At 45.5% G+C, this 576,716-nt stretch overlaps 8 protein-coding genes and 1 long non-coding RNA gene across 15 annotated transcripts in view; 7 read left to right on the top strand and 2 right to left on the bottom strand.

Moving 5' to 3' along the window:
* HHIPL1 (HHIP like 1) overlaps positions 1-16,841 on the top strand; it is a 54,812-nt gene extending 37,971 nt beyond the window's left edge. The window contains exon 9 of the mRNA XM_077267349.1: positions 15,796-16,841. Coding sequence (XP_077123464.1) covers positions 15,796-16,433 — 638 coding nt within the window. The 3' untranslated portion in view covers positions 16,434-16,841. The remainder of the gene's footprint in view (positions 1-15,795) is intronic.
* A 54,643-nt stretch (positions 16,842-71,484) lies between these two features.
* On the top strand, positions 71,485-73,070 carry LOC143818382 (uncharacterized). The gene is made up of 3 exons (XM_077299727.1): positions 71,485-71,844; positions 71,947-72,097; positions 72,184-73,070. Exons 1-3 carry the CDS (start codon positions 71,796-71,798, stop codon positions 72,491-72,493), a joined length of 510 nt encoding a protein of 169 aa, XP_077155842.1. The 5' UTR covers positions 71,485-71,795; the 3' UTR covers positions 72,494-73,070.
* Positions 73,071-111,423: 38,353 nt separating this feature from the next.
* On the top strand, positions 111,424-150,889 carry LOC143777948 (cholesterol 24-hydroxylase-like). The gene is made up of 15 exons (XM_077267348.1): positions 111,424-111,784; positions 123,978-124,055; positions 124,468-124,549; positions 127,049-127,119; positions 128,819-128,905; positions 131,803-131,941; positions 132,241-132,351; positions 139,016-139,172; positions 140,218-140,280; positions 140,601-140,673; positions 146,186-146,270; positions 146,528-146,638; positions 147,632-147,720; positions 149,564-149,630; positions 149,750-150,889. Exons 1-15 carry the CDS (start codon positions 111,648-111,650, stop codon positions 149,915-149,917), a joined length of 1,518 nt encoding a protein of 505 aa, XP_077123463.1. The 5' UTR covers positions 111,424-111,647; the 3' UTR covers positions 149,918-150,889.
* Positions 150,890-204,614: 53,725 nt separating this feature from the next.
* LOC143777838 (cholesterol 24-hydroxylase-like) lies at positions 204,615-387,628 on the bottom strand. 3 transcript variants are annotated; one of them, XM_077267342.1, is made up of 15 exons: positions 387,348-387,628; positions 368,540-368,617; positions 363,674-363,755; positions 361,732-361,802; positions 360,774-360,860; positions 304,215-304,353; positions 302,218-302,328; positions 301,336-301,492; positions 283,107-283,169; positions 281,637-281,709; positions 234,421-234,505; positions 212,618-212,728; positions 208,241-208,329; positions 206,988-207,057; positions 204,615-205,412 (listed from the first exon to the last, which is right to left on the bottom strand). In XM_077267342.1, exons 1-15 carry the CDS (start codon positions 387,419-387,421, stop codon positions 205,251-205,253), a joined length of 1,452 nt encoding a protein of 483 aa, XP_077123457.1. In that variant the 5' UTR covers positions 387,422-387,628; the 3' UTR covers positions 204,615-205,250. The 3 variants fall into 3 exon arrangements, with proteins under 3 accessions (XP_077123457.1, XP_077123456.1, XP_077123458.1); XM_077267341.1 differs by lacking the exon at positions 387,348-387,628 and adding an exon at positions 369,317-369,646; XM_077267343.1 differs by lacking the exons at positions 360,774-360,860; positions 361,732-361,802; positions 363,674-363,755; positions 368,540-368,617; positions 387,348-387,628 and adding an exon at positions 345,517-345,996.
* Positions 308,654-332,878, top strand: LOC143796439 (uncharacterized). Its single transcript, XM_077281268.1, has 5 exons — positions 308,654-308,677; positions 308,818-309,538; positions 309,675-310,001; positions 321,900-323,916; positions 332,873-332,878. Exons 4-5 carry the CDS (start codon positions 322,156-322,158, stop codon positions 332,876-332,878), a joined length of 1,767 nt encoding a protein of 588 aa, XP_077137383.1. The 5' UTR covers positions 308,654-308,677; positions 308,818-309,538; positions 309,675-310,001; positions 321,900-322,155.
* Positions 387,629-387,779: 151 nt separating the features above from the next.
* On the bottom strand, positions 387,780-422,091 carry LOC143777874 (cholesterol 24-hydroxylase-like). 2 transcript variants are annotated; one of them, XM_077267344.1, is made up of 15 exons: positions 421,891-422,091; positions 418,461-418,538; positions 413,923-414,004; positions 412,153-412,223; positions 409,757-409,843; positions 405,656-405,794; positions 405,093-405,203; positions 403,072-403,228; positions 397,998-398,060; positions 392,734-392,806; positions 391,370-391,454; positions 389,539-389,649; positions 388,641-388,729; positions 388,497-388,563; positions 387,780-388,208 (listed from the first exon to the last, which is right to left on the bottom strand). In XM_077267344.1, exons 1-15 carry the CDS (start codon positions 422,025-422,027, stop codon positions 388,050-388,052), a joined length of 1,509 nt encoding a protein of 502 aa, XP_077123459.1. In that variant the 5' UTR covers positions 422,028-422,091; the 3' UTR covers positions 387,780-388,049. The 2 variants fall into 2 exon arrangements, with proteins under 2 accessions (XP_077123459.1, XP_077123460.1); XM_077267345.1 differs by lacking the exons at positions 413,923-414,004; positions 418,461-418,538; positions 421,891-422,091 and adding an exon at positions 413,016-413,039.
* Positions 417,788-484,497, top strand: LOC143777932 (uncharacterized). Of its 2 annotated transcripts, XR_013216479.1 has the most exons (5): positions 417,788-417,852; positions 483,797-483,871; positions 483,943-484,027; positions 484,099-484,315; positions 484,398-484,497. It is a non-coding gene; the product is annotated as an uncharacterized LOC143777932 (long non-coding RNA). The 2 variants fall into 2 exon arrangements; XR_013216478.1 differs by lacking the exon at positions 417,788-417,852 and having other exon boundaries at positions 483,033-483,871.
* A 3-nt stretch (positions 484,498-484,500) lies between these two features.
* Positions 484,501-486,464, top strand: LOC143777900 (uncharacterized). Of its 3 annotated transcripts, none has more exons than XR_013216477.1 (4): positions 484,501-484,681; positions 484,771-484,942; positions 485,029-485,141; positions 486,302-486,464. XR_013216477.1 is itself a non-coding variant. In XM_077267346.1 (4 exons), exons 1-3 carry the CDS (start codon positions 484,629-484,631, stop codon positions 485,136-485,138), a joined length of 339 nt encoding a protein of 112 aa, XP_077123461.1. In that variant the 5' UTR covers positions 484,501-484,628; the 3' UTR covers positions 485,139-485,141; positions 486,302-486,464. The 3 variants fall into 3 exon arrangements, 2 of the variants coding, with proteins under 2 accessions (XP_077123461.1, XP_077123462.1); XM_077267346.1 differs by having other exon boundaries at positions 484,767-484,942; XM_077267347.1 differs by having other exon boundaries at positions 484,767-484,942; positions 486,180-486,464.
* Positions 486,465-524,827: 38,363 nt separating this feature from the next.
* Positions 524,828-527,693, top strand: ARF6 (ARF GTPase 6). Its single transcript, XM_077267340.1, has one exon. It carries the CDS (start codon positions 526,228-526,230, stop codon positions 526,753-526,755), a length of 528 nt encoding a protein of 175 aa, XP_077123455.1. The 5' UTR covers positions 524,828-526,227; the 3' UTR covers positions 526,756-527,693.
* The last annotated feature ends 49,023 nt before the right edge of the window (positions 527,694-576,716 follow it).

Below are 576,716 nucleotides of genomic sequence, written 5' to 3'. Positions count from 1 at the left end.
ATGTACACAGTGACTGCACCAGCAGAATAGTGAGTGCGGCTCTGGGATATAATACAGGATGTAACTCAGGATCAGGAATGTAATGTATGTACACAGTGACTGCACCAGCAGAATAGTGAGTGCGGCTCTGGGATATAATACAGGATGTAACTCAGGATCAGTAATGTAATGTATGTACACAGTGACTGCACCAGCAGAATAGTGACTGCGGCTCTGGGATATAATACAGGATGTAACTTAGGATCAGTAATGTAATGTATGTACACAGTGATTGCACCAGCAGAATAGTGAGTGCAGCTCTGGAGTATAATACAGGATGTAACTCAGGATCAGTACAGGATCAGTAATGTAATGTATGTACACAGTGACTGCACCAGCAGAATAGTGAGTGCAGCTCTGGAGTATAATACAGGATATAACTAAGGATCAGTACAGGATTAGTAATGTAATGTAATGTATGTACACAGTGACTGCACCAGCAGAATAGTGAGTGCAGGTCTGGGGTATAATACAGAATGTAACTCAGGATCAGTACAGGATAAGTAATGTAATGTATGTACACAGTGACTGCACCAGCAGAATAGTGAGTGCAGCTCTGGAGTATAACACAGGATGTAACTCAGAATCAGTACAGGAGTCATAATGTACAGATGCTTCTCACAAAATTAGAATACCATCAAAATGTTAATTTATTTCAGTTCTTCAGTACAAAAAGTAAAACTCCTATTATATAGAGTCATTACAAACAGAGTGATCTATTTCTCGTGTTTATTTCTGTTAATGTTGATGATGATGGCTTACAGCCAATGAAAACCCCAAAGTCATTATCTCAGTAAAATAGAATAATTAACCTGCAAAGGCTTCCTAAGCATTTAAAAAGGTCCCTTAGTCTGTTTCAGTAGCTCCACAATCATGGGGAAGACTGCTGACTTGACAGATGTCCAGAAGGCAGTCATTGACGCACTCCACAAGGAGGGTAAGCCACAGAAGGTCATTGCTGAAGAAGCTGGCTGTTCAGAGTCCTGTATCCAAGCATATTAATGGAAGATTCAGTGGAAGGAAAAAGTGTGGTAGAAAAAGGTGCACAAGCAACCGGGATAACCGCAGCCTTGAAAGGATTGTTAAGAAAAGGCCATTCAAAAATCATTGCTTCAAGAGCCACCACATACAGACATATCCATCACATGGGGTACAAGTGTTGCATTCCTTGTATCAAGCCATTTATGACCAATAGACAATGCCAGAAGCATCTTAGGCCCCTTTCACACATCAGTTTTTTGCTATCAGTCGCAATCTATCCAATTTTGAAAAAAACGGATCCAGTGACTGATGCCGCCGGATCCATTTTTTTCTCATAGACTTGTATTAGCGTCTAATCCGTCGTTCACCAGATCTGTCAAAAATTGTTTGTCCGGCGGCCAGAGACACCGGACAAAGTAACGTTTTTTGTGTACATCGAAAAAACGGACAGCGACCGATCCATCGCCGTCCGTCGTATGCTAGAATGGAAGGCTATGGCGCCGGATCCTTCAAATGATGGAATCCGGCGACTGATTCAATTTTTTTTTAACTGAGCATCCAATTAGCCAGATCTGCTAGTCGGATCCGTCCAAAAAACTGATCCGTCGCATCAGTTTTTCACAATCTGCGACGCATCCATCAATGCGTCGAGCCAACAGATTGTGACTAACGGCAAAAAACTGATGTGTGAAAGGGGCCTCACCTAGGCTAAGGTGAAAAAGAACAGGACTGTTGCTCAGTGTTCCAAGGTGTTTTCAAATGAAAGGAAATGTTGCATTTCATTTGGAAATCAAGGTCCCAGAGTCTGGAGGAAGAGTGGAGAGGCCACAATCCAAGCTGCTTGAGGTCTAGTGTGAACTTTCCACAATCAGTGATGGTTTGGGGAGCCATGTCATCTGCTGGTGTAGGTCCACTGTTTTTTTTTTATCAAGACTAGAGTCAGCGCAGCCATCTACCAGGAAATTTTAGAGCACTTCATGCTTCCCTCTGCCGACTAGCTTTTTGGAGATGGAAATTTCATTCATTCATTCTCCAGCAGCACCTGTCCACACTGCCAAAAGTACCAATACCAAGTTTAAAAACAGCAGTCTCACTGTGCTTGATTGGCCAGCAATCTCGTCTGACCTTAACCCCAAAGAGAATCTTCAAGAGGAAGATGAGACACCAGACCCGACAGTGCAGACGACCTGAAGGCTGCTATCAAAGCAACCTGGGCTTCCATAACACCTCAGCAGCGCCACAGGCTGATCGCCTCCATGCCACGCCGCATTGATGCAGTAATTGATGCAAAAAGGAGCCCCGACCAAGTACTGAGTGCATTTACTGAACATACATTTCAGTACGCCAACATTTCGGATTTTAAAATCATTTTTCAAGCTGGTGTTATAAAGTAAGCCATAATCATCAACATTAACAGAAATAAACACTTGTGATAGATCACTCTGTTTGTAATCACTCTATATAATACGAGATTCACTTTTTGTATTGAAGAACTGAAATACTTTTTGTTGATAATCCAATTTAGTGAGAAGCACCTGCATATACACCAGAAGAATAGAGGAATAATGTAATGTATGTTGTCTCTCTGATAGCATTACATTTCTGTGTGTAGATGTGTAATGTGAATTACACCCGTTCCCTCAGTCAGGTTTTTGTTCTATGACAGCCCTGCAGACTTTTGCTCAGAGAATGTGGCGCTGCGCCTCTGGCCGCCGGCGTATGTAGGTCAGCGCCGCAAAGGAGAATAGTACTTCAGCTGTGTTGGTTGTCTTGGCAACAAAGATCTTTTCCATGGAATCGTCTCTGCAAGTAATCTACATGCACAAAACCCAATCAGCGTCTTCTGTGAGACTGTAACGCAGATCTGCCCTCACATCTGCCCTCGCATCTGCCCCTCGCATCAGCCCTTGCATCCGCTCCTCCCATGAGCCCCTCACATCCGCCCCACGCATTAGCCCTCATCATACACACTATTAATAGGACATGAAGTGCACAGATAGCAGAGGTCGGCCAGGAAGGTCAGCTCGTTAAACTTTTCACTCTGTAAATGTTCTTTATTTTGCTACAAATTATCTACGAGGAGAAAAAAACTGACAACTTTGCAAAAAAAGTATTGATAACAAATTTCCTATTATTTTGAGTGTACAGCTGCTATTAGAACCTATAGGTCCCCAGGGCTGGTGTGAGACAAAGTATGGTCCTGGGAAAAATTAAAGGTGGGGTGTCAATTGCTACAGTATTGCGTCTCCATACAAGAACATTTACGTTGCATTTACACTTTTAGGCCATGTTCACACGTTGCGGATTTTACCGCGGATCCGCAGCGTTTTTGACGCTGCGGATCTGCAGCAGTTTTCTATGCGGTTTACAGTACCATGTAAACCTATGGAAAACCCAATCCGCTGTGCGCATGCTGCAGAAAAAACACGCAGAAGCGTTGTTTTCTTCCGCAGCATGTCAATTCTTTGTGCGGATCTGCTCCCATAGACTTGCATTGAGTCGAGCACATCCACAGCAAAACCGTAGATGTAAAAAAGACCTGCGGTTTAGCTGCGGGGGAAATGCTGCAGATTGGGAGGAGGGAAGTGTGTGGGCGGAGACTGTGCGTGTGTGTGTGCGGGGGCATCTGCGGTGCTGTTGGGGGTCTGTGCGGGGCTGTCGGGGGTCTGTGCGTGGCTGTCAGGGGTCTGTGCGGGGCTGCCGGGGGTCTGTGCGGGGCTGTCGGGGGTCTTTGCGGGGCTGTCAAGGGTCTCCCAGGGCTGTCGGAGGTCTGTGCGGGTCTGCCGGGGCTGTCCGGTGGTCTGCGGGGCTGCCGGGGGTCTTTGGGTGTGCGTGCAGACATCGTCCGATGGGATTACAAGTCCCATCGGGCTATGCCTGCTACAGTGACAGTGATTGACACATTAGACAATGATGGGACAGTAATAGTACCATCATCCAGCTAATTTGTTGAATGTAAAAAAAAAAACATACACATATACAGTACATATAACAAGTACATACAACATATAACATACAGTACATACAGCATACAAGTACATACAACATACACACATACAGTACATACACATATGACATACAGAACATACAACAGGACATACAGAACATACAACAGTACATACAACATATGACTTACAGTACATACAACATGCAACATACAGTACATACAACATATGACATACAGAGCATACTACATACAACAGTACATACAACATATAGCACATACAACAGTACATACAACATATGACATACAGAACATACAACATACAACAGTACATATAACATACAGTACATATGACATTCAGAACATACTACATACAAGAGTACATACAACATATGATATACAGTAGATACAACATACAGTACATACAACATATGACATACAGAACATACTACATACAACATATAGCACATACAACATAGGACATACAGAACATACAACAGTGCATATAACATACAGTACATACAACATATGACATACAGAACATAATACATACAACATATAGCACATACAACAGTACATACAATATGACATACAGTACATACGACATACAGTACATACAACATATGACATACAGAACATACAATAGTACATATAACATACAGTACATACAACATATAGCATACAGTGCATACAACAAATAACATACAACATACAGTACATACAACATACTACATACAACAGTACATACAACATATAGCACAGTACATACAACATACAGTACATACAACATATGACATACAGAACATACATCATACAACAGTACATACAACATATGACATACAGTATATACAACAGTACATACAACATACAACAGTACATACAACATACAACAGAACATGCAACATATGACATACAGTACATACAACATACAACAGAACATACAACATATGACATACAGAACATACAACAGTACATACAAAATATGACATACAGTACATACAACAGAACATACAACAGTACATACAACATATGACATGCAGAACATACAACAGTGCATACAACATGACATACAGAACATACAACATACAGTACACTGTACATACACAACACATACAGTACATACAACAAAAAGTACATACTCACCATCACCTTGACCCCCGAAGCCATTGCTCACCTGTCAAAAATATTAAAATAATAAGCAAACCATATAGTCCCTGTGTCCGCAGATATCCAATTAATACGAGTGTCCCACGACGATCTCCCGTGGAGAGCAGTCACATCCGCTGATGCGACCGCTCTCCAGGGGCTCCAGAATACAATGACGGAAGGTATCCTTCTGCACTGTATCCATCCGCCTCTGTGAGAAGTAGTTCCTACTCTCACTTATGGCACTGCTGTGTGGGAAAATTCCCACGCAGCTTTGCCATAAAGTGAGACCAATGAACTCAGGTAACCTCTTCAGTGATGCACTGCAGGAGCCATTGTCTCCTGTCAGTTCATCACTGGGAGGCCCTACAGAGCGGTGACATCACCCGATGTCACTGTTCTATAGGGCAGATCGTCGTGGGACACTTGTTATTAATTGGACTACGGCGGAAAAGTAGAATACGGTTGGTTTATTATTTTTATTTTTTTGCAGGCGATCGAGTATGGTAAGTATGGTGAAATTAAGAATATTAAATTACTTTTTTCTGGCTGTGTCTTTTTTTTTTTAAACTCTTTCACTACTATAGGATTAGTAATGGATAGGCGTCTTATTGACGCCTCTCCATTACTAACCGGGCCTAATGTCACCTTACATTAGCAAGGGGACATTAACCCCTTATTACCCCATATCCCACCACTACAGGGGAGTGGGAAGAGAGGGGTTAAGTGCCGGAATTGGCGCATCTCACAGATGCGCCATTTCTGGGGCGGCTGGGGTCTGGTATTTGTAGCTGGGGGGGCCAATATCCATGGCCCCTCTCTAGGCTATGAAAATCAGCCCACAGCTGTCTGCATAGCCTTTCTGGCTATAAAATATAGGGGGCCCCCACGTCATTTTTTTTGGGGTCCCCCTATTTTAATAGCCAGTAAAGGCTACGCAGACAGCTGCGGGCTGATATTCATAGCCTGGGTAGGGGCCATGGGTATTACCCCCTTCCCAGGCTATAAATATTGGCTCCCGGCTTTCGGTTTTCCCCCTCTGGTGCAGAAAATTGCACGGGAGTCCACGTCATTTTTTTTCCGTTTTTTATTTTTTAATTAAGCGTTCATTAATCAACATCGGCCTTGCTATTATATATCTATGGATATATCTATGGATAAATCTATATATCTATAGATGGATATCTATGGATATATCTATAGATATATAACAATCTATATATCTATAGATATAACTATGGCTATATCTATCTAAAGATATATTTATAGATAGATATATCTATAGATACATAGATATATCTATCTGGCTGCTTTCACACATCAGGGTTTTGCTGTCGGGCACAATCTGGCGTGTGTTGAAAAAAACATCCGTTTTTTTTCCGCCGGTTCCGTTTTTTTATCATAGTTGTATTAGCGACGGTTTGCGCCTGATGGCCACACATGTCATCCGTTTTTTGCTGGATCCGTCAAAGAAGCTGTTTCTGGCGGACTGGGAAAACGTACAGGAACGTTTTTTCCGTCCAGCGAAAAAACGCCCAGCGACTGATCCGGCGAAAAACGTATGAAACTGAGATGTGAAATGATGAATCCGGCCTCCGAATCCAGTTTTTCATGCATTTTTCCATTCAAATCATGCACATTTTCTGCTCTCTCTCTCCAAAAAACGGATCAGTTGCATCAGTTTTTCACTATTTGCAACGGATCCGTTTTTTCAAAAATTTGCCGGATCCTGCCTGACAGAAAAAAACTGATGTGTGAAAGTAGCCTAACTATCCATATATCTATCTACATCTATCCATAGATATATCTATAGATAGATATATGAATAGATATATCTATCTAATTCCTTCTATCTATCTATCTATCTATCCCATTCCTTCCATCTATCGATTAGATAGAAGGAATGAGATAGATAGATAGATAGATAGATGATAGATATGAGAGATAGATGGAATAGATAGATAGAAGGAATGAGAGATAGATAGATAGATGACAGATAGATCTATAGATAGATAATATCTATCGATCTATATATAGATCTATCTGTCATCTATCTATCTAGCTCATTCCTTCTATCTATCGATAGAAGGAATGCGATAGATGATAGATATAATAGATAGATAGAAGGAATGAGCTAGATAGATAGATGGCAGATCTATAGATATTATCTATGTATAGATCTATCTACAGTATCTATAGATCTATCTATCTACAGTGGTGTTCAAAAGTCCTGCATAGGATAAATTGATTTTTCCAGTTTTAAACGTTTTCTGTCGAATATCTTCGATGCTAATATGACATATTATATATGGTTTTGTTCAGAATACAATTTTGCATTCTCTCCCTGTAATATTTTTAGCTTTTGAAGCAGTTTTGCCTGAAATTATTGCAACAATATGGGAATTGAAAGCACAACTAAATATTGTACAGCTTCAGATCCAAAATTAGCCAATCACAGATGAGGTTCTTGTGACCAATCAAAACCTGGATATGGCAGCCAATCACGTTGCATTACATTGCATCACATCTGCTGCTTTGTTTGTTTGTTTTATCTGTTGGTCTATCTAGTGAATCATACTGTAGAGTTTTATGATGGGAGCCTTCAGATTTTTGTCAGCGGAGGATCGTGTGCGAGTTGTGGTGCTACATGAAGAGAGTTATACTGGCCCCCAGATCGCAAGGAAGGTCGGCTGTAGTCAGAGTACTGTCGTAAGAATTTTGCAGAAACATAAGCAGCTTGGAATTACCCAGGACAGGCCCAGATCTGGTCGGCCCAGAAAGTCAACTAAAAGGGAGGATGGGGCTGTATGGCAGCCAATGGTGTTTGAAGGCTTCATATTGTGGAGGGTATGGTTAATGCAAAAAAATACATAGACATCCTTAATAAGAAAATGCTGCCTTCTGCTCAACACCTGATTTCAGGGGATTATATCTTCCAGGATGATAATGCTCCTTGTCACAGAGCTAAGACAGTAACGGAACGGAAAAAAAAGAACAAGGTGGCTACTATTGACTGGCCAGCTCAGTCCCCTGACCTCAATGCAATTGAAAATGTGTGGCACAAGGTATCATTAGAGATATCTAGAAAACAGCCAAGGACCAAGAGTGAGTTGATTGAGGCTCTGATACAGGCCTGGAACCACATCATCACTCGTGAACATCTGCAGAAGCTTGTTCACTCAATGCCAGAGAGATGCAAGCTGGTGCTCAAGAGCAGAAGCTGGCCAATAAAGTATTAGAAGCTAAAGATGCACTCAAAAGGCCCTTTTCAGGACTCTGAATTAAATAAAAAAATAATAAATCTTAAAAAGTAAAATTTAAGTCTGTGTGAACTTGCATTGGAAGTTAATGAACTTAGAAACCATTCTACACACTGTACTGGTGTAGGTATGGTTATGCTGTAAAAATTTTTTATCAAAAATGCTCATACCATAACAATTTATACACTTGGGACATTCAAAAATGAGTATGGCAAACAATGAAGGATTACAAAAACATATATGTTCCACCAGTTTCACTGTAGAGATGCTATGAAACATAGTTTTCTTCACGCCTATGCAGGACTTTTGAACACCATTGTATCTATCTATCTATCTATCTATCTATCTATCTATCTATCTATCTATCTATCTATCTACCTCTCTCTTCCTTCTATCTATCTATCGAAGGAATGAGAGATAGATAGATGATAGGATAGATAGATGATAGTTAGAAGGAATGAGCTAGATAGATAGATGACAGATAGATCTATAGATCTTCGATCTATGTATAGATCTATCTATAGATCCACCTGTCATCTATCTCTCTGTCTATCTATCTAATTCCTTCTATCTATAGATCTATCTATATTTCTATCTATATTTCTATCTATCTATCTGTCTATCTGTGTGTGTAATGGAGTGTGGGTTGGACAAATGTAAAACAGGAGGTTGGACAAGAAATGACATCACAAATTTATTTTTGTTACATCTTTATTTAGCTTTCAAAAATGCATATAAAAACGCATCAAAAACGCATCAAAAACGAGCAAAAAACGCATCAAAAATGCGCAAAAAACGCACCTGCGTTTTCTGCCAAGAGATGCAGATTCAGTGCAGAAAAATCCTCCAGCAAATCTGCAAAGTGTGCACATACCCTAAAGGTACCTTCACACTAAACAACTTTCCAACGAGAACGACAACGATCCGTGACGTTGCAGCGTCCTGGTTAGCGATCTCATAGACAAAAACACGGAGAAAAAAAGTCCACTTCAACATATTTAGAAAACAATATACAAAAGGTTTATTAAGTAATCAATCATATACGAATACAAATATATAAAATACAAAACATGGATGTATTGTCAATACCGCCATATAGCAGAAGACACATATAGGAGGAAATGTGGCAATGACCAAGTCAGGGGGGGAGTTCACATATTACACCTTTTGGGTGGCAGCGTCAGCTCAAAAAGTAAAGAAAACGTACGACCAAATATAATCACTATGTCTAACTCACATGGCAAAATAGCCCACAGTATAGGATCATATCATCATAAGTACATATAGTTGCTGCTTACCCATTATGGATCAGGTGTGTTCTCCCCACCTCACTCGGTCCCCCCGGACGCGCGTTTCGCGTGGCTTTTTCAACAGGGTGTATCCATAATGTGTCTCATTGTGTTTAAGTATCATAAACCCGGAAGTAGAGCCGGTGACGCCGGCGCATGCGCAGTAGCGTCCAGAGTGCATCGTTCAATAGGGCCATCACAGTGGGGAGTGTATGAGAGGCGGAGCTCCACCTTCCAAGCACAAGAAGTGTATCTCTCCCCACTTGTAAGTGATAGGCCCACAAGAAGATGGCTACGATGGACGACACCGGGCATGCGCACCACCAGCTCCCAATAAAAAGCCCTGGCTGCAGCCATTTTCTTAGCGATAAAAATAGAATCGCTCAAAGAACAGAACGCCGCAGCGTCTCGAAATATACGTAAACCGGAACGCTAGAGAGATTAGAAGCGTCCTCAATAGAGTGGAAAAGCGGGACGCTAGAAAGATGCAGAAAATAATAACGCACCTCATATGTCTAAATGTGTACAGTTACATAAAAACAATAAAAAGAAAAAAGAAAAAGAAAAAGAAAAGAAGCACTATAATAGAAGGACAAAATACAAAAAGAAACAATAATATACATAAGGTATGTGAACAAAGCATATATCATGCATGTAAAGCATCTATGTGATACCGTGTATATGTTATAAGACAGACCCCGCTACACAATGGGGAATAAATTATACTGTGTGTTAGTGGTCACTGACAACCCCAAAATACATTATTAGTGTCAAAAGGTCCTATATAGGCCCTAAAATATAAACCAGCAAGGTTAAAATTGATATGTGATCCTGCACATACTTAAAAATCGCAGGGATGTCAAGTGAAACCTAGTGAATAACTAGTGGCCCCCAACCCCTGAACTAGACCGAGTCATATAGGCATACTAACAACTCATACAGACATTCACTAAACAATGATGTATACATATAAAGACCACATAAAAGTGCAGACTCATGAAAAAACACGTAAACCACATTTAAAAAAAATATATAGACAACATATAGACTATATGTAAAGGGCACTCCTTCTCTTCAGGCTCCGAAACGTACAACGGATTTTGCTGCGGCGTCATCACCAGTGCGTAGCCATGGACGACTAATAAAAACTAAAAGGAAAAACACACAACAAGACAGTAAATACATAAAAATATTAAAAAACGAATGGTGAAAGAGTCACCCAAGAGAGGACAGCCAGGTCAAAGGTCATGGGCTATTGTCCATGTTACATCCATATTATATCGCTGCATGTCAGAACAAAGCCGGAAACTTACGAAAATATACTTATAGAACCAAATAAAGGTGTCAGACACAACAGAGAACCTACGGGACTCTCACAGAAAAGGAGCGAAGCTGAGCTGTTCATTAAGTCCCTTCGGGGCAAGGGTGTCAAGGGTGACAATCCACTTACACTCGCACTGTGCGAGTAACTTGGTCATATTGCCACCCCTGACACCTCCATGTATTAAATCTATCCCTCTCACTTTTAAGCCCCTAGGGTCTGATCCGTGAAACAGCCGAAAGTGCCTGGGTATTGTTTTTAGGACCGATGGATCTTCTACTTCTTTGCCTGCCAAAATATCTCTTACATGTTCGCGCGTCCGAACCTTGAGTTCCCTAGATGTGAGACCGACATAGATCAGGGAGCAGGGACAGGTCGCATAATAGACCACAAAGGTAGTGTTACATGAGATATACTCTCTTATCTTAAATTCCCTGCTCCCATCGGAACTCTTGAAGGTCCCACATCTAAGGATGTTCGGACACGCAACACACGAGCCACAAGGAAAACATCCCTGTCTGGGACTCCTCGCACCAAGAAATGTTTTACTTTTTGTTGTTATATAATGGCTCCTTACTAGAGTATCTTTTAAATTTCTGGCTCTCCTTTGTGTCATCAGAGGAGATTTTGTGAGATATGGGGCCAAAGCACTATCGGTCTGAAGCACGGACCAGTGTTTGCTGAACACCTCACGGATGCGATGCCATTGGCAGTCCGCAGTAGAAATAAATCTGATTGCCGTCTCGTCATTCGCTCCTGATCTGTTCGAATCCCTTAGCAGGTCCTCTCTCCGTGTATGTCTGGCCCGTCCATACCCTGCCCTAATGCTACGATGGCTGTATCCTGGATGCGATGCCATTGGCAGTTCGCAGTAGAAATAAATCTGATTGCCGTCTCGTCATTCGCTCCTGATCTGTTCGAATCCCTTAGCAGGTCCTCTCTCCGTGTATGTCTGGCCCGTCCATACCCTGCCCTAATGCTACGATGGCTGTATACAGCCATCGTAGCATTAGGGCAGGGTATGGACGGGCCAGACATACACGGAGAGAGGACCTGCTAAGGGATTCGAACAGATCAGGAGCGAATGACGAGACGGCAATCAGATTTATTTCTACTGCGAACTGCCAATGGCATCGCATCCGTGAGGTGTTCAGCAAACACTGGTCCGTGCTTCAGACCGATAGTGCTTTGGCCCCATATCTCACAAAATCTCCTCTGATGACACAAAGGAGAGCCAGAAATTTAAAAGATACTCTAGTAAGGAGCCATTATATAACAACAAAAAGTAAAACATTTCTTGGTGCGAGGAGTCCCAGACAGGGATGTTTTCCTTGTGGCTCGTGTGTTGCGTGTCCGAACATCCTTAGATGTGGGACCTTCAAGAGTTCCGATGGGAGCAGGGAATTTAAGATAAGAGAGTATATCTCATGTAACACTACCTTTGTGGTCTATTATGCGACCTGTCCCTGCTCCCTGATCTATGTCGGTCTCACATCTAGGGAACTCAAGGTTCGGACGCGCGAACATGTAAGAGATATTTTGGCAGGCAAAGAAGTAGAAGATCCATCGGTCCTAAAAACAATACCCAGGCACTTTCGGCTGTTTCACGGATCAGACCCTAGGGGCTTAAAAGTGAGAGGGATAGATTTAATACATGGAGGTGTCAGGGGTGGCAATATGACCAAGTTACTCGCACAGTGCGAGTGTAAGTGGATTGTCACCCTTGACACCCTTGCCCCGAAGGGACTTAATGAACAGCTCAGCTTCGCTCCTTTTCTGTGAGAGTCCCGTAGGTTCTCTGTTGTGTCTGACACCTTTATTTGGTTCTATAAGTATATTTTCGTAAGTTTCCGGCTTTGTTCTGACATGCAGCGATATAATATGGATGTAACATGGACAATAGCCCATGACCTTTGACCTGGCTGTCCTCTCTTGGGTGACTCTTTCACCATTCGTTTTTTAATATTTTTATGTATTTACTGTCTTGTTGTGTGTTTTTCCTTTGTTTTTATTAGTCGTCCATGGCTACGCACTGGTGATGACGCCGCAGCAAAATCCGTTGTACGTTTCGGAGCCTGAAGAGAAGGAGTGCCCTTTACATATAGTCTATATGTTGTCTATATATTTTTTTTAAATGTGGTTTACGTGTTTTTTCATGAGTCTGCACTTTTATGTGGTCTTTATATGTATACATCATTGTTTAGTGAATGTCTGTATGAGTTGTTAGTATGCCTATATGACTCGGTCTAGTTCAGGGGTTGGGGGCCACTAGTTATTCACTAGGTTTCACTTGACATCCCTGCGATTTTTAAGTATGTGCAGGATCACATATCAATTTTAACCTTGCTGGTTTATATTTTAGGGCCTATATAGGACCTTTTGACACTAATAATGTATTTTGGGGTTGTCAGCGACCACTAACACACAGTATAATTTATTCCCCATTGTGTAGCGGGGTCTGTCTTATAACATATACACGGTATCACATAGATGCTTTACATGCATGATATATGCTTTGTTCACATACCTTATGTATATTATTGTTTCTTTTTGTATTTTGTCCTTCTATTATAGTGCTTCTTTTCTTTTTCTTTTTTCTTTTTATTGTTTTTATGTAACTGTACACATTTAGACATATGAGGTGCGTTATTATTTTCTGCATCTTTCTAGCGTCCCGCTTTTCCACTCTATTGAGGACGCTTCTAATCTCTCTAGCGTTCCGGTTTACGTATATTTCGAGACGCTGCGGCGTTCTGTTCTTTGAGCGATTCTATTTTTATCACTAAGAAAATGGCTGCAGCCAGGGCTTTTTATTGGGAGCTGGTGGTGCGCATGCCCGGTGTCGTCCATCGTAGCCATCTTCTTGTGGACCTATCACTAACAAGTGGGGAGAGATACACTTCTTGTGCTTGGAAGGTGGAGCTCCGCCTCTCATACACTCCCCACTGTGATGGCCCTATTGAACGATGCACTCTGGACGCTACTGCGCATGCGCCGGCGTCACCGGCTCTACTTCCGGGTTTATGATACTTAAACACAATGAGACACACTATGGATACACCCTGTTGAAAAAGCCACGCGAAACGCGCGTCCGGGGGGACCGAGTGAGGTGGGGAGAACACACCTGATCCATAATGGGTAAGCAGCAACTATATGTACTTATGATGATATGATCCTATACTGTGGGCTATTTTGCCATGTGAGTTAGACATAGTGATTATATTTGGTCGTACGTTTTCTTTACTTTTTGAGCTGACGCTGCCACCCAAAAGGTGTAATATGTGAACTCCCCCCCTGACTTGGTCATTGCCACATTTCCTCCTATATGTGTCTTCTGCTATATGGCGGTATTGACAATACATCCATGTTTTGTATTTTATATATTTGTATTCGTATATGATTGATTACTTAATAAACCTTTTGTATATTGTTTTCTAAATATGTTGAAGTGGACTTTTTTTCTCCGTGTTTTTGTCTATGTATTAGTTTGGAGTAGTCCCAGAAGGGCACCCGAGGAGTGCCTAGAGAGAGTTGGTATTTACCACTCATCTATACAAAGTATATTGGTGCTTCATGACTGTAATATTAAATATGGTTAGCGATCTCGTTGTGTTTGACACGCAGAGCGATCTGGATCCCGCTGTGATATCGCTGGTCGGAGCTAGAAGTCCAGAACTTTATTTGGTCGTCAGATCGGCGTTTATCGTCGTGTTTGACAGCAAAAGCAACGATGTCAGCGATGTTAAACATGGAGGTAACGACCTGTGAGAACGATAAGTGCGTCACCGTTACGTCACAGGATCGCTCCTGCATCGTTGTGGAGCTGCTGTGTTTGACGTCTCTACAGCGACCTAAACAGCGACGCTGCAGCGATCGGCTCGTTGTCTATATCGCTGCAGCGTCGCTGAGTGTGACGGTACCTTTAGGCCGTTAAATGAGGGCTGATCGGCTATGTACAAGTTTATCATTGCTTGTTTACTGCACTGTTCACACAGAAGAACGAGCAATGATGGGGAGAGAACGATTGATAATATCACTGTTCTGTCCCCCTGTACAGTGCAAATTATCAGCAGTGTATACTCGGTTTACATGGGCAATATGCAGTGGATAAACCACTGATGATTTTTGTGATGGCATAAGGACCCTTGGTCATGTGACCATAAAATCACCAAAGGTCCTTGGAAACTGCAATGCAGGGCTGGCATTATCAGTTCAATTTCTGTTTTGTGAAGGCAAGAGGCCCACCAAATCTGCAGCTGAGTATGGATTTCCTTTGGGGAAGGAGGCCGTGGTAAATTGCACAGTTTGCCTCCCACTCCACTAACATTTTTCCTGTATGTTTCCATGGCTACAGACTACAAAAACTGTGTAGTCTGATCCTATGATGCTGTGTAGTCTGATCCTACAAATATCTGCCTACCATCTGCTTCTTCTTTATTATCTGCAGGTTATGTATAGGAAACATGGACATGGTTTCCCATCACTGTGGGATTAGACTAAACCAGTTTAGTTTGTAGTCTGTAGCCATGGAGACACAAATAGAATTTGTATACATAAAACAGTAGAATTCTATCAAGACGACTAGCGATAAAAATGAATTTCCTGGAACTTTAGTATTCTTGGCCTTTACTTAGGACATATCGTCAAGATTTGATCATTTTGGTCCGATTACCATTGGTCGCCGAGACTGCTTCAATATTAAAATTCTGAAAAAAACCCACTTAGTACTCACAATAGCAGAAGCACATGTTGTTATAAAGTCATATATATTCATAAATGTTATATTTTCAGCTGATTTTTGTTCTTTTTTGACAGAGTTGATAATAAAAACAACTCCAACAAAACGGCCAAAGGTGAAATCTTCATCCAAAGCCTCCAGGAAGACCAAGGTCACCGCACAACCTCCAGTTAATTCAACACCCGATTGGGTGGAGCAACTGCTAAAACTGATGCAAAGTCCGGGAGATAACCCAATCTCTACCACGGCCAGACCAGCCACAACGAGACCACCAAAACCAAAGAAAGGTGGTAAGAGCAACGAAAGGAGAAGCCACAGGAATAAAAGTAAGGCACAAAGTGGTGCCGATTCCAAAGCATCCTCTACTGAGCTACGTAATGGCGCAGTACGCTTAGCAAACAGCCAGAGGCCGGACCGCGGACGGGTCGAAATCTATATCAATGGAGAATGGGGAACGGTATGTGACGACCTGTGGAACACCAAGGCCGGAAGCGTGGTGTGTAGTCAGCTGGGGTTCCCATATGTTATAAAGGCCGCCAAACAGGGCGAGTTTGGAGAAGGACGGAACCTCCGCATCCTTCTTGATGATGTAGACTGCACTGGAAAGGAGAAGACACTTCTGGACTGCAAGCACAAGGAGATCGGCAAGCACAACTGCAATCACCAGGAAGATGCCGGAGTTATATGCAGCCACATAGAATATGCCGAAAGTTGATGACTTTAAAGCTTTCACATTCCGCAAGATTCCCCAAATCGGAATGTCGCCTCGTGATACATCAAAGACAAAAGTCGTCCAATTTTATTTTTAAAGGGAATTCTAAATGTTAGAATTTTTGGAATACACCAGTATAACTTCATCTTCTTGATATTTCCAATTTATCACCAATCATTTTACTGTATATGAACTAATCTTTTTAATCAATATATTGCCCATAGCCACAAATCAGAGCTCTATTGGGTTGGGAGGGAACTTTTTTTTTCCACAGACAAGTGTGAAAAATAGAACGGCACTAGAGCAATGCAAATTCCAATAAACAGGACTGAAGGTGGACAGCTGGTAATCAGGCGTCACGAATGCTAAGGGTTTTGGTGCTCTGCATGAAAATGTCAAATGAAAATCCAAGTTCAAAGAAGAAAAGAATATGCGGCACTCACCCCAAGATAGCAGTGAAGTTCGTGGACTTTATTGGAGAAAATATATGAAATACATCCGTCAGGACATCAGAAGTGCAGGTATACAGGAGGGTGCGGTATTGGAGTACGGACGACGGCCGTTTCGCACACAAATGTGCTTCAACGGGTCCAGAAGGCTTCTGGACCCGTTGAAGCACATTTGTGTGCGAAACGGCCGTCGTCCGTACTCCAATACCGCACCCTCCTGTATACCTGCACTTCTGATGTCCTGACGGATGTATTTCATATATTTTCTCCAATAAAGTCCACGAACTTCACTGCTATCTTGGGGTGAGTGCCGCATATTCTTTTCTTCTTTGAACTTGAGTTTTTTTTTTCCGTTCGATATTCTTTATAAATGACGCCAAATATGTTGATAAGAAGTACACATTTGTACCCCTTTAAATGGGAATAAGTTTACTCCCAAGGGGAAACAGTTATTTTGTAGATCAGCTCTAAAATCAGCAAAAGATTATTGCAATTGAAAAAAGTTCAAAAACATTCACGCGTTTTTTAATTTTATTTTTTATCAGCAATTCAGTCACTGTGATGAGCTTTGTGTCCAAACATTGAAAGAAGCAGCTCTCTCTTTCTCTCTCGCAGCGGGAAATCTCAGCACTACATGCAGCACCAACCAGCAGTATACACAGCGTTGTCTCTGTGTATAGCTGAGAAATATTCCTCGGGCTCTTGTACTTACTCCTCTACTCAGAAAAGCTTTATTCTGATTGACAGGTATATTTAAAAAAAAAAATCTAATTATATGACACTAATTTTTTACATTAATCTTCCTTTTGTAGAGAGATTCTGATACTTTTTGAAGCTCTCCCTTATTTCTTGACTAGGCGTAACAAAGTGTATCACTTTTTTCCATGAAATGTTCCTTTAAGGAGGACTTATCAATTGCCTTAAAATATATAATTAATACCTGGTGTAAATGCCTTTGTTCTCCTGAATCCGGTGTTGTTTTTCTTATGTTTCTGCCCCTCTCCTTATTCAAAAAGCATGCGGACTTTTCCCAAAATGTTCATGTACAGTATATTGATGGTAAATGTTAAATCTTCTTTTTATATCTGTACATTTGGATTTGTTTATGAGCTCTTAATTTTGATAATTTTTTTTTCTAATAAATGTAAATGCTCCAATTTTTTTGCTCTTTTGTCATCTTATAATTTAAAGAGGTACTAAGCTCAGGACTGACGGTGCGGATGACCATTAGTATGACACTCCACCCAACCGTGGCAGGCCAGTGGCCACATGACTGAAATAAAAAGAGGGCAGGTGAGTTTTGCCCATGTGACCCCACCCATAAAAAGGTGACTCCTCTCACAATCCATATCTTTTAATAAGAGGTCCATGTGAGCCACAGTGCTCATGTACAGATTTTAAAAGTAATGACACCCAGTCATTAATCAAAGAGGTCCATACTAGACATGTTATATGGGTCTCCATGTTATAGCAGTGTTCTCTATTGGAAATACTGATTCCAGGGGAGAAAACTGCATATGTGGTGCACCATATGGCGGCACACTGAGGTCTGTAATGAAAGGCTATGGGAAGTCCGCCTCTACATGGGGTCCGTGTGCGTTAGGCCTGGTTGTACAGAGCCTATACTGTAGATGCTTCGTGTCCATTCGGCCTAGAAGGCAATGAAAGAATTGGATCCATTTTAAAAAATTGGCAAAAAAACAGAACTTATTTCAGAAAGTTGCAGAACTTGATGGACAGCAGACGATACATCCCACTCATCTCAACGGGATTCATATTTCTTTTTCACTATTATTTACACATGATCCTCATTTTTAGGAAAAAAAAAAAGTCTGAGGGAATTTGTTACCAAGAGGTTAAAATAAAATGAGCAATTTGGTAATTAACTCCTACAGTACAAGGTAGAGATCATCATGGCTTGTGCTGTAATTCATGGCAGACACATATTGACACCTAGTGGTGAAAACAAGGTATTACACATTGAAACCTTAGACCTTACCTGGTATGAGGAACAAACCATTTTTTTCCCTACTTTTCTGTTTTGCTTTTTTTTTCTCCCTGATTCATTATCTTTCTGATTTTTTTTTTTTAATACTTTATTGTGTGCAATAATGGATGACACCCTGATTAATAGTAGCTAAACACAGTGGCCGCTTTTCCCCTCGCGCCGCTCGTCTGGTGGTAGGAACAGCCCTGGCACCAATTTTACTGTAAAATGCCACGATATAGGAATCCTATAATCAAAGTCCGAAACATCCTGATACCCGGGCATTGCACTTTGTTCTCACATCTATGGATTAGGAAGAGACGGTTAAAAGAACGACTTGAATCCTTCAAATCTTCACCCTCCCCGGATCCAGCTCTGATTCCTGGTGTCTGTTATTGTTAACAGCACTTACATCACGTCCAAAGCACTGCAGCCAATCACTGAGCTCAGAAACTTTGTCCAAGTAGATGGCATGAGCCATTAACTTCTACTGAGTATGTGATCTGTTTTTAATCCCTTGTTCACACAACTGTATGATGCTTTCCAAATTGCATGCTGTTACTTGATGTGGGCAATGGGTTAATCTCTCTTCAGGTATTTGCACTCTTAGGCCGGAGACACACTGGTGCGAGATACAGCCGAGTCTCGCTGGTTAAAAGCAAGCTGTGGCACCGGCACTCCGGAGCGGAGCGTGCAGCTGCATAGCAATACATGGAGCCGCACGCTCCACTCCGGAGTGCCGGTGCCACAGCTTGCTTTTAACCAGCGAGACTCGGCCGTATCTCGCACCAGTGTGTCTCCAGCCTTAGGGTACGTGTCCACCTTCAGGATGGCCGGCGGTATCGTCGGAGCGGCAAACCCGCTCGGCACTAAGCCCCGCCCCCTTCTGGGACGCGATGATGCCAGATGTGTTCATTTTACACATCCGGGATGATCGCTCTGTCCCATAGCGCCTTGTGTTATTCCTTGCGGCGACGCAGCATCGCCGCAAGGAACACGGACATGCTGCGATCTGAAAAGACGCGCAGCATGTCCGGAGTCGCAGGGCCGCCGCGTGCGTGATTCCACGCAGAGTGGACACGGGATTTCAAAAAATCCCCTCCACTATGCTGGAACATCTGGACGCTGCGTGTTTGACGCGGCCCCACGCAGCGTCAAACACGCAGCGTTTCCTGACCGTGGACACGTACCCTTAAAGGGAGCCTGTCACACCCCTCCCCCCCCCCGGGCCTATTAAAGTAAAATAGCCACCTTCAGCAGCACTAAGGCTATGTGCACACGTTGTGGATTGGTGTGGGGATTTTTCCGCACTGTTTTTGCAAAATCCGCAGGTAAACCGCACTGCGGATTACCCGCGGATTTTCCATGGTTTTTGTGTGGATTCCTCCTGCGGTTTTTACACCTGCGGATTCCTATTGAGGATCAGGTGTAAACCGCTGCGGAATCCGCACAAAGAATTGACATGCTGCTGAAAAAGCAGCGCAGCGTTTCCGCGCGTTTTTTTTCCACAGCATGTGCACTGCGGATTTTGTTTTCCATATGTTTACATGGTACTGTACAATGCATGGAAAACAGCTGCAGATACGCAGCGGCCAATCTGCTGTGGATCCGCAGCAAAACCCGCAATGTGTGCACATAGCCTTAGGCTACTTTCACACTGGCGTTTTTTTCAATACGTCGCAATGCGTCGTCTAGGGGAAAAAACGCATCCTGCAAAGTTGTCTGCAGGATGCGTTTTTGCCCCATAGACTAACATTAGCGACGCTTTGCGACGCATTGACACACGTTGCAACCGTCGTGAGCCGAGCCCGACGCTAGTGTGAAAGAAGCCTTAGGCTGCATTCTGTGAAGGTGGGTCTTATGTTTATTATCCCTAGGAACGCTGAAATAATGACTTTTATCAATTTCCCGCCATACCTCTATTGAGTCAGGGAGGTGTGTTTTCTCCCCTTGACTCAACCACCTCGCATCCGTCCATCATCCAGCTCTGTCCTCCAGGCACCTTCTCCTCTCTCTTTCTTGTGACGTCACCGGAGCCTGCGCTCTGCAGTCCGTTCTCGAGCATGCTCCGTGGGTGCTGCCCATGAACTTACATCAGGTGCCTGCGTGTAGCGGAAAATTTATAAAAGTCATTATTTCAGCGTTCCTAGGGATAATAAACATAAGAGCCTTATCTAAGTAGGTTTCCGGATAAGGTTAAGGTGGAGCTTTTGTCTGGTTTTAGGGACGTTTTAAAATTCCTGCTCCATCTTTTGAGATACCTCGGGTTCTTAAGAATCTTAGGTTGGCCGAGCAATATGTGGAGGTGGTTGCGGAGAAGCTGGGCAAGGAGGTTGCTTTGGGCCGGATGTCCGGACCGTTTAGTTTTCCTCCGTTTGAGGATTTGGTTGTCTCGCCTTTGGGAGCTGTTCCTAAAAAGGAGCTGAACAAATTCCGGCTTATCCATCTCTGTTATCCTCGTGGGAGGTCTGTGAACGATGGGATTGACCCGCAGCTTTGCTCCGTGGTTTATGCGTCATTTGATGAAGTGGCACGTTGGGTTAGGAGTTGTGGGAGGGGGGCACTTTTGGCAAAAACGGATAGTGAATATGCTTTTTGATTGTTACCAGTTCATCCAGAAAGCATTAGATTGTTGGGTTGTTATTGGGGAGGGGAGTTTTTTGTTGACAGATGTTTACCAATGGGTTGCTCTCTGTCGTGTGCGTTTTTTGAAGCATTCAGTTCTTTTAGTGAATGGGTTGTCCGTGATGTGTCAGGCTATGACTCCCTGATATTTTATTTGGACAAATTTTTGTGTATTAGTCCTGGTCAGTCCAGGTGGTGCAAGGTCATTCTGAGGGCAGTTGAATGGGTGGCGGAGCGTTTTGGGGTACCGCTAGCTCTGGGAAAAACAGAAGGGCCCTGTATGAGCCTCTCTTTTTTGGGAATCGTGATTGACTCGGTCAATTAGGAATTCCGATTGCCAGAGGAGAAGGTAAGAGCATTGCGGGTAGAGGTTGCTCGGGCAAGGCGTCTGAAAAAGTTGTCGTTGCGGGAAGATCAGTCGCTTCTCAGTAAGCTGAATTTTGCTTGCCGCATTATCCCAATGGGGAGAGTTTTTTCTCTTCGTCTGGCTAGTGCCACTGCGGGAGTTCGAGCCCAGCACCATTTTGTTCGGCTATCTAGGGAGCACAAGGATGGTCTGGAATTTTGGGATAGGTTCTTGGGGCAATATAATGGCCAATCATTGCGCATGGAAGAGGCGGTGGGAAATGGAGATTTGGATTTGTTTATGAATGCTTCAGGCAGGGTTGGTTTTGGGGCATACTTTAGAGGTCAGTGGTGTGCTGATTAGTGGCCGGAGGATTGTTTTTTGTCGGGCCTAGTCAAGAATACAGTATTGCTGGAGAAATTTCCTATTCTGGTAACCGTGCATTTATGGAAGAGGAATTTTCGAGACACGAGGGTACGTTTCAATTGTGATAACATGGGGGTGTGTGTGCAATTAACAGTTTGATGGCATCTTCACCTCTGGTGATTTGTGTTCTTCGGCAATTGGTTTTGACTTGCTTGTCCATAAATGCGTATGTTACAGCCTCTCATATGCCGGGTGTCAGGAATTCCATTGCTGACTTGCTATCTCGCTTGCAGTGGGAGCCTTTTTGATCACTGGCCCCAAATGCGGTGGACAAAGGTTTGGAGAGCACAGTGGAGCTTTGGACCGTGGTCTTTGGGCTGCAGGACCTTTGATTCAATCGTCTGACATCTAGCACGTGGGCCGCTTATCACTTGGTATGGTGTTCCTGGGAAGGTTGGTTGGCATCAGGTGCTGAAAGCAGCTCTGTTGCAGATCAGGTGGGAGCATTGTTGTTGTGGTTGAGTCGGGGGGCTGCAGAGGGTTGGTCATCAAGGAAGGTCTCCCGGATTAGCGCGGCTCTGGTCTTTGGTTTCAAGCTTCGGGGTCAGAGGGATTTGACAAGTGTTTCTGGTAAAACAGGCGTTAAAAGGTTTTAGACTGTGGTGGTCGGGGTGATTGTAGGCGCCCAGTTTCTTTTAGCATACTGGAACAGTTAGGTGGGAGTATGGACAAAATTTGTGGTTCAGTTTTTGAGGCATGTCTTTTTCGTTTGGCCTTTTCGCTTGCCTTCTATGGGGCTTTAAGGGTGGGTGAGATTGTGTCTCCCAGTAAAAGTAGGGGGACATGGTGATCATGAACGAGGGGTTGGAGTTTTTGATCAGGTGGTCGAAAACTGATCAGGAGGGAAATGGTAAGCGGGTAGTATTGGGGGCAGTGCCAGAGTCTTTGATGTGTCTGGTATGCTGTTTCCAGTCGTTTAATGGTTTCTGGCCTTGTAAAAGGGGGCCATTATTGTGTCATACGATGGTTCCTTTCTGTCAAAGTTCCAGTTTGTTACAAGGTTTAGGAAGGGTTTGGCTTTGTTCTGTATGGATGCTTCCCAGTTTGCATCTCATTCTTTTCAGATTGGGGCAGCAACGGAATCGGCTGTTTGTGGGTTGGGTCAGGAAATAGTGCAGCGGATTGGGATATGGGATTCCAGGTGCTATAGGAGGTATATCAGGCCTCATGGAGTTGGGGCAGATCTGCAAACTTTTTGGAAAATTGTGATTGCCTGGTTTATGGGAAGGGTTTGTGGTGAAAGTTGTTTGTGTTTTTTATTGTAGGTCCCAACCCGCTATTGATTTGGATCTTGGCCCATTCGTATGCCCACTGGGGAGTGCGGTGTGTGGAGTGAGGGGAGGCAGCGCGATTTTTCCAGGAACATGGCAGTAATCAGGAATCAGGTCTCTTGGCTTCAGGGGTATGTGTTGGACCAGGGTTCTTCAGGAGGTACATAGCAGCGCCAGACTTGATAGTGCACCTGATATTTTGGTTCTGCAAGTTAGGGGTAATGACCTGGGGTTTCGCCCGTTTTGGGAATTAGTGAAGGACATTAAGCAAGATTTACTTCTGTTATGGGTCTCTTTTAGACGGCTGACTGTGGTGTGGTCGGAAATTGTTCCACGGAAATGTTGGCATCACACAAGATCAGTGGAGAAGATTAACAAGGCCAGGATAAAAGTTAACAGAGCTGTGTCTAATTATGGGGTTAGGAACAGGGGTTTTGTGGTTCATCACTTTGAGTTGGAAAAAGGGAATGACGAATTCTGGTTGGCGGATGGGGTACATTTGACTGCTGTAGGCATGACTTGTGGGCACTTGGTTTACAGGACGGTATTGAAAGGGCCATAGCATTTCGTTGTGGAGGAGTCTCAGGCATTTGAGGTGGTCAAATGCCTTTGTGGTGGCGGTTGGGGGGTCCTTGAAGTTGGTGCTAAATTGGTCTGGGGGATCCGTGGATATATGGATTCCTCAATTGGTATTATATTATGGTTTTGGTCTAGTGACTTTAGGGGGGATTTTCAGCAGTGGTTTGTCGAATCCTCAGGGTTGAAGTGGACAATGGAACCCCTCGGGGTATTGGTGCTTCCGAGCCAGTGCTGTAACGGCTGGGGATAATTTATGGTCTGTCATTTGTCCACAGTTTTTGTATGGTTAATCACCAGATTTTGGAAGGTTCAAGAACCCTCCCAGTTTTATTTATATTATTGTTAAATATTTGTATGTTATATACAGTGTGTGGGGGGGGAAGTATTTAGTCAGCCACCAATTGTACAAGTTCTCCCACTTAAAAGGATGTGAGAGGCCTGTAATTGGCATCATAGGTAGACCACAAGTATGAGAGTCAAAATGAGAACACAAATCCAGAAAATCACCTTGTCTGATTTGGCAAGATTTATTTAGCAGATTATGGTGGAAAATAAGTATTTGGTCATTAACAAAAGTTCATCTCAATATTTTTTTATATATCCTTTGTTGGCAATGACAGAGGTCAAACGTTTTCTGTAAGTCTTCACAAGGTTGGCACACACTGTTGGTGGTATGTTGGCCCATTCCTCCATGCAGATCTCCTCTAGAGAAGTGATGTTTTGGGCCTGTCGCTGGGCAACACGGAGTTTCAACTCCCTGTGGGGTTGAGATCTGGAGACTGGCTAGGCCACTCCAGGACCTTCATATGCTTCTTACGAAGCCACTCCTTCGTTGCCCTTGCTGTGTGCTTGGGATCATTATCATGCTGGAAGGCCCATCCACGTTTCATCTTCAATGCCCTTGCTGATGTAAGGAGGTTTGCACTCAAAATCTCATGATACATGGCCCCATTCATTCTTTCATGTACAAGGATCAGTCGTCCAAGTTCCTTCGCAGAGAAACAGCCCCAAAGCATGATGTTCCCACCCCCATGCTTCACAGTAGGTATAGTATTCTTTGGATGCAACTCGGCATTCTGTCTCCTCCAAACATGATGAGTTTTGTTTCTACTAAACAGTTCTACTTTGGTTTCATCAGACCATATGACATTCTCCAAATACTCTTCTGGATAATCCAAATGCTCTCTAGCAAACTTCATACGGGCCCAGACATGTACTAGCTTAAGCAGGGGGACACATCTGGCACGGCAGGATCTGAGTCCCTGGCGGCGTAGTGTGTTACTGATGGTAGTCTTTGTTACAGTTGTCCCAGCTCTATGGAGGTCATTCACTAGGTCCCCCCCGTTTGGTTCTGGGATTTTTGCTCACCGTTCTTGTGATCATTTTGACCCCACGGGGTGAGATCTTGCGTGGAGCCCAAGATCGAGGGAGATTATCAGTGGTCTTGTATGTCTTCCATTTTGTTATTATTGCTCCCACAGTTGATTTCATCACACCAAGCTGCTTGCCTATTGCAGATTCAATCTTCCCAGCCTGGTGCAGGGCTACAATTTTGTTTCTGGTGTCCTTTGACAGCTCTTTGGTCTTCAACATAGTAGAGTTTGGAGTGTGGAAAGGTGTCTTTTATACTGATAACAAGTTCAAAAATGTGCCATTACTACAGGTAATGAGTGGAGTACAGAGGAGCCTCTTAAAGAAGTTACAGGTCTGTGAGAGCCAGAAATCTTGCATGTTTTTAGGTGACCACTTATTTTCAACCATAATTTACAAAATAAATCTTGCCAAATCAGATAAGGTGATTTTCTGGATTTGTTTTCTCATTTTGACTCTCATAGTTGTGGTCTACCTATGATGTGAATTGCAGGCCTCTCATCTTTTTAAGTGGCAGAACTTGCACAATTGGTGACTGACTAAATACTTTTTTCCCCACTGTAAATAAAAGGCTACTGTGACTGTTATTATCCAACGTGTGGTGTCATTGTCTTAATTTTGGGGCCCGAGTTGGGGGGGAAGTTATATGGGTATTTACGGGGTGTGTTGAGTTAAAGATGGGTTCCCACCAGAACATCGACAATATCAAGTAAAGGCCGGAGCAACCCGCCCCCTCCCCCCCGTTTAAGAGGCAGAGGCCGGCATGACAGTGTGTTGGAGGGGGTGGTGACAGGTTTAGTGGGGTGGGGTTATGCAAAATGGGCTTTTAAAGGGACAGTTAGGGGCGGGGATACTTCAGTTCCCGCTCCTCTAAGGTCAACCACAGTCCCGCCCGCCCGCCCTAATTTTCATATCTGTTCGGTGAGATTGGGTTGATCTGTTTATTGGGTCATGGTGGCTTGCTGCGGTTGGGGGGGTCCTTGAAGTTGATGCTAAATTGGTCTGGGGATCCGTGGGTATATGAATTCCTCAATTGGTATTATATTATGGTTTTGGTCTGGTGATTTTGGGGGGATTTTTGGCAGTGGTTTGTCGGATCCCCAGAGTTTAAGTGGACAATGGAACCCCTCGAGGTATTGGTGCTCCCGAGCTAGTGGGGTAACAGCTGGGAGTAATTTACGGTCTGTTATTTGTCCACAGTTTTTGTATGGTTAATCACCAGATTTTGGGAGGTTCAAGAACCCTCCCAGTGTTATTTATAATACTGTTAAAGATTTGTATGTTATATAAATAAAAGGCTGCTGTGGCCGTTATTATTGAATGGTGTCATTTGAAAGACTCAAACACTGGTGATAATTTCCCTTTAAAAATATACTTGTTTCCACAAATCTGCAACACAGTGCAGTAAAATGCAAGTTACAGAAATACAGGGTGGGCATTCTGGGGGGTTGCGATTCTGCAGCATTACATTGCCTTTACCCAGGACATGCAGTTGTCCTCAGCCTCTAGACGTGTTCCTGGAACGCTGCCCGCATCCGAAACACCACTTGGGAGGGGTAAACTCACTCAGCTGCTTCCCCAGGTAGACATAGGAACTGTTCTGGTAGAGAATCACCTGCTGGTTTATTGTGGATGACATAAACCTTGACAGGATTCAGCAAAAAAAACAGAGCCTTGCTGGCATAACGGTAAAACAAACAAAACACAGTCCTTATGAGTCCATTCCCTGCAAGGTTCACCTGCAGTAATCCCGGACAGTCCTTTAGCTCCTCCCAGAGCTATGTGGGAGTTCCTGCTCTCCCAATACACAACACACACTGACTTTTATGGCCAGGTATTTATCACCTATGTGATGGTCACATGACCTTGACCTCACACAGGTCCTGTCAGGACTCTGCATGTGGAGATATGGTGGACCTCCTCCCACCTGCTCTATGAAGGTCCACTAAAACCAGCCCATAACATAGGTTACTACTAATCCTCTCAGCACTTAGGGTGCTGGAGGCAAAACCACTCTGGTTTTACATCACTGATCGCAGTATGGGCACTGACACGTATCTCCCTTCACATACTATGCCAGCGTCTGTCACATATTCCCCGCCTTTGCCCAAAGCCGGGGGTTTTGGCACCTTCAGATGCTAAACAGGGAATTCAGGAGAGAGCAACCTGCCGTGCAACTTCCCTGGCCTATGCTCTACGTGGAATGTTAAGTCTCGAAGGGCTAAGAACCACCTAGTCACAATCGCTTTCTTACCGTTCTTCTCTAACCATCTTAGAGGGGCATGGTCCTAGCAGGTAGTACTTCAGTGTGTCTATGGCCCACTTTATGGCTAAGAATTCTTTCTCCACTATTGCGTAGTTCTTTTCGCAAGATTATTATTATTATTTATTATTATAGCGCCATTTATTCCATGGCGCTTTACATGTGAGGAGGGGTATACATAATAAAAACAAGTACAATCTTAAACAATACAAGTCAAAACTGGTACAGGAGGAGAGAGGACCCTGCCCGCGAGGGCTCACAATCTACAAGGGATGGGTGAGAATACAGTAGGCGAAGGTAGAGCTGGTCTTGCAGCGGTTTGGTCGATCGGTTGTTACTGCAGGTTATAGGCTTGTCGGAAGATGTAGGTCTTCAGGTTCTTTTTGAAGGTATCGATGGCAGGCGAGAGTCTGATATGTTGTGGTAGAGGGTTCCAGAGTAGGGGTGATGCGTGAGAGAAATCTTGTATACGATTGTGGGAAGAGGAGATAAGGGGGGAGTAGAAAAGGAGATCTTGTGAGGATATGAGGTTGCGTGCAGGTAAGTACCGGGAGACGAGGTCACAGATGTATGGAGGAGACAGGTTGTGGATGGCTTTGTATGTCATGGTTAGGGTTTTGTACTGCAGTTTCTGGGCAATGGGGAGCCAGTGAAGGGATTGACAGAGGGGAGAGGCTGGGGAATAGCGGGGGGACAGGTGGATTAGTCGGGCAGCAGAGTTTAGAATAGATTGGAGGGGTGCAAGAGTGTTCGAGGGGAGGCCACAGAGTAGGAGGTTGCAGTAGTCAAGGCGAGAGATGCTTAGAGCATGGACTAGGGTTTTTGCAGATTCTTGGTTGAGGAAAGTACGGATCCATGAAATATTTTTGAGTTGAAGTCGGCAGGAAGTGGAAAGGGCTTGGATATGTGGTTTGAAGGAGAGATCAGGGTCAAGGATTATCCCGAGGCAGCGAGCTTGTGGGACCGGGGAGAGTGGGCAGCCGTTTACTGTAATGGATAGGTTCATTGGGGGGGTCGCGTGAGATGGGGGAAAGATGATGAATTCTGTTTTGTCCATGTTAAGTTTCAGAAATCTAGTGGAGAAGAAGGATGAAATAGTGGACAGGCATTGAGGGATTCTGGTTAGTAGGGAGGTGATATCTGGTCCAGAGATGTAGATCTGTGTGTCATCAGCATAGAGGTGATACTGAAAGCCGTGAGATTCTATGAGCTGTCCCAGGCCAAAAGTGTAAATGGAGAAGAACAGGGGCCCTAGGACTGAACCTTGCAGGACTCCACTTGCTTCTTGGAGAGAGGTTGCGGCCACTCCTGAATTGCCTCTATTTTATTCAACTGGGGTTGATTTGGCCTCTCCCGACGATGTAGCCTAAGCACCTGGCCTCTTCCTTCCCTATGGCACACTTCTTGGGATTTATGGAGAATCCCTCTTTTCTCAATGCATTGAGGATCGCCTGTACCTCGGGCAGGTGCGAACTCCAGTCAGGGCTAAAAATGACAATGTCATGCAAGTAACCTGCGGCGTATTTCTTATGTGGAGCCAAGCTTTGATCCATCGCCCTCTGGAAGGTAGCTGGGGCCCCCTGCAGTCCAAAGGGCATCCTGGTGTACTGAAAACACCCATCCGGAGTCGAGAAGGCCTTCTTCTCCTTGGCACTCTGGGACATGGGTTTCTGCCAGTAACCCTTCGTCAGGTCGAGAGTTGTGATGTACCTTGCAGGTCCCAGTCGCTCAAAGAGTTCATCCATGTGGGTCATCGGGTATGCGTCAAAACAGGACACCTCATTGACCTTGCGGTAGTCATTACAAAACTGCCATTCGCCATTGGGCTTCGGTACGAGGACGATGGGACTTGATCAGCCACTTCTTGATTTCTCTATCACCCCGAGGTCCAGCATTCTCTTCACCTCCTTGGAGATTCTCTCAGGGTGCTTGTAGGATTCTATAGGGTTTGAGGTCTACCCTTACATGCGGTTCCATTAACACGTCGTGTTCCATGACCTGTGTGCACCCTGGCAACTACGAGAACAGGTCACGGTTCCACTGCAGCAGTTGTCGACATTGTTGCTTCTGGGCTGGCTTAGCATCTCAACGATCCTGACCTCCTTGATCTTGGCTTCGGGACGGGCCTCCAGGCAAGGAGCTTCCAGCGGTTCACGGTCCCGTCAAGATTTGAGTAGGTTCACATGGTATACCTGGTGCGGCTTCCTGCATCCGAGCTGGTGTACCTTGTAATTCAGGTAATTCCCCGAGTTTTTCCACTATCTCATACAGGCCTTTCCACTTTGCCAAGGATTTGCTCTCCACCGTAGGGATAAGCACTAGCACGCGGTCCTTGGGCTGGAATTTCCTTGGTCTCGCTGATTTGTTGTATACCCTCACTTGGGCCTCCTGTGCCTGAAGATGTTCCCTTATGATAGGCATTACATGTGCCATCCTTTCTAGAAGCCGAGCTGTAAGGAAAACACACCACACGAGAGAGGAGCCGGGGGGATACGGATATCACCCCGCCATCACCAATCTGTGACGGAGCTTACACAGTCGCATTTCTCTGGTGCCCCCCTTATCCTCAGGTCAGTCAGGGAACTGCACCTAGGATAACTAGTCACCGGAGAGGCTGCCCTGCCACATACTGGTTAGGCTACGTTCACATTTGCGTTGTGGGGCGCAGGTTCGGCGACGCATAGCAGTCCTATATTTAACATGGGGCGCATGTACATGCGTTGTCTTGCGTTTTGTGACGCATGCGTCATTTTTGGCGCAAGCGTCAGGGCGCACAGGACACTGCATGTTGCATTTTTTTTGCGCCGACAATCATGCCAAAATTGGACGCATGCGTCACAAAAAGCTGCGTTTTGCGTGCGTTGCGTCGCCGACGCTGCGCCGCACAACGCAAATGTGAACGTAGCCTTATCGGGGCATTCTGCAGTGAGGTCGGTATATACAGTACAGACCAAAAGTTTGGACACACCTTCTCATTTAAAGATTTCTCTGTATTTTCATGACTATGAAAATTGTACATTCACACTGAAGGCATCAAAACTATGAATTAACACATGTGGAATTATATACTTAACAAAAAAGTGTGAAACAACTGAAATTATGTCTTATATTCTAGGTTCTTCAAAGTAGCCACCTTTTGCTTTGATGGCTGCTTTGCACATTCTTGGCATTCTCTTGATGAGCTTCAAGAGGTAGTCACCAGGAATGGTTTTCACTTCACAGGTGTGCCCTGTCAGGTTTAATAAGTGGGATTTCTTGCCTTATAAATGGTGTTGGGACCATCAGTTGTGTTGTGCAGAAGTCTGGTGGATACATAGCTGATAGTCCTACTGAATAGACTGTTAGAATTTGTATTATAGCAAGAAAAAAGCAGCTAAGTAAAGAAAAACGAGTGGCCATCATTACTTAAAGAAATGAAGGTCAGTCAGTTGGAAAAATTGGGCAAACTTTGAAAATGTCTCCAACTGCAGTGGCAAAAACCATCAAGCGCTACAAAGAAACTGGCTCACATGAGGACCGCCTCAGGAAAGGAAAACCAAGAGTGACCTCTGCTTCTAAGGATAAGTTTATCTGAGTCACCAGCCTCATAAATCGGAGGTTAACAGCAGCTCAGATTAGAAACCAGGTAAATGCCATACAGAGTTCTAGCAGCAGACACATCTACAACAACTGTTAAGAGGAGACTTTGTGCAGCAGGCCTTCATGGTAAAATAGCTGCTAGGAAACCACTGCTAAGGACAGGCAACAAGCAGAAGAGACTTGTTTGGGCTAAAGAACACAAGGAATGGACATTAGACCAGTGGAAATCTGTGCTTTGGTCTGATGAGTCCAAATTTGAGATCTTTGGTTCCAACCACCGTGTCTTTGTGCGACACAGAAAAGGTAAACGGATGGACTCTACATGCCTGGTTCCCACCGTGAAGCATGGAGGAGGAGGTGTGATGGTGTGGGGGTGCTTTCCTGGTGACACACTGTTCGGGATTTATTCAAAATTGAAGGCATACTGAACCAGCATGGCTACCACAGCATCTTGCAGCGGCATGCTATTCCATCCGGTTTGCGTTTAGTTGGACCATCATTTATTTTTCAACAGGACAATGACCCCAAACACACCTCCAGGCTGTGTAAGGGCTATTTGTCCAAGAAGAAGAGTCATGGGGTGCTACGCCAGGTGACCTGGCCTCCACAGTCACCAGACCTGAACCCAATCGAGATGGTTTGGGGTGAGCTGGACTGCAGAGTAAAGGCAAAAGGGCCAACAAGTGCTAAGCATCTCTGGGAACTCCTTCAAGATTGTTGGAAGACCATTCCCGGTGACTACCTCTTGAAGCTCATCAAGAGAATGCCAAGAGTGTGCAAAGCAGTCATCAAAGCAAAAGGTGGCTACTTTGAAGAACCTTGACTATAAGACATAATTTCAGTTGTTTCACACTTTTTTGTTAAGTATATAATTCCACATGTGTTAATTCATAGTTTTGATACCTTTCAGTGTGAATGTACAATTTTCATAGTCATGAAAATACAGAAAAATCTTTAAATGAGAAGGTGTGTCCAAACTTTTGGTCTGTACTGTACATTACCAGTCCCAGGCCGGGAATATATATATAAACCTCCGGAACATCACTGCCAGGATCCCCCAAGAACACCTGAACGGTATGCTGCCACCAGTTCCTCATTGGATATAAGCCCAGTCCGTTAACAAGCTTATATCGGGTCAGAAACCAACCCTAGGTAGCATATAAGTATTAGCCAAACTCACAGACGTGGGAAATTGGGTTTTGAGATGAAAGGGCAGCCCAAAATTAATTGATATTTTAATTGCTGAAAGGTGCACTAGAAACTACAAATATATACAGATATTACGATCAGAGGTACAGATAAAAAGTTATCTGTAGGTGTCAAGTTACCATTTCTTACAGCATGCGGGCCCCAGGGAAGCGCTCGAGTCCACAGGTACTTCCTTAGTTCCTGGTCTGTCTCCACACATAGCGTGACACGGCTTCCATGGCAGAACAAAGACAATGGCTAAAAGTGTTGAGCTAGCTTTTAACCCTTAGCACGCAGCCTCCCATATTTGCCACCGCCCCCCTGGGTTGAACTGAATTCTCCTCCCTTTACCTCCTCGCTGAAATAATTCCTAATATCTAGGATGGGTCATAACTTCCTAGCAGGAGGTCCAAACGGGAAAACTGACATCTCAATGGGTTCGGTGGGGCTGGACCGATACAGAGAATCCAAACTTGGGTCGGCTAATTGGTTCTGGAGAGCCAATCTCGATAGCTTGGTATCTGGGACTGCTAGAGCAATATGAGATGCATGGGTGCGTGCAGGGGGCTACCAGTGTTCTGGTGATACATTGGACTTAACCCTGAGATGCACGGTACTTTCATAATCCATCTCTAGATGTCAGTGTTAAGGTACCGTCACACTAAACGATATCGCTAGCGATCCGTGACGTTGCAGCATCCTGGCCAGCGATATCGTTTAGTTTGACAGGCAGCAGCGATCAGGATCCTGCTGTGATATCGCTGGTCGTTGAACAAAGTTCAGAACTTTATTTGGTCGTCAGACCGGCGTGTACCGTCGTGTTTGACACCAAAAGCAACAATGCCAGCGATGTTTTACACTGGTAACCAGGGTAAACATCGGGTTACTAAGCGCAGGGCCGCGCTTAGTAACCCGATGTTTACCCTGGTTACCAGTGTAAAATGTAAAAAAAAAAAACAGTACATACTCACCTTCGCATCCCCCGGCGTCCGCTTCCTGCACTGACTGAGCGCCGGCCTTAAAGTGAAAGCACAGCACAGCGGTGACGTCACCGCTCTGCTGTTAGGGCCGGCACTCAGTCAGTGCAGGAAGCGGACGCCGGGGGACGCGAATGTAAGTATGTACTGTTTTTTTTTTTACATTTTACGCTGGTAACCAGGGTAAACATCGGGTTACTAAGCGCGGCCCTGCGCTTAGCAACCCGATGGTTACCCAGGGACCTCGGCATCGTTGGTCGCTGGAGAGCGGTCTGTGTGACAGCTCTCCAGCGATCAAACAGCGACGCTGCAGCGATCGGCATCGTTGTCGTTATCGCTGCAGCGTCGCTTAATGTGAAGGTACCTTTAGTGTCTAGAGTTTTCCCTTGAAGTGGGCAGACTTGCACAAAAGGCAGCAGGGGTCTCAGCTTTGCTCCGCCTTGCCTTCATTAACACGTGGCCTCTAATTCACTGGCCATTTGGCAAAGGTTTCTTTCTTTGGGGATTGTGTACTTCTCCCAAGGGTGGGGGCCACATTTCAGGAGTGGAGGGAGATCTATTGATAATTATGAATCTATGGGGCCTGAATTCATAAATCCAAAATGGAGTCTCCATTGTCCCTCACAGCAGCCCTTGTGGACATCAGAAGCTTGAATGGCGAGAAGCCACTGGAGGCCGGAGGGACTTCTCTGATAGAAAAAGACAAGAACGGGAGCAGATAGTCCCAATCCTGACCATCCTTCTCAACGACCCTCTTGAGCATGACCTTCAAGGTCTAGTTGAAGTGATCCACCTGCCCATCAATCTTCGGATGGTAAATGGAGGTTCGTAGCTGGACGATCTGAAAGACTACACAGCTCCCGCATCATTTTGCTCATAAACCGGGTCCCCTGGTCTGTCAAAATCTCTTTGGGCATACCAGTCCTGGCAAAGATATGGACAAGCTCCAGGGCTATACTCTTAGCAGTGACATTCCTCAGTGGCACTGCTTCTGGGTATCTGGTCGCGTAGTCCATGACCACTAAGATGTACTGATGGACACATGCTGATTTAACAAGGGGACTTACCAGGTCCATAGCAACTCTCTCGAAGAGGATTTCTATCAAAGACAAGGGCACTAAAGGGCTTCGTAAGTGAGAGGTAGGAGCAGTTATCTGACAGTTGGGGCAGGACCTACAATAATTTAGGATCTCTCTGTAACATCCTGGCCAATAGAACTTCTGTAAGATTCTCTCCTGAATTTTCTCTGTCCCCCAGATGTCCACCCAAAACATGTGAATGGGCCATGTCTAAAACCCTCCGCCAGTAGGGTCCTGGAACTAACAGCTGCTCCACTATCTCACCTCCCCTCAGTTTAGTCATCCGATACAATAACTCGCCATATACTGCAAAATGAGGAAACCTGGTGTCAACCCCCTGTTCTTGAGCCCCCTTTAATGTGAGGTCCCGAAGTTGTGCAGTGCCAAAGTTCTCTTCAGGCACCGCTAAACCAGGGGAGCTGGGCTCCTCTGTTACCATCTCGTCATCCTCTCCAGCGAGGACACATAGGGGAACTCCTCTTTAGTTTTGATGGAGACGTCTTCAGAGGGGCCTGGCTTTTTATCGGGACACTCTGTACAGCCCCCTTTTGACACAAGTTCCAATACAGAGGAAAATTCCTCATGAGTATGACAGGATGGATCAAGTCTTTTACCACCCCAACCTCATGGGACTTATCACCACAGACTTTTCCCATGGTTACTCGGGCTACAGGGTAGTCCTTGGCATCTCCATGTATGCAGCGGACGACCACAAACTTGTTAGGGATTAACTGGTGGGGCAGTGCAGTGCTGATCAGGGCCACCAGACTTCCAGAGTCCAACGGCCCCAGAACCATAACCCCATTAACAGACATGGCACACGACTGGGGCCCCTCGCCGGGTTGGCAGTCCACGTTGCAGGCAAGATAGGAATAATAGAAGCAACGTCTGCCCAGGCTACAGTCCATGGGTTCAGGGGACATATGACACCAGGCGGCTACGTGTTCCGGATTGTGTGGGTCTAGAAACCCTTCCCTAGTGAACCCGCCCCCTTTTGGGTATCCCAGTATGGGGAAGTAGCAATGTCTGATTTCCCAAGGGACTTTTCCACAACCTGGTATCATTCAACCAGGCCGACCAAATCGTCTGCATTCCGGGGGGTCGCCCTGGGAAACCCAATTCTGTATTGGCCTGGGTAGGGAGTGGATGAATCTATCCATCACCACACGCTCGACTGTCTGGGCTGGGCCGGAGTGGAAGTCTCTGGCTGAAACCACTTTTGGACCAGGTGCAACAGATCAAACATCAGGAGCGTGGGGGCTTGTTGCCAGCATACGCCCAGTGGTGGACTCGCTGAGCCCTTACAGACATTGTCACTCCCAGGTGTGCCAGAATTTTTTTTTTAATTTGCCATACTCTTTGGCATTCTGGAGAGCTGGGTTGTAATATGCCTTTTGGGGTTCACCAGTCAAATAGGTGGCCATCACCTCTTCCCCCTGCTCTGGTGGTAGCCTCTCATGCTCCGCTACCCACTCGAACACAGTCAAAAAGGCTTCAACATCATACCCGGGGAAATTTTCTTTATGGCTTGTGCAGCACCCCCAGGTATCCAGTTGCTGCAGTGATGTTGCCTTCCCTTCAGTGAGGGTGATGTCACGCTTGGAGGCAAAGGGGATCCTATCTATCAGGTAAGGCACTCGCATTCAACACAATCTGAATCTAGGTGTCACGGGAAGACTAGGTGGGCAAGAGCTAATAACCCGGGCCCCTGCAATTTCCCTCAGAGTAGGGAAATCCTGACTGACCCTCTACCTAGAGTTTATACTGATGGTGTGCATGTCTAGGCCTCGACCCTCGCCCTGTCTCCTGTTTCAACCCTAGGCTGAAACCACCGCCCACCACCCAGTGAAAAGATCATAGACCAATACCCACAGTTAGCACGGACAAGGATAACGGAAAATATACACCACGCCGCAGTCACTCAGGAATACACTATAAATGCGCAGGGCAAAATAAATACAAATATGGGAAGGAGTAAATAAGACAAAGGGAAATACACCACCAGATACGATACTCCAACTCCTAGCTCACCACTCCAGACTGAGATAACCAAGCACTAGACAGAAGCTATAATCGGCGACGCCCAATGTTCAGAAGAACTATTTAAAGGCAGTGGGCGTGGCCCAGCTTCCAATCCGAGCTAAATTAACTCCGGACCAGCTAGATAAAATCTAGCCGACGCCACTGAGCACATAGTGGACAAAAGCGGAATTACCGCTGTCTGTCGAACACCCTGGTGTGAACCGTGTCCGACATGACAGTACCCCGCCTTCTACGAGGGACCCCAGAGCCCTCACGGCTTATAGGACCCGGCTTGTCCGGATGACGGCGGTGAAACATACTGACCAGCTGATCCGCATGAACGTCCTGGTACCCAGGACCTTTCCTCAAGCCCATAACCACGCCAGTGAACCAAGTACTGTAAAGTGCGGCGCACTACACGAGAGTCAACCACCTTGGAGACTTCGAATTCCAAATTACCATCCACCAAGACTGGAGAAGGCATTGGTGTTGCGTCCACAAGACCCACCGTCTTTTTTAGCAACGATCTGTGGAACACGTTGTGTATCTTATACACCGTAGGAAGCTCCAATCGGTACGCTACAGGGTTAATGACGGCGGCGACCCTAAATGGACCAATAAACCTTGGACCCAATTTAAGGGATGGTATTTTGAGTCTTATGTTTTTTGTGGATAACCACACCCAGCCATCCACACTCAGGTCCGGACCTGGCACACGCCTACTGTCAGCCACACGTTTGTACCTAGCACCCACACTCAACAGGCGCTGTTTTAACTCTCCTCCAGACTGATGACAATTGTGCTCCTAACTGGTCTTCCTCCGGAAAGCCGGAAGAGCCCCTCTGACTCAAAGTACAAAATTGAGGATGTAGACCGTAAACATAAAAAAACGGAGACTCCCCAGACGACTCCTGGCGGTGATTATTGATGGCAAACTCAGCCAAAGGAAGGAACGTAGACCACTCCTCCTGGTTATCAGAGACAAAGCAGCGTAAGTACTGTTCCAAATTTTGGTTCATACGCTCAGTCTGACCATTTGACTGAGGATGAAATGCCGAAGAATGAGACAACTTGATCCCCAGCCGTGAGCAAAATGCTATCCAAAATTTTGCCACAAATTGAGTACCCCTATCAGACACAATGTCAGATGGAACCCCATCAAGTCTGACCACCTCCTGCACAAATACTCGAGCCAGAGTCTTGTTGTAGCGCCCCCACTACCGCAGGGCCGAGGGGTACCCGGTACCGGGCCTCTGAGTCTCTGTTCTGGGATTGTCACGGTGGCTAGACCCGGTCCGTGACCCTGCTGAGGGGCGCCCAATAATAGGTGTGGATGGTGGTGGTAGTGCGGTGAAGTGCCGGTCGCAATAAATAACGAGGACACCAGGTTGCAGTCTCTTTACCTCTTTACTGAAGGCTTCAGGATCCTCAATCCGGAATACGGTTAACCGGGCTGCGCAAGTCCGGCCGGTCCGATGGCACCTCCGGGGTTCCCTTTGCAGGTGGAAATCTGTGCCTACCTTCTAGCGCTTGTGTGTTGTGGTCCGCCCCTGCTGTGCTTACGGGATAGTCCCCACAACTGTTGTGTCTGTTTCTCGTGTTCCCTCACAACTCGATTCTGATGTTCTTCTTCGTCCCCCAGATGCTATGGCTAGGACGCACCCGTATGACGGGTAGGCTCGGAGTTCTTCCTGGATCCTAGTGTCGCCCTTCTCCTGTTGTTGCCCCCCTGTGTCTTCGTAGGTGATTTGTGTGAGACAACCCCCCTATAGCTGACTGTCCTGCCGTAGGTTTGAAGTATTGCTTGGAGCCTAGTACTTCCTCGGCTTTCCGGCCACCGGCTGCGCGCCTCAGTAGGATGTTGCCTCGTCTTACAGCACGACTCCTACTGGTACTTCTCTGTTGCGTTGATCTCGTTTCTCACTCAGCACAATAAACCTCGCTTCTTGTCCTTCCTTAGGGCACCGCCGCTATCTAGTGCAGGCGCGGTCCCGTAACGTTCTCTCTGTTCGCTAGGCCTCTGTCAGGATCCCACCCCTGACAGGGACCCCCCTGAGTCTCTCCCCACAACACCCCCTGCCACGGGATGTTGCCTGTTCGATCCCCAGTCAGCTTTCTGTCTAACTTCCTATCCAACCCCCAGTTTTACCAGATTGTGAGGAGTGGCCTAATACATAGTACCCTTAGCTCCCCCTGGAGGCCAGACTGTGAAGTGTATTGGTGTCTGTGATACCTGGTCAGGTGAACTCCTTCAGTGCCATCAGACGTACCACAGCCCCCCTTAGTGGCGGAGCATCAGTACTGCAACGACCAGGACTCTGGGGCGCTGCATTAGCGTTAGGCAACGAAGGCAAAGACACAAAGTGCGACATTTTTGAAAACCATCAACAATCACCAAGATGACCGTGTTCCCAGCTGAGGAGGGCAAATCAGTGATGAAATCCATGGAGATTTCCGTCCATGGCTTACTAGGTACCTCAAGAGGAAGTAGTGTGCCAACAGGACGGGAGCGAGGCGTCTTGGCCCTAGCGCACGTGGTACAAGCTGACACGTATGAGACCACGTCCTGTCGGATCTTGGGCCACCAAAACCGACGTGACACCAACTCCAAGGTACCTCTAACCCCTGGGTGGCCAGCCAGGACAGCATCATGATGCTCCGCCAAAACCTTTAAGCGGAGATGAAGCGGTACAAAAGATTTGTTGATGGGAAGCTCAGATGGTACCTCCTCCTGAGCCTCGGCAATCTCAGCCTCAACCTCGGTAGTGAGAGCCGAAACCACAACACCCTTTTGGAGGATGGGTACTGGATCCTCCCGAGGTTCTCCCCCCGGAAACCACCTGGACAGAGCATCCGCCTTAGTGTTTTTAGACCCCGGTCTGTAAGTGACAAAATTGAACCGCGTGAAAAACAATGCCCAGCAAGCCTGCCTGGGAGACAGACGCTTGGCAGACTCCAAATACAGCAGATTCTTATGGTCGGTAATAACAGTGACCTGATGTACCAACCCCTCCAAGAAGTGTCGCCATTCCTCAAAGGCCAACTTGATTGCCAACAACTCCCTGTTGCCGATATCGTAGTTACGTTCGGCGGACGACAGTTTCTTGGAAAAATCGGCGCATGGACGCAAATCACTCAAAGATGAGCCTTGTGAAAGTACCGCCCCCACACCAACCTCAGACGCATCGACTTCCACAACAAAAGGTTTTGATACGTCTGGCTGCACAAGAATGGGGGCTGAAACAAAACTGTTCTTAAGAAATTCAAATGCACGCACAGCAGCCTCAGGCCAAACGGAGAAATTGGTACCCTTTTTAGTCATGTCAGTTAGCGGTTTAGCAATGATGGAAAAATCCTTGATAAATTTCCTATAGTAGTTAGAAAACCCAAGGAACCGCTGAAGTGCTTTCAGGTTATCAGGCCGTTCCCAAAGCAGCACCGCTTGCACCTTAGCGGCGTCCATTTTAAAACCAGAAGCAGACACAATATAACCCAAGAAAGGCAACTCTTGAACAGAAAATACACATTTCTCAAGTTTAGCATACAGCTTATTCTCTCTGAGAAGCTGTAACACCTGCCTGACATGATCTAAATGAGTATCACGGTCGCAAGAATATATGAGAATGTCATCTAGGTACACGATAACGAATTTCCCCAAAACATGCGAAAACACATCATTAATGAAATGTTGGAACACTGCAGGTGTGTTAGTCAACCCAAATGGCATCACCAAATTTTCAAAATGACCCTCAGGGGTATTAAAAGCCGTCTTCCACTCATCACCTTGACGGACTCTTATGAGGTTGTATGCCCCCCTGAGGTCAAGCTTGGTAAACCACTTAGCACCTGCCACCTGGTTGAACAAATCTGGTATTAGTGGCATAGGGTATGGATCACGAACCGTAATCTGGTTCAATTCCCTGAAATCCAAACACGGGCGTAATCCGCCATCTTTCTTCTTCACGAAGAAGAACCCTGCTGCCACAGGCGAGGATGAAGGCCTGATGTGCCCTTTGCTCAAACTTTCAGCAATGTAATCCTTTAACGCTTGTCTCTCTGGACCGGAGATGTTAAACATCCTTGCTTTAGGCAATTTGGCCCCTGGTTTAAACCTGATAGTACAGTCATAGGGGCGATGTGGTGGCAACTCTGAACAACCCTTCTCAGAGAACACATCCACAAAATCCAGAAGTGACTCCGGAACGCTTGAAGTCACAGCAGACACACATGTGGCCAGGCAATTCTCCTGGCAGAACTCGCTCCACTGAATTATGTCCTGAGTTTTCCAGTCAATTACCGGGTTGTGCATAGACAACCATGGAAAACCCAAAACCACCTGAGCAGAGTGAGAAAAGATGGAAGAAGTGAGAAGAGAGAGAGACAGAAAATGTAAGGAGTTAAAAGCACCAGAAGAGTCTGGGGGCGGTTACCTTCTCGACTCTGTGCCCGGAACCTTTGAGCTGTGCCACAGGTTCCCTAGGGGAGAGACTTGTAGACTGGGACAGGAGGGAAGCAGCCAGAGAGTGGGAAAGGGACGCATGCAGGAGAGAGAGCAGCTTGCAGAGCAGCGTGCAGAGCCGGGTGCAGCTGCGCTCCAGAAGAGAGAGAGAAAGAGACTGCCCAGAAAGACTACATCTTGTAGAGATGTGCAGAGCCCCTTGTTTTCCTGGTACAGAGACAACCGTGCGGAGCCCTGATTTTCTGGCTGTGCTATAAAAGTTAAAGACTCAGAGCCTGTGCATACCACATTAACTCCCGAAACCCCAGGCAGCAGGCTCTCAGAGACTACTCTGCTCACGGACCACAGAGGAACGACAAGTGCCACTGATTCTCGGCGCCTACGTTGGAGAAGACGACCCTCCAAGCAAGTCCTCATGAGACTGATAAGTGTTCTTTTCTCAAGAAATCCTGCTTAATTCTGTTTTATTGTTTAACTCCCATATTCTTACATTGTTTTATTGCTAGTTATTTTCCATTGCTTCCTCCCTGCGAGGAGAACCTAATTCCTGTTATTAAACCCCTCAACTGTTGGTCTGCCTGTTCCGTGGTGACATACTCAGTACCTGCACGTTATTACATTTGGCGTAGTCGGCAGGATGTCACACGGTAGTGCGGATAGGGCAGACCAAGCAGCGGGGGAAGTTCCCAGGTCTAGCATTTCCCTGGGAGCCATGTTGAATAATTTGCCAAGGTTCACTGGGAACAATGTAATGTTGTGGAGTTGGACAGAGCGTATCCGGGGAATGATGTGGATGCACCCCATGACACCAGCCCTGGAGGCAGAAATTGCATTGATGTCTCTGGAGGGGGAGGCGCGGGATTCTGTCATGCATAGGTCCCCCCGGGAGAGAGATACCATGGACAAAGTGCTGCGCATACTTGAGGAAACGCATGGGGACCCCACTGACGTAGGGGAACTTCGCATGCGACTGTTTCACCGGGTACAACGGGAGGGGGAGACCGTGACCCAATTCATAAACGCCCTACAAGAGCTTCACACTGCTATCAGACGAAAGGACGGTGTAGGGGTAGGGTCAGTTGATGTGGTGCTCAGAGATCAGCTAGTGACAGGACTGCGTGACGCAATGATGAAACAGGCACTGCGAGAGCGCATGCGAGTAAAGCCAGACATGACTTTCTCTGAGGTTGGCAGTGAGGCGCGTGTGCGAGACCAAGAACAGGGAGTGACGGGGCTGGTAGGAAGGGTGCAGAGCGGGGAGGTAACCACCACCGCAGGCAATATTCCCCAGTGGGTGGAGGACCTGAGAATGGAGATTAGACAGGTCCGTGAAGAAATGGCGGCCTCCAGAAGAACTCTGGCAGAGGGGCCCGGCCCTCTGGTGCGAGACAGAGAAGCTGCCCCCCGAAGGGAGGGTGAAACTACCAGGAGGAGAAGCCCTCTTACATGCTACACTTGTGGAGAGTCCGGCCACATTGCTCGATGGTGTCCCCAGCGGAGCCGACCATCCCCGCATCCTCCTTTAAACTAGGTGGCTCTGGGCTTGAGGGGCGCCGCTCAGAGCGTGAAGAACAGAGGAGGAGGAGTAAAAGTCCCCACAGCCTTGTTTCCACGTGCCCTCTGGTCTGGGCAGAGATCAATGGAAGAGCAGTGCGATGCTTGATAGACACCGGCTCACAAGTGACCACCATGCCTGAGAGATATTTCCGCCATCACTTCACAGAGGCGCTACGGCCTGAATGGGGTCCTGTGATCAAACTTATGGTGGCCAATCACTTGCCCATCCCGGTCGCAGGGGTGGTATGGATGAACATAGACGTCTGCGGAAAAGACCTCGGGAGGAGAGGAGTGGTATTGGTGGATGGGGAGGTAGCTAAAGACCATACCGTGACCCTGGGCATGAATGTGTTAAAAGACCTCGGAAGCCTCGTTTTCAATGAGTCCCCGGAACAGTTCCTACAACAATGGAGCGACCAAACTCCCCAGAGAAGAGTCTTCCAACAACTGATACGGACCGCCCAGGTCCGGGAAGCATACAGCGACGGAAGGGAACTCGGCAAAGTCGTCGTCCCCGCCTCAGTCAATCGAGTGTTGCCCCCTGGGCAGACAGTGCTTCCCCTGCCTGTACGAGCTGGCATCCCGCTGGAGGGAGTCGAAGTCCAAATTGAGCCCAGCAGAGCCGACCAGCTGCCGTCAGGAATATTGGTCGCACGGTCCCTGGCTACCGTGCGGGATGGAACTGCCCTTGTGCGCTGCATCAATTTGGGGGAGACATATAACTTTGCCCCCTAGAAGCAAAGTCGCTCAAGTCCTGGGCCTTCCAGACGAATTGGTCCCCACTGAGGCGGTACAGCTGACAGCAAGGCCAGAAGATCCGTGGCTGGTGACCGTCAAGGCGGAGGCAGCTCCGGACCCCAGGTTAATGCAAGAAGGGCGCCAGATACTGGAACGCATGAGGGCGGAGCTCTCGGAACTTACTCCGCAGCAGGTACCTCAGGTAGAAGCTGTATTGGGGAAATTTCAGGATGCGTTCGCCAAAGATGAAGATGACTTTGGACGTACCACGGCCATTACCCACGAGATACCCACCGGGGATGCGGCGCCAATCCGGGAACGGTACCGCCAATTACCTCCACAGATGTACCAGGAGGTGAAGGGAATGCTGTCACACATGCTGAAGAAGGGAGTTATACGTGAGAGTCAGAGCCCGTGGGCTGCCCCTATTGTCTTGGTGAGAAAGAAAGACGGGTCCCTGCGGTTCTGTGTGGACTATCGGCGGCTCAATGCTTGCACAGTGCGGGACTCATACCCACTGCCCAGGATAGAGGAGTCCCTGACGGCACTAGGGAATGCCAGATATTTCTCCACGTTAGACTTGGCCAGCGGCTACTGGCAGGTGCCCATGTCTGAGCAAGACCGAGCCAAGACGGCCTTCATCCTTCCGATGGGACTGTATGAGTTTGACCAGATGCCCTTCGGCCTAGCAAACGCCCCAGGAACATTTCAGCGACTCATGGAGAGATGTCTGGGAGACCTGAACTTTGAAGCCACTTTGATCTACTTGGATGATATCATCGTCTTTGCCCCCACCTTTGAGGAGCATCTGCAGAGATTAGAGCAAGTTCTGAGTCGGCTACAGAAGTATGGCTTGAAAGTGAAACCCCAGAAATGTCACCTCTTCCGTACCGAGATTGAATACTTGGGACATGTTGTCTCCGCTGAAGGGGTGAGGCCTTCCCAGGAGAAGATCGCTGCGGTACAAGAGTGGCCAACTCCAAAAACGGTGAAAGATGTGCGTGCATTCCTGGGACTCACGGGATACTTCACACACTTTGTAAAAGACTTTACCCGCCTTGCTAATCCACTCCAGGAGTTGTTGAGGGGAGTGCCCTCTTGCGCCAAAAACAGGAACATACAGTGGGGGAAGCTTCAGGAGGAGGCATTCTTGGCTTTGAAGAAGGCATTGACGGAGGCCCCCGTGCTGGCCTACGCTGACTTCACACAACCGTTCATCTTGCACACTGACGGGAGCCTGCAGGGCCTCGGGGCTGTACTGTCGCAGATGCAGGACGGGAAAGAGCGCGTCATCGCATACGCCAGTCGGTCTCTGCATGACTCAGAAAGGTATCCAGAAAATTACAGTTCATTCAAGCTGGAGTTGTTGGCACTGGTGTGGGCAATGACTGAGAAGTTCGCGGAATATCTGGCTGGCTCAGAAGTTCATGTACGCACCGATAACAATCCGTTGGCCCATCTCGAGAATGCCAAGTTAGGCGCCCTAGAACAACGCTGGGTAGCCCGAATGGCCAAGTTCCGATACAGAATTTCGTATAAAAGAGGAGCTGAGAATGTACATGCGGATGCCCTCTCTCGAGTAAACTATCGCAAACCAGCACCCAGCCAGGATGAAGAACTGGAAGATGTAGAGGTTCCAGGTTTTGGAAAGACTGCCAGGACGGTGGCAGCGGCGCGGGAAATTGAACAGGAAGAGGCCTGTGTGAATTTGCTGGAGCAGCCCCGCGATGAGTGGGTCCGAGTACAACAGGAGGATCCGGAGCTAGCTCAGTTGAGAAGGTGGGTCATGTCTGAACAAATGCCCAATCGACGTGAGAGGAGGTCCATGTCACCTGAAGTACTGAAGATGCTACGCCAGTGGGAGAGGCTCGAGTTGCGGGATGGTATTCTGTACCGGAAGGTATTCCTGCAAATAGAACTCAGTCTTGTATGGCAGACAGTGATTCCCGCGTCCATGATAGACCAGGTAGCTAAGGAAGCACATGAGAAAGGAGCACACTTTGGGCCAGAAAAGACTTTCCAGTGGTTACAGCGCCTATTTTATCACCCCCACTTAAGGAACACTGTGGATAAAGTATGTCGGCAATGCAGAAGTTGTGAGCTGGTCAAACCACCAGAACAAAGAGCTCCCACAGAGACGGTGAGGTCTTCTGGCCCCATGGACCTACTGGCAATAGATTACTTGACAATTGGACCAGCACATCAAGGTTATGAGCATTGTTTAGTGATGATAGACCACTTTACTAAATTTGCCGTAGTGACGCCCACGCGGGACCAAACTGCCGAGTCTGCGGCTCACGCAATCTGCAAACACTTCATTCAGGTGTACGGGTGTTGTGAACTGTATTTCTTGGCTCCCTCTTGTGATCACTAGCGGTATAACACTTGGATTGTCTTTCTCCAGGTTGGTACCCACCTGGTTCGTTAGGCCTTGGGTGTTCCTATTTAGACTTCCTGGAAACTCAGTCTAGTGCCTGGAATCGATGTAGTCAGTCTATGTCTGTTTGCTCCTGACTCCTGGTCTCCTGCTTTTTGCAAGATAAGCTAAGTCCAGCTTTCTTATTTTTGTTTATTCGCATTGCTGCTATTTTGTTCCAGTTTGTTACAATGTGATTCCTGATTTTTGCTGGAAGCTCTAGGGGGCTGATATTCTCCCCCCACACCGTTAGTCGGTGCGGGGGTTCTTGGATATTCAGCGTGGATATTTTTGTAGGGTTTTTGCTGACCGCATAAGTCCTCTTCCTATTTTCTGCTATTAATTAGTGGGCCTCTCTTTGCTAAATCTAGTTCATACTTACGTTTGTCTTTTCTTCTTACCTCACCGTTATTATTTGTTGGGGGCTTGTATCTTAACTTTGGGGTCTTTTCTCTGGAGGCAAGTAAGGTCTTATTTTCTCTGAAAGGGTTAGTTAGTTCTCCGGCTGGTGCGAGACGTCTAGAATCAACGTAGGTACGTTCCCCGGCTACTTCTAGTTGTTGTGCTAGGATCAGATATACGGTCAGCCAAGTTACCACCTCCCTATGAGCTAGATTTTGTGTTTGCGGACTTAGCTGGAACTTCTGCGATCCTCTACCACTAGGATCATAACAGCAATCCAGGCCCAAAAAGTGAATATTTAATGCATTGCAGAAGCGGGATTAAAAGAAAAGAAGTTCTGAGTTGTTTTTTTTTGTTTTTTTTTTCTTCTTCCCCTTTTTCCTCTGAGTGGCTTGAAGCTCTGCTGCAGACATGAATGTTCAGACTCTGATTACTAGTGTGGATCAGCTTGCTGCACGAGTGCAGGGCATTCAGGATTTTGTTATTAGTAGTCCTATGTCAGAGCCTAAGATACCTATTCCTGAGCTTTTCTCTGGTGATCGATTTAAATTTAGGAATTTTAGGAATAATTGTAAATTGTTTTTATCTTTGAGACCGCGTTCGTCTGGAGACTCAGCTCAGCAAGTTAAAATTGTTATCTCTTTTTTGCGTGGCGACCCTCAGGATTGGGCTTTTTCATTGGCGCCAGGAGATCCGGCATTGGCAAATATTGATGCGTTTTTTCTGGCGCTCGGATTGCTTTATGAGGAGCCCAATCTTGAAATTCAGGCAGAAAAAGCATTGCTGGCTATCTCTCAGGGCCAGGATGAGGCTGAAGTGTATTGCCAAAAATTTCGGAAATGGTCCATGCTCACTCAATGGAATGAGTGTGCTCTGGCCGCAAATTTCAGAAATGGCCTTTCTGAAGCCATTAAGAATGTGATGGTGGGTTTTACCATTCCGACAAGTCTGAGTGACTCTATGGCTCTGGCCATTCAGATAGATCGGCGTTTGCGGGAGCGCAAATTTGCTAATCCTCTGGCAGTGTTGTCTGAACAGACACCTGACTCAATGTTATGTGATAGAATTCAGACTAGAACTGAACGACAAAATCATAGACGTCAGAATGGGTTGTGTTTTTACTGTGGTGATTCTACACATGTTATCTCAGCATGCTCTAAACGCCTAACAAAGATGGTTAGTCCTGTCACCATTGGTAATTTGCATCCTAAGTTTATTTTGTCTGTAACTCTAATTTGCTCATTGTCTTCCTACCCTGTTATGGCATTTGTGGATTCAGGTGCTGCCCTGAGTCTTATGGACTTGTCGTTTGCCAAGCGCTGTGGTTTTGTCCTGGAGCCTTTAAAAAATCCCATTCCTCTTAGAGGAATTGATGCTACGCCATTGGCGGAGAATAAACCGCAGTATTGGACACAAGTGACCATGTGCATGACTCCTGAACATCGGGAGGTGATTCGTTTTCTTGTTCTGCATAAAATGCATGATTTGGTCGTTTTAGGTCTGCCATGGTTACAGACCCATAATCCAGTCTTGGATTGGAAGGCAATGTCTGTGTCAAGTTGGGGTTGTCAGGGAATTCATTGCGATTCCCCGTCGGTGTCTATTGCTTCTTCTACTCCTTCTGAAGTTCCGGAGTATTTGTTGGACTATCAGGATGTATTTAGTGAGTCCAGGTCCAGTGCCCTTCCTCCACATAGGGACTGCGACTGCGCTATAGATTTGATTCCTGGTAGTAAATTTCCTAAGGGACGATTATTTAATCTATCTGTACCTGAACATGCCGCAATGCGTTCTTATATAAAGGAGTCTTTGGAGAAGGGACATATTCGTCAATCCTCTTCCCCTCTTGGTGCGGGATTCTTTTTTGTAGCCAAAAAAGACGGGTCTTTGAGACCTTGTATAGACTATCGGCTTCTGAATAAAATCACGGTCAAATTTCAGTATCCTTTGCCACTATTGTCGGACTTGTTTGCTCGGATTAAGGGTGCCAAGTGGTTCACCAAGATAGATCTTCGTGGTGCGTACAACCTTGTGCGCATTAAGCAGGGAGATGAATGGAAAACTGCGTTTAATACGCCCGAAGGTCATTTTGAGTACTTGGTGATGCCTTTTGGGCTCTCTAATGCTCCTTCAGTGTTTCAGTCCTTTATGCATGACATCTTCCGGAAGTATCTAGATAAATTTATGATTGTTTATCTGGATGATATTCTGGTTTTTTCTGATGATTGGGATTCTCATGTAAAGCAAGTCAGGATGGTGTTTCAGGTTTTGCGTGATAATGCTTTGTTTGTGAAGGGCTCAAAGTGTCTCTTTGGAGTGCAGAAGGTTTCCTTTCTGGGTTTCATTTTCTCCCTTTCTACAGTGGAGATGGACCCAGTCAAGGTCCGAGCTATTCATGATTGGACTCAACCCACGTCTGTTAAGAGTCTTCAGAAGTTCTTGGGTTTTGCTAATTTCTACCGTCGTTTTATTGCTAATTTCTCTAGTGTTGTTAAACCTTTGACGGATATGACCAAGAAAGGTTCTGATGTGGCTAATTGGGCTCCAGCAGCCGTGGAGGCTTTCCGGGAGCTGAAGCGCCGGTTTACTTCGGCGCCTGTTTTGTGCCAGCCTGATGTCTCACTTCCCTTTCAGGTTGAAGTGGATGCTTCTGAGATCGGTGCAGGGGCGGTTTTGTCACAGAAAGGCTCTGGTTGCTCTGTGATGAGACCTTGTGCTTTTTTTTCTAGGAAATTTTCGCCTGCGGAGCGGAACTATGATGTTGTAATCGGGAGTTGTTGGCCATGAAGTGGGCATTTGAGGAGTGGCGTCATTGGCTCGAGGGAGCTAAGCATCGTGTGGTGGTCTTGAGTGATCACAAAAATTTGATGTATCTCGAGTCTGCTAAGCGCCTGAATCCTAGACAGGCTCGTTGGTCGTTGTTTTTCTCCCGTTTTGACTTTGTGGTCTCGTACCTGCCTGGTTCGAAGAATGTGAAGGCTGATGCTCTTTCTAGGAGTTTTGTGCCTGACTCTCCGGGAATCTCAGAGCCAGCTGGTATTCTTAAAGAGGGAGTAATCTTGTCGGCCATTTCTCCTGATTTGCGACGTGTGTTGCAGAGATTTCAGGCTGGTAGACCTGACCCTTGCCCACCTGATAGACTGTTTGTTCCTGATAAATGGACCAGCAGAGTTATCTCCGAGGTTCATTCCTCAGTGTTGGCAGGGCATCCTGGGATTTTTGGTACCAGAGATTTGGTAGCTAGGTCCTTTTGGTGGCCTTCCTTGTCGCGGGATGTGCGTTCTTTTGTGCAGTCCTGTGGGATTTGTGCGCGGGCTAAGCCTTGCTGTTCTCGTGCCAGCGGGTTGCTTTTGCCCTTGCCCGTCCCGAAGAGGCCCTGGACACACATTTCCATGGATTTCATTTCAGATCTTCCGGTGTCTCAAGGAATGTCTGTCATCTGGGTGGTGTGTGATCGCTTTTCCAAGATGGTCCATTTGGTGCCCTTGCCTAAGTTGCCTTCCTCTTCCGATCTGGTTCCTTTGTTCTTTCAGAATGTGGTTCGTTTGCATGGCATTCCTGAGAATATCGTGTCTGACAGAGGATCCCAGTTTGTGTCCAGGTTCTGGCGATCTTTTTGTGCTAAGATGGGCATTGATTTGTCGTTCTCATCTGCCTTTCATCCTCAGACTAATGGCCAAACGGAGCGAACTAATCAGACGCTGGAGGCTTATTTGAGATGTTTTGTTTCTGCGGATCAGGATGATTGGGTGACCTTCTTGCCATTGGCTGAGTTTGCCCTCAATAATCGGGCTAGTTCCGATACTTTGGTTTCGCCATTTTTCTGCAACTCTGGTTTTCATCCTCGTTTTTCCTCGGGTCATGTTGAATCTTCTGACTGTCCTGGGGTGGATTCCGTGGTGGATAGGTTGCAGCGGATTTGGAATCATGTGGTGGACAACTTGAAATTGTCACAGGAGAAGGCTCAGCGTTTTGCCAACCGCCGCCGCGGTGTGGGTCCCCGACTTCGTGTTGGGGATTTGGTTTGGTTGTCTTCTCGGTATGTCCCTCTGAAGGTTTCCTCTCCTAAGTTTAAGCCTCGCTTTATTGGTCCTTATAAAATTTTGGAAGTCCTTAATCCGGTGTCTTTTCGTTTGGATCTTCCGGTGTCGTTTGCCATTCACAATGTGTTCCATAGGTCTTTGTTGCGGTGGTACGTTGTGCCTGTGGTTCCTGCTGTTGACCCTCCTGCTCCGGTCTTGGTTGAGTGTCATGAATCCCCAATGGCTAGGGATAGCACAGGACAAGCAAAGTACAAATAGATAACGGACGAGCTCTAGGGTGATGGAACCTGGGCTGACCGCTGCCCTACGCCTGACAAACGCAACTAGAGATAGCCAGGGAGCGTGCCTACGTTGGTTCTAGACGCCACGCACCAGCCTAAGAGCTAACTAGTACTGCAGAGAAAATAAAGACCTCACTTGCCTCCAGAGGAATGAACCCCAAAAGATATAGTTGCCCCCTCACATGTATTGACGGTGAAATGAGAGGAAGGCACACACATAGAGATGATATATATAGTTTTAGCAAATAGAGGCCCGCTGTAAACTAGAAAGCAGAACGATACAAAAGGGGACTGAGCGGTCAGCAAAAAACCCTAATCAAAAAAACCATCCTGAGATTACAAGAACCCATGTGCCAACTCATGGCACATGGGGAGAACCTCAGTCCACTAGAGCTACCAGCTAGCATAGAGACATAATAAGCAAGCTGGACAAAAAACCAAACAACTGAAAATCAGCACTTAGCTTATCCTGAAAGATCTGGGAGCAGGTAGGCAGGAACCAAACAGAGCACATCTGAATACATTGATAGCCGGCAAGGGAATGACAGAAAGGCCAGGTAAAATAGGAAACACCCAGCCTCTGATGGACAGGTGGAAACCAAAGGCCGCAACCCACCAAAGTCACCCAGTACCAGCAGTAACCACCAGAGGGAGCCCACAAACAGAATCCACAACAGCTGAGGGCGAGTTGGAGTACGTGGTAGAGAAGATCTTGGATTCTCGTCTCTCTAGACGGAGGCTTCAGTATCTGGTCAAATGGAAGGGCTATGGTCAGGAGGATAATTCCTGGGTGGTCGCGTCTGATGTTCATGCGGCCGATTTGGTTCGTGCCTTTCACGCTGCTCATCCTGATCACCCTGGTGGTCTTGGTGAGGGTTCGGTGACCCCTCCTTAAAGGGGGGGTACTGTTGTGAACTGTATTTCTTGGCTCCCTCTTGTGATCACTAGCGGTATGACACTTGGATTGTCTTTCTCCAGGTTGGTACCCACCTGGTTCGTTAGGCCTTGGGTGTTCCTATTTAGACTTCCTGGAAACTCAGTCTAGTGCCTGGAATCGATGTAGTCAGTCTATGTCTGTTTGCTCCTGACTCCTGGTCTCCTGCTTTTTGCAAGATAAGCTAAGTCCTGCTTTATTTTTGTTTATTCGCATTGCTGCTATTTTGTTCCAGTTTGTTACAATGTGATTCCTGATTTTTGCTGGAAGCTCTAGGGGGCTGATATTCTCCCCCCACACCGTTAGTCGGTGCGGGGGTTCTTGGATATTCAGCGTGGATATTTTTGTAGGGTTTTTGCTGACCGCATAAGTCCTCTTCCTATTTTCTGCTATTAATTAGTGGGCCTCTCTTTGCTAAATCTAGTTCATACTTACGTTTGTCTTTTCTTCTTACCTCACCGTTATTATTTGTTGGGGGCTTGTATCTTAACTTTGGGGTCTTTTCTCTGGAGGCAAGTGAGGTCTTATTTTCTCTGAAAGGGTTAGTTAGTTCTCCGGCTGGTGCGGGACGTCTAGAATCAACGTAGGTACGTTCCCCGGCTACTTCTAGTTGTTGTGCTAGGATCAGGTATACGGTCAGCCAAGTTACCACCTCCCTATGAGCTAGATTTTGTGTTTGCGGACTTAGCTGGAACTTCTGCGATCCTCTACCACTAGGATCATAACATACGGGTGTCCCAAGCGCATCCATTCTGATCAAGGGGCCTGCTTCCTCGGAAGAGTGATGGAGGAGCTGCACCAGCTGTACAAAATAGATAAGTCCCGGACCACCCCTTATCATCCACAGGGGAATGGGGCTTGTGAAAGATTTAACCGCACTCTGATTCAAATGCTGAGGACTCTGGAGGAGGACCAGAAGGCGAAGTGGACTGAGTCCGTCCCTGAATTGGTGTGGGCATATAACAATCGTAAACACAGCACTACCGGATTCACCCCCTACTCTCTGTTCTTTGGCCGATCCGGGAAGGGACTGGCAGAGCTGGCGCTGGAACCCGAGGAGGACTACCCACGGACGGGGGTGTACTCCTGGGTTCAAGAACATCGTCGTCGGCTGCGGACAATTCAACGTCTAGTGCAGGACCGGCTACAAGAATTGGAGCATCCCCAGGTAGCTCCTAAAAAGGGGACAGCCCTGCGGCCTGGAGACCGAGTCTTAGTGAGGGAAAAGCGCCCACACAACAAACTGGAGTACCGATGGGAGAAAAGGCCGTACCGAGTGAAGCGGCGGCTCAGCAACGGGGGTCCCGTTTATGAGGTCCAGCCCGAAACGGAAGAAGGGACTCCCACCCGCACGCTGCACAGGAATATGTTGCGTCCATGTTTGTCTCGAGATCCTGAATCAGTCCAATTGGCTCCAGCACCTCCACCGGCTGCGCCAGTGATCAATGTAGATGTGGAAGATGAGGAAGACTTCGAATCTCCTCCAGTGAACCCAGGAACAGGGCTGGTGCCAGATTCTACCAACGTATCGGAGGAAGCCTCGACTCCTCCCACAGCAGCTGACACCACTGCCCCTGCTGGTTTTAGACGCTCTGAACGTTCAACGGCTGGTGTACCCCCTGTTCGCTACAATCAGGATGAGTTCATCTGGCAGCAGATTGTGCAAGGACTAGAAGATTGCCAACAGGAGCTCCTGAAGATCTCGCCCGTGGAATGGCGAGCAGAAAGAGGGGGGGAATGTAAGGAGTTAAAAGCACCAGAAGAGTCTGGGGGCGGTTACCTTCTCGGCTCTGTGCCCGGAACCTTTGAGCTGTGCCGCAGGTTCCCTAAGGGAGAGACTTGTAGACTGGGACAGGAGGGAAGCAGCCAGAGAGCGGGAAAGGGACGCATGCAGGAGAGAGAGCAGCTTGCAGAGCAGCGTGCAGAGCCAGGTGCAGCTGCGCTCCAGAAGAGAGAGAGAAAGAGACTGCCCAGAAAGACTGCATCTTGTAGAGATGTGCAGAGCCCCTTGTTTTCCTGGTACAGAGACAACCGTGCGGAGCCCTGATTTTCTGGCTGTGCTATAAAAGTTAAAGACTCAGAGCCTGTGCATACCACATTAACTCCCGAAACCCCAGGCAGCAGGCTCTCAGAGACTACTCTGCTCACGGACCACAGAGGAACGACAAGTGCCACTGATTCTCGGCGCCTACGTTGGAGAAGACGACCCTCCAAGCAAGTCCTCATGAGACTGATAAGTGTTCTTTTCTCAAGAAATCCTGCTTAATTCTGTTTTATTGTTTAACTCCCGTATTCTTACATTGTTTTATTGCTAGTTATTTTCCATTGCTTCCTCCCTGCGAGGAGAACCTAATTCCTGTTATTAAACCCCTCAACTGTTGGTCTGCCTGTTCCGTGGTGACATACTCAGTACCTGCACGTTATTACAAAAGCACAACAGAGGCAAGACACAGGTGAGACTGCTATATATATGTCACTGGCTGCAGGGGGCTCTCATTAGTTTAGTGATACTGCTTCTTAAAAAATAGCAGACGGTTGCCCAAACTGCCAAGAAGGGGTGCCGCAATCCGATATCCTAGCCTACAATTTTCAACTAAATGTGTATCTGAGGACGCACATTCAGTTGCAATATATTGCAGTACAGAAAGCCACCGGCTTTCGACACAGCAATAGTTACCAGCTGCCAGCCAATCACAGGCCGGCAGCTGACATCGGCGCACACGTCGCCGGCGTATGATGTCACAGTCATGTGCCGGAGTGTTCGCAGACTAAATAAATGAGGGAGAGGCCAAAGGATGGGAGCTCATATGGGGCAGGACGGGAGGTCACATGGGGCAGGATGGGAGCTCATATGGGGCAAGATGGGAACTCATATGGGGCAGGACGGGAGCTCATATGGGGGCAGGAAGGGAACTCATATGGGGCAGGACAGGAACTCATATGGGGGCAGGATGGGAACTCATATGGGGCAGGACGGGAGCTCATATGGGGGCAGGATGGGAGCTCATATGGGGGCAGGATGGGAACTCATATGGGGGCAGGACGGGAGCTCATATGGGGCAGGATGGGAACTCATATGGGGCAGGACAGGAGCTCATATGGGGCAGGATGGGAGCTCATATGGGGCAGGATGGGAGCTCATATGGGGCAGGACAAGAGCTCATATGGGGCAGGATAAGAGCTCATATGGGGCAGGATAAGAGCTCATATGGGGCAGGATAAGAGCTCATATGGGGGCAGGATGGGTGTAAGGATTCTGGACTTTCCTGGCAGGGCTGCCACTAGAAATTTCGGGGCCCCATACTGGCAACATTTTCGGGGCCCCCTTAAGACTCCGCCCAGGCTCCACCCCAGCCCCGCCTCCAACCCTCGAACTGTCTACAGCACCACCGCTGACTCTTGGAAAAACTACACTTCTCACCAATCACACATTAACAGTTCCCATCACCAGATCACACACATAGCCAACAGATTTTGTTTTGGCCAAAAGGTTTTTTTAATCTGCCATGATGACAAGGTAGACTCTTTTGGCCGGGCCCTACTCTACTCTAACTTATTAAACATTTGTTAAAATATGCAATACAATTTAGGTATATTTTTATTTATTTTTAAATTTTTCAAATGACCAATAATTCCACATACAAGGGACAAATAACACAACACCATGACCAGACACCACATTATCACCACATAGTGACCTATAATACTATCTACCAGGAATAAATACTGCCACACCATGTGCAGACCACATATTACCACCACAGTGACCGAACAATATCGCATACAAGGGACAAATACCAAAGCAGCATGTACAGACCACATATTACCACCACATGGTGACCAACTACATACAAGGAACAAATACCAACACATGACCAGACCACATATTACCACCACACGGTGACCGAATAATAGCACGTACAAGGAACAAATTTTCACCACAACATGACCAGACCACATATTACCACCAAATAGTGACCAAATAATAGCACATACAAGGAACAAATACCGACACACCATGGCCGGACAACATATTACCACCACATTGTGACTGAATAGTACAATACTGATCATTAATAAAAAAAAATACTATCACCATAAGTGCTATTATACATAGGAGATCTGTACTTAGTATGCAGTGTCTGTGTACAGGTAATACAGTGGTCACCGATGCCATTATACACAGGAGCTCTATATATAGTGTCAGTGTACAGGTAATACAGGGATCACCAGTGACATTATACACAGGAGCTCTATATATAGTGTCAGTGTACATGTAATACAGTGATCACTAGTGACATTATACACAGGAGCTCTGTATATAGTGTTTAGTGTACAGATAATATAGTGATCACCAGTGACATTATACACAGGAGCTCTGTATACAGTATACAGTGTATGGTGTCAGTGTATAGGTAATACAGGGATCACTAGTGACATGATACACAGGAGCTCTGTATACAGTATATAGCGTATGGTGTCAGTGTACAGGTAACATACTGACTCACCAGTGATGTCTATAGCTGAAGTCCTTCATCTTTGCGTATCTTTTTAATCCAGCGCAGACCGCCATCACTTCTTTCAGCCAGGACTCGTCTCTGCATAAAATAACACAGTTATCTAGAGCACCGCTTTCAGAGCACATTCCCCACTTTTTTCCTTTCTTCTACACTACCCATCTGAATACAGACATTCACCCACCATTAATATATACTGTAATTGGTTATTATGCAACCCACCATTCCAAATATAAATTATAATACGCCACTGAGCCCCTTCTAGCTATACATAGCCACTTTCCCCATTTAATATATAAATTAATTAGCACCTGTACTCTTTCTCCCAATTTATTTCCAGTCACTTTATCCTCAACGATCCCACTATGCACCTCCCGCTCTAACCCTAACTCCTATTCATTATAGTTACATGCCCCTTCTGCCTCAATTCATTGTCATGTCTTCTCTCTCTCCCACCCTCTATTCATTATCAACTGCTCTTCCCCACCCTCAAAATTCATTATTTGCTCTCCCTACCTTCAATATACCATTGGCTCTCCCCACCCCCACCTACAAATCAATTGCTGTCCACCGTCCCTCACACTCACTTGATGTGCATGCAGTCCCCATCACCCTTACTTTATCATTTGCAGCCCCCTATCATTTCATCATGTGCAGTACCCCCTCAAACACAATTCATCATTTGCAGTCCCCATCACCCCCACTTCATCATCTGCAGTCCCCATCACCCCCACTTCATCATTTGCAGCCCTCTATCATTTCATTATGTGCAGTACCCCCTCAAACACACTTCATCATCTGCAGCCCCCTATCATTTCATCATGTGCAGTGCCCCGTCAACCACACTTCATCATTTGCAGCCCCCTATCATTTCATCATGCGCAGTGCCCCCTCAAGCACACTTCATCATCTGCAGCCCCCTATCATTTCATCATGTGCAGAGCCCCCTCATCCACACTTCATCATCTGCAGCCCCCTATCATTTCATCTTGCGCAGTGCCCCCTTAAACACACTTCATCATCTGCAGCCCCCTATCATTTCATCATGCGCAGTGCCCCCTCAAACACACTTCATCATCTGCAGCCCCTATCATTTCATCATGCGCAGTGCCCTCTCAAACACACTTCATCTGCAGCCCCCTATCATTTCATCATGCGCAGTGCCCCCTCAAACACACTTCATCATCTGCAGCCCCCTATCATTTCATCATGCGCAGTGCCCCCTCAAACACACTTCATCATCTGCAGCCCCGTATCATTTCATCATGCGCAGTGCCCCCTCCACCACACTTCATCATCTGCAGCCCCCTATCATTTCATCATGCGCAGTGCCCCCTCAACCACACTTCATCATCTGCAGCCCCCTATCATTTCATCATGCACAGTGCCCCCTCAACCACACTTCATCATCTGCAGCCCCCTGTTGTGAACTGTATTTCTTGGCTCCCTCTTGTGATCACTAGCGGTATGACACTTGGATTGTCTTTCTCCAGGTTGGTACCCACCTGGTTCGTTAGGCTTTGGGTGTTCCTATTTAGACTTCCTGGAAACTCAGTCTAGAGCCTGGAATCGATGTAGTCAGTCTATGTCTGTTTTCTCCTGACTCCTGGTCTCCGTTTTTTGGCAAGATAAGCTAAGTCCTGCTTTCTTATTTTTGTTTATTCGCATAGCTTCTATTTTGTTCCAGCTTGTTAATAATGTGATTCCTGATTTTTGCTGGAAGCTCTAGGGGGCTGATATTCTCCCCCCACACCGTTAGTCGGTGCGGGGGTTCTTGGATATTCAGCGTGGAAATTTTTGTAGGGTTTTTGCTGACCGCATAAGTCCTCTTCCTATTTTCTGCTATTAATTAGTGGGCCTCTCTTTGCTAAATCTAGTTCATACTTACGTTTGTCTTTTCTTCTTACCTCACCGTTATTATTTGTTGGGGGCTTGTATTATAACTTTGGGGTCCTTTCTCTTGAGGCAAGTGAGGTCTTATTTTCTCTGAAAGGGTTAGTTAGTTCTCCGGCTGGTGCGAGACGTCTAGAATCAACGTAGGTACGTTCCCCGGCTATTTCTATTTGTTGTGCTAGGATCAGGTATACGGTCAGCCAAGTTACCACCGCCCTATGAGCTGGTTTTTGTGTTTGCGGACTCAGCTGGAACTTCTGAGATCCTCTACCACTAGGATCATAACAGTATTCCAGGCCTAAAAGTGAATATTTAATGCATTGCAGAAGCGGGATTAAAAGAAAAGAAGTTCTGAGTTTTTTGTTTTTTTTCTTCTTCCCCTTTTTCCTCTGAGTGGCTTGAAGCTCTGCTGCAGACATGAATGTTCAGACTCTGATTACTAGTGTGGATCAGCTTGCTGCACGAGTGCAGGGCATTCAGGATTTTGTTATTAGTAGTCCTATGTCAGAGCCTAAGATACCTATTCCTGAGCTTTTCTCTGGTGATCGATTTAAATTTAGGAATTTTAGGAATAATTGTAAATTGTTTCTATCTTTGAGACCGCGTTCGTCTGGAGACTCAGCTCAGCAAGTTAAAATTGTTATCTCTTTCTTGCGTGGCAACCCTCAGGATTGTGCTTTTTCATTGGCGCCAGGAGATCCGGCATTGGCAAATATTGATGTGTTTTTTCTGGCGCTCGGATTGCTTTATGAGAAGCCCAATCTTGAGATTCAGGCAGAAAAAGCGTTGCTGGCTATCTCTCAGGGCCAGGATGAGGCTGAAGTGTATTGCCAAAAATTTCGGAAATGGTCCGTGCTTACTCAATGGAATGAGTGTGCTCTGGCCGCAAATTTCAGAAATGGCCTTTCTGAAGCCATTAAGAATGTGATGGTGGGTTTTCCCATTCCTACAAGTCTGAGTGATTCTATGGCTCTGGCCATTCAGATAGATCGGCGTTTGCGGGAGCGCAAATCTGCTAACCCTCTGGCGGTGTTGTCTGAATGGACGCCTGACTCAATGCTATGTGATAGAATTCAGACTAGAACTGAACGACAAAATCATAGACGTCAGAATGGGTTGTGTTTTTACTGTGGTGATTCTACACATGTTATCTCAGCATGCTCTAAACGGCTAACAAAGATGGTTAGTCCTGTCGCCATTGGTAATTTGCATCCAAAGTTTATTTTGTCTGTAACTCTAATTTGCTCATTGTCTTCCTACCCTGTTATGGCATTTGTGGATTCAGGTGCTGCCCTGAGTCTTATGGACTTGTCGTTTGCCAGGCGTTGTGGTTTTGTCCTGGAGCCTTTAAAAAATCCTATTCCTCTTAGAGGAATTGATGCTACGCCATTGGCGGAGAATAAACCGCAGTATTGGACACAAGTGAACATGTGCATGACTCCTGAACATCGGGAGGTGATTCGTTTTCTTGTTCTGCATAAAATGCATGATTTGGTTGTTTTAGGTCTGCCATGGTTACAGACCCATAATCCAGTTTTGGATTGGAAGGCAATGTCTGTGTCAAGTTGGGGTTGTCAGGGAATTCATTGCGATTCCCCGTCGGTGTCTATCGCTTCTTCTACTGCTTCTGAAGTTCCGGAGTATTTGTTGGACTATCAGGATGTATTCAGTGAATCCAGGTCCAGTGCCCTTCCTCCTCATAGGGACTGTGACTGCGCTATAGATTTGATTCCTGGTAGTAAATTTCCTAAGGGACGATTATTTAATCTATCTGTACCTGAACATGCCGCAATGCGTTCTTATATAAAGGAGTCTTTGGAGAAAGGACATATTCGTCCATCCTCTTCCCCTCTTGGTGCGGGATTCTTTTTTGTAGCCAAGAAAGACGGGTCTTTGAGACCTTGTATAGACTATCGGCTTCTGAATAAAATCACGGTCAAATTTCAGTATCCTTTGCCACTATTGTCGGACTTGTTTGCTCGGATTAAGGGTGCCAAGTGGTTCACCAAGATAGTTCTTCGTGGTGCGTACAACCTTGTGCGCATTAAGCAGGGAGATGAATGGAAAACTGTGTTCAATACACCCGAAGGTCATTTTGAGTACTTGGTGATGCCTTTTGGGCTCTCTAATGCTCCTTCAATGTTTCAGTCCTTTATGCATGACATCTTCCGGAAGTATCTAGATAAATTTATGATTGTTTATCTGGATGATATTCTGGTTTTTTCTGATGATTGGGATTCTCATGTAAAGCAGGTCAGGATGGTGTTTCAGGTTTTGCGTGATAATGCTTTGTTTGTGAAGGGCTCAAAGTGTCTCTTTGGAGTGCAGAAGGTTTCCTTTCTGGGTTTCATTTTCTCCCCTTCTACAGTGGAGATGGACCCAGTCAAGGTCCGAGCTATTCATGATTGGACTCAACCCACGTCTGTTAAGAGTCTACAGAAGTTCTTGGGTTTTGCTAATTTCTACCGTCGTTTTATTGCTAATTTCTCTAGCATTGTTAAACCTTTGACGGATATGACCAAGAAAGGTTCTGATGTGGCTAACTGGGCTCCGGCAGCCGTGGAGGCTTTTCGGGAGCTGAAGCGCCGGTTTACTTCGGCGCCTGTTTTGTGCCAGCCTGATGTCTCACTTCCCTTTCAGGTTGAAGTGGACGCTTCTGAGATCGGTGCAGGGGCTGTTTTGTCGCAGAAAGGCTCTGGTTGCTCTGTGATGAGACCTTGTGTTTTTTTTTCTAGGAAATTTTCGCCTGCGGAGTGGAACTATGATGTTGGTAATCGGGAGTTCTGGCCATGAAGTGGGCATTTGAGGAGTGGCGTCATTGGCTCGAGGGAGCTAAGCATCGTGTGGTGGTCTTGACTGATCACAAAAATTTGATGTATCTCGAGTCTGCTAAGCGCCTGAATCCTAGACAGACTCGTTGGTCGTTGTTTTTCTCCCGTTTTGACTTTGTGGTCTCGTACCTGCCTGGTTCGAAGAATGTGAAGGCTGATGCTCTTTCTAGGAGTTTTGTGCCTGACTCTCCAGGAGTCTCAGAGCCAGCTGGTATTCTTAAAGAGGGAGTAATCTTGTCGGCCATTTCTCCTGATTTGCGACGTGTGTTGCAGAGATTTCAGGCTGGTAGACCTGACCCTTGCCCACCTGATAGACTGTTTGTTCCTGATAAATGGACCAGCAGAGTTATCTCCGAGGTTCATTCCTCAGTGCTGGCAGGGCATCCTGGGATTTTTGGTACCAGAGATTTGGTAGCTAGGTCCTTTTGGTGGCCTTCCTTGTCGCGGGATGTGCGTTCTTTTGTGCAGTCCTGTGGGATTTGTGCTCGGGCTAAGCCTTGCTGTTCTCGTGCCAGTGGGTTGCTTTTGCCCTTGCCCGTCCCGAAGAGGCCCTGGACACACATTTCCATGGATTTCATTTCAGATCTTCCGGTGTCTCAGGGAATGTCTGTCATCTGGGTGGTGTGTGATCGCTTTTCCAAGATGGTCCATTTGGTGCCCTTGCCTAAGTTGCCTTCCTCTTCCGATCTGGTTCCTCTGTTCTTTCAGAATGTGGTTCGTTTGCATGGCATTCCTGAGAATATCGTGTCTGACAGAGGATCCCAGTTTGTGTCCAGGTTCTGGCGATCTTTTTGTGCTAAGATGGGCATTGATTTGTCGTTTTCATCTGCCTTTCATCCTCAGACTAATGGCCAAACGGAGCGAACTAATCAGACGCTGGAGGCTTATTTGAGATGTTTTGTTTCTGCGGATCAGGATGATTGGGTGACCTTCTTGCCATTGGCTGAGTTTGCCCTCAATAATCGGGCTAGTTCCGCTACTTTGGTTTCGCCATTTTTCTGCAACTCTGGTTTTCATCCTCGTTTCTCCTCGGGTCATGTTGAATCTTCTGACTGTCCTGGGGTGGATTCCGTGGTGGATAGGTTGCAGCGGATTTGGAATCATGTGGTGGACAACTTGAAATTGTCACAGGAGAAGGCTCAGCGTTTTGCCAACCGCCGCCGCGGTGTGGGTCCCCGACTTCGTGTTGGGGATTTGGTTTGGTTGTCTTCTCGGTATGTCCCTCTGAAGGTTTCCTCTCCTGTTTAAGCCTCGCTTTATTGGTCCTTATAAAATTTTGGAAGTCCTTAATCCGGTGTCTTTTCGTTTGGATCTTCCGGTGTCGTTTGCCATTCACAATGTGTTCCATAGGTCTTTGTTGCGGCGGTACGTTGTGCCTGTGGTTCCTGCTGTTGACCCTCCTGCTCCGGTCTTGGTTGAGGGCGAGTTGGAGTACGTGGTGGAGAAGATCTTGGATTCTCGTCTCTCTAGACGGAGGCTTCAGTATCTGGTCAAATGGAAGGGCTATGGTCAGGAGGATAATTCCTGGGTGGTCGCCTCTGATGTTCATGCGGCTGATTTGGTTCGTGCCTTTCACGCTGCTCATCCTGATCGCCCTGGTGGTCTTGGTGAGGGTTCGGTGACCCCTCCTTAAAGGGGGGGTACTGTTGTGAACTGTATTTCTTGGCTCCCTCTTGTGATCACTAGCGGTATGACACTTGGATTGTCTTTCTCCAGGTTGGTACCCACCTGGTTCGTTAGGCTTTGGGTGTTCCTATTTAGACTTCCTGGAAACTCAGTCTAGTGCCTGGAATCGATGTAGTCAGTCTATGTCTGTTTACTCCTGACTCCTGGTCTCCGGTTTTTTGCAAGATAAGCTAAGTCCTGCTTTCTTATTTTTGTTTATTCGCATAGCTTCTATTTTGTTCCAGCTTGTTAATAATGTGATTCCTGATTTTTGCTGGAAGCTCTAGGGGGCTGATATTCTCCCCCCACACCGTTAGTCGGTGCGGGGGTTCTTGGATATTCAGCGTGGATATTTTTGTAGGGTTTTTGCTGACCGCATAAGTCCTCTTCCTATTTTCTGCTATTAATTAGTGGGCCTCTCTTTGCTAAATCTAGTTCATACTTACGTTTGTCTTTTCTTCTTACCTCACCGTTATTATTTGTTGGGGGCTTGTATTATAACTTTGGGGTCCTTTCTCTTGAGGCAAGTGAGGTCTTATTTTCTCTGAAAGGGTTAGTTAGTTCTCCGGCTGGTGTGAGACGTCTAGAATCAACGTAGGTACGTTCCCCGGCTATTTCTAGTTGTTGTGCTAGGATCAGGTATACGGTCAGCCAAGTTACCACCTCCCTATGAGCTGGTTTTTGTGTTTGCGGACTCAGCTGGAACTTCTGAGATCCTCTACCACTAGGATCATAACAGCCCCCTATCATTTCATCATGTGCAGTGCCCCGTCAACCACACTTCATCATTTGCAGCCCCCTATCATTTCATCATGCGCAGTGCCCCCTCAAGCACACTTCATCATCTGCAGCCCCCTATCATTTCATCATGTGCAGAGCCCCCTCATCCACACTTCATCATCTGCAGCCCCCTATCATTTCATCATGCGCAGTGCCCCCTCAAACACACTTCATCATCTGCAGCCCCTATCATTTCATCATGCGCAGTGCCCTCTCAAACACACTTCATCATCTGCAGCCCCCTATCATTTCATCATGCGCAGTGCCCCCTCAAACACACTTCATCATCTGCAGCCCCCTATCATTTGATCATGCGCAGTGCCCCCTCAACCACACTTCATCATCTGCAGCCCCCTATCATTTCATCATGTGCAGTACCCCCTCTAACACACTTCATCATCTGCAGCCCCGTATCATTTCGTCATGCGCAGTGCCCCCTCAACCACACTTCATCATCTGCAGCCCCCTATCATTTCATCATGCGCAGTGCCCCCTCAACCACACTTCATCATCTGCAGCCCCCTATCATTTCATCATGCACAGTGCCCCCTCAACCACACTTCATCATCTGCAGCCCCCTATCATTTCATCATGCGCAGTGCCCCCTTAAACACACTCCATCATCTGCAGTCTCACTCTCCCCCCACCTCACCCATTTAAAAAAACAAAAATAAAAATGTTTTTTATACTTACCTCAGTCGTTCCCGGGGCATCTAGTGTTTCCAGCAGTGAAGCAGCAGCTAGAATGTATGGGCTGCTGAGAGGACCTGACAGGAGCCCATACATTCTAGCACATTCACTACTGAGACTGCTAGAATCAGAGGCGTAGCTAGGGTTTCAACTTAGGGGGGGCGAAACATCTGAGTGGGCCCCTAACCAGCTAACCCTGATTACAGCTACGGTTGAGCACTTATTGTGAATATAGGGGAACCTCAGAATATGACCCTACTGTTATTGAAAATAAATCTCTATACAAAAACGAACATTGATTTTACTGCCATATTGTGATAATATGCAACTTTGATGGTCACAATACTCCGAGTGCCCCTATAACAATGATGCTTAAGTGCCCACTTAACATTTAATAATGTCCCCTAAGTTCCCCCTTGTACTGCTCCATTATACACAGTATGGTGAGCTTAAAGCTTCCATATACACTGTATAAGGCCCCCACAGCTCCCCTATACACAGTATAATGATTCTATAACTCCCCCATACACCGTATGATGTTCCCACTTCTCCCCTATTTACACAGTATGATGTTCCCACTGCTCCCCTATAGATAATGAGCCCAATGCTCCCCTATACACAGTATAATGCTGACAGAACTCCACTATAGAAAGTAGAATGCCCCCCAGAGCTCCCCTATATACAGTGTAATGGGCCAACAGCTCCCATATGCACAATATGCCTTCACAGTTTCCTATACACAGTATGATGGGCCGGCAGCTCCCGTCAAACAGTATGATGTCCCTCACAGTTCTCCTGTACACAGTATGATGGGCCCACAGCTTCCTTATACACAGTATGATGGGCCCGCAGCTCCCGTATACACAGTATGATGGGCCCACATCTCCCTTATATGTAGTATGATGGGCCCGCAGCTCCCATATATACAGTATGATGGGCCCGCAGCTCCCTTATACACAGTATGATGGGCCCACAGCTTCCTTATACACAGTATGATGGGCCCGCAGCTCCCGTATACACAGTATGATGGGCCCACAGCTCCCTTATATGTAGTATGATGGGCCCGCAGCTCCCATATATACAGTATGATGGGCCCGCAGCTCCCTTATACACAGTATGATGGGCCCACAGCTTCCTTATACACAGTATGATGGGCCCGCAGCTCCCGTATACACAGTATGATGGGCCCACAGCTCCCTTATATGTAGTATGATGGGCCCGCAGCTCCCATATATACAGTATGATGGGCCCGCAGCTCCCTTATACACAGTATGATGGGCCCGCAGCTTCCTTATACACAGTATGATGGGCCCGCAGCTCCCGTATACACAGTATGATGGGCCCGCAGCTCCCTTATACACAGTATGATGGACCCGCAGCTCCCGTATACACAGTATGATGAACCCGCAGCTCCCGTATACACAGTATGATGGACCCGCAGCTCCCATATACACAGTAAGATGGGCCCACAGCTCCCTTATACACAGTACGATGGGCCCACAGCTCCCGTATACACAGTATGATGGACCCCAGCTCCCTTATACAGAGTATGGTGGGCCCGCAGCTCCTGTATACACAGTATGATTGACCCCCAGCTCCCTTATACACAGTATGATGGGCCCACAGCTCCCTTATACATAGTATGATGGGCCCGCAGCTCCCGTATACATAGTATGATGGATTCACAGCTCCCGTATACACAGTATGATGGACCCCCAGCTCCCTTATACACAGTATGATAGGGCCGCAGCTCCTGTATACACAGTATGATGGGACCACAGCTCCCTTATACACAGTGTGATGGGCCTGCAGCTCCTCTATACACAGTATGATGGGACCACAGCTCCCTTATACACAGTATGATGGGCCCGCAGCTCCCTTATACACAGTGTGATGGGCACGCAGCTCTCTTATACACAGTATGATGAGCCCACAGCTCCCTTATACACAGTATGATGAGCCCACAGCTTCCTTATACACAGTATGATGGGCCCGCAGCTCCTGTATACACAGTATGATGGGCCCGCAGCTCCCGTATACACAGTATGATGAGCCCACAGCTCCCTTATACACAGTATGATGGGCCCACAGCTTCCTTATACACAGTATGATGGGCCCGCAGCTCCCGTATACACAGTATGATGGGCCCACAGCTCCCTTATATGTAGTATGATGGGCCCGCAGCTCCCATATATACAGTATGATGGGCCCGCAGCTCCCTTATACACAGTATGATGGGCCCACAGCTTCCTTATACACAGTATGATGGGCCCGCAGCTCCCGTATACACAGTATGATGGGCCCACAGCTCCCTTATATGTAGTATGATGGGCCCGCAGCTCCCATATATACAGTATGATGGGCCCGCAGCTCCCTTATACACAGTATGATGGGCCCACAGCTTCCTTATACACAGTATGATGGGCCCGCAGCTCCCGTATACACAGTATGATGGGCCCGCAGCTCCCTTATACACAGTATGATGGACCCGCAGCTCCCGTATACACAGTATGATGGACCCGCAGCTCCCGTATACACAGTATGATGGACCTGCAGCTCCCATATACACAGTAAGATGGGCCCACAGCTCCCTTATACACAGTACGATGGGCCCACAGCTCCCGTATACACAGTATGATGGACCCCAGCTCCCTTATACAGAGTATGGTGGGCCCGCAGCTCCTGTATACACAGTATGATTGACCCCCAGCTCCCTTATACACAGTATGATGGGCCCACAGCTCCCTTATACATAGTATGATGGGCCCGCAGCTCCCGTATACATAGTATGATGGATTCACAGCTCCCGTATACACAGTATGATGGACCCCCAGCTCCCTTATACACAGTATGATAGGGCCGCAGCTCCTGTATACACAGTATGATGGGACCACAGCTCCCTTATACACAGTGTGATGGGCCTGCAGCTCCTCTATACACAGTATGATGGGACCACAGCTCCCTTATACACAGTATGATGGGCCCGCAGCTCCCTTATACACAGTGTGATGGGCACGCAGCTCTCTTATACACAGTATGATGAGCCCACAGCTCCCTTATACACAGTATGATGAGCCCACAGCTTCCTTATACACAGTATGATGGGCCCGCAGCTCCTGTATACACAGTATGATGGGCCCGCAGCTCCCGTATACACAGTATGATGAGCCCACAGCTCCCTTATACACAGTATGATGGACTCACAGCTCCCTTATACACAGTATGATGGACCTGCAGCTCCCGTATACACAGTATGATGGACATTTACTCATCCTCCGGCGTATTCAGTATTTTGTGGCACTGCTGCAGTGCCGCTGCTCAAACTTGTGAGCGCAGCTTCTGACAGGCCAGAAGTTAGAAGCTATGTCACAAGCGCTCAATGTTAGACTATGAGGCTATGTGCACTTTGTTGCGGATTTACTGCGGATTTCCTGTGTTTTTTTGTGCAGATTTCACCTGCGTTTTACCACCTGCGGAATCCTATACAGGAGCAGGTGTAAAATGCTGCGGAATCTGCAAATAGAACTGACATGCTACGGAAAATACAATGCAGCGTTTCCGCACCATGTGCACTGTGGATTTGGTTTTCCATAGGTTTAAATGGTACTGTAAACCAGATGGAAAACTGCTGCAGATCCGCACCGTGTGCACATAGCGTGAGAGTGAGAACGAGGCCAGAACGAGGCTCCCACAGACTCACACTGATTAGTGACCTCTGCGCTGCTCCATGAAACACTGGAGCCTCGGACAGGTCACAAACTGCAGGAGACGGAGCCGAGCGGAGACTAAAACAGATGAAGACGCCAGAAGGTGAGTATCAGACAGGGGGCAGGGGACGGGGATTTTCAACACCTGGAAGTGGTGCTGTAAATATGATGCAGCTCTTGGTTACTGTATGCGGGCTCCTTATACTAACACTCATAAAATATCCAGGTGGTACGTATCAAAGGCCCCCTACCCCCCATCTCCAGCCTCCCCGTACATATACTATCATAACATTATAATATTCAGCCCCCAGTGACCTGTCCCCCTCCCCCACAATACCCCCATCGTCTCACATCCACCCCTCAGTGCCCTGTCCCACCTCACCCACCTTCAGCCCCCACAACACCCCCATGGTCTCACATTCACCCCCCAGTGCCCTGTCTCCCCTCCCCCACAATACCCCCATGGGCTCACATTCACCCCCCAGTACCCTGTCCCCCCTCACCCACTTTCAGCCCCTACAATACCCCAACGGTCTCATAGTGACATACCTGAATTTAATAAACCTAAAATGTCCCATCCCCACTTACTGATAAAGTTTGCACTGCAGGACCAGGAAGTGTCAGTGAAATGCAGGGTGTGGGCACTAGGACCCAGAGTGCCTGAGCCAATCCCAGCGTGCACAGAGTGAAGAAAACTGCAGCCAGGGAAAGCTTCATGATCAGGTCAGAGGGGGCGAAACCATTCACTGCAGGGGGGAGACTGCAGCCGGCCACTGTGCTAGTAGCCAGCGTGCAGCTTGTCAGACGGGAGCAGACGTTATACTGCTCTGCTCCTATGCGGTGTTCTGCCTCGTCACAGAGGTGGCCCTGCCCTGGCTCCCCGTGGGCCCCTTCATGTGACAGGGCCCGGGGCGATGGCCCCCCCTTCCCCCCCCCCTACGCAACTGGCTAGAATGGATGGGCTGTAGTCAGGACCTGCAGGGAGCCCATACATTCTAGCTACAGCCGAGCAGGAGCTGTGCAGCCGACTAGGTAAGACGGCCGTGCACAGCTCCAAAACGGCTCCCGGGCCCCAGCACCGACATGTGCGCCGCAGTGCACGATGGGGCCCGATCAGTAGAACCACAACAGTGGGGCCCCGGATCTGCGGGCCCCTCTGTGTACTGCTGCTGACCGGGCCCCATACAGCAGTAATGGCTGCCCTGTTTCCTGGTGTCTGTTCGCCCTGATCCAAGATGGAGTCTTGGATCTCACCCTGTCATGGAACTTCCTGTCTGTCCTGATTATTTAACCCTCCGTCAGGGGCAACTGATCTGACAGGCGCAGCTCACTTAGTTTCATTTCTCTATTTTCAGTGGTTTGTCAGGGAAACACCATCCTCCCAGTACCTTCCTAACTTTAAGGCCATGTTCACACAGTGTGTTTTTTACTGCGGAGCCGCAGCGGTTTTGCCGCTGCGGTTCCGCAGCTTTTTTCCATGCAGGGTACAGTACAATGTACCCTATGGAAAACAGGAACCACTGTGCACATGATCCTGAATTTCAAAAAAAAAGCCGCGCTGAATAGCTGCGGGAAAAAAGAAGGAGCATGTCACTTCTTTGTCCGAAACAGCAGTGGTTCTGCACCCATAGACCTCCATTGTGAGGTCAAACCCGCAGTAAAACCCGCAGATCAAAAATATATCTGCGGGTTTTATTGCGGTTTGTGGTGCAGAACCGCTGCAGCAGGAAGTGCGGGGAAGCGGGAGGAAGTTGGTGCGCGGAAGTGCGTGGGCGTAGTGTCGTTCCCGAAGAGACTGTCATGGAGGCATACCGTCGCATGGGGATCGATGTCGGGCGTCTGATTGATTTGGTATATGTGTGTGTTAGTGTGTGTATGTGTATGTGTGTGTGTGTGTGTGCGCGTGCGTGTGTGTGTGTGTCCCCATGCGACGATAGTGCCACCATTGTGATAAGTCGCCGTATGGGACTACTACTCCCATCCGGTATTAGGATGGGAGAGTTGTCCCTGTGTCCGGCGACTTAGCACAGTTGTAAAGTTACACAAAACACACACAATACACATACATGACACACAGTACAGTACATACAACATATAACACAGAGTATATACTCACCAACAGCACACTTGTAGGTGAAGCCCTCGATCCTCCAGGAAAAAATCACAAAATAAAAAATAAAATTCATACTCCCTGTCCGCAGAATCCATAAAACGAGTGTCCCACGCCGATCCCCTGCTCTCCGGCGATACACTGCCAGGAGCGAAGCTCCTAGCAGTGTATCGCGTACTGTTCCGGAGTTCAATGGCTCCGGCGTCTCGGTTAACGGCAGTACAGCTGCGTTGAACTTTCCCACGCAGCACTGCCGTTAAGCGAGAGTGCCGGGGTCAATGACCGCCGGTAAACTCGCTCGCGCATGCGCAGTGACACACCGACAGGAACTATGGCTCCTGTCAGTGTGTTGCTGCAGCCGTGGAGAGCAGACATATCTCTGGATGTGTCTGTTCTCCATGGAAGATCTTCGTGGGACCCTCGATGGATTTCTGCGGACAGGGCCAGGGAGTATGAATTTGTTTTTTTATTTTGCCTCTTTTTCAGGTCGAGGGTCTTCCGGACGGATTGAGCGTTTAATAAAATTTGGTCAAAAAGTGGGTGTCTTTATTTCATTAAAATATTTTTTTCTAGTCTTCGTGGGTTTTTTTAACCCTTTCATTGGCTTAATAATGGATAGGCGTCTTATTGACGCCTCTCCATTATTAACCGGGCTTAATGCCACCTTACAATAGCAAGGTGGCATTAACCCCTCATTACCCCATATCCCACCGCTACACGGGAGTGGGAAGAGAGGGGCTAAGTGCCGGAATTGGCGCATCTTTTTGATGCGCCTTTTCCGGGGCGGCTGCGGGCTTATATTTGTAGCCAGGGGGGGGCAAATATCCATGGCCCCTTTCCTAGGTTATGAATATAAGCCCACGGCTGTCTGCGTAGCCTTTCTGGCCTAAAAATATAGGGGGACCCCAACACTTTTTTTTTTTCGGGGCCCCCTATATTTTAGTGCCAGAAAGGCTGCGCAGACAGCTGTGGGTTAATATTCATAGCCTGGGAACAGCCATGGGTATTTTAACCCCTTCCCGGGCCTCAAATATTGGCCCACGGCTGTCTGCCTAGCCTTTCTGGCCTAAAAATATAGGGGGACCCCAACACTTTTTTTTTTCGGGGCCCCCTATATTTTAGTGCCAGAAAGGCTGCGCAGACAGCTGTGGGTTAATATTCATAGCCTGGGAACAGCCATGGGTATTTTAACCCCTTCCCGGGCCTCAAATATTGGCCCACGGCTGTCTGCCTAGCCTTTCTGGCCTAAAAATATAGGGGGACCCCAACACTTTTTTTTTTCGGGGCCCCCTATATTTTAGTGCCAGAAAGGCTGCGCAGACAGCTGTGGGTTAATATTCATAGCCTGGGAACAGCCATGGGTATTTTAACCCCTTCCCGGGCATCAAATATTGGCCCACGGCTGTCTGCCTAGCTTTTCTGGCCTAAAAATATAGGGGGACCCTATGTATTTTTTTTTGGGGGGGTCCACATATATTATAGTAACCCTTTAATAGGATTAATAATGGATAGGCGTCTTATTGACGCCTCTCCATTATTAACCGTGCTTAATGCCACCTTACAATAGCAACCCTATCATTAACCCTAGGATCCCTTTAGGGGTAGGGTTAGGGTTAGGATCCCTTTAGGGGTAGGGTTAGGGGTAGGGTTAGGATCCCTTTAGGGGTAGGGTTAGGGTTAGGATCCCTTTAGGGTTAGGGGTAGGGTTAGGATCCCTTTAGGGTTAGGGGTAGGGTTAGGATCCCTTTAGGGGTAGGGTTAGGGGTAGGATCCCTTTCGGGTTCGGATCCCTTTAGGGGTAGGGTCCTTAGGGTTATGAGCCCTAACCCTACCCTAACTATTTCAGTTTATAGGGTTTTTTACTTAATGTTGTTGATTGGCGCACGCACCGCTCAGGATTGACAGCGCCAGAGCTAGTAGTAAAACAACTGCACACGAACGTTTTTATTGGTGTTTGTGTTTTCAGTTTGTGCTTGTGTTCATTTATTAGGGGTTACTTTGATATATTTCAACTTTTTAAAAGCATTTGTGTAACATTACTTGGTCGTTCTATAGATTATGAGATGACACTATTGTATTCATTGTAGGTTCGTGATTATCCGGCCCTGTGGGACCCTTCAGATGAATCCTATAAGGATAAATACTTTAGGGAACTCGCGTGGACCAAAATAGTTCGCGACATGTTCCCGGATTGGGACAAATATCCTGGGGCAACACAGCAGAAAATAGGTAATTATAATTACATTTATTTAGTAAACCTTGAGTATATTAAAAGTATAATTTGTTTAGATCTCTAAAAAATTGTTGTTTTTTGGAACCTTTTTTTGGTAGATAAAGATGTGAGGCAACGTTGGCGCTCCATCAGAGACCGATTTACCAAATTTCTAAATGACTGTTCAAAGAGTGGCTCTTCGCCGAGCAAAACAAAATTCCCCTTCAGTGAAGAGCTACAGTTCATTGTGACCAGCAGGACATTGAGAAAGTAAGTTAAAATCCACTCCACAAGATTATTTATATATAATATGTTGTGCTAAAAATTTTATTAATGATCTTTTTTTCCCCCCACAGGACGGAAGGAAACATGTCTGCAGCTGATTTCGAGGACAGCGACACAGAGGATGGAGCAGGCAGTTCCTCTGGAGTGGGAGGGACCATCTCTCCCTCCATTCCCACAGCTTCTGCTGAATCAACATCCACTTCAACAGCTGCTGCATCCACATCTGCTTCAGCAGCTGCTGAAGCATCTGATTCCGTAGAAGCTGTGAGAGTGGAGAAGAGAGCTGTCTATCCAGTGGCAGCAGACAAAAAAAAACAAAAAAAAAAGAAGAACCAAGAGGACCAAACGGTTCAAATTGCCTGTGACACCAAAATCAACTAGCGACGACCATTGCGACTCGTTTGCACTAACAGTCGCAAGAAAAACACGCTCCCTGCCACCGGATAGACAATCTCTTTTTATGTCTATGGTCCAGATATCCCTCACTGCTCTGGAGGACCCTGCTCCTATTTCGCCATACAATGAGGTTCTGATGGGGGTGTTGGGACTTTTCAGGCCCCGACACAGAACACCTGAAACACCAGCTACAAGACCCCAGTATTTGGCCAACAGCCAAGGAAGTTATGGAGATAGAGGCAGCCAAGGAAGTTATGGAGATAGAGGCAGCCAAGGAAGTTATGGAGATAGAGGCAGCCAAAGACGTTATGGAGATAGAGGCAGCCAAGGAAGTTATGGAGATAGAGGCAGCCAAGGAAGTTATGGAGATACAGGAAGTTCGCAGCAGCTGGGGGGAGCAACTTCTCAAACAGAGGGAACAAATTTCCTCGATTCTCCAGAGTACACCTTTCTTTATTGAACGTAAATTGGGCTACAGGTCCAGTTGCACAGAAAACCACAAGAAAAACGAAGTTCATCATATGTGATAATCGGTAAACTTATCAGTTTATTGAAAATAATAAAAATGAACAAAACATAATATAACAGAAAAACCGTATTGGTATTCAAATAATAGGGAACAGGTGCACCAAAACATCCACTATCACATTACAGGAGGGGAGAAGGACATGCGTTGTCAAATGAGTAAAAAATATAACTGAGTACTGGCACTGGAGGTCTCAATAGAGATGTACAGGGACACATAACTCCTTTGACAACTCCTGTCCTTCTCCCCTCCTGTTATGTGATAGTGGATGTTGTGGTGCACCCGTTCCCTAATATTCGAATATTTCAGTATTAAAACGGTTTTTCTGTTATATTTTGGTCATTTTTAATATTTAACAAAAAACTGACGATTTTAATGATTATCCGAGAAATAATGTTCTTATTTTTTCTTGTGGATTTCTTGTGTTTTTTTCTATGACTATGGTGTCCAGACCTGAGCTTTTGTTTGTAGCTCCAGTTGCATGTTGGCTTTGAAAGGGGCTGTTTATATTTTTTTTTTTTCAAATTGAAAAATCAATTGTAAAAATTACCACTAATTTGTGTTCTTTAAAATAAATTTTTGTTTTCAAAAAATATTCTCTTCTTTTTAGACAATGGGGACAAGGCCGCTGTCCTGGGTTTATGGGCTATCGATTAGTGGTTTAGGGGTTGATGTGTTAACTATTGTATATCTCATACTGCTGTTAATTTATGAAAACACCACACATTTTTTTGACATACAAAGAAACAAACCAAATTAAACCCAAATATTTTTTTTATTTAAATTACAACCAAATTTTTTTTTCTTTTTTTGGTAACATGGAAAAAAAATTTTTGGAAACAAAATTTTGTGTTGATTGCTGTCGTTTATCATTCTTCATGATCTTTTCACAACTGTTAGCAGCGATGTCGGCAACTTTTTGGGAACGGTCAGTGTAGATGCATCCTTCTCTGCTGGTCAGGCTGCTCAACACCAGCACAGGAGTATTGCCAGTGCACGGCACCTTCTGGACTCATAAAGTAGTCAGTGAAGGATTCTCTCACACGCACACCAGAGTTGGACGGCCTGCCCAGACCCCCGTTGACAACTGGATTAAATACTGGCTGCTGGTACTCCACATCTACGTCAGTGTTGTACTCACGAGCATAGTCGTGGAGTACACAGCAAGCCTTTATCACAGCATCAACGGTGTCTGTGTCCAACTGAATGGCAGTGTGAAAGATCCTCCACTGACTAGTCATGATCCCAAAGGTGCATTCCACATATCTGCGTGCACGACTCAGCCGATAATTAAAAATCCTCCGTCGGGCATCCAGTCCCCTTCGTCGGTATGGGCGCAGCAGGGTTGTCGTTAAGGGAAATGCCTCATCCGATACCATCACAAAGGGCACTGGATGTGTGGAACCCGGCAAAGGTCTTGGGGCTGGGAGCGTGCCGCCATCTCGAAGAATTTGCATCCCAATCTGTGACGTTCGCAACACCCGAGAATCCCCAGTACTACCATAGGCACCAACATCAATGGCAACAAATTTGTAATGGGCATCAGCCACCGCCATCAGGACCACTGAAAAATACTTCTTATAATTAAAGAAGCGTGATCCTGATCGTGGTGGCTGCTGAACCCTAACATGTTTACCATCGACTGCACCTATGCAGTTTGGGAAATTGGCCACAGACTGAAAGCCTGCTGCAACCTGCAGCCAAGTCTCCTCGGTTGGGGAAGGCATCACGATGGGCTGCAACTTCTGCCAGATGACGGCACATGTACACCTCACAATGTTAGAGATGGTAGATTTACCAACTCTAAATTGGAGGTGCAGTGATGTATAGCTCTCTCCTGTGGCCAAAAATCTGCAAAGAAACAAAAAAGAAAATTAGAAGTGTCACACAAAAAGGTAATTACAACATGTCACAAGTTAAAGCCGCTATAATATGCGTCCAGCACCATTCAATAATGATGGCATTAACACCCAGCACAACACAAAGGGTGTAAAAAACCTTAATAAAAAGCCTGATGGGACTTGTGCACACACGCATGCGAGATATGACCGAGTGTTGCATGGTAATCCCCGGACCTGCTGCGTGCACTCCGTTGTGGAGCGTGCGGCTCCATGTATTGGTATGTGGGTGCACACTCCGCTCCAGAGTGCAGGCGGCAGGGCCGGGGATTACCATCCAACACTCGCCCGTATCTCTCGTGTGTGTATGTGTGCCCCCCGTCCAACAGGAGGACTGGGTGGGTTTAATCACACATACTGGACACAGAGACGTGTAAAATAGAGACCTAACGACATTCCCCCTGAAAAATTGTTACTTACCGCAAGGTGATGAGCAGCCTTTCCTCTGCAGAGATGGACTTCCTCATCACTGTGTCTTGCAGTGCCAAATGGGGTGCCAGGATGGTGAGCAGTCTGTCGAATGCCATAATTGGTAGCCGACAAAAAGAGAGAAATTTTTCCGGATATCTGAAAATTGAAAAAGAAACAAAAAAAAGGGTTACTTCACAAGTATTGCTAGCAAAAAAAGGTAAATTTGTCATTCAATATATTTCTACTTACCTCCTCAAATCATTGTACAGCACATAAAAGTGCCCCTTCTCTGTTCGCTCTGCTAAAAGCGGGTGCACCCACATCCTTTTCTGCGCACGTCTTCTCTGCCGCCGCTGCCTCTAAAATAAAAAAAATATATATATTTTGTAAAACACAACAATGAGAAAAAAATATCAAACATGCCTGGAAAGCAATGCGGATTATGTAAGGGTACGTGTCCACGTTCAGGATGGCCATCGTTATCGTTGGAGCGCCAAAGCCGCTATGTGCAAAGCCCCACCCCCTTCTGGGACGCAATGATGCCAGATGTGTTCATTGTACAAATCCAGCATCATCGCACCCCACGCATAGGGCCCTGTTTTTCCTTGCGGAGCCGCAGCTTCTCAACAAGGAACACGGACATGCTGTGATCATAAAAGACGCGCAGCATGTCCGGAGTCGCAGGGCTGACGGATGACACACAGTGGACACGTGATTTCATGAAATCACCTCCACTATGCTGTTACATGTGGACGCTGCATGTTTGGCGCTGCGGCCACACGCAGCGCCAAACACACAGCGTTTCCAGAACGTGGACATGTACCCATAACCCAATATATAAAACAAACAGACATCTGCTTACCTGACGTGCATGTCGATTCAGAATTAGAAGCATCAACCCCAGGATCGCAATCCGGTGTGGTGTGCGGAGCTGGATCCGCGGGCTGTCATCTGGCCTATGCTCAGCACGTCCACTCATTTTGATGTGTAAGTTCCAAAATGGAGGATGGAAGAAGAAAAGGGTTGGACAAGGAAATGACATCATTTTTTTTTTTTTTTCCCCCACTGCAGTAAGCTTTATTTGTGTCAAACACAGACAATCTGCAGAGAAAACTGCATAAAAAAACGCACTAAAAACCACATCAAAAAACGCATCAAAAACCGCACCAAAAACGCACCAAAAAACGCACCTGTGTTTTCTGCCAAGAGCTGCGGTTTTTAGTCCTGAAAAAAAAGGAGGGAAATCAGGAACGTGTGAACATACCCTCAAGGCTGTGTGAAACCTGAGAAGCCTCTTGTGCTGCAGAGCTGCAGGAGATCAGATATCAGTGTTTTGGCTTCTCAGGCTCATTGCCCCTGAACGCGTCACACATTTGACGATTAGAATTTGCTGTTTTTATTCATCCCAATTGTTTTTTTAGCTTGTTTTATGAATAGCTAGTGCTAAATTTGTGGATTTGTCATAAAAGGTTTTGTTAGAAATAAGATTGTGCTTCTCAGGCACATTGCGCCCTAACACACATTCTCTCTCTTGCTTCAGCTTTTCTACTGAAATGGCGAGGAGAATATTTGACTTGTCCAATGCCCTTCATGTTGAGCAAGTGCAAAATATACTGCTTGTTGATGAGACAGACCCCTTACAGCTAGAAGATTTAGGGGAAGAAAGTGACATTGCTTCAGAAGATGATGTGGAAGAATGTCCAGATGTGTCTGATACAGGTCAAGATGGAGAGAATGAGGGGGATGCTCAAGACATAGAAACAGATTACTTTTCTGGTTATTAAACATTTTTTTTTACACCTGATTATATGTATTCTCATTTATTACATTCCTATTAAGGTAACTGATCACTTTTAGAGCATTGAAATTTTTAAAAAAGGAAAATATAGCCAATTTTCTAGCCTGTGCTGGACAGGCGCAATGCCCCTAAACTCGTTATGAAACATATTGCCCCTGACGGAGGGTTAAGTCCGGGTCTTGTGTTCACCTGTGCCTGAATATTTTGTGCTGCTGGCTCCTGAGCATCTGCCTGTTTGCTGGTTAACTCCCGGCTTCTGCTGCTCAGTAGTCGGTGGTCTGCCTCACCCCATTCAGCTACCTCTCGCCTCTGGAACTGCTGCGACTGGCAGCACACCAGTGGAAGGATTTCCTTTGTGTACTAAACTTTTCCCCGTGTTGTGCCTCTTGGACAACCACACCAGGTGAGCAAGATTCAAGCTGTGTTATGGCTACAAGAAAGATTTACTCATCTACTACGCTTAGATGGCGCTCTCCCTCTTTCTCCCCTCGTCCTCTCTTTTCTAGGACGTCATTCACATACCTCCCAACTTTTGAAGATGGGAAAGAGGGAAAAAGTTTGCAATGCGCGCCGCGGCACATTTTAGGCCACGCCTCTGACCACACCCATTCATAATTAGTCACACCCATATCCACGACCCAAACAAACCCATTTAGCACTGCTGATCACACTGTTTCATATAAAATAATTATAAACAAAAAAATATGGCCACACAGTGCTCCATACTGTATAATGGCCACACATGATGCTTCATACTCTATGATGACCACACATGATGCTCCATACTGTATAATGACAACACATAGTGCTCCATACTGTATAATGACCGCACATGATGCTCCATACTGTATAATGGCCACACATGATGCTCCATACTGTATAATGGCCACACATGATGCTCCATACCGTATAATGACCGCACATGATGCTCCATACTGTATAATGGCTGCACATGATGCTCCATACCATATAATTACTGCACATGATGCTCCATACTGTATATTGGCCGCACATGATACTTCGTACCATATAATGGCCACACATAGCTACTCCTACACACGTGGCTGCGCTCCGTACACTTTGCACACGGCTCCGCTCCATACACACGCGCTCCGCTCCATACACCTCATACACACACAGCTCCGCTCCATACACCTCGTGTTACACAAACACGGAGCCGTGTTTGTATAAAACACGGCTCCGCTCCATACACCTCGCACACACACGGCACGTATATTGCCTGCACATGATGCTCCATACTGTATAATGGCCCCACATGATGCTCCATACTGTATAATGACCCCACATGATGCTCCATACTGTAATGACCGCACATGATGCTCCATACTGTATAATGGCCCCACATGATGCTCCATTCTGTATAATGACCACACATAATGCTCCATACTGTATAATGACCCCACATGATGCTCAATACTGTATAATGACCGCACATGATGCTCCATACTGTATAATGGCCCCACATGATGCTCCATTCTGTATAATGACCACACATGATGCTCCATACTGTATAATGACCGCACATGATGCTCCATACTGTATAATGACTGCAGATGATGCTCCATACTGTATATTGGCCCCACATGATGCTCCATACTGTATAATGACCGCACATGATGCTCCATACTGTATATTGGCCGCACATGATACTTCGCACCATATAATGGCCACACATAGCTACTCCTACACACGTGGCTGCGCTCCGTACACTTTGCACACGGCTCCGCTCCGTACACACACGTGCTCCGCTCCATACACCTCATACACACACAGCTCCGCTCCATACACCTTATACAAACACGGCTCCGCTCCATACACCTCGCACACAAACGGCTCCACTCCATACACCTTGCACACACACGGCTCCGCTCCATACACCTCGCACACACACGGCTCCGCTCCATACACCTCGCACACACACGGCTCCACTCCATACACCTCGCACACACACGGCTCCGCTCCATACACCTCGCACACACACGTGTTATGATCCTTGTGGCTTAGGATCACAAATCTGATCAGCTAAGTATGAACATAGAACGAGCTCTGGGAATGTGGTAACTAGACTGACCGCAATGCTGATCCTAACCGCACATACTATAAGCAGCCGTGGAACGCACCTAGAAATCCTAGACGTCTCTTCACAGCCTGAGAAACTAACTACCCCTAAAGGAAACAAAGCCTCACTTGCCTCAGAGAAATAATCCCAAAGTATAGAACAGCCCCCCACAAATAATAACGGTGAGTAAAGGAGAAGGCACAAACGCAGTAATGAAAACAGATTCAGCAAAGGAGGCCCGCTAATCACTAGATAGACAGAGGACAGCAGAAAGTCTATGCGGTCAGTAAAAAACCCTATCCAAAAATATCCACGCTGAGGATGCAAGAACCCCCACACCAACTAACGATGTGGGGGGAGCACCTCAGCACCCCAGAACTAACCAGCGAGCAAAAAATCACATAAAAGCAAGCTGGACTGAACTCATAATATACTGAGAAACGTTTTCAAGGAAATCATGAGCAAATAAACAAGCAAACTTAGCTTCTCCTAGCAGAAGACTGGTCACAAGGAATATTCAGTGTTATGGTTCTCAATGGCAAGAGAACATAGCCCAGCATACATAGGAACTAGCTCTTGGAAGGATGGAAACTTAAACTGACCATGAACTAAACCTGCCGCACAACTAACAGGAGCTGGGTAGCGTAGCCTGCGTTTTATCCCTAGACGCCCAGCGCCGGCCGGAGGACTAACTAATCCTGGCAGAGGAAAATATAGTCCTGGCTCACCTCTAGAGAAATTTCCCCGAAAGGCAGACAGAGGCCCCCACATATATTGGCGGTGATTTAAGATGAAAATGACAAACGTAGTATGAAAATAGGTTTAGCAAAATCGAGGTCCGCTTACTAGATAGCAGGAAGACAGAAAGGGTACTTTCATGGTCAGCTGAAAACCCTATCAATACACCATCCTGAAATTACTTTAAGACTCTAGTATTAACTCATAACATCAGAGTGGCAATTTCAGATCACAAGAGCTTTCCAGACACAGAAACGAAACTGCAGCTGTGAACTGGAACAAAATGCAAAAAACAAACAAGGACAAAAGTCCGACTTAGCTGGAAGTTGTCTGGTAGCAGGAACATGCACAGAAAGGCTTCTGATTACAATGTTGACCGGCATGGAAGTGACAGAGGAGCAAGGTTAAATAGCGACTCCCACATCCTGATGGGAACAGGTGAACAGAGGGGATGATGCACACAAGTTCAATTCCACCAGTGGCCACCGGGGGAGCCCAAAATCCAATTTCACAACAGTACCCCCCCCTCAAGGAGGGGGCACCGAACCCTCACCAGAACCACCAGGGCGATCAGGATGAGCCCTATGAAAGGCACGGACCAGATCGGAGGCATGAACATCAGAGGCAGTCACCCAAGAATTATCCTCCTGACCGTATCCCTTCCATTTGACCAGATACTGGAGTTTCCGTCTGGAAACACGGGAGTCTAAGATCTTTTCCACAACGTACTCCAACTCGCCCTCAACCAACACCGGAGCAGGAGGCTCAACGGAAGGCACAACCGGTACCTCATACCTGCGCAACAATGACCGATGAAAAACATTATGAATAGAAAAAGATGCAGGGAGGTCCAAACGGAAGGACACAGGGTTAAGAATCTCCAATATCTTGTACGGGCCGATGAACCGAGGCTTAAACTTAGGAGAAGAAACCCTCATAGGGACAAAACGAGAAGACAACCACACCAAGTCCCCGACACAAAGCCGAGGACCAACCCGACGCCGGCGGTTGGCAAAAAGCTGAGTCTTCTCCTGGGACAACTTCAAATTGTCCACCACCTGCCCCCAAATCTGATGCAACCTCTCCACCACAGCATCCACTCCAGGACAATCCGAAGATTCCACCTGACCGGAGGAAAATCGAGGATGAAACCCCGAATTACAGAAAAAAGGAGACACCAAGGTGGCAGAGCTGGCCCGATTATTGAGGGCAAACTCCGCTAAAGGCAAAAAAGCAACCCAATCATCCTGATCTGCAGACACAAAACACCTCAAATATGTCTCCAAAGTCTGATTCGTCCGCTCGGTCTGGCCATTAGTCTGAGGATGGAAAGCAGACGAGAAAGACAAATCTATGCCCATACTAGCACAGAATGCCCGCCAAAATCTAGACACGAATTGGGTTCCTCTGTCAGAAACGATATTCTCCGGAATACCATGCAAACGAACCACATTTTGAAAAAACAGAGGAACCAACTCGGAAGAAGAAGGCAACTTAGGCAGGGGAACCAAATGGACCATCTTAGAGAAACGGTCACACACCACCCAGATGACAGACATCTTCTGAGAAACAGGAAGATCCGAAATAAAATCCATCGAGATGTGCGTCCAAGGCCTCTTCGGAATAGGCAAGGGCAACAACAATCCACTAGCCCGAGAACAACAAGGCTTGGCCCGAGCACAAACGTCACAAGACTGCACAAAGCCTCGTACATCTCGTGACAGGGAAGGCCACCAGAAGGACCTTGCCACCAAATCCCTGGTACCAAAGATTCCAGGATGACCTGCCAACGCAGAAGAATGAACCTCAGAAATGACTTTACTGGTCCAATCATCAGGAACAAACAGTCTACCAGGTGGGCAACGATCAGGTCTATCCGCCTGAAAATCCTGCAAGGCCCGCCGCAGGTCTGGAGAAACGGCAGACAATATCACTCCATCCTTAAGGATACCTGTAGGTTCAGAATTACCAGGGGAGTCAGGCTCAAAACTCCTAGAAAGGGCATCCGCCTTAACATTCTTAGAACCCGGTAGGTATGACACCACAAAATTAAACCGAGAGAAAAACAACGACCAGCGCGCCTGTCTAGGATTCAGGCGTCTGGCGGACTCAAGATAAATTAAATTTTTGTGGTCGGTCAATACCACCACCTGATGTCTAGCCCCCTCAAGCCAATGACGCCACTCCTCAAAAGCCCACTTCATGGCCAAAAGCTCCCGATTCCCAATATAATTCCGCTCGGTGGGCGAAAATTTACGAGAAAAAAAAGCACAAGGTTTCATCACGGAGCAGTCGGAACTTCTTTGCGACAAAACCGCCCCAGCTCCGATTTCAGAAGCGTCGACCTCAACCTGAAAAGGAAGAGCAACATCAGGCTGACGCAACACAGGGGCGGAAGAAAAGCGGCGCTTAAGCTCCCGAAAGGCCTCCACAGCAGCAGGGGACCAATCAGCAACATCAGCACCCTTCTTAGTCAAATCAGTCAATGGTTTAACAACATCAGAAAAACCAGCAATAAATCGACGATAAAAGTTAGCAAAGCCCAAAAATTTCTGAAGACTCTTAAGAGAAGAGGGTTGCGTCCAATCACAAATAGCCCGAACCTTGACAGGATCCATCTCGATGGAAGAGGGGGAAAAAATGTATCCCAAGAAGGAAATCTTTTGAACCCCAAAAACGCACTTAGAACCCTTCACACACAAGGAATTAGACCGCAAAACCTGAAAAACCCTCCTGACCTGCTGGACATGAGAGTCCCAGTCATCCGAAAAAATCAGAATATCATCCAGATACACGATCATAAATTTATCCAAATAATCACGGAAAATGTCATGCATAAAGGACTGAAAGACTGAAGGGGCATTTGAAAGGCCAAAAGGCATCACCAAATACTCAAAGTGGCCCTCGGGCGTATTAAATGCGGTTTTCCACTCATCCCCCTGCTTAATTCGCACCAAATTATACGCCCCACGGAGATCTATCTTAGAGAACCACTTGGCCCCCTTTATGCGAGCAAACAAATCAGTCAGCAGTGGCAACGGATATTGATATTTAACCGTGATTTTATTCAAAAGCCGATAATCAATACACGGCCTCAAAGAGCCATCTTTCTTAGACACAAAGAAAAAACCGGCTCCTAAGGGAGATGACGAAGGACGAATATGTCCCTTTTCCAAGGACTCCTTTATATATTCTCGCATAGCAGCATGTTCAGGCACAGACAGATTAAATAAACGACCCTTAGGGTATTTACTACCCGGAATCAAATCTATGGCACAATCGCACTCCCGGTGCGGAGGTAATGAACCAAGCTTAGGTTCTTCAAAAACGTCACGATAGTCAGACAAGAATTCAGGAATCTCAGAGGGAATAGATGACGAAATGGAAACCAAAGGTACGTCCCCATGCATCCCCTTACATCCCCAGCTTAACACAGACATAGCGTTCCAGTCGAGGACTGGGTTATGAGATTGCAGCCATGGCAATCCAAGCACCAACACATCATGTAGATTATACAGCACAAGAAAGCGAATAATCTCCTGATGATCCGGATTAATTCGCATAGTTACTTGTGTCCAGTATTGTGGTTTATTACTAGCCAATGGGGTGGAGTCAATCCCCTTCAGAGGTATAGGAGTTTCAAGAGGCTCTAAATCATACCCACAGCGTTTGGCAAAGGACCAATCCATAAGACTCAAAGCGGCGCCAGAGTCGACATAGGCATCCGCGGTAATAGATGATAAAGAACAAATCAGGGTCACAGATAGAATAAACTTAGACTGAAAAGTGCCAATTGAAACTGACATATCAAGCTTCTTAGTACGCTTAGAGCATGCTGATATAACATGAGTTGAATCACCACAATAAAAGCACACTCAGAACTGAAGGAAGAAAAAAAAAAAAAAAAAAAATTTTCAGCAGACTTCTTTTTTCTCTCCTTTCTCTGCCAATTAATTTAACCCTTTGTGGGCCGGTCAAACTGTTATGGTTCTCAATGGCAAGAGAACATAGCCCAGCATACATAGGAACTAGCTCTTGGAAGGATGGAAACTTAAACTGACCATGAACTAAACCTGCCGCACAACTAACAGTAGCCGGGTAGCGTAGCCTGCGTTTTATCCCTAGACGCCCAGCGCCGGCCGGAGGACTAACTAATCCTGGCAGAGGAAAATATAGTCCTGGCTCACCTCTAGAGAAATTTCCCCGAAAGGCAGACAGAGGCCCCCACATATATTGGCGGTGATTTAAGATGAAAATGACAAACGTAGTATGAAAATAGGTTTAGCAAAATCGAGGTCCGCTTACTAGATAGCAGGAAGACAGAAAGGGTACTTTCATGGTCAGCTGAAAACCCTATCAATACACCATCCTGAAATTACTTTAAGACTCTAGTATTAACTCATAACATCAGAGTGGCAATTTCAGATCACAAGAGCTTTCCAGACACAGAAACGAAACTGCAGCTGTGAACTGGAACAAAATGCAAAAAACAAACAAGGACAAAAGTCCGACTTAGCTGGAAGTTGTCTGGTAGCAGGAACATGCACAGAAAGGCTTCTGATTACAATGTTGACCGGCATGGAAGTGACAGAGGAGCAAGGTTAAATAGCGACTCCCACATCCTGATGGGAACAGGTGAACAGAGGGGATGATGCACACAAGTTCAATTCCACCAGTGGCCACCGGGGGAGCCCAAAATCCAATTTCACAACAATTCAGGAGAGCAATGAATCAGGACTGAATACACCGACAGCAGGCAACAAGTAAAGGTCCAGCTGGCTTAAATAGGCCCCGCTTAGCAGCAAAAATGAAACAGCTGAACCCAGCCAAGACCAGCCATAAAGCTAAAGGCCACCAGAGGGAGCCCAAGAACAAATTCACAACAGAGCCCAAGAACAAATTCACAACACACACGGCTCTGCTCCATACACCTCGCACACACACGGCTCCGCTCCATACTCCTCGCACACACACGGCTCCGCTCCATACACCTCGCACACACACACGGCTCCGCTCCATACACCTCGCAAACACACGGCTCCGCTCCATACACCTCGGACACACACGGCTCCGCTCCATACACCTCGCACACACGGCTCCGCTCCATACACCTCGTACACACATGGCTCCGCTCCATACACCTCGTACACACACGGCTCCACTCCATACACCTCGTACACACAAGGCTCCGCTCCATACACCTCATACACACACGGCTCCGCTCCATACACCTCGCACACACACGGCTCCGCTCCATACACCTCGTACACACAAGGCTCCGCTCCATACACCTCGCACACACACGGCTCTGCTCCATACACCTTGCACACACATGGCTCCGCTCCATACACCTCGTACACACACGGCTCTGCTCCATACACCTCATACACACAAGGCTCCGCTCCATACACCTCGTACACACACGGCTCTGCTCCATACACTTCATACATACATGGCTCTGCTACATCCACACTGTACACCTCCTGACCCCATACAAGGCATTACTTACCTCCTGCAGGACCATGTGGCAAGGTGGCAGCAACCAGCACAGCTGAGTCCTACAATCCACGGATATCTCGATCTGCCGATCATGTGACCCCCTGACTCCTCCACTCCTGTGACCTCATCACAGGTCCTGTACGCAGAAAGCAGGCAGCCATACAGAAGGGTAAGGGCCCGGGGCATGGCTTAACTACACAAGGGGGCGTGTTGATCCTGCTGTCCACGGGATGAGAGCGTCCCGTGCGGGAGTGCGGGGCAAAGGCTGAAAACCGGGACAGTCCCGCACAATGAGGGACGGTTGGGAGCTATGCATTCACATGACGCATCATCTGTGAACTATTGGACTCCTGCTAGCAAGTACTGTGCGCACGTATGAGCAAGTGTTGCTGGACTTCATCATTTAAATACTGTGTGCATTTGCACTAAACCTTATTGGACTTCCTCGTTCAAGTATCTTGTTTGCTTCCACATAATTTCCTTGCTGGACTGGTTCACATTAGCGGTCGCGCCCCGCTACTCAGTTCAGTTTGCTGTGACTTTCTATATAGAGCTGAGGACCTCGTTACAATTGCAGAAATATCTGTTAGTTCTGTTTACATTTTTGTTTGTGAGTAAATACATCTTTTGCTGCAACTTTGTTCTCAGACTGGCTTTATCCCATGCTATCAGATTCCGTAGTATCCATATAATTATTACAATGGGATAACATATGGCTGGAGCCAGGAATGAGACACAAGGGGGCCAGGATGGGGAATATTATTACTCTTGGGGCTAATTAAGGGATATTATTACTGCAATGATGTATTTTATTTTTGGGGGATACTGTTTTCAATGGGGGGTCTTGTTACTGTACAGAGCGACACTATGTCGCCTTTTTTTCTTCATCTGGTGTGGTATAGAAGTTGGGAAAAAATTAAATAATGTCCTCTGCAAGTGGTGCTCTAGATAACTGTGTTATTTCCTGCAGAGATGAGTCCTGGATGGAAGACGTGATGGCGGTCTGTGCTGGATGAAGATGAAAAGCGAAGATGGAAGACTTCACCTAGAGATGTCACTGGTGAGTTAGTGTATTACATGTACTCACACAGTATACACTTTATGTATGTATTATATACAGAGCTCCTGTATATAATGTCACCAGTGATCACTGTATTACCTGTACACTGACTCTACATACAGAGCTCCTATGAATAATGTCACTGGTGATCACTGTATTACCTGTACACTGACACTGTATACAGAGCTCCTGTGTATAATGTCACTGGTGATCATTGTATTACCTGCACACTGACGCTTGTTGTGAATTTGGATTCTGGGCTCCCCCGGTGGCCGCTTGTGGAATTGGACTTGTCATCCTCTTTCCTGTTTCACCTGGTTCCATCAGTAGTGGGTGTCGCTATTTAAGCTCATTTCTCTGGTGGTTTCTTGCCGGTCAACAATGTTATCTGATGCCTCTCAGTGCTTGTTCCTGCTTCTAGACTACTACTAGATAAGTTGGACTTTTGTCCTTGTTTTGTTTTGCCTATTTGTTCCAGTTCACAGCTGAAGTTTTGTTACTGTGTCTGGAAAGCTCTCGTTGATCAGGGATTGCTACTCTGGCGTTATGAGTTAATGCCAGAGTTTAAGGTAATCTCTGGATGGTGTTTTGTTAGTGTTTTTCTGCTGACCATGAAAGTATACTATCTGTCTTCTGCTATCTAGTAAGCGGACCTCAAATTTGCTAAGACTATTTTCCTGCTGCGTTTGTTGTTTCATCTGAACTCACCGTCATTATATGTGGGGGGCTACTGTCTTCTTTGGAAATATTTCTCTAGAGGTGAGCCAGGTCTTATATTTCCCTCTGCTAGCTATTTAGGTCTTAGGCCAGAGCTGGGCATCTAGCGATAAATAGGAAATGCTACCTGGCTATTTCTAGTTGCGCGGCAGGCTTAGTTCATGGTCAGTATAGTTCCATCTTCCGAGAGCTTGTCCCTCTATAGGCTTGCTATGATCTCTGCCTGCAGAGATCATGACAGTTTGACCGGCCACTAAAGTGTTAAAGACCCAGGTTTAGAAAGGAGAGTTATAAGAAGTCTGCTGGAATTTTTTTTTTTTTTTTTCCTCCAGTCTGCCTTGCTGCAGTCTTTTTTCTCTCTCTCCTCCTAATCTCTGTATGCTCTGTGTGCACCTGACAATAATGGATCTCCAGAGTGTAACTGCGGGTTTGAATAATCTCATCACGAAAGTACAAAATTTACAAAATTTTGTGGTACATGCTCCGGTATCTGAGCCGAGAATTCCTTTGCCGGAGTTCTTCACAGGGAATAGAGCTAGCTTCCAGAATTTCCGAAATAATTGTAAGCTTTATTTGTCCCTGAAGTCTCGTTCAGCTGGAGACCCTGCTCAGCAGGTTAGGATTGTGATTTCCTTGCTCAGGGGTGACCCTCAAGATTGGGCCTTCTCATTGCCAGCAGGGGATCCTGCGTTACGCGATGTGGATGCGTTTTTTCTGGCCTTGGGCTTGCTTTATGAGGAACCTCATTTGGAACTTCAGGCAGAAAAAACTTTGATGGCACTATCTCAGGGGCAAGACGAAGCTGAAGTTTTCTGCCAAAAATTCCGTAAATGGTCTGTGCTTACTCAGTGGAATGAGTGCGCCTTGGCGGCAACTTTCAGAGAAGGTCTCTCTGATGCCATTAAGGATGTTATGGTGGGGTTCCCTTTGCCTGCAGGTCTGAATGAGTCCATGACAATGGCTATTCAGATTGATAGGCGTCTGCGGGAGCGCAAACCGGTGCACCATCTGGCGGTGTCTATGGAAAAGACGCCAGAAAGTATGCAGTGTGATAGAATTCTGTCCAGGAGCGAGCGACAGAATTTTAGACGGAAGAATGGATTGTGTTTCTATTGTGGGGATTCTACTCATGTTATATCGGCATGCTCTAGGCGTACAAAGAAGCTTGATAAGTCTGTTTCCATTGGCACCATTCAGTCTAAGTTTATTTTGTCTGTAACCCTGATTTGCTCTTTGTCATCCATTGCCACGGACGCCTATGTTGACTCTGGCGCCGCTCTGAGTCTTATGGATTGGTCCTTTGCCAATCGTTGTGGTTTTGATTTAGAGCCTTTGGAGACTCTTATTCCTCTGAAGGGGATTGACTCCACCCCATTGGCTAATAATAAACCACAATACTGGACACAAGTAACCATGCGTATCAATCCGGATCACCAGGAGATTATTCGTTTCCTGGTGCTGTATAATTTACATGACGATTTGGTACTGGGATTGCCATGGTTGCAGTCTCACAACCCAGTCTTGGACTGGAGAGCAATGTCTGTGTTGAGCTGGGGATGTAAGGGTATTCATGGGGACGTACCTTTGGTTTCTATTTCGTCGTCCATTCCCTCTGAAGTCCCTGAGTTCCTCTCTGATTATCAAGACGTCTTTGACGAACCCAAGCTTGGGTCGTTACCTCCGCACCGTGAGTGCGATTGTGCCATAGATTTGATACCGGGTTGTAAATATCCAAAGGGTCGTTTGTTTAATTTGTCTGTGCCGGAACATGCTGCTATGCGGGAATATATAAAGGAGTCTTTGGAAAAGGGACATATTCGTCCATCTTCTTCTCCCTTGGGAGCTGGGTTTTTCTTTGTCTCAAAAAAAGACGGCTCTTTGAGACCATGTATTGATTATCGGCTTCTGAATAAGATCACTGTTAAGTATCAATACCCATTGCCATTGCTTACTGATTTGTTTGCTCGTATAGAGGGTGCTAAGTGGTTCTCTAAAATTGATCTTCGTGGGGCGTATAATTTGGTGCGGATCAGGCAGGGGGATGAGTGGAAGACCGCATTTAATACGCCCGAGGGCCACTTTGAGTATTTGGTCATGCCTTTTGGTCTTTCTAATGCCCCTTCAGTTTTCCAGTCTTTTATGCATGATATCTTCCGCGATTTTCTGGATAAATTTATGATAATATATCTGGATGATATTCTGATTTTTTCTGATGACTGGGACTCTCATGTCCAGCAGGTCAGGAGAGTTTTTCAGGTTCTGCGGTCTAATTCTTTATGTGTGAAGGGGTCTAAGTGCGTTTTTGGGGTCCAGAAAATTTCCTTTTTGGGGTATATTTTTTCTCCCTCTTCCATTGAGATGGATCCCGTCAAGGTGCAAGCTATTTGTGACTGGACTCAGCCCTCCTCTCTTAAGGGTCTTCAGAGATTTTTGGGCTTTGCCAACTTTTACCGCCGATTTATTGCTGGTTTTTCGGATGTCGTTAAACCACTGACTGATTTGACCAGACAAGGCGCTGATGTTGCTAATTGGTCCCCTCATGCTGTAGAGGCCTTTCAGGAGCTTAAGCGCCGTTTTGCCTCTGCCCCTGTGTTGCGTCAGCCTGATGTGAATCTGCCTTTTCAGGTTGAGGTTGACGCTTCGGAGATCGGAGCTGGGGCAGTGTTGTCGCAGAAAGGTTCCGACTGCTCCGTCATTAGGCCTTGTGCCTTCTTTTCTCGCAAATTTTCGCCCGCAGAGCGGAATTATGATGTTGGGAATCGGGAGCTTTTGGCCATGAAGTGGGCGTTTGAGGAGTGGCGCCATTGGCTCGAGGGGGCTAGGCATCAGGTGGTGGTATTGACTGACCACAAAAATTTGATTTATCTTGAGACTGCCAGACGCCTGAATCCTAGACAGGCGCGCTGGTCTTTATTTTTTTCTCGCTTTAATTTTGTGGTGTCATACCTACCGGGTTCTAAGAATGTTAAGGCAGATGCCCTTTCTAGGAGTTTTGACCCGGACTCTCCTGGTAATTCTGAACCCACAGGTATCCTTAGGGAGGGAGTAATTTTGTCGGCCGTTTCTCCTGATCTGCGGCGGTCCTTGCAAGAGTTTCAGGCGGATAGACCGGATCGTTGTCCGCCTGATAGACTGTTTGTTCCGGATGATTGGACCAGCAGAGTCATCTCTGAGGTACATTCTTCTGCATTGGCAGGTCATCCCGGAATTTTTGGTACCAGGGATTTGGTGGCAAGATCCTTCTGGTGGCCTTCCCTGTCACGAGATGTGCGAGTCTTTGTGCAGTCATGTGACGTTTGTGCTCGGGCCAAGTCTTGTAGTTCTCGGGCTAGCGGACTGCTGTTGCCCTTGCCTATTCCTAAGAGGCCTTGGACACACATCTCGATGGATTTTATTTCAGATCTGCCTGTTTCCCAGAAGATGTCTGTCATCTGGGTGGTCTGTGACCGTTTCTCTAAAATGGTCCATTTGGTTCCTCTGCCCAAGTTGCCTTCTTCTTCTGAGTTGGTTCCTCTGTTTTTTCAGAATGTTGTCCGATTGCACGGTATTCCTGAGAATATTGTTTCTGACAGAGGTACCCAATTTGTGTCTAGATTTTGGCGGGCATTCTGTGCTAGGATGGGCATAGATTTGTCTTTTTCATCTGCTTTTCACCCTCAGACTAATGGCCAGACCGAGCGGACTAATCAGACCCTTGAGACATATCTGAGGTGTTTTGTCTCTGCTGACCAGGATGATTGGGTTGCTTTTTTGCCATTGGCAGAGTTCGCCCTCAATAATCGGGCCAGTTCTTCCACCTTGGTGTCCCCGTTTTTCTGTAATTCGGGGTTTCACCCTCGATTTTCCTCCGGTCAGGTGGAATCCTCGGATTGTCCTGGAGTGGATGCGGTGGTGGAGAGATTGCATCACATCTGGGGGCAGGTTATGGACAATTTGAAGTTGTCCCAGGAGAAGACTCAGCGTTTTGCCAACCGTCATCGTCGTGTTGGTTCTCGGCTTTGTGTTGGAGATTTAGTGTGGTTGTCTTCTCGTTTTGTCCCTATGAGGGTCTCTTCTCCTAAGTTTAAACCTCGGTTCATCGGCCCTTATAGAATATTGGAGATTCTTAATCCTGTTTCTTTCCGTTTGGACCTCCCTGCGTCCTTTTCCATTCATAACGTTTTTCATCGGTCGTTATTGCGCAGGTATGAGGTACCTGTTGTACCTTCAGTTGAGCCTCCTGCTCCGGTGTTGGTTGAGGGTGAGTTGGAGTACGTTGTGGAGAAAATTTTGGACTCTCGTGTTTCCAGACGGAAACTCCAGTATCTGGTTAACTGGAAGGGTTACGGCCAGGAGGATAATTCTTGGGTCAATGCATCTGATGTTCATGCTTCTGATCTTGTTCGTGCCTTCCATAGGGCTCATCCTGGTCGCCCTGGTGGATCTGGTGAGGGTTCGGTGCCCCCTCCTTGAGGGGGGGGTACTGTTGTGAATTTGGATTCTGGGCTCCCCCGGTGGCCGCTTGTGGAATTGGACTTGTCATCCTCTTTCCTGTTTCACCTGGTTCCATCAGTAGTGGGTGTCGCTATTTAAGCTCATTTCTCTGGTGGTTTCTTGCCGGTCAACAATGTTATCTGATGCCTCTCAGTGCTTGTTCCTGCTTCTAGACTACTACTAGATAAGTTGGACTTTTGTCCTTGTTTTGTTTTGCCTATTTGTTCCAGTTCACAGCTGAAGTTTTGTTACTGTGTCTGGAAAGCTCTCGTTGATCAGGGATTGCTACTCTGGCGTTATGAGTTAATGCCAGAGTTTAAGGTAATCTCTGGATGGTGTTTTGTTAGTGTTTTTCTGCTGACCATGAAAGTATACTATCTGTCTTCTGCTATCTAGTAAGCGGACCTCAAATTTGCTAAGACTATTTTCCTGCTGCGTTTGTTGTTTCATCTGAACTCACCGTCATTATATGTGGGGGGCTACTGTCTTCTTTGGAAATATTTCTCTAGAGGTGAGCCAGGTCTTATATTTCCCTCTGCTAGCTATTTAGGTCTTAGGCCAGAGCTGGGCATCTAGCGATAAATAGGAAATGCTACCTGGCTATTTCTAGTTGCGCGGCAGGCTTAGTTCATGGTCAGTATAGTTCCATCTTCCGAGAGCTTGTCCCTCTATAGGCTTGCTATGATCTCTGCCTGCAGAGATCATGACAGACGCTATATACAGAGCTCCTGTGTACAATGTCACTGGAGATCACTGTATCACCTGTACACTGACACTATATACAGAGCTCCTGTGTACATTGTCTCTGGTGATCACTGTATTACCTGTAGACTGACACTATATACAGAGCTCCTGTGTATAATGTCACCAGTGATCACTGTATTACCTTTACACTATACACTGATCTCCTGTGTATAATGTCACCAGTGATCACTGTATTGCCTGTACACTGACACTGTATACTAAGTACAGATCTCCTGTGTATAATGGCACTTATGGTGACATCAGTATTGTGGGTTTTTTTTATTAATGATCAGTATTGTAGTAATCGGTCACTTTGTGGTAATATGTGATCTGGTCATGGCATGGTGGTATTTGCTGAAGATGTGGTGCAGAAGTGGAGTTTTTCCAAGAGTGGGTGGTGGGACTGTAGAAGGTTTGAGGGGTGGAAACGGAGCTGGGGTGGAGCCTGGATGGAGTCCTGAAAATGTTGCCAGTATGGTGCCCTGAAATACCTAGTGGCATCCCTGGCCACACGTATTACGCACACGAACACTGACATCTCCTGTACTGCAAATATCAGGACGTGTGAAAGAGACCTTATGACGAGTTTTTACGTTTTGCTCCTGTCACACACTAAAAGACTGTTTTTCTGGCAAAAAATAGTTTTAGCATCGGCACATTTTGAGAGCTATAATATTTCCATATTTTGGGCCTCAGTGTCATGTGAGGTCTTGTGTTTTGCGGGATGTTTTTATTGGTACCATTTTCGGGCACATGACATTTTTTGATCGCTTTCATTCAGCAATTCATTTTCTTTTGGGGGGGGGGCGTTTATACCATTCTGTGTGTAGTAAAATTGATAAGGCAGTTTTATTCTTTGGGTCAGTAAAATTACACGCAATACCTCATTTATATAGTTTTTTTATACTTTGGCGCCTTTATACAATATAACCTATTTTAGAAAAAATTATTATTTTTGCATTGCTTTATTCTGAGAGCTATAACTTTTTTATTTTTCTACTGATAGAGCTGTATGGCAGCTTGTTTTTTTGCGGGACAAGATGATGTTTTCAGCGGTACCATGTTTATTTATATATTATTTACTTTTGATCAGGGCCGGCCCGAACGTATAGGCGAACTAGGCAGCCGCCTAGGGCGCCGACCCTAAGGGGGCGCCAGAGAAAAAATAGAAAACATTCTAAAAAATATTTTCAAAAGGCAAAAAGTTTTAGGGATGGAAACAAAAGTGTACATACATTTTTTTTACCATAAATTTAAAAGAAAAACCATTGAGCTTCAATTTACGCACGGAAAGGAGGCGCTAAACTACGGGCGTGAGTCGTTTGCATCGTCTGCTTACAGGTGTTTCATCCCACGCGTTTATTTTGCTCCTAAGTTTTCAAATGTTGGCAAAGAAAAGCAAACAACCAAAAATGCACACTTAGCACACACTACACTAAGGGGGCGCCCAAGAGAAAAAAATACGTATACTTAAAAGCATACCTCCCAACCGTCGCGGATACAGCGGGACTGTCACGATTTTGGCAGTCAGCCCCGCGATCCCGGGCGGGACATTAGTTATTTTTTATGGTGTTCACTAAAGGGGTTAACTAGTGGGACAGTTTTATAGGTCGGGTCATTGCAGACGCAGCAATAGCAAATATGTGTACTTTTATTGCTTTGATTTTTTTTTCATTCTAATATTTATTTAGTGATAGAATATACGGTATACTGATTTTTTATAATTATTTTTGATTTTTTTTAAATATTTTTACAATGATTCAAATTTATTTTTTTTACATTTTTCTAACTTTTTTACTTTGTCCCAATATGGGACAATAATTTTCTGCAGGCTTATCAAGGTTATATTATACTCACCCAGGGGCGTTCCCACTGCGGTCCGGTCCGATGGGCGTTGCGGTCCGGTCCAGGGCCTCCCATCTTCATAGGATGACATCCTCTTCTTGTCTTCACGCTGTGGCTCCGGCGCAGGCGTACTTTGTCTGCCCTGTTGAGGGCAGAGCAAAGTACTGCAGTGTGCAGGCGTCGGGAAAGGTCAGAGAGGCCAAGCGCTCTTGGCGCCTGCGCACTGCAATACTTTACTCTGCCCTCAACAGGGCAGACAAAGTACGCCTGAGCCGGAGCTACGGCATGAAGACAAGAAGAGGATGTGATCATAAGAAGATGGGAGGCCCCGGACCGCGACGCCCATCAGATCGGACCGCCACGCCCATCAGATCGGACCGCCCGCCCAGGTGAGTATAATCTAACCTCTTTCAGGTTACATCGGGGGCTTATCCACAGCATTGCAGAATGCTGAGATAAGTCCCTGATGTTGGTGGGCTTAGCTCAACTTCCATTTTGGGGGTGACGGGTTCCCTTTATAGGGATCCTTCCTCGCTTCCAAGCATGGCATCACTCTCACCGTGAGGAAAGCAATGCCACTGTAACAACCGGTTACCTGGGGTGTTACACTGGGAGCGGGTGTCAGCTGTCAGAATCACGATCGCACACACACCTCGTGAGTGCGACCGATCGCTCAGACGAAATATTCCTTGCATGGTCAAATAAGCCCAGGTCACATGGACGGAATATTACGTCTGAGGTCAGAAAGGGGTTAACATGTTTGTCTATAATTTTCTTTCTAATCTCCTGAGACAACTCTTTCCTTAGTTTCCTCTGGTCCATGTTTAGTGTGATACACACCATGTCACCAAACAGCACAGTGAGTATCTGTATCTCTATATAGGCCCACTCACTGATTCCAAGATTGTAGACACCTGTGATGCTAATCAGTGGACACACCGTGATTTAACATGTGCCTTTTGTCACATTATTTTCAGGGGTACCATCATTTCTGTCCAGGCCTATATCATGAGTTTAATTTTTATTTTCAAGTCTGTGGAACCATGGTTGAAAAGCAATGTCTGACTTTCATTTGTTGATTTTTCATACATCTTTTATTTATTATTACTTTTGTCAGATTCAAGTTGTTTCTGTGACCATTGTGGGTTTTTCTATCATTAAACGAGGGGCACCAACAATTTTGTGCATGTGCATATACACTGCACAGTACCACTTCTCCTGTCCTATATATATATGCTGCACAGCTCCACTCCTCCTGTCCTGTGTATATACACTGCACAGTACCACTTCTCCTGTCCTGTATATATACACTGTACAGTACCACTCCTCCTGTCCTGTATATATACACTGCACAGTACCACTCCTCCTGTCCTGTATATATACACTGCACAGTACCACTCCTCCTGTCCTGTATATATACACTACACAGCACCACTCCTCCTGTCCTGTATATATATACACTGCACAGTACCACTCCTCCTGTCCTGTGTATATATATATACTGCGCAGTACCACTCCTCCTGTCCTCTATATATACACTGCACAGTACCACTCCTCCTGTCCTGTATATATACACTACACAGCACCACTCCTCCTGTCCTGTATATACACACTGCACAGTACCACTCCTCCTGTCCTGTATATACACTGCACAGTACCACTCCTCCTGTCCTGTATATATACACTGCACAGTACCACTCCTCCTGTCCTGTGTATATACACTGCACAGTACCACTTCTCCTGTCCTGTATATATACACTGTACAGTACCACTCCTCCTGTCCTGTATATATACACTGCACAGTACCACTCCTCCTGTCCTGTATATATACACTACACAGCACCACTCCTCCTGTCCTGTATATACACTGCACAGTACCACTCCTCCTGTCCTGTATATATACACTACACAGCACCACTCCTCCTGTCCTGTATATACACACTGCACCGTGCCACTCCTCCTGTCCTGTATGTATACACTGCACAGTACCACTCCTCCTGTATATATACACTGCACAGTACCGCTCCTCCTGTCCTGTATATATACACTACACAGTACCACTTCTCCTGTCCTGTATATATATACACTGCACCGTGCCACTCCTCCTGTCCTGTATATATACACTGCACAGTACCACTTCTCCTGTCCTGTATATATACACTGCACAGTACCACTCCTCCTGTCCTGTATGTATACACTGCACAGTACCACTCCTCCTGTCCCTTATATATACACTGCACAGTACCAATCCTCCTGTCCTGTATATACACACTGCACAGTACCTCTCCCCTGTATATATACACTGCACAGTACCACTCCTCTCGTCCTGTATATATACACTGCACAGTACCACTCCTCCTGTCCCTTATATATACACTGCACACTACCACTCCTCCTGTCCTGTATATATACACTACACAGTACCACTTCTCCTGTCCTGTATATATATATACACTGCACAGTACCACTCCTCCTGTCCTGTATGTATACACTGGACAGTACCACTTCTCCTATCCTGTATATACACTGCACAGTACCACTCCTCCTGTTCTGTATATATACACTGCACAGTACCACTTCTCCTGTCCTGTGTATATACACTGCACAGTACCACTCCTCCTCTCCTGTATACACTGCACAGTACCACTCCTCCTGTTCTGTATATATACACTGCACAGTACCACTTCTCCTGTCCTGTATAATATACACTGCACAGTACCACTCCTCCTGTCCTGTATATATACACTGCACAGTACCACTCCTCCTCTCCTGTATACACTGCACAGTACCACTCCTCCTGTCCTGTATATATACACTGCACAGTACCAATCCTCCTGTCCTGTGTATATACACTGCACAGTACCACTCCTCCTGTCCTGTATATATACACTGCACGGTACCACTCCTCCTGTCCTGTATATATACACTGCACAGTACCACTCCTCCTGTCCTGTATATATATATATATATATATATATATATATACGGTATATATATATATACTGCACAGTACCACTCCTCCTGTATATATACGCTGCACAGCACCACTCCTCCTGTCCTGTATACACTGCACAGTACCACTTCTCCTGTCCTGTATATATACACTGCACAGTACCACTCCTCCTGTCCTGTATATATACAATGCACAGTACCACTTCGCCTGTCCTGCATATATACACTGCACAGTACCACTCCTCCTGTCCCTTATATATACACTGCACAGTACCACTCCTCCTGTCCCTTATATATACACTGCACACTACCACTCCTCCTGTATATATACACTGCACACTACCACTCCTCTTGTCCTGTATATATAAACTGCACAGTACCACTCCTCCTGTCCTGTATATATACACTGCACAGTACCACTTCTCCTGTCCGGTGTATATACACTGCACAGTACCACTCCTCCTGTCCTGTATATATACACTGCACAGTACCACTTCTCCTGTCCTGTATATATAAACTACACAGTACCACTCCTCCCGTCCTGCATATATACACTGCACAGTACCACTCCTCCTGTCCTGTATATATACACTGCACAGTACCACTTCTCCTGTCCTGTGTATATACACTGCACAGTACCACTCCTCCTGTCCCTTATATATACACTGCACAGTACCACTCCTCCTGTCCTGTATATATACACTGCACCGTGCCACTCCTCCTGTCCTGTATATATACACTGCACAGTACCACTTCTCCTGTCCTGTATATATACACTGCACAGTACCACTCCTCTTGTCCTGTATGTATACACTGCACAGTACCACTCCTCCTGTCCTGTATATATACACTGCACAGTACCACTCCTCCTGTCCCTTATATATACACTGCACAGTACCACTCCTCCTGTCCTGTATATACACACTGCACAGTACCTCTCCCCTGTATATATACACTGCACAGTACCACTCCTCTCGTCCTGTATATATACACTGCACAGTACCACTCCTCCTGTCCCTTATATATACACTGCACACTACCACTCCTCCTGTCCTGTATATATACACTACACAGTACCACTTCTCCTGTCCTGTATATATATACACTGCACAGTACCACTCCTCCTGTCCTGTATGTATACACTGGACAGTACCACTTCTCCTATCCTGTATATACACTGCACAGTACCACTCCTCCTGTCCTGTATGTATACACTGGACAGTACCACTTCTCCTATCCTGTATATACACTGCACAGTACCACTTCTCCTGTCCTGTATACACTGCACAGTACCACTCCTCCTGTCCTGTATATATACACTGCACAGTACCACTTCTCCTGTCCTGTATATATACACTGCACAGTACCACTTCTCCTGTCCTGTATAATATACACTGCATAGTACCACTCCTCCTGTCCTGTATATATACACTGCACAGTACCACTCCTCCTCTCCTGTATACACTGCACAGTACCACTCCTCCTGTCCTGTATATATACACTGCACAGTACCACTCCTCCTGTCCTGTGTATATACACTGCACAGTACCACTCCTCCTGTCCTGTATATATACACTGCACGGTACCACTCCTCCTGTCCTGTATATATACACTGCACAGTACCACTCCTCCTGTCCTGTATATGTATATATATATATATATATATATATATATATATATATATATATATATACGGTATATATATATATATATATATATATATATATACTGCACAGTACCACTCCTCCTGTATATATACGCTGCACAGCACCACTCCTCCTGTCCTGTATACACTGCACAGTACCACTTCTCCTGTCCTGTATATATACACTGCACAGTACCACTCCTCCTGTCCTGTATATATACAATGCACAGTACCACTTCTCCTGTCCTGTATATATATACACTACACAGTACCACTCCTCCTGTCCTGTATATATACACTGCACAGTACTACTCCTCCTGTCCTGCATATATACACTGCACAGTACCACTCCTCCTGTCCCTTATATATACACTGCACAGTACCACTCCTCCTGTCCCTTATATATACACTGCACACTACCACTCCTCCTGTATATATACACTGCACACTACCACTCCTCTTGTCCTGTATATATAAACTGCACAGTACCACTCCTCCTGTCCTGTATATATACACTGCACAGTACCACTTCTCCTGTCCGGTGTATATACACTGCACAGTACCACTCCTCCTGTCCTGTATATATACACTGCACAGTACCACTCCTCCTGTCCTGTGTATATACACTGCGCAGTACCACTTCTCCTGTCCTGTATGTATACACTGCGCAGTACCACTCCTCCTGTCCTGTATGTATACACTGCACAGTACCACTTCTCCTGTCCTGTATATATACACTGCACAGTACCACTTCTCCTGTCCTGTATATATACACTGCACAGTGCCACTTCTCCTGTCCTGTATATATACACTACACAGTACCACTCCTCCCGTCCTGCATATATACACTGCACAGTACCACTCCTCCTGTCCTGTATATATACACTGCACAGTACCACTTCTCCTGTCCTGTGTATATACACTGCACAGTACCACTCCTCCTGTCCCTTATATATACACTGCACAGTACCACTCCTCCTGTCCTGTATATATACACTGCACACTACCACTCCTCCTGTCCTGTATATATACACTGCACAGTACCACTCCTCCTGTCCCGTATATATACACTGCACAGTACCACTCCTCCTGTCCTGTATATATACACTGCACAGTACCACTCCTCCTGTCCTGTATATATACAATGCACAGTACCGCTCCTCCTGTACCGTATATATACACTGCAAAGTACCACATCTCCTGTCCTGTATATATACACTGCACAGTACCACTCCTCCTGTCCTGCATATATACACTGCAAAGTACCACGTCTCCTGTCCTGTATATATACACTGCACAGTACCACTCCTCCTGTCCTGCATATATACACTGCAAAGTACCACGTCTCCTGTCCTGTATATATACACTGCACAGTGCCACTCCTCCTGTCCTGTATATATACAATGCACAGTACCGCTCCTCCTGTACCGTATATATACACTGCAAAGTACCACATCTCCTGTCCTGTATATATACACTGCACAGTACCACTCCTCCTGTCCTGCATATATACACTGCAAAGTACCACGTCTCCTGTCCTGTATATATACACTGCACAGTACCACTCCTCCTGTCCTGCATATACACACTGCAAAGTACCACGTCTCCTGTCCTGTATATATACACTGCACAGTACCACTCCTCCTGTCCTGCATATATACACTGCAAAGTACCACTTCTCCTGTCCTGAATATATATAATGCACAGTACCACTCCTCCTGTATATACACTGCACAGTACCACTCCCCCTGTCCTGTATATATACACTGTACAGTACCACTCCTCCTTTCCTGTATATATACACTGCATGGTACCACTGCTCCTGTCCTGTATATATACAATGCACAGTACCACTCCTCCTGTCCTGTGTGTATATATATACACTGCAAAGTACCACGTCTCCTGTCCTGTATATATACACTGCACAGTACCACTCCTCCTGTCCTGTATATACATACTGCACAGTATCACTCCTGTCCTGTATATATACACTGCACAGTACCACTCCTCCTGTCCTGTATATATACACTGCACAGTACCACTCCTCCTGTCCTGTGTATATATACACTGGACAGTACCACTCCTCCTGTCCTGTATATATACACTGCACGGTACCACTGCTCCTGTCCTGTATATATACAATGCACAGTACCACTCCTCCTGTCCTGTGTGTATATATATACACTGCAAAGTACCATGTCTACTGTCCTGTATATATACACTGCAAAGTACCACGTCTCCTGTTTTGTATATATACACTGCACAGTACCACCCTCCTGTCCTGTATATACTCACTGCCCAGTACCATTTCTCCTGTCCTGTATATATACACTGCACAGCACCACTCCTCCTGTCCTGTATATATACACTGCACAGTACCACTCCTCCTGTCTTGTTTGTATACACTGCACAGTACCACTCCTCCTGTCCTGTATATATACACTGCACAGTACCACTCCTCCTGTCCTGTATACTGTATATATATACACCGCCCAGTACCACTTCTCCTGTCCTATATATATACACTGCACAGTACCACTCCTCCTGTCCTGTGTGTATATACACTGCACAGTACCACTCCTCCTGTCCTGTATTTATACACTGCACAGTACCACTCCTCCTGTCCTATATATACATACTGCACAGTACCACTCCTGTCCTGTGTATATACACTGCACAGTACCACTCCTCCTGTCCTGTATATATACACTGCAAAGTACCACTCCTCCTGTCCTGTATATACATACTGCACAGTACCACTCCTGTCCTGTATATATACACTGCACAGTACCACTCCTCCTGTCCTGTGTATATACACTGCACAGTACCACTCCTCCTGTCCTGTATATATACACTGCACAGTACCACTCCTCCTGTCCTGTGTATATATACACTGCACAGTACCACTCCTCCTGTCCTGTATATATACACTGCACGGTACCACTGCTCCTGTCCTGTATATATACAATGCACAGTACCACTCCTCCTGTCCTGTATATATACACTGCACAGTACCACTCCTCCTGTCCTGTATATATACACTGCAAAGTACCACGTCTCCTGTTTTGTATATATAAACTGCACAGTACCGCCCTCCTGTCCTGTATATACTCACTGCCCAGTACCATTTCTCCTGTCCTGTATATATACACTGCACAGCACCACTCCTCCTGTCCTGTATATATACACTGCACAGTACCACTCCTCCTGTCTTGTGTGTATACACTGCACAGTACCACTCCTCCTGTCCTGTATATATACACTGCACAGTACCACTCCTCCTGTCCTGTATACTGTATATATATACACTGCCCAGTACCACTTCTCCTGTCCTGTATATATACACTGCACAGTACCACTCCTCCTGTCCTGTGTGTATATACACTGCACAGTACCACTCCTCCTGTCCTGTATATATATGTAGCGCCCCACTGCCACAGGGCCGAGGGGTACCCGGTACCGGGCCTCTGAGTCTCTGCTCTGGGGTTGTCACGGTGGCTAGGCCCGGTCCGTGACCCTGCTGAGGGGCGTACAATAAAAGGTGGAGGTATGGAATGATGTTATGGTGCGGTGAAGTGCCGGTCGCGGTAAATAACGAGGACACCAGGTTGCAGTCTCTTTACCTCTTTACTGAAGGCTTCTGGATCCTCAGTCCGGAATACGGTTAACCGGGCTGCGCAAGTCCGGCCGGTCCGATGGCACCTCCAGAGTTCCCTTTGCAGGTGGAAATCTGTGCCTACCTTCTAGCGCTTGTGTGTTGTGGTCCTCCCCTGCTGAGCACCCCGGGGTAGTCCCCACAACTGTTGTGTCTGTTTCTCGTGTTCCCTCACAACTCGATTCTGATGTTCTTCTTCTTCTCGTCCCCCAGATCTTATGGTAGGACGCACCCATATGACGGGTAGGCTCGGAGTTCTTCCGGGACCCTAGAGCCGCCCCTCTCCAAATGTTGCCCCCTATGTCTTCTTAGGTGATTTAGGTGAGACAGCCAGCCTATAACTCACTGCCCTGCCGTTGGTTTGAAGTAATGCCTAGAGCTCTATACTTCCTCGGCGTTCCGGCCACTGGTTATTTGCGCCTCAATAGGATGTTGCCTCGGTCTCACAGCACGACTCCTACTGGTATTCTCCCTGTTGCGTTGATCTCGTTTCTCACTCAGCACAATAAACCTCGCTTCTTGTCCTTTCTTGGGGTACCGCCGCTATATCGTGCAGGCGCGGTCCCGTAACGTTCTCTCTGGTTGCTAGGCCTCTGTCAGGATCCCACCCCTGACAGGGACCCTTCCGAATCTTCCCCTACAACACCCTCTGCCACAAGGTATTGCCTGGTTCCAACCCAGTCAGCTTTCTGATCTAACTTCCTGCCTAACCCCCAGTTTTACCAGACTGTGAGGAGTGGCCTAATACATAGAACCCTTAGCTCCCCCTGGAGGCCAGACTGTGAAATGTATTGGTGTATGTGATACCTGGTCAGATGAACTCCTTCAGTGCCATCAGACGTACCATAGCCCCCCTTAGCGGCGGAGCATCAGTACTGCAACGACCAGGACTCTGGGGCGCTGCATATACACTGCACAGTACCACTCCTCCTGTCCTGTATATACATACTGCACAGTACCACTCCTGTCCTGTGTATATACACTGCACAGTACCACTCCTCCTGTCCTGTGTATATACACTGCACAGTACCACTCCTCCTGTCCTGTATATACATACTGCACAGTACCACTCCTGTCCTGTGTATATACACTGCACAGTACCACTCCTCCTGTCCTGTGTATATACACTGCACAGTACCACTCCTCCTGTCCTGTATATATACACTGCACAGTACCACTCCTCCTGTCCTGTATATATACACTGGACAGTACTACTTCTCCTGTCCTGTATATACACACTGCACAGTACCACTCCTCCTGTCCTGTATATATACACTGCACAGTACCACTCCTCCTGTCCTGTATATATACACTGCAAAGTACCACGTCTCCTGTCCTGTATATATACACTGCACAGCACCACTCCGCCTGTCCTGTATATACACTCTGCACAGTACCACTCCTCCTGTCCTGTATATACAGTACAGACCAAAAGTTTGGACACACCTTCTCATTTAAAGATTTTTCTGTATTTTCATGACTATGAAAATTGTAAATTCACATTGAAGGCATCAAAACTATGAATTAACACATGTGGAATTAATTACCGTATATACTGAAATTGTCTTATATTCTAGGTTCTTCAAAGTAGCCACCTTTTGCTTTGATGACTGCTTTGCACACTCTTGGCATTCTCTTGATGAGCTTCAAGAGGTAGTCACCGGGAATGGTCTTCCAACAATCTTGAAGGAGTTTCTAGAGATGCTTAGCACTTGTTGACCCTTCTGCCTTCACTCTGTGGTCCAGCTCACCCCAAACCATCTCGATTGGGTTCAGGTCTGATGACTGTGGAGGCCAGGTCATCTGGCATAGCACCCCATCACTCTCCTTCTTGGTCAAATAGCCCTTACACAGCCTGGAGGTGTGTTTGGGGTCATTGTCCTGTTGAAAAATAAATTATGGTCCAACTAACCGCAAACCGGATGGAATAGCATGCCGCTGCAAGATGCTGTGGTAGCCTTGCTGGTTCAGTATGCCTTCAATTTTGAATAAATCCCCAACAGTGTCACCAGCAAAGCACCCCCACAATCACACCTCCTCCTCCATGCTTCACGGTGGGAACCAGGCATGTAGAGTCCATCCGTTCACCTTTTCTGTGTCGCACAAAGACACAATGGTTGGAACCAAAGATCTCAAATATGGACTCATCAGACCAAAGCACAGATTTCCACTGGTCTAATGTCCATTCCTTGTGTTCTTTATCCCAAGCAAGTCTCTTCTGCTTGTTGCCTGTCCTTAGCAGTGGTTTCCTAGCAGCTATTTTACCATGAAGGCCTGATGCACAAAGTGCCCTCTTAACAGTTGTTGTAGAGATGTGTCTGCTGCTAGAACTCTGTGTGGCATTGACCTGGTCTCTAATCTGAGCTGCTGTTAACCTGTGATTTATGAGGCTGGTAACTCGGATAAACTTATCCTCAGAAGCAGAGGTGACTCTTGGTCTTCCTTTCCTGGGGCGGTCCTCAGGTGAGCCAGTTTCTTTGTAGCGCTTGATGGTTTTTTGCAACTGCACTTGGGAACACTTTCAAAGTTTTCCCAATTTTTCGGACTAACTGACCTTCATTTCTTAAAGTAATGATGGCCACTCGTTTTTCTTTACTTATCTGCTTTTTCTTGCCATAATACAAATTCTAACAGTCTGTTCAGTAGGATTATCAGCTGTGTATCCACCAGACTTCTGCACAACACAACTGATGGTCCCAACCCCATTTATAAGGCAAGAAATCCCACTTATTAAACCTGACAGGGCACACCTGTGAAGTGAAAACCATTCCCGGTGACTACCTCTTGAAGCTCATCAAGAGAATGCCAAGAGTGTGCAAAGCAGTCATCAAAGCAAAAGATGGCTACTTTGAAGAACCTAGAATATAAGACATATTTTCAGTTGTTTCACACTTTTTTGTTAAGTATATAATTCCACATGTGTTAATTCATAGTTTTGATGCCTTCAGTTTAAATTTACAATTTTCATAGTCATGAAAATACAGAAAAAACTTTAAATGGGAAGGTGTGTCCAAGCTTTTGGTCTGTGCTATACACTGCACACTACCACTTCTCCTGTCCTGTATATATACACTGCGCAGTACCACTCCTCCTGTCCTGTATATACACACTGCACAGTTCCACTCCTCCTGTCCTGTATATACACTGCACAGCACCACTCCTCCTGTCCTGTATATATACACTGCACAGTAACACTCCTCCTGTCCTGTATATACACACTGCACAGTTCCACTCCTCCTGTCCTGTATATACACTGCACAGCACTACTCCTCCTGTCCTGTATATATACACTGCACAGTACCACTCCTCCTGTCCTGTATATATACACTGCACAGTACCACTCCTCCTGTCCTATATATATACACTGCACAGTACCACACCTCCTGTCCTGTATATATACACTCAGGGCCGTTTCTTCAACAGGGCGGGCAGGGCGGCCACACGGGGCGCCGTGGGGCCGGGGGGCGCAGGAGAGGCCTCGGGCCCCGGTGGTCCCCTGCCCGCTGCTGCTGCTGTTTAAGGGCTGTCAGGGGCGCGGATGCCGCGCTCAGTGCTGAGCGCGGGCGCGCCCTGCCCGAACTCAAGGTACCTTCACACGAAGCGACGCTGCAGCGATAGCGACAACGATGCCGATCGCTGCAGCGTCGCTGTTTGATCGCTGGAGAGCTGTCACACAGACCGCTCTCCAGCGACCAACGATGCCGAGGTCCCCGGGTAACCAGGGTAAACATCGGGTTGCTAAGCGCAGGGCCGCGCTTAGTGACCCGATGTTTACCCTGGTTACCAGCGTAAAAGTAAAAAAAACAAACAGTACATACTCACCTGCGCGTCTCCCAGCCTCTGCTTCCTGCACTGACTGAGCTCCGGCCCTAACAGCACAGCGGTGTCGTCACCGCTGTGCTTTCACTTTCACTTTAGGGACCGGAGCTCAGTCAGTGTGATGAAGCAGACGCTGGAGGACGCATGTGAGTATGTACTGTTTGTTTTTTTTACTTTTACGCTGGTAACCAGGGTAAACATCGGGTTACTAAGCGCGGCCCTGCGCTTAGTTACCCGATGTTTACCCTGGTTACCAGTGTAAAATATCGCTGGTATCGTTGCTTTTGGTGTCAAACACAACGATACACAGCGATCGGACGACCAAATAAAGTTCTGGACTTTATTCAGCGACCAGCGACATCACAGCAGGATTCTGATCGCTGCTGCGTGTCAAACGAAACGATATCGCTAGCGAGGACGCTGCAACGTCACGGATCGCTAGCGATATCGTTTCGTGTGAAGGTACCTTCAGCTGCAAATCTGACAGCTGAGCGGTCAGATCATCGCCTCGCGTCGCCGCGCCCCCCCCCCCGCACCGCACATAATGGTTGCGGCCACCTCGGCGCCGCCACTCACCTCCGCTCCGCGCTGGTATGTGGAAACATTTAGCTCCTGCTGATTTCTACTTGGCACCAGGCGACAATGCAAAGGTGTCAGTGACAGCGACATGCCCCAGTTATCTGCCTCTTCTCTCAAAAGTGACTGCCCCGATATACTATGCCATTCACATGCCCCCCAATATACTGTACCATTCACTTGCCCCCAATATACCGTGCCGTTCACCTGCCCCCAATATACCTTGCTGTTCACCTGCCCCCCAAATTACTGTGCCATTCACCTGCCCCAATATACCGTGCCGTTCACCTGCCCCCAATATACCGTGCCGTTCACCTGCCCCCAATATACCGTGCCGTTCACCTGCCCCAATATACTGTGCCATTCACATGCCCCCAATATACCGTGCCGTTCACCTGCCCTAATATACTGTGCCATTCACCTGCCCCAATATACTGTGCCATTCACTTGCCCCCAATATACCGTGCCATTCACCTGCCCCAATATACCGTGCCGTTCACCTGCCCCCAATATACCGTGCCGTTCACCTGCCCCAATATACTGTGCCATTCACATGCCCCCAATATACCGTGCCGTTCACCTGCCCTAATATACTGTGCCATTCACATGCCCCCAATATACTGTGCCATTCACATGCCCCCAATATACCGTGCCGTTCACCTGCCCTAATATACTGTGCCATTCACGTGCCCCAATATACTGTGCCATTCACCTGCCCCCAGTATACCGTGCCATTCACCTGCCCCAATATACCGTGCCATTCACCTGCCCCCCAATACACTGTGCCATTCACCTGCCCTAATATACCATGCCGTTCACCTGCCCCCAATATACGGTGCCATTCACATACCCCCAATATACCGTGCTGTTCACCTGCCCCCAATATACCGTGCCGTTCACCTGTCCCAATATACTGTGCAGGGGCGCCGCGCTCTCGGCTGAGCACGGGCGCTCCCTGAGACAGTGATCAAAGAGCTAAGCACACACACTATCACTGTCAGACTAGGCTGCCTGGCTGTTGCCAATTTCAATGCTGGACAGGACAGGCTGCAGTCTAGTCTGACAGTGGTAGCAGTATAGCAAAAATGCCCACCCCCTGCCTATGGATTAGTCCTTCCCTTCCCAGCAGCCCCAATATCCGGAAATTCACGAGGCTCTCCTAGATTTGGAGCAAAAGGTTGATGATCCCACTCTTGCTTCTGAAGCAAAGTCACTGTCAGTGATGTTGGAAGACTTTGCCTTTCTAATCACACTGGTAGTATGGTATGACCTTTTATTTCAGGTACAAATCGTAAGTAAATCTATGCAGTCAAAAAATATGGAGATGACTCGATGCAACGATTTGTTGAAGAAGTGTACCATATTTGTAAAAGAATATCGTGATTCTGGCTATGAATCTGCAAAGACCGTGGCCACTGAAATGGCTACAGACTTGGGCATCGAAGCTAAATTTACAATAAATAAAAGGCCCAGTAAAAAAAAAAAATTGTTTGACTATGAAAGTCAGGATGAGTTAATTACAGATGCAGAGCAACATTTTAAGATTTCTGTTTTCTACCCTCTTGTAGATAACATGGTTGCATCACTGGAGAGGCGTTTCTCACAACTGTCTGAGCATAATAAATGTTGGGGCTTTCTATACAACATTAAAGATTTGCCAGAAAAAGAACAACTTAAAAATATGTGCAAATCGTTGGAAAATATGCTAAGCCATACTGCAGAGGTAGACAAACTACAATGTGACATTGACGGCAATGAATTGCTGGAAGAATTAAAACATATTCAGCCAATGATTTCAAATTCTTCTATAACACCACTGGAGGTTTTGAAGCACATAAATTACACGCACTCTCATGACCTGTTTAAAAACATATGGATTGCCATGAGGATATTACTAACTATTCCGATTACAGTTGCAAGCAGTGAGAGAAGCTTTAGCAAACTGAAGCTGATAAAAACATATCTTCGTACCACAATGACAGATGAGAGGTTATCATCTCTTGCTATTTTATCAATAGAAAATGAACTGGCAGAAAAGCTGAATTATTCGGAAGCTATTAATGCTTTTGCAGCGGCTAAATCTAGAAGAGTCAGTTTCTCATAAATCTGCAACCTACAATTTTTAGGATCTGTTTCCAAAATAATTAATAGATATTATTTACCTACAACTTTGTTCTCACCGTTAATAATTAGCATACTTGTCCCTTTTCCCCAAGTTCTATATAAGTTAAAGGCAAATTATAATTTATTAAAAAAAGGGAAGATACAAGCCTGCTCTCTATTTATTACTCAAGCCCACAAAAATAATGTTTATTATTTTCGGTGCCGGGGGGGGGGGGGGGGGGGGGGAGAAATTTCCTACTCTCGCCCTGTGTCATTTTTGGGCTAGAAACTGCCCTGTATACACTGCACAGTACCACTCCTCCTGTCCTGTATATACACACTGCACAGTTCCACTCCTCCTGTCCTGTATATACACTGCACAGTTCCACTCCTCCTGTCCTGTATATATGCAGCGCCCCAGAGTCCTGGTCGTTGCAGTACTGTGGCTCCGCCGCTAAGGGGGGCTATGGTATGTCTGATGGCACTGAAGGAGTTCATCTGACCAGGTATCACATACACCAATACATTTCACAGTCGGGCCTCCAGGGGGAGCTAAGGGTGCTATTTATTAGGCCACTCCTCACCGTGTGGGTAAACTGGGGGTCAGGCAGGAAGTTAGACAGAAAGCTGACTGGGTTGGAACCAGGCAACACCTTGTGGCAGGGGGTGTTGTGGGGGAAGATTCGGTAGGGTCCCTGTCAGGTTTGGGACCCTGACAGAGGCCTGGCAAACAGAAAGAACGTCACGGGACCGTGCCTGCTCAGCATAGCGGCGGTGCCCTAAGAAAGGAATAGAAGCGAGATATATTGTGCTGAGTGAGAAACGAGATCAAAGCAAGAAGAAGAATACCAGTAGGAGTCGTGCTGTAAGACCGAGGCAACATCCTACTGAGGCGCACAACCGGCGGCCGGAACGCCGAGGAAGTATTACTATATTCAGCTTCAGGCAATACTTCAAACCAACGGCAGGACAGTCAGTCACAGGCGGGCTGTCTCACCTAAATCACCTATGAAGACATGGGGGGCACACTAGGAGAGGGGCGACTCTAGGGTCCCGGAAGAGCTCCGAGCCTACTCGTCATACGGGTGCCGTCCCAACCATAACACCGGGAGGGACGGAGGAGAAGAACTTCATCCGAACGAGTTGTGAGGGAACACGAGAAACAGACACAACCGTTGTGGGGACTATCCCGTAAGCACAGCAGGGGAGGACCACAACACATAGCGCTAGCAGGAAGGCACAGATTTCCACCTGCAAGGAGAACTCTGGAGGTGCCATTGGACCGGCCGGACTTGCGCAGCCTGGTGAACCTTGTTCCGGACTGAGGACCCAGAGACCTTCAGTAAAGAGGTAAAGAGACTGCAACCTGGTGTCCTCGTTATTTACTGCACCGCACTACCACCACCATCCACATCTATTATTTTACTGTGCGTCCCCCCCAGCAGGGTCACGGACCGGGCCTAGCCACCGTGACAACCCCAGAGCAGAGACTCAGAGGCCCGGTACCGGGTACCCCTCGGCCCTGCGGCGGTGGGGGCGCTCCATATACACTGCACAGCACTACTCCTCCTGTCCTGTATATATACACTGCACAGTACCACTCCTCCTGTCCTGTATATACACTGCACAGCACCATTCCTCCTGTCCTGTATATATACACTGCACAGTACCACTCCTCCTGTCCTGTATATATACACTGCACAGTACCACTCCTCCTGTCCTGTATATATACACTGCACAGTACCACTACTCCTGTCCTGTATATATACACTGCATAGTACCACTCCTCCTGTCCTGTATATATACACTGCACAGCACCACTCCTCCTGTCCTGTATATACACACTACAAAGTACCACTCCTCTCCTGTTGTCGGAGAGGCAACATTGGACTTTGGTAGGGTTGATATTAGTTTATTATTTTCACTATTCCTATGGGATTTTATATAATATATATATATACACCTATTAAATGGATTATCCCAAGTAATCCCCAATCCCGAGAACTTTGCAGTCTCTGGGGTCCAACCGCTGGGATGCCCATGATACCAAGAAACGGCTCTCTAAAGAGCACCGTGTAAATGGACCTGTGGTCGATCATGTTCACTGTGACGCCATTCACAAAGGCATATGAAGAGACACATAATAGGATTTTTGACGGGATTTTTGAGGGGCAGGACAAAGTATAGCAAAATCCACTGATCAAGGGTTGGGGAGAGTGTTATAGTATGTGGGCTGGTGGGGTTTGTGTGGAAGAGCTGCTTTTTTGTGCCAGTTATGCGTTCTTGGGTCTAGCCGCCCCTAATAGCTTACAGCCTATGAAGAAACAGAAGCAGAGCTCTGTGCAGCGTTTCAGGGCAGGGCCACACGGCAGCCATACAAGTCAATGAACCTTTGTTGTCATGTGCAGTAATCGGTATGGAGGAATGCCATTTCTCGTGCCAGAAATCCAAGGGTTAACATTTCTCCTTGAGTAGAGCACATGTCAAGCCAGAAGTGACAGCCCACAATCCTGTGTGCAGCCTGACAGCAAAAACACTACACAACAGTCAGCCTGGGCACACAGGTCGGGTGCAGCAGCGGTGTCCTCTGGTCAGCGACCATGGAGCTCTGGGGCCTCATTTACTGGATTCTCCTGCTGTTCCTGGTGGTGGCTGTCATCAGCTTCCTTCTGTTTTGTGGTTATATCCATTATCAGCATTTAAAGTATGATCACATCCCCGGGCCGCCCAGAGACAGGTAAGGAAACGTTCTACACAGCGTCTGTGAGCTGCCATAATTACATAGGTCGAAAAAAAGACACAGGTTCATCAGGTTCAACCTTTCTCCAACAGTTTTACATTCTCTATCACTAGATTATCTATAAACCACGTCACCTGTTGTGAGAAGAGCCCCAGCCATTCATACATGCTGTTATACTATCGGCCATTACTACCTCTTGTGGTTGAGCATGCAACAGTCTGACTACTCTAACTGTAAAGAACCCTTTCCTATTTAGCTGCCAAAATCATCTTTCTTCCACCTGTAAGGAGTGCCCCCTGATCTTTTGTAAGGTCTATGGAAAGTCGAACGTACTGACCACACATATATTTATACATATAAATTAGATCTCCTCTGAGGCATCTTTTCTCTAAGCTAAACAAGCCCAACTTTTCCAACCATTCATGTTAGGGTAGGCCTTCCATCCCTTGTAATATAGGAGATGATTTCATGCCAAATAATGTAGGAAGGGCCTCCATCCTATGTAATAATCTCGCTGACATCTTTGAACTGATTCTAACTTCTGAATGTTCTTTTTAAAATGTGGAGCACAAAACTGGATCCCATATTCTAGCTGTGGCCTCACAATTGACTTATAAAGGGGTAATAATACGTTGGGAACGCGGGATTTTAGCTCTCTTTTTATGCATCCTAAAATCTTATTTGCTTTTGTGGCTGCTGCCTGACATTGAGTACTGCTGCTCAGCTTACATGTAACCTGAATCCCCCCATCCTTCTGTAGTCTCGAGTATATTTTTTATTTAATGTATATTCCGCAATAGGATTACTCCTTCCTAGGTGCAATACTCTACATTGATCAATATTACACCTCATCTGCCAAGTGTTTGCCCATTCAGTCATCCTATCCAGATTGTTCTGCAATATTACACTATCAAGCTCAGATTTTATTATCCAACATAGTTTTTGTGTCATCAGCAAAGACTTTATCAGGACTGAATTTATGGAGATACTCTACAGTAGTATCAATGCTCTCATATACCTCTGCATATATGTCATATCCCAGAATATGAGTACATTAGATTACTTGGTTTATTACCCTGTACTCTATGCAGTGGCTTAGGGAGTAGTATACAGTATATCCAGCCCAGAGTAGCTTGGAAAACATTCCTGCACTCCCTCGGTCTGTTGTTATGGGGACTCACTAAGGTGTCGAAGGAAAAAGAGCTGCAGACAGTGAGGCCCATTGGGGGGAAGCCCTAGAAGAGTGGATGAGTGGAGTTAGGAGATCCTGTAGATTGGTCAAAATAAAACCCTGGAATGTAAGGGTTCTGTCAGGAGAGTGCATAGAAATCATGGTACCCCATAGCAGAAGTTCTATTTGTCCACCCCCCAAACAAAAAAAACAGCAACAACAAACTTTAATATTCAGCAGCGTCACAGAAGAGTATAACTCACAACATTGCAGACCTTAGGCTACGTTCACATTTGCGGTCGGCGCCGCAGCGTCGGGCGCCGCAGCGTCGCCGCATGCGTCATGCGCCCCTATATTTAACATGGGGGCGCATGGACATGCGTCGCACTTGCGTTTTGCGCCGCATGCGTCCCTGCGGCGCACGCGTCCGGGCGCATTGGACGCAGCAAGTTGCATTTTTGCTGCGTCCAAAATCAATCAAAAAAAGGACGCACGCGGCGCAAAACGCAGTGTGTGCATGCGTTTTGCTGCGTTTTTGTTTGCGTTGTGCGTTGCGGCGCCGACGCTGCGGCGCACAACGCAAATATGAACGTAGCCTTATAAAGTCATTTTCCTCCTATTGAATCCCCTAGATTGCCCCTTCATTTCCCCCATAACATATGATGCCAACTATAGTGTTCCCTGATACAAAGTATTTTTGTGATTTATTTATATTTTAAACTCTGATATTCAATTTTTTATCATCACTCTATAATCCAATATATTTATTACTGTTTATCTCTACATATATACTATTTTAAGGCATTTCAGGATTCTCCTTGGATGGTCCCTGACTTTTTAACAGTTTATGGTATTATTTCTAACAAGATTTTATATTATTTTTTTGCAGGCACTCTTGCACTTTGTATCAATTTGCCATTCACCTCAATAAAGGCATTTTTCCAATAGTTATTTTCCATTTTCTGTCGCTTTTATCTCACTTATATTGCATGTCCTGTGGGCTCTTTTCGGTGTTTAACCCGAACGGTCTGCCATTCAAATTACTGCACGTAGTCACTCACATTATTTTATATTTATTTTAAATAAGTGTTTTGATTATAATTTTGGTTTTTATGAGCTGTTACATTTAGTTTCTGTTTGAATCGCTTAGATACAGTATAATGACCCCCACATAGTCTTCCAAACAATATAATAACTGCCACACAGCCCTCCAAACAGTATAATGGTCCACACTTAGCCCTCCAAGCAGTATAATGGCCCCGACATAGCCCTGGAAATAGTATAATGTCCTCCCCACATAGTCCTGCAAACAGTATAATGGCCCCCCGCATAGTCCTGCAAACAGTATAACAGCCCCCATATAGTATGGCAAATACTATAATTGCTCCCACATAGCCCTCCATACAGTACTATGGGCTGCACATAGCCCACTGTACAGTATTATGGGCCACACATAGTCCTCCACACAGTATTATGGGCCCCATATATCACTCCACACAGTATTATGGGCCCCATATATCGCTCCACACAGTATTATGGGCCCCATATATCGCTCCACACAGTATTTATGGGCCCCATATAGTGCTCCATACAGTATTATGGGCGCTATATAGTGCTCCATGCAGTATTATGGGCCCCATATAGTGCTCCATACAGTATTATGGGCGCCATATAGCGCTCAACACAGTATTAACCCCTTCATGACCGTGGGATTTTTAGTTTTTCCGTGTTCGTTTTCCACTCCCCTCCTTCCCAGAGCCATAACTTTTTTATTTTTCTGTCAATTTGGCCATGTGAGGGCTTATTTTTTGCGGGACGAGTTGTACTTTTGAACGACATCATTGGTTTTACCATGTCGTGTACTAGAAAATGGGAACAAAATTCCAAGTGCAGTGAAATTGCAAAAAAAGTGCAATCTCACACTTGTTTTTTGTTTGGCTTTTTTGCTAGGTTCACTAAATGCTAAAACTGACCTGCCATTATTATTCTCCAGGTCAGTACGAGTTCATAGACACCTAACACGACTAGGTTATTTTTCACCTAAGTGGTGAAAAAAAATTCCAAACTTTGCAAACAAAAAAAATTGCGCCATTTTCCGATACCCGTAGCATCTCCATTTTTCATGATCTGTGGTCGGTTGAGGGCTTATTTTTTGTGTGCCGAGCTGGCGTTTTTAATGATAGCATTTTGGTGCAGATACGTTCTTTTGATCGCCCGTTATTGCATTTTAATGCAATATCGCGGCAACCAAAAAAACGTAATTCTGGCGTTTCGATTTTTTTTCTCATTACGCCATTTAGCAATCAGGTTAATGCTTTTTTTATTGATAGATCGGGCGATTCTGAACGCGGCGATACCAAATATGTGTAGGTTTGATTTTTTTTTAATTGATTTATTTTGTTTGGGGCGAAAGGGGGGGTGATTTAAACTTTTATGTTTTTTTTATTTTTTTCACATTTTTTTTAACTTTTTTTTTTTACTTTTGCCATGCTTCAATAGCCTCCATGGGAGGCTAGAAGCAGGCACAACGCGATCGGCTTTGCTACATAACAGCGATCATCAGATCGCTGCTATGTAGCAGAAATACAGGTGTGCTGTGAGCGCCGACCACAGGGTGGCGCTCACAGCTACCGAGGATCAGTAACCATAGAGTTCTCAAGGACCTCTATGGTTACCTTCCTGACACATCGCCGACCCCCGATCATGTGACGGGGGTTGGTGATGACGTGATTTCCAGCCGCCCGGCCGGATGCGGTAGTTAAATGCCGCTGTCTGCGTTTGACAGCGGCATTGAACTAGTTAATAGGCGCGGGCAGATCGCGATTCTGCCCGCGCCTATTGCGGGCACATGTCAGCTGTTCAAAACAGCTGACATGTCCCGGCTTTGATGCGGAGCCCTGCATCAAAGCAGGGGAGCCGACATCGGACGGTATAGTACGTCCGATGTCGGTAAGGGGTTAATGGCCCCATATAGCACTCCACACAGTATAAATGGCCACATATAGTGCTTCACACAGTAATAATCGCCCCATATAGTGCTCCATACAGTATTATGGGCCCCATATAGCGCTCCATACAGTATTATGGGCCCCATATAGCACTCCTACAGTATTATGGGCCCCATATAGCACTCCTACAGTATTATGGGCCCCATATAGCACTCCATACAGTATTATGGGCCCCATATAGCGCTCCATACATTTTTAAAAAAACCTCACCTCTCCCCTGCTGTTCCGGTCTCCTCAGTATCTTCTGAGACTCTGCACTGCTCAGCACTCAGGGTGTGCTGCAGTGACATCATGGCACCTTCTGCGCTGAGATGTCACAGAGCTCAGATGCAGAGGAGGAATGATGGGAGAGGGAGCCTCAGGTGACAGCTCCATCTGCCATCATTGTTTTCAATTGTATCAGCATCCAGGACCAGGATGCCAATACAGTTGAATGTACGATGCTGGGCGAAGGGGCCTGGTGCCGCCCCATATTAGCCGCGGTATGCCACTGCGTTCAGCTTGAAGTAGGCTGGCCATGCATCAGATGCCCTCTGAATAATGTAACAAGTGACAAGTAAACAGGAATTCCAGACTCCACAAATAGGTGGCAAGTGTTAGATCAATGTGGGTCCCACTGGTAGAATATTGGACTTGTGTTATTCATTTGGAGCGGCCCCCAGACGCAGGGCAGCGGAGTACTCGGTACCGGGTCTCTCGGTTCTGAGGATGCCACGGTGGCCTGACCCGGTCCGTGGTCCTGCTAAGGGGCGTCCAATAAAAGGTGTAGGTGGTGGTGTAGGTCGCAGTAAATAACGAGGACACAGGGTTGCAGTCTCTTTACCTCTTTACTGAAGGCTTCGGCATCCACAATCCAGAGCACTGCTAACAGGGCTGGCTGAGACCGGCCGGTCCGAAGGCACATCCAGAGTTCCCTTTGCAGGTGGAAATCAGTGCCTACCTACTAGCGCCTGGGTGTTGTAGTACCTCCCTGCTGAGCACCACGGGATAGTCCTCACAACTGTCATGTTTGTTTCTGTTCTTTCTCTCCGTCCCCCAGATAATATGGATAGGACGCACCCGTATGATGGGGTAGGCCTGGAGTTATTCTGGGACCCTAGAGATGCCCCTCTCCCACAATTGCCTCCGTTGTCTTCATTAGGTGATTTACGTGAGACAGCCAACCTATAATTAACTGCCCTGCCGTTGGTTTGAAGTAATGCGTGGAGCCCAATACTTCCTCGGCGTTCCGGCCGCCGGCTACGCGCCTCAGTAGGATGTTGCCGATCTCGGGGCACGACTCCTACTGGTTCTATCGCCTTTGTGCTGTGATCTCGTTTCTCACTTCTCCACAATATACTTCGCTTCGTGTCCTTTCGTAAGATGCCGCCGCAATGAAGTGCAGGCACGGCTCCGTAACGATCTGCCCTTTCGCTAGGCCACTGTCAGGATCCCACCCCTGACAGGGACCCCCCTGAATTTTCCCAAGCAACCTCTTCTCTCACTAGATGTTACCTGGGCAAAACCCAGTCAGCTTCTCTTTAACTTCCTATCCAACCCCCAGTTTTACCAGAGTGTGAGGAGTGGCCTAATACATAGAACCCTTTGCTCCCCCTGGTGGCCGGAGTGTGAAGTGTAATGTGTGACTGTGATACCTGGTCAGGTGAAATCCTTTAGTGCCATCAGACGTACCATCACTCCCCTTAGTGGCGGAGCGACAGTACTGCAACGACCAGGACTTTGGGGCGCTGCACATTATTAATCTATGGTAGTAAAGATAAGAGGATATCTGAGGGTTGCACTTGGCTACTACATTTAACTCTTCCTTGCCACCATCACATGGTCATTGAGGAAAAGAGGGGCACAGATCTAATAGCTATCAGCTTAACAAAAGCTAGGTGCTAATTTATGGAGTCTGGAATACCCCTTTAAAGTTGGGTGCATGATAGCTACATTGATAAAACACAGCCATGTGCCCGATCACCGATATGGAAAGTATCCAACCAGTCTCAGGTTGTCAAGAGATAAGAAGTTCATTTACAAGTGAGATTATAAAAAGGAGTGTTAAAGAAAGATAAAGTAAAAACCAGGTCATGGAGTCCTCCTGTGATGGAAGATGACATGAGAATCAACCCCCAATGGGTTTTTAAAGGGATTTTATGGCTAATTCCAGTAAAGTATTATACACAAAATTGCCCAAGATTTATACAAACACTAGTTTGGACAGAGAACATAAACAGAGACAGATATTTCCAATAAACAACAAACCAGAGTATAATCCAAAATATTACATTTGTATTAATGACAATGACATGAAAATAATTTGGACAATGCAATACAGAGGCTGCCCAACTACACTAAAAGGAACGCAGCGGCAGATTAAATAGAGATATATAAGGTGCAGAGTGCAAATTTATGTAAACAATCAGTGTGCAATTTATTGGAAATCTATTTTCAGTAGAGAAGCCTTTATATAAATTGTTTGAAACCGTTGGCCAATTAAGCAAAACACATACATACTTTAATAAATGCAAAGATTGTTTTATGTTGGATGGATGACCATACTCTGTTCTCTAACTAATAATCAGTCAGTATTGTCCTTGAGCAACCTCGTCTTACGAGAAAGAACAGAGACTGCATCCTAGGTCTTCTCCATGTAAAATAGAGAAATGTACAATGCAGTAAACACACAGTATATGTGCTAGTGAGAATGTTATATAGTTATTAATTCACAGTTACATAGTACAGTTGAAAAAAAAAGACATGTCCATCAAGTTCAACTGATGGATAGGGAAGGTGTATGCATACATTGATAATGTATGATCTGTCCTTATCGACTTGATCAACAATTCAGCAAAGAAAAAGGATCAATTAAAGACCTTTAATTTCACATAAGCCCCCAATGCACATTAAATAGATCTCAGATGAACAATCATTCAGCTTCAGTTGGGATCATCAGTTGTGTTGTGCAGAAGTCTGGTGGATACACAGCTGATAGTCCTACTGAATAGACTGTTAGAATTTGTATTATGGCAAGAAAAAAACAGCTAAGTAAAGAAAAACGAGTGGTCATCATTGCTTTAAGAAATGAAGGTCAGTCAAAAAAATTGGGAAAACTTTGAAAGTGTCCCCAAGTGCAGTGGCAAAAACCATCAAGCGCTGCAAAGAAACTGTCTCACATGAGGACCAGCCCAGGAAAGGAAGACCAAGAGTCACCTCTGCTTCTGAGGATAAGTTTATCCGAGTCACCAGCCTCAGAAATTGCAGGTTAACAGCAGCTCAGATTAGAGACCATGTCAATGCCACACAGAGTTCTAGCAGCAGACATCTCTACAACAACTGTTAAGAGGAGACTTTGTGCAGCAGGCCTTCATGGTAAAATAGCTGCTAGGAAACCATTGCTAAGGACAGGCAGCAAGCAGAAGAGACTTGTTTGGGCTAAAGAACACAAGGAATGGACATTAGACCAGTGGAAATCTGTGCTTTGGTCTGATGAGTCCAAATTTGAGATCTTTGGTTCCAACCACCGTGTCTTTGTGCGACGCAGAAAAGGTGAACGGATGGACTCTACATGCCTGGTTCCCACCGTGAAGCATGGAGGAGGAGGTGTGATGGTGTGGGGAGTGCTTTGCTGGTGACACTGTTGGGGATTTATTAAAAATTGGAGGCATACTGAACCAGCATGGCTACCACAGCATCTTGCAGCGGCATGCTATTCCATCCGGTTTGCGTTTAGTTGCACCATCATTTATTTTTCAACAGGACAATGACCCCAAACACACCGCCAGGCTTTATAAGGGCTATTTGACCAAGAAGGAGAGTGATGGGGTGCTACGCCAGATGACCTAACCTCCACAGTCACCAGACCTAAACCCAATCGAGATGGTTTGGGGTGAGCTGGACTGCAGAGTGAAGGCAAAAGGGCCAACAAGTGCTAAGCATCTCTGGGAACTCCTTGAAGATTGTTGGAAGACCATTCCCAGCGACTACCTCTTGAAGCTCATCACGAGAATGGCAAGAGTGTGCAAAGCAGTCATCAAAGCAAAAGGTGGCTACTTTGAAGAACCTAGAATATGAGACATAATTTCAGTTGTTTCACACTTTTTTGTTAAGTATATAATTGCACATGTGTTAATTCATAGTTTTGATGCCTTCAGTGTGAATGTACAATTTTCATAGTCATTAAAATACAGAAAAATCTTTAAATGAGAAGGTGTTTCTAAACTTTTGGTCTGTACTGTAACTATTTATCACCCATGGTAATTCTGCTTCATGTCACCTGTCTTATCCATGTTTTTTTTTTTCCTGTGATGTTTTGTGCATAAATATGTGATTCTCCAGAATTTCTTTTAGTCTATGCCTGAGGCTGCCGTCACACGGTCAGTATTTGGTCAGTATTTTACATCAGTATCTGTAAGCCAAAACCAGGAGTGGGTGATAAATGCAGAAGTGGTGCATATGTTTCTATTACACTTTTCCTCTAATTGTTCAACTGCTGGTTTTGGCTTACAAATACTGATGTAAAATACTGACCAAATACTGCTAGCGTGACGGCAGCCTGATGAAGAGACCTGTGTAGTCTCGAAAGCTTGCAATTTGTTACTATCTTTTCAGTTAAAAGGTATCAACCACTGAGGACTCTCAATTCTAAATATTTGTCAAACAGATGCATTTTTTCAAACTGCAGCATGTCACTTTCAGCGTATTTGCAGAGTTTTTTCACCCATAGGAAACAATGAGTACGTGCAAAAACGCAGCAAAAAACGCAGGTATCAGTTTTTGGTGCAAAAACCTAAAATAAATTACAGTAAATCAGGCTTTTTTTGGCCCACTAATCTTTATCAGAATGAACAAGAGACAACAAAAATGCAGCAATAAAAAAGCAGAAAAACCTGCTTTTTGTAAGCAGCTTCTTTACTGCCAAGAGAGTGTTTTGCCTGCGGAAAAAATGCATCAAAAACGCAACGTGTGAACATAGCCTATAGGGAAGCCACTGCGAGACTTATATCCAGGGAGAACATATAGATTGGCCGATTTTAGTCTCATGTGTATAGAGGCCTTAATTGACTTCTGTGGCCAAACAAAAAAAGTAGAATGGATCAGCACAACCTAAGGGCTTGTTCACATGATCCTTTTTTTGCTGCGGATCCGCAGCGGATTTGCAGCTGCGGATCCGCAGCCGTTTTCCATGCAGGGTACAGTACAATGTTACCCTATGGAAAACAAAATCCGCTGTTCCAATGTTCCTTTTTTCCGCTGGAAAATCCGCGCTGATTTTCTGCGGAAAAAAAGAAGTACCATGTCAATTCTTGCTGCGGATTCCGCAACTGTTTTCCACCTGCACCAATAGGAAAGTGCAGTTGGAAAACAGCAGTGGAATCCGCAGTAGAAACTGCACAAAAACCCGCAGTGAAAATCACCGCGGATTTGCACTGCGGGTTTTCCAAAACAGGACCTGAAAAATCCGCAGGAAAAAAAGGATCGTGTGAACATAGCCTAAAATATCAAATGCATAAAGGAGACGAATGATGGCTGCAGTTCAACATAAATACACCACAATGTAAAAGCAAACACTGAAAACAGCAATAATTACACTATTGCTACACATCAACTGTTTCTTTACAATATTAATAGGATATAAGGGTCTGATAGTGGAGATTGCTCAAAACAAGGGTCTTTCAGGGCTGGGAAGTAAACACAAAGGAAAAGAACCAACCGACCAAAAAGTCCAGAATAAAAATATAAGTACTTTATTGAATAACAATATTAATAACAATAATTGGAACCAAAAGGACAATGTATATATATATAAAAAAATGTTTTAATATATTTTTTATATATAAGGCAGCACATCCATTAACAATACTGAATCTATATAGAAGAAGAGACTAGAAAATGAATGTAAAAAAAATTAAAAAAAATGTGCATATAAAAATAAACAGTGAAAAGTGTATATCACATATGTGTTATCATATAAATAATGCAACCAAAAAACAATTATTTGTGTACCACAGAACACAAGTGCTACAAATTGTGAAAAAACTCAGTAAAAAAAAAAAAAATCATATTGCTGAGAAACATGATGAAAAAATAATAATAAAGTATAGTGATATCAAAAACGAATCCAGTGGATTAGAGAAAAGGGACACGATTAGCATGGAAATAATGTATAAAGTAGTGATCAAACACAAGATCAAAAAGTGCTTACAGGAATAGTGTAGTCCCTCTCGCACAGGATGGCGTGCCGACCCAACGCACGTTTCGGCTTGTTGCCTTCGTCAGGGGATGGGCTGGGAAATGCAGAATATCTGCTTAAAGGGCCATACCTGCTATGTCTGATAGCATTGATAACTTTGAGATATAGGGTTAATTTGGAGGTAATAGCGTTAGGAAGGTGTCCGCCCGCCATACTCAATGGAGAAAATGGACTTTACTCGTCCTGGGAGCCACCTTTAGTCACTGGTCAATACATAGTGAGTGGTGGCTGTATGCACGTGCAGCGCCCCAGAGTCCTGGTCGTTGCAGTAATGTCGCTCTTCCACCAAGGGGAGTGATATTACGTCTGATGGTACTAAAGGAGTTCACCTGACCAGGTATCACAGTCACACACTACACTTCACACTCCAGTCCACCAGGGGGAGCAAAGGTTCTATCTACTAGGCCACTCATCACACACGGGTAAAACTGGTGGGTTGGATAGGAAGTCAGACAGAAGCTGCCTGGGTTTGACCCAGAGAGGACCTGTCGGGCAGACAGGGGGAGAAGGAGGAACATCTGAGCTGCAGACAGGGGGTCCCTGTCAGGGGTGGGATCCTGACAGAGGCCTAGCAAGAGATGGAACGTTATGGAGCTGCGCCTGCACATCATTGCGGCAGCATCCTAAGAAAGGACACGAAGCGAAGTATATTGTGGAGAGTGAGAACCGAAGTCACAGCACAAGGAGATAATACCGGGAGGAGTCCTGCCCCGAGATCGGCAGCCTCCTTCCGAGGCGCCTGGCTGGTGGCCGGAACACCGAGGGAGTACTGACTCTACGCATTACTCCAGACAATGGCAGGACAGTCAATTCCAAGTTGGCTGCCCAACCTAAATACTTAAGAAGACACGGAGGCAATTGTGGGAGAGGGGCATCTCTAGGGTCCCTATAAATTAACTCCAGGCCTACCCCGTCATACGGGTCGTCCTATCCATATCATCTGGGGGACAGAGAGAGAGAACATCAGAAATATTCACGAAGGTTGTGAGGACTTTCCCGTGGTGCTCAGCAGGGAGGTACTACAACACACAGGCGCTAGTAGGAAGGCTACTGATTTCCTCCTGGCTAAGGGAACTCTGGATGTGCCTTCGGACCGGCCGGACTCAGCCAGCCCTGTGAGCAGTACTCTGGACTGCGGACGCTGAAGTCTTCAGTAAAAGGTAAAGAGACTGTAACCTTTGTGTCCTCGTTATTCATTGCACCTTACAACGACCACTATCATCATCCACACACTTTGGGAAGCCCTGGGGACATACTTCACCTGTGGGAAGGTATACCATCTGGCTGCCATTCCATCACCCCAGCGGACCCCCAGCAGCGTCGGTCACCCTGACCGAATACCACAGGTGGCGTCACGAACACCGTACAAACTTACACCTTTAATTTGGCGCCCCTCAGCAGGGCCACGGACCGGGTCAGGCCACCGTGACATCCCCAGAACCGAGACCGAGGGACCCTGTGCCGAGTACCCCATTGCCCTGCGCCTGGGGGCGATCCACACGCTCCTGCACTATGACTGATATAGCAGCTATGCATTGATGCACTGCAGATCTGACTGTCAGTCCAAGTGTGGGGGCATGGTTACAGCCGCCACTCACAGTGCTACACTGGCCGCCTCTATGACTGACAGCACGTATCGCTAGTAACTTGCAGGGTTATAGAGTTAATAACCTAACCCTATATCTGACATGACAGGTTCCCATTAATTGTGGAAAAACCCAGCTATATACAGAATATTCATCATGTAAGTATGACACAATTACTTTGTAATTGCAGCTTTTTCTTTGGACATTCGAACAAAATATTGAACGTAATGAAGAAGAACCAACTGGTGCATGACTTGTTTTTGGATTGGTGAGTGGAGATTTCTTTTACTATACTGGTGATAGTGAAGACAATCGGGTGAGCAGTGATGGACGCTTTATGTGGCGCTTTAGGTGGTGTGGCCTCTTTGCGTAGGAGGTGGGAACTAATTTTGCGACCATATAAATATTGTGGCTACGATTCACTAAGACTGGCATTCTTAATGAAAGATACGCTGGAGTAAGATGCGCCAAATTTTTATGCGTTTGCCAAGTAATGCACCCATTAATAACTTTAGCGCATCTTTCAGCAGCAAAAACATCTCTGCAATCAGGGACTGGAGCACACAGGGCCCTCACCTACCATATGCATTTAGAGAGCCCCTTAGACAGTGACCATAAGGTATCAGACCTGGACCTGGTGACAGATCCTCTATAAAACACTGATTTTTGTTCACTTCCAGGGTTGAGACTTACGGCCCGGTAATACGAATCAATAGTTTACACACAGTAACAATTTTGACAGTGAGTCCAGAATCAGTAAAGGTAAGAAACTCACAAGCTAAATAGAATTTTGCTTTATAAATCAATCTGACTGTTGTAGTGCAGTGGGGTTATGCAGTGCAACAGATAGGCAGGGACCACAGAAAGTTCAACATAAATGGTGTCTTTATTTTTAGAACTAACACATAGGAGTGATGTCCTCCGGATCGCAGACGGATTTCCATAAACACAGTCCAGAACTCAAACCCCGTTGCTGTGGACAATGGCACCGCCGTGTCTTTTGGGTGCCTCGGCTGCCTTGAAGTCCCTGGCTCTGAGTTAGCTCCACACAGACCCGGGATGCACAGAGCCTCCTGCTCTGCAACTTGCAAACTCCAACACTGACACACACAAGATAAAACTGACAGATTTAAATGGAATCGTGACAATAGAACAATTTCCAAAACCCGGAGTGGAGAGAGGGATTTGCCCCACTACCAAACTTGCAAATCCCTCTAAAAGTAAAAGCCCTTAACGAGTTTTCATAAAAATCTGATTGAGTCACTACTTGGACCCAATCCATTCTTTCTTTTATTTTTTTCTTGTGACTCACAGGTGTCCTGCTGTGAACACAAGGCACTCCAGCGGGTTTAAGAGGACTCCGTCTGCATCCTGGGGGACAGATATCGACCCTCGCATATGATCCCCCTCACTGCCTCACTCTGTTCTGTCCATATAAGAGACAATATTAATCTTGTGGATATTTGTATTTTACTGGATTACTTTAAAAATCTTCTCCTGGCTTCCCTTCATATACCATATAAGGCCTCATTCACACATCCGTGTCTCGAGTACGTGTGGTGACAGTTTTTACACGTACTGGAGACACTGACGCATGTAGACCCATTCAGATGAATGGGTCTGTGCACATATCTGTGTTTTTTTCACGGACCGTGTGTCCAACTGACCCACACGTAGCTGCACGGATCACACGGACCCATTCAAGTCAGTGGATCCATGTAAACATGTACCGCACACGGATGCCGTCCGTGTGATGCATCAGTATCATACGGACGGCTGCTGGGGAAGAAGCGCTGCAGTAAGCGCTGTTCCCCGGTGGCTGGTGCTGAAGCCGTCTCTCATCATTCTCCCCTGCTCTGCCAACAGAAAAGGATTTTATTCTGGCTGTGTCTTTATTTAACATGTAACTATAGGGTTAATAATGGATATCTGTCTTATAGACACCTCTCCATTACTAAGCCGTGGGCTTCATGTCACCTGTCATTATAGAGATGACATCAACCCACAAATATCAAGCCCACTTGCCACTAATGCAGGGCAAGTGGGAAGAGCCGGGCAAAGCGCCAGAATTGGTGCATCTAATAGATGTGCCTTTTCTGGGCAGCTGTGGGCTGCTGTTTTTACGCTGGGGGGGCAATATCCATGGCCCCTTACCAGCCTGAGAATAGCAGCCCCCAGCTGTGAGCTTTAGCAAGCCTGGTTGTCAAAAATGGTGGGACCCCATGCCGTTTTTTTAAATTATTTATTTAAATAATTAAAAAAACTGTGTGGGGATCCCTCTATTCTTGATAACCTTGCAGAAGCTGACAGCTGAGGGTTGCAGCCCCCCGCTGTGAGTTTTGTCTGGTTGGTTCAAGAAAATAGGGGGTAAACCCACGTCGGGTTTTTCATTCATTTATTTAGCTAGATCGCAGGCGGCGTCTGTGGAATTCCCCATCATCAGCTCCCGCTGTCACTATTATTAGTGGCAGCAGGTGTCGCATGATGGGGGTAAGAGTCCCAAAAGCCCCCACCTGCTGTCATATTTCAGACATCATTCTCCTCTGCTTACGCCGATCGCCGGCAGAGCAAGGGAGAATGATGAGAGCTGGCTTCAGCACCAGCTGCCAAGAAATAGCGCTTACTGTAGCGCTTCTTCCCCGGCAGCTGTTCGTGTGGTACTGATGCGGCAGATGGGTGGCACATGGTTGCCACACGTGTGCCGCACATAGTACACACACGGACACGGGTATCTCTGGTACCGTTTTTTCCGGTACTGGAAATATCAGGATGTGTGAAACCGGCCTAAAGCCCAGTATTACTGCCATAATGTGCACAAACAACCATTCTATATACAACCCCAGCCCAGGAGGAGTGGTGTCCTGTGCAGTGACGGATCGCACTTCTCTGATGGAGGAGCCTGGGTTTGGTGATTCCAGGAGGACGTTACCCCCTCACTGCATTGTGCCCCCCCTGTACAGATGGTGGAGGAGGATAATGCTATGGGATGTTATCAGGGGGCGTCCTCGGTTCCTTAATTCCTTTGAAAGGCGATCTTAATACTTCAGCACAAGATGTTGTGGACAATTGTAGCTTTCTTCTTTCTGGGAACAGTTTGGGGAAGACTATTATCTGTTCTCCATGACTGTGCCCCGTGCACAATCTCCATACATACATGGAGGGGGAGTTTGGTGGAAGAATAGGGTGGATGTTGGTCATTTTGAGAAAGGAGATTCTGTATTCTGTACTTCTGTACTGATACTGTACATTTATATATTGTAGGAAGTTTTAATGTCTCCAAAATATCTGAGGGATTGGTATTACGATCGTCTATTTAGTCTGTTTGGAGAGCGGTAAGTACAAGATGCAGTATATGCAGAAAAGCATTAAGTCACACATCTTAGTTAATAAATTCAGTTTTTTCCTTCAGCCTCATTGCCCCCAGGGTAAAAAATCTGTCCCCTCGAACCCACTATATAAAATCCGGCCACCGGCACCCGCAGTGTATAACATTCGGCCCCTCGCCCCAGTGTATAACATGTGGCCCCTCGCCACCAGTTTATAACATCCGGCCCCCTCGCCCCCAGTGTATAACATCCGGTTCCTCACCCCCAGTATATAACATCTGGCCACCCGCGCCCCCAGTGTATAACATTCTGGTCTTCGCCACCCCAGTGTATAATATCTAGCCCCCAGCCCCACGCCCGCAGTGTATAGCATCTGTCCCCTCACCTCCAGTTTATAACATCCGTCCTCTCGCCCCAGTGTACAATGTCTGGCCTCCAGTGTGTGACATCCATGCCCTCGCTCCCAGTATATAGCATCGGGCCCCTTCCCCCTAGTGTATAACATCTGACCCCTTGGCCCCAGTGTATAACCTCCAGTCCCATTGCCCCAGCGTATGACCTCCATCCCCTTGTCCCAAATGTATAGCCTCCAGCGTCATTGCCACCAATGCATAACCTCTGGTTCCATTGCCCCCAGTGTATAACCTCTGGTCCCATTGCCCCCAGTGTATAACCTCCAGCCTCATTGCCCCCAGTGTATAACATGCAGCCCCCCTGTCATGCCGTCTGCCTTTACTAACAAGTGACAGACTGGCCGGAGGTCCAGAGCTCACTGATACCAGCGCGGTCCTGTAATAGGAGCCACCGGGGTAACAAGTCCATTCATGACATTTCTTTCCTCCAAAATCTTCCTCCATCACCTGTGAGTGATATTATTGAGAAGTAGAAGGATCCGCAGCAACTCAGTCATGAAGTGGAGACCCCTTTGGCAGAGCTGTTTTTTAGTTTGTTTGGTTTTTTTTTTAATCGTTTTGTTGAAGATTTTTTTTAAAAAAAAACATCATTCCACAGATCTAAATGTGCATAATACATTAAATCACAGAATCACTTACAGATAACTCTATAGCAGTGAACTCAGGAGTAAAGAATGTGCATAGCAGACATAATAAAAGAACAGATACTTAAAACATGCCATAACATTAGAGTACTCATGAGCCAGGTAAATAACACATAAACAGGACACGTCACTTGCTCAAACAAATGAGTTAAATAGTTTATAAAAATCTCTGATTCTGCCATTTTTTTCCATTTTGCGCTGTGTCGCTTCTTGCAGCAAAATTCACTTTTGGAATATGTGAAATCTCTTGTAGACCAACTGGGCGTTTCTTCAGAGTCTTCTCTGGGGTACGCACTTTCACCCCTCACTCTTTTTGCTGACACGTAGGTCATGCGTTCCATGGAGACAGGTTGGTGTAGGGTCATTGAAGACAACGGGATAAACTCCTAGACCTGCAAAGATTGCTGTGGGATACTTACCAACAAAACAAAATTTAGGCCTTGTCTCCAACACAAGAATGCCTCCAAAATGGCAGAAACCTTGTTTCTGATTAGTGGAGATGATTGTGTAGGAAGCAATTAAAAGACTGGAGCAGCTTGGCGTCACTGCAGTTTTTAGCAGTTGCCTTGAAGCAGCACCGCCGCTATGTGTGAATACGGCCAAAAGGGGAAATTCCAGTACATCAGTGCATTCTCTTCTATGTTATAGATTTATGGGAAAAGGCCTATTAAGTAATCGGAATCATGAACAATGGCACAAACAAAGGAGGATTATGGACCCAGCATTCAGTAGAACGTAAGTAATAATAATAATTCAGAAGTAATAATAGTAGGTAGATAAAAAGGATAGATACTGTATATAGATGGAAAAGTAGATGATAGACAGATGCAGTCTCAGAATTACTCATCCTCATAAGAGCACACATACATCTCAAGCGAATACCTGATGCAACTAATAGTGTTGTATTACATCAGGTGTACTTCAGATAAAACAAATTAAATACCTGGACTGGCTGAGGGGTTGGAGATATTTAATTGCATTTATTAATACCGTCGGTCTTAAGCTAAGAAATTGTTCCAAATATTTAGAAGAGATCATTACCTTGTACAAAGAAGGAAAAGGTACAAAAAAAGATACGAAGACAATGGCTGTTCCTAGGGATACAGCTGGAAGCAGAGATCATATAGGAACACTGGCTGCACTACCAAGACATGGCAAAAATATGAAGCGATCACTGGCTAGCACCAGATTCCTGAGGAAACAGATAGTCAAAGAACCTCACATGATTACAAAAGTCCTGCAGGAAGATTTGGTGACAGAAGCACTGAGATTTTAGTTTGCACAGTAAAGCGCACACCAAATATTGAAGGTCTCCATGTCGTACACTATGATGTCCACCTCTACTATCCCAAAAGCACAAGAAAGTTGGCTCCAGTATGCTGAAACTCATAGAAATAGCCACAGGACTTAGCGATTCTGTTCTGTGCAGCAATAAAGTGGAATTTTTTGAGACATTGGACCAGTGGCATGTTTGGGGGAGCAAGAATGAAGCATTTGCTGAAAAGAACACCCTGCGTACAGTGAAGCATTGTAGTGTCTCGGTGATGCCCACGTTGAAATATTGTGATGGCTCAGTGATGTCTACAGTGAATCATGGTGGAGGATCTGTTATGTCTACAGTGAAGCATGGTAGTGTCTCAGTGATGCTTATGTAGCGCCCCCACTGCCGCAGGGCCGAGGGGTACCCGGTACCGGGCCTCGGAGTCTCTGCTCTGGGGTTGTCACGGTGGCTAGGCCCGGTCCGTGACCCTGCTGAGGAGGGGGCGTACAGTAAATGATAGATGTGGATAGTGGTGGTGGTGCGGTGCGGTAAATAACGAGGACACCAGATTGCAGTCTCTTTACCTCTTTACTGAAGGTCTCTGGGTCCTCAGTCTGGAACAAGGTTCACCAGGCTGCGCAAGTCCGGCCGGTCCGATGACACCTCCAGAGTTCTCTTTGCAGGTGGAAATCTGTGCCTTCCTGCTAGCGCTATGTGTTGTGGTCCTCCCCTGCTGTGCTTACGGGATAGTCCCCACAACTGTTGTGTCTGTTTCTCGTGTTCCCTCACAACTCGTTCGGATGATGTTCTTCTCCTCCGTCCCTCCCGATGTTATGGTTGGGACGGCACCCGTATGACGAGTAGGCTCGGAGCTCTTCCGGAACCCTAGAGTCGCCCCTCTCCTAGTGTGCCCCCCATGTCTTCATAGGTGATTTAGGCGAGACAGCCCGCCTGTGACTGACTGTCCTGCTGTTGGTTTGAAGTATTGCCTGAAGCTGAATATAGTAATACTTCCTCGGCGTTCCGGCCGCCGGTTGTGCGCCTCAGTAGGATGTTGCCTCGGTCTTACAGCACGACTCCTACTGGTATTCTCCTTCTTGCTTTGATCTCGTTTCTCACTCAGCACAATATATCTCGCTTCTGATCCTTTCTTAGGGCACCGCCGCTATGCTGAGCAGGCACGGTCCCGTGACATTCTCTCTTGTTGCCAGGCCTCTGTCAGGGTCCCAAACCTGACAGGGGCCCTACCGAATCTTCCCCTACAACACCCTCTGCCACCAGGTGTTGTCTGGTTCCAACCCAGCCAGCTTTCTGTCTAACTTCCTGCCTGACCCCCAGTTTTACCAGTATGTGAGGAGTGGCCTAATGAATAGTACCCTTAGCTCCCCCTGGAGGCCCGACTGTGAAATGTATTGGTGTCTGTGATACCTGGTCAGATGAACTCCTTCAGTGCCATCAGACGTACCATAGCCCCTCTTAGCGGCGGAGCCACAGTACTGCAACGACCAGGACTCTGGGGCGCTGCACTTACAGTGAAGCATGGTTGTGGCTCGGTAAAGCCTAAGGGAAAGCATGATGGAGGATGTATGATGCATATGGTAAAGTATGGTGGTGGCTAGATGATGCCTACAGTGAAGCATGGAATAGGCTTGGTGACGCCTACAGTGAAGCATGGCAAGGGCTTGGTGATGACTTGGGGCTGCTTTTCTTCCTCGGGCACCTGCAGCTGTGGAGGACAAGATGAATTCAATTAAGTCAGGAAATCCTTGGAGAAAACATCATGCTTTCTGTGAGGAAGCTAAAGCATGAGCGTCATTGGATCTTCTCACAGGACATTGATCTCAGTTATACCAGATAATTCACCAAGCTTTGGTTTCAAAAGTAGTCCTGGAAGATTCTGCAGTAGTCATCACAGTCACCTGACTTGAGCCAAATAGAAAATCTTTGGTGTGATGTGAATAAGTATCAGCAAACCCAAGAACATTAGTGATCCAGGGGTCCTTGTCCACAGGAAAGCTGCCAGAAGCTGGTTTCTGGCATTTTATCATGTTTGCAGCAGGTCATAACAGCTAGAGAGGCTCTATTAAAGACTAAAGATGCTTGTCATGAAGGGAGTGAATAATTGCTGAGACTGCAGTAGTCAGTAAAGCTGGCACTTTGCGCTGAAATTGAACAAACCATTAGTTGTGTTGAAAGATTTGCATTGTTGTTGTTTCATTGTTTGTCAATTTTGCTAATAAATCAAATTTGACTACAACTGTAAATACATCACGGGTAAAAATACATCAAGGTAAAATTATTCTAAATGGTGTATAATAATTGTTTTACATTGAATAATAAATGATAGTTTACATTTTTTTGGCTTTTCAAGATACTTGATTGGATTAATGGGAACTTTTAATGAGAAAGCAGAGGAGATGATGGGCAAACTGCAAGAAAAAGCGGATGGAAAATGCCATGTTGCAATGCACACTTTGCTGAGTAGAACTACCTTGGATGTGATTTCAAAGGTAATCCAAGTAACTAATGACTTCACTTCTGCAACCTCAGGTTTCAGATTACAGACCCCATGACTACTCTCACTATGGTGATGCCCTTAATGAAAAACAATGCTATTGGAACACAATCCCAGAAGGTTCAGATGCAAACCCATTACCTAAGCATGTTTTGGGTTCACGAAAAAAGGCATCTTCCACATCCCCAACCATAACCAAACTATGAGTTATACTCTGGTCTTAGAGCCTAAAGGGGATGTTACCCCTATGGGTGGAAATTGGAGTGAAACATAACAAGTCTTTCTCTTGACTAGGTTGCGTTTGGGATGGAGATGAACTCCTTGGAGAATGATGAAACACCATTTCCGCGTGCCATATCGTTGGTACTGAGGGCTCTGGTTGAGATGTTTGATCCCTTTATCAGGGTATATATTTTTAGGTTATTATTTTTTATTGACTTATTCCTGTTAGAAATGAAAACAAATTTTCCACCCTATTACGTTTTATATATTGTAGCCAATAGGGGGCAGTATTCTAAAATTTAATGCACTTTAATATAGAGAAAATATACAGAAAGGAAGATGTCAAGCCAATCTGATGTAGATAATGACAAAAAACAAAGTTCCTTGTCATGCTTCATCCCTCAGGCCCTGTAGTAGACGGCACAATTTATCAGATTTCTTTTTATTATTCCTTCATAGGGGTTGTATTAAGTACTATACTGATACCTGAGGGTCTGAAAGCTGTGACATTTTTGTGACTCACTATTGAAACTAGCTGACACTTCTCTCATATACTGCACAAAGAGAAGATGAGATCATGCTCTTCAATCATTTTGTAGCAAACCCAAAAAAGCATTTAACAGTTTTGTACAGTGTAACTGTAAATTCAACTTTGGTATGAGATGAAACACTTATTACAAGCAACATCTTTGTGCTTATACTACGGATTTCTGCAAAGTTTGTTGATTTATTGTGACTCATCAATGATGATGCACTGAAGTCATTTTATCTAGTCTTATTTGGACCTTAGAGCAGGGAACAGTGACATACAGCTTCAATTTCTCTCTGGAGGACCCAAAATGTCAATGCATGACACAGGCAGCAACATTATTGTGTGTGTAATGTAATGCTTTATTTCTCCTGTGGAGATGCTGCAGGGAAATTAAACTCTTGTTGCTGGGTTCAACTACAAATTGCTCTGATTGCTGATGTAGGAGAATAGAGCACAGGGGATAAAAATCAGCAATGCCGTGCAGCTTCCAGGCTCAAACAAAACCCTGCAGAACTGATCCAGAGGAGAGAAGTTGCAGAAAGGACGGAATTAGGCAGTGCTCTGAGTCAGGTAACAGTGACAAAGACAGCCTTGGATACAAAAGGCCAGCGTGCTAAAACAGAAGAGGATTGAGCGCCAAGGGAAATTAAAGTTGGTTCTGCTGCAGCTCCAGCATCCGCGACAGTTTACTGCAGCTGTGTGTACCAGCAAAGCCCAGACAACGACGGTCAAGCACTGAAGACCAGAGCTACACCAGTCAAGGTCCAGACTTCACCCATTGATGGTCAAGCACTGAAGACTCAATTGATGCCGGTCAAGGCTCCTGACCTGAATGACGCCGATCAACAGCTGAGGACCAACCCCCATCGATATGTACCAAGGAGACACTTGTCGGTGATCAAGTACCAAAGAAGCCCTGAGGATACCTGACCAGAGACCGGAGTCTGGGCCGGAGTCTGGGCCGGTGATCGGAGGACACGTGTTGGACGGGCCGATACATGCAGCAGAGACTTATGGTACTGGGCGTGGGCAGAGGGAGGGCTGCGGAGCAGATGGGGTTCGGCTGAGACTAGAACGGCCCAGAGAGAACTGATGACTTTGTTAGGAAAACGTGCGGGATAGTGAGACGGAGCAGCGGCAGCGGCCCTTGTCATGCCCAGTAAGCCATGGAAGTTCTTAGAGACTGTTCCTGGCAAGTACAGAGTTTAGCCCCTCCCAACTAGAATTATATTGAACCTCAAAGAGTACCGTATTTTTCTGACTATAAGACGCACCGGGCCATAAGATGCACCCCAAATTTGGGGTGAAAATTGCATAAAAAAATATTTCTTTATAAGATGGGGGTCTGTCTTATTGTCCGAATTTACAGTATCTTACCTGAGGGCTGGTGGTGGCAGAGCAGGGTCACAGGAGGCATGGTGTCAGCAGAGGTAGGGTGATGCGGTATGGCGTGCACCTGAGCAGGGTCCCTTCCTGCTTAGGTGGGCGACGCCACGGCCTGGTGTCCATGGGGGGTTGCAGCAGTGGTGTGGCAACGGCAGAGGTGCGGGGATAATGAGTGGTATGGCGTGAGCAGGGTCCCTTCCACAGGTGAGGTGACGCAGGGGCCCGGTATCCAATGTGAGCAGCAGAGCCGGGTTAATTACCAGTTTATCGGTGGCGGCGGCCATCTTCCCGAGGCCGCACGTGCGCAGATTGAGTGATCTGCTTCCCGGGGCTTCAGGAAAATGGCCGCGGGAGGCCGCGCGTGCTCAGATGGAGATCGTGGCGGACATTTTCCTGAAGCCAAGATCTAAATATGCGAACTTGGCTTCAGGAAAATGGCCACCGCGATCTCCATCTGCGCACGCGCTGCATCCCGCGGCCATTTTCCTGAAGCCCCGGGAAGCAGAGCACTCCATCTGCACACGCGCGGCCTCAGGAAGATGGCCGCCGCCACCGATAAACCGGTGATCAACCCGGCTCTGCTGCTCACATTGCATTCCGGGCCGCTGCGTCACCTCACCTGTGGAAGGGACCCTGCACACGCCATACCGCACCTCTGCCGCCGCACCTCTGCCGCCGCCACCACGCCACTGCAGGTAAGCCTGCATTACGACTATTAGACGCACCCCCTATTTCCCCCCTTTTTTGGGGGGGAAAAAGTGCGTATTGTAGTCCGAAAAATACGGTATATACCATGCCTAGATCCATGGCACCTCCAAACATTACATAAATCAAAAAAATAGATGGGAAGCTATATGCCATAAAATTACATGAAACTTTTTATTGATACAATATTAAAAGATTAAACGTAAAACCAGTTAGTATGGGGACAGCGATATGCAAAAAAAAAAAAAAACGCCTAAAAAAGGTACACAAATTACAGATGAATCGTCACCTTTAAGAATGGAGCTGTTATTCGAATTAAAGTGAAGATTAAGTATTTATAAATTTGTGGAGCAATGAAGCTTCCAAAAATCTTTTTTTACATATCATACATAGTATAGTAGTCAAAATATAACAAGCCCCATAACAGTGTTTGCAACATTCTTATATACAGTATATTCCATTGTCAATCCATATAATAGTAACTGCCTCCACGTGATTCAGCCACAAAAGAAGTATGAAAAAGTTTTCAATTAGTGCCTAATTATGATCTATGCAGCAAAAAAATCCATAAGGGGGCATGATAGTAAGGAACAGGGATGTGAAACCTTAAGGATGGAAGTAAAGATAATAAGTACTGTACCTTTAAATTACTGTGGCACCCCTGACGCGCCTTTCGCATTTAAGCTTTTTCCAAGCACACTCCCTTGGATATTATATGGATTGACAATGGAATATATATAAGGATATTGCAAACACTGTTATGGGGCTTGTTATATTTTGACTACTTTACTATGTATGATATATAAGAAAGATTTTTGGAAGCTTCATTGCTCCACAAATTTATAAATACTTAATCTTCACTTTAATTCTAATAACAGCTCCATTCTTAAAGGTGATGATTCACCTGTAATTTGTGTAACTTTTTTTGGCGTTTTTTTTTTGCATATTGCTGTCCCCATACTAACTGGTTTTACATTTAATCTTTTAATATTGTATCAATAAAAAGTTTCGTGTAATTTTATGGCATATAGCTTCCCGTCTATTTTTTTAATTTATAGAATTAGATTGGATTGTAGACCCCGAGTTTATCCTGATATTCCCTGTGATGGTGGGATATGGTATGTGGATATCATTTTAGTTGCATTAATATTTTACTGATGTTCATGGTGTTCTCTTGTAGGATGAGTTATTTGCTAATTGATGAATGGCTGTGGTTGCCATCTGATATCAGCCCCCACATTACTGTATTGTTGTCTTCTCACAGGGTCAGTGAATAATCATGTTTGCTAATATGCTAATGACATATTGACCTAGCTTGTTAAAACAATGAGCCCCTGTGACCTCCCCCCTCCTGAACTGTGAATGAGGAGGGGGACTTTTAAAATATCAGGGAGGTGAGACACAGATCAGTCCTGTGTGGAACTATGATGTGTTTACAGCACCTCAGAGAGAAAGAAGAGTATATGGACTGTTATCCTCTGTCTGCTGGATTGTTGGACTCTCATCTCCCAGGACTTTTATCCTGTTACTGAATTGCATTCGTGTTCTGGACTATCTTATCCTTTGTGTGGTGGATTGTATATGGACCGTTCGTATTTTTGCCTAAATTAAAGGTCTTGGAATTGTTCACTATTCTCTTGCTCTGTTGATTGTGTGATACCGGAGAAGGACCCCGTGACATTCCCCATTGTACATCAACCAACTTATTCCTGTTTATATAAATGTTTTGCCATTGATTCTGTGAATACTGTCTCTGTATGATCAGCCTCTAATAACAATCTTTTATTCATATTATTCTTTTAAGCAAATAGAAGTAGATTGTTGTTCCGCCTGGTGTCTCCGCTGTTGCATATAGTTCACCTGCTTACACTGGGGCTCTCAGTAATCAAATTATTTTCTGGGAAGCTCCAGAAAATAGTTCTCCTTGATAACACTGTGCAACAAATTTCAGGGAAGTTCTTGTCTCCTGAAAATTTTTTATTGTATCTTATAGATTTTGATATGCTAAACACGAATATGTGCTCCAAAAGTCTGTATCACGTAAGGATTTTAAGAAACAACAGTTTATAGTCTACATTATGACGTCTGAGACACTACATACATGTGCATCAACAGGGCCGCCATCAGGGCATTACCACCCTTACCTGTGTAAGGGGCCTGTGAGCAGAGACATGGAGGGAGGGCCCGGACTGACTGAGACAAGCAGGCAGTAGGTCTCACACACTTCAGGCCCCACCTCTTTTCCTCCTGATAACCGGGCCCCGGGTGGCACTTTCCTGCTGGTCTGGAGGCATTAGAGCTGACTGCATCGCTCCTGTCTGAGCTCGCCATGCACAAGGTGCTGGGCACTAGCTCTGTGCAGAGCTCAGTACTGGCTCTGCCTCTATCTTCTCACCCTCCACCAACTCCTGAAAATGACAGCAGCAGTGACCAGAGCTAAGAGATTGGAGCCAGAAAAGGTCAGCAATTCTGTGATGCTGCCTCTTACTGGCTCCAGAACTAGGGCTTCCCACTGGGCTGCAGGAGGGACCCCCGGGCCCCACTGTTCTTGTGGGAACGAGCTGTTAGCACTACACTACACTGCCCCTTTAGTACTGGTTTGGAAACTGCTGTGTAGGAGGTCTCCTTGTACTCACATCACCTGCTGCAGTCGGGAAAGGGGGAGGGGGTGACCAAGTGTCTGCACTGGAAGAGGAAGCAGCCATCATAGTCTTCTGCCATGCTGGGGGCTCGTCCTATTAACTTCTGCCCTGGCTGTATGCTGTCCTGGGATGATGGGGCAGGTGGTGAATGACCTGCGGCAGCATTGGTAAGTATACGATGTCAGTAGCAAAAGCAATTGTTCAAAAGTGTTTTGCAGACGACTTTCGTTTATTATTGTGTTGCAAAGGTTTTGTCCCTCAGACAATTTTGAGTGTTACTGATAGATTTTTTCATGCTGATTTCAGAAATGACTTCAGATTTTTCCTATCACATAAGGTTTTTGAGAAATGATACGAAACATTATAATATTCTGTTATAATTCTAAAAATATGGATTATAAACGAAAGTCGTCTGCAAAACACTTTTGAACAACTGCTTTTGCTACTGACAATGATGCGCATGTATGTAGTGTCTCAGACATCATAATGTAAACTATAAACTGTTGTTTCTTAACCCATTACTGCGCGCTGATGGAATAGTACGTCAGCTGGCAGTATCCCCCACTTTGAGGTGGGCTCCGGCGGTGAGCCCACCTCAAAGCCGTGACATGTCGGCTGTTTTCAATAGGTGCGAGTGGAATCGCGATCCACCCACGCCTATTAAGTAGTAAAATGCCACTGTCAAACTCTGAGAGCGGGCATTTAAATGCAATTCCAGACGCCGGTCCAGAAATAAGCGTAGCGACAACCCCCGTCACGCAATCGGGTGTCATCGCTGCATTGCCATCACAACCAGAGGTCTCCTTGAGACCTCTATGGTTGTTGATGGCAGATTGCTATGAGCACCACTCTGTGGTTGGCGCTCATAGCAAGCCTTTAATTCTGCTGCATAGAGGCGATCTGAGCATCACCTCTGTGTAGCAGAGGTGACCGTGCTATGCTAGCTTCTAGTCTCTTATGGAGACTATTGAAGCATGCCAAAGGAAAAAAAATAAGTGTTTAAAAATATATTAAAAAAACCATAAAAGTTTAAATCAAAACCCTTTCGCCCCAATCAAAATTAAACAATTTAAAAAAAAATCAAACCTACACATATTTGGTATTGCCGCATTCAGAATTGCCCGATCTATCAATAAAAAAAAGAATTAACATGATCATTAAACGGCGTAACGATAAAAAAATCAAAATGCCAGAATTACTTTTTTTGGTTGCTGCGACATTGCATTAAAATGCAATAACGGGCAATCAAAAGAACGTATCAGCACAAATGTGGTATCATTAAAAATGTCAGCTCGTCCCGCAAAAAATAAGCCCTCACACGGCCATATTGATGGAAAAATAAAAAAGTCATGGTTCTGGAAAGAAGGGGAAAGAAAAATAGAAAAAAGCTCCGGTTATGAAGGGGTTAAAAACCTTACGTGATACACGTTGGAGCACATATTCATGCTCAGCATATCAAAATCTGTAAGATACAATAAAATTTTCTCAGGGGACAAGAACTTCCCTGAAATTTGTTGCACAGTGTAATTATTAAGCATAAAGCTCCTACTTCACAGCATTGATATACGGTATTTACTACTAGTTCTCATGGAAAAAGCGAACCTTCGTAAAAGAGGTCCAGCAAAGCGTCAGGTTGCTCCGGAAGACGGGGAAAGAATGCATTGAGAAGAGGAAAAAGGCGATTCAGGATGGAGAAGAGATTCCCATGGACATTCTTACACAGATACTCAAAGGAGCAGGTATTCTTCCTACAATCTGGAAAGGAGTACATACATTGTAATTCATCAGTAATTTAGTCCAGGATTATAAAACATTTAGGCTTTTTTTCCCAATGCTGCCACTCGTATCCAAAGGTTTTCCTTAGTATTGCAGCTTATTTAAATTTTAGTAAATAAAGCTAACTTAAATTTTGGAAAAAAACAAAAAGCATACCATCCAGACCGGCACTGCTCCTCTGTACTCAGCGATGTGGTATCGACATCGTCCGAGGCCGGCAATGCAGCGCAGCAGCATTCACATTTCGTCCAAGCAGGAGAAATAGTACCACACCAAAATGATCAGCGACCACAGATGTTGATGCCAGTAAACATGTGGATACATATTGCTGAGCACAGAAAAGCATGGAGCACGGAAGAGCTGCCTCGGTTCAGGAGGTAATTATCAATTTAAAAAAAAAAATGTTTCACCTCTCTCCATTACGTTCACATTTGTGTTGTTGTGTGTTGCGTCGGCGACGCATCGGCGACGCAACGCACAACGCATGCACAACGCATGCAAAACGCATTGTTCTTTGACGCATGCGTCCTTTTTTTGTATGAAAAAGGACGCACAAAAAATGCAACTTGCTGCGTCCTGTGCGCCCTGACGCATGCGCCCAAAAAGACGCATGTGTCAAAAAACGCTTCACAACGTATGTCCATGCGCCCCCATGTTAAATATAGAGGGCGCATGACGCATGCGGCGACGCTGCGGCACCGAACGCAAATGTGAATGTAGCCTGAGGAGTTGTCCACTAGCTGACAACTCCTTTACAGACATTGTCAGGTTTAGCAAACTATTGTCAAACATCTTGTTTGGGAATTCAGAGTAAGTCAAGTAGAGACACTCCATTCAAGACCTTAAGAAATGAGACATGGATGCTGGCCATAAATTATATGAACAGTTTCATAGAAACTATGTAATTCTTCATATCTCCTGCGGGGGCACTGCAGAGAATGGAGTTAATTGCTGCAAGGATCATCCACAGATCTCAGTGATTACTAATGCAATGTTTTCTTTTCACAGCTGTGGAAGGTTATTGTGATACAGAAGATTTAATGGATAATTTTGTTACATTCTTTATAGCAGGTAGGTAAAGCTTTTACTATTCGATGCCAACGAATCACAATGTGATCCTGTGGTCATGTGTCACTCATTTTCATCTGCCCATTCCCCTGAGTAACCCATAGACATAAATATAAATGTTTTTAGTCTTCAATCACATAAAACGTATCTCTGCATAGATGCTATAGACACAAAACGGTGAGAGATTTTGTTGATCGCATAGCTCCGTTTTACATTAAAAAAAAATTGCTGGAAAAGTATATCTACTCTGCAATGTAAAGTCATGTGCAGGAGATGTTTGCGTAATGGAAAATCTAATGTGGGTTTTGGTGGTTTTATCTTAGGACACGAAACAACAGCCAATCAGTTATCATTTACTGTGATGGAACTGGCACGGAGCCCAGAAATACTAGAAAAGTGAGTGATGTTTTTGGAGCGCCCCCACACCGCCGCAGGGCCTAGGGGTACCCGGAGCCGGGCCTCTGGGTCTCAGTCCTGGGGTTGTCACGGTGGCTGGACCCGGTCCGTGGCCCTGTCCGTCAGTGGGGGACGTCCGGTGCAATAAGTGATGATGATGGTGCAGTAACGGTGGTGTAGCGGTGCAGTTGTGGGGTGCAGGTCGCGGTAAATAACAAGGACACCAGGTTGCAGTCTCTTTACCTCTTTACTGGAGATCTCTCAGTCCGCAGTCCAGAATACGGTTCACCAGGCTGCGCAAGTCCGGTCGGTCCGATGGCACTTCCAGAGTTCTCCTCACAGGTGGAAATCAGTGCCCTCCTTCTTAGCGCTATGTGTTGTAGTCCTTCCCTGCTGTGCTCACGGAAAGTACCCCACAACTGTTGTGTCTGTTTCTTAAGTTCCCTCACAACTCGATTCACTGATGTTCTTCTCGTATTCCATCCCTCCCTGTTATTCAGGTTGGAACGGCACCCGTTTGTCAGGTAGGCCTGGAGTTCTTCCGGGACCCTAGAGACGCCCCTCTCCCGCAATTGCCCCCCAAGACTTCATAGGTGATATGTGGTAGACAGCCTGCCTTAAACTGACTGTCCTGCCGCTGTTTGGAGTATGGCTTGAAGCTGTATGCTATTCCACTCCCTCGGCGTTCCGGCCACCGGTAATGCGCCTCAGTAGGATGTTGCTCCGGTCCTACAGCATGACCCCTACTGGTATTCTCCTTTTTGCTTGATCTCGTTTCTCACTCAGCACAATCTATCTCGCTTCTAGTCCTTTCTTGGGCACCGCCGCTATGCTGAGCAGGCACGGTCCCGTTACGTTCTTTCCAATGCCAAGCCTCTGTCAGGATCCCACCCCTGACAGAGACCCTACTGTCTCTTCCTCCACAACACCCTCTGCCACAAGGTGTTGCTTCGTTCAATCCAGTCAGCTTTCTCTCTTAACTTCCTGCCTGACCCCCAGTTTACCCACTATGGTGGGGAGTGGCCTAATGAATAGCACCCTTAGCTCCCCCCGGAGGCCCTGCTGTGAAACATATTGGTGTCTGTGATACCTGGTCAGATGAACTCCTTCAGTGCCATCGAACGCACCATGGCTCCCCATAGTGGCGGATCCACAGTACTGCAACGACCAGAACTCTGGGGCGCTGCACTCCCCCCTGGTTAAACACAGTACTCCGGGACTGGGAAGAAAACAACAATACAGGTTAGCAAAAAGACATACAATTTTGTTGAGTGCAAAACAATAAGCATACTTGAACAAGCTTCCCTTTATGGGAGGTGAGGACACTTTAACGTTACAAACATAATTAAATATCATAGCAACAGGCTACAATTAACTCTCATTACCCAACCGGGTATTCTACTAGGTGCAAACATTATTGACCAATAATTTAACTTTGCCTTTAAGGATATACACTCTTAATCCGCTAAAGACCTTCCTATAATCACATTATAAGGTATTTTTAATTTGCATTCTCCTACTTTGAACCTGCAGGACCGCCTGTCCTAACGGCACCAGACCTACTGCCTCTCCTTTCTATTACAGGACCGCCCCGTTCAGCCAGGGCCTACTGCCTTTCGCTACTATACATGGTATAGACATAACATTCCTTTCAATTAGAGAACATTGAGCCAGCTCTATTTGGCTCCTATTAGGACTCACTTTCTAACCCCTACGGGTTCACTCTCTGTCCTTAGTAACGAACGAACTTTCTATGGGGACTCAGGGTTTACCTTCTATCCTCACCTTCATTACTACTTTCTTTACTTTCAACTAAGCAGAACTCTAAATCTACCCCTACGGGCTTTCTGCATCTTTCCTTTTAAAGAACATTATCTAGATTTCACACTTTAAACAAATTAAACACACATAACTTTTCTTCATGCAAAACAGTTACATTTCTTTCCAGAGCATCATCATCAGTATTTCTTCACATTTAACTAGTTAAAACACATACAACTTTTCTCGTTCAAACATTATCATTGCATTACTGTTCTAAAACAGTATCTTCTCATAAGTACACTGTTGGACATCCCCTTTAAAAGAGAATCAAGTCTTTCTGAGGTAGCTCGTCTTCTCAGCCTACCAGTCTTTGCTCAGCAAAGGTTCCAGAACGGTATCTTCGCAAAGAGTCTTTAAATAAAACTAGTAGGAAGCGCCTTTAATAAGGTGCAAACTATTTACAAGAAAGTTTGGATCATGCACTGTTCATGATTTCTCAGTTTGTAAAACTTGTGCAAAACTGTAGAAAGACAAACAATAAGGATCCCGGGTCAACTAAGGGATCCATAAAGAGTTAACCCTGGACGGGTTTAGCAGCAAACAGTACTCAAACAGTTAACTAGAAAACTATTTACATTCTTGAAGCATTCAATAAAATCTTACTGGGGTTCTGCAGAAGGCGACCTCTTTCCTGGCCTTACCAGGCCAACAGATCGCACCGGTGAGCCAGGACGCCGTTCCGGTCCCAGTAATGATAAAATCCCTCGCCGGGAGGTCCTCCTTGTCGGCAGGTGCACCCGTCCCTCCGGGGTGCGGCGAGGCTGAGCTTCTCGTGATTCCGCGGGGCCGGGTCCCGCTGCCTTCCCAACGGGATCATCCCCTTCTGGTGTTCCAGCAGCCTGGAGGGCAATGCATCGTTGGACACCTCGGGCGAACCAGCCCGTCTCGCCAGTGTCCCTCCTCCACCTCGTGTAGGTGACGGCATCTCCCGGCTCCAGGTCACGATCGAGCCTCCCGCTGCAAGGCTCCACCTCCTCCCGATCCACGCGGACCTGCAGCGGTTCTCCAATTTCCTGAATCACCCCTCTTCCATACCGGGGGTTAAAGGCCACCACTACACCCCAGTGTGAGGACGGAATCTCCGGAACACTGACCAGATCAAGTTGCTCTGCAGGCTGGGGCCGGCTCCGCCATGCTGTCATCAGACGCCGTAAATGCTCGGCGTCCGGCATGATCTCTAGATCCGGTGTTGATAGCGTGCTCCCAGCCGCGGCCAGTTGGGAGGGAACAGGAGACACTGGAGTCAGACGGATCTCCGTGGGCTGACCTAGCCGGGTGAGCACTCGGGCATCGGCCTTCAGCCGGCGGGCCAGCTGTCGGGCCTCGGCTGCGGCCACACCCTCTTCGGACAGCGGCAAAGGGGGTCGACCCATTGGCGGCCCTGTGAGGGTCAGACCCCGCAGTGTTGGCGTCTCTGGGGCTATTTCAGGCTGTGCAGCTTCAGACCGAACCGGGTCAGCTCCGCATGGTGCTCCGGGTGTCGCCATCTTTATTTGTCCTCCAATGTCCTCTTTTCGCGGTCTCTTTCGTGGGCGGCCCCGTCCCCATGGCCTCCACCCTCCAACCAGGATCAGGAGGCGGACCTCGGCTGTTGACGGGCACGTCCTCAGGGCACAGAAATACTTAGACTGGGCGGCCATTGCTGTTCGCGCTCTCCAGCTTGCCTACGCCCACTTCACGCCCCTCTTCTCTTCCTGCGCTCTCCTCAGCGCTACAATGGCGGCGGATTTTGGCGGGAACTTCTCTTGGTCAATGGCAATACACAGTCTCTCGATAAAGTACAGTTCAAGCACAATAAATCACAGTCTCTAGGCACACATGACCTGATTCTTCAGGCTTAAGTAGATCCTGTTCGTGACGCCAAGTTGGAGCGCCCCCACACCGCCGCAGGGCCTAGGGGTACCCGGAGCCGGGCCTCTGGGTCTCAGTCCTGGGGTTGTCACGGTGGCTGGACCCGGTCCGTGGCCCTGTCCGTCAGTGGGGGACGTCCGGTGCAATAAGTGATGATGATGGTGCAGTAACGGTGGTGTAGCGGTGCAGTTGTGGGGTGCAGGTCGCGGTAAATAACAAGGACACCAGGTTGCAGTCTCTTTACCTCTTTACTGGAGATCTCTCAGTCCGCAGTCCAGAATACGGTTCACCAGGCTGCGCAAGTCCGGTCGGTCCGATGGCACTTCCAGAGTTCTCCTCACAGGTGGAAATCAGTGCCCTCCTTCTTAGCGCTATGTGTTGTAGTCCTTCCCTGCTGTGCTCACGGAAAGTACCCCACAACTGTTGTGTCTGTTTCTTAAGTTCCCTCACAACTCGATTCACTGATGTTCTTCTCGTATTCCATCCCTCCCTGTTATTCAGGTTGGAACGGCACCCGTTTGTCAGGTAGGCCTGGAGTTCTTCCGGGACCCTAGAGACGCCCCTCTCCCGCAATTGCCCCCCAAGACTTCATAGGTGATATGTGGTAGACAGCCTGCCTTAAACTGACTGTCCTGCCGCTGTTTGGAGTATGGCTTGAAGCTGTATGCTATTCCACTCCCTCGGCGTTCCGGCCACCGGTAATGCGCCTCAGTAGGATGTTGCTCCGGTCCTACAGCATGACCCCTACTGGTATTCTCCTTTTTGCTTGATCTCGTTTCTCACTCAGCACAATCTATCTCGCTTCTAGTCCTTTCTTGGGCACCGCCGCTATGCTGAGCAGGCACGGTCCCGTTACGTTCTTTCCAATGCCAAGCCTCTGTCAGGATCCCACCCCTGACAGAGACCCTACTGTCTCTTCCTCCACAACACCCTCTGCCACAAGGTGTTGCTTCGTTCAATCCAGTCAGCTTTCCCTCTTAACTTCCTGCCTGACCCCCAGTTTACCCACTATGGTGGGGAGTGGCCTAATGAATAGCACCCTTAGCTCCCCCCGGAGGCCCTGCTGTGAAACATATTGGTGTCTGTGATACCTGGTCAGATGAACTCCTTCAGTGCCATCGAACGCACCATGGCTCCCCATAGTGGCGGATCCACAGTACTGCAACGACCAGAACTCTGGGGCGCTGCATTTTTACTGGAAGATTTACTACAGGCGCACAAAGTTTAGAGAGTGGAATTAAAGTATATGCATATTTATTCAATTTTATGTAATATTTATTGGTTTAAAAACGTGAGCAGTCATTTCCACAAATAACCAAAAATAGCGGTAGCGCTATAGCATGCAAACATGAAATATATAAAATTTGAATTGCATTGCTGCTCTAGAAAATTGGAAAAATTGAGAATACTTAGGGCATAAATTGGCCAATTTATGTATACCCAGCAGCCATGATAAGGCGATTCTTGTTGCTGGGAACTTGCCTGTGTGAATCCTCTCTTAGGCTGAAGCCTGCATTTATATGGGAAGGTAGGATCCTACTATAATTAGAAATGCCTGAGGCTGAGGGGTGGAGTAAGCACCTGTACACAGCTGTTTTCTGCTTGGATGTGCTGTCAGTCTTTTGATATTTGTATACATAGGCTGTCTACCGAGCAAGCTATCCCTCAGCCTCAGTCAAAAATGCTGCCCATTAGGGATGTTGCATGTCTTGGGTGCATGTATGTAATATTTTAATGGTCCAAGAGATGTGTGTGATGAGCTGGGTCAGGAGGTAATGTGGAGGGTTTGAGCGTGGCGGAGAATATATGGATAAATGTTTTTTTTCTATGGTTTCTTCAGGGCCCAGGCGGAGGTAGATGAAGTCATTGGTGCCAGACGAGATATTGAGTATGACGACATTGGGAAGCTGCAATATCTGAATCAGGTGGTTTATGATGATTTCAGATATTTTGTAGGAACATTGATCCTCATAACATGATGTTAGGCTCTCCTGTCATGGCTTTGGGTTATGTGTGATGGTGACCATCGTACGACATTTACTTCTGATAGGGTTTGTTGGGATCTGTCAAATTGAAGAGGTTTTTATAATATGATCTCACTATCTGGAATTGTAGCGATGTCTGCCCTGTTTCTCCACCATCAATCCTATTCCCAGAAATGACCTGTCATTACATCTTCTAGGTTCTGAAAGAGACTTTGCGATTATATCCTACAGCACCGGGTACTTCAAGAGCATTAGAGGAAGACTATGTCATTGAAGGTTTGAAGATCCCACCAAAAGCAACTTTGTCGGTATGGTCCATGGTTCAGTATAAGAGTGCAGTACTAGGCACTGCCACAACATTATGGATAGCACCGTGTCTGACTAAACAAATAAGGGGACTCGGAATAATATTAATTGTGAATCAACAAGATTCCTGGGAATCACACCCCACTGATGAAATATTAATGCCTAAGGAAAGCCCATCAAAATTAGTGTCCAAGAAATCCCTTTACTTACTGCTGTTTTTCTGCTGATCAAATTTCTTGTCTAGTCATAGGATCCTCACTAGCACTCCCACCAATCGGTAAAATTGAAGGCCTTATCTCCTGTTCTTCGTCACTGGAATTGGGATTGAGATTTCTACAGTACTTCTGTTCAAGTGTTTATAAGGGTCTAATGTCGTTGAGCCCCATCGATAAGACATTCATCATCCTGTGGATAGGTGATTAATGTCATTCTTGGGGAACCCCTGTACAAAATCCTTTTGTTTTTACAGCTTTTACGCAAAACTATGTTTCTCCATGATGACAGATTACAAACAAATCTTGAATAGTCTTCATAGTATCATCCAAACCCGCATGACGTTCTACAGTTCATTTCACAGGTTGGTCAAAAGTAGTGTTCAGATAAAAGCAGGATCTGACTACACAGCGCGTGCCTGTAGTCTGTTACCATGGAGACACGTAGGAGCTGACAAAAATGTATTTTGCCAATTCACAAGGTTACTTCATTTTAGATGGATTGGAACAATTAAAAAAGTTGTAAATGTGCAGACAATATCCTATATATCCTGTTTCCATGTCAGCTCCCAGTAACAATGGTTTAGATGCTTCAAAATACTGAAAGCCAAGGAGACGTCGACTCGTTACAGTTCTTGACGTCTCCCTGAGGGTCCTTTTCTTCAGCAGTGCTCTGGAATAGTTGATAAAGTTATCAACATGAGTGCATATATATACTGAATGCTGTATCTTTTTTATAATTATTTAAATTATTTTTTTATTTTAATTTTTTTCTCCCTTCAGTTTAACTCATACATCATGGGAAGAATGGAGCGTTTTTTTCCAGACCCTCTTGTCTTCAATCCAGATAGATTCCACCCAGACGCTCCGAAGTAAATACCTTTATTTCATTTAGATATCCTCTTTAATGGTTTTTTAAGGGAAAATCTGGAGTAGGGCCGTGATGTACTCAGGCCGGGTCCGACGGTTCTTAAGGGGGTGGTCGCGGCAGCAGTGACCCGGTCCGTGGCCCTGGGCGTCCAATAAAAATGGGAATGAAGGGGAAATAAAGTGTTTAGGAAGTTTGTTCGTGACACCACCCGTGGTGCTCGGCAATAGGGAAATGGTCAACGTTGCGGTTCAGGTCCTCTGGTGCAGATGATGATGCAGCAGAGATGTTTCAGCTCTCCATGGGTAGAGCTAGGCCCCAGGGCAGTAAAAGTGTTAAAGTCAATGGTGATCTGTTGTAGTGCAGGGCAGGTGACACAGTAATAATTCAGAGGACACAGCAGGATGCAGTTTCCACACTTTAATCACAGTTCTTATATGCAGTCCCCAGCCAGGTGCTGTGTCCTCCGGGTCTGTGGTCCAGCCAGCTCTCAGGTAATTTGGGGTCCACATTGCCAGAACCCCCTTCTTATGTCCTTCCCTGGCCGTCTCACTACGCTGGCTCCTGCCTCTCCTGCCCTGCGCCTTCACACAAGGTGTCACAAGCCAGCAGCCTCGGATCCTGTCGGGTGACGTCCTCCTTGTCCCCTTGATGCTATGTGGTTGCCTTTTCAGTGTGTGTGTGTGGTTGTGGCTGTGGCACATACAATTACCACAGCCTCCGGTTTGCTATCTGAGCCTTGTAGTTCTCCACTAGTCTGGGACCAGTCCCCTACTGCGACCTGGTCCCTCCACCCAACTACAGTCGGCGTAGATACGGGCCCACGGGTGGATTCCTTACTACCCATGCCTCTAGGACCCATTCTCGCTTTTCTTTCTGTCAGGGGCTTCTCTCTATCTTTCTTGTTCTCTCTCTCTCTGTCCTCTGGTGCTGGGACGAGCTCCTCACAGCTCCAACTCTCTCCGATTCTCACTGTCCACTCCTCTTGTCACTGACTCCATCCCTCTCTACTTCCTGCACCGACACCCTCTACCTAGTTCCCTCCAGGCTTATAGAGGTCTGGTGTTAGATGCCACTGTGTGGGTACTGGGTAGTGTCCCCTCCTTACCCAAGAGCGGAGTACCACACATCTGGCTGAGGTGCAGTACCTCAGTGGCGAATGGACCCTCAGGGGTGCCACAAATCCATTATCAAATATTCAGGGGATAGAAGGGAGTTCCTTCAGTCTTAAAGATTTTCTCACCTTACAGATTTCTTCTTGCTCTTCTAATGCTGCCTAGCTCCATGCTGGACAGGTATGCGACCACTGCAGCCAATCACTGGCCAAACTAGGATATACAGAGATATGCTTCATATGTACGGTACTGTTTTGGCCAAATGTATATGTGACCAGTTCAGACAATCACTGTTGGTAACTAACATGGCCAGTGATTGACTGCAGTAGTCATATGCCTGTTATGTGGAAAGAGGAAAATCAAAGAATGAAGGAGAGATCTGTGAAGATCTGGAAGATGAGTGGCAGGCGATCTTTATGGCGACCATACTAAATTTTCTTTTATTTTTGAGCCATTTAAAAATGCAGTGGTGAACTACTCTTTTATTCTTAAAGGCCTACAAAAGAATGTCTCTTTCTTTGTCTCAATCAATGCACAAAATGCCCAGAGATTTCAGTGGACACTGTGACGTGCTTCACTTTGCAGAGAGCAAAATGTTTGATTACCAAGGTCCAAGTGGCACCAACGTTTCACCAGATTGATGGGTGACTACATTGGTCACAAAAGGAGTCAAGAACTACTGTATATACTTAACATTGCCTTGCTTTTAACTCATTTTCCTTACACACACAGGCCATATTTTTCATACTTCCCATTCTCTTTGGGACCACGTTCTTGCATTGGTCAAGTCTTCGCACAGGTAAGTTCTGGATGCCTCTAGTGGAGATGAAGGCACCAACAGGGACAAATATGAGAATGATCCAGGGGGAGGGGAATAAATCAGATATAAGTAATTATGTATGTTCTCATTGTGTACAGATGGAAGCCAAGGTAGTCATGGCCAAGCTGCTGCAGAGATTTCAGTTTGAACTTGTGGAAGGTCAGAATCTCCGGATTATGGACAGCGGCACCCTGCGACCCATGGACGGTGTGCTCTGCAGGCTGCAGCCCAGAACAAACTCAGGAAAAACAAAGAAAGTAGACTAGACTTGTATATTAGGCTGAGGCTACAAGAAAAAAGTTGCACTGATGTACAATTCTTGCCATGAATTGACTGTCACTTTTTCAACTTCCCTCCCAAATAAAGTCACATCTCAATTGTGATTCGTCCTCAACTGCAACTAAAAGTCGTCATTGGCAGGATCAATTTGTGATAATGGTTTCTAGACCTGAGTCGTTGTTTCTAAAAGTCGTTATGCAGTCCCAGCCGTATAAAGGCAATGTCTGCTATTGCAACCAATTTTTTTTATACAACTTTGCTCACCTTTTTAGATAACCTACCATTTGGTGTATGCAGCTTATTTCCAGACATATAGGTATCCATGGTTACAGACTACAATGAAACCTTGTGTAGTCAGATTTTGCAGTTATATTTCCTTCTATCTGTTCACTACTTCTTAAGAACCTACAAAATATTTGGAGGGAAATCGGTGTAAGTGTCATTGCAGAATGAAACGCCACAGGATTTATGTTACGGTTCAGCACGGCTACATAACCTAGGCTACTGAAGGGGAATACGAAACGATGCGATACGATACACTTTATTGATCTCAGGGGAAATTACGGTATTACAGCAGCAATACAAACAGCAGTACATAAAATATTAGGACACAAATATAGTCCAAGTATACCAACATTACATAACAAATAAATGTGGGCAGTTCAGGTATATAAGTCACTTAATTGACATGAGTACACCTGCAATCAGTCATTGTTGTCTACTACCCTTAAGAAATTATTAGGTTATGTGCACACGTTGCAGATTTGCCTGCGGATTTTTCTGCACTAAATCCTCACCTCTTTGCAGAAAACGCATGTGCGTTTTTTATGTGTTTTTGGTGCGGTTTTTGCGCGGTTTTGATGCATTTTTTGATGCTGCTTTTTATGCGGATTTGTATGCGTTTTTGAAAGCTTAATAAAGATCTCTTATTGAACAAAAAATAAAAAGATTTGTGATATAATTTCTTGTCCAACCTCCTCTTTTACATTTGTCCAACCCACACTCCATTACATACAGTTAGAAAGATAGATAGATAGATAGATAGATAGATAGATAGATAGATAGATAGAAGGAATGAGATAGATAGAAAGATAGATAGAAGGAATGAGATAGATGGATAGATAGATAGATAGATAGATAGATAGATAGATAGATAGATAGATAGATAGATAGATAGATAGATAGATAGAAGGAATTAGATAGATAGATAATAGATGGATAGATAGATGATGGATGGATGGATAGATAGATCTATGGATAGATGTAGATAGATAGATATATGGATAGATAGATCTATAGATAGATATGTGTGTATTTGTTTTTTTTTGTACACTTGAACACAGTAACCGGATGAAGGGACTATACTGTCCCATCATCCGGCTACCTGTCACTGTAGCAGGCAAATCCGGATGGGACTAATAGTCCCATCGGTCAATTCCTGCCTACATACAGACCTGCACACACACACATAATAGTCCCATCGGACAATGCCTGCCTACATACAGACCCGCACACACACAGGCCCGCACACAGCCATGCACAGACACACACAGCCCCGCGATCCCAGCAGACCCCCGAGAATGCTGCACAGCCCCATGATCCCCGCAGACCCCCATGACCCCCACACGCTCCATCCCCCATTCCTGATGACGCTGTGCTTGTGTTGGTGAATCTGTTGGAAAACTCATTAATTTCATTAGCCAAGGGCAGATCCACTTCCCCATGCTCCGACTTTGCCTTAAACCCAGTAATAGTGGAGTAATGGTAGTTGTTGACCTGAGTTACGAAAGAAGGAAAGCAAAGTCGAGTTTGCAAAAAAGAAAACTGTAATAATCAAGCAAAAATTAAGACATAGAAACAGTATAAACCATCAAATGCAGATTTTAGAGTTTTGTTGCAGTCTCTGGATTGAGATGAATGCAACGTCCAGGAGACATTACACAGGAACCCAGCTGAGATGAGTTGTACAGGAATAGCAGAAGTGAGTATGCAGTAGTGGAAAAGCAGTTTATGACAACCACAGATGCAGGGCACTGGATAGAAGCAAGCATAGGTCCAAGGTTATAGAATACTGAACATGGGATAGGCAGCAGAGCTAAGAATCAAGCAACAGGGCTGCAACAGGAAAATTCTCATCATACTGGGACTTAAGCTCAGAAGCAAGCCTAAGACAAGTTTTACAGGGGTTGCACATCCAGGGTACATTTGGGTACAGGGTGCCAACCTAGATTCCTAACGATGGAACTGAATGTGGAGTCTCAAGAAATACCACCAGAACACCATTGCCAACTGTCCTGGGTCTCCCAGGACTTCTTGACGGAATGGGTGGGGTTTATGTAAAACTTCCCTAAAGTGGGTAGACCAGGAAGTCACTGAGATGTGCAGGAATTCACGGGACAGAGGAGACTTTTAATTGTCCACAGAAATGTTACCAACTAGGCCAGAAAGTTCCTCGGACAATAGGCATTCTTCAGATAGGCTGAGACAGTGGCTCAAGAAAAACCACCAGGAAAACAAACAGGGAATCCGAGTTCTTCAGTGCAGTCTCGGCAGCCCTATAGTGGAACTTCACGTAAAGCCACAGATTACAGGGTACAAAATAAACACTCAGATTCCAGGATATAGTTACATGATTAGATTTAGAGTTCAAGATGTCGCTACAAGGAGATGACTCAGTCTTTCCTATATATGAGTCCTCTACACAGTATCCACTTCTAGCTTTTGCTATATAAAATGCATAAAAAAATTAAAGTGTGATTATAACCTGTAGTCTGTTAACATGGAAACACATACATTGACATGGGAGCATACATAAAACAGTAGATTTATAATCAGGATTTTTCAGCGTATACTTTGTTTTTAGTTTTATTTTATTTGCACTGAAGCACTAAAAATATTTGCAAAAGTATATATACATGTCATTTACGTAATTAAGCAAATGTCTGTCTATTTTATGCTTATCCATTGTGGCAGTTCAACTTAAGGTACCTTCACACGAAACGACATCGCTAGCGATCCGTGACGTTGCAGCGTCCTGGCTAGCGATATCGTTTCGTTTGACACGCAGCAGCGATCAGGATCCTGCTGTGATGTCGCTGGTCGCTGAATAAAGTCCAGAACTTTATTTGGTCGTCCGATCGCTGTGTATCGTTGTGTTTGAAAGCAAAAGCAACGATACCAGCGATGTTTTACACTGGTAACCAGGGTAAACATCGGGTTACCAAGCGCAGGGCCGCGCTTAGTAACCCGATGTTTACCCTGGTTACCAGCGTAAAAGTAAAAAAAACAAACAGTACATGCTCACCTGCGCGTCCCCCAGCGTCTGCTTCCTGACACTTACTGAGCGCCGGCCCTAAAGTGAAAGTGAAAGCACAGCGGTGACGTCACCGCTGTGCTGTTAGGGCCGGAGCTCAGTCAGTGTCAGGAAGTAGACGCTGGGGGACGCGCAGGTGAGTATGTACTGTTTGGTTTTTTTACTTTTACGCTGGTAACCAGGGTAAACATCGGGTTACTAAGCGCGGCCCTGCGCTTAGCAACCCGATGTTTACCCTGGTTACCCGGGGACCTCGGCATCGTTGGTCGCTGGAGAGCGGTCTGTGTGACAGCTCTCCAGCGATCAAACAGCGACGCTGCAACGATCGGCATCGTTGTCGCTATCGCTGCAGCGTCGCTTCGTGTGAAGGTACCTTTACTTTGCAGTACACAGAGGTAGAAAACAGGAACACTGTATCTTTAAATCTTTTGTTGGCTTATTATATAGCAGCATAAACCAACAAGAAGGGGAAGTAAAACACAGCCCTTCAGGCAAAAACAGGAAAACAACAAAGAAAACAAAAATGCTGTATACAGTCCATACATTTGCAGGGAGCTGCCCACTCTAGAGCACAACTGGTTCAGTCCTTCCTCCTCAGTACACAAATCACTGGAGAATCCTCTCTCCAATCCTGCTGAACCAAAACTGCCAGACAACACCCTGGGGTATAAGATAAGGTGGACATCCTTCCACCCGCTCTATGGATGTTCACATAAAAGCTAGCCCATTATATAAATTAGCTTAACCCCTCACAGCACTTAGTATTCTGGATGTTAAAACTCTGGGTTTTACACTGTGTTCCAAATTATTATGCAAATTGGATTTAAGTGTCATAAAGATTTAATTCTTTTGTTTTTCAAATAAACTCATGGATGGTATTGTGTCTCAGGTCTCAATGGATCACTGAAATCAATCTTAAACACATGTAATAATTACCGTATTTTCCGCTTTGTAAGACGCACTTTATTTCCCCCTAATTTGGGGGGGAAATGGGGGTGCGTCTTACAAAGCGGATATACCGCTTACCGTTACAGGCTGGGATGAGGGGGTGTCTGCTGCCGCCCGCCGCCACTGCCGCCCACCACCACTGCTGCTGCCGCCCGCCACCGCTGTCGCCCGCCACCGCGGTTGTCCGCTGCTGCCCCGGGTGATGCTGGAAACTCCGGTGCTGCGGGGGGCTCTGGCGACATTTTGTGACCAGACCAGAGCCCCCCGGCAGTTCCTCCATGCGTTCCTTCCTGTATGACTGACTCCGAGAAAATGGCCGCCGAAATCTCGGGAGATGAGATTTCAGCGCCGAGATCTCATCTCTCTAGATTCCGGCGGCCATTTTCCCGGAGTCAGTCATACAGGAACACATGGACGAACTGCCGGGGGGCTCTGGCCTTTCACAATATGTCGGCAGAGCCCCCGCAGCACCGGAGACAGCCCTGCAGCCCCGCAGACAGCCCTGCAGCCCCGGAGCCCCCCTGCAGCACCGGAGCCCCCCTGCAGACCGCCTCATCCCAGCCTGCAGCACAGGAGCCCCCCTGCAGACCGCCTCATCCCAGCCTGCAGCACAGGAGCCCCCCTGCCGACCTCCTCATCCCAGCCTGCAGCACAGGAGCCCCCCTGCAGACCCCCTCATCCCAGCCTGCTGCACAGGAGCCCCCCTGTCGACCTCATCCCAGCCTGCAGCAATGCTCCACTCCAGCCTCCAGCAACGACCCTGGGACCCTGATCCACCGCAGCCACAACCCCTGGTAAGTAATAAGACGCATGGATTATAAGACACCCCACCAATTTATTAAAAAAAGTTTTTTCCTATTTTTCTCCTCAAAATTTGGGGTGCTTTTTTTTTAATCCGGAGCGTCTTACAAAGCGAAAAAGACGGTAGTTTTCCAGGTGATTCTAATTAAAGGAAAACTACTTAAAAATGATGTTTCACATTATTAAAGGGAACCTGTCACCCTGTTTTTTTCAATATGAGGTAAAAATAGTGTTCAATAGGGCCTGAGCTGTGCTGGACAATAGTGTCTTTATTATCCCCTGATTCCCCACCTTTGCTGCCATATAAAATACCTTAGTAAAGTCACCGTTTTCGGCTGTCAATCACGCAGGTCTGGTCAAAAGGGCGTGGTGAAATGACTGTTTCTCCCCCACCTTTTGCTTATCTTCCCAGCATTGGCGTAGTGTTTTGCGCATGCGCAACAGCCGAATGCACTGCACAAAGGCAAAAAAAGTGCGCGATCTGTGTTATTCAGAGGTTTATCGGTGGGGGAGGCCATCTTCCTGAGGCCGCACGTGCGCAGATGGAGTGCTCTGCTTCCCGGGGCTTCAGGAAAATGGCTGCGGGATGCCGCTCGTGCGCAGATGGAGATCTGTTATGGTTCTCAATGGCAAGAGAACATAGCCCAGCAAACATAAGTACTAGCTCTTGGAAGGATGGAAACTAAACTGACCATGAACTAAACCTGCCGCACAACTAACAGTAGCCGGGTAGCGTTGCCTACGTTTTTTATCCCTAGACGCCCAGCGCCGGCCGGAGGACTAACTAATCCTGGCAGAGGAAAATATAGTCCTGGCTCACCTCTAGAGAAATTTCCCCGATAGGCAGACAGAGGCCCCCACATATATTGGCGGTGATTTTAGATGAAATGACAAACGTAGTATGAAAATAGGTTTAGCAAAATTGAGGTCCGCTTACTAGATAGCAGGAAGACAGAAAGGGCACTTTCATGGTCAGCTGAAAACCCTATCAAAAATACCATCCTGAAATTACTTTAAGACTCTAGTATTAACTCATAACATCAGAGTGGCAATTTCAGATCACAAGAGCTTTCCAGACACAGAAACGAAACTACAGCTGTGAACTGGAACAAAATGCAAAAACAAACGAGGACTAAAGTCCAACTTATCTGGGAGTTGTCTAGCAGCAGGAACATGCACAGAAATGCTTCTGATTACAATGTTGACCGGCATGGAAATGACAGAGGAGCAAGGTTAAATAGCGACTCCCACATCCTGATGGAAGCAGGTGAACAGAGGGGATGATGCACACCAGTTCAATTCCACCAGTGGCCACCGGGGGAGCCCAAAATCCAATTTCACAACAGTACCCCCCCCTCAAGGAGGGGGCACCGAACCCTCACCAGAACCACCAGGGCGATCAGGATGAGCCCTATGAAAGGCACGGACCAGATCGGAGGCATGAACATCAGAGGCAGTCACCCAAGAATTATCCTCCTGACCGTATCCCTTCCATTTGACCAGATACTGCAGTTTCCGTCTGGAAACACGGGAGTCCAAGATTTTTTCCACCACGTACTCCAACTCGCCCTCAACCAACACTGGAGCAGGAGGCTCAACGGAAGGCACAACCGGTACCTCATACCTGCGCAACAATGACCGATGAAAAACATTATGAATAGAAAAAGATGCAGGGAGGTCCAAACGGAAGGACACAGGGTTAAGAATCTCCAATATCTTGTACGGGCCGATGAACCGAGGCTTAAACTTAGGAGAAGAAACCCTCATAGGGACAAAACGAGAAGACAACCACACCAAGTCCCCAACACAAAGCCGGGGACCAACCCGACGCCGGCGGTTGGCAAAAAGCTGAGTCCTCTCCTGGGACAACTTCAAATTGTCCACTACCTGCCCCCAGATCTGATGCAACCTCTCCACCACAGCATCCACTCCAGGACAATCCGAAGATTCCACCTGACCAGAAGAAAATCGAGGATGAAACCCCGAATTACAGAAAAAAGGAGACACCAAGGTGGCAGAGCTGGCCCGATTATTGAGGGCAAACTCCGCTAAAGGCAAAAAAGCAACCCAATCATCCTGATCTGCAGACACAAAACACCTCAAATATGTCTCCAAGGTCTGATTCGTCCGCTCGGTCTGGCCATTAGTCTGAGGATGGAAAGCAGACGAGAAAGACAAATCTATGCCCATCCTAGCACAGAATGCTCGCCAAAATCTAGACACGAATTGGGTTCCTCTGTCAGAAACGATATTCTCCGGAATACCATGCAAACGGACCACATTTTGAAAAAACAGAGGAACCAACTCAGAAGAAGAAGGCAACTTAGGCAGGGGAACCAAATGGACCATCTTAGAGAAACGGTCACACACCACCCAGATGACAGACATCTTCTGAGAAACAGGAAGATCCGAAATAAAATCCATCGAGATGTGCGTCCAGGGCCTCTTCGGGATAGGCAAGGGCAACAACAATCCACTAGCCCGAGAACAACAAGGCTTGGCCCGAGCACAAACGTCACAAGACTGCACAAAGCCTCGCACATCTCGAGACAGGGAAGGCCACCAGAAGGACCTTGCCACCAAATCCCTGGTACCAAAGATTCCAGGATGACCTGTCAACGCAGAAGAATGAACCTCAGAAATGACTTTACTGATCCAATCATCAGGAACAAACAGTCTACCAGGTGGGCAACGATCAGGTCTATCCGCCTGAAACTCCTGCAAGGCCCGCCGCAGGTCTGGAGAAACGGCAGACAATATCACTCCATCCTTAAGGATACCTGTAGGTTCAGAGTTACCAGGGGAGTCAGGCTCAAAACTCCTAGAAAGGGCATCCGCCTTAACATTCTTAGAACCCGGCAGGTAGGACACCACAAAATTAAACCGAGAGAAAAACAACGACCAGCGCGCCTGTCTAGGATTCAGGCGTCTGGCGGACTCAAGATAAATTAGATTTTTGTGGTCAGTCAATACCACCACCTGATGTCTAGCCCCCTCAAGCCAATGACGCCACTCCTCAAAAGCCCACTTCATGGCCAAAAGCTCCCGATTCCCAACATCATAATTCCGCTCGGCGGGTGAAAATTTACGCGAGAAAAAGGCACAAGGTCTCATCACGGAACAATCGGAACTTCTCTGCGACAAAACCGCCCCAGCTCCGATCTCAGAAGCGTCGACCTCAACCTGAAAAGGAAGAGCAACATCAGGCTGACGCAACACAGGGGCGGAAGAAAAGCGGCGCTTAAGCTCCCGAAAGGCCTCCACAGCAGCAGGGGACCAATCAGCAACATCAGCACCCTTCTTAGTCAAATCAGTCAATGGTTTAACAACATCAGAAAAACCAGTAATAAATCGACGATAAAAGTTAGCAAAGCCCAAAAATTTCTGAAGACTCTTAAGAGAAGAGGGTTGCGTCCAATCACAAATAGCCTGAACCTTGACAGGATCCATCTCGATGGAAGAGGGGGAAAAAATATATCCCAAAAAGGAAATCTTTTGAACCCCAAAAATGCACTTAGAACCCTTCACACACAAGGAATTAGACCGCAAAACCTGAAAAACCCTCCTGACCTGCTGGACATGAGAGTCCCAGTCATCCGAAAAAATCAAAATATCATCCAGATACACAATCATAAATTTATCCAAATAATCACGGAAAATGTCATGCATAAAGGACTGAAAGACTGAAGGGGCATTAGAAAGACCAAAAGGCATCACCAAATACTCAAAGTGGCCCTCGGGCGTATTAAATGCGGTCTTCCACTCATCCCCCTGCTTAATTCGCACCAAATTATACGCCCCACGGAGATCTATCTTAGAGAACCACTTGGCCCCCTTTATGCGAGCAAACAAATCAGTCAGCAGTGGCAACGGATATTGATATTTAACCGTGATTTTATTCAAAAGCCGATAATCAATACACGGTCTCAAAGAACCATCTTTCTTACCCACAAAGAAAAAACCGACTCCTAAGGGAGATGACGAAGGACGAATATGTCCCTTTTCCAAGGACTCCTTTATATATTCTCGCATAGCAGCATGTTCAGGCACAGACAGGTTAAATAAACGACCCTTAGGGTATTTACTACCCGGAATCAAATCTATGGCACAATCGCACTCCCGGTGCGGAGGTAATGAACCAAGCTTAGGTTCTTCAAAAACGTCACGATATTCAGTCAAGAATTCAGGAATCTCAGAGGGAATAGATGATGAAATGGAAACCACAGGTACGTCCCCATGCGTCCCCTTACATCCCCAGCTTAACACAGACATAGCTTTCCAGTCAAGGACCGGGTTATGAGATTGCAGCCATGGCAATCCAAGCACCAACACATCATGTAGGTTATACAGCACAAGAAAGCGAATAATCTCCTGATGATCCGGATTAATCCGCATAGTTACTTGTGTCCAGTATTGTGGTTTATTACTAGCCAATGGGGTGGAGTCAATCCCCTTCAGGGGTATAGGAGTTTCAAGAGGCTCCAAATCATACCCACAGCGTTTGGCAAAGGACCAATCCATAAGACTCAAAGCGGCGCCAGAGTCGACATAGGCATCCGCGGTAATAGATGATAAAGAACAAATCAGGGTCACAGATAGAATAAACTTAGACTGTAAAGTGCCAATTGAAACAGACTTATCAAGCTTCTTAGTACGTTTAGAGCATGCTGATATAACATGAGTTGAATCACCGCAATAGAAGCACAACCCATTTTTTCGTCTTAAATTCTGCCGTTCACTTCTGGACAGAATTCTATCACATTGCATATTCTCTGGCGTCTTCTCAGTAGACACCGCCAAATGGTGCACAGGTTTGCGCTCCCGCAGACGCCTATCGATCTGGATAGCCATTGTCATGGACTCATTCAGACCCGCAGGCACAGGGAACCCCACCATAACATCCTTAATGGCATCAGAGAGACCCTCTCTGAAATTCGCCGCCAGGGCGCACTCATTCCACTGAGTAAGCACAGCCCATTTACGGAATTTCTGGCAGTATATTTCAGCTTCGTCTTGCCCCTGAGATAGGGACATCAAGGCCTTTTCCGCCTGAAGCTCTAACTGAGGTTCCTCATAAAGCAACCCCAAGGCCAGAAAAAACGCATCCACATTGAGCAACGCAGGATCCCCTGGAGCCAATGCAAAAGCCCAATCCTGAGGGTCGCCCCGGAGCAAGGAAATCACAATCCTGACCTGCTGAGCAGGATCTCCAGCAGAGCGAGATTTCAGGGACAAAAACAACTTGCAATTATTTTTGAAATTTTGAAAGCAAGATCTATTCCCCGAGAAAAATTCAGGCAAAGGAATTCTAGGTTCAGATATAGGAACATGAACAACAAAATCTTGTAAATTTTGAACTTTCGTGGTGAGATTATTCAAACCTGCAGCTAAACTCTGAATATCCATTTTAAACAGGTGAACACAGAGCCATTCCAGGATTAGAAGGAGAGAGAGAGAGAGAAAGGCTGCAATATAGGCAGACTTGCAAGAGATTCAATTACAAGCACACTCAGAACTGAAGGGAAGGAAAAAAAAAAAAAAAAAAATCTTCAGCAGACTTCTCTTTTCTCTCCTTTCTCTGTCAATTAATTTAACCCTTTTTTGGCCGGTCAAACTGTTATGGTTCTCAATGGCAAGAGAACATAGCCCAGCAAACATAAGTACTAGCTCTTGGAAGGATGGAAACTAAACTGACCATGAACTAAACCTGCCGCACAACTAACAGTAGCCGGGTAGCGTTGCCTACGTTTTTTATCCCTAGACGCCCAGCGCCGGCCGGAGGACTAACTAATCCTGGCAGAGGAAAATATAGTCCTGGCTCACCTCTAGAGAAATTTCCCCGATAGGCAGACAGAGGCCCCCACATATATTGGCGGTGATTTTAGATGAAATGACAAACGTAGTATGAAAATAGGTTTAGCAAAATTGAGGTCCGCTTACTAGATAGCAGGAAGACAGAAAGGGCACTTTCATGGTCAGCTGAAAACCCTATCAAAAATACCATCCTGAAATTACTTTAAGACTCTAGTATTAACTCATAACATCAGAGTGGCAATTTCAGATCACAAGAGCTTTCCAGACACAGAAACGAAACTACAGCTGTGAACTGGAACAAAATGCAAAAACAAACGAGGACTAAAGTCCAACTTATCTGGGAGTTGTCTAGCAGCAGGAACATGCACAGAAATGCTTCTGATTACAATGTTGACCGGCATGGAAATGACAGAGGAGCAAGGTTAAATAGCGACTCCCACATCCTGATGGAAGCAGGTGAACAGAGGGGATGATGCTCACCAGTTCAATTCCACCAGTGGCCACCGGGGGAGCCCAAAATCCAATTTCACAACAGAGATCGCGGCGACCATTTTCCTGAAGCCGAATTCGCCGAGGAAAATGGCCACCGCAATCTCCATCTGCGCACGCGCGGCATCCCGCGGTTAGGGGTGTGGTTAGGGTTATGGTTGGGATTAGGGTTAGGGGTGTGTTGGGGTTAGGGCTGTGTTGGGGTTAGGGTTGTGGATAAGGTTGAGATTAGGGTTAGGGGTGCGTTCGGGTTAGGGTTAGAGTTAGAATTGGGGTGTTTCCATTGTTTAGGCACATCAGGGGGTCTCCAAACGCGACATGGCATCCGATCTCCAGTCAATTCTGCGTTGAAAAAGTAAAACGGTGCTCCTTCCCTTCCGAGCTCGGCCATGCGCCCAAATGGTGATTTATCCCCACATATGGAGTATCATCGTACTCAGGACAAATTGGACAACAAGTTTTGCAGTCCAAATTCTCCTGTTACCCTTGGAAAAATAAAAATTTTGGGGCTAAAAAATAATTTTTGTGGGAAAAAAATGTTTTTTTTTTTACAGCTCTGCGTTATAAACTTTGGTGAAACACTTGGGGGTTCAAAATTATCACAACACATCTAGATAAGTTCCCTGGGGGGTCTAGTTTCCAATATGGGTCACTTGTGGGGGGTTTCTACTATTTAGGTACATCAGGGGCTCTGCAAACGCAACATGACGCCCGCAGACCATTCCATCAAAGTCTGCATTCCAAAACGGCACTCTTTCCTTTCCAAGCTCTGCCATGAGCCCAAACTGTGGTTCCCTCCTACATATGGGATATCAGCGTACTCATGACAAATTGCACAACAACTTTTGTGGTCCAATTTCTCCTGTTACCCTTGGGAAAATAAAAAATTGGGGGCTAAAATATCATTTTTGTGGGGAAAAAAATGATTTTTTTATTTTCACCGCTTTGCATTATAAACTTCTGTGAAGCACTTGGGGGTGCAAAGTTCTCACAACAAAACATCTAGATAAGTTCCTTGGGGGTCTAGTTTCCAAAATGATGTCACTTGTTGGGGGTTTCCACTGTTTAGGCACATCAGGGGCTCTCCAAACGCGACATGGCATCTGATCTCAATTCCAGCTAATTCTGCGTTGAAAAAGTCAAACAGTGTTCCGTTCCTTCCAAGCTCCGCCATGCGCCCAAACAGTGGTTTACCTCCCATATGGGGTATCAGTGTACTCAGGACAATTTGCACAACAACATTTGTGGTCCAATTTCTCCTGCTACCCTTGGGAAAATAAAAAATTGGGGGCGAAATGATCATTTTTGTGGAAAAAATTTGATTTTTTTATTTTTACGGCTCTACATTATAAACTTCTGTGAAGCACTTGGGGGATCAAAGTGCTCACCACACATCTAGATAAGTTCCTTAGGGGGTCTACTTTCCAAAATGATGTCACTAGTGGGGGGTTTCCACTGTTTAGGCACATCAGGGGCTCTCTAAAAGCGACATGGCCTCCGATCTCAATTCCAGCCAATTTTGCATTGAAAAAGTCAAACGGCGCTCCTTCCCTTCCGAGCTCTGCCATGTGCTCAAACAGTGGGCACCTGCATATATGGAGTATCAGTGTACTCAGGACAAATTGTACAATAACTTTTGGAGTCCAATTTCTCCTGTTACCCTTGGTAAAGTAAAACAAATTGGATCTGAAGTAAATTTTTTGTGAAAAAACGTTAAATGTTCATTTTTTTTTAAACATTCCAAAAATTCCTGTGAAGCACGTGAAGGGTTAATAAACTTCTTGAATGTGGTTTTGAGCACGTTGAGGGGTGAAGTTTTTAGAATGGTGTCACTTTTGGGTATTTTTAATCATATAGACCCCTCAAAGTGACTTCAAATGTGATGTGGTCCCTAAAAAAATGGTTTTGTAAAATTTGTAGAAAAAATGAGAAATCGCTGGTCAACTTTTAACCCTTATAACTAGGGTTGAGCGAAACGGGTCGTTCATTTTCATAAGTCGCCGACTTTTGGCAAAGTCGGCGTCTCATGAAACCCGACCCGATCCCTGTGCGGGGTCGGCCATGCGGTACGCGATCATGGCGCGAAAGTCGCGTTTCGTATGACGCGATTAGCGCCATTTTTTCAGCCAATGAATGAGCGTGGGCAGAGTGATGACATAGGTGTTAGGGGAGTGAACGCCTATCGTCATGTTATCGCTTGTGCGCAGTAGGGATTTGGAATGTGCAATACGAAATTTTCTGTGCTGGGACGGAGGAGGAGGAGGAAAAAAAAAAATATATATATATATATATACATTCCTTCATTGGGTTTCGTGTTTCGGCCGAAACCCGACTTTTAACGGTGGTCGGCCGATTTCACTCGACTCGACTTTTAAGACAGTCGGGTTTCACAAAACCCGACTCGACCCTAAAAAACTAAAGGTCGCTCAACCCTACTTATAACTTCCTAACATAATAATTTGGTTTCCAAAATTGTGCTGATGTAAACTAGACATGTGGGAAATGTTATTTATTAACTATTTTGAGCAATATAACTCTCTGATTTAAGGGCATAAAAATTAAAAGTCGGAAAATTGCCAAATTTCAGTTTTGTTTTTTTTTAAAAAAGCAAGTCATATCGAGGAAATTTTACTGCTATCATAAAGTACAATATATCATGAGAAAACAGTCTCAGAATCAGTGGGACCCGTTGAAGCATTTCAGAGTTATTACCTCATAAAGGGACAATGATCAGAATTGTAAAAATTGCCCCGGTCAGAAAGGTGAAAACAGGCTGGGTCTTAAAGGGGTTAAGAGAGCAGCTGCCAAAATACCATTACAAAGCAGCAAACAGTTATTTGAAGCTGCTGGTGCCTCTGGAGTCCCTCAAACCTCAAGGTGTATGATCCTTCAAAGGCTTGCTGTGGTACATAAACCTACTATATGGCCATCTCTAAACAGTGTTAACAAGCAGAAACGGTTGCAGTGGGCCCAGTCATACAAGAAGACTAATCTCCCAACAGTTTTGTTTACTGATGAGTGTCGAGCAACCCTGGATGGTCCAGATGGATGGAGTAGTGGATGGTTTGTGGATGGCCACCATGTCCCAACAAGGCTGCGATGTCAGCAAGGAGGTGGAGGAGTCATGTTTTGGGCCGGAATCATGGGGAAACAGCTGGTAGGGACCTTTAAGGCTCCTGAAGGTGTAAAAATGAGCTCTGCAAAGTATATAGAGTTTCTGACTGACAACTTTCTTCCATGGTATAAAAAGCAGAAATGTGCCTTCAGGAGCAAAATCATCTTCATGCATGACAATGCACCATCTCATGCTGCAAACAATACCTCTGAGTCATTGGCTGCTATGGGCATAAAAGGAGATAAACTCATGGTGTGGCCACCATCTTCCCCTGACCTCAACCCTATAGAGAATCTTTGGAGTATCATCAAGCAAAAGATCTATGAGGGTGGGAGGCAGTTCACATCAAAACAGCAGCTCTGGGAGGCTATTCTGACTTCATGCAAAGAAATACAAGCAGAAACTCTACAAAAACTCACAAGTTCAATGGATGCAAGAATTGTGAAGGTGATATCAAAGAAGGGTTCCTATGTTAACATGTAACTTGGCCTGTTAGGATATTTTGGAGTTAAATAGCTTTTTTGTTCAGTGAATGTGACCTCCTAATGCTGAAAATTCCACAAATGAGCATTTTCAGTTCTTTAAAACATATCAAATGTTTAGAAATTCTACTGTGCTTAATAATTTGGAACAGTGCATTTTGAGTTTTTATTCATTTTGGAGATTACACTGTTATCATTGGGAGGTTTCTTCAATAAAATTTGATGTATATTCTAAAGGGTGATGACTTTTATTAGACTGACTGTCATTTGCACGGACCATTTAGGAAAATCCGAGAAAAATATAATTTGCATAATAATTTAGAACATGGTGTATATCATGGACGTCATTAACCGTAGTGACACATATCTCCCCTCCAGCACTTTACCAGTGACTTTGTCACATATCCCCCACTCTGCCCAAAGAAAGGGGTTTTGGCACCTTCACTCGCTAAGGCCAAGTTCACACTCGCGTTTGGCTGGTCTGCGTATGGCAGCGTAGTTCCTCCTTTAAGCTCCGCCTACACTTGGCCTACTTCCGCATGCGTCCCCATGCATGCGTCCTGCGTCGTCCTGCGTACCCATCTTTAACATTCTCTGGGATGAATTTATCCCCCTACCCACCACGGACATGTGGATGGAAATTGGCGACAAATTCTGGAGAGTGTGTAATTTCCCCAACTGTTTGGGAGCACTGGATGGAAAGCACATATGGATTATCAAACCCGCCAGATCTGGATCGGAGTACTTTAATTATAAGAAATATTTTTCTGTAGAGGTCATGGCAATAGCAGATGCGGACTGTCGCTTTATCGCCGTGGACATTGGAGCTTTTGGCCATCGCAATGACTCCCAGACTTTCAAGAACTCGGATATGGGCCGATGTTTGTATGGCAAAATTTTTTATTTTCCCCTGCCTCGACCTCTCCCCAACACTCAAGGCCCACCGATGCCATTTGTTATGGTTTGGGATGAGGCCTTTCAGATGTGTGAAAACCTACTGAAGCCATAATATTCCAGTCAGGACTTGAACCACACTAGAAGGATTTATAACTACAGACTGACCAGGGCCCGAAGAACAGTTGAGTGTACCTTTGGGAGTCTTGTCTCAAAATGGCGCATTCTTGGGACAGCCATTAATCTAAAAATGGAGACAGTCGATGAGGTTGTCAAAGCCTGTATGGTTCTCTACAATTACATAATGGCTAAGGAGCGACCCAACATTGAACTGGATGAACCAGTTGCAAACCAATTACCAGATTACCAGCATCACCCTCTGCGGTCAACTGTTGAAGTTGCCCACATGCGGGACCAATTTACTGCCTATTTTGTTTCTGACATTGGACATCTGGCATGGCAAGATGATATTGTGTAAATTGTGGTGTTGGGTTTGGGTCTGTACCAGTTATGTTTTAAATGTTACTAATATTTTTTGATAATAAACAACGTGTTTTGATACCTGTACCGAGTCTCCTATGTCTTTCCTCTAAAAACCACTTATGTTGTTAGTGGTAAGGTAGATGACATCATTACATCCTGAATCTCTTCTGCGGTATCTATTGGATGCAGACTGAAGAGACAATGGAGGTATAATGCAAAGCAGATCTATACTCACCAGTTCATGTGTGAGAAATAATGACTTCATGATGCACAAAACCCAGCCTCATGAATTCAGTATTTCTGACACCTGTCCAGGTGAGTATAGATATGCCTTGTATGACCTCCATTGTCTCTTCAGTTTGTGTGAAATAGATTACGTAGACTGAAGAGAAAATGGAGGTTATACAAGGCAGTTCTCTACTCACCAGGTCAGGTGTCATAAATAATGAGTTCAAGACGCAGAGATTTGTGCATCATGAACTCACTGTTTATGACACATGACCTATTGAGTATAGATCTGCTTTGTATTACCGCCATTGTCTCTTCAGTCTTCATCACATAGATTAAGCAGACTGAAGAGATTATGGAGAAAATACAAGTAATATTAGTTTTTGACAACTCATAGCTCTATACCAAACACACAAAGCTGCAGTGTTCTACTTAATAACTCCTGGAGCTATGAGGTAGCAAAAAAACAAAGTGTACGGCGCAGCGTGTTTATTCGGCGCATGGTGTGTGTTGCCAGCAGCGAAATACACAAATAACCAAACAGTATTGGGGGCAAAAAACATTTACATTTATTAAAAAAAAAAAATTAACTGCGCCGGCTTGGGGTAGAGTGACGGAACTGGGGGGGTGTAGCTGTGAGGCCTGGCTGGCTGAAGACGATGCAGGGGTTGCAGGAGAAGGGGCAATTAAACTAGTTGGGTCAAGGAGTTCAGGGATGGTGCTAGAGGCATGGGAAGGCAGAGACACACTGGTAGGGTGAGACAAACCTGACATCACAGACACATTGGGAGGTGAGGGGGGAGGGATAGCGAGTCAGTATCTTTCTCTTTTTCCTTTTTGGGATTGACGCTGCGGTCTGGGGAGCCTCGGTGGGCTCATTTCTTGTGGCCCGGTCATGGTGGCTGACCTGTCATGGTCCGTGTGCTGGTGCTGCTGTATGGTGGTGGTGGTGGTGGTGAAGGCCATGCCAGGGTCCGGCTGCTGCTGCTGCATGGTGGTGGTGAAGGCCATTCCAGCGTCCAGGTGCTGCTGCTGCATCCTGGTGGTGGTGAAAGCCATGGCAGGGTCCGGCTGCTGCTGCTGGGACCTGGTGATGGTGGCCGATCTGTCCTGATCCGGGTGCTGCTGCTGCATGTTGATGGCACTGGAGGATGTCCAAGCAGGACCAGTAGTTGGAATGGTGGTGTCGGTGGGCTGTCCAACAGCACTCGGCATGGTGGTGGCGCTGTAGTGGTGTCCGGCAGTGCTTGGAATGGTGGTGGCCGTGCAGTGGTATGCAGCAGAGCTTGACATTGAGGTCAAGCATGACATTGTTGGCACAGGTGGAAATGCCACCACTGGCTGCTGAAAATACCGAGTCTGCTGCATAGCCTGCACGTAAGCAGCATTGCAGGCCTGCATGACACTAAGCTAGAGATCAGGAGTAAGGTGTTCCACCATGCCCTTTTCTATTTGATTAAAAAATTGATGTGCTAGCCTCTGGAGGTCTGTGCTGCAGACCTACTTGCTGCTGCGCTGCTGGATGGCTGGGACGGATCCGTGGCTGTTTGATGAAGGACCGCTTCAGAACCAGGTTCAAGAGTGCTGCTCCAGGTGCTGTGAACATAAAAAAAACATTAGTATAAAACATTTATAATAGTAAAAGTGCCAACTCCTGTGGAATTGAAAAATACAGATTAGGCAACACAACACAATCCAATGCAAGACAAAAATACTTACATTCTCTGGGCAAGCACTGGTCTGAAAAATGGCAACATGCAGTAATGCTTATATTTGCTGATCCTTGCTCCAGAACCACTGGGAACCCGGCTCTCTTGATAAACGTCCTTGTTGAAGCGATCCTTCATAGAACACCAACGTGCTCTGACTTTGAGCACTGTTTAAAAAAAAAAAAATGGTTAGACAATGCACTTTTGACCGGTATCACAGGAGTTTCTCTCATCACGCACAGTTGTGTGATCCCGGCCAAGGTCACTGCTGCATCACACCGCATTGCAATATTTACGAAATGCCTTGCGGACCCAAGAAAGGACGTTGTCCCAGCCCTCCCACATCGCTTGGGCCACCTCATTCCATAGTCGCCGGATCGTCACATTGTCCGAGTGCTGCGGAACCCCGGTGTCCCACAACGGGACTCGCTCACGGACTAGGGAGATGAGGATGTCATTGTCAATGAGGTCCTCATCCCATTCTGGAACCTAGAAAATAAATAAATACATTAACCCCTTAATCCCATCTGACGTACTATCCCGTCAAGGTGACCTGGGACTTAATTCCCAGTGACGGGATAGTACGTCGTACGCGATCGGCCGCGCTCACGGGGGGAGCGCGGCCGATCGCAGCCGGGTGTCAGCTATCTCACCTACCTCACCGCAGCTGACATCCGGCACTATGTGCCAGGAGCGGTCACGGACCGCCCACGGCACATTAACCCCCGGCACACCGCAATCAAACATGATCGCGGTGTACCGGCGGTATAGGGAAGCATCGCGCAGGGAGGGGGCTCCCTGCGGGCTTCCCTGAGACCCCCGGAGCAACGCGATGTGATCGCGTTGCTGCGAGGGTCTCCTACCTCCTTCCTCGCTGCAGGTCCCGGATCCAAGATGGCCGCGGCATCCGGGTCCTGCAGGGAAGGAGGTGGCTTACCGAGTGCTGCTCAGCGCAGATGCTGGTAAGCCTGCAGCCCTGTCAGTGAGATCGGTGATCTGACAGAGTGCTGTGCACACTATCAGATCATCGATCTGTGATGTCCCCCCCGGGACAAAGTAAAAAAGTAAAAAAAAAAATTTTCCACATGTGTAAAAAAAGAATAAAAAAATTCCTAAATAAATAATAATAATAAAAAAAATATTATTCCCATAAATACATTTCTTTATCTAAATAAAAAAACAAAACAATAAAAGTACACATATTTAGTATCGCCGCGTCCGTAACGACCCAACCTATAAAACTGCCCCACTAGTTAACCCCTTCAGTAAACACCGTAAGAAAAAAAAAAAAAACGAGGCAAAAAACAACGCTTTATTACCATACTGCCGAACAAAAAGGTGGAATAACACGCGATCAAAAAGACGGATATAAATAACCATGGTACCGATGAAAACGTCATCTTGTACCGCAAAAAACGAGCCACCACTCAGAATCATCAGCAAAAAAATAAAAAAGTTATAGTCCTGAGAATAAAGCGATACCAAAATAATTATTTTTTCTATAAAATAGTTTTTATCGTATAAAAGTGCCAAAACATAAAACAATGATATAAATGAGGTATCACTGTAATCATACTGACCCGACGAATAAAACTGCTTTATCAATTTTACCAAACGTGGAACGGTATAAACGCCTCCCCCAAAAGAAATTCATGAATAGCAGGTTTTTGGTCATTCTGCCTCACATAAATCGGAATAAAAAGCGATCAAAAATGGTCACGTGTCCGAAAATTTTACCAATAAAAACGTCAACTCGTCCCGCAAAAAACAAGACCTCACATGACTCTGTGGACCAAAACGTGGAAAAATTATAGGTCTCAAAATGTGGAGACGCAAAAACTTTTTTGCTATAAAAAGCGTCTTTTAGTGTGTGACAGCTGCCAATCATAAAAATCCGATATAAAAAACGCTATAAAAGTAAATCAAACCCCCCTTCATCACCCCCTTAGTTAGGGAAAAATAATAAAATTAAAAAAATGTATTCATTTCCATTTTCCCATTAGGGCTAGGGTTAGGGTTAGGGCTAGGGTTAGGGTTAGGGCTAGGGTTGGAGGTAAAGTTAGGGTTAGGGTTGGGGCTAAAGTTAGGGTTAGGGTTGGGGCTAAAGTTAGGGTTAGGGTTTGGATTACATTTACGGTTGGGATTAGGGTTGGGATTAGAATTATGGGTGTGTCAGGGCTAGGGGTGTGGTTAGGGTTACCGTTGGGATTAGGGTTAGGGGTGTGTTTGGGTTAGGGTTTCAGGTAGAATTGGGGAGTTTCCACTGTTCAGGCACATCAGGGGCTCTCCAAACGCGACATGGCGTCCGATCTCAATTCCAGCCAATTCTGCGTTGAAAAAGTAAAACAGTGCTCCTTCCCTTCCGAGCTCTCCCGTGCGCCCAAAAAGGGTTTTACCCCAACATATGGGTTATCAGCGTACTCAGGACAAATTGAACAACTTCTGGGGTCCAAGTTCTCTTGTTATCCTTGGGAAAATAAAAATTTGGGGGGCTAAAAATCATTTTTGTGGGGAAAAAAAAAGATGTTTTATTTTCACGGCTCTGCGTTGTAAACTGTAGTGAAACACTTGGGGGTTCAAAGTTCTCACAACACATCTAGATAAGTTCCTTGGGAGGTCTAGTTTCCAATATGGGGGTCACTTGTGGGGGGTTTGTACTGTTTTGGTACATCAGGGGCTCTGCAAATGCAATGTGACGCCTGCAGACCAATCCATTTAAGTCTGCATTCCAAATGGTGCTCCTTCCCTTCCGAGCTCTGTCATGCGCCCAAACAGTGGTTCCCCCCCACATATGGGGTATCAGCGTACTCAGGAAAAATTGGACAACAACTTTTGTGGTCTAATTTATCCTATTACCCTTGTGAAAATACAAAACTGGGGGCTAAAAAATCATTTTTGTGAAAAAAAATTTTTTTTATTTTCACGGCTTTGCGTTATAAACTGTAGTGAAACACTTGGGGGTTCAAAGTTCTCACAACACATCTAGATAAGTTCCTTGGGAGGTCTAGTTCCCAATATGGGGTCACTTGTGGGGGGTTTGTACTGTTTGGGTACATCAGGGGCTCTGTAAATGCAACGTGACGCCTGCAGACCAATCCATTTAAGTCTGCATTCCAAATGGCGCTCCTTCCCTTCCGAGCTCTGTCATGCGCCCAAACAGTGGTTCCCCCCACATATGGGGTATCAGCGTACTCAGGACAAATTGGACAACAACTTTTGTGGTCTAATTTATCCTGTTACCCTTGTGAAAATACAAAACTGGGGGCTAAAAAATCATTTTTGTGAAAAAAAAAAAAGAATTTTTATTTTCACGGCTTTGCGTTATAAACTGTAGTGAAACACTTGGGGGTTCAAAGTTCTCAAAACACATCTAGATAAGTTCCTTGGGAGGTCTAGTTCCCAATATGGGGTCACTTTTGGGGGGTTTGTACTGTTTGGGTACATCAGGGGCTCTGCAAATGCAACGTGACGCCTGCAGACCAATCCATTTAAGTCTGCATTCCAAATGGCGCTCCTTCCCTTCCGAGCTCTGTCATGCGCCCAAACAGTGGTTCCCCCCACATATAGGGTATCAGCGTACTCAGGACAAATTGGACAACAACTTTTGGTGTCTAATTTATCCTGTTACCCTTGTGAAAATACAAAACTGGGGGCTAAAAAATCATTTTTGTGAAAAAAAAATAATTTTTATTTTCACGGCTCTGCGTTATAATCTGTAGTGAAACACTTGGTGGTTCAAAGCTCTCAAAACACATCTAGATAAGTTCCTTAGGGGGTCTACTTTCCAAAATAGTGTCACTTGTGGGGGGTTTCAATGTTTAGGCACATCAGGGGCTCTCCAAACGCAACATGGCGTCCCATCTCAATTCCAGTCAATTTTGCATTGAAAAGTCAAATGTCGCTCCTTCCCTTCCAAGCTCTGCCATGCGCCCAAACAATGGTTTACACCCACATATGGGGTATCAGCGTACTCAGGACAAATTGCGCAACATTTTTGGGGTCCAATTTCTTCTCTTACTCTTGGGAAAATAAAAAATTGGGGGCGAAAAGATCATTTTTGTGAAAAAATATGATTTTTTATTTTTACGGCTCTGCATTATAAACTTCTGTGAAGCACTTGGTGGGTCAAAGTGCTCACCACACATCTAGATAAGTTCCTTAGGGGGTCTACTTTCTAAAATGGTGTCACTTGTAGGGGGTTTCAATGTTTAGGCACATCAGGGGCTCTCCAAACGCAACATGGCGTCCCATCTCAATTCCAGTCAATTTTGCATTGAAAAGTCAAATGGCGCTCCTTTCCTTCCGAGCTCTGCCATGCGCCCAAACAGTGGTTTACCCCCACATATGGGGTATCAGGGTACTCAAGACAAATTGTACAACAACTTTGGGGGTCCATTTTCTCCTGTTACCCTTGGTAAAATAAAACAAATTGGAGCTGAAATAAATTTTGTGTGAAAAAAAGTTAAATGTTCATTTTTATTTAAACATTCCAAAAATTCCTGTGAAACACCTGAAGGGTTAATAAACTTCTTGAATGTGGTTTTGAGCACCTTGAGGGGTGCATTTTTTAGAATGGTGTCACACTTGGGTATTTTCTATCATATAGACCCCTCAAAATGACTTCAAATGAGATGTGGTCCCTAAAAAAAAATGGTGTTGTAAAAATGAGAAATTTCTGGTCAACGTTTAACCCTTATAACTCCCTAACAAAAAAAAATTTGGGTTCCAAAATTGTGCTGATGTAAAGTAGACATGTGGGAAATGTTACTTATTAAGTATTTTGCGTGACATATCTCTGTGATTTAAGGGCATAAAAATTCAAAGTTGGAAAATTGCGAAATTTTCAAAATTTTTGACAAATTTCCATTTTTTTTACAAATAAACGCAAGTTATATCGAATAAATTTTACCACTAACATGAAGTAGAATATGTCACGAGAAAACAATGTCAGAATCGCCAAGATCCGTTAAAGCGTTCCAGAGTTATAACCTCATAAAGGGACAGTGGTCAGAATTGTAAAAATTGGCCCGGTCATTAACGTGCAAACCACCCTCGGGGCTTAAGGGGTTAATGTTTGAGACATTAACATAAGGAAAAGAAAGAAAACAACAGAGACTGAAAACAGGCAAGAATAGTCAAAGTCAAGAAAAAAAATGGAGTCAAGAAGAAAAAGGTAAAGAAAGAGCAAATTAAAGAACTGAACAGTCAAGAATAGTAAAGTCAGGATGCAATAAACAGAGTACAATCAGTCAGGTATACTTATACGCCGCCTTGCCACATGACCGTGTCCATGCTGCTGCTGCTCGGCCTCTGCCGCAGTTGAAGAACTGTTCTGAAAAAGAAAAAAAAAAATTGTCACATGTGTAGATGTGACAGAGAATACTTACCAATCTGAAGAGGTGAGTACTCACTTCACTGTCATTTCCACCTTGTTCAGGCTCAAGACGCTCCTCCGAAGAAGACGATGACATTCTGATGCATGCAGCAAGAAAAAAAAAGACATCAATTATTAGGACATATAAAGAGAGAAAAAAGAAAATACAGACATTGGCTTTGATTCTCACATTGTCCAAAATGTAGATTCCTCCCAGGTCCTCTTTCCAGCGTCTGATCTGCTTCCCAGGCTCATTTTATCAGTTTGTATGTGGGGGCTAATCAGTGTTCAGACAGGTTTTCCTGTGGTAAAACGCATGCGTTCACAAATGCAAACAAAGCATGTGCTTGCGAACGCATGCGTTCTCATAGACTGAAATGCGTTTTTTTTCTCCGCATTCCTTCCGCTAACAACCTCATACGTTTCTAGGTGGCAAATTCACGCCTGTGAAATTGTAACATGTAGCCAAGCCGCAGACAACAAAATGACGCATGCGTCATCAAATGCGGCAAAGCGCATCCAATCGCAGTCACCTATGCCACTAATGTTAAAGATAGGAATACATGACGCATACGGAAAAATGCAGCTTAAACGCTGCAGACACAACCGCAAATGTGAAACCAGCCTTATTCGTACTAGCCTTAGAACCCCTCACCCAACTAATTAGAAAAGATCATTCCATCACTGGCATTAAATTACCCTCAAGAGAATACAAAATTGGCCTATAGGCATATGACTTTATCCTGACCTTAACTAACCCGATTAAATCTATTCCAAGAACTCAGCAACTTCTCAACAATTTTGCCCTAATTTCCTTTTTTAAGATAAACCAAACTAAATCTAAAATTCTTCAATTTAATATGAAAAACTTTCATTTAGATAATTAAAAAAAAAATACTACATTGTGTTGGGTCGAGACGAGATTTTACTTATTTAGGACTAAATTTTACTAAAAACATTGATTCAATACTACATAACTATATAAAAATTCTTATAAATTCCATTTCCAAAGAGCTAAATTTCTATGACGAAAAAGATTTGACCTGGTGGGGGAGAAATATGATAGTTAAATCAATTATACTACCCAAGATACTTTATGTTTTTAGATCTCTTCCCTTAGCTATTTCCATATCTCATCTAACCAACATTCAATCTCTTTTAAATTCTTTTATTTGTAAGAAAAAAAGGGCAAGAATAGCCAGCAATATCTTACATAAAAATAAGAGACATGGCGTAGCCAGTCTTCCAAATATTATTGCATACTATAATACTAATTTAATAATTCAAAGTTTATATTGGTGGCTTGAATCTTACACACCTTCCTGGTCTGATATAGTAATGGAGGAAAACCACAATTTTTTCTAATATTAAATCATTTAACAAATCCTAAAAAGGATTGTGCTGGTTACCCCTTTTTCAAAGCTCCAATAGAGGCATGGAGAAAACTCTCAAAACCAAAAAAAGGATCAAATAAAATAGAATTTATAAAAAATATTTCCCTTTCTTTGAATTGGTCTCCATTAAATTTAACCCCAGAACCACTTTGGGCAGAGTTAAAAATTAAAACACTTCAGGATATTAGTGATGGATCAGTTTGTTACTCGTTTAACTTAATCAAAAATAAGTTTAAGGTGCCTTCTTCGGCCTTCATAAAATACTTGATTCTTAGAGATCAAGTCAGGGTTTCTGTAAGTAAAAAACGATATTCACAGAATCCTCCATTAATCTCTTAGCAAATATTGGGCACAATATTTTCTAGAGCTTCAAATATATATATAACTGGCTAAACAGTGATAGTGAATTCTCAACAATCTCCTATATGAAAAAGTGAGAATCTGTTGTTCAAATCTCAATAGAAAAGGAGGATTGGGAAAGAGCAATAGATTTAACCTACTCGTCAACTATATCGTTTCCTTTACAAGAATCTTATTTCAAAACAATTACTAGATGGTATTATACGCCATCTAGGATGGCCTTTATAAATTCTGACTTCATCATCATGCTGGAGAGGATGTGGTCAATATGGAAACCTAATTCACATTTCGGGGGTTGTCCCAAAATAAAACCTCTCTTGTAAAGAATTTCTTTCCTTATTAAGCAAATTTTTAAAACAAATTATTTTAACCTTAGTCCTCAATTGGCTCTTTTATCCCTAGACACAAAACAGATCGATTCCTCACAAAGACAAATCATAATCCACTTACTATTGGTCACTAAAAATGTTATTGCATTTAAATGGAAAGGCCCTGATATCCCTTCTTTGAAGGATGTAATTGACAGAATGAAATTGCATAAGTTATTCGAATATAAATTAGCACAGATCAATTCCTGTTCAGACACATTTTAAAAAAATGGAATAGATGGTCAGAATTGTTTCCTTAAATGTTTATGCATTTATTTGTATTTGTAATTTTCTGAGATGTCACATTAAGGTTGGAAATTTTGTTAGATTTAATGTAATAAAAGTTTCCTCTATCTTTTTTCCCCTTCTTCCCCTCCCACCTTTTGTCATACCTGTCCCATCCAATTCTTTCCTATTTTCCCTGTTTGTTATATTGAAAATGTTAATAAAATTCTTTGAAAAAGAACCTCTGCATTATCCTCTCCTGTGTTTTTTTTCCCCCCGAAACCCCCAGTTCAGAACACTTGGCATCACTGATCACCATCTCATCCTCGTCACCAGCCAGGATGCACAAGGGGAACTCATCCCCCTCTGACTGCCATGGGGTTTCATTAGAGTGAAATGACTGTGGCCCATCCCCAGGCTGATAGTCCACACTGCAAATGGGATAAGCATAATATGAGCAGCGTCTGCCTAGGCTACACTCCATCTGCTTGGATGACGCAGGGCAATGGGCAGCTATATGTCCAGGACCGTGGCACCTTCAGCAAATCAGGTCTTTATCGGCAGCCTTTGACAAACCCCTCAGTGGCTCCTTGGGATCTCGGACTCACCCAATGGTGGCTCTACTACCCCTCTTTTGGGGTAGTGACACATATCTCCCCTCCAGCACTATACCAGTGACTTTGTCACACCCTGTACATTAAATACATTGCATTGCATTACCAACAACCACCGGCTATATTTCTAGTATCTAAATCTTCAAGAATTTATTTTATCTGTACTTACACACTTATAATAATCATACAGGGAGAAATTTTGGTAAAATAAGAACTAAGACTTTTTTTTATTGCATGCTAGAGTTGACTATAAAAGTGGAGACAGCAACATCATTTAAAGTGACATATTTTTAAGTGTATCATCAGAAATATACCACAATCATAACCCATGGTATATTCTCCTTCATGATGTCATGCCCTGATCCATCTGCTTTCATTCACAGGTACATCTGAACCGTCTCCTAATCTGGAGTACCCACTGCACCCTAGAATCCTATGTACTTCTCCCCTGTGTTTTAACTGGTACGTCTGAACTGTCTCCTAATCTGGAGTACCCAATACACCCTAGAATCCCATGTACTTCTCCCCCTCTACTTTAACTGGTACGTCTTAACCGACTCCTAATCTGGAGTACCCACTGCATCCTAGAATCCCATGTACTTCTCCCCTTCTGTTTTAACTGGTAAGCTGCTACTTTTTCTCTGACTTTAATTCCACGTATCATACTTCAAATTTTCTGCATGCAGATTGATATTTCCATGCTCTTCACATCTAACACTATCCTTCCATCTTATCCTATCTTTCTTCAGCTTTGATGGTAGTCAAATGTTCATTTAACTGCAATTTGTTAATTGTTCCCTACTGTGAACTGTCCTCCACCTCTTTCCTCCTCCCTCTCCCTCCTGGCTTCATTTCATGGACACTTGAATGGTATAAGTTGAATGGAGCAGTCAGATGTGACATCATCTAAAGTAATATCTTTTTAAGTGAAGTGTATCATCAGAAATATACCAGAAATAGTCCAGAAATCGGCCAGACCGTAAGACTAATCACTGTCTTCTAATTTTACTTGCCTTTCTTTTCCTCCCCTGCTCTTTAACCATGCTCGCGTTTTCCACCACTGTTTTTGCACCACTAATCCTCACTCTCCTTCGCAAACCCCAAATCCCTGCATCCTCAATCCACATAACTATCTCCCAATCTCTCTTATCCCCCCACCTTGTTTCATCTGCAGACCTGCTCTTTAACCTCAGACCTCTCCTACCAAAATATAATATAAGCTAATCACTCTCCGTCACCCACCTGCTTTCCCTTTCTTTGCTCATTCTCACTGCTGGCTACATATCCCCCAATTCTAGCTCCCCCCCGCCTCACACATCCCATTAATCCTCACCCCTATCCTTCTCTCACTAAGTGAAACTCACCCAATCCCTCACACTTAAAATCTGTGCCGCTGACCCTCACCTCCCTGTTTCCTTTCTCTGGGGCACTTTGGAATGCTCACTCCATCTGCAACAAGCTCCTCGATCTCTTTACTTCCTGCAACCGTGCCTTCCTGGCCCTCACTGAGACCTGGTTGATGCCCGATGACATTGCCTCCTCTGTTGCACTGAGTTACAGTGGCCTCCAATTTACCCACACTCCTCACCCTGGCGACGGACATGGCAGAGGAGTGGGTTTCTGTTCCTTCAACCCTATCCAACTGTCACGATCCCTTAGCCGCGGCCAGCAGTTTGTCAAAAAATCCACAGGGATTTCTGACCACTGCCACCAATATGTCACGGATTGGGGTGACTTTAGACCAACAGACGGCTATCACATGTGCAGGGGGGCTTATCTTAGTTATCCCTCCACTGCCACAATGTGATAAAAAACACACACAAGGCTATTGACCTCTTAGTTTACAGCAGGGGCTTTGTTGTGAATTCTGTTTTCGGACTCCCTCCTGTGGTCGTGAGTGGTACTGTGTGAGTTCTGTCTTTGGGCTCCCTCTGGTGGCTCTTTTGTTATTCTGCAGGTCTGTGGATGGGACCACCTGTCTCGTTACCTGCTATTCAGGTTTCCTATTTAACTCACCTGGACCTTCACTTTTTGCCTGCTGTCATTGTATTCAGTACTGGTTTGGATTTCTCCTGACTTCATTCGTTTCCTGTCTCTTCTGAGAAGCTAAGTTTTGCTAGTTCATTATTGCTCATCTTGTATAATATGTTTTGCAGTATATGATGAGTTCAGTCCAGCTTGTTAATATGTGATACTCTCGCTTGCTGGTAGCTCTGGGGTGCAGAGTTTCTCCCCTCACATCGTTAGTTGGTGTGGGGGTTCTTGCATTCTCTGCGTGGATATTTTTGGATAGGGTTTTTTACTGACCACACAGATTCTTTGCTATCCTCTTTCTGTTTAGTGATTAGCGGGCCTCCTTTGCTGAACCTGTTTTCATTTCTATGTTTGTGCTTTCTCCTTAACTCACCGTTATTATTTGGTTAAGTGGAAGGGCTATGGTCAGGAGGATAATTCCTGGGTTGTCGCCTCTGATGTTCATGCGGCCGATTTGGTTCGTGCCTTCCATGTGGCTCATCCTGATCGCCCTGGGGGTTCTGATGAGGGTTCAGTGACCCTTCCTCAAGGGGGGGTACTGTTGTGAACTCTGTTTTCGGACTCCCTCCTGTGGTCGTGAGTGGTACTGTGTGAGTTCTGTCTTTGGGCTCCCTCTGGTGGCTCTTTTGTTATTCTGCAGGTCTGTGGCTGGGACCACCTGTCTCGTTACCTGCTATTCAGGTTTCCTATTTAACTCACCTGGACCTTCACTTTTTGCCTGCTGTCGTTGTATTCAGTACTGGTTTGGATTTCTCCTGACTTCATTCGTTTCCTGTCTCTTCTGAGAAGCTAAGTTTTGCTAGTTCATTTTTGCTCATCTTGTATAATATGTTTTGCAGTATATGATGAGTTCAGTCCAGCTTCTTAATATGTGATACTCTCACTTGCTGGTAGCTCTGGGGTGCAGAGTTTCTCCCCTCACATCGTTAGTTGGTGTGGGGGTTCTTGCATTCTCTGCGTGGATATTTTTGGATAGGGTTTTTTACTGACCGCACAGATTCTTTGCTATCCTCTTTCTGTTTAGTGATTAGCTGGCCTCCTTTGCTGAACCTGTTTTCATTTCTATGTTTGTGCTTTCTCCTTAACTCACCGTTATTATTTGTGGAGGGCTGTTCTAAACTTTGGGGTTATTTCTCTGAGGCAAGTGAGGCTTTTATTTCTCTCTAGGGGTAGCCAGTTTCTCAGGCTGTGAAGAGACATATAGGAATTTAGGTACGTTCCACGGCTGCCTATAGTGTGTGCGGTTAGGATCAGGTTTGCGGTCAGTCCAGTTCCCACATCCCCAGAGCTCGTCCTATGTTCTCCTACTTAGCTGGTCAGATTTGTGATCCTAAGCCACTAAGGATCATAACAGGGCTTATTTTAGGTATACCACTGCTCTTCAATATGCCATGAACTGCAGGGATTTGTGTATATCCCGCTTACAGTTCCACTTAACACTTGCAGCTCTCTGGCGCCCCCCTTACCGTCAGGTCAGATTAGGTACTGCACGTAGGGTAATTAGTCGCCAGAAAGGCTGCCTGCTATGTACTGGCTATTGGGCACGCTGCAGCGAAGCGATAAACTACTCCCACTCAGGCAGAAACAATAATTATCAAGCCGCAGTCGCTACAGTGACACCCAAAGGCCTGCACAGTACACGGTATTACTGACACCAGCTTCGATTAAACGGGTCCGAAGCTAACCCAAAACAGTAGCGTAAATTCCCTTCAAGAAGACTTAGGGTTCGTTTTTAGAGCATGGAGAAAGAACTGGCATGAAATAATATACCCCACAAAATGTAGGCAGTGCTTTATCAAAATATTTTACAAAGATGTTACAAATGAGACAATTGCAAATATGTACAAGGTAATTATAACATACAGGGGATTAAAGGAGAAAAGATAACACTCACATATTCTCAGTTCATTGCATTGCAGGCAACCATACGTCCCAGCTCATTGGACGTGCTCAGGGCTCTCCAGGAAAAGACAAGAAGACTGAGCTGGGGATCTGGGCAGACAGTTATAGCTGGAGCCTGTAACATCCCAGAAAGGGGTTGGATCACCTCCTCCCTCCTACCTCTTCAGTTAACTAACTCTTCCCTAACCCATATCTAATTTCTATAACTCCGCTGCAAAACATGTCATCGTCATATCACACCCAGCATTCATCTCGGATTATCGCTGGCAGTCTAATGAGATCAAACATGTTCTATTTGGGACGTATATTTACCGAGTAATCCCTACTTCTTTACCAGATGGAGTTAGACGCCCGTGTTTAGAGTGAGGGGTAGATCCATCGAGGGAGAATAAGAATATAAATTTTTGTGTTCTAAACTTAAACGGTTTGCGTAATATCTTACAAAAACAGAACAAAGAACTTCCATGTGTTCTAGAGACTTAGAATCCAGTTCTTGCTGGAGGAAGATTCTAACCTGGTCGTAAAAATTCCTTTAGGCAATAAAACGCTCTTCCCCCATGTACATTGGCAAGGCAGCTCTTGGCTGAGTGAAAGGGAAGGGGGGCTTTTTAGCCCCAGCTTTCTAGCAAGAGAAACTACTTATATGATATTTCATACCATATTGTGACACCTCCCCCTTTTGGCGTGCGCTAGGGAGGTAGAACCCCACGGTATGCCTCCATGCGCACCTCAGTGGGTTCACCCTGGCGGGACAGTCCATCTGCATTCCCATGCTCTTTGCCCGCTTTGTGTTTAATGGTGAAGTCAAATTGCTGAAGGGCAAGGCTCCAGCGCAGCAACCTGCCGTTGGTTCCACACATGGCGTTTAGCCAGTGCAGAGGGTCGTGGTCGGTCACCACAGTGAAGGTGCGACCGTACAAGTAGGGCTGCAAGCGCTGCAGGGCCCAGACTATGGCCAGGCACTCCTTCTCGATGGCGGAGTAGGCCTCTTCCCTCGGCAAGAGTTTCCGGCTCAGGTACAACACGGGGTGCTCTTGGTCCTCCGAGTCAACCTGGCTGAGCACAGCACCGAGGCCAAACTCTCTGGCATCAGTCTGTACCAAGAACGGTCGACTGCTGTCGACTGCTTTCAACACAGGGTCGTTGCACAGTGCAGTTTTCAACGCCTGGAAGGCCCCCTCACAGCCATCTGTCCAGTTGACGATGTGGGGTAGCTTCTTCCTGGTGAGGTCCGTCAAAGGTTTTGCCAGGCTACTATAGTGCTGCACAAAGTGCCTATAGTACCCTGCAGTGCCCAGGAAGGACATCACCTGTTTCTTGGTCCCAGGAGTGGGCCAGTTCACGATCGCGCCCACTTTCTCAGGCTCTGGCTTTAGGGTGCCTCCGCCTACCCGGTGCCCCAGGTAGTGGACCTCCCTCATGCCCATCTGGCACTTTCCCGGCTTGATAGTCAGTCCTGCTCGGTGGATTCGCCTGAGCACCTCCTCGAGATGCTGCAGGTGTTCCCCCCAGGAGGGACTGAAGATGGCAATGTCATCCAAGTACGCCACTGCGTACTTCTCCAGTCCCTGAAGCAGGAGATTGACCATCCGCTGGAAGGTGGCAGGGGCATTATTCATGCCGAAGGGCATGACCGTGGACTCGTACAGTCCGAAGGGTGTGATAAAGGCGGACTTCTTCTGTGCCTCAGGGCTCAGGGGAATCTGCCAGTATCCTCGACTCAGATCCATTATTGTCAGGTACTTTGCGCCAGCTAACTTCTCAAGCAGCTCCTCTATGCGCGGCATTGGGTGCGCGTCAGAGGCTGTAATGGCATTGAGCCCCCTGTAGTCCACGCAGAACCGGGTGGTCCGGTCCTTCTTTGGCACGAGAACTACAGGTGAGGCCCACGCGCTCTTTGACCGTCGAATCACCCCCAGCTGTAACATCTCATCGATCTCCTGGCGCATAATCTGCTGCACCTGGTCAGAGATTCGATAGGGTGTTCGCCATAGTGGGGCGTGATTCCCGGTGTCCACCTCGTGGACAGCTAACTCCGTCCTTCCAGGCCGGTAGGAGAACACGACCCGGAAGGGTTCCAGTGTGGTTTGCAACTGCAACCGCTGTGGTTCATCTAGCGAGGCGCTTACCTCCACGTCCTCAATGGACCCACCGGCCTTAGCTTGGGCCAGCATATCCAGGAGGGCGTCTTCCTCCCCGTCTTCGGGTGCGCTGCAGACCGGTAGGACGAAAGGTTCACGTTCATGATGAGCCTTCATCATGTTGACGTGAAAGGCCTTTCGCCTACCCCGAGCATGGTCAAGCGTGACCACGTAGGTGACCGGGTTGAGTGTCATGGTTCCCAATGGCAAGGGAACGTCAGAGAACTTAAATAACAGACTAGCTCTTGGGTGATGGAATCTCGAGCTGACCGTGAGCTAAACCTACCACACAACTAACAGTGGCCGGGTGACGTACCTACGTTTTATCCCTAGACGCCTAGCGCCAGCCGGAGGACTAACTAACCCTAATAGAGGAAAAGACAGACCTGGCTTACCTCTAGGGAAATTCCCCCAAAAAGGAGACAGAAGCCCCCCACATATATTGACGGTGAGTTCAGAGGAAAAGACATACGCAGTATGAAGGTAGGTTCAGCAAAGCGAGGTCCGCTTACTAGATAGCAAGAAGATACAATAGGGAACTTCACGGTCAGCTGAAAACCCTATTAAAATACCATCCCGAAATTACTTTAAGACTCATGTGTCAACTCATGAGACCGGAGTGGCAATTTCGGCCCACAAGAGCTTCCAGCTACAGAAAAATAACATAACTGTGAACTGGAACAAAAATGCAAAACAAACTTAGGACTAAGAGTCCAACTTAGCTGATAGTAGTCTAGAAGCAGGAACATGCAACAGAAAGGCTCTGGTTACATTGATGGCCGGCACTAGATTAACTGAGCAGCAAGGCTAAATAGGATACTCCCATATCCTGATGGAAACAGGTGAACAGAGAAAGTGAAGCACACAAGTCCAGTGCCACCAGTGACCACCGGGGGAGCCCAAAAACCAAATTCACAACAGTACCCCCCCCTCAAGGAGGGGGCACCGAACCCTCACAAGAACCACCAGGGCGATCAGGATGAGCCCTATGAAAGGCACGGACCAAATCAGAGGCATGAACATCAGAGGCTGTCACCCAAGAATTATCCTCCTGACCGTAGCCCTTCCACTTGACCAGATACTGAAGTTTCCGTCTGGAAACACGGGAGTCCAAGATCTTCTCCACAACGTACTCCAATTCACCCTCAACCAACACCGGAGCGGGAGGCTCAACGGAAGGCACAACCGGTACCTCATACCTGCGCAATAATGACCGATGGAAGACATTATGGATAGAAAAAGATGCTGGGAGGTCCAATCGAAAGGACACGGGGTTAAGAATCTCCAAAATCTTATACGGGCCGATGAACCGAGGCTTAAACTTAGGAGAAGAAACCCTCATAGGGACAAAACGAGAAGACAACCACACCAAGTCCCCAACACGAAGACGAGGACCAACACGACGACGGCGGTTAGCAAAATGCCGAGTCTTTTCCTGGGACAACTCCAAATTGTCCACCACCTGTCCCCAAATCCGATGCAACCTATCCACCACAGTATCCACTCCAGGACAATCCGAAGACTCCACCTGACCGGAAGAAAAACGAGGATGAAACCCCGAATTGCAAAAGAAAGGAGAAACCAAAGTGGCAGAACTAGCCCGATTATTGAGGGCAAACTCCGCCAACGGCAAAAAGGCAACCCAGTCATCCTGATCCGCAGACACAAAACACCTCAAATAAGTCTCCAAGGTCTGATTAGTTCGCTCAGTCTGGCCATTAGTCTGAGGATGGAACGCAGACGAAAAAGACAAATCAATGCCCATCCTAGCACAGAACGCCCGCCAAAATCTAGACACGAACTGGGTCCCCCTGTCAGAAACGATATTCTCCGGAATACCATGCAAGCGAACCACATTTTGAAAAAACAGAGGAACCAACTCGGATGAAGAAGGCAACTTAGGCAAGGGCACCAAATGAACCATCTTTGAAAAACGGTCACACACCACCCAGATGACAGACATTTTCTGAGAAACAGGGAGATCAGAAATAAAATCCATAGAGATGTGAGTCCAAGGCCTCTTCGGAATAGGCAAAGATAACAACAATCCGCTAGCCCGAGAACAACAAGGTTTGGCCCGAGCACAAACATCACAAGACTGCACAAAAACTCGTACATCTCGAGACAGGGAAGGCCACCAGAAGGACCTAGCCACCAAATCCCTGGTACCAAAGATCCCGGGATGACCTGCCAACACAGAAGAATGAACCTCCGAGATAACTCTACTGGTCCAATCATCAGGAACAAACAGTCTACCAGGCGGGCAACGATCAGGTCTATCCGCCTGAAACTCCTGCAAAGCCCGTCGCAGGTCTGGGGAAACAGCAGATAATATCACCCCATCCTTAAGGATACCTGTAGGTTCAGAATCACCAGGGGAATCAGGCTCAAAACTCCTAGAAAGGGCATCCGCCTTCACAATTTTAGAACCTGGTAAGTATGAGACCACAAAATTAAACCGAGAGAAAAACAACGACCAGCGCGCCTGTCTAGGATTCAGGCGCCTGGCAGACTCAAGATAAATCAAATTCTTGTGATCGGTCAATACCACCACCTGATGTCTAGCCCCCTCAAGCCAATGACGCCACTCCTCAAAAGCCCACTTCATAGCCAAAAGCTCCCGATTACCAATATCATAATTTCGCTCGGCGGGCGAAAATTTTCGAGAAAAGAACGCACAAGGTCTCATCACGGAGCAGTCGGAACTTTTCTGCGACAAGACCGCCCCAGCTCCGATCTCGGAAGCATCGACCTCAACCTGAAAAGGAAGAGTAACATCAGGCTGACGCAACACAGGGGCGGAAGAAAAGCGGCGCTTAAGCTCCCGAAAGGCCTCCACAGCAGCAGGGGACCAATCAGCAACATCAGCACCCTTTTTGGTCAAATCAGTCAAAGGTTTAGCAACATCAGAAAAACCAGTTATAAATCGACGATAAAAATTAGCAAAGCCCAAAAATTTCTGAAGGCTCTTAAGAGAAGAAGGTTGCGTCCAATCACAAATAGCCCGAACCTTGACAGGATCCATCTCAATGGAAGAGGGAAAAAAAATGTACCCCAAAAAAGAAATCTTTTGAACCCCAAAAATACACTTAGAACCCTTCACACACAAGGAATTAGCCCGCAAAACCTGAAAAACCCTCCTGACCTGTTGGACATGAGAATCCCAGTCATCCGAAAAAATCAAAATATCATCCAGATACACGATCATAAATTTATCCAAATATTCACGGAAAATGTCATGCATAAAGGACTGAAAGACTGAAGGGGCATTTGAAAGACCAAAAGGCATTACTAAATACTCAAAATGGCCCTCGGGCGTATTAAATGCGGTTTTCCACTCCTCCCCCTGCTTAATTCGCACCAAATTATACGCCCCACGGAGATCAATCTTAGAGAACCACTTAGCCCCTTTTATTCGAGCAAACAAATCAGTAAGCAGTGGCAGAGGATACTGATATTTGACTGTAATTTTATTCAAGAGTCGATAATCAATACACGGCCTCAAAGAGCCATCTTTTTTAGATACAAAGAAAAAACCGGCTCCTAAGGGAGATGAAGAAGGACGAATATGTCCCTTTTCCAGGGACTCCTTAATATATACTCGCATAGCAGCATGTTCAGGTACAGATAGATTAAATAAACGACCCTTTGGAAATTTACTGCCCGGAATCAGATCTATGGCACAATCGCAATCTCTGTGAGGAGGTAGTGAACCAAGCTTAGGCTCCTCAAAAACATCACGATAATCAGATAAAAATTCCGGAATCTCAGAGGGAATAGATGACGAAATGGAAACCAAAGGTACGTCCCCATGAGCCCCCTGACATCCCCAGCTTAACACAGACATTGCTTTCCAGTCAAGGACTGGGTTATGAGATTGTAACCATGGTAATCCGAGCACCAAAACGTCATGTAGATTGTACAACACAAGTAAGCGAATCATCTCCTGATGGTCTGGATTCATACGCATAGTCACTTGTGTCCAGTATTGTGGTTTATTACTAGCCAATGGTGTAGAGTCAATACCCTTCAGAGGTATAGGAACTTCCAGAGGCTCTAGATCAAACCCACAGCGCCTGGCAAAGGACCAATCCATTAGACTCAAAGCGGCGCCAGAGTCGACATAGGCATCTGCGGTAATTGACGATAATGAACAAATCAAGGTCACAGACAGAATAAACTTAGACTGTAAGGTGCCAATTGAAATAGACTTAGCAACCTTTTTTGTACGTTTAGAGCATGCTGATATAACATGAGTTGAATCACCACAATAGAAGCACAACCCATTTTTTCGCCTAAAATTCTGCCGTTCGCTTCTGGACAGAATTCTATCACATTGCATATTTTCTGGAGCCTTCTCAGAAGACACCGCCAAATGGTGCACAGGTTTGCGCTCCCGCAAACGCCGATCAATCTGAATAGCCATTGTCATGGACTCATTCAGACCTGTAGGTGCAGGGAACCCCACCATAACATCTTTAATGGCCTCAGAGAGACCCTCTCTGAAATTCGCCGCCAGAGCGCACTCATTCCACTGAGTAAGCACAGACCATTTACGAAATTTTTGGCAGTATATTTCAGCTTCATCTTGCCCTTGAGATAGGGCCATCAAGGCTTTTTCAGCCTGAATCTCTAAGTTAGGTTCCTCATAAAGCAACCCCAAAGCCAGAAAAAACGCATCCACATTGAGCAACGCAGGATCCCCGGGTGCCAATGCAAATGCCCAGTCTTGAGGGTCGCCCCGCAGCAAGGAAATTACTATCCTAACCTGCTGTGCGGGATCTCCAGCGGAGCGAGATCTCAGGGAAAGAAATAATTTACAATTATTTTTGAAATTCAGGAAACGAGATCTATCCCCGGAGAAAAATTCTGGTATAGGAATTCTAGGTTCAGATATAGGAGCATGAATAACAAAATCCTGTAAATTATGAACCTTCGTAGCCAAACTCTGAGGATCCATTTTAATCAGGTGAGATCAGAGCCATTCAAGGATTAGAAGGAGAGAGAGAGACAAAGGCTGGAAAAGCAACTAAGTCAACTATAGAGCAAGCTCAGGGGGAAAAAAAATAAAAAAAAATCTGCAGACTTCTTTTTCTCTCCTTTCTTCTGCCAACGGTTTTAACCCTTGGCCGGCCATACTGTCATGGTTCCCAATGGCAAGGGAACGTCAGAGAACTTAAATAACAGACTAGCTCTTGGGTGATGGAATCTCGAGCTGACCGTGAGCTAAACCTACCACACAACTAACAGTGGCCGGGTGACGTACCTACGTTTTATCCCTAGACGCCTAGCGCCAGCCGGAGGACTAACTAACCCTAATAGAGGAAAAGACAGACCTGGCTTACCTCTAGGGAAATTCCCCCAAAAAGGAGACAGAAGCCCCCCACATATATTGACGGTGAGTTCAGAGGAAAAGACATACGCAGTATGAAGGTAGGTTCAGCAAAGCGAGGTCCGCTTACTAGATAGCAAGAAGATACAATAGGGAACTTCACGGTCAGCTGAAAACCCTATTAAAATACCATCCCGAAATTACTTTAAGACTCATGTGTCAACTCATGACACCGGAGTGGCAATTTCGGCCCACAAGAGCTTCCAGCTACAGAAAAATAACATAACTGTGAACTGGAACAAAAATGCAAAACAAACTTAGGACTAAGAGTCCAACTTAGCTGATAGTAGTCTAGAAGCAGGAACATGCAACAGAAAGGCTCTGGTTACATTGATGGCCGGCACTAGAATAACTGAGCAGCAAGGCTAAATAGGATACTCCCATATCCTGATGGAAACAGGTGAACAGAGAAAGTGAAGCACACAAGTCCAGTACCACCAGTGACCACCGGGGGAGCCCAAAAACCAAATTCACAACAGTTGAGCTGTTGGTGGACGATGTACGGGCCCTCCCAGGCTGCCTGAAGCTTATCCGTTGGTACGGGGACCAGCACCCACACCTTTTGACCCACGTGGTAGGTCCACTCCCGGGTGTTCTGGTCGTACCAGTGCTTCTGATCAGCCTGAGCCTGCGTCATGTTGTCATGCACCAACTGCGTCAAGGTCTGCATCTTGTCACGGAAGCGCATGACATACTCCACAATGGACACTTCAGAAGGGTTCGGCTCCTCTTCCCAGGATTCTCTTACCAACCCAAGGGGTCCCCGGACTCGCCTGCCGTACAGGAGCTCGAAGGGGGAGAACCCCGTCGAGGCCTGCGGAACCTCTCGGTAAGCGAATAGCAGGTGTGGGAGGTACCGCTCCCAGTCGCGCCCTTGTGTCTCAACCAGCATGCGTAGCATCTGTTTGAGGGTACCATTGAAGCGTTCACACAAGCCATTGGTCTGTGGGTGATACGCACTCGATACCAGGTGCTTCACCTGCATTTTCTTACAGAGAGCCTCCATTAGGTGAGACATAAATTGGGTCCCTTGATCAGTGAGCATCTCCCTGGGAAATCCTACCCGTGCAAAGATAGCCAACAGGGCATCCGCCACTTTATCTGCCCTAGTTGACGACAGAGCTACTGCCTCTGGGTACCGGGTAGCGTAGTCTACCACAGTAAGAATATATTGCTTTCCAGAGCTGCTGGAGACGGCCAGTGGGCCCACAATGTCCACCACGATCCTCTGGAAAGGCTCCTCTATCACTGGCAAAGGGATCATGGGAGCCTTAAGAGCAGGCCCCGCCTTCCCCACTCTTTGACAGGTGACACAGGAGCGGCAGTAGTTTGACACATCTGTCCCCATCTTAGGCCAATAGAAGTGTTGAGACAGCCGGGCCTTAGTTTTGCTGATCCCCAAGTGTCCAGCTAGCGGGATCTCATGGGCAATCTGCAACAACTCACCCCGGAATTGCTGCGGGACGACCAGCTGTCTTTCCCTCAACCACTCCTTTTGTGATTCTCCGGGAACTGTCTCCCGGTACAACCTTCCTCCTTCCCAGAACACCTTCTCCTTATCAGTCTTGGAGAATGGCGTCCCGGCGAGTTGTCTCAAACTCTCTAGGCTCGCATCTGTGTGCAGAGCGGCCTGGAACTCCTGGCTAGGGGAAGCCAGAAGCGACGTCAGGGTCCCTTCCTCACCGGAACCCTCTGGGACCTGCTCTGGGTCCACCTCTGGTTCAGTCACAATGATGACTGAGGAGGGTCCGGGAGGCAGACAGTTATCTGCGTTCCAGGCACTCTGACTGCGGGTGACAGCAGCTACGTAGGCTGTCTCCCCGGGGGTTCCTACAGACCCATCAGCCGACGCTGCTATGGGCTCTACCTCCCCATCCACCCCCATTACCTCAGGAGCATTGCTACTTATGGGCCAGTTACCTTCCTCGGTGGCACTGGTCAATTGCATGGCATCACCTTCCTCACGGTTACCATGAATCTCCCCATTTCCTGTAGCACCGACACTTGCCCCTGCTAGGGGTTCCTCAGCCGTCTCACTCCGCAGAGAGACATGGCTGAGCACTCCTGTACCTACGGACACATCAACTTTCACAGAAACATCATTATCAGGTACAGTTGGCACAGGTACAACATTTTCACCATCAATCCTAGGGAAAAAAGGGTTATCAGATGCATCATTACAAGATAAAGCATGGTCAGATAACACATGCGATCTCCCATCATCATCATCATCATCATCAGGGTTAACGTTACCCTCATTAGTAGATTGGGGAGGGGTGTCAACGACGTAGTATGCAACCAACCTCCCCAAATCAGTCCCCAACAAAACATTAGTGGGCAAATTATCAGACAGCCCCACTTCCTTCACGCCGCTCCCAGCACCCCAATCAATATAAACCTGGGCCATCGGTAAGGGACAGCTGATGCCCCCAATCCCAGTGACAGTTAGGGTTTTCCCCGGAATGATTTCTTCAGGGGCCGCCAGTTCGGGTCGGATGAGGGTTCGTTCAGCCCCGGTGTCTTTGAGGCCTGTAGCAACATGGCCTCCCACGGTGACATGCTGTACGTTGTCACACACCCTCCCAACCACACCACCCACCAAAAGAACTGCTGCATTAGGCCCTGGGGCCTTGGCTGGGAGGTTCTTCTGCTTGTTTGGACAGAAGGTACTGATATGACCAGGCTGCCTGCAGTGGTAACACTGGCAAAGTTCGGTGGTAGGTCTGGTGCTGTTGGCCACGGGGACAGGACCTCTGGTGTGTTGGCTGGCAGGGGTACTGGCGTTGGCTGCAGGCTTACCCCCTCTCCAGCTGGTTGTGACTGGCTTCCGCACTTCCGATCTACGGTTGGCCTCATAGGCATCGGCAATCTGCGCTGCTTTTGTCACGTCTTTGGGTTCTCTGTCCATCACGAACTGTCGCACCTCAGCTGGGCAAAGATGGAAGAACTGGTCTTTGATCATCAGGTCTCGCAGCTGTGCAAAGGTGGTCACTGACAGTCCTTGGGTGCACTGGTCAAAGTGGGTCCCCAGTCCATGCACATCACTGTAACTGTCGTGTGGGCCACGTTGGAGGGTCCGGAACTTCTTATGGTAAACCTCGGGTGTAAGCTGGTACTTGGCTATGAGGGCCTGCTTGATAGCCTCATAGTCACCATCTTGTTCTTGAGGAAGGGCAGCAAACGCCTCCAGAGCTTTGCCTCTCAGCCCTGGTGTCAGGTATCGTGCCCATTCTTGTGTAGGCAGCTGGTACTGTCTGCAGGCTTTCTCAAAGGCCCGCAGAAAAGTGTCCAAGTCCCCATCTTTTTCCATAACAGGAAAGTGGTCGGGCCGGGGCTTCGGTATCTTAGCGCTGCTGGGCTCACGGCTCTGGGCGGTGGAGGGCATCCTTCCCTGCTGGAGCATCTCCCGTTCCTGTTCTCGCTGGGCGTGGCGCTCGGCTCTTTCAGCCTCCCGCTGGGCTTCTCGCTCAGCTCTCTCAGCCTCCCGCTCGGCTCGCTCGTATTTCTGGATCAGCTGCAGACGTCTCTCTAGGTCATCTGCGGAGCCTTGTTGCAGAGCCAGCTGCAGGAGGAGGTATGCGCCCCCTGGTGGCCAGTAGGGTCCGTATTCAGTGGTTGGACCTCTGCTGCAGCACCATGTTCGCTGGTGCTGGCTTCTGCAGCCTCTGGGCTCTGTGGCCTGGCTTGGTCTGCTTCAAATTGCATCAGTTCAGCGACCATTTGAGCCTTGTTCTTACCCGGGGGGTTCAGGCCATGGTACGTGCATATCCCAGCAAGAGTGTCCTTCTTCTGCTGGGTTTACCAGGCTTCTCCTTTCGCAGCCATGGTTGCCAAATAAAAGATAGGATAGAAAAACGAAGAGAAAGGGAGGGGATAATTACCAGTACACAATTGTCTCACAACTAATAAACACTGAGTTCGTTCTCCAAACTTATTTGCTCAGAGTCCTCGCAAGAACCTTCTGCAAGTTTTTAGTGACAGGAATGATTGCTCAAACCAAATCACTAATGCTCTAATATCCCACCGCTTTGTCACCAATTGTCATGGTCCCTTAGCCACGGCCAGCAGTTTGTCACAAAATCCACAGGGATTTCTGACCACTGCCACCAATATGTCACGGATTGGGGTGACTTTAGACCAACAGACGGCTATCACATGTGCAGGGGGGCTTATCTTAGTTATCCCTCCACTGCCACAATGTGATAAAAAAACACACACAAGGCTATTGACCTCTTAGTTTACAGCTGGGGCTTATTTTAGGTATCCCACTGCTCTTCAATATACCATGAACTGCAGGGATTTGTGTATATCCCGCTTACAGTTCCACTTAACACTTGCAGCTCTCTGGCGCCCCCCTTACCGTCAGGTCAGATTAGGTACTGCACGTAGGGTAATTAGTCGCCAGAAAGGCTGCCTGCTATGTACTGGCTATTGGGCACGCTGCAGCGAAGCGATAAACTACTCCCACTCAGGCAGAAACAATAATTATCAAGCCGCAGTCGCTACAGTGACACCCAAAGGCCTGCACAGTACACGGTATTACTGACACCAGCTTCGATTAAACGGGTCCGAAGCTAACCCAAAACAGTAGCGTAAATTCCCTTCAAGAAGACTTAGGGTACGTTTTAAGAGCATGGAGAAAGAACTGGCATTAAATAATATACCCCACAAAATGTAGGCAGTGCTTTATCAAAATATTTTACAAAGATGTTACAAATGAGACAATTGCAAATATGTACAAGGTAATTATAACATAAAGGGGATTAAAGGAGAAAAGATAACACTCACATATTCTCAGTTCATTGCATTGCAGGCAACCATACGTCCCAGCTCATTGGACGTGCTCAGGGCTCTCCAGGAAAAGACAAGAAGACTGAGCTGGGGATCTGGGCAGACAGTTATAGCTGGAGCCTGTAACATCCCAGAAAGGGGTTGGATCACCTCCTCCCTCCTACCTCTTCAGTTAACTAACTCTTCCCTAACCTATATCTAATTTCTATAACTCCGCTGCAAAACATGTCATCGTCATATCACACCCAGCATTCATCTTGGATTATCGCTGGCAGTCTAATGAGATCAAACATGTCCTATTTGGGATGTATATTTACCGAGTAATCCCTACTTCTTTACCAGATGGAGTTAGACGCCCGTGTTTAGAGTGAGGGGTAGATCCATCGAGGGAGAATAAGAATATAAATTTTCGTGTTCTAAACTTAAATGGTTTGCGTAATATATCTTACAAAAACAGAACAAAGAACTTCCATGTGTTCTAGAGATTTAGAATCCAGTTCTTGCTGGAGGAAGATTCTAACCTGGTCGTAAAAATTCCTTTAGGCAATAAAACGCTCTTCCCCCATGTACATTGGCAAGGCAGCTCTTGGCTGAGTGAAAGGGAAGGGGGGGCTTTTTAGCCCACAGCTTTCTAGCAAGAGAAACTACTTATATGATATTTCATACCATATCGTGACACCAACCCCCACTCTCCCTTATCCTCCCCTCTTTCGAGGTTCACTCTGTCCGTATCTACTTTCCCTCTAATCTCCAAATGGCTGTCATATATCGACTACCGGGCTCAGCCACTGCCTTCATCTACAAATTCTCCACCTGGCTTCTTCACTTTCTCTCTGCTGACATCTCCACCATCATCATGGGTGACTTTAATATCCCTACTGACACCTGCCAGCCAGCAGCCTCCAAGCTCCTGGCCCTTACTTCATCCTTTGGACTCACTTAGTATTCCTCCACAGCCACCCACACAGACGGCATACACTAGACCTCATCTTCACCCGCCTCTATTCCTTATCTAATCTCAAAGCCTCTCCCTTCCCCCTATCTGACCAGCATCTATTCACCTTCTCATCCTTCTCCTCCCCACCCGCCCTCCATGTCCACCTATTACCACATCCTCACAGAAACCTTGCACACCTAGACATTCACAGACTCTCAGACTCTCTCTTACCCCAATCCTCCATATCTCCACTCCACGACATGGACAGCGCCACCGCTTTCTATAACACCACCCTCACATCAGCCATAGACTCAGTCGCCTGTTGTAAATTCCGCTCTTGGGCTCCCTCCGGTGGTTGTAAGTGGTACTTTTGTGAGTTCTGCTCTTGGGCTCCCTCTGGTGGATTTAAGCGGAACTACTGCTCTTTGGATTTAGCAGTCAGCAGCTGCTTCCACTGATCGTCTTCTGGCTCGGCTATTTATCCTGGCTCTATCCTTCAGCCTGTGCCAGTTGTCAATGGTTCCTGCTTGGATTCACATCTCTCTTGGATTTCCCTGATATTCAGACCAGTTCAGCAAAGATAAGTCCTTGCTTTGTTCTTTTGCTTTCCACTTGTTGTGGACTTTATCGTTCAGCACATCCTATGTTTTTTCTAGTCCAGCTTGTCAGTATGGATTTATTCAGTTAAGCTGGAAGCTCTGGGAAGCAGATTTACCCTCCGCACCTTTAGTCAGGTGTGGAGATTTTTGTAAACTCTGTGGTGGATTTTTCTAGTTTTTAATACTGACCGCACAGTATTCTGTCCTGTACTATCTTTCTAGCTAGATTGGCCTCCTTTGCTACATCCTAGTTTCATTCTGTGTATGTCATTTCCCTCTCCACTCACAGTCAATATTTGTGGGGGGCTGTCTGTCCTTTGGGAATTTTCTCTGAGGCAAGATAGCTTTCCTGTTTCTATCTTTAGGGGTAGTTAGTCCTCCGGCTGTGACGAGGTGTCTAGGGAGTGACAGGAACATCCCACGGCTACTTCTAGTGTTGTGTTAAGCTCAGGAACTGCCGTCAGTACAGGTACCACCTCCTCCCGAGCACGTCCCATGTTGCTCCTAAACCACCAGTTCATAACAATACAACTGGCCAAAAATGAATTAAATGCATCTCAAAAGAAGGAAAAAAGAAAAATTCTGAGCCATTTTTTTTTCCGCAGTCTGTTTTGTCTTTTTTTTCCTCTTAATCTCTGGGTGGTTCAGGATTTTGGCGCTGGCATGGATGTTCAGGGTTTGTTTTCTCATGTGGATCAACTTGCTGCAAGAGTACAGAGTATCCAAAATTATGTTGTCCAGACTCTGGCTTTAGAGCCTAAAATTCCTACTCCTGATTTGTTTTTTGGGGACAGATCCAAGTTTTTGAACTTTAAAAATAACTGCAAATTGTTTTTTGAATTGAAACCCCGTTCTTCTGGTGATCCCATTCAGCAGGTTAAAATCGTCATCTCTCTGCTGCGTGGTGACCCTCAGGACTGGCATTGCTTAATGTAGACGCATTTTTTCAAGCGCTCGGATTATTGTATGACGAACCTAATTCTGTGGATCATGCAGAAAAAACCTTGTTGGCCCTATGTCAGGGTCAGGAAGCGGCAGAATTATAATGCCAGAAATTTAGAAAATGGTCTGTGCTCACTAAATGGAATGGGGATGCTCTGGCAGCAATTTTCAGAAAGGGTCTCTCTGAAGCCCTTAAAGATGTTATGGTGGGGTTCCCCACGCCTGCTGGTTTGAGCGAATCTATGTCTCTAGCCATTCAGATTGATCGGCGCCTGCGCGAGCGCAAAGTTGTGCACCATATGGCAGTGTCCTCTGAGCGGAGTCCTGAGCCTATGCAATGTGATAGGTTTTTGACTAGAGCAGAACGGCAGGGATTCAGACATCAGAATGGGCTGTGTTTTTACTGTGGTGATTCTGCTCATGTTATTTCTGATTGCCCTAAGCGTACTAAGAGGGTCGCTAGGTCTGTTACCATCAGTACTGTACAGCCTAAATTTCTCTTATCTGTGACCCTGATTTGCTCATTATCGTCCTTTTCTGTCATGGCATTTGTGGATTCAGGCACTGCCCTGAACTTAATGGACTTGGAATTCGACAGGCGCTGTGGTTTTTCCTTTGCAGCCTTTGCAGAACCCTATTCCTTTGAGGGGGATTGATGCTACACCGTTGGTCAAGAATAAACCTCAGTATTGGACTCAGCTGACCATGTGCATGGCTCCAGCACATCAGGAAGATTGCCGTTTTCTGGTGTTGCATAACTTGCATGATGTTGTTGTACTGGGTTTTCCATGGTTACAGGAACATAATCCGGTGCTGGATTGGAAATCTATGTCTGTGACTAGTTGGGGTTGTCAAGGGGTACATTGTGACGTTCCTTTGATGTCAATTTCCTCTTCCCCCTCTTCTGAAGTCCCTGAGTTTTTGTCGGATTTCCAGGATGTATTTGATGAGCCCAAGTCCAGTTCCCTTCCTCCACATAGGGACTGTGATAGTGCTATTAACTTGATTCCTGGCTGTAAGTTCCCTAAGGGCCGACTTTTCAATCTGTCTGTGCCAGAGCATGCCGCCATGCGGAGTTATGTCAAGGAGTCTTTGGAGAAGGGGCATATTCGTCCGTCTTCATCACCATTGGGAGCGGGATTCTTTTTTGTTGCCAAGAAGGATGGCTCCTTGAGACCCTGTATTGATTATCGCCTTCTTAATAAGATCACGGTCAAATTCCAATACCCTTTACCTTTGCTTTCTGATTTGTTTGCTCGGATTAAGTGGGCTAGTTGGTTTACTAAGATTGACCTTCGAGGAGCATATAATCTTGTTCGTATTAAACAGGGTGACGAATGGAAAACTGCATTTAATACGCCCGAAGGCCATTTTGAATACCTTGTGATGCCTTTCGGGCTTTCTAATGCTCCTTCTGTATTTCAGTCCTTTATGCATGATATTTTCCGCAATTATCTTGATAAATTCATGATTGTGTATTTGGATGATAATTTGATTTTTTCCGATGATTGGGAGTCTCATGTGAAGCAGGTCAGGATGGTATTCCAGATCCTTCGTGATAATGCTTTATTTGTGAAGGGGTCTAAGTGCCTATTTGGAGTTCAGAAGGTCTCTTTTTTGGGTTTTATTTTTTCTCCCTCGTCTATAGAAATGGATCCTGTTAAGGTCCAAGCCATTCATGACTGGATTCAACCCACATCGGTGAAGAGCCTTCAGAAATTTTTGGGCTTTGCTAATTTTTATCCCCGTTTCATTGCCAACTTTTCCAGTGTGGTTAAGCCCCTGACCGATTTGACGAAGAAAGGTGCTGATGTGACGAATTGGTCCTCTGCGGCTGTTGAGGCCTTTCAGGAGTTTAAACGCCGATTTACTTCTGCCCCTGTGTTGCGTCAGCCGGATGTTTCTCTTCCTTTTCAGGTTGAGGTTGACGCTTCTGAGATTGGGGCAGGGGCCGTTTTGTCTCAGAGGAATTCTGATGGTTCTTTGATGAAACCGTGTGCTTTTTTTTCCAGAAAGTTTTCTTTTCGCCTGCGGAGCGCAATTATGACGTTGGCAATCGGGAGTTGTTGGCTATGAAGTGGGCATTTGAGGAGTGGCGACATTGGCTTGAGGGAGCCAAGCACCGCATTGTGGTCTCGACCGATCGTAAGAATCTGATTTACCTTGAGTCGGCCAAGCGGCTGAACCCTAGACAGGCTCGATGGTCCCTGTTTTTCTCCCGTTTTGATTTTGTGGTCTCGTATCTTCCGGGATCTAAGAATGTTAAGGCTGATGCCCTCTCTAGGAGTTTTTTGCCTGATTCTCCTGGAGTCCTTGAGCTGGTTGGCATTCTTAAAGAAGGGGTGATTCTTTCTGCCATCTCCCCTGATTTGCGGCGGGTGCTTCAGGAATTTCAGGCTGATAAACCTGACCGCTGTCCAGTGGGGAAGCTGTTTGTTCCTGATAGATGGACTAGTAAGGTAATTTCTGAGGTTCATTGTTCAGTGTTGGCTGGTCATCCTGGGATTTTTGGTACCAGAGATTTGGTTGCTAGGTCCTTTTGGTGGCCTTCCTTGTCGCGGGATGTGCGCTCTTTTGTGCAGTCCTGTGGGACTTGTGCCCGGGCCAAGCCTTGCTGTTCCCGCGCTAGTGGGTTGCTTTTGCCTTTGCCGGTCCCTGAGAGGCCCTGGACGCATATTTCCATGGATTTTATTTCGGATCTTCCTGTTTCCCAGAAGATGTCTGTTATCTGGGTGGTTTGTGACCGGTTCTCTAAAATGGTCCATTTGGTACCTTTGCCTAAATTGCCTTCCTCCTCTGATTTGGTTCCATTGTTTTTTTCAGCATGTGGTTCGTTTGCATGGCATTCCGGAGAATATTGTGTCTGACAGAGGTTCCCAGTTTGTTTCTAGGTTTTGGCAGGCCTTTTGTGCTAGGATGGGCATTGATTTGTCTTTTTCTTCGGTGTTCCATCCTCAGACAAATGGCCAAACTGAGCGAACTAATCAGACCTTGGAAACCTATTTGAGATGCTTTGTGTCTGCTGATCAGGATGATTGGGTGGCTTTCTTGCCGTTGGCCGAGTTTGCCCTTAATAATCGGGCTAGTTCGGCTACTTTGGTTTCGCCTTTCTTTTGTAATTTTGGTTTTCATCCTCGTTTTTCTTCGGGGCAGGTTGAGCCTTCTGATTGTCCGGGTGTGGATTCTGTGGTGGACAGGTTACAGCAGATTTGAACTCATGTTGTAGACAATTTGACGTTGTCTCAGGAAAAGGCTCAACATTTTGCTAACCGTCGTCGGTGTGTTGGTCCCCGGCTTCGGGTGGGGGATTTAGTCTGGTTATAGTCTCGTCAAGTTCCTATGAAGGTTTCTTCCCCTAAGTTCAAGCCTCGGTTTATTGGTCCTTATAAGATTTCTGAGATTATCAATCCGGTGTCTTTTCGTTTGGCCCTTCCAGCCTCTTTTGCCATCCATAATGTTTTCCATAGATCTTTGTTGCGGAGATATGTGCTGCCCGTTGTTCCCTCGGTTGATCCTCCTGCCCCGGTGTTGGTTGAGGGGGAGTTGGAATATGTGGTGGAGAAAATTTTGGATTCTCGTTTTTCGAGGCGGAGGCTTCAGTATCTTGTCAAGTGGAAGGGTTATGGCCAGGAGGATAATTCTTGGGTTGTTGCCTCCAATGTCCATGCTGCCGATTTGGTTCATGCCTTTCACTTGGCTCGTCCTGATCGGCCTGGGGGCTCTGGTGAGGGTTTGGTGACCCCTCCTCAAGGGGGGGGGGGGTACTGTTGTGAATTCCGCCCTTGGGCTCCCTCCGGTGGTTGTAAGTGGTACTTTTGTGAGTTCTGCTCTTGGGCTCCCTCCGGTGGATTTAAGTGGAACTGCTGCTCCTTGGATTTAGCAGTCAGCAGCTGCTTCCACTGATCGTCTTCTGGCTCGGCTATTTATCCTGGCTCTATCCTTCAGCCTGTGCCAGTTGTCAATGGTTCCTGCTTGGATTCACATCTCTCTTGGATTTCCCTGATATTCTGACCAGTTCAGCAAAGATAAGTCCTTGCTTTGTTCTTTTGCTTTCCACTTGTTGTGGACTTTATCGTTCAGCACATCCTATGTTTTTTCTAGTCCAGCTTGTCAGTATGGATTTATTCAGTTAAGCTGGAAGCTCTGGGAAGCAGATTTACCCTCCGCACCTTTAGTCGGGTGTGGAGATTTTTGTAAACTCTGTGGTGGATTTTTCTAGTTTTTAATACTGACCGCACAGTATTCTGTCCTGTACTATCTTTCTAGCTAGATTGGCCTCCTTTGCTACATCCTAGTTTCATTCTGTGTATGTCATTTCCCTCTCCACTCACAGTCAATATTTGTGGGGGGCTGTCTGTCCTTTGGGAATTTTCTCTGAGGCAAGATAGCTTTCCTGTTTCTATCTTTAGGGGTAGTTAGTCCTCCGGCTGTGACGAGGTGTCTAGGGAGTGACAGGAACATCCCACGGCTACTTCTAGTGTTGTGTTAAGCTCAGGAACTGCGGTCAGTACAGGTACCACCTCCTCCAGAGCACGTCCCATGTTGCTCCTAAACCACCAGTTCATAACAGTCGCCCCTCTCATGCATGGCAAAGTGCGACAAATCAATAGGCAACCCAGGTCTAACAATCTCACCAAAAAAACTTCAACAAGCATCCAGGGTTGCAGAGCGGCATTGGAAGAAAACACACCTGCCAGACGATTTCACTGCTTTCAAACAAGCTACACTTGCCTTCAAATTAGCCCTCACCTCTGCTAAACAGACCTATTTCACAAACCTTGTATCATAATTATCCTATAACCCAAAACAACTGTTCAGCACATTCAGCTCTCTCCTCCGCCCACCACTGCCACCTCCAACTCCCCTCATCTCTTCCGAGGACTTTGCCACCTACTTCAAAAACAAGATCGACCAAACAAGGCAAACCTTTACTGTTCCACCACCCCAACCACTCCATATACCAGACCTCTGCCCTTCCCTAATAACCTCCCTCTCCAACATCACTGAAGGACAGCTTACTCACCTTCTTTCCAAATCACACCTCACCACCTGTGCACTTGACCCCATCCCTTCCCACCTGCTCCCCAACCTCACTAACACTCTCATTCCAGCCCTAACAAATCTCTTCAACCTATCACTATGTTCTTGTACCTTCCCCTCTGCCTTCAGACATGCCACCATCGCACCCATCCTCAAAAAAACTAACCTTGACCCAACTGCTATGCCCATATCACTGCTCCCATTTGCTTCAAAACTCCTTCAGCAGCATGTGCATGCTCAACTTTCATCCCACCTCTCATCTAACTCCCTTGCCACCTCCTGTCGCCTCCAACTCAAAAATATTGCCAGAATCCGTCCCTTCCTCAGCCTACAATCTACCAAAACTCTTGGGCATGCCCTCATCATCTCCTGCCTCAATTACTGCAACACCCTCCTCTGTGGCCTCCCCGCTAACTCTCTTGCACCACTCCAGTCTGTCCTCAACTCTGCTGCCCAGCTAATCCACCTCTCTCCTCGCTACTCCCCTGCTTCTCCCCTCTGCAAACCCCTCCACTGGCTCCCAATTCCCCAGCGAATCCAGTTCAACCTACTAACACTGATCTACAAAGCCATCCACAACCTGTCCCTATATCTCTGAACTAATCTCCCAATATCTCCCTCACGTAATCTTCGATCCTCCCAAGACCTCCAACTCTCCTCCACACTTATTCGTTCCTCACACAAATGCCTCCAATATTTCTCCCGAATATCCCCCATCCCATGGAATTCCACGCCTCAACACGTCCGATTATCCACCACCCTCGGATCCTTCAGATGGAACCTGAAAACCCATCTCTTCAAGAAAGCCTACAGCCTGCAATAACCATTCTGCCACCTCACCACCACCTGAGCTGCCGCCTCACCACCACCCAAGCTGCCGCACCTCTGACCTTCTGTCTCTTCCCCATTATCCCATAGAATGTAAGTTTGCAAGGACAGGGTCCTCTCATCTCTCTCCCCTCTGTACCAATCTGTCATTCTAAATTTGTTTACTGTAAACGACATCTATAACTTTGTATATAACCCCTTTCTCATGTACAGTGCCATGGAATTAATGGTGCTATATAAATTACTACTACTACTACTACTACTACTACTACTAATAAAAAGATTCTTGCTTTCGGCCACCAGAGGTCAGACATGTGCCAGCAGAGAGAAGGAAGAGAATGTGCAGCAGCAGAGAAATATCTGCACCACAGCTTACTCAAAAGTGGGGTTGAGTAGCACTCACTATAAAAGTGCACTACCCCAAGTCCTAGTAAGGAGGAGCCTGTACAAAGCTTTCAGCTTGAGCTGTTGTCGGTATAGTTTATTTCAGCTGAAGGAGACTAGCCTATCTGAATGATAAAGTACCACCTCTTCCAGTTTAGAGTGCATCAACAGATATAGCCACACCACAATGTATCTGAAAGCTAAAGCCTAGTTGTGAAAATGCCACACTAGTGATGGTTAAGAGACTGGTACCTGAGCATTACTGAGCATGAAAAATATGGTTATTGTGGGGCATTTCGTCCAAATAAGGTGGCCAAAAGAAGAGCTTTGACTGTCATCATAAATGTGTACATTCTGATGTGTACATACTGACCTCTACATGCTTATCATGTCACTCTCCGCAAGGAGAAGCGATACTTCTTGGATCTCGGTCAGACACCCCTCAATCAGCCAAACCAGATCTCCACTTTGCACTGACGAAAGGCTGTACCCCGAAACACAGTGTCTGCAAATTGAGATTCTGGTTTGGCTTTTATCCTAAGTCATGTGACAAGGCTCGTTAAAGGGTCAATATTGACTGTTAGGATTGCAACTTCCAATAGGTGGCACTAGAGTTCTAGTCCTCTCCCTCTCTGAAGAGACAATTTACATACTGATGAAAAGACAAAGTGGAGGATGAGCTGCTGAAGAGATTGCCAGCAGGCTGTGAAAAGTGTCAGTAAAGTCTAGCAGTTGTCACGCCACCAAATTGTCTACCTCTGTTCAAAACAACTGTTGCTTTAAAATTTATTTTGAACTTTACAACCTTCAAATTTATTGCCTTTTCTTGAGTAAAGCTGTTGATCCATCAGTTGACAATTTTCATTCTGCCCAGAAGTGATCACTGCTCGCTGCGAGACGTGGCTAGGCACCAAGTAATAACATAGCTCCATTGCTTCTGATATGGATTGAAAGCTTGACCAAATAAAGGCTATTCTTCGTTAAAAGTGTGAAGTCAGTGGATTGTTAGTTTTTACATATCTAAATATCACCAGAACAAAATGATCAGGCAGAACAAAAATGACTGGACATGTTGAAAAAAGCCAGAACATACAGTCATGGCCAAAAGTATTGACACCCCTGCAATTCTGTCAGATAATACTTAGTTTCTTCCTGAAAATGATTGCAAACACAAATTCTTTGGTATTATTATCTTCATTTAATTTGTCTTAAATGAAAAAACACAAAAGAGAATGAAGCAAAAAGCAAAACATCGATCGTTTCACACAAAACTCCAAAAATGGGCGAGACAAAAGTATTGGCACCCTCAGTCTAATACTTGGTTGCACAACCTTTAGCCAAAATAACTGCGACCAACCGCTTCCTGTAACCATCAATGAGTTTCTTACAATGCTCTGCTGGAATTTTAGACCATTCTTCTTTGGCAAACTGCTCCAGGTCCCTAATATTTGAAGGGTGCCTTCTCCAAACTGCCATTTTTAGATCTCTCCACATGTGTTCTATGGGATTCAGGTCTGGACTCATTGCTGGCCACCTTAGAAGTCTCCAGTGCTTTCTCTCCAACCATTTTCTAGTGTTTTTGAAGTGTGTTTTGGGTCATTGTCCTGCTGGAAGACCCATGACCTCTGAAGGAGACCCAGCTTTCTCACACTGGGCCCTACATTATGCTGCAAAATTTGTTGGTAGTCTTCAGACTTCATAACGCCAATCACACGGTCAAGCAGTCCGATGCCAGAGGCAGCAAAGCAACCCCAAAACATCAGGGAACCTCCGCCATGTTTGACTGTAGGGGCCGTGTTTTTTTCTTTGAATGCCTCTTTTTTTCTCCTGTAAACTCTATGTTGATGCCTTTGCCCAAAAAGCTCTACTTTTGTCTCATCTGACCAGAGAACTTTCTTCCAAAACGTTTTAGGCTTTTTTCAGGTAAGTTTTGGCAAACTCCAGCCTGGCTTTTTTATGTCTCGGGCTAAGAAGTGGGGTCTTCCTGGGTCTCCTACCATACAGTCCCTTTTCATTCAGATGCCGACGGATAGTACGGGTTGACACTGTTGTACCCTCGGACTGCAGGGCAGCTTGAACTTGTTTGGATGTTAGTCGAGGTTCTTTATCCAACATCCGCACAATCTTGCGTTGAAATCTCTTGTCAATTTTTCTTTTCCGTCCACATCTAGGGAGGTTAGCCACAGTGCCATGGGCTTTAAACTTCTTGATGACACTGCACACGGTAGACACAGGAACATTCAGGTCTTTGGAGATGGACTTGTAGCCTTGAGATTGCTCATGCTTTCTCACAATTTGGTTTCTCAAGTCCTCAGACAGTTCTTTGGTCTTCTTTCTTTTCTCCATGCTCAATGTGGTACACACAAGATCACAGGACAGAGGTTGAGTCAACTTTAATCCATGTCAACTGGCTGCAAGTGTGATTTTGTTATTGCCAACACCTGTTAGGTGCCACAGGTAAGTTACAGGTGCTGTTAATTACACAAATTAGAGAAGCATCACATGATTTTTCAAATGGTGCCAATACTTTTGTCCACCCCCTTTTTCATGTTTTGTGTGGAATTATATCCAATTTGGATTTAGGACAATTCTTTTTGTGTTTTTTCATTTAAGACAAATTAAATGAAGATAATAATACCAAAGAATTTGTGTTTGCAATCATTTTCAGAAAGAAACTGAGTATTATCTGGCAGAATTGCAGGGGTGTCAATACTTTTGGCCATGACTGTATGCCACTGGAAGATTCCCCCATTAGATGATCTACTTGTCACATCAAGATCTGGCTTAATTGGCATTAAAGGGTTATTTCCATCTATAAAAGTTATTATGGTACTTAGCCACAGGATAAATGATAACTTGCTGTTCAAAACCTCTAAGGTCGCCCATTTGAATGGACCGATGGCCACATATGAGTGCCAATAACTCTATTCAAATAGGTCTTCAGAGACGGTTCCTAAGACTTATGTGGGTCCTAGGTATCAGCAAGTGAACCCGAATTTATAAATAAGGTATAACTTGGTAGTTACCCTTTAATCTAATGTGTATGGCCACCATAAGAGTAATCAAGGCTCTATGCATTTCTGTATTAATAATACAAGCTTTATTGGTAAAATTGTCAGAGTCATTCTTACTCTGCTCAATAAAAACATTAACAAATTGAAAAAAAAAACCATTCAAAATTTTGACTTTTATCTTTTTACATTACTTATTGCTTTTACCTACTTTTTTGTATAAACATTTTACAAGTATTCCAAGGAAAAGCCTCATTCACACGAGTGCTGAAAAATGGGAGTCTGCATTTGGGATTTTTATTACTTTTATGCTGGTGTTTTCTTTTCGCCCTATTTTCTTTCAGCAGCAAAATTTCCACAGAGGCAAGTTGCGAAATTTCCTCTAAACTGTTTGTGAGATTGCCTTTGGCAAAACAGGAGAGTTTAAAGGGAGTCTCCGGCACCTAACCATAGTCAACCTTTGAGTCTTTGACATAGCTTTATGAGAGCTTGTTTTTGCAGGATGAGAGTTTTTTTGAGGGTTTTAAATGTATGCATTATACCATGCCGTATAAAAAACAAGATACTTTATTCTGCTGGCTGATATAGCTTTAAAATAAAAATATTATATTTGGCAGTGATGGAAGTGACCCAGCATCGAAAAAAGTGCAGAATTTTTACACTGGTCTGAATGAGGACTAGTCCAGATGTTCTTCAGAGACGGAATTTTTATTTCTTTGCGGTCTTGAAATTTGTTCGGGGTCTCAGTCGGCAGATCACACCGTCCAAGGGGCGCAAGGTACCGGTATCAAAAAACTTAAAGCTTTGACCTTCTACCAACTCAAAATCAAATCTCTGCAAGAATTTGACCATGATGACTTTTGCCTCCATCTGTCCGGAGAGAACATAAAAATATCACTGATTTGCTGATTCCTCACTGATCCTTTCAGTATTTTCATAAGCCAATGACCATCTACTGCGAACAGTTATCCACATATAGAAGGTGGTCGTCCTGCCAGTGATGATAGAGGCGGCTGCTGAAAAGTGATCTCTACAGAACTGCAGGTGTCATCACAGTGGGCTCAGAGTAAAAACTGTAAATTCTAAAATCTCGCATTTTTTACTCTAAGCTAATACTGTGCCCCCTGACTATAGGTATACTCTATACTGTGCCCCCTGACTATAGGTATAATATACGCTGTGCCCCCGACTATAGGTATAATATACACTGTGCCTCCTGACTATAGGTATAATATACACTGTGCCCCTGACTTTAGATATATTATACACTGTGCCTCCAAACTATGGGTATAATATATGCTGTGCCTCTGACTATAGGTATATTATACACTGTGCCTCCTGACTATAGGAATAATATACACTGTGCCCCTGACTATAGGTATAATATACACTGTGCCCCCGACTATAGGTATAATATACACTGTGCCTCCTAACTATAGGGATAATATACAATGTGCCAGCTGACTTTAGGCATATTATACACTGTGAGACTCTTTATTATATGAATCATACACTATGACCCCTGAGTATATGAATTCTACACTATGCCCCATGACTAAAGGTATAATATACATTGTGCTCCCTGCCTATAGGTATATTATACACCATGACCCTTTATTATATGAATTAGACACTGTGATCCTGCCCACTGACTATAGGTATAATACACACTGTGACCCCAAATTATATGAATTCTACACTGTGTCCCCTTGAAATGTATGAAAATGCGCAAATTCAACAGTAAGGCTTCTTTTACACATACCGTTTTTTTTGCGGCCCGTTATTGCGGGCCTTTTTTGCGGGCCATATCGTCGCAATTTTCACGGTCTGCCGCAATAAAGTACGGCAAAAAACTTGCAGATCGCTGTTTTTCGGGTTTCCAATACTATGGAAATAGTTTTGGAAAAAAACGGCGTTCCGCAAAAGTCACGGTGCACCGCAAAAACAAGCTGTCCATAAGCCGTGAAAAAGATTGAGCAGGCTCAATCTTTTTTCACTGCCATAAATACGGCCCTCATGGCCATACGGCGCACGGCACACTGTGAAATTATTGCGGCCCGTTTTTGCGGCCCCATAGAAATCTATTGGGGAGGCAAAAATGGGCTTCAAAACAACGGTATGTGTAAAAGAAGCCTAACGATTGTTTGCTTAGTGTTTGTCGTCAATTTTAACCTCGGTCTTTGGCTTCGATGTGGGCAAACTCCACAGCAGGGAGATAAAGGAAATCCTTATCTACATTTGGTAAATAAATCAGAGTGCAGGCTTCTTTTCTGCTCTCACTGTATGTAAATAGAAATAATAGAAGTATTTAGAAAATAGAAGACAAATTTCTACACAAAGCAATAATAGTTATTAGGTTTTAAAATATTCAGTTTCCCATTAAAAATAAAAAAAGGACAGCAACGTTACGAGTTCCTGAATTATTCTTTTTTGGAAGCTACTTACCTGTGAAAATACTTGTCCAATACAGGTTCGTGGCCCAAGAGAAAACGGAAAGTAAGTGTTTGCATTTGGCCTGATAGTGTAAAAGAAAGTAAAGAAGAACTATCCACTGCATGCCAGAGCAATAAATAATGATAAATTCTACCTTTAATGCACAATAAAGAAGAAACACATTTACTTATTTAAAATTGGGTCAAGTGAACAACAAGGGATGGTGAGCTGTGACATCACTTATTATGGTGGATCCTGTGCTATCTACTGTATATAGAGGTGTTATCAGTCATTGTACAGGAGGAGGTGGTGAGCTGTGACATTACCTATTGTGAATAGTGGATCCTGAGTTACCTACTGTATATGGAGCTGTTATCATTCATTGTACAGGAGGAGGAGGTGAGCTGTGATATCCCCTACTGTGAATGGTGGATCCTGTGTTATCTATTGTATATAGAGGTGTTATCAGTCATTGTACAGGAGGAGGAGGTGAGCTGTGACATCACCTATTGTGAATGGTGGATCCTGTGTTATCTACTCTATATAGAGGTGTTATCAGTCATTGTACAAGAGGAGGAGGTGAGCTGTGACATCACATATTGTGAATGGTGGTTCCTGTGTTATCTACTGTATATAGAGGTGTTATCAGTCATTGTACAGGAGGAGGAGGTGAGCTGTAACATCACCTATTGTGAATGGTGGATCCTGTGTTATCTACTCTATATAGAGGTGTTATCAGTCATTGTACAGGAGGAGGAGGTGAGCTGTGATATCACCTATTGTGAATGGTGGATCCTGTGTTATCTACTCTATATAGAGGTGTTATCATCAGTCATTGTACAGGAGGAGGAGGTGAGCTGTGATATCACCTATTGTGAATGGTGGTTCCTGTGTTATCTACTGTATATAGAGGTGTTATCAGTCATTGTACAGGAGGAGGAGGTGTGCTGTGACATCACCTATTGTGAATGGTGGATCCTGTGTTATCTCGCGTAATGTTAGATCACACATTATATGCTGTTTATAGAGGTGATGTTAATGAGATGACTGCGGAAAGTGAGGTCTACAAAGCAGGACGTGTCAGTCTATTAGAAGGCTCAGAACGAGTATTACAAGATTTCAGTATTTTTTTATATAACAAAATTAAAAAAAACTAAATAATTTAGAAAGTTTAACAAAAATGAGATTGTAAGCAATAGGTCACCTTCTGAGGACACATTCCCTTTAAGATGAAAATATATATTTTATTATGGATCCACACTTACCTAGGGGCATCAGGATGGAATCTATCAGGGTCGAAGTGTAAAGGATCTTTAAAATATTTCTCCATCCGACACATGATATATGTGTTAAACTACAAAGAAAAGATTTTATTATATCATACCATTCCCCACATTTATTTTAATTAGCAGTGATTAGTATTAGTGAAACTCACTGCATAAAAGGGAATCCATAAACATTAATTTCTAAAATGCCTGGGAGACAGGAAAAATTATATTTGTGGGGATTTGTAAGATGACACCCACTGATTTCCAAAATTAAGGGCACCCCTCACAAAGGAAGACCACAGAACAGAAAGAGAATGCCACTTTATTATCACTATCCCTCATTGTATCATCTGTATTGTAATGCAGCGGAGTTGGTGCAGTGTGACAGACAGGCAGTGACCCAGGAAAGTTAAAAAGCAAAGTCTCTTTTAAGGCCATGTGCACACGTACAATATTTTTCGCGTTTTTTTCGTGTTTTTTCGCTATAAAAACGTGATAAAAACGCAAAAAAAACGCTTACATATGCCTCCCATTATTTTAAGTGTATTCCGCATTTCTTGTGCAAATGTTGCATTTTTTTCCGCGAAAAAATTGCATCGCGGAAAAAAAAGCAACATGTTCATTAAATTTGCGGAATTGAGGGGTTCCGCACACCTAGGAATGCATTGATCTGCTTACTTCCCACACGGGGCTGTGCACACCATGCGGGAAGTAAGCAGATTATGTGCGGTTGGTACCCAGGGTGGAGGAGAGGAGACTCTCCTCTACGGACTGGGCACCGTATAATTGGTAAAAAAAAAGAATTAAAATAAAAAATAGTCATATACTCACCTTCGATGGCCTCCTGGAGTCTTCCCACCTGTCAGCGCTGCATGCTGCCACTTCGGTTCCTATAGATGGTGATGTGAAGGACCTGCGATGACTTTGCGGCTTGTGATTGGTCGCGTGACCGCTCATTTGACCGCTCACGTGACCGCGACTTCATCGAAGGTCCTGCGCACACACACCATCTATAGGAACGAACGCCGCTGAGGAGATCGGCTATCTGCAGGTGAGTATAACCATTTTTTTAATTTTTTTTATTATTTTTAAACATTCTATCTTTTACTATTGATGCTGCATAGGCAGCATCTATAGTAAAAAGTTAGTCACACTTGTCAAACACTACGTTTGACAAGTGTGACCAAACTGTCAGTCAGTTTTCCAAGCGATGCTACAGATCGCTTGGAAAACTTTAGCATTCTGCAAGCTAATTTCGCTTGCAAAATGCTAAAAAAAACGCAAAAAAAAAACGCAAAAAAAAAATGCGGATTTCTTGCAGAAAATTTCCGGTTTTCTTCAGGAAATTTCTGCAAGAAATCCTGACGTGTGCACATACCCTAATGGCCAGCGTACTGACAAACAGAAAGTAAATAGGATCCTCCAGATCGCAGCCAGGAAACAAGATTGTCCGTAACCGGTTACCATGGGCGACTGCACCGCTGTGTGCACTGAGGGGTGCTGTTATGACCCCAATGGCGAGGGTCTCAGAGGAACGTGGAAGTCTGCAGAATACAAAAATCCAGCTCATAGGGCAGTGGTAACTGGGTTGACCATATATCTACTCCTAACGCCAACACTAGAAGTAGCCGGGGATCATTCCTACGTTGATTCTAGATGACACGCGCCAGCCGGAGAATCTAGCTACCCCTAGTAGAGGAAAACAAAGACCTTTCTTGCCTCCAGAGAAGGGGACCCCAAAGCTGGATAGAAGCCCCCCACAAATAATGACGGTGAGGTAAGAGGAAATGACAAACACAGAAATGAACCAGGTTTAGCACAGAGAGGCCCGCTTACTGATAGCAGAATAAAGAAAGGTAACTTATATGGTCAACAAAAACCCTATCAAAATCCACACTGGAAATTCAAGAACCCCCGAACCGTCTAACGGTCCGGGGGGAGAACACCAGCCCCCTAGAGCTTCCAGCAAAGGTCAGGATATAGATTTGGAACAAGCTGGACAAAAATACAAAACCAAAACAAATAGCAAAAAGCAAAAGGCAGACTTAGCTGATATAACTGGAACCAGGATCAGTAGACAAGAGCACAGCAGACTAGCTCTGATAACTACGTTGCCAGGCATTGAACTGAAGGTCCAGGGAGCTTATATAGCAACACCCCTAACTAACGACCCAGGTGCGGATAAAAGGAATGACAGAAAAACCAGAGTCAAAAAACTAGTAACCACTAGAGGGAGCAAAAAGCAAATTCACAACAGGGTGCCAGGCCTTTTGGCTCAGCTAGGCTCTGTGTTGCCTCACACAGTTTGAGCTCTGCAGAGCTTCCTGCTCTGCACACTTGCAAAACCAAAACTGACACATCAAACCCTATATTGCAGGTTTTTTATAAGGAACCTGTGGTCGTAGGCCACATAGAAGATCCGGCCGGGAGGAAACGGACCGCCCCACTACCATCCTGTAGTCCGTTTAAAAAATAAAAGCCCATGGCAGGTTGTTCTAAATCTTCCTTGGACAAATAGCTTGTCCAAGACCAACACTTACTTTTATTTTGCATTGCAATCACAGTTATGCCTGTGACTGCAATGCACTCCCGCGGCCTCATTACTCTTCTGTACGCATCCTGGGGGACACATAGCGACCCTCGTATATGACGCCAGTTACTGCCTCACAGTATTTATGGTCTATAAAAGGGGTTGTAGGAAGCACTGGAAAAGGTGCACCACTAAGGTGAGTATTCTTTATTAAGGTATTTTTCAGCATTTTGTTGTGTATTTGAAATGTTTTTATTGTAATTTAAGTGGAACGATCCCAGTGGGGTGTATCTGTATGGGAAGCTATGGAAAAATGAAAAAAAAATGCATCTTGGAAATAAAGGAGAAAAAAATAACAGCCCAAAAATGGAAACTGGCCAAGATGGAAAGGGACAAACCCTTAAACACATTTAGATAGTATTCTTGCTACATCTAGGACATCTCAAAAGGCCATTTTTACCTAGCTTTGATTGTAAATTAGGTATGTGTGAAGCTAGTCACTACTCACAGATAGACTGTGGGGCAGAAGAGTCAGATGTTCTGGGGTCAATACCAAGAGAGTACGTAGATAGCCAAGTGAAAATACAGAGGCATCTGTCAGGTCACACCAGGGTCAACAACAAGAGATAGCAGATCAAAAGCCAAAGGACAAAACAAAGGGATAATCAGAACACGGTCAAAAGGGTCAGGCAGCAGACCAGAACTCAGAGAAAACAGAATCAGGCTAAAGGCCCCGTCTCACATAGCGAGATCGCTAGCGAGATCGCTGCTGAGTCACAAGTTTTGTGATGCAACAGCGACCTCAGTAGCGATCTCGCTATGTGTGACACGTACCAGCGATCAGGCCCCTGCTGCGAGATCGCTGGTCGTGTCAGAATGGCCTGGACCTTTTTTTGGTCGTTGAGGTCCCGCTGACATCGCTGAATCGGTGTGTGTGACACCGATCCAGCGATGTCTTCACTGGTAACCAGGGTAAACATCGGGTTACTAAGCGCAGGGCCGCTTACCCTGGTTATCAGCGTAAATGTAAAAAAAAACAAACACTACATACTCACCATCTGTTGCCCGTCAGGTCCCTTGGCGTCTGCTTCCTGCTCTGACTGGGCGCCGCAAAGTGAGAGCACAGCAGTGACGTCACCGCTGCGCTCTGCTCTCACTGTACGGCGGCTCAGTCAGAGCAGGAAGCAGACGCCAAGGGACCTGACGGGCAACAGATGGTGAGTATGTAGTGTTTGTTTTTTTTTTACATTTACGCTGGTAACCAGGGTAAACATCGGGTTACTAAGCGCGGCCCTGCGCTTAGTAACCCGATGTTTACCCTGGTTACCCGGGTGCTGCAGGGGGACTTCGGCATCGTTGAAGACAGTTTCAACTATGCCGAAGTCGTTCCCCTGATCGTTGGTCGCTGGAGAGAGCTGTCTGTGTGACAGCTCCCTAACACTCACCAAGAAGCACAAACTACGTTTGGCAGGAATCAGGGGCAGACAGCTCAGTTAAGTAGTTGGGCAATCACCAGAAACACAGAACACCTGGAGAAAGTCCCACACCTCCCAGTCAGAGATCGGACAACTGAGCTGTCAATCAATGCACCGACAGCTCAACAAGCTCATCACAGGATTGGACAGCCAAGCTGTCAATTAAGACACAGTCAACTCAGCAAAACAGTTTCCATAGAACAGCATAGCAATCACTCACTGAGCTGAGGATTCGTGACAGTATACAAATTGAGATATTAGGACAAGCACTAAGTATTGCCTCTGTTTGTACCCTAAATATGTAATATGGCATGTGTAAAGTTTTTTTTTTTAAGTTAGAAACTGTACACTTTAATGTTTCTCTCTTACCATTACATTAGATCCAGCAGGAATTCTCACTCCTTCAACAACAATTTCCTCTCCTGAAAGCCTTGATGTTCCTGGCGCTGGTGGGTACAACCTCAAGGATTCTTTTAAAATCTAAAGAAGCAATGTAATGAAAGACTCATATAAACTCTTTACAAGCTGCAATGTCCTCCTCTACAAGATTTATCCTTTTATTCATCAGTGTCTCATATAGCAAAAAGAACACACCCCACTTGTAAAAAAACTCACCTTATCCATTACTTGTATGGGAATATTATTATTATTATTTATATAGCACCATTAATATGAATATAGATTGACGAAAAATGGGGAAAGATTCTGGCACAACCATCAAGTGACAAAATTAAATCTTTGTTCAAATGTAGCTAAAACATTAAAAGGCGAGGCCTTGTACCTGACGTGTTTCAGGTGTATATACATCCTTAGTCATAAGCTAACTGAGGCATAAGTGTAACAATCCAATATATATACATTGTCTAAACATAAGGACTATTACAATAGGTTAGAACAAAGTCAACGCCCCATAAGTTGGAACCTGTGGCTGGAGAGAAGAGAGGAACACACAGGATGGTAATAGAATAAATGCAATGCATGCAATGAAGTGCACAAAAATTGGTAACAAAATCATTTCCAGATCAAAAGATATAAACAAAGTCACAAACCACAGATGCATTGGTGACCGTGCAAACAATGTGCACTGCCTGAACTTTTATAATGAGAGAGAGAGAAAAAATAAATCACATCACAGAAAATATGGAAAAACCCTAGAAAAATAAATAAATATAAAAACACAAGTTGTAAAAATGGGAAACAAAATCATTCCTAAATCAAAATAAGTAATGTCCAAAAATTATGAATGTATTGTTTGCCATGCAACCAAAAGTTAAAAATTAAGAAATTAAAAAAGGTTGTTCCTATAATTTAACCTGTAGGATGCTTAGTGTTCAGTGTGCGTATCCAGTAACCCTGAGAGCTAGCTGTTTTTTTCCAATTCCCCCCTCGGATGGGTTGATTAACCTTTTCAAGCCCCAAAAAAGAAAGGCTAGAAATGTCTTTTGTGTGAACTGTGACAAAATGCTTAGCCTCTCCAGAGTAACCAGCATTGCCATTGTCCAAATTGGTAAGATGTTCAGCTCTCCTTTTCTTTCATTTACCGGTGGTGTACCCTATATATCGCAGTTGGCATACATGGCAAAAATGCAATAAACTACATGTGTTGTATCACGACCAATCAGCGACGGCCATAGTCTGGCAGCGAAATGGCCGCTGCTTTACTGCCCTGCAGTCAGCGCTGAGAGCTCACACAGGGTTAATGCCAGCGTTAATGGACAGCGGTGTAATGCAATCCATAAACGCAGCTATTAACCCTGTGTGACCAACTTTTTACTATTGATGCTGCATATGCAGCATCAATAGTAAAAAGATCTAATGTTACAAATAATAATAATAATAAAAAAAAAGGTTATTCTCACCTTCCGACGTCGCGCGCTGTCCTCGGCAGTGCAAGCGGCAGGTTCCGGTGCCAAAGATGCTATGCGAGAAGGACCTGCCATGACGTCACGGTCATGTGACCGCGACGTCATCACAGGTCCTGCGCTCATACCAACCCTGGGACCGGAAGCTGCCGCGTGCACCGAACACAGGCGCCAGGACTTCAAGGGGCCTTCGGAAGGTGAGTATATGTTTATTTTTTATTTTAAGTTTTTTTTAACCACGCATATAGTGCCCACATTGCTATATACTACGTGGGCTGTGTTACATACTGCATGCGCTCTGTTATATACTACATCTCTGTGCTATATACTATGTAGCTGGGCAATATACAATTTGACTGTGCAATATACTACGTGGCTGTGCAATATACTACGTGCTCTGTGTTATATACTACGTAGCTGTGCAATATACTATGTGGCTGTGTCGGTTCTGTTATATACTACGTCAACTGTGCAATATACTACGTGGCTCTGTTATATAATACGTGGCTGTGCAATATACTATGTGGCTCTACAATATACTATGTGGCTATGTTATATACTACGTGGCTCTGCTATATACTACGTGGCTGACCAATATACTACATACCTGTGCAATACACTACGTGGCTATGTTATATACTACGTGGCTGTGTTATATACTACGTAGCTCTGCTATATACTACGTACGCTGTGTTACATACTACGGAGCTCTGTTATATACTACGTAGCTATGTTATATACTACGTCGGTTGTGTTATATACTACGTCACTGTGCAATATAGTACGTAGCCTGTGCTATATACTACCTACATATTCTAGAATACCCGATACGTTAGAATCAGGCCACCATCTATTATATATATATATATATATATATATATATATATATATATATATATATATATACAGTACAGACCAAAAGTTTGGACACACCTTCTCATTTAAAGATTTTTCTGTATTTTTATGACTGTGAAAATTGTAAATTCACACTGAAGGCATCAAAACTATGAATTAACACATGTGGAATTATATACTTAACAAAAAATGTGAAACAACTGAAATTATGTCTTATATTCTAGGATCTTCAAAGTAGCCACCTTTTGCTTTGATGACTGCTTTGCACACTCTTGGCATTCTCTTGATGAGCTTCAAGAGGTAGTCACCGGGAATGGTTTTCACTTCACAGGTGTGCCCTGTCAGGTTTAATAAGTGGGATTTCTTGTCTTATAAACAGTGGTTTCCTGGGGCAGGGCGCATCCAGGGGACGTCATCTACACTTATCACAGGTAATCATTATGTGGCCATATTTGTGACTTATTATTAGTCTACAGCACAAAACCATGTTGTACCTCTATTTGATTATGAATTTTCCTTTTTATGGTTTTGACTATATACTGTATTTTTTTCATTTAAATGTATACCCTGCCTTGAGATTTTGTGTCTATAGTAGTGCAGGGAGATCGTGTCTCCCAGCTCTACAACGGAGAATGGAGCTTAGCTATATCGGCGGGCTGTGCATGCTGATATAATTAAGGGTAGAGTCAGTAAAGTAGCTACCAGGGGGGAAGAGGGTGCGGTTGCCCTGGGCCCACAGCTCACAGGGGCCCACCCGGAGTTACTCTACCCTTAATTCAGAATAAGTGTAGGCATCACCTTTCCAGACTAGAAGGACGTCATCCACATACCATACCAGGTGTGAAATGAAAGGGTTGTTATTGGTGAAGATGTTAATTTCCTCTCACCAGGCCATATAGAGTATTGCCAAAGAAGGAGAAAATTTAGACCCCATCGGGGCTCCAAATGTCTGTAGAAAAAATTTTGATGAACATGAAATAGTTATGTTTCAAAAGGTAATCAAGTGACAGTAGAATAAACCGTTTCAAATGTGTAGTATACGCACTGTATTTATACAAATGAAATTGTACTGCTGTCATAGGTGTGGCATGAGGAATAGAGGAGTATAGGTTTACAACATTGCATGCTGCAAAAAAAATCCATCCACCCATTTCAATGTTTCAAAAACCTTTAGTGGAAGAGTCCTTAAAAAAAAACAGTAGTCTTGCAAATAAGGGGTTGAAGATATCCATCAAGCCATGCTCTAAGGTTTTTGTTAAGTGAGTCAATCCCAGAAATTATGGGTGTTAAGGGTGATGGAAAAAGATTCTTATGAATTTTGGGCAAAACCATGGATCACAGGAATAACAGGAAAATCTGGATTGAGCCAATTAAATAGTTTAGAATTCAAAACCTTCAATCTCATTCCCTCATTAAGACACTGTGTAAGATTGAATCTGAAAGTGGTGGTAGGATCTGACCTTAAAGGAAAATAAGTGTTGCTGTCATTGAGAATAGAAAAAAAATAGTGAACAGTATAGGTCGGCTTCTAGAACCACCACAGATCCACCCTTATCTGACTGGCGAATGGTCAAATTAGGGCAAGTTTGCACGTCCTTCACAGCATCAAACAACTGTTTGTCAAAATGATATTTCTCACCACTGTTCCGTACATGAGAGTGTAAAACTGTCTTAAATCCTTCTCTACCAAAGTTTGGAAAACATGCAACACAGGCACGCTGTCCTGAATGAGGTAGTACATAAGGTTAGAAGGCGTGACAGAAATATCTAGGTCTCCTGGCTTTATGTCTGAGTGAAATGTAATCCTGTCTGAATGCTCCCTTAAATTGATGGGTCTCATTACATCACATGAGGAAACACGCCTCAAGGAACTTAAATGTGACATAGACAATGTCAAAACTGATCTCTGCAAATTTGTCAATGATCCAGAGCATAACAATCTCCTGAAAAAAAATGTCTGATAATCTCAGCTCCTTGGAAGATAATATCACTAAGGCCGGCGTCACTGTTCTGTCTCCGCCATCTAATTTGTTACCTCCGATTATCTGTTTGCATAATTTGCAGTTTCTCAGCCAGTATGCAGGACTTGATATATTCATACCTTTATTTGTAGTGCTTTGGCTCCCTCTAGCGGTCAGAGATATGTTGATAGTTCTATTTTTCTGTTATGTATTTTTTATGTCTGATTCTCCTCCTCCTTTGCAATGCATTATGGTAGCTCAGCCCACATTTCCCTCCAGTTTCCTTTCACTTTCTTCAGTTTGCCTCTCAAGGAAAGACGCTTGCACTTCATCCCCCTTGCGATTGCATTGCCGGTATGTCTTTATGTTTTTCTCTAGATAATTCCTGCTCTATATTAGCCTAGCCTAACCAGTTGTACTCCTAGTTCAATTACTAGCCTTCTAAATGTCATGCATAACGTTTATCATGTGTAGTATGTATCGTTCTATACCATGTACTGATTCCATGTATATCATTGTTCACAGTTTCACCGCATCAATATACCACTACGTTTAATAAAGAACAGACTCAACCACAGTCTCCTTATTGGACCCCGGTATAGCGGTTTAGCTGACTGTATAGCTACATATGAGCCTGCCTCATTTAGTGAGGACAGAACAGTGAAACGGCAACAATCCAACTAGTGGGATTCAAGTCACCGGCTACTCAGAGACTAAATACAGCTACAGCAATCTCTGCACAGCCAAGCACTTTCCCAAGACACCATGTCTCACAAATCGCATAGAATAATATCTGTTACTTCCGTCTCCTCAAAGACAACATCCATCAGCAGCGCGGTCGCCATTGCCCGCGCAAATGCTGAAGCCGCCAAAATACGAGCGAGCTTTGCTGACCAAGAGATGCAACTTAAAAGCACGCCTAGATGATGAAGAGAGAAGGTCACGCTTAGAGAGAGCACGCATAGATCATGAGAGAGCCGACCAAGAGAGAAGGATGCAGTTAGAAAAGGCACGCATAGATCATGAGAGAGCCGACCAAGAGAGAAGGACGCAGTTAGAGAAGGCACATGTGGATGCCGCCTTAGAAAGCCTAGCAGCAAAAAGGGAAGCTGCCGCAGCCCTCGCTGAAGCAGAATCACTAGAAGCCGTACAAAACCAAAAGCTGCATAGCCAAAGCAGTATGTCGAGTCTGGAGTTTCCACTACAAGACTCACCACAACGCACATCTCAGTATGTTAATGAACTTCCTGATCTAAACTATAATCCTGAACCAGTATCAAAACAAGAATACGACATCTCCAGCGAAGGGAGCGAAAGTCGTCATGAGGCTCGCCTCCAGGACAGAAACAAACTCGAAAATGTGAGGCAAAACAACTCTGCTAATGACTACCTTGCCCCTCACCAGGTAACCAACATGGATCATCCTGCTGACACACCGTACGTCAGGCCAAAGCAATACGACACCGGCTGGCACCACCCTGAGGACACTAACAGGTACGAACGCACCTCACATCACTATCAGGGCGATCCATCACCAGTGTACTCCACTGACAACCGGTTCACGACAGAATTTGCCAAGTTCTTCACACGACGTGAACTGGTTGCCAAGGGACTCATAAAATTCACTGACCAAGCTGAAGGTTACAGAGCTTGGAAAGCTTCCTTCCAAAATGTCATTAGAGACTTGGGGCTACAACACAGGGAAGAGATAGACCTGTTAGTCAAATACCTGGGAGAAGAGTCAGTCAAACACGCAGTAAGAATCAGAGACATTAATATAAACCGCCCTGAGACCGGCCTCAAAGAGATCTGGAAGAGGCTGGATGAGTGTTAAGGCTCAGCAGAAGTAATAGAAAGAGCCTTGTTCAAAAGAATCGATGACTTTCCTAAAATATCTAACAAAGGTCTCCAGAAACTTAGAGAGCTAAGCGACCTACTAAAGGAAGTCCAAGTTGCCAAATACGAGGACGACCTACAGGGACTTGCATTTCTCGACACAGCCAGAGGTGTTAACCCTATAGTCCAGAAGTTGCCCTACAATCTACAGGAGAGGTGGCTCACACATGGTTCCACGTACAAATACAAACACAGCGTTCCATTCCCTCCCTTCTCCGTTTTTGTAGACTTCATACACCAACAAGCGAGAATTAGAAACGATCCCAGCTTTGACTTTGCAATGCCATATGCCACACCATCACCACCTGCAAATCCACGCAGAACATCTGTGGCAGTACACAAGACTTATGTTTCTTCTCCAGGTTCTAATTACAGGTCTGCTGGCTGCTCCCAATCAGAGACAAAGGTGCAGGACCCTGACAAGCAGTGCCCACTTCATCAGAAGCCTCATCCTCTCCTGAAATGCAGAGCCTTCAGAGGAAAATCTATGCCAGATCGCAGAAGCTTCCTGAAAGAAAACGATATCTGCTACAAGTGCTGCTCATCCACAACTCATCTCGCCAAGGACTGCAAGGTCAGTGTAAAATGCACAGAATGTGGCACCACAGATCATAACACCGCTCTACACCCTGGCCCGGCTCCATGGAGTACACAAAACACGCCAGCTGACAGTGAGCATGGCGGGGAGGAAAGGAACACTGATACAGCTACGCCAGAGATCACTTCACAACGTACCGAGGTCTGCAAAGGGACAATAGACAGTAGGTCCTGTTCAAAAATATGCCTCGTCAGAGTATACCCGAAGGGCCATAGAGACCAAGCTGTGATACTGTATGCTATCTTGGATGATCAAAGTAATCGATCCTTGGCTAGATCAACGTTCTTTGACCTATTCAACATCAAAGGGCCAAGCACTCCCTACTCATTAAAGACATGTGCAGGTACTGTGACAACAGCAGGCAGGAAAGCTACAGACTACCAAATCGAGTCATTAGACGGTCAATTCTGCCTACCACTACCTACGATCATCGAATGTAACCAGATCCCAGACAACAGATCTGAAATCCCTACACCAGATGTAGCAATCCATCACGCTCACTTAAAGCGAATAGCACACCTTATACCGGAACTCGACCATCAGGCCCAGATAATTCTGCTGTTGGGGAGAGATATCCTGCAGGTTCATAAAGTGAGACGTCATATCAATGGACTTCACAATGCTCCCTATGCCCAAAGGCTAGACCTAGGATGGGTCATAATTGGCAACGTATGCTTGGGACGCATGCACGCCCCATCTTCTGTGACAAGCATGCTGACAAATACATTGGAGAAAGGACGACCATCTCTGTTTCAACCTTGTAACAATGAGTTCCATGTCAGGGAACTGCCACACAGCATCCAACTGCCCAATCATTTAATAGACTTTACTCACGACAGCAGTATAGTGTCGGGAAGCTATGAGGATCAGTTAGGGTGCACAGTCTTCCAGAGAACTAAGCAGGACAACCAAGTGGCAATGTCGGTAGAGGACAAGTTGTTCTTAGAGGTAATGGACAAGGGACTCGTTAAAGATGAGACCAACAGCTGGGTCGCACCTCTTCCCTTTAAAAACCCACAGACTACGTCTACAGAACAACAGAAATCAGGCATTACAACGTTTCTCCTCTCTCAAACGTAATCTGCAAAAGAAACCAGAGATGAAAGATCACTTTTTCTCCTTCATGTCAAAGATTTTTGAAAACTGTCATGCAGAACTAGCTCTCACTCTCAAAGACTCTGAAGAATGCTGGTTCCTACCCATGTTCGGAGTATACCACCCTAAGAAACCAGGCCAGATTAGAGTCGTGTTCGATTCCAGTGCCAAATTTAATGATGTCTCCCTGAATGACGTTCTACTGACAGGACCAGACCTCAATAAAAAACTGCTGGGAGTACTTATGCGCTTCCGTAAGGATTCCATTGCCTTCATCGCTGACATCCAGCAAATGTTCCATTGTTTCCTTGTGAGAGAGAGACAGGAACTTCCTAAGATTCTTCTGGTACAGAGACAATAATCCTACTAAAGAAGTCACAGAGTATCGCATGAGAGTGCACATCTTTGGCAACAGTCCTTCCCCTGCAGTCGCCATTTACGGACTCAAAAGGTCAGCTCAGGAAGGAGAAGCAGAATACGGAGCAGATGTCAGACGATTCATAGAAAAGGACTTTTATGTCGACGACTGTCTGAAAGCCATGCTTTCAAATGAGACTGCCATCAGTCTTCTCAGGAGAGCCTAGGATATGCTTGCCTGCTCGAACCTTAGGCTTCATAAAATAGCCTCAAACAGCCAAGAACTCATGGAAGCGTTCCCTTCTCAGGACCTATGTAATGGTCTCAGAGACCTTGAACTTGGGTCAGACCCCGCACCAATGCAACGCAGCCTCGGGCTTCTCTGGAATCTACAGTCAGACACTTTCACCTTTCAGGTCAACCAGGAAGAAAGGCCTTTCACACGTAGAGGCGTCCTGTCTACCATCAACAGTCTGTACGATCCCTTGGGTTTCGCAGCTCCTGTTAGTATACAAGGCAAGGCCCTACTAAGAGACTTAACTAGGGAAACATCTGACTGGGATGCACCTCTGCCACCTAATAAGAGGATCCAGTGGGAAGAGTGGAAGAACTGGTTAGCGGCACTCTCCAACCTGAATGTGCCAAGACCATACGCCCCTGTGCCATCTACCGAGATACAGAGCCAAAGACTGTACGTATTTGCAGATGCTTCCGTCAAAGCAATTGCCGCTGTTGCCTACCTCAAAACTGTAGACTCCAAATGTCAGTGCCACATTGGTTTCATTATGGGAAAGGCCAAACTCGCACCACAACCAGAGCACACTATACCCAGGTTAGAGCTTTGTGCCGCAGTCCTAGCTGTTGAGTTCATCGCATCCGAAATGTATATCGACCTGACACAGACCAAGTTCTACTCAGACAGCAAAGTAGTCCTGGGATATATCCACAACGAAACCAGGCGATTCTACGTTTATGTCAATAACAGAGTGCTACGAATCCGGAGATCAGTTCATCCAAAGCAGTGGCATTACATACCCACGGACCAGAATCCCGCAGATCATGCAACTAGAGCAGTTGACGCAAGTCGACTAGGAAGCACAACATGGCTCTCAGGAGGACCAATAATCAACGCAAGACCCTTGGTTCCAATTCCTAACGACCCTGAGGACCCCTTGTTATTGACTCCCGCTACTCTACTTACCCAGAAAACGGTACTGTCCAGTGCCTCTCCAGGAGGATTCGACGCTAAGGATCTCTACAAGCGCCAATGGAGACAGGTACAAAGTCTTGCAAATACCTTCTGGGACAGGTGGCGCAAACAATATTTGTCTACCCTGCAGCCACGTACGAAGTGGCAATCTACTAAACCTAATTTGAACGTAGGTGACCTTGTTCTTGTGAAAGACTGTCAAATTCATCGGAACCAGTGGCCACTTGGTCTAGTTACCGCAACGTTCCCCAGCAAGGATGGCAACGTCCGCAAAGTTGAACTAAGGATGACCAAAGTGAATGAACATAAGACATTTTCCAGACCGGTATCTGAACTGGTCCTATTGTTGCCTTCGGAAGAAAGGAGTAGTGACATCCGTTGATGTCAGACGGGGAGTGTTCTGTCTCCGCCATCTAATTTGTTACCTCCGATTATCTGTTTACATAATTTGCAGTTTCTCAGCCAGTATGCAGGACTTGATATATTCATACCTTTATTTGTAGTGCTTTGGCTCCCTCTAGCGGTCAGAGATATGTTGACAGTTCTATTTTTCTGTTATGTATTTTTTATGTCTGATTCTCCTCCCTTGCAATGCATTATGGTAGCTCAGCCCACATTTCCCTCCAGTTTCCTTTCACTTTCTTCAGTTTGCCTCTCAAGGAAAGACGCTTGCACTTCATCCCCCTTGCGATTGCATTGCCGGTATGTCTTTATGTTTTTCTCTAGATAATTCCTGCTCTATATTAGCCTAGCCTAAGCAGTTGTACTCCTAGTTCAGTTACTAGCCTTCTAAATGTCATGCATAACGTTTATCATGTGTAGTATGTATCGTTCTATACCATGTACTGATTCCATGTATATCATTGTTCACAGTTTCACCGCATCAATATACCACTACGTTTAATAAAGCACAGACTCAACCACAGTCTCCTTATTGGACCCCGGTATAGCGGTTTAGCTGACTGTATAGCTACATATGAGCCTGCCTCATTTAGTGAGGACAGAACAGTCACACTAGCTTATAATACGAACGAGTGCTGTGCGAGGAAAAATCGCATAGCACTCGGACCAATGTTAATCTATGGGATTAGGAGTAAGAATAAAATGGGAAAACTGTGTTGTGTTTTATTTCATTAAAAGACTTTATTCTGGCTGTGTCTTTATTTAACATGTAACAACTATAGGTTTAGTAATGGATAGGTTTCTTATTGACACCTCTCCATTACTAAGCCATGGGCTTGATGTCACCTTACAATATAAAGGTTACATCAACCCCACAACTATTCCCCCTCTTGCCACCGCAAGGAAAAGTGGGATGAGCAAGGCTAAGTGCCAGAATTGGCGCATCTTAGAGATGCGCCTTTTCTGGCCCTTCTGGGAGCTGATGTTTTTAGCCACGGGGGCCAATAACCATAGTCCCTTCCTAGGCTATAAATATCAGCCCCCAGGTGCTGACTTTACCTCTGCTGGTTCCGAAAATTGCCCGCGTCATTTTTTTCCCCCAAAATAATCTTTTATTAATTACATACATGTCCCATAATTTTCACACACACACTACTAATTGGATTGGTCACTGACATCTATATATCTACCTATTCTGCATGTATTTACTGTATGTAAACCAGAGGTGTCAAACTGCATTCCTCGAGGGCCGCCAACAGGTCATGTTTTCAGGATTTCCTTGTATTGCACAGGTGATAATTTAATCACCTGCACAGAATGATTCCAGCACCTTGTGGAATGCTAAGGAAATCCTGAAAACATGACCTGTTGGCGGCCCTCGAGGAATGCAGTTTGACACCTCTGATGTAAACCATGTCTTCTTTCCTGTCGGTTTCTGCAGTGATTTTACAGAGGCCGGCAGATGAATTACCGGCTTTTCTTCTATCTATCTTTCTGTGCAAAATAAATACATATATATGTGTATGTTACTGACATGTATATACAGTATACACTCACTGGCCACTTTATTAGGTACACCTGTCCAACTTCTTGTTAACACTTAATTTCTAATCAGCCAATCACATGGCGGCAACTCAGTGCATTTAGGCATGTAGACATGGTCAAGACAATCTCCTGCAGTTCAAACCGAGCATCAGTATGGGGAAGAAAGGTGATTTGAGTGCCTTTGAACGTGGCATGGTTGTTGGTGCCAGAAGGGCTGGTCTGAGTATTTCAGAAACTGCTGATCTACTGGGATTTTCACGCACAACCATCTCTAGGGTTTACAGAGAATGGTCCGAAAAAGAAAAAAAATCCAGTGAGCGGCAGTTCTGTGGGCGGAAATGCCTTGTTGATGCCAGAGGTCAGAGGAGAATGGGCAGACTGGTTCGAGCTGATAGAAAGGCAACAGTGACTCAAATCGCCACCCGTTACAACCAAGGTAGGCCTAAGAGAATCTCTGAACGCACAGTGCGTCGAACTTTGAGGCAGATGGGCTACAGCAGCAGAAGACCACACCGGGTACCACTCCTTTCAGCTAAGAACAGGAAACTGAGGCTACAATTTGTACAAGCTCATCGAAATTGGACAGTAGAAGATTGGAAAAACGTTGCTTGGTCTGATGAGTCTCGATTTCTGCTGCGACATTTGGATGGTAGGGTCAGAATTTGGCGTAAACAACATGAAAGCATGGATCCATCCTGCCTTGTATGGAGCATCTTTGGGATGTGCAGCCGACAAATCTGCGGCAACTGTGTGATGCCATCATGTCAATATGGACCAAAATCTCTGAGGAATGCTTCCAGCACCTTGTTGAATCTATGCCACGAAGAATTGAGGCAGTTCTGAAGGCAAAAGGGGGTCCAACCCGTTACTAGCATGGTGTACCTAATAAAGTGGCCGGTGAGTGTATATATGTATTTTATGTGTATATTTCTATTTTATCTATTCTTTTTTAACCTGTGATTATACTGTGCGCGACAGATCATTTGCCGGCTTTTAATCGATTTTAAAACGATGTGTAAATTACAGAACTGCTGTATGTGAAAGCTCATATTAAAATCGCATTGCATACAGATTGCATACAGATGTCATACGGATACATAGATGCGAGGAAATCGCATCAACGCATTGCAAACAGATTATACACTGATGACCATACGGAGAACACTTGTGCGACTCTTGGCCGAGAGAATCGGACCGATTTTTAATACTTTAAAGTGTGGCGCAGTTCACAAGGGATCTTCTAGATCAGGGGTGGGGAACCTTATTCCGGTTCGGGGGCCATTTGGAAATTTCTACCATCATTCGGGGGCCACACAAAAATGATCACTTTGAAAATTACCTTGGTATATTTAGTCAAACAATTAATTACGGTTACTCACCCTTAATGTGACGGCTGGAGCTGCTTCTCTTTGGTGCAGCTGTGATGGTAGGTGATACTGATCATGTTTCTTCTCACTGCTGCTTTTCCAGGTTTATGTCGGCCAGGAGAGCAGCCAACGTTTTGTCATAAGTTTTGCAAGTCATATGAACGCAGCATCCAATCCGCAGCGTTTCCTGCCCGTGGAAACATACCCTTACCCCCAGTGGCATAACTACAAAGTTATGGGCCCCGATGCAAACTTTCACATGAGCCCCCCCCCCCCCACCATGCCAAAATATTTTCCACCCAATTTCACATTTTCCCTATTCATTTCACACACTATAGCTTTATTGCGAAGTTGTATAGTGTGACCTCAGTGGCGTAACTATCCGGTGCCCCATCCTGGTATACATTTGTCCCCCGAACGGCCATTGTTATGTAATGAATAAAAGAAAAAAGCCATTATACTCATCAGGGGCTTACATAGAAGTCATGGGGATTCATATAAGAAGTATAATGCACCCACATAGTCCTCCATATAGTGTAATACACTCCCCATTGTCCTTCATATAGTATTATACACTTCTCCGTCCTCCATATAGTATAATACACTCCTCATAGTCCTCCATATAGTATAATACACTGCTCAGTCCTCTATATAGCATAATACACTCCTCAGTCCTCCATATAGTATAATACACTCCTCAGTCCTACATATAGTATAATACACTGCTCATAGTGCTCCATATAGTATAATGCACGTCTCATAGTCCTCCATATATTAAAATATACACTGCTCAGTCCTCCATATAGTATAATACACTCCTCATAGTGCTCCATATACTGTAGTATAATGCACCGCCATCGTCATCCATGTCATACAATTCACTTCCCATAGTAAATGCACCCCATAGTTCTTCATATTGTATAATATATTCCCCATAGTCATCGATACAGTATAATGAAGCCCACATATAGTATAATGCAGCCCCGCCATACAATATAGTGTAACCCCCATAGAATATAATGCAGCCCCCCTCATAGTATAATGCAGCCCCTCCATACAGGGGCAGTGAGAAAGACATGGGCAAATGGTGACTAGGGGGCAGGGGAGAATGACACAAGGGGGCTAGGGGAGACAGGCACAAGGGTGACACGGGAGGGCTAGGGGGCAAAGAAGACAGGCACAAGGGGACACACGGGGGCTAGGAGGCAGGAGATAAGGGCACAAGGGGACTAGTGGGCAAGGGAGACTGACACAAGGGGACAAGGGAGACGGACACAAGGGGACTAGTGGGCCAGGGAGACTGACAAGGGGACACACGGGGAGGGGACTAGTGGGTAAGGGAGACTGACACAAGGGGACACACGGGAACTAGTGGGCAAGGGAGACCGACACAGGGGACAAGGGAGACTGACACAGGGGGACACGGGCACTAGTGGGCAAGGGAGACTGACTTGGGAACAGGGAGGGAAGAAGGGGGCACAAGGATTATGAGGACAGGGTAGATGGGGAACACACAGTGAGAAAGGGGACAGGGGAGACCTGAGAGCAGGGCAGATGGGTCACACGGAGGAAAGGGGCAGGGAATGCATGGGAGTGCAGGAGGACTCAGGGCATGGGAGATGGGGAGCATTGGGGGACCAGGGGAGGAGGGACAAGGCGCGTACAGGGGCCCGGAGGAGCACAATGACCTGAACCAGGGGACCTGGGGCACAGGAGAGCAGAGAGGAAACGAGGCTGGTGTCACAGGGGGCTGGGAATGCTGGGAGCCGAGGATGGCAGCACGACAAAAAGAAGAAACATACTGTAAACGAGGGACCACCAAATGATTGTGTGGCGACACACATTGGGCTTAGTGCCCCCCGGACCTTCCGATTGTATACACTCATGTTCTTGAGCTGAGGCTACTTTCTCGTCCCACCATGGCTTTTAGTGAATGACAGTTTGATCTGGGCATCACACGTGGTTGTAGGTATACTCTGTACTGCTGCCTTTCTGATTTCTACAGGCATTAGATTCCCACCCTTATTAGGTTATAACCTTTGGTGCTTCAATTGGGGTAAGCCTCTCTACCTTGGTGGGTTGCAGATATATCTTGATAGACTCTAAATTTGTGCCATTCATAGCACTTTGTTCATGTCATGTAGTCCTATGACATACCTCATGATAAGCTATGTTAGAGTTCTCTCTCATGGGATTTCATTGAGGCTATAACCTATTTTGTGCACCCTATTCAGTTGGGCAACTTTTCCGCCACAGGTGGGCCATGACAAGGTTTCAAAATATAAGGGGAGCACACTTATTTCCAATTGCTGACCTATTGTTCAGGTCTCCTCTCTTTCTTCGTTCAGGCCTTTGGGTAATGTATGTAGATTTGTGTATAAGGGTTTTTCTCATTCAGGACATCTGTTCATTTCTTATACATTGTTGAGATACTGTTTTTGATATTTCATCCCCTACACTACAGCTCGAATAACAGATTACCGTATATTTTGGTTTACATGTTCATTGTATTTAACAAGGATATACCAAGTTTCTTATGTCCAGAGTGTATTTTGATCAAGTACAATCAAGTGTCTTATTTGTGATAGCAGTATTGGTATCCGGGGGCACACCCCAATAGGGGGTATGTGTCATTGGTTTAAATGGTTTTAATCAATTTTTTGGTGTGTTTTGGACTCTAATAAAATTTGTTACCTTTAATAATAATCATTTGGTGGTCCCTGGTTTATAGTATGTTTCTTCTTTTTGTCGTGCATAGCTTCCTTTGACATACTCCAGGTTGATCCCACGTGCCTATTTTGGCTGATGGTGCCCTCCACCCATTTGTTTTTGACACGCGGACAGCAGACACGCCTCACTGGCGCCGGTCCTGTACACCTCCATGTTCATCCCCGGATCCTCCAGATGGCTGAGCCACTGCAGCATCCCCCTCCTGGGCGGCTCGGTCCACGCACCCCTCGCCAGCTCGGGAGCCACCTGTTCCCGGTCCCAGCAGCCGCCACAGGCTCCGCCAATATGGCGACTGCCATCACCTGTGCGGATGCTGCACCGCCTGGGCCCTGCATACAGCAGGTGCTTGATAAAGTGACGTCTTCGTGCACCCGCAGTGTCAAAGGTAGAGAGGAATGATGGGAGAGGGAGAGTCAGCTGATGCTCTCTCCTCCATCATTGCTTTGAACCAGAGGCGTTGCTAGGGTTTTGGTTCAGGCAGCCTCTACAGTATCATACACCCCCCATAGGCAGACTCTATAACATGATGGACCCCTCAAAAAATAAATCCAAATACTCACCTCTCTTCCTCCTGCTTCCTCCGCTCCTCCGAGGTCCCGCTCATCTCCTGACAGTGGGCCCCGGGTAGTGATGTCATCGCGCCCTCTGTCAGTGTCTGAGTCAGTGACGTCAGACGCTGACAGGGGGATGATGGGATAGGGAGCGTAATGCTCCCTCTCTCATCAATGCGGTCAGCAGTATCGGCTAGATGTCGGTACAGTTGAACCTGCGATAACAGGTGGGGGGCCCCCCGCCTGCTCAGGGGCTCATAGCAGCCGGGCGGCAGTGCCTTGATTCTCCCTGCTCTGCCGGAGAATGTAACTGCATCGCACGCCAATGCAGTTACAGAAGTGTAGCTTCGGGTGGGCCCCCTTTGACCAATGGAACCCGGGGCCACCGCACCCTCTGCCCCCCCCGGTAGCTACACTACTGCTTTGAACTGTACCGCCGGTATAGTTCAATGTGGCGGCGGCGGGGGGGAGTCGGGTGCCTCTGACTTACCGGTCCACTTACCTGCCAGGCCCAGTAGTTAAACACCTGCTTAACACTTATAACTTCCTAATAAAAAAAAAATGTGGTTTCCAAATCGTGTTGATGTAAAGTAGACATGTTATTAAGTATTTAGTGTGACACATCTCTGTGATTTAAGTGCATGAAAATTCAAAGTTGTAAAATTGTGAAATTTTCAAAATTTTTGGCAAATTTCCGTTTTTTTTTCACAAATAATCGCAACTCATACTGTATCAAAGAAAGTTTACCACTGAACATGAAATACAATATGTCACGAAAAAACAGTGTCATAATCACTGGGATTCATGGAAGCGTTCCAGAGTTATTACCTAATAAAGGCACAGTGTCAGGACTCTGAACATTTTTTATTACCTTTTGTGCATTACTGCCCTTTTCCAAGATGGCATCTTTGGTCTCATGTGCACTGTGTCTTCCTGCTATAAAACTACACCCCAGCCTTCAGTCTGTGCTAGAGTACTCTGCCTTGCATCCAGCTCCTGACTCTGATGACTCCCTGGCTATATACCTGCTCCTGTGAACCTGTGTGGTAATCCTGCTACTCTGCTCTGAGTTCCTGCTGCATATACCAGTTTCCAGTAATCCTCCTTCATCTGCTGCTCATGTTTACTTCCATCTGCATTTGCTGGACATGTAAGCTGTTGCTGCTCTGCAAAAACCTGAGACTATTACCCAGGCCTCCCTGGTTGAGCTAAGATATTATTTGAACTGCCTTATAAGCATATCTATCTGTGTTTGGACTAAAACAAGGACATATTTGTGTCAAGTATCCTCAAGAATAATTGTGCTTCATAGACTTTCTGCGTGATTGCATTTTCCTCTGAAGTTTCCTATAGACTGCTAAGCTGCTTTTAATATTTACTCCAAGTGTTGTGGACTTGAGTTTCTCTCTGCACCTGTTTGAATCACCGTGTGAAAATATAGACTTTACCACTTATAAAACTGTGTCCTGTAGTTGTCTTGTTCCATGCAAAGAGTGTCCTGAGTTATCCCCTATAATTATTACAGACAGTGGTCAGAATTGTAAAAATTGACATGGTCATTAACATGCAAACCACCCTCGTGGGTTAAGGTCAGATCCTACCACCGCTTTAAGATCCACTCTTACATAGTGCCTTAATAAGGGAATGAGATTGGGAGTTTTGCATTCTAAACTATTTAAAGGAAACCTGTCACCCCCAAAATAGAAGGTGAGCTAAGCCCACCAGCATCAGGGGCTTATCTACAGCATTCTGGAATGCGTAGATAAGCCCCCGATATATCCTGAAAGATGTGAAAAAGAAGTTAGATTATACTCACCCAGGGGCGGTCCCGGTCCGGTTCTGGTCCAATGGGCGTCGCGGTCTGGTCCAGGGCCTCCTGCGACGCCCATCGGACCAGAACCAGACCGGGACCTCCCCTGGGTGAGTATACTCTAAGGCCTCTTTCACACTTCCATTTTTAGGCATCCGTCGCAATCTGTCGTTATGGCAAAATAACGGATCCTGCAAATGTGCCCGCAGGATCCGTTTTTTTGCCATTGACTATTACAGACGACGGATTGCGACAGATGGCCACACGTCGCATCCGTCGTGCGATGGATGCGTTGTGTTTTTGCAGTCCGTCGTGAAAAAAACATTCAAGGGAACATTTTTTTGTCCGTCGGATCCGCCATTTCCGACCGCGCATGCGCGGCCGGAACTCCGCCCCCTCCTCCTCGCTCTTCACAATGGGCAGCGGATGCGTCGTAAAACTGCATCCGCTGCCCACGTTGTGCTGATTTTAGCACAACGTCTGTCGGTACGTAGGGCCGACGGTTTGCGACGGCCCTGTACTGACGGAAGTGTGAAAGTAGCCTAACCTGTTTTTCTCATCTTTCAGGATACATCGGGGGCTTATCTACAGCATTACAGAATGCTATAGATAAGCCCCTGATGCTTGTGGGCTTAGCTCACCTTCGATTTTGGGGGTGACAGGTTCCCTTTAAGTGGCTCAATCCAGATTTTCCTGTTAGGCAGGGGACAAACTAGTTTATGGCATCTGATGCTAGAGCATCAGATGTGATATGATAATGACCCACAGCGCCTGCTGCTAGCTGGAGCCGAGTGTCATGTGTCTGTGCTTCGAGCCTTCCACACAGCTGCGGAGGAGGCGGAGAAATTAATTTCTACATCTCCTCCATTGCCGGAGTCAGCGTATAACGCACATCATTCAGATGATATCCGAGTGATGTGTGTTGTCTCACTTGCCTCACAGGCTTATATGGGTGCGAGTAAGCCGAGACTCGGTTGAGTGTCGGTGATAATCGCAGCATGCTGCGATTTCACTCACATGTACAATACAGCTGAGCAAAAATACGCTGATGAGAGCTGTCCCATAGATGAATACTGATCCGAGTGCTATGCGATGTTTTATTGCATAGCACTCGTCCGTATTTATCGCTAGTGTGACCACGTCCTTATTCCTGTGTTCCATGGTTTGCCCAAAATTCATAAGAATGTTTTTCCACCACCCTTAAGACCCATAATTTCTGGGATTGATTCACTTAACGAAAACCTTAGTGCATGCCTTGATGGAGATCTTCAGCCTCTTATTTCCAGGACTCCTGTTTTTTGAAGGACTCTTCCACTGTCCTAAAGGTTTTTGACACATTGAAATGGTTGGATGGATATATTTTTGCAACATGCGATGTTGCAGACCTATACTCCTCTATTCCTGATGCCACAGCTATGACAGCAGTACAGTTTAATTTGAATAAATACAGTGCGTATACTACACATTTGAAATGGTTTATTCTACTGTCACTTGATTACCTTTTGAAACATAACTATTTCATGTTCCAATAAAAAAATTTCTACAGACACTTGGAGCCCCGATGGGGTCTAAATTTTCTCCTTCTTTGGCAATACTCTATATGGCCTGGTGGGAGGAAATTTGCATCTTCACCAATAACAACCCTTTCATTTCACACCTGCTATGGAATGCTCGCTATGTGATTGTCGTCATTCTAGTCTGGAAAGGTGATGCCTCCACTTATTCTGAATTCACATCATACCTCAATTCCAATTCCTGTAACATCAGATTTACTTGTAATCCATTAGCCACCAGTACCCTCTTTTTAGACATCATGCTTATAGGTGACAGTATCACTACTAAGGTTGCCACTACACTGTACAGGAAAGATACGGATGGCAATACTACGGTATATTGCTCTCCTCTAGCCCTCATCCCAAGCATACAGTCAAAGCTATCCCTAAAGGGGAATTCAGTAGGGCCAGAAGGATCTGCCCTACCAATAAACTGTACATTAAGGAAAGTGCAGTCATCAAAGACAGGTTATTAGATAGAGGATACAAATTTTCTGATATTAACCTCCCCGTTCCAAAATTCTATCTGATACACACAACAAAACTTCTCTGATTCCTATAACCTTTTCCACCCCATACAGCAATCAACTTAATCTCATCAAAAAAATCATTCTCAAGTATTTACCTGTAATTAGTCAGGATGTTCGTCTCCGCAATACCATTGATGATAGATGAAGGGTGGCAGTTATGGCCGGGGTCAGACAAGTGTATGGCATCGGATGCGATATGCTAATGACCCTCAGCTCCTGCTCTGCTGCGAGCGGGACCCAGTGTTATGCGTCTGTGCTCCGAACCTCTTGCACAGAAAGTACCGAAGCACAGCTGAGGAGGAGGCGGAGAAAAGAATTTCTCCATCTCCTCCATTGCTGGGGTCAGCGTATAATGCACATTACTCGGGTCGGATGATATCCGAGTGATGGGCGTTGACTCACTAGCAGTCATAGGCTTATATGGGTGCGAGTGAGCCGAGACTCAGCTGAGTGTCGCTGACAATAGCAGCATGCTGTGATTCCACTCGCACGTATAATACGGCTGAGGAAAAAAATGCTGATGTGAGCTGCCCCATAGATGAATACTGGTCCGAGCGCTATGTGATGTTTTATCGCATAGCACTTGTCCGTATTCATCGCTAGTGTGACCCCAGCCTAAAAGGGGCACTTCACTTGGAGACTTGCTATCTCCCAGATTAGTACGAGCTCACAAATCACCCACTACATGGCTGTCAATCACAGGTTTCTTCAGGTGTGCACAAAGCAGATGTAATGTGTACCGATATGCAAACGACAATAAACATTCTTTCTTTTCTTCACTTAATGTTTCTTTCCCCATCAAACAGTTTATTAATTGTGACACAACACATGTAGTTTATTGCATTTTTTGCAATGTATGCAATATATAGGGTACACCACCGGTAAATGAAAGAAATGATAGCTGAACATCTCACCAACATGGATAATGGCAATGATGGTTACTCTGGAGCGACTAAGCATTTCTTTTTTTGGACTTGAAAAGGTTAATCAACCCATCTGAGGGGGAAATTGGAAAAAACAGCTAGCTCTCTGGGAGGCTTACTGGATACCAACACTGAACACTAAGCATCCTACAGGTTAAATTATAGGAACAACCTTTTCTGTGTTTATTAATTTTTTATTTTTTATTTAAAAAAGTGCAGGCAGTGCACATTGGTTGCACGGTCGGTAACCAATACATTCATAATTTGTGACATTGTTTATATATTTTTAATTTAAAAAACGAGATACGTCGCTGGATTCCTGTGTGTGTTGGTCAGCGATGGATCCTGCGCCCATAGGCTTCCATTATAGCCGACGACGGGCAGCGCAGGATGCGTCGCTGACCGATTTTCTGACGTGCAGAAAAAATGTTCCTCTGAACGTTTTCTCTCCACGACGGACCGCTATTTTCCGACGGATCCAGTGCACGATGGTTGACACGGATGGCCATCCGTCACAATCCATCGCTAATACAAGTCTATGGGAAAATGCAGGATCCTGCAAATTTTTTTGCAGGAACCTGCATTCTCAAAAATTGATGGATTGTGACGGGAGCTGAAAGACGCAAGTGTGAAAGAGGCCTAAGGGTGTGTATACACTAGAAACGCATGAGCAGGAGGCCTCGCCTTTTAATGTTTTAACTATGTTTGAATAAAAAATCCATTTTATCCCTGGATGGTTGTACCAGAATCTTTCCCCATTTTTCGTCTACCTTCCTGTGATCACCAGTGGAAATGGCATCCTCAGGAGGAACTACAGGCCAAATTTCCAGCTACACATTCTCAGCGTGGTAAGCTCCTTCTTCCCTCTCCCTGCATCTCACCATGTATATAGATTGTAAGCACACAGTGGCAAGAATTAATAAGTACCTGGCTCAAGTACTGCATTTTCTTAAGATCTTCATAATCAATATCTCGTTTGGAGCCAATAACTTCATCCACCTCAGCCTGGGCCCTAAGGAATCAGAAAATTCATGAGAATTATGAAAAAGTCACCATCATCAAATAATGTTACAATCTGTGAACATTATAGTTCAAAAAAGTGGGGTCCAAGAACCGTGAAATGCTAGACACTAAATATGATTACTGTAAATGCACTATCTCTGTGGTGCTAATGTCCAGAGATACAAAATGATTCCGTCAGAGTTTTCATAAAAACAAGTTTATTAAGTTATATTAAAATTTTAACTTATAAATACAACTAATTACAGAAAACAGGGTGGGAATAAACCTCCAAAGGGTTCCAATGAAAACAAAGTGCTTAGTACAACTAGGTTTACATTGCGTTAGTGCAGTCCGTTCAGCGCATACGCTAACGGACTGCGCTAACGCAAGTGCAGACTTTGGCACAGCGCTAGCGCTAGCGCAGATGGAGCATCTGCTAGCTCCATTTGCGCTAGCAGTAACGGACCCGGAAACACTGCAGCCCGCGTCTCGGGTCCGCCACTCAATGACGGCACATCGCCTAGCGCACGCCCATTGTGGGCGTGCGCTAGCGATGCGTCCGACATTGCTTTCAATGGCGGCGTTAATGGACTACGTTACACCGCGTTATTTAACGTACAGCCATAATGCAATGTGAACCTAGCCTTAGGAAATCTAATTTGAGGTAGATGACAGCAACTTACATTCAGTGGTGTTATTTTCTGAAATATCAAGAGCATAACATTTGAGAGGAAGCGTTATGCGAAATGTCGAAGGGGTTGGGGATGTGCGGTCTATTGCAACAAAGTGTACCTGTGTACACTGACTAGCAAAAGGGTAAAAGTGTTTTGAACTTTCAACTTTCAGGCTCCATATCTCACCATCTACTACTGATTCGAATGCGAGACTGTACCGCCGATGTCTCTGCGCTCTGCCCTTCTCTCCCGGCAGAGACGTCAGCGTACTCACCATCGCTGCCCCTGTTCTGCTCTGTCTCCTCCTTTTGGGTCGGCAACTGCCCGAGGTGCGCGCACCGCACTCAGATCCCTGGGCACTGTGCTTAGGGCGTGCATACACTTCCCCTTTCTTAAAGGGGCCATGCGAATCCTTCAAAATTGTCCCCAGCCAATAGCTGAGAACACTTACTATTTAAGGCACCTCCTCTAACATGGAGGTCCCTGTGCAACATTGTAAGTTTGTTTTTAAACCACACTTGTTAGTTCTCAGGTACCAGTGCTCGTATTCCTGTATATCTGCCTATTAGCCGTGCCCACCTGCCTATCAGCCATGCCCGCCTACCTGTCTATTAGCCGTGCCAGCACATTAGTACGCACCTGCCAGTATCCTCCTGTGCGTCAGACAGTCCAGTACGCACCTGCATAGAGCTCATCTGTTCCTCAGCCGGTCCAGTCTGAATATCGTGTTCGTACAGTGCCTGCATCTACTGTTCCTTCATTCGGGCCATCCTGGCTACCCATCACCAGGGGGTCCTGGAGTAGCACCTGGTCCCACCTCTTTAGTCTCTCCTAGGATCATGGTTAAAGTCAGCCTCTGTGTATCCAAGGTCAGTTTTGGTGAGGCATCTAGTTATACCACTCCAGGCTTTCCTTGGTCCTTGGCACAGTGGTTACACCATCCAAACCATTACAGTTTGCACAGACCATGGAATCTCCTAGCTGCCAGACCTCACTGTCTCAGACCTGTACCTGGAGGTCTCCAGCCAGAAGAAGCGGCGGGATAAGATGCTCTCCTACCTACGGACAGTAACCACTCGTCTGGATGCATTGACATCTCTGGCAGCCCCCCCACCTACTCAAGCTGAGACCACCTTGGCCATGACCAATAGCTTGCCAGCTGTGTGCCTGGTTCTGGACCCCATCTTTCTGCACCCCCACGATATGGGGGAGACCCTGCCCTGTGTTGGGGGTTTATTAATCAGTACGTGCTATAGACTTACAAAAACTAGATTGACCGGATTAGTAAATAAGTTGTCTCACAAAACCACTAATACCATTAAAAAATAACTTTTATTAAACTTTTATAAAACAAACCAACAAACACGTGTAACGCCTAATCAGGCAACAACTAGATTACTGACCTACAAGATAAGGACAAGCTCATATACACGGGGCACCCACACCAGGTGTGCCTAATTCACCCTACTGGCCCCTAGACTGGACCTGCTTACCTGTGGAGGTTGGCGCCCTATCTTGAACGCAAATTGGCGGCCCTGCTCAACGGAGGCTCACCCTAAAGAGTCTCTATAAGTCCCTACTTACCTCTAAGAACTATATCGAAAAATACTAAGGCAGATTCTCTGACCAGAGATAGGTATGCAGCATATATGTCCTCTAGGGAGATGGGGATGTTTCAATGAAATGTGGAAAAAATGTGTGAGAACGTATATAATGTCAACCGATATAAAAGTGCCAACCATCCAATTGGCAAATAGAGACTACAGAATCCAAAAGTATAAATCAATAGTCATTTGCATGGCATAGTTAAACAGTCAGTAATCCAAAAAAAACATATTAATTTTGTTGGGGGGAAAGAGGAGTATGGTAATTAGATCAAGCTATAACTTACCGTCCAAATCTCTAACTGAACAATCCCTTCCTTGCTGCGGAGGTTTGTACCCGAAATTTGTACGCAAAATGGCTGCCCCAGCTCACCAACGGCTCACCCTCACTAGCCCTTTTAACTTTTCCTCCAGCAATATTGCCCAAAATTAGGGCCATGCATAAACAAGAGGTAGGGGAGTGTTTGTCTAGGAGAACAATCTATATTTAGATATCGCAGAGGATTCCCTTCTGACACGGGAAGATCCATGATAAAATCAACTGACAAGTGAGTCCAAAGTCTACTGAGAATCTCCAATGGTTGGAGAGACCCCAACGGGCGAGTATAAGAGGTCTTAGAACACGCACGGACATTGCAAGCAGCTACATACTCCCGGACATCCTGATGAGCACGTAGCCACCAAAAACACAGATCAGCAGTGGCTTTATTACCAGGGTGTCCAGCCAACAATGAATCATGATGTTCGCTAAGGACTCTAAGACAGAGATTAACAGGAACAAACAGTTTAACAAGTGGACAGGCAGCAAGGGCGTGGGCACGTTCGTCAACCCAAAAGGCATCACCAGATTCTCATATTGTCCCTCGGGCGTATTGAATGCTGTTTTCCACTCATCCCGATCTTTAATGTGGATGAGATTATATGCCCCCTGAGGTCCATCTTAGAGAACTACTTTGCCCCTAAAATTTGATTAAAGATAACAAAACCTATATAAATCTCCCATATAGAAGTGCAACTTCTTTAAACAACAGCAAAGCATTCAAAATATGAAACCAAAAAGGAAATAGTCTCACTGGGTCAAAAACTGTATAGCAGTATAGCAGTATAGTAAATCCATGAAGACTATGAAAAAATATCAGAAGAAGCAAATAATAAAAAAAATCAAACTTTATTAGTCTTATAGCAAAAATAGTGACAAATAATAAATAGCATCAAAAAACAGGTTTGAGGGCCAAAGAAGGGCCAAAGAAGGACAAATAAAGACAACAAAAGAGGAAATAGTCGGGTTTGACAAAATTGCCCATTCCTTTAAGACTCTTGAATAAAGTGTCTATTTAGGGAAGCCTGACTAAGGGCTAATTTACCCCTCTAAAATAACACAGGGGAACCCTTTTAATCAGCAAGAGTAGCAACCACAATCTTAACAAATCATGGGTAGGTCTGGTTTGCCAACCCAGAGGCTCCCATCAGATGAAAAAAGATAATAAAATCAGTACAAATAATCAGTTCTTAGATGGAAATAAATTGAGCAAGCAGTTGTTACACCGCTAAACTATACCTGAGGTCATGGTTCTTATATAAAGGGACGGGTATTCATCTCTGCACCACACTGTGCCGCACCTCGACGCGTGTTTCGCCCGCTAGGCTTCGTCAGGAGTCATGTCTAACTAAAACATTAGGCTCCCTTTGTAGTGCGTATGATAATAAAGAGATAAACAGCTGGTGTACAGAGCTCCTTACTCGTGGTGCTATAGTCTCGATCATATGTTGGAAAACGGACCTTATTAGACTCTCACCCAATGGGGAGTATATCGCCACACGTGATCGGAGGGAGGATAAAATATCATCCCCGCGATCACCACAGCAACCGGACGCTCCGCCAGACATGAGCCCGAGGCAGCGCACATCAAACAGTGCGTCTGGGTGTATAGACTAACAGTTAAAGTCTAGACCCGCACTCTGTAGATGGTAAGTATTCAGGTTCTAGTCTGACCATCTGTGTAATAATACAGATGGCCAGGAATTATAAGAAAAAATCAACTAAAAGAGTGTGCGAGAGCGTCAGAGTATGAAGCATATATGATGTAGGCCCCGACAAAAAAGCATGGCAGCCACAGGAAAGACAAGGGTGAAAGGAATGCAAGATCTCCAAGGAGGCACCATACCAGGGTAAAGATGGGAAATGAAGAGGTTATCTGAGAACATATCCAGATCTAAAATATTGTAAGTTCAATAATGTCAGATATATAAGACATGTAAAATATGAATAAAAACATAACTGAAGAGAGCCTAATGTTAAAAAAACGCTTGATCTTACATTTAAAGAAAAGTCTGGAAGCTAATAAATTCGTTTAGAGCAAAGGGAGAGGTGGTAGTTAGGGAGACCATACATTTGGTCTCTAATTGTAAAAGTGTACGCTTTAAGTCACCGCCCCTTATTTCCATATACACCCGATCAATCCCACAAACTCTCAAACCTTTTGGGCTACAGTCATGGTGTTCAGAAAAGAGTCTTGGAATGTTCTTTAATTTCTCACATGCTCCTGTATCCGCACCTTCAAGGCTCTTGTGGTCATTCCTATGTATATTAGGCTACAGGGGCATGTGAGATCATAGATAACAGATTCTGTATTGTATGAAATGTGATACACGATCTTAAAAAATGTATCCCCCTTAGCATCGGAGAACTGTGTGCTTTTTGGAACAAATTTGCATATGGAACATGACCCACAGGAGAATGAACCCCATGGTGGACCTTTACTGCCGTATAGTAGTTTGTTATTTTTAGATGGAATATAATGGCTTTTAGTCAATATATCATCAAGGTTATGAGATCTTCGCCACGTGATGGATAGAGTGCAGGTTAGATGATACTTGAGATCTTTATCTGTGAGAAGGATGGGCCAATTTTTTGAAAGTATATCCCTTATCTGTATCCAGTTTGAATTCAAGGTTGAACGAGGTTTTACTTCAAAATATTTTTTGTTGTTGTTTTTGTGCGGACTTATATGTCAGCAATGATTGCCTATTCGTTTTGATGGCCCTTGTATAGCCTTTTTGAATGTCTTTAGATTTGTAACCTAATTCTTTAAACCTATTTGTAAGGTTTTCTGCCAGTTGTTGGAATGTAAAATTATCAGAGCAGATACGGTGTATTCTTAAAAATTGACCAATCGGTATTGATTTTTTAAGTTGTGGTAAGTGAGACGAGTCGGCATGCAACAATGCATTTATTGCTGTGTTTTTATGAAACACTTCTGTAGCCACCATACCTCAGCCCTTCTTGTGATTAGAATATCAAGAAATTCCATTGTGAATTTACTGTATTTCCAGGTTAAATTGATAATCAAATCATAGTATTAAGGTATTGGAGGAAATTGTCTAATTGTGATGTGGAGGCCTGCCAGATGAAAAAGATGTTGTCTATATAGCGTGACCACGAGATGAGGCTTTCATGTCCTGGTGTGTCAAGGACTATTTCCCTCTCCCACAACCCCAGGAAAAGATTAGCATATGAGGGCACACAGGTGGCCCCCATCACTGTTCTCTGGAGCTGTAGGAAGGGGCGGTCCTTGAACACAAAAAACTGTGAGTTAATAAAAAATGTAATAAAGATATGATAAAATCTATCAAATCATGGCCCAAATTAGTCATGTCAAGAAAGAATTTTGTAATCTCTCATCCCGTGGTCGTGACCAATAGACGTATACTGTGACTCCACGTCACATGAGACCATTAACATATTCTCCTCTAGATATAGCCCATCCAATTTTCTCAAAATATCTGTTGTATCTCTTGTACACGATGGTAGAGTTTCAACATGAGTCTGGCGGGTTTTGGGGGTCCTTGTGAACCTTGGAAAGAGATAAAAGGTAGGTGTTACAAGGTACTCTTGTATCAAAGAATCTTTAACTTTGATTGAAATGACACCCCTTTCCGCTCCCTCATTTAAGATGTCTATTAATTCTTCTTTGAATTATTGTACAGGGTTAGAGCCGAGGCGCCTATAACAGATGGAATTAAGCTGCCTAAATGCCTCAGCTTCATATGCAGATGCCGGCCATACATTATCTTGTATTATCAGATGAACTCTCTAAATTAATTTTCCTAGCCAGGGATTCTAGATCATAAAGTGCCTGAATCTCGGTATCAGTGGTCATGGCAGAGGTGTCTAAACTGAAATGCTTTTAAAAAAGTTAGTTTTCGTGTGAACAGTTCAAGATCTTTGATTGCCGTGAAGCAATCAAATTTGCTTGTTGGAGAAAAAGATAGTCCCTTTGATAATACCCCATATTGTGCCTTAAGGTACCTTCACACTAAGCGACTTTACAACGATAACGATAGCGATCCGTGACGTTGCAGCGTCCTGGATAGCGATATCGTTGTGTTTGACACGCAGCAGCGATCAGGATCCCGCTGTGAGATCGCTGGTCGTTGCTGAAAGTCCAGAACTTTATTTCGTCGCTGGATCTCCCGCTGACATCGCTGAATCGCTGTGTGTGACACCGATGCAGCGATGTCTTCACTGGTAACCAGGGTAAACATCGGGTTACTAAGCGCAGGGCCGCGCTTAGTAACCCGATGTTTACCCTGGTTACCATTGTAAAAGTAAAAAAAAAAAAAACACATACTCACATTCCGGTGCCCGGCATCCGCTTCCCTGCACTCCTCCTGCATCCTGTGTAAGTGCCGGCCGTAAAGCAGAGCGGTGACGTTTCCGCTCTGCTCTGTGGGAGATGCCGGAGATGTTCGGCGCTGACACAGGATGCAGGAAGAGTGCAGGGAAGCGGACGCCGGGCACCGGAATGTGAGTATGTGTTTTTTTTTTTTACTTTTACAATGGTAACCAGGGTAAACATCGGGTTACTAAGCGCGGCCCTGCGCTTAGTAACCCGATGTTTACCCTGGTTACCAGGGGACTTCGGCATCGTTGGTCGCTGGAGAGCCGTCTGTGTGACAGCTCTCCAGCGACCACACAACGACTAAACAGCGACGCTGCAGCGATCGGCATCGTTGTCTGTAGTGTGAAGGTACCTTAAGTTAAAACACGTTCAGAGAGATTGATTACCTTCAATGTTTCCTGTCTTTGAAATTGTAGGTAGGATTTGGCCTTTTTACCATTGGAGTTGTGGAGTGTAGACCTGTAGTGTGATTCTCGTGGAATTCCTTTTAAGAGGCACTTTATGATCTAGAATCCGTGGCTAGGGAAAATAATGAAGAGAGTCCCTCTGATGGTCCCCCAATACCGACACATCTATATCGTTCGGCACGATCCTTCCCGCCCTTGTCGACCTGCCCACAAGTTGAAATTTTTTGTCAGGATTGTCAAAAATGAATTTGAACGCCTTGACAATAAGATAATACAAGACAATCTTACACCAGCAAAAGGAATGCTATTAGGGAACTTGAATCCCTGAAAAACATTGTTATCAAAAGGGCAGACAAAGGCGGGAACATAGTGCTATGGCCGGCATCTACATATGAAGCTGAGGTGTTTAGGCAGCTTAATTCCATCTATTATAGGCACCGGCACTCCATCTATCACGTGGCGGAGATCTCGTAACCTTGGTGATATTTTGACTAAAAGCCATTATATTCCATCTAAAAATAACCAACTACTGTTCGGCAGTAAAGGTCCACCATGGGGTTCATTCTCCTGTGGGTCATGTTCCATCTGCAAATTTATTCCAAAAAGCACACAGTTCTCCAATGCTAAGGGGGATACATTTTTTAAGATCGTGCATCACATTTCATGCAATACAGAATCTGTTATCTATCATCTCACATGCCCCTGTAGCCTAATATACATAGGAATGACCACAAGAGCCTTGAAGATGCGGAAAAGGGAGCATGTGAGAGATATCCTTAATGCAGGGAAGGCTGATGCAGATTTTGAGAAATTAAAGAACATCCCAAGACACTTTCGTGAACACCATGACTGTAGCCCAAAAAGATTGCGAGTTTGTGGGATTGATCGGGTGTATATGGGAATAAGGGGTGGTGACTTAAAATGTAAACTTTTACAATTAGAGATCAAATGGATGGTCTACCTAAATACCACCACTCCCTTTGCTCTAAATGAATTTATTAGCTTCCAGTCTTTCCTTTAAATGTACAGTAAGATCAAACATTTTTTTAACATAAGGCTCTCTTCGTTTAGATTTTTATTCATATTTTATATGTCTTATATATCTGACATTATTCAACTTACAATATTTTAGATCTGGATATGGTCTCAGATAACCTCTTCATTTACTATCTTTACCATGGTATGGTGCCTCCTTGGGGATCTTTCATTCCTTTCACCCTTGTCTTTCCTGTGGCTGCCATGTTTTTTCGTCGGTGCCTACAGTTATGGGACCAGCTGGCGCAGTCACTAAGCAAGGAACAAGAAGACAAGAAGATCGGTCGGATAAGAAGAATGACTACGATCCTGCTTTTTGCGACTATTATCCTTGGATCTATTATTATATATGATATTATTATAAGTAATATGTTATGTTCTTAATTTCCTTCTTATCACCTCTTCCTTTCCATGTTACCACTTCACTAAAATGTTGATCCATTAATGTGTAAGATCTTAAAGCCTTGCTGAATTACTGCTCCCCATCATATATGTTTCATACTCTGACGCTGTCGCAAACTCTTTTATCTGATTTTTTCTTATATTTCCGGCCATCTGTATTATTATACAGATGGTCTGACTAGAACCTGAATACTTACCATCTACAGAGTGCGGGTCTAGACATTTTTACTGTTAGCCTATACACCAGTAGTGTACCTACCGGGGGAGCAGAGGGTGGGGTGGCCCTGGGCCCGGTGCTCAGAGGTGGCCCAACCGGAGCTATGCTACTGTAACTGCATTGGCACGCACAGCACGCCGATACAGTTACATTCTCTGGCAGAGCAGGGAGAATCAATCTCCCTGCACTGCCGCCAGGTCACTATGGGCCCCTGAGCAGGCGGTGGGGGGGCTTGGTGCCAGCAGTGGGCCCCCCGCCTGTCATCGCAGGTTCAACTGTACCGGCATCAAGCCAATACAGTTGACCGCATTGATGAGAGAGGGAGCATTACGCTCCTTCTCCCATCATCCCCCTTTCAGCGACTGACGTCACTGACTCAGACACTGACAGCGGGCGCGATGACACCACTACTTGGCGCCCGCTGTCAGGAGATGAGCGGGAGCTCGGAGCAGCGGAGGAAGCAGGAGCAAGAGAGGTGAGTATTGGATTTTTTTTGGGGGGGTGCATCATGTTATAGAGTCTGCCTATGGGGGTGTATTATACTGTAGAGGCTGCCTATGGGGATGCAATATAGTATACAGGCTGCATATGGGGGTGCAATATTCTATGCAGGCTGCCTGTGGGGGTGCATTATACTATGTATACAGGCTGCATATGGGGTGCAATATACTATACAGGCTGCCTAATGGGGTGCATTATACTATACAGGCTGCATATGGGGTGCAATATACTATACAGGCTGCATATGGGGTGCAATATACTATACAGGCTGCATATAGGGTGCAATATACTATACAAGCTGTCTAATGAAGGTGCATTATATTATACAGGCTGCATATGGGAGTGCAATATACTATGCAGGCTGCATATGAGAGTGTATTATACTATACATGCTGCCTATGGGGGTGCATTATACTATGTATACAGGCTGCACATGGGGTGCAATATACTAAACAGGCTGCATATTGGGGTGCATTATACTATACAGGCTCCATATGGGGTTGCAATATACTATACAGGCTGCCTATGGGGGTGATTTATACTATGCAGGCTACCTATGGGGGTGCATTAAACTAGAGCCATTGGATGAGAGTCTAATAAGGTCCTTTTTCCAACATATGATCGAGACTATGGCATCACGAGTAAGGAACTCTACACACCAGCTATTTATCGTTTTATTATCATACGCACAATAAAGGGAGCCTAATTTTTAAGTTAGACCGCCTCCTGATGAAGTCTAGCAGGCGAAACGCCTGTCGAGGTGCGGCACAGGGCGGTGCAGAGACGAATACCCGTCCCTTTATATAGGAACCATGACCTTAGGTATAGTTTTGCGGTGTAACAACTGCTTGCTCAATTTATTTCTATCTATGAACTGATTATTTGTACTGATTTTATTATCTTTTTTCATCTGATAGGAGCCTCTGGGTTGGCAAACCAGACCTACCCATGATTTGTTAAGATTGTGGTTGCTACTCTTGCTGATTAGTAGGGCTCCCCAGTGTTATTTTACAGGGGTAAATTAGCCCTTAGTCAGGCTTCTCTAAATAGACACTTTATTCAAGAGTCTTAAAGGAATGGGCAATTTTGTCAAACCTGACTGTTTCCTCTTTTGTTGTCTTTATTTGTCCGTCTTTGGCCCTCAGACCTGTTTTTTATACTATTTGCTATTTGTTACTATTTTTGCTATAAGACTAATAAAGTTTGATTTTTTATTATTTACTTCTTCTGATATTTTTTCATAGTCTTCATGGATTTATGATATATACACTGTGTTCCAAATTATTATGCACATAGAGTTTAGGAGTGATAAGGTTAGAATTTTTTTGTCTGTCATTTAAACTCATTGATGGTGATGTGTGTCAGGGCTCTTTATATCACTGAAAGCAATTGCAGATACCTGTGCACATTAGTTTGGCAGGTGTGTCCAAATAAAGGCAAGACTACTTAAGAAGGCGGTTCCACATTATTAAGCAGCCTACATTTTTTGCCAAAATGGGAAAGAAAAAGGATGTGTCAGCTGCTGAGAAGCAACAAATTGTGGAGTATTTAGGTCAAGGCATGACTACAATCAACATTGCCAAGACACTTCATCGTGATCATCGCACAATCAAGAAGTATGTAGCTGATTCCCAGCACACACGTGTGCGTGCTGATAAGGAAACATTGAGGACTCTTTCCAACAGGCAATTGCGTAAGGTTAAATGAGCAGCTGCAAAAATGCCTTGTCATAGCAGCAGACAAGTTTTTGAAGCTGCTGGTGCCTCCAACGTCCCCAGAACAACAAGATGCAGGGTCCTTCAGAGGTTTGCAGCTGTGCGTAAGCCATCCTGTCGACCACCTCTATCCACTGCAACAAGCAGAAACGGCTCCAGTGGGCCAAACGATACATGAAGACTGACTTCCAAACTGTTTTGTTCACCGATGAGTGCCGTGCAACGCTCGATGGTCCAGATGGATGGAGTGGAGGATGGACACCCCATGTAAACACGGCTAAGGCACCAACAAGGAGGAGGTGGAGTAATGTTTTGGGCTGGAATCATGGGGAGAGAGATTGTCGGCCCCTTTATGATCCCTGAAGGGGTAAAGATGAACTCCATAATCTATGTGGAGTTTCTAAAACAACACTTCCTGCCATGGTTCAAGAGGAAGAACCGTGCTTTCCGCAGCAAGATCATTTTCATGCATGATAAAGCACCGTCTCATGCTGCAAAAAACACATATGCATCTCTGGCTGCTATGGGCATAAAAGAGGACAAACTTATGGTGTGGCCACCATCTTCCCCTGACCTCAACCCCATTGAGAACCTCTGGAGCATCATCAAAAGGAGTGTCTATGATGGCAGGAGGCAGTTCACATCTAAGCAACAGCTCTGGGAGGGTATTCTGTCCACATGCAAAACAATTGAAGCAGAAACCATCCAAAAACTGACAAATTCAATGGACGAGAGAGTTCAGAAGCTTCTTTCGAGCAAGGGGTACTATGTGCAAATGTAACATCACCTAGAATAAAGTTTTCAATTGAAAACTGTTTGATTTCATTTTGTAATAAGCTTATAATGCTTATAACTTCACAATTGACCATTTTTTTGTTCAAAATAAAAAAAAAAGGTTGAAAACTCTGCTGTGCATAATAATTTGTAACATGCATTTTGAGTGTTTATTTTTTTTTAAAAAGATACTGTTTTCATAGGCAGTTTTTTCCAAAACATTGTAATTATACTAGAATAGTAGATGACTGGAAAATAACAATGACTGCAATTCAGATAGGTAATTTAGAGAAAATATGAGGAAATATTATTTGCATAATAATTTGGAACACAGTGTATGTAGGCATATGGCTGCTATACAGTTTTTGATCCAGTGAGAATATTTCCTTTTTGGCTTCACAATTTGATTAAAGGGCCACTGTCACCCCCTCCAGCCGTTATAAACTAAAAGAGCTACCTTGTGCAGAAGTAATGCTGCATTCTAACAAGGTGGCTCTTTTAGTTTTTGGTGCATGTATTCCCAAAATAATGCGTTTTATAAATTCTCCAAAATCCCTTTCTTTCGCCAGGGAGGCAGATCCTCACCCCCCTGCTTGAAACGCCACACTGCCGTCACTCAAATCTTCAGAGGCGCCGGGCACTGCCCCCACCACGCTGTTTTCGCATGAAATCCGGCGCCTGCGCTGTGTAGTACTGTCTGGTGCAGGCGCAGTGAGCTCTGGCCGTCTGACATCACAGCCAGGCTTGCAGAGTGCGCCTGTGCGGCCGCCCTGCTTGTGAATCCCAGCCCCGCACTCTGCATAATGCATAACACACTGCGGGGCTGGGATTACCAAGGTGGGTGGCCGCACTGTCCGCACAGGCGCAGTCTGCAAGCCTGGCTGTGACGTCAGACGGCCAGAGCTCACTGCGCCTGCACCAGAAAGTACTACACAGCGCAGGCGCCGGATTTCATGCGAACACAGCGCGGAGGGGGCGGCGCCCAGCGCCCCTGAAGATTTGAGTGACTGCAGTGTGGCGTTTCAAGCAGGGGGGTGAGGACCTGCCTCTCTGGCGAAAGAAAGGTATTTTGGAGAATTTATAAAACGCATTATTTTGGGAATACATGCACCAAAAACTAAAAGAGCCACCTTGTTAGAATGCAGCATTACTGCTGCACAAGGTGGCTCTTTTAGTTTATAACGGCTGTAGGGGGTGACAGTGGCCCTTTAAAGATGTCTGGAATGAGAGGGAGAGGATAAGGAATATGGAAAGTCATCATACTGAGTTCATGGAAATCCAGGCAAGGGCATAACCCCCATCTTTTTTTTTTACAAAAATGGACTCCTTGGCAATGGGGGTAAGGCAGGTGTTACACCACTTAATACTTACCTGTCCGGCCGGCGCGCTCCCGACGCTCCTCTCCATCTGGATTCCCTGGTGTTCGTCCCTTCGGCGGTCCGCGCATGCGCAGACGTGTTTCTCTCACCGCCGGGGTTTCTGGGAGGTCGTGACCCGCTGGCCCCGCCCCCAATATGGCGGCGCCCGTCGGGTATTTCTTTCCTGCATCTGACCGGGTAAGACGCCTTTGCGTCTATTGCATTCGCTGGTTATTACCAGCATCACCTTAGGTTCCTAGGCTCCGTGCGTCTTTTGCTTTGTTTCCAGATTGTCTTTGCCTTCCAGTTCCGTGTTCCCGCTGTGCCTTCCAGTCCCGTGTTCCTGACGTGCCTTCCAGTACCGTTTTCCCGCTGTGCCTTCCAGTCCCGTGTTCCTGACGTGCCTTCCAGTTCCGTGTTCCCGCTGTGCCTTCCAGTCCCGTGTTCCTGACGTGCCTTCCAGTTCCGTAATCCTGCTGTGCCTTCCAGTCCCGTGTTCCTGCTGTGCCTTCCAGTCCCGTGTTCCCGCTGTGCCTTCCAGTTCCGTGTTCCCGCTGTGCCTTCTAGTTCCGTAATCCTGCCGTGCCTTCCAATTCCGTAATCCTGCTGTTCCATCTAGTTCCGTGTTCCTGCCATACCTGCCAGTCCTGTATTCCTGCTGTGCCTGCTAGTTCTGAGCCTCCGTTGTCTTCGTCTACGTCTGCCCTCATCTTCCCGGTCAGTACTTTGTCTCTTACTACCCCTATCTGTCCAGTGCTTCCGCCATTCTAGCCTCTTCAGTAGCACCTTCTTCCCACCGTCCTCCGTTCTCTCTCTTTTATCTTCAGTCGTCCCTTTGGCTCCTGCAGTTGCGGCTTCACCCTCCTTGGGCTTGTCCCTAACACTCCCTGTACAGGGGGTGGCACCATCTGGTTCACTCGCCCTCGGGGTCTCTGAAGTCATGACCCAGAGGGTCCACTTCCTAGTCCTTATAGTACGCAAAGGCCATGGATCCCGCTGGAGCTGTGGCTGCTCAGAAAGAGCCTGTTTATCTGCGGGAAAACCAGACTCGGATGATGTCCTTTATGAAGTCTATGGACTCCCGTCTCTCTGCTCTCCAGTCCTCTGATCCGGGGAATGCCTCCCAGCTGGCCAGTTTGCAACAAGAACTGGCACAGCAGCGTGACGCTCAGTCCCATATTCTGGGGTATATGGCTTCTGTTGATAGTCGTCTTCAATCTCTCCAGTCTGCTGCGTCCGGTCCTTCACCAGATCTAGATCCCCATCCCACTCCTCGTTTGGCCAAACCTCCTCGCTTCAATGGAGATCCCAAACTGTGTCGGGGATTCCTCAACCAGTGCCGTCTTCATTTTGAGCTCCTTCCCATGCAGTATCCCACGGATCGGGCCAAGGTAGCTTTTATTGTTTCTCATCTGGAGGGAGATGCTTTGGCATGGGTTAATCCTCTTTGGGAGCGGGATGATCCAGTGGTTCTTCAGCTCACTCTATTTCTTGAAACTTTTCGTCGGGTTTTTGATGAACCGGGTCGCTTGGCCTCAACCACTGAGGCATTGTTTAATTTACTCCAGGGGTCTTTAACTGTTGGACAATACGCTATCCAGTTTCGGACCTTATCTTCTGACCTAGGCTGGAATAATGAGGCGTTAGTAGGGGCTTTCTGGCGGGGGCTTTCTAGCCGGGTGAAAGATGAATTCGAGATACTCCAACTAATTTGGAGGATTTAATTGCCTTAGCAACACGAATAGATCTCCGCTTTCAGGAACGAGCTCGGGAGAGAAAATTTCCTCGTTCTACTATAACTTCCCGTGGACCTCCCAGTCCACGTCCCAGGGTCTCTACTTCTGTTCCTGCTCCAGAGCCTATGCAAGTTGATTGTGTCAAACTCTCCGAACAACGTCGCAAGGAGAGGCGCTCCCAGGGTCTCTGTTTTTACTGTGGAAGTTCCTCACATCTCCTCCGTGCCTGCCCAGACCGTCCGGAAAACTCCTCCGCCTAGGTCAGGTAAGAGAGGCCTCCCTTGGTGCATGTGAAACCTCTCAACCCCTCACTCTGCCCGTTTTGTTACATGTTCTTGGTAAACGTTTTTCTCTTGAGGCTTATTTGGACTCGGGAGCTGCCGGAAATTTTATTAGGTTGGAGGAGGTAATTAAATTCTAAGTCCCCGTAAGGTCTTTGGAGAATCCTCTTTTTCTCGCTTCTGTTGATGGAAGACCCTTGCAAGAAACCATAACTCAAGTTACGCACTTGGTAGAGCTTCAGGTAGGGGCTCTTCATATGGAGAGAATCTCGTTCTTTGTTTTAGCCAACATTTCTCATCCTAGTCTCCTCGGCCTTCCGTGGCTGCGACTCCACGAACCTCTAGATTGGCATAAAGGTAACATTCTTCGTTGGGGAGATTCCTGTCGGTCTTGTCTGCTGCCGGTTCATCCTGTGGGTGTTCCCTGTTCCTCTCCCATTCCCTCCGGGTTGCCTTTGGCTTTTTCTTCTTTTTCGGATGTTTTTGATAAAAAGGAGTCAGAGTCTCTACCTCCGCATCGACCCTACGACTGTCCTATAGATCTTGTTCCTGGTGCCACGCCTCCTAGAGGTAGAATCTATCCTCTCTCGCCTGCAGGTGACTCAAGCTATGTTGGACTATGTTCAGGAGAATCTCGCTAGAGGTTTTATACGGAAATCTTCTTCTCCAGCTGGGGCAGGTTTCTTTTTTGTGAAGAAGAAGGATGGTACTCTTCGCCCGTGTATTGATTACAGGGGATTAAATAACATCACTGTGAAGAACAAATACCCCTTACCTCTAATCTCTGAACTTTTCGACCGTCTGAGAGGAGCACGAATCTTTTCCAAGCTTGATCTTCGGGGAGCCTACAACTTGGTCCGCATCCGTGCGGGAGACGAATGGAAGACCGCATTCAACACTCAGGACGGACACTACGAGTATTTGGTAATGCCTTTTGGGCTCTGCAATGCGCCTGCAGTGTTCCAAGAATTTGTCAATGACATCTTTCGAGACTGTCTCTTTACCAGTGTTGTGGTCTATTTGGATGACATCCTCGTCTTCTCTCCTGATCTATCCACCCATCGACGAGACGTACGCCGAGTCTTAGGGTACCGTCACACAGTGCCATTTTCATCGCTACGACGGCACGATTCGTGACGTTGCAGCGTCGTATGATTATCGCTCCAGCGTCGTAGACCGCGGTCACACGTTGCAATACACGGCGCTGGAGCGATAATTTCATGACGTATTTGCGATGTAGAAGCCGTTGGTTACTGTGCGCACATCGTATACAACCTGTGTCACACGATGCAATCATGCCGCCACAGCGGGACACTAGACGACGAAAGAAAGTTTCAAACGATCTGCTACGACGTATGATTCTCAGCGGGGATCCGGATCGCAGTAGCGTGTCAGACACAACGATATCGTAACGATATCGCTAGAACGTCACGAATCGTGCCGTCGTAGCGATGAAAATGGCACTGTGTGACGGTACCCTTACTTCGTCTAAGAGAGAATCATCTTTTCGCTAAGATTGAAAAATGCTTCTTTGAACAGTCTTCCGTGCCTTTCCTGGGGTATATCGTGTCTGAGGATGGTCTGAAGATGGATCCTGAAAAGGTGTCTGCCGTTCTGAATTGGCCCCAGCCATCGGGAGTAAAGGCTATTCAGCGTTTTCTTGGCTTTGCCAATTACTACAGGCAATTTATTCCTCACTTCTCCTCTCTGTCTAAGCCAATTTCCGCCTTGGTTCGTAAGGGGGTCGATCCTAATCTTTGGCCACCGGAGGCTGAGACAGCCTTTCAAACTCTGAAGCAAGAGTTTGCTTCTGCATCGGTGCTTCATCGACCTGATACCAATAGGCCATTCATCCTAGAAGTGGATGCATCCTCTATCGGAGCTGAAGCTGTACTGCTACAGAGGTCTAACTTGGGTCGATTAGTCTCCTGTGGTTTTTTCTCCAAGGCATTTTCTCCTCCAGAACGTAATTATTCCATCGGTGACAAAGAATTGCTTGCCATCAAATTGGTATCTTCTTGAAGGGGCTGTTCATCCTTTCGTCATTTTTACGGATCACAAGAATCTAGCCTATATCCAGTCTGCTCAAAGGCTGAATCCTCGACAAGCCAGATGGTTCTTGTTCTTCGGAAGTTTCGATTTCGAATTACATTTCCGACTTGGAGATAAGAACATCAGAGCTGACGCCCTGTCTCGGTCTTTTCAACCGACAGATGTGGAGGAGAGACCTACGCACATTCTTGATCCAGCCAAGATTGTTTCTTTGGCTCCTCTAGATGTGATCACGCCACCTCCGGGAAAGACTCTTGTATCTAATCGTGACAAGTTAAAGGTCTTACGTTGGGGTCATTCCTTTCAGTTCGCTGGACATGTTAGAGGTAAGAAGACTCTCTCCCTGATTTCTCGTCATTATTGGTGGCCTTTTCTTCGCCAGGATATTGGTGGCCTTCTCTTCGCCAGGATGTGTTGGATTTTGTTGCTTCCCGTTCCTCGTGTGCTCGGAACAAGGTTCCTCGACAGCTGCCATCTGGATCTCTGCTTCCTCTTCCTGTGCCATCCGTTCCCTGGACTCATATTGCTATGGACTTTGTCACCGACTTACCGAAGTCCTCTAATTGCACTGCCATTTTGGTGGTGGTAGACAGATTTTCAAAGATGGCCCACTTCATTTCTCTACCTGGACTTCCATCTGCTCCTGACCTAGCAAAGATTTTTTTACTTCAAGTTTTTCGACTCCACGGATTCCCTCAGCATATCGTCTCCGATCGAGGAGTCCAGTTTACCTCCCGTTTTTGGAGAGCGCTTTGTGGTCTTATGCAGGTATAACTAGATTTTTCTTCTGCTTATCATCCCCAGTCCCACGGTCAGGTGGAGCGTGTAAATCAAGTCCTCATATCTTATCTTCGTCACTTTACCAATGCTCACCATGATGACTGGGTGTCTCTTCTTCCCTGGGCAGAATTCGCCTACAATAACCACACTGGCGAATCTTCATCCAAGTCTCCTTTTTTTATTGTTTTTGGGCAACATCCCGGCATTCCTCTCCCTGTTCTCCCCACCTCAGGCGTTCCGGCGGCGGATTCCTTGTCCCAGGAATTTTCCCAAATTTGGCAGGAGACTAAAGAAGCCCTTGAAAAAGCTAGTAGCAGAATGAAAAGGTATGCTGACAAAAAGCGTTTGGATGTCCCTCCTTATCGACCTGGCGATAAGGTCTGGCTTTCCTCTCGCTACATCCAACTTAAAATTCCCTCTCAGAAGTTAGGTCCGCGTTACATTGGTCCCTTTGAGGTTTCTAGCCGAATTAATGACGTAGCATACAAATTGAAATTACCCGCTTCTCTACGCATTCTTTACTCCTTTCATGTATCACTTCTCAAACCCGCAATTTTTTATCATTTTCATTCTGTTCCGTCTCGTTCTCACCAACCTATTTCCTCTGATGCCTTTTTTGAAGTTAAGAATATTCTTGCTCAGAAATCTGTCAAAGGCAAAACGTTTTATTTGATTGATTGGAAGGGGTTTGGACCCGAGGAAAGGTCTTGGGAGCCTCTTGAGAATACCAATGCTCCTCTAGTCTTGAAGAGGTTCCTTTCAAGTTCTAAAGTGAGGGGGAGTACGAGAGGGGGTACTGTTACACCACTTAATACTTACCTGTCCGGCCAGCGCACTCCCGACGCTCCTCCTCGCTCCTCTCCGTCTGGATTCCCTGATGTTCGTCCCTTCGGCGGTCCGCGCATGCGCAGATGTGCTTCTCTCACTGCCGGGGTTTCTGGGAGGTCGTAACCCACTGGCCCCGCCCCCAATATGGCGACGCCCGTCGGGTATTTCTTTCCTGCATCTGACCAGGTAAGACGCCTTTGCGTCTATTGCATTCGCTGGTTATTACCAGCATCACCTTAGGTTCCTAGGCTCTGTGCGTCTTTTGCTTTGTTTCCAGATTGTCTTTGCCTTCCAGTTCCGTGTTCCCACTGTGCCTTCCAGTCCTGTGTTCCTGATGTGCCTTCCAGTTCCGTGTTCCCGCTGTGCCTTCCAGTCCCGTGTTCCTGACGTGCCTTCCAGTTCCATAATCCTGCTGTGCCTTCCAGTCCCGTGTTCCCGCTGTGCCTTCCAGTTCCGTAATCCTGCCGTGCCTTCCAGTTCCGTAATCCTGCTGTTCCATCTAGTTTCGTGTTCCTGCCATACCTGCCAGTCCAGTATTCCTGCTGTGCCTGCTAGTTCTGAGCCTCCGTTGTCTTTGTCTATGTCTGCCCTCATCTTCCCGGTCAGTACTTTGTCTCTTACTACCCCTATCTGTCCAGTGCCTCCGCCATTCTAGCCTCTTCAGTAGCACCTTCTTCCCACAGTCCTCCGTTTTCTCTGTTTTATCTTCAGTCGTCCCTTTGGCTCCGGCAGTTGCGGCTTCACCCTCCTTGGGCTTGTCCCTAACACTCCCTGTACAGGGGGTGGCACCATCTGGTTCACTCGCCCTCGGGGGCTCTGAAGTCGTGACCCAGAGGGTCCACTTCCTAGTCCTAATAGCAGGTCTGATATGACCTTTAGCCAGGCTTTCCGCGATTTAGTCCTTCATTGCCTGTCTCTCTGCACCAGAGATATTAAATAGCCTGCTCTTCGGCAGCTTGGCACCAGGAATGAGATTAATTATGCAATCATAAGGACAATGGGGAGGGAGTTCTTGGCACCCCCACTCCGAGAACGCATCCCCAAAATCCGACAGGTAACTAGGCACAGACTTGGCTGCCTCAAGGGTGTCAGGAGTTTCATGCAGAGCTAAGGCATCCTTCATCTTACTGTGAGCCCCTCACAGAACTGATAGAGTGCGGGGTCACTCCACTTGGTGTCCGTGGCCCACCTCCGGAACTCAGAGCAATATTCCTCCATCGGCCGTCTGAATTTGGTGCAGTGTGGACTCAGCTAAGGAGACGCGATAGGAGTCATCTATCTATATAATTGTCTAAGGGGTACTTCCGTCTGTCTGTCCCGGATATTCATTAGTCAAGGCCTCTGTCTGTCATGGAATCCAAGTCGCTGATCGGTCGTGCCAGCTGCCTGTCATGGCTGCAGCGACCAATCAGCTACGGCCACAGTCTGACTAGTCCCTCCCTACTCCCCTGCAGTCACTCGCATACTCCCCTCCGGTCTCCCCCCGCATACCCCGGCAGTCCCAGTCTCCTGGCCGCAAACAGCTCAGGTGGTGGGCTCCACACTCCCACCAGCCTGGCACACCGCCTTCAGCCTCCCAGGACCGTCCCCTGCTTACCGTCACCCCATACTTGAGAGCGATGCCCTACACGGTGTCCCTGGGGCAGGCCGGGTGCTCTATGTACCTCTCAGCCCAGGGAGCCGTCACGCTGGCCGCGGCTGTAGCACCGGCCACAGTCCCGCCATCTTCTGCGGAGGAATACACACTCCGGTAACGGTAAGAGCACTACATGTGCTGAACTGGAGCCTCCACTGCCAGCAGCCGCCGGCAGGGGGCGCTCCTCTCATCCAGCACAGGGAAGCGCGGCCTTGTTATCCCGAGACCCCCGGTGTGGAGCACGTGTCCGGGAACGCTCCGCCCATGGCGGCATCTCCAGGCTGCACTGTGTGCACGCCAGACATGCTGCGACCTCAGGACACAGTAGCATTCATCTTATTTACTCTATCAGTGCTGTTAGTATTTTATGGGCAGTATACTACGTGTGTGTGCTGTATACTACGTGACTGGGCAATATACTATGTGGCTGGGCAATATACTACGTCACTGGGCATTATACTATGTGGCTGGGCAATATACTACGTGGCTGGGCAATATGCTATGTGGCTGGGCAATATACTACGTAGCTGGGCAATATACTACGTGGCTAGGCAATATACTATGTGGCTGGGCAATATACTACGTCACTGGCCAGTATACTATGTGGCTGGGCAATATACTATGTGGCTGAGCAATATACTACGTAGCTGGGCAATATACTACGTAGCTGGGCAATATACTACGTGGCTGGGCAATATACTACGTAGCTGGGCAATATACTACGTGACTGGGCAATATACTACGTAGCTGGACAATATACTACGTGACTGGGCAATATAGTACGTGGCTGGGCAATATAGTACGTGGCTGCCCAATATACTACGTGGCTGGGCAATATAGTACGTGGCTGGGCAATATACTATGTAGCTGGGCAATATACTACGTGACTGGGCAATATACTACGTAGCTGGGCAATATACTACCTGATTGGGCAATATAGTACGTGGCTGGGTAATATAGTACGTGGCTGCCCAATATACTACGTGGCTGGGCAATATAGTACGTGGCTGGGCAATATACTATGTCACTGGGCAATATACTACGTGGGCTGTGCCATATACTACGTGGACATGCATATTCTAGAATACCCGATGCATTAGAATCGGGCCACCATCTAGTATATTATAAGAGTATTGGCTGTTGTATCCATTACCTATACTGAAAGTTTGGCATGTTTACAGTATCTAGTATGGCATCCGCCACTAGAATGAGCCACTAGCTAAGCACATATGGTCAAAGGAACAGTGACCAATTAGCACTGTCAGTAATTTTTTATATTTTTTTTTCCTTTCCCCGTTTCTGTGTTGGTTGGTGCAGCCTTGAGATGCCGCCAGGGGCGGAGCGTTCCTGGACACGTGCTCCACACCGGGGGTCCCGGGATAACACGGCCGCGCTTCCCTGTGCTGGATGAGAGGAGCGCCCCCTGCCGGCGGCTGCTGGCAGTGGAGGCTCCAGTTCAGCACATGTAGTGCTCTTACTGTTACCGGAGCGTGTATTCCTCCGCAGAAGATGGCGGGACTGTGGCCGGTGCTACATCCGCGGCCAGCGTGACGGCGCCCTGGGCCGAGAGGTACATAGAACACCCGGTCTGCCCCAGGGACACCGTGCAGGGCATCGCTCTCAAGTATGGGGTGACGGTAAGCAGGGGACGGTCCTGGGAGGCTGAAGGCGGTGTGCCAGGCTGGTGGGAGTGTGGAGCCCACCACCTGAGCTGTTTGCGGGCAGGAGACTGGCACTGCCGGGGTCTGCGGGGGGAGACCGGAGGGGAGTATGCGGGCGGCGGGCAGTGACTGCAGCGGCGGGCAGTGACTGCAGGGGAGTAGGGAGGGACTAATCAGACTGTGGCCGACGCTGATTGGTCGCGGCAGCCATTACAGGCAGCTGGTGCGACCGATCAGCGACTTGGATTCCATGACAGACAGAGGCCTTGACCAATAAATATCCGGGACAGACAGACAGAAGTACCCCTTAGACAATTATATAGATAGATGGAAATGCCTCTGCATATCAATTAACCATATAGAAACAATGCGATATTCATATGTGGTTTATACATATATCCTGGTACGCAATCTCTTTCTACCGGGGATTATCTATCCCACATATGTACCCCTAGTCACTTATGATGGCTATTGGCTCAATTATCGGTCAATATGTCAAATCCATATAGTTGTACCCAAGTCAGCATGTCTTATTAATTAGCCACTGTCAATAAATATAGCAGCAAGAGGGAGGCTTTTCAATCAAATCATGACTATAAATATGCATCTATATATAAAGAACTGGGATCCTGATGCCCCATAAACCTTTGTAATGAGCATCCCCTTTAAGCTTTATAGTGCGGTCATTGTATTTTTGCATCAAGCTCTGTTTTATCAGGCGCCAGCATGTGCAAAACTGCGTTGTTAGTAAAGCCCATCAATATGGCATATATATATATTTCTATATGGTTAATTGATATGCAGAGGCATTTCCATATATTATAAGAGTATTGGCTGTTGTATCCATTACCTATACTGAAAGTTTGGCATGTTTACAGTATCTACTATGGCATCCGCCACTAGAATGAGCCACTAGCTAAACACATATGGTCAAAGGAACAGTGACCAATTAGCACTGTCAGTAATTTTTTGTATTTTTTTTCCTTTTCCCATTTCTGTGTTGGTTAGGGTTCACAATTGCATAAGGGTTCTTCTATCCCCCTGTTTTTTTATGTGTTGTACGTGAATTGATTTTTATACATACCCAGTAATGGTTAAGTTTTATATATCCAATTGCTAATAGTACTTTACTCCTTTTTTGGATTAGTTACCCAGCTCTTTATACGAATCAAACATGAGCTGGCTAGTCGCGACTTATCCTCCTCACGGAGTGACATCAGATTCAAGGTGCGCTTCAAGGAGGTAACCCGTGCGAGAAGACTCTTACGTCTGGCATCTACCTTCCAAAGATTGGTCTCACAGCAAGCCTCAGCCTCGGCATCCTCGACAGAGTCTATGCAAGTGGAGCAGGTGACGATAGCATCGTCAGGAGGTCGGTCATACCGAGGGTAGGTGCTTCAATTGTGGCAGTTCAGAGCATGTCATCCGCTCCTGTCCTGATAGACTGGGAAACTCCAGAGCCTAGAGTCTGTTGGAGAGGCCACCCTGGTCAAGAATTACGGCTCTCCATCACTGTCTCTGACAGTATCGGTATCCTGGGGCAACATTTGTTTTGTTGAATCAGCCTATCTGGACTCTTGCTCTGCAGGTAATTTCATCCAAGAGGCCCTCGTAGAGGGATGTAAGATCCCGGTCCTACGTCTACAGGATCGGATGGTGATTTTATCTGTAGATGGAAGACCCTTCTGTGAGGCCATCCTTTCAATTACCAAACCAGTGGAACTTCGGGTAGGACTGCAGGATTCCTCTTTATGTGCTGTCTGGTCTATCTCACCCTCTACTTCTAGGTCTGCCATGGCTGCAAAAACATGAACCTGTTCTGGACAGAAAGTCCGGAGAAGTACTCTGCTGGGGTCAAGTCTGTAACGAGAGTTGCCTTGCTCCATTTTGTCTTGCCCAACCTCTGACTTCTGCCGCTAGTTTGCCTGGTTTGGCTCTGGCATATTGGTCGTACGCTGAAGTTTTTGACAAAAAGGAGGCTGAGACTTTGCCACCTCATATGCCGTATGACTGCCCTATTGATTTTCTGCCTGGCGCCTCCTCTCCATGAGGCCAACTCTATTCCCTGTCCCAGGTTGAGACTCATGCCTTGTCCGAATATATACTGTAGAAGAGAACCTTAGAGAAGGATTTATCCAGAAGCCTTCCTCAAAGGCCAGAGCAGAGTTCTTCTTTGTAAAGAAAAAGGATGGTTCTCTGCAACCCTGCATAAACTACTGGGGTCTCAACCAAATCACGGTTAAGAATAGGGACCATATTTTTTGGACTATAAGATGCATTTTTTCTTCCAAAAATTTGCTGTTGCTGTTGCTTTGGATGGGTAGGTGGGGGAGCAGCAGGGGAGGAGCAGTGGGTCACAGGAGGCAGGAGCCGGCTGCTGCGGCTAACACCTATGCCTGCTGCTAAAGAGAAATGAATATTCACTGCTCTCCACACCCATGAGAGTGGAGAGCAGTGAATATTAATTTCTCCTTAATAGCAGACACACTGTTAGCCGCAGCCACCTGCTTCCTACAATGGCTGGGCTCTGAAGTATGTCCGCTACATACGGGAATGAATATTCACTGCTCTCCACTCCCATAAGCATGGACAGCAGTGAATATCCATTTCTCTTTAATAGTGGGCATAGTAGTGCAGCTGCCGGCTTCCTGCAGCAGCTGGGTGATCACGTGTGCCCGCTATTAAATAGAATGAATATTCACTGCTCTCCACTCACATGGGAGTGAAGAGCTGTGAATATTCATTGCCGTTAGTACTGGGGGCCCTCATCAAGTGACGTTGCGAGAGGCTTGCAAATGAAGAAAATGGGAAACCTATTACCTTAAAGACGGACAAGATGGCGGACATCGATATGAACCCAAAGATGGTGGATGACAGCGTGAATCCCAAATGGTTACGGCTGTAAGTCTGAAGTGGGAAGGTCTGACCCATCGTGGAAGTGGACTTTTGAAGGCATGAAGACAAAACACTCAGCCCACTGGAGTGATAATTTCAAGGAGTTGTATCAGAGCCATGGTCTAATCAAGAAGAGAATCGCAGATGGAAGTGCAATCCAGCAAGCGAGGCGGCCCATCTGGTAAGAAACGATGGGTGAAGTAGGTGTGTTCGGAGGCGGAGTCACGGGGAGTGATAGAAAAGGTGGCAGTCGTGTAACTGGTATGGCTCCCGGAAGAGTGGAGCAAATCAAGCAGGAAGGGCACTGTGAATAACTGGCTGACGCCAGTTTGCTTACAGCACAGGACCGCAGCAGATGCCTGAGAAGACACCAAATGGACACCAGATGGACAGCGGAACCGAAGCAACGGAACAGAAGAAATGGAAGTAACCTCCAATGAGGAGATTATCCACCTTACAATCCCTGGAGCAGCAGCAGGAGAACAGCTGGCAGGTGAAACCGAAGCCTATATGCATTCAGTGGTAGGCAACCCTGAAGCCAAAGGTAGGCCTGAATCCAGCGTCGGACTGGAGTAGTTTGGGCCCACCAGAGAAAATCATTCTTGGGGCCCACCATGCCTAAGGGGTACTAGCTGCACAGTCTTCCCTTAGCTTTCATCTTGTCAAGCTGATAATCAGGGATTTTTTTCCAACTATTTATCTGTCAAACTATTTTTATTATTTTTTTTTATTATTATATACATTTTTATAGCACCATTTATTCCATGTGAAAAAGGGGGCAAATATAGACAAATACATTAAACATGAGCAAAAAACAAGGCACACAGGTACATAAGGAGGGAGGACCCTGCCCGCGAGGGCTCACAGTCTGCAGGGGATGGGTGGGGATACACTACGAGAGGGTAGAGCTGGTTGTGTGGTGGTTCAGTAGGTTAAGGATCACTGCAGGCTGTAGGCTTGTCGGAAGAGGTGAGTCTTCAGGTTCTTTTTGAAGGTTTCTATGGTAGGCGAGAGTCTGATGTGTTGGGGTAGAGAGTTCCAGAGTATGGGGGAAGCACGGGAGAAGTTTTGGATGCGGTTGTGGGAAGAAGAGATGAGAGGTTAGTAGAGAAGGAGATCTTGAGAGGATCGGAGGTTGCGTGTAGGTAAGTACCGGGAGACCATGTCACAGATGTATGGAGGAGACAGGATGTGGATGGCTTTGTATGTCATTGCAAGGGTTTTGAACTGGAGTCTCTGGGCGATAGGAAGCCAGTGAAGGGCTTGGCATAGGGGAGAGGCTGGGGAATAGCGGGGAGACAGGTAGATTAGTAGGGCAGCAGAGTGTAGGATGGATTGGAGTGGTGCCAGAGTGCTAGAGGGCAGGCCAAAGAGTAGGAGGTTGCAGTAGTCAAGGCGGGAGATGATAAGAGCATGCACTAGGGTTTTTGTGGTGTTGCGGTCAAGGAATCTGAGAAATGTTTTTGAGTTTGAGACGACAAGAGGAGGCAAGGGCTTGGATATGTGGCTTGAAAGAGAGGGCAGAGTCAAGGATCACCCCGAGGCATCGGGCGTGTGGGACTGGGGAAAGTGAGCAGCCATTGACATTGATGGATAGGTCTGGTGGAGGGGTAAGTTAGGAGGTGAGGTCAGGTAGAGCTGCGTGTCATCAGCGTAGAGATGATACTGCATACCGTAGGATTCTATGAGCTGTCCCAGGCCGAAGGTGTACATGGAGAAGAGTAGGGGTCCTAGAACAGAGCCTTGAGGAACACTGACAGACAAGGGGCGAAGTGAGGAGCTGATGTGGGGGAGGGAGACGCTGAATGTTCAGTCTGTCAGATATGACAAGATCCAGGATAGGGCCAAGTCTGTGATGCCAAGAGATGAGAGGATCTGTAGCAGAAGGGAGTAGTTCACAGTGTCAAAGGCAGAAGACAGGTCCAGAAGAAGGAGGACAGAGTAGTGTCGCTTGCTCTTGGCAGTAAGTTGGTCATTGGTGACTATAGTTAGGGCAGTTTCAGTTGAGTGATGGGGTAGGAAGCCAGATTGTAACCGGTCAAAGTGGGAGCAGGAGGAGAGGTGGGAGGACAGTTCAAGATGGATGTGTTGTTCCAGTAATTTTGAGGCATAAGGGAGAAGAGATATCGGGCGATAGCTAGACACAGAGGATGGGTTGAAGGAGGGCTTTTTGAGGATGGGTGATCTTGGCATGTTTGAAGGATGAGGGGAAGACACCTGTTGTGAGTGAGAGGTTGAAGAGGTGTGCTAGGGTTGGGATGAAGACCCTGGCAAGGTTAGGGATGAGGTGGGACGGGAGCGGGTCAAGCGTGCAGGTGGTGAGGTGTGATCTTGACAGGAGGGTGGAGAGCTGATCTTCTGTCATGGTGGAGAAGCTGGTTTTGGAGGAACAGGGTTTAGCAGCTAAGAGGGGCGTTGGGAGCTGTGGGCCAAAGTTTTCTCTGATCATATCGATCTTCTGTTTAAAGAAAGAGGCAAAGTCTTCAGCAGAAATGAGAGCGATCCTGGAAGCCCGTCTCAGTTCTTTGGTCAGGTTGGTCAGCCAGGGCTGCCTGTTGAGTGTACGAGTTTTGCTATGCATGAATGGGGTGGCCGAATCGAGTGTTGTTGTTATTGTGGTGTTATAAAAAGTGGCAGCAGCATCTGTGTCATGAAGGGAGGCTATATCTGTAAGAGGGAGAAGGGACTCAGAGAGTGTTTGTAAGTTGAGGTGTTTGAGATTTTTGCGAGGGTGAGTGAGTTTGTGGAGTGGGGGTTGCACACTAGGAGAGGAGAGGGTAGAGAATGTAAGTAGGTTGTGGTCAGACAGGGGGAGGGGTGAGTTAGTGAGATTAGTAAGGGAGCAGAGGCGGGTGAAGATGAGGTCCAGCGCGGGGCCATCTTTGTGAGTGACCTCAGAGGACCATTAAGTGAGGCCAAATGAGGCAGTAAGTGATAAAAGTTTAGAGGCAGCTGAGGTGGAAGTGTCAATAGGGATATTGAAGTCACCCATGATGATAGTGGGGATGTCAGCAGAGAGGAAATGAAGTAGCCAGGTGGTGAGGTGGTCGAGAAAGGTAGAGATGGCTAGTTCTGGGGGGCGGTAGATGACAGCCAGCTGGAGGTTGGAGGGGGAATAGATGCGGACGGTGTGTACCTCGAATGAGGGAAGAGTAGCGGAGGGCGGTAGCGGGATTGGAGTAAAGGAGCAGGTGTCTGACAGCAGCAAGCCAACCCCTCCACCACGTTTGTTGCTGGGGCGAGGGGTGTGAGAGAGGTGGAATCCACCATAGCAAAGCGCAGCTGGAAAGGCTGAGTCAGAGGGGGTGAGCCAGGTTTCAGTGATGCCAAGGAAGGAGAGTTTGTTTGTGATTTAGAGGTCATGGATAAATGGCAGTTGGTTGCAGACAGAGCGTGTGTTCCATAGTGCTCCAGGTAGGGGGACCGGCGGAGTGGGGGCTGGATAAATGGGTATGAGGTTATCATGGTTGGGAAAACATGCAGAGGATCGTGGCAGGGGGTTAGAAATGAGTGTGGGGTGTGTTGAGGAGGGCCGGGATTTGGGGATACGTCACCAGAGATGAGGAGTAGCAGACAGAGCGCTAGAAGGTGGGAGCAGGATAGGACATGATGTGGCTGTGTGTGTCTGGAGAAAAAAGTTTGTATGTGGAGGAACAGTTCTGCGGAGAAGGTGAGATGACTGGGGAGGATGGAGGGAGAAATGATTAGTTCTTTACTAGGTGGCGGGATTGCAGGAGATTGTAAGAAGGAAAGTAGTATGGAAGTGAAAGAGAAAAGAAACCGAAATACTGTAGTGGTTTGGTATTCCGTTACTTTCCAGTCAATTCCTGTCCAATTCAGTCTAGTTCAAAGTAATTAAAAATATGTAATTTGAAAGATGCATGGATCAGACTATGTCTGGAGCAGACTCCTGCATCTGAATATATGTGCTGGTAAGAGGATTCAGCTGTGAGTGCTCATAAAAGGTGGGAGGGGTTAGACTGACCGCTCAGAGGTATGCATGGAAGACACCAGAGAAGTGAAATACATTATGGAACTAAAGTGGAGGGTGAGCAGCGCATACCAGAGAAAAAAAAATGCAATTCAAGTACACATTCAGGATCTAGGCAAAGCTCGGGACATTCAGTGCATACCAGAGAAAAAAAATGCAGTTCAAATACACATTCAGGATCACCTGACAAACCAGCAAAACGCTCATATGTTGGGTGCAATTATTTTTATGCTTGATTTAAAAACATCCTTATCGGCAGCAGATAATTTTGTGTAAACTAGTCATGTGCTGCCGAGAACTATTATATTTTATAAGCACAGAAAAATTGTATTAATGAGGATAGTTTCACATTTGCATCTGTGCGCGCATCATTTGATCCGCATACATCCGCATGCGTCATGAGTACATATATTTAACATGGTGTACGCATGGGCAGGCATTTCCATGCATTCACATACTTTTGCGTACGCATGCGTTTTTCCGCGGTGTGCGGCTGGGCGCGGTGAATGCAACATGTTGCATTTTTGGAGGCATCAAAAATTCATCAAATATGCCCAGGCATGCGCATGAGGATGAGTGCGTTAAAAAACGCATTACTGTCTATGGGCACGCATGCGTACGCATGTCCTTGCGTATACATGCGTTCAATGCACTTATGCACTTCAGACTGCGCATGTCCAGGAACTGATTGAGACACGCCCATTGAGACACGCCTTCCTGGAAATTTTTAATTCATGAGCATAAAAAAACGCAAACGCAGGCAAAAAACGCATACAAACACATGCACACACACGTTTTTTTTGCCGTCATGCGTAAGCTGATGCAAATAAAAAACGCTGCATAAACATGCGTTTGCATGCGTTTTGGCATGCGTTTGCGTATGCAGATTATACGCTGTCCACATATACGCAAATGTGAACTTAGCCTTAGACATGTTCCACATACACACACACCAAACACATGACACATACACACCAGTCACATGCTAGATGCAGGACACATACACACCAGTACTAAGAAAACATAATGCTGCAATTTGGATTGTTCAGAATGTAAATCTAGAAATTTGGAACTGCATTACTGCCATAAATAGGTACCGTATATACTCGAGTATAAGCCGACCCGAGTATAAGCCGACCCCCTAATTTTGCCACAAAAAACTGGGAAAACGTATTGACTCGAGTATAAGCCTAGGGTGGAAAATGCAGCAGCTACCGGTGAATTTCAAAAATAAAAATAGATGCTCCATGCCGTTCATTATGGCCCCATAGCTGTGCCATATAGTGCTCTGCACCGTTCATTATTGCCCCATAGCTGTACCATAGAAAGCTGTGCCATATAGTGCTCTGCACCGTTCATTATTGCCCCATAGCTGTACCATAGAAAGCTGTGCCATATATAATGCTCTGCACCGTTCATTATTGCCCCATAGCTGTGCCATAGAAAGCTGTGCCATATAGTGCTGTGCACCGTTCATTATTGCCCCATAACTGTACCATAGAAAGCTGTGCCATATAGTGCTCTGCACCGTTCATTATTGCCCCATAGCTGTGCCATATAGTGCTCTGCACCGTTCATTACTGCCCCATAGATGTACCATAGAAAGCTGTGCCATTGCTGCTGCTGCAATAAAAAAAAAAGACATACTCACCTCTCTTGCTTGCAGCTCCTCAGCGTCCCGTCCCGGCGTCTCTCTGCACTGACTGATCAGGCAGAGGGCGGCGCACACACTATATGCGTCATCGCGCCCTCTGACCTGCACAGTCAGTGCGGAGATACGCCGGGAAGACAGAGCGGCGCCCGGCGGGTGGAACGCGGACAGGTGAATATGTAATACTTACCTGCTCCTGGCGTCCTGCTCCTTCCCCCGGACAGCTGGTCTTCAGTGCCGCAGCCTCTTCTTCTATCAGCGGTCACCGTTACCGCTCATTAGATAAATGAATATGCGGCTCCACCCCTATGGGAGTGGAGTCCATATTCATTTCTCTAATGAGCGGTCCCATGTGACCGCTGAACAGGGGAAGAGCTGCGGCACCCGGAGACCGTGGGACTGCCAGGACAGCGCCAGGAGCCCCTGAAGCAGGTAAGTATGCCTCAGCGCCCTCTCCCCCTCACCCGCCGACCCTGCCGCCGACCGTGACTCGAGTATAAGCCGAGAGGGGCACTTTCAGCCCAAAAATTTGGGCTGAAAATCTCGGCTTATACTCGAGTATATACGGTAAGTGCTATATTATGTACATATGGAATTTTGAAAAATTGGAAATACAATATTGCTATAGGAAAATATACACACCAGTCACACGCTAAACACAGGACACACGCACACCAGTCACAAGCTAGACACAGGATTAGAGATGGATGGACCTCTGTATATTTGGGTCCGGCCAAACAGTTAAACAATAAAAAAAGTTTGGGTTCGGGTAAGAGAACAGTACCTGGACTCCATTCACTTGAATGGGGGGCCCGAACATCAAGTGTTTGCCATGCTGTCATTTGCATGACGGCGCAGCAAACAACGCTTCTGATTGGTGGTAAAATCATTACCGCTAGTCAGACAGCTGCGATTCCCATGCTGTCAAATGACAGCGTGAGCCCGCAGCAGTGATCGTAGGTATAAAGTTTACCTACAGTCACTGGCGTCGACTAATGGGACTACTGCTCCCATCAGCATACGCCTGTTGTTGCTAATAACGGTGAGGCTGATGGGAGCATTCATCAGCCTGCGCTCTAAAAAAAAAAAATTAGAAAAAAACAGCATGGGTTCCTCTGTATTTTTGATAACCAACCGGGCAAAACTGACAGCTGGGGGCTGCAATCCTCAGCTGTCAGTGTTAGCAAGGCTGGTTATCAAGAATAGAGGGGTCCCCACACTGTTTTTTAAATTATTTAAATAAATAATTGTAAAAAACGACATGAGATCCCCCTCATTTTTGACAACCAGCCTTGCCAAAGCAGACAGCAAAGGTGCATCTATTAATTCGGCCAATTCTGGCCCTTTGCCCGGTTCTTCCCACTTGCACTGTAGCGGTGGCAAGTGGGGTTCATGTCACCTTTGCATTTTCCGGTGATGGCAAGCCCACAGATTAGTAATGGATAGGCGTCTATAAGATACCTATCCATTACTAATCCTATAGTTAGTGGCAAAAAAACACACAGCAGGAATAAAGTTCTTCAATTGAAAGAATGACACAGACTCCTTTAATGAATCTACATTAAACCATACTCACGTCATCGCCTATTCCATAGAAGCCACCGTCTTCTGTAATAAAATAAAAAACAACAATATCCCTCACCTGTCAGTCGTTCTGCCTCACGTCGTAATCCATATCTGGGGGATAAACAGTTTTCAATCTGGACAGAGCCAAGATGCGACCACCCAAGCTGAGAACCACTGATTAATAAGCTGCTGGGAGCGCAGCTTCAGTGAGCAGTATTGACGTAATCGAGGTTACCGCGAGTCACTGAGGCTGTGTTCTCAGCTGGGCTGAACTGCGGTGACCTTGGTAAGATCACAGCTAGCACAGTGAGAAAGTAGCACAGTGCAGCACTGAGCTCAGAGAGTTCACCGCAATTCAGTTTCAGAAATTCCTCCAGGTGAACTGTCATGATCTCACCACTGCACAGAGAGGCTTTTTCTCCCTCAGAAAAAGCCCCTCATCATCCCCCCCATTCTCCACACAGTCCCTCTTCATCATCTTCCCTATGCAGCCCCACTCAAGTTACATCAACCAGGCTCGGACTGGCCCACCGGGAAACCGGTGGATCCCCCGGTGGGCCCCTGACTCCGACAGTCTCTCTCTTCTCAGTATCCCTGCCCTGCATGCACTATTTAAGCCCCGCCCCTCCCCGCTGAGCTTCTGGCAGGAGCCTCCTGCATTGCCTGGTATAACATAGGGTGGGGAGAACAGTGTGCGGGCAGGATCTCTACCTTCTCTCTCCCTCCCCCGAGTCTCTGGCTAGGATGGGGGGAGAGAGGCTCAGCACAGCCATTTCCCTGAGCTACACTAGATGCTGCTGGAGCCGCTCACAGCAGTAAGCCCCGCCCACCAGCACGGACCTGCTCAGACTGCTGGAGCGCGGGGCCAGGAGAGCTGTGCAGCCACTGCTGAAGAAAGTGAAGTGAATAGAAGATGGCCTCTCTCTCATGCTGCTGTCAGACAAGCTCTAAGCTCTGCTGTCGGCACGGTCAGGAGGGGGAGGGGAGCTCCAGAGGAACACAGTGCCGACCTGACGTGAGTACTGGAGCTTCCTGCTTATGTCTCTATCCTGACTTCGTTCTGTCCTCCCGCCCAACAAAAGCTGGTTTTCCTGTTTGCCCCATACATCTGCGCTCTCCCTGCCTCCTCTACCCTTTCTGCTTTCTAGTTGCTGATATCACAATGTCTCCCCCACTGCTGTTCTGTGATGGTGACAGGAGATCCCCATCTTCTTCACAGCGCTTGCTGCCCGCGATCCATCTATCTTATTTCTGTGTGTGTATAAGGCTATGTGCACACATTGCTGATTTTGATGCGTTTCCGCAGCGTTTTTGGACGCGCGGCATTGCCTCAAATCCGCAGTGCGTTGTGCACACAATGTTAATCAATGGGAAATACAAAAACGCTGTACACATGCTGTGGAAAAAACTTGCAGAATCGCTGCAGGTTTTTTTCCGCAGCATGTCAATTATTTGTGCTGAACCGCAGCGTTTCTGCTTCCATTGACTATACACTGAGTAAGGCTACTTTCACGCTAGCATCGGTACGGGGCCGTCGCTATGCGTCGGCCCGATGTACCGACGCACGTTGTGAAAGAAATGAACAACGGGGGCAGTGGAAGCAGTTTTTCAACGCATCCACTGCCCCATTGTAAGGTCCGGGGAGGAGGGGGCGCAGTCGAAAATGGCGGACGCGACGCACAAAAAAAGTTACATGGAACTTTTTTTGTGCCGACTGTCCACCAAAACACGACGCATCCGTCGCACGACGGATGTGACGTGTGGCCATACGTCGCAATGCGTCGCTAATGAAAGTCTATGGAGAAAAAACGCATCCTGCAGACAATTCTGCAGGATGCGTTTTTTTCTCCAAAACAACGCATTGCGACGTACACCAAGCAACGCTAGTGTGAAAGTAGCCTAAGGCAAATCCGCACATCAAAAAACGCATGACAATCCGCAACAAATCCACATCAATTCCGCAAGCATTTTGGCCTACATTTTCTGCAAGAGATGCAGATTCTGTGCGGAAAATTCCACAGGCCATTCTGCAACGTGTGCACATACCCTAAGTGTATACACAAATGCACACCTATACACTATATAATAAGTACAGTGTGCATGTCTGCAATGCATTTATGTAAGGCTACTTTCACATTTGCGGTTAAGTCCGCAGCGTATCATCCGCAACCGCAAACGCATGCAAACGTCTGTTAATGCAGCGTTTTTTATCCGCATCAGCTTACGCATGATGGTAAAAAAAACGCAGCATTTGCATGCGTTTTTACATGTGTTTGCGCTTTTTATGCGCATGCGTTTGATATTTCCAGGAGGGTGTGTCTTTAATGGGCATGCGCAGTCCGAAGTACGCAAGCACATCAAACGCATACGTACGAAAAGACATGTGTACGCATGCGTTCCCATAGATAGTAATGCGTTTTTTTGCCGCTTTCCTTGCGCTAACAACCGCATACGTTTCTAGGCGGCAAATTGACGCCTCTAAAATTACTACATGTTGCGTTTACCGCGCCAAGCCACAGACGAAACGACGCATGCGTCGTCAAACGCGGCAAAATGCAGCCGATCGCAGACACATGCATCCCTAATGTTAAATATAAGAAAACACAACGCATGCAGATATTTGCGGAAGAAACACTGCAGACACAACCGCAAATGTGAAACCGGCCTAAGTGAATGTGTATACAATACATTTGCCATTTTTAGTGATGGATTCAGACATAAAAAAGCATATATGCTTTAGTTAAATGCGCCACAAAAAATGCTCATGTACCTTTAAAAAACCTTGCACTTTTAAATGCAGAATGAATAATATATCTATAATGTTATTTATAGCAAAAATATAATAGTAAAAAAAAATTACCAAGGGTTGTCCCATTTTAAAAATTAGTTCATAATCTTCGGGGTATAAAAAAAAAAAAAGGTAAAAAAACAACTGAGTTTTAGGCTGTGTGCCCACGTTGCGTTCGTTATACATTTCTGCCTCGTTTTTTCTGCAGCGGAAACACTTAAAAAATGCATTCCCATGCAATCCTTTGGGATTCCGCAGTTGCTGTGCCCATGCTGCGGATTTTCCCGCTGCGGAATCACATAGCGCTAAAATCCACAACATGTTCATTATTTCTGCGGAATCGTGGCGATTCTCCCACCATAGGATTGCACTGAAACGCTCACTTTACGCATGTGGCTATGCCCACCATGCGTAAAGTGAGCGCTTCATGTGCAGATGGTACCCAGGTCTGGAGGAGAGGAGACTCACCTCCAGGCCCTGGGTACCATATTCATGTAAAAAAAAAAAGAATTAAAATAAAAAATAATGATATACTTATCTTCTGATGGTCCCCGGAGTCCTCCCGGCTCTCAGCGGTTCACGCGGCGGCTTCCGTTCCCAGGGATGCTGTGTGCGAATTACCTGGGATGACGTTGTGGTCACGCGACCGTGACGTCACAAAGGTCCTTCGCGCAAAGCATGCCTGGGAACAGAACGTACTGGGAGCGCCGCTGAGGAGATCGGGGGCCGTCAGAAGGTGAGGATAACCATATTTTTTTAAATTATTTTTAACATTCTATCTTTTACTATTGATGCTGCATAGGCAGCATCAATAATAAAAAGTTGGTCACATTTGTCAAGCACTATGCTTGACAAGTCTGACCAACTTGTCAATCACTTTTCCAAGCGATGCTTCAAATCGCTTGGAAAAGCGCAAGCATTCTGCAAGCTAAAAACGCTTGTGTTTTGTGGGAAAACAGCAGGGAGTTGCGGAAATGCTGCGCAGCATTTCTGCAATGTGGGCACATAGCCTAACTTTTTAGCTTTGTTGATTGGGTGCAGCTGTGAAGTTGTCTGCAGCGCTGAGGTCAATCACTGAACTCAGTGTCTGATGAAGATGTCACAATCCACTGAGTTCGGTGATAGATTACAGCACAGTAGACATGAGTCTCATCAGAGGCGAGAACAGTGGAAAGAGGCCTCGCTGGACCCCGATAGTGACCTTATGTACACACGGTGTCTTTTTCAGGATTACCAGTAGCTTGTTTGGAAAACACCTGAAAAAAAATGATAAAAAATAAAATAAAAATGATCCACAGTGTAAAAATGACTTGTACATAAGTTCACTCTTTTTCAGCTTCTTCTAACAGCTTTAGGTTTTCAAAGATGAAAAATGGCTGAAAGAAGGCAGCAAGAAGCTCACTATTAACACTCATAATAATGCATTGCGAAAAAACGCGTAAAAAACGCATTCGGATTTCTTGCAGAAAATGTCTGGTTTTCTTCAGGAATGTTTTGCAAGAAATCCTGACATGTGCACATACTCTAAAAGATGCTTCAGGAAAAAAAGCTATGTTATGTTCCTGAAAACAGTTCCTATAACAAAATCAATGTGTGCAGGCTGGCGTCTAAAAGACATATGCACAACCTAGGAGCTCATTTTTTTTGTTTTATTTGTTTTTGTGTCCCTAAGCCTACAGAGTAATAATCTTTTATATGGGACCACCCGTTTAAATGATATGCATCCTCTGTTGACAGCATTGTCAATATCAAACCCTGATACAAACTTAAAAATAAAAAAGATTGATCTCTGGGAAACTAAAAAAAATAGTAAATCTTGATGGCTTAAAAGTGAACGGGTGTAGCTAAGGATCACATTGGTATTTTTTTCTTTGTATTGTTATAGTGACAGAAAAATTAAACTAAGGCCATGATCACACGCTCAGTATTTGGTCAGTATTTTACCTCAGTAAAGGTCCTTGAGACCTCTATGGTTACCATTCTGATGCATCGCTGACCCCCGATCATGTGACGGGGGTCAGCGATGCGCTCATTTGGCATTTAACTAGTTAATAGCGGCGGGTGAATCGCGATTTCACCGGCCGCTATTGCGGCCACATGTCAGCTGTTCAAAACAGCTGACATGTCCTGGCTTTGATGCGGGCTCACCACTGGAGCCCTGCATCAAAGCGAGGGTTCTGACCTCGGATGTACTATCCCGTCCGAGGTCAGAAAGGGGTTAAAGGGAGCCTGTCACCTGAATTTGGCGGGACCGGTTTTGGGTCATATGGGTGGGGTTTTTGGGTGTTTGATTCACCCTTTCCTTACCCGCTGACTGCATGCTGGCCGCAATATTGGATTGAAGTTCATTTTCTGTCCTCCGGAGTACACGCCTGCGCAAGGCAATATTGCCTTGCACTGGCGTGTACTACGGAGGACACAGCATGAACTTCAATCCAATATTGCGGCCAGCATGCAGCCAGCGGGTAGGGAAAGGGTGAATCAAACACCTCAAAACCCCGCCCATATGACCCAAAACTGGTCCCGCCAAATTCAGGTGACAGGTTCCCTTTAAGTAAAAGAGCCACCTTCAGCAGCACCAAGGCTGCATTCTGTGAAGGTGGCTCTTATGCTTAGTATCCCTAGGAATGCTGAAATAATCACTTTTATAAATGTTGCCGCCTCCTGTGTTCAAAATACGGTACATGCCCAGCGCCTGCACTCTGCCAACGTTACTCGCCTGCTGTAAGTTCACGGGCAGTGTGCATGCCTGAGAAATGTTGGCAGAATGCAGGTGCTGGGCATGTATTTTGAACACAGGAGGCGGCGTACAGACGCAAGAGGGAGATGATTGACGTCTCGGAGGCGGTTGACACCGGGGTAGAAGACATACCTCCGGGACTCAATACATGTATGGCGCAAAATTTATAAAAGTGATTATATCAGCATTCCTAGGGATACTAAGCATAAGAGCCACCTTCACAGAATGCAGCCTTAGTGCTTAGTGGCTCTTTTACTTTTCTAATGAATATAATGAAGCTTACTACTGAGCCTCCTAACAAATACTACAAAACAAAGGTGTACCTAGCCTGAGCATTGAAGTTTAGAGTGGGCCCCTGGAGTCAGTTCTATTGGTGGGCCCTAGACACTGGGGCTACCCCAACCCCCGCTACATAATTAAGACGTGTACTACCTTAGATTATACGCTGATATTAGTGTGTTTTACCGCACAATTGGTGGTCTTGTATTTATTGCTATGTAGCTACATAGTGGGCCCCAAGAATGATTTTCTCTGGTGGGCCCAAGGTGCTCCAGTCCGACGCTGACATCAACCCTTTCCAAAATACATCCTCACAGTACACACACTGAATCCTGGGTCCTCATTACCATTTGTAGAAGGGTCTATTGTACATGCAGCTCTTAAGTCCTCTCCTCACACAGCTACATGGTGCCGCATGTCATTTCCCTCCTCTCCTCTCCAGCAGCCTAGCATGGCCCTGCTTCCTGCTATCGGGTCTTCATTGGACTGAAGAAGGCCCAGCCCTTTCCGATGACATCATTCCCTCCAAAAATCAACTCCGTTCCAGACGCCCTTGTGCTGTGTGTGCAGTCTCACAGTCTGTGATTGAGCCGGCTGTGCTGTGAGTGCGTTGTTCTATACCTCGTGCCGGCCATCTGCACTGCTCAGCAACTAGTGATGTGAAGTGAGAGCTTTCTGATCACCTGCTGCTGCCAGCTTTTATTGATCTCATCCAGTACTCCGCAGCTGAGAGAGCAGTGAGCGCAATGAGATCAATAGAAGCCAGCAGCAGCAGGTAAGGGGAAGCTCTTACTTCACATCACTTGTTGCTGAGCAGTGCAGACAGCCCATCGGCATCAGGAGAGAATAACGCACTCACTGCTCAGTGCACGAGATCAGTATACAGGGCAGAGCAGGCAATTGAAGGAGGCAGGAGTTGTGGTGCTGGACAGGGGGCGGGCCCACCGGAGGATTCTCCGGTTTCCCGGTGGGCCAGTCCAACCCTGCCTGTATCAACATGAGATCTAGTTACTCTACTGATGCCGGATGCCTGTTGAAGACCAGATGCTGGCACTGGAGAATGTTCCATCACCAGGTCAGTCTGATCCTATTAGGCTGACCGCACTGCCTCTGGAAATAATGTGAGGGTCCTGTGAAAGAAGAGGCGGAAGAAAAGAGGGAAGCCCCGAAACCTGCACTCATATCCCAAAAGTGAGCTTGGCCTGAGAGGTGAGAGGTTTGACTGGAACCAGGGAGTTGGGAGATCCCAACTTCTGTGAGGCCAACACCAAGGGGAATCCTATGGCCGCAGGAGATGCCCGACGTCATTGAGGAGCGGATGAGGGTGGACGTGCTAGCCCGAGTGTGGCTCGCTGGGCTGAAGTGACCTCTGTTTGAGGAACAGTGCACAGATGGCCGGGTGGTCGATTTTAACTACATCAAGGGCTTCGGCTTCACAAAGGAGCAAGGGACAGGGGATGAGGTGCATGTTAACTGGGATTTGGTGAATCATAGAATCATAGAATGTTAGAGTTGGAAGGGACCTCCTGGGTCATCTGGTCCAACCCCCTGCTCAAAGCAAGATTCACTAAATCATCCCAGACAGATGTCTGTTCTGTCTTTGTTTGAAGACTTCCATTGAAGGAGAACTCACCACCTCTCATGGCAGCCTGTTCCACTCATTGATCACCCTCACTGTCAAAAAGTTTTTTCTAATATCTAATCTGTGTCTCCTCCCATTCAGTTTCATCCCATTGATTTCCTTGTGCAAATGAGAATAAAGATGATCCTTCTACAATGTGACAGCCCTTGAGATATTTGTAGACAGCTATTAAGTCTCCTCTCTGTCTTCTTTTTTGCAAGCTAAACATTCCCAAATCCTGTAAACGTTCCTCATAGGACATGGTTTGCCAGACCAGTCACCATTCTGGTCGCTCTTCTCCGAACTTGCTCCAGTTTCTTGATGTCTTTTTTAAAATGTGGTGCCCAAAACTGGACACAGTATTCCAGATGAGGTCTGACCAAAGAGGAGCAAAGGGCAACAATGACTTCACATGATCTAGACTGTATGCTTCTGTTAATACATCCCAGAATTGTATTTTCCTTTTTTGCTGCTGCATCACACTGTTGACTCATGTTCAGTCTGTTATCTATTAGTATACCCAAGTCTTTTTCACTTGTGCTGTTGCTTAGCCCTATTCCTCCCATTCTGTATATGCTTTTTTCATTTTTATTGCCCAGATGTAGTACTTTGCATTTTTCTCTGTTAAAAATCATTGTTAGTTGCTGCCCACTGCTCCAGTTTATTTATATCCTCTCTCTTTCTTCTCTAGTATTAGCTATCCCTCCTAGCTTTGTGTCATCAGCAAATTTAATCAGTTTACCCTCAATTCCTTCATCTAAATCATTTTTTTTTTAATCATGTATTTTTTTATTAAAGCATATGACACGCCATTAACACAGTCCGATACAATTTCCAGACAAATACCGTACATTAGATACATGACCTGATAATACATTTTCATTTTACTAAACAACACCCTTACCCCCTAACCAACCCCCCTCTCCCTCCCCCCAATCTCTTGCCCATTATCCAATGCAACCATCTGACAACATCACCTCTTGAGAAAAGATAACAAGCTTTACAAAAACACGCCTGTACATGTAGGAGTCCCCCCAGAATCAACTACACAACACCCATTCTACTTTGCAGTAACTCAGCAGACGCCACACCTGGGTAATCCATCCATCCACCCCACACGTTTTCAAATTTTGTATTCTGACCTCTCTTACTTTATATGTTTCTTTCCATAAGCACAATAAAATTTATCTTGTTGATAAATTCCTTTTTCCCTGGCGGTTTTTCATCCAACCAATGCATTGCGATAAGCTTTCTCGCAGCATACAACAATCTTGCGATAGTCAGCCTTCCACATTCATCCGTAGCAATATCATCCATACAGCCCAAAAGGCAAGTCAGCGGGTTACGCACCACATCTACTCCTGTCACCTCCTGGATCAAGTTAAGCACCTTCACCCAAAAGGGTTGGAGGCGAGCACACGACCACATCATTTGTAGCAGATCAGCGCTTTCCTCACCACACCTGGGACACTTTGAGTCACCTCTCAGTCCTGCCTTCCTCATCCATGCCGGGGTCCTGTACACCCTATACACCAGGTATAACTGTGATACCCTTTTAGCCTCAATCAGGGAAGCCCTGGGGATATATTGAAGTATGGACTCCCACTGGGACTCCGACAAGGGGCCCACATCCGCCACCCATTTCTCCTTAAATCTTAATGGATGCTTCAATAAAAAGGTATCCATCAGACCCGTGTACATCAAGGTAATGAACCCCCTCGTACTCCTCCGAGGCCCAATAAGATTCAGCAAGCTATCTGACTGCAGATTCACGTGCGACACCTCATTTTGACAGTTTAGGGCGTGTCTCAACTGCAGGTACTGAAAGAATGAGTTCTGGGTTAAAGGAAACTCAGTCCTAAGTGTTTCGAATGTTTTAATAACATCCCCATCAAGCAACTGAGACACGAACCAAATGCCAATGTGCCTCCACTGACCGAACCCCCGCAATCTCTTCATCTAAATCATTAATAAAGATGTTGAATAGTACAGGGCTGTCACGCTCACGCCCTGACTGGTGGGCGTGAGCTCGGGGGGTTTGTGGCCCCACTGTGCCACAAACCAGACTACCCTGGAAGGGGCGTGACTATGACAGCTGCCTGGGTTTTCACTGGAGCCTCTGATGGTGAGGTCAGGCTTGTGCAGCAGGCAGCTGCCAGGTGCTACTCCAGGGTGGTGTCTGACTGTGGCTGCTGATCCCACTTGGGAGACAGGAACACCAGGATTGGTGCAGGCATCAGGCAGGACTGGCAGAAGAGCACGGCTGAAACTCAGACGAGTAGGCTGGCACGGCTGAGACACAGGGCTGGCAGAGACACGGCAGAGAACACAGGGCTGGCAGAGACACGGCAGAGAACACAGGGCTGGCAGAGACACAGCAGAGAACACAGGGCTGGCAGAGACATGGCAGAGAACACAGGACTGGCTAGGACGGCAGGAACACAGGACTGGAAGGCATGGCAGGAACGGCAGGACTGGCAGGAACACTGGATTGGAAGGCACAGCAGAGAACACAGGACTGGTTGATGTGGTTTATGAAGGAACAGGTAGGGACCTGTTCACACTGAAGGTGCAGGTACGGATATGTAGTGTGGAGGAACAGGTAGGGACCTGTTCACACAAGAGGTGCAGGAAAGGAAACAAGCAGAAAGGAATGAGGTATGAAGGAACAGGTTGGGGCCTGTTCACACAGGAGATGTAGGTACAGAAACAAGCCAGAAGGAAAGGAGAATTAAGGAACAGGTTGGGACCTGTTCACACAGGAAGAAAACCTCAAGGCTGCAGATAGGAATGGTTGAGCAGCAAGAGAAAGTGTAGCAACTAAAGCTAACCAGAGCAGAACCGCAAGGAATACGGAGAGGAACTGCAGCGAGAGGTTTCTGCAGCAAAGCAGAGCGGAGCCACAAGGAATGTGGAGAGGAGCTGCTGCAAGGGATTACGGCAGCTACAGAAGCTAAGCAGAGTAGAAAGGAGCAGAACCGCAGGAGTGTGGAGCAGAGGTAAAGCCACAAAGGTACAGAGCAGGCAGAGCCGCAAGAGTGCGGAGTGTAAGCAAACTGAGAACACGAGGAAAGACACAGCAGGGAAGGAAGCCACAGACAAGGAGACCAAGATAAGACTAAGTTCAGACAAGGAAATGGAACAAGACAAGAAACAAGGACAAGGACACAGGGACCAGGATATTCTGCCTCCTGGAGGGCGGACAACAAGACCAAGGCAATAGCACAGAGAAAAGCCTCCAGAGAGGGAGTAACTCAGAGCAAGGCCTGGCAAACTCAGCAGCTAAACACAAACTGAGCTAACACATTGCACAGACCCAGACCACTGGGTGGAGCTGCACTATATACTGGAGGCCTCTTGGTAATTGGTCAGGAACAGATTTGACAGATGCACCTGATTCCTATAAGAACCAGAGAGTTCAGGCGCCGCCCCCCTATACACACAGCCATGAAGCATGCAGAGAGCAGAGACACAGAACATGGAGCTGGCATGAAACAGAAACCACATCATGACCTGGAGCAGTGGGTAAGATAGTGTGAGAGATGCGAGGCCATGCCGTGATGCCAGCGGAGTTGTTACAAGGGCCCAGGACAGAGCCCTGTGGTACCCCACTTGAGACATTCTTTCAACTGGATGTGCAGCCATTTACGACCACTCTTGGGGTCCGATCAATAAGCCAGTTATGAATCCACCTAACAGTTGCCTTGTCCATTCCATACTTAGTCATTTTTTCAATAAGGATTGTGTGAGATACTTTGTCAAATGCTTCGCTGAAGTCAAGATATACTATATCTACAGCATTTCCCTGTTCCACCCAGTAATTCTGTCATAGAAGGAAATGAAGTTAATCTGACATGACCTATTGGTTACAAACCCATGCTGACTCTGTTGAAGATGACCACTCTGCCATACCGCCTACACAGTCTTTACGCAGGCCAGAAAATCCTGTTCTGCAAAGTGTAGTGCCTCAAAGGCTGGTACGCGGTGGTGGTCACCCACCCAGCGACCAATGAAGAAGTTGAAAAATGGGAGGAGTAGGATGACTTCGAAAGGCAACACTGGCACCAGTGCCACAACCAGCCATTGGAACCCATGTCCCAGGAGCAGAAGGGAGACATGCAACAGCGCTGCAAAGAGGATGCGGCTACCCAGATTAATGTCCGGGCCGAGGAAGAGAGGAAGAAATGTGCTGACGCCGAAATATCCCATGTAGCTGGTAACCGGTACCTTTCAAGGAACACCTCAGCATAAGTGTTCATGACAAGGACAGATCTGCTGCAGGATGACCACAGTAGGCGGCAGTATCCTGAGCAGCCGTGGAGCTGGGGCCGACCTCCATCTTCAGACTCCTGGGCAGCCTGGAAAAAGAAGAGCATGTGAGGGAGGTGGCCAATTCCAGGTCTGTCCCAGAGTTCCCAGAGTTCCCTTCCTTAAAGGCTGTGGTCTCTAAGCCTTATTGTTCTTAAGTCAGGGTCAGTCCGACCCCAGGGAATCCGACTGCTAAAGAAGAAGTGCCCAGTTGTTCATGTTTGGTGGCCAGTTGCTGCATTGGGCTTGTTGCTCACTTAAAGAACGTGGACACTCATTCCGGGGTCACAACCCAGTGGGACCCGGGTCAGAGCTACCCACAAACAGAAAGAAAAAACGTTGTGCACAGGAGAAGAAAAAGGAAAGAATTAAAACATTAAAACTGTTGAATTTGATTGACGTAGGCGTTAATATTGTATTCTTAAGTTTTCAAAGGTCAATATGGTCAAGGACGTCCATTGTTTACTGTAGGTACATGTAAGGGTACCGTCACACTGTGAAATTTCCATCGCTACGACGGTACGATTCGTGACGTTCTAGCGATATAGTTACGATATCGCAGTGTCTGACACGCAGCAGCGATCAGGGATCCTGCTGAGAATCGTACGTCGTAGCACATCGTTTGGAACTTTCTTTCGTCGCTTGATCACCCGCTGACATCGCTGGATCGTTGTGTGTGACAGCGATCCAGCGATGTGTTCGCTTGTAACCAGGGTAAACATCGGGTAACTAAGCGCAGGGCAGCGCTTAGTAACCCGATGTTTACCCTGGTTACAAGCGTAAACGTAAAAAAAACAAACAGTACATACTTACATTCCGGTGTCTGTCCCCCTGCGTCTCAGCTTCTCTCCACTGTGTGAGCGCCTGCCGGCCGGAAAGCGAGCACAGCGGTGACGTCTGACGTCACCGCTCTGCTTTCCGGCCGCTGTGCTTACACAGTGCAGAGAAGCTGAGACGCCGGAGGACAGACACCGGAATGTAAGTATGTACTGTTTGTTTTTTTTACGTTAACGCTGGTAACCAGGGTAAACATCGGGTTACTAAGCGCGGCCTGCGCTTAGTAACCCGATGTTTACCCTGGTTACCTGGGGACTTCAGCATCGCTCCAGCGCCGTGATTGCAAAGTGTGACCGCAGTCTACGACGCTGGAGCGATATTCATACGACGCTGCGACGTCACAAATCGTGCCGTCGCAGCGATGGAAATTTCACTGTGTGACGGTACCCTTAGAGGGTGAGCAGTAGTCAAGAAGACATTGTAGCAAGTTGATTGAATTTGATAAAAGTGTTTTTTTTGCAAATGTTAAATACTGTATATAAAAGTGTATTTTATCCGTATACCCAGTTTGTGTTTCGGTTTCCTGAAGGTTTAGCCTCAAGGCCATCCCCAGGGAATAGAGAGGGCTATCCAATAAGGGAACCATTGGTAGGCTTTAGGGATATAATTAGTACACACTGGGTAAGATACAGTTAAATGGTTTGTGAATAGCCAACATACTGGGAGGAGTTATAGCAAACAAAAAGGGGAAGCACTTCCTAGATGGAGGTCTCAGACATTGTTAGAAAAAGGTTCAAATTAAGTTCACATACTAGCGGCAATGGACTTTAATAGTACTAAGCTGCCAAACAGCAGGATGATGCATTGGAAGCCAAGAGCAGATCCCTGGACAGTCCAGGGCCTTTGGCCCGGTGTAGGCAATGGAGTTCATGTCTCATTCTCTCCTAAGAGGAAGAGGCCATTGGGGGAAGAGTGGGAGTGAACGGTGGCGGGCCTCAGGAAAGCTGGGATGCCAGATGGGGAGTTCCTAGTGCCAAAAGAAGATGTTGCGTTGGGGACAGTTCGGGCAGACCGGAGGCAGGACCTTGAAGCATACTCTTTAACAAGAACATCAACTGGAGAGGGCTCTGCCCCATACTGTAGGGTGCAGCCGAATGTTTCTGAACTGTATAGTAAAACCAAACCTGTTGAACAGGACCCTAGGTCTCCTGGTGTGTGTGTTACTAATCCCCGTCCCAAGGGCAAAGATAGAACAGAGGCCTCCGGCCTACAAGTAAGAGCAGGGCGTTTGCAACAGAACAACACTCATCAACACTCATTGGAAAAATATCCATGTACAAGTGGGGTTTCAGGGTGAAGATAAGTCAGAACCGGCCCACAGCACCAGCCCTGAGCACCCCTTCAAGTGGTGCTGCAAGAAGGGTCAGAGCCTTGCAAACGAAGAAAACAGGGAATCTACCCAGAGGCTTCCGGCCTACAAGTAAGAGCAGAGCATATGCAACAGCACTTATGGTAAAATATCTGTATACACGAAGGGTCTCAGGGTGAAGAGAATTCAAAACTGGCCCACAGCACTGGCCCTGTGCCCCCCTTCACACACACAGAATTATCTCCCAGCTCAGAAGTAGGAAGTCTCTCAGAGACATCAAAATAGTAAGACAGTAGAGAGCCCAGGTGTTGGCCAACTTTAGTCTCTCTTTCTACTCATAAAACAAATAGATCGTGCATTGAAATGCAGCTGCCTTTTCCTTATCTCCACTGACAGATGGTGAGGGGAGGCACCTACACAATTTAGAATTCAGCCAGTCCTGCTGAGAGTCAATTTGACACAATATAATGTGTCGTGGGGGCTTTAACTCTCTTTATAGTTACTGTGTCAAAATAAAGTTCACCAGAAACATTAGATAGTTGTCAGCCTGAACAATAATACTTTATCAAACCTGCAGGAACTACAGTATGTGCACGAAAAAATAAATTGGTCATGTTGGTTCTTCAGGCAAAGAGTAAGAAAACTACTGATCCTTAGAACCAAAATTTACTTTATACATAGATTTTAATAACACGTTTAAAGGAATCAGACTGATGTATAAGAAAAATTGATCCCCATCATCATCGATACCAACAGTTTTCTCGGCAGGATAGCCCATTAAAAGTTTATGGCTAGGTCAAAGAATTTACTTACTTATCTAGCACCTCGGGGTACCTGCCTAATTCCATCACAATAAATGATAGCTGGTTTGCTGTCGTTTCTTGTCCTGAAACCAATTACAAATCAAGAATCAACATCTTTGTAACATATATACTGGATAAAGTAGATAGATAGATAGATAGATAGATAGATAGATAGATAATAGAAGATAGATAGATAGATAGATAGATAGATAGATAGATAGATAGATAGATAGATAGATACGGTACAGTGACCCCCAAGAAAGAACTAGTCTGGCTAGTCGGGAAGCTGCGGTACTGGATGGTATGTTTCAGGAACAAAGATTGCCAGGAGAGCAAGAGACAGCATAGCAGGAAGGATCTGTGATCAGTGAGAATTACTGTGACTGGACTGAACCTGTTGAGTAAAACCAAACAGCAGCACCTCGACATGACTACCGCTGTGGCCACCTCATAGATAGATAGATAGATAGATAGATAGATAGATAGATAAATAGATAGATAGATAGATAGATAGATAGATAGATAGATAAGGAAATAAGGGGATTTCCAAGTTGGGAGGGGCAAGAGTAAGTGTTGTGTGGTACCAGATGGTATGTTTTAGGAGCAAAGATTGCTAGAAGATCAAGGGACAGCACAGTGGGAAGGATCTGTGATCAGTGAGAAATACTGTGACGGAACTGAACCTGTAGAGGTGGGTTGGTAAAAATGGACTTGGACTCTGTCAATCAGTGTGTGATGACATCTGGAACCGGGAGCGTGCAACCTGAGGAGAACTCCAATCCAAATGTGAGTGACTTGCATTACACACAAATCACACTACAGATGGGACATTATGTTTTCTTTCAGGAGTGCCAGGGTGTTCCGAAACAGCAGCTCCTCGACATGACTACCGCTGTGGCCACCTCATAGATAAATAGATAGATAAATAAATAGAAAAGACAAATAGCAGCACAAACTTGAGCAGATTTTGGGTGCAATACTTCCTGAATAATGCGGTTGTCCAACGCAAAATATAAATAGAAAAAAATCAGGCAGCACTCCAGATCAAGAAAAATTGTGGAATTTAATCCAGCACCAAGTGCAAGGTTTCGACCTCACAACACGGTCTTTGTCAAGCACCTTGAGGTGTTGTGAGGTCGAAACGTTGCACCACTTGGTGCTGGATTAAAGTCCACAATTTTTCTTGAACTGGAGTGCTGCCTGATTTTTTTCTATTTAAATAGATAGATAGATAATAGATAGATTGATAATAGATAGACATATAATAGATAGATAATAGATAGTTAGATAATAGACAGATAGATTGATAAATAGATAGACAGATAGATACCAAATAGCTAGATGATAGATAGATAATAGACTGATAGATAGACAAATAGTAGATATATAATAGATGATAGATAGATAGATAGATAGATAGATAGATAGATAGATAAAACAAACACAAACTAATAACACTTCAGAAGTCAGATTTACTAACCTGCAATGAAGAATGTCACAAAATTATCTATCAAATCTTCGAGAGTGCAGCTATCATGCAGTTCTGAAAAACAATAATAGTATATGTTCAGATGGATGAGAAAGTCTCCGAGAAGCATAATGAAAGATGACATTATATGACTGTGTGCACCAAGCAAGCACATTTCTAGATAACAAGCAATACGGCCACTAGCAGAATCACCAATAATCCGCTGTCATTCAGCTTTACCGGAGTTCCGTAGTTGCAATAAGTGAATATAAAAATTTTCTATGCTTTGAATTTCCCAGCCAATACGTGGCAAAATCCAAGTATACACTGTGTTCCAAATTATTATGCAAATCATATTTCCTCATATTTTCTCTAAATTACCTATCTGAATTGCAGTCATTGTTATTTTCCAGTCATCTACTATTCTAGTATAATTGCAATGTTTTGGAACAAACTGCCTATGAAAACAGTATCTTTTAAAAAAAAATAAACACTCAAAAAGCATGTTCCAAATTATTATGCACAGCAGAGTTTTCAACCTTTTTTTTTTATTTTGAACAAAAAAATGGTCAATTGTGAAGTTATAAGCATTATCAGCTTATTACAAAATGAAATCAAACAGTTTTCAAGTGAAAACTTTATTCTAGCTGATGTTACATTTGCACATAGGACCCCTTGTTCGAAAGAAGCTTCTGAACTCTCTCGTCCATTGAATTTGTCAGTTTTTGGATGGTTTCTGCTTCAATTGTTTTGCATGTGGACAGAATCCCCTCCCAGAGCTGTTGCTTAGATGTGAACTGCCTCCCGCCATCATAGACACTCCTTTTGATGATGCTCCAGAGGTTCTCAATGGGGTTGAGGTCAGGGGAAGATGGTGGCCACACCATCAGTTTGTCCTCTTTTATGCCCATAGCAGCCAGAGATGCATATGTGTTTTTTGCAGCATGAGACGGTGCTTTATCATGCATGAAAATGATCTTGCTGCGGGGGTAAAGATGAACTCCATAATCTATGTGGAGTTTCTAAAACAACACTTCCTGCCATGGTTCAAGAGGAAGAACCGTGCTTTCCGCAGCAAGATCATTTTCATGCATGATAATGCACCGTCCCATGCTGCAAAAAACACATCTGCATCTCTGGCTGCTATGGGCATAAAAGAGGACAAACTGATGGTGTGGCCACCATCTTCCCCTGACCTCAACCCCATTGAGAACCTCTGGAGCATCATCAAAAGGAGTGTCTATGATGGCGGGAGGCAGTTCACATCTAAGCAACAGCTCTGGGAGGGTATTCTGTCCACATGCAAAACAATTGAAGCAGAAACCATCCAAAAACTGACAAATTCAATGGACGAGAGAGTTCAGAAGCTTCTTTCGAACAAGGGGTCCTATGTGCAAAAGTAACATCAGCTAGAATAAAGTTTTCACTTGAAAACTGTTTGATTTCATTTTGTAATAAGCTGATAATGCTTATAACTTCACAATTGACCATTTTTTTGTTCAAAATAAAAAAAAAAGGTTGAAAACTCTGCTGTGCATAATAATTTGGAACATGCATTTCGAGTGTTTATTTTTTTTAAAAAAGATACTGTTTTCATAGGCAGTTTGGTCCAAAACATTGCAATTATACTAGAATAGTAGATGACTGGAAAATAACAATGACTGCAATTCAGATAGGTAATTTAGAGAAAATATGAGGAAATATTATTGTTACAACCGCCACTCTCCTGCGGCGCGGTTCTCACCTCTCCAGCGTTGCGCCTGTTACAACCGCCACTCTCCTGCGTTCTCATTCCACCTCTGCTGCGTCCCGGTTTGCACGCTCCTCTGCCTTCCCGGCACTTCCGGTCTCCAGGTCCTCGGCTGGTGTCCTGTCTCAATGCAGGCGCTCTAGCTTCCCTCCTGGACGCAGGTACAGCCTCTCGGCCACCGCCCCCTGAGGTCATGGGGTCTCTCTCATCCTATCCTGTTCTTGCTCCTGCTACAAAAGGCTGCTTCACCTGTTCCTCTGTGCCTGATTGTCATTAGCTTTTGCTTGTGCGTCTGGCCCCTTCCGCTACTGTGCTGTGTACCTACTCCGTTTGGTTCCTCGTCTAGTCTCACCATTGCCCTCCTTTCCCTTCCAGTACCCGCTCCTTCCTTCCCTTGTCTTTGTTCCTTTGTTTCTTTCCATCAGTCTCCCTGCTCCGGTTTCCAGCCTTTCAAAACACCTTCAGCCTTGTTCTCCTCCAGCCTCTCCCGTCTTCCTTCCTGGAGCCGTCCCTCTTGGTACTCCACCGTGGGTAAGAGACCTCTGGGCTTGCTCCTAAACGATCCCTGTATAGGGGTTGGTTTCCTATCTAGGTCCGCTCGCCCAGGGGTAGTTCCCCCACGGTCCAGAGGGTCCACTCTTGTTTCGTTCCTGCTCGTAATAATTATTTGCATAATAATTTGGAACACAGTGTATACTGTTGTACAGTGCTTTGCAAAAGTATTCAGCCCCCTTGAACTTTTCATCCTTTTCCCACATATCATGCTTCAAACATAAAGATACCAAATGTAGATTTTTGGTGAAGAAACAACAACAAGTGGAACACAATTGTGAAGTTGAACGAAATTTATGGGTTATTTTAAATTTTTGTGGAAATTCAAAAACTGAAAAGTGGGGCGTGCAATATTATTCGGCCCCTTTACTTTCAGTGCAGCAAACTCAATCCAGAAGTTCATTGTGGATCTCTGAATGATCCAATGTTGTCCTAAATGCCTAATGATGATAACTATAATCCACCTGTGTGTAATCAAGTCTCCGTATAAATGCACCTGCTCTGTGATAGTCTCAGGGTTCTGCTTGAAGCACAGAGAGTATCATGAAGACCAAAGAACACAACAGGCAGGTCTGTGATACTGTTGTGGAGAAGTTTAAAGCCGGATTTGGATACAAAATGATTTCCAAAACTTTAAACATCCCAAGGAGCACTGTGCAAGCAATCATATTGAAATGGAAGGAGTATCATACCACTGCAAATCTACCAAGACCCGACTGTCTGTTGTGAATTTGCTTTTTGCTCCCTCTAGTGGTTACTAGTTTTTTGACTCTGGTTTTTCTGTCATTCCTTTTATCCGCACCTGGGTCGTTAGTTAGGGGTGTTGCTATATAAGCTTCCTGGACCTTCAGTTCAATGCCTGGCAACGTAGTTATCAGAGCTAGTCTGCTGTGCTTTTGTCTACTGATCCTGGTTCCAGTTATATCAACTAAGTCTGCCTTTTGCTTTTTGCTATTTGTTTTGGTTTTGTATTTTTGTCCAGCTTGTTCCAAATCTATATCCTGACCTTTGCTGGAAGCTCTAGGGGGCTGGTGTTCTCCCCCCGGACCGTTAGACGGTTCGGGGGTTCTTGAATTTCCAGTGTGGATTTTGATAGGGTTTTTGTTGACCATATAAGTTACCTTTCTTTATTCTGCTATCAGTTAGCGGGCCTCTCTGTGCTAAACCTGGTTCATTTCTGTGTTTGTCATTTCCTCTTACCTCACCGTTATTATTTGTGGGGGGCTTCTATCCAGCTTTGGGGTCCCCTTCTCTGGAGGCAAGAAAGGTCTTTTGTTTTCCTCTACTAGGGGTAGCTAGATTCTCCGGCTGGAGCGTGTCATCTAGAATCAACGTAGGAATGATCCCCGGCTACTTCTAGTGTTGGCGTTAGGAGTAGATATATGGTCAACCCAGTTACCACTGCCCTATGAGCTGGATTTTTGTATTCTGCAGACTTCCACGTTCCTCTGAGACCCTCGCCATTGGGGTCATAACAGTTTGCCAGGCCAGTATTAAATGTTTAATGCATTGCAGAAGAGGGATTATAAGAAAGAAGATTCTGAGTTTTTTTTTTTTCTTCTTCCCCTTTACCTCAGAGTGGCTATGCTTGCTGCAGACATGAATGTCCAGACCTTGATTACAAGTGTGGACCAGCTGGCTACTCGTGTGCAGGGCATACAAGACTATGTTATCAGAAATCCTAGGTCAGAACCTAAAATACCGATTCCTGAACTGTTTTCCGGAGACAGGTTTAAGTTTAGGAATTTCATGAATAATTGTAAGTTGTTTTTGTCCCTGAGACCCTGTTCATCTGGAGACTCTGCTCAGCAAGTAAAAATTGTTATTTCGTTCTTACGGGGCGACCCTCAGGATTGGGCTTTTTCGCTGGCGCCAGGAGATCCGGCATTGGCTGATATTAATGCGTTTTTTCTGGCGCTCGGTTTACTTTATGAGGAACCCAATCTTGAGATTCAGGCAGAAAAGGCCTTGCTGGCTATGTCTCAGGGGCAGGACGAGGCTGAAGTGTATTGCCAAAAATTTCGGAAATGGTCCGTGCTGACACATTGGAACGAGTGTGCACTGGCCGCTAATTTTAGAAATGGCCTTTCTGACGCCATTAAGAATGTTATGGTGGGTTTTCCCATTCCCACAGGTCTGAATGATACTATGGCACTGGCTATTCAAATTGACCGGCGGTTGCGGGAGCGCAAAACCGCAAATTCCCTCATGGTGTTGTCTGAACAGACACCTAATTCGGTGCAATGTGATAGAAAAACCGCAAATTCCCTCATGGTGTTGTCTGAACAGACACCTGATTTAATGCAATGTGATAGAATCCTGACTAGAAATGAGCGGAAAATTCATAGACGCCGGAATGGCTTGTGCTACTACTGTGGTGATTCTACACATGTTATCTCAGCATGCTCTAAACGTATAGCTAAGGTTGTTAGTCCTGTCACCGTTGGTAATTTGCAACCTAAATTTATTCTGTCTGTAACTTTGATTTGCTCACTGTCATCTTATCCTGTCATGGCGTTTGTAGATTCAGGTGCTGCCCTGAGTCTTATGGATCTGTCATTTGCTAAGCACTGTGGTTTTACTCTTGAACCATTAGAAAATCCTATTCCTCTTAGGGGTATTGATGCTACGCCATTGGCAGCAAATAAACCGCAGTATTGGACACAGGTTACCATGTGCATGACTCCTGAACACCGCGAGGTGATACGTTTCCTGGTTTTACATAAAATGCATGATTTGGTTGTTTTAGGGCTGCCATGGTTACAGACCCATAATCCAGTCCTGGACTGGAAGGCTATGTCAGTCTCAAGTTGGGGCTGTCGGGGTATTCATGGGGATTCCCTGCCTGTGTCTATTGCTTCGTCTACGCCTTCGGAAGTTCCGGAGTATTTGTCTGATTATCAGGATGTCTTCAGTGAGTCTGAGTCCAGTGCACTGCCTCCTCATAGGGACTGTGACTGTGCTATAGATTTGATCCCAGGCAGTAAATTTCCTAAGGGAAGACTGTTTAATCTGTCGGTACCTGAACATACCGCTATGCGTTCATATATCAAGGAGTCTCTGGAGAAAGGACATATTCGTCCGTCTTCTTCCCCTCTTGGTGCGGGATTCTTTTTTGTGGCAAAAAAGGACGGATCTTTGAGACCTTGTATTGATTATCGGCTTTTAAATAAGATCACTGTCAAATTTCAGTATCCTTTACCGCTGTTGTCTGACTTGTTTGCCCGGATTAAAGGTGCCAAGTGGTTCACCAAGATAGACCTTCGTGGTGCGTACAACCTTGTGCGCATTAAGCAAGGTGATGAATGGAAAACCGCATTCAATACGCCCGAAGGTCATTTTGAGTACTTGGTGATGCCTTTTGGGCTCTCCAATGCGCCTTCAGTTTTTCAGTCCTTTATGCATGACATTTTCCGGAAGTATCTGGATAAATTTTTGATTGTTTATCTGGATGATATTTTGGTTTTTTCTGATAATTGGGATTCGCATGTGGAGCAGGTCAGGTTGGTCTTTAAAATTTTGCGTGAAAATTCTTTGTTTGTCAAGGGCTCAAAGTGTCTCTTTGGTGTACAGAAGGTTCCCTTTTTGGGGTTCATTTTTTCCCCTTCTGCTGTGGAGATGGACCCAGTCAAGGTCCGAGCTATTCTTGATTGGACTCAGCCCTCGTCAGTTAAGAGTCTTCAGAAGTTCTTGGGTTTCGCTAACTTCTACCGTCGTTTTATCGCTAATTTTTCTAGCATTGTGAAACCTTTGACGGATATGACCAAGAAGGGCTCAGATGTAGCTAACTGGGCTCCTGCTGCCGTGGAGGCTTTCCAGGAGTTGAAACGCCGGTTTACTTCGGCGCCTGTTTTGTGCCAGCCCGATGTCTCACTTCCCTTTCAGGTTGAGGTGGATGCTTCAGAGATTGGAGCAGGGGCCGTTTTGTCGCAGAGAGGCCCTGGTTGCTCTGTTATGAAACCTTGTGCCTTTTTCTCTAGGAAGTTTTCGCCTGCCGAGCGAAATTATGATGTGGGCAATCGGGAGTTGTTGGCCATGAAATGGGCATTTGAGGAGTGGCGTCATTGGCTCGAGGGTGCTAAGCATCGTGTGGTGGTCTTGACTGATCACAAAAATCTGATGTATCTCGAGTCTGCTAAACGCCTTAATCCGAGACAGGCCCGCTGGTCATTGTTTTTCTCCCGCTTTGATTTTGTTGTCTCGTATTTACCAGGTTCAAAGAATGTGAAGGCCGATGCTCTTTCTAGGAGCTTTGTGCCTGATGCTCCTGGAGTCGCTGATCCTGTTGGTATTCTTAAAGATGGAGTTATCTTGTCAGCTATTTCTCCGGATCTGCGACGTGTGTTGCAGAGATTTCAGGCTGATAGGCCTGAGTCTTGTCCACCTGACAGACTGTTTGTCCCGGATAAGTGGACCAGCAGAGTCATTTCCGAGGTTCATTCCTCGGTGTTGGCAGGTCACCCGGGAATTTTTGGCACCAGAGATCTGGTGGCCAGGTCCTTTTGGTGGCCTTCCTTGTCAAGGGATGTGCGGTCATTTGTGCAGTCCTGTGGGACTTGCGCTCGAGCTAAGCCTTGCTGTTCTCGTGCCAGCGGTTTGCTCTTGCCCTTGCCTGTCCCGAAGAGACCTTGGACACATATCTCCATGGATTTCATTTCTGATCTTCCGCTATCTCAGGGCATGTCCGTTATCTGGGTGATATGTGATCGCTTCTCAAAGATGGTCCATTTGGTTCCTTTGCCTAAGCTGCCTTCCTCTTCCGATCTGGTTCCTGTGTTTTTCCAGAACGTGGTTCGTTTGCACGGCATCCCTGAGAATATTGTGTCGGACAGAGGATCCCAGTTCGTTTCCAGGTTCTGGCGATCCTTTTGTAGTAGGATGGGCATTGATTTGTCGTTTTCGTCTGCTTTCCATCCTCAGACTAATGGACAGACGGAGCGAACCAATCAGACTTTGGAGGCTTATTTGAGGTGTTTTGTCTCTGCTGATCAGGACGATTGGGTGACATTCTTGCCGTTGGCTGAGTTTGCCCTTAATAATCGGGCTAGTTCCGCCACCTTGGTTTCGCCTTTTTTCTGCAACTCTGGTTTCCATCCTCGCTTTTCTTCGGGTCATGTGGAGCCTTCTGACTGTCCTGGGGTGGATTCTGTGGTGGATAGGTTGCAGCGGATCTGGAATCATGTGGTGGACAACTTGAAGTTGTCACAGGAGAGGGCTCAGCGCTTTGCCAACCGCCGCCGCGGTGTGGGTCCCCGACTACGCGTTGGGGATTTGGTATGGCTTTCTTCCCGCTTTGTTCCTATGAAGGTCTCCTCTCCCAAATTTAAACCTCGTTTTATTGGGCCTTACAAGATATTGGAAATCCTTAATCCTGTATCTTTTCGTCTGGATCTTCCTGTGTCGTTTGCTATTCACAATGTATTTCATAGGTCCTTGTTGCGGCGGTACATTGTGCCTGTAGTTCCTTCTGCTGAGCCTCCTGCTCCGGTGTTGGTTGAGGGCGAGTTGGAGTACGTGGTGGAGAAGATCTTGGATTCTCGCCTCTCCAGGCGGAGGCTTCAGTACCTGGTCAAGTGGAAGGGCTATGGTCAGGAGGATAATTCCTGGGTGGTCGCCTCTGATGTTCATGCGGCCGATTTAGTTCGTGCCTTTCATGCCGCTCATCCTGATCGCCCTGGTGGTCGTGGTGAGGGTTCGGTGACCCCTCACTAAGGGGGGGGTACTGTTGTGAATTTGCTTTTTGCTCCCTCTAGTGGTTACTAGTTTTTTGACTCTGGTTTTTCTGTCATTCCTTTTATCCGCACCTGGGTCGTTAGTTAGGGGTGTTGCTATATAAGCTTCCTGGACCTTCAGTTCAATGCCTGGCAACGTAGTTATCAGAGCTAGTCTGCTGTGCTCTTGTCTACTGATCCTGGTTCCAGTTATATCAACTAAGTCTGCCTTTTGCTTTTTGCTATTTGTTTTGGTTTTGTATTTTTGTCCAGCTTGTTCCAAATCTATATCCTGACCTTTGCTGGAAGCTCTAGGGGGCTGGTGTTCTCCCCCCGGACCGTTAGACGGTTCGGGGGTTCTTGAATTTCCAGTGTGGATTTTGATAGGGTTTTTGTTGACCATATAAGTTACCTTTCTTTATTCTGCTATCAGTTAGCGGGCCTCTCTGTGCTAAACCTGGTTCATTTCTGTGTTTGTCATTTCCTCTTACCTCACCGTTATTATTTGTGGGGGGCTTCTATCCAGCTTTGGGGTCCCCTTCTCTGGAGGCAAGAAAGGTCTTTTGTTTTCCTCTACTAGGGGTAGCTAGATTCTCCGGCTGGAGCGTGTCATCTAGAATCAACGTAGGAATGATCCCCGGCTACTTCTAGTGTTGGCGTTAGGAGTAGATATATGGTCAACCCAGTTACCACTGCCCTATGAGCTGGATTTTTGTATTCTGCAGACTTCCACGTTCCTCTGAGACCCTCGCCATTGGGGTCATAACACTGTCCCTCTAAACTTTCATCTCAAACAAGGAGAAGACTGATCAGAGATGCAGCCAAGAGGCCCATGATCACTCTGGATGAACTGCAGAGATCTACAGCTGAGGTGGGACAGTCTGTCCATAGGACAACAATCAGTCGTATGCTTCACGTATCTGGCCTTTATGTAAGAGTGGCAAGAAGAAAGCCATTTCTCAAAGATATCCATAAAAAGTGTTTAAAGTTTGCAACAAGCCACCTGGGAGACACACCAAACATGTGGAAGAAGGTGGTCTGGTCAGACGAAACCAAAATCGAACTTTTTGGCAACAATGCCAAAATGATATGTTTGGCGTAAAGGCAACACAGCTCATCACCCTGAACACACCATCCCCACTGTCAAACATGGTGGTGGCAACATCATGGTTTGGGCCTGCTTTTCTTCAGCAGGGACTGGGAAGATGGTTAAAATTGATGGGAAGATGGATGGAGCCAAATACAGGACCATTCTTGAAGAAAACCTGTTGGAGTCTGCAAAAGACCTGAGACTGGGACGGAGATTTGTCTTCCAACAAGACAATGATCCCAAACATAAAGCAAAATCTACAATGGAATGGTTCACAAATAAACGTATACAGGTGTTAGAATGGCCAAGTCAAAGTCCAGACCTCAATCCAATCGAGAATCTGTGGAAAGAGCTGAAAACTGCTGTTCACAAACGATCTCCATCAAACCTCACTGAGCTCGAGCTGTTTGCCAAGGAAAAATGGGCAAGAATTTCAGTCTCTGGATGTACAAAACTGATAGAGATATACCCCAAGTGACTGCAACTGTAATCGCAGCAAAAGGTGGCGCAACAAAGTATTAAGTTAAAGAACCCGAATAATATTGCACGTCCCACTTTTCAGTTTTTGAATTTCCACAAAAATTCAAAATAACCAATGAATTTCGTTCAACTTCACAATTGTGTTCCACTTGTTGTTGATTCTTTACCAAAAATTTACATTTGGTATCTTTATGTTTGAAGCATGATATGTGGAAAAGGCTGAAAAGTCCAAGGGGGCCGAATACTTTCGCAAGGCACTGTATATAGAGTGGACCTGTTTACAGTATAGTGCTGTGTATACACTTTATACAGCCCCTCAGCCTCTATTCTATATACAGCCAGCACAGCAACATACTCTGATATTCTGTATACAGCCCGGCAGCAGCCCCTCATATATACATAGCCCAGCAGCAGCTTCTAATATATACAGTCCAGCAGCAGCCTCTCATACATATACAGCTCAGCAGAAGCCTCCCATACATATAAAGCCCAGCAGCAGCCTCTGACATATAGAGCTCAGCAGAAGCCTCTCATACATATACAGCCCAGCAGAAGCCTCTCATACATATACAGCCCAGCAGAAGCCTCTGACATATACAGCCCAGCAGCAGTCTTTGATATAGACAGCCCAAATTTCTACAATACAAATTTAGGTTTTTTAGCCATCTGAAAGAACTGTCTTCAGACGAGCTTAAGGCCACAGCAGAGCAACTCGTCAGGTCTTATTCAGATGACTTGGACATTACATTTATCGATGAACTGTGTCAGTTTGTAACATTTGCCAATTTATTCACAGACGAGGAGCCAAAACATATCAGCACTGAACTTTCCATGTGCAAGCTTATCATGGAAAAGGGTGTGCAGGACACTTTCCCAAATATTGAGATAGCTTTAAGGATATATCTCATTTTGATGGTAACAAACTGCAGTGGTGAGCGTTCCTTTGTAAGAGGGTGAACTGTAGTCACACTGAGAGAGCACTAGGACCCTGTGGTTTCTGCCTGATGCAGCAAGGGACAAATTCTGATACTGCCAGAATCCCGGAGACAATCTGGGCTGGTGGGTGGGGTCTGGTGTCTTCTGTGTAAAAATGAAACAAGGAAGTGAGAGAGAAAGTGCGGGAAGAGAAGACAGAAGCTGCGGTGATATTGCAAGGAGTCAGTGTGTGGGCTTTACTGCGAGTGTGTAGAGAAAAGAAGCTGTGGAGAGACTTAGTCTTGCTAACGTTCCCCTGGAGAAGAGCCAATCTTTTGTTAACCTTTGAGAGACTTTCGTTGCTAGCGTATTCTGAAGAAGAGCTAATCCATTATCTAAAAAGACTGAGACTTGACTAAAGACCCACTACGTGTTTGAGAGTCTGTGATTCCCTGTGCATTGATTGGAGAAACAAGTCTGACCGATTGCTGATACAGAGACTGACGGGTTGTCGTGGAAGCATTCCTAGGAGCTACAGAAGAAGAGACAATATCGTGAGGCCACTAACTAAGTCCCCGGCGTTTGGGCTCGGCATCCGCCGATCAGACAAGAGGAGCTTGCTGTAACTTATTGGCGCTGAAGATATAGACTGGGCTGCAGCCTGTGCGGATTCTTACCTGAGAGGAGATCTATCTCAGGATACGGTACCATAGCTATAGATACCCGGGTATCCCTGCGCAGAGTGTTTAATTGTTACTGTAGAGGTGTATCTAATATTAGAGTTGTGTAAGTTATACTCAGTGTGCCGTTCCAGGGACTCCCTTTATAACATTACAATCAATTTACACTTGTTCCTGTTTTAGTTTCCTTGTTAGGTAAATTTCTTACTAGTCTTTTGTAGCATACAGTTCTCAGGAGACCTTGGAGTGGCACAGTGATTTCAGCTGCTGCTGAGCTGGTGTATCTTTGGGGTGTATCTACTTTAATATTCTCCATATTACCTTTATTATTTTGCCTTTGAGTAAATACCGTTTGGAGATTTCTGCCTTAGTCTTGGTTTGTGACTCACTGGATCTTATTCGGACCTCTGGTCATTACATTTTTGGCGTAGTCGGCAGGATCCAGTGTTTGTCATGGACGAGGGCGAGGGTAGAAATGACCCCGCTGTACCCGCATCCTCCTCGGGGGTTGGGGTTCCCCTGGCAGCCGCGGCGATTTCGGGAGGGTATGTGCCTGTAGGAGCTTTACTTCAGCACATGCCGAAATACGACGGGCGCAATATGGCGTTGCAAGATTGGGCTGAGAGAATCCGGAGTATTCTGCGCATGTGTAATTTGACCCCCGCATTACGCGCTGAGCTGGCATTAAATGCACTGGAGGGCGATATTAGACGTATGGTGATGGTGCGCCCAGAATCAGAGAGGGATACGTTAGAAAAGATTTTGGAACTGTTAGAGGGGAGTTTGGGGGGCCGAGCGCGTGTGGCCCAGCTTCGGTCCCTATTCTTTAATCGCCCCCAGAGAGAGTGTGAGTCCCTGATGCAGTACTCTAATATCTTGCAAGAGACGCTGAATGAGATGCAGCGACTAGACCAGGGGGCCATGGGAGCGTTCCGGGAGGTAGACCGCTTGCTCCGGGATCAATTCATCACCGGTTTAGCTAATAGACTTCTCCGGGACAAACTGTTGGAAATGGCCCGGGCTGCACCAGAATTATCCTTCTGGCAGATTTACCGAGCTGCAGTGGAAAGGGAAGAGAAATCTGCCCATGTGCCCGAGGGGTCAGTGAACAGTGCCCAGCTGGAAGAAGGTGGGTCTTCAGGGTCAGGGGGAGAGGGGCTGGTGAGCGTGGTACAAGCTTTGCATGCTGAGGTGAAGGAGTTGAGGCTGAAATTGTCTCAACTGACAGTTGATCCCGCCTCTACCCCCTCACGGGGGCCTCCTGCCCCACCCCCTGGAATGGTGACCCCACGGACGGCCAGGTCGTCCTATCAGAATGAGTCAAGCCCTCGTCCAAGAGGAGCAATCACCTGCTGGAAGTGTGGACGCCAGGGACACATCTCTCGTTACTGCCGGACACTTGCAGCCCCAGAAACTCCGTCGCCGGCTTTAAACTTCCGGCCGCTGCCATGAGAGGGCAAGCAGCAGCGGCCCCACTCACACAAAGCCCTCGACGGAATGAGCAAGATTTGTTTGCATGTAGTCCAGTGATAGAAGCAGAATTTGAAGGGCGGAAGATGAGGTGCTTGGTTGACACGGGATCCGAATGTACTATAATGCCACTAGAAATATATGAGAGATACTTCAGTCGACTAGTGATTCCAGAGGATGGCCGAGTGATACGACTGACCGCCGCAAATAATGGTCAACTGTCAGTCAAGGGAATCGTGTGGATGCAACTAAAAATGTTTGGTGAAGAGCTGGGGCAGAAAGGGGTAGTACTGGTGGATCACCCCCCTAGAAGAGGGATGGAAGTGACGCTCGGAAGGAACGTGCTGCGAGACTTGAATCACCAGATGTATGCCAGTGAAGGACCCCGATACTGGGCCCGTGCGACAAGACACCGACCCACACAGAGAATTCTACACCGTCTAGTGCTGAGTTGCGACTTGCTGAAAAGTGCGGTCCCAGGCGGCCGGGTGGGCCGGGTCCGAGTGCCATCGAGGGCCCCGATCCTGCTGGGACCAAGACAAGAGGAACTCTTAATGCTGCCTGTGGGAGCTGCACAGAGATTGAATGGGCTTGAAGTGCTACTTGAGCCCGTCCGAGAGGGTTCCTCATTCGCCAAGGTACATGTGGCCCGGTCTCTGGCGATTGTGAAGAATGGACGAGTGCCGGTCCGATGCATCAATGTTTTAGATGAAGCTGTTGCAATTCCTGCTGGAACCATACTGGCTGAACTGTTCGTGCCGGCAGAAAAGGTGCCGGAAAATGCCGGATTCGAACTGCGACCAGACCAACAGTCATCCTGGACCTTTGCGGTCGAGGTAGGCCGGGCTGAGCCTCCTACGGAGGAATGGAATGGTCATGTGATCATGGAACAGATGGGAGTGGATCGGGAGAAGCTGACTCCCGCGCAGTTGGAGCAGTTGGAGAGAGTTTTGTGGGAACATCAAGAGACCTTTTCCCGACATGGAGAGGATTTCGGGTGTACCCAGATGATTGAGCATGAGATTCCAACGGGGGATACTCCACCCATTAGAGAAAGATATCGGCAAATTCCTCCAGCGCTTTATCAAGAGGTGAAGAGCATGGTGGCCAGTATGCTGGACAACCAAGTGATCCGAGAGAGCCGGAGTCCCTGGGCGGCTCCTGTAGTCTTGGTCCGCAAGAAGAATGGGACACTCCGATTTTGTGTGGACTATCGAAAATTGAACGCCCACACCGTACGGGACGCATATCCTTTACCCCGTATTGAAGAATCCCTGTCGGCCCTGGGTCGGGCCAAGTATTTCTCAACGTTGGATTTGGCAAGCGGGTACTGGCAGGTCCCAATGGCTGAAAAAGATCGGGCCAAGACGGCGTTTGTCTTGCCAGTGGGGCTCTTCGAGTTCAACCGGATGCCCTTTGGCCTCGCTACCGCCCCGGGAACCTTCCAACGCCTGATGGAACATTGCTTGGGCGATCTAAATTTTGAATCAGTCTTGATATATCTAGACGACATTGTGGTGTTCGGAACCTCATTTGAAGATCATCTGGAGAAGCTGCGTCAAGTTCTCCGGCGGCTCAAGAGCTACGGCCTGAAAATAAAGCCAAAAAAATGTCAACTGTTACGAAACCAGATTGAATATTTGGGGCATCTGGTGACCCCGGACGGGGTACTACCTTTAGACAGTAAGATCAAGGCGGTACAAGAGTGGCCACCTCCTTGTGACTTGCGAGAAGTGCGGGCCTTCCTGGGTCTAGCAGGATACTATCGGCGGTTTGTGCCTAAATTCTCACAAGTGGTGAGTCCCTTGAATGAACTTTTGAGAGGGACAGCGCTGGGTCCTCGAAATCGCCCCATCCCATGGGGGCCCCTACAGAAAAAGGCATTTGATGAAGTGAAAACCGCCCTAACGAGTGCCCCATTGCTGGCCTACGCCCGGTTTGACACCCCTTTTTTGTTGTATACCGATGGTAGTCTTCATGGGTTGGGGGCAGTGCTAGCACAGGTGCAGGACGGCCGAGAGCGAGTGATTTCTTATGGTAGCAGATCTTTAAGAGACTCCGAGCGAAATCCGGCTAACTACAGCTCATTCCGGCTGGAATTGCTGGCCCTGGTGTGGGCAATGACAGAACGCTTCGCCGAGTATCTAACAGGAGCGGAGGTGCTAGTCATGACAGATAACAACCCGCTAGCTCACTTAGAGAATGCAAAACTTGGGGCGTTGGAACAGCGGTGGGTCGCCAGACTAGCCAAGTTCAATTACCGCATTAAATTTCGTTCTGGTCGAGAAAACGGCAATGCAGATGCATTGTCAAGAGTGCCCCTTGGGTCATCAGGGGAAGATGTTGACGAACAACTGGAGGACACTGAAACTCCAGTTTTGGGGCAGATACCTATCTTCCAAAGTGTGGTACACTCAAGTGGGGTGGCCACCGGGATGCCCTGTGTCCTGGGTAAAACATCCTCAGATTGGATAAGAGTCCAGGATGAGTGTCCGGACGTTGCACTTGTGCGCCGTTGGGTACAAAACAAGGCCTGGCCCAGTGCAGAGGACAAGGCTCAGTTGTCCATGGAAGGAATGAAACTCCTTCGACAATGGGATAAATTGTGTGTGGAACAAGGTCTTTTGTATCGTAAGGTGTACCTGCCATCGGAGCTGCAGCATCGGTACCAACTGATAATCCCTGTGGGGATGGGTCCAGTGGTCGCTCGTGAGGCGCATGAGAAGGGGGCCCATTTTGGAAGTGAAAAGACACTCCAGTGGTTGCAGCGAGTCCTCTACTGCCCTGAGTTGGGAGGGATGGTGGCCGACGCGTGTCGGCAGTGCCGAATTTGTGGGCTCAACAAAAGCCCTGAGCAGCGGGCTCCCACACAATCTATTAAAACTTCAGCTCCGCTGGAGCTACTCATGATTGACTACGTGTTGATAGGGTACTCTACGTCAGGGTACTCCTATTGCCTGGTGATGACAGATCACTTTACCAAGTATGCTGTAGCGGTGCCGACAAGAGATCAGACGGCCAAGTCGGCGGCTGAGGCAGTGTGCCGACATTTCTTCCAAGTGTTCGGGTGTCCGCAGAGAATACATTCAGATCAAGGGGCCTGCTTTCAGGGGACGCTGATGAAAGAGTTGCACCAGCTCTATGGTATCGAGCAGTCGAGAACAACGCCTTACCACCCTCAGGGTAACGGGGCATGTGAGCGTTTTAATCGGACCTTGTTGCAAATGTTGCGGTCCTTAGAGAGTCAGCAACAGACATGCTGGCCTGAGTATCTCCCCGAATTGATGTGGGCTTACAATAACAGGGTGCACAGTACTACTGGTTACTCGCCACACATGTTAATGTTTGGTAGACCTGGCCGAGACATTGAGGATTTGAACATGCCAGATCCCTCCTCCGTTCCCCCCCGGACTGCATCCGAGTGGGTACGAGAACATCGGCGACGGTTAAGGGTGGTGCATCAGGTGGTGGGCGACCGTTTTCGCCAGGTGGTTCATAAGGACACGCGACCCGTGCAAACAGAATTGTTCTCTCCGGGAGACAGAGTGTTGGTGAGGACAAAGCGACGGTCAGGAAAGCTGAGTGACCGATGGGAGGCGATACCGTATCTGATAAAAAAACAAGTGAATCCTGAGATTCCAGTGTACGAAGTTGAACCGGTGGGGACAGGGGGGCCAACCTGTAATTTGCACCGTAACATGCTACAACGGTGCTGGTTTGAAGATTCGGCACCTATTCCCCCAGAGCCAGAGGCCCTGTCCCAAGGGGCGGGAACTCTGAATGATCTTGAGTTTGATGGTGTGCTTATTCCTGCGCCTGCTTATTTGCCCCCTGTGACCAATCTTGCCTCGTGTGATGAGAATGTTGAGAATGTGGCGGATGCTGTTGAGGAGAGCGCATCAGGTCAACTGCTTGGTCCTGACGATGTATCGCGGAACATCGAGCCGCGGAAGGAGGCAACTCCACTTGCGCCCACTAACACGATCACGGAAGAGACTTTAGCTCCCTCTAGGGTTGCACCTGTTGATGTAGGACTCAGGAGAACTACACGATCTACGGCAGGAATACCGCCTCAGCGATATGCTCAGGATGAATTTGAGTGGGAAGGTGTGTCGAGGACGCCAACCTCTAGTGGGGTGGCATGTAAGAGGGTGAACTGTAGTCACACTGAGAGAGCACTAGGACCCTGTGGTTTCTGCCTGATGCAGCAAGGGACAAATTCTGATACTGCCAGAATCCCGGAGACAATCTGGGCTGGTGGGTGGGGTCTGGTGTCTTCTGTGTAAAAATGAAACAAGGAAGTGAGAGAGAAAGTGCGGGAAGAGAAGACAGAAGCTGCGGTGATATTGCAAGGAGTCAGTGTGTGGGCTTTACTGCGAGTGTGTAGAGAAAAGAAGCTGTGGAGAGACTTAGTCTTGCTAACGTTCCCCTGGAGAAGAGCCAATCTTTTGTTAACCTTTGAGAGACTTCGTTGCCAGCGTATTCTGAAGAAGAGCTAATCCATTATCTAAAAAGACTGAGACTTGACTAAAAACCCAGTACGTGTTTGAGAGTCTGTGATTCCCTGTGCATTGATTGGAGAAACAAGTCTGACCGATTGCTGATACAGAGACTGACGGGTTGTCGTGGAAGCATTCCTAGGAGCTACAGAAGAAGAGACAATATCGTGAGGCCACTAACTAAGTCCCCGGCGTTTGGGCTCGGCATCCGCCGATCAGACAAGAGGAGCTTGCTGTAACTTATTGGCGCTGAAGATATAGACTAGGCTGCAGCCTGTGCGGATTCTTACCTGAGAGGAGATCTATCTCAGGATACGGTACCATAGCTATAGATACCCGGGTATCCCTGCGCAGAGTGTTTAATTGTTACTGTAGAGGTGTATCTAATATTAGAGTTGTGTAAGTTATACTCAGTGTGCCGTTCCAGGGACTCCCTTTATAACATTACAATCAATTTACACTTGTTCCTGTTTTAGTTTCCTTGTTAGGTAAATTTCTTACTAGTCTTTTGTAGCATACAGTTCTCAGGAGACCTTGGAGTGGCACAGTGATTTCAGCTGCTGCTGAGCTGGTGTATCTTTGGGGTGTATCTACTTTAATATTCTCCATATTACCTTTATTATTTTGCCTTTGAGTAAATACCGTTTGGAGATTTCTGCCTTAGTCTTGGTTTGTGACTCACTGGATCTTATTCGGACCTCTGGTCATTACACCTTCTCAAAACTCAAGTTAGTTGAAAACCGATTAAGGACATCCATGAAGCAGGAACGACTTGTAAATTTGGCTATCATGAGCATCCAGTCAGATCTACTGCGTGAATTGGGCTTTAGTGACATCATTAGTGATTTTGCAGCATGAAAATCAAGGACAGTGCCTGGATTGTAAAAAATGAATGATTTTACCTGAAATACTCTGCTTAAATGATTTTTGTAAATAAACTTGCGTTCGTTTCATTTTGCGTTTTTGCATTACATATTGCAACACCTTGAAAAATGGGCCTCCCTCCAAAATGGGCCCCGGGCCACCCACCTCTTAAATCCGGCCCTGATTTGTAATATTAATGTTTTGCACAGTCGACATTTTTGGGACCATACCTGCAGATTTAAGGATATATGTGAGGATATCATTAGGAGTCTCTTCTCCATCTTCAATAGCTTTGATCCTTTGCAGAATGATTTCTTTGCCTTCTTTTCTCAGAATGTCCAGACTCTTTCTCACTTCTTTGATTAATTTTTGTTTGGATGGATAGAACTATAAGGAATAGAGATATGGATGATGACCAATTTTTGTCGCTTAGTGATCACGGGATAGAAATCTCTGTCTTCATTATGGACATTGATATGTAATATATGTGACCTATATACAGTGGGTTAAATAAGTATTGAAAACATCACCATGTATATTTACTTAGAAAATTGGTAACGTGTTCAATGTATATTTCACCCGCTGTATATATTGTATATATATTTATGGCACTAATACCTTCCTTAGCTAAGTGTTCAGTGGGCTCCCAGCTCAAGCATGTCTACAATTGCAATGGCACATCCAGATTATAGTGGTTTATTCTGGGGGTCAATCATGACAATGCCAAATTTACATAAATATGTGAATTGGTTTCAGAGACAAAAAAAATTTGGCTGCAATTGTACAACGAGGCTCTAAATCATGCTGCCCTGGTCCCTCACCATTCTCACAGTTTACACTTCTCGTTGACACAGTGCATGACTGCTGCGGTAAATCATGTGCCAAACAATGGCGTTATGACACCCTGGTGTCCGCTATTTGGTTGCAGTGGTTTTGTGCCACTCCTGGGGAAGAGGAAAAGAGTAAATAATCTAGGGACCTGAGAAGTGGTATAAAGTGCTAGCTACGCCTTTATTTCCTCTCTTCCATCAGTGATAACAAGGCATAGGGGAGCTCCAGTACCCAGCATTAAATTACGGTAATAAGAATATTGCACAATATCTAATACAAACCCGTGCCAAAAAATCGCGGGATAAAAGCATTCCTTGCATAACCTTTGTGATAATTTGAGGAAGTTGTATTTTCTCATCAAGAATAGAATGTACGTCCATAGCAAAAGCGATCTAAAAAGATGAACACAGAATACAATGGTCAGGTAACTGAATGGAAGGGGTGTTATAATCTTCAGTTTTTGCAGGGACCATTGGAGGGGCTGGGGTTCAGACTGGTCAGTATTAGTAACACTTTTTTTTCTTTATTTAGGATCTCTCCAGGAATAGAAAAAAAAAAAATGAAAATATCATTATCAACAAATTTCTAAATACCTTTAACTAGAAAATCGCTCTTGTTTTGGTCTAGGGAAGAAATCACTGTGGCACATTAAAATGAACTCCGTTGTCTTGTTACATTGACATAACGTTCATTGGACAGAAGCCTTTGAGCACAATCAGGAAATTCAGCTGCTGTGTCCTTGAGAGAATGTGATAGTATGTGATATAGGCTTTTTCCTGGTCACAGCAGCCACTTTAGATAGACAGGTTGGACAGCCATGTGAGCAGCCTCTTCTTACCTCAGCACCCCTGATATCTCCATGATTAGATCAGATAGACAGGGTGGACAGCAGTGTGAGCAGACTCTTCTTACCTCAGTACCCCTGGTATCTCCATGACTTGATCAGATAGACAGAGTGGACAGCAGTGTGAGCAGCCTCTTCTTACCTCAGTACCCCTGGTATCTCCATGATTTGATCAGATAGACAGGGTGGACAGCCTCTTCTTACCTCAGTACCCTGGTATCTTCATGATTAGATCAGCTAGACAGGGCGGACAGCAGTGTGAGCAGACTCTTCTTACCTCAGCACCCCTGATATCTTCTTACCTCAGCATTTCCGGTATCTCCAGTATTATATCAGACTGACAGAGTGGACAGAAGTGTGAGAAGCCTCTTCATACCTCAGTACTCCTGGTATCTCCAGTATTATATCAAATTGACAAAGTTGACAGTAGTGTGAGCAGCCTCTTCATACCTCTGCACTCATGGTCTCTCCAGTATTAAATCAGATAGATAGGGTGGACAGCGTCTGAGCAGTCTCTTCTTACCTCAGCACTTCTGGTTTCTCCAGTATTAGATGAGATAGACAGGGCGGACAGCAGTGTGAGCAGCCTCTTCTTACCTCAGCATTCCTGTTATCTCCAGCATTAGATCAGATAGACAGGGTGGACAGCAGTGTGAGCAGTCTCTTCTTTTCTCAGCACCCCTGGTATCTCAAGTATTAGATGAGATGGACATGGTAGACATCAGTCTGAGCAGCCTCTTCTTACCTCAGCAACCCTGATATCTCCAGTATTAGGTCAGATAGAGCTAGACATGGTGGAAAGCAATGTGAGCAGCCTCTTCTTACCTGAGCAGTCCTGGTGTCTCCAGTTTTAGATCAGATAGTCAATGTGGACAGCAGTTCGAGCGGCCTCTTTTTACCTCAGCTCCCCTGATATCTCCAATATTAGATCAGAAGATCCACTAGGAGAACAACTTCCTACACATAAAGGGCTTCTACTGCGCATGCTAAATGGGCCCTTGTCCTGATTACTGCAGTAATTACCACCTTAGACAAAATCAATGGGATTTCCTAATTAAAGGTTTATAATAACATGTTCCTTCTTTTTTTGTAATTGAACCACCCCTTTAAGATACCATTACACTTACTTAGAAGTCACTTAAATGACAACTATCTATTCCATCTCCTCTCCATACACATGGACACTCGACTTAGCTGAGCTTGCATGTATTGTCAATGGGGAGAGTGCAGTATGACACTGTCAAGCACCTTTGGTGGTATAATATATACAATGTGAACAAAAGAATGAGGTGTGGAAATTTGGAGAAGCCCATACAAATGAGATGTTTGGTCAGTAGTGGTCAGTCAAGTTACAATAAATGAGATCCACACACCCAGAACAATGATGTCACCAGACCCAACTCACAATATTTGGTATGAAATGCTCAGAGATACCTTGGCAATGACATCCAGCGTCACTCTACCAAACATTTCGTGCATTTTAATTTCCTGTTTCCAGTCGGCCATTTCTAACAGTTTATCCACCATATCTTCAGCTTTTTCATTGAAAGTCTGCATTGATCGTTTCAAAAAGCTGCAAATAAAGAGGAGAAATACATCATTCAACAGGTGCTAAAGTCTCCACATATACTATAAGTAATATTTAGGTTAACTGGTAGGAGTCGTCTATTATATTATAATCTTGGACATCCTGGATATTGATGAGAAATTGCCTCATACATGATGTAGCAAAGCCAGGTAGGACAGGGTTAAGTCCAAGCTCTGCAGGATTTGATTAGATGCACCTGACTAGCCTCTTATTTAAACCAGGGCCTGTGTTCACTAGGCATGTCAGTTTGCTGGATAAAGCAGAGTCAAGAGTGCTGGAGCTGGTGAATGACCAGCCAAGATGTGAGCTGTAGGATGGAGAGAGATGTGCTGGGGTCTCTCTTTGAATGGAGACTACATGGGTCAGCTAGGAAAACTGAGCAGTCTGTGTTTTGGAGCTGCAGAGAAACATGTGGAAGCTGCAGCCTGTTTAGTGTGGACTGTCCATGGAGTTGAATACTTCTGTTTGGCACTGTAACCTGCTGAAGCTCATGCTGAAGGGGATACTGAGACATGGTAGAACTGTACCTCTACTGTGTGTAAAGTGTGCTCTGGGAGGAAGGACTGTAATCTGTTAGGGTGAGCCTGTACTAACATACAGTTAAGTCCATATATATTTGGACAGAGACATTTTTCTAATTTTGGTTATAGACATTACCACAATGAATTTTAAACAAAACAATTCGGATGGAGTTGAAGTTGAGACTTTCAGCTTTCATTTGAGGGTATCCACATTAAAATTGGATGAAGGGTTTAGGAGTTTCAGCTCCTTAACATGTGCCAGCCTGTTTTTAAAGGGACCAAAAAGTAATTGGACAATTGACTCCAAGGCTATTTCATGGACAGGTGTGGGCAATCCCTTCGTTATGTCATTCTCAATTAAGCAGATAAAAGGCCTGGAGTTGATTTGAGGTGTGGTGCTTGCATTTGGAAGGTTTTGCTATGAAGTAAACATGCGGTCAAAGGAGCTCTCCATGCAGGTGAAACAAGCCATCCTTAAGCTGCGAAAACAGAAAAAAAACATCCGAGAAATTGCTACAATATTAGGAGTGGCAAAATCTACAGTTTGGTACATCCTGAGAAAGAAAGAAAGCACTGGTGAACTCATCAATGCAGAAAGGCCTGGGCACCCACGGAAGACAACAGTGGTGGATGATCGCAGAATAACCTCCATGGTGAAGAGAAACCCCTTCACAACAGTCAACCAAGAGAACAACACTCTCCAGGAGGTCGGCGTATCAATATCCAAATCTACCATAAAGAGAAGACTGCATGAAAGTAAATACAGAGGGTTCACTGCACGGTGCAAGCCACTCATAAGCATCAAGAATAAAAAGGCTAGACTGGACTTTGCTAAAAAAGCCAGCACAGTTCTGGATAGGGTTGAGGGAAACGGATCGGTCATTTTCAGAAATCGCCGACTTTTAGGCAAAGTCGGGTTTCATGAAGCCTGAACCGATCATAGTGTGGGATCGGCCATGCGGTACACGATCAGAGCGCCAAAGTCGCGTTTCGTATGACGCTGTTACCGCCGTTTTTCATCCAATGAAGGAGGACGCAGAGTGTGGGCAGCATGATGACATAGGTCTCTGTCCCCACCATCTTAGACAAGGGCATGGCAGTGATTGTCTTGCTGTCTGCGGCGTCACAGGGGCTATAAAGGGGCGTGCACGCCGACCGCCATCTTACTTCTGCCGATCTGAGCATAGGGAGAGTTTGCTGCAGTTAGTCAGAAGCAGGGACAGAGTTAGGGAGGAAATATAAACCCCCAAACCGCTTGTGCTGGAGCGATTTTCACTGTCCCACACCACCTTTTTGTGCAGGGACAGTGGAGGTCGTATTTTAGTGCAGCAGCTGCATAGCTGTGTGCACGGTGCTGTGCAAACCAACTGCTTTTTTCAAAGCAAAAATCCTGTTGCTCCTTTCTGCACAGTTACCTGTCTTGTTTATTTGTCCACACTTTTTTGTTCTGAAGTCCTTTTTATTGCTGCCATACTTGTCCTGAGATCATTGTAGGGACTAGGGAGCATGTTATTGCAGTAATTTTTTTTTTTTTTATATACTAATTACAGCCACTTTCTGCCACGTTCATAGTGTTGTGTTATACCACTGTGCCAGAGTTGTGGTTCAGTTTCTCCCCCCAAAAGTGAGATAGTAATTCTCACACAGTTTACATTCTGCTGTACTGCTAGTGTGTCGTATATCAGGCAGCCACTTTCTGCCACGTTCATAGTGTTGTGTTATACCACTGGGACAGAGTTGTGGTTCAGTGTCTCCCCCCAAAAGTGAGATAGTAATTCTCACACAGTTTATATTCTGCAGTACTGCTAGTGTGTCATATATCAGACAGCCACTTTCTGCCACGTTCATAGTGTTGTGTTATACCACTGGGCCACAGTTGTGGATCAGTGTCTCCCCCCAAAAGTGAGATAGTATTTCTCACACAGTTTATATTCTGCTGTACTGCTAGTGTGTCGTATATCAGGCAGCCACTTTCTGCCACGTTCATAGTGTTGTGTTATACCACTGAGCCACAGTTGTGGTTCAGTGTCTCCCCCCAAAAGTGAGATAGTAATTCTCACACAGTTTATATTCTGCAGTACTGCTAGTGTGTCATATATCAGGCAGCCACTTTCTGCCACGTTCATAGTGTTGTGTTATACCACTGGGCCAGAGTTGTGGTTCAGTGTGTCCCCCCAAAAGTGAGATAGTATTTCTCACACAGTTTATATTCTGCTGTACTGCTAGTGTGTCGTATATCAGGCAGCCAATTTCTGCCACGTTCATAGTGTTGTGTTATACCACTGGGCCAGAGTTGTGGTTCAGTTTCTCCCCCCAAAAGTGAGATAGTAATTCTCACACAGTTTATATTCTGCTGTACTGCTAGTGTGTCATATATCAGGCAGCCACTTTCTGCCACGTTCATAGTGTTGTGTTATACCACTGGGACAGAGTTGTGGTTCAGTGTCTCCCCCCAAAAGTGAGATAGTATTTCTCACACAGTTTATATTCTGCAGTACTGCTAGTGTGTCATATATCAGGCAGCCACTTTCTGCCACGTTCATAGTGTTGTGTTATACCACTGGGCCACAGTTGTGGTTCAGTGTCTCCCCCAAAAGTGAGATAGTATTTCTCACACAGTTTATATTCTGCTGTACTGCTAGTGTGTCGTATATCAGGCAGCCACTTTCTGCCACGTTCATAGTGGTGTTATACCACTGGGACAGAGTTGTGGTTCAGTGTCTCCCCCCAAAAGTGAGATAGTATTTCTCACACAGTTTATATTCTGCTGTACTGCTAGTGTGTCGTATATCAGGCACCCACTTTCTGCCACGTTCATAGTGTTGTGTTATACCACTGGGCCAGAGTTGTGGTTCAGTTTCTCCCCCCAAAAGTGAGATAGTAATTCTCACACAGTTTATATTCTGCTGTACTGCAAGTGTGTCATATATCAGGCAGCCACTTTCTGCCACGTTCATAGTGTTGTGTTATACCACTGGGACAGAGTTGTGGTTCAGTGTCTCCCCCCAAAAGTGAGATAGTATTTCTCACACAGGTTACATTCTGCAGTACTGCTAGTGTCATATATCAGGCAGCCACTTTCTGCCACGTTCATAGTGTTGTGTTATACCACTGGGCCAGAGTTGAGGTTCAGTTTCTCCCCCCAAAAGTGAGATAGTAATTCTCACACAGTTTATATTCTGCTGCATTGCTAGTGTGTCATATATCAGGCAGCCACTTTCTGCCACGTTCATAATGTTGTGTTATACCACTGGGCCAGAGCTGTGGTTCAGTGTCTCCCCCCAAAAGTGAGATAGTATTTCTCACACAGTTTATATTCTGCTGTACTGCTAGTGTGTCGTATATCAGGCAGCCACTTTCTGCAACGTTAATACTGTTGTGTTATACCACTGGGCCAGAGTTGTGGTTCAGTTTCTCCCCCCAAAAGTGAGATAGTAATTCTCACACAGTTTATATTCTGCTGTACTGCTAGTGTGTCATATATCAGGCAGCCACTTTCTGCCACGTTCATAGTGTTGTGTTATACCACTGGGCCAGAGCTGTGGTTCAGTGTCTCCCCCCAAAAGTGAGATAGTATTTCTCACACAGGTTATATTCTGCAGTACTGCTAGTGTCATATATCAGGCAGCCACTTTCTGCCACGTTCATAGTGTTGTGTTATACCACTGGGCCAGAGTTGAGGTTCAGTTTCTCCCCCCAAAAGTGAGATAGTAATTCTCACACAGTTTATATTCTGCTGTATTGCTAGTGTGTCATATATCAGGCAGCCACTTTCTGCCACGTTCATAGTGTTGTGTTATACCACTGGGCCAGAGCTGTGGTTCAGTGTCTCCCCCCAAAAGTGAGATAGTATTTCTCACACAGTTTATATTCTGCTGTACTGCTAGTGTGTCGTATATCAGGCAGCCACTTTCTGCAACGTTAATAGTGTTGTGTTATACCACTGTGCCAGAGTTGTGGTTCAGTTTCTCCCCCCAAAAGTGAGATAGTAATTCTCACACAGTTTATATTCTGCTGTACTGCTAGTGTGTCGTATATCAGGCAGCCACTTTCTGCCACGTTCATAGTGTTGTGTTATACCACTGGGACAGAGTTGTGGTTCAGTGTCTCCCCCCAAAAGTGAGATAGTAATTCTCACACAGTTTATATTCTGCAGTACTGCTAGTGTGTCATATATCAGGCAGCCACTTTCTGCCACGTTCATAGTGTTGTGTTATACCACTGGGCCAGAGTTGTGGTTCAGTTTCTCCCCCCAAAAGTGAGATAGTAATTCTCACACAGTTTATATTCTGCTGTACTGCTAGTGTGTCGTATATCAGGCAGCCACTTTCTGCCACGTTCATAATGTTGTGTTATACCACTGGGCCAGAGTTGTGGTTCAGTTTCTCCCCCCAAAAGTGAGATAGTAATTCTCACACAGTTTATATTCTGCTGTACTGCTAGTGTGTCATATATCAGGCAGCCACTTTCTGCCACGTTCATAGTGTTGTGTTATACCACTGGGACAGAGTTGTGGTTCAGTGTCTCCCCCCAAAAGTGAGATAGTATTTCTCACACAGTTTAAATTCTGCAGTACTGCTAGTGTGTCATATATCAGGCAGCCACTTTCTGCCACGTTCATAGTGTTGTGTTATACCACTGGGCCAGAGGTGTGGTTCAGTGTCTCCCCCAAAAGTGAGATAGTATTTCTCACACAGTTTATATTCTGCTGTACTGCTAGTGTGTCGTATATCAGGCAGCCACTTTCTGCCACGTTCATAGTGGTGTTATACCACTCGGACAGAGTTGTGGTTCAGTGTCTCCCCCCAAAAGTGAGATAGTATTTCTCACACAGTTTATATTCTGCTGTACTGCTAGTGTGTCGTATATCAGGCAGCCACTTTCTGCCACATTCATAGTGTTGTGTTATACCACTGGGCCAGAGTTGTGGTTCAGTTTCTCCCCCCAAAAGTGAGATAGTAATTCTCACACAGTTTATATTCTGCTGTACTGCTAGTGTGTCATATATCAGGCAGCCACTTTCTGCCACGTTCATAGTGTTGTGTTATACCACTGGGACAGAGTTGTGGTTCAGTGTCTCCCCCCAAAAGTGAGATAGTATTTCTCACACAGGTTATATTCTGCAGTACTGCTAGTGTCATATATCAGGCAGCCACTTTCTGCCACGTTCATAGTGTTGTGTTATACCACTGGGCCAGAGTTGAGGTTCAGTTTCTCCCCCAAAAAGTGAGATAGTAATTCTCACACAGTTTATATTCTGCTGCATTGCTAGTGTGTCATATATCAGGCAGCCACTTTCTGCCACGTTCATAATGTTGTGTTATACCACTGGGCCAGAGCTGTGGTTCAGTGTCTCCCCCCAAAAGTGAGATAGTATTTCTCACACAGTTTATATTCTGCTGTACTGCTAGTGTGTCGTATATCAGGCAGCCACTTTCTGCAACGTTAATAGTGTTGTGTTATACCACTGGGCCAGAGTTGTGGTTCAGTTTCTCCCCCCAAAAGTGAGATAGTAATTCTCACACAGTTTATATTCTGCTGTACTGCTAGTGTGTCATATATCAGGCAGCCACTTTCTGCCACGTTCATAGTGTTGTGTTATACCACTGGGCCAGAGCTGTGGTTCAGTGTCTCCCCCCAAAAGTGAGATAGTATTTCTCACACAGGTTATATTCTGCAGTACTGCTAGTGTCATATATCAGGCAGCCACTTTCTGCCACGTTCATAGTGTTGTGTTATACCACTGGGCCAGAGTTGAGGTTCAGTTTCTCCCCCCAAAAGTGAGATAGTAATTCTCACACAGTTTATATTCTGCTGTATTGCTAGTGTGTCATATATCAGGCAGCCACTTTCTGCCACGTTCATAGTGTTGTGTTATACCACTGGGCCAGAGCTGTGGTTCAGTGTCTCCCCCCAAAAGTGAGATAGTATTTCTCACACAGTTTATATTCTGCTGTACTGCTAGTGTGTCGTATATCAGGCAGCCACTTTCTGCAACGTTAATAGTGTTGTGTTATACCACTGGGCCAGAGTTGTGGTTCAGTTTCTCCCCCCAAAAGTGAGATAGTAATTCTCACACAGTTTATATTCTGCTGTATTGCTAGTGTGTCATATATCAGGCAGCCACTTTCTGCCACGTTCATAGTGTTGTGTTATACCACTGGGCCAGAGTTGTGGTTCAGTGTCTCCCCCAAAAGTGAGATAGTATTTCTCACACAGTTTATATTCTGCTGTACTGCTAGTGTGTCGTATATCAGGCAGCCACTTTCTGCCACGTTCATAGTGTTGTGTTATACCACTGCGCCAGAGTTGTGGTTCAGTGTCTCCCCCCAACAGTGAGATAGTATTTCTCACACAGTTTATATTCTGCTGTACTGCTTGTGTGTCGTATATCAGGCAGCCACTTTCTGCCACGTTCATAGTGTTGTGTTATACCACTGGGCCAGAGTTGTGGTTCAGTTTCTCCCCCCAAAAGTGAGATAGTAATTCTCACACAGTTTATATTCTGCAGTACTGCTAGTGTGTCATATATCAGGCAGCCACTTTCTGCCCCTTCATAGTGTTGTGTTATACCACTGGGCCAGAGCTGTGGTTCAGTGTCTCCCCCCAAAAGTGAGATAGCAATTCTCACACAGTTTATATTCTGCAGTACTGCTAGTGTGTCATATATCAAGCAGCCACTTTCTGCCACGTTCATAGTGGTGTTATACCACTGGGACAGAGTTGTGGTTCAGTGTCTCCCCCCAAAAGTGAGATAGTATTTCTCACACAGTTTATATTCTGCTGTACTGCTAGTGTGTCGTATATCAGGCAGCCACTTTCTGCCACGTTCATAGTGTTGTGTTATACCACTGGGACAGATTTGTGGTTCAGTGTCTCCCCCCAAAAGTGAGATAGTATTTCTCACACAGGTTATATTCTGCAGTACTGCTAGTGTCATATATCAGGCAGCCACTTTCTGCCACGTTCATAGTGTTGTGTTATACCACTGGGCCAGAGTTGAGGTTCAGTTTCTCCCCCCAAAAGTGAGATAGTAATTCTCACACAGTTTATATTCTGCTGTATTGCTAGTGTGTCATATATCAGGCAGCCACTTTCTGCCACGTTCATAGTGTTGTGTTATACCACTGGGCCAGAGCTGTGGTTCAGTGTCTCCCCCCAAAAGTGAGATAGTATTTCTCACACAGTTTATATTCTGCTGTACTGCTAGTGTGTCGTATATCAGGCAGCCACTTTGTGCAACGTTAATAGTGTTGTGTTATACCACTGGGCCAGAGTTGTGGTTCAGTTTCTCCCCCCAAAAGTGAGATGGTAATTCTCACACAGTTTATATTCTGCTGTACTGCTAGTGTGTCATATATCAGGCAGCCACTTTCTGCCACGTTCATAGTGTTGTGTTATACCACTGGGCCAGAGCTGTGGTTCAGTGTCTCCCCCCAAAAGTGAGATAGTATTTCTCACACAGGTTATATTCTGCAGTACTGCTAGTGTCATATATCAGGCAGCCACTTTCTGCCACGTTCATAGAGTTGTGTTATACCACTGGGCCAGAGTTGAGGTTCAGTTTCTCCCCCCAAAAGTGAGATAGTATTTCTCACATAGTTTATATTCTGCTGTACTGCTAGTGTGTCGTATATCAGGCAGCCACTTTCTGCAACGTTAATAGTGTTGTGTTATACCACTGGGCCAGAGTTGTGGTTCAGTTTCTCCCCCCAAAAGTGAGATAGTAATTCTCACACAGTTTATATTCTGCTGTACTGCTAGTGTGTCGTATATCAGGCAGCCACTTTCTGCCATGTTCATAGTGGTGTTATACCACTGGGACAGAGTTGTGGTTCAGTGTCTCCCCCCAAAAGTGAGATAGTATTTCTCACACAGTTTATATTCTGCTGTACTGCTAGTGTGTCATATATCAGGCAGCCACTTTCTGCCACGTTCATAGTGTTGTGTTATACCACTGGGCCAGAGCTGTGGTTCAGTGTCTCCCCCCAAAAGTGAGATAGCAATTCTCACACAGTTTATATTCTGCAGTACTGCTAGTGTGTCATATATCAAGCAGCCACTTTCTGCCACGTTCATAGTGGTGTTATACCACTGGGACAGAGTTGTGGTTCAGTGTCTCCCCCCAAAAGTGAGATAGTATTTCTCACACAGTTTATATTCTGCTGTACTGCTAGTGTGTCGTATATCAGGCAGCCACTTTCTGCCACGTTCATAGTGTTGTGTTATACCACTGGGACAGAGTTGTGGTTCAGTGTCTCCCCCCAAAAGTGAGATAGTATTTCTCACACAGGTTATATTCTGCAGTACTGCTAGTGTCATATATCAGGCAGCCACTTTCTGCCATGTTCATAGTGGTGTTATACCACTGGGACAGAGTTGTGGTTCAGTGTCTCCCCCCAAAAGTGAGATAGTATTTCTCACACAGTTTATATTCTGCTGTACTGCTAGTGTGTCGTATATCAGGCAGCCACTTTCTGCCATGTTCATAGTGGTGTTATACCACTGGGACAGAGTTGTGGTTCAGTGTCTCCCCCCAAAAGTGAGATAGTATTTCTCACACAGTTTATATTCTGCTGTACTGCTAGTGTGTCGTATATCAGGCAGCCACTTTCTGCCACGTTCATAGTGTTGTGTTATACCACTGGGCCAGAGTTGAGGTTCAGTTTCTCCCCCCAAAAGTGAGATAGTAATTCTCACACAGTTTATATTCTGCTGTATTGCTAGTGTGTCGTATATCAGGCAGCCACTTTCTGCCACGTTCATAGTGTTGTGTTATACCACTGGGCCAGAGTTGAGGTTCAGTTTCTCCCCCCAAAAGTGAGATAGTATTTCTCACACAGTTTATATTCTGCTGTACTGCTAGTGTGTCGTATATCAGGCAGCCACTTTCTGCAACGTTAATAGTGTTGTGTTATACCACTGGGCCAGAGTTGTGGTTCAGTTTCTCCCCCCAAAAGTGAGATGGTAATTCTCACACAGTTTATATTCTGCTGTACTGCTAGTGTGTCATATATCAGGCAGCCACTTTCTGCCACGTTCATAGTGTTGTGTTATACCACTGGGCCAGAGCTGTGGTTCAGTGTCTCCCCCCAAAAGTGAGATAGTATTTCTCACACAGGTTATATTCTGCAGTACTGCTAGTGTCATATATCAGGCAGCCACTTTCTGCCACGTTCATAGTGTTGTGTTATACCACTGGGCCAGAGTTGAGGTTCAGTTTCTCCCCCCAAAAGTGAGATAGTATTTCTCACATAGTTTATATTCTGCTGTACTGCTAGTGTGTCGTATATCAGGCAGCCACTTTCTGCAACGTTAATAGTGTTGTGTTATACCACTGGGCCAGAGTTGTGGTTCAGTTTCTCCCCCCAAAAGTGAGATAGTAATTCTCACACAGTTTATATTCTGCTGTACTGCTAGTGTGTCGTATATCAGGCAGCCACTTTCTGCCATGTTCATAGTGGTGTTATACCACTGGGACAGAGTTGTGGTTCAGTGTCTCCCCCCAAAAGTGAGATAGTATTTCTCACACAGTTTATATTCTGCTGTACTGCTAGTGTGTCGTATATCAGGCAGCCACTTTCTGCCACGTTCATAGTGTTGTGTTATACCACTGGGCCAGAGTTGAGGTTCAGTTTCTCCCCCCAAAAGTGAGATAGTAATTCTCACACAGTTTATATTCTGCTGTATTGCTAGTGTGTCATATATCAGGCAGCCACTTTCTGCCACGTTCATAGTGTTGTGTTATACCACTGGGCCAGAGTTGAGGTTCAGTTTCTCCCCCCAAAAGTGAGATAGTATTTCTCACACAGTTTATATTCTGCTGTACTGCTAGTGTGTCGTATATCAGGCAGCCACTTTCTGCAACGTTAATAGTGTTGTGTTATACCACTGGGCCAGAGTTGTGGTTCAGTTTCTCCCCCCAAAAGTGAGATAGTAATTCTCACACAGTTTATATTCTGCTGTACTGCTAGTGTGTCGTATATCAGGCAGCCACTTTCTGCAACGTTAATAGTGTTGTGTTATACCACTGGGACAGAGTTGTGGTTCAGTGTCTCCCCCCAAAAGTGAGATAGTAATTCTCACACAGTTTATATTCTGCTGTATTGCTAGTGTGTCATATATCAGGCAGCCACTTTCTGCCACGTTCATAGTGTTGTGTTATACCACTGGGCCAGAGCTGTGGTTCAGTGTCTCTCCCCAACAGTGAGATAGTATTTCTCACACAGTTTATATTCTGCTGTACTGCTTGTGTGTCGTATATCAGGCAGCCACGTTCTGCCACGTTCATAGTGTTGTGTTATACCACTGGGCCAGAGTTGTGGTTCAGTTTCTCCCCCCAAAAGTGAGATAGTAATTCTCACACAGTTTATATTCTGCAGTACTGCTAGTGTGTCATATATCAGGCAGCCACTTTCTGCCCCTTCATAGTGTTGTGTTATACCACTGGGCCAGAGCTGTGGTTCAGTGTCTCCCCCCAAAAGTGAGATAGCAATTCTCACACAGTTTATATTCTGCAGTACTGCTAGTGTGTCATATATCAGGCAGCCACTTTCTGCCACGTTCATAGTGGTGTTATACCACTGGGACAGAGTTGTGGTTCAGTGTCTCCCCCCAAAAGTGAGATAGTATTTCTCACACAGTTTATATTCTGCTGTACTGCTAGTGTGTCGTATATCAGGCACCCACTTTCTGCCACGTTCATAGTGTTGTGTTATACCACTGGGCCAGAGTTGTGGTTCAGTTTCTCCCCCCAAAAGTGAGATAGTAATTCTCACACAGTTTATATTCTGCTGTACTGCTAGTGTGTCATATATCAGGCAGCCACTTTCTGCCACGTTCATAGTGTTGTGTTATACCACTGGGACAGATTTGTGGTTCAGTGTCTCCCCCCAAAAGTGAGATAGTATTTCTCACACAGGTTATATTCTGCAGTACTGCTAGTGTCATATATCAGGCAGCCACTTTCTGCCACGTTCATAGTGTTGTGTTATACCACTGGGCCAGAGTTGAGGTTCAGTTTCTCCCCCCAAAAGTGAGATAGTAATTCTCACACAGTTTATATTCTGCTGTATTGCTAGTGTGTCATATATCAGGCAGCCACTTTCTGCCACGTTCATAGTGTTGTGTTATACCACTGGGCCAGAGCTGTGGTTCAGTGTCTCCCCCCAAAAGTGAGATAGTATTTCTCACACAGTTTATATTCTGCTGTACTGCTAGTGTGTCGTATATCAGGCAGCTACTTTCTGCCACGTTCATAGTGTTGTGTTATACCACTGGGCCAGAGTTGTGGTTCTGTTTCTCCCCTCAAAAGTGAGATAGTAATTCTCACTCAGTTTATATTCTGCTGTACTGCTAGTGTGTCATATATCTGGCAGCCACTTTCTGCCACGTTCATAGTGTTGTGTTATACCACTGGGACAGAGTTGTGGTTCAGTGTCTCCCCCCAAAAGTGAGATAGTATTTCTCACACAGGTTATATTCTGCAGTACTGCTAGTGTCATATATCAGGCAGCCACTTTCTGCCACGTTCATAGTGTTGTGTTATACCACTGGGCCAGAGTTGAGGTTCAGTTTCTCCCCCCAAAAGTGAGATAGTAATTCTCACACAGTTAATATTCTGCTGTATTGCTAGTGTGTCATATATCAGGCAGCCACTTTCTGCCACGTTCATAGTGTTGTGTTATACCACTGGGACAGATTTGTGGTTCAGTGTCTCCCCCCAAAAGTGAGATAGTATTTCTCACACAGGTTATATTCTGCAGTACTGCTAGTGTCATATATCAGGCAGCCACTTTCTGCCACGTTCATAGTGTTGTGTTATACCACTGGGCCAGAGTTGAGGTTCAGTTTCTCCCCCCAAAAGTGAGATAGTAATTCTCACACAGTTTATATTCTGCTGTATTGCTAGTGTGTCATATATCAGGCAGCCACTTTCTGCCACGTTCATAGTGTTGTGTTATACCACTGGGCCAGAGCTGTGGTTCAGTGTCTCCCCCCAAAAGTGAGATAGTATTTCTCACACAGTTTATATTCTGCTGTACTGCTAGTGTGTCGTATATCAGGCAGACACTTTCTGCAACGTTAATAGTGTTGTGTTATACCACTTGGCCAGAGTTGTGGTTCAGTTTCTCCCCCCAAAAGTGAGATAGTATTTCTCACACAGTTTATATTCTGCTGTACTGCTAGTGTGTCGTATATCAGGCAGCCACTTTCTGCCACGTTCATAGTGTTGTGTTATACCACTGGGCCAGAGTTGTGGTTCAGTGTCTCCCCCCAACAGTGAGATAGTATTTCTCACACAGTTTATATTCTGCTGTACTGCTTGTGTGTCGTATATCAGGCAGCCACTTTCTGCCACGTTCATAGTGTTGTGTTATACCACTGGGCCAGAGTTGTGGTTCAGTTTCTCCCCCCAAAAGTGAGATAGTAATTCTCACACAGTTTATATTCTGCAGTACTGCTAGTGTGTCATATATCAGGCAGCCACTTTCTGCCCCTTCATAGTGTTGTGTTATACCACTGGGCCAGAGCTGTGGTTCAGTGTCTCCCCCCAAAAGTGAGATAGCAATTCTCACACATTTTATATTCTGCAGTACTGCTAGTGTGTCCTATATCAGGCAGCCACTTTCTGCCACGTTCATAGTGGTGTTATACCACTGGGACAGAGTTGTGGTTCAGTGTCTCCCCCCAAAAGTGAGATAGTATTTCTCACACAGTTTATATTCTGCTGTACTGCTAGTGTGTCGTATATCAGGCAGCCACTTTCTGCCACGTTCATAGTGTTGTGTAATACCACTGGGCCAGAGTTGTGGTTCAGTTTCTCCCCCCAAAAGTGAGATAGTAATTCTCACACAGTTTATATTCTGCTGTACTGCTAGTGTGTCATATATCAGGCAGCCACTTTCTGCCACGTTCATAGTGTTGTGTTATACCACTGGGACAGAGTTGTGGTTCAGTGTCTCCCCCAAAAGTGAGATAGTATTTCTCACACAGGTTATATTCTGCAGTACTGCTAGTGTCATATATCAGGCAGCCACTTTCTGCCACGTTCATAGTGTTGTGTTATACCACTGGGCCAGAGTTGAGGTTCAGTTTCTCCCCCCAAAAGTGAGATAGTAATTCTCACACAGTTTATATTGTGCTGTATTGCTAGTGTGTCATATATCAGGCAGCCACTTTCTGCCACGTTCATAGTGTTGTGTTATACCACTGGGCCAGAGCTGTGGTTCAGTGTCTCCCCCCAAAAGTGAGATAGTATTTCTCACACAGTTTATATTCTGCTGTACTGCTAGTGTGTCGTATATCAGGCAGCCACTTTCTGCAACGTTAATAGTGTTGTGTTACACCACTGGGCCAGAGTTGTGGTTCAGTTTCTCCCCCCAAAAGTGAGATAGTAATTCTCACACAGTTTATATTCTGCTGTACTGCTAGTGTGTCATATATCAGGCAGCCACTTTCTGCCACGTTCATAGTGTTGTGTTATACCACTGGGCCAGAGCTGTGGTTCAGTGTTTCCCCCCAAAAGTGAGATAGTATTTCTCACACAGGTTATATTCTGCAGTACTGCTAGTGTCATATATCAGGCAGCCACTTTCTGCCACGTTCATAGTGTTGTGTTATACCACTGGGCCAGAGTTGAGGTTCAGTTTCTCCCCCCAAAAGTGAGATAGTAATTCTCACACAGTTTATATTCTGCTGTATTGCTAGTGTGTCATATATCAGGCAGCCACTTTCTGCCACGTTCATAGTGTTGTGTTATACCACTGGGCCAGAGTTGTGGTTCAGTGTCTCCCCCCAAAAGTGAGATAGTATTTCTCACACAGTTTATATTCTGCTGTACTGCTAGTGTGTCGTATATCAGGCAGCCACTTTCTGCAACGTTAATAGTGTTGTGTTATACCACTGGGCCAGAGCTGTGGTTCAGTGTCTCCCCCCAAAAGTGAGATAGCAATTCTCACACAGTTTATATTCTGCAGTACTGCTAGTGTGTCATATATCAGGCAGCCACTTTCTGCCACGTTCATAGTGGTGTTATACCACTGGGACAGAGTTGTGGTTCAGTGTCTCCCCCCAAAAGTGAGATAGTATTTCTCACACAGTTTATATTCTGCTGTACTGCTAGTGTGTCGTATATCAGGCAGCTACTTTCTGCCACGTTCATAGTGTTGTGTTATACCACTGGGCCAGAGTTGTGGTTCAGTTTCTCCCCTCAAAAGTGAGATAGTAATTCTCACTCAGTTTATATTCTGCTGTACTGCTAGTGTGTCATATATCAGGCAGCCACTTTCTGCCACGTTCATAGTGTTGTGTTATACCACTGGGACAGAGTTGTGGTTCAGTGTCTCCCCCCAAAAGTGAGATAGTATTTCTCACACAGGTTATATTCTGCAGTACTGCTAGTGTCATATATCAGGCAGCCACTTTCTGCCACGTTCATAGTGTTGTGTTATACCACTGGGCCAGAGTTGAGGTTCAGTTTCTCCCCCCAAAAGTGAGATAGTAATTCTCACACAGTTTATATTCTGCTGTATTGCTAGTGTGTCATATATCAGGCAGCCACTTTCTGCCACGTTCATAGTGTTGTGTTATACCACTGGGCCAGAGCTGTGGTTCAGTGTCTCCCCCCAAAAGTGAGATAGTATTTCTCACACAGTTTATATTCTGCTGTACTGCTAGTGTGTCATATATCAGGCAGCCACTTTCTGCCACGTTCATAGTGTTGTGTTATACCACTGGGCCAGAGTTGTGGTTCAGTGTCTCCCCCAAAAGTGAGATAGTATTTCTCACACAGTTTATATTCTGCTGTACTGCTAGTGTGTCGTATATCAGGCAGCCACTTTCTGCCACGTTCATAGTGTTGTGTTATACCACTGGGCCGAAGTTGTGGTTCAGTGTCTCCCCCCCAACAGTGAGATAGTATTTCTCACACAGGTTATATTCTGCAGTACTGCTAGTGTCATATATCAGGCAGCCACTTTCTGCCACGTTCATAGTGTTGTGTTATACCACTGGGCCAGAGTTGAGGTTCAGTTTCTCCCCCCAAAAGTGAGATAGTAATTCTCACACAGTTTATATTCTGCTGTATTGCTAGTGTGTCATATATCAGGCAGCCACTTTCTGCCACGTTCATAGTGTTGTGTTATACCACTGGGCCAGAGCTGTGGTTCAGTGTCTCCCCCCAAAAGTGAGATAGTATTTCTCACACAGTTTATATTCTGCTGTACTGCTAGTGTGTCATATATCAGGCAGCCACTTTCTGCCACGTTCATAGTGTTGTGTTATACCACTGGGCCAGAGTTGTGGTTCAGTGTCTCCCCCAAAAGTGAGATAGTATTTCTCACACAGTTTATATTCTGCTGTACTGCTAGTGTGTCGTATATCAGGCAGCCACTTTCTGCCACGTTCATAGTGTTGTGTTATACCACTGGGCCGAAGTTGTGGTTCAGTGTCTCCCCCCCAACAGTGAGATAGTATTTCTCACACAGTTTATATTCTGCTGTACTGCTTGTGTGTCGTATATCAGGCAGCCACTTTCTGCCACATTCATAGTGTTGTGTTATACCACTGGGCCAGAGTTGTGGTTCAGTTTCTCCCCCCAAAAGTGAGATAGTAATTCTCACACAGTTTATATTCTGCAGTACTGCTATTGTGTCATATATCAGGCAGCCACTTTCTGCCCCTTCATAGTGTTGTGTTATACCACTGGGCCAGAGCTGTGGTTCAGTGTCTCCCCTCAAAAGTGAGATAGCAATTCTCACACAGTTTATATTCTGCAGTACTGCTAGTGTGTCATATATCAGGCAGCCACTTTCTACCACGTTCATAGTGGTGTTATACCACTGGGACAGAGTTGTGGTTCAGTGTCTCCCCCCAAAAGTGAGATAGTATTTCTCACACAGTTTATATTCTGCTGTACTGCTAGTGTGTCGTATATCAGGCAGCCACTTTCTGCCACGTTCATAGTGTTGTGTTATACCACTGGGCCAGAGTTGTGGTTCAGTTTCTCCCCCCAAAAGTGAGATAGTAATTCTCAAACAGTTTATATTCTGCTGTACTGCTAGTGTGTCATATATCAGGCAGCCACTTTCTGCCACGTTCATAGTGTTGTGTTATACCACTGGGACAGAGTTGTGGTTCAGTGTCTCCCCCCAAAAGTGAGATAGTATTTCTCACACAGGTTATATTCTGCAGTACTGCTAGTGTCATATATCAGGCAGCCACTTTCTGCCACGTTCATAGTGTTGTGTTATACCACTGGGCCAGAGTTGAGGTTCAGTTTCTCCCCCCAAAAGTGAGATAGTAATTCTCACACAGTTTATATTCTGCTGTATTGCTAGTGTGTCATATATCAGGCAGCCACTTTCTGCCACGTTCATAGTGTTGTGTTATACCACTGGGCCAGAGCTGTGGTTCAGTGTCTCCCCCCAAAAGTGAGATAGTATTTCTCACACAGTTTATATTCTGCTGTACTGCTAGTGTGTCGTATATCAGGCAGACACTTTCTGCAACGTTAATAGTGTTGTGTTATACCACTGGGCCAGAGTTGTGGTTCAGTTTCTCCCCCCAAAAGTGAGATAGTAATTCTCACACAGTTTATATTCTGCTGTACTGCTAGTGTGTCATATATCAGGCAGCCACTTTCTGCCACGTTCATAGTGTTGTGTTATACCACTGGCCCAGAGCTGTGGTTCAGTGTCTCCCCCCAAAAGTGAGATAGTATTTCTCACACAGGTTATATTCTGCAGTACTGCTAGTGTCATATATCAGGCAGCCACTTTCTGCCACGTTCATAGTGTTGTGTTATACCACTGGGCCAGAGTTGAGGTTCAGTTTCTCCCCCCAAAAGTGAGATAGTAATTCTCACACAGTTTATATTCTGCTGTATTGCTAGTGTGTCATATATCAGGCAGCCACTTTCTGCCCCGTTCATAGTGTTGTGTTATACCACTGGGCCAGAGCTGTGGTTCAGTGTCTCCCCCCAAAAGTGAGATAGTATTTCTCACACAGTTTATATTCTGCTGTACTGCTAGTGTGTCGTATATCAGGCAGCCACTTTCTGCAACGTTAATAGTGTTGTGTTATACCACTGGGCCAGAGTTGTGGTTCAGTTTCTCCCCCCAAAAGTGAGATAGTAATTCTCACACAGTTTATATTCTGCTGTACTGCTAGTGTGTCGTATATCAGGCAGCCACTTTCTGCCACGTTCATAGTGTTGTGTTATACCACTGAGCCACAGTTGTGGTTCAGTGTCTCCCCCAAAAAAATGAGGAAGTCTGGTGGAAGAGGCCGTGGGCGTGGGTTGCCAGCTAGTACTGATGGTGGTGGTGGTACTGCATCTGGTGGTAGTGGCAAAAGCACAGTAGCACCTAAGGCTGGAGGTGTTGAGCCTGCGTCATCGTCTGGCTACACAAGGCCTCGAAGGCTCCCTTACCTGGGAGTAGGAAAACAGCTTTTAAAGCCGGAGCAGCAGGAAAAAGTTTTGTCTTTCCTTGCTGATTCAGCCTCTAGCTCTTTCGCCTCCTCTTCCCAAAGTTCAAAATCTAAGAGCAGCCAGTCGTCAGTGGATGCTTCCGGTCCGGAAAAAGACGTTTCCTTGTGTCCTTCTCCCAAACCAAAAGTGAAGGATGCATCAGGCGACACTACAGGTTACTCCATGGAGCTCTTTACCCATACCGTGCCAGGGTTAGAAAGGGAAATTGTACACTGCCCATTACAAGAAGAATCGGACATGGAGTGCACTGATGCACAGCCACAGCTAGATTATGATGCTGTTCCATTGACTCAGATCACTACATTGACCTCGCAGTTTCCTGAGCCAGAATCTGACCCTGATGAGACTATGGTGCCCTGTCCCGAACGCTATAGCACCGGCTTACACGGTGACACTGAGGAAGGTGCACATGACATTGTGGAGGAGGAGGTGATAGATGACCCAGTTCTTGACCCAGATTGGCAGCCATTGGGGGAAGAGGGTGCCGCTGGCACTAGCTCACAAGCGGAGGAGGGTTATCTGCAGCAACACCAATCTACATCGCAACAGCTGTCATCAGCCAGGCCCGTATCAGGCCCAAAACGTGTGACAAAAAAAGTTTTAAGACAGCGTGGCCAACCGCTGAAAGTTGCACAGCGTGCAATGCCTGAAAAGGAATTCCATAGTAGGAAGAGTGAAGTGTGGCATTTTTTTGACCCAGATCCCAATGATCAGTCTAAAGTGATCTGTAAGAAATGCTCAAAGACCTTTAGCAGAGGGAAGATTCTTCAAAATTTAAATACAACGTGCATGCGTAGACATTTAACCAGCATGCACTTGCAAGCCTGGACTAATTACCAAACGTCCTGTACCGTTGGTGCACCTGGTCAGAATGAAGGTAGTCAGCAACATTACATTGCTTCCCTCACTGTAAGCCCACCGGTTCGGACACCACCAGCAGCAAATGTGGAAGGATCGTCGCAAGGCCAAAGCAGGCAGGGAATCAGAAGGTTATTGGTAGGAAGCACTGTATGTAGGCCAACATCACCAACTGTCTCTCAATCCGCCATGTCCACCACCACCACCACCGCTAGTTCCACCATCTGCAGGTCTCCTGTCCAGCTCACCCTAGAAGAGACTCTCGTGAGGAAAAGAAAGTACTCATCCTCTCATCCGCGTACACAGGGTTTGAACGCCCACATTGCCAGATTAATCTCGTTAGAGATGATGCCCTACCGGTTGGTCGAAAGCAAAGCTTTCAAAGACCTGATGGCCTACGCAGTACCATGCTATGACCTACACAGTCGCCACTTCTTTGCGAGAAAAGCCATCCCAGCCCTCCACCAGCATGTCAAAGACCGCATTGTCCATGCACTGAGGCAGTCTGTCAGTGGAAAGGTGCACCTCACCACAGATGCATGGACCAGTAGGAATGGCCAGGGACGTTACGTGTCCATCACGGCGCACTGGGTTAATGTGGTGGATGCAGGGTCCACAGGGGACAGCCATAGTGGGACAGTTCTGCCTAGCCCACAGTCTAGGAAACAGTTGGCAGTAGGCGTTCGACACCCCTCCTCCTCCTCCTCCAGAAGCGACAGCTCGTCCACAGAGCGCAGTCGCCTGGCAACTCCATGCACAGCTGCCAGTGTTGCACACGAGGTGTCTCATTATGGAACAGCTAGTGGTAAGCGTCAGCAGGCTGTGTTGGAAATGAAGTGTTTGGGCGACAACAGACACATCGCGGATGTACTGGCCGAGTTCTTGCAGCAAGAAAGTGAGCCATGGCTGGGCAGTGTACATCTTGAGGCAGGCAAGGTAGTCAGTGATAACGGAAGGAATTTTATGGCTGCCATATCCCTTTCACAACTTAAACACATACCTTGCTTGGCTCACACTTTGAACCTGGTGGTGCAGTGCTTCCTGAAAAATTATCCGGAGTTACCAGCCCTGCTCCTGAAGGTGCGAAAACTTTGTTCGCACATCCGCCGGTCGCCCGTACACTCCAGCCGTATGCTGAACCATCAGCGATCGCTAAATCTTCCACAGAAACCCCTAATTATAGATGTTGCAACAAGGTGGAACTCCACACTGCACATGGTTCAGAGGCTGTGTGAACAGAGGCGTGCTGTCATTTATTTGTGGGAGGATACACATACACGGGCAGGCAGTTGGATGGCAGACATGGAGTTGTCTGGTGTGCAGTGGTCGAAGCTACAAGACCTCTGTCAAGTCCTTCAGTGTTTTGAGGAATGCACACGGCTGGTAAGTGCAGACGACGCCATCATAAGCATGAGCATCCCACTTATGCGTCTGCTGATGCAAAGTTTGACGCACATTAAGGAGCAGGCATCTGCAGCCGAGGAGGAGGGAAGCCTTGATGACAGTCAGCCATTGTCTGGTCAGGGAACTGTCCAGGACGAGGTGGCGGACGAAGAGGATGAGGAGGAGGATGATGGGGCTGAATATGTATGGGAGGAGGGAGCTTCTCAGGGGGCAATAGAAACTGGTGCCGTTGCAAGGTCTGGTACAGGTTTCTTGCGGGACACTTGTGATGTAGATTTGCAAGAAAGTGCTCCTCAACCCAGCAGAAGCAGTGAATTGACACCTGGAACATTGGCCCACATGGCTGAGTATGCCTTGCGTATCCTAAAAAGGGACCCCCGCATTATCAAAATGATGACCGATGACGATTACTGGTTGGCCTGCCTACTGGATCCACGCTACAAAGGGAAATTGCAAAATATCATGCCACATGAGAACCTAGAGCAAATATTGGCTACCAAACAAGCAACTCTTGTAGACCGTTTGGTTCTGGCATTCCCAGCACACAGCGGCGGTGATAGTTCTCACACGAGCCGTAGGGGGCAACATGGCAGAGGTGCTAGCGGTGCAGAAATCCAAAGTGGCGTTGGACAGAGGGGTTTTATGACAAGGTTGTGGAGTGGTTTTTCAATGACCGCTGACACGACAGGGACAGCTGCATCGATTTAAAGTGACAGGAGACAGCATTTGTCCAGTATGGTTACAAACTACTTTTCCTCCCTTATCGATGTTCTCCTTCACAGGTCATTCCCCTTTGATTACTGGGCATCTAAACTAGACACCTGGCCTGAATTGGCAGAATATGCATTACAGGAGCTCGCTTGCCCTGCTGCCAGTGTGCTATCAGAAAAAGTCTTCAGTGCTGCTGGTTCAATACTGACCGAAAAAAGGACACGTCTGGCTACCCAAAATGTTGATGATCTAACCTTCATTAAAATGAACCAATCATGGATTTCAAATTCTTTTGCCCCACCTTCCCCTGCTGACACGTAGCTTTCCTTTAAAAAGGTCTTGCTTTTGGACTCCTCTTACTGACTGCTCCAATTCCTCCATTTGCTGCTGCTGAATGTCAACCATAGGCCATTTTTAACACCTCCCTAAATGGGCTGACTCCCCCCACGGGCCCGTGGTCACCACTTGGCGCAAGCACCCGTGCGAGTGCCGTTTGCCTGGACAGGTGGGTGTGCCCACTTTTGGCCGACGGCACTGGCACAGGGTCCCTAATCGTACAATTAAGTGTCTCTGACGGTGGGGGTGCACACCCAACGTCAGACACACCGTCGTAATATGAGGGGCCCTGGGCCAGTACCGCCACCCACGAGAGAGTGTTCCCCCCCCAGCTCAAACAGTGCTCCACCGCTGTTTAGTCGGTGCTGTTAAATCCTTCAATGGCACTGCCAATACAAATTGAGAGATGATAGTAAATATATACAGGGACCATGCCCTCCATTTTGACATGTGAATACTGTGCGCGAACTACCACTATCTGGTACTCAGCAGAGGAACCCACCCCTGTACGTTGCTTTGCCACCTGTTTATTTACGAACATTTTTTTTGCAGACATTTAGCCCGCTTTACTATTTAGGCCAACGTACTGTGTCAGCCACTTATTCCAGTTGTCCTCCACCGAACAAAGCAGTGCCACCAGTTTACTCCTGTTACCAGTTTAGAACTGCATTGAGCCAACTTTTTTATTTTAGGCCTAGTAAGTCTGTCTGCGCCACTCCTAGCAATCGTCCTCCGCTGACCAAACCAGTGCTGCCTGTGTACCCGTTACCCATTTTAAACTGCATTGAGCCAACTTTTTTATTTTAGGCCTAGTAAGTATGTCTGCGCCACTCCCACTAATCGTCCTCCGCTGACCAAAACAATGCTGCCTGTGTACCCGTTACCCATTTAGAACTGCATTGAGCCTACTTTTTTATTTTAGGCCTAGTAAGTCTGTCTGCGCCACTCCTAGCAATCGTCCTCCGCTGACCAAACCAGTGCTGCCTGTGTACCCCTGTTACCCATTTTAAACTGCATTGAGACAACATTTTTATTTTAGGCCTAGTAAGTCTGTCTGCGCCACTCCTACTAATCGTCCTCCGCTGACCAAAACAATGCTGCCTGTGTACCCGTTACCCATTTAGAACTGCATTGCGCCTACTTTTTTATTTTAGGCCTAGTAAGTCTGTCTGCGCCACTCCTAGCAATCGTCCTCCACTGACCAAACCAGTGCTGCCTGTGTACCCGTTACCCATTTTAAACTGCATTGAGCCAACTTTTTCATTTTAGGCCTAGTAAGTCTGTCTGCGCCACTCCTACTAATCATCCTCCGCTGACCAAAACAATGCTTCCTGTGTACCCATTACCCATTTTGAACTGCATTGAGCCTACTTTTTTATTTTAGGCCTAGTAAGTCTGTCTGCGCCACTCATAGCAATCGTCCTCCGCTGACCAAACCAGTGCTGCCTGTGTACCCGTTACCCATTTTAAACTGCATTGAGACAACTTTTTTATTTTAGGCCTAGTAAGTCTGTCTGTGCCACTCCTACTAATCGTCCTCCGCTGACCAAAACAATGCTGCCTGTGTACCCGTTACCCATTTTGAACTGCATTGAGCCTACTTTTTTATTTTAGGCCTAGTAAGTCTGTCTGCGCCACTCCTAGCAATCGTCCTCCGCTGACCAAACCAGTGCTGCCTGTGTACCCGTTACCCATTTTAAACTGCATTGAGACAACTTTTTTATTTTAGGCCTAGTAAGTCTGTCTGTGCCACTCCTACTAATCGTCCTCCGCTGACCAAAACAATGCTGCCTGTGTACCCGTTACCCATTTTGAACTGCATTGAGCCTACTTTTTTATTTTAGGCCTAGTAAGTCTGTCTGCGCCACTCCTAGCAATCGTCCTCCGCTGACCAAACCAGTGCTGCCTGTGTACCCCTGTTACCCATTTTAAACTGCATTGAGCCAACTTTTTTATTTTAGGCCTAATAAGTCTGTCTGCGCCACTCCTACTAATCGTCCTCCGTTGACCAAAACAATGCTGCCTGTGTACCCGTTACCCATTTAGAACTGCATTGAGCCTACTTTTTTATTTTAGGCCTAGTAAGTCTGTCTGCGCCACTCCTAGCAATCGTCCTCCGCTGACCAAACCAGTGCTGCCTGTGTACCCCTGTTACCCATTTTAAACTGCATTGAGCCAACTTTTTTATTTTAGGCCTAGTAAGTCTGTCTGCGCCACTCCTACTAATCGTCCTCCGCTGACCAAAACAATGCTGCCTGTGTACCCGTTACCCATTTAGAACTGCATTGAGCCAACTTTTTTATTTTAGGCCTAGTAAGTCTGTCTGCGCCACTCCTACTAATCGTCCTCCGCTGACCAAAACAATGCTGCCTGTGTACCCGTTACCCATTTAGAACTGCATTGAGCCAACTTTTTTATTTTAGGCCTAGTAAGTCTGTCTGCGCCACTCCTACTAATCGTCCTCCGCTGACCAAAACAATGCTGCCTGTGTACCCGTTACCCATTTTGAACTGCATTGAGCCTACTTTTTTATTTTAGGCCTAGTAAGTCTGTCTGCGCCACTCCTAGCAATCGTCCTCCGCTGACCAAACCAGTGCTGCCTGTGTACCCCTGTTACCCATTTTAAACTGCATTGAGCCAACTTTTTTATTTTAGGCCTAATAAGTCTGTCTGCGCCACTCCTACTAATCGTCCTCCTTTGACCAAAACAATGCTGCCTGTGTACCCGTTACCCATTTAGAACTGCATTGAGCCTACTTTTTTATTTTAGGCCTAGTAAGTCTGTCTGCGCCACTCCTAGCAATCGTCCTCCGCTGACCAAACCAGTGCTGCCTGTGTACCCCTGTTACCCATTTTAAACTGCATTGAGCCAACTTTTTTATTTTAGGCCTAGTAAGTCTGTCTGCGCCACTCCTACTAATCGTCCTCCGCTGACCAAAACAATGCTGCCTGTGTACCCGTTACCCATTTAGAACTGCATTGAGCCAACTTTTTTATTTTAGGCCTAGTAAGTCTGTCTGCGCCACTCCTACTAATCGTCCTCCGCTGACCAAAACAATGCTGCCTGTGTACCCGTTACCCATTTTGAACTGCATTGAGCCTACTTTTTTATTTTAGGCCTAGTAAGTCTGTCTGCGCCACTCCTAGCAATCGTCCTCCGCTGACCAAACCAGTGCTGCCTGTGTACCCCTGTTACCCATTTTAAACTGCATTGAGCCAACTATTTTATTTTAGGCCTAATAAGTCTGTCTGCGCCACTCCTACTAATCGTCCTCCGTTGACCAAAACAATGCTGCCTGTGTACCCGTTACCCATTTAGAACTGCATTGAGCCTACTTTTTTATTTTAGGCCTAGTAAGTCTGTCTGCGCCACTCCTAGCAATCGTCCTCCGCTGACCAAACCAGTGCTGCCTGTGTACCCCTGTTACCCATTTTAAACTGCATTGAGCCAACTTTTTTATTTTAGGCCTAGTAAGTCTGTCTGCGCCACTCCTACTAATCGTCCTCCGCTGACCAAAACAATGCTGCCTGTGTACCCGTTACCCATTTAGAACTGCATTGAGCCAACTTTTTTATTTTAGGCCTAGTAAGTCTGTCTGCGCCACTCCTACTAATCATCCTCCGCTGACCAAAACAATGATGCCTGTGTACCCGTTACCCATTTTGAACTGCATTGCGCTTACTTTTTTATTTTAGGCCCAGTAAGTCTGTCTGCGCCACTCCTAGCAATCGTCCTCCACTGACCAAACCAGTGCTGCCTGTGCACCCGTTACCCATTTTAAACTGCATTGAGCCAACTTTTTTATTTTAGGCCTAGTAAGTCTGTCTGCGCCACTCCTACTAATCGTCCTCCGCTGACCAAAACAATGCTACCTGTGTACCCATTACCCATTTTGAACTGCATTGAGCCTACTTTTTTATTTTAGGCCTAGTAAGTCTGTCTGCGCCACTCCTACTAATCGTCCTCCGTTGACCAAAACAATGCTGCCTGTGTACCCGTTACCCATTTAGAACTGCATTGAGCCTACTTTTTTATTTTAGGCCTAGTAAGTCTGTCTGCGCCACTCCTAGCAATCGTCCTCCGCTGACCAAACCAGTGCTGCCTGTGTACCCCTGTTACCCATTTTAAACTGCATTGAGCCAACTTTTTTATTTTAGGCCTAGTAAGTCTGTCTGCGCCACTCCTACTAATCGTCCTCCGCTGACCAAAACAATGCTGCCTGTGTACCCGTTACCCATTTAGAACTGCATTGAGCCAACTTTTTTATTTTAGGCCTAGTAAGTCTGTCTGCGCCACTCCTACTAATCATCCTCCGCTGACCAAAACAATGATGCCTGTGTACCCGTTACCCATTTTGAACTGCATTGCGCTTACTTTTTTATTTTAGGCCCAGTAAGTCTGTCTGCGCCACTCCTAGCAATCGTCCTCCACTGACCAAACCAGTGCTGCCTGTGCACCCGTTACCCATTTTAAACTGCATTGAGCCAACTTTTTTATTTTAGGCCTAGTAAGTCTGTCTGCGCCACTCCTACTAATCGTCCTCCGCTGACCAAAACAATGCTACCTGTGTACCCATTACCCATTTTGAACTGCATTGAGCCTACTTTTTTATTTTAGGCCTAGTAAGTCTGTCTGCGCCACTCATAGCAATCGTCCTCCGCTGACCAAACCAGTGCTGCCTGTGTACCCCTGTTACCCATTTTAAACTGCATTGAGACAACTTTTTTATTTTAGGCCTAGTAAGTCTGTCTGTGCCACTCCTACTAATCGTCCTCCGCTGACCAAAACAATGCTGCCTGTGTACCCGTTACCCATTTAGAACTGCATTGAGCCTACTTTTTTATTTTAGGCCTAGTAAGTCTGTCTGTGCCACTCCTACTAATCGTCCTCCGCTGACCAAAACAATGCTGCCTGTGTACCCGTTACCCATTTAGAACTGCATTGAGCCTACTTTTTTATTTTAGGCCTACTAAGTCTGTCTGGGCCACTCCAGTCCTGACAATCGTCCTCCGCTTAACAACGCTCTGCCGCCTGTGTACCCCTGTAACCAATTTTAAACTGCATTGAGCCAACTTTTTAAATTTAGGCCTACTACCTGAGTCTGTCTGCGCCACTCAATACAGCTGTCCTTCACTGCACAAAGCAGAGCCTCAATTTGCAGCCGATATCACATATTAAAGTGCATTTGGCCTACTAGTTTGGTTGGGCCTACTAACAGTGCCTGCCGCTCCTTGGTATTATCCTGTGTTTTTCTCCTGAGCTTCAATCTTCAGGCTTTCGGCCTATAGGAATTTTAAAACTGCATTTGGCCTACTGGTTTGGTTGGGCCTACTAACGGTGTCTGCCGCTCCTTGCTGTTCTCCTCCACTGAACAAAGCAGTGCTGCCTGTTTACTCCTGTTACCAATTTTGAACTGCATTTAGCCTACTTTATTCTTTGGGCCTATATCTGTGTTTCCTCCTCATCCTGCCCATTGCCCAGCCACTGCTAGATGTGTCTGCCGGTACATTGACCCAGACCACAACATTCCCCTTGCACTCTACATAGCCAGTATCTGACCCTGCAGAAAGTCTGGTTCCCCTTCCCGCATACTATACCACCTTACACGGGGACAAAGAGGAAGGTGCAGATGAAAGTGCAGGTTCCTTCAACAGGTGGGGGGGGCATACTCGTTGGCGACGTCACTGGCACAGGGCCCCTCATAGTACGCAAAAGTGTCTCTGCTGGTGGGAGGCGCCCCCGCCGTCAATCGCAACGCCGTACTTTGAGGGGCCCTGTGCCAGTGGCAATGCGAACGAGTGTGCCCCCCCTGCTTGCTCAGGATCACAGCACTTGCAAAGTTGAAATACTTACCTCTCCCTGCTCCACCGCCGTGATGTAGTCCGCGTTTCCTGAGCCCACGAAAAACTTGAGCCAGCCCTACTCCCCCCACAACTTTTGCCAAATGACCCCCAAATTTTCAATGGCTAACTATTATTATAAGGTAAATTAAGATTGACAAGCTTAAGTAACAAGAATTGATGTTTTTGGCATTAAAATGGGCTCTGTTGGTGTTTTCCTGTCCTCCACTCACTGCCGACTTTGATTCTCCATTGACTTGCATTGGGTTTCGTGTTTCGGTCGGATCCCCGACTTTTCGCAATAATCGTCCGATTTCACCCAACCCGACTTTTGACAAAGTCGGGTTTCGCGAAACCCGACTCGATCCTGAAAAAGTAAAAGTCGTTCAACCCTAGTTCTGGAAGAACATTCTTTGGACAGATGAAACCAAGTTCAACCTCTACCAGAATGATGGAAAGAGAAAAGTATGGCGACAGCGTGGTACAGCTCATGATCCAAAGCATTCCACATCATCTGTAAAACACGGCGGAGGCAGTGTGATGGCTTGGGCATGCATGGCTGCCAGTGGTACTGGGTCACTAGTGTTTATTGATGATGTGACACATGACAGAAGCAGCCGAATGAATTCTGAGGTATTCAGAGCCACACTGTGTGCTCAGATCCAGCCAAATGCAGCCAAACTGATTGGTCGTCGTTTCTTACTACAGATGGACAATGACCCAAAACATAAAGCCAAAGTAACCTAGGAGTTTATTAAAGCAAAGAAGTGGAATATTCTTGAATAGCCAAGTCAGTCACTTGATCTCAACCCAGTTGAGCATGCATTCACTTGTTAAAGACTAATCTTCGGACAGAAAGGCCCACAAACAAACAGTAACTGAAAACCACTGCAGTGAAGGCCTGACAGAGCATCAAAAAGGAGGAAACACAGCGTTTGGTGATGTCCATGAGTTCAAGACTTCAGGCAGTCATTGCCAACAAAGGGTTTTCAACCAAGTACTAGAAATGAACATTTTATTTAAAATTATTTAATCTGTCCAATTACTTTTGGTCCCTTTAAAAACAGGGTGGCACATGTTAAGGAGCTGAAACTCCTAAACCCTTCATCCAATTTTAATGTGGATACCCTCAAATGAAAGCTGAAAGTCTGAATTTCAACTGCATCTGATTTTTTTTGTTTATAATTCATTATGGTAATGTATATAACCAATATTAGAAAAATGTCTCTGTCCAAATATATATGGACTTAACTGTATATGTGTCTGCTAAATGAACTGTTTAGTTGCTGTGATCCTTTGTGCCCAGAAGAGGCTGTTTCTGTTTTTAAATCCCTTGCAGTTTTAAGAAAGCAATAAAACTGCACCTGTTTGGACCAAACTGCATTGCCTGTGTGATCGCCACCTAATGCCTACCTGAGAAAATGAATCCCTGCAATGGTTACGATTACATCACTGCTGGCTGGTGCTTAATGGGCTTACCACTCATTTTAACAATGTGACAGTTGGAAAACATACTAAGGGTACTGTCACACTCTGCAACTTTCCAACGATCACGACCAGCAATACGACCTGGCCGTGATCGTTGGAAAGTCGTTGTGTGGTCGCTGGAGAGCTGTCACACAGACCGCTCTCCAGCGACCAACGATGCCGAGGTCCCAGGTAACCAGGGTAAACATCGGGTTACTAAGCGCAGGGCCGCGCTTAGTAACCCGATGTTTACCCTGGTTACCAGCGTAAAAGTAAAAAAAAACAAACAGTACATACTCACATTCCGGTGTCCTTCAGGTCCCTTGCCGTCTGCTTCCCGCTCTGACTGACTGCCGGCCGGAAAGTAAGAGCAGATCACAGCGGTGACGTCACCGCTGTGATCTGCTTTCACTTTACGACGGCACTCAGTCAGAGCGGGAAGCAGACGGCAAGGGACCTGAAGGACACCGGAATGTGAGTATGTACGTTTTGTTTTTTTTTACTTTTACGCTGGTAACCACGGTAAACATTGGGTTACTAAGCGCGGCCCTGCGCTTAGTAACCCGATGTTTACCCTGGTTACAAGCGAACGCATCGCTGGATCGGTGTCACACACAGCGATCCAGCGATGACAGCGGGAGATCCAGCGACGAAATAAAGTTCCAAACGATCTGCTACGACGTACGATTCTCAGCGGGGTCCCTGATCGCAGTAGCGTGTCAGACACTGCGATATCGTATGGATATCGCTGGAACGTCACGGATCGTACCGTCGTAGCGATCAAAGTTCCACTGTGTGACAGTACCCTTAGAAAAGAAGGCATATATACCACCAGAATCCACCCTTGTTCTAGCACTGCCACTGCAACAATGACCTCCAGACTGAAAGCAATGACATCCCAAGCACCAGTGACCTAAGCAAAGTATAAGGATGGCTGACAGCACTCACTCATTTGGGCGCTCGTTCCATATCCAGGGAACCCTCCTGGGTAAAACTTCAGATTCTCACAAAGGAACAGCGCACCACCGGGTGTAGTAATCCAAAGAAATCTTTATTCAGCCATAAAGCATCAAAGCGACGTTTCGACCATATGTTGGTCTTTTTCAAGCATACAAACATGGCGGAAAGGGGGTCTTAAATAGTGTGGACACCACGCAGGGAGCCAATCACTACTAAGCACCTCCCTCATTGCCTCTTAATACAATACTCTGCTAAAACATTACAAAAAACAGACATCAGACATTTGTATACATATACACTTCACATTATAATATCATTATTATTTCAATACATATATTACTCACTAAAAAAAGCATGAAATACCGCTTTGTTTACACCTCTATTCCACGTGCATATAAACGCGTCTCCATTGTCATAGTAACAAATCACCAATACCTTGTTGCTTCCTGGCTCTTCATATGGCCAATCAATGCCCAAATCATCATCCAGCCAATCCAGTATATCCTTACACTGAGGCTGAATAGCATAACCCAATCCTATCGTTTCTTATTATTCAGCTATTCCACATCATATCCGGTATCTAATTTCCCCTGGCAAGCACTAGGGGCAGTGAAGCGCAGGCGCATCCGCGCCACCTCGGGATCACATCACATCACGTGAGCCGGATAGAGATGCGTCCAGAGGCGATGCAGACCAGCGTCGCACAGCATCTGCGTACACCAGTGCATCGCCCGGGGATTGCGCGTATCCACATTGCGTCTCCTAGGAAACCATCTTGAGCGTTCTGGCTGGGCCGTGGAGTGGGAGCGCAGACACACCGCGTCACTGTCGTGCCTCGTCATGTGACCTCAGAGACACGCCCAGCCGCAGCGTGTGTCAGCGTATCCCAGCAACCACTAGCAACATCAGACGAGCAGGCCAGCCATTCCAAAGATATAAATGGGATCCACAAGGAAGACATAAGCAGGCATATAGCTATATTGCTATTGAATGATAAATCTTACAAACTCCCATATAATCTGGGAAGTTCTAAGATATATTTACGCTACGCATCACCCCGGACCATGGGTATATTATGATATACAAAGAGGGATGTTTATAGTCCAAAGTGATGCGTAACGCAAACATATCCCAGTATATATGCACAGGAACATGTGGAAAATATATACATCAAACCCTCTATATATATATATATATATAAACCCATGTGTACAAAAGGAGCAAACACTTAAACAGAAAAAATCAAACACAAAATAGACCAACCACATAAGGGGCAGTCGGGATTCAAATGGAATATCCTAGCCAGAAATAGCCAGCTTTCGATATCCATAGATATTCCTTATTCTAATTTCCTTATATTCCATATTTTAATATCTTCATCCACATTCATCCACCGACTGTCCCTTCTGTGGATCATCTAGAATAAAATACAGTAAAAATGTCAGAAATCTAAAAACAATAAGAACAAATGACGACTGCAACTACATCATCGGGGGAGAATTAATTCAATGGGTACATAACTGAAGATTAAAATCTATATTTAAACCCCCTGGTTGTAGTGAACCTAGGGTATAGATCCATTTCATTTCTTTTGTCTTTAACATCTGTAGTCTATCCCCTCCCCTCCTTAGAACCGGAACATTGTCTATGACCCTAAATCTGAGTTGGTTTACTGAATGCTTTTTCTCTATAAAATGTTTTGGTACCGGTAGTTCTATAAGACCTGTTCTAATTGTGCTCTTATGTTTAGTGATCCGGGCCTTCACCTCCATAGTGGTCTCCCCTATATAGGCGAGACCACAGGGGCAGGTGATCATGTAGATGACATAATTCGATGTACAAGTGTACCTTTCTTTTAGAAAAAACTTCTTCCCTGTATGGGGGTGACAAAAAAATTCTCCTTTTAACATATTATTACAACAAGCGCAACCAAGACATGGGAAATTCCCAAATCTTGGTGCGCTTAATGTTCTCTGTCCAGTTCCCTTAGAAGTACCAAAGTCGGATTTCACCAATTTATCACCAAGATTTTTACCCCTCCTGTATGACATCATAGGGAATGATTTAAAGCCCGCCACTTGAGGTAACCCCCGTTGTAAGAGGGTCCAATGTTTCTTTATAGCACCACCAATGCGGTTGCTTATTGAACTATATGTGGAGACAAAGGGAATGCGATCACATACATTCCTTGTGGAGGTTTTCTTACGGACACTATCTCTTGAGGAATTTAAGGCCTTAGCTTTATAAGCTTCAACTTCTTTTTTAGGGTAACCTCTCGCTATAAATTTAGAGCACATGTCTTCCAGACGTGAGTCTACCAACTTCTCATCTGACACAATTCTCCTTACCCTTAATAGCTGGCTCCACGGGAGCGAATCAACCATCTTTCTTGGATGATTACTATCGAAAGACAGTAAGCTGTTCTTATCCGTGTTCTTGATAAAAATGTCCGTTTTCAGTCTACCTCCCTCTTTGTAAACTAAGGTATCCAAAAATTGAATCTGAGTATCCGACCGCATCAATGTAAATTGCAATTCTGAATAAACGTCATTAAGACTAGTATGGAACTCTTGGTGGCGCTACATTGATGATATTTTTGTGATTTGGGAGGGCAACGAGTTGGAGTTAGAAGAGTTCCATACTAGTCTTACGTCTGGAAGACATGTGCTCTAAATTTATAGCGAGAGGTTACCCTAAAAAAGAAGTTGAAGCTTATAAAGCTAAGGCCTTAAATTCCTCAAGAGATAGTGTCCGTAAGAAAACCTCCACAAGGAATGTATGTGATCGCATTCCCTTTGTCTCCACATATAGTTCAATAAGCAACCGCATTGGTGGTGCTATAAAGAAACATTGGACCCTCTTACAACGGGGGTTACCTCAAGTGGCGGGCTTTAAATCATTCCCTATGATGTCATACAGGAGGGGTAAAAATCTTGGTGATAAATTGGTGAAATCCGACTTTGGTACTTCTAAGGGAACTTCTAAGGGAACTGGACAGAGAACATTAAGCGCACCAAGATTTGGGAATTTCCCATGTCTTGGTTGCGCTTGTTGTAATAATATGTTAAAAGGAGAATTTTTTTGTCACCCCCATACAGGGAAGAAGTTTTTTCTAAAAGAAAGGTACACTTGTACATCGAATTATGTCATCTACATGATCACCTGCCCCTGTGGTCTCGCCTATATAGGGGAGACCACTATGGAGGTGAAGGCCCGGATCACTAAACATAAGAGCACAATTAGAACAGGTCTTATAGAACTAACATTTTATAGAGAAAAAGCATTCAGTAAACGAACTCAGATTTAGGGTCATAGACAATGTTCCGGTTCTAAGGAGGGGAGGGGATAGACTACAGATGTTAAAGACAAAAGAAATGAAATGGATCTATACCCTAGGTTCACTACAACCAGGGGGTTTAAATATAGATTTTAATCTTCAGTTATGTACCCATTGAATTAATTCTCCCCCGATGATGTAGTTGCAGTCGTCATTTGTTCTTATTGTTTTTAGATTTCTGACATTTTTACTGTACTTTATTCTAGATGATCCACAGAAGGGACAGTCGGTGGATGAATGTGGATGAAGATATTAAAATATGGAATATAAGGAAATTAGAATAAGGAATATCTATGGATATCGAAAGCTGGCTATTTCTGGCTAGGATATTCCATTTGAATCCCGACTGCCCCTTATGTGGTTGGTCTATTTTGTGTTTGATTTTTTCTGTTTAAGTGTTTGCTCCTTTTGTACACATGGGTTTATATATATATATATAGAGGGTTTGATGTATATATTTTCCACATGTTCCTGTGCATATATACTGGGATATGTTTGCGTTACGCATCACTTTGGACTATAAACATCCCTCTTTGTATATCATAATATACCCATGGTCCGGGGTGATGCGTAGCGTAAATATATCTTAGAACTTCCCAGATTATATGGGAGTTTGTAAGATTTATCATTCAATAGCAATATAGCTGTATGCCTGCTTATGTCTTCCTGGTGGATCCCATTTATATCTTTGGAATGGCTGGCCTGCTCGTCTGATGTTGCTAGTGGTTGCTGGGATACGCTGACACACGCTGCGGCTGGGCGTGTCTCTGAGGTCACATGACGAGGCACGACAGTGACGCGGTGTGTCTGCGCTCCCACTCCACGGCCCAGCCAGAACGCTCAAGATGGTTTCCTAGGAGACGCAATGTGGATACGCGCAATCCCCGGGCGATGCACTGGTGTACGCAGATGCTGTGCGACGCTGGTCTGCATCGCCTCTGGACGCATCTCTATCCGGCTCACGTGATGTGATGTGATCCCGAGGTGGCGCGGATGCGCCTGCGCTTCACTGCCCCTAGTGCTTGCCAGGGGAAATTAGATACCGGATATGATGTGGAATAGCTGAATAATAAGAAACGATAGGATTGGGTTATGCTATTCAGCCTCAGTGTAAGGATATACTGGATTGGCTGGATGATGATTTGGGCATTGATTGGCCATATGAAGAGCCAGGAAGCAACAAGGTATTGGTGATTTGTTACTATGACAATGGAGACGCGTTTATATGCACGTGGAATAGAGGTGTAAACAAAGCGGTATTTCATGCTTTTTTTAGTGAGTAATATATGTATTGAAATAATAATGATATTATAATGTGAAGTGTATATGTATACAAATGTCTGATGTCTGTTTTTTGTAATGTTTTAGCAGAGTATTGTATTAAGAGGCAATGAGGGAGGTGCTTAGTAGTGATTGGCTCCCTGCGTGGTGTCCACACTATTTAAGACCCCCTTTCCGCCATGTTTGTATGCTTGAAAAAGACCAACATATGGTCGAAACGTCGCTTTGATGCTTTATGGCTGAATAAAGATTTCTTTGGATTACTACACCCGGTGGTGCGCTGTTCCTTTGTGAGAATCTGAAGCACCAGTGACCTGACTGCAGCCATGGGGGGGGCTTACTCAGGGGGCACCTACCATGTGGCAAGTTTTTTGCAAAAAACGTATCAACCAAATACCCTGTTTTTTCCATCTTTTTACTAGCACTTGCTGCCCACTGTGATTTTTTTGCAACAGAGTGGTTTTGGTTTTACTGTGCTTTTTTGTGTTTTCAAGTCTCTTGGTGGTGTGAACATGTCTTTACTGGCTTGTTCACTGTGCGCGCAGCTCATGTGTTCTGGTTCTACATGTGGCAAGTTGAGCAGTACTTTGCTTCAGGCGGCACTGCCGTCACTGAAGAAAGGGGGTGGCAGATTCTGCCGGCGTAACTGAATTTGCGTTGGAGACACAGTTTCAGTTACTACTATTATACACGGCTCCAAGTCCACTCCCAAACGGCCTGAATCCCCTCATCCAGCCCTCCCCGGCTCATGTGACCGGTCACGTGATCGTGACATCATCACAGGTCCTGAAGCTGAAGTCGCTCGTCTCCTGCATGTGCTCGGCCTGCTCATATAAGGCCGTTCTGTGCACACAGGACCTGTGATGAGGTCACAGGAGGGGAGGAGTCAGAGGTCACATGATCTGTGGCCTCAGTGTATGCAGGACTCTGCTGTGCTGGTTGTCATGGTGCTGGATGAGGGTAAGTTTATGTGTGGGGTCAGGAGGGCTTCGCTGGGTAGATGTAGCAGAACCGTTTGTGTACGAGGTGTACGGAGCGGAGCCGCGTGTGTACGGAACAGAGCCGTGTGTGTATGAGGTGTACGGAGTGGAGCCGTGTGTGTACGAGGTGTACAGAGCAGAGCCGTGTGTGTACAAAGTGTACGGAGCGGAGCCGTGTGTGTACGATGTGTACGGAGCGGAGCCGTGTGTGTACGATGTGTACGGAGCGGAGCCGTGTGTGTACGAGGTGTACGGAGCGGAGCCATGTGTGTACGAGGTGTGCAGAGCTGAGCCGCGTGTGTACAAAGTGTATGGAGTGGAGCCACATGTGTACTTGGTGTATGGAGCGGAGCCGTGTGTGTACGGGGTGTATGGAGTGGAGCTGCGTGTGTACAAAGTGTAAGAAATGGAGCCCTGTTGTGAATTTGGATTCTGGGCTCCCCCGGTGGCCGCTTGTGGAATTGGACTTGTCATCCTCTTTCCTGTTTCACCTGATTCCATCAGTAGTGGGTGTCGCTATTTAAGCTCATTTCTCTGGTGGTTTCTTGCCGGTCAACAATGTTATCTGATGCCTCTCAGTGCTTGTTCCTGCTTCTAGACAACTACTGATAAGTTGGACTTTTGTCCATGTTTTGTTTTGCCTATTTGTTCCAGTTCGCAGCTGAAGTTTTGTTACTGTGTCTGGAAAGCTCTCGTCGATCAGGGATTGCTACTCTGGCGTTATGAGTTAATGCCAGAGTTTAAGGTAATCTCTGGATGGTGTTTTGTTAGTATTTTTCTGCTGACCATGAAAGTATACTATCTGTCTTCTGCTATCTAGTAAGCGGACCTCAAATTTGCTAAGACTATTTTCCTGCTGCGTTTGTTGTTTCATCTGAACTCACCGTCATTATATGTGGGGGGCTACTGTCTTCTTTGGAATATTTCTCTAGAGGTGAGCCAGGTCTTATATTTCCCTCTGCTAGCTATTTAGGTCTTAGGCCAGAGCTGGGCATCTAGCGATTAATAGGAAATGCTACCTGGCTATTTCTAGTTGCGCGGCAGGCTTAGTTCATGGTCAGTATAGTTCCATCTTCCGAGAGCTTGTCCCTCTATAGGCTTGCTATGATCTCTGCCTGCAGAGATCATGACAGTTTGACCGGCCCATAAAGTGTTAAAGACCCAGGTTGAGAAAGGAGAGTTATAAGAAGTCTGCTGGAATTTTTTTTTTTTTTTTTTTTTTCCTCCAGTCTGCCTTGCTGCAGTCTTTTTTCTCTCTCTCCTCCTAATCTCTGTATGCTCTGTGTGCACCTGACAATAATGGATCTCCAGAGTGTAACTGCGGGTTTGAATAATCTCATCACGAAAGTACAAAATTTACAAGATTTTGTAGTACATGCTCCGGTATCTGAGCCGAGAATTCCTTTGCCGGAGTTCTTCACAGGGAATAGAGCTAGCTTCCAGAATTTCCGAAATAATTGTAAGCTTTATTTGTCCCTGAAGTCTCGTTCAGCTGGAGACCCTGCTCAGCAGGTTAGGATTGTGATTTCCTTGCTCAGGGGTGACCCTCAAGATTGGGCCTTCTCATTGCCAGCAGGGGATCCTGCGTTACGCGATGTGGATGCGTTTTTTCTGGCCTTGGGCTTGCTTTATGAGGAACCTCATTTGGAACTTCAGGCAGAAAAAACTTTGATGGCACTATCTCAGGGGCAAGACGAAGCTGAAGTTTTCTGCCAAAAATTCCGTAAATGGTCTGTGCTTACTCAGTGGAATGAGTGCGCCTTGGCGGCAATTTTCAGAGAAGGTCTCTCTGATGCCGTTAAGGATGTTATGGTGGGGTTCCCTTTGCCTGCAGGTCTGAATGAGTCCATGACAATGGCTATTCAGATTGATAGGCGTCTGCGGGAGCGCAAACCGATGCACCATCTGGCGGTGTCTATGGAAAAGACGCCAGAAAGTATGCAGTGTGATAGAATTCTGTCCAGGAGCGAGCGACAGAATTTTAGACGGAAGAATGGATTGTGTTTCTATTGTGGGGATTCTACTCATGTTATATCGGCATGCTCTAGGCGTACAAAGAAGCTTGATAAGTCTGTTTCCATTGGCACCATTCAGTCTAAGTTTATTTTGTCTGTAACCCTGATTTGCTCTTTGAGACCATGTATTGATTATCGGCTTCTGAATAAGATCACTGTTAAGTATCAATACCCATTGCCATTGCTTACTGATTTGTTTGCTCGTATAGAGGGTGCTAAGTGGTTCTCTAAAATTGATCTTCGTGGGGCGTATAATTTGGTGCGGATCAGGCAGGGGGATGAGTGGAAGACCGCATTTAATACGCCCGAGGGCCACTTTGAGTATTTGGTCATGCCTTTTGGTCTTTCTAATGCCCCTTCAGTTTTCCAGTCTTTTATGCATGATATTTTCCGCGATTTTCTGGATAGATTTATGATAATATATCTGGATGATATTCTGATTTTTTCTGATGACTGGGACTCTCATGTCCAGCAGGTCAGGAGAGTTTTTCAGGTTCTGCGGTCTAATTCTTTATGTGTGAAGGGGTCTAAGTGCGTTTTTGGGGTCCAGAAAATTTCCTTTTTGGGGTATATTTTTTCTCCCTCTTCCATTGAGATGGATCCCGTCAAGGTGCAAGCTATTTGTGACTGGACTCAGCCCTCCTCTCTTAAGGGTCTTCAGAGATTTTTGGGCTTTGCCAACTTTTACCGCCGATTTATTGCTGGTTTTTCGGATGTCGTTAAACCACTGACTGATTTGACCAGACAAGGCGCTGATGTTGCTAATTGGTCCCCTCATGCTGTAGAGGCCTTTCAGGAGCTTAAGCGCCGTTTTGCCTCTGCCCCTGTGTTGCGTCAGCCTGATGTGAATCTGCCTTTTCAGGTTGAGGTTGACGCTTCGGAGATCGGAGCTGGGGCAGTGTTGTCGCAGAAAGGTTCCGACTGCTCCGTCATTAGGCCTTGTGCCTTCTTTTCTCGCAAATTTTCGCCCGCAGAGCGGAATTATGATGTTGGGAATCGGGAGCTTTTGGCCATGAAGTGGGCGTTTGAGGAGTGGCGCCATTGGCTCGAGGGGGCTAGGCATCAGGTGGTGGTATTGACTGACCACAAAAATTTGATTTATCTTGAGACTGCCAGACGCCTGAATCCTAGACAGGCGCGCTGGTCTTTATTTTTTTCTCGCTTTAATTTTGTGGTGTCATACCTACCGGGTTCTAAGAATGTTAAGGCAGATGCCCTTTCTAGGAGTTTTGACCCGGACTCTCCTGGTAATTCTGAACCCACAGGTATCCTTAGGGAGGGAGTAATTTTGTCGGCCGTTTCTCCTGATCTGCGGCGGTCCTTGCAAGAGTTTCAGGCGGATAGACCGGATCGTTGTCCGCCTGATAGACTGTTTGTTCCGGATGATTGGACCAGCAGAGTCATCTCTGAGGTACATTCTTCTGCATTGGCAGGTCATCCCGGAATTTTTGGTACCAGGGATTTGGTGGCAAGATCCTTCTGGTGGCCTTCTCTGTCACGAGATGTGCGAGTCTTTGTGCAGTCATGTGACGTTTGTGCTCGGGCCAAGTCTTGTAGTTCTCGGGCTAGCGGACTGCTGTTGCCCTTGCCTATTCCTAAGAGGCCTTGGACACACATCTCGATGGATTTTATTTCAGATCTGCCTGTTTCCCAGAAGATGTCTGTCATCTGGGTGGTCTGTGACCGTTTCTCTAAAATGGTCCATTTGGTTCCTCTGCCCAAGTTGCCTTCTTCTTCTGAGTTGGTTCCTCTGTTTTTTCAGAATGTTGTCCGATTGCACGGTATTCCTGAGAATATTGTTTCTGACAGAGGTACCCAATTTGTGTCTAGATTTTGGCGGGCATTCTGTGCTAGGATGGGCATAGATTTGTCTTTTTCATCTGCTTTTCACCCTCAGACTAATGGCCAGACCGAGCGGACTAATCAGACCCTTGAGACATATCTGAGGTGTTTTGTCTCTGCTGACCAGGATGATTGGGTTGCTTTTTTGCCATTGGCAGAGTTCGCCCTCAATAATCGGGCCAGTTCTTCCACCTTGGTGTCCCCGTTTTTCTGTAATTCGGGGTTTCACCCTCGATTTTCCTCCGGTCAGGTGGAATCCTCGGATTGTCCTGGAGTGGATGCGGTGGTGGAGAGATTGCATCACATCTGGGGGCAGGTTATGGACAATTTGAAGTTGTCACAGGAGAAGACTCAGCGTTTTGCCAACCGTCATCGTCGTGTTGGTTCTCGGCTTTGTGTTGGAGATTTAGTGTGGCTGTCTTCTCGTTTTGTCCCTATGAGGGTCTCTTCTCCTAAGTTTAAACCTCGGTTCATCGGCCCTTATAGAATATTGGAGATTCTTAATCCTGTTTCTTTCCGTTTGGACCTCCCTGCGTCCTTTTCCATTCATAACGTTTTTCATCGGTCGTTATTGCGCAGGTATGAGGTACCTGTTGTACCTTCTGTTGAGCCTCCTGCTCCGGTGTTGGTTGAGGGTGAGTTGGAGTACGTTGTGGAGAAAATTTTGGACTCTCGTGTTTCCAGACGGAAACTCCAGTATCTGGTCAACTGGAAGGGTTACGGCCAGGAGGATAATTCTTGGGTCAATGCATCTGATGTTCATGCTTCTGATCTTGTTCGTGCCTTCCATAGGGCTCATCCTGGTCGCCCTGGTGGATCTGGTGAGGGTTCGGTGCCCCCTCCTTGAGGGGGGGGTACTGTTGTGAATTTGGATTCTGGGCTCCCCCGGTGGCCGCTTGTGGAATTGGACTTGTCATCCTCTTTCCTGTTTCACCTGATTCCATCAGTAGTGGGTGTCGCTATTTAAGCTCATTTCTCTGGTGGTTTCTTGCCGGTCAACAATGTTATCTGATGCCTCTCAGTGCTTGTTCCTGCTTCTAGACAACTACTGATAAGTTGGACTTTTGTCCATGTTTTGTTTTGCCTATTTGTTCCAGTTCGCAGCTGAAGTTTTGTTACTGTGTCTGGAAAGCTCTCGTCGATCAGGGATTGCTACTCTGGCGTTATGAGTTAATGCCAGAGTTTAAGGTAATCTCTGGATGGTGTTTTGTTAGTATTTTTCTGCTGACCATGAAAGTATACTATCTGTCTTCTGCTATCTAGTAAGCGGACCTCAAATTTGCTAAGACTATTTTCCTGCTGCGTTTGTTGTTTCATCTGAACTCACCGTCATTATATGTGGGGGGCTACTGTCTTCTTTGGAATATTTCTCTAGAGGTGAGCCAGGTCTTATATTTCCCTCTGCTAGCTATTTAGGTCTTAGGCCAGAGCTGGGCATCTAGCGATTAATAGGAAATGCTACCTGGCTATTTCTAGTTGCGCGGCAGGCTTAGTTCATGGTCAGTATAGTTCCATCTTCCGAGAGCTTGTCCCTCTATAGGCTTGCTATGATCTCTGCCTGCAGAGATCATGACAGAGCCCTGTGTGTACGAAGTGTACAGAGCTGAGCCGTGTGTGTACAGAGCGGAGCAGAGCCTTGTGTGTATTGGGTATATGGAGCGGAGCCGCATGAGTACAAGGAGTATGGAGGAGAGCCGCACATGTACAAGGTTTACGGAGAGGAGCCTTGTGTGTACAAGGTGTACGTAGCGTGGCCTCGTGTGTACAAGGTAAACAGAGCAGAGCCGCATGTGTACGAGGTTTGCGGAGTTGAGCCATGTGTGTACTGAGCGGAGACGTTTGTGTGTGTGTGAGGTGTACGGAGTGGAGCCGTCTGTGTATGAGGCATGCAAACCGGAACCGTGTGTGTATGAGGTGTGCGGAGCCGTGAGCGTACGAAGTCAGTGTATGGTGGGAGCAAATTTCATACCTCCCAACCGTCCCGGATCCAGCGGGACAGTCCCGATTTTGAGAGTCTTCCCCGCTGTCCCAGCCGGGAGCTTACTTTTCCCGCAGACAGAGGAGTACACGATGGAGCCCCAAGGAGCACGTTAAAACTCACATGTGACGTTCCACTGGAAGTGACGCGCTGGAAGCTGACCGGAAATGAAGTAATTTCGGGAGGAGATTGTGACGGAACCATGGAGGCACTTCAGAGAATGCTTCAGATCCATCACCGTGTCCTCCTCCGACAGCGCGGACAGTGGGATCACCTTGGAATCGGGGATGCCGGCCATGTGAGCGGATCATGATATATCCTGCATTGGGAGGCTCAGGTGGGCATTACAATGGGAGCCAGGCTGCTATAGTATCTTTATAGAATCTTTCTTTCTTTCTTTCTCTTTCTCTGTTCTTTCTTTCCCTCTATTCTTCCTTTTTTTTTCTCTGTTCTTTCTTTCTCTCTCTGTTCTGTTCTTTCTTTCTCTGTGTTCTGTTCCTTCTTTCTCTCTCTGTTCTCCCTCTCCTTTCTTTCTTTATTCTCTCTCTGTTCGTTCTTTCTTTCTTTCTTTCTTTCTTTCTTTCTTTCTTTCTTTCTTCCTTCCTCTGTTCGTTCTTTCTTTCTTTCTTTCTTTCTTTCTTTCTTTCTTTCTTTCTTTCTTTCTTTCTTTCTTTCTTTCTTTCCCCTCTTACTCTCTCTCTCTGTTCTTTCTCTGTTCTTTCTCTCTCCTTTCTTTCTTTTTTCTCTCTCTGTTCTTTCTTTCTTTCTTTCTTCCTTTTTTCCTTTCCCTATCTGTTCTTTCGTTCTCTCTCCTTTCTTTCTTTCTCTCTCTCTGTTCTTCCTTTCCCTATAACCAACAGAAAAGGGGCTGGGGGTGTTAAAGAGGTACTACTGGCCTCTCAGATCCTCAATATTAATCTGACCTGATAGCAAAATGACTATAGTTGCCCATAGGATGAATAGTATATACGTACATTTATATGGTACAAATAAGTGGTGCTTATAAGAAAAGGATGTTATACCCATACATGTTATTGTGACTTACTTGGGCAAGTGGAGGACATATCCTATGGGCAACTATAGACATTTTGCTATCAGGTCAGATTAATATTGAGGATCTGAGAGGCCAGTAGTACCTTTTTAACAACCCTTCCCCCCCCCCCTTTTTTTTTCTGTTCATTGGTTATAGGGCATTTCCTTCACTGTGCCACCCCTTTGTTTTTGTTTGGCTAATTTGGCTTTTTACAATACTACCTAATATAAGAAGTGAAATCTGGCATTGTACTATATCTATATTTCTCTACTGCATCTGTGCATCATGAATCTTGGTATGTGATAAAGGAGCCCACTGAGACTTTCGCCCGGGGCCCTGAAAAACCTGGCTGCAGCCCAGCTGTGGCTTCAGCAGTCCAATGACTGGTGAGTATGACATCATCTCTTCCAGTCTGGCGGGTGCTAAAGTGGTAGCGCTGGAGTTGGAGATGGATTCTAGAAGCAAGTATGCCTTTTTATTTTCTAAAGTCGGCAGAATCAATCCCCACTACAGCACTGCTGATCCAACAGTCACCACCAGACTGGAACAAATTACGTTCTGACCACCAATGACCTGAACCTGCAGCCATTCAGTGGTCCCGTGACTGGTGACCAAGACATTATCGCTGCTGTTTCAGCGGAGACCATTGAAATGGCAGTGCTGGAGTTGTGGGTGGATTCTGGGAATAAGAGTGACATTTTTATTTATTTTGTAAAGTTGGGAGAAACCATCCCCACCTTACCACTGCTGATTCTACAATCTCCACCAGAGTAGAAGTAATGTCCCGACCAACAGTGACCTAACCTGATCCTGCAGCCAATCAGTGGCTGATGGTCATTACATTTTTTCTTCCAGTTTGGCAGAGACCATGAGGATCTGGATTCAGGGAGAAAGTATGTCTACATTTTTTTTATTTTCTAAGGATGGTTTGCCACTGTTATGCTTTTGAAAAGACCAGAAAACCCCTCTTAAGGTTTCCATAAACTTTGGATCAATGTTGGCCAAGCCCATAAATTTTGTCTGGAGCGGGTGCCCATTTAATGTGCTTTTAACTTTCACTGACGAATATTGTAAGCAATGTTAAGTGATGCCTTTAACAACTGTGAAGATGGAATCCAGGTTAGGTACAGGACTGATGGCAAGCTATTCAACCCAAAACGCCTGAAGGCGGTTACGAATGTGCACAAGACTGTTATCCGTGAATTATTATTTGCCGATGACTGTGCACTTAATGCTAGCACGGGACAGCAATGAAATGGACTGTTTTTCGCAAGCTTGCGACAGTTTTGGTCTCGAGATCAACATTAGAAAAACCGAAGTCATGTATCAACCTGTTCCAGGAAAACTATACAAGGAGCCACTTAGCACGGTGAAAGAGCAAAACCTCAAAGCAGCACACTTAGGCAGCACACTTTCCCGTGAAGTAACCATAGACGCTGAGGTTAATAACAGAATTGCCAAAGCCAGTGCCGCCTTCGGGAGACTGCGTAAGAACGTCTGGGAGCGAAGGGGACTCAGCCTTACTACCAAGCTGAAGGTCTATTGCTTGGTGGTCCTCACCACACTTCTCTATGCAAGCGAGACCTGGACAGTGTACAGCCGGCATGCTAAACAGCTTAATCATTTCCACATGAGTTGCCTCCGCAGACTCCTCCACATCAGGTGGCAAGACAATGTCCCGGACTAGGCAGTTCTAGAACAAACTGGGCTCTGCAGCGTTTACACTCTCCTGTTGAAAGTCCAAGCCAGGTGGGCTGGACACGTGGTTAGAATGCCTGACAGCTGACTACCAAAACAACTGCTGTACGGAAAACTGTGCCAAGGAAAGCGAGCAGTTGGGGGGCAGAAGAAGCACTATAAAGGCTGCCTTAAGGAGTCTCTCAAAAACCTGGAAGTCAACACCAATGAATGGGAAGAGCTTGCCCTGGATCGTCCAGGTTGGCTTGGCAGGATCACCTCAGGAGCATGTGCAGCAGAAGATAGGAAAATCTTTGACGCAAAAAGAAAGCGCGCTGTCCACAAGGCACAAGTAGAATCTGGTGTACTGACCACATTTGCTTCCTTATGTCAAGTATTGGGGCAAACCTTCAGGGCCCGGATTGGATCATCAGCCACCTCCGGACCCATAACTACTTATTCTCTTCTAACCCTGAAGTCATGGTCATCTTCGACTACGAAGGACGAACATCAATGTAGGGGAACAAGAATTAGGCATGTTGAAATTTAACACCCAATTAACATCATCTGTTGAGGTAGAGCTGAGGGCCCCCATACACATTAAACTGTCAGCGAACTAGTCAATATTAGTGATTAGCGAGCACTAAAATGCTCGGGTGTTCGTTGCTCGGGTCAAGCATATTGGTACACTCGGTTACTCGGCCAGAACAACGAGCCCAATGTAAGTCTATGGGAGACCCGAGTATTTTTACCGCGATCCCCCCCGGGGGTCCTTTTAAGGTCTAAAAACGTCTGAAAATGATGGAAACACTGCTCAAATGACACGACACAGGGATATCGTGGAGATCGCCCCTGGAACCATTCCTGACTCCTAGTTCACAGCTGTAAGCATTTTTTTCCGAGATTTATGCCATTTTTCCCAGTGCTACAAAAAACACATCAAAAAGAAACCAGAACGGATTTTGCTGGGAAATATGTCAAGGTACATCCTTTGCAGGTTAACCCCTTAAGCCCCAAGGGTGGTTTGAATGTTAATGACGGGCCAATTTTTACAATTCTGACCACTGTCCCTTTATGAGGTTATAACTCTGGAACGCTTCAACGGATCCCGGTGATTCTGACAAGGTTTTCTCGAGACATATTGTAATTCATGATAGTGGCAACATTTCTTTGATATTACCTGCGTTTATTTGTGAAAAAAATGGAAATTTGGCAAAAAATTTGAAAATTTTGCAATTTTCCAAATTTTAATTTTTTATGCAATTAAATCACAGAGATATGTCACACACAATACTTAATAAGTAACATTTCCCACATGTCTACTTTACATCAGCACAATTTTGGAACCACATTTTTTTTGTTAGGGCGTTATAAGGGTTAAACTTTGATCAGCAATTTCTTATTTTTACAACACCATTTTTTTTTAGGGACCACATCTCATTTGAAGTCATTTTGAGGGGTCTATATGATAGAAAATAACCAAGTGTGACACCATTCTAAAAACTGCACCCCTCAAGGTGCTCAAAACTACATTCAAGAAGTTTATTAACCCTTTAGGTGTTTCACAGGAATTTTTGGAATGTTTAAATAAAAATGAACATTTAACTTTTTTTCACAAAAAATTTACTTCAGCTCCAATTTGTTTTATTTTACCAAGGGTAACAGGAGAAATAGACCACAAAAGTTGTTGTCCAATTTGTCCTGAGTACGCCGGTATCCCATATGTGGGGGTAAACCACTGTTTCGGCGCATGGCAGAGCTCGTAAGGGAAGGAGCGCCATTTGACTTTTCAATGCAAAATTGATTGGAATTGAGATGGGACGCCATGTTGCGTTTGGAGAGCTACTGATGTGCCTAAACATTGAAACCCTACACAAGTAACACCATTTTGGAAAGTAGACCCCCTAAGGAACTTATCTAGATGTGTGGTGAGCACTTTGACCCACCAAGTGCTTCACAGAAGTTTATAATGCAGAGCCGTAAAAATAAAAAAATCATATTTTTTCACAAAAATGATCTTTTCACCCCCAATTTTTTATTTTCCAGAGGGTAAGAGAAGAAATTGGACGCCAAAAGTTGTTGTACAATTTGTCCTGAGCATACTGATACCCCATATGTGGGGGTAAACCACTGTTTGGGCGCATGGCAGAGCTCGGAAGGGAAGGAGCGCCATTTGACTTCAATGCAAAATTGACTGGAATTGAGATGGGACGCCATGTTGCGTTTGGAAAACCACTGGTGTGTCTAAACATTGAAACCCTCCACGAGTGACACCATTTTGGAAAGTAGACCCCCTAAGGAACTTATCTAGATGTGTTGTGAGAGCTTCTAACCCCCAAGTGTTTCACTACAGTTTATAACGCAAAGCCGTGAAAATAAAAATTCTCTTTTTTTCCCACAAAAATTATTTTTTAGCCCACAGTTTTGTATTTTTCCAAGGGTAACAGGAGAAATTGGACCCTAAAAGTTGTTGTCCAATGTGTCCTGAGTATGCTAATACCCCATTTGTGGGGAGGAACCACCGTTTGGGCGCATGGGAGAGCTCGGAAGGGAAGGAGAGCCATTTGGAATGCAGACTTAGATGGAATGGTCTGCAGGCGTCACATTGCGTTTGCAGAGCCCCTAATGTACCTAAACAGTAGAAACCCCCCACAAGTGACCCCATATTGGAAACTAGACCCCCCAAGGAACTTATCTAGATGTGTTGTGAGAGCTTTGAACCCCCAAGTGTTTCACTACAGTTTATAACGCAGAGACGTGAAAATAAAAATTATTTTTTAGCCCCCAGTTTTGTATTTTCCCAAGGGTAACAGGAGAAATTGGACCCCAAAAGTTGTTGTCCAATGTGTCCTAAGTAGGCTGATTCCCCATATGTTGGGGTAAACCCCTGTTTGGGCGCACGGGATAGCTCGGAACGGAAGGAGCACTGGTTTACTTTTTCATCGCAGAATTGGCTGGAATTGAGATCGGACGCCATGTCACTTTTGGAGAGCCCCTGATGTGCTTAAACAGTGGAAACCCCCCAATTCTAACTGAAACCCTAATCCAAACACACCCCTAATCCCAATGGTAACCCTAACCACACCCCTAACCCTGACACACCCCTAACCCTAATCCCAACCCTAATCCCAACCATAAATGTAATCCAAACCCTAACCCTAACTTTAGCTCCAACCCTAACCCTAACTTTAGCTCCAACCCTAACCCTAACTTTAGCCCCAACCCTAACTGTAGCCCTACCCCTAGCCCTAACCCTAGCCCTAACACTAACCCTAGCCCAAATCCTAACCCTAGCCCCAAACCTAGGCCCAACTCTAACCCTAGCCCCAATCCTAGCCCTAATCCTAGCCCCAGCCCCAACCCTAGCTCCAACCCTAACCCTAGCTCCAACCCTAACTCTAGCCGCAACCCTAACCCTAGCCCCAACCCTAACCCCAACCCTAAGCCTAACTTTAGCCCCAACCCTAACCCTAATGGGAAAATGGAAATAAATACATTTTTAAAATTGTATTATTTTTCCCTAACTAAGGGGGTGATGAAGGGGGGTTTGATTTACTATTTATAGGGGTTATTTTTGTGGATTTTTATGATTGGCAGCTGTCACACACTAAAAGACGCTTTTTATTGCAAAAAATAGTTTTTGAGTCTCCACATTTTGAGAGCTATAATTTTTCCATATTTTGGTCCACAAGGTCATGTGAGGTCTTGTTTTTTGCAGGACGAGTTGACGTTTTTATTGGTATCATTTTTGGGCACATGACATTTTTTGATCTCTTTTTACTCCGATTTTTGTGAGGCAGAATGACCAAAAACCAGCTATTCATGAATTTCTTTTGGGGGGGCGTTTATACCGTTCCGCGTTTGGTAAAATTGATAAAGCAGTTTTATTCTTCGGGTCAGTACGATTACAGCGATACCTCATTTATATCATTTTTTATGTTTTGGCGCTTTTATACGATAAAAACTATTTTATATAAAAAATAATTATTTTTGTATAGCTTTATTCTGAGGACTATACCTTTTTTATTTTTTCACTGATGACGCTGTATGGTGGCTTGTTTTTTGCGGGACAGGATGATGTTTTCAGCGGTACCATGGATATTTATATTCTTTTTTTTGATCGCCTGTTATTCCACTTTTTGTTTGGCGGTATGATAATAAAGCGTTGTTTTTTGCCTCGTTTTTTTTTGTGAGGTGTTCACTGAAGGGGTTAACTAGTGGGACAGTTTTATAGGTGGGGTCGTTACGGTCGCCGCGATACTAAATATGTGTACTTTTATTATTTTTTTTTATTTAGGATCTATTTTTTTTTTTACACATGTGAATATTTTTTTTTTTTACTTTTTTGCATTGTCCCAGGGGGGGACATGATGCTATATGGTCAGTTCGCTGATCTGACACTTTGCACAGCACTGTGTCAGATCAGCGATCTGACAGGCAGGGCTGCAGGCTTACCAGCGCCTGCTCTGAGCAGGCGCTGGTAAGCCACCTCCCTGCAGGACCCGGATGCATTTTGTATCCGGGGCCTGCAGGGAGAAGGAGGTAGGAGACCTTCGGAGCAACGCGATCACATCGCATGCTCCGAGGGTCTCGGGAAAGAATGCAGGGAGCCCCCTCCCTGCGTGATGCTTCCCTATACCGCCGGAACGCTGCGATCATAGAGCCGGATGTCAGCTGCGATAGTCATTTAATGTATCCCATAATGAGCCCATTAAAGCTCATTTGCCATTTGTCAGCCCAAGTTTCTAGTTTACATAAATCCTCCTGTAATATAAAATTGTCCTCCTCTGTATTGATTACCCTGCAGAGTTTCGTGTCATCTGCAAATATTGAAATTCTGCTCTGTATGCCTCCTACCAGGTCATTAATAAATATGATAAAAAGAAGAAGGCCCAATACTGACCCCCTGTGGAGCACGCAGATATATGAGGCCTGTCACGGAAATATCACACTGCCAAATATGTGGCCTGTATTTTTATTTTAATGCAAAATAGTGCTGCATATAAATAGAGTAACAGACAGGAAAAAAAGTGGGAAACCGGCCTACAATGCCCAAAGCTGGAGCATGCAGATATATGAGGCCTGTCACGGAAATACCACACTGCCAAATATGTGGCCTTTTTATATTTTTAATGCAAAATAGTGATGTATAAAATTAGAGTAACAGACAGCAAAAACAGTGGAAAACCGGCCTACAATGCCCAAACTTGGAGTACGCAGGATATATGAGGCCTTTCACGGAAATACCACACTGCCAAATATGTGGCCTGTATTTTCTGAATGCAAAATAGTGCTGTATATAATTAGAGTAACAGACAGCAAAACAGTGGAAAACCAGCCTACAGTGCCCAAACTTGGAGTACGCAGATGTGAAGCCTGTCACAGAAATATCACACTGCCAAATGTGTGGCCTTTTTATACTTTTTTATGCAAAATAGTGCTGTATATAATTAGAGTAACAGACAGCAAAAACAGTGGAAAATCAGCCTACTGTGCCCAAACTGGGGTTAGGCAGAGACTGGTGTGCCTCACGTGGCTGGCAGCAGGAAGCATAGCATCGCATTATACTGCCAGGTAATATGTATTTTTGTAGTTTTTGTTTATTTTTTCCATTCGCATATGCCATGTACTGATTAGCAGCGGATCTTGTCTTTGCAAGACTTATTTTACATTGGCAAAGTGACGCCTTGAATTCATTGGTGTTCGTTGTTGTTATGATGTATACTAAAGGAATTTAGCTGCTGCCTTACAGGTGCACATGGAGATTGCATTGCATTGTGTGACTTAAAGGCCGGCTTGTCTGCATTTGTTTTTCAGAAACCTACTGCTGAAATCTATGCATAGTGCTCTGACTTAATACTGTGTTGCTGAGCACAATTACTGTGTTAGTCCATTTTTATATGTTACAAAATTGAGTAACTGCAGCTGTCCTGTAAGAACCTTTTAAACTTCATAATATTGAAAGCTCGGGTATTAGTGTACTGATAAGGTGCTGCAATATATTTCTATTACATCAAATACTATTAAAGGACATGATAAATTCTAGCGGTATTTACCCAACTATGTAACCATACTATATTGAACTATTGGGTCAGATTAAATTTAACTATAGAAATGTCATTATTACCGTTTGCTCCTGCTAGCCTTTGAGTTTTTCTGCATTTTTCTGCCTTTTTCTGCCATAATAATTAAAAAAAAAATTTCAAAAAAATTTTTCAAGTTGATGAGGCATTGTTTTACTTTGTGTTTTATTGTGTGTAGTTTTTGTATATTAATAAAGTTATAACGTTTTAAAAGCCTAACACTTCTTGATTCAATATGCACCTTAATAGTTGCTCTATGGATCTTTATGTTCAACAAATATGTGGCCTGTATTTTTATTTTAATGCAAAATAGTGCTGTATATAAATAGAGTAACAGACAGGAAAAAAAGTGGGAAACCGGCCTACAATGCCCAAAGCTGGAGCATGCAGATATATGAGGCCTGTCACGGAAATACCACACTGCCAAATATGTGGCCTTTTTATATTTTTAATGCAAAATAGTGATGTATAAAATTAGAGTAACAGACAGCAAAAACAGTGGAAAACCGGCCTACAATGCCCAAACTTGGAGTACGCAGGATATATGAGGCCTTTCACGGAAATACCACACTGCCAAATATGTGGCCTGTATTTTCTGAATGCAAAATAGTGCTGTATATAATTAGAGTAACAGACAGCAAAACAGTGGAAAACCAGCCTACAGTGCCCAAACTTGGAGTACGCAGATGTGAAGCCTGTCACAGAAATATCACACTGCCAAATGTGTGGCCTTTTTATACTTTTTTATGCAAAATAGTGCTGTATATAATTAGAGTAACAGACAGCAAAAACAGTGGAAAATCAGCCTACTGTGCCCAAACTTGGAGTACGCAGATATATGAGGCCTGTCACTGAAATACCACACTGCCAAATATGTGGCCTTTTTATATTTTTATGCAAAATAGTGCTGTATATAATTAAAGTAATAAACAACAAAACAGTGGAAAACCAGCCTACAGTGCCCAAACTTGGAGTACGCAGATATATGAGGCCTGTCACGGAAATACCACACTGCCAAACATGTGGCCTGTATTTTCTGAAAGCAAAATAGTGCTGTATATAAGTAGAGTAACAGACAGCAGAAAAGTGGTACACCGGCCTACAATGTTCAAACTTGGAGCACGCAGATATATAAGCCAGTCATGGAAATAACACGCTGCCAAATATGTGGCCTGTTGTTTTAAAAATGCTAAATAGTGCTGTATATAATTAGAGAAACAGACAGCAAAAACAGTGGCAAAATGGCCTAAAATGCCCAAACTTGGAGCCGCAGATAAATGAGGCCTGCCACGGAAATATCACACGCCAAATATGTGGCCTTTTTATATTTTTATGCAAAATAGTGCTGTATGTAATTAGAGTAACAGACAGCAAAAACAGTGGAAAATCAGCCTACTGTGCCCAAACTTAGAGTACGCAGATATATGAGGCCTGTCACGGAAATACCACACTGCAAAATATGTGGCCTGTATTTTCTGAATGCAAAATAGTGCTTTATATAATTAGAGTAACAGTCAGGAGAAAAAGTGGGAAACCGGCCTACAATGCCCAAACTTGGAGCACACAGATATATGAGGCTTGTCACGGAAATACCACACTGCCAAATATATGGCTTGTGTTTTTATTTTAATGCAAAATAGTGCTGTATATAATTAGAGTAACAGATAGGAAAAAAAGTTGGAAACCAACCTACAATCCCCAAACTTGGAGCACGCAGATATATGAGGCCTGTCACGGAAATATCATACTGCCAAATATGTGGCCTGTATTTTCTTAATGCAAAAAAGTGCTGTATATAAGTAGAGTAACAGACAGCAAAAAATGTGGTACACTGGCCTACAATGCCCAAACTTGGAGCATGCAGATATATGAGACCTGTCACGGAAATACCACACTGCCAAATATGTGGCCTTTTTATATTTTTTTATGCAAAATGGTGCTGTATATAATTAGAATAACAGACAGCAAAAACAGTGGAAAACCAGCCTACAGTGCCCAAACTTGGAGTGCGCAGATATATGAGGCCTGTCACGGAAATACCACACTGCCAAATATGTGGCCTTTTTACATTTTTTTATGCAAAATAGTGCTGTATATAATTAGAGCAAAAGACAGCAAAAACAGTGGAAAACCTGCCTACAATTCTCAAACTTGGAGTACACAGATATATGAGGCCTGTCACGGAAATACCACACTGCTAAATATGTGGCCTGTATTTTCTGAATGCAAAATAGTGCTGTATATAATTAGATCAGTCAGGAAAAAATTTGGGAAACCGGCCTACAATGCCCAAAGTTGGAGCACGCAGATATATGAGGCTTGTCACGGAAATACCACACTGCCAAATATATGGCCTGTGTTTTTAAAAATGCAAAATAGTGTTGTATATAATTAGAGTAACAGACAACAAAAACAGTGGCAAAACAGCCTAAAATGCCCAAACTTGGAGCACGCAGATATATGAGGCCTGTCACAGAAATATCACACTGCCTAATACGTGGCCTGTATTTTTATTTTAATGCAAAATAGTGCTGTATATAGTTAGAGTAACAGACAGGAAAAAAAGTGGGAAACCGGCCTACAATCCCCAAACTTGGAGCTCGCAGATATATGAGGCCTGTCACGGAAACATCACACTGCCAAATATGTGGCCTGTATTTTCTTAATGCAAAATAGTGCTGTATATAAGTAGAGTAACAGACAGCAAAAAAAAGTGGTACACCGGCCTACAATGCCCAAACGTGGAGCACGCAGATATGAGGCCTGTCAAGGGAATACCACACTGCCAAATATGTGGCCTTTTTATTTTTTTTATGCAAAATAGTGTTGTATATAATTAGAGTAACAGACAGCAAAAACAGTGGAAAACTAGCCTACAGTGCCCAAACTTGGAGTACGCAGATATATGAGGCCTGTCACGGAAATACCACACTGCCAAATATGTGGCCTTTTAATTATTTATGTAAAACTAGATGGTGGCCCGATTCTAACTCATTGGGTATTCTAGAATATGTATGTAGTTTATTTATGAAGTTTTTAGAATAATGCAATTTATACACAGGATTCGGCCGGCCGGGCGCGACCAATTAGGGAAGCGTGGTTCAAATTCTGTGCCAATTCATGGCCGGACTGCGCCTGTCGCTGATTGGTCACGTCCGGCCGCGAACAATTAGTGAAGCCAGGGCCTGCTCCAGGTTTTTAAGGGCCCCGGGCGAAAGAGTCTCAGTGGGCCCCCCTCTTTAACACATACCACGATTCATCATGCACAGATACAGCAGAGAAATATAGCACAGCCAAGTAGCATACAGCCCACGTAGTATATAACACAGCCCACGTAGTATATAACACAGCTCATGTAGTATATAACACAGCCCACGTAGTATATAGCACAGCCCACATAGTATATTGCCTAGCCACGTAGTATATAGCAAGGCCCCCATAGTATATAACACAGCCCACGCAGTGTATAACACAGCCCACGTAGTATATAGCACAGCCCACGTAGTATATTGCCAAGCCACGTAGTATATAGCACAGCCCCTGTAGTATATAGCAGACATGTAGTATATTGCCCAGCCACGTAATATATTGCACAGCCACGTAATATACAGTATTGCACAGCCACGTAGTATATAGCACAGAGACATAGTATATAACACAGCCAACGCAGTATATAACACAGCCCACGCAGTATATAACACAGCCCACGTAGTATATTGCCCAGCCACGTAATATATTGCACAGCTGCATAATATATTGCACAGCCACGTAATATATTGCACAGCCACATACAGGTCCTTCTCAAAAAATTAGCATATAGTGTTAAATTTCATTATTTACCATAATGTAATGATTACAATTAAACTTTCATATATTATAGATTCATTATCCACCAACTGAAATTTGTCAGGTCTTTTATTGTTTTAATACTGATGATTTTGGCCTACAACTCCTGATAACCCAAAAAACCTGTCTCAATAAATTAGCATATTTCACCCGTCCAATCAAATAAAAGTGTTTTTTAATAACAAACAAAAAAACCATCAAATAATAATGTTCAGTTATGCACTCAATACTTTGTCGGGAATCCTTTGGCAGAAATGACTGCTTCAATGCGGCGTGGCATGGAGGCAATCAGCCTGTGACACTGCTGAGATGTTATGGAGGCCCAGGATGCTTCAATAGCGGCCTTAAGCTCATCCAGAGTGTTGGGTCTTGCGTCTCTCAACTTTCTCTTCACAATATCCCACAGATTCTCTATGGGGTTCAGGTCAGGAGAGTTGGCTGGCCAATTGAGCACAGTAATACCATGGTCAGTAAACCATTTACCAGTGGTTTTGGCACTGTGAGCAGGTGCCAGGTCGTGCTGAAAAATGAAATCTTCATCTCCATAAAGCATTTCAGCCGATGGAAGCATGAAGTGCTCCAAAATCTCCTGATAGCTAGCTGCATTGACCCTGCCCTTGATGAAACACAGTGGACCAACACCAGCAGCTGACATGGCACCCCACACCATCACTGACTGTGGGTACTTGACACTGGACTTCAGGCATTTTGGCATTTCCTTCTCCCCAGTCTTCCTCCAGACTCTGGCACCTTGATTTCCGAATGACATGCAAAATTTGCTTTCATCAGAAAAAAGTACTTGGGACCACTTAGCAACAGTCCAGTGCTGCTTCTCTGTAGCCCAGGTCAGGCGCTTCTGCCGCTGTTTATGGTTCAAAAGTGGCTTTACCTGGGGAATGCGGCACCTGTAGCCCATTTCCTGCACACGCCTTTCCATACCAGACTCAGTCCACTGCTTCCTCAGGTTCCCCAAGGTCTGGAATCGGTCCTTCTGCACAATCTTCCTCAGGGTCCGGTCACCTCTTCTCGTTGTACAGCGTTTTCTGCCACATTGTTTCCTTCCAACAGACTTACCATTGAGGTGCCTTGATACAGCACTCTGGGAACAGCCTATTTGTTGAGAAATTTCTTTCTGGGTCTTACCCTCTTGCTTGAGGGTGTCAATGATGGCCTTCTTGACATCTGTCAGGTCGCTAGTCTTACCCATGATGGGGGTTTTGAGTAATGAACCAGGCAGGGAGTTTTTAAAAGCCTCAGGTATCTTTTGCATGTGTTTAGAGTTAATTAGTTGATTCAGAAGATTAGGGTAATAGGTCATTTAGAGAACCTTTTCTTGATATGCTAATTTATTGAGACAGGTTTTTTGGGTTATCAGGAGTTGTAGGCCAAAATCATCAGTCTTAAAACAATAAAAGACCTGACAAATTTCAGTTGGTGGATAATGAATCTATAATATATGAAAGTTTAATTGTAATCATTACATTATGGTAAATAATGAAATTTAACACTATATGCTAATTTTTTGAGAAGGACCTGTAGTATATAGCACAGCCACATAGTATATAACACAGCCCATGCAATATATAACACAGGCCACGTAGTATAAAGCACAGCGATGTAGTATATTGCCCAGCCACGTAATATATACCACAGCCACGTAGTATATAGCACAGAGACGTAGTATATAACACAGCCCATGCAGTATCTAACACAGCCCACGTAGTATATAGCAATGTGGGCACCATATCCTTGTTAAAAAAAGAATTAAAATAAAAAATAGTTATATACTCACCTTCCGTCCGCCCCTGGATCCAGCCCAGGCGTTTACCGATGCTCCTCGCGACGCTCCGGTTCCAAGAATGCATTGCGGTCTCGTGAGATGATGACGTATCGGTCTCGCGAGACCGCTACGTCATCATCTCGCGAGACCGCAATGCATGGACCGGAGCATCCCGAGGAGCAGCGGGAAAGGCAACGGACGGTGAGAATATAATGATTTTTTATTATTTTTTATTATTTTTCACATTAGATCTTTTTACTATTGATGCTGCATAGGCAGCATCAATGGTAAAAAGTTGGTCACACAGAGCTAATAGCAGCGTTAACGGACTGCGTTACACTGCGGCATAACGCGGTGTAACGCAGCCATTAACCCTATGTGAGCACTGACTGGAGGGGGCACTGACAGAGAGTAGGAAGGGGCGAATTTGCGGCCGGACTGTGCCCGTCGCTGATTGCGAATCAGCGATGCGGGATTTCTGTGACAGACAGACAGAAGTACCCCTTAGACGATTATATATATAGATAGTGCTGTATATAATTAGAGTAACAGACAGCAAAAACAGTGGAAAACCGGCCTACAATGACCAAACTTGGAACATGCAGGTATATGAGGCCTGTCACGGAAATACCACACTGCCAAATATTTGGCCTGTTTTTTTTTAAATGCAAAATAGTGCTGTATATAATTAGAGACACAAACAGCAAAAACAGTGGCAAAATGGCCTAAAATGCTGGGTGGAGACACCAGTTACCTCTGAATAATCTCAGAAATGCTCGGTGCTCGCCGAGTACACTAAGTACATTTATAGTCAGGCGAGTAACGAGTAGTAGCGAGCACATTCGCTCATCACTAGTCAATATTATTGGGTTCTGCTGACATTAGTCTAATATGTATGGTGGCCTTTAGTCTTGGGTCTTTCCAGCAACTTCACAAGTAATACTGACCCAACAGTACTTACTTTTTGCTGAATGCTGGATCCATAAGTCTCCTCTGTTTGTGCCAGTGGTCATAATCCACATCTGTGAGTAAACCTTTTCCCATAAATCTGAAAGTAGGAATTGACATAAAGTAAAATCGAAAAAATATGTGAAAACTAGTATTGAGATTACATGTCAATGGGAATGTGCTGCAGAGGACCAGAGAAAATGGAAGTCTGCAAACACGGGCTGTGAATGAGAAAACTCATCATGATGTCTGGACAAGATGAAGAAGAAAAGAAAAAGAACGACTCCAGAGACAACATCAGTTATAAGGTACCTGGTTGTAAATGTTTTTAGTGATACTAACCTCTTCCTAAAATTTTGAAAGTAGGAATTGCCACAATAGAGTAAGTAAAATCGAAAAAATATGTGAAAACTAGTATTGAGGTTACATGTCAACTATGAGATCACAAGAAGTTGGATATTAGTCTACTGGATATTAAGGAAATAACAGTCCTCAATCAAGAAGGTATGAACACTTCAACAGTGGATTACAATGGACTTCAATCTTCTGTTAAGTCCCAAATCTTCCATAATGGGTCATCAGGGAAAGGTAAAGGCAAGGCACTACAAAAAAACTTTTCATATCTTGCAAGAAAATAGGCAATGATGTATCACCATAGGCTGCACAGTATCCCATTATATCAAAGAAGTCTGGGCCACATACAACTTCCTAGAATGTATATTGGGTTCATCTGGGTAAAGTGACAATTTAGTTAACAGTTCAGTGAACACAGATCTAGGTTGAGTCTCGTCAATGCAAATCCAAAGTCTTCACTGATACCACCTGACGTGTTGTTTAAGGTAATTATGGTGTTATTTATATGACAGTGGGGTCATTTTGCACCAAGGTCTAAGAACTTTATGGCCTCTGTTTGATAAACCTTACTAATCAAAATTCTAGATATTTCTATAACTATGATGAACAATTGTTACCTTGATCCGAATATGAAATGCAGACGCTCATAGAAATCATCTTTGGTGTATTTTGGTGACAATAAGAATTCCTATAAAAAATATACATCGCTCATAAGTATACAATGGAGGATCCAACTGATAAGTACTACCAGTGCTACACAAGAGGGGAAACAAAAGATTTTAATTTACAAGACAAGGTTGGAATAAGTTCAGTTTTAAAGATCTTTGGTTGCCTTTTGCTGTTAGAGGTGTTGATTTTCTCATTTTAATCACTTGCATCACACAGATCCTAGCTAAAAGTAGGCTTGATAAAAATTTTAAAATATTGTAAACCTGACCTCTTCTGTCACCAACATCCGTTCAAATCTATGACCCCACCAGGATATTCATGGCCTGAGTTTCAGAGGCAGCAGAGGGCATAAATGACACCAATGCTCTGCTAACTCCACAATGGCAAAGTCCAAACCTCCTCTGGTATTAATGTAACGTTGTGCGCGGTGGTAGCCATGGGTGAGGTGCTCATCTCTCACGCCCCAGAACGTTACATGAAGGTGGAGGTCCTGGCTTGATGTGTAGGGTTGTGCTGTGGGGGCACTACGCCCTTGCAGGTCGTATGTAACAATGTTGTTGGTTGGACAAGACCAGATGTTTAACAATTCAATGAGGGAGACCACCAGTTGAAAATAAACCTTTTACTGAATATTAACTTAGGGAGGATCATATACAGGAGAGAGGGGGTACATACCTTCTCAAACGTTTCTTTCACAATACACATTTTCCTCACCCAAATTTAATCCTTTTCTCTTCTCTCTCTTGACTTGTTCTCGATCTTCACTATTCCTTACTACTTCACCACAACCCAGCTCCTACACTACAGTGCAGATAGCAAGAGTCCTTTACTCAACCCATGGTTCCATGTCTTCTTTTCCCCTCTGGGGAACTATGGTGCCGATATGGGGGGTACTTATCTTCTCTTCTACTGATGTTCTGGAACACCTGCCCGGGCACTCTGTTCACCTTATGTACTCTGTCTCTTCTAGGCCCGTTACTTTTACGAGTTCTAAACTCTGTCCCGTACTGCTAGGAGTCCTCTCCCTGGACCCTCCTCTGGTAATTCACTCTGTCTCTTAGTTGTTTTCCTCGTTTTTGCTCCGAATCACACTACACTTGTTTCTCTTTCTCCTCTCATAGCTAAGGACACCCACGAAGTGTGGAACTGCTCACTCTGGACCTTAGGTCCTCTTAGTACGCACTCTGGACCCTTGCTGTCTTTCTGACATTAAACTGTCTCTCAGCCTTCAATTTAGCCCCTTCCACTCTGGGTTAGTCAAACTCCCAACCATTAACTTTCGCTCTCCCTACTGTCCAATAGAAAGTTTCCCACCAGGAGAACGTTACCCGCCTGACTGCATTGTGCTTGCTGTACAGTTTGATGGAGGAGGATAATGCTGTGGGGATTTTTTTCAGGGATCAGCCACGGCCCCTTAGTTCCAGTGAAAAATAACCTTATTGCTTCAACAAACAAGACATTTTAGGCAATTGTAGCATACAGATTTGTGAGAACAGTTTCATGCACAGGGTCCATACAGGCATGGTTGAAGGAGTGTGAAAGAACATGAATGGCCACATAGAGTCTGGACCTCAGCCACGACTAACATGTTTAGTATGAACCAGATTGGAGATTGTGAGCCCGGCCTCTCATCCAACATCAGTGTCTGTCCCCGCAAATGCTCTTCTGGATGAATGGGTGATAATTCCCACAAACACTACTAAAATCTTGTAGCTAGGCCTCAAAGAGTGGAAGCTGTTATAGCTGCAAAGGAGGAATGAACTCCATATTAATGTCGATAGATGTGAAATAGGTGGTTAGAAAAGCTCCTGGAGATGGGGAGAGGGCACAATACTTGGGTCCATGCAGTGTATGAAATCAGCGACTATGTAAAAATGTTTGGTCGCTTACCTTAACACCTTCAGGGCTAATAACCCAGACCAACACCTTGTGTATCATATTAAGACGTATTATCGGACCATACTTCTCAATCCTAGAAAATCAACAGTACGTTGAAACATGAATACTTTTGTGGATATAAATAAATCTAGCATTAAAATGTAGAAATACATGATGAGTGGATTTGAGACTGTAAACATATTCAAAAACAGTGTTCTTAAAGGAGGTTTAGAGATAACTTTTATGGTTCGCTTTAGGAAGGAAACCGAGTCTTCATTATAAGCACATTGTCGACTATATATTCTGCATATTATTTAGAAGAAGGAGCTAGATAGACCCCCAAAATAAGTTTTTTTCCTTCAGTCATTAGGAACAAGATCATACAGGGAACAGGGAAAGGGATTAGTGGTGCCTCACCGGAATCCAAATGAACACAGGTGCCAGGGTGTCCAATGGGGGTGAATTTTTCGCCCTCTTTGGTTAATATTTACATGGCTCAGTGGGAAAGCCGGTTTGTACACAATATAACAAATCCACATCTGGTATGGTGGGGGAGATACATAGATGATGTCATTATTATATGGCGTGGTTCCATCGATGTATCCCCCCACACTCCTTTGTCTGAAGTTGTTGAATGTCTAAATAGAAATCGGGCAAACATTAGATTTACCTTTGAAGTCCATGGGGAAGAGGCTCCCTATCTGGATGTTGTACTGACAGGTAATGAAGAGTCGGGCATTATTCACTCCACCCTATTTAGGAAACCTATAAGTGGCAATTCTGTTTTGCATGCGGAAAGTTGTCATCCTCCGCATGTGATACGAAATTTGCCCATAGGGGAGTTGGTACGGGCTAAAAGACTGTGTTCCACAGAACAGGCATTAATCAGAGAAAATCAAAGGATTGAAAGGAGGCTAAAAAATAGGGGTTATAAGAAATGGATGCTCCAAAGGGCGGATTCTTTGGTAAAGGAGAGAACTAGGAAGTCCTTACTTGGTGATGAAAACTGTATAGACAGAGTTAATGCACAAAATATACCAGCATTTTCCACCACCATAGTGTGGACTATAATAACATTGTCGCACTGATGCACAAGTTTTTGCTCATTCTCTACCAGGATTCGGTTTTGGCCAAAATTTTGAAAAAAGGCTATCGTTGTGTTCCCAGGCGTGCCAGAACTTTAGGTAATATTTTATCCCCAAGTCTTTTTGTCATTGCAGAAAGGAGACCTATATGGTTGACACAAAAGGGGTGTTATAAATGTGGGGGAAAAAAAGTGCACCCTGTGTAGACATATGGAGAGAACAAATGAATTTTGTAATGGTATGACCAACAAGAAATATTTGATTAAGGCATTTATTAATTGTAACACCACACTCGTTGTTTACATGGTGACGTGCGTGGTGTGCAATAAATACTACATAGGGTGCACGGTGAGACCCCATTAAGAAAAGAATTGGAGAACATATTACGGCTGCGAAGCCTGATGGCACTGTCAACTGTCGGGGATTGTCGGGACTTTCCAAACATTTTCGAGAGAATCATAATGGAGATGTAAGTTCCCTGAGGGTCAAAGGCATAGAGAGGGTCGGAAAGCCGGCCCGTGGTGGGGACTGGGAGCGCACTTTGAGGTGTAGGGAAGCCTATTAGATAATAGAGTGGGAGCGAGATTCCCTGCAGGGCTAAATTATCGCAGCGACATTAGCTATTTTTATTAATAGCTGTTGGCAGTTCGAGTGTATATAATTATAATAATATATATTTTTTGTGACTAGCAGCGGACACATTGCAGAGGATGCTCAGCTGTGACACATAGCACACACAAGCACATCATATACAGATTGTGCTGGATATTATTGTAGCAGATGTATAGCTGTGATACACAGCATACATGGGCTACATTGGATGTTATTGTGGCGGATGCTCAGCTGTGATACACGGTGTGCATAGGCTGCAATAGATGATATTGTAACAGATGCTCAGCCGTGACACATATCATACACAGGCTGTATTGGATATTATTGTAGCAGATGCTCAGCTGTGATGCGCAACACACAGGCTACAATTTTTTTTTCCTTTTTTTTCTTTATGCTATTGCAGCAGATGCTCAGCTGTGACACATAGCACACACAAACATATCGCACACAGATTGTGCTGGTTATTACTGTAGCAGATGTATAGCTGTGATACACAGCATACTTAGGCTACATTGGATGTTATTGTGGCGGATGCTGAGCTGTATACACAGCATACATGGGCTGTATTGGGTGATATTGTAGCAGATCCTCAGCTGTGATACACAGTGTGCACTGGCTGCAATAGATGATATTGTAACGGATGCTCAGCATTGACACATGGCATACACAGGTTGTACTAGATGTTATTGTAGTATATGCTCAGCTGTGAAACACAGCACAAATAGACTGCAATGGATGCCATTGTACCAGAGGCACAGCTGTGACATATATCGTATACAGGTTGTATTGGATATTATTGTAGCAGATGCTCAGCTGTGATGCACAACACACAGGCTAATCCATAGAGTTGTCATACTGAGTCAGTAGGGATATCTCTCACAAACTTATTTTGTGTAGATAAGGAGGCGATAATCTGAGTAGGCGTCGTGATTTCTGGTCGGCTGTCTCACATTTGATTTTGTAATGAATGTAAACCAATCATGTCAAGCAACAAGTGTACATGTTTTTACTTAATGGAATAGGCATATAAAGATATTTTTCTGTATTGTTCATATGCCTATGACTAAGAACTTTATTCGAAACGCGTCAGGCGTTTAGGGGCTGTGCCCCCGCATGATGTTTTTTTCTTGACATGAGAATAAAGTACTGAAGATTTTATGAAGAGACGCCTGGTGCTGGAACTTTTTGCTTTCCTTTTTGCTATTAGGAACAAGTATAGGCAACATCCAAGCGGGATCCTAAGCAAGTTCGTGTACATATAAATTGAGGCTCTGATCAGCTCCATTCAAACTAAAGGAGGCCAAACATAAGGCGGACATTCATTTTTAATTACCGTCATCCTATCAATATCAGCACGACAGATCTACTGTCTAATGTGTGTGGGTGTCTTTACTTTTCCTAATAGCAAATATCATGGGAAAGAAGGATGGGGCTGTTGGATTTCAACATGCCCTCTCATTTTGTTTTCAGGGTAGATAATCAACGAGATCAGAAGTGTTTGGCAGTTGCCTTTCTTCTTTCAGAACACATGAAAACTTGACCCAAACCCAAAGTAAAATTATATGGGGGATTCGCAGGAAAGACTTAGCAAATGAGTATTTCTCCAACAGCTACCTAAAGTGTATGATTGGCTTAACTCACATGTGCCCAAACATTACCAAACCATGACCAATAATTTTGCAGGGTAAAGAAGAAATCATAAAAAAAGTGCCTATTTTGTTTTTTCGCCCCAGAACTTTTTCTTGGGAATTGTATTTTTTAGGGTTATTCCATAAAATTGCACAATATTATCAGTTCACCTCTTTCCCTATTTCATAGCACGTGAGCGGCCCGGACAGGGTTCAGTTCTCCAAACCACTTTTCTGACATCCTTGAAATTTAACCTTACCCTTGATGCTATCTCACATATAAGTTGATAATGGCTGTGACCTTGCTGACATTATCAATATTTGCTGTGTGCACTTACTCTACTGGGCAAAAATGACATATTATTACCAAATTCCTGGTATATCTTGTATAAGTTCAGAGGTTGAGGACTAACTCCCTGCCCCTCTTTCCACTAGGGTTACTCCAGTGCACACGTCTCGGACATCTGTCTTGGTGCCCTTCATCTCTGGCTAGTGCCATTTTGAACCATATAGGCTTCAATACGATGTCGATACAACTGGATCTTGTGGTGGAGCAGGAATCATAAGCTCCCTGCCCCACCACACTGCGTCCTGCTGCAGAGCTACGGCTTACAAGTCATCAGTGTCATTGTGTAGGTGACCTAACGATGTCCCCGTATTGCACTGCCGTTGCTGACCAGGTTTGTGTGTCGGCGACAAGAAGACTTAGCACCTTCTATATAAGCTTGATATGAAAAAAGTAATATTTTTGGAGGGTGCATAATTACTTATTAAGGAGGCACTAGTATTTACTTAACAGGGCAATCAAGGGACATTATGTTCTGAGGGAGTATTATTTGATTGAAAGGGTGATGCTGGGGGTATTAATACGTGCTTGCCCCATGCACTAGGAAGCCACACTGTGCCATTGCTTGTGAGTACAAATTAATTTGGCATTAAAATACAACTTCTTTCTCTAGACAAGAAATATCGCTGGAGATTTGGAATACCCACATATAAATCAGATAGTTGGCAGAATTGGCTATCTTTTCTCAAATGTGTACGGAGGCCTTGAGGTTGACAAGTGATTGGCTCCAAAGTAACCTCCAAATGTAGGACCTTTGTAGCCAAATATTTTGTGGGAGCCAAATCTATTCGACCGGTGTGAACTTCATCCTAAAGGGATACTCTTTTCCTCGTGCAGGTGGCAAACCAAAGTATGATTTTTCTTCTAACTTGATACCTAATTTTGACTTCCGTTGTATGAACTAACTTGATATCTACTTGGACTTTCATTCCGGAGAAGATATCGGTATGAGATGAGGATAAAAAACGCTTTAGCTTTCAAATTGGAATTGGGTTCTTCATGGTCCCCATGGGCGAATAATAAACCTGCCCCTAGTGTAGGGTACATAATGTATGATTTAGCAAAGTATAAGGATGGATACAATATGAAGGGACAGAGTGAGAGAACTTTAAACGGTCATCATTATCCAGGTGAATACCAAAAGGTTAATACTGATAAAACCAATCCTTTGATACATTGAGTAAATATTTGGCAATAGGATACATACCACTCAAAGAAAGGGTCGTAAATGATCTCATTATTTTCCATTATCCTAACTAATGAGGGTAAGTGTCCCAAGAAGAAACTGCAAATTAAATACATCACAAAATTTATATTATATCAATACAGCTAAAATATATCACTATTTCCTTACAAGTAAAAAGGATAAAATGCCCAATAATGACCTCCATCGACTCAGTACATCTACAGATAGATCTGAGATATCGGCAAGAGGCCAAAGTCCACTAATGATAACGAAGCAATAGAAGATTGTTAATATATCAAGAGCTTTGTAAATAGGATCCAACTCTCTAGCAAAACTTTACATGGTGCAGAAGAATCAGTCAGCTCCAGTATTTTTACTGATTACATTTAGCCACAGTGTTGTGAATGAGATGTCACAAAATCTTATTCAAGTGAATGCAGAGAAAATCTTTTTACTCTTTGCATTGCATAGGGCAAAATATGCAAAATATGTGCATCTTTTCTGCCATAAAATCTGTTGCTGCTTCATTTTTTTTTTTTGGAGAAGAGTTTATGTTACACGTTGCATAATTACTGCAGATTTTTGTCCACTTGGTTATGCATGTGGAAATTCCACAGTGTAACTCAGTACCAGGTAAGTACATGAGATCTTAATAAAAATATCTACACGTTGCAGAAAAACCCTGCATCGAACATCTTCAGAAATGATCAATTTTCACTTGGAATTCATCATAGATTATTCCCAAAGGATGAAATCTGCAGATCGTCAACAAGATCCACCCAAACTTTCACAACTTACCTTTGTCTGGGAGGTCCAGGGATGTGGTCATACTTCAAGTGGGTGTAATATATGAATCCAGAGAATAGAAGGAAAGCTACTAAAGCTACTATTAGGATCAGAAGAAGAACCCCAGTAATGAGACCCAAAGCTCCCATGTTCTTCCAAACGTTCTGCTCTATGGTGCTTCAACTCGTTCTCTGCTGAGTTGTCAATTATATATGGCTAGGTTGGAGACTATCAGAAAGACAACCCCTTCACCACAAGGATAAGGGGAGGGGGGATTATGTAAATTTGGACAGAGCATATGAAAGAGCTGAGTGACGAAGAGATCCAAGGGGCACTTCTAAGGTTCTGACAAAAGCATAACAATAGAAGCAATAAGTCAGTAGAGGAAGTAAGAGGTTAACCTTTATGTCTCTGATACCTGAAGAATGTCCAAGGCTGTTTTCCCCAGATAAGGAGGTGCTGACACAGTATCAGTTGCAACCAAGATTCTAGAAGAGTTTTACGGGGTTAATGACATCGCAAACACTAAGATCAGGAAAAAGGGGGAAAACTTTTCTGGAAGTTCCACAGCTTCTGAAGATCACACCGAAGAGTTAGGTGATTGTTTACCTTTTATACTACTTTTATGTTTTGACTCTTTTGCACTTTTGTATTGTCACTTTTATACATTCCTGTACCAATTGGAGCACAGTTTTTCTATTAAGCTTGGTGCTTTTATTCCCACAATCCTCGAATCCACCGAAAAATAACAAAATATTCTCCAATCATTTTTTATTAACTGTTAATGTAAAAGTGTCCCCATTTTGCTCCATAGTAAGTTTCCCTGGTGCTTGATTGTGTCATCCTATCAATCATTAACCGCAGCAGTGATTTGCATAGTGTTTTCACCTGGAGCGCACACATGGCGCGCATAGGTCCAATAAGTCTGGGATCCCAGACACCCTGCATGCCCAATTCCCGTGCGCTTGAATTTAGGTGTGTCCAGAGGATTTCTTACGAGGGGATTGAGGCCATTTTGAACCCCAGAGTGTTCAGCTCTTTTGCTCATGGGGCACTTTGTGAAGCATTTCCTATTTTGTAGAACAGTGAAGAAAAACAATATGGGCTTATGTATATTCAGGGCACAGTTTAGGGTAGTTTTATAATCAGAGGGATAGTGAGAGCATTTTTTTTATTTACTGATACAGTTGAGACATTTTGTTATCCAAGGATATAGCATGGGGCAATTTTTATTTTATTTTATTTATTTCACTATTATTTTTTTTTGCACAGTGCATGTACCATATCTGTGGCAAAAGCAAGAAGCTGATGACATCTCTGCTGGAAATTGTACAGAGAAGAGTAGATGACAAGAAGTCATCATGACAGACTGAGGGCTAAAGAAAGAATGAATCAAGGCCAGAAGTGACAATGATGGTCTGGGCCAAATAAAGAAAACCACTCCAGATAGAGAAAATATTACCCATAAGTCGCTGAACTGATTATTCTGTTACCAACTGTGATCACTATTGTAGCACTGACTACAGGGTTTGAAGCATGATAATGGGTGACAGCATGCTTGTTTTTGAAACAACTCCAAGCATACCCTTACCATATTTACAGTGACACTGGGAGTAGCCTGTCACATTGCAAATTTTTATGCAATCGGTTAACCATACTTTGCAGTTAATCTCTGCACTGAACTTAATTCTGGGTCAGAATTCATGTACTGAGCTAAGCCCCGGGGCTGAATTTATTTACTGAGCTTAGACCTGGAGTCATGCTACGAGTTTCATTCTCATGCTATATATATCTAATGAACCTGGTTATAGTACTCTGTTTTTTCAGTCTGGTTCTGGTGCTGTTTGTATGAGATAAGCTTGATTGTAGTACTTTATTTTTGTAATGAGTTTGGATTTGATGAACTATATATTTAATGATCCATGTTCTAGTGCTCTATTAATTTAAGGGGTTTGTTTTTGGTGTTCAATTTATTTCATGAGCTTAATTCTGGTTCTGTATTTATGTTATGAGCTTTCTTGTTCTATGTTTATGTTATGAGCTTTCTTTTAGTTCTGTGTTTAGTTTATGGCCTTGGTTCTGATGCTGTGTATATGTAATGAACTTGGTTACAGTGCTGTATTCATTATATTATAAATATTATACATTAAATATATTATAAATTTGGTTCTGGTGCTGTATTTATGTTATGAGCTTGGTTCTGATGATGTATATATGTAATTATGTATCTGGTCTGTCTATACCTCCTCATTCAAACCTAATTGCCCTTAGCTGAAGATATATTCAGGTCCATGAGTCTGATCAAGACTTTAGTCTGATCCACGCAACTTTCCAATTACATCTTTCAAAGTACAGCTTTCTAAGTACAATACTTTGAAATAGACTAGAATTCTATGATGCATTTGGCCATTCATCACCATCAAAACTATCACCATCTGTATCATCAAATCGAGTTGTTTCCTCTTCCCACAGGTATGCTTTAAATCTACACAGCCTTCCCTGGCATCTGACTGTGTGTGTGAAGTGCATATAATCTCTTTTTGGTATGCTTTTCTTATCTATCATTTTGTTTCCATGATCTGTTTCATTCCTCTTGACTATGTTATTCTGGCTTATCTTTGACTGGTCACTCCAACCCCTCCCTCTCTTTTATGATTTACTATCTCCTGTAATCCCTCCACCTAGTAAGGAACTAGTCATATCTCCCTCCATCCTCCCCAGCCATCTCACCTTCTCCTCAGAACTGTTCCTCCACATACAATCCTTTTTCTCCAAACACTCACGGCCGCATCATGTCCTATCCTGCTCCAACCTTCTAACGCTTTGTCTGCTACTCCTCATTGCTGGTGACGTATCCCCAAATCCTGGCCCTCCTCAACACATCCCCACACTCATTTCTAACACCCTGCCATGATCCTCTACAAGTTTTTGCAACCATGATAACCTCATACCCATTCATCCAGCCCCCACTCCCCCAATCCCCCTATCTGGAGCACTATGGAACGCACACGCTGTCTGCAACAAACTGTTGTATATCCATGACCTCTTTATCACTAACAAACTCTCCTTCCTTGGCATCACAGAAACCTGGCTCACCCCCTCTGATTCAGCCTTTCCAGCTGCACTTTCTTATGGTGGATTGAATCTTTCTCACACCCCTCGCTCCAGCAACAAACATGGTGGAGGAGTTGGCTTGCTCCTGTCCGATACCTGCTCCTTTACTCCAATTCCACTACCACCCTCGGCTACTCTTCCCTCATTTGAGGTGCATTCTGTCCGCATCTACTCCCCCTCCAATCTGTAGCTGGCTGTCATCTACTGCCCCCCATAACTAGCCATCTCCATCTTTCTCGACCACTTCACCACCTGGCTACTTCATTTACTTTCCACTGACATCCTCACTATCATCATGGGTGACTTCAACATCCCCACTGACACTTCCACCTCAGCTGCCTCTACACTTTTATTACTGACTGCCTTCTTTTCCCTTACTAATCTCACTAACTCAACCCTCCCCCTGTTTGATCACAACCTACTGACATTCTCTTCCCTCTCCTCTCCTAGTGCACAACCCCCACTGCACAAACTCACTCACCCTTGCAGAAATCTCAAACACCTCAATTTACACTTACTCTCTGAGTCCCTTCTCCTTCTTACAGACATAGCTTCCTTACATGACACAGATACTGCTGCCACTTTATATAACACCACAATAACAGCAACACTCGATTCAGCCGCCCCCCTCAAGCACAGCAAAACTCGTACAATCAACAGGCAAGCTGGGTGACCAGCCTGACAAAAGAACTGAGACCGGCTTCCAGGGTTGCTGAGCGGAGATGGAAGAGATCCCATTCTGCTGAGCCCTTTATCGCATAACAAGCAGTTCCTCGCCAGCTTCAAGTCCACGCTCACTGCCGCAAAACAAACTTACATTTCATCTCTCATATCCTCCCTGTCACACAACCATAAACAGCTTTTCAACTCTCAATTCTCTACTCCATCCCCCAGCACTTCCTCCCTCTCCTCATATTTCTGCTGAAGACTTTGCCTCTTTCTTTAAACAGAAGATCGATAACATCAGAGAAAGCTTTGGCTCTCAGCCCCCAAAGCCCCTTCTCTTAACTGCTCAGCCCTGTTCTTCCAAAACCAGCTTCTACACCATGACAGAAGATCAGCTCTCCACCCTTCTGTCAAGATCACATCTCACCACTTGCACGCTTGACCCGCTCCTGTCCCACATCATCCCTAACCTTGCCACAGTCTTCATCCCAATCCTAACACATCTCTTTAACCTTTCACTTACAAATGGTGTCTTCCCCTCATCCTTCAAATATGCCTCAATCACACCCATCCTCAAAAAGCCCTCCCTTGACCCATCCTCTATGTCTAGCTATCGCCTGATATCACTTCTCTCTTATGCCTCAAAACTACTGGAACAGCATGTTCATCTTGAACTGTCTTCCCACCTCCCCTCCTGCTCCCTCTTTGACCGATTACAATCTGGCTTCTGACCGCATAACTCAACTGAAATTGCCCTAGCTAAAGCCATCAATGACCTATTAACCACCAAAGCCAAGCGACACAACTCTGTCCTCCTTCTCCTGGACCTGTCTTCTGCCTTTGATAATGTGGACTATTCCCTCTTGTTACAGATTCTCTCATCGCTTGGCATCACAGATTTGGCCTTATCCTGGATCTCGTCATATCTAACAGACCGGACATTCAGTGTCTCCCTCTCCCACACCACCTCCTCACCTCACCCCCTGTCTGTCTGTGTTCCCCAAGGCTCAGTTCTAGGACCCTTACTCTTCTCCATCTACACTTTTGGCCTGGGACAGCTCATAGAATCCCATGGTTTGCAGTATCATCTCTACGCCGATGACACACGGATCTACCTATCTGGACCTGACATCACCTCCTTACTGACCAAAATCCCACAATGTCTGTTCGCTATTTCATCTTTCTTTTCTGCTCACTTTCTAAAACTGAATGTTAGGGCTAGCGGAACACACCGAGAAAATACAGTTTTTTATTGTTATTGATGCATTCGCAGCCCGGGGTCCCCCGTGCAGGAAAACCTGCTGCTAGCAAATGGCAGCACTATATGGCGGTATTGGCTAGCTCTGTTAACTCACAGAACAGCCATGGAAGCAAAGCACTGTGCCCTGTTAGACTTCACAGGAGCACAGGCTAACTGTATACGGATTTCAAGAGGGACACATGAAAGGTGTCGGTGATACCCAGGCGTGGCGGAAGGGCTAAACGATAGACCACAGGGTTAACCTGTTCGAGGACCTTGAAAGGACCCAAGTAGCGAGGTGCAAACTTAGTGGACTCAACTCGCAGCCTAATGTTACGGTCGGAGAGCCACACCAAGTCACCAGGAGCAAAGGTCGGAGTGGGGCGCCGATGTGCATCGGCGGAGGACCTCATTCTCTCCTTGGAGGCCCGAATGGCATCTTGAGTGCGGTCCCAAATATCCCGTGCTTCCACAGCCCAGACTACAACCCTGGAGTCGGCGGAAGACACGGGCATAGGCACAGGTACCCGCAGATGCTGACCATAGTTGGGGAGGAATGGAGTTTGTCCAGTGGAGTCGGCTACGGCGTTGTTCAGCGCAAACTCCACCCACGGTAGCAAGGATGCCCAGTCATCCTGCCTGAGACAAAATGTCGCAGATATGTGACCAAGGTCTGGTTGGCCCTCTCTACCAACCCATTCGTCTCGGGATGATATGCAGAAGAGAGATTTAACTCAATGCTGAGAAGACGAGAAAGCTCTCTCCAGAACCGAGATGCAAACTGGGGACCCCAGTCACTGACAATTTTGTCTGGCATACCGTGTAGGCAGATGTGTTTTATGAACAACGCTGCCAAGGCCCGTGCAGAAGGTAACCGTGGAAGTGACACCAAATGCACCATTTTGGAAAAACGATCAGTGATAACCAGGGCCGTATTTAGAGTTTCTGCTGCCCTAGGCACTTTTCATGCTGCCTCCCCCATTGGTGAGTATGACTAATGCAGACACTGTCGGCAGTGACTTGGGCTACTTTCACATCAGCGATTTTTACCATTCGTGGCCGATCCGGCAGTTTTTCTGCATCTGCCACGTAACGCATCACTTACGGCAACACTGCATTCGGTCTCATTCATTCCCTGTGGGACTTGCGGACATGTACCGCACTTGCAGTTTTGCCGCGATCCGGTAAATGCGGTACTTGCAGCAATGGAAAAAAACGCTGCTAGCAGTGGTTTTTTTGTCTCATCGTAAGTGTACAACCGCAAGTGTTGCACATGTTCGCAGGTCCCATAGGGAATCAGTAAGGGGTCCAAATCTATGTATATGCCCATGTAGCTCTTTCAAAGACAATTCCAGAAATATTTTTACATGTTCAGTCCATTCATCTGAAATTAGTTTGCATACATATGCAAATGAGGGAGTAGATCTGTTACTCCAGCTCTATACCCCCTCAGTGCTGTATTATATAGTATATAACACAGCTACATAGTATATAAGAGCCACGTAGTATATAGCAGCCGCGTAGTATATAGCACAGCCCACACAGTATATAACACAGCCCACGTAATATATAGCACAGCCCACGCAGTATATAACACAGCCCATGTAGTATATAGCACAGCCCATGCAGTATATATCACTGCCCACGTAGTATATAGCAGCCAAGCAGTATATAACACAGCCCATGCAGTATATAACACAGCCCACGCAGTATATAACACAGCCAGGCAGTGTATAACACAGCCCACGCAGTGTATAACACAGCCCACGTAGTGTATAACACAGCCCACGCAGTATATAACACAGCCCACGCAGTATATAACACAGCCCACGTAGTGTATAACACAGCCAACGTAGTGTGTTGTGAAATTGGATTTTGGGCTCCCCCGGTGGCCACTGGTGGAATTGAACTGGTGTGCATCATCCTCTCTGTTCACCTGTTTCCATCAGGATGTGGGAGTCGCTATTTAGCCTTGCTCCTCTGTCACTTCCATGCCGGTCAACATTGTAATCAGAAGCCTTTCTGTGCATGTTCCTGCTGCTAGACAACTCCCAGCTAAGTTGGACTTAGTCCTTGTTTGTTTTTGCATTTTGTTCCAGTTCACAGCTGTAGTTTCGTTTCTGTGTCTGGAAAGCTCTTGTGATCTGAAATTGCCACTCTGATGTTATGAGTTAATACTAGAGTCTTAAAGTAATTTCAGGATGGTATTTTGATAGGGTTTTCAGCTGACCATGAAAGTGCCCTTTCTGTCTTCCTGCTATCTAGTAAGCGGACCTCAATTTTGCTAAACCTATTTTCATACTACGTTTGTCATTTCATCTAAAATCACCGCCAATATTTGTGGGGGCCTCTGTCTGCCTTTCGGGGAAATTTCTCTAGAGGTGAGCCAGGACTATATTTTCTTCTGCCAGGATTAGTTAGTCCTCCGGCCGGCGCTGGGCGTCTAGGGATAAAACGCAGGCTACGCTACCCGGCTACTGTTAGTTGTGCGGCAGGTTTAGTTCATGGTCAGTTTAGTTTCCATCCTTCCAAGAGCTAGTTCGTATGTTTGCTGGGCTATGTTCTCTTGCCATTGAGAACCATAACAGTTTGACCGGCCTAAAAGGGTTAAATTAATTGACAGAGAAAGGAGAGAAAAGAGAAGTCTGCTGAAGATTTTTATTTTTTTTTCTCAGTTCTGAGTGTGCTTGTAATTGAATCTCTTGCAAGTCTGCCTATATTGCAGCCTTTCTCTCTCTCTCTCCTTCTAATCCTGGAATGGCTCTGTGTTCACCTGTTTAAAATGGATATTCAGAGTTTAGCTGCAGGTTTGAATAATCTCACCACGAAAGTTCAAAACTTACAAGATTTTGTTGTTCATGTTCCTATATCTGAACCTAGAATTCCTTTGCCTGAATTTTTCTCGGGGAATAGATCTTGCTTTCAAAATTTCAAAAATAATTGCAAGTTGTTTTTGTCCCTGAAATCTCGCTCTGCTGGAGATCCTGCTCAGCAGGTCAGGATTGTGATTTCTTTGCTCCGGGGCGACCCTCAGGATTGGGCTTTTGCATTGGCTCCAGGGGATCCTGCGTTGCTCAATGTGGATGCGTTTTTTCTGGCCTTGGGGTTGCTTTATGAGGAACCTCAGTTAGAACTTCAGGCGGAAAAGGCCTTGATGTCCCTATCTCAGGGGCAAGACGAAGCTGAAATATACTGCCAGAAATTCCGTAAATGGGCTGTGCTTACTCAGTGGAATGAGTGCGCCCTGGCGGCGAATTTCAGAGAGGGTCTCTCTGATGCCATTAAGGATGTTATGGTGGGGTTCCCTGTGCCTGCGGGTCTGAATGAGTCCATGACAATGGCTATCCAGATCGATAGGCGTCTGCGGGAGCGCAAACCTGTGCACCATTTGGCGGTGTCTACTGAGAAGACGCCAGAGAATATGCAATGTGATAGAATTCTGTCCAGAAGTGAACGGCAGAATTTTAGACGAAAAAATGGGTTGTGCTTCTATTGCGGTGATTCAACTCATGTTATATCAGCATGCTCTAAGCGTACTAAGAAGCTTGATAAGTCTGTTTCAATTGGCACTTTACAGTCTAAGTTTATTCTATCTGTGACCCTGATTTGTTCTTTATCATCTATTACCGCGGATGCCTATGTCGACTCTGGCGCCGCTTTGAGTCTTATGGATTGGTCCTTTGCCAAACGCTGTGGGTATGATTTGGAGCCTCTTGAAACTCCTATACCCCTGAAGGGGATTGACTCCACCCCATTGGCTAGCAATAAACCACAATACTGGACACAAGTAACTATGCGGATTAATCCGGATCACCAGGAGATTATTCGCTTTCTTGTGCTGTATAACCTACATGATGTGTTGGTGCTTGGATTGCCATGGCTGCAATCTCATAACCCAGTCCTTGACTGGAAAGCTATGTCTGTGTTAAGCTGGGGATGTAAGGGGACGCATGGGGACGTACCTGTGGTTTCCATTTCATCATCTATTCCCTCTGAGATTCCTGAATTCTTGACTGAATATCGTGACGTTTTTGAAGAACCTAAGCTTGGTTCATTACCTCCGCACCGGGAGTGCGATTGTGCCATAGATTTGATTCCGGGTAGTAAATACCCTAAGGGTCGTTTATTTAATCTGTCTGTGCCTGAACATGCTGCTATGCGAGAATATATAAAGGAGTCCTTGGAAAAGGGACATATTCGTCCTTCGTCATCTCCCTTAGGAGCCGGTTTTTTCTTTGTGGCTAAGAAAGATGGCTCTTTGAGGCCGTGCATTGATTATCGGCTTTTGAATAAAATCACGGTTAAATATCAATATCCGTTGCCACTGCTGACTGATTTGTTTGCTCGCATAAAGGGGGCCAAGTGGTTCTCTAAGATAGATCTTCGTGGGGCGTATAATTTGGTGCGAATTAAGCAGGGGGATGAGTGGAAAACCGCATTTAATACGCCCGAGGGCCACTTTGAGTATTTGGTGATGCCTTTTGGTCTTTCAAATGCCCCTTCAGTCTTTCAGTCCTTTATGCATGACATTTTCCGTGATTATTTGGATAAATTTATGATTGTGTATCTGGATGATATTTTGATTTTTTCGGATGACTGGGACTCTCATGTCCAGCAGGTCAGGAGGGTTTTTCAGGTTTTGCGGTCTAATTCCTTGTGTGTGAAGGGTTCTAAGTGCGTTTTTGGGGTTCAAAAGATTTCCTTCTTGGGATACATTTTTTCCCCCTCTTCCATCGAGATGGATCCTGTCAAGGTTCAGGCTATTTGTGATTGGACGCAACCCTCTTCTCTTAAGAGTCTTCAGAAATTTTTGGGCTTTGCTAACTTTTATCGTCGATTTATTGCTGGTTTTTCTGATGTTGTTAAACCATTGACTGATTTGACTAAGAAGGGTGCTGATGTTGCTGATTGGTCCCCTGCTGCTGTGGAGGCCTTTCGGGAGCTTAAGCGCCGCTTTTCTTCCGCCCCTGTGTTGCGTCAGCCTGATGTTGCTCTTCCTTTTCAGGTTGAGGTCGACGCTTCTGAAATCGGAGCTGGGGCGGTTTTGTCGCAGAGAAGTTCCGATTGCTCCGTGATGAGACCTTGTGCTTTTTTCTCGCGTAAATTTTCGCCCGCCGAGCGGAATTATGATGTTGGGAATCGGGAGCTTTTGGCCATGAAGTGGGCTTTTGAGGAGTGGCGTCATTGGCTTGAGGGGGCTAGACATCAGGTGGTGGTATTGACTGACCACAAAAATCTAATTTATCTTGAGTCCGCCAGACGCCTGAATCCTAGACAGGCGCGCTGGTCGTTGTTTTTCTCTCGGTTTAATTTTGTGGTGTCCTACCTGCCGGGTTCTAAGAATGTTAAGGCGGATGCCCTTTCTAGGAGTTTTGAGCCTGACTCCCCTGGTAATTCTGAACCTACAGGTATCCTTAAGGATGGAGTGATATTGTCTGCCGTTTCTCCAGACCTGCGGCGGGCCTTGCAGGAGTTTCAGGCGGATAGACCTGATCGTTGCCCACCTGGTAGACTGTTTGTTCCTGATGATTGGACCAGTAAAGTCATTTCTGAGGTTCATTCTTCTGCGTTGGCAGGTCATCCTGGAATCTTTGGTACCAGGGATTTGGTGGCAAGGTCCTTCTGGTGGCCTTCCCTGTCTCGAGATGTGCGAGGCTTCGTGCAGTCTTGTGACGTTTGTGCTCGGGTCAAGCCTTGTTGTTCTCGGGCTAGTGGATTGTTGTTGCCCTTGCCTATCCCGAAGAGGCCCTGGACGCACATCTCGATGGATTTTATTTCGGATCTTCCTGTTTCGCAGAAGATGTCTGTCATCTGGGTGGTGTGTGATCGTTTCTCTAAGATGGTCCATTTGGTTCCCCTGCCTAAGTTGCCTTCTTCTTCCGAGTTGGTTCCTCTGTTTTTTCAAAATGTGGTCCGTTTGCATGGTATTCCGGAGAATATCGTTTCTGACAGAGGTACCCAATTCGTGTCTAGATTTTGGCGAGCATTCTGTGCTAGGATGGGCATAGATTTGTCTTTCTCGTCTGCTTTCCATCCTCAGACTAATGGCCAGACCGAGCGGACGAATCAGACCTTGGAGACATATTTGAGGTGTTTTGTGTCTGCAGATCAGGATGATTGGGTTGCTTTTTTGCCTTTAGCGGAGTTTGCCCTCAATAATCGGGCCAGTTCTGCCACCTTGGTGTCTCCCTTTTTCTGTAATTCGGGGTTTCATCCTCGATTTTCTTCTGGTCAGGTGGAATCTTCGGATTGTCCTGGAGTGGATGCTGTGGTGGAGAGGTTGCATCAGATTTGGGGGCAGGTAGTGGACAATTTGAAGTTGTCCCAGGAGAAGACTCAGCTTTTTGCCAACCGCCGGCGTCGGGTTGGTCCTCGGCTTTGTGTTGGGGACTTGGTGTGGTTGTCTTCTCGTTTTGTCCCTATGAGGGTTTCTTCTCCCAAGTTTAAGCCTCGGTTCATCGGCCCGTACAAGATATTGGAGATTCTTAACCCTGTGTCCTTCCGTTTGGACCTCCCTGCATCTTTTTCTATTCATAATGTTTTTCATCGGTCATTATTGCGCAGGTATGAGGTACCGGTTGTGCCTTCCGTTGAGCCTCCTGCTCCGGTGTTGGTTTAGGGCGAGTTGGAGTACGTTGTGGAAAAAATCTTGGACTCCCGTGTTTCCAGACGGAAACTCCAGTATCTGGTCAAATGGAAGGGATACGGTCAGGAGGATAATTCTTGGGTGACTGCCTCTGATGTTCATGCCTCCGATTTGGTCCGTGCCTTTCATAGGGCTCATCCTGATCGCCCTGGTGGTTCTGGTGAGGGTTCGGTGCCCCCTCCTTGAGGGGGGGGTACTGTTGTGAAATTGGATTTTGGGCTCCCCCGGTGGCCACTGGTGGAATTGAACTGGTGTGCATCATCCTCTCTGTTCACCTGTTTCCATCAGGATGTGGGAGTCGCTATTTAGCCTTGCTCCTCTGTCACTTCCATGCCGGTCAACATTGTAATCAGAAGCCTTTCTGTGCATGTTCCTGCTGCTAGACAACTCCCAGCTAAGTTGGACTTAGTCCTTGTTTGTTTTTGCATTTTGTTCCAGTTCACAGCTGTAGTTTCGTTTCTGTGTCTGGAAAGCTCTTGTGATCTGAAATTGCCACTCTGATGTTATGAGTTAATACTAGAGTCTTAAAGTAATTTCAGGATGGTATTTTGATAGGGTTTTCAGCTGACCATGAAAGTGCCCTTTCTGTCTTCCTGCTATCTAGTAAGCGGACCTCAATTTTGCTAAACCTATTTTCATACTACGTTTGTCATTTCATCTAAAATCACCGCCAATATTTGTGGGGGCCTCTGTCTGCCTTTCGGGGAAATTTCTCTAGAGGTGAGCCAGGACTATATTTTCCTCTGCCAGGATTAGTTAGTCCTCCGGCCGGCGCTGGGCGTCTAGGGATAAAACGCAGGCTACGCTACCCGGCTACTGTTAGTTGTGCGGCAGGTTTAGTTCATGGTCAGTTTAGTTTCCATCCTTCCAAGAGCTAGTTCGTATGTTTGCTGGGCTATGTTCTCTTGCCATTGAGAACCATAACAGTAGTGTATAACACAGCCCAAGTAGTGTATAACACTGCCCACGCAGTATATAACACTGCCCACGCAGTATATAACACTGCCCACGCAGTATATAACACAGCCCAGGCAGTATATAACACAGCCCACGTAGTATATAGCAGCCAGGCAGTATATAACACAGCCCACGCAGTATATAACACAGCCCACGTAGAATATAACAGCCCACGTAATATATAGCAGTATGGGCACCATATCCCTGTTAAAAAAAGAATTAAAATAAAAAAGTTATATACTCACCCTCCGGCGTCCACCGAAGCTGTCCCGATGCGCGTGATGCTGCCGTCAGCTTCCGTTCCCAGTGATGCATTGCGAAATTACCCAGATGACTTAGCGGAGACCGCCAAGTCATCTGGGTAATTTCGCAATGCATCACTGGGAACGGAAGCTGGCGGCAGCATCGCGTGCATCGGTGGACGGCGGAAGGTGAGAATAGCACAATTTTTTATTTTTTTTTTTATTTTTAACATTATATCTTTTTACTATTGACGCTGCATAGGCAGCATCAATAGTAAAAAGTTGGTCCGGGATCGGGTGTCACACTGGCACTGACAGCTCCGCACATACGTACAGCTCCACACAGACACACACATACATACAGCTCCACACACATACAGCTCCGCACACACACACAGCCCCACACACACATACAGCTCTGCGCACACACACATACAGCTCCGCTGCTTGCACACATACAGCCCCACACACATACAGCACCGCACAGACACACACATACAGCTCCCCGCACACACACACATACAGCTCCGCTGCCAGCACACACACACATACAGCTCTGCTGCCCGCACACACACACACATACAGCCCCACACACATATAGCTCCACACACACACATACAACACCGCACAGACACACACAAACATACAGCTCCGCACACACACAGCTCCGCACACACACACATACAGCACCGCACAGACACACATACATATAGCTCCGCACACACAGAGCTCCGCACACACACACACAGCACCGCAGAGACACATACATACAGCTCCGCCCACAGACACACACATACAGCTCCGCGCACACAGAGCTCCGCACACACACACACAGCACCGCACAGACACACATACATACAGCTCTGCACACACAGAGCTCCGCACACAGACACACACATACAGCTTCGCGCACACAGAGCTCTGCACACACACACACACACATACAGCACCGCAGACACACATACATACAGCTCCGCACACACAGAGCTCCGCACACACACATACATACAGCTCCGCGCACACACGCACATACAGCTCCGCTTCCCGCACACACACACAGCCCCACACACATACAGCTCCGCACACACACACACACATACAGCACCGCACAGACACACACATACAGCTCCGCACACAGAGCTCCACACAGACACACACATACAGCTCCATGCACACACACAGCTCCGCTGCCCACGCACACACATACAGCCCCACACACATATAGCTCCACACACACACACACAGCACCACACAGACACACACATACAGCTCCGCACACACAGAGCTCCGCACACACACACACATACATACAGCACCGCACAGACACACATACATATAGCTCCGCACACACAGAGCTCCGCACACACACACACATACAGCATCGCACAGACACACATACATACAGCTCCGCACACACAGAGCTCCGCACACACAGACACACACATACAGCTCCGCGCACACAGAGCTCCGCACACACACACATACAGCACCGCACAGACACATACATACAGCTCCGCACACAGACACACACATACAGCTCCGCTGCCCGCACACACACATGCAGCCCTATACACACACACACATACAGCTCTGCACACCAGCAGTGGCAATGTTTGCTCCCAGGACCCAGATAGAGTGAGTGGGGGTGTATTATACCCCACCCCCACCACTCACTCTCTGGGTCCGTCTGCCGGGAGGAAAGATCAAACAGATATCATACATTAAGGGCTGCTGACTGTTTTCACGGCTCCTCCAGCCTCAGGCACTACAGGAAGAAACGAGGCTGAGGAATGTGAGTGAAGGGAAGGGGTGAGCACCATGAGGTGAGTCACAGACAGCCTTGCAGCAGGCAGCGCGCGGGTAGGAGCCAGGAGGGAGATGATTACAGACAGAGACAGTACACTACTTACTACTGTGTATGTACTGCTCTACTGTCTGCGAGTCCTCCAGCTCCAGGCCAGCAATGTGTGAGTCCAGGGCAGGACCCAGGGTCGGGACAGAGGGTGCCGCCGCTCCACCTCAGCAGTCACATTCCGGCCGGCACCAGTGAGGCTGTGAGCAGGGGGTCAGTGAGGTCACTGTGTCTCAGCAGGCGGAGTAGGGAGAGTCGGCACCAGCACCACGTATTCTGGCTGCCGCTCTGCCGCCCCCTGTCTTCAGGAAGGGACCCACAGGACTAGTATTAAAAAAAAAAAAAAAAGATAAAAAAAAAACAAAAACTTGCTCAGGTGCCGCTCCCCCGCCTGTCCCCGCCCTAGGCATGTGCCCTCAAGTGCCTAGTGGCAAATACGGCCCTGGTGATAACCCAAATGATGGTACAGCCACGAGACTTGGGCAAACCCACCACAAAGTCCATCCCGACCATTTCCCAGGGCCTGTCTGCCACCAGCAAGGGATAGAGTAACCCAGCTGGCCGTTGTCGAGGAGACTTATTTTTGGCGCAGGAGACACACGCCTGAATATAATCTCTGACATCACGGACCATATGTGGCCACCAGTACGTCCTCGCCAACAGCTCAGATGTTCTCTTTGTCCCAAAGTGTCCACCCACCTTGGATGAATGAGCCCAAGAGAGAATCTCCGGTCGCAAAATTAATGGGTACAAAAGTCTTGCCCGGAGGCACAGACTCTAGCGAAACCGGAGCTACGGTTCTCAGACTCTTGGAAGGGACAATAAAAACCACACATGTATGACAATAACCCACATAAGTAGTAGTTCCCATCCCATTATTAAGCACTTAATGGTATATCCCACAGTTAAGTGCTTAATAATGGGATGGGAACTACTACACATTGTAGTTAGATTTGAGGTCCGTGGTGGTGGTATTTGAGGGTTTACATATTTATGTGGGTTACTGTCTTACCCTTTCCGGTGTCACTAAAGCAGCAGCCCGTCCTAGTCTGTTTGAACTAGCGGTGGCGATGCCATGTACGCATGCGCGCCTGGACCTTACATTCTGGGCGGCTCTCGGCGTCTGTATGCTGAGGTGGTTGCCATGACTCTGGCGACCCCCACGCATGACGCCGATGCTATCGAGAGTCGCGGGTAACCACGGCAACGCTTGTGTCACTTCCGGTAAGCGTCATCGCTACTTCCGGTAGGGCGATATTTAAATCCGGCATTGTATTCATTCGATACGCCCCCTGACGAAGGAGCTTGTCTCCGAAACGCGCATCGGGCAGACCGAGGATTCATCTGTGTGCCAGCGCCATCCTTAAAGGTAATATGCACGGTGGTAGTTACCACTTTTTGGCCTGGTGCATGTGAGGGACGTTTTGAAATTTCTCCACTGGGGACTATACAGGTCCTTCTCAAAAAATTAGCATATAGTGTTAAATTTCATTATTTACCATAATGTAATGATTACAATTAAACTTTCATATATTATAGATTCATTATCCACCAACTGAAATTTGTCAGGTCTTTTATTGTTTTAATACTGATGATTTTGGCATACAACTCCTGATAACCCAAAAAACCTGTCTCAATAAATTAGCATATTTCACCCGTCCAATCAAATAAAAGTGTTTTTTAATAACAAACAAAAAAACCATCAAATAATAATGTTCAGTTATGCACTCAATACTTGGTCGGGAATCCTTTGGCAGAAATGACTGCTTCAATGCGGCGTGGCATGGAGGCAATCAGCCTGTGACACTGCTGAGATGTTATGGAGGCCCAGGATGCTTCAATAGCGGCCTTAAGCTCATCCAGAGTGTTGGGTCTTGCGTCTCTCAACTTTCTCTTCACAATATCCCACAGATTCTCTATGGGGTTCAGGTCAGGAGAGTTGGCAGGCCAATTGAGCACAGTAATACCATGGTCAGTAAACCATTTACCAGTGGTTTTGGCACTGTGAGCAGGTGCCAGGAAGCATGAAGTGCTCCAAAATCTCCTGATAGCTAGCTGCATTGACCCTGCCCTTGATGAAACACAGTGGACCAACACCAGCAGCTGACATGGCACCCCACACCACTGACTGTGGGTACTTGACACTGGACTTCAGGCATTTTGGCATTTCCTTCTCCCCAGTCTTCCTCCAGACTCTGGCACCTTGATTTCCGAATGACATGCAAAATTTGCTTTCATCAGAAAAAAGTACTTGGGACCACTTAGCAACAGTCCAGTGCTGCTTCTCTGTAGCCCAGGTCAGGCGCTTCTGCCGCTGTTTATGGTTCAAAAGTGGCTTTACCTGGGGAATGCGGCACCTGTAGCCCATTTCCTGCACACGCCTGTGCACGGTGGCTCTGGATGTTTCCACACCAGACTCAGTCCACTGCTTCCTCAGGTTCCCCAAGGTCTGGAATCGGTCCTTCTCCACAATCTTCCTCAGGGTCCGGTCACCTCTTCTAGTTGTACAGCGTTTTCTGCCACATTGTTTCCTTCCAACAGACTTACCATTGAGGTGCCTTGATACAGCACTCTGGGAACAGCCTATTTGTTGAGAAATTTCTTTCTGGGTCTTACCCTCTTGCTTGAGGGTGTCAATGATGGCCTTCTTGACATCTGTCAGGTCGCTAGTCTTACCCATGATGGGGGTTTTGAGTAATGAACCAGGCAGGGAGTTTTTAAAAGCCTCAGGTATCTTTTGCATGTGTTTAGAGTTAATTAGTTGATTCAGAAGATTAGGGTAATAGGTCGTTTAGAGAACCTTTTCTTGATATGCTAATTTATTGAGACAGGTTTTTTGGGTTATCAGGAGTTGTAGGCCAAAATCATCAGTATTAAAACAATAAAAGACCTGACAAATTTCAGTTGGTGGATAATGAATCTATAATATATGAAAGTTTAATTGTAATCATTACATTATGGTAAATAATGAAATTTAACACTATATGCTAATTTTTTGAGAAGGACCTGTATACATGTCATAGCCGTATGGGCATTTAACAGGGTGGTGACACCATTGAACATGTGGGTTAGATCCCGCCCCCTATAGCAGATATTTCAGCATAGGATATTGCAATATATAATGTTTTGATAGTGTCCTGACAGACACTTTGTTCATAGTGGTTGTACCACGACAAATAGATGATTCCCAATTTACTCTTTGCTCTATGGGTAGTACCCCTGTATACATTAAGCTGATAACAGCGGTATCATGATTTATTTTTCTGTATACATGCTTCCCTCTTTTGTATTGACAATATATAAATAGATCTAAATGTGATCCTTACCTTGGTCTGCACATCAAGGCTTTGCACAGTGGCATTTTGTTTGCTGCATGCACATGCTTCCCACTTTGTTCCATTTGTCCTGTATTATTATTTTTAAATCATGTCTTTTTATGGAATAATAAACTTTTTGTGTACTATTTATGACTTTTTTGGTCGTGTCTTTGTGGTTTCCACACTCCTGTTGTAGTATTTGGTGACGACTAGTTGATAGAAAGTCCTATGATGAGCAACAAATGATAGTGATGACTAATCAGTGATAAATATGTTGTTATATACCATTTTTATCTTTCTATGTGCTTAGTTCTGCAAAATAAAAAAGTCAGTGATTTTCTGTGCAGATTTGCAGCACATTGATCATGTCATATGTGAAAAGCTCGGTCAGAAAACTTCTTTAAGCCCTTACTATACATTTACAAGATGCAAAACTGTAGATCATATCATGTGATATACATTTATTGTTTTACAAACAAGTTATTTAGTAGTCAAACCTGTAACAAACATTACAATGCTTATGGTATATTCAGTATCTACTGTATATTGTCATTGGAGTCTGTACAATATTAACAACCTGCTAATTGTATTATGCAACATAGAAAAGTGCTTATCCAAACTGGTAGACGTTTAGCCTAATATTAGTCTAGTCATGTTGTTATACAATGCAATAATCTGACTTCTGCTGTTAAAATTTATTTGCGTTTATGATCATTTTTTGTATTTGTGTTCTTCTCGAGGTCTCAGTCTACAGATTGCACCATCGAAAGGACGAAGGGTCCCTGTGTCCAAAATCCTGAAGCTCTGTCCTTCCACCAGCTCAAACTCAAATCTCTGCAAAAGCTTGGCCATTACGACTTTCGCTTCCATCTGTACAGATAGAACATAGATATTATATGGGAGAAAGACATAATTCAGTTTGTACATGTCCAAAGCATACTTTCTTTTTCCATTCTGAATATTTTGGTGGTGTCCTTCCTCTTCGACACTTATCCATCTTTGGTACTTCAACCAGGTTTCAACATGTCTGATCTTATTTTTAAAAGAGGATAAGCAGCTGCCAGAGGTAAGAAAATCTACAAGCTCCAAAAAAATATTGTTCTACTTGAGCAATCTCTTTCCAGGAACATCTTTATTCACTTCTTAATCTTAACTCACCTGGGCAAATACTTGTCCAATACATGATCGTGGTCCAAGAGAAAATGGAAAATAAGCATAGCCAGGTCTAAAAAAAACAATAGTGATATCAGCACTGCATAATATACAGGCAATAAGGATGATATTGCAGTACACGACACTTACTTGGGAGCGTCAGGATGAAATCTGTCTGGATTGAAGACCAAGGGTTCTTGATAGAATTTCTCCATTCGGCCCATGATGTAAGAATTGAACTACAAAGAGAAAATTATGTTACCACCTACTAATACCATATGCTGTCTAACTATAAAGAACACTTAAGATGCATCTACTTTAATAGTAAACTATCTACTAATAGTACAATAAAGTTCTGAGTAAGATTAAAGCATACCTGCCATGAGCGCACATATAGGATAACACTATTTATGACCAGTATATGACTTGTATCCTATAGATTTCACCAATTTTCTATCCCTATTTTTCAGTTGTCTCTAAGTTAATGGGTGGAGACTAGCTGCTGTGATGTTCCCCAAACACTACACTCACAGACTTAAGAGATTCCTCTTCTGCTGTCTTTATGTAGTAAAAGTACAGAAGCAGCTGCAGTTTGAAGGACATTATGCAGCAGTACTGTTCAGTTTAGCTGTGAATCCAACTCGGGAGTGAATTGAAACATTTTATATAAAGCGGAATCAAATTTGCTTCACTCTGCACCTTTCTCCTGCCCCTCTCCTCTCTTTATAGCTTTCAATTGGAGGTGTAATCTGATCACTCAGTGAGTTGGCACCTTATCTTAATTAGATCAAGATGGATTTGAGCTGTTTTTCAAAGTGAATGATGAATTGGGGAAGCAGCAAAATGGAATGAAGTTGCTCATAAGTGGATAAAGGAGCATATATCTCTAATATCAATTTTTCTCATATTCACTTTAACTACTGATGTATGTAAAGTTCGTTGAAATGGCAGTGAATATTTAAGGATATCCTGAGTCAGCTCGGACTAATAAAAGATCATGATTTCATTCCTTCTGGGATACTCTGAATCGCCACAGTCTACGACCTACCATCAAAGTTGTCCTAGGAGGAATCCTCACTCCTTCGATCACCATTTCCTCCTCTAGGACTCTGGATGTCCCGGGAGCTGTAGGGTATAATCTCAAAGTTTCCTTTAAGACCTGATAAAACAAAAGGTACAAAAAAAATAATTGTATAGTTGCAAAGTGCCAAGAGAATAGATCAGCTTTTTGCTTTTGTCTTCTTGTTAGCAAGAATTCAAGAGAAGTAAGCATGCTATGGCAGCTCATAAGTTCACTTCAATCCTCTTTCCTCTGTGGGCTTTGTAAAGGATAGGATGCAACTTTCTAATAATGCAGAAAAACACAAAAATTGAGCTTAGATTAAGGTGGTATACATGCAACATAAACGCATGTTCACATTGGCCATAATTCATACAAAACCTACAAGAAACAAAATGAGCAAAAACCCTGCTGTAACTAAATAAGTAAAAAGCAAAAGTGCATTTAAATAAGCCAGGGTTCTAAGTAATACTGTTTTTGATTAAAAAAAATAGCATAAAAGCCATCCCACCATCGACAAGGTGACCCTGATCGAGACTGTCCTACGCTGTCTAATATTAAAAACATTACTATGTGTCAGAGTTGACCTCAGTGTGTGAATAAGAGCAGACATAAGGACCGGGTCCCAACCTGTGGACACCAGTCTGGGGAAGCCTTTAAATGTAATTTCTAGCTCAGGGGAGGGAGGTCACGCCCCGGCTTGTACAGAATGCAAAAATACAAAGAAAAACACAAATGCAGTAAGATTTTGATTCTGAAGCTTGGAGGGGTAAATATGCCTTATGATTGTAGAACTTCTGGATGTAATTTTAAAATACTGGGCAAAGTAACTTTACTATAGTTAGCTTAAAGGGTAACTCATTTTTTTTTTAAAGTTTGATTAGTTGTAGCCAATATTTTCTGGGGTTGAGAGAAAAGATTTGCAGAACCTAGTCTAGTGGTCATATCTCCATGGCCCAAAGACCAGAGCACTACAAGCCTCCTAGTATTTACTGGCTTCTGAACTGGCTCTTCTTATTAGTAGTGCTTCAAGCCACCACAATGACATTGCACCGGACCTACCAATCCAAGAGGTTTTTCAGAAGCCGAATGGTAGGTAGGGTTTTCAGCGGGCTGGTATGGTACATACAGGCTACCAATTCAGTCTCTGGAACTGCAAATAGTTTGCTTAACTCTATTAATACTTATAATGGTGGGGTTTGGGTCTAGAGACCCCCAATTTTTGTTCAAAGGAAAATTCAAAAGTGCTCATCCTATCTGCGAGTACAATTAAAGTGATGTACGAAGCCATCAACTTTCTACTGAGCCCTTCCAATGCTTTGCTCAAACTCCAGTAATGCTTTGTTCAATTGTTGGGGGTCTCTGGACCCTGACTCCCCACCACCAATCAAGACCCAGTCCCTGTAGATACATCATATTAAACCTTTTTAAAGGTTAATTAAACTTTTATCTAACATTAGTAAAATTACTTTGCTAGGTGTTCTCATATACATTATATACTGATATATAATATCCTATGTATTTATTTATTATAGTTGAATATAATTTTTAATATATTTCTTATACATTTAGTAACCATTCCATTCATAGCAATTGTGAAAACGCATTGCCTGATACGATGGCTACTATCAACGGGGTTTGTCAGAGTTTTGCTGTGGTGTCCATTGTTTTGATAGTAAGGTAAGTACTGCATGTTCCAAATCCAAATGTGAACAGAGTTTAATTTCAATATGAACCCTTATGGGTTTTTTATTTGCATTAAGTGTGGTTGTAATTAGGAATATTTTAATTAATTTTGTTGCTTCATCTGTGTGAGTACCTGGGACAGATATTGCAACTTTCCAAGGTCTTCATATTCAATGTCTCTTTTGGAGCCAAAAACTTCATCCACTTCAGCCTGGACTCTGAGGAACCAAAATTATTATCTGTCCAAGTAGTAATATACCGCATAGGTTCTATAGTTATTATATTAATCTGATAATGTGGAATGCTTGGTAAAATATGTCTTGCCTAGTTTCAACCTGCAGATATGTGGTCAGATGTGTTGACAATACTCCAAGAGACTGTGACTTTTTGACCTTCTGAGGATCAATGATTCTTGTTTATTAATGGAAGTTAACATTGCTTGTCTATCACTTTGCAAAAATGGCCAATGATTGAACCCCCTTGATAAAAAAAAAAAACCCTGACCCTGGCATATTCCCTGGAGCCATATTGACCTAGTAAATAAAGGCCCCGTCTCACATAGCGAGATCGCTAGCGAGATCGCTGCTGAGTCACAAGTTTTGTGACGCAACAGCGACCTCAGTAGCGATCTCGCTATGTGTGACACGTACCAGCGACCAGGCCCCTGCTGTGAGATCGCTGGTCGTGTCGGAATGGCCTGGGCCGTTTTTTGGTCGTTGAGGTCCCGCTGACATCGCTGAATCGGTGTGTGTGACACCGATCCAGCGATGTCTTCACTGGTAACCAGGGTAAGCATCGGGTTACTAAGCGCAGGGCCGCGCTTAGTAACCCGATGTTTACCCTGGTTACCAGCGTAAATGTAAAAAAAAACAAACAGTACATACTCACCATCTGATGTCCGTCAGGTCCTTTGCCGTCTGCTTCCCACACTGACTGAGCGCCGCAAAGTGAAAGTGAAAGTACAGCACAACGGTGACGTCACCGCTGCGCTCTGCTCTCACTGTACGGCCGGATCTCAGTCAGAGCGGGAAGCAGACGGCAAGGGACCTGACGGACATCAGATGGTGAGTATGTACTGTTTGTTTTTTTTTACATTTACGCTGGTAACCAGGGTAAACATCGGGTTACTAAGCGCGGCCCTGCGCTTAGTAACCCGATGTTTACCCTGGTTACCCGGGTGCTGCAGGGGGACTTCGACATCGTTGAAGACAGTTTCAACGATGCCGAAGTCGTTCCCCTGATCGTTGGTCGCTGGAGAGAGCTGTCTGTGTGACAGCTCCCCAGCGACCACACAGCGACTTACCAACGATCACGGCCAGGTCGTATCGCTGGTCGTGATCGTTGGTAAATCGCTATGTGTGACGGGGCCTTAAGTGTGTTGTCTCTGTGGTCTCAGGCCGTATCTATCTCAATAGCTGACACTTTGTAGCATAGATCAGGCTACTATAAGAATGGTAGAAATATAAACGACTTCATTTTTAAACAAAGTGGATTTACCTTGTCAGGATCTCTGGGTTACGCGCTAACTCCATCACCACAAAGGAAAGCTGGTTGGCCGTTGTTTCTTGTCCTTAAACCAAATGCAAATCACTATTCTATTCTATCCAGATGGATAGATAGATAGATAGATTATAGATATAGATACTTTACATAGATAGAATCAAGGGTGGACACACCGCATGGGCAGCCGGTGTGACTGCACCGGGGCCCGGAGATGGAGGGGGCCCCTGCAGGGCAGTTGACACTGAGGGCAATCTGGCCCATGGGGCCCCTAGACAGATTGCCCTCATTTGCGATGGGCAGGGAGCGATCCCTGCAGCTCCGCTGCCTACAACATAGCAGCGGAGTGGAGCTGCACGGATCCATCCTGCTTCCTGCCCGCTCTTTCTGTCTGATACAGTAGCGCGACTGGATGATGTCAGCATTCAGCGCGCGGCTGTGCCAGAGAGAAAGCTGCCAGCAACGAAGATGCTGCGGCTGTGGGTAATGTGCGGAGAGGTGAGTGGTGCTGTGTGTGTGTCAGTGTGTGTCTGTCTGTGGCTGGTGTGGCTGCTGGGAACATGCAGAAAAGTGACTGGTGTATGTATGTGTCTGTTGAGGGCAATGATGGGGTGGTGGGAGAGGAGGCAATGTTGGTGCTGATGGAAAGGACAATGAAGGGGGTGATTGGGGAGGAAGCAATGATGGAGGTGGTGGAAAGGGCAATGATGGGGATGGTGGGAGAAGGTAGTGATGGAGTTGGTGGAAAGGGCAATGATGGGGTGGGGGAGGAATCAATGGTGGATGTGGTGGAAAGGGCAATGATGCGGATGGTGGGAGGAAGCAATGATGGATGTGGTAGAAAGGGCAATGATGGGGGTGGTGGGTGAGGAAGCAATGATGGAGGTGGTGGAAAGGGCAATGATGGGGGTGGTGGGAGAGGAAGCAATGATGGAGGTAGTGGAAAGGGCAATGATGGGGAGGTGGGGGAGAAGGCAATGATGGAGATGGTGGAAAAGGCAATGATGGGGTGTTGGGGAGGAGGCATGATGGTGGTGGTTGAAAGGACAATGATGGTGGTGCAAAGGGCAATGGTGGGGATGGTGGGGGAGAAAGCAATAATAGAGGTGGTGGAAAGGGCAATGATTTGGGCAGTGGGGGAGAAGGCAATGATGCTGGTGGTGGAAAGGATAATGATGAGGGTTGTGGGGGAGAAGGCAATGATGAAGGTGGTGGAAAGGGCAATGATGGTGTGGTAGGGGAAGCAATGATGGATATGGTGGAAAGGGCAATGATGGGGGTGGTACAGGAGAAAGCAATGATGGACATGGTGGAAAGGACAATGATGGGATCGTTGGGGAGGAAGCAATGATAGAGGTGGTGGAAGGGGCAATGATGAGGGGGTGGTAGGGAGGACACAATGATGGAGGTGGTGGAAAGGGTAATGATGGGGAAGGTGGGGGAGAAGGCAATGATGGAGGTGGCAGAAAGGTCAATGATGGGGTTGGTGGGAGAGAAGGCAATGATGGAGGTTGTTGAAAGGGCAATTATGAGGGTGGTGGGGGAGGAGGCATGATGGTGGTGATTGAAAGTACAATGATGGTGGTGCAAAGGGCAATGGTGGGGGTGGTGGGGGAGAAAGCAATAATAGAGGTGGTGGAAAGGGCAATTATGGGGGTGGTGGGGGAGGAAGCAATGATGGATGTTGTGGAAAGGGCAATGATGGGGTTGGTGGGGAGAAGGCAATGATGGAGGTGGTGGAAAGGCCAATGATGGGGTTGGTGGGGGAGAAGGCAATGGTGGAGGTTGTTGAAAGGGAAATGATCGGGGTGGTGGGGGAGGGAGCATGATGGTGCTGATTGAAAGAACAATGATGGTGCAAATGGCAATGGTGGGGGTGGTGGGGGAGAAGGCAATCATGATGTTGGTGGAAAGGACAATGATGGGAGTTGTGGGGTAGAAGGCAATGATGGAGATGGTGGAGAAAGCAATGATGGAGGTGGTTGAGAGAGCAATTATGGGGGTGATGGGGAGGGCAATGATTGGGGTGGTGGAGAGGGCAATGATGGAGGTGGTAGAGAGGGCAATGATGGGGTTCTGGAGAAAGCAATGATGGAGGTGATGGAGAGGGCAATGAGGGAGGTGGGGGAGAGGACAATGATGGGATGCGGGGGGAGAAGGACAATGAGGGGTGTAGGGGATTGTGATGAGAGGAAGGGTGATTTATAAAGGACTTACTAACAGGGGGAGGTGGAGAAAGATGTTAGATATGGATGTAAAAATGAATTGCGTGATGTAGAAGGGTGCTAAGCCCCTGATAGCGTCCTTCCCTATCTCACAATTCATTGTGATGCTATCGGGGACTCAAAATTTATTGGGGAGAGGAGAGGGTAAAGTTCATAGGACACTTTATAATCAACTGAACACTGTCAGGGACTTGTAATGAATTGGGAGGAGGCAGAGGATGTTTAGTACTTGATAGCGTCTTCTATCACCCCCAAATTTATTATGATGCTATCAAGGACTTATAATGAAAGATGGGGATTAAGGCTATGTGCACACGTTCAGGATTTGCAGGAGAAAATTCTATATTCTCACATTGATGTGAAACATCTGTGTGCTTCCAGGTTTATTTTATTGGATGGAACAAGGGCTTGTGGAGTTTTATAGGTTTATTCACACATACTGTACATGAAAATCACGGATCTGAGAATGAGATCCGTGAGGGTCAGAGAATGTCCTCTTTGGATCCGATTTTGAGGACACCAACACTGCACACAGATACAGGGATGTAGCTCAGTGGTTAGCACTGCAGCCTTGCAGCGCTGGGGTCTTGGGTTCAAATCCCACAGAGGACAACATCTGCAAGGAGTTTGTATTTTCTCCCCGTATTTGCATGGGTTTCCTTCTGGTTCTCTGGTTTCCTCCAACATTCCAAAGACATACATAATGATTCTAGATTGTGAGCCCCATCGGGGACAGTGGCGATAATGTAGGTAAAGCGCTGTGGAATTAATGGTGCTATATAAATGAGTAAAGTAAATAAATAAATTATGCATAACACAGTCCCTTAGTATCTAGTGTACTCACTTATTATGTATAACACTGTCCTTAGTTACATACACTGCTCAAAAAAATAAAGGGAACACTTAAACAACAGAATATAACTCTGTAAATCAAACTTCTGTGAAACTGTCCACTTAGGAAGCAACACTTTTTTACAATCAATTTCACATGCTGTTGTACAAATGGAATAGACAACAGATGTAAATTATTGGCAAATATCAAGACACCCTCAATAAAGGAGTGGTTCTGCAGGTGGGGACCACAGACCACATCTCAGTACCAATGCTTTCTGGCTGATATTATGGTCACTTTTGAATGTTGGTTGTGCTTTCACACTCGTGGTAGCATGAGACGGACTCTACAACCCACACAAGTGGCTCAGGTAGTGCAGCTCATCCAGAATGGCACATGAATGCGAGCTGTGGCAAGAAGGTTTGTTGTGTCTGTCAGTGTAGTGTCCAGAGGCTGGAGGTGCTACCAGGAGACTGGCCAGTACACCAGGAGAAGTGGAGGGGGGCATAGGAGGGCAACAACCCAGCAGCAGGACTGCTACCTCCGCCTTTGTGCAAGGAGGAACAGGAGGAGCACTGCCAGAGCCCTGCAAAATGACTTCCAGCAGGCCACAAATGTGCATGTGTCTGCACAAATGGTTAGAAACCGACTCCATGAGGATGGCCTGAGTCCCCGACGTCCACAGATGGGGGTTGTGCTCACAGCTCAACACCGTGCAGGACGCTTGGCATTTGCAACAGAACACCAGGATTGGCAAATTCGCCACTGGTGCCCTGTGCTCTTCACAGATGAAAGCAGGTTTACACTGAGCACATGTGACAGATGTGACAGAGTCTGGAGATGCCATGGAGAGCGATCTGCTGCCTGCAACATCCTTCAGCATGACCGGTTTGGCAGTGGGTCAGTAATGGTGTGGGGTGGCATTTCTTTGGATGGCCGCACAGCCCTCCATGTGCTCGCCAGAGGTAGCCTGACTGCCATTAGGTACCGAGATGAGATCCTCAGACCCCTTGTGAGGATATATGCTGGAGCGGTTGGCCCTGGGTTCCTCTTAATGCAGGACAATGCCAGACCTCATGTGGCTGGAGTATGTCAGCAGTTCCTACAAGATGAAGGCATTGAAGCTATGGACTAGCTCGCCTGTTATTCAGACCTGAATCCGATTGAGCACATCTGGGACATCATGTCTCGCTCCATCCACCAACGTCATATTGCACCACAGACAGTCCAGGAGTTGGTGGATTCTTTAGTCCAGGTCTGGGAGGAGATCCCTCAGGAGACCATCCGTCGCCTCATCAGGAGCATGCGCAGGCAATGTACAGTAGGGAGGTCATACAGGCACGTGGAGACCACACACAATAGTGAGCATCTTTTCCTTGTCATGAGGCATTTCCACTGAAGTTGGATCAGCCTGTAATTTGATTTTCCACTTTGATTTTGAGTATCATTCCAAATCCAGACCTCCATGGGATATTCATTTTGATTTACATTGATAATTGCTATGTTTTATTGTTATGAACACATTCCACTATGCAATGAATATAAACTTACAACTGGAATATTTCATTCAGAGATATCTAGGATATGGTATTTTAGTGTTCCCTTTATTTTTTTTTAGCAGTATAGTTTCCTCTTTTATTATGTATCACACCGTTCCTTATTATGTACCATCCTCTCTAGTTATATATGGTGCCGTTCCTTATTATATAGCTTCCTCTGCTGTTATGTACAGTGCTGTCTCTTACATAGTTTATTCTTATTTTTGCTATTCACAGCGCCCTCGTATTGTATAGGCCCCTCTCTTGATGTTGATGGAGCAGTCGGTGACCAGACCACCAGTCCAACAGCCTCCTCCATTAGAAAAGAAGCTTTCCCATGATCCATCAGCCGTCATTGCATTGTACATCTAACAAGACAGGATGGTATGTAATAAAGACAGGGCTCTATATAATCCGATATGTAAGGGACGGTCTGTACATAACAAGAGGGGGCACTGTGTTATAAGGAACTGCAATATACATAATAAAGCAAATTATGTAATATATAAACATGTATGTATGTGGATGTGGATATTTTTATATATATATATATATATATATATATATATATATATATATAGCTTTGTCGCCATAAAAGGGGGCAGACACATTTCTTGCTCAAGGGCCCCAAGCTGTCAGTGTCTGCCCCTGGATAGAATTACTTACCTGCTATGAAGAATGTGACAAAGTTATCTATCAAATCCTCCTGACTGCAGCCATCTTCCAACTCTGAAAGGAGAAATAGAAGGAGATGATGAGAAACAAGAATAACTTCATCGCACATGGAGACTGAGCGTATTAGGAACACATTTTACCAAGTCTCAGGCAGTTTTATATCACCACCTCAGGAGGGGGATACTGTAATTGTAACAAAGCCACTCATAGTATCTGTCTATTATCTAACTACTTATCTATCTATCTATCTATCTATCTATCTATCTATCTATCTATCTATCTATCTATCTATCTAATAAATATATATATATATATATATATATATATATATATACTGTATATATATATATATACCTCGTACACACACACAGTGGGTGCAGATAGTATTCAGACCCCTTTACATTTTTCACTCTTTATTTCATTGCAACCATTTGGTAAATTCAAAATAGTTAATTTTTTTCCACATCAATGTACACTCTGCTCCCCATCTTGACTGAAAAAACAGAAATGTAGAAATTTTAGCAAATTTTATAAAAAAGAAAATCTGAAATATCACACTGTCATAAGTTTTCAGACCCTTTGCTCAGACACTCATAATTAAGTCACATACTGTCCATTTCCTTGTGATCCTCCTTGGGATGGTTCTACTCCTTCTTTGGAGTCCAGCTGTGTTTAATTAAACTGATAGGACTTGATTTGGAAAGGCACACACCTGTCTATATAAGACCTCACAGCTCACAGTGCATGTCAGACCAAATGAGAATCATGAGATCAAAAGAACTGGCCAAGGACCTCAGAGACAGAATTGTGGCAAGGCACAGATCTGGCCAAGGTAACAACAGAATTTCTGCAGTACTCAAGGTTCCTAAGAGCATAGTGGCCTCCATAATCCTTAAATGGAAGAAGTTTGGGACCATCAGAAGTCTTCCTAGACCTGGCCGACCAGCCAACCTGAGCAATCGTGGGAGAGAAGAGCCTTTGTGAGAGAGGTAAAGAAGAACCCCAAGATCACTGTGGCTGAGCTCCAGAGATGCAGTAGGGAGATGGGAGAAAGTTCCACAAAGTCATCTATCACTGCAGCCCTCAACCGTTCGGTTCTTTAACCCCTTTCTGCCAGCTGATGGAATAGTACGTCAGCTGGCAGATCCCCTGCTTTGAGGTGGGCTCTGGCGGTAAGCCCACCTCAAAGCCGCGACATGTCAGCTGTTTTGTACAGCTGACATGTGCGCGCAATGAGCGCGAGCGGAATCGCGATCCGCCCGCGCCCATTAACTAGTTAAATGCCGCTGTCAAGCGCTGACAGCGGCATTTAACTAGCGCTCCCGGCCGCGCGGCCGGAAGTGCTTGTACTGCTGACCCTGTCACATGATCGGGGGTCAGCGGTGCATTGCCATAACAACCAGAGGTCTCCTTGAGACCTCTATGGTTGTTGATGGCCGATTGCTTTGAGCGCCACCCTGTGGTCCGCGTTCAAAGTACACCTGGATTTCTGCTACATAGCACCTCTATGTAGCAGAGCCGATCGTGTAGTGCATGCTTCTAGCCTCCTATGGAGGCTATTGAAGCATGCCAAAATAAAAAAAAAAACTGTTTAAAAATATTAAAAAAATAAAAAATATATAAAAGTTTAAATCACCCCCCTTTCGCCCCAATCAAAATAAAACAATTAAAAAAAAATCAAACATACACATATTTGGTTCAGAATCGCCCAATCTATCAATAAAAACAAAGGATTAACCTGACTGCTAAATGGCGTAGCGAGAAAAAAATCAAAACGCCAAAATTACGTTTTTTTTGGTCGCCACGACATTGCATTAAAATGCAATAACGGGTGCTCAAAAGAACGTATCTACACCAAAATGGTATCATTAAAAACGCCAGCTTGGCTCGCAAAAAATAAGCCCTCACCTGACCCCAGATCACGAAAATTGGAGACGCTACGAGTATCGGAAAAGCGCGCAATTTCTTTTTTTTTTGTGTGTGCAAAATTTGGAATTTTTTTCCACCACTTGGATAAAAAATAACCTAGACATGTTAGGTGTCTATGAACTTGTAATGACCTGGAGAATCATAATGGCAGGTTAGTTTTAGCATTTGGTGAACCTAGCAAAAAAGCCAAACAAAAAACAAGTGTGAGATTGCACTTTTTTTGCAATTTCATCACACTTGGAATTTTTTTCCCGTTTTCTGTTACACAGCATGGTAAAACCAATGGTATCGTTCAAAAGTTCATCTCGTCCCGCAAAACATAAGCCCTCACATGGCCATATTGACAGAAAAATAAAAAAGTTATGGCTCTGGGAAGGAGGGGTGTGAAAAACGAAAACGAAAAAACTGAAAAAGCTCCGGGGGTGAAGGGGTTAAGACAGAGTAGCATGACGAAAGCCTCTCCTCAGTGCAATGTATAACATACACCTGGCACTCAACTTATAGGTAAGGAGTTTATTTTACAGCAACAAAAAACGTTTTGGTCACAAACTTTGACGTTCATCAGTTACTGTGAACAGAATATAACGGTACTAAGTATACAAGGATGAAAACCAAAAAATAAGAAAATAAAAATATAAGGAAATAAAGTATATACAAAATGGACTGGCTGGTAATTATTTGGTATGGCACAACATTTTTGCACAAGACATCAATACATACGTATAGAAAAGAACCAACCGATTTTTTTTTGTTATATATTACTAAGGTGTTGGAACCTACCTGGGCACCACATTCCGAGGCTGTGCACACGTTTATTCACTATATTGCATCTCCTCAGTGCAAGACATATGAAATTCCGCATAGAGTTTGCTAAAAAACACATGAAGGACTACCAGACTATAAGAAATAAAATTCTCTGGTCTGGTGAGGTGAAGATAGACCTTTTTGGTGATAATTCTAAGCGGTATGTGTGGAGAAAACCAGGCACTGCTCATCACCTGCCCGATACAATCCCAACAGTGAAACATGGTGGTGGCAGCATCATGCTATGGGGGTGTTTTTCAGCTGCAGGGACTCGACGACTGGTTGTCATTGAAGGAAACATGAATGCAGCCAAGTACAGAGATATCCTGAATGAAAACCTCTTCCAGAGTGCTCTGGACCTCAGATTTGGCCATAGGTTCACCTTCTAACAAGACAATGACCCTAAGCACACAGCTAAAATAACAAAGGAGTGGCTTCAGAACAACTATGTGACCATTTTTGACTGGCCCAGCCAGAGTCCTGACCTAAACCCAATTGAGCATCTCTGGAGAGACCTGAAAATGGCTGTCCACCAATGATCAATGATCACCATCCATCCTTACGGAACTGGAGAGGATTTGATTGGAAGAATGGCAAAGGATCCCCAAATCCAGGAGTGAAAAACTTGTTGCATCATTTCCAAGAAGACTCATGGCTGTATTAGCTCAAAAGGGTGCTTCAACGCAATACTGAGCAAAGGGTCTGAATACTTATGACCATGTGATATTTCAGATTTTCTTTTTTAATAAATTTGCAAAAATTGCTACATTTCTGTTTTTTTCAGTCAAGATGGGGTGCACAGTGTAAACTAATGAGAAAAAAAAATAACTTTTTTGAATTTACCAAATGGCTGCAATGAAAGAGTGAAAAATTTAAAAGGGTCTGAATATTTTACATACCCACTGTATATCTATAATGTCTCATCTATCTATTTATTATCTATATATCTAGCTATCTAGCTATCTATCAAAAGAAATTACAGCAGCACTCTGTAAGAGCCAAGATATGTGAAAACACTGGGAGCCTTAAATCTAAGCTTGTCTAGTAGCATGTGGCATTACCACATAAAGTCTCCAAGGTCCTGAAGCAGCAAAACAGCCACAGACCATCATACTACCACCATCATATTTTACTGTTGGTATGTTGTTCTCTTTCTGAAATACTGTATTACTTAAACACCAGATATAATGGGACATACACCTTTTGTCTCGCCAGTCCAGAGGATTCTCCAAAAGTCTTGGGGATCATCATGATGTTTCCTGGCAAAACTGAGACTAGCTTTTATGTTCTATTGTTCAGCAGTGGTTTTTGGGCTTGGAACTCTGCCATGCAGGCCATTTGAGTCCTGTAGTTCTTTGGATGTTGTTGTGGGGTCTTTTGTGACCTCCTCGATAAGTTGTTGCTGTGCTCTTAGAGTAATTTTGGTCACTCCTGGGAAGGTTCACCGCTGTTCCATGTTTTCATCATTTGTGGATAATGGCTCTCTCTGGTTTGCTACAGTCCCAAAGCTTTAGAAATGGCTTTATAACCTTTTCCAGACTGATAGATCTCAATTAATTTCCTTCTCATTTATTCCAGAATTTCTTTGGTTTGCGGAATGTTGTCTAGCTTTTGAGAATCTTTTTGTCTACTTTAGCTTGTCAGGCAGGTCCTATTTAAGTGATTTCTTGATTGAGAACAGATGTGGCAGTAATCAGGCCTGGGTGTGACTAGGGAATTTGTACTTCACTTCCCAACGATGTGATAAACTACAGTTAATTGATGTTTTAAGGGACAGGTAAACATTTTTTCACACAGGACCCTGTAGGTTTAGATTTCCTTTCCCTTATTAATAAAGACCATCATTAAAAACTGCATTTAGTCTTTACTTGTGTTATCTTTGTCTAATATTTGTTTGGCGATCTGAAACATTTAGGTGTGACAAACATACAAAAGAATAGGAAATCAGGAAGGGGCAAACACTTTTACACACAACTTTATCTATCATTTAATCTATCTATCTATCTATCTATCTATCTATTTATCTATCTACAATCAGCTGGAATCCCATGAACAGTAAGTGATGGCATATACTATGTTATTACTTACTACTCAAAGAGAACCCCTTTAAGTTTCTCATTTAGACAATATTTGCATTTCCCATATTACCCTACTAGGTATATAGTCTATTGATCTTTATATATGTTTGTATCATCTATAAATAACTGTTGAAATACAGGTATTATTACTTCTATTATTAGTATTGGTATATTTATTCTAAATATTAAAGATGAAGGTGTAACACTGACATAAGACACCATTTATTATAATGCCTTAATTTCTCACGACATACCTGCCCCTTTAAGAATCTGTGTGAGGATATCCACAGGTATGTCCTCCCCATCCTGAATTGCCTTCATTCTTCTCTTTATACACTCCTGTCCAGTTTTCCTCAGGAGTTTGATGTTCTCTTTGACGTCTCTAATGAAAGCCTGCTTTCCTGGAGTATACTAGAGAAGGAAACATACATGGTTTCATCCTGTAACTAATCACGGAGTGCAGTTGTGATATTTTAAAGGTCAATCATTTTTTGATCATTTGATCACAGGTTGAATCAGGCAGCAATTGTTTAATGTCCCTGCAGCGCCCTCAGAGTGGAAATAGAGTATTACATACTTCTTATTGAAATCAATGGGCTGCCTCCCTCTGCTGGAGAGGATGCAGACAAAAAGGAGACATGTTACAGGTCTTTTGGAAATTGCCCAACTGTAAATTCCCTCTGGGTACAAATCTCCAAAAATATATTTAGTAAACTCCTTAGCACACCTTTCACTCTCTTGCCTCAGACAGCCCTACTCTCGTTAGGACTCGACCAAATGGAACATGCATTGAAGCTCATCATAATCCACATCTGTATAGTTGTGAAGAACAGTATAGCCTATCATTGGAAAAGTCAATACATACCTCCATTGGGCGACATAATGCTACTAATTTCTCAACATAGGTCACACGAGTTTCAGTTTGCATTAGCAAACAATCAGTTTGCCAAATTTGCAAAAAAATGGTCTAAATAGGACCAAATTTTTCCTACACCGATTACTTGAACCTCTAGACTAACTAACGTCCTCACTCCATTAATACGCAGAACGACATAGGTTAAATACATGTTGCCTAATTGCTCATGTTAATTTGTTTACTTATAGATATAGCACCTAGGTGCTTTTTATATGTTTACACTACTTATGCTGTCAACAAATAGTTTGACCTATTTATGTGTATGTATATTGTACTGTTTGTTATTGTCATATTTTCCCTTCCCCCATCTTATCCTCCCCCCTCCTTTTTCCTCCCTCCTCTACCCACCTTTTAACTATCCTGTTCTAGTTAAAATTCAATAAATCGTTTGAAAAGAAATCAATGGGCTGCATAATAAATGGCACATGCTTGGTGGTCACAGCCCCTTCTGCTAAAAGCAGAGACTGGAGCTCGCTCTGATCACTGCTGTTTAAGCACCTAAATACCGCTGTCAGTGTTAAATTAATTGCATGGCACAGTCATAAATACCACTGTTGCATTAAATTTAATGAGTATGTTGGGCCTATCACAATCATTCCATTAACCATCGTCCCCTTCAATGATGACATCTGAATAAGCCGATTTGTTGGCAATGGCCGTAGTGCGGCTATATAGGAGTTCAGTAATTGGTAGCTTAGTACCATGGTATTGCAGTATATAAGGAAAGCAATAAATTGATTGCAGGTTGAAAAACCCTAAAGGAACTAAAAAGAATAAAATAAAAACTAAAAAAAGTTTTAAAACTATAAAACAAAAAGTTTAAATCACTTCCCAATTTAAAAAATGAAAATATTTACATTTTTTAAAAAACTAACATACGGTAATTGATATTGTAGCGTATGGAAAAGTCTGTTAAAATTTCAGGTCTCAGAAAATGGTGAAACAAACCAATTTTTCTTTTTCACAAAGTTTTGAATTTTTTTTAACCACTAAAACAGAAAGAAAATCTTTCAGTTTGATATCGCCAATAATCGCACTGACCTAGGGAATCATCTTGTCTGGTTACTTTGAATGTCATAAAAACAAAACCCAAAATACAATGACAGAATTACGGGACTTTATAACCCCACTTAGAAATTTTTCCCATTTTTCGGAACGTTACATAATTCAAAACCACATTACTGCCTGCAAAAAATCCCTTAGCCCTCATGCACCTATGGAGGTGGGAAAAAAATATGACTCTTGGAAGAACGAGAGCAAAAAGAATGGAAGCACAAAAATGAAAAATCATCTGTACATACAGAAGTTACTAACTATATGTGTTTGCCTCCTCACTGGTTAGCAGCGTATAATATATACCATTGCTAAAGGATTCCGTGTCTCAATCATTCCTTTCATAACGGTTGAAATGGCTCTGGGGAATGGCGTCTGATCGTCATGAAGAGAATTCAGCTCCATTCCAAAGGCGACCTGGGAAAGGCAAATAATCAGAACAAAAGTTCATCTTAGTAAAAGGTTTCCTAACTTCCATGTGCTTTATGGGTGTGTTCACATGGGGCACATAAGCAGAGTATATTTCAGTATGGGCCATATGATTGCCACAGTGCCCATTATAAAATGCAGAACTGGACCAAAACGTTACACATTTGGATTCTCTTCAGAATAAACACTGAGCAAACAAAGCTCTGTTACAGTGCTCAGCTTACAATTCATGAGCCTGCAAGATGGAGGAAGTCAAATCATATCCAACAAGCCATATTGGCTTTGAGACCTGTCCATTTAGGAACAGCCGGATTGTAAGACATTGAGAAGCTTGCTCAGTGTGTGGGGGGTCATTTGTAGTGCTGTATACATCTATATTATGGTATAAACCCAGTTTTCCGATATTTTCTGGCACAAATTTTAGGATTGTCCATAGGTACCTTGGCAATGACATCCAGGGTGAGTCTGCTCAGCATATCGTGCATTCCAACATGACACTTTCCATCTGCCTTGTCCCCCAGCTTGTCCACCAGGTCTTCTGCTTTCTCGTTGAAAGTTCCCATTAATCCTATCAGGTAACTTTGAAATAAAATGTTGAAATAATGACATTGAATTCTGAAGTTGATTTTTGTACACTGTTGTTTTTAGAGTTCTTTAATGAGGCATACATTTCTTAAATATTAATTTTTGTTTTTTTCCATGAAATGTTCCTTTAAAGGAGAACTGTTACTTTCCATAAATAGAGATTTTTTTTAACCTGATATAAATGCTGCTGTTCTTCTGAATCCAGCAGTATTTTTCTTTTATTCCTGCGCCTCTCCATTTTTGAGATATGGTCTTCTGTTTCCTGGATATACAACTAGTCTTGTTACCAAAGTGGGTGTGGTTCCAGTAGACACCTACAGAGAAAAGTTGAGCACCCCTCCCATTTGAGTAACAAGACTAGATTTATATACAGGTTTAAGGGGGCTATATCTCAGGAACAGAAAGGCGCAGGAAAAAAAGAAAAACAAAGTAGGATTCAGGAGAACAGAGGCATTGACAGCAGGTTAAAAAATGTACAAATTTAAGAAAAGTAACAGGATCTTATTCATTTGAACTCCAATGTGGAAAGAAAAAAACGTGGTTTCATGAGCGCTGCCAGACAACGAAAGACCAGAGATGCCGTCGATAATTCAAGGTACTTATTTAGCCAATGCATTTTGTAGTCCATCTGACTCCTTCATCAGGCACATAAAAATCAGGATGTAGGCCTTGACCTTATATACAGTGGGTACGGAAAATATTCAGACCCCTTTAAATTTTCACTCTTTGTTTCATTCCAGCCATTTGGTAAATTCAAAAAAGTTCATTTTTTATCATTAATGTACTCTCTGCACCCCATCTTGACTGAAAAAAAGAAATGTAGAGATTTTTGCAAATTTATTAAAAAATTGTTTTAGTATTGCTGCATATATAATTGTAACTAATAACATATTTGAATATTTATCCTATAAATACCAACACACAAAACAATAGTTATGGTAGCTGTGACCAAAGTTTTTTTAATATTTTAAAGGGAACCTGTCACCATGTTTTTGGAAGATGGGATAAAAATAGCGTTAAATAGGGGCAGAGGTGGGCGTTACATTAGTGTGTTTGTTATGCGTTTATTACCCACCTAAGTTGCCGAAATACCTTTGCAAAGTCTCCGTTTTCGCCTGTCAATCAGGCTAGTCTGGTCAGATGGGCGTTGTCTTCCCCCAGATTTTGCGTAGTTTTCCGTTGGTGGCGTAGTGGTGTGCGCATGCCCAAGGTCCCGAATCCTCTGCCAGGGGATTTCAAAGAGCGCGGTGTCCGTTATTGCATTGGTGATCGGTGGGCGCGGCCATCTTCCTTTGGCCGCGCGTGCGCAGAAGCGGCGCTCTGCTGGCCGCGGCATCAGGAAAATGGCCGCGGGATGCCGCGCGTGCGCAGATGGATATCGCGGCGGCCATTTTCCTGAAGCCGCGGCCAGCAGAGCGCCGCGGCAAGCAGAGCGCCGCTTCTGCGCACGCGCGGCCAAAGGAAGATGGCCGTGCCCACCGATCACCAATGCAATAACGGACACCGCGCTCTTTGAAATCCCCTGGCAGAGGATTCGGGACCTTGGGCATGCGCACACCACTACGCCACCAACGGAAAACTAAACAAGATCTGGGGGAAGACAACGCCCATCTGACCAGACTAGCCTGATTGACAGGCGAAAACGGAGACTTTGCAAAGGTATTTCGGCAACTTAGGTGGGTAATAAACGCATAACAAACACTCTAATGTAACGCCCACCTCTGCCCCTATTTAACGCTATTTTTATCCCATCTTCCAAAAACGTGGTGACAGGTTCCCTTTAAGTAACAAATAAAAAATCCATATAAAATAAGTATCAACTTAAAGAGACTCTGTCACCTGAATTTGGAGGGAACAATTTTCAGCCATGTACTACGGAGGACAGAGTATGAACTTCAATCCAATATTGCAGCCAGCATACAGCCAGCGGGTAAGGAAAGGGTGAATCAAACACCCGAAAACCCCGCCCCTATGGCTGAAAATTGTTCCCTCCAAATTCAGGTGACAGAGTCCCTTTAACCATACTGACCCGTAGGAAAAAAATTACTTAAATGTAACAACAGCAGAATTAGTGTTTTTTTTTTTCTTAAATTCCAACCCACTTGGATTTTTTTCCCCATTTTTCTGCACATTATATAGTAAAATATAAAACTACAACTCATCCTGAAAAAAAGAAGCATTCATATGTTCATATAGCTACAGTATGTCAATGGGATATTAACAAAAAAAACCTTTGGCTCTTGGAAGAAGGTGAGGAAAGAAACAAAAGAGCAAATCGAAAAATCGCTGGGTATTTGAGTGTTTAACCCCTTTTGAACGATGGGCGTAATAGTACACCCACATCAAACTCCCCCTGTTTGGTACTCCAGCGCTGAGCTCGCACCTTTACGGGCACATGACAGCTGATCAATACAGCCAACATGTGCCCGCAACAGCCGCGGGAGGAAACATAATCCACCCGTGGCTGTTATCTAGTTAAATGTCGCTGTCAATTTCTGACAGTGGCATTTCTCTCGCGCTTACTGGAAGAGCGTCGCTAATCCCTCCCATCGGTGACCCCATCACATGATCGATGGGTTGGCATTACTAACAGAGGACTCCAGCAGACCTCTATGATTGTCATTGCCAGATTGCGATGAGCGCTGCCCCGTGGTCAGCGCTCATAGCAAGTGAGCATTTCTGCTACACACAGGGGATATGGTCATCGCCTGTGTGTAGCAGAAGCAATCAAAGTACTGCAGCTTCTAGTCTCCCATGGAGACTATTGTAGCACGCAAAAAGTGAAAAAAATGTTTTAAAAAATGTAAAAAATTATTTTTAGTTCAAATCACCCCGCTGTTGCCCCATTTAAAATAAAACAATAAAAAAATCAAATTACACATATTTTGTATGTGTATGTGAATCATCCGATCTATCAATAAAAAAATAATTAACCCGATTGCTAAACGGTGTTACGAGTAAAAAATTCAAAACGCCAGAATGACCTTTTTTAATCGCCGCTACATTGCAATAAAATGCAATAACGGGCGATCAAAAGATTGTATCTACACCAAACTGGTATCCATAAAACGTCAGATTAGCACGCAAAAAAATAAGCCATCAACCAGCCCCAGATCTCGAAAAATGGAGACGCTACAGTTCTTGGAAAATGGCGGCATTTTTTTGTTTAAACAAATTTGGGAATTTTATTCACCACTTAAATAAAAAAGAACCTACACATATTTGGTGTCTGTGAACTCGTAATGACCTGGAGAATCATAATTGCAGGTCAGTTTTAGCATTTATTGAACATGATAAAAACAAAACAAAAAACAACTGTGGAATTGCTCTTTTTTTACAATTTCACCAAATTTGGAATTTTTTTCCCATTTTCCCTTACAGGATATGTTAAAACCAATGGTGTCATTCAAAAGTACAACTTGTCCCACAAAAGAGAAGCCCTCATATGGCCGCATTGACGAAAAAAATAAAAAAGTTATGACTCTGGGAAGGAAGGGAGAGAAAAAATCAGAAATTCAAAAACTGAAATACCCCTGATCGTTAAGGGGTTAAGGGAAAACCCAAAGCAGTGCTAAATATCTTAGTGTTATTATATTAAAAAATATAAAGTAAAGTAAAAGGTGGTTTGCCGGTTTTAGAAAACACTACACTGGAGGTTTGTTTTTTAAAAATCTATTTTTTTCTTTACTCACCCTTCTTGGGTCCAGCACTGAGTCTCCACCGCAGCACATGGTATTGTTGGCAGTGCTGATGTCACATTGAAAGGACTGCAGACAATCAGTGAGCACAATCGCTCTGAGCTGCTCGTGCTCTCTACTTGGGCAATGCAGCTTCGCTCACCTTTAACAGCATATTTTGAGAGAAGCCAGGATACCCTCATATTAGATTGGCGTCTGACCAACTATGGAGAAGCGACCATGTAATGATACTATCAGGTATCAAATAGAAGTTCTTACGTTCTGCTGAATGCTGGGTCCATAATCCTCCTCTGTTTGTGCCAGTGCTCGTAATCTCGATCAGTCACTAAACCTGTTCCCATAAATCTGTAAAGGGGATAAAAAATTACAAAAAATGTAAAATATGCACTAGACAATTATCAGTTTTGTAAATAGCCGAGGATTTTTATGGACTGAACACTTAGGGGGATGTATCAGGGTGATAAGTTATTCCCTACCGATAGCACAGAGGATGACGAACTGTTGGGAGTCCAACCACTATGTATTCCAACTATATAGCTTCTCATGGATGGGTCTGGCCCCATCCTGCTCTGCCCTTATTCACAGGTCGACTGACACAAGGTAAGGTTTTAATACTAGAGACAGGTTAGGACCGTGCGGACGGATGGGAACATGTCACAGTCTAACGCATCGGGTATTCTAGAATATGTATGTGTGTATAAAGCAGCCACATAGTATATAGCACAGGCCACGTAGTATATAGCAGCCACGCAGTATATAACACAGCCACATAGTATATAACACAACCCACGTAGTGTATAGCACAGGCCACGCAGTATACAACAGTCTATGCAGTATACAACACAGCCCACGCAGTATATAACACAGCCCACGTAGTATATAACACAGCCCACGTAACATATAGCACAGCCCACGCAGTATATAACACAGGCCACGCAGTATATAACACAGCTCATGCAATATATAACACAGCCCACGTAATATATAGCACAGCCCACGCAGTATATCACAGGCCACGCAGTATATAACACAGCCCACGTAGTATATAACACAGCCCACGTAACATATAGCACAGCCCACGCAGTATATAACACAGCCCACACAGTATATAACACAGGCCACGCAGTATATAACACAGGCCACGCAGTATACAGTATAACAGTGGCCACGCAGTATATAACAGTAGCCACGCAGCATATAACACAGCCCACGTAGTATATAACACAGCCCACGCAATATATATCACAGCCCACGCAGTATATAACACTGCCCACATAGTATATAGCACTGCCCACGTAGTATATAGCAGCCACGCAGTATATAACACAGCCCACGTAATATATAGCACAGCCCACGCAGTATATAACAACCCACGCAGTATATAACACTGCCCACATAGTATATAGCAGCCATGCAGTATATAACACAGCCCACGTAATATATAGCACAGCACATGCAGTATATAACACAGCCACGCAGTATATAACACAGCCCATGCAGTATATAACACAGGGCATGCAGTATATAACACAGCCCACGTAATATATAGGACAGCCCACGCAGTATATAACACAGCCACGCAGTATATAACACAGGCCACGCAGTATAGTACGTAGTATATAGCAGTGTGGGCACCATATCCCTGTTAAAAAAATTAAATAGACCGCTAAGTCCCCTGGGTAATTTCGCAATGCATCTCTGGGAACGGAAGCTGGCGGCAGCCGCGTGCGCATCGGCGGACGACGGAAGGTGAGAATAGCAGTTTTTTTGTTTTTTTATTATTTTTAATATTAGATTTTTTTTACTATTGATGCTGCATAGGCAGCACCAATAGTAAAAAGTTGGTCACACAGGGTTAATAGCAGCGTTAACGGAGTGCGTTACACCGCGGCATAACGCTGCCATTAACCCTGTGTGAGCGCTGACTGGAGGGGAGTTTGAAGCAGGCGCCGGGCACTGACTGGACGGAAGTAGGGAGGGACTAATTCTCGGTCGGGCTCTGCGACGCGGGATTTTCTTTACAGACAGACGGAAGTACCCTTAGACAATTATTATCTATAGATTACCATTTACTGATTTACTTACAGTAGTATGCTCACTTTGATTTTGTTTTTTCTTGAGTGTTGTCTCAGATTACAGAGCAAAAAGCCGCTGACAGATTCATTTTAACACATGTCAACAGTACTGCCGACAATGATGATTTTACCTCTTCTCCATTCATTGTTTATGGGATTGCGGGATAGAGCAGAGCACAGTACTCTGTTTTCTACAGCTGTTCCATAGACAATGATTAGAGCGCATGTCGGCCAAGTACAACTCTGCTCCATTCAAGACAGATTTGCAGTGCTAGGTTCTCAGGATATATGAATGGGGATAACTTGTTATTATGGGAATCATTCTATTAGTCTCTCTGTACTGGGCACCATCGCATTGACTTGCCAGTTACTATGTCCTAAATTAAAGGGACTGATTTGCCATAATTATTTTCCCAGGTCTTCAGAAACTGATTATTAATCCTTCCTGGTAATTGGGGACAGAGTACAGTATATATGGCTGCCTGTATTTTCAAAGTTGTTTCTCTTTTTTATTTTAGAGTCACTGAAGAAAAGTTGCAAAAGAGGAAATGTTCTGTAAAATCTGTAAACCATTGTTACCTTGTTCCAAACAAATTTTCAATTCGTTTATAGAAAGGATCTTTGGTGTATTTTGGTGACATCAAGAATTCCTATATATAAAAAAAAATAACTATGAATGTATGATGGGATCAAAATATGAATATTAATCCGCTGTGTGATTTTGGTTATGTTCACACTACACTTTTACCCCATATTAGTGGCTCTGTTGAAGCTTCCATCTGAATACTGTTCTGTATGGAACCCCGACGATGCCACGTACTACATTAAGGCAGATAGAGTCTGGCCTTCTTTCCGTCTGTATTTTTTGTGTTATCTAAATATAATTTGGCCACTGCTGGAATGAAGGCCAGACAGAGTGCAAAGTGCAAACAGATAACAGCGGTTAAATAATTATAGGAGTACAAAGGGACGTTGCCTGCCTCTTTGTAGTGAATGACTCCATCAGGTTTCCATCTGAATTCTGTATTTCAGGATTCTAGATAGACGTCCCGACAAAGCCACTAATGTGACAATAACATAATGTGTAGAGATATTAGAAAAACTTGAGGAGTTCAGTGGAAAAGGCTCCTATAACCCCAAAGGAGTCCAGGCACTGAGCCGTGTGCTATGGTTTTTATTTGGGTGTAGGCAAAAATAATGCATCTACTTCTAACAGAGTTATGTATCTATATATTAATCGGAGATGTAATTATTTATATCCTGTTTGGAAACCTCTGGTCATGATTAGGAACTTTACTTGAGGCTTATTTGTATCTGCAAATTCAGCAAGAACATCCAAGCTTTTGCATTATTTCTGGTACCTAATGAACTCATCAAAGAAAGATTTTAAAAAAGATGTAAATTGCTCCTAGAACACTATGAATGATGTTGCTGTGGCATACCTGACAAAGGGGAAGGTCTGTCTCTGAAACACATTAAAAGATTGGAGATATAGCTTTACCTGAAATGTGTTGAAAGATTGGTGAAATAAACCTGACAAAGGGGACGGTCCGTCCCCAAAACGAGATAAAAAATTGGTTAGATATATTCGATGATGAAAGCATTCCATTCCTGAAACGCGTTAAAAATTGGTTTGATTACCTGACGAAGGGAATGATTTATTCCCAAAACACGTTAAAAGATTGGTAAGATATACCTAACTAAAGGGACGGTCTGTCCCCAAAATGCAATAAAAGATTGATAAGATATACCTAACAAAACATGATAAAAGATTGATGCGATATACCTGATGAAGGGGACAGCTCATCCCCGAAATGCATTGTTTTTGCTTTTACTCTAATATAAACCATAGGACACGGCAACTAAACTGATCACAAAACCCAATTCAGGAAATCAGTCGAGGAGACTGGCTGACGCTCAATACTACAACTATTTGTATTCACAGCACACTTGGATGTTATGCTCCCAGCATAACTGTATCTGGTAAGAGTTTACTTAGTAGGTTCACCTTTATTGTGTTCCTAAGATGGTACCCTATGTAGCACTATTTCTTTTTAGTTTTCTATGGTCATAAAAATGTTATGTAAACATAGCATGTAATGACTATCAGGCCCTGCCAGTCATATAGGTAGACGTAAGAAAACCACGGTATATTCAGTTCTATTGGCTGAGATACATTGGCACATGGAATATTAGCTGTGGATAGACAGTATAGGGGGGAAGAAATGGTAGACTTGGCGACATTGTTGGCTTGGCCAACACATTGACATATCAGAGACCTCAATAAGTGGCACAGAAGCTGAGTGATTTGTGACTTATCTGACTACATAGACATGTTTGGCCACTTGCCTTAACTCCTTCTGTGCTGACAACAAGGACCATTACATTGTGTAATCCATTAACCCGTATTACTGGGCCGTACCTCTCAACCCTAGAAGAAAAATGATATTATGACATTACAGAAAAGTGTGAGTTAACCAATCCTAAGAGGAAACGGTAGACACAATACAACGTCGTTTAGTATGAAGCTTTCCTGGAAATCGGCTCATTGAGGTAGTTTTGACTTCTCAGCCACCATGATAGTGGTATAAGGTACAGTACAGGCCAAAAGTTTGGACACACCTTCTCATTTAAAGATTTTTCTGTATTTTCATGACTATGAAAATTGTACATTCACACTGAAGGCATAAAAACTATGAATTAACACATGTGGAATTATATACTTAACAAAAAAGTGTGAAACTGAAATTATGTCTTATATTCTAGGTTCTTCAAAGTAGCCACCTTTTGCTTTGATGACTGCTTTGCACACTCTTGGCATTCTCTTGATGAGCTTCAAGAGGTAGTCACCGGGAATGGTTTTCCAACAATCTTGAAGGAGTTCCCAGAGATGCTTAGCACTTGTTGGCCCTTTTGCCTTCACTCTGCGGTCCAGCTCACCCCAAACCATCTCGATTGGGTTCAGGTCTGGTGACTGTGGAGGCCAGGTCATCTGGCGTAGCACCCCATCACTCTCCTTGGTCAAATAGCCCTTACACAGCCTGGAGGTGTGTTTGGGGTCATTGTCCTGTTGAAAAATAAATGATGGTCCAACTAAACGCAAACCGGATGGAATAGCATGCCGCTGCAAGATGCTGTGGTAGCCATACTGGTTCAGTATGACTTCAATTTTGAATAAATCCCCAACCGTGTCACCAGCAAAGCACCCCCACACCATCACACCTCCTCCATGCTTCACGGTGGGAACCAGGCATGTAGAGTCCATCCGTTCACCTTTTCTGGGTTGCACAAAGACACGGTGGTTGGAACCAAAGATCTCAAATTTGGACTCATCAGACCAAAGCACAGATTTCCACTGGTCTAATGTCCATTCCTTGTGTTCTTTAGCCCAAACAAGTCTCTTCTGCTTTTTGCCTGTCCTTAGCAGTGGTTTCCTAGCAGCTATTTTACCATGAAGGCCTGCTGCACAAAGTCTCCTCTTAACAGTTGTTGTAGAGATGTGTCTGCTGCTAGAACTCTGTGTGGCATTGACCTGGTCTCTAATCTGAGCTGCTGTTAACCTGCGATTTCTGAGGCTGGTGACTCGGATAAACTTATCCTCAGAAGCAGAGGTGACTCTTGGTCTTCCTTTCCTGTGGCGGTCCTCATGTGAGCCAGTTTCTTTGTAGCGCTTGATGGTTTTTGCCACTGCACTTGGGGGCACTTTCAAAGTTTTCCCAATTTTTTGGACTGACTGACCTTCATTTCTTAAAGTAATGATGGCCACTCGTTTTTCTTTACTTAGCTGCTTTTTTCTTGCCATAATACAAATTCTAACATTCTATTCAGTAGGACTATCAGCTGTGTATCCACCAGACTTCTGCTCAACACAACTGATGGTCCCAACCACATTTAAAAGGCAAGAAATCCCACTTATTAAACTTGACAGGGCACACCTGTGAAGTGAAAACCATTCCAGATGACTACCTCTTGAAGCTCATCAAGAGAATGCCAAGAGTGTGCAAAGCAGTTATCAAAGCAAAAGGTGGCTACTTTGAAGAACCTAGAATATAAGACATAATTTCAGTTGTTTCACACTTTTTTGTTAAGTATATAATTCCACATGTGTTAATTCATAGTTTTGATGCCTTCAGTGTGAATGTACAATTTTCATAGTCATGAAAATACAAAAAAATCTTTAAATGAGAAGGTGTGTCCAAACTTTTGGTCTGTACTGTAGAGGAGCCATCACAGCTGCTATCCTGCAATTTATTCTTCATGGTCTTCCCTCCTTTTCTATAACCTGAGGTGCCTCTACCCTCCCCGAGACCGTAGATGCTTTCTCCACTGTGCATAATGTGGTGATCAATGTACAACCCCCGTCCTCCTATCTCTAACACTGATATAAGGGAGGGTAGAGCAGAAAGGGTCATCGTGGCCAGGAGCAAGAGCCCTCATGGATTTGTAGAATTTTCAGAAAGTGCTAAGCTAGGTAAAGGGCTTATAGACACTCGACAACAGCAAAAGATAGAACATTTTTAATAAAGACTATTTAGGATGTTACTTAACTTTGAATTTAGGAAGCAAATTAGGACTAAAAACAATCCGTGCAGAGGTATAACTGATTTATCCTTCCCATGGACTGTACCAGGAAGGAAAAGGATAATCCTTCAATCCTAACCAAAAAGATATAATGCATAACAATAATAGTCCATTCTTACCAGGACATTACAAGTTCTGCATACAAAACAATTGGATTTGTGTGTACTCCTATGTCCCAAGTATTTAAGCTTTTTTATTTTTTTTAATGTTTATTACAGTTTTGCCACTTTTTAGGTTTCTCCTTTTTTTGTACTATACTATTATATCAGTCCTATTATCAGCCTATGGCAGATGCAGCTGCTGCAAATGTACTGTATAGCTTTCACACCCCATTTTTATGATGTTTGCCATTTTTGCTGATAGACTTTACACCACAGTCTTCAAAATGACAGTGTTTCATTAATTTGGTGTAAGTTTAACATTTTTTTTTGGCTCTCTTGAACCTTTGTTAATATAAAATGTTATTATTATTATTTATTTATATAGCACCATTAATTCCATGGTGCTGTACATGAGAAAAGGGATTATGTACAAGGTTATAGATAACGTTTACAGTAAACAAATTTACAATGACAGACTGGTACAGACGGGAGAGAGAGGAGAGGACCCTGTCCTTGCGGACTTACATTCTATGGGATAATGGGGAGGAGACAGAAGGTTGGGGGAGCGGCAGTTCTGGTGGTTGTGAGGCGGCAGCTCTGGCGGTGGTGAGGCGGCACCTCTGGTGATTGGTGACGTGGCAGCTCTGGCGGTTGGTGACGCGGCAGCTCTGGCGGTTGGTGACGCGGCAGCTCTGGCGGTTGGTGACGCGGAAACTCGGGTGGTGGTGACGCGGCAGAATGTTGCAATATATCTTTTAATAAGCTTTACAATGCCCCACATCAATCTTCAGCAGTGCAAAAAAAACTAATTAGACAGATTTTATACTATACAGAGGGTACTGACATACCATTGCTTAAAAATTTTGCTCTATTGCCAAAAGATGCAGATGAAAAATCATCAACTTTGAGAATGATAGTGGATCTCCAAAGGTGGACCCACTGGACCGTGACAGCGAACCTACCCAGAGCGAGTAGACCCAGAGAGCCACCCCCTATACAGGGAGCGTTAGGGGCAGGCCCAAGGGAGACTACTGCAGCGGCAGCTGGTACCTACAGGAGATGGCGAAAAAGGGGTGACTAGGCTGAAGTAAAGGGGAAAAACGGCAGGAACAAAAGGAGAACGGAAGACAAGGACAGGAGAGGAAAGCTGACGGACGGCTGGGGAGACAAAGGCTAGGCAGTGAGAACGATCCGGAGACACTGGGAGAGCGGAACTGTAAAGTAAAACAAAGGAGAGAGGTCAGGTGAGGGAAACCAGACAAGGAGGAAAACACTAAAGGTAACAAGCTACAGGAGCTGACAGGAGGACGGATTGTCCGAAGGACGAGGGGCCAGTATCACATGTAATATACAAATGATCAGCAGGCACCGCTGGGAAGAAGAGGCAGGCAGATGAGGAAGGCGGTGACATACCTTTCGGTTCAGAGGCCTCCTGGAGCATAGTGCAGTGAAGCAAGAGCGGCCGGCATCAGCGAGGAACGAGTGCGCGCGAGCCGCAGAACGCAGTGCGCGCGCGCACCCGAAAAGAAGGAGGAGCCGGCCGTGCAAGAGGAGAAGCCTGGGAAGGAGCAGGAACGCGCCGAGATGCCGCCGAGCGGTAAGTATGAGAGGTTTCAAGCGGCGAGGTGAGCGGGAGCATGACATCAACATATCTGGATAATGAAAGCTACGCCAGTAATGTTGAACAAACCCCCCAGGAAACAACATGGACTGAAAGAACTAGAGTGAATATAATAATAATAATAATAATAATAATAATAATAATAATAATAATAGAAAAGCTATATTGAATTTGGTGTAGAAACAAAAATGTTTAAAATAAAAAGTTTTATTAAAAAAACAAAAAGAATACTAAATCGGGACTTAAATCTTACATCTCTAAATAACCCAATGTCTCTGTTGAGTATACTGTAAAAGCCTCATCACGTTAGATTGAGGCTGTCTGAACTCGCTGATGTCAGATGAATCACTTTACCATCTAATTTGTATGCGGGCCTCCCAACTCTCCCTCCATAGATGATGTCGGGGAAGAGAAGGATTCGGACACTGTAATTTCAACAACCGATCATTTTGCTTGGTGGTTCTTACAGAGAACACATGAGCACTCGGCTGAGTGTGAGATTGTGCTGTGGAGTGGCGTTTACTCCCTATAGTCACACCCACAGGTAGTAACTAATTATTATAAGTAATTATGTGATAACTTACCATTCCAGAAAGGTGTCATATACGACCAGCTTATTCCTCATCTGCTTAATTATTGTGGGTGTGTGTCCAAACAGGAAACTGAAAAAATATACAAAGTCTGCATGACATAATTATTTATCACTTTGGTACTGTTACTTAACATGATCTTTGCAAAAATATCAGAAAATCGGCATATGTATTTGTACCCATGGTCATAAGACACATCGTTAATGGTGTTATTTAATACATAGCTATATGTATGGAGCAAGTGAAGAGTATTGTGTAACACAGTAATCTCATATACAGAAGCTCGTTAGAGCTGCTATAACCAGGAGAACAAGTTTTTGAAATAACTCGGAAGAAATTCAGCTGACTTGTCATTCACCAAGGTATGCATAATAACAATGTCCAGAAGCCTGACTGCAAAAAAAAACCCCACAAAATAAATGTACTCGGGAGTGGCCGTCCGGCAGCTCAGATCACGTTCATTTCAATAGGTGTGGTGTTTACTGTGTACAACCGGTTACTTCAAAGTTGATCGGTGAGGGTACCGAGTATCGAACCTCCATCGACCTGATATTTAAGACCTATCGGAAGGAGAGATCATCAATGTCTAGGTCCTAGGAAACCACTTTAGTAATTGTATAAAGAAAGTTCTGCAAATCTTGAATGAACTTAGCATTTTCTTAAGCCGCCAAGATCCCTACAGACCCATGAGTTTTTACAACTGAGCTTTTAGCTAGTGTATAATTGAGATAGGCAGCTGAGATGCCGGTTAAGACTGGGGCTACACGGAGAAATGTGTAGTGTGACTTTGAGATCGCGTTGTTGTGACTTTCCATAACTGCGAGTTATAAATGTGTTTGAATTTCTGTCGCTGGTTACATGTTGCATTCGACATGTTGCTATAGACTTTAATGCAAATTGCATGCGAATTGTCTGCAGCTTAGCTGCTAATTACTGAATAGTCACGTGACAGCAAGTTGCACAATTGTTTTGTTCGAGTATCTGAGAATTGCTATTGTCCCTGTGTTGTCATAGTCTAAAACTGCTGAACCAAGTGTAACGGCTGTATATAATGATCAGGGATATAACAATCACAATCGCAGAGGATGTGGCCACAACCGGGCTTGTGCAGGGGGGGCTGCTGAGGCCCCAGTGACTATTTCAGCTGTATGTGGAGAATGTTTTGCAGCGCATAGACCCACTGAGTCCCTGCATTGCAATGCAACAGGCAGCTGATGTCGGCCTGCTAGTCAGAGGCGGCACATAGCAATTACATCATGCATCGCCCATAGTAGGCACACCTAAGTCAGCTCCCAGCCTCTGTGCCGGCAATAGAAGAGGATGCAGAGCGTCGTAGAAGTGGATGAATGTTATGATCTGGTGACCTAAGAGCAGCATGGGACGTACTCTGTAGAAGGTGGTACCTGTACTGACCGCAGACCCTGAACCTAACACCGCAACTAGAAGTAGCCGTGGAATGTACCTAGCGCTCCCTAGACATCTCGACACAGCCGGAGGACTAATTACCCCTAGAGATAGTTTTCCCTTTTCTATCTTGCCTCAGAGAAAATCCCCAAAGAACAGGCAGCCCCACACAAATATTGACTGTGAGAGGAGAGGGAAAAAACATACACAGACTGAAATGAGAATTTAGCAAAGGAGGCCACTTCTAGCTAAATAGAAAGGATAGGACAGAGTACTATGCGGTCAGTATTAAAAAAAACTAGAAAATATCCACCACAGAAAATACAAAAACTCCACAGCTAACTAAAGATATGGAGGGTATATCTGCATCTCCAGAGATACCAGCTTGGCTAAAAAAAATCCTAATACAGACCAAGCTGGACAAGACAAAACATAGAAAGGAACTGAGCAATAAGACCACAACATGTGGACAGCAAATCAAGGCCAGAACTTATCTTTGATGAAAAGAACTGCAAAGCAGAAGGAACCAGGCAGGGATGTGAATCCTCCAGGAACAATGGACAACTGGCACTGACTAAAGGGTGAAGCAAGACTAAATAGCCCCATCCAAATTGCAAAAGGTGAAAACACCTGATAAATGCTGTGATTCAGAGACAGCAGCGCTACCACTTACAACCACCGGAGGGAGCCCAAGAGCAGAATTCACAACAGATGAAGGTGAGAAGAATCTTTTTGTTTTCAAATGTGTTAGAGAACAGCAGCAGAACAAGGAATATTATTACAGGATGGGCCCAGGAGGGGAGATATTAGAGCAGAAAGAGACCAGGATGGGGGATATTTTTACTGGGAGGCAGGCATGGACTGGGGCTGAAATTCAGCCCTGGCATTTGAAATCACACAGGCCCATGTTGTCCCCATCCCCAAGAACCAGATGGAATATATTACTAATATTACCCTGGATGGAGGAAAGAAAGATTTACTACAAGACCAATATTTCAAATGATACCCGTGGCCTGCAGGGGTAAGTGACGGAGTCAGTGACCTTGTGCTTTGTCACAACTGTTAACAGTATGGGTGTCCTGAGAACATCGATTCTGTTAACAATGTAGCAGACAAGGCGGCCCACACCCAAACAGGCCCTTCTGGCATTTGCCAGAATTGCCCAATGGCCAGTCCGGCCCTGCTGGGAGGGGACATTATACAAGGAAGGGGCCTAGAATAAGGACATTATACCAGAAAGGGGTCCAGGAAAGGGTCATTGTACAGGAAAGTGGCCCAGGATGGGGGTCATTATATCAGGAAGGTGTCCAGGATGGGGGATATTATGCCAACAAGGGGGCAGGATAGGTATATTATTACAATAGTTGGCTTAGGATGGGGGACGTTATACCAGGAAGGGGCCCATGATGTTGGACATTATTACTGGAAGTGGCCTAAAATGAGAAAGATTCTTAATAGAAGGGGCACAGGATGCTGGAACTTATTACTGCAAGAAGCCCAGGATGGAGGACATTAGTACTGGAAGTGGTGCAGGATGGGGGGCATTATTACCAGAAGGGGCCCCAGCTGAAGAACATTATACCAGCAAGAGGCCCAGGATGAGGGACATTGATACAGCATGGAGGACATCATTACATTATGGGGGGGCAACACATTTGTCTTTATAAAATTTAGAACGCTACAAGGGTCCATACATCTGATCAACATGCAGGTGAGATCCCAAGTCCTAACTTTGCACAGGAACCATTGGACTCTAGTTATGCCACTGATGATGACGGTAGTATTTAGCATGCATGGTATATAATGCACCAGTACAATAACCATGTAAAGAGCTCTTATCTGTGATATGGAGTCCCAGCATGACTGTAGGCCCTGCATTCCCTATTGCTAAACTATAGGAGAGGGGAATATGCCTACATTTGACATCTGCACCTATGAAATCTAAATGTTGTCAATGCAAACCTGCAAGCTACTGTTGTCAGCAGTATGTTTTCATGTTTACTCGATCCTAACTGCTTACCTGTCTCTAGGGGGACCAGGGATGTGGTCATACTTCATGTGCATGTAGTAGATGTAGCCACAATAAAGAAGGAAACAGATGGCGATCAGAATCAGGAGCAAAATAACAGCTCCCATAATAAAACTCCACACCCCCATGTCTTCTTGTAACAAACTGAGTATCAGAACTGGACAGAGGCTGCTTTACTGTAACACAACCCAAGCTAGGAGCAGCAGGCTGTACATTGGTCCCAGTGTCCCTCCCCCAGAAACAGAAGGAGGTGTTCATCACATTCTTGGGCTGAGGCCCATAAAGGAAAGCACTTATGTCCTAGAAAGAATGAGGCACATGATTCTGAACACTTCCTAAAGAGCAACAATGACACAATTCTGCTGAACTCTTTATTTCTACATTGTTATATGAAGTTATAAACACATACAAAGTGTTACACCCAACATAATGTAAGGAAGAAACGGTATGAATGGGCGACCCCCATAAAACTAATAAAAACAATAAATTAAATAGAAATTCTAATAAAAATCACATTGACCTAATTAAAGAGGACCTGTCTCCATGTCAAAAGTGGCCAGTTCACCCTCATAACAAGGCACACACAAGTACAGAATGAGGACCCTGCCCGCGAGGGCTCACAGTCCACAGGGGATGAGTGAGGATACAGTAGGAGAGGGTAGAGCTGGTCATGCGGCGGTTCAGCAGACTAAGGATCACTGCAGGTTGTAGGCTTGTCAGAAAAGGTGGATCTTCAGGTTCTTTTTGAAGGTTTCCGTGGTAGGCAAGAGTCTGATGTGTTGGGGTAGAGAGTTCCAGAGTATGGGGAGGCATAGGAGAAGTCTTGGATGCAGTTGTGGGAAGAAGAGATAATAGGGAAGTAGAGAAGGAGATCTTGAGAGGATCAAAGGTTGTGTTTGAGTAAGTACTGGGAGACCATGTCACAGATGTATGGAGGAGACAGGTTGTGGATGGCTTTGTATGTCATAGTTAGGGTTTTGAACTGGAGCCTCTGGACAATAGGAAGCCAGTGAAGGGCTTGGCAGACAGGAGAGGCTGGGGAATAACGGGGGGACAGGTGGATTAGTCGGGCAGCAGAGTGTAGGATAGATTGGAAAGGTGCCAGAGTCCTAGAGGGGAGGCCAGAGAGTAGGAGGTTGCAGTAATCAAGGCGGGAGATGATAAGGGCGTGCACTAGCGTTTTTGTGGTTTCATGGTCAAGGAATGCACGGATCCGGGAAATATTACTGAGTTTAAGTCAAAAGGAGGAGGCAAGGGCTTGGATATGAGGCTTGAAAGAGAGGGCAGAGCCGAGGATCACCCCGAGGCACCGAGCATACGGGACTGGGGAAAGGGAGCAGCCATTGACATTGATGGATAGGTCTCGTGGAGGGGCAGATTGAGATGGGGAAAGATGATGAATTCTGTTTTGTCCATGTTCAGTTTTTGAAAGCAAGCAGAAAAATGGGTATTATACCTACCGATAATTCGGTTTCCAGGAGTCCATCCTGACAGCACTCTGGAGGACGTCCTCCTCCTCCTTGCAGGGACAGGAAACAACATGAGAAGTTAAAAGGTCCCACTCCGCCACCTTTCCTTTAGTGTTTTGACAAGTACCACACATGGATAGATACCATTTGAATTTTTATTAACCAAATCATATTACAGCATATGACATAGTATACATAGGGGGGGAAGTAACGGTGCAGTCAGGATGGACTCCTGGAAACCGAATTATCGGTAGGTATAATACCCATTTTCCAGGACGTCCTCCTGACAGCACTCTGGAGAATACCAAAGAAACTCCCTTAGGGTGGGACAACTGCCTGGAGAACCTTTCTCCCAAATGACATTTGCTGGGTTGCTAACCCGTCTAGTTTATAGTATTTACAGAATGTGTTTACCCAGGTTGGGGCTTTACAGATCTGTTCTAATGATGCCCCTGCCCATTCAGCCCATGATGCTGAAATGGCCCTAGTAGAATGGGCTTTAATACCTACAGGACAATCTATCCCTTCTGATGCATAGGCTTTTGTGATTACTGTAGTGATCCATCTAGCTATAGAGGTTTTGGATGCTTTTTTACCCCTATTTTTACCCCCAAAAAGGATAAATAGATTGGGATCTTTCCTCCAGGTACTAGTAGCCTCTAGATAGTCTAGCACTGCTTGTCTGACATCAAGCGAATGTAAAGATTGCTGTTTTATATTAGAGGGTTTATTGCAAAAGGAGGGTAGAATTATTTCCTGATTTCTGTTTTGTACTGAAGCTACCTTAGGGATAAATGATGGATCTAGTTTTAAGATTATATGATCCTCACGAATCTGGAGGTATGGATCCCTAATTGACAGGGCTTGAATCTCCCCCACTCTTTTGGCCGTTGTAATCGCTACCAAAAAGGCTGTTTTCCAAGTTCATACTGCAATAGGCATGTCACCCTTAAGGATATAAGGATCTTTACATAGGGCTCTGAGCACTAGATTTAAATCCCAAGTGGGAGTTAATTGTCTAAACGTGGGACGTAATCTCTGGATGGCTTTTACGAATCTAATTATCCATGGGTGAGAGGCCAACGGATAATCCAAGAACGTGCTAAGAGCTGAAATCTGCACCTTAAGGGTACTAAGTCTTAGCCCCATATTGAATCCGGATTGGAGAAAATCCAGAACTCTGGGAACATCCGGGTTCTCCGGCATCACGGCCGACCTGCCACCTTCCATACAGAATCTCTTCCAAATTTTGTAGTAAATAGCTGAAGTTACTGGCTTACGACTAGCCTGAATTGTTGAAATGACTTCATCAGATAGCCCCCGCGCTTTCAAGATGTCCCTCTCAGGATCCACGCTGAAAGATGTAATCGTTCCGGGTTTTGATGTAACACAGGCCCTTGATAAATTATGTCCTTCCATAGGGGAAGTCTGATTGGGTTCTCTGTTGTCATGGCTCCTAGCAACGGAAACCAGCTTCTTTTTGGCCAGAATGGTACAACCATCAGAACTGTTGCTTGGTCTTCCGGAATTTTTCTGAGTACCCTCGGAATGAGTGCTAGTGGAGGAAACGCATAAGAAAGTGGTTCGACCCACGTTTGGCTTAAGGCATCGACTGCTTCCGGCATGTCCGTAGGGTTGAGGGAATAGAATCTGGCCACTTTCAAATTTTTTCTTGTAGCAAATAGATCTATATTGGGAGTCCCCCAATGGTGACATAATCGGTGAAAGATTTCCTGATTTAGCTCCCATTCTGTCGGACAGACTTCTTTTCTGCTCAAATAGTCGGCCAGAACGTTCTGAGATCCCTCTAAGTGGACTGCTGTGATTGACAGAACTGTGTTCTCTGCCCAAAAAAATATTCTTCGTGCCAACTCCTGAAGTGGTTTGTGTCTGGGACCTCCTTGATGTCTTATGAAGGATACCGCTGTCATGTTGTCTGTTAGGATCTTCACATGTTAGTTCTTCAAGTGAGAGTAATTCCTTCTTAGAGCTTCCCAAACCGCGTAAAGCTCTCTGTAGTTTGAAGATTTTTGACTGATATCTTCTGGCCACCTGCCTTGGATGAATGATCCTTCTAGATGGGCTCCCCAACCCCACTGACTGGCGTCTGTAGTGATCACCACACAAAGGGTCAAGGTCCATGGAACACCCACTCTTAGGTTGCTGTATTGTGTCCACCACCGCAATGACCTTTTTACTGTCTTTGATAAATGGATTATTCTGTCCAGTGACGACTGACGCCGATCCCATATCGAGAGAACTTGATCCTGTAATAATCTTGAGTGAGCTTGGGCCCATCTTACGCAAGTGATACAGGCCGTCATCTTCCCTAAGATCTTCATAGCCGATCTTACAGTAATCTGATGTCTCAGGAATTCTATGATCAACGTTCTCATTGACTCCTGTTTTTCTCTTGGCAGAAAGGATTGTCTTGAGGTGGCATCTAGAAGAACTCCCAGGAATACCTTCCGAGATTCGGGCTTTATGTGTGATTTTTTCCGATCTACGACCCAACCTAGGTGTTCCAATACTGAAATGGCTCGATCCCTGTGTAGGAGTAAGGCATTTTTTGTTCTGGCTACCAGCAGAAAATCGTCCAAATAAGGAATTATTGTAATTCCTTCGTTTCTTAAGTATGCCACTACTTCTGTTACCAGTTTTGTAAATATCCTTGGTGCTGAGGCAAGGCCGAACGGGAGACACTGAAATTGGAGGTGGCAGGTTTGGTCCGGAGTTTTTACCGAAAACCTCAGAAGCTCCTGAGATGTTGCATGGATTGGAACCTGATAATACGCACTTTTTAGATCGGGCGTACACATTACCGAATCTTTGTCTATAAGGTGGATAGTTGACCTTATTGATTCCATTCTGAATCTTTTGTATTTGATGTAGACGTTTAAAGGTTTTAGGTTTATTATTGTGCGTGTTTCTCCTGATGGCTTTGGGATTGAAAATAGGGAAGAGTAGTGACCTCTGGCTATTTCTGTTGTGGGAACCCGCGCTATAACCTGAGAGCTGAACAACTTCTGAAGGTCTGTGAACATTGGTGAATTTTCCGCCACACTTGTAGGTGGGATACACTTCTGTGGTGCTGGAGATATGAGTTCTATTTTGTAACCTTCCGAAATTATATTGAGGACATACGCATTTTGCGTGATTTTCCTCCAGTTGTTCAGAAAAAAACTGAGTCTGCCCCCTATACCTATGGCGTCATTGTCTCCTAGATCTAGAGCTTGACCCAAAAAGGGAATTTCTTCCCCTTCTGTTCTGAGAATAGGCTCCTCTATAGGCACCTCTGCTGGATTTCCACTGTTCTCTATAGTCAGGCAGTTTGCCTCTATAGGAACTTCGAGGTGGGGGTCTTTTCCGAAATGGCTGAAATTTCCTCGGTTTGTCCTCGGGAAACCCTTTCTTATTGTCTGATGCGGATTCTAGAATGTCATCTAATGCCTGTCCAAATACCTTGGATCCTGAAAAGGGAATGGCACATAACTTATTTTTAGATGCATTATCTCCTGACCAAGATTTAAGCCATATAGCCCTACGAGTTGCATTGGATAATGAACTATTCCTGGCTGCAAATCTCACTGATTCCGCTGACGTATCGGCCATAAAGGCTGTGGCGGACTTTATGATGGGTAAAGAGGAAATTATATGAGTCCGCGGGGTTTTATTCACCAAATGTTCCTCTAACTGCCCCATCCACAAATACATGGACCTGGCTACTGACGTGGCTGCAATGTTCGCCTTTATCAGAGATGCCGACGTTTCCCAAGCACGACGCAACAGAATATCTGCCTTGCGGTCCATAGCATCTCTGAGACTAGATGAGTCCTCAAATGGAATAGCCGTTTTTTTAGTAACTTTGGCTATAGGTACGTCGACTTTCGGTATTTCTTCCCATGCCTTGATATCTTCCGGATCAAATGGTAGACGACTCTTAAATTCCCGGGACATTATCAGTCTCCGTTCTGCATCCTTCCATTTTTGCAATATCATCTGTCTGAGATGATCGCTTACGGGGAATACAGTCTGTCTTTGCGATGTAAGCCCTCCAAACATCAAATCCTGTCTGGACTTTGGACGCGGCTCTTCATCTGCATCGTATTCCTCACTGCTTGTACTAAATCTTCTGTGTCTTCCACAGGAAAGAGAAACTTCCTTCCCTGATCCTGTTCATCTAGTGGTAGTTCTCCTTCTTCTTGATCCGGACTTCTAAAGTCCGATTCTTCTTTAGACGAAACATCTACATCTTCTTGATCCAGGTCCATTCGTGGTCTTTTGCGACTCGGACCTGGGCTGGAGGGGTACCGTTGTGTCATGGTAGCCAATGAATTCTGTACTTCTTCCCGAATTAGAGTTCTCATTTCGGATAACAATGATGGTTGCTCTTCCCTTACAACTCTAGAGATGCAGGACCCGCACAACTCCTTTTTATATGCTTCAGGTAACTTTGCATTACATATGGAGCATCGTCTGGACTTTGTCAAAGCCTTGCCTGACTATTTTGTCACTGGCAGGGATGTCTGTTGAGCCTCCTTATCCTAAGTATAAGAGTGGGTACAGCTTAGTGACTAGAAATAAGTGAGAAGGTAATCTGCGCTATGCGCACTTACCCCAGCCTCCTCACTCCTGAGATCCATATCCTCTGTTTATAATATAATTATGCTGTGTAAATGGGACATCTCCTGCTAGAGGGATATAGCAGCACTGCTGCCCTTACCCTTCATTTCCGGCATTGCCGACCTCCTCTCCGGCCCGTGACTCTGGATGTGCGTCCTGGTTCAAATCTGGCGCTCGTTGTGTGGAACGCTGGACGCTTGTTCCCACATCCGGCGCTCTTTTATGGGTGTCTCTGCGTTCCACACTGTGGAACGCATACCAGGCCGCCGAATCTACCGGAAATGACGCCGCTGACGTCACCGGAAGTGACACTACATCACTTACTTCCGCGTTCCACGCAGTGGAACGCACGCTGATGCCGGGAGGTTCTGCCGCCCCTGCATGCTCGTATGACAGCATGCGGACCTCTGCGCCTCTTCCCCTTCCTGGCGCCGGCGCCTCTTGTCCGTCCTGGCGCCTGAGCCGAGAGCCCCCCCTGGGAGGAAGCGGCTCACCCACGAGCCCGTCCGCTCGACTGGTCTCTGGGCAGAGGGACTCCCACCCGGGAAGTTTCTGCCCTGGGCTATCGACGAGGGGGAAGGATATTGGACCAGCCGCACAATCCCCCTGAGCCCTCCGGTCCGGTAAGCTTGATCTCTCGTGTGTCCCTCCATGCAGGGACAGGAAAAAACACTAAAGGAAAGGGGGCGGAGTGGGACCTTTTAACCTCTCGTGTTGTTTCCTGTCCCTGAAAGGAGGAGGAGGACGTCCTCCAGAGTGCTGTCAGGAGGACGTCCTGGAAAGAAAGCATAAATAGCAGACATTGTGGGATTTTGGTAAGGATGTGAGGTCGGGTCCAGATCGGTAGATCTGCGTGTCATCGGCATAGAGATGATACTGCAAACTGTGGGATTCTATGAGCTGTCCCAGGCCGAAGGTGTAGATGGAGAAGAGCAGGGGCCCTAGGACTGAGCCTTGGGGAACACTGACAGACAGGGGGCGATCGAGGCATGCTTGAAGGATGAGGGGAATTTGAGTGAGAGATTGAAGAGGTGTGTTAGGATTGGGATGAAGACTGTGGCGAGGTTAGGGATGAGGTGGGATGGGAGCGGGTCAAGCGTGCAAGTGGTGAGATGCGATCTTGACAGGACGGTGGAGAGCACATCTTCTGTCATGGAGGAGAAGTTGGTTTGGGAGGAACAGTGTTGAGCAGCTAAGAGGGGTATTGGGGGCTGCGGGCCAAAGCTTTCTCTGATCGTATCAATCTTCTGCTTAAAGAGGCAAAGTCTTCAGCAGAAATAAGAGGAGAGGGGGAGGTGCTGGGGGACATAGTAGAGAATTGAAAGTGTTGAAAAGCTGTTTAGGGTTGTGGGACAGGGAGAATATGAGAGATGAGAAGTTTGCGTGAGCGTGGACTTAAAGCTGGCAAGGGACTGCTTGTATGCGATGAAGTGCTCGGCAGAGCGGGATTGCTTCCATCTCTGTTCAGTGACCCTGGAAGCCCGCCTCAGTTCTGTGGTCAGGCTGGTCAGCCAGGGCTGCCTGTTGATTGTACGAGTTTTGCTATGCGTGTGGTGGCAGCAGAGTCAAGTGTTGCTGTCATTGCGGTGTTATAAAAAGTGGCAGCAGTATCTGTGTCATGAAGGGAAGCTATGTCTGTTAGAGGGAGAAGGGACTGAGAGTGATTGTAAATTGAGGTGTTAGATTTCTGCGAGGGTGAGTGAGTTTGTGGAGTGGGGGTTGCACACTAGGAGAGGAGAGAGAAGAGAATGTCAGTAGGTTGTGGACAGACAGGGGGAGGGGTTAGTTAGTGAGATTAGTAAGGGAACAGAGGCGGGTGGAGATAAGGTCCAGCATCTTTGTGAGTGGCCGCGGAGGACCATTGAGTGAGGACAAAGGAGGCAGTGAGTGATAGAAGTTTAGAGGCAGCTGGGGTGGAAGCATCAATGGGGATGTTGAAGTAGACCATGATGATAGTGAGGATGTCAGCAGAAAGGAAATGAAATAGCCAGGTGGTGAAGTGGTCAAGAAAGGTGGAGATGGCTAGTTCTGGGGGGTGGCAGATGAAGGCCAGCTGGAGGTTGGAGGGGGAGTAGATGCGGACGGAGTGCACCTCAAACGAGGGAAGAGTAGCGGAGGGTGGTAGTGGAATTGGGGTAAAGGAGCAGGTATCGGACAAAAGCAAGCCAACTCCTCCACCGCGTTTGTTGCTGGGGTGAGGAGTGTGAGAGGTGGAATCCGCCATAGGAAAGTGCAGCTGGAGACGGGTAGGCCTGGAGTTCTTCCGGGACCCTAGAGTCGCCCCTCTCCCACTGTTGCCCCCTATGTCTGCTTAGGTGATTTAGGTGAGACAGCCCGCCTATAACTGACTGTCCTGCCGTTGGTTTGAAGTAAGGCTTGGAGCCAGTACTTCCTCGGCGTTTCCGGCCACCGGCTACGCGCCTCAGTAGGATGTTGCCTCGATCTGACAGCACGACTCCTACTGGTGTTTTCTCCTTGTTGCGTTGATCTCGTTTCTCACTCTTCACAATAAACCTCGCTTCTTGTCCTTTCTTGGGGTACCGCCGCAATGAAGTGCAGGCGCGGTCCCGTAACGTTCTTTCTGTTCGCTAGGCCTGTCAGGATCCCACCCCTGACAGGGACCCCCCTGAATCTTCCCCTGCAACACCCTCTGCCACAGGATGTTGCCTGGTTCCAACCCAGTCAGCTTCTAACTAACTTCCTATCTAACCCCCAGTTTTACCAGAGTGTGAGGAGTGGCCTAATACATAGCACCCTTAGCTCCCCCTGGAGGCCAGACTGTGAAGTGTATTGGTGTCTGTGATACCTGGTCAGGTGAACTCCTTCAGTGCCATCAGACGTACCATAGCCCCCCTTAGTGGCGGAGCAACAGTACTGCAATGACCAGGACTCTGGGGCGCTGCACTCCCCCCCGGTTAAATCCAGTACTCCCAGACTGGGAAGAAAACAACAATACATGTCAGCAAAAAGACATACAATTTCTAGAAATGCAAAAACAAGTAAATTTTAACAGCGCTTCCCTTTATGGGAGGTGAGAACACTTGAACGTTACAAACATGGTTAAATATTTTAAATAACATACTATAAATAACTTCTCTTACCCAGCCGGGTATTCTACTTAGTGCAATTTCTGAACAATAATTTAACATTGCCTTTAAGGACGTATAAGCTGAATCCACTAAAGGCTTACTATAAAACACTACAATGCTAATCAACTTTTCTTCATTTTTCCAACTTTACATTCGCAGAACCGCCTGTCTATCTGCCCCCAGGCCTACTGCCTCTCGCTCTTTTGCAGAACCGCCTCGTTCCTTGTCTGGGCCTACTGCCTTTCTCTTTCTATACACAGTATAGGACTTATCAACCTTCTCTCAGCACAAGATCACTGAGCCATCTCTGTATGGCTCCTAGGAGGACTCACCAACTAACCCCGTACGGGTTCACTTCCTGTCCTCATTCTCTAACACATTATTAAACATTTCCTACAATCAACTAACTAACTACATATAACTTTTACATATAAGCATTATTACTACTTTAAGTGCTACTGGTGAACGTTCCCTTTAAGAGAGAACCATGTCTCTAGGAGGTAGTGCAACTTCTCAAGCTGCAAGTTCGTGTAAGGCAGGGACTCCTGTACTGTTTCCAGGAACAGTTTCTTCGCAAAGAGTCCTTTTCCTTGTAAAACCAGTAGGGGGCACCTTTAAGAAGGTGCAAACTATTTACAATAAGTTTGTAATCATGCAGTGTTCATGATCCAGCAGTTCTTTTCAACAGTGATAAACAGGAAACAAAACAAAAAAGGCAAAAATAGGGATCCCGGGTAAACTAAGGGATCCCTTTAAGAGTTAACCCTAGTCGGGTTGTAGCAGCAGAAACACATGGAAGGACAAACAGTTAACTATATACATTCTGTAAAGCATTTATGCTTACTCAGGTTCTGGCTGATCCGGAGGTGGCCTCCTTCCGGGCCTCACCCGGCAAACGGCCCGTGATGGTATAGAAAGGCCCGATCCTCGTCCAGGCAGCGGCACCACTCCTCTCTGGGCCACCTTCCTCGACCGGGAGCGGGCACGACCCATAGATGCAATGTGAACCGGGATATCCTGGGGTTCCGCGGTGGCGGGTTCCGCTGCCTTTTATGCAGGGGATTCGTCCTCTGGCGTTCTGGCAGCAGCCTGGAGAGTGACGCACCGCTGAACGCCCCGAGCCGTCCAGCCGACCTCCCTCCTCCATCGGGTATAGGTCACTGCGTCTCCAGGCTCTAAATCGCGGTCTCTGTCATATCTTCCACCGCAGGGCTCTACTCCCCTCCGGTCAACACGGACCTGCAGCGGCTCTCCAATTTCCTGGATGACTCCCCTGCCCTCTCGGGAATTAAAGAATACCACTACACCCCAGTGTGACGGGGGAACCTCCTCAGCACCCATCAGGTCGATTTGGACCGCAGGTTGGGGTCTATTCCTCCACGCCGTCATCAGGCGCCGCAGATGTTCTGCCTCCGGCAGGATTCTCAGGCCCTGTGCCTGCAGCTCGCACTCTGCCGCGGCCGGGATGGAGGAAGCAGGGGACACCTGAGTTAGGCGGACCTCCGTAGGCTGGCCCAGCCGAGCGGTCACACGAGCGTCGGCCTCCCGGCGGCGTGCTATCTGCCGGGCCTCGTCTGCAGCCACGCACTCCTCAGACGGCAGCCAGTTGGGTCTGCCCGGCAGTAACTCTGTGAGGGCCAGTCCCTGCAATGATGGCGAGTCTGGGGCTGTGACGGGTAGTGCAGCCTCATGCTGGGTTGGGTCGTCCCCATGCGGTGCTTCCGACGTCGCCATCTTTGCCTCCTCCTCGGTATCTTCTTCCCGCGCTCTCTTTCATGGGCGGCCCCGTCTCCATGGTCTCCACCCTCCAAAGAGAATCAGGAGGCGGACCTCAGCTGCTGACGGAAACGTCCTCAGGATACAGAAATACTTAGACTGGGCGGCCATTGTCTTTCGCGCTCCCCAGCTTGTCTACGCCCACTCCACGCCCTTCTTCTCCTGCGCTCTCCTCAGCGCTGTAATGGCGGCGGTTTTGGCGGGGACTTCTGGTGGCAAGTGGCAATCCACAGTCTTTGTAATAAGTCACAGTCCAAGCACAATAAATCACAGTTCCAAGGCACACATGACCTGATTCTTCAGGCTTAAGCAGATCCTGTTCATGACGCCAAGTTGGCTAGGACGCATCCGTATGACGGGTAGGCCTGGAGTTCTTCCGGGACCCTAGAGTCGCCCCTCTCCCACTGTTGCCCCCTATGTCTGCTTAGGTGATTTAGGTGAGACAGCCCGCCTATAACTGACTGTCCTGCCGTTGGTTTGAAGTAAGGCTTGGAGCCAGTACTTCCTCGGCGTTTCCGGCCACCGGCTACGCGCCTCAGTAGGATGTTGCCTCGATCTGACAGCACGACTCCTACTGGTGTTTTCTCCTTGTTGCGTTGATCTCGTTTCTCACTCTTCACAATAAACCTCGCTTCTTGTCCTTTCTTGGGGTACCGCCGCAATGAAGTGCAGGCGCGGTCCCGTAACGTTCTTTCTGTTCGCTAGGCCTCTGTCAGGATCCCACCCCTGACAGGGACCCCTCTGAATCTTCCCCTGCAACACCCTCTGCCACAGGATGTTGCCTGGTTCCAACCCAGTCAGCTTCTAACTTCCTATCTAACCCCCAGTTTTACCAGAGTGTGAAGAGTGGCCTAATACATAGCACCCTTAGCTCCCCCTGGAGGCCAGACTGTGAAGTGTATTGGTGTCTGTGATACCTGGTCAGGTGAACTCCTTCAGTGCCATCAGACCTACCATAGCCCCCCTTAGTGGCGGAGCAACAGTACTGCAACGACCAGGACTCTGGGGCGCTGCATATACATTATCATTAAATTTAATTGCTCATAGAACTTAATACAACAGAACAAAATTATTAAACAGATCATCAAAATATATAAACCATTACATGAATATCTAACTGTATTTAAATAAATCATCGGACAAAAGAATTACATCACCACTATAATATATTTGTTAACAATATCAACCCAAAATATTTTTGTACACCACATTGACTGACTGAATGTGTTCAGTAAACGTGAGTGAACTATGTCGCACTGTGACTGACAGAACGTGTTCAGTAAACGTGACTGAACTACGTGGCACTGTGACTGACAGAACTTGTTCAGTAAATGTGAGTGAACTACGTCACACTGTGACTGACACAACTTATTCAGTAAACGTGACTGAACTACGTGACACTGTGACTGACAGAACTTGTTCAGTAAATGTGACTGAACAAAGTGGCACTGTGACTGACAGAACTTGTTCAGTAAGCGTGACTGAACTACGTAGCACTGTGACTGACAGAAGTTGTTCAGTAAACATGAGTGAACTATGTGGTGACGAATCAGCGACGTGGGATTTCCGTTACAGACAAACAAGCACAATTAGAATTTTATATAGTAGATTTCTCAAGCTCTAGGATTACAGCGAATAAAGGAGCACGCACCCGAGTAACAGCGGAGGCAGGAAGTGATTAGCACATGAACTCAGTGATGATGCTGCCCCCTGCTGGATTGAGTGCTGCTCTACTGTCACCGTGCTGTGCATTTATTCTGTCTGATTCAGTGACTTTGCTCTTATACAGGGGTCGGTGCTCAGACCAAATCTTGAAGGACATTGCCCCCTGCTGGTCTCAAGTGCTGTCTTACATTACTAGTGTGCATATTTAACTCTGCATTAATAACTGGAAGCACACACACTGTTATGGAATAATTTCCATTCCTTTTGGCAGTAATACACCTAGTGTTTCCCAGGTTAGTTTCTTTATTGTAGGTGCAGAACGCTTGATTTTCTTCCAATGTGAGTGACGTCACTAACATATCTGCACAAGTGCATAATAATAATAATAATAATAATAATAATCTTTATTTATAAAGCGCCAATATATTCCGCAGCGTTTTACAGTTTAACAGTTTCAAACAACAATCATAGGTAACAATGTTAGCAATACAATAATAAAGCAAAATAAGACGACCCTGCTCGTGAGAGCTTACAATCTACAATGAGGTGGGGGAGATACAAAGTACAGGTGTGTATTTACAATGATGTATTTACAATGATGGTCCAGCCATCTTCAGGGGGTGGGGGATAGATGGAGATAGTGAAAGGGCTACACACACACACAAACATAAAATGACCTTGATTAGTTAATGTGGTAGGCAGCTCTGAACAAATGTGTTTTGAGGGAGCGCCTAAAACTATGCAAGTTGTGGATGGTCCTAATATCTTGGGGTAGAGCATTTTAGAGGATTGGCGCAGCACGGGAGAAGTCTTGGAGTCGGGAGTGGGAGGTACGGATTAATGCCGAGGTTAGTCGAAAGTCATTTGCAGAGCGCAGAGGTCGGTTAGGCCGATAGACCGAAATGAGGGAGGAGATGTATGGGGGTGCCGCACTGTGGAGAGCTTAGTGGGTGAGAACAAGAACTTTGAATTGTATCCTGTAATGAATCAGGTGCATCAGGTCTCTCATATAATATGGAAAAGTACATGGCCAAATCTGGAAAAACAAATCTGCCCTAGACTCGGCAACAGAATACGATCTCTCCATCTAAGATAACTACTCATATGGAGCGGGATTATACAAAATCCAGCACTCAGGCCATTACAGACATACTAATTCCAAAAATAGACTCCCGACTGGTGGCGTTTCAGGCGACTCTGGGTGCTATTGCCTCTCAAGTTAACTTACAAGGGGCATGCCTAACGGCCGCAGAACAGAGTGTCAGATTTGGAGGACATGGTTGCGGATCTCTCAGGGAAGTTAGATCAAAGAGACAAAAACATCACATATCTTCTTGACAGAGGTTTCACTGTAACAATTTGAAATTGGTGGGACTCTCTGAATTGATCAAATCGGCTGAGTTAATGGGGGTGGTCTCAGAGTGACTCCCAAAAGCACTAAATTAAATGCCACCTTCGGGGGCCTTGAAAATTGTCCATCGCTTGGGTCCTTCTAGGAATGATGCAGACACTAGACCATGCCCAGTAATATTCGCGGTCTTAGATTTTCAAGATGTAACTTCATCATTATGCCTATTATCGGCATACAGGAAGAAGCAACCATTATCATATGATCACCATAAGGTTGGTTTCACATTTGCATCTGTGCGCGCAGCGTTTGATCCGCATAGATCCGCATGCGTCATGCGTACATATATTTAACATGGTGTACGCAGGGACATGCATTTGCATGAGTTTGCTTGCGGATGCGTACACATGCGTCGTTTCGCTGTCTGTGGTGGGGTCCAGGGAACGCAACATGTTGCATTTTTTGAGGCGACAAATATTGTGCAATCGTCCACATGCGGATTATTGCTGATGAGAGCGTAAAAAAACGCATTATTGTCTATGGGAACGCATTGGTATGCAAGGACATGCGTACGCTTGCGTTCAATACGCATGCGTACTGCACACTAATCATGTCCAGGAAACTATATTACCACCTGAAAAATCACTGATGTATAAAAGAAGGTCTTGAGACAGGTAGTCCATTACTCTCAAGACTCTGGAAGCGAATGCTACTGTTTTGCTGCTCTGAAGACTGTTTTGCTGCTTTGAAGACTGTTTTGCTGCTCTGAAGACTGTTGTGCTGATCTGAAGACTGTAGTGCTGATCTGAAGACTGTAGTGCTGATCTGAAGACTCTGGATTTCACTCAGGATGTGAGTATAGAAGCTATGAAAATGTCTTGTCTGTTTCTCTCACTGCAGTCTGTGCTCACTTCTGTCTCTCTTGCAGCATTCCTCATCAAAGATATCCTCCAGTGAAGAGCATACCTCCTAGAGCGGACAGGAGACTGATGAAGTGAGTACATTTGCTAATGATTGGTAGTATTGACTGTCAATATGACACATGTGGTAAAATCATGTATTTTCCTTACAGAACAGTTCCAGTGCAGCAGAGCAGACTCGGGCCCAAGTTCAGGTGGAAAGATGGTGGGTAAGTATTCTTGACTGTTTTTGTTTTATCTTTACAACTATATTAATGTGTGTTAGGTGTCGAGTTCCCGCCTCTGCACAGGGGGAATCTTGGTCCATCTCCGCTGCGGTCTCCCATTTTTCTCCTGCCGCAGTGGAGCCTGCTCAGCAGAGACATCGGTCCCAGCATCTCACTCAGTCTGACTCTGTACAAAGAGTTACTGCTGCTTTCCCTGCTTCTGCCATTGAAGTCAGTGCTGGGCAGCGGCGAGCAGACGCTTCTGGGACTAAGTCCTGCTTTTCTCGTTCTGAGCATGCCCAGAGTAAGATCTCTCAGTGGAGATCGAGGGTCACATGATCAGATACTGCAGCTTAGGCCATTGGTCCTTCAGGAAGGTCCTGTAGGTGCTCACGCTCTGTGGCAGCCTCTCATTGGTCCTTCTAGGAAGGTCCTGTACGTGCTGCAACTATTTAAGGTTCGCATGGCCGCACGGCCATGCGCTAGTATTGTTCTAAGTTATGTACTTTGCGCCAGTGTGGTCATGTATGATTGTGTTCAGGGACCCGGCTGAAATAAGCCCCTAGAATGCTGGCACCTCCGGCGAGGAGCTTGTGTGTTTGTGTATTCAGGGACCTGGCTGAAATAAGCCCCTAGAATGCTGGCACCTCCGGCTAGGAGTTTTGTGTGCGTGCATGACCACTGACTGCTCTCGTTTGGGTAGTTAGCCTGTGCCACTGTGAAGTCTAACAGGGCGCAGTGCTTTGAGTTCACGGCTACTCTGTGAAGTAACAGAGTTAGCTCATACAGCCATATAGTTCCACCGTTTGCTAGCAGCAGGTTCGCCTGCACGGTGGACCCCGGGCTGCGAACGCATCTATTATAATAAAATCTCTATATTCATTCAGTGCGTTCCGCTAGCCCTAACATAATACTAGCGCCAGGGTCTGGCTACTAAATGGTGGACATTCAGCAATCTTTGCGGTATATGCAGCAGCTGGAGGGTAGGTTGGTGTTATGATCCTGGTGGTAGGATCTCAAACTGACCTGACAAATATACCCTGAGTATATAGGACAAGTTCTGGGGATGTGGAAGCTATACTGACCGCAATCCTGATCCTATCCAAACACACTAAAGGCAGCTGTGGAACGTTACCTGAAAACCTAGACGTCTCGTCACAGCCTGAGAAACTGACTACCCCTAGAGAGAAAGCAAAGACCTCACTTGCCTCAGAGAAATGAACCCCAAAGTTTTAGATAGCCCCCACAAATAATAACGGTGAGTCAAGGGGAAAACACAAACGTAGAGATGAAACAGATTTAGCAAATGAGGCCAGCTAATACTAGATAGGCAGAAAATAGATAGGTGTCTGTGCGGTCAGTACAAAAACTATCAAAAGTAAACCACGCAGAGAATACAAGAACCCCCACACCGACTCACGATGTGAGGGGCGCACTCTGCACCCCAGAACTAACCAGCAAGCAAAAAATCACATAAAAGCAAGCTGGGCTGAACTCATTATATAATGAGAAACGTTTTTAAGGAAATAATGAGAAACTGAACAAGCAAACTTAGCTTCTCATAGCAGGAGACTGGTCACAAGGAATATTCAGGAGAGCACTGGATCAGGACTGAATACACCGACAGCAGGCGACAAGTAAAGGTCCAGGTGAGCTAAATAGGCCCAGCCTAGCAGGAGATGAAACAGCTGAGCCCAGCCAAGACCAGCCATATCGCTAAAGGCCACCAGAGGGAGCCCAAGAACAAACTCACACAGTACCACTCATGACCACAGGAGGGAGCCCGAGAACGGAATTCACAACAGTACCCCCCCCCCTTGAGGAGGGGTCACCGAACCCTCAACAGAGCTTCCATGCCGATCAGGACGAGCCAAATGAAAGGCACGAACCAAATCGGCCGCATGGACATCGGAGGCGACAACCCAGGAATTATCCTCCTGACCATAACCCTTCCATTTCACTAAGTACTGAAGCCTCCGTCTCGAAATACGAGAATCCAAGATCTTCTCCACCACATATTCCAACTCCCCCTCGACCAAGACTGGAGCAGGAGGATCAACAGAAGGGACCACAGGCACCACATATCTCCGCAACAATGACCTATGGAACACATTATGAATGGCAAACGATGTTGGGAGGTCCAAACGAAAAGACACAGGGTTGAGGATTTCCAAAATCTTATAAGGACCGATGAAACGAGGCTTGAACTTAGGAGAGGAAACCTTCATCGGGACATAACGAGAAGACAACCATACGAAATCCCCCACACGAAGTCGGGGACCCACACAGCGATGGCGGTTAGCAAAGCGCTGAGCCTTCTCTTGGGACAAAGTCAAATTGTCCACCACATGGTTCCAAATCTGCTGCAACCTATCCACCACAGAATCCACCCCAGGACAGTCAGAAGACTCAACCTGACCCGAGGAGAAACGAGGATGAAAACCAGAATTGCAAAAGAAAGGTGAAACCAAAGTAGCAGAACTAGCCCGATTATTGAGGGCGAACTCAGCCAATGGCAAAAAGGTCACCCAATCATCCTGGTCAGCAGAAACAAAACATCTCAAATAAGTTTCCAAGGTCTGATTAGTTCGTTCGGTTTGACCATTCGTCTGAGGATGGAAGGCTGACGAAAAAGACAATTCAATGCCCATCTTAGCACAAAAGGATCGCCAAAATCTGGACACAAACTGGGATCCTCTGTCGGACACAATGTTCTCCGGAATACCATGTAAACGAACCACATTCTGAAAAAACAATGGCACCAAATCGGAGGAGGAAGGCAACTTAGGCAAGGGTACCAAATGGACCATTTTGGAAAAATGATCACAAACCACCCAGATGACAGACATCTTCTGAGAGACAGGAAGATCCGAAATAAAATCCATGGAAATATGCGTCCAAGGCCTCTTCGGGACAGGCAAAGGCAAAAGCAATCCACTGGCACGAGAACACGAAGGCTTGGCCCGAGCACAAATCCCACAGGACTGCACAAAGGAACGCACATCCCGCAACAAGGAAGGCCACCAAAAGGATCTCGCCACCAAATCCCTGGTACCAAAAATCCCAGGATGACCCGCCAACACCGAAGAATGAACCTCGGAAATAACTCTACTGGTCCATCTGTCTGGGACAAACAGTCTCTCCGGTGGACAACGGTCAGGTCTATTGGCCTGAAACTCCTGCAACACCCGTCGCAGATCAGGAGAGATAGCAGACAAAATCACCCCCTCTTTGAGAACACCAGTCGGTTCAGAAACTTCCAGGGAGTCAGGTACAAAACTCCTAGAAAGGGCATCAGCCTTCACATTTTTCGAACCCGGAAGATATGAAACCACAAAATTGAAACAAGAGAAAAACAGCGACCATCGAGCCTGTCTCGGATTCAACCGTTTGGCAGACTCAAGATAAGTCAAATTCTTGTGATCCGTCAAGACCACCACACGATGCTTGGCTTCCTCAAGCCAATGTCGCCACTCCTCAAATGCCCACTTCATTGCCAACAACTCTCGATTACCAACATCATAATTCCGCTCGGCAGGCGAAAACTTTCTTGAAAAGAAAGCACATGGTCTCATCACATAGCCATCAGAGCTTCTCTGCGACAAAACAGCCCCTGCTCCAATCTCTGAAGCATCAACCTCGACCTGAAAGGGAAGAGAGACATGGGGCTGGCGCAAGACAGGAGCCGAAGAAAACCGACGTTTCAACTCCCGAAAGGCCTCCACGGCCGCAGGAGACCAATTCGTCACATCAGAACCCTTCTTGGTCAAATCCGTCAAAGGCTTCACCACACTAGAAAAATTAGTGATGAAGCGACGGTAAAAATTAGCAAAACCCAAGAACTTCTGAAGACTCTTCACAGATGTAGGTTGAGTCCAGTTATGAATAGCCTGAACCTTGACTGGATCCATCTCGATAGTAGAAGGAGAAAAAATAAAGCCCAAAAAGGAAACCTTCTGGACTCCGAAGAGACATTTAGAGCCCTTCACAAACAAGGCATTGGCACACAGGACCTGAAATACCATCCTGACCTGCTTCACATGAGACTCCCAATCATCAGAAAAGTCCAAAATATCATCCAGGTACACAATCATAAATCTATCCAGGTACTCTCGGAAGATATCGTGCATGAAGGACTGAAACACAGAGGGGGCATTAGAAAGCCCAAAAGGCATCACCAAGTACTCAAAATGGCCTTCGGGCGTATTAAATGCTGTTTTCCATTCATCGCCCTGCTTTATGCGCACAAGATTATACGCTCCACGAAGATCTATCTTGGTGAACCAACTGGCCCCCCTAATCCGGGCAAACAGATCGGACAACAGTGGCAAGGGATACTGAAATTTGACCGTGATGTTATTTAGAAGGCGATAATCTATACAGGGTCTCAGAGAACCATCCTTCTTGGCCACAAAAAAGAACCCCGCACCCAAAGGGGACGAGGACGGGCGAATATGTCCCTTCTCCAAGGACTCCTTTATATAACTCCGCATAGCGGTATGTTCTGGTACAGACAAATTAAAAAGTCGTCCCTTAGGGAACTTACTACCAGGAATCAGATTTATGGCACAATCACAATCCCTATGAGGAGGTAGGGCACTGGATTTGGGCTCATCAAATACATCCTGGTAGTCCGACAAAAATTCAGGGACTTCAGAAGGAGTAGAAGAAGCAATTGACACCAAAGGAGCATCGCCATTAATCCCCTGGCACCCCCAACTTGACACAGACATTGCTTTCCAATCCAGGACTGGATTATGAGCCTGCAGCCATGGCAGACCCAACACGACAACATCATGCAAATTATGTAGCACCAGAAAGCGAATTACCTCCTGATGTACAGGAGCCATGCACATGGTCAACTGAGTCCAGTACTGAGGTTTATTCTTGGCTAATGGTGTAGCATCAATTCCCTTTAGCGGAATAGGGAATTGTAAAGGCTCCAAGATAAAACCACAGCGCCTGGCAAATGACAAATCCATCAAATTCAGGGCAGCACCTGAATCCACAAAAGCCATAACTGGGTAGGATGACAGAGAGCAAATCAAAGTAACAGACAAAATGAATTTAGGTTGTACAGTACCAATGGTGACAAGCTTGGCAACCCTTTTTGTGCGCTTAGAGCATGCTGAGATAACATGAGCAGAATCACCACAGAAAAAGCACAACCCATTCTGACGTCTGTGGTTTTGCCGTTCAACTCTGGTCAGAATCCTGTCACATTGCATAGGCTCAGGTTTCTGCTCAGAAAATACCGCCAAAGGGTGCACAGGTTTGCGCTCCCGCAAACGCCGATCAATCTGAATGGCCAAAGACATTGACTCATTCAGACCCGCCGGCGTGGGGAACCCCACCATAACATCTTTAAGGGCTTCAGAAAGACCCTTTCTGAAAATTGCCGCCAGGGCACACTCATTCCACTGAGTGAGCACTGACCACTTCCTAAACTTCTGACAATAAACCTCTGCTTCATCCCGACCCTGAGAGAGAGCCAGCAAAACCTTCTCTGCTTGGTCTACCAGATTTGGTTCCTCATAAAGCACTCCAAGCGCCACAAAAAACGCATCAGCATTTAGCAGTGCCAGATCTCCTGTCACCAAAGAGAATGCCCAATCTTGAGGGTCACTCCGCAACAAAGAAATAAAAATTTTGACTTGCTGAACAGAGTCGCCAGATGAGCGAGGTCTCAGAGAAAGAAATAACTTACAATTATTCTTAAAGTTCAAAAACCTAGATCTATCTCCGGAAAACAGCTCAGGAATAGGTATTTTAGGCTCTGACATAGGACTGCGGACTACATAATCCTGAATGCCCTGTACCCTTGCGGTGAGATGATCCAAACTAGAAGACAGACTCTGAATGTCCATATTAGTAGCTGCATACAGAACCACCCAGAGATTAAGGGGAGGAGAGAGGCAAAACACAGTGCAGAGGAAAAAAAAAAAAAAATGACCTTAAGATTTCTCTTCTCCCTCTTTAGCTGCATTAACACTTTCGGGCCTGCTGTACTGTTATGATCCTGGTGGTAGGATCTCAAACTGACCTGACAAATATACCCTGAGTATATAGGACAAGTTCTGGGCATGTGGAAGCTATACTGACCGCAATCCTGATCCTATCCAAACACACTAAAGGCAGCTGTGGAACGTTACCTGAAAACCTAGACGTCTCGTCACAGCCTGAGAAACTGACTACCCCTAGAGAGAAAGCAAAGACCTCACTTGCCTCAGAGAAATGAACCCCAAAGTTTTAGATAGCCCCCACAAATAATAACGGTGAGTCAAGGGGAAAACACAAACGTAGAGATGAAACAGATTTAGCAAATGAGGCCCGCTAATACTAGATAGGCAGAAAATAGATAGGTGTCTGTGCGGTCAGTACAAAAACTATGAAAAGTAAACCACGCAGAGAATACAAGAACCCCACACCGACTCACGATGTGAGGGGCGCACTCTGCACCCCAGAACTAACCAACAAGCAAAAAATCACATAAAAGCAAGCTGGGCTGAACTCATTATATAATGAGAAACGTTTTTAAGGAAATAATGAGAAACTGAACAAGCAAACTTAGCTTCTCATAGCAGGAGACTGGTCACAAGGAATATTCAGGAGAGCACTGGATCAGGACTGAATACACCGACAGCAGGCGACAAGTAAAAGTCCAGGTGAGCTAAATAGGCCCAGCCTAGCAGGAGATGAAACAGCTGAGCCCAGCCAAGACCAGCCATATCGCTAAAGGCCACCAGAGGGAGCCCAAGAACAAACTCACACAGTACCACTCATGACCACAGGAGGGAGCCCGAGAACGGAATTCACAACAGGTTGGCGGCTCTCGAGAGCTCAACCTCAGCTGTGGATGTAACCGCGGTTGCTGTACAGGCTGCTAGCGTGGCTGCAGAAACCTGTCCACTGCCACCCCTGTTCCGACATTATCTCGCCTCCCGCTACCAGAAAAATTTTCTGTAAATAGCAAATCCTGTAGGGGATTCGTGAGTCAGTGCTCTATTTACCTCGAGCTCCTGGCTGCACGTTTTCCCACAGAGCGGGCTAAGGTGGGATTTATTGTGTCCCTCTTGTCGGACAGGGCGTTGGAATGGGCTACACCGCTGTGGGAGCGTGGCGATCATGTGGTGCAGAGTGCTCCGTTGTTCCTGAGCACTATGAAACAGGTCTTTTTAGGACCTCGAGTCACCCATGACACGGCGCTCCAACTGCTGGCATTAACTCAGGGTGTGTCCTTGGTCAGCCATTTTGCCATCCACTTCCGTACATTAGCTTCTGAGCTGGAGTGGTCGGATAAAGCCCTTATCCCCATATTTTGGAGGGGGCTGGCTGATCACGTGAAGGACGCTCTGGCCACTAGGGAGATTCCTGCCACACTGGAGGAATTAATAACTGTCTCTACTCGTATTGACCTCCGTTTTAACGAGCGGAGGTTAGAGCGAGCCCAGTGTAGGCAGAGGTTTCGGCTGGCTCCCACCTTCGCCAAACCTCTGGAATCTCCGGTCCTGGTTCCTGAGTCACATGAGGCCATGGAAGTGTCACGAGCGGGATCTAAGTCCCGGACCGCTTGTGCACTCAAGGTCTGTCATGTCTGCCAGCAGTCAGGACATCTTGCCACCTGATGTCCCCAGCGGTCGAGGAAACGTCAGCGTCTAGTGGTAGAAGGTGGAGGTACACTAGACACGGCGACGTTTGCCTCCAAATTGTCCTTTAAGGGGACAATTTTTATAGGCTCATCCTCCCACTCAGTAAAGCTCTGCGTGGATTCTGGGGCGGAGGGCAATTTTATGTCTTCAGCCTTCGCCCAACGTCACGCAATACCCCTGGTTATGCTAGCTCAACCAGTAACGGTACGAGTGGTGAATGGGTCGACACTGCCCTCACAGATAACACACCAGACCATCCCTTTTACTCTGTCCATGTTGCCATCCCATCAGGAGATTATATCTCTGCTCATCATTCCTGAGGGAATAGATGAGGTCCTGTTGGGGATACCATGGCTACGGTACCACTCTCCTCATATCGAGTGGTCCTCAGGCAGAATTTTGGGTTGGGGTGAATCTTGTGGGGGTAGGTGTCAGAGGGAGTGCGTTCAGGTTGCTACTACAGAGGTACCCGCAGATCTATCCTCTCTCCCCAAGCAATATTGGTCTTATACGGACGTGTTCTCCAAAAAGGCGGCGGAGACCCTTCCGCCCCATCGCCCCTATGACTGTCCCATTGACCTCTTGCCTGGTGCTGAGCCTCCCCGGGGTCGAGTCTATCTGTTATCTCTCCCGGAGATGGAGGCAATGTCTCAGTACATTCAAGAGAATCTGGCAAGAGGGTTCATCAGGAAGTCAGTGTCACCTGCTGGGGCTGGGTTCTTCTTCGTGCAGAAGAAGAATGGGGAACTGCGTCCATGCATAGATTACAGGGGTCTTAACGCCATCACCGTTAAGAATAAGTATCCTTTGCAAAAAAAATACATACAATAAGATACGGCCTTCCCAAAACCCTGTCTGATGACAAATGCACACTTAGCAGGATGCAGCAGGCCTCCACTGATAAAGGCCAGGATCGGCACATGTGCAAACTACTTGATAAAAACAACCACCCCCACCCTCCAAGCATTGCAGGGGTTGGCTGCCTAGTAGAAAAAATGCACATTGATATAACTCATATAGGACGCCAGTCACACTGATAAGTGTGGTGCACAGTGTCTGGTATGCAACCTATTAATGACACCCCATGTATTAACAGGCGGGCTGCCCAGCACTATAATATGCAGCACACAGTGACAGACGCCCCAGAAAAAGTATCCTTTACCCCTGATATCTGAGCTCTTCGATAGGCTTCGGGGAGCAAGGGTATTTACTAAATTAGATCTGCGGGGTGCTTACAACCTGATTCGCATCCATGAGGGGGACGAATGGAAGACGGCTTTTAACACCAGAGATGGGCACTATGACTATCTGGTGATGCCCTTCGGGCTCTGCAATGCCCCAGCCGTTTTCCAAGACTTTGTGAACGACATCTTCCGGGATATGCTCTCCACCTCGGTCGTAGTCTATCTGGATGATATTCTCATCTACTCTCCAGATATTGACTCCCACTGGAGAGATGTTTGCAAAGTCTTCAATCTCCTACGGGCAAACTCCCTCTATGCCAAGTTGGAGAAGTGTGTGTTTGAGCAGGAGTCCTTACCTTTCCTTGGCTATATCATCTCCGCCCAGGGATTGGCTATGGATCCTGCCAAACTACAGGCTGTGATGGACTGGCAGGAACCCCATTCTCTTAAAGCGGTGCAGCGCTTTATGGGGTTCATTAATTATTATCGCCAGTTCATTCCGCACTTCTCAACTTTGGTAGCTCCCTTGGTTGCCCTCACCAAGAAGGGAGCAAATCCTAAATTGTGGTCTGAGGAGGTCTCCAAGGCCTTTAACTCCATTAAGTCACACTTCGCTAGCGCTCCTATCCTACATCGCCCCGATGTTGATAAGCCATTTATCATGGAGGTGGATGCCTCATCTGTTGGTGCTGGAGCAGTCCTCTTCCAAAAGGATGCTCAAGGTCGGAAGCATCCTTACTTCTTTTATTCTAAGACCTTCTCACCAGCAGAGAGGAATTATTCCATCGGGGACAGGGAGTTGCTAGCCATAAAGTTGGCTTTCTCGGAGTGGAGACATCTCTTGGAGAGAGCTCGTTTTCCCTTCCAAGTCTTCACAGATCATAAAAATTTGGTGTACCTGCAGACAGCCCAGCGGTTAAATTCTCGCCAGGCCAGATGGTCCTTGTTCTTCTCCCGGTTCCATTTCACCCTCCATTTTCTTTCTGGGGAGAAGAACATTCGTGCCAATGCTCTCTCTCGCTCCGTTGTGTCATCTGTGGAGGAGGAAGAGGAGCCTCGGCTTATTGTCCCCACTGAGAACTGTGGCCCCGGTTTCGCTAGAGTCTGTGCCTCCGGGCAAGACTTTTGTACCATCCAGTTTGCCACCGGAGATTCTCTCTTGGGCACACTCGTCCAGGGTGGGTGGACATTTTGGTTCCAAAAGGACATCTGAGTTACTGGTGAGGACATACTGGTGGTCGCATATGGCTCGTGATGTCGCAGACTATGTTCGGGCGTGTGTCGGGCAACGGCCAGCTGGGTTGCTTTACCTTCTGCCGGTGGCAGACAGGCCCTGGGAGATGGTCAGGATGGACTTTGTGGTGGGCTTACCCAAGTCTCGTAACTGCACCATTATTTGGGTGATCACCAACCATTTTTCCAAAATGGGTCATTTAGTGCCTCTTCCACGGCTACCTTCTGCACGGGCTCTGGCAGCCTTGTTCATCAAGCATATCTTTCGCTTACATGGCATGCCGGACAAGATTGTCAGTGACCGGTGTCCCGAGTTTGCGTCTCGATTCTGGAGGGAGCTTTGTCATCTACTCAGTGTTGAGTTAAATCTCTCCTCGGCTTATCATCCCGAGACGAATGGGTTGGTTGAGAGGGCCAAGCAGACTCTTGTCACTTATTTACGACATTTTGTTTCTGCCAGGCAGGATGACTGGGCATCCTTGTTACCGTGGGCTGAGTTTGCTCTTAACAACGCTGTAGCCGACTCCACCGGTCAGACTCCTTTCCTCCTTAATTACGGCCAACATCCGCAGGTTCCTGTGCCCATGCCCGTATCCTCTGCTGATTCCAGGGTGGCAGACTGGGCAGTGGAGGCACGAGACATTTGGGACCGCACTCAGGATGCTATCCGGGCCTCCAAGGAGAGAATGAGGTCCTCCGCCGATGCACATCGGCACCCTGCCCCGACCTTTGCTCCTGGCGACTTAGTGTGGCTCTCCGCTTGTAACATCAGGCTGCGTGTCGAGTCCACTAAGTTTGCAAAATATCACAGAAAAAGTAATATCAAAGTGCCCAAAAGAAACAAATAAATCACCGAAATCCAGCACTAAATATCAGATAATACTTATATAATAAAACATAACATTTATTGTAATTATAGATAAAAACAACAATCACGACCTAAAAACTGTCCACTGTTTGGCTGTAGAAAAGATACAGGGTGCATAGAGTCCCTAATATCACACTGTCTAGCCCCTACCTTGCTGCGGAGCTTGGCACCCTATGAAAACCTGCGCAATGGCGCCCCCGCTCAACGTAGGCTCCCCTAACTCACCCTAAGAAACCCTCAAGTGAGAGAAGATAGACAAACAGCAGAACATTCAAACAGACAAACAAATAAATATACTCTATAAAAGGGCACTGGGTAATAATAAAGTGCAAAAGTGCTGTAATAATTTTCAATAACACGCACTATGATTGCACATATCCCCAAACGGCCTATAGCCTAATACACTGTGCCTAGATGCTCACTACCTGCCTGCGGGGGTTGGCACCCTAGATATCCTGCGCAAATGGCGCCCCCGCTCTAGTCGTCTGGCCCTAGTAAGCCCTAAGACCGCCAATTTGGCCAAAAAATATACAAAAAGGCAGGCCGAGCGTACAGCACTTAGTGTAAATACACCAAAGCCCCTACATACAGATAAAGCAATTTACATCAAATCCCCAATGTCTTAAATAACACAACACAACAGTGTCTTAAATAACACAGCACAGAAAAATGCTAGTCTCAGTATGCTTATCTCGACGCGTTTCTCTGAGGTCAGTTCATCAGGAGACATACTAGAGAAATAGAAAACTTATCTGAGTGAAGGGTAAGAGGATAGATCACTTCAGAGGAGATTGTCGATATTGTAGTGGGGAACAATGTCTATCCTTAACCACCTGTTCATAACAGCCTTGTGCATGTCATATACACTCTGCCCTATAAACCTAACCTCCTCCTCATGTCGAATCAGCGTCCTGCGGTGTCCGCCAATAAAGTCACTTCCGGGTTATAACCCTAATGTACGGGATTCCTCTCTGCGCAAGTGCCACTTTCCGGCTTTCTTCCCATAGGCGTTTATCGCTTGGAACGGTAATGCGTGTCATTACACGCATGCCCTGTAGTTTCTCACTTGGAACGCAAGTGCGTGTCACCCGGCGCATGCTCAATAGCTAAATATCAGCAAGAAGGTCGTTAGCTGGAACGCAAGAGCGTACCACATTGCGCAGGCGCACTAACACATACAGGTTTCTCACTTGGAACGCAGAAACGTGTCATTCTGCGCTGGCTCAATAGCTTCATATCAGCACGAATGTGACTCATTAAAACGCAACAGCGTGCCGCATTACGCCGACATATTAGCACTCCTAGGTATAACCACACTCTTAAATAAAGCATATCCTAAAGGCCTATATTGCCTGAAGAGGACCACCATTTTACAGTGAAAATACAATTTTTACGACGCTGAAAAGAACTATTAACCATAAACCTCCCACCTTTATTAGAACGTGCACTACAAAATGAGTCAATTAAATAAAGATAAAAATAAAATGATAAAGACCGACCCCTTTCTCGGGACAATGGGTCATGGGTTTGTATTCCAAAAGGGATTCTCAATAAGGGAAAGAACGGGTGGGCAAAAATTTATACAAAGCAGCCAAATTGCAATAAATCATTCAAGCCCTGTGGCTTCATACTCTTCATCCGAAATATCCATTTTGCTTCCTTTTGTAAAATTAAACGGTCCCAATCTCCACCTCTAACCGGTGGTGTGACCACTTCAATCACTGAGAAATTACAGCATTTCAAATCTCCCCCATGTACCTCCCTAATGTGGTTAGCAATAGGGGTATCTCTTCCATTTAAAATGTCTCCTACATGTTCGCCCACCCTCCTGCGCAACTCCCGTTTCGTTTTGCCCACATAATCCATAGGGCAGCTGCACTGGAACAGGTAGACCACCCCTTCCGTCCGGCAGTTAGCAAATTGCCTCATATTATAGATTTTACCGGTATAGGAGCTAACAAAAGTACAGCTCCTCAAGACATATTTGCAAAATTTGCATTTACCACACTTGAAAGTACCATTCTGTCTTTTCTCCAACCAGGTGGAAGACTTTTTTTGAGGGAAAAAGGCACTATGGACCAATTGATCACGAATTGATCTCCCTCTCCTATACGTGATAGATGGTGTATCGGGGACTATATCACGTAGAGCTGGGTCCATTTTTAAGATCTCCCAATGTTTTTGGATCACATTTTTGACCTTCTGCGACTGGTCTTCCACCTGGTTGGAGAAAAGACAGAATGGTACTTTCAAGTGTGGTGGAAGGGGTGGTCTACCTGTTCCAGTGCAGCTGCCCTATGGATTATGTGGGCAAAACGAAACGGGAGTTGCGCAGGAGGGTGGGCGAACATGTAGGAGACATTTTAAATGGAAGAGATACCCCTATTGCTAACCACATTAGGGAGGTACATGGGGGAGATTTGAAATGCTGTAATTTCTCAGTGATTGAAGTGGTCACACCACCGGTTAGAGGTGGAGATTGGGACCGTTTAATTTTACAAAAGGAAGCAAAATGGATGTTTCGGATGAAGAGTATGAAGCCACAGGGCTTGAATGATTTATTGCAATTTGGCTGCTTTGTATAAATTTTTGCCCACCCGTTCTTTCCCTTATTGAGAATCCCTTTTGGAATACAAACCCATGACCCATTGTCCCGAGAAAGGGGTCGGTCTTTATCATTTTATTTTTATCTTTATTTAATTGACTCATTTTCTAGTGCACGTTCTAATAAAAGTGGGAGGTTTATGGTTAATAGTTCTTTTCAGCGTCGTAAAAATTGTATTTTCACTGTAAAATGGTGGTCCTCTTCAGGCAATATAGGCCTTTAGGATATGCTTTATTTAAGAGTGTGGTTATACCTAGGAGTGCTAATATGTCGGCGTAATGCGGCACGCTGTTGCGTTTTAATGAGTCACATTCGTGCTGATATGAAGCTATTGAGCCAGCGCAGAATGACACGTTTCTGCGTTCCAAGTGAGAAACCTGTATGTGTTAGTGCGCCTGCGCAATGTGGTACGCTCTTGCGTTCCAGCTAACGACCTTCTTGCTGATATTTAGCTATTGAGCATGCGCCGGGTGACACGCACTTGCGTTCCAAGTGAGAAACTACAGGGCATGCGTGTAATGACACGCATTACCGTTCCAAGCGATAAACGCCTATGGGAAGAAAGCCGGAAAGTGGCACTTGCGCAGAGAGGAATCCCGTACATTAGGGTTATAACCCGGAAGTGACTTTATTGGCGGACACCGCAGGACGCTGATTCGACATGAGGAGGAGGTTAGGTTTATAAGGCAGAGTGTATATGACATGCACAAGGCTGTTATGAACAGGTGGTTAAGGATGGACATTGTTCCCCACTACAATATCGACAATCTCCTCTGAAGTGATCTATCCTCTTACCCTTCACTCAGATAAGTTTTCTATTTCTCTAGTATGTCTCCTGATGAACTGACCTCAGAGAAACGCGTCGAGATAAGCATACTGAGACTAGCATTTTTCTGTGCTGTGTTATTTAAGACACTGTTGTGTTGTGTTATTTAAGACATTGGGGATTTGATGTAAATTGCTTTATCTGTATGTAGGGGCTTTGGTGTATTTACACTAAGTGCTGTACGCTCGGCCTGCCTTTTTGTATATTTTTTGGCCAAATTGGCGGTCTTAGGGCTTACTAGGGCCAGATGACGAGAGCGGGGGCGCCATTTGCGCAGGATATCTAGGGTGCCAACCCCCGCAGGCAGGTAGTGAGCATCTAGGCACAGTGTATTAGGCTATAGGCCGTTTGGGGATATGTGCAATCATAGTGCGTGTTATTGAAAATTATTACAGCACTTTTGCACTTTATTATTACCCAGTGCCCATTTTATAGAGTATATTTATTTGTTTGTCTGTTTGAATGTTCTGCTGTTTGTCTATCTTCTCTCACTTGAGGGTTTCTTAGGGTGAGTTAGGGGAGCCTACGTTGAGCGGGGACGCCATTGCGCAGGTTTTCATAGGGTGCCAACCTCCGCAGCAAGGTAGGGGCTAGACAGTGTGATATTAGGGACTCTATGCACCCTGTATCTTTTCTACAGCCAAACAGTGGACAGTTTTTAGGTCGTGATTGTTGTTTTTATCTATAATTACAATAAATGTTATGTTTTATTATATAAGTATTATCTGATATTTAGTGCTGGATTTCGGTGATTTATTTGTTTCTTTTGGGCACTTTGATATTACTTTTTTCTGTGATATTTTGGTACTTATGGCGGGTTTTCTATCTGGGACTATCAATAGGGAATCATGGGTGGCCGATGCCCTGGATGCCTTCTCTGAAACAGAGGAGGGAAGTGGTACAACAAAAAATACGGACCTTAGAAGCCTCTTTAACGATCTAACTGTATGTTATAAGGACAATATTCGTTCCTGGTGGGAAACACAGTCATTGGAAAACTATATAAAGAATAGAATAGTACCAAAAGGTCTGAGGATATCCATTACACCAGCACGGAGATCTAGATCGGCAAATCTTCTTGATAGGTGGGAGACAGAACTTACTGAAAGTTCATTAAGGTTTATGACCATCTTGTTAGAAGAAGAGAGAAAAACCTTTGAGGCCACCTCCAAAAAATTGGCTGAACAAGTGGAGGAGGTTTTGAAATTAAAAACACATACTGATTTTCCTAGGAGGGAGGCTAGCCTTCAAACGACCGTGGAACAGTTTCAGAGTGAGATCAAGGCTAGGAAGCATAAACAGTTTACCAGAGATATTCAGGAATTTAAAGAGAAGAAGGTATATACATTTTTGCAGGAGGATAGGAGGGTACGTAATATAGCGGACATATCTTCTTCTGAGATTGACTCTTCTGATACTGATAGAGGGTCATCCAGCTTTTTGGAGAGTAGAGGTATTTTTGGAGGGACAGGTAAGAAAAATAACAGACAAAAATGGGTAAGACAGGAACGTATGGTAACAAGGAATTTCCAAAGGCGGGAAGCATCTCCTACAGGACCCTCTTCATTATCCTCATCATTGTCTTTTTTGGAGAAGAAGAGGGTCATGGTATGGACCCTCCAAAAGAAAAAGAGGACAGGAACAAGAAATGATGGAGGTGAATAGGATTATCAACCTCTCCTCTTACCCATTGAATGAAGTGGAAAGGGCGGTCCTATCCAAGGGTCTCTCGTTTGTTCCTACAAATAAATTTGACGAGTTTGGGTGGGTCAAAGACATTAACCTGTTCATAAGGAAGGTCAGATGGAAAAAATTCTTTAAAACTCATGATCGTGTTGATTGTGAACGGTTAGGTGTAACTGAGGAGGATCTACCTAGTGTGAGAATTCTTACTGACCTTCTTAGGGAAAATGAGAGACCCTTGGACTTAGGCCCATTTACTGACCTTAAGCCTAAGAGTGTTAGAATGCCCCCTCAGGAAGGGTTTGATAGCACTGAAATATTTACCAGATTGGTGATCAAGGATCTGGAAAAAATTAATGCTATAGGTGACGGTTATCACTCTAATTTGACGAGAGCAGAGAGGGAGGCATTGGATGGTTTGTCTGCTAATAAGGATTACGTGTTCAAACCCTCGGATAAAGGGGGTAACATGGTGATATTAGATCTTGAGCAATATCAGGTGATGTGTAATAATATTCTTAAGGACACATCTACGTATAGACCTCTTAAGAAAGATCCTTCTAACGAGTTTATGGAAGACTTAAAAATACTTCTAACTGAGGCAAGAAGTGCTGGTTTAATATCAAAGAATGAATATGATTTTATGCTTCCTAAATTTCCAGTTCTGGCTGTGTTTTATTCATTGCCAAAGGTGCACAAGGGCCTAAGCCCACTAAAGGGCCGCCCAATAGTGGCTGGTATTGATTCAATTACACAGAATACGAGTGTGTATATTGATAGAGTGTTAAGACCTTTTGTGGTTTCGTTGCCCTCTTATGTTAGGGACTCCTCGGATCTCCTCCTCAGGCTTGAGGATATAGTCCTTAGTGATGATGTGTGTTTTGCCTCCATAGATGTGGAGGCGCTTTATAGTAACATTCCACATGATAAAGGCCTCCAGGCTACTAGTTTCTTTTTGAGATCAAGGGGTACACAGTTGTCCCGGCATAACCAGTGCATTGTTGGGTTACTTGAGTTTGTGCTCAAACATAATTTTTTTGCGTTTGGGGGTGGGTTCTTCCACCAGCTCAGGGGTACGGCTATGGGGAGCCCTTGTGCTCCCACGTATGCTAATCTGTTCCTGGGCTGGTGGGAGGACCTATCAGTTTTCGGAGAGGAAGGCGCCTTCTGGTGGAGGCCCCAAATATTATTTTGGGGTAGGTACATAGACGATGTGCTTGTGTTATGGTCCGGTGGGGTGTCGTCGTTCTCCAGATTTGTAGATGAGCTCAATGACAATGCTATTGGTCTCAGACTGACGTATGAATTCCAACGTGATTCTATCAATTTTTTGGATTTGAAGATTTCTAGGGGCAGTACAGGTCGGATTATCACTGAAACATTCTATAAACCTACTGCCACCAATAATTTGTTACGCTGGGAGAGCCATCATCCCATAGCCTTGAGGAGGGGTATACCGAGGGGTCAGTACCTACGTATGAGGAGAAATTGTTCAACCGATTCTGCCTTTTTCCGACAGGCGGGAGACTTGAGGGACAAATTTGTGGATAGGGGTTATCCGCTTGGGGTCCTTAATGAGGCTTTTAAAAACTCAAGTACTAAAGAGAGAGCCCCACTGCTTGTTAAAAAATCAAGGGAGAAAGATGGTAATGATCTTAGAATTATAGGCACTTTTGATAACCAGTCGCAGAAGGTCAGAAATGTGATCCAAAAACATTGGGAGATCTTAAAAATGGACCCAGCTCTACGTGATATAGTCTGTTGTGAATTAGACTTTTTTGGCTCCCTCTTGTGGTCACTAGTGATATGACTCTGGGATTGTCTTTCCTCAGTTTGGCACCCACCTGGGTCGTTAGTCCAGGGGTGTTGCTATATAAACTTCCTGGATTCTCAGTCCAGTGCCTGGCATCGTTGTAATCAGTTCCTTTCTGTTTGCTCCTGTCTGCTGGTCCTGGTTCTTGCAAAATTAAGCTAAGTCCTGCTTCTTTGTTTTTTTGGTTATTTGCATTGCTCTTATTTTTTTGTCCAGCTTGTACTATATGTGATTCCTGATTTTGCTGGAAGCTCTAGGGGGCTGATGTTCTCCCCCCGGGCCGTTAGACGGTTCGGGGGTTCTTGAATATCCAGCGTGGAAATTTTGATAGGGTTTTTGCTGACCGTATAAGTCATCTTACTATATTCTGCTATTAGTCAGTGGGCCTCTCTTTGCTAAATATCTAGTTCATTCTTACGTTTGTCTTTTCTCCTTACCTCACCGTTATTATTTGTTGGGGGCTTGTATCCAACTTTTGGGGTCTTTTCTCTGGAGGCAAGAAAGGTCTATCTTTTCCCTTCTAGGGTTAGTTAGTTCTCCGGCTGGCGCGAGACGTCTAGAACCAACGTAGGCACGTTCCCCGGCTGCTGCTATTTGTGGTGCTAGGATTAGATATATGGTCAGCCCAGTTACCACTGCCCTATGAGCTGGTTTTTTGTGTTTGCAGACTTGGTATGTACTTTTGAGACCCTCTGCCATTGGGGTCATAACAGTATGCCAGGCCAAAGTTGAATGTTTAATGCATTGCAGAAGTGGGATTATAAAAAAGGAAAGTCTGAGTTTTTTTTGTTTTTTTTTTCCTCTCTTTTTTCCTCCCCTTTACCTCTGAGTGGCTTGAGCTTGCTGCAGACATGAATGTCCAGACCTTGATTACAAGTGTGGATCAGCTTGCTGCTCGTGTGCAGGGCATACAAGATTTTGTTACCAGTAGTCCAATGTCTGAACCTAAAATACCTATTCCTGAACTGTTCTCTGGAGACCGATTTAAGTTTAGGAATTTCAGGAATAATTGTAAATTGTTTCTATCTCTGAGACCCCGTTCATCTGGAGACTCAGCTCAGCAAGTTAAAATTGTTATCTCTTTCTTACGGGGCGACCCTCAGGATTGGGCCTTCTCGCTAGCGCCAGGAGATCCGGCATTGGCAAATATTGATGCGTTTTTTCTGGCGCTCGGATTGCTTTACGAGGAACCCAATCTTGAAATTCAGGCAGAAAAAGCCTTGCTGGCTATTTCTCAGGGCCAGGATGAAGCTGAAGTGTATTGCCAAAAATTTCGGAAATGGTCCGTGCTTACTCAGTGGAATGAGTGTGCTCTGGCCGCAAATTTCAGAAATGGCCTTTCTGAAGCCATTAAGAATGTGATAGTGGGTTTCTCCATTCCTACAAGTCTGAATGATTCCATGGCGCTGGCTATTCAAATTGACCGGCGTTTGCGGGAGCGCAAAGCCGCAAATCCTCTGGTGGTGTTGTCTGAACAAACACCTGATTTAATGCAATGTGGTAGAATTCAGACTAGAAATGAACGGAAAAATCATAGACGTCAGAATGGGTTGTGTTTTTACTGTGGTGATGCTACACATGTTATATCAGCATGCTCTAAACGCCTAACTAGGGTTGTTAGTCCTGTCGCCATTGGTAATTTGCAACCTAAGTTTATTTTGTCTGTAACTTTAATTTGCTCATTGTCCTCCTACCCTGTTATGGCGTTTGTGGACTCAGGTGCTGCCCTGAGTCTTATGGATCTGTCATTTGCTGTGGTTTTGTTCTTGAGCCATTGGTAAATCCTATCCCTCTTAGAGGTATTGATGCTACGCCATTGGCGGAAAATAAACCGCAGTTTTGGACACAGGTAACCATGTGCATGACTCCTGAACATCGGGAGGTGATTCGTTTTCTTGTTCTGCATAAAATGCATGATTTGGTCGTTTTGGGTCTGCCATGGTTACAGACCCATAATCCAGTCTTAGATTGGAAGGCAATGTCTGTGTCAAGTTGGGGCTGTCAGGGAATTCATGGTGATTCTCCGCCGGTGTCTATTGCTTCCTCTACTCCTTCGGAAGTTCCTGAGTATTTGTCTGATTATCAGGATGTATTCAGCGAGTCCAGGTCCAGTGCTCTTCCTCCTCATAGGGACTGTGACTGCGCTATAGATTTGATTCCAGGTAGTAAATTTCCTAAGGGAAGATTATTTAATCTGTCTGTACCTGAGCATACTGCAATGCGTTCGTATATCAAGGAATCTCTGGAGAAGGGGCATATCCGTCCATCCTCTTCCCCTCTTGGTGCGGGATTCTTTTTTGTGGCCAAGAAGGATGGATCTTTGAGACCTTGTATTGACTATCGGCTTCTGAATAAAATCACTGTTAAATTTCAGTATCCTTTGCCTCTGTTGTCGGACTTGTTTGCCCGGATTAAAGGTGCCAAGTGGTTCACCAAGATAGATCTTCGTGGTGCGTACAACCTTGTGCGCATTAAGCAAGGAGATGAATGGAAAACTGCATTTAATACGCCCGAAGGCCATTTTGAGTACTTGGTGATGCCTTTTGGGCTCTCTAATGCTCCTTCAGTGTTTCAGTCCTTTATGCATGATATTTTCCGGAAGTATCTGGATAAATTTATGATTGTTTATCTGGATGATATTCTTGTTTTTTCTGATGATTGGGACTCACATGTGGAGCAGGTCAGGATGGTGTTTCAGGTTTTGCGTGAGAATGCTTTGTTTGTTAAGGGCTCAAAGTGTCTCTTTGGAGTACAGAAGGTTCCCTTTTTGGGTTTTATTTTTTCCCTTTCTGCGGTGGAGATGGACCCAGTCAAGGTCCGAGCTATTCATGATTGGACTCAGCCCACGTCGGTTAAGAGTCTTCAGAAGTTCTTGGGTTTTGCTAACTTCTACCGTCGTTTTATCGCTAATTTTTCTAGCGTTGTTAAACCTTTGACGGATATGACCAAGAAAGGTTCTGATGTTGCTAACTGGGCTCCTGCAGCCGTGGAAGCTTTCCAAGAGTTGAAGCGCCGGTTTACTTCGGCGCCTGTTTTGTGCCAGCCTGATGTCTCACTTCCCTTTCAGGTTGAAGTGGATGCTTCTGAGATTGGGGCAGGGGCCGTTTTGTCGCAGAGAGGCCCTGGTTGCTCTGTAATGAGACCATGTGCTTTTTTCTCTAGGAAGTTTTCGCCTGCTGAGCGGAATTATGATGTTGGCAATCGGGAGTTGTTGGCCATGAAGTGGGCATTTGAGGAGTGGCGTCATTGGCTCGAGGGTGCTAAGCATCGTGTGGTGGTCTTGACTGATCACAAAAATCTGATGTATCTCGAGTCTGCTAAACGCCTGAATCCTAGACAGGCCCGCTGGTCATTGTTTTTCTCCCGTTTTGACTTTGTGGTCTCGTATTTACCAGGTTCAAAGAATGTGAAGGCTGATGCTCTTTCAAGGAGCTTTGTGCCTGACTCTCCTGGAGTCGCAGAACCAGTTGGTATTCTTAAAGAGGGAGTTATCTTGTCAGCCATTTCTCCGGATTTGCGACGTGTGTTGCAGAGATTTCAGGCTGGTAGACCTGACTCTTGTCCACCTGACAGACTGTTTGTTCCTGATAAGTGGACCAGCAGAGTCATTTCCGAGGTTCATTCCTCGGTGTTGGCGGGGCATCCGGGAATTTTTGGCACCAGAGATCTGGTGGCTAGGTCCTTTTGGTGGCCTTCCTTGTCACGGGATGTGCGGTCATTTGTGCAGTCCTGTGGGACTTGTGCTCGAGCTAAGCCTTGCTGTTCTCGTGCCAGCGGGTTGCTCTTGCCCTTGCCTGTCCCGAAGAGGCCCGGACACACATTTCCATGGATTTCATTTCAGATCTTCCGGTGTCTCAGGGCATGTCTGTCATCTGGGTGGTATGTGATCGCTTTTCCAAGATGGTCCATTTGGTATCTTTGCCTAAACTGCCTTCCTCTTCCGATCTGGTTCCTTTGTTCTTTCAGAATGTGGTTCGTTTGCACGGCATTCCTGAGAATATTGTGTCTGACAGAGGATCCCAGTTTGTTTCCAGGTTCTGGCGATCCTTTTGTGCTAAGATGGGCATTGATTTGTCGTTTTCATCTGCCTTTCATCCTCAGACTAATGGACAAACGGAGCGTACTAATCAGACTCTGGAGGCTTATTTGAGGTGTTTTGTTTCTGCAGATCAGGATGATTGGGTGACCTTCTTGCCGTTGGCTGAGTTTGCCCTTAATAATCGGGCTAGTTCCGCTACTTTGGTTTCGCCATTTTTTTGCAACTCTGGTTTCCATCCTCGTTTTTCCTCGGGACATGTGGAGCCTTCTGACTGTCCTGGGGTAGATTCCGTGGTGGATAGGTTGCAGCAGATCTGGAATCATGTGGTGGACAACTTAAAGTTGTCACAGGAGAAGGCTCAGCGTTTTGCCAACCGCCGCCGCGGTGTGGGTCCCCGACTTCGTGTTGGGGATTTGGTATGGCTGTCTTCTTGATTTGTTCCTATGAAGGTCTCCTCTCCTAAATTTAAGCCTCGCTTCATCGGTCCTTATAAGATATTGTAAATCCTTAATCCTGTGTCCTTTCGCTTGGATCTTCCGGTGTCGTTTGCCATTCACAATGTGTTCCATAGGTCTTTGTTGCGGCGGTACGTTGTCCCTGTGGTTCCTTCTGTTGAGCCTCCTGCTCCGGTGTTGGTTGAGGGCGAGTTGGAGTACGTGGTGGAGAAGATCTTGGATTCTCGTCTCTCCAGACGGAGGCTTCAGTATCTGGTCAAGTGGAAGGGCTATGGCCAGGAGGATAATTCCTGGGTGGTTGCCTCTGATGTGCATGCGGCCGATTTAGTTCGTGCCTTTCACGCTGCTCATCCTGATCGCCCTGGTGGTCTTGGTGAGGGTTCGGTGACCCCTCCTTAAAGGGGGGGTACTGTTGTGAATTAGAATTTTTTGGCTCCCTCTTGTGGTCACTAGTGATATGACTCTGGGATTGTCTTTCCTCAGTTTGGCACCCACCTGGGTCGTTAGTCCAGGGGTGTTGCTATATAAACTTCCTGGATTCTCAGTCCAGTGCCTGGCATCGTTGTAATCAGTTCCTTTCTGTTTGCTCCTGTCTGCTGGTCCTGGTTCTTGCAAAATTAAGCTAAGTCCTGCTTCTTTGTTTTTTGGTTATTTGCATTGCTCTTATTTTTTTGTCCAGCTTGTACTATATGTGATTCCTGATTTTGCTGGAATCTCTAGGGGGCTGGTGTTCTCCCCCCGGGCCGTTAGATGGTTCGGGGGTTCTTGAATATCCAGCGTGGAAATTTTGATAGGGTTTTTGCTGACCGTATAAGTCATCTTACTATATTCTGCTATTAGTCAGTGGGCCTCTCTTTGCTAAATATCTAGTTCATTCTTACGTTTGTCTTTTCTCCTTACCTCACCGTTATTATTTGTTGGGGGCTTGTATCCAACTTTTGGGGTCTTTTCTCTGGAGGCAAGAAAGGTCTATCTTTTCCCTTCTAGGGTTAGTTAGTTCTCCGGCTGGCGCGAGACGTCTAGAACCAACGTAGGCACGTTCCCCGGCTGCTGCTATTTGTGGTGCTAGGATTAGATATATGGTCAGCCCAGTTACCACTGCCCTATGAGCTGGTTTTTTGTGTTTGCAGACATGGTATGTACTTTTGAGACCCTCTGCCATTGGGGTCATAACAATAGTCCCCGATACACCATCTATCACGTATAGGAGAGGGAGATCAATTTGTGATCAATTGGTCCATAGTGCCTTTTTCCCTCAAAAAAAGTCTTCCACCTGGTTGGAGAAAAGACAGAATGGTACTTTCAAGTGTGGTAAATGCAAATTTTGCAAATATGTCTCGAGGAGCTGTACTTTTGTTAGCTCCTATACCGGTAAAATCTATAATATGAGGCAATTTGCTAACTGCCGGACGGAAGGGGTGGTCTACCTGTTCCAGTGCAGCTGCCCTATGGATTATGTGGGCAAAACGAAACGGGAGTTGCGCAGGAGGGTGGGCGAACATGTAGGAGACATTTTAAATGGAAGAGATACCCCTATTGCTAACCACATTAGGGAGGTACATGGGGGAGATTTGAAATGCTGTAATTTCTCAGTGATTGAAGTGGTCACACCACCGGTTAGAGGTGGAGATTGGGACCGTTTAATTTTACAAAAGGAAGCAAAATGGATATTTCGGATGAAGAGTATGAAGCCACAGGGCTTGAATGATTTATTGCAATTTGGCTGCTTTGTATAAATTTTTGCCCACCCGTTCTTTCCCTTATTGAGAATCCCTTTTGGAATACAAACCCATGACCCATTGTCCCGAGAAAGGAGTCGGTCTTTATCATTTTATTTTTATCTTTATTTAATTGACTCATTTTGTAGTGCACGTTCTAATAAAGGTGGGAGGTTTATCTAATATATAATTGCCTAGAATACTACTTCCTGCAATTTGTGCCAACTTCCGTGGCTTTGTCCAGAGCTAATGTCCGGAGCTAATGTCCGGAGCTAATGTCCGGAGCTAATGTCCGGAGATAAGTGACGTCACCAGTGTCCTACACCCAGGCAGAGCACAGTGGCCCCAGGCAGAGCACAGGGGCCCCTGGCAGAGCACAGGGGCCCCAGGCAGAGCACAGGGGCCCCAGGCAGAGCACAGGGGCCCCAGGCAGCATATGGGGCCCCAGGCAGAGCACAGGGGCCCCAGGCAGCATATGGGGCCCCAGGCAGAGCACAGTGGCCCCAGGCAGAGCACACACCAAATCGGAGGCCGAGGGGCCCCGCCAACCAAATCGGAGGCCGAGGGGCCCCGCCAACCAAATCGGAGGCCGAGGAGCCCCGCCCACCAAATCGAAGGCCGAGCGGCCCCGCCCACCAAAGCGGAGGCCGAGGGGCCCGGCCCCGCCCACCAAAGCGGAGGCCGAGGGGCCCCGACCACCACATCGGAGGCCGAGGGGCCCCGCCCACCAAATCGGAGGCCGAGGGGCCCCGCCCACCAAATCGGAGGCCGAGGGTCCCCGCCCACCAAATTGGAGGCCGAGGGTCCCCGCCCACCAAATCGGAGGCCGAGGGGCCCCGCCTACCAAATCGGAGGCCGAGGTTCCCCGCCCACCAAATCGGAGGCCGAGGGTCCCCGCCCACCAAATCGGAGGCCGAGGGGCCCCGCCCACCAAATCGGAGGCCGGGGGTCCCCGCCCTCCAAATCGGAGGCCGAGGGGCCCCGCCCACCACATCGGAGGCCGAGGGGCCCCGCCCACCACATCGGAGGCCGAGGGGCCCCGCCCACCAAATCGGAGGCCGAGGGTCCCCGCCCACCAAATCGGAGGCCGAGGGTCCACGCCATCCAAATCGGAGGCCGAGGGGCCCCGCCCACCAAATCGGAGGCCGACGGGCCCCACCCACCAAAGCGGAGGCCGAGGGTCCCCGCCCACCAAATCGGAGGCCGAGGGTCCCCGCCCACCAAATCGGAGGCCGAGGGTCCCCGCCCACCAAATCGGAGGCCGAGGAGCCCCGCCCACCAAATCGAAGGTCGAGGGGCCCCGCCCACAAAAGCGGAGGCCGAGGGTCCCCGCACACCAAATCGGAGGCAGAGGGACCCCGCCCACCAAATCGGAGGCCGAGGGGCCCCGCCCACCAAAGCGGAGGCCGAGGGTCCCCGACCACCAAATCGGAGGCCGAGGGTCCCTGCCCACCAAATCGGAGGCCGAGGAGCCCCGCCCAACAAATCGAAGGCCGAGCGGCCCCGCCCACCAAAGCGGAGGCCGAGGGGCCCGGCCCCGCCCACCAAAGCGGAGGCCGAGGGGCCCCGACCACCACATCGGAGGCCGAGGGGCCCCGCCCACCAAATCGGAGGCCGAGGGTCCCCGCCCACCAAATTGGAGGCCGAGGGTCCCCGCCCACCAAATCGGAGGCCGAGGGTCCCCGCCCACCAAATTGGAGGCCGAGGGTCCCCGCCCACCAAATCGGAGGCCGAGGGGCCCCGCCTACCAAATCGGAGGCCGAGGGTCCCCGCCCACCAAATCGGAGGCCAAGGGTCCCCGCCCACCAAATCGGAGGCCGAGGGGCCCCGCCCACCAAATCGGAGGCCGGGGGTCCCCGCCCACCAAATCGGAGGCCGAGGGGCCCCGCCCACCACATCGGAGGCCGATGGGCCCCGCCCACCAAATCGGAGGCCGAGGGTCCCCGCCCACCAAATCGGAGGCCGAGGGTCCCCGCCCACCAAATCGGAGGCCGAGGGTCCACACCAACCAAATCGGAGGCCGAGGGGCCCCGCCCACCAAATCGAAGGCCGAGGGGCCCCGCCCACCAAAGCGGAGGCCGAGGGTCCCCGCACACCAAATCGGAGGCAGAGGGACCCCGCCCACCAAATCGGAGGCCGAGGGGCCCCGCCCACCAAAGCGGAGGCCGAGGGTCCCCGACCACCAAATCGGAGGCCTAGGGTCCCCGCCCACCAAATCGGAGGCCGAGGGTCCCCGCCCACCAAATCGGAGGCCGAGGGGCCCCGCCCACCACATCGGAGGCCGAGGGGCCCCGCCCACCAAATCGGAGGCCGAGGGGCCCCGCCCACCAAATCGGAGGCCGAGGGGCCCCGCCCACCAAATCGGAGGCCGAGGGTCCCCGCCTACCAAATCGGAGGCCGAGGGTCCCCGCCCACCACATCGGAGGCCGAGGGTCCCCGCCCACCAAATTGGAGGCCGAGGGTCCCCGCCCACCAAATCGGAGGCCGAGGGTCCCCGCCCACCAAATCGGAGGCCGAGGGGCCCCGCCCACCAAATTGGAGGCCGAGGGTCCCCGCCCACCAAATCGGAGGCCGAGGGGCCCCACCAACCAAATCGGAGGCCGAGGGGCCCCGCCCACCAAATCGGAGGCCGAGGGTCCCCGCCCACCAAATCGGAGGCCGAGGGTCCCCGCCCACCAAATGGGAGGCCGAGGGTCCCCGCCCACCAAATCGGAGGCCGAGGGGCCCCGCCAACCAAATCGGAGGCCGAGGGGCCCCGCCCACCAAATCTGAGGCCGAGGGTCCCCGCCCACCAAATCGGAGGCCGAGGGGCCCCGCCAACCAAATCGGAGGCCGAGGGGCCCCGCCCACCAAATCGGAGGCCGAGGGTCCCCGCCCACCAAATCGGAGGCCGAGGGGCCCCGCCAACCAAATCGGAGGCCGAGGGGCCCCGCCCACCAAATCGGAGGCCGAGGGTCCCCGCCCACCAAATTGGAGGCCGAGAATCCCCGCCCACCAAAAACGGAGGATAAGGGGCCTTGCCAACTAAATCGGAGGCCGAGGGGCCCCACCAACCAAATCGAAGGCCAAGGAGCCCCGCCCAACAAATCGAAGGCCGAGCGGCCCCGCCCACCAAAGCGGAGGCCGAGGGGCCCGGCCCCGCCCACCAAAGCAGAGGCTGAGGGGCCCCGACTACCACATCGGAGGCCGAGGGGCCCCGCCCACCAAATCGGAGGCCGAGGGGCCCCGCCCACCAAATCGGAGGCCGAGGGGCCCCGCCCACCAGATCGGAGGCCGAGGGTCCCCGCCCACCAAATTGGAGGCCGAGGGTCCCCGCCCACCAAATCGGAGGCCGAGGGGCCCCGCCTACCAAATCGGAGGCCGAGGGTCCCCGCCCACCAAATCGGAGGCCGAGGGGCCCCGCCTACCAAATCGGAGGCCGAGGGGCCCCGCCCACCAAATCGGAGGCCGGGGGTCCCCGCCCACCAAATCGGAGGCCGAGGGGCCCCGCCCACCACATCGGAGGCCGATGGACCCCGCCCACCAAATCGGAGGCCGAGGGTCCCCGCCCACCAAATCGGAGGCCGAGGGTCCCCGCCCACCAAATCGGAGGCCGAGGGTCCCCGCCCACCAAATCGGAGGCCAAGGGTCCACACCAACCAAATCGGAGGCCGAGGGGCCCCGCCCACCAAATCGAAGGCCGAGGGGCCCCGCCCACCAAAGCGGAGGCCGAGGGTCCCCGCACACCAAATCGGGGGCAGAGGGACCCCGCCCACCAAATCGGAGGCCGAGGGGCCCCGCCCACCAAAGCGGAGGCCGAGGGTCCCCGACCACCAAATCGGAGGCCGAGGGTCCCTGCCCACCAAATCGGAGGCCGAGGGTCCCTGCCCACCAAATCGGAGGCCGAGGGTCCCCGCCCACCAAATCGGAGGCCGAGAGTCCCCGCCCACCAAATCAGAGGCCGAGGGGCCCCGCCAACCAAATCGGAGGCCGAGGGGCCCCGCCAACCAAATCGGAGGCCGAGGAGCCCCGCCCACCAAATCGAAGGCCGAGGAGCCCCGCCCACCAAAGCGGAGGCCGATGGGCCCGGCCCCGCCCACCAAAGCGGAGGCCGAGGGGCCCCGCCCACCACATCGGAGGCCGAGGGGCCCCGCCCACCAAATCGGAGGCCGAGGGTCCCCACCCACCAAATTGGAGGCCGAGGGTCCCCGCCCACCAAATCGGAGGCCGAGGGTCCCCGCCCACCAAATTGGAGGCCGAGGGTCCCCGCCCACCAAATTGGAGGCCGAGGGTCCCCGCCCACCAATTTAGAGTCCGAGGGTCCCCGCCCACCAAATCGGAGGCCGAGGGGCCCCACCAACCAAATCGGAGGCCGAGGGGCCCCGCCCACCAAATCGGAGGCCGAGGGTCCCTGCCCACCAAATCGGAGGCCGAGGGGCCCCGCCAACCAAATCGGAGGCCGAGGGGCCCCGCCCACCAAATCGGAGGCCGAGGGTCCCCGCCCACCAAATCGGAAGATAAGGGGCCCCGCCCACCAAATCGGAGGCCGAGGGGCCCCACCAACCAAATCGGAGGCCCCAAAGTAAGTGCGCCCCCGGGTGCAAAAGTAAGTGCGCCCCCGGGTGCAAAAGTAAGTGCGCCCCCGGGTGCAAAAGTAAGTGCGCCCCCGGGTGCAAAAGTAAGTGCGCCCCCGGGTGCAAAAGTAAGTGCGCCCCCGGGTGCAAAAGTAAGTGCGCCCCCGGGTGCAAAAGTAAGTGCGCCCCCGGGTGCAAAAGTAAGTGCGCCCCCGGGTGCAAAAGTAAGTGCGCCTCCGGGTGCAAAAGTAAGTGCGCCCCCCAGTCCCGTGTGTGAAAAGTGCTGCTGTAAAGCTGGTAGCGCTGTTCAAGCACCATGTATTTCCTTCAGGAAATGCCCATCTAATATATAATTGCCTAGAATACTACTTCCTGCAATTTGTGCCAACTTCCGTGGCTTTGTCCGGAGCTAATGTCCGGAGATAATGTCCGGAGATAATGTCCGGAGCTAATGTCCGGAGCTAAGTGACGTCACCAGTGTCCTACACCCAGGCAGAGCACAGGGGCCCCAGGCAGCATATGGGGCCCCAGGCAGAGCACAGTGGCCCCAGGCAGAGCACAGGGGCCCCAGGCAGCATATGGGGCCCCAGGCAGAGCACAGGGGCCCCAGGCAGCCTATGGGGCCCCAGGCAGAGCACAGTGGCCCCAGGCAGAGCACAGGGGCCCCAGGCAGCATATGGGGCCCCAGGCAGAGCACAGGGGCCCCAGGCAGCATATGGGGCCCCAGGCAGAGCACAGTGGCCCCAGGCAGAGCACAGGGGCCCCAGGCAGAACATGGGGCCCCAGGCAGAGCACAGGGGCCCCATGCAGCATATGGGGCCCCAGGCAGAGCACAGGGGCCCCAGGCAGCATATGGGGCCCCAGGCAGAGCACAGGGGCCCCAGGCAGCATATGGGGCCCCAGGCAGAGCACAGGGGCCCCAGGCAGAACATGGGGCCCCAGGCAGAGCACAGGGGCCCCAGGCAGAGCACAGGGGCCCCAGGCAGCATATGGGGCCCCAGGCAGAGCACAGGGGCCCCAGGCAGCATATGGGGCCCCAGGCAGAGCACAGTGGCCCCAGGCAGCATATGGGGCCCCAGGCAGAGCACAGTGGCCCCAGGCAGAGCACAGGGGCCCCAGGCAGAGCACAGTGGTCCCAGGCAGAGCACAGGGGCCTCAGGCAGCTTATGGGGCCCCAGGCAGAGCACAGTGGCCCCAGGCAGAACATGGGGCCCCAGGCAAAGCACAGTGGCCCCAGGCAGAGCACAGGGGCCCCAGGCAGAACATGGGGCCCCAGGCAGAGCACAGGGGCCCCAGGCAGAGCACAGGGGCCCCAGGCAGAGCACAGGGGCCACAGGCAGAGCACAGGGGCCCCAGGCAGAGCACAGGGGCCCCAGGCAGCATATGGGGCCCCAGGCAGAGCACAGTGGCCCCAGGCAGAGCACAGGGGCCCCAGGCACCATATGGGGCCCCAGGCAGAGCACAGTGGTCCCAGGCAGAGCACAGGGGCCCCAGGCAGCCTATGGGGCCGCAGGCAGAGCACAGTGGCCCCAGGCAGAACATGGGGCCCCAGGCAGAGCACAGGGGCCCCAGGCAGAGCACAGGGGCCCCAGGCAGCATATGGGGCCCCAGGCAGAGCACAGTGGTCCCAGGTAGAGCACAGGGGCCCCAGGCAGCCTATGGGGCCCCAGGCAGAGCACAGGGGCCCCAGGCAGCATATGGGGCCCCAGGCAGAGCACAGGGGCCGCAGGCAGCATATGGGGCCCCAGGCAGAGCACAGTGGCCCCAGGCAGAGCACAGGGGCCCCAGGCAGCATATGGTGCCCCAGGCAGAGCACAGTGGCCCCAGGCAGAGCACAGGGGCCCCAGGCAGCATATGGGGCCCCAGGCAGAGCACAGGGGCCCCAGGCAGAGCACAGGGGCCCCAGGCAGCATATGGGGCCCCAGGCAGAGCACAGGGGCCCCAGGCAGCATATGGGGCCCCAGGCAGAGCACAGCGATATTTTGGACCACTGTGCGGTGTTTCAGACCCCCTGTGTGATGTCTGGGGCCCTGTTCTTAAGTATATTAAAGATTAAAGTAACGTATATTAAAGTATATTATAGATCAAATTTGACACGTTTATGAGCACCATTGAGTGATATACTCAAGAATGACATAATTTTTCAACATTTTATGGTTTCAAACTGTAAATACTCAGAGTTTTTTTTACTTCAACCAGAAAACCTTAACGGTTCGTAAAAAACTTGACTGTTCAGGATATGATAAAAGTCATAGTATTCTGAATCTTTAACTTATAAAGATACCTTTACATGGGGTGATTATTGGTTCCAGAGAGGCTTTCGGCCGATAATCGTACACATGGCTGGTGACAGGACAATACAATATAAACGTTCAAAGGTAAACACTGATAACATTAAAATCTAATATATAATTGCCTAGAATACTACTTCCGGCAATTTGTGCCAACTTCCGTGGCTTTGTCCGGAGATAATGTCCGGAGATAAGTGACGTCACCAGTGTCCTACACCCGCTCAGGGTGGACAAAGATATATGCCTTCGTGGTGCGCGGCACTTTTCTGATTGGTTGCCGCCTGCTGCGAGCGACCAATCAGAAATGTGCCGTACTGTCAAGAATTGTCAAGTGCTGGTGAGTGCAGCCATTTTTTGTTCTTTCTTACTATTATTTATTAATTGTATTATTCTTACATTTGAATAAATAAAGTATATATGGATTCTAGACTCCCGATTCTTTAGAATCGGGCTGCCATCTAGTGGTTAATAGTTCTTTTCAGCGTCGTAAAAATTGTATTTTCACTGTAAAATGGTGGTCCTCTTCAGGCAATATAGGCATTTAGGATATGCTTTATTTAAGAGTGTGGTTATACCTAGGAGTGCTAATATGTCGGCGTAATGCGGCACGCTGTTGCGTTTTAATGAGTCACATTCGTGCTGATATGAAGCTATTGAGCCAGCGCAGAATGACACGTTTCTGCGTTCCAAGTGAGAAACCTGTATGTGTTAGTGCGCCTGCGCAATGTGGTACGCTCTTGCGTTCCAGCTAACGACCTTCTTGCTGATATTTAGCTATTGAGCATGCGCCGGGTGACACGCACTTGCGTTCCAAGTGAGAAACTACAGGGCATGCGTGTAATGACACGCATTACCGTTCCAAGCGATAAACGCCTATGGGAAGAAAGCCGGAAAGTGGCACTTGCGCAGAGAGGAATCCCGTACATTAGGGGTTATAACCCGGAAGTGACTTTATTGGCGGACACCGCAGGACGCTGATTCGACATGAGGAGGAGGTTAGGTTTATAAGGCAGAGTGTATATGACATGCACAAGGCTGTTATGAACAGGTGGTTAAGGATGGACATTGTTCCCCACTACAATATCGACAATCTCCTCTGAAGTGATCTATCCTCTTACCCTTCACTCAGATAAGTTTTCTATTTCTCTAGTATGTCTCCTGATGAACTGACCTCAGAGAAACGCGTCGAGATAAGCATACTGAGACTAGCATTTTTCTGTGCTGTGTTACTTAAGACACTGTTGTGTTGTGTTATTTAAGACATTGGGGATTTGATGTAAATTGCTTTATCTGTATGTAGGGGCTTTGGTGTATTTACACTAAGTGCTGTTGTGAATTTGGATTCTGGGCTCCCCCGGTGGCTACTGGTGGAATTGAACTGGTGTCTTCATCTTCTCTGTTCACCTGTTCCCATCAAGATGTGGGAGTCGCTATATAACCTTGCTGCTCTGTTAGTTGCTTGCCGGTCTACAATGTTATCAGAAGCCTCTCTGTGCTTGTTCCTGCTCCTAGACAACTACTAGATAAGTTGGACTCTTGTCCATGTTTGTTTTTGCATTTTGTTCCAGTTCACAGCTGTAGTTTCGTTACTGTGTCTGGAAAGCTCTTGTGAACGGGAATTGCCACTCTGGTGTTATGAGTTAATGCCAGAGTTTTAAAGTAATTTCTGGATGGTGTTTTTTGATAGGGTTTTCAGCTGACCATGAAAGTGTCCTTTCTGTCTTCTGCTATGTAGTAAGTGGACCTCAAATTTGCTAAACCTATTTTCATACTACGTTTGTTATTTCATCTTAACTCACCGCCAATACATGTGGGGGGCCTCTGTCTCCTTTCGGGGTATTTCTCTAGAGGTGAGCTAGGACTAATATTTTCCTCTGCTAGCTTTATTTAGTCCTCCGGCTGGGCTGGGCATCTAGAATCAACGTAGGCATGCTACCCGGCCACTGCTAGTTGTGCGTTAGGTTTAGTTCATGGTCAGCTCAGTTCCCATCTTCCAAGAGCTAGTTCCTATATATGCTTATGCTATGTTCTCTTGCCATTGAGATCATGACAGTTTGACCGGCCCGCAAAGTGTTAATTGTTTGGGCTGAAGCAGGAGAAAAAGAAGTGTTGAAGGGAAATTTTTTTTTTTTTTTTTCCCCTCAGAGTTTTGCTGCCTAGCCCTTAATTGCTGTCTAGCTGCTTCTTACCTCCTCTTAACCCTTGAATGGCTCTGTGTCCACCTGTTTGTAATGGATCTTCAGAGTGTAACTGCAGGTTTGAATAATCTCGCCACGAAGGTACAAAATTTGCAAGATTTTGTTTGTCATGCACCTGTATCTGAGCCGAGAATTCCTTTGCCGGAATTTTTCTCGGGGAATAGATCCGGGTTTCAGAATTTTCGAAATAATTGCAAATTATTTTTGTCTCTGAAATCTCGCTCTGTCGGAGACCCTGCACAGCAGGTCAGGATTGTGATTTCCTTGCTCCGGGGCGACCCTCAAGACTGGGCTTTTTCATTGACACCAGGGGATCCTGCGTTGCTCAATGTGGATGCGTTTTTTCTGGCCTTGGGGTTGCTTTATGACGAACCTCATTTGGAGCTTCAGGCAGAAAAAACTTTGATGTCCCTATCTCAGGGGCAAGATGAAGCGGAAATTTACTGCCAAAGATTCCGTAAATGGTCTGTGCTTACTCAGTGGAATGAGTGCGCCCTGGCGGCGACTTTCAGAGAGGGTCTCTCTGATGCCATTAAGGATGTTATGGTGGGGTTCCCTGTGCCTGCGGGTCTGAATGAGTCCATGACAATGGCTATTCAGATCGATAGGCGTTTGCGGGAGCGCAAACCAGTGCACCATCTGGCGGTGTCCACTGAGAAGTCGCCAGAGAGTATGCAGTGTGATAGAATTCTGTCCCGAAGCGAGCGGCAGAATTTTAGACGGAAAAATGGGTTGTGTTTCTATTGTGGTGATTCTACTCATGTTATATCAGCATGCTCTAAGCGCACTAAAAAGCTTGGTAAATCTGTTTCCATTTGCACCTTACCGTCTAAATTTATTCTATCTGTGACCCTGATTTGCTCTTTGTCATCTATTACCACGGACGCCTATGTCGACTCTGGCGCCGCTTTGAGTCTTATGGATTGGTCCTTTGCCAAACGCTGTGGGTATGATTTAGAGCCTTTGGAGATTCCTATTCCTCTGAAGGGGATTGACTCCACCCCATTGGCTAATAATAAACCACAATACTGGACACAAGTAACTATGCGTATTAATCCGGATCACCAGGAGATTATTCGCTTTCTGGTGCTGTATAATCTACATGATGATTTGGTGCTAGGATTGCCTTGGCTGCAATCTCACAACCCAGTCCTCGACTGGAGAGCTATGTCTGTGTTGAGCTGGGGATGTAAGGGGGCTCATGGGGATGTACCTGTGGTTTCCATTTCATCATCCATTCCCTCTGAAATTCCTGAGTTCCTGTCTGACTATCGTGACGTCTTTGAAGAATCCAAGCTTGGTTCGTTACCTCCGCACCGAGAGTGCGATTGTGCCATAGATTTAATCCCGGGTAGTAAATACCCAAAGGGTCGTTTATTTAATCTGTCTGTGCCTGAACATGCTGCTATGCGAGAATATATAAAGGAGTCCTTGGAAAAGGGACATATTCGTCCATCGTCATCTCCCTTAGGAGCCGGTTTTTTCTTTGTGTCAAAAAAAGACGGCTCTTTGAGACCATGTATTGATTATCGGCTTTTGAATAAAATCACTGTTAAATATCAATACCCATTGCCGTTGCTGACTGATTTGTTTGCTCGCATAAAGGGGGCCAAGTGGTTCTCTAAGATTGACCTTCGTGGGGCGTATAATTTGGTGCGAATCAGGCAGGGGGATGAGTGGAAAACCGCATTTAATACGCCCGAGGGCCACTTTGAGTATTTAGTGATGCCTTTTGGTCTTTCTAATGCTCCGTCAGTTTTCCAGTCCTTTATGCATGATATTTTTCGCGATTATTTGGATAAATTTATGATTGTGTATCTGGATGATATTCTGATTTTTTCGGATGACTGGGACTCTCATGTCCAGCAAGTCAGGAGGGTTTTTCAGGTTTTGCGGTCTAATTCTTTGTGTGTGAAGGGTTCTAAGTGTGTTTTTGGGGTACAGAGGATTTCCTTTTTGGGATATATTTTTTCCCCCTCTTCCATTGAAATGGATCCTGTCAAGGTTCAAGCTATTTGTGATTGGACGCAGCCCTCTTCTCTTAAGAGTCTTCAGAAATTTTTGGGCTTTGCTAACTTTTATCGTCGATTTATTGCTGGTTTTTCGGATATTGCTAAGCCATTGACCGATTTGACTAAGAAGGGTGCTGATGTTGCTGATTGGTCCCCTGATGCTGTGGAGGCCTTTCGGGAGCTTAAGCGCCGTTTTTCCTCTGCCCCTGTGTTGCGTCAGCCTGATGTTGCTCTACCTTTTCAGGTTGAGGTCGACGCTTCTGAGATCGGAGCTGGGGCAGTGTTGTCGCAGAAAAGTTCTGACTGCTCCGTGATGAGGCCTTGTGCCTTCTTTTCCCGTAAATTTTCGCCCGCTGAGCGGAATTATGATGTTGGGAATCGGGAGCTTTTGGCCATGAAGTGGGCTTTTGAGGAGTGGCGCCATTGGCTTGAGGGGGCCAGACATCAGGTGGTGGTATTGACTGACCACAAAAATTTGATTTATCTTGAGACCGCCAGGCGCCTGAATCCTAGACAGGCGCGCTGGTCATTATTTTTCTCTCGGTTTAATTTTGTGGTGTCATACCTACCGGGTTCTAAGAATGTTAAGGCGGATGCCCTTTCTAGGAGTTTTGAGCCTGACTCGCCTGGTAACTCTGAGCCCACAGGTATCCTTAAGGATGGAGTGGTATTGTCAGCCGTTTCTCCAGACCTGCGGCGGGCCTTGCAGGAGTTTCAGGCGGAGAGACCTGATCGTTGCCCACCTGATAAACTGTTTGTTCCTGATGATTGGACCAGTAGAGTCATCTCTGAGGTTCATTCTTCTGCGTTGGCAGGTCATCCTGGCATTTTTGGTACCAGGGATTTGGTGGCAAGGTCCTTCTGGTGGCCTTCCCTGTCACGAGATGTGCGAGGCTTTGTGCAGTCTTGTGACGTTTGTGCTCGGGCCAAGCCTTGTTGTTCTCGGGCTAGTGGATTATTGTTGCCCTTGCCTATTCCTAAGAGGCCTTGGACGCACATCTCGATGGATTTTATTTCAGATCTGCCTGTTTCTCAGAAGATGTCTGTCATCTGGGTGGTGTGTGACCGTTTTTCTAAGATGGTCCATTTGGTTCCTCTGCCCAAGTTACCCTCTTCTTCCGAGTTGGTTCCTCTGTTTTTTCAAAATGTTGTTCGTTTGCATGGTATTCCTGAGAATATCGTTTCTGACAGAGGGACCCAATTCGTGTCTAGATTTTGGCGGGCATTCTGTGCTAGGATGGGCATAGATTTATCTTTTTCGTCCGCTTTCCATCCTCAGACGAATGGCCAGACCGAGCGGATTAATCAGACCCTGGAGACATATCTGAGGTGTTTTGTGTCTGCTGACCAGGATGATTGGGTTGCTTTTTTGCCATTGGCGGAGTTCGCTCTCAATAATCGGGCCAGCTCTGCCACTTTGGTGTCCCCGTTTTTCTGTAATTCGGGGTTTCATCCTCGATTTTCCTCTGGTCAGGTGGAATCTTCGGATTGTCCTGGAGTGGATGCTGTGGTGGAGAGATTGCATCAGATCTGGGGGCAGGTGGTGGACAATTTGAGGTTGTCCCAGGAGAAGACTCAGCTTTTTGCCAACCGCCACCGTCGTGTTGGTCCTCGGCTTTCTGTTGGGGATTTGGTGTGGTTGTCTTCTCGTTTTGTCCCTATGAGGGTCTCTTCTCCTAAGTTTAAGCCTCGGTTTATCGGCCCGTATAAGATATTGGAGATTCTTAACCCTGTTTCCTTCCGTTTGGACCTCCCTGCATCCTTTTCTATTCATAACGTTTTTCATCGGTCATTATTGCGCAGGTATGAGGTACCGGTTGTGCCTTCCGTTGAGCCTCCTGCTCCGGTGTTGGTTGAGGGTGAGTTGGAGTACGTTGTGGAGAAAATCTTGGACTCTCGTGTTTCCAGACGGAGACTCCAGTATCTGGTCAAGTGGAAGGGATACGGCCAGGAGGATAATTCTTGGGTGAATGCATCTGATGTTCATGCCTCCGATCTGGTTCGTGCCTTTCATAGGGCCCATCCTGATCGCCCTGGTGGTTCTGGTGAGGGTTCGGTGCCCCCTCCTTGAGGGGGGGGTACTGTTGTGAATTTGGATTCTGGGCTCCCCCGGTGGCTACTGGTGGAATTGAACTGGTGTCTTCATCTTCTCTGTTCACCTGTTCCCATCAAGATGTGGGAGTCGCTATATAACCTTGCTGCTCTGTTAGTTGCTTGCCGCTCTACAATGTTATCAGAAGCCTCTCTGTGCTTGTTCCTGCTCCTAGACAACTACTAGATAAGTTGGACTCTTGTCCATGTTTGTTTTTGCATTTTGTTCCAGTTCACAGCTGTAGTTTCGTTACTGTGTCTGGAAAGCTCTTGTGAACGGGAATTGCCACTCTGGTGTTATGAGTTAATGCCAGAGTTTTAAAGTAATTTCTGGATGGTGTTTTTTGATAGGGTTTTCAGCTGACCATGAAAGTGTCCTTTCTGTCTTCTGCTATGTAGTAAGTGGACCTCAAATTTGCTAAACCTATTTTCATACTACGTTTGTTATTTCATCTTAACTCACCGCCAATACATGTGGGGGGCCTCTGTCTCCTTTCGGGGTATTTCTCTAGAGGTGAGCTAGGACTAATATTTTCCTCTGCTAGCTTTATTTAGTCCTCCGGCTGGGCTGGGCATCTAGAATCAACGTAGGCATGCTACCCGGCCACTGCTAGTTGTGCGTTAGGTTTAGTTCATGGTCAGCTCAGTTCCCATCTTCCAAGAGCTAGTTCCTATATATGCTTATGCTATGTTCTCTTGCCATTGAGATCATGACAAAGTGCTGTACGCTCGGCCTGCCTTTTTGTATATTTTTTGGACAAATTGGCGGTCTTAGGGCTTACTAGGGCCAGACGACGAGAGCGGGGGCGCCATTTGCGCAGGATATCTAGGGTGCCAACCCCCGCAGGCAGGTAGTGAGCATCTAGGCACAGTGTATTAGGCTATAGGCCGTTTAGGGATATGTGCAATCATAGTGCGTGTTATTGAAAATTATTACAGCACTTTTGCAGTTTATTATTACCCAGTGCCCCTTTTATAGAGTATATTTATTTGTTTGTCTGTTTGAATGTTCTGCTGTTTGTCTATCTTCTCTCACTTGAGGGTTTCTTAGGGTGAGTTAGGGGAGCCTACGTTGAGCGGGGGCGCCATTGCGCAGGTTTTCATAGGGTGCCAACCTCCGCAGCAAGGTAGGGGCTAGACAGTGTGATATTAGGGACTCTATGCACCCTGTATCTTTTCTACAGCCAAACAGTGGACAGTTTTTAGGTCGTGATTGTTGTTTTTATCTATAATTACAATAAATGTTATGTTTTATTATATAAGTATTATCTGATATTTAGTGCTGGATTCCACTAAGTTTGCACCTCGCTACTTGGGTCCCTTCAAGGTCCTCGAACAAGTTAATCCTGTGGTCTACCGTCTAGTCCTTCCTCCACGCCTAGGTATCACCGACACCTTTCATGTGTCCCTCCTTAAGCCCGTATACATGTCCCGGTTTTCTGAGTCATCTGCCGGGACATCTGGTTCGTCTACGGACGATTACGAGGTGTACGCTATTTTGGGGTGCAACGTGGTTCGTGGCAAAAAATTTTATTTGGTGGACTGGAAGGGTTACGGTTCTGAGGATAGGTCCTGGGAGCCTGCTGAGCACATTCGGGCTCCGCACCTCATTGCTGCCTTCGAACGTAGCGAGGCCCAAGGATGGGGGGGCCATGTTAGGGGTCGAGTTCCCACCTCTGCACAGGGGGAATCTTGGTCCATCTCCGCTGCGGTCTCCCATTCTCCTCCTGCCGCAGTGGATCCTGCGTCTCGCTCAGTCTGACTCTGTACAAAGAGTTACTGCTGCTTTCCCTGCTTCTGCCATTGAAGTCAGTGCAGGGCAGCGGCGAGCAGACGCTTCTGGGACTAAGTCCTGCTTTTCTCCTTCTGAGCATGCCCAGAGTAAGATCTCTCAGTGGAGATCGAGGGTCACATGATCAGATACTGCAGCTTAGGCCATTGGTCCTTCAGGAAGGTCCTGTAGGTGCTCACGCTCTGTGGCAGCCTCTCATTGGTCCTTCTAGGAAGGTCCTGTACGTGCTGCAACTATTTAAGGCTCGCATGGCCGCACGGCCATGCGCTAGTGTTGTTCTAAGTTATGTACTTTGCGCCAGTGTGGTCATGTATGATTGTGTTCAGGGACCCGGCTGAAATAAGCCCCTAGAATGCTGGCACCTCCGGCGAGGAGTTTGTGTGTTTGTGTATTCAGGGACCTGGCTGAAATAAGCCCCTAGAATGCTGGCACCTCCGGCTAGGAGTTTTGTGTGCGTGCATAACCACTGACTGCTCTCGTTTGGGTAGTTGTTATGATCTGGTGACCTTGGAGCCGCATGAAAACTTTCTCTGGAGTCGGTGGAACCTGTACTGACCGCAAATCCTGAACTAACACCGCAACTAGAAGTAGCCGTGGGGTGTGCCTAACAAACCCTAGACACCTCGACACAGCCGGAGGACTAAATACCCCTATAGATGGAAATAGGAATGCTATCTTGCCTCAGAGCAGACCCCCAAAGGATAGGCACCCCCCCACGAATAATGACTGTGAGTAGGAGAAGAATAGACACACGCAGGTAGAAAACAGGATTTAGCAAAAGAGGCCACTCTAGCTAAATAGGAAAGGATAAGACAGATTACTAGGCGGTCAGTATTAAAACCCTTCCAAAATATCTACAACAGATAATACAAAAAGTTCCACAATCTAACTAAAGACATGGAATGTATATCTGCCACTCCAGAGAATCCAACAAGACTGAGAAAATACTGACACAATCTAAGCTGGACAAGAAAACACAAAGAATAGCACTGAATTGTGAAGCACACAGCATGTGTGCCACAGGAAAAAAAAACAGACACTTATCTTTGCTGATTTGGCAGAAAGGCAGGAGGAACCAGGCAGAGGTCCTACACCAACAATTGACAACTGGCAAGGACTAATGAATCCTGCACACCTAAATACCCCAGTCAGAACTGCAATCAGCAGACACACCTGACCAGGACTGCAACCCAGGGACAACTGCATTACCACCTACTACCACCGTAGGGAACCCAAAAGCAGAATTCACAACAGGTAGTTAGCCTGTGCCACTGTGAAGTCTAACAGGGCGCAGTGCTTTGAGTTCACTGAAGTGCGTGAAGTAACAGAGAGCTCATACAGCCATATAGTTCCGCCGTTTGCTAGCAGCAGGTTCGCCTGCACGGTGGACCCCGGGCTGCGAAAGCATCTATTATAATAAAATCTCTATATTCATTCGGTGCGTTCCGCTAGCCCTAACATAGTGTTTCTTTGATTTCTAGGTTCCACATCGTGAAGCCACCATTGACAACGACCTCTTAATAACATTGGTGCAGGAGCGAGTTCCGTTGTGGGACACCTGGGAACAGCGGCACTCGGATACTGTGGTCATTCGGCGGCTGTGGGATGAAGTGGCCATATCACTGTTGGATGATTGGGACCATGCCACGCCACAAGTCAGAAAGGATTTTTGTAAGTATTGCAATGTGGTCTGACGCGGCACTGAACCTGTGGTGCATTGTTTTACAATTTCTTTTTTTTTTCCCCTTCACAGTGAAGAGAGTCAAAGTCCAGTGGCTTTCGATGAAGGATCACTTCAATAAGGACATGAGAGAGGAGAGTTGGGTTCAAAGTGGTGCTGCTGAAAAGATTTCCAAATACAAGTACCATCGTAGTGTCTCCTTCCTGAGGTCTGCGGTTGGTCATCGAACGTAAGTATTTTTGTGTTGTATTCCATGGTATAACATCTGAATTTTGTAGTAATGTTTTTAATTTCTTTTTCAAACAGAACCTGGAGCAGCACCGCTGAACCTGGATCGTCCTCTCTTGGAGCAGCCCCTCATCGAACACCGAACAGTCTCAGTCATCCACCAGCGATGCAGCAAGTGGACAGGCTTCACAGGCTGGAGAACAGGCAGCAGGTCCTTCAGGTTTTCCACTGGCCCTGTCCTCTGCCACTGTTTTTTGTGGCTCTTCTCGCCAGTGGCAGAAAGCCTGGAACATGCCACTCATGCCCGAGTTTGTTCACGTAGGATCGGTCTTCCAGAATGGCCTAAAGACCCTTGGAGACAGACTGGAAAGTGGGTTCGTGCATGTGAACTCACTTTTCCAGGAAGTCAACCTACACCTTGACCGCCTGGAAGCCGACTTTCAGAGACCGGCACAACATTTATTTAATGCTATATAGCGGGGCATGTCAGAAAACCTTACACCTGATCTCCAGCTGAATGTGATGCAGGCCTACCATGCTGCTTACAGCCAGGCTATGCAGCAGACTCGGTACTTCCAGCAGCCACACATGGCATTTCCGGCTGTTCCGCCACTAACCAGGTTCACCACCATGCCGAGTCTTGCTGCACACCTGTCTACCTCCACCATTAAGCCGTCCTGCTTCGCACCTGTCTACCTCAACCACCATGCCGAGTCCTGCTGCGCACCTGTCTACCTCCACCACCATGCCAAGTCCTGCTGCACATCACCCTCAAGCCACCACTCCCACCCTCCCAAAGAAAAAAGGAAGCAAACAGAAGGCCAGTACCAGTTCAGCACAGCAAATGAAGAAGACTAGGACCAGCAAACGTACCCCCAAAACTTTCCTACCACCTCCACCCTCATCTTCCAATGTGTCTGTGTTTTTTAATTTGTCTCTCTCTTCCCACGCTTCCACTTCTAATGTGTCTTCTTCCTTCCTTGACCTCCCAGACCCCACGCATTTTGTAGGCCCTTCCCCTGAAACCCCTTTATCATCCACACATGCTAGCCAATCATCCCAGCCCCATACCCCCATGTCCATCATATTTCACCCTCCAACATTCCCCAAAGCTAATTTTTTATTCTAATTTTTTATTGTTAAATAAAATTTTGCTTTTGTTTGCACATTCACAGTGTGTTCTTTATCTCTGTATGCGCCGTCGCCACACCTATGTGCCGTCGCCACAAACACACACACTTATGTGTATTGTATTGTTGGAGGAACTTGGAACAGGTGTTTAACTAGAGCTTTTTTATTAGTTTAGTCACCAAACATTACAGGAACTTTTTAACATTACAGGTAAATTGAAACTTTCCATTACAGGTACATTAAATTACAGGTACATTTTAACATTACAGATACATTTTAGCGGGTTAAACCATTTTGTCTTGCCATGCCAGACGTCCATTATCAGAAACAAAGTAGGCAGCAAATGTATCCCTCATTTGGGCAATTTCCACTGACGTCCTCAGAGGGTGGTCTCAGTAATCACGCAATGTGGTAGTAACAGGTTCCTCTAATTCTATGTTTGGTTGCTCTTTAGCCAGGATGTAGTTGTGCAGAACAACACACGCTTTCACAATGTCATCAATAGTATCAATTTTTAGATTAATGTCTGTTCCCAAAATGTGCCATTTAGAGACTAGCAATCCAAAGGCACACTCCACAGTTCTTCATGCCCTTGTCAGTTGTAAATCTTTTTTGTGTGATTTAAGTCCCGGCTTGAGTACGGTTTTAGGAGGTTGGCAAACATTTGGAATGCTTCCTCCCCAACCACATCAAATGGCATTGGTGGTCCTTCAGTGTTGGGAAGAGGTTGTGGAGGTGGAAAATTAAAATCATTACCATACAAACATTGGCCTATGTCAGAGTTTTTAAAAGTCTGTGAGTCATTTCCTCGTCCAAATGAGACAATGTCAACAGCGACAAATCTACAGTCAGCATCTGTAATCACCATGAGAACAATGGAAAAGTATTTTTTATTATTGAAAAACTCGGATCCACTTCCAACTGGTTTCCTAATGCAAATGTGTTTGCCGTCCACAGCCCTCAAACAGTTAGGAAAATTACAAATGCCCATACATTTACGCAGCATTTTACAGCCACAGTTCAGTTGTGGTTTGGGGAGGAATTCTGCATGCAGAACGTCACATAAAGCACAGCAGGTGTCTGCAACAATCCCAGAAAGGGTGGACACACCAATCCGGAATTGTTAATGGAGAGATGATGATGTCTCTCCAGTAACCAGGAATCTGAGGAACAGAAAATGGAAAAAAAAAATCAGAACATGGCTTTTAGAAAAAAAAGTCAGTACATGGCTTTTAGAAAAAAAAGTCAGTACATGGCTTTTAGAACAATCATATTAATGACAGGTGTTTCTTTTTCAAAATTACGTCACCAACAGACGTTCCTCAGCAGGAATTGCTCGTCGTAGCTGTGTGTCGTGCCTGGTGATGAATCCTCTCACACGTTGCAGTAAGACATCAAAGTTCTGTTCCGACATCCTGGTGTAGTCGAAAAACTTCTGAGGGTTTGCACGCAGCTCAGTGCACAATGAGTGGTAGGCTCCACAGCTCTCTCGGACTTCAACGATAGGGTGTTGCCAGTAGTGACGATGACGTCTTCTCCGTCTTTCTCTTTTTCTTACTTCATAACAACAAACTGCAAAGGCATAAGCCAAGTTCAAATCCAAATCCAGATTACGATATAAGCTCTCCATGCAAAGATCTATCTTGCAGCAGTATACAGCACCAAAAGATGAGGATTTCATCTGTAGAAGGATCTATATAGAGAATTTCCATGAGACTCGCCCATTGGACGTGGCTTGTGTCAAGGAAATTCTCCTGGAAAAGAATTGTCCTATCGAACGCATGCACATAAATAATGCAAATACATGCCAAAATGCATGTAAAAACAGCTTTTTTTGGTGTCATCCGTAAGATGATGTGAATAAAAAACGCTGCGTTTGCATGCGTTTTGACATGCTTTTGCGCATGTGGATGATACACTGACTCAAACTAATGTGAACTTAGCCTGCTGTTTCTTTTCCAAGAGTACTCGGCTGCTGTTGCAACTAAACGCAAGACCTTTAATCCCGCATGTGCAATCTTAGCAGGAAAGAATATTTGTTTTGGGCTGCAATTGCCAGCAATTTTACGCTTTTCCATGAATGGGAAAAACTGGGTCTTTAACCCCTTAACCCCTTAAACCCCAAGGGTGGTTTGCACGTTAATGACGGGGCCAATTTTTACAATTCTGACAACTGTCCCTTTATGAGGTTATAACTCTGGAACGCTTCAACGGATCCTGATGATTCTTGTTTTCTCATGACATATTGTACTTCATGATAGTGGTAAAATTTCTTTGATATTAGGCCTCTTTCACATTTCCGTCTTTCATTCCCGGTTATAATGCGTCGTTTTGTGAAAAAAACGCATCCTGCAATTTTGCCCACAGGATGCGTTTCATTGTACATTTTTTCCAGACAACGTGTCGCCAAATTCCGCAGGATCCAGTGCCCGATGGACGAAACGTGTGGCCATACGTCGCGATAAGTCGCTAATACAAGTCTATGGGAAAAACCCATAGACTTGTATTAGCGACGTATCGCGACGTATGGCCACACGTTTCGTCCATCGGGCACTGGATCCTGCGGAATTTGGCGACACGTTGTCTGGAAAAAATGTACAATGAAACTTTTTTGTCTGCGTTGGAAAAATGTGCGACGACGCATCCTGCGGCATACGTCGTTGGCTAGAATGGAAGCCTATGGCCGCAGAATCCGTCATGGCACGTCGTATGATGGAATCCAGCGCTGGAATACATTTTTTACACTGAGCATGATCCAAATCAGTATTTAGTAGCCAATTGGCCAGACAGCCCCAAATGTATAAAAACCTGGCCTGTGGCTTCATTCCTCAATGTGCCAGCAAGACTCCTGCCTGCCAACTATCAAGACTCCTGCCAACCATCCAGAAGCCAGCCAGCATCCAGCCAGAAGCCAGCCAGCATCCAGCCAGAGGCCAGCCAGCATACAGCCAGAGGCCAGCCAGATGCCAGCCAGAGGCCAGCCAGCATCCAGCCAGAGGCCAGTCAGCATCCAGCCAGCCAGCATCCAGCCAGAGGCCTGCCAGCCAGTGTGAGTCTTGCCGTTTTTGTGTGTGTGTGAGCGTGCATGCATGTGTGTGTGCGTGTGCATGCCTGTGTGTGTGTGCGGAGGAGAAATTGGTGTGCACTAAGGTTAAAATAAGGCGAGGTGCAGGTGTAGAGGACTGGAATGTCCTGATACACTAGAATTAAATTAAATACACCGCACACTCTAAGTGTATCATTTGTGGAAAACTTGAAATTTATTGAAGTGCTATAGACATATCATTCAACAATGCAGAATGCGACCAGAAGTCAAACTGACAACGTTTCGACTCCTCCCGAGTCTTTATCAAAATGGTCGCTTAGCAAGGTGAATAGTAGTATAGCATAAATAGTATCCTCGTGGTATAAAGAGTATCTTACAAAATGGTATTAATAATAGGCAGGTGGCCTTTCGTTATGGTACCGCAGGTATAGTCTTGCAGAGTTGGTGGGAGTATTGCGAGTATATTTGTAGCTCAAAGAATGCGACGTTCCTGTTGTGCCGTAAAGCGGATCCTGGCAGGCTTAGTAGGTAGTAAGGGGGTTAACCTCATGTGGTATAAGATCAGCAGATGGATCTAACGTGACGTAGGTACTGCCTAGGACCACTGTTGGTGTGGGGCTATCCTCTGGCAATGTAAGTAGATAAGTAGCAGCAGCTAAGAAGCTGAAAACAGGATGCTTCTTTTTGCGCAAGGCTCCACAATGGCTGTAGGCGGCGGTATCAAGGAATAGGTGTCATAAATGGCAAAAGGGGGCCATGAGTTGGAGACCTCTTCGGGTGCTGGGGTGTCGGCGGCGCTCCTGCGCCTTGCTGTAGAGGCAGGTCTGTGTGTGTGTGTGAGCGTGCATGCGTGTGCGTGCATGTTTATTTTTTATTACTGTGATGTATTTCTAAAGTAGTGTGGCGTGTGTTAAATGTGTTTTCAGTGCATGTGTGGCGTGTGTGTGTAATGGTGGTGTGTGTGGTGCGTGTCTGTGTCCTTTTTTTGTAAAAATTGTATTGGTTAAAAAGTTTACATTTAAAATGTACTTGTATTTACAATAAAGAGCATTGTAGCTCCTAATTGTGATGTTTTACAAAAAAAATAAATAAATAAAACATTACAAATTTTTCTTCAGACTGTACGTAGTATCATTTCACAAAGGTAAATTTGAAAGTGTGGTGTATGTAAAACTGTACACACAACATGCAATACAGAGTTGGTTGAGGGTTTGATTTTGTTAAATAAAAGGTGTATGAAAATTGTAAGAGGTATTTTTTTTTTCTTTTTTACATTTGTAAAGGGATCTTTTCAAATCACATATGTGGTCAATACATTTTTAACTGGTGTTTAGGCATTAAAACTTTGAAGGAGGGTATTTCTTTCAAAATTTATTTTACTTTTTTTGGGAGGGGGGAAATGTTTTTACGCATATTTTAGCGCATATTATTGAACTAGGATATCCAGCTCAGACTTGTGTGCCTTGGGTACATTTTTTAGGGTTTTACAGAACTGTGTTTTTTGGCCTGCTTGGATATTGCTCAGATATAACATTTGAGCAGGGTGGTTTCTAAATCTATTAAATTAGCTTTTTGGGGGGGTTTGTGGGTCCTATGGTGATTATTTTAGGGGTGATTTTCCAAATTATACTAGCTGTGGAGCAACTTTTTATGTTCAAATTCAGCTGACTAAACATATACTTTCACTATTGTTTTATAATTGCAGTACCAGTCCGAACCATTGCCAGCTGGGCCCTTCCAGGCCGAAGTTTGTATTGAACCAGCGATACTTTGTCGTGATGCAAGTATTAAAGACCACAAAGCTTTGAATACAAATTGTATAGTAGCTAACAAGTGTCTTTATACTTGCAGTACCAGGCCATACCAGACCGAACTGTTGCCAGCCGGGCCCTTCCAGGCCGAAGTTTGGATTGAAACAGCGATACTTTGTTGTGATGTAAGTATTAAAGACCACAAAGCTTTGAATACAAATTGTACAGTAGCTAACAAGTGTCTTTGTACTTGCAGTACCAGGCCATACCAGGCCGAACCGTTGCCAGCCGGGCCCTTCCAGGCCGAAGTTTGGATTGAACCAGAGATACTTTGTCGTGATGTAGTTATTAAAGACCACAAAGCTTTAAATACAAATTGTATAGTAGCTAACAAGTGTCTTTATACTTTCAGATAACAGGAAAACAAATTGTCTTCTTCTGGGAGCCCCCCTTCGCAGTGTAGGCGTATTGAGGTATGTTTAAAAATATATATATATTTTTTTCTTCTTAAATTTTTGGCTTAACACTATATATGCATTACTTATGTTTTCACAGGAAGCTGAAGCAGCAGAGGGCATCTCAGAAGGAGACGGGGTGGGTGGAGAAATGCCAGGAGCAGGCGCGCAGAGTGTAATTTTTGCAGAAACAGTTTCTTTAGACATCACAGTGCGCCCAACACAGACAAAACATATCATCATACATCACAGTACACATAAAACATATGCCTACAGCCAACATAATTTATTTTACTTTTGTTATAGTCTGCTGCAAGTTCTGGCCAACACCATGAAGGTCCTCCCAGCAGCTCCTGACGTGATCGCCGCAGCAGTCAGCCTCCAGTAAGTACTTTTTTTTTTTGCATTGGTAGTTTTTTTTCTTCTATTTTAACAGCCTTCACAGTGTGGTCCCAACTCCGATGGTGAGGAAGGCGGACTGGATGTTGACCGCCTCAACGAAGAAGTCCGCGAGCGGGAGCTGCTGTGGAACATGGCTGACCGCCGCCGTGCTGATCAGTTGGTTACCCGTCGGCTGTGAGCAAATATGCTTCATCGTTGTGGACAACTGGGAGGACCTTGAACCTAGGCAGCAGACTCGAGCAGGTAAGTAGTCACATTTCAGTAATTTCGGTAGCAGGTCGAAATGTGTTGTAATTAACCCTTTTTTTTGTATATTCTTCTCTTTACAGGTGAAAGGGTAATGAAACGGTGGTGGTCACTCAGGGATCGCTTCAAGAGGGAGTTCAACAATATAAGTACGCAGGGCCCTGTCGTTCCTCCGGTCGACGATGTTGAGTAGAAGGTAAATATTCCACAGCCCATTTACTAATGTTTACCTGTGTAACCTTTTTTTGTTTCAGCCAGGACTTTTTCCTATCAATATAGAAAAATATTTAGAATTGAGAGTCCTCAGTGGTTGATACCTTTTAATGGCTAACTGAAAAGATGGTAACAAATTGCAAGCTTTCGAGACTACTCAGGTCTCTTCATCAGGCACAGACTAAAAGAAATTCTGGAGAATCACATATTTATGCACAACATATCACAGAAAAAAAAAAACATGGATAAGACAGGTGACATGAAGCAGAATTACCATGAGTGATAAACAGTTATGTCCATAAATATTGGACCAGTGCTTCGATAAGGAATGTTTTATTGTCCTCTGATTGGGGTCTGGTTCTGTTGTGATGACCTCACATGGTCTGAGAGGCAAATTCCTTAGTTCCTTAGTTGATGTAAAAAGACATAAATCCATGCGACACATTCATTCCTGCACTAAGACTGTCAAAGGTCATCATGAGTTTATATTCCCATATTCTTCTGTCTCTTTGAGATTTGAAGTTCATGTCCATAATGTTATGATTGGGGAGACAAAAATGTATTGCCACAGGTAGATCCATTCTTTTTTCTCTTATTGTGTGGCGGTGAGAATTCATTCTTGTTCTAAACTTTTGCCCTGTCTCCCCCACATACAGACCCCCAGTTGGACATTTAGTACAAATATGTAGGTACACCACATTAGAAGGGCGCCTTGACATGGCAATTGGGCTCATATATATTAGCCAATCTATGCGCGAAGTACCTTCCTTTTTTTTATAGCAACTTTTGCAGATAAATGTTTCATGTGTATATTATATAGCGCTTTTTTCCATTTTTTCCTATTTCCTATGGCAGCAATGCAGTTCCAATGTTCTAGAGTAATCCTTCATTGTATATTATAGTGCAACCTTACCATTTGTTGTTTATGTGCAAACTAAGATAGCCAGCCTCCATTTTAAATAGCCCACTTTTACCTCTGATTGGTCCTCCCCCCAATAAGCTCAGCCCACTTGCGTTCCAGCTTGGAGAGCATGGAAGTCTCTGTTTCACCTTCTGGCAAGATGCAGTAGAGGAAGTACACTTCCCCACGCATGCTCCGTCTGGGACGCACAGAAGTAATGAAATATAACTTCCGGTTCACAGTGTCACGGACCATGCTGGACTGCGCATGATCAGGGAGCGACGCAAGGCATCAGATATTCATCACTCCTACTGCACATGGTCAGGGGCCGGTATAAGAGGGATCAAAAATAACAGAAGAGAAGATCTTAAGGAACATTAATAATAAACATTTGGTTCCCTATCCTCCTGCATCATGTGTATTAATTTCCATTTAAGAGCATGAAAGCATGAATTGATTGGAATAGATTCTAACTGGTAATTTCATTGATATGCATTGCATCAGCCTATTGCGATACAACAATTTGAATAGCTATAGCGAGTCATTATCATAAACAAAATAGGGGGGATTTTATTGGGAAAAGAGCAGGCTACAAAGGAGATCATATAAAATATATATAAATCACAACGATCTGTGTACCCCCAAATCGGGGCAAATATTTAGCGCATAGCTAGTTTATGTGTCTGTCAAGGTCCGAAGACGAGGGTCAGGTAGGTCTATACAAAACCAGCAAATGACATCTGCTCATCTATCCCTTTGGGTTTAAAGGAATCCAACCTAAACATCCACTCACATTCAATCTTAGAATGGACCTGTCACGATCACCCCCTCTGGGGTAGGATTTTACTATTTCAATGATCATAAATCTAACATTGTCAATATCTCCCTGATGAAACATCTTCATGTGTCTGGCTAGGGGGGTATCTCTATCATTTTTAATATCCCCCAGGTGTTCATCCACTTTACTCCGAAATTCCCTCTTTATTTTCCCTACATAATCTCTCGGGTATGGGCATGTGGCCAAATATACAACCCCCAAGGTTTTACTATTTGAGAAATTCCTGTGATAGAAATATTTCCCTGTTGAGGAGCTTCTGAAGGACTTATTGGGTTTCATCCATTTGTACAACTGGCAATCCCCACATTTAAAGAAACCACATGGTTTCCTATCAAGCCACGTTCTCTTGCTTATGAGTTTTTTTTATAGTGGCTATGTACCAACATATCTTTAAGGGACTTTCCCATCCTGTATGTGATATTCGGATGTTCCCAAACTATATCTCTCAGTTCTGGATCCATCCTTAAAATATCCCAGTGTCTACTGATCACATCCCTTACCCTCCAATGTTGTTGATTGAAGGTGCCAATGATCCTGGTCATCTCATTAGGGGCATCATCTGCTTTTCTCCGTTTTTGTGACAGGGACTGTCTATCCTCCTTCTCTGCACTTTTATAGGCCAAATCCAGAATGTGACCTTGATAACCCTTTTCCCTGAAACTGCTATGCATATCCCCCCACCTGACTTTGGAAAGTATTGATGTTAGAGCAGTTCCTCCTTAGTCTAAAGAACTGGTCCTTGGGGATGCCTTTTTTCAATGGGGCTGGGTGGTGGCTACTCCAATGTAGGAGACTGTTGGTACTTGTGGGTTTACGATAAATATTTGTAGATAAAGTACCATTGGGTTCTTAATTATGACGTCAAGAAATGGTAATTCATCATTATGTAATTCTGATGTAAAACCCAAATCAATGTTATTGATGTTTAACTCCATGACCAATGACAAATTTATTAAACTGATCACCTGTTCCTATCCAGACGACAAAGTTGTCATCTATAAATCTATACCAAATTGACATGTATTTGTGCCACCACCTCATATCCTCCCCAAAGAAGACTGTTTCCTCTCACCAGCCCAGGAACAGATTAGCCTACGATGGGGCACATGGGCTTCCCATCGCAGTGCCCCTGAGCTGGTGGAAGTACTTCCCGTTAAACACAAAGGCATTATGGGAGAGAGTGAGGAGAGTTATAACGAACTCATTGTGTCCAGTACAAACTATGGACCTCTGCGTGAGAAAATGATGGACTTCTTGGGTGCCAAATTCATACGGGATATTGCTATAAAGTGCCTCCACATCTATTGATGCAAGAAAGACATCTTTTTCCACATGGAATCCCTCCAGTTTCTGTAGCATGTCAGAGGTGTCCCTAATATAGGAGGGGAGAGATAAGACAAATGGGAGAAGAATCTTATCAATGTAGATACCACAATTTTGGGTCAGTGAGTCGACTCCAGACACAAATGGTCGACCCTTCAATGGGGTTAGGCCCTTATGAACTTTAGGCAGTGTGTAAAAAGTCGCTACAAGGGGGCTTGTTGGCAACAAAAAACCATACTCATTCTTTGAGATAAAGCCACTATCAAGTGCCTCATCCAGGATATGTTTTCATGTCCTCTTGTAAGGCTACTTTCACACACCAGTTTTTTGCTGTCAGGCAGAATCCGGAAAATTTTGGAAAAAAACGGATCCATTGCAAATTGTGAAAAACTGAAGCAATTAATCCGTTTTTTCGCCGGATCCAAGTATGTGGATCTGCCGGCTATTTTGGATTCTGGGGAAGGAGAGAGAGAGAGAGAGAGAGACCTCAGAATGGAAAATGCATGATTTGTTTAAAAAAATGAATCCGTCGCCGGATTCCATCATTTACCCTCACGTTTCATCCGTTTTTTCACCGGACAGAAAAAACATTCCTATATCCGTTTTCTCCGGCCGCCGGAAAACAAATTTTTGACTGATCCGGCAAAAAAGGGATGAAACGTGAGGCTATCCGGCGCTAATACAAGTCTATGAGAAAAAAAATGATCTGGCGGCAACTTTCGCTGGATCTGTTTTTTTCAAAATTCGCCAGATTGTGCCTGACGGCAAAAAACTGATGTGTGAAAGCAGCCTAAGTGGTCATGGGATCCGATTTTAGGATCTCATATGTATCTCTGTCCTGAAGGATGACATTACACATCTCACAGTATTCAGAATGATTTATATCCACCAGATTACCCTCTTTGATCACTATCTGTTCATTTTTCCTCAATCCTTCCAGGGCCAGTGTCTCATTGTCTGTGAAATTCTGTAAACCATCTCTATCAACTGCCGATATTCTAGCTAGATCCCTCTCAACTAATTGTAAAAAGATATCTATATTCGTTGTTTCCCCCTGTGGCCACATCTTTACACTTTTCTTTTTAAGCTCTGTAAAGGGACCCTGACCGTTGTCCTGATCCCAGCTATTTTCCTTTTTATAGGCCCAACAAAGCTGGACATCCCTCCATATCATCCTCCTAAAGACCTTGTCGAAGACATTCCTCACTGTCATTGTGAATAAAAAACTTTTTCCATTTTAGTTTTCTACAAAATAGATTGAGATCTTTTACCCATTCAAAACAATTGAATTGATGTGTGGGCACAAAATTTAAACCTATTAACAATACATTGCATTCCTCCCTAGAGATGGAGTGCAATGACAGATTGATGATTTGTCCCTTATTCAATTGAATTTGGTTCTGAGAAAGATGAGGCAGACACAGTTATACCTAAAGAGGAGGTCCCTGTTACCATATCCCCATTCCTGTGGCCATCCCTTTTCCCATATTGTCCTCTGTGGTTTTGCAATCTCTGTCTATGTGGCCTACCTCTGACAGGCTGTACCACCCCCCCGAGCATATATCGCTTTTTTCTGTGTCCAACATATCAATATCTGAGGATGAAGCTTCAGATTGTCTTTCCGAGTTGCCCCGCGGGCAAGGGGTACTCGGTACTGGGTCCTACTGCTTCACAGGGGGATGTCACGGTGGCTGCGACCCGGTCCGTGGCCCAGGGCGCCCATGTAAAAGGGGAAAGGTCTTTAAAGTGATAGAGATTGTGTTCGTTCGTTACGCCACCTGTGGTATTCGGTCAGGGTGACCGACGCTGCTTTAAGGGGTCCGCTGGGGTGATGTTATGGCAGCTAGATGGTATACCTTCCCACAGGTGAAGTATATACGCAGGGCTTCCCGGTGTGTAGATGGTAAATGGTGAATGGCGCAGTGAAGAACGAGGACACAAGGTTGCAGTCTCTTTACCTTTACTGAAGACTTCAGCATCCACAGTCCAGAGCACAGGGCAGGCAGAGTCCAGTCGGTTTGGAGGCCAGTCCAGAGTCCCCTTGTCCAGGTGGAAATCAGTAGCCTTCCCTTTGCGTTGCAGTGGTGTAGTCCCTTACTGCATATGGCTTCACATAAGGGTCTCACAGATGCGATGGTTTGCTCTCTCTGTCCCCCGTATAGGATAGGACAAAACCTGTATGACTGGTGACTTGAGCCTGTTTATAGCATCTCTTAGATAACCCGGCTCTGCGTGGTGTCACCGTGCCTCCTGGGTGTAGGTGCGGACAGGTAACCTGCAATTAGCTGTCCTGCCGGTCTCTGAAATAAGGTGTAGAGGTCCTTATTCCCTCTGTGTTCCGGCTACCGGGATTCTGCACCTCAGAAGGAGGCAGCCTGTTCGGGGCTGGTCTCCTTCTGGTATCCTCTCCTTTGCTTTGACTTCCTTCACGCTCACTGCAATACAATTCTGCCTTTCATGTCTCTTTCTGGGAGCTGCAACTCTGAGGGCATGCACAGCTCCGTTGACCCTCTGTCCTCCTCAGACTACTGTCTGGAACTCACTAACTCTCCCTACAGACTACCAGTTATATATATATATATATATATATATATATATATATATATATATATATATATATATATATATATACATATATATATATATATACACTCACTGGCCACTTTATTAGGTACACCTGTCCAACTTCTTGTTAACACTTAATTTCTAATCAGCCAATCACATGGCGGCAACTCAGTGCATTTAGGCATGTAGACATGGTCAAGACAATCTCCTGCAGTTCAAACCGAGCATCAGTATGGGGAAGAAAGGTGATTTGAGTGCCTTTGAACGTGGCATGGTTGTTGGTGCCAGAAGGGCTGGTCTGAGTATTTCAGAAACTTCTGATCTACTGGGATTTTCACGCACAACCATCTCTAGGGTTTACAGAGAATGGTCCGAAAAAGAAAAAAAATCCAGTGAGCGGCAGTTCTGTGGGCGGAAATGCCTTGTTGATGCCAGAGGTCAGAGGAGAATGGGCAGACTGGTTCGAGCTGATAGAAAGGCAACAGTGACTCAAATTGCCACCCGTTACAACCAAGGTAGGCCTAAGAGCATCTCTGAACGCACAGTGCGTCGAACTTTGAGGCAGATGGGCTACAGCAGCAGAAGACCACACCGGGTACCACTCCTTTCAGCTAAGAACAGGAAACTGAGGCTACAATTTGCACAAGCTCATCGAAATTGGACAGTAGAAGATTGGAAAAACGTTGCTTGGTCTGATGAGTCTCGATTTCTGCTGCGACATTCGGATGGTAGGGTCAGAATTTGGCGTAAACAACATGAAATCTTTGGGATGTGGTGGAACGGGAGATTCGCATCAGGGATGTGCAGCCGACAAATCTGCGGCAACTGTGTGATGCCATCATGTCAATATGGACCAAAATCTCTGAGGAATGCTTCCAGCACCTTGTTGAATCTATGCCACGAAGAACTGAGGCAGTTCTGAAGGCAAAGGGGGTCCAACCCGTTACTAGCATGGTGTACCTAATAAAGTGGCCAGTGAGTGTATATATATATATATATATATATATATATATATATATGGAGTGACCTAATAAATAGGAGCAGAAGCTCCCTCTGGTGGCCTGAAGTGTGAATGTGTTGCCTGTTTGTGATACCTGGATGCAGTTATCCTTTCTTACCTCCAAACGTAGCATCACTCTCCCCAAGGGGAAAGCAATACCACTGTGATGACCAGGACCCTGGGGCGCCGCACTCCCCTTCCCCCCATTAAATCCAGTACTCCCGGCCTGGGAAAAGAAAAACAACAGTTACAGGTTAGCAAAAGAGATACACATTAAAATGCAATAAATTTATAAAACAAATTAATATTTTAGCTAAAGCTTCCCTTTATGGGAGGTGAGGTCACTTGAACGTTACAAAACATATTTACATTGTAGGCCTACTTTCACGGATAGGAATCTTTAATAAAACAATATGATTATTAACTAACTATTAAGTGCCATGACCCTCACGGGTAAACTATCTTTTAAGTGCAAAGTCTTCGTCCAACCCCCGCGGGTTACTTTATTCTCTCCATTTTATCAAAAGTGCATCAGGATATCAACTACCTAAAACATGATTCTACTAAAAGTGAAATCTCAGCTTTCATCGCTATTACCTATATTAACTTCTTAATATATTAACCTTCTATCTTGTAACATACAAGTCTATCTGTCAAAGTGCAACGATTAAACATCCCCTTTAAGGGTTCAAACAATATTCAAGTCCTTGTCTTTTTGAGGTAGTGCAAACGTATCAATCACATTAATATTCAAGTCAATCACTAATGTTATAACAGCAGGAACAATGCGAGGGACCCGTCATTAACCCCCAACGTCGGGTTACAAGGCTTGTATCCAGACCTGGAATCTGCAGCGCCAAACGGGTTTATCTTCAGGTCCCAGGAAAACAAAGCAGTTCTCACAACAATGTTAGAAGCAGTCTTTTAAAACTTCTTTTGTAAAACCAGTAGGAAGCACCTTTAAGAAGGTGCAAACTATTTACAATGGACAGTTTTTTGCACAGTTCATGATTCACAGTTCTTTAAAAGAGAAGGTAACTTGTGCAAATATGTGCAAAAACATGGGATCCCTATAAACAGGGGACCCCTTTAAGAAGAAACCCTGGTAGGGTTCAGTAACCTTCTAACGGCAACAGTCCTTTTAAACTTGCAGAAAATAACTATTTACAGTCACTTTTCAGATTTGTTTTGTTTCACTGTGGTAGTACCGGCAATGGCAGTCCCTTTGGATATGGGCGGCTATCAGGTACCACATAAAGTGCGTCTGCACTCCTGATAGGAGTTTGGGTGCTTACTGACCTCTGCTCCACGACAGTCTGGGTGCACTTTGAACACATTGTGACCGGTGTAGGGGTCTCCTGTTCAGGTGGAGGCGATGCGGGGCAACATGGTACCGCTGATGGTAAGGGCTCCAGGCCGCGAGATGGCGATCTCCCCTCACTCAGCTCACGTTTATGCACGTGAAGGGCTTACCACCCCTTGTCTCCCCAATGTCTGGTGTAGGTGACGCGGTTACAAGGGTAGAGGTCCCTGCCAGGGTGTCCCTCCATCAAGTGTGCCTCCACATCCCGCCTGTTCACGAAGACCTCGGGGTAAAGTGTTGTGAATTCCGCTCATGGGCTCCCTCCTGTGGTTGTAAGTAGCACTTTTGTGAATTCTGCTCTTGGGCTCCCTCCTGTGGTTTTGAGTGGTATAGCTGCTTCTTGGATTTAGTATCAGCAGCTGCTTCCACTGATCTTCTTTCTGCTCAGCTATTTTAGTCTGGCTTTATCCCTCAATCAATGCCAGTTGCCAATTGTTCTTGCCTGGAGGCACGGCTCTTGGATTTCCCTGACACTCTGACCCGTTCAGCAAAGTTAAGTCCTTGCTTGTCCTTTTGCAGTCCACTTGTTGTGGACTTATTGTTCAGCACATTTATGTTTTGTTAATTTGTCCAGCTTATCAGTATGTATCTATTTAGCTAAGCTGGAAGCTCTGGGCTGCAGATTTTGCCCTCCACACCTTTAGTCAGGTGTGGAGATTTTTGCATATCTCTGCGGTGGACTTTTTCTAGTTTTTATTACTGACTGCACAGTGTTTCTTTCCTTACTGTCTATCTAGCTAGAATTGGCCTCCTTTGCTACATCTTGTTTCATACTACGTATGTCATTTCCTTCTCCTCTCACAGCCAATATTTGTGGGGGGCTGTCCTATCCTTTGGGGATTTTCTCTGAGGCAAGATAGCTTTCCTGTTTCTACCTTTAGGGGTAGCTAGTTCTCCGGCTGTGACGAGATGTCCAGGGAGTGACAGGAACATTCCACGGCTACTGCTAGTGTTGTGTTAAGATCAGGGACTGCGGTCTGTATAGTTACCACCTGCCCAGAGCTAGTCGCATGTCGCTCCTAAATTACCAGTCCATAACAGTGCAACTGGCCAAGAATGAGTTGAATGCATCTCAAAAGAAGGAAAAGAAAAAGAGTTCTGAGCCATTTTTTTTTTCTTTAGTCTGTTTTGTCTTTTTCCTTCCTCTTAATCTCTGGGTGGATTTGGGTGCAGACATGGATGTTCAGGGTTTGTTTTCTCGTGTGGATCAGCTTGCTGCAAGAGTTCAGAGTATCCAAGATTATGTTGTTCAGACTCCAGCCTTAGAGCCTAGAATTCCTACTTCAGATTTGTTTTACGGGGATAGATCTAAGTTTTTGAACTTTAAAAATAACTGAAAATTGTTTTTTGCTCTGAAACCCCGTTCCTCTGGTGACCCCTGTTGTGAACTGTGATTCTGGGCTCCCTCTGGTGGTCACTAACGGTATTGTGTTAGGCATGTCTTGTTGCAGGCCTGAGCTCCAGCTGTGTCGTTAAGCAGCGGGTGTTCCCTATTTAAGTCTCCTCCGGACTCAGTCTCTTGCCTGGCATCGTTGTATCCAGACCTATATGGTCTCCTCCGGATTCCTTTCAGTCTGTCTCATGCAAGAAAAGCTAAGTCCGTTTTGTATAATTTGGATCGTTTGCATTTTTCAGTGTCTTTGTCCAGCTTGCTTAATATTTGATTTTCTGGCTCGCTGGAAGCTCTAGGGGGCTGATATTCTCCCTCCGCACCGTCAGTCGGTGTGGGGGTTCTTGAATGTTCAGCGTGGATGTTTTTGTAGGGTTTTCTGCTGACCGCATAGTCCACTATCTATTTTCTGTCTATCTAGACTAGTGGGCCTCACTTTGCTGAATCTAGTTCATCTCTACGTTTGTGTTTTCCTCTTGCCTCACCGTTATTATTTGTTGGGGGCTTCCTATATCTTTGGGGTTCAATTTCTCTGGAGGCAAGTGAGGTCTTATTTTCCCTCTAGGGGTAGTCAGTTCTCCGGCTGGCTCGAGACGTCTAGAACCAATGTAGGCACGTTCACCGGCTGCTTCTAGTTGTGTGTGTTAGGATCAGGTATGCGGTTAGCCCAGTTTCCACCTCCCTAGAGCAGTATTTATGTTTTTGCTATCTTGCCGGAATATCAGAGATCCTCTACCACTGGGATCATAACAGTATGCCAGGCCCAAAGAAAATGTTTATTGCATCGCAGAAGCGGGATTAAAAAGAAGTTCTGAGGTTTTTTTTTTGTTTGTTTGTTTTTTTTTGTTGCTGCAGTTTGCCTAGCTTCTTCCATCCCCTTTTTCTCTGAGTGGCTGGAACTCTGCTGCAGATATGAATGTCCAGACTCTGACTTCTAGTGTGGATCGGCTTGCTGCTAGGGTGCAAAGCATTCAGGATTTTGTTATCCATAGCCCTATGTCTGAACCAAAAATACCTATTCCTGAGCCGTTTTTTGGAGATAGGTCTAAGTTCCTGAATTTTAGGAATAATTGCAAATTGTTCCTGTCTCTGAAACCTCGTTCCTCTGGTGATTCCGCTCAGCAAGTTAAGATTGTTATTTCCTTCTTGCGCGGCGACCCTCAAGATTGGGCCTTCTCTCTGGCGCCAGGAGATCCTGCATTGGTGAATGTTGATGCGTTTTTCCTGGCACTTGGTTTGCTTTATGAGGAGCCTAATCTTGAAAATCAGGCTGAAAAGATGTTGCTGGCTATCTCTCAGGGTCAGGACGAAGCTGAGGTATATTGTCAAAAATTTCGGAAATGGTCCGTGCTTACTCAATGGAATGAGTGTGCACTGGCCGCAAATTTCAGAAATGGTCTTTCTGAAGCCATTAAAGATGTGATGGTGGGGTTTCCTATCCCTACTGGTCTGAATGATTCAATGGCTCTGGCCATTCAAATTGATCGACGTTTGCGGGAGCGCAAATCTGTTAATCCTTCGGCGGTGCTGTCTGAACGGTCACCTGATTCTATGCAATGTGACAGAATTCTGACCAGAGTCGAGCGACAAAATCATAGACGTAAAAATGGGTTGTGTTTCTACTGTGGTGATTCAACACATGTTATCTCAGCATGCTCTAAACGCTTAAAAAAAAATGTTAATCCTGTCGCCATTGGTACTTTTCAGCCTAAGTTTATTTTGTCTGTGACTTTAATTTGTTCATTATCTTCTTACTCAGTTATGGCTTTTGTGGATTCTGGTGCTGCTTTAAGTCTGATGGATTTGTCGTTTGCCAAGCGCTGCGGTTTTGTCCTGAAGCCTTTGGAAAATCCTATTCCTCTTAGAGGAATTGATTCTACGCCATTGGCAGAGAATAAACCTCAGTATTGGACGCAAGTGACCATGTGCATGACTCCTGTACATCAGGAGGTGATTCGTTTTCTGGTACTGCATAAAATGCATGATGTTGTCGTTTTGGGTCTGCCATGGTTACAGGCCCATAATCCAGTTTTAGATTGGAAAGCTATGACTGTGTCTAGTTGGGGGTGTCAGGGGATTCATGGCGATTCTCCATTGGTGTCTATTGCTTCTTCTACTCCTTCTGAGATCCCTGAGTTTTTGTCAGACTTTCAGGATGTATTTAATGAGGCCAGGTCCAGTGCCCTTCCTCCTCATAGGGACTGTGATTGTGCTATAGATTTGATTCCTGGTAGTAAGTTTCCTAAGGGACGACTCTTTAATTTATCTGTGCCAGAGCATGCCGCAATGCGGAGTTATATAAAGGAGTCTTTGGAGAAGGGACATATTCGCCCATCCTCTTCTCCTCTTGGTGCAGGATTCTTTTTTGTGGGCAAGAAAGACGGGTCTTTGAGACCTTGTATAGATTATCGTCTTCTGAATAAGATCACGGTTAAATTTCAGTATCCTTTACCATTGTTGTCTGATTTGTTTGCTCGGATTAAGGGATCCAGTTGGTTCACCAAGATAGATCTTCGTGGTGCGTATAACCTTGTGCGCATAAAGCAGGGAGATGAATGGAAAACGGCATTTAATACACCCGAGGGTCATTTTGAGTACCTGGTGATGCCTTTTGGATTATCGAATGCCCCTTCTGTGTTTCAGTCCTTCATGCATGACATCTTCCGGAAATATCTGGATAAATTTATGATTATTTATCTGGATGATATTTTGGTTTTTTCTGATGATTGGGAGTCCCATGTGAACCAGGTCAGGGTGGTGTTTCAGGTTCTGCGGGAGAATGCTCTATTTGTGAAGGGCTCAAAATGTATCTTTGGGGTACAGAAGGTTTCTTTTTTGGGTTTTATTTTTTCCCCTTCTACTGTGGAGATGGACCCAGTCAAGGTCCGTGCCATTCATGACTGGACTCAGCCCACGTCTGTTAAGAGCCTGCAGAAGTTCTTGGGCTTTGCTAATTTTTACCGTCGTTTTATCGCTAATTTTTCCAGCGTGGTGAAACCTTTGACGGATATGACCAAGAAGGGTTCTGATGTTGCTAATTGGTCTCCTGCGGCCGTGGAGGCCTTTCGGGAGCTGAAGCGTCGGTTTACTTCAGCGCCAGTCTTGTGCCAGCCGGATGTCTCTCTTCCCTTCCAGGTTGAAGTTGATGCTTCTGAGATTGGTGCAGGGGCTGTTTTGTCGCAAAAAAGTTCTGATGGCTCCGTGATGAAGCCATGCGCCTTCTTTTCAAGAAAATTTTCGCCTGCTGAGCGGAACTATGATGTTGGTAATCGGGAGTTGTTGGCTATGAAGTGGGCATTTGAGGAGTGGCGACATTGGCTCGAGGGAGCTAGACATCGTGTGGTGGTCTTGACTGATCATAAAAATCTGATTTACCTCGAGTCTGCCAAGCGCCTGAATCCTAGACAGGCTCGTTGGTCGTTGTTTTTCTCCCGTTTTGACTTTGTGGTCTCGTACCTGCCTGGTTCGAAGAACGTGAAGGCTGATGCACTTTCTAGGAGTTTTGTGCCTGACTCTCCGGGAGTCTCGGAGCCGGCTGGTATTCTCAGAGAGGGAGTGATTTTGTCTGCCATTTCCCCAGATTTGCGACGAGTGCTGCAGAAATTTCAGGCTGATAGGCCTGATCGTTGCCCACCAGAGAGACTGTTTGTCCCTGACAGATGGACCAGCAGAGTTATTTCTGAGGTTCATTCTTCAGTGTTGGCGGGACATCCTGGGATTTTCGGTACCAGAGATTTGGTGGCTAGGTCCTTTTGGTGGCCTTCCTTGTCGCGGGATGTGCGTTCTTTTGTGCAGTCCTGTGGGATTTGTGCTCGGGCTAAGCCTTGCTGTTCTCGTGCCAGCGGGTTGCTTTTGCCCTTGCCTATCCCGAAGAGGCCTTGGACGCACATTTCCATGGATTTCATTTCGGATCTTCCGGTATCTCGGAAGATGTCTGTCATCTGGGTGGTGTGCGATCGTTTTTCTAAAATGGTCCATTTGGTGCCCTTGCCTAAGTTGCCTTCCTCCTCTGATTTGGTCCCTTTGTTCTTTCAGAATGTGGTTCTTTGCACGGCATCCCTGAGAATATTGTGTCTGACAGAGGATCCCAGTTTGTGTCCATATTCTGGCGATCCTTTTGTGCTAAGATGGGTATTGATTTGTCTTTTTCGTCGGCTTTTCATCCTCAGACTAATGGCCAGACCAAGCGAACTAATCAGACGTTGGAGACTTATTTGAGATGTTTTGTTTCTGCTGATCAGGACGACTGGGTTACCTTTTTGCCACTAGCCGAGTTTGCCCTTAATAATCGGGCTAGTTCTGCCACTTTGGTTTCACCCTTTTTCTGCAACTCTGGTTTTCATCCTCGTTTCTCCTCGGGCCAGGTTGAACCTTCTGACTGTCCTGGGGTTGATTCTGTGGTGGATAGGTTGCAGCGGATTTGGAACCATGTGGTGGACAATTTGAAATTGTCACAAGACAAGGCCCAGCGTTTTGCCAACCGCCGCCGCGGTGTGGGTCCCCGACTTCGTGTTGGGGATTTGGTTTGGTTGTCTTCTCGGCATGTTCCTTTGAAAGTCTCCTCTCCTAAGTTCAAGCCTCGCTTTATCGGTCCTTATAAGATTTTGGAAATCCTTAACCCGGTGTCTTTTCGCTTGGACCTTCCAGCGTCATTTGCTATTCATAATGTGTTCCATAGGTCCTTGTTGCGGCGGTACGTGGTGCCTATGGTTCCTGCTGTTGAGCCTCCTGCCCCGGTTTTGGTTGAGGGCGAGTTGGAGTACGTGGTGGAGAAGATTCTGGATTCTCGTATCTCTAGACGGAAACTCCAGTATTTAGTTAAGTGGAAAGGCTATGGTCAGGAGGATAATTCCTGGGTTGTCGCCTCTGATGTTCATGCGGCTGATTTGGTTCATGCCTTTCACGCTGCTCATCCTGATCGCCCTGGGGGTCTTGGTGAGGGTTCGGTGACCCCTCCTCAAGGGGGGGGGGGTACTGTTGTGAACTGTGTTTCTGGGCTCCCTCTGGTGGTCACTAACGGTATTGTGTTAGGCATGTCTTGTTGCAGGCCTGAGCTCCAGCTGTGTCGTTAAGCAGCGGGTGTTCCCTATTTAAGTCTCCTCCGGACTCAGTCTCTTGCCTGGCATCGTTGTATCCAGACCTATATGGTCTCCTCCGGATTCCTTTCAGTCTGTCTCATGCAAGAAAAGCTAAGTCCGTTTTGTATAATTTGGATCGTTTGCATTTTTCAGTGTCTTTGTCCAGCTTGCTTAATATTTGATTTTCTGGCTCGCTGGAAGCTCTAGGGGGCTGATATTCTCCCTCCGCACCGTCAGTCGGTGTGGGGGTTCTTGAATGTTCAGCGTGGATGTTTTTGTAGGGTTTTCTGCTGACCGCATAGTCCACTATCTATTTTCTGTCTATCTAGACTAGTGGGCCTCACTTTGCTGAATCTAGTTCATCTCTACGTTTGTGTTTTGCTCTCGCCTCACCGTTATTATTTGTTGGGGGCTTCCTATATCTTTGGGGTTCAATTTCTCTGGAGGCAAGTGAGGTCTTATTTTCCCTCTAGGGGTAGTCAGTTCTCCGGCTGGCTCGAGACGTCTAGAACCAACGTAGGCACGTTCACCGGCTGCTTCTAGTTGTGTGTGTTAGGATCAGGTATGCGGTTAGCCCAGTTTCCACCTCCCTAGAGCAGTATTTATGTTTTTGCTATCTTGCCGGAATATCAGAGATCCTCTACCACTGGGATCATAACAGACCCCACTCAGCAAGTTAAAATAGTTATTTCTCTGCTGCGTGGTGACCCTCAGGACTGGGCATTCTCCCTTGAGTCAGGGGATCCGGCATTGCTTAATGTAGATGCATTTTTTCAATCGCTCGGATTATTGTATGACGAACCTAACTCTGTAGAGCATGCTGAGAAAACACTTTTGGCCCTGTGTCAGGGTCAGGAAGCGGCAGAATTGTACTGCCAGAAATTTAGAAAATGGTCTGTGCTCACTAAATGGAATGAAGATGCTCTGGCAGCAATTTTCAGAAAGGGTCTTTCAGAAGCCCTTAAAGATGTTATGGTGGGGTTCCCCACGCCTGTTGGTTTGAGCGAATCTATGTCCCTAGCCATTCAGATTGATCGGCGCCTGCGCGAGCACAAAGTGGTGCACCATATGGCAGCGTCCTCTGAACAGAATCCTGAGCCTATGCAATGTGATAGGATTCTGACTAGAGCGGAACAGAGGGGATACAGACGTCAGAATGGGCTGTGTTTTTACTGTGGTGATTCTGCTCATACTATTTCTGATTGCCCTAAGCGTATTAAGAGGGTCGCTAGATCTGTTACCATTAGTACTGTACAGCCTAAGTTTCTCCTGTCTGTGACCCTGATTTGCTCATTGTCATCTTTCTCTGTCATGACATTTGTGGATTCAGGCGCTGCCCTGAATTTAATGGACTTAGATTTCGCCAGGCGCTGTGGCTTTTCTTTGCAGCCTTTGCAGAGTCCTATTCCCTTGAGGGGTATTGATGCTACACCGTTGGCCAAGAATAAACCTCAGTATTGGACTCAGCTGACTATGTGCTATCGACTTGGTTCCTGGCTGTAAGTTCCCTAAGGGCCGACTCTTCAATCTGTCTGTGCCAGAGCATGCCGCTATGCGGAGCTATGTTAAAGAGTCTTTAGAGAAGGGGCATATTCGGCCGTCTTCGTCACCATTGGGAGCAGGATTCTTTTTTGTTGCCAAGAAGGATGGCTCCTTGAGACCCTGTATTGATTATCGCCTTCTTAATAAGATCACGGTCAAATTCCAATACCCTTTACCTCTGCTCTCTGATTTGTTTGCTCGGATTAAGGGGGCTAGTTGGTTTACCAAGATTGACCTTCGAGGGGCGTATAATCTTGTTCGTATTAAACAGGGTGACGAATGGAAAACTGCATTTAATACGCCCGAAGGCCACTTTGAATACCTGGTGATGCCTTTCGGGCTTTCTAATGCTCCTTCTGTATTTCAGTCCTTCATGCATGATATTTTTTGCAATTATCTTGATAAATTCTTGATTGTGTATTTGGATGATATTTTGATTTTTTCCAATGATTGGGAGTCTCACGTGAAGCAGGTCAGGATGGTATTCCAGATCCTTCGTGATAATGCTCTATTTGTGAAGGGGTCTAAGTGCCTATTTGGGGTCCAGAAGGTCTCTTTTTTGGGGTTTATTTTTTCTCCTTCGTCTATAGAAATGGATCCTGTTAAGGTCCAAGCCATTCATGACTGGGTTCAACCCACATCTGTGAAGAGCCTTCAGAAATTTTTGGGCTTTGCTAATTTTTATCGCCGTTTCATTGCCAACTTCTCTAGTGTGGTTAAGCCCCTGACCGATTTGACGAAGAAGGGCGCTGATGTGGCAAATTGGTCCTCTGAGGCTCTGGAGGCCTTTCAGGAGCTTAAGCGCCGATTTACTTCTGCCCCGGTCTTGCGTCAGCCTGATGTGTCTCTTCCTTTTCAGGTTGAGGTTGACGCTTCTGAGATTGGGGCAGGGGCCATTTTGTCACAGAGGAATTCTGATGGTTCCTTGATGAAACCTTGTGCCTTTTTCTCCTGAAAGTTTTCGCCTGCGGAACGCAATTATGATGTCGGCAATCGGGAGTTGTTGGCTATGAAGTGGGCATTTGAGGAGTGGCGACATTGGCTTGAGGGAGCCAAGCACCGCGTTGTGGTCTTGACCGATCATAAGAATCTGATTTACCTTGAGTCGGCCAAGCGGCTGAACCCTAGACAGGCTCGATGGTCCCTGTTTTTCTCCCGTTTCGATTTTGTGGTCTCGTATCTTCCGGGATCTAAGAATGTTGGGGCGGATGCCCTCTCTAGGAGTTTTTTGCCTAATTCTCCTGGATTTCTTGAGCCGGTTGGCATTCTTAGAGAAGGGGTGATTCTTTCTGCCATCTCCCCTGATTTACGGCGGGTGCTTCAGGAATTTCAGGCTGATAAACCTGACCGCTGTCCTGTGGGGAAGCTGTTTGTTCCTGATAGATGGACAAGTAAGGTAATTTCTGAGGTCCATTGTTCTGTGTTGGTCGGTCATCCTGAGATTTTTGGTACCAGGGATTTGGTTGCTAGGTCCTTTTGGTGGCCTTCCTTGTCGCAGGATGTGTGTTCTTTTGTGCAGTCCTGTGGGACCTGTGCCCGGGCTAAGCCTTGCTGTTCCCGCGCTAGTGGGTTGCTTTTGCCATTGCCTGTCCCTGAGAGGCCCTGGACGCATATTTCCATGGATTTTATTTCAGATCTTCCTGTGTCTCAGAGGATGTCTGTTATCTGGGTGGTTTGTGACCGGTTCTCTAAAATGGTCCATTTGGTACCTTTGTCTAAATTGCCTTCCTCCTCTGATTTGGTTCCATTGTTTTTTCAGCATGTGGTTCGTTTGCATGGCATTCCGGAGAATATTGTGTCTGACAGAGGTTCCCAGTTTGTCTCCAGGTTTTGGCGTTTTTTTTGTGCTAGGATGGGCATTAATTTGTCTTTTTCTTCGGCGTTCCATCCTCAGACAAATGGCCAAACTGAGTGAACTAATCAAACCTTGGAAACCTATTTGAGATGCTTTGTGTCTGCTGATCAGGATGATTGGGTGGCTTTCTTGCCGTTGGCCGAGTTTGCCCTTAATAATCGGGCCAGTTCGGCTACTTTGGTTTCGCCTTTTTTTTGTAATTTTGGTTTCCATCCTCGTTTTTCTTCAGGGCAGGTCGAGCCTTCTGATTGTCCTGGTGTTGATTCCGTGATGGACAGGTTACAGCAGATTTGGACTCATGTGGTAGACAATTTGACGTTGTCTCAGGAAAAGGCTCAGCGTTTTGCTAACCGCCGTCGGTGTGTTGGTCCTTGGCTTCGTGTGGGGGATTTAGTCTGGTTATCTTCTCGTCATGTTCCTATGAAGGTTTCTTCCCCTAAGTTCAAGCCTCGGTTTATTGGTCCTTATAAGATTTCTGACATTATCAATCCAGTATCTTTTCGTTTGGCCCTTCCAGCCTCTTTTGCCATCCACAATGTTTTCCATAGATCGTTGTTGCGGAGATATGTGGTACCTGTGGTTCCCTCTGTTGATCCTCCTGCCCCGGTGTTGGTTGAGGGGGAATTGGAATATGTGGTTGAAAAAATTTTGGATTCTCGTTTTTCGAGGCGGAGGCTTCAGTATCTTGTCAAGTGGAAGGGTTATGGCCAGAAGGATAATTCTTGGGTGGTTGCCTCCGATGTCCATGCCGCCGATTTGGTTCGTGCTTTTCACTTGGCTCGTCCTGATCGGCCTGGGGGCTCTGGTGAGGGTTCGGTGACCCCTCCTCAAGGGGGGGTACTGTTGTGAATTCCGCTCTTGGGCTCCCTCCGGTGGTTGTAAGTAGCACTTTTGTGAATTCTGCTCTTGGGCTCCCTCCTGTGGTTTTGAGTGGTATAGCTGCTTCTTGGATTTAGTATCAGCAGCTGCTTCCACTGATCTTCTTTCTGCTCGGCTATTTTAGTCTGGCTTTATCCCTCAATCAATGCCAGTTGCCAATTGTTCTTTCCTGGAGGCACGGCTCTTGGATTTCCCTGACACTCTGACCCGTTCAGCAAAGTTAAGTCCTTGCTTGTCCTTTTGCAGTCCACTTGTTGTGGACTTATTGTTCAGCACATTTATGTTTTGTTCATTTGTCCAGCTTATCAGTATGTATCTATTTAGCTAAGCTGGAAGCTCTGGGCTGCAGATTTTGCCCTCCACACCTTTAGTCAGGTGTGGAGATTTTTGCATATCTCTGCGGTGGACTTTTTCTAGTTTTTATTACTGACTGCACAGTGTTTCTTTCCTTACTGTCTATCTAGCTATAATTGGCCTCCTTTGCTAAATCTTGTTTCATACTACGTATGTCATTTCCTTCTCCTCTCACAGCCAATATTTGTGGGGGGCTGTCCTATCCTTTGGGGATTTTCTCTGAGGCAAGATAGCTTACCTGTTTCTACCTTTAGGGGTAGCTAGTTCTCCGGCTGTGACGAGATGTCCAGGGAGTGACAGGAACATTCCATGGCTACTGCTAGTGTTGTGTTAAGATCAGGGACTGCGGTCTGTATAGTTACCACCTGCCCAGAGCTAGTCGCATGTCGCTTCTAAATTACCAGTCCATAACAGTAAAGGTCTGGTTCCTTGATGAATCCCCAGCCGGAATTAAGGCGGAATGTGACCATGGTTCCACTCCTCCGCAGGCCTCGGTCTCCATGGCCCATCTTCCAGGCCCGAGCTTTGGCCTTCAGATCCTTTTCATGCGCAGCCTGGCGCCTGAGCTCCTCTTCCCTCTCCTGCTCACGCCGGAGTGCCTGCTGTCGGTGGTACTCCTGCTGGCTGATGACCTCGATTTGCTCCCCTTCTGGCTGGGTCTCCCCAGGGAACCCGATCAGGTCGGTGGTGGTGTGGGTCCACCGGAAAGTCACCCACTCCCCCTGGACGTCCACAGTCTGCTTAGTGGGTTGCAGCGGGGAGTCGGAGGTCCTCAGGGTCTCCAAGGGCCTTTCCCATTCCAGGTGGCTACACACCGGGCATGGTGGTGGTGGCGAGTCTATGGCCACTAGCAAGGTGGTTTCCTCAGCTACCGGGGCAGGGTCAGTAGGCTTACCCACTGCCGCGGCGTCTCCGGCGCCGGTCTCCTCCACTGCAGACTGAGGCTCCGCTGGTTGATTGCGCTGCCGCTCCTGGATGCTGGCTGCTGCTCGGTACCACGAGCTCCGGAGCTGACGACACAGCTCTTCGACCTTCGCGCCAAGAACCTCCGGGTTCATGAGTGACGACGGGGCCCTCTCTTCCCCCGATTGGTGCGGGGCGCCGTGGGCTTTCTCCCCCTCCTCCGCGTGACCTCCGCTCGCCATCTTGCTAACCAGGTTGTGCTCGGCATCTTTCTGTCGTACCAGCTCCTCTTCTCCTGGAGGGCGGTTCCTTCTTCTCCCTCCACCATCCTAGACTAGGAGGTGGATCCCTTTTGTTGGTGGGCATATCTTTCGGACATAGTAGTATCTGTGTGGGATGGCTTCCATTTTCGCGCCGTTTTTCCAGGCTACTCCCACGATGACACGCTCCACTCCTCCTGCACGCCACATGGCGCAGTAATGGCGGCGGTTTTGGCAGCAATTTTGGCTGTCATTTACAGTGAACAGTCCCACGATAAAGTACAGTTCTGGCACAGTCTTTAGGCACACATGACCCGATTCACGGGGTTTAGTAGATCCTGTTCATGACGCCAAAAATGAGTCTCCCCGCGGGCAAGGGGTACTCGGTACTGGGTCCTACTGCTTCATAGGGGGATGTCACGGTGGCTGCGACCCGGTCCGTGGCCCAGGGCGCCCATGTAAAAGGGGAAAGGTCTTTAAAGGGATAGAATTTGTGTTCGTGACACCACCTGTGGTATTCGGTCAGGGTGACCGACGCTGCTTTAAGGGGTCCGCTGGGGTGATGTTATGGCAGCTAGATGGTATACCTTCCCACAGGTGAAGTATATACCCAGGGCTTCCCGGTGTGTAGATGGCGAATGGCGCAGAGAAGAACGAGGACACAAGGTTGCAGCCTTCCCTTTGAGCTGCAGTGGTGTAGTCCCTTACTGCCTATAGCTTCACATAAGGGTCTCACAGATGCAATGGTTTGCTCTCTCTGTCCCCCGTATAGGATAGGACAAAACCCGTATAACTGGTGACTTGAGCCTGTTTATAGGGTCTCTTAGATAACCCGGCTCTGCGTGCTGTCACCGTGCCTCCTGGGTGTAGGTGCGGACGGGTAACCTGCAATTAGCTGTCCTGCCGGTCTCTGAAATAAGGCGTAGAGGTCCTTACTCCCTCGGTGTTCCGGCTACCGGGATTCTGCGCCTCAGAAGGAGGCAGCCTGTTCGGGGCTGGTCCCCTTCTGGTATCCTCTCCTTTGCTTCGACTTCCTTCAGGCTCGCTGCAATACAATTCTGCCTTTCAATGTCTCTTTCTGGGAGCTGCAGCTCTGAGGGCATGCACAGCTCTGTTGACCCTCTGTCCTCCTCAGACTATTGTCTGGAACTCACTAACTCTCCCTACAAACTACCAGTTATATATATATATATATATGGGGAGTGACCTAATAAATAGGAGCAGAAGCTCCCCCTGGTGGCCTGGAGTGTGAATGTGTTGCATGTTTGTGATACCTGGACGCAGTTATCCTTTCTTGCCTCCAAACGTAGCATCACTCTCCCCAAGGGGAAAGCAATACCACTGTGACGACCAGGACCCTGGGGCGCCACATTTCCCTCTGGAAATTATATGCCTGATTTTCTCCAAAGGCTTTTAGAGCCCTCTGAAATTGCAACTGTTTTCTATCTGTTTATAAAAGAATGTATCCCCGCCACAGTACATATACAGTATCTTTTATGACCTCCCATTGTACATTCATGCTATTTGCACACGTTCAGGAATGTCTGCAGAATTTTCCTGAACAAAACCGGACTTTTTCTGCAGGAAATCTGATCTCTTTTTTTTGCGTTTTTATAGCGTTTTTTCCCGGAGCTTCCCAATGCAATAATATAGTGGCAAAAGCGCGAAAAATCCGCAAAATTAATGAACATGCTGCGTTTTTTAACGCGATGCATTTTTTCGCTGAAAAAAATGCAGCATGTGCACAAAAATTGCGGAATGCATTGAAATTATGGGATGCTTAATATAAGCGGTTTTTTAGCGCTTTTCCGCTGAAAACGGCAGAAAAAACACACAAAAAAACGCGAAAAATCCTGAACGTGTGCACATAGCCTCATAGTCATTATTATTGATTTGGTCTCCTCTTTGCAGATATAACACCTTCCACTATTATGAGAAAACTATAAGATTTTTGAGGTGTCTGAGGGAATTTTTACCCCTTCATCCAAAAAAAGCATTTGTGAGGTCCGACCCTGATGTTGGGGAGAGATCGGGCTCACATTCTCTGTTATAGCTTATCCCAAAGGTGTAAGATGGGATTGAGGTCAAGACTCTGTGCAGCTAGTCATGTTCTTCCACAGCATGCCTGTATGAACCTTGTGTGCTGGGCACAGTTATGGGGAACATAAAATGGCCTTCCCCAAACTGATCCCACAAAGTTGGAAGCTACAATTGTGCAGAAATGTCTTGTGCCAGCCTAAGTATTAAGATTTCCTTTGACTGGATATAAGTTGCTGAAAAATAAGCCCATAACATTATCCCTCCTTCACTAAGGCATGTAACTTTCTCCCGGCATTTATCAAACCTAAATTCAACTGATAGAGAAGTGTGAGCCGTCACTGCACAGATCATGTTTCCACTGCTTCAGAGTCTAGTGGTGGCGGGTTTACTCCACTCCACCCAACGCTTAGCATTATGCTTTGTGATGTAAGGCTTGCAGGCAGCTCCTCAGCCATGTAAAGCACTTTTAAAAAAAATACTTTAAATTATTTTTATTTGCTAGAATATGATTGTAAAAAAGTATATATATTAAAAAGAGATGAGCAAATTGATTTGCAGGACTCTGGTCCATCGACCAATACAATAATTTATCTACAGTATATACTTCTTTCTACACAGTGCAGTTTTCATTACTACCAACAGATGGCAGTCTCTTGTAACATAAAACCGTATCTATGTTTTCATTCTAATCTGAATGTTCCTATTTGCACAGCTACACCTTCCAAGGTTTTGTGTGTATTTCCAAACCAGCCAGTAGGATTTATCTGCTCCTCCTATATCCTCTACACGTGGGCAATAAGAAATCTATTAAAATTAGAAGAAAAATAACCGGTTTCAAGAAGCGTATAGGAGTAAAACAATCATGAAGGCACAAACTAGTTGGCGGATGCAGCCTCCAGACTGTTAGCACTGGATATACCTGTGCTTGGGAGTAGTAGTGCATATTTATACTGCATACTTGTTGGCCAGGTCTGTGTATTCCTAGATAGGCAAGCATCATTTGAATGCCTTTATACTTGCACTTTTACTTCTCTGTGGATTTGAGTCATAATGAACCCTCCTCCAATTCTGTCACCAAAAGAAATCATTTTACCACTTCACATTTGAGAATTTTTAGCCCTTCCACTAAAACTTAAAAAAAAAAAACTAATACTATTAAAAAAGATAATAACATCCCTAAATATGCATTTATAAATAACTAGATGGTGGCCCGATTCTAACGCATCGGGTATTCTAGAATAATAATAATAATAATAATCTTTATTTATATAGCGCCAACATATTCCGCAGCGCTTTACAGTTTAACAGTTTCAAACACAACAGTCATAGGTAACAATGTTAACAATACAGTAATAAAGCAAAATAAGACAAAATAAGACGACCCTGCTCGTGAGAGCTTACAATCTACCATGAGGTGGGGAGATACAAAGCACAGGTGTGTATTTACAATGATGTATTTACAATGATGGTCCAGCCATCTTCAGGGGGTAGGGGGGTAGATGGAGATAGTGAATGGGCTACACACACACAAACATAAAATGACTGATTATGGAACGTGATAGGCCGCTCTGAACAAATGAGTTTTGAGCGAGCGCCTAAAACTATGCAAGTTGTGGATGGTCCTAATATCTTGGGGTAGAGCATTCCAGAGGATTGGTGCAGCACGGGAGAAGTCTTGGAGTCGGGAGTGGGAGGTACGGATTAGTGCAGAGGTTAGTCGAAAGTCGTTTGCAGAGCGCAGCGGTCGGCTAGGCCGATAGACAGAAATGAGGGAGGAGATGTAAGGGGGTGCCGCACTGTGGAGAGCTTTGTGGGTGAGAACAAGTACTTTGAATTGTATCCTGTAATGAATGGGCAGCCAGTGTAACGACTGGCGAAGGGCGGACACGTCCGAGTAACGATTAGCCAGATGGACGACCCTGGCTGCTGCATTAAGGATAGACTGGAGAGGGGAAAGTCGCGTGAGGGGGAGGCCAATTAATAGAGAGTTGCAGTAGTCCAGACGGGAGTGGATTAGGGCGACAGTGAGAGTTTTTGTGGTCTCCATGGTGAGAAAAGGGCGTATTCTAGAGATGTTCTTTAGGTGTAAGCGGCATGAGCGGGCAAGAGATTGTATGTGGGAGGTGAAGGAGAGATCGGAGTCAAACATAACACCCAGACAGCGTGCCTGCTGCCTAGGCGTTATTATGGTGCCACCCACGGAGAGGGAAATGTCAGATTTAGGGAGGCTAGTAGAATGCGGGAGCAGAAGAAGTTCAGTTTTGGAGAGGTTGAGTTTCAGATAGAGAGCGGACATGATGTTGGAGACTGCAGACAGACAGTCAGTGGCGTTCTGTAGTACAGCGGGGGTAAGGTCAGGGGCTGACGTGTATAGTTGTGTATATATATATATATATATATATATATATATATATATATATATATATATACAAAAAAGGTTGCACTCTATCGTGCCAAAGCATGTCTAATATGGAATACTTGAAATTTGAATAGCAAAATGGCTTTTGAACATTAGAAAATTATTTAAGAGACGCTTAGCACAGAATTTGATATAATCAAATAGTGTGTGCCCATCAACCGACGTCAAGGTGGTCTCATAAACTGATGGGTCCCTGACCTCCCTGTCCAAATGTGAACAGTTACCAAAGGCCAATGTCTGTATGCCTGGGTGAATGTGAAAACCTCTGTTCAGCACAGCCTACATATGAGTTGGCCGGGACCAAGTGTAGTGAGATGCAATTAAAAACCACATGGTGATGGGAGGAGTGCTCAGTCAATAAGCTAGCATTGAAATGACAGAAAAAAGACTCGCACATCCTAACTAGTGTGAATAGGTGCATACCAGGAGCAGCTACCTCCATACATAAATATACAAAAAAGGTTGCACTCTATCGTGCCAAAGCATGTCTAATATGGAATACTTGAAATTTGAATAGCAAAATGGCTTTTGAACATTAGAAAATTATTTAAGAGACGCTTAGCACAGAATTTGATATAATCAAATAGTTTGTGCCCATCAACCGACGTCAAGGTGGTCTCATAAACTGATGGGTCCCTGACCTCCCTGTCCAAATGTGAACACTTACCAAAGGCCAATGTCTGTATGCCTGGGTGAATGTGAAAACCTCTGTTCAGCACAGCCTACATATGAGTTGGCCGGGACCAAGTGTAGTGAGATGCAATTAAAAACCACATGGTGATGGGAGGAGTGCTCAGTCAATAAGCTAGCATTGAAATGACAGAAAAAAGACTCGCACATCCTAACTAGTGTGAATAGGTGCATACCAGGAGCAGCTACCTCCATACATAAATATACAAAAAAGGTTGCACTCTATCGTGCCAAAGCATGTCTAATATGGAATACTTGAAATTTGAATAGCAAAATGGCTTTTGAACATTAGAAAATTATTTAAGAGACGCTTAGCACAGAATTTGATATAATCAAATAGTGTGTGCCCATCAACCGACGTCAAGGTGGTCTCATAAACTGATGGGTCCCTGACCTCCCTGTCCAAATGTGAACACTTACCAAAGGCCAATGTCTGTATGCCTGGGTGAATGTGAAAACCTCTGTTCAGCACAGCCTACATATGAGTTGGCCGGGAGAGATGCAATTGTAGTGGGATGCAATTAAAAACCACATGGTGATGGGAGGAGTGCTCAGTCAATAAGCTAGCATTGAAATGACAGAAAAAAGACTCGCACATCCTAACTAGTGTGAATAGGTGCATACCAGGAGCAGCTACCTCCATACATAAATATATGTATAGTTGTGTGTCATCAGCATAAAGATGGTATTGAAAGCCAAATCTGCTGATGGTCTGTCCAATTGGGGCCTTGTAGAGGGAGAAGAGAAGGGGGCCAAGGACTGAGCCCTGAGGTACCCCGACAGTGAGAGGAAGAGGAGATGAAGTGGAGCCGGAGAACAGAACACTGAAGGAGCGTTCAGAAAGATAGGAAGAGAACCAGGAGAGAGCAGTGTCCTTAATGCCTAGAGAGTAGGAGAGGGTGGTCAGCAGTGTCGAAAGCTGCAGAAAGATCGAGGAGAATGAGCAGAGAGTGATCACCATTACATTTTGTTGTCAGAAGGTCATTGGTCACCTTGATGAGTGCAGTTTCTGTCGAATGTAGGGGGCGGAACCCGGACTGTGAAGGGTCTAGGAGGGAATGAGTGGAGAGGTAACGGGTAAGGCGGGAGTAGACTAGGCGCTCCAGGAGTTTTGAGATGAAGGGGAGATTGGAGACCGGTCTGTAGTTGTTTGCGCATGATGGGTCAAGGGTGGGTTTTTTTAGTAATGGAGTAATGATAGAGTGTTTGAAGGAGGAGGGGAAAATGCCAGAGGAGAGGGAGAGATTAAAGATTGTAGTAAGGTGAGTTGTGACGACTGGAGAGAGAGACTGGAGGAGGTGTGAGGGAATGGGGTCGGTGGTGCATGTAGTTGGACGAGAAGAGGAGAGGAGCTTGGAGACTTCTTCTCGAATGTGGAGAGTGAGCCAGGGGAGATGCAGGGAGGAATGGGAGTCATTGCACTTGGTGTCTGGGCGCGGATTTCCTGACGGATATTGTCTATTTTCTCTATAAAGTGGGAGGCCAGGTCATCAGCACAAATGTCTGTGATAGGGGCTTGTGCTTTTGGCCTGAGGAGGGAGTGAAAGGTGTCAAAAAGTTTCTTGGGGTTGTTGGATAGTCATGAGATCAGAGTGGTGAAGTAGGTCTGTTTGGCAAGGTGAAGCGCAGAGTTATAGGTCCTTAACATAAATTTGAAGTGTATGAAGTCTTCTGGGGTGCGAGTTTTCCTCCATAAGCGTTCAGCACACCTAGAGCATCGCTGGAGAAATCGGGTTTGCGATGTGAGCCAGGGCTGTTTCACTCTGTGTTTGGAGGTTCTGAGGGTGAGGGGAGCTACTTGGTCTAGGGTGCTTCTAAGAGTGTCGTTGTAGTGATGTACCGCCAGATCAAGACAGGAAAAAGAGGAGATTGGGGACAGTGATGAGTGTAAGGAGTCTGAAAGTGTATGAGGGTTAATGGTATGTAGATTTCTGAATGTGTGGTAGGTAGGAGGGTGCTGGGGTGGGCGAGGAGTTGTGAGTGTGAAGGAGAGAATGTTGTGGTCAGAGAGGGGAAGTGGTGAGTTATCTAGGTAAGAGATTGAACAGAGTCGGGCAAAGACCAGGTCCAGGGTGTTACCGTCTTTGTGTGTTTCAGAGGTTGAGAGCTGTCAGAGGCCTAGGGAAGTGGTTAGTGATAGAAGCTGGGATGCAGATGTGGAAGTGGGGCTGTTAATGGGAATGTTGAAGTCTCCCAGAATAAGGGTTGGTAGTTCTGAGGACATGAAGTGCGGCAGCCAGGCTGAGAAGTGGTCCAGGAAGTGGGTGGGTGAGCCTGGGGGCCGGTATATGACAGCTACTCTGAGGGAGAGGGGGCGGAAGAGCCTGATGGTGTGGACCTCAAAAGAAGGGAATGAAAGTGAAGGAACTGGGGGTATAACCTGGAACGTGCATTGTGGGGACAAGAGTATGCCGACTCCACCACCAGGTCTGTTTGTGGGTCTCGGGGAATGGGAGAATTGTAAGCCACCATGGGAAATAGCAGCAGGGGAGACAGTGTCAGAGTCTTGGATCCAGGTTTCAGTGTCCATGTAGTATATTGCCCAGCCACGTAGTATATTGCCCAGTTACGTACTATATTGCCCAGTTACGTAGTATATTGCCCAGTTACGTAGTATATTGCCCAGTTACATTGTATATTGCCGAGTGACGTAGTATATTGCCCAGTGACATAGTATATTGCCCAGTGACGTAGTATACAGCACAGACCCACAAAGTATATTGCACAGCCCACGTAGTATATTGTCCAGTGACGTAGTATATTGCCCAGTGACGTAGTATATTGCCCAGTGACGTAGTATATTGCCCAGTGACGTAGTATACAGCACAGAGCCACGTAGTATATTGCACAGCCCATGTAGTATATTGCCCAGCTATGTAGTATATTGCCCAGCCACGTATGACACAGGTTAAAAAAGTTAAAAATAAACATATACTCACCTTCCGCAGGCGCGTTGTAGCTCTGTCGCCTGTGTGGGGTGCAGGCAGCAGCTTTCGGTCCCAGGGTGTGATGACGTCGTGGTCACGTGACCGTGTCACGGTCACATGACCGTGACGTCACGGCAGGTCCTTTCTGCACAGGCGTGCAGGACTTGTGTTGACGTCGCAGTCACATGACCGTGACGTCATGGCAGGTCCTTCTGCCAGACCATCCTTGCCACCGGAACGTGCCGCTTGCATCGCGAGGAGCGGGAAAGGCGGCGTAGGTGAGTATATAATCATTTTTTATTTTTTTTATTATTTTTAACATTAGATGTTTTTATTATTGACGCTGCATAGGCTGCGTCAATAGTAAAAAAACTTGGTCACACAGGGTTAATAGCAGCGGTAACGGAGTGAGTTACCCGCGGCATAACGCGGTCCGTTACCACTGGAATTAACCCTGTGTGAGTGGTGACCGGAGGGGTGTATGCGGGCGCCGGGCAGTGAGTGCGGGGAGTAAGGAGCGGCCATTTTCTTCCGGACTGTGCGCGTCGCTCATTGGTCGTGGCAATGGTCGTGGGCGTTTTGCCACGACCAATCAGCGACTTGGATTCCATGACAGACAGATGCCGCGACCAATGAATATCCGTGACAGACAGAAGGACAGACAGAAAGACGGAAGTGACCCTTAGACAATTATACACTATGTTCCAAATTATTATGCAAATTATATTTTTCTTGGATTTTCCTAAATGGTTGGTGCAAATGACAGTCAGTCTAATAAGAGTCATCACCCGTTAGATTATACATCAAATTTTATTGAATAAACCTTCCAATGATAACAGTATAATCTCCAAAATGAATAAAAACTCAAAATGCACTGTTCCAAATTATTATGCACAGTAGAATTTCTAAACATTTGATATGTTTTAAGGAACTGAAAATGCTCATTTGTGGAATTTGCAGCATTAGGAGGTCACATTCACTGAATAAAAAAGCTATTTAATGCCAAAACATCCCAACAGGCCAAGTTACATGTAACATAGGACCCTTCTTTGATGTCACCTTCACAATTCTTGCATCCATTGAACTAGTGAGTTTTTGGAGAGTTTCTGCTTATATTTCTTTGCATGAAGTTGGAATAGCCTCCCAGAGCTGCTGTTTGGATGTGAACGGCCTCCCACCGTCATAGATCTTTTGCTTGATGATCCTTTAAAGGTTCTCTATAGGGTTGAGGTCAGGGGAAGATGGTGGCCACACCATGAGTTTATCTCCTTTTATGCCCATAGCAGCCAATGACTCAGAGGTATTCTTTGCAGCATGAGATGGTGCATTGTCAGCATGAAGATGATTTTGCTCCTGAAGGCACGTTTCTGCTTTTTAGACCATAGAAGAAAGTTGTCAGTCAGAAACTTTATATACTTTGCAGAGGTCATTTTCACACCTTCAGGAACCTTAAAGGGCCTTACCAGCTGTTTCCCATGATTCCGGCCCAAAACATGACTCCTCCACCTCCTCGCTGACGTTGCAGCCTTGTTGGGACATGGTGGCCATCCACCAACCATCCACTACTCCATCCATCTGGACCATCCAGGGTTGCTCAACACTTATCAGTAAACAAGACTGTTTGGAAATTAGTCTTCATGTATGTGTGGGCCCAATACAACCATTTCTGCTTGTGAACACTGTTTAAGGGTGGCCAAATAGTAGGTTTATGCACCACAGCAAGCCTTTGAAGGAGCCTACACCTTGAGGTTCGAGGGACTCCAGAGGCACCAGCAGCTTCAAATATCTGTTTGCTGCTTTGTAATGGCTTTTTAGCAGCTGCTCTCTTAATCCGATGAACTTGCCTGGCAGAAATCTTCCTCATTATGCCTTTATCAGCACAAACACATTTGTGCTCAGATACAGCCACAAATCTCTTAACAGTACGATGATCACACTTATGTTTTTGGAAAATTTCTAATGTTTTCATCCCTTCACCAAGGCATTGCACTATTTGATGCTTTTCAGCAGCAGAGTGATCCTTTTTCTTTCCCATGTTACTTGAAAACTGTGACCTGCTTAATAATGTGGAACATCATTTTTAAGTAGTTTTCCTTTAATTAGAATCACCTGGAAAACCAATTATCACACGTGTTTAAGATTGATTTCAGTGATCCATTGAGCCCTGAGGCACAATACCATCCACGAGTTTATTTGAAAAACAAAACAATTAAATCTTTATGACACTTAAATCCAATTTGCATAATAATTTGGAACACAGTGTATAGTAGATTATTGTTATTATTATTTTTGCAAGCGCGTTTTATGCAAATAATGTGCTGACTCCTCTCCAAAGTCGCTACCAAAAGTCCTCACAATAAATTACAGCACATTGAGCAATGCACCTTCACAATCTGAAAGTATGAGATTTCACCATAACTGGCAGCAAATTCGAAGAGGTTACAATGTTCTTCGTAGCCTTCATTTTATCTATTCGAAACTTTGGTCTTATGGCCTCTAAAAACATTCATTTATTGCAGAGATGGGGAATCTTTTTTCTGCCAAGGGCCATTTGGATCTTTATACCATCCTTCGGGGGCTGTACAAACTCCACCCACAAAGTACATCCTGACTCTGGCACTTGTGTCAGGACTAGTGATGAGCGAGTGTACTCGTTGCTCGGGTGGTCTCCGAGTATTTGTAACTGCTCGGAGATTTAGTTTTCCTTGCCTCAGCTGCATGATTTACGGTTGCAAGCCAGCCTGAGTACATGTGGGGGTTGCCTGGTTGCTAGGCAATCCCCACATGTATTCAAGCTGTCTATCAGCTGTAAATCATGCAGCTGAAGCAAGGAAAACTAAATCTCCGAGCACTTACAAATACTCGGGAGACCACCCGAGCGTGCTCGGTAAAACCCGAGCTACGAGTATACTAGTCAGGACGTAATCTTTCATTGCATGTCCTTCATCGTTCAGTAGTGAACACTGCGTGTGTATGCTAATAGAGCAAGAAGAAATTAATGAGCTGGTTGTAATCAAGATACAGCTCCTTGCCCAAGAATGCGGTCCCGGAGAATCTGCTTGGGGGGCCTGATAAAAGGTCATCGAGGGCCGTAAATGGCCCTAGGGCCTGAGGTTCCCCACCCTTGATTTATTGCAATGTATGTATTTGTGGTTAAAAATAATTTTTCAAATAGGACTCTTAAAAATGTAGCACTGTTTGCCTTCTATAGTTTCTATGATGCATTTTGAGATAATCTAATGTGTATGCAGGACCTCCTGACTCTTCTCTGAGAGATGATGGTGGGATGACAAATGATCGAGCATTTTGACTTTCCGCAGGAAATAAACTGCTGCCAAAGGTTGAAAAAACACATTTACCCTTAACAAAAGTGAGAATGCATGTGTATGAGAGTGGAGAGGTAAGAGGAATTACTATCACCTGAATAAGGCTAGGTTCACATTGCGTTAATGCAGCCCGTTCAACACATGCGTTAAAGGGGCAGCGTTAACACAAGTGCCGACTTGCCATCACGCTAGCGCAGATGGAGCTAGCAGATGCTCTATCTGCGCTAGCGGTGACGGACCTGGAAACGCTGCAGCCCGCGTCCCAGGGTCCGTCACTCAATGACGGCACATCACTAGCGCACGCACATTATGGGCGTGCGCTAGCGATGCACACGAAATAGAGCTCAATGGCAGCATTAATGGACTGCGGTACACCACGTTATGCCGCGGTGTAACGTAGTCTGTGTAATGGACTGCCAGAACACAATGTGAACCTAGCCTAAGTAACATAGCATAGTAACATAGTAAGGCCGAAAAAAGACATTTGTCCATCCAGTTCAGCCTATATTCCATCATAATAAATCCCCAGATCTACGTCCTTCTACAGAACCTAATAATTGTATGATACAATATTGTTCTGTTCCAGGAAGACATCCAGGCCTCTCTTGAACCCCTCGACTGAGTTCGCCATCATCAACTCCTCAGGCAAGCAATTCCAGATTCTCACTGCCCTAACAGTAAAGAATCCTCTTCTATGTTGGTAGAAAAACCTTCTCTCCTCCAGACGCAAAGAATGCCCCCTTGTGCCCGTCACCTTCCTTGGTATAAACAGATCCTCAGCGAGATATTTGTATTGTCCCCTTATATACTTATACATGGTTATTAGATCGCCCCTCAGTCGTCTTTTTTCTAGACTAAATAATCCTAATTTCGCTAATCTATCTGGGTATTGTAGTTCTCCTCAGTCGTCTTTTTTCTAGACTAAATAATCCTAATTTCGCTAATCTATCTGGGTATTGTAGTTCTCCCATCCCCTTTATTAATTTTGTTGCCCTCGTTTGTACTCTCTCTAGTTCCATTATATCCTTCCTGAGCACCGGTACCCAAAACTGGACACAGTACTCCATGTGCGGTCTAACTAGGGATTTGTACAGAGGCAGTATAATGCTCTCATCATGTGTATCCAGACCTCTTTTAATGCACCCCATGATCCTGTTTGCCTTGGCAGCTGCTGCCTGGCACTGGCTGCTCCAGGTAAGTTTATCATTAACTAGGATCCCCAAGCCCTTCTCCCTGTCAGATTTACCCAGTGGTTTCCCGTTCAGTGTGTAATGGTGATATTGATTCCTTCTTCCCATGTGTATAACCTTACATTTATCATTGTTAAACCTCATCTGCCACCTTTCAGCCCAAGCTTCCAACTTATCCAGATCCATCTGTAGCAGAATACTATCTCCTCTTGTATTAACTGCTTTACATAGTTTTGTATCATCTGCAAATATCAATATTTTACTGTGTAAACCTTCTACCAGATCATTAATGAATATGTTGAAGAGAACAGGTCCCAATACCGACCCCTGCGGTCACAGCGACCCAGTTAGAGACTATACCATTTATAACCACCCTCTGCTTTCTATCACTAAGCCAGTTACTAACCCATTTACACACATTTTCCCCCAGACCAAGCATTCTCATTTTGTGTACCAACCTCTTGTGCGGCACGGTATCAAACGCTTTGGAAAAATCGAGATATACCACGTCCAATGACTCACAGTGGTCCAGCCTATAGCTTACCTCTTCAAAAAAACTGATTAGATTGGTTTGACAGAAGCGATTTCTCATAAACCCATGCTGATATGGAGTTAAACAGTTATTCTCATTGAGATAATCCAGAATAACATCCTTTAGAAACCCTTCAAATATTTTACCAACAGTAGAGGTTAGACTTACTGGCCTATAATTTCCAGGTTCACTTTTAGAGCCCTTTTTGAATATTGGCACCACATTTGCTATGCGCCAGTCCTGTGGAACAGACCCCGTCGCTATAGAGTCCCTAAAAATAAGAAATAATGGTTTATCTATTACATTACTTAGTTCTCTTAGTACTCGTGGGTGTATGCCATCCGGACCCGGAGATTTATCTATTTTAATCTTATTTAGCCGGTTTCGCACCTCTTCTTGGGTTAGATTGGTGACCCTTAATATAGGGTTTTCAGTGTTTCTTGGGATTTCACCTAGCATTTCATTTTCCACCGTGAATACCGTGGAGAAGAAGGTGTTTAATATGTTAGCTTTTTCCTCATCATCTACAACCATTCTTTCATCACTATTTTTTAAGGGGCCTACATTTTCAGTTTTTATTCTTTTACTATTGATATGGTTGAAGAACAGTTTGGGATTAGTTTTACTCTCCTTAGCAATGTGCTTCTCTGTTTCCTTTTTGGCAGCTTTAATTAGTTTTTTAGATAAAGTATTTTTCTCCCTATAGTTTTTTAGAGCTTCAATGGTGCCATCCTGCTTTAGTAGTGCAAATGCTTTCTTTTTACTGTTAATTGCCTGTCTTACTTCTTTGTTTAGCCACATTGGGTTTTTCCTATTTCTAGTCCTTTTATTCCCACAAGGTATAAACCGCTTACAGTGCCTATTTAGGATGTTCTTAAACATTTTCCATTTATTATCTGTATTCTTATTTCTGAGGATATTGTCCCAGTCTACCAGATTAAGGGCATCTCTAAGCTGGTCAAACTTTGCCTTCCTAAAGTTCAGTGTTTTTGTGACTCCCTGACAAGTCCCCCTAGTGAAAGACAGGTGAAACTGTACAATATTGTGGTCGCTATTTCCTAGATGCCCGACCACCTGCAGATTTGTTATTCTGTCAGGTCTATTAGATAGTATTAGGTCTAAAAGTGCTGCTCCTCTGGTTGGATTCTGCACCAATTGTGAAAGATAATTTTTCTTGGTTATTAGCAGAAACCTGTTGCCTTTATGGGTTTCACAGGTTTCTGTTTCCCAGTTAATATCCGGGTAGTTAAAGTCCCCCATAACCAGGACCTCATTATGGGTTGCAGCTTCATCTATCTGCTTTAGAAGTAGACTTTCCATGATTTCTGTTATATTTGGGGGTTTGTAACAGACCCCAATGAGAACTTTGTTACCATTTTTCCCTCCATGAATTTCGACCCATATGGACTCGACATCCTCATTCCCTTCGCTAATATCCTCCCTTAAAGTGGACTTTAGACAAGACTTTACATAGAGACAAACCCCTCCTCCTCTCCGATTTTTACGATCCTTTCTAAACAGACTGTAACCCTGTAAGTTAACTGCCCAGTCATAGCTTTCATCTAACCATGTCTCGGTTATTCCCACTATGTCAAAGTTACCTGTAGATATTTCTGCTTCTAGTTCTTCCATCTTGTTCAAGTGTGATACTTGATGCATGGACACCTCAAGCCTCTTTCACAGATTCGATATTTTTTGGACCAAAAAATAGCACTGTATGAACCATATCAGAACACAGTGGGCCGCTTTATACAAATGTTCACCTGCCAGCTCTCCAAAAATATCCACACAACCATTAGAAAAAAGGGAAATGATAAATGGTGAATGCCCTATTCTCCAAAAACCTAGCTGGAAGAAGTGCTTCCTGAAGGTCCCTTGCACACAAAGCCGGGATTCTCAGTCATCAGAGGGAATTACCGAATTGGGGGAGAGGGAGATATCCTGCTATCCTGAAAGGTCATGGTTATGTCCGAACTTCAACCTTGCGCCCTCAGGACCGGCAGTCTGCAATATTTCTCAGGGGCAGCACGGTGATAACAGTGTGTTACTGAGAACACCGCTGAGATTGTTCAGTACCTCCACATCCGACACAGGATCATGATGAAGCAGAAACAGCATCTCCCTATGACTTGCACATTCATAAATTCTTTGCTTTTCTTGAAGCATTGTCTTTTCCGGGATCAAAAATTACAATCTCTTGCATGTCAGGCGGCAGCTTTAGCTGTGAGCCACAGGCTGCACCACCAAGGATAGGAGAATTCTCTCTGCCTAAATATCTAAAGGCCCCGTCTCACATAGCGAGATCGCTAGCGAGATCGCTGCTGAGTCACAAGTTTTGTGACGCAACAGCGACCTCCATAGCGATCTCGCTATGTGTGACACGTACCAGCGATCAGGCCCCTGCTGCGAGATCGCTGGTCGTGTCGGAATGGCCTGGACCTTTTTTTGGTCGTTGAGGCCCCGCTGACATCGCTGAATCGGTGTGTGTGACACCGATCCAGCGATGTCTTCACTGGTAACCAGGGTAAACATCGGGTTACTAAGCGCAGGGCCGCGCTTAGTAACCCGATGTTTACCCTGGTTACCAGCGTAAATGTAAAAAAAAACAAACACTACATACTCGCCTTCTGATGTCCGTCAGGTCCCTTGCCGTCTGCTTCCTGCTCTCACTGACTGCCGGCCGTACAGTGAGAAGTGAGAGCACAGCAGTGACGTCACCGCTGCGCTCTCACTGTACGGCGGCTCAGTCAGAGCAGGAAGCAGACGGCAAGGGACCTGGACACCGAAAGGCGAGTATGTACTGTTTGTTTTTTTTGGTAACCAGGGTAAACATCAGGTTACTAAGCGCGGCCCTGCGCTTAGTAACCCGATGTTTACCCTGGTTACCCGGGTGCTGCAGGGGGACTTCGGCATCGTTGAAGACAGTTTCAACGATGCCGAAGTCGTTCCCCTGATCGTTGGTCGCTGGAGAGAGCGGTCTGTGTGACAGCTCCCCAGCGACCACACAGCGACTTACCAACGATCACGGCCAGGTCGTATCGCTGGTCGTGATCGTTGGTAAATCGCTATGTGAGACGGGGCCTTAAATGATGTTCTTCTTCCTTACAGGTACATAGTACTAGTACATACATACTGTATATATCTCTATATACAAGTATTTTACTTCCCCTTCTCCCACGAGGCATAACTTTATATTTGTTTCCATCTTCATAGCCGTATGAGGGCCTTTTTTTTGCGGGATGAGTTGTAGTTTTGAATGACGCCATTCACTTTAGCATACAATGTACTGGAAAGGTGAAAAAATGGTAAAAAGAAATGCAATTTCAACATTGTTCCTTGGGTTCTGTTTTACCACAGTTCATTTTCCAGGTCAGTACGATTTTGTTGATTCCAAACTTGCATACATATTTTTTTATTTACGGCAAGTTGTGAAAAAAAATCAGAAGTTTGTAACTTTGTAACAAATTTCCAAGGCCCGATCCGTATTTTCTTTTTCGGTCAATGGAGCTGTGTGAGGGCTTGGTTTTTTTGTGTGTGGCGAGCTGACGGTTGTGTTCATACCAAATTGTGTGCATACAACATTTTGATTGCTTTTAATTGCATTTTTTAGGGAGATGTGGTGACCAAAAAACATAATTCGGGGGTTTTGATTTTTTTTTCTCATTATGGATTTTAAGGAGAAAATTAAATAGTAAATGAGTTGTGGTTAAGGGCATGGCCTGACCCTTTGTTGCGACGTTCTATGCAGACCACATAGTTTGTCTCTTTTTTCTTCTTTGAAAGTTGGGAGGGATGAATATATAGATGTCACTTGTTTGAAATTCCAAAAAAGGTTCCCTAAATATGGAAGATTATATATTGCAGTGTAACCTCTTACTTATTCCAAATGGCAGCTGTGTTTTCTTACAAAAGACATTTCTTCAGCTTCTTCACCATGATAAATGCTGTCCGGTTGATCTTGTCACCTCACTGCCGCAGCTGTGGAAAAACGAATCTGATCGGTTGCGTTCGACCTAAGTGGGCAGGAAAACCACGAAGATTAGAGATGGGTGAACCCGAACAGTAAAGCTCAGTGTCTATGCCGAACACCTACTATTAGGGCATGGACACTGAACACAGACTTCACCAGGAAGTCCGTGTTAATGTCCGGGTTTGGCCCCCCGAACACCAGGTGTTTGTCGTGCTGTTATGTGTATTACAGCGCGTCAAACACTGCTTCTGATTGGCGGTAAAATCATCACCGCATCATCAGACAGCTGAGGTTCCCATGGATTATGGCGTGGAACAGAACGATGGACAGGTGAGGGATATTGGTGCTTTTTTATTTTTGTTTTATTACAGGAGACGGGGGATTCAATGGAATGGGCGTTAGGTGAGTATAAGGCTGTGTGCCCACATTGCGGTTTTTATGCGTTTCTGCCGCGTTTTTTGCCGCAGCGGAAACGCATAAAAACGCTTATCATAGAATGCTAGAGTTGGAAGGGACCTCCTGGGTCATCTGGTCCAACCCCCTGCTCAACGCAGGATTCACTAAATCATCCCAGACAGATGTCTGTCCAGCCTCTATTTGAAAACTTCCATGGAAGGAGAACTCACCACCTCTCGTGGCAGACTGTTCCACTCATTGATCACCCTAACTGTCAAAAAGTTTTTTATAATATCTAATCTGTGTCACCTCATAGGGTACTTTATTTTAATTACATTTATGGCTATTACATGTTTTTTTTGCATCTGATTTTGTGTACTCTCTTTTGCTACATCCCAATGAAGGTCACTGATATTTAGTGCCCAGAAATTGAGATGATTAGATATTATAGGCGGTTTTCTAACCTGCGCCTGAACTCAGCTTACACATTTTTGTTTCCCCCCTCCTCTTGAAGGCAGCAGGGCATCCCACCCCTCCCAGTACCTTCCTATCTTTAGGTGCTGCTTGAACCCCCCACTTAGTTTTACGGCCATCCTTGCGGGGAGCAGGTGTGACCTCCGTGGCCTCTCAGGCTCATCGCACCTGAAAGTTCTCACTTTTGAAGGTACTTTCTGGGTTTTTTTCATCACAATTGTTTATTTTGCTGGTTTTATGAGTCAATAATGCAAAGTTTGTGGATATTTTGTAGAAATAAGTAGAATTTTCTTACAATAAGAGAATTTTCTTTATGTATCTTTATTTATGCATATTGTTTTTTGTTTGCATCTGATTTTGTGTACTCTCTTTTACTACATCCCAATGAAGGTCACTGATATTTAGTGCCCAGAAATTGAGATGATTAGATATTATAGGTGGTTTTCTAACCTGTGCCTGAACTCAGGAGTCCCAGAGATGGGCCTGACTCTGGGTTATTGGAACTCCGACCCCACAAGATAAGCCGGCTACAACCAGGTGGAATATGAAGAGGTGATGGCACTTCGACACCTGTAGCCCCACAGAAGTGAATGGGCTCCTCTTCATGAGGTAAATGTCTGCCACAGCACAGCTATAAGGCTATGTGCACATGTTGCGGATTGGTGTGCGGATTTTTCCATAGTTTTTTGCAAAATCCGCAGGTAAACTGCACTGCGATTATCCACAGATTTGCTGCGGTTTTTGTGCGGATTCCACCTGCAGTTTTACACCTACGGATTCATATTGAGGAGCAGGTGTAAATCACTGCGGAATCCGCACAAAGAATTGATATGCTGCGGAAAAAACTGCTGCGTTTCCGCGCGTTTTTTTCCGCACCATGTGCACTGCCGATTTTGTTTTCCATACATTTACATGGTACTGTACAACACATGGAAAACAGCTGCAGAGCCACAGCATCAAATCCGCAGCAAAATCCGCAACGTGTGCACATTTTACCTCAGGGGCCACATCTTTGGTTATAGTATAGTTTTACTTAAGACGGGTCTCATATTAATTGGACATTTACAACATAGCGTAATTCTCTTCGGTGGGAACGTTGGATGCCATGACAATTTCATTTCACTTGCTTTACAGTGGAATACAATTTATCAGCCCTTTCTGAGAAGCTGACATTTTCTAAAAGGCCAACACTGTTCACAATTTCACTCCCATTATTCTCTTCATCATTCCTGACATATGTGACCCATTTACTTCATAGGTTTTCTGCAACAAGTCCCTAATAACCATTGCTACAGCTCGAATCTGAGGTAAACTACATTTCCCGCCCCAAACAAAAGTTCTGGCGCGCGCTTTATTTTGAATCTCCCCTTCCACCCACGTGATGTTAGACGCGCGCATGTCGTCACGTGACGTTATCCTTTGAAGCCTGGGCGTGTCGCCTTGTACACTGCGCATGCGTTGTAAGTAGCAACGGCGCAAGCGCCTGTGGGCGGACTCGTACCGGCTCATTCTGGTGACTCGGAAGCGACCCCTCCTTGTCAGTGGCGGCCGCCGGGATTCAGGCCCCTCCTTCTATCAGCCCGTCTGTCCTGCTCGTCAGTCCAGCACCGGAAGCTAGTGACTGGCGATATCCGGGCCGCAGCGAGAGCACAGCGGGGACCGGCCGGTTTGTCCCTGGCTCTTTTTCATGTGGTAACTGCCTCCCTCGGCAGTGCTGGGACCCTGTCCTGACTCGCGGCATTACCTCAGCAACCTCTTCATGGACTGTCCGGTCAGAGGGGACTGAGGGAAACTTGGCACTGCCGAATAACCGGAATTTCCAGGAGCCTCATCTGACAGAGGGGTGACCGGCCGCGCCGGCACAGGAGTGTGAGGAACCGGCGCCCACTCAGGAAGGCTCACACTCCCGGAACTGAGTGCCTCACCCCACACCGTCTGTATCCGAGGGCCTCACCCGGTCACCCGACAGCCTGAAGGGCAGGAACTCGCCCGAGCTCACTTTTCATCAATAGCCCTCTCAAAAACTTGCAGGGCCCACCCTCTGAACGGGCACCCAGGACCCTCCAAGCTGCAGCACCTCATAGAGGCAGCACACAGGACTCTTTATACCCCAGGACTTCATTCAGGGGACATCCAACACCCTGTAACACCCTGTAAGCTGTAGCACTTTCCACAGGGGGTACCCAACACCCTCTAATCCCCAGGACCTCATAAAGGGGACATCCAACACCCTGTAAGCTGCAGTACTTCATACAAGGGGCGCCCAGGACCTCATACAAGGATCATCCTGGACCCTCTAAACCCCGGGACCTCAAACGGGGTAGCCAGGACCCTCTAAGCTCCAGGACTCTATACAAGAGGCACCCAGGACCCTCTAACCCCCGACTTCATACACGGGGGCCCAAGATCTTTTAAGCAGCGGCAACTCCCACAGTGGTCATCAAACACATAACGGTCACCTAGAACTCTCCAAGCCACAGCACTTCATAAACGGGACACTTAACACCCTCTAATCCAGAACGCCTAAAATAAGAGACAGACAATTGAACTCTGCTTCAAAAAACACATCCAAGACTCAAATCTTCTGCATAAACCCCATTACTGACTCTTCAGTGCACGCCGCCTGGAACAAAGTCACTCCAGCAAGCTATCGTAATCCTACAATTCAAGGGCAATCTCTTTGGCACCCTGCCTGTGATATTGGACTTTTTGAGCTACATTATATAAAGTCTAGCTCCTTTGCCATTCATTCTTTTTCTATAAGACTTGCTTAGATATTAGCAATTCAAGGATCTTGTCAGTATTGGATACACCCAATTCTTTCTTTCCATTAAGTTGTATTTAATGCTCCACCATGGGCAAGGTGCTTTCCAAGATTTTCGGCAACAAGGAGATGCGGATTTTGATGCTGGGACTGGATGCAGCCGGTAAAACCACCATCCTTTACAAACTGAAGCTCGGTCAGTCCGTTACCACCATCCCCACCGTGGGGTTCAACGTGGAGACTGTAACTTATAAGAATGTCAAATTCAACGTGTGGGATGTCGGGGGGCAGGACAAGATCCGACCTCTTTGGCGGCACTATTACACCGGGACCCAAGGGCTTATCTTTGTGGTGGACTGTGCTGACCGGGATCGCATTGATGAGGCTAGACAGGAACTTCATCGTATTATCAATGACAGGGAAATGAGGGACGCCATCATCCTTATATTTGCCAATAAGCAAGACCTTCCGGATGCCATGAAACCACACGAGATTCAGGAGAAACTTGGCTTGACCCGTATCAGGGATAGGAATTGGTATGTGCAGCCGTCCTGTGCTACTAGTGGAGACGGCCTTTATGAAGGACTCACATGGTTAACCTCCAACTACAAATCCTAATGACTATTAGAAGATCTGTTATGGTTTTGCGATATTACTTCTCCGAAGTGTATATGGCAGGATTATGCTGATCTAACCAATCGTCACGTTAAATCACAAAAGAGTGGGCTGGAATATCTTAATTAAATATATACTATTTTTTTTCCTCTTTGCTCTGCTTTAGGTTTCTGACATTACAAATTTTCCAGATTTAAAAAAAAAAAAAAAATCAAACTTCAAAAGTGAGATGCCAGATATAGAGCTCCAAAGTTTAAAGGGTTAACGCTAATTTCTTTGCTTAATTTTTCTTTTCCCGATTTTTGCTGTAGTTTCTGCATTCATACAGGGTATGTCGCTAGGTCTCTTTCCTCTAGTAAACTTTGCAAATTATTCTTTAAAAATCACCCGGCAGTTTTGTCTTTTATACTAAGACTGTTTTTAATAATTCTGCTAGCTAGCTTTTAACTAATTCTAAATTGTTATTTTGTTTTAATATATACCTATATATTTAATGTTTTACATGATTATTAGACCTTCAAATCAGTTGCTGATTATCTGTGCAAAAATATATATTTAGCGTTACATATGTGTTGATGAGAATGTCACGATGCATGCATGAGTAAGCCGAATGCTGGAAAAAAATACAATGTTTCTCCTATTTGATTTTCAGCAAGACATAACAGGAAGACTGAGGTATTGGTTTGTACAATGTCTTCTTTATCAATTATGTACTTCAAAAGAAGAAATAGCTGGGGTTTGTACATAGAGCTCCGTTCACATGTAGCAATACTTTCAAATTATGCAAAGCACAAGTTTGTAATTTAATGCAAATTGCAAAGCTGTTTTTTTTGGACGCTTAGTAATCAGCCTCCTGCCTGATTTCTGTGTTATAAGGTACTTTACTCCAAAGCGTCTGAATCTATATGCATTTATTAATAAATACACATATTATTTCTCTACCCTCTTAGTGTACAGTACACTTTTTTTTTTCCAGGTCTGAGTGATGCATAGTGTGTACAGCCCAGGTGTCATAAAAATAAACATTTCCTGTATGATGAGTGAGAGAAAAAAAAAAGATCTAGCAGGTTACGTTAGTGTTCAGGCCTGTACTTCTTGCACTAGTCTGCTTCTACCTTTAGCTTCTACTACCTGTTCCTTTATTGCAGATTCATTCATGTGTGCTACTCACTATGCAGTTATGTTTAAGTATTGGCTTTGCCATACTATTCATTGTCTATAGATCTGTGCACTTATTCGTAGGATCTTTATATATATTTTTTTCTTACGAACGATTAAAGGGATCAATCATCTAAAAATTACATCACTTATCCACAGTGCTGTTACGTCCCATAGACATTGGAGAGAGCAGTAGTGCCTATGCTTGACCACTGCTTCTCTTTCAGAACCCCTATTTCATGATTGGTGACTGTCCCGTGGATACGTGTGAAATGTGTTTCATGAACCAAACCTCTCTGACCTAAGTAATGTTCGCACTTTTTATATGTGTGTATGTGACTGACGCCAACCATAGACTTTTAAAGGGGTTGGACACCATCTTTTAAATCCCCCCATCAAATTCCAGCTGTGTCAGCACTGGGTCTCCCGGGGATTGCATGACATTATGCCACTCTGTCCCCAATCAGCACCTGCTTCATTCTCCCCTCCTTCAGACAAATCAATACATCTGGAGGAAGTGAGAGCAGCCACATCTCTCCCTCCGGATGTCAATTATGTCCGTAGGAGAGGAGAGTGAAGCCGGTGCTGATGGGCTGCAGGAATCACGTGATATGTCACACAATCCCTGGGAAAGCCAGTGCTGACACTGCTGGAACGGTGTCAAAGGGGACTATAGGTGTTATTATTGTCTGCTATCCTTGCAATAAATATACATTTTACTTGGTAGATTTTTCCCATAGACTTAAATGAGATCAGGAAACTCCACAGGTAAAAAACACATTTACTTGTTTTAAGTGCATTTCTGACCCTGAAATGCCCGTTATTCACCTGTTAACTTAAAATTCTTTGGGTGTATGAAAAATGGATTTTCTAAATTGCACAATACTTCAGAGTTGACTTCACTTCAGTGACTCAAGGCTGGGTGATATTTTATATGAATAAGCAAGGGCGGACCTTTTGTTTGACAGGGGATTGCTAACTGGGAACAAACCACAAAAAATGCGCTTGTGTGTATTTCAGGTGAACTTGTAAGGCATCATAGGTTATATGTTATTGAGGGGGTGTACACTGAGCTAGCACTAGTGATGGCGATGGTCTAAGATTGCATAACAAGGAACAACCTTGTATTATTGAAAAATTCAAACTTGTCTTTTTCTCACCCATGTATTTTACTGTAGTCAAATATTGTTTGTGCACAGTATTCTAGGACTTGATGACTGATTTCAATGTGTATTGCTGTAATTAGATAGGATCATCCAACTGCTTTGTCTTATTGATCAGTTTTGTCTGCATTGTGAAGTTTGCCTATAAACATATTGACCCCATAGAGAAAACGAGGTTACTGCATGTACAGAGGAGAGCAAGAACTTTTTCTTTCCTGCCTACAGTTTATCATGAGCTACAAATCTGTCATACTTCTACCTCCCCTGTCTTCAGATGCTGAGAGCTGCTGTCACACCCAGCTAATGTCGGTTTCAGTAGTTTCCTGTAATAGATGACTAATACGATGATCTGCAATAGCTAGTAGTGTCACAGACTGTATTTTGTTTAGCTTGAATCTCAATTCTTAATGAGGACAACTGCCCTGTTGGGCAAACAGTATACATCCATGAGTTAAAAAAAGCTGCTTTTTTTCAAATGTGACTGATTGCAAAGGCATATGTTAAATAACTGGAGATTAAATGTACTATCTTATTTGATAATTAAGTTAAAGGCCGACTAAAATAGGCACCCGATGAACATCTGAAGTTTGTTAAAGAAATTGCAGCATTTTGTCCTGTGTAAACAAGAACTTTGCTGCCGATAGCACAATGTTCCGTGCGCATACAATTGTGCTCGGCCTGTCTAAACAGACCACTGAACCACCGCTGATGGTATTGCATTTAATAGATTGCCACCTGTATAACGGCCATGAATGGCACATTTAAAGTCTGTTATGTTAATTTTATATTTGGATGATAATTTAGTAAAAACCAGTGCAGATAAATGCAATATAGTAGGGACTTTGATCGGTGTGGGGCCGGGTGTCACTCCTGACTGCCTGCTGAAGGCAAGGGGCAGAATTGCTTGGCTGAGTGTTGTGCCCTTTAGACTGTGATAATCTCTTTTCACTCTGTCTCAGTACCTAAATCCCCACTGATCAAAAGTTTTAACATGCCATTGTTACTTCAAAGTTTCTGATGATAGAGCCCAATATCTTTCGGAAAAAAATATAATGATGTACAATAACAAATTGTACTGTTGTACCGTGTTAGCCAGAAAAATAGATGTGAATACTTTTCTTCGCAATGATGACAAAAGTATTCTAGGAGTGATACCTTTAGTGGCTAACCAGAAAATAATGAATAATGGGAAAAAAAATATATATATAGTTATCTGTACCAATATTCTTGGGTTTGTTTTTTATTCTCGATTGCTTTTGTGAAGGCGCTTGCCTTTCCTCCTGTCTTTTCTGTTAGTAACTAGCAGATGACCGACTCCATTAAGGGATCTTATTCCTACAAACAATCTACTTTTTATTTCATAAACTATTTGATCAGTCACAAAGTAAATGGTACTCAACATCTGGCAGGACACGCCACAGATTTGTTCACAAATTTCTATCTTGTGATTGTCTTGACTGATAAAGTTTGATTTGTTGATCTGCACTGAATGTGACCCTGTATCATCTAGGAGTTTGTTCAGTTCAGCTGTTAAGTAGATAGAATCTGCCCTGGCACAGATCGATGAAGAGTTTTCTTTCCCAAAAATGTTATCCATTTATGATTTCACAACCATGTGAATAGTCTACTCATAAAAATCAAGAAGTGAGCATGCTACTAGAAATAGAACATATTTCTATAGAATAGTCTTTTTTGTGACCATATATAGGGTATTGTAGTTTGGCCAGTCAGATGGTCATATAAATTGGTTCGCAGTGCGATGACTGGTTGACGGCTCTCCCACCTGAGCATGACAGCTTAATTTATTTTTATGTATTTGTCATGCTCTAGTTGGGAAAGCTGCCGGCCAGTGCATGCACTTGTGGTCCGATCTCAGTCTGACTGCACTGCTAGACTGAAAAAATGTCTACTGCAGCCTTATAGCATCCATAAACATGGACTGATATTGCAGAAATTTGCCTCATCTTGGCACAGTTATAAGTCCTTTTTTTTGCATATTTCCTACCCGTACATAGAAAAAGGAATTGTCATACTGAAGATCAAGACTATTGGCTTATAATGAAGCTATGGCTGGTGTGTTCTTGATACTCAAATGCAGATTATCAGAGGAAGTGACCTAAGCAAAGGAAACGTATGTATACATGTGTATATTTTTCCACTCATGTACTAGATGAAAATAAATGTTTCCATTAATCAGAACACCGGGACTTTTTGCCCTCACCTACATACGAGTTAATACAATTTGGCATATGGAGAGAAATAGGGAGTTAGCGCTACCCGTAGTTACATTATTACAAAAAGTTAGTACAGTCAGTATCTATTGCATTTTTGAATGACCAGATAGTACTATCTGTGCTTATAGTATCAGAATGTCAGGGAGGCAATGTTAGGGGTCGAGTTCCCGCCTGTGCACAGGGGGAATCTCGGGCCATCTCCGCTGTGGTCTCCCATTCTTCTGCCGCAGTGGAGCCTGCTCAGCGGAGACATCGGTCCCAGCGTCTCGCTCAGTCTGACTCTGTGCAAAGGGTTACTGCTGCCTTTCCAGCTTCTGCCATTGTAGTCAGTGCTGGGCAGCAGCGAGCAGACGCTTTTGGGACTAAGTCCTGCTTTTCCCCTTCTGAGCATGCCCAGGGTAAGATCTCACGTTGGGGATCGGGGGTCACATGCTTAGATACTGCAGCAAATCCCACTGGTCCTCTTGAAGTTGCTCAAGTTCTGTGGCAGCCTCCCATTGGTCCTTCTGGGAAGGTCCTGTACTTGCTGCAGCTATAAAAGGTTTGCATGACTGCACGGCCATGCGCTAGTATCAATTCATGTCATGAGTTTTGCGCCAATGTGGTCATACATGTGTGTATTCAGGGCCCCGGCTGAAATAAGCCACTAGAATATCGACACCTCCGGTGAGGAGATTGTGTGTGTATGTATTTAGGGCCCCAGCTGAAATAAGCCACTAGAATACCGGCTCCTCCGGTGAGGAGATTGTATGAGTGCCTCTTTGACTGCTTGACCACAGACTGCTATCTGCTCGGCAGTTGCTGTGTACTCCTGTGAGCTAAACAGGACACAGTGCTTTCTATATAGGCGACTCTGTGAAGTAACAGAGTTCGTTTCCACCGCCATATAGTGCCGCCATTTGCCAGCAGCAGGTTCTCTCCTTCACGGTGGACCCCGGGCTGCGAACGCACCAAATATCATCTCACTATTTACTCAGTGCGTTCCGCCAGCCCCTAACAGGCAGTACTCTTTATGCTGGCATCATTTTGAAGAAGGCAGTGTTATCTGGTACATTTCAGAGAAGCAACTTCTCTACATACAACATTATCGGGGTAGTCTCATCTAATTACATAGTTTTCAGAAAAACTAGGAAGCAGTACTAATTATAGCTACATCCTTGCAAGATCCAGTTCTACCTGTACTTACATTATTATACGTGGCAGTGCTATCCAACTACATAATTTATGAACTAAGGCAGTTTGACGCATGCCCACATCACTTACAAAGAGAGCCAAGAAGATAGATTTATGCCTACATGATAACCTTGATGGCTGGGTGTGAGCAAAAGAGTACGGTTATATTAAAGTGTGTCCTCCATGGTTCAACACTGCCATTCTTACATAGACAAAAATGAGTTAAGGATGGCTACCAACAATGTCTGTAAAAGTCAGATGTGGTTCCTCAAATAGAGGAAGTGACTGTTGCACAAGAGTTTCATTTTGCTTCTGACTGAATGATGTTTGGTACAATGTGAAATTCTCATGTGTGAAATTACTGTGTGCAAGGGGCAAAACCCCAAACTCCTCCAGCCGTCTTCTCTCCATACAGTCGCGTGTTTCTATTAATGACTACCTGATGTTCTATATTCACTATATTACGTATCATCTCACCTCCACCTTTATTATCTCTTTGCCTTGTTCTGCTGAATGCTCCTGGGAGACTTTTGACTTGTGTATTATAAATAACAGCCTTTTCAACAGTCTAGAGAAAACAGCATATATATTCTCTCTACAGAGTTCTTCTGATCACTTGTAAACAATTCACTAATATCAGTATGAGACAATTCATGATGATGTAAGTTCCTTTTAATTGTTTAAAGAAAAGCTGCATGAAATTGCAATCCTCTCCAATACAAGACTATAGTAAAATACTAGAGAAACGATTCAGCACATTTTTCAGGTCTATATTCGACTATTGAGATATACAGTATATGCCACCATTTATTCTCTTTTCGTGCAAGTGGCAGTACGGAGTTTAGAGACTTAGCTGCAAAGTGACTCGAAAATACAAAATTGTTGCCTCTTTATAATCTATTGGCTTAGTCAAAAAATATTTTCTAAAAATTACTTCCCACAGGTTAAGAATTTGGAATGTCCATCTAGGCTTACTTTCAGAAAGAAACACATTTTTGCAAGTTACTTCAGGATTGAAGCGCTTATAGAAGAATTGGGCATTACAACATTTAGGATAGTGCTTCACAGTTGATATTTAATTTTCATACATATTGAATGACTCCTTCAAGCAGGGAGACGATTTATTATGCATTGTTTATATAGTGCCATAATATTCCACAGCGTCTAACATACATTATCATCACTGTCCCCATTGGGGCTAACAGTTTACATATGTCTTTGGAGTGCGGCAAGAAACTGGAGACCATGGTGGAAAACCATGCACACACGGAGAGAGCACATACAAACTGCAGATCTCATCCTTGGTGGAATTTGAAACCAGGGCTGCAAAGCAACAGTGCTAAGTGCTGAGCCACCATGCAGCGTGGTTATTGTACTGGCACCCATGCCATCTTCCTCACTGAGAGGGGATATACTTGTGGCATGGCTTCAATGTGCACCTTCTGCAGTTGTGTGGAACAGTAGATGGCCATACTGACCTTCAAAATGGCATTATGGCTATACTCCTGCAATTTGGTGTCAGGTGTTCCAATCCTAACGATCCTTGAAGAACATGTTGAATAAGTTCTAGTATGAGTGTTTGGAAAAGGATCTAACAAGTAACCATGGGGTAGCACCATATCAAGACTTCTTCCAGGCTGGAAATGGAGAGTTTATGATTGTTCACTCTATTCATGTGAGGGCCCTGAATTTTTTTTATCCTTTTATAAACCATCTCATAGACAACAATTAGTTCAGTATTTTTCCATCTTGTCTCCCATCTCTGAAATTCCTGTAACTCGTGAGCAAACAAATCCTGACCCTTCCTGTAAAACAAGTCTTGTTAGGCACATGTCAAAGTTTGGATGCAAGGAATGAATCACTGGTATACATGTGTAATGCCAGCTATGCAGTGCAGAAGGGCAATGAATGACCAGAGGAAGTACATTGCCATAGAATATTACAATCACAGAGATTCTTATAATTATCTGTACATACATAGTAACATAGTAAAGCCGAAAAAAGACATTTGTCCATCCAGTTCAGCCTACATTCCATCATAATAAATCCCCAGATCTACGTCCTTCTACAGAACCTAATAATTGTATGATACAATATTGTTCTGCTCCAGGAAGTCATCCAGGCCTCTCTTGAACCCCTCGACTGAGTTTGCCATCACCACCTCCTCAGGCAAGGAATTCCAGATTCTCACTGCCCTAACAGTAAAGAATCCTCTTCTAGGTTGGTGGAAAAACCTTCTCTCCAGACGCAAAGAATGCCCCCTGGTGCCCATCACCTTCCTTGGTATAAACAGATCCTCAGCGAGATATTTGTATTGTCCCCTTATATACTTATACATGGTTATTAGATCGCCCCTCAGTCATCTTTTTTCTAGACTAAATCCTAATTTTGCTAGTCTATCTGGGTATTGTAGTTCTCCCATCCCCTTTATTAATTTTGTTGCCCTCCTTTGTACTCTCTCTAGTTCCATTATATCCTTCCTGAGCATCGGTGCCCAAAACTGGACACAGTACTCCATGTGCGGTCTAACTAGGGATTTGTACAGAGGCAGTATAATGCTCTCATCATGTGTATCAGACCTCTTTTAATGCACCCCATGATCCTGTTTGCCTTGGCAGCTGCTGCCTGGCACTGGCTGCTCCAGGTAAGTTTATCATTAACTAGGATCCCCAAGTCCTTCTCCCTGTCAGATTTACCCAGTGGTTTCCCATTCAGTGTGTAATGGTGATATTGATTCCTTCTTCCCATGTGTATAACCTTACATTTATCATTGTTAAACCTCATCTGCCACCTTTCAGCCCAAGTTTCCAACTTATCCAGATCCATCTGTAGCAGAATACTATCTTCTCTTGTATTTGTATTAACTGCTTTACATAGTTTTGTATCATCTGCAAATATCAATATTTTACTGTGTAAACCTTTTACCAGATCATTAATGAATATGTTGAAGAGAATAGGTCCCAATATCGACCCCTGCGGTACCCCACTGGTCACAGCGACCCAGTTAGAGACTATACCATTTATAACCACCCTCTGCTTTCTATCACTAAGCCAGTTACTAACCCATTTACACATATTTTCCCCCAGACCCAGCATTCTCATTTTGTGTACCAACCTCTTGTGCGGCACGGTATCAAACGCTTTGGAAAAATCGAGATATACCACGTCCAATGACTCACCGTGGTCCAGCCTATAGCTTACCTCTTCATAAAAACTGATTAGATTGGTTTGACAGGAGCGATTTCTCATAAACCCATGCTGATATGGAGTTAAACAGTTATTCTCATTGAGATAATCCAGAATAACATCCTTCAGAAACCCTACAGAGCTGGTGAACTTAATTAGCGATTTCAAGATATGAATATTAATATAAAGATTTGTTGCCAGCAGTGACTATTCTATAACCTTTATGAGTAAGCTAGTAAAATAGAGATCTATGTAAAGCTTTCACTCAGATCTATGGCCTTCAACTCTGCTCTAAGCAATACTCAATATTGGCCTCCTCCTTAAGTATCAGATTGGCATTGCCACCTAGCTTTGCACATGTCATGAATTGTATGTAGATCTGCAAGTTAGAGCCTAGTGGTGTAACTTGATACTTGTGGGCTCTAATGTAAAATCTCAGGACAGAACCCCCAATCATCTCTTACGGGCCAAACAGACCCTTTGACTTTCCTAAGCTCCAAGGCCTGGTTCAACTGTAACTCCTGCTCCCAATATTGTTATGCCCCTGGTTAGACAGCAAAGTAGCATGCACAGACCCTGTAGAGTAGCTTGAGTCCCTGAGAGTCTGGATTAAGGACCATAGATTTAAATAGCAGGATAGGAAGTATATCTGCACTCTTCCGATTACAACACAAATATTGGTAATAAGAATTGTAGCTTTACTGTCAACGTGTTTCAGAGTCCACTGTATCCTTCAGGACTAGCATACATGGATGATGGACCATAGACACTTAATGAGATTATATGGTCTTTTATAGTGATTTTTATGTTATCCTCACCGATTCCATATATCTGTCTCGGCTACTGCTTTACCTGTACAAATGTTAAAAGGATTGCCTCGTGATCAAAAACGGGTAAAACGGCCATGAGCAAACTTTGCAATTTACTAGTTATTAAAAATCTTTTCCATTCGTAAGAAAAGTGTGATTTTTAATTGTTAGCTGCTCGTTGCCTAGAATACTGGTAATGGACTGAGGATAAGTGCAGCAAATACAAGCTTGTTTCTATAGAGCTTGTAAGTGCTGCTTTGAAGCTGGCCAGATTGCTGTAGAAGTCTGGACAAGAGGCTCAATTGTACCATTGACCTGAACAGACAAGCAAGAGGCAAGGAAGTGATGCACTTCAAAAAAGCAAGACAACCCCATTAAGATGACAATATTAGTGCAAAATTAGCTGAACCCAACGATTTTGATGGAATCCCCCTTCTACAGCTGATGGAGAGGAAAATAAGGATCAGGCTATTGCATTACCACATCTTCAATCCTCATGTTCCCAGGGTAGATGCGCTGCTGATAGAGGTGCCTGGGAGCAACTTGCACATAGGAAACTCCACAAAACATGATATTTAGGCCAAACTGGATTTCAGCTCCAAGCTATTGATGATGTATAATCTTTGTGGTACATATGGAAGCTCAGGATGAACAACACAATATATTTTGTGAATCAGTGATGCATTGCTTTGAACTGAGTAAAAGCTCATGGACGCAAATGAATAGTACTTATGCTTATCCTCTAAGCAATGCTGCATTTACAGCTGCAGTTTATGAGGTCTCCTGGAATAACTCTTAACCTGTAGCAGGGAGATCATTCTTGCACCCGGCCTCTTTACTAAACACTTATAACTCAAGTCTCATCTGTATTTAAAGAATGCATTATTTCACTAACCTAGGCCTCTCTGAAGAATGCAGTGACTTCCTATAATGAAATACCAGCATTCTGTTATCCAGCTTAAGAAGTAAACATTACCTTTAATAGGGAGGAAAATGAGCCCTGGGGAGACATATAGCATAGAGTAAACAGGACTGAGCGATGCATCTTACTTATGATAGTGGGCTCCAAGAAGTTATCGTTTTCCCGGATGCTTTAAATCTGTGTTTTGTTAGAATGGTTTGTGTAACGAATATGAGATGTAGTGATTCCTCACAATTGTTGGGTTCCTTTTGTCTATTAATATTGTAGATAGCTATGTTTTCCATATTTGAAGCCATGACTTAAACATTCAACATATTAGTCATAGTACAGCCAACGAGCCTCTGTCCTTCACCTTTTGAACAGTCCTATACATTGGAATCAAAGAAACCAACATTAATTCAATAAAATTAGGCAGGTAATGGTCACTTATGATGCCGAAGGTTAGGAATATGACAACCACTTCACCATTTTCTAGTAATTATTTACTTTCCCTAACTAGCCCCACACTAGGTATAACACAATGTTTCATATTTGACAAAACTTTCCCTTTAATGGAAGGTCTGCTTTCAGTAGTTTGTTGTTTCAACAAACTTTGTTTAAATTAATAAATCAGGAGAAAATATAAGAAACTTGGGAATATATCTTATCAGAATAATATGCTTCTTTCTCCTCTTATGAACCACTTGCCCCCCCCCCACCTCATGTACTCATCATCCACTCTGAAAAACGTCTTAGCTCATTAGCTAAAATAAGAGTAGCAGCTCACTGTGGAATCAAACTACAGCTGCCTATGGAAGTCTATGGAAATGGGGAAAGTAGAGAGAGACAGACAGTGGAGTTCTACATTTTTCTAGTAAGTGTTTTATCTCATCACAGAGTCACATTTACAGCTACACAATAATCTTTATTTTTATATAGCGCTAACACATTCCACAGTGCTTTACAGGTTGCACACATTATCGTTGTCCCCATTGGGGCTCACAATCTAAATTCCCTATCAGTATGTCGTTGGAATGTGGGAGGAAACCCATGCAAACACGGAGAGAACATACAAATTCTTTGCAGATGTCCTTGGTGGGGTTTGAACCTAGGACCCCAGCGCTGCAAGGCTGCTGTGCTAACCACTGCACCACTGTGCTGCTGTATGATGTTTTCCATGCTGCTGTTGCTTTCTACTGTTTAATCTAATCTCGGAGCTAGATTCACAGCTACACCGTTCAGTACTGCTAAAAACTATGTATATAGTTCTCCATGCTGCTGCTTCTGAACATGTGCTACATAGAGATAAGAGAGAAAGAATCTCTCATGTCTGTGTGGTCTGTGAATGAAAGACACCATAGCAGCTTGTCTGCACCCACTGGCTCAGATAAAATTGAAAATTGGAGAGAGATTGTAGAGGGAAAAACTAATGAAAAAATGCTGTAGACTTTGGTTCTTACTATAATGGAGTTCCGCTTTTAGATCACATCAGACTGCTACTAAATACATTGTGATGGTTGACATATAAATGTGTACAAAATACCACCTGCATCACTGTTCTAAGATATATTGTGTTGACATACTACAAATTGAGGGTGGAAGACGAGTCCTGTTACTCCGTCCTATTTATTTTCTTACTGATGTAGTGATTGTGAAAGTATTGTGAGTCGGCCAAGCTCTCCCTGCCTGGAGCATTGATGAGCAGTCGTGAGTTACGATGGGTGTGGACAACCAAAGAACTGGAGCTGAACAATCAAGACTTTGAATATAATAACACCATTCAATGTAACACACCTCGACATGCCCTGTGGTGTGTCAACGCTCGGCTCTCTGGGAAGCAAAGAAGAGGCTGATCCCAGCGGTAACAGGAGCACAGATTACAGGACAAGGACATGACTCAGTGCAACTTATTAGCACACCTTTGTTAAACTGCAGCGTACAAAGGGCGTGATTACACGACTAGTAACTTCAGCAGATTTAGAGGAATGTGACCGATTATCCATTAACTTTAAAGTTAATATTGATTTACGTTTTGTAGACAGCGGTTGAGTGTCTGAACACTCGTAGTGCGCACATTTGTATATTGATTCATTTCCCTTTTGGTGGATTGTACTCTGTAGCTATAGGGCAGTTTGCTTAAAGAGCATTGCCCCCTAAAATACTGGGATATACAACTGACTAAAGGTCCATTGACGCAAGCCAACAGAGAACGAGCATTCATCAGCCTTTTTTAAACCTGCTACCGATTGTCCATTGATTGAACAAAATGCTCAATCATGAGCTGATTGGATCATTAATGCAGTCCATTAATCAGTAATTGGAAGATCTTCATTGTGTAAATGGGATGAGCTGCCAACAACATTCATGCTTTATGGGGACAGATTAATTGTATTGTTATCGCTCACCAAGAGCTGGATTCACAGCTACACGCATGTGAATGAGACATTAAACAATTAATATTCAACATATACTGTATATACTTATAAGGTATCCCCTATCCACAAGAAGGGGATCATTTGCTGATCACTAGGCTTTCCAGTATGAGGATCTGGAGTCTGGGAGCCCTGTCATATTGGAGTGGAGGTGTGTCATCTCTTCTCCATACTGCCGGACATAGAGGAGCATGCGTTTCTTTGCTTCATTCAAGACAGTGCTCTGCGGAGCCTGTTTTCTTGGTTCCAGAGCCCAATTCTCGCAAATGCTGGCTTTTCCAGCGCTCAGACCCCCTGTGATCAATACATTATCACGTATCCTTTGGAACTATTTTGGAAATAACCGTTTAAGGATAAGTTTACACCATGCTTACAGTTATCTGATCACTTATGTTCAATCTTGTCATTTGTAAGAGTGAACTGATCTCTAAAAGTTGCTTCTACATTTGAGAAAACTCTTATGGCTGCCCCATACTCATGAACGCTTGGCCGAGCATGTGTATTCAATGTACAGTTGTAAGAATCATCTTACAACTGTAAGAAGCCATCAGGCACCTCCAGCAGCTTAGGATAATAGAATCGAGCCCATCAAAATCAGTATGTCCGGCTGCCTTGTATAAGGGGACCTTTTGCCCATTATATGGATCCAAATCACAATCAATGCCCTGCATCCTTACTAGCAGTGAGTTTGGTATGGACAGTGGTGCTATCAAAGCATGCATTGTGCCTATGACAACACTGTAGAATAGCACAGGACATGAAGCGTTGTCTTTGATCAATTGCAGTTTATTGCTGCATAGAAGTAGGTAGTCCAATGAAATCAAATGGCCATCAATATAATGCATGTCCAAGCCGAGTCCTGCCCTATTCAGTCCCCTCTAATAGGGCATCAGAGAATTTATTTTGTGTAGCAGACAACCACTTTCAATAGGTGATTTTTGGTAGCTCTATTTTGAGTTCATTAAAGGCTAGGTTAACATTGACAATCTGTATAAACACATAGTAAAAGCGCAAAGAGCAACAACAAAGAAAATACAATAATATTTTGCAAACTTGTTTGCTTATTTTTAACATAAAATAGCACTTAGTAATCCTTCCTCCTCCTGCAGGGTGCTGACACTCACACGACTGTCATTTTGCTTACAGAAATTAAAGGATTTTGCTCCAGTATATACTTCCCCTATAATAAAACGATAGTAAAATGATAATGCAAAATTCTGGATGAGCTTGTCTTAAACCGGGTGCACACAATCTGGAAGTAGCAACGTTTCGGACGCAGCGCATGTTTGCTGCGTCCAAAAGCGCTGTCGTCTATTGAACGCAGGTGAATCCGCATGTGATCACTGAACCATATGGATTTACCGCATTTGATACATTCTATTGGTGAAGTTTCTCTTGCAGAGACTCACATCTCCGCAAGTGAAATTGACACGCTTCGATCTGGAGAGATGCGCCACATGTCTGTCTCTGTGGGTGATCCTCGGGCATCTGTGCACGCATAGTGAACATGGCATTTCTTGAACTCCCATCCACTATGCTGTAACATCTGGCCGCTGCAGGTTTGACGCTGTACAAGTACACAGCATCCAACGCGCAGCGATTACTGATCGTTGGCATATACCCTTAGAACTCTGCTTTGTGCCGTTCCTTTGTTACTCTGATAAATTCATACATGAATTGACATCTTGGTGTGTCTATACACAGACAGCATGTTTGGACTACAGAGCGTGTAAGGACACAGGTAGTAACACCCCAATGTAAATTATTCATACTTATTCTTAATTTTTTAGTGCTAATACCAAAGGAGAGGAGAGCTTGACAGATCCTCTTTAAAGATAACATTTTTATATTAAGACCTTAATGCAAAGTGACATGTATGTCATTGCAGGAGTGCTCATGTGTGGGTTAGGCTCAGGAGCTGGTTTCACGCACGGTAGATGCCGACTATATTATGTCGTATATACCTGAATTTGCCAACCGCCATGCAAAAACACATACATAGAACAGAAAAATAAAAATGTTACGTGTTTAAGAAAATATTTACACAAATCATACATTTTTATTTATTTATTTTTTTTTACAAACTCCTGAAGTTTGTTGACAAGTAAAAAAAATATATATATATATGCAACTTTGGTATCTCCAAATCTCACTGACCTAGCAAATCATGCTGTCAGGTCATTTTTACCATACAATGAATAACGTAAAACTAAAACCCAAAAAACAATGGCGGAATTGCATTTTTTTATCATTTTAGCCCATTTGATATTGTTTCCCCTATTTTTTTCCAGTGCATTATATGGTAAAATTAATTCAAAACTAGAACTCATCCTGCAAACAGAGAAGCCCTCGTATAGATATGTTGATGGAAAAAAAAAAAAGTTATGGCTGTTGGAAAAGGGGAAAAAAAATAATTGCAAAAAAAGAAAATTGGGTGAGGAGGAAAGAAGTTAAAGTAATTTTCCAGGGAATATTGTTTTTTTTTATTGCATCAGAATAAATTAAGTTATATTTATCCTCATTAACCCTTTGAGAACCAAGAGATATATTTGGCCAATAGCTTCCCCAAAAATGAAAAGATTAATCCCCTGTAGATCTCATCCCAGGGCTCTTCATCCTGGTATTGTCCTTGATACAACATAAATGCCAACTCATCTCATCACTGGCTGCAGTTGTGATCCCCTCAGTGATTGACTGAGTGGGCATTTCCTGTGTGTGTAAACTATGGACCATCCGGGATCAAGTGAGCACCAGATTGGGTGCAGTAGGGGATCAAGGAGAGTAAGTATGGTTACTTTTATTATTTTAGAACAGTTAATAAAATATTCTCTGGACCTCCCTTCAATGCATATACAGCGGGTGAAATAAGTATTGAACACGTCACTAATTTTCTAAGCAAATATATTTCTAAAGGTGCTATTGACATGAACTTTTCACTAAACAGCAAAACCACAAAAAGAGGACTTAAAAATCCAACAAAAATTCAAAAACAGCAGAAAAAAGGCAGCGATGTTTACCTGCCCAGGCCTCCATACAAATGCACATAGGTATTTTTGCATCTGTGTTGCCGCCATCTTAACTACATGGGTCCGCTGCATCCTGATAGTGCATTTGTTTTTAAGGCCTGGGCAGTTAAACATCGCTGCCTTTTTTGTGCTGTTTTTGACATGAACACCAGCTGAAATCTATCAGTGGCAATCCTGCCACTTAGTTAAAAATAATATCAGCTGGTTAATCTGGTGGCCTATAAAAAGGTGTCTCATTACCAAGTTGCCATACAAAAAACATCTCATGATGGGTAAAACAAGTGAGCTGTGTCAAGACCTTTACAACCTTATTGTTGCAAAACCTACTGGTGGCATTTGTTACAGAAGACGTTCTAAACTACTGAAAGTTCCATTGAGCACAGCTGGGGCCATAATCTGGAAGTGGAAAGAACATAGTTTGACCATAAACCAGCCATAATCATGTCCAAGATTTCAGACAGAGGAGTGAAAATAATTATCAGTAGAGTTGTCCAAGAGCCAAGAACCACCTGTGGAGAGATACAGAAAGACCTGGAATCAGCAGTTACAATTGTTTGAAAGAAGACTATAAGTAATGTACTCAACCTCCATGGCCTTTATGCACGCTCACCACGCAAGTCTCCATTGCTGAATAAAAAGCATGTTCAAGAGCATTTAAAGTTTGCTCAACAACATTTAGACAAGCCTGTGTTTGAACTTTTTCGATGCCATGATAGACACCATGTTTGGAGGCCAAAAGGCACTGTATATCACCCGAAAAGCACCATACCAACAGTGAAGTTTTGAGGTGGGAACATCATGGAGTGGGGCTGTTTTTCAGCATACGGCACTGGCAAACTCCATTTATTGAAGGAAGCATGAATGGACAAATGTACAGAGACAATCTTCAGAAAAATCTGCTGCCATCTACCAGGATGATGAAGATGATACGAGGGTGGACATTTCAGCAAGACAATGATCCCAAACACACAGCCAAGAAAACTCAATTGGTTTCAGAGTAAGAAAATAAAGCTTCTAGAATGGCCGAGCCTATCATCGGACCTGAATCCAATAGAACATTTATGGAAGGAACTAAAGCTGAGAGTTCATAGAAGGAGCACTTGGGACATTCAGGATGTGAAGAGTGTTTGTGTGGAAGAATAGGCCAAAGTCACACCTGAGCAATGCATGTAACTAGTTTCCCATAACAGGAGGCATCTTGAAGCTTCATGAACAACAAAGGCTTTTGTACGAAGAATTATTTAAATTTCAGTAAGCGTGTTCAATATTTTTTACCTGTGTCATTTACCATTATCACACAACATAATTTATTGACATCTATGGTTTGATTTCTTTGTGTATGTTGATTGGGTGGGTTGTTACCGACATCTGATGAGAATGTCATGTCAATAGCACCTTTAGAAATATATTTAACTAGAAAATTGGTGACATGTTCAATACTTATTTTAACCACGGCACATAGATTCTTTACGCTAGAGCTCTGCTCATGTTTAGATGTTGCCATATGCAAATGTTACAGAAATCGATTAGGTCCAAACTGTTATCCTACTGTGCTGATCTAGAGTAGTTAAAAACCCAGAGATGGGTGTAATTGCCCCATATTAAGGGAAAAAGTCCTTCTTGTCTCCAAATATTCTTTTGCACTTATAAGCTAAGTTCTACATGTGTGTAAGTGAATGGGTCAGCTGGAGGTACAAGCTGCCAGGTCACCCCTCAAGTCTCCAGCAGTGGGTCAATGACCAACAACTGCAGAAAAAAAGAAGTCCCCATTGTCCCTGGAGCCAGTCAGCTGTCACTCTGCTTCTTATATAGTGCAGGGAATCTGTTGCTCTCCTCATTCTCTGACGGGTTCCTGAAGCTGAATAAACAATGTATACGTTATCCTATTGTGTAGGTCTGCTCCCTAGAGACACATATGACCTGGGGATCTCCTTCCAAGAATGGGAATGTGAGGGACTTGTCTATAATTAGGCACCAAACACCTTCATTATACAGATTTATTATCTGCATCAAAAGCACAATTGACCAGCTGGTAATAATAATAATAATATTTATATAGCGCCAACATATTCCGCAGCGCTTTACAGTTTAACAGTTTCAAACACAACAGTCATAAGTAACAAAGTTAACAATACAATAATTAAAGCAAAATAAGACGACCCTGCTCATGAGAGCTTACAATCTACAATGAGGTGGGGGAGATACAAAGTACAGGTGTGTATGTACAATGATGTATTTACACTGATGGTCCAGCCATCTTCAGGGGATGGGGGATAGATGGAAGTAGGGAATGTGTTATGACCCCAATGGCGAGGGTCTCAGAAATATCAGCAAGTCTGCGAAGTACAAAAATCCAGCTCATAGGGCAGTGGTAACTGGGTTGACCATATATCTACTCCTAACGCCAACACTAGAAGTAGCCGGGGAACATGCCTACGTTGGTCGCTATATGTCTCGCGCCAGCCGGAGAGCTAACTACCCCTAGAAGAGGAAAACAAAGACCTCTCTTGCCTCCAGAGAAAGGACCCCAAAAGTAGGATACAAGCCCCCCACAAATAATAACGGTGAGGTAAGAGGAAATGACAAACACAGGGATGAACTAGGTTTAGCAAAAAGAGGCCCACTTACTAATAGCAGAATGTAGTAAGATAACTTATATGGTCAACAAAAACCCTATCAAAAATCCACACTGGAGATTCAAGAACCCCCGAACCGTCTAACGGCCCGGGGGGAGAACACCAGCCACCCTAGAGCTTCCAGCAAGGATAGGATACAGATTATGTACAAGCTGGACAGAAATGCAAACAAAAACAAAATAGCAAAAAGCAAGAAAGCGGACTTAGCTTAATCAACACAGGAACCATGATCAGTAGACAAGAGCACTACAGATTAGCTCTGATATCAACGTTGCCAGGCATTGAACTGAAGGTCCAGGGAGCTTATATAGCAACACCCCTGACCTAACGACCCAGGTGAGCATACAAGGGATGAATGACATACCCAGAGTCAAATCACTAGTAGCCACTAGAGGGAGCCAAAAGGTAAATTCACAACAGTACCCCCCCCTTAGTGAGGGGTCACCGAACCCTCACCAAGACCACCAGGGCGATCAGGATGAGCGGCGTGAAAGGCACGAACTAAATCGGCCGCATGCATATCAGAGGCGACCACCCAGGAATTATCCTCCTGACCATAGCCCTTCCACTTGACCAGGTACTGAAGCCTCCGCCTGGAGAGACGAGAATCTAAGATCTTCTCCACCACGTACTCCAACTCGCCCTCAACCAACACCGGAGCAGGAGGCTCAGCAGAAGGAACCACAGGCACAACGTACCGCCGCAACAAGGACCTATGAAATACGTTGTGAATGGCAAACGACACCGGAAGATCCAGGCGAAAGGATACAGGATTAAGGATCTCCAATATCTTGTAAGGACCAATGAATCGAGGCTTAAATTTGGGAGAGGAGACCTTCATAGGAACAAATCGAGAAGACAGCCATACCAAATCCCCAACACGAAGTCGGGGACCCACACCGCGGCGGCGGTTGGCAAAACGCTGAGCCTTCTCCTGTGACAACTTCAGGTTGTCCACCACATGATTCCAGATCCGCTGCAACCTATCCACCACAGAATCCACTCCAGGACAGTCAGAAGGCTCCACATGTCCCGAGGAAAAACGAGGATGGAAACCAGAGTTGCAGAAAAATGGCGAAACCAAGGTGGCAGAACTAGCCCGGTTATTAAGGGCAAATTCAGCCAACGGCAAGAAGGTCACCCAATCATCCTGATCAGAAGAGACAAAACACCTCAAATACGCCTCCAGAGTCTGATTAGTTCGTTCCGTTTGTCCGTTAGTCTGTGGATGAAAAGCGGACGAAAACGACAAATCAATGCCCATCCTACCACAAAAGGATCGCCAGAACCTGGAAACAAACTGGGATCCTCTGTCCGACACAATATTCTCAGGAATGCCGTGCAAACGAACCACGTTCTGGAAGAACACAGGAACCAGATCAGAAGAGGAAGGCAGCTTAGGCAAAGGAACCAGATGGACCATCTTGGAGAAACGATCACATATCACCCAGATGACAGACATGCCCTGAGACACCGGAAGATCCGAAATGAAATCCATAGAGATGTGTGTCCAAGGTCTCTTCGGGACAGGCAAGGGCAAGAGCAACCCGCTGGCACGAGAACAGCAAGGCTTAGCTCGAGCACAAGTACCACAGGACTGCACAAATGACCGCACATCCCTTGACAAGGAAGGCCACCAAAAGGACCTGGCCACCAGATCTCTGGTGCCAAAAATTCCCGGGTGCCCTGCCAACACTGAGGAATGAACCTCGGAAATGACTCTGCTGGTCCATTTAGCAGGCACAAACAATCTGTCAGGTGGACAAGAGTCAGGCCTACCAGCCTGAAATCTCTGCAACACACGTCGCAGATCTGGAGAAATAGCTGACAAGATAACTCCTTCCTTAAGAATACCCACAGGTTCAGCGACTCCAGGAGCATCAGGCATAAAGCTCCTAGACAGAGCATCGGCCTTCACATTCTTAGAACCTGGTAAATACGAGACCACAAAGTCAAAACGGGAGAAAAACAATGACCAGCGGGCCTGTCTAGGATTAAGGCGTTTAGCAGACTCGAGATACATCAGATTTTTTGTGATCAGTCAAGACCACCACACGATGCTTAGCACCCTCGAGCCAATGACGCCACTCCTCAAATGCCCACTTCATGGCCAACAACTCCCGATTGCCCACATCATAATTTCGCTCTGCCGGCGAAAACTTCCTAGAGAAAAAGGCACAAGGTCTCATAGTAGAGCAACCAGGGCCTCTCTGCGACAAAACGGCCCCTGCCCCAATCTCCGAAGCATCCACCTCAACCTGAAAGGGAAGTGAGACGTCAGGCTGGCACAAAACAGGCGCCGAAGTAAACCGGCGTTTCAACTCCTGGAAAGCCTCCACGGCAGCAGGAGCCCAGTTAGCTACATCAGAGCCTTTCTTGGTCATATCCGTCAGCGGTTTAACAACGCTAGAGAAATTTGCGATAAAACGACGGTAGAAGTTAGCAAAACCCAAGAACTTCTGAAGACTCTTAACTGACGAGGGTTGAGTCCAATCATGAATAGCTCGGACCTTGACTGGATCCATCTCCACAGCAGAAGGGGAAAAAATGAACCCCAAAAAGGGAACCTTCTGTACACCAAAGAGACACTTTGAGCCTTTTACAAACAAGGAATTTTCACGCAAAATCTCAAAAACCATCCTGACCTGCTCCACATGCGAGTCCCAATCATCAGAAAAAAACAGAATATCATCCAGATAAACAATCAAAAATTTATCCAGATACTTCCGGAAAATGTCATGCATGAAGGACTGAAAAACTGAAGGTGCATTAGAGAGCCCAAATGGCATCACCAAGTACTCAAAATGACCTTCGGGCGTATTGAATGCGGTTTTCCATTCATCGCCTTGCTTAATGCGCACAAGGTTGTACGCACCACGAAGGTCTATCTTGGTGAACCACTTGGCACCTTTAATCCGGGCAAACAAATCTGACAACAGCGGCAAAGGATACTGAAATTTGACAGTGATCTTATTTAAAAGCCGATAGTCAATACAAGGCCTCAAAGATCCGTCCTTTTTGGCCACAAAAAAGAATCCCGCACCAAGAGGGGAAGAAGAAGGACGGATATGCCCCTTCTCAAGAGACTCCTTGATATATGAACGCATCGCAGTATGTTCAGGTACTGACAGATTAAACAGTCTCCCCTTAGGAAACTTACTGCCAGGAATCAGATCAATTGCACAGTCACATTCTCTATGAGGAGGCAGTGCACTGGACTTAGACTCACTGAAGACATCCTGATAATCAGACAAATACGCCGGAACTTCCGAAGGCGTAGAAGAAGCAATAGACAAGGGCAGGGAATCAGCATGAATTCCATGGCAGCCCCAACTAGACACTGACATAGCCTTCCAGTCCAAGACTGGATTATGGGTCTGTAACCATGGCAAACCCAAAACAACCAAATCATGCATTTTATGGAGAACAAGAAAACGTATTACCTCCCGATGTTCGGGAGTCATGCACATGGTAACCTGTGTCCAAAACTGCGGTTTATTTTTTGCCAATGGCGTAGAATCAATACCCCTAAGAGGGATAGGATTTTCCAATGGCTCAAGAACAAATCCGCAGCGCTTGGCAAATGACAGATCCATAAGGCTCAGGGCCGCACCTGAGTCCACAAACGCCATGACAGGATACGATGACAGTGAGCAAATCAAAGTTACAGATAGAATAAATTTAGGTTGCAAATTACCAATGGCGACAGGACTAACAACCCTAGTAAGACGTTTAGAGCATGCTGAGATAACATGTGTAGAATCACCACAGTAGTAACACAAGCCATTCTGGCGTCTATGAATTTTCCGCTCACTTCTAGTCAGGATTCTATCACATTGCATTAATTCAGGTGCCTGTTCAGACAACACCATGAGGGAATTTGCGGTTTTGCGCTCCCGCAACCGCCGGTCAATTTGAATTGCCAGGGCCATGGAATCATTCAGACCTGTGGGAATGGGAAAACCCACCATCACATTCTTAATGGCTTCAGAAAGGCCATTTCTAAAATTTGCAGCCAATGCACACTCGTTCCACTGGGTCAGCACGGACCATTTCCGAAATTTTTGGCAATACACTTCAGCCTCGTCCTGGCCCTGAGACATAGCCAGCAAGGCTTTTTCTGCCTGAATCTCAAGATTGGGTTCCTCATAAAGCAAACCGAGCGCCAGAAAAAACGCATTAATATCAGCCAATGCCGGATCTCCTGGCGCCAGCGAGAAAGCCCAATCCTGAGGGTCGCCCCGTAAAAAAGAAATAACAATTTTCACTTGCTGAGCGGAGTCTCCAGAGGAACAGGGTCTCAGGGACAAAAACAATTTACAATTATTCCTGAAATTTCTAAACTTAAATCGGTCTCCGGAAAATAGTTCAGGAATCGGTATCTTAGGTTCTGACATAGGATTTCTGGTAACATAATCTTGTATGCCCTGCACACGAGCAGCAAGCTGGTCCACACTTGTAATCAAGGTCTGGACATTCATGTCTGCAGCAATCACAAGCCACTCAGAGGTAAAGGGGAAAAGAAAAAAAAAATGAGAGAGAGAAAAAAAAAAAACCTCAGAACTTTCTTTCTTATAATCCCGCTTCTGCAATGCATTTAACATTTAATACTGGCCTGGCAAACTGTTATGACCCCAATGGCGAGGGTCTCAGAAATATCAGCAAGTCTGCGAAGTACAAAAATCCAGCTCATAGGGCAGTGGTAACTGGGTTGACCATATATCTACTCCTAACGCCAACACTAGAAGTAGCCGGGGAACATGCCTACGTTGGTCGCTATATGTCTCGCGCCAGCCGGAGAGCTAACTACCCCTAGAAGAGGAAAACAAAGACCTCTCTTGCCTCCAGAGAAAGGACCCCAAAAGTAGGATACAAGCCCCCCACAAATAATAACGGTGAGGTAAGAGGAAATGACAAACACAGGGATGAACTAGGTTTAGCAAAAAGAGGCCCACTTACTAATAGCAGAATGTAGTAAGATAACTTATATGGTCAACAAAAACCCTATCAAAAATCCACACTGGAGACTCAAGAACCCCCGAACCGTCTAACGGCCCGGGGGGAGAACACCAGCCACCCTAGAGCTTCCAGCAAGGATAGGATACAGATTATGTACAAGCTGGACAGAAATGCAAACAAAAACAAAATAGCAAAAAGCAAGAAAGCGGACTTAGCTTAATCAACACAGGAACCAGGATCAGTAGACAAGAGCACTACAGATTAGCTCTGATATCAACGTTGCCAGGCATTGAACTGAAGGTCCAGGGAGCTTATATAGCAACACCCCTGACCTAACGACCCAGGTGAGCATACAAGGGATGAATGACATACCCAGAGTCAAATCACTAGTAGCTACTAGAGGGAGCCAAAAGGTAAATTCACAACATGAATGGGTGTCAGGACTCTGAACATTTTTTATTACCTTTTTGTGCATTACTGCCCTTTTCCAAGATGGCGTCTTTGGTCTCATGTGCACTGTCTTCCTGCTATAAAACTCCACCCCAGCCTTCAGTCTGTGCTAGAGTATTCTGCCTTGCATCCAGCTCCTGACCTCTGGTGACTCCCTGGCTATATACCTGCTCCTGTGAACCTGTGGGGTTATCCTGCTACTCTGCTCTGAGTTCCTGCTGCATACACCAGTTCCAGTAATCCTCCTTCATCTGCTGCTCGTGTTTACTTCCATCTGCATTTGCTGGACATGTAAGCTATAGCTGCTCTGCAAGAACCTTAGACTATTACCCAGACCTCCCTGGTTGAGCTAAGATATTATTTGAACTGCCTTATTAGCATATCTGTTGTGGATTCTGTTTGCGGGCTCCCTCTGGTGGTTGCTGCTGGTACTGGGTGACTTTGGTGGGTTGCGGCCTTTGGTTTCCATCTGTCCATCAGAGGCTGGGTGTTTCCTATTTTACCTGGCCTTTCTGTCATTTCCCTTGCCGGCTATCAATGTGTTCAGATGTGCTCTGTTTGGTTCCTGCCTACCTGCTCCCAGATCTTTCAGGATAAGCTAAGTGCTGATTTTCAGTTGTTTGGTTTTTTGTCCAGCTTGCTTAGAATGTCTCTTTGTTAGCTGGTTGCTCTAGTGGACTGAGGTTCTCCCCATGTGCCATGAGTTGGCACATGGGTTCTTGTAATCTCAGGATGGTTTTTTTGATTAGGGTTTTTTGCTGACCGCTCAGTCCCCTTTTGTGTCATTCTGCTTTCTAGTTTTCAGCGGGCCTCTATTTGCTAAAGCTATATACATCATCTCTATGTGTGTGCCTTCCTCTCATTTCACCGTCAATACATGTGGGGGGCAACTATACCTTTGGGGTTAATTCCTCTGGAGGCAAGTGAGGTCTTTGTTTTCTCTGCAGTACTAGTTAGCTCTTAGGCTGGTGCGTGGCGTCTAGAACCAACGTAGGCACGCTCCCTGGCTATCTCTAGTTGCGTTTGTCAGGCGTAGGGCAGCGGTCAGCCCAGGTTCCATCACCCTAGAGCTCGTCCGATATTTATTATTCTTTGCTTATCCTGTGCTATCCCTAGCCATTGGGGATTCATGACACATATCTATCTGTGTTTTGGACTAAGCAAGGACTTATTCGTGTCAAGTATCCTCAAGAATAATTGTGCTTCATAGACTTTCTGTGTAATTGCATTTTCCTCTGAAGTTTCCTATAGACTGCTGAGCTGCATTTGATATTTGCACCAAGTGTTGAGGACTTGAGTTTCTCTCTGCACCTGTTTGAATCACCGTGTGATAATATAGACTTTACCACTTATAAAACTGTGTCCTGTAGTTGTCTTGTTCCACGCAAAGAGTCTCCTGAGTTATCCCCTATAATTATTACAATGGGCTACACACACACACAAACCTAAAATGACTTTGATTAGGGAACATGATAGGCCGCTCTGAACAAATGTGTTTTGAGAGAGCGCCTAAAACTATGCAAATTGTGGACGATCCTAATATCTTGGGGCAGAGCATTCCAGAGGATTGGCACAGCATGGGAGAAGTCTTGGAGTCGGGAGTGGGAGGTATGGACTAGTGCAGAGGTTAGTCGAAAGTCATTAGCAGAGCGCAGAGGTCGGTTAGGCCGATAGACAGAAATGAGGGAGAAGATGTAAGGGGGTGCTGCACTGTAGAGAGCTTTGTGGGTGAGAACAAGTACTTTAAATTGCATTCTATAATGAATGGGCAGCCAGTGTAATGACTGGCGAAGAGCGGACATGTCTAAATACCGATTAGCTAGATGGCCAACCCTGGCTGCTGCATTAAAAATAGATTGGAGAGGGGAAAGTCAAGTAAGGGGGAGGCCAATTAATAGAGCATTGCAGTAGTCTAGGCAGGAGTGGATCAGGGCGACAGTGAGGGATTTTGTTGTTTCCATGGTGAGAAAAGGGCGGATTCTAGAGATGATCTTTAGGTGTAAGTGGCAAGAGCGAGCAAGAGATTGTATATGGGATGTGAAGGAGAGATCAGAGTCAAACATAACACCCAGACAGCGCGCCTGCTGCCGGGGTATTATTATGGTGCCACCCACAGAGAGGGAAATGTCAGATTTAGGGAGGTTGGTAGATGGCAGGAGCAGAAGAAGTTCAGTTTTGGAGAGGTTAAGTTTCAGATAGAGAGCTGACATGATGTTGGAGACTGCAGACAGACAGTCACTGGCGTTCTGTAGTACAGTGGGGGTAAGGTCAGGGGATGACGTGTACAGTTGTAGCAAATAGATCCATGGCTGCACTCAATTGTACTAAAGCAAGGGAATGTGCAATACATGAAATGTGAATAGCATAATGGCTTGTGAAATTATGAAAAACACATGAGATTCTTAGCACAAAATTTGGCCAAAAAATGTGAGCCCATCCACCACCATCAAGGTAATCTCATGGATCGGATGGGTCCCTGACCTGTCTACCTAGTGTGAACACTTACCTCTGGCTAATAACATGCTAAAGCCTGCATTTATAGAAAGGTCGGAACCAAATGTGTTTGGATGTAATTAAAATCACAGCATGGTGAACGGCGAGGTGTATAGTTGTGTGTCATCAGCGTAAAGATGGTACTGAAAGCCATATCTGCTGATGGTCTGTCCAATTGGGGCCGTGTAGAGAGAGAAGAGAAGGGGGCCAAGGACTGAGGTAGGTAGGAAGAGAACCAAGAGAGAACAGTGTCCTTAATGCCTAGTGACTGGAGCCTAGAGAGTAGGAGACGGTGGTCAACAGTGTCAAAAGCTGCAGAAAGGTCAAGAAGAATCAGCAGAGAGTGGTCACCATTACGTTTTGCTGTCAGAAGGTCACTTTGATGAGTGCAGTTTCTGTCGAATGTAGGTGGCGGAAGCCAGACTGCGACGGGTCTAGGAGGGAGTGAGTGGAACGGTAACGGGTAAGGCGGGAGTAGACTAGGCGCTCCAAAAGATGAAAAGGAGATTGGAGACTGGTCTGTAGTTATTTGTGCAGGTTGGATCGAGAGAGGGTTTCTTTAATAATGGAGTAATGATAGAGTGTTTGAAGAAGGATGGGAAAATGCCTGAGGAGAGGGAGAGATTAAAGATTGTAGTTAGGTGAGTTGTGAGGACTGGAGAGACTGGAGGAGATGAGATGAATGAGATGTAGTCGGATTAGAAGAAGAGAGGAGCCTGGAGACTTCTTCTGTGATGGGATCAAATGTGGAGAGTGAGCCAGGGGAAATGCAGGGAGGGATGGGAGTCACTGAACTTGGTGGTTGGGAGTGGATTTCCTGACGGATGTTATCTATTTTCTCAATAAAGTGGGAGGCCAGGTCATCAGCACAAATGTCTGTAATAGGGGCTTGTGCTTTTGGCCTGAGGAGGGAGTGAAAGTGTCAAAAAGTTTCTTGGGGTTGGATAGTGAGGAGATCAGGGTGGTGTAGTAGGCCTGTTTGGCGAGATGAAGGGCAGAGTTTTTAACATAAATTTGAAGTGGATGAAGTCTTCTGGTGTGCGAGTTTTCCTCCATAAGCGTTCAGCACTCCTAGAGCATCGCTGGAGAAATCGAGTTTGCGATGTGAACCAGGGCTTTTTCCCTCTGTGTTTGGAGGTTCTGAGGGTGAGGGGTGCTACTTGGTCCAGGGTGCTTCTGAGAGTGTCATTGTAGTAGTGTACAGCCAGATCAGGGCAGGAAAAAGAGTAGATTGGGGACAGTGATGAGTGTATGGAGTGTGAAAGTGTATGAGGGTTAATGGCTTGTAGATTTCTGACTGAATGGTAGGTAGGAGTGTGCTGGGGTGGGCGAGGATTTGTGAGCGTAAAGGAGAGAATGTGGTCAGAGAGGAAAAGCGGTGAGTTATTTAGCTGGTATACACGAACCTGATACACACAGGCTGCACTATCTGATGGGCAATTAGAAGTCAGATCTGCAGGCTTTTAACTAACTTGTAAAAAGATCATTCAAACGTACGCACCTAGAGGTGAAGGACAATGATAATCGACCTACTTATAACAATGATATAAAGTGAAAGTGCTCAAAAATAGCCAGTGCAGGTTGCACTGTGTTGCAAAACCTTACACAGTTGATATGGTCATCAAGTGCAGTAAATGCCTGCCTCAAATACAAATACAAGATGAACACTCTCAGCCGTAGGTATTGGTCATTTGGGATCACTTACACTTTATATCATTGTTATAGGGTGGTCGATTATCATTATCTTTCACCTCTAGGTGCATACGTTTTAATGATATTATTAAAACTTAGGTTTTAGAAATATTTTTGTTCCAAAAAAAAAAAGTGTTCTGCTTGTATTTGTATTTAAGGCAGGCATCTACTACACTGCACTTGATGACTATATCGACTATGCAGGGTTTTGCAACAAGGTGCAAATTTGCACTGGCTATTTTTGAGCACTTGCACTTTATATCATAGTTATATGAGGGTCAATTATCATTGTGCTTCACGTCTAGGTGCATACGTTTGAATAATCTTTTTACAAATTATTTTTTCTCACCTTGCTGAATATACCACATTGTCCTTGAGAGGTTCCTTGGGATCCCTATATACTATATAGCCAAGTTTAAACTCTAAACTCAATGTGCGATATAGACTGCACATAGACAACACACCAACAAATCGGGAAGGCGGGAAGTGGGGAGGATTTATTAAGACCAGTAATATGCCGGTATTAATGAAAAGCTTGTGGAATAATTCAATATAAAGTGCATGTCTCTTGCTGTACATGCACCAGGAAATCAAATCTCAGCTGGCTAGTCTTTATACTATACATTTATGCCAATTTCTGGCATAAATGATAATACATTTGTTGGCTTGTGAAGCAATAGCTCAGCCGACGGCTATCTTATATATATGGCTAGCTTAAGAGTGCAGGATGTCCTGTCCCGCCGGTTGGAGCCCATTTGACAACAGTGCCGAGCCAGTAGAGAAGAAAAAATAGTCCGCCAATAATTTTGTATCCCCAAGGTAGAACCGAAACACGTCATGATAATCTTGTCTGATGCTGTAAGAATAAAACCTTGAAAATTTAGTGCAACATGCCAAGGAGGTTTTTTTTTTAAAAAAAGTGATAGAGTAGGGACTGTTATAATACATAGACATTACATCCAGCGCCGTCATCCAGGTGCTAAATGCCGATACCGGAGGTGGTGACGGCCCATCCATCAGTCACATAATCACTGCAGCCATTCTCTGACCTTAGTGGTCATGTTTGCAAATATGAAACCACTGAGGCCAGAGGTTATGTGCCTGATGAACATGGTGTCCGCACTAATCTTGGACAACTCACTTTAATCTACCTTTACACATTAGCTTAATTAGTGGGACAGCTCATTGGTTCCAGCTTGTGTCATGCAATGCTTCATCAGCGTATAAGCTGAGGTTTCCTGGCGAGAATTGCTTGCAAAACAGCAAATACTGTGCAATATGTTTACAGAATTTTATCTGTGGAGCAAAGTGCAATATAACAATGTCCATTGTGGTTTTTTCCTTTCTCACATGTGCGGGAGGGTGCCTAAGAGGATAAAGAAAGAATGGATGCCAAGTTATTTCCATAGATTTCCCGTCTCGAGCAGCGTCTCTGAGCTCTGCTGTAATCTAGTGTAATTAAACCATGTAACCTTTCTCCTGTATTATTTGTACAGTACAGGCCTCCTGTCTGCCCTCACGATCAGGAGCTTTGATATTGGACATTTGTGCGTCAGTAAAGGACTTTCTCCTTGAACTTTTTAGTTTTGGGCATGGAAGCTACAATCCAGGAATGTATCTGCTGTATGGCTGTGAAACCTGTGGGGCCCTTCGCCGCAGTTATCCATATGCTGTCCACCTGTACTTGTACTACTCCAGCACGAATTTGCATTTTGCTGGAATGTCGATCATTAGAACCTTCATGTTACTCTGCCACTTTACTGAATAGAGCAATAACATGTAATACAACCCTTTTAACCCTGGGAAATGGTGGGCTTATTAATTGGACAAGCAAAAAACATGGGGTCAAATGGACCAACCAGTGGACAAGACAGTGCTAGTTTCAAAAGTGTCAAATGGCACATAGCGCTTGGATCCTTCTACGCAGGATGCAGTCATCTCTGAAATAGGTAGATGTGACTTGCCATTGTAAGACGTTTATGTGTACTCGGACAAAATTATCATGATTATGTCAGATAGAATAGGGAACTTGCAGCTAAAGGCTTGATTTGAACCAAACACTCCCTGATACACGAGTTGTGCACCTGGGTCGTTTATAAACTGTCAGCAGATACCAGCGACCATTGGTAAAATACTACATTCTGCTGAGAAATCTGTATGGGAACCTTAGCTAATTCCCTGCAGGACATATGGAAATGCTCCCTCGTGTGTTATCATTAGCTTAAGGGGTTGTCAAATACCAATACTTGTTAGTTAGAATAACCCCAAACTGCCCCCCCCCCCCGAAAGTATTTATTTTACTTTTTGTAAGGTACTTACTAGAAATGAGCAAATCTTTTGAAATTAATTTTGGATAGATTTGTTCATTTTGGGTGTCAGAGAGTGTCGGGAAGGGATTAAGAAACCATAAAATATCATAAGCACCTGTCCTAGGCCCACCTCTCAACTGTATTGCGATTGCCACTACCCGCCCGGTCTTCTACTCACTGGCTTGCGTCTTTTTTCCAAGTTGGGAGTTTCTTTTGTCACTTAATAGGCCCCCCGCTGTCATCTGGGAAACAATGCACATTGATAAGGAAGCGAGTGGAGGACCGAGCAGGAAAGAGTGGTAGCAGGACAGGATAGGGGTGGCCAGGGTTAGGCAAATATAATCTTATATTGTTTTTTATTTTCTTCTTTGGCCTTAAAAGAATTCAGAAAATGGATGGGATTAGAACAAATCGAATCTCAAAAATGTGGGATTCTGGCGAATCCAACGTTTTACCGCAGTTTCACAGCCTTCGCTAACTCCACTCGATCATGTCCCTGCTTTCAGTACCTTCAGTGCTCCCATTCCTCCCATCATCTCTATACATGTGATGTTGCCTTCATTGGTCAAGGAGGGAGATCCCGAGTTTTTCATATACAGTGAGGAAAATATGGTAAGTATTTAATATACTGCTGATTTTGCAAATTTTCCCACCTACAAAGAATGGAGAGGTCTTTAATTTTTATCGTAGGTACAATTCAATTGTAAGAAACAATCTTTAACCCCTTCCCGACCTTTGACGCCACGTAGGCGTCATGAAAACCCATGCCAATCCAACCCATGATGCCTATGTGGCGTCATGGAATGATCGCGTCCCTGCAGAGCGGGTGAAAGGGTTAACTCCGATTTCACCCGATCTGCAGGGACAGGGGGAGTGGTACTTCAGCCCAGGGGGGGTGGCTTCACCCCCCTGTGGCTACGATCACTCTGATTGGCTGTTGAAAGTGAAACTGCCAATCAGAGCGATTTGTAATATTTCACCTATAAAAATGGTGAAATATTACAATCCAGCCATGGCCGATGCTGCAATAGCATCTGCCATGGCTGGAGACCCCGATCTGACCCCCGCCACTGCCACCGATCGCCCCCCCAGTTGTCCTTTCTGCCCCGTCCTCTCCGCTCCCCTCCGTCCTCCTGTCGGCTCCCCCGTCCTCCTGCCCGCTCCCCCCGTACTCCGATGGCTCCCCCCCATCCTCCGATCCACGCCCCATACTCAGATCTCCCCCCCCTCATACTTACCGGGCCTCCCGATGCCCGTCCGTCTTCTCCATGGGCGCCGCCATCTTCCAAAATGGCGGGCGCATGCGCAGTATGCCCGCCGAATCTGCCGGCCGGCAGATGAGTTCCAGGTATATTTTGATCACTGTAATATAACCTATCACAGTGATCAAAATAAAAAAAATAGTAAATGACCCCCCCCCTTTATCACCCCCATAGGTAGGGACAATAATAAAATAAATAAATTTTTTTTTTCTTTCTTCACTAGGGTTAGGGTTAGAACTAGGGTTAAAACTAGGGGTAGGGTTAGGGGTAGGGTTAGGGTTATGGCATGTGCACACAGTGCGGATTTGGCCGCGGATCCGCAGTGGATTGGCCGCGGATCCGCAGCGGATTGGCCGCGGATGCGCAGCGGATAGGCCGCGGATCCGCAGCGGATTGGCCGCTGCAAATTCGTAGCAGTTTTCCATTAGGTTTACAGTACCATGTAAACCTATGGAAAACCAAATCCGCTGTGCCCATGGTGCGGAAAATTCCGTGCGGAAACACTGCATTGTATTTTCCGCAGCATGTCATTTCTTTGTGCGGATTCCGCAGCGGTTTACACCTGTTCCTCAATAGGAATCCGCAGGTGAAATCCGCACAAAAAAACACTGGAAATCCGCTGTAAGTCCGCAGGTAAAATGCAGTGCCTTTTACCTGCAGATTTTTCAAAAATCGTGCAGAAAAATCTCACACGAATCCGCAACGTGGGCACATAGCCTTAGGGTTAGGGTTGGAATTAGATTTAGGGTTGGAATTAGGGCTAGGGTTGGAAATAGGGTTAAGATTAGGCTTGTTTTTAGGGTTACGGATAGAGTTAGGGGTGTATTGGGGTTACAGTTGTGGATAGGGTTGGGATTAGGGTTAAGGTTGGGATTAGGGTTAGGATTAGGGTTACGGGTGTGTTGGGGCTGGGTTGTGGTTAGGGGTGTGTTGGGGTTAGGGTTGTGATTAGGGTTATGGCTACAGTTGGGATTAGGGTTAGGGGTGTGTTGGAGTTAGTGTTGAAGTTAGAATTGAGGGGTTTCCACTGTTTAGGCACATCAGGGGTCTCCAAACGCAACATGGCGCCACCATTGATTCCAGCCTATCTTGCGTTCAAAAAGTCAAATGGTGCTCCCTCCCTTCCAAGCCCCCACATATGGGGTACCAGCGTACTCAGGACAAACTGGGCAACAACTGTTGGGGTCCAATTTCTCCTGTTACCCTTGCAAAAATAAAAAATTACTTGCTAAAACATAATTTTTGAGGAAAGAACAATTATTTTTTATTTTCACGGCTCTGCGTTATAAACTTCTGTGAAGCACTTGGGGGTTGAAAGTGCTCACCACACATCTAGATAAGTTCCTTGGGGGGGTCTAGTTTCCAAAATGGGGTCACTTGTGGGGGGGTTTCTACTGTTTAGGCACATCAGGGGCTCTGCAAATGCAACGTGACGCCCGCAGACCATTCCATCAAAGTCTGCATTTCAAATGTCACTACTTCCCTTCCGAGCCCTGACGTGCGCCCAAACAGTGGTTTACCCCCACATATGGGGTATCAGCGTACTCACAACAAACTGGGCAACAAATATTTGGGTCCAATTTCTCCTGTTACCCTTGTGAAAATAAAAAATTCCTTGCTAAAACATCTTTTTTGAGGAAAGAAAAATGATTTTTTTATTTTCACGGCTCTGCGTTGTAAACGTCTGTGAAGCACTTGGGGCTTGAATGTGCTCACCACACATCTAGATAAGTTCCTTGGGGGGTCTAGTTTCCAAAATGGGGTCACTTGTGGGGGGTTTCTACTGTTTAGGCACATCAGGGGCTCTGCAAATGCAACGTGACGCCCGCAGACCATTCCATCAAAGTCTGCATTTCAAATGTCACTACTTCCCTTCCGAGCCCTGACGTGCGCCCAAACAGTGGTTTACCCCCACATATGGGGTATCAGCATACTCACAACAAACTGGGCAACAAATATTGGGGTCCAATTTCTCCTGTTACCCTTGTGAAAATAAAAAATTGCTTGCTAAAACATCTTTTTTGAGGAAAGAAAAATGATTTTTTATTTTCACGGCTCTGCATTGTAAACTTCTGTGAAGCACTTGGGGCTTGAATGTGCTCTCCACACATCTAGATAAGTTCCTTGGCGGGTCTAGTTTCCAAAATGGGGTCACTTGTGGGGGGTTTCTACTGTTTAGGCACATCAGGGCTCTGCAAATGCAACGTGACGCCCGCAGACCATTCCATCAAAGTCTGCATTTCAAATGTCACTACTTCCCTTCTGAGCCCTGACGTGCGCCCAAACAGTGGTTTACCCCCACATATGGGGTATCAGCGTACTCACAACAAACTGGGCAACAAATATTGGGGTCCAATTTCTCCTGTTACCCTTGTGAAAATAAAAAATTGCTTGCTAAAACATTTTTTGAGGAAAGAAAAATGATTTTTTTTTTTCACGGCTCTGCGTTGTAAACTTCTGTGAAGCACTTGGGGGTTCAAAGTGCTCACCACACATCTAGATAAGTTCCCTTGGGGGTCTAGTTTCCAAAATGGGGTCACTTGTGGGGAGTTCCTACTGTTTAGGCACATCAGGGGCTCTACAAACGCAACCTGATGCCTGCAGAGCATTCCATCAAAGTCTGCATTTCAAAATGTCACTACTTCCTTTCCGAACCCCGACGTGTGCCAAAACAGTGGTTTACCCCCACATATGGGGTATCAGCGTACTCAGGAGAAACTGGACAACAACTTTTGGGGTCCAATTTCTCCTGTTACCCTTGGGAAAATAAAAAATTGTGGGCTAAAAAAATCATTTTTGAGAAAAGAAAAATTATTTTTTATTTTCATGGCTCTGCGTTATAAACTTCTGTGAAGCACTTGGGGGTTCAAAGTGCTCACCACACATCTAGATTAGTTCCTTGGGAGGTCTAGTTTCCAAAATGGGGTCACTTGTGGGGGAGCTCCAATGTTTAGGCACACAGGGGCTCTCCAAACGCGACATGGTGTCCGCTAATGATTGGAGCTAATTTTCCATTCAAAAAGCCAAATGGCGTGCCTTCCCTTCCGAGCCCTGCCGTGCACCCAAACAGTGGTTTACCCCCACATATGGGGTATCATCGTACTCAGGACAAACTGGACAACATTTGGGGTCCAATTTCTCCTATTACCCTTGGGAAAATAAAAAATTCCGGGCTAAAAATCATTTTTGAGGAAAGAAAAATTATTTTTTATTTTCACGGCTCTGCGTTATAAACTTCTGTGAAGCACCTGGGGGTTTTAAGTGCTCACTATGCATCTAGATAAGTTCCTTGTGGGGTCTAGTTTCCAAAATGGGGTCACTTGTGGGGGAGCTCCAATGTTTAGGCACACAGGGGCTCTCCAAACGTGACATGGTGTCCGCTAGCGATGGAGATAATTTTTCATTCAAAAAGTCAAATGGCGCTCCTTCCCTTCCGAGCCTTACCATGTGCCCAAACAGTGGTTTATCCCTACATATGAGGTATCGGTGTACTCAGGAGAAATTGTCCAACAAATTTTAGGATCCATTTTATCCTGTTGCCCATGTGAAAATGAAAAAATTGAGGCTAAAATAATTTTTTTGTGAAAAAAAAGTACTTTTTCATTTTTACGGATCAATTTGTGAAGCACCTGGGGGTTTAAAGTGCTCACTATGCTTCTAGATAAGTTCCTTGGGGGGTCTAGTTTCCAAAATGGGGTCACTGGTGGGGGAGCTCCAATGTTTAGGCACACGGGGGCTCTCCAAACATGACATGGTGTCCGCTAAAGATTGGAGCCAATTTTTCATTCAAAAAGTCAAATGGCGCTCTTTCCCTTCTGAGCCCAGTAAACAGTGGTTTACCCCCACATATGAGGTATAAGCGTACTCAGGACAAATTGGACAACAACGTTCGTGGTCCAGTTTCTCCTTTTACCCTTGGGAAAATAAAAAAATTGTTGCTAAAAGATCATTTTTGTGACTAAAAAGTTAAATGTTCGTTTTTTACTTCCATGTTGCTTCTGCTGGTGTGAAACACCTGAAGGGTTAATAAACTTCTTGAATGTGGTTTTGAGCACCTTGAGGGGTGCAGTTTTTAGAATGGTGTCACTTTTGGGTATTTTCAGCCATATAGAACCCTCAAAATGACTTCAATTGTGAGGTGGTCCCTAAAAAAAATGGTTTTGTAAATTTTGTTGTAAAAATGAGAAATCACTGGTCAAATTTTAACCCTTATAACTTCCTAGCAAAAAAAAAATTTGTTTCCAAAATTGTGCTGATGTAAAGAAGACATGTGGGAAATGTTATTTATTAACTATTTTGTTTTGTGTCACATAACTCTCTGGTTTAACAGAATAAAAATTCAAAATGTGAAAATTGCGAAATTTTCAAAATTTTTGCCAAATTTCCGTTTTTTTCACAAATAAACGCAGAAATTATCGACCTAAATTTACCACTAACATGAAGCCCAATATGTCACGAAAAAACAATCTCAGAATCGCTAGGATCCGTTGAAGCGTTCCTGAGTTCTTACCTCATAAAGGGACACTGGTCAGAATTGCAAAAAACGGCAAGGTCATTAAGGCCAAAATAAACTGGGTCATGAAGGGGTTAAAAAATCCAGAAAATCACATTTTATGATTTTTACATTATTTATTTGCATTTTATTGTATTAAATAATTTGATACAATAGAAAAGCAGAACTTAATATTTGGTACAGAAACCTTTGTTTGCAATTACAGAGGTCAGACGTTACCTGTTGTTCTTGACCAAGTTTACACACATTGCAGCAGGGACTTTGGCCCACTTCTCCATACAGATCTTCTCCAGATCTTTCAGGTTTCGGGGCTGTCACTGGGAAACATTGAGTTTCAACTTCCCCCTAGATTTTCTGTTGGGTTCAGGTCTGGAGACTGGCCAGGCCACTCCAGGACTTTGAAATGCTTCTTACAGAGCCATTGCTCTGGTTGCCCCGGCTATGTATTTTGGGTCATTGTCATACTGGAAGACCCAGCCATGACCCATCTTTAATAATCTTACTGAGGGAAGGAGGTTGTTGACAAATGTCTCACTATACCTTACCTCATCCATCCTCACTTTAATATACAGCAGTCATCCTGTCCTCTTTGCAGAAAAGCACCCCCAAAGTATGAGGTTTCCCCCACCATACTTCACAGTTGGGACGTTGTTCTTGGGGTTGTACTCATCCTTCTTCCTCCAAACACAGCAAACAGAGTTGATACCAAAAAGTTGTTTTTGTCTCATATGACCACATGACATTCTAAACAAACAATAACCCCTTAATCCCATTGGACGTACTATCCCGTCAAGGTGACCTGGGACTTAATTCCCAGTGACGGGATAGTACGTCCAGCGCGATCAGCTGCGCTCACGGGGGGAGCGCGGCTGATCGCGGCCGGGTGTCAGCTGACTATCGCAGCTGACATCCAGCACTATGTGCCAGGAGCGGTCACGGACCGCCCCTGGCACATTAACCCCCTACACACTGCGATCAAACATGATCACAGTGTTCCAGCGGTATAGGAAAGCATCGCGCAGGGAGGGGGCTCCCTGCGGGCTTCCCTGAGACCCTCGGAGCAACGCGATGTGATTGCGTTGCTCCGAGGGTCTCCTACCTTCTTCTCCGTGCAGGCCCCGGATCCAAAATGGCCGCAGGGCTGCATCTGGGTCCTGCAAGGAGGTGGCTTACCAGCGCCTGCTCAGAGCAGGCGCCGGGAAGCCTCCCTGCTGTGCATGTCAGATCGCTGATCTGACACAGTGCACAGCAAAATGTCAGATCAGCGATCTGTCACTTTACTGTGATGTCCCCCCCTGGGCCAAAGTAAAAAAAATATTTACATGTGTAAAAAAAAATCCTAAATAAATAATAATAATAAAAAAAAATTGTTCCAATAAATACATTCCTTTATCTAATTTAAAAAAAAAAACAATAAAAGTACACATATTTAGTATCGCCGCATCCGTAATGACCCGACCTATAAAACTGTCCCACTAGTTAACCCCTTCAGTGAACACCGTAAAAAAAAGAGGCAAAAAACAACGCTTTATTATCATACTGCCGAACAAAAAGTGGAATAGCACGCGATCAAAAAGACGGATATAAATAATCATGGTACCGCTGAAAACGTCATCTTGCCCAGCAAAAAACAAGCTGCATCATCAGCGAAAAAAATAAAAAGTTATAGTCCTCAGAATAAAGCGATGCAAAAATAATTATTTTTTCTATAAAATTGTCTTTATCGTATAAAAGCGCCAAAACATAAAAAAAATATAAATGAGGTATCGCTGTAATCATACTGACCCGAAGAATAAAACTGCTTTATCCATTTTACCAAACATGGAACGGTATAAACGCCTCCCCCCCCAAAGAAATTCATGAATAGCTGTTTTTTGGTCATACTGCCTCACAAAAATCGGAATAAAAAGCGATCAAAAAATGTCACGTGCCCGAAAATGTTACCAATAAAAACGTCAACTCGTCCCGCAAAAAACAAGAGCTCACATGACTCTGTGGACCAAAATATGGAAAAATTATAGCTCTCAAAATGTGGTAACGCCCAAAAATCTTTTTTGCAATAAAAAGCGTCTTTTAGTGTGTGACGGCTGCCAATTATAAAAATCCGCTAAAAAACCCACTATAAAAGTAAATCAAACCCCCCTTCATTACCCTCTTAGTTAGGGAAAAATACAAAAATTAAAAAAATGTATTTATTTCCATTTTCCCAATAGGCTTAGGGCTAGGGTTAGGGCTAGGGTTATGGTTAGGGTTAGGGCTAGGGTTTGGATTACATTTACGGTTGGGATTAGGGTTAGGGGTGTGTCAGGGTTAGGGGTGTGGTTAGGGTTATGGTTAGGATTAGGGGTGTGTTGGAGTTGGGGTTATGGGTGTAGCTGGGATTAGGGTTAGGGGTGTGTTTGGGTTAGGGTTTCAGTTAGAATTGGGGGTTTCCACTGTTTAGGCACATCAGGGCTCTCCAAACGCAACATGGCGTCCAATCTCAATTCCAGCCAATTCTGCGTTGACAAAGTAAAACAGTGCTCCTTCCCTTCCAAGCTCTCCCGTGCGCCTAAACAGGGGTCTGCCCCAACATATGGGGTATCAGCGTACTCAGGACAAATTGGACAACAACTTTTGGGGTCCAATTTCTCTTGTTAACCTTGGGAAAATAAAAATTTGGGGGGCTAAAAAAACATTTTTGTAGGAAAAAAATTGTTTTATTTTCACGGCTCTGCGTTATAAACTAGTGAAATACTTGGGGGTTCAAAATTCTCACAACACATCTAGATAAGTTCCTTGGGGGTCTAGGTTCCAATATGGGGTCCCTTGTGGGGGGTTTCTACTGTTTAGGTACATCAGGGGCTCTGCAAATGCAACATGACGCCTGCAGACCAATCCATCTAAGTCTGCTTTCCAAATGGCGCTCCTTCCCTTCCGAGCTCTGCCATGCGCCCAAACGGTGGTTCCCCCCTCATATGGGGTATCAGCATACTCAGGACAAATTGGACAACAGCTTTTGGGGTCCAATTTCTCTTGTTACCCTTGGGAAAATAAACATTTGGGGGTCTAAAAAAACATTTTTGTAGGAAAAAAAATATTTTTTATTTTCACGGCTCTGCATTATAAACTGTAGTGAAATACTTGGGGGTTTAAAGTTCTCACAACACATCTAGATAAGTTCCTTGGGGGGGTCTAGGTTCCAATATGGGGTCACTTGTGGGGGGTTTCTACTGGTTAAGTACATCAGGGGCTCTGCAAATGCAACGTGACGCCTGCAGACCAATCCATCTAAGTCTGCATTCCAAATGGTGCTCCTTCCCTTCCGAGCTCTGCCATGCGCCCAAACGGTGGTTCCTCCCCACATATGGGGTATCAGCGTACTCAGGACAAATTGGACAACAAATTTTGGGGTCCAATTTCTCCTGTTACCCTTGGGAAAATACAAAACTGGGGGCTAAAAAATAATTTTTGTGGAAAAAAAAAGAATTTTTATTTTCACGGCTCTGCGTCATAAACTGTAGTGAAACACTTGGGGGTTCAAAGCTCTCACAACACATCTAGATAAGATCCTTAGGGGGTCTACTTTCCAAAATGGTGTCACTTGTGGGGGGTTTCAATGTTTAGGCTCATCAGGGGCTCTCCAAATGCAACATGGCGTCCCATCTTAATTCCAGCCAATTTTGCATTGAAATGTCAAACGGCGCTCCTCTTCCGAGCTCTGCCATGCGCCCAAACAGTGGTTTACCCCCACATATGGGGTATCAGCGTACTCAGGACAAATTGCACAACAACTTTTGGGGTACAATTTCTTCTAGTACCTTTGGAAAAATAAAAAAATTGGGGGCGAAAATTTCTTTTTTGTGAAAAAATATTATTTTTTATTTTTACGGCTCTACATTAGAAACTTCTGTGAAGCATTTTTTGGGTCAAAGTGCTCACCACACATCTAGATAAGTTGCTTAGGGGTCTACTTTCCAAAATGGTGTCACTTGTGTGGGGTTTCAATGTTTAGGCACATTAGTGGCTCTCCAAATGCAGCATGGCATCCCATCTCAATTCCAGCCAATTTTGCATTGAAAAGTCAAATGGCGCTCCTTCCCTTCCGAGCTCTGCCATGCGCCCAGTGGTTTACCCCCACATATGGGGTATCAGCGTACTCAGGAAAAATTGCACAACAACTTTTGGGGTACAATTTCTTCTAGTACCCTTGGGAAAATAAAAAATTTGGGGTAAAAAATTTATTTTTGTGAAAAAATATTTTTTATTTTTACGGCTCTACATTATAAACTTCTGTGAAGCATTTTTTGGGTCAAAGTGCTCACCACACATCTAGATAAGTTCCTTAGGGGGTCTACTTTCCAAAATTGTGTCACTTGTGGGCAGTTTCAATGTTTAGGCACATTAGAGGTTCTCCTAAAGCAACATGGCGTCCCATCTCAATTCCAGTCAATTTTGCATTGAAAAGTCAAATGGCGCTCCTTCCCTTCCGAGCTCTTCCATGCGCCCAAACAGTGGTTTACCCCCACATATGGGGTATCGGGGTACTCAGGACTAATTGTACAACAACTTTTGGGGTCCATTTTCTCCTGTTACCCTTGGTAAAATAAAACAAATTGGAGCTGAAGTAAATTTTTTGTGAAAAAAAAATTAAATGTTCATTTTTTTTTTTTAAACATTCCAAAATTCCTGTGAAGCACCAGAAGGGTTAATAAACTTCTTGAATGTTGTTTTGAGCACCTTGAGGGGTGCAGTTTTTAGAATGATGTCACACTTAGTTATTTTCTATCATATAGACCCCTCAAAATTACTTTAAATGTGATGTGGTCCCTAAAAAAAATGGTGTTGTAAAAATTAGAAATTGCTGGTCAACTTTTAACCTTATAACTCCCTAACAAAAAAAAAATTTGTTTCCAAAATTGTGGTGATGTAAAGTAGACATGTGGGAAATGTTACTTATTAAGTATTTTGTGTGACATATCTCTGTGATTTAAGGGCATAAAAATTCAAAGTTGAAAAATAGCAAAATTTTCAAAATTTTCGCCAAATTTCCATTTTTTTCACAAATAAATGCAGGTAATATCAAAGAAATGTTACCACTATCATGAAGTACAATATGTCTCGAGAAAACAATGTCAGAATCACCGGGATTTGTTGAAGCGTTCCAGAGTTATAACCTCATAAAGGGACAGTGGTCAGAAAAGTAAAAATTGGCCCGGTCATTAACGTGCAAACCAGCCTCGGGGCTTAAGGGGTTAAACCAGCTCACCCACAGTGGCATACGGCTTGCTGAAGCACGGAACTCGTGCGGTCACACCTGTAGTACTGATGAGACGAAGGAGATATGTTCCAGCTTCTTTGAATCCAAAAATTTATTAGAAAATGCTTCTTAAAAAACCATGGCAATGGCAAAGTTCACATGGCAAGATATGATTACACGTTTCAAACGCTCAAGGCATCCTTTCTCAAAAGTTCACGTGGCAAGATATAGTTACGTGTTTCAAATGCTCAAGGCATTCTTTATCAAACTCGGTTTGATAAAGGACGCCTTGAGTGTTTGAAACGTGTAACTATATCTTGCCATATGAACTTTGCCATTGCCATGGTTTTTTAAGAAGCGTTTTCTAATAAATTTTTGTATTCAAAGAAGCTGGAACACATCTCCTTCTCACATGACCTTCTCCCATGCCACCTCTGGATCTTCCAGATGGTCATTGGCGGACTTCAAACGGGTCTGGACATGTGTTGCTATGAACAGAGGGCCTTGAGTGCCCTGCAGGATTTTAATCCATGACGGCGTAGTGTATTTCTAACGGTAATGTTTGAGACCAGGTCCTCCCCTGTAGTTCTGGGCTTATTCCTGACCTTTCTCAGAATCATCCTTACCCCATGAGGTGAGATCCTGCATGGAGCTCCAGACCAAGGAACATTGACAGTCATCTTGAGTTTCTTCCATTTTCTAATTGTGCCAACACTTGTTGCCTTCTTACTAAGTTACTTGCCTGTTGTCCTGTAGCCCATCCCAGCCTTGTGCAGGTCTACAATTTTGTCCCTGGTGTCCTTAGACAGCTCTTTGGTCCTGGCCATGGCCATGGAGAGATTGGACTGTGATTGAGTGTGTGGACAGGTGTCTTTTATACAGGTAACGAGTTCAAACAGATGCAATTAATCCAGGTAATGAGTGCAGAGTAGGACGCTTCTTACAGACAAACTAACAGATCTGTGAGAGCCAGAATTCTTGCTGGTTGATATGTGATAAAAAATGTACTTCATGCAATAAAATGAAAATAAATTATGTAAAAATCATACAATGTGATTTTCTAGATTTTATTTTTAGATTCTGTCTCTCACAGGTGAAATATACCTACGATAAAAATTACAGACCTCTCCATTATTTGTAGGTAGGAAATCTTGCAAAATCAGCAGTGTGTCAAATACTTATTTTCCCTACTGTAGTTGCTGGTCAGCCTGCATGCCTTCCGACCCATACTGAGGCCATCAGGGCACGCTCAGGGAAGATTAGAGCTCAGTAGTGGTGGAAAAAGACTGCAAAATTGCCAGGAGGACATTTTTGAGATACAGATTTTAGTACCAGGCAACCCCTAGGCGTTCATATTTGTATAATTCTTTAATGTAACCTTTAAAATGGATCTAGAAATGGAGGTCACACCCTATTAGGCAAGCAGGATGCTTTGTTACAGAACCTGTCCTGCTTTACGAGCATGCAAGTTGAGGTTTCACAGTTGATTCCAAAATGTTCTAGCACAGATCAGCTTGTTACCAGGGATCTGCAATACGAAGAGAAGTTGTCCACATCATATGAGTGCTGGGGGCTCCCGTACTAATACCAGGACAAACTGCTATGGTTGACGCTGTATATTTACTTTTTAATCTAACCAGGTATAATACATTACGCTCATAAACTGTGTGTATAAAGAAGGATTAATGCGGGTTGTACTAAGATTGTCATCGGTGTGTCAGACCACATGAAGGCTTGTTCAGCACCTAAAGAAATGTATAAAGGAGATTGTTGGATTGTAGCATGTGCAAATTCCACTTTTTTTTAAACAAATTCTGTTATATTATTGTTGGATCCAAGGTACTAGATGCAAAATGATTCATGTGGGTTGGGAGAGATGTTTTTGCATAATATTTCTAGCACAAAAGCCTAAAGAGAATGTGCATTCAGAAAATGACATTGCTTAAATCATGTTTTTTAGTTAGAATGAAAGATAGCACCTCCCATATACAGGTGCTTCTTACAAAATTAGAATATCATCAAAAAGTTAACTTATTTCAGTTGTTCAATACAAAAGTGAGACTCATATATTACATAGAGTCATTACAAACAGACTGATCTATTTCAAGTGTTTATTTCTGTTAATGTTGATGATTATGGCTTACAGCCAATGAAAACCCACAAGTCATTATCTCAGTAAATTAGAATAACTAACAAAAAACACCTGCAAAGCTTCTTAAGCTTTAAAAAGGTCCCTTAGTCTTTTTCAGTAGCGCCATAATCATGGGGAAGACTGCTGACTTGACAGATGTCCAGAAGGCAGTTATTGACACACTCCACAAGGAGGGTAAGCCACAAAAGGTCATTGCTAAAGAAGCTGGCTGTTCACAGAGTGCTGTATCCAAGGATATTAATGGAAAGTTGAGTGGAAGGAAAAAAGTGGAAGAAAAAGGTGCACAAGCAACAAGGATAACTGCAGCCTTGAAAGGATTGTTAAGAAAAGGCCATTCAAAAATGTGGGGGAGATTCACAAGGAGTGGACTGCTGCTGGAGTCATTGCTTCAACAGCCACCACATACAGACATATCCAGGACATGGGCTACAAGTGTCGCATTCTTTGTACCAAGCCACTCATGACCAATAGACAAGCCTGAAGCGTCTTACCTGGGCCAAGGAGAAAAAGAACTGGACTGCTGCTTAGTGGTGCAAGGTGTTGTTTTCAGATGAAAGTAAATTTTCCATTTAATTTGGAAATCAAGGTCCCAGACTCTGGAGGAAGAGTGGAGAGGCCACAATCCAAGCTGCTTGAGGTCCAGTGTGAAGTTTTCACAATCAGTGATGGTTTGGGGAGCCATGTCATCTGCTGGTATAGGTCCACTGTTTTTGTATCAATACCAGAGTCAGCGCAGCCGTCTACCAGGAAATTTTAGAGCACGTCATGCTTCCCTCGGCTGACAATCTTTTAGGAGATGGAAATTGCATTCTCCAGCAGGACTTGGCACCTGTCCACACTGCCAAAAGTACCAATACCCGGTCTATAAACAACAGTATCAATATGCTTGATTGGCCAGAAAACTCTCCTGACCTTAGCCCCATAGAGAATCTATGGGGTATTGTCAAGAGGAAGATGAGAGACACCAGACGCAACAGTGCAGACGAGCTGAAGGCTGCTAACAAAGCAACCTGGGCTTCCATAACACCTCAGCAGCGCCACAGGCTGATCGCCTCCATGCCACGCTGCATTGATGCAGTAATAGATACAAAAGGAGCCCCGGCCAAGTATTGAGTGCATTTACTGAACATACATTTCAGTAGGCCAACATTTCGGATTTTAAAATAATTTTTCAACCTGGTGTTATAAAGTATTCTAATTTACTGAGATCATGACTTTGGGGTTTTCATTAGCTGTAAGCCAAAATCATCACCATTAACAGAAATAAGCACTTGAAATAGATCACTCTGTTTGTAATGACTCTATATAATATATGATTTTCACTTTTTGTATTGAAGAATGGAAAAAAAATAACTTTTTGAAGATATTCTAATTTTGTGAGAAGCACCTGTATATAGAAAAAGGTCTACTCCACTGTGGTAAGGATGCTGAAGGTGCTCTGAAGAGAGATGATCTTCACATAAAAAAGGTGAACCCTGAACGCTGTGTAGAAAGTGTTCGTTGAACCAAACCAGTGGATTGGGACCCTATATCACCTCTGACCAAATGAGTCTTAATATTTCTGGGTCTCTTGTCTACTATATAATTGTCTAAGGGTCACTTCTGTCTTTCTGTCTGTCTGTCACGGATATTCATTGGTCGCGACCTCTGTCTGTCATGGAAATCCAAGTCGCTGATTGGTCGCGGCAAAACAGCCACGACCAATCAGCGACGGGCACAGTCCGGCGGCAACATGGCCGCTCCTTCCTCCCCGCAGTCAGTGCCCGCTCCATACTCCCCTCCAGTCAGCGCTCACACAGGGTTAATGGCAGCGCTAACAGAGCGCGTTATGCTGCGGTGTAACGCACTCCCTTAACGCTGCTATTAACCCTGTGTGACCAACTTTTTACTATTGATGCAGCCTATGCGGCATCAATAGTAAAAAGATTTAATGTTAAAAATAATAAAAAAATAAAAAATCGTTAGATACTCACCGTCCGTCGGCCCCTCGGATCTAGAACAGGTCTTTCCCGCTCCTCGCGACGCCCCGGTGACCGCTCCATGCATTGTGATCTGGCGAGATGATGACGTAACGGTCTTGCGAGACCGCTATGTCATCATCTCGCGAGAGTGAGACAAGGAAAAACAAGAGGGTGGCGCGAATCCCCACGGGAGCCGAGGCTGAGAGCCTGGGAAGGGGGAAGGTAACGTGGGAGGAGGAGGAGCAGAGCGGCCAAGGTGAGGCGCCTAAGCCCCCATGGTGAGCATGGTGCCCAGTGCTGCCGGCACTGTACGGCCTGACTGCTGCTGCTGACAGGTGCCGGTCTGTGCGAGACCCCAGCCCGGGAGCCGGCGGGACATGTACGTGTAGGAGGGGACAGCGGCACCATGGTGGAAGAACTGTTCTGTAAAGTTGTCTCCATTATTATTAAATGCCGGGACTGTGAGGAGAGGTAACAAGGCATGGGATGAGGACACCCACCTGTATATATGCTGCAGGACCTGGACGGTCACATGTTAGATGGCATGTGCCCAGTGATGGGCATCTATAGGTACAGTGTGTGCCCAGGCTGTGCAATATACTACATGGGCTTTGCAATATACTACGTGGGCTGTGCAATGTACTACGTGGACTGTGCAATATACTACATGGGCTGTGCAATATACTACGTGGGCTGTTATGCACTCCGTGGGCTGTGCTATATACTACGTGGCTGTGCTATATACTCCGTGGGCTGTGCTATATACTCCGTGGGCTGTGCTATATACTCCGTGGGCTGTGCAATAGGCTGTGCAATATACTGCGTGGGCTGTGCAATATACTACGTGGGCTGTGCAATATACTACATGGGCTGTGCTATATACTACGTAGGCTGTGCAATATACTGCGTGGGCTGTGCAATATACTACGTGGTTTGTGCAATGTACTACGTGGGCTGTGCAATATACTATGTGGGCTGTGCAATATACTACGTGGGCTGTGCTATATACTACGTGGGCTGTGCAATATACTACGTGGGCTGGGCGATATACTACGTGGGCTGTTCAATATACTGTGTGGGCTCTGCAATATACTACATGGGCTGTGCAATATACTACGTGGGCTGTGCAATAGGCTGTGCAATATACTGCGTGGGCTGTGCGATATACTACGTGGGCTGTGCAATATACTACGTGGGCTGTGCAATATACTATGTGGCTGTGCAATATACTATGTGGCTGTGCTATATACTACGTAGGCTGTGTTATACACTACGTGGGCTGTTATACACTACGTGGGCTGTGTTATACACTACGTGGCCTGTGTTATACACTACGTGGCCTGTGTTATATACTGCGTGCATGGGCTGTTATATACTACGTGGCTGTGTTATATGCTATGTGGGCTGTTATGCACTCCGTGGGCTGTGCTATATACTACGTGGCTGTGCTATATACTCCATGGGCTGTGCTATATACTCCGTGGGCTGTGCTATATACTCCGTGGGCTGTGCAATATACTACGCGGGCTGTGCAATATACTACATGGCTACATGGCTATGCAATATACTACGTGGCTGTGCTATATACTATGTGGGCTGTGTTATACACTACATGGGCTGTGTTATACACTACGTGGCCTGTGTTATACACTACGTGGCCTCTGTTATATACTACGTGGCCTGTGTTATATACTGTGTGCGTGGACTGTTATATACTACGTGGTTGTGTTATATGCTATGTGGGCTGTTATGCACTCCGTGGGCTGTGCTATATACTACGTGGCTGTGCTATATACTCCGTGGGCTGTACTATATACTCCGTGGGCTGTGCTATATACTCTGTGGGATGTGCTATATACTCCATGGGCTGTGTAATATACTACGTGACTGTGTTATATACTGCGTGGGCTGTGCTATATACTACGTGGCTTTGCTATATACTCCGTGGGCTGTGCTACATACTGCGTGGCTGTGCAATATACTACGAGGCTGTGCAATATACTACGTGGCTGTGCTATTTACTACGTGGCTGTGCTATTTACTACGTGGGCTGTTATGTACTACGTGGCTGTGCTATATACTACGTTGCCGGCCGCGAACAATCAGCGACAGGTGCAGTCCGGCCATGAATTGGCGCAGGATTTGAACCACGCTTCGCTAATTGGTCGCGGCCGGCCGAATCCTGTGTATTCAATGTATTATTCTAAAATCTTCATAAACAAACTACATACATATTCTAGAATACCTGTTGCGTTAGAATCGGGCTACCATCTAGTTACACAATAATGGTTTAGTGTGCATATCCTTTTTTATTCCCTCTTTCTTCTTTATTTATTTGTTCTAGTTCCCCTTGTTTCTTTATTTCCCTAATTCTATGCAGTTCTCCCTGTGTAGCTTGTTCTCTCTGTTATGTTCTCCAGCACTGTCTGCCTTTAGTCAGCATATCGTAATCCCTGCATGCTCATGCTTTTCTCTGCTTGATGTTACACTGCACATAACCACACAGTAGATATATATAGTATATAACGCAGGGTCCACCATTCACAATAGGTGATGTCACAGCTCACCTGCTCCTCCTGTACAATGACTGATAACATCTCTATATACAGTAGATAACACAGGGTCCACCATTCAAAATAGATGATGTCACAGCTCACCTCCTCCTGTACAATGACTGATAAAACCTCAATAAACAGTAGATAATCAGGATCCACCATACACAATAGATGATGTAACAGCTCACCTCCTCCTGTACAATGACTGATAAAACCTCTATAAGCAGTAGATAATCAGAATCCACCATACACAATAGGTGATGTCACAGATAACCTCCTCTTCGGCCACGTCACGACTAGCAGACACGGCCGCATAGTGTACTGTGCAACACCGTGTCTGTGAAAGTAACGGCCATCAAGTAGTGCGCCATTGCACCGCCACATGCCAGAGGAGTTGTACGGGAGACAAGCCGGGGGTGGGGAAGGGTGAATGAGGCTCGTTGCCGGCTTCCCCATATTAAAAATATTTCTGTCTGTGTGTGGGCATGCATGATGTGTATATCTATGTATGTCAGTGTGTATGACTGTATACATTTATATGTAGCTTTGTGAATTTGTCTTGCAATATGTATATGTATGCCTGTATGTGTACATATCTGTACTGTACTGTACTATTCAACACCTTCAATTCTCTCCTCCGTCCCCCAGCACCTCCTCCCTCCCCACTTATCTCAGCTGAAGACTTTGCCTCATTTTTCAAGCAGAAGATTGATAGCATCAGAGACAGTTTTGGTCAACAAGCCCCAGAGCCTTACTCCCGACTTCCCAGCCCTCCACCTCCAAAACCAACTTCTCCACCATTACAGAAGATCAACTCTCCACTCTACTCTCAAGATCGCATCTCACCACCTGTGCACTTGACCCACTCCCATCCCACCTCATCCCAAACTTCACCACAGTCTTCATCCCAACCCTAACCCATCTCTTCAACCTATCACTAAAAACTGGTGTTTTCCCCTCAAGCTTTAAACATGCCTCCATCACACCTATCCTCAAAAAGCCCTCTCTTGACCCATCCTCTGTATCTAGCTATCGCCCTATATCACTTCTCCCTTATGCCTCCAAACTACTGGAACAACACATCTACCTTGAACTGTCCTCCCATCTCTCTTCTTGCTCCCTCTTTGACCACTTACAATCTGGCTTCCGGTCACACCACTCCACTGAAACTGCCCTAACTAAGGTCACCAACGACCTCTTAACCGCCAAGAGCAAGCGACACTACTCTGTTCTCCTCCTCCTCGACCTGTCGGCTGCCTTTGACAGTGGACCATTCCCTATTATTACAGACCCTCTCATCCCTTGGCATCACAGACTTGGCCCTATCCTGGATCTCATCATACCTAACAGACCGGACATTCAGCGTCTCCCACTCACACACCACCTCCTCACCTCGCCCCCTATCTGTCGGAGTCCCACAAGGTTCAGTCCTTGGGCCCCTGCTCTTCTCCATTTACACCTTTGGCCTGGGACAGCTCATAGAATCTCATGGCTTTCAGTATCACCTCTATGCTGATGACACACAGATCTACATCTCTGGACCAGATATCACCTCCTTACTAACCAGAATCCCTCAATGTCTGTCCACTATTTCATCCTTCTTCTTCGCTAGATTTCTGAAACTTAACATGGACAAAACAGAATTCATCATCTTTCCCCCA

Source organism: Ranitomeya variabilis, chromosome 1 (genome assembly GCF_051348905.1).
Source record: "Ranitomeya variabilis isolate aRanVar5 chromosome 1, aRanVar5.hap1, whole genome shotgun sequence".
Classification (NCBI taxonomy): domain Eukaryota; kingdom Metazoa; phylum Chordata; class Amphibia; order Anura; family Dendrobatidae; genus Ranitomeya; species Ranitomeya variabilis.
Note: the sequence above shows the minus strand (reverse complement) of the source record. Positions and strands in the feature narration are given on the sequence as shown.

Coding starts and splice junctions, on each gene's coding strand:
- LOC143818382 (XM_077299727.1), top strand. CDS start 71,796: ATGTTCCCGGATTGGGACAAATATCCTGGGGCAACACAGCAGAAAATA. Junction 71,845..71,946: donor GGCAACACAGCAGAAAATAG/GTAATTATAATT, acceptor TTTTTTTGGTAG/ATAAAGATGTGAGGCAACGT. Junction 72,098..72,183: donor ACCAGCAGGACATTGAGAAA/GTAAGTTAAAAT, acceptor TTCCCCCCACAG/GACGGAAGGAAACATGTCTG.
- LOC143777948 (XM_077267348.1), top strand. CDS start 111,648: ATGGAGCTCTGGGGCCTCATTTACTGGATTCTCCTGCTGTTCCTGGTG. Junction 111,785..123,977: donor CCCGGGCCGCCCAGAGACAG/GTAAGGAAACGT, acceptor TTGTAATTGCAG/CTTTTTCTTTGGACATTCGA. Junction 146,639..147,631: donor CACCAAAAGCAACTTTGTCG/GTATGGTCCATG, acceptor TTCTCCCTTCAG/TTTAACTCATACATCATGGG.
- LOC143796439 (XM_077281268.1), top strand. CDS start 322,156: ATGAGGAAGTCTGGTGGAAGAGGCCGTGGGCGTGGGTTGCCAGCTAGT.
- LOC143777838 (XM_077267341.1), bottom strand. CDS start 369,453: ATGGGAGCTTTGGGTCTCATTACTGGGGTTCTTCTTCTGATCCTAATA. Junction 360,861..361,731: donor CATTTCATATTCGGATCAAG/GTAACAATTGTT, acceptor TCCTACTTTCAG/ATTTATGGGAAAAGGTTTAC. Junction 205,413..206,987: donor TTGGACAAGTATTTTCACAG/GTAAGTAGCTTC, acceptor CTCTCCGGACAG/ATGGAGGCAAAAGTCATCAT.
- LOC143777874 (XM_077267344.1), bottom strand. CDS start 422,027: ATGGGGGTGTGGAGTTTTATTATGGGAGCTGTTATTTTGCTCCTGATT. Junction 414,005..418,460: donor TATGACACCTTTCTGGAATG/GTAAGTTATCAC, acceptor TTTTTCTTCTAG/GGTTGAGAGGTACGGCCCAG. Junction 412,224..413,922: donor TCAGCACAGAAGGAGTTAAG/GCAAGTGGCCAA, acceptor TTTTATATATAG/GAATTCTTGATGTCACCAAA.
- LOC143777900 (XM_077267346.1), top strand. CDS start 484,629: ATGAAGGTCCTCCCAGCAGCTCCTGACGTGATCGCCGCAGCAGTCAGC. Junction 484,682..484,766: donor GCCGCAGCAGTCAGCCTCCA/GTAAGTACTTTT, acceptor TCCGATGGTGAG/GAAGGCGGACTGGATGTTGA. Junction 484,943..485,028: donor TAGGCAGCAGACTCGAGCAG/GTAAGTAGTCAC, acceptor TTCTCTTTACAG/GTGAAAGGGTAATGAAACGG.
- ARF6 (XM_077267340.1), top strand. CDS start 526,228: ATGGGCAAGGTGCTTTCCAAGATTTTCGGCAACAAGGAGATGCGGATT.